General features: G+C 49.7%; 6 protein-coding genes and 1 long non-coding RNA gene across 10 annotated transcripts; 4 read left to right on the top strand and 3 right to left on the bottom strand.

Annotated features, from left to right (window-relative positions):
- On the top strand, positions 6,624-21,298 carry PGD (phosphogluconate dehydrogenase). The gene is made up of 13 exons (XM_013970231.2): positions 6,624-6,762; positions 7,356-7,431; positions 8,115-8,294; positions 9,816-9,881; positions 10,724-10,842; positions 12,800-12,869; positions 14,954-15,088; positions 16,934-17,123; positions 19,435-19,565; positions 19,813-19,946; positions 20,314-20,413; positions 20,560-20,682; positions 20,777-21,298. Exons 1-13 carry the CDS (start codon positions 6,755-6,757, stop codon positions 20,894-20,896), a joined length of 1,452 nt encoding a protein of 483 aa, XP_013825685.2. The 5' UTR covers positions 6,624-6,754; the 3' UTR covers positions 20,897-21,298.
- Positions 28,235-32,191, bottom strand: LOC108637773. Its single transcript, XR_001919287.1, has 3 exons — positions 31,400-32,191; positions 28,565-28,708; positions 28,235-28,440 (listed from the first exon to the last, which is right to left on the bottom strand). It is a non-coding gene; the product is annotated as an uncharacterized LOC108637773 (long non-coding RNA).
- Positions 31,247-46,325, top strand: LOC102187615 (centromere protein S). The gene is made up of 5 exons (XM_018060360.1): positions 31,247-31,405; positions 37,732-37,855; positions 38,946-38,979; positions 44,177-44,243; positions 45,894-46,325. Exons 1-5 carry the CDS (start codon positions 31,352-31,354, stop codon positions 46,032-46,034), a joined length of 420 nt encoding a protein of 139 aa, XP_017915849.1. The 5' UTR covers positions 31,247-31,351; the 3' UTR covers positions 46,035-46,325.
- On the top strand, positions 51,456-53,462 carry LOC102187883 (cortistatin). The gene is made up of 2 exons (XM_005690693.3): positions 51,456-52,050; positions 53,176-53,462. Exons 1-2 carry the CDS (start codon positions 51,892-51,894, stop codon positions 53,392-53,394), a joined length of 378 nt encoding a protein of 125 aa, XP_005690750.1. The 5' UTR covers positions 51,456-51,891; the 3' UTR covers positions 53,395-53,462.
- DFFA (DNA fragmentation factor subunit alpha) lies at positions 60,869-70,782 on the bottom strand. Its single transcript, XM_005690694.3, has 6 exons — positions 70,553-70,782; positions 68,592-68,750; positions 66,480-66,622; positions 62,706-62,895; positions 62,347-62,495; positions 60,869-61,456 (listed from the first exon to the last, which is right to left on the bottom strand). Exons 1-6 carry the CDS (start codon positions 70,686-70,688, stop codon positions 61,244-61,246), a joined length of 990 nt encoding a protein of 329 aa, XP_005690751.1. The 5' UTR covers positions 70,689-70,782; the 3' UTR covers positions 60,869-61,243.
- PEX14 (peroxisomal biogenesis factor 14) lies at positions 72,745-214,781 on the top strand. Of its 2 annotated transcripts, none has more exons than XM_018060359.1 (9): positions 72,745-72,872; positions 86,913-86,960; positions 123,636-123,720; positions 182,422-182,550; positions 201,930-202,015; positions 205,100-205,202; positions 206,367-206,464; positions 209,772-209,863; positions 211,430-214,781. In XM_018060359.1, the coding sequence occupies exons 1-9, from the start codon at positions 72,837-72,839 to the stop codon at positions 211,875-211,877; spliced, it is 1,125 nt and encodes a 374-aa protein (XP_017915848.1). In that variant the 5' UTR covers positions 72,745-72,836; the 3' UTR covers positions 211,878-214,781. The 2 variants fall into 2 exon arrangements, with proteins under 2 accessions (XP_017915848.1, XP_017915847.1); XM_018060358.1 differs by having other exon boundaries at positions 201,882-202,015.
- CASZ1 (castor zinc finger 1) lies at positions 217,073-372,788 on the bottom strand. 3 transcript variants are annotated; one of them, XM_018060355.1, is made up of 21 exons: positions 372,666-372,788; positions 339,477-339,629; positions 286,828-286,879; positions 274,058-274,096; positions 245,520-246,008; positions 241,741-242,575; positions 240,292-240,360; positions 238,595-238,685; positions 237,675-237,839; positions 236,585-236,757; positions 235,470-236,317; positions 233,021-233,156; positions 232,720-232,783; positions 231,250-231,404; positions 230,987-231,109; positions 229,777-230,115; positions 228,037-228,235; positions 227,038-227,209; positions 224,758-224,909; positions 224,475-224,616; positions 217,073-221,791 (listed from the first exon to the last, which is right to left on the bottom strand). In XM_018060355.1, the coding sequence occupies exons 4-21, from the start codon at positions 274,071-274,073 to the stop codon at positions 220,662-220,664; spliced, it is 5,298 nt and encodes a 1,765-aa protein (XP_017915844.1). In that variant the 5' UTR covers positions 274,074-274,096; positions 286,828-286,879; positions 339,477-339,629; positions 372,666-372,788; the 3' UTR covers positions 217,073-220,661. The 3 variants fall into 3 exon arrangements, with proteins under 3 accessions (XP_017915844.1, XP_017915845.1, XP_017915843.1); XM_018060356.1 differs by lacking the exon at positions 372,666-372,788 and adding an exon at positions 339,773-339,807; XM_018060354.1 differs by lacking the exons at positions 286,828-286,879; positions 339,477-339,629; positions 372,666-372,788 and adding an exon at positions 274,572-274,719.

Raw genomic sequence — 499,843 nt, 5'->3', positions numbered from 1 at the left:
GAACTGGAACTGGAGCCAGCTAAGGTCAGAGTGCCACCAAAACCTATTGCTTTTCCTTCTCCAGCCAGCAGCCTCCAAGAAAGACATTTTGGATCATTCGAGAAGCTATCTGATCTGACTTCTAGGTCAACAGAACCCCAGCCACTGAGGCTGTCTCCTGATTCCAGGTTTACTGAGCAGGACTTGGAGAGCATCCAGTCCATCCCACCAGGTAGTTCTAGTGCCTCACTGTGTGACTCAGCAAGTCTTGGCTCTCCAAGCCCCAATTTCCTCCTTCCCTAAAATATGAGTTGGGCTAGATCAGTGGTTCTCACACTTGTTGATGTCAGGACAACTTTACACTCTTAAAAATTATTGAAGACACAACAAGCTCTTGTTTATGTAAGTTATGTCTATTAATATTTACCATTAAAAAAAAACTTTGGAATAACAATTTTCCAAAAGAAAAGGAAATGTAGTGAATTGAGCAGTGCGTGTGTGCTCAGCTGTGTCTGACTCTTGTGACCCCCATGGACTGTAGCCTGCCAGGCTCCTCTGTCCATGGGATTTCCCAGACAGAAATACTGGAGTGGGTTGCCATTCTCTTCGCCAGGAGATCTTCCCAACTCAGGGATCAAACCCCTGTCTCCTGCTGAGATGAGTGGTATTGTTTGACAGTTTATTTAAATCTAACGAACACCCTGCTTCATACAGCTTAAGGCAGATGGCTTCTCATATCGGTTTCTACATTTAATCAAGTCTGTGTTACATGTCTGGCTCTAGATTAGTGATCACATCATCATGATTATCTTGGTCGTGAAGATCTTTTTTGTACAGTTCTATGTATTCTTGCCACCTCTTCTTAATATCTTCTGCTTCTGTTAGGTCTAGACCATTTCTGTCCTTTATCGAGACCATCTTTGTATGAAATGTTCCCTTGGTATCTCTAATTTTCTTGAAGAGATCTCTAGTCTTTCCCATTCTGTTCTTTTCCTCTATTTCTTTGCATTGATCGCTGAAGAAGGCTTTCTTGTCTCTTCTTGCTATTCTTTGGAACTCTGCATTCAGATGCTTGTATCTTTGCTTTTCTCCTTTGCTTTCCGCCTCTCTTCTTTTCACAGCTATTTGTAAGGCCTCCCCAGACAGCCATTTTGCTTTTTTGCATTTCTTTTCCATGGGGATGGTCTTGATCCCTGTCTCCTGTACAATGTCATGAACCTAATTCCATAGTTCATCAGGCACTATCAGTTCTATCAGTTCTATCAGATCTAGGCCCTTAAAGCTATTTCTCACTGCCACTGTATAATCATAAGGGATTTGATTTAGGTCATACCTGAATGGTCTAGTGGTTTTCCCTATTTTCTTCAATTTGAGTCTGAATTTGGCAATAAGGAGTTCATGATCTGAGCCACAGTCAGCTCCCGGTCTTGTTTTTGTTGACTGTATAGAGCTTCTCCATCTTTGGGTGCAAAGAATATAATCAATCTGATTTCGGTGTTGACCATCTGGTGATGTCCATGTGTAGAGTCTTCTCTTGTGTTGTTGGAAGAGGGTGTTTGCATGACCAGTGCATTTTCTTGGCAAAACTCTATTAGTTTTTGCCCTGCTTCATTCCACATTCCAAGGCCAAATTTGCCTGTTATTCCAGGTGTTTCTTGACTTCCTACCTTTGCATTCCAGGCCCCTATAATGAAAAGGACATCTTTTTTGGATGTTAGTTCTAAAAGATCTTGTAGGTCTTCATAAAACCGTTCAACTTCAGTTTCTTCAGCATTACTGGTTGGGGGATAGACTTGGATAACTGTGATATTGAATGGCTTGCCTTGGAGACGAACAGAGATCATTCTGTCGTTTTTGAGATTGCATCCAAGTACTGCATTTCGGACTCTTTAGTTGACCATGATGGCTACTCCATTTCTTCTGAGGGATTCCTGCCCTCAGTAGTAGATGTAATGGTCATCTGAGGTAAATTCACCCATTCCAGTCCATTTTAGTTTGCTGATTCCTAGAATGTCGACGTTCACCCTTGCCATCTCTTGTTTGACCACTTCCAATTTGCCTTGATTCATGGACCTGACATTCCATGTTCCTATGCAATATTGCTCTTTACAGCATCGAATATTCCTTCTATCACCAGTCACTTCCACAGCTGGGTTTTGCTTTGGGTCCATTCCTTCATTCTTTCTGGAGTTATTTCTCCACTGATCTCCAGTAGCATATTGGGCACCTAATGACCTGGGGAGTTCCTCTTTTGGTATCCTATCATTTTGCCTTTTCATACTGTTCATGGGGTTCTCAAGGCAAGAATATTGAAGTGGCTTGCCATCTTGGAATGTGAAGTCAGGTGGGCCTTAGAAAGCATCACTATGAACAAAGCTAGTGGAGGTGATGGAATTCCAGTTGAGCTGTTTCAAATCCTGAAAGATGATGCTGTGAAAGTGCTGCACTCAATATGCCAACAGATTTGGAAAACTCAGCAGTGGCCACAGGACTGGAAAAGGTCAGTTTTCATTCCAATTCCAAAGAAAGGCAATGCCAAAGAATGCTCAAACTACCACACAATTGCACTCATCTCACATGCTAGTAAAGTAATGCTCAAAATTCTCCAAGCCAGGCTTCAGCAATACGTGAACCGCGAACTCCCTGATGTTCAAGCTGGTTTTAGAAAAGGCAAAGGAACCAGAGATCAAATTGCCAACATCTGCTGGATCATGGAAAAAGCAAGAGAGTTCCAGAGAAACATCTATTTCTGCTTTATTGACTATGCCAAAGCCTTTGACTGTGTGGATCACAATAAACTGTGGAAAATTCTGAAAGAGATGGGAATACCAGACCACCTGACCTGCCTCTTGAGAAATCTGTATGCAGGTCAGGAAGCAACAGTTAGAACTGGACAGGGAACAACAGACTGGTTCCAAATAGGAAAAGGAGTACGTCAAGGCTGTGTATTGTCACCCTGCTTATTTAACTTATATGCAGAGTACATCATGAGAAATGCTGGGTTGGAAGAAACACAAGCTGGAATCAAGATTGCTGGGAGAAACATCAATAACCTCAGATATGCGGATGACACCACCCTTATGGCAGAAAGTGAAGAGGAGCTAAAAAGCCTCTTGATGAAAGTGAAAGAGGAGAGCGAAAAAGTTGGCTTAAAGCTCAACATTCAGAAAACGAAGATCATGGCATCTTATCCCATCACTTCATGGGAAATAGATGGGGAAACAGTGGAAACAGTGTCAGACTTTTTTTGGGGGGTTGGCTCCAAAATCACTGCAGATGGTGACTGCAGCCATGAAATTAAAAGATGCTTACTCCTTGGAAGAAAAGTTATGACCAACCTAGATAGCATATTCAAAAGCAGAGAGATTACTTTGCCGACTAAGGTCTGTCTAGTCAAGGCTATGGTTTTTCCTGTGGTCATGTATGGATGTGAGATTTGGACTGTGAAGAAGGCTGAGTGCCGAAGAATTGATGCTTTTGAACTGTGGTGTTGGAGAAGACTCTTGAGAGTCCCTTGGACTCCAAGGAGATCCAACCAGTCCATTTTGAAGGAGATCAACCCTGGGATTTCTTTGGAAGGAATGATGCTAAAGCTGAAGCTCCAGTACTTTGGCCACCTCAGGCGAAGAGTTGACTCAGGGGAAAAGACTCTGATGCTGGGAGGGATTGGGGGCAGGGGGAGACGGGGACGACCGAGGATGAGATGGCTGGATGGCATCATGGACTCGATGGATGTGAGTCTGAGTGAACTCCGGGAGATGGTGATGGACAGGGAGGCCTGGCGTGCTGCGATTCATGGGGTCGCAAAGAGTCGGACGCGACTGAGCGACTGAACTGAACTGAACTGAACTGAACTGTGTTACATGTGATGCAGCCCCCAGGGAAACTCCACAGTACACTTGTGAGAGAAAGAGAATGAAGAAGGCAAATAATACCAGGTAATAGCTTTGTCCCCACTTCCCTGGTAAGGGTCTCAAAGACTTCCAGAGGTCCTGATCACTCTTTGAGAATTCTTTCCTCCAGCACTCAGAATCACCAAGAGGTCTTGCCAAAATGCACATTTCTTGGCCTATCCCAGACCTGTGGCCTCAGAATTCACTTTGAACAAGCTCCCTGTGGGACTTCCATGGTGATCAAGTAGTTAAGAATCTTCCTCCAATGCAGGGGATGCAGGTTCAATCCCTGGTTGGGAATTAAGAGGCCACACACACATCTAAGCCCGCAGCACGGCAACTAGAGAGAAGCCTGAATGCCGCAACAAAGATTTGATGAGCCAATAAACACCACTGGAGTTTGGGGACACTGGGCTGAAAGAGCGCCAAGATTCTGACCAGCTGGTTCATCTAAAGCTAACAAATCCCCCGTTTGGGTAGAAATGGGATTAAGGCTCAGGTCTCAGTGCAGGGCTCACTGTGGCAGTCAGCTTTCATGCTCTGGTTTGCCTGGCTTATCAGTTTATATCTCCCTAGTCACTTCCTTCCCATTCAGGGTAGTGCTGAGGGCAGCTGGGCACCTTGGTTATAGCTTTAAAATAAATACGAGGCTTGCTTACAGCTATATTCTGCACCCATAGAAGCAAGAAGGGACCCATGGGCAGGGACTGCTCTTGCCCTCAGGAGGAAGTTCTGTGCTAAGCTTGGCTCCACCTAGACATCTGTGCCGTGAGTCAACCACAGTCCATGAATGTGCCTGCCAGGCAACAGGAGAGAAAAAAGGAAAGAAAAATCGTACACTAGGAAGTGTAATAAGGCATGGCCAGTGCAAAACAGGCAAATATGGAAGCAACTCAAGGAAAAAAAAACTGATACAAAGAATGTTTCTAGTGGAGGAACCCTCATATAGAATAGGTACATACAAGATAAAGTGGGCTGTGATACCATTTTAAAATTTCAGAGTAAGATTCCACTATTGCATTAACAGAATTAACAGAAACACTGCATTAACAGAAACATTGTTTCTGTGATTTAACTAACACAGGACTTTCAATAGGCAAAAAAGCGCTACAGTGGGACCTCTGCTAAGGTGGAAGTTGTAACAGTATCTGTTAAAACCTATGTTACATATTAACCTGTGCAATTGGTGTCATGGAAATAGCCTTGAATGGGCCACAACTGGGTCACTATCTAGCCATTTACTGGCTGTGTGATTCTAGTAGTTAAGCAGCTGCTGAGCACTTACAATGTGCAAGGCACTGTTAGGTGATACCAAGCATCCACAGAAAACAAAACAAAACTCTAAAAGGTTCCCGAGGAGCTAAGCTTCGTTCACGGGCATCTGCACAGGAGGCGGCAGGGTTCAGGGCTGAGCGTGAAGACGCCTCGTGCACCAGGGACTGCGCACGTGGGAGATGGTATTTAATGCCCTGAACTGCCCGTTCACCCTTACGTGGCTTCTCGACCTCCATGCCAGGCCCCATCGCAGCCCAGCAAGTACTTCCCCTCCTGCTCTCTGAGCCTGTTTCTTCACCTGTAAAAAGAGGCAACTCGTCTCCCCCACAAGGTTGTGGTGAGGAGCAACGTTTCTTGGCACTTGTCACATGTGTCTACAGACAAGAATACACCTCTGGGGACTTCCCTGGTGCTCCAGTGGCTAAGACTGCGGGGTCTGGGTTTGATGCCTGGTGGGGCAACTAAGATCCCCCCTGCCACAACTGAGAGTTCTTATGATGTAACTAGAACTAAAGATCCCTTAAGCAGCAACTAAGCGCCAGGCGCAGCCAAATAAATAAAAATTTAAAAAGGAAAGAATGCACCTTGTTACGCCCAATTCACGAAATCTCCCAGTGACCACCAGGGAGCCGGTATCCGATTCAAAAGCAAGAGAGTTTTTATTACCAAGCTCGAGCTGGGGCTCCCACCGTTGCCAACGCAGTGGCTAAGGAGAGGAGCCCCGAGTTTTGGGTTACACTGCTTATATAGGGAATATTCAGGTGAAAGGGTAACAAAAAGGGGTGTTCAGGCTGAAGGACTACTGACTGGTTACCCTCTTCTATAGGGTCGTGTGTGGATCTCTGATTGTTTTTTTTTCACTTACAGGGTGAATCATTATTTCACAAAGGTAAATCATCACTTCCAAGGTAAATCACAAATGTAAATCATTACTTGCAAGGTAAATCACAAATCCTTGAACTTAAAGTCAGGAGGTTTAGCCTAAGGGCTGATTGGCTTGTGCATAGCGGGGCAAGTTTAGGCAATATCCAAAGTCTAAGTCTGTTTGCCCGGTACCTTTGCAAAAATGGAATTCTTTTACAAGATGGAGTAGCTCAGGGCTCTACAACCTCGGGCCCTGTCCAGGGTGGAGCAATTCCACGCATAACCCCCAGAGTGTGCGCGGCGGGAGGGAGTGATGGACACTTGGACAACAGGCGTCCAAGTGCCCGCTGCACTGGAAAAAAGGGCGGCCCGACGTGAGCCACCACTCTTCCGGACCGAGGCTCAGAGCAGAACTCAGGCGCCAAGTGTCCTTTGCCTGGGACCCGCGCCACGCCCCGCGGGCGAGCAAGCGATGTCATCGATGTGCTCGGCGCTCTCCTGAACCAGCCGTAGAAGTGGGCGGGCCTACTTTCCTCAGGTGGTCTAACAGGCGCCGGGCCGGACCAATGAAGTGCCATCAAGACTCCGCCCCATCCTTCCGATTGGCCAGCGCTGGAAAGCCGCGGCCAAAGCCTCCGGGGGCGAGCCGGATCGGGACTCATCCCGGGTCGTCCTCGCCGTGGTCTCCCTGCGCTTCGGGTCTGCTTGCTGCAACCTGCTTTGCCGCCGCCGCCGTCGCCGCCATGGCCCAGTGAGTGACCCCGCGGGTGGCCAGGGAACTTTCTGGAGGCCGGCGCGGACACCGGAGCCGCCCCTGACGTCGCCTCGCCCCGGGGGTCTCCAGAGCCCTGCCTCGTGGCGCCCGGAGCCCGGGACCTCCAGAGAAGCGCCGGACCCCATGCCAGCCCCGCGGCTTCGCCTTTCCGGGGACCCAGCCCCTCTGCGCCTCGCGGTGACGCGGGCGGATCCCGTTCCTAGGAAAGGAGAGAGAGGAGGGGACAGGCGTGGCCGAGGGCAGCTCGGGCCCCTGGACGGCCCGCCTGCGGAGACGGAAGGCCTCGGAAGCGTCATCACCAGCTCGACCGTAGCGCAGAAAAGACTCTGCCGTGAACCCCCTCCTTGTGCATGTGTCGTTGGTCCAGGAGAACTTGGGGACCCGCGAAGTGGTTGATGGGGGGTGGCCTGAAGGCTGCAACCCCGGGGTCTAAAGTGCAAAAGGAAGGAGTGGGCTAGAGGAAATTTAAGACGAGTTGTTAATTGTATCAAAAGGTAGAAAACTCTTTTGAGTTGTGATGAATTAAGTGCAACTGACAAGTTTTCTTTGTTCCTCTTCCCCTCTTTCAGAGCTGACATTGCCCTGATTGGACTGGCTGTCATGGGCCAGAACTTAATTTTAAACATGAATGACCATGGCTTTGTGGTAAGTGGGGAGGGGCACACTCTTCCCTTAGGGGTCCTCGGTGCCTTAGCCTGAGTGCTGGGGACTGTTCTGATTTGAAAGATCCCTTGTAGCTTGGAATGTGGTTCTCTTTCTATGTCCTCTGTTGCTGCTTAACATTTTTGCAAGAGAGAGAAGCCCCACTTTACATGTGAGGGTGGGAGGGCCCACCCTATAGTCCTCTCAGGAAGGAGTCCTGCTGAATGGATCTGCCCATTCTGTAAGGTGGCCTTGAGTAAACCTGCCCATCTCCTGAGGAGGAGAAATTCCTCCGAAAGTGTAGATCTCTAACTTTATTGCCTAATAGGATCTGGAGAAAAGTTCGGGTGTGAGTACTAAACTGGCTTAGACACAGGGATTATCAGTGACAAAAGGTAACAGTCTGGAGCTAGCCAGTTCCCAGATTTAAGTCCTAACCAAATAGTGACAGGCTCTGGCCCAATATGTTACAGGCAGTTGACCTTTGCTTATATCCAGTCCTTTGCTTTTTTATCCTATTATAATTAACTTTACGGTGATCCATCAGCACTTGGTTGGAGAAAAGTTAGAATCAGGGTCCTCCCTTCCCAAAACCTTGGGCTGTATAGAAACCCACTGTCCCTTGATCCTCAGTCTGAAGGTCTTCTGTGTCCTAGGTCTCCTAATCAGGCCCCTTGTCCTTCTAGGTCTGTGCTTTTAATAGGACAGTCTCCAAAGTTGATGACTTCTTGGCTAATGAGGCGAAGGGCACCAAGGTGCTTGGCGCTCACTCCTTGGAGGAAATGGTGTCCAAGCTGAAGAAGCCACGGCGGATCATCCTGCTTGTGAAGGCCGGTCAGGCCGTTGATAATTTCATTGAGAAACTGGTGAGGCCGGCCGTCTCCTAGCTGCCGCTCATCTGGCAGGACTTCCTTTAGCTGTTTCGTTGCTTTTTGGTTAAGAACTTTTGTCCCTTTTCAGTTTCTAGGTGCAGTCTGCTCACTTCTGACAAAACTGCTGCTTTAATGACTCAGTGGTGGTTAACTTGATTGGCACTAATTAAGTAACAGTATATCCTTGGGTGACAATAAATCTTTGTATATAAAATTCTGAGGCAAGAGACATGTCAGTAAGAATTTATTATCAACCAGAATAGAAATATCAGTAATCTCAGTGAACTCTATCTTTGATGTTCAAAAAAAACTTCCAGTTCTGGGACTTCCCTAGAGGTCCAGTGGTTGAGACTCCACTATGCCTCTGTTAAAAAAGAAAAATGACCTAGAGAAGAAGAACGTTGTGATAAATGACACACCAGATTTTTTGTGTAGTAAGATGTCAGGCTACCCAGGATTAGTTCAGACAGAATGAACTGGAAAATTGCAGAATACTCTTCAGTGTGTGCATGTGAGAGAGTCTGACTCGTAGGAAACCCCTGGACTGTAACCCACCAGGCTCCTCTGTCCATGGAATTCTCCAGGCAAGAATTTGAAGTGGGTAGCTATTCCCTTCTCCAGGGGATCTTCCTGACCTAGGGATCGAACCTGGGTCTTCTGCATTGGAGGCAGATTCTTTACCATCTGAGCCACCATGGAAGTCCACTCTTCAGCACAGGACAATATTAAGTAATGTAAACTGGAGCCTTGTCGGGGGAGGTTGAATAATGAATCTCCCTTGTGGGAGGAGACTGAACGATAAAGCCAGCTTAGTTGGTGAGCCATGGGAAGATATTCTCATTCAACGCCTGGTCTTTTCCTGCCATCTTCAAATGGTGGTGATCAAATCATTTATTCATATACCAAACCATTAGATATTTACTGGACCCATTTTCTGTTCCAGGCAGAGATTTTATAGATCTTTTAAAACTAATCCAATCTAGGAATATAAATCAGACACGTGGTACCCATTGGAAATAAAAAATTTTCCAAGTAGGATTTGTTTGTTGTAAAAATCTTAGTTAAAAAAATTATTTCAGTTGTGGAGAGTTCTGACTGGGTTTGCTTGCTACCCTAAGCTTTTAAATAGGATTTCCCTGGCTTGGTGGCCAGACGGCAAAGAATCTGCCAGCAGTGTGCAAGACCTGGGTTCTATCTCTAGGTTGGGAAGATCCTGTAGAAAAGGAAATGGCAAACTTCTCCAGTATTCTTGCCTGGAGAATTCCATGTACAGAGGAGCCTGGTGGGCTACAGTCCAAGGGTTTGCAAAAGACTCAGACGTGACTGAGTGATTGACACTTTGACTTTCAACTCTAGCCTCAAAGAGGATTGTTGAAGATTAAACTTTATACACACACAGACACACACTTTCAGGCTGGATTTATTTGGGATAAATTCTTGTTTGTTTTAACTGGTCAAGGTATATTTATTTTTGTCTTTCATTTCTTTGCCTTAATGCTGGTGTCTGGTTAACAGGTACCTTTGCTAGACATTGGTGATATCATCATTGATGGAGGAAATTCTGAATACAGGGATACCATGGTGAGTGTTCCTCAGTCCATATTCTTCTAGGTTCTGGGAACATTTTAGAAAAAAGTAGCAGCACTGCACATGTAACGGAAGAGATGACCTGCTTCTGTGGTTCTGATTCTTTGGGGACTGGCCGTCAAGACATACCTGATGGATGAGGTTCTCACTGGTCACGCATGTAACTCAGAAGGATGACTGCTGCTTAGATCTCAGCAGGCTGGGCGTTTATGCCCATGTCCCTTTCTCTTCACCAATCCGTGATACATCATTGGGCAGTGTGGGTGAGGACTGCTGCTCTAATGGTTTCATGTGCTGGGAAAGTCCCGGTACAACCTAAGTGTCTGTAAGTCATGCTTGTATTAAACCACCTCTTCATTGAGTCTTATTGTACAAGGTCTGTAAGGTGAGAATGTATGTTTGGCTGTATTATTTCCCTTTGGGTTGGTTTGGTTTAGTTGCTAAGTTGTGTCCTACTCTTGCAACTCCATGGACTGTAGCCTATCAGGCTCCTCTGTTCATGGGGATTCTCTAGGCAAGAATACTGGAGTTGGTTGCCAGTTCCTTCTCCAGAGGATCTTCCCGACCCAGGGATCGAACCTGGGTCTCCTGCATTGCCGGCAGATTCTTTACCAACTGAGCTACGAGGGAAGCCCTCCCTTTGGCTAGCTATCTTAAACGTCCATGGATTGTTTTTTTTTAAGTTCCCAAACTGAGGGAATTAAATATCTTGAATGGCCAGGTTATTCTTGGATTCTTGGGTCACTGAACTCAAATGTGGGATGTCCATACCTGTTTCATATGGTGGGAGAAACTGATTTTAGGAAACATGATGAACTTCTTTTTCTTTCCTGTAGAGACGGTGCCGAGACCTCAAGGATAAGGGCATCTTGTTCGTGGGGAGCGGAGTTAGTGGTGGAGAGGACGGGGCCCGCTATGGCCCGTCGCTTATGCCGGGAGGGAACAAGGAGGCCTGGTGAGTACCATGGGCACCACCTGCGTGGACACAGGGAGCTGGACCTGGAGATGTGTGGGTGGAGGCCAGCCCTGCCACCCACTCTCCTCTGTGCAGTCTGAGTGATGGGAATGGGAGATGCTGGACATAGTCTTTTATGATTTGTTGCTTTGATGTAATGTGTGTGCCTGTTTCTCTTTTCCTTTTTTTCTCTGTTATTTCCTCCAGTACCGATAATGGAAGTTCTAAGTAGGCTTCAAGGGTTCAGAGGCTTTAAGAAGGCAGCTTAGATAATGCACTGTCTGGGCTTAGGAGTAAGATTTGCCTCTTCAGCTCAGATATGGTGTAGTTAATCACTGGGAGTAATGGCAGTCAGATGGGGCCTCTTTCGTTCCCTGGAAATCAGGTGGAGTGTTTTCTAAACCTAGGAAGAAACGAGTTTTACGTTGCCCACTGTGCTGTGTGTAAGAGGACGGGTAGTTGGCTGGAAGGGAGGTGCTCTCATGATGATGAAACAGGTGGGCTGTGTGAGACAGGGGTTGGGGTGATAAGCCGGGTGGAGGATTAAAATGAAAAGATGCAAGTAATTAGTTATGTGTAACTTAGACTGAGGGAAACACCACTGCTGAGGCTGCAGAAAAGAGAAAGCCAGACAGAGGACAATAGTGGAGCAGAAGAGAAAGAAATAGAAAAGGAAGGATCCCTGTGAGGGAGACATGGACAGGTAATGTGCTTTTTTGAATGAATTTGGTTTCCATATATTGTAGACTTATATTAGGCAATAAAGTAAGGTGTGATCGGGGGACTTCCCAGGGAGTCTTACGGTTAAGACTCTGAGCTTCTATTGTAGGGTGCATGGGTTTAGTCCCTGATTGAGGAGCTAAGATCCCATATGCTTTGAGGCTTGGACAAAAAAAGTTTTAAAAAAAAGAAGAATTTATTTAAAAAGGAGTGATCAAATCCAGTCCCCAGAGATGAGGGGTTTATTGGGGAAGATGATTCTTTTAATTACTCCCCTAATGATTAGTTAGTTAGTTCATTCGCTCAGTCATGTCCCACTCTTTGCAACCCCATGGACTGCAGCACACCAGGCTTCCTGTCCATCACCAGCTCCCGGAGCTTATTCACTCATGTCCATCGAGTCGGTGATGCCATTCAACCATCTCATCCTCTGTTCCCCCTTCTCCTCCTGCCTTCAGTCTTTCCCTAATGATTCTCTTCACTGTGTCAAAATCTAGAGGCAGAGGCCTTCCTACTTCTCAAAAGCTTAAAAAGATTTACCTTGGGTACTGCCCAGTGAGGGCTGTTAGAACTGCAGACAGTACCCACGAAAGTGCTATACAGACATTCGTGAGTGCTCCAGTTCCCATGAATACGTTTTCCTGACTGGCCCATCAGGAGCAGAAATGGTCCTTTTACCTGAAAAAGTGAGTCAAGCTCAGGGAAGCTCCAAAGGGTTAAAGTGGAGCTGCCTCGGCCCCTCGTCCTGTGCAGCGCTGTCAGATTTCGTATCTTCACCAAATCCCTTTTGTGAAGTAGCCTGTATTGGTTAGCAGTGAGAACAGAAGGAGTAGGTGTCGGGAGGTACAGGAGGCGTGCAAGGAACACAGAGCAGCTGCTTTTTCTCCGAATGATAAGGAGTACAGCTCTTGGAAGCGCTTCCGGGTTCTGTCTGTCCGTGATAACATCATTCCAGACAATAGAAGGTTCTGTGGGAACGGTGGGGATCGCACAGAAGTTTCTCCTCGGGCCTTGCTGACCCTTCCGCCCAGGCTTTTTGTCTCCTATCTCAAATCAGATAGTCCGCAGCCTCTGACTGGCTTACCTTGAGGACTTAGTTTTTTCATGACTTTTTCGAGGGCACTCCCACCTTCCATTAGAAAGGAAAAATTGGGTGGGAGGGGCTGTCCTTGAGAACTTAAGGGAGCCCTCAGCCCTTCTGTTCTTGGCAGCTGAACCACACGCTTCCCTCCCACAGGCCCCACATCAAGGCCATCTTTCAAGGCATCGCCGCCAAAGTGGGGACAGGAGAACCCTGCTGTGACTGGGTAGGTTCTGGGCCCCACTCGAGCGGTTGGCACCACGGGCAGAGGGTGCAGAGGATTACTGCAGGCCCGGTGGTTTGCTTTGTCACATGAGTGCCTCAGTCTTTTAAGTCACTAGCATAGCTGGTGTCTAAAATGTGGCTATTGTACATTCCTTGTATCTTAATATTCATAACTGGAGGTTGATATTAAAAGCAGCCCTTCTCAATTCATCTAAAATATGGATTCCTTAAAAAAGGATCAGGAAAGACAAGGTGAACTAAGATTTTTTAGTCATACTACTTCATGGCTAAAGAAAGAATGCCAAGGGAATTTCCTGGTGGTCCAGTGGTTAGGACTTCACAATCTCACTGCCATGGCTGGGTTCAGTCCCTGGTTAGGGAGCTAAGATCCCACAAGCTGCACAGCCAAAAAAAAAGAATGTCAGAATCAAATGTGGAGTTTGCTCCTGGGATGGGTACTCTGTGCTAGCTTAGCACAGAAAAGCTGCAGCTTTTTGCCCTCACTGAATGGGACAGAGGCCAAGGCTAATACTTCCCCTTCCTATATTTAGTGTTATGAATAAAATACATTCTGTCTGTTGTTACAGCCTCAGTCCATCCCATCAATGAACAAAGCGCTGGGCTGGGGGCACCTGAGTTGTCATACTGGCTCCCCACTAACCAGAACTGTGACATTAGGTGGTCCTTGTGGCCCCTGGGCTTCAGTCCCTGGGGCCCCTGGGCTTCAGTCCCTGGGGCTCCTGGGCTTCAGTCCCTGTCATCCATGGGCTTCAGTGTTCTCATTTGTCAAATATGGGGGTTGGGCTGGGTGACCTCCAAGATCGCTTTAGCTCCTAATCCCCTGGAATTTTATTTCACTTGCCATTTTTATGATGTTTTGTTTTACATGAGATAAAAGTAGGGATGAAACAAGAACTCAAGGACACAGGGAATGAGGGGCCCTCCCCATACCTGGGCCTGACAGGGCCTGGTGACTAAGCTGCCCTCATACTTTAACCTGTGGTCACTGAGGTCAGTCAGAACCCCTTGTGTCAAGAGGGGCTGGTGCTGTGATTCAGAGGACTGGGTAAGTTCCTCACAAGTGTGGAGGATTAGGAAGGGAGTGTGCTCCTTGAATAAATTGCTACAGTAAAAATGAAGGTGCAGTGGCAGTCATTTTTTCTTAGATGCATTTAGGACATAACCATGGAGAAAATAGCAGTACTTGCCTGTGTATCTTGGTCAACTCTAGTTGATTTTCCATAGCGCTAAGCCTTACCCTTAGGTTATTGAAACAACTGGTCTAGACACTAAAAGCAGGCCCCCCTTAGTTCAGTACTGAAGTTACAGGAAGGAAGGGGTGAAGCAAGGTGTTACTAGCCATGTGATTTCACGGCCAAAGAAAGTGTCAAAACCAGGAGGGGGTAGGTCAGCAGTGGAAAGGTGGGCGGAGGAAGCCTCCGTGTAAGGGTGACCTGGGATAGCATTCCTACCGGCTCTGCAGTTGCGGGGACACCGCTTGGGCCACCAGCACCGTCCAGGGGCAGGCACGTCCCGGCACGTCCCCGTCCTGGAGATGGCAGCACCTGACGTGTAGTCTGAGGCCCCGTCACGCTCCCTGTCCAGACTCCTTGTCCTCCAGCCAGTTTTCAGGTACTCTGGCTTCCCCTATGGCTTGTCCACAGGGACAGAGGAGGGTGTCACTTGGACTAATGCTGGTCACCACACTAAGTTAAATTTCTCATCATAAATTCACAGACTGGTATTGTGGTTTTACAACCTTGCTGGCTTTATTATATATCTGTACCTTGTCCACTCTGGCACCCTGGCGAGAACACATTTCTGGGCTTACATGGTTGAGGGCCAGACCTTGCATCTGAGGTCTCCTTACCCCTCAGTGGCCATTACAACTCCACAACGTTTCTATATTGTTTAAAGTACAAGTGGTTTAATTGGCCAGCTTCTTTTCCCCTTGCAGTTGAAAATACTATCGACACTTCTTCATTCTTTTTGTCTGGGGAGGGAGCCTGGCCAAAGAATCAGACACGGGCTCCTCTGGTGTGTTCTGTGGGTCCCTGAAGGCCTCCTGGCTTGTGGCTCTAACAGGTGGGGGACGAGGGTGCAGGACACTTTGTGAAGATGGTGCACAACGGCATAGAGTACGGGGACATGCAGCTCATCTGTGAGGCCTACCACCTGATGAAGGACGTCCTGGGCCTGGGGCACGAGGAGATGGCCAAGGTGAGATGGCACAAGGAGGTGGCCAGGGGCGGGGCGGGAGTGCTGTGCGCTCAGTCGTGTCTGACTCTGCGACCCCATGGACTGTAGCCCGCCAGGCGCCTCTGTCCATGGGGATTCTCCAGGCGAGAATCCTGGAGTGGGGTGCCACTTCCTTCTCCAGGGGATCTTCCCGACCCAGGGATCTAATCCATGTCTCCCGCATTGGCAGGTGGTTTTTTTTTTTTTTTTTTAATCACTAGCACCACCTGGGAAGCCCCAAGGTGGGTAGCAGTAAATTCTTGCTCACTCTTTTTTCCCTTGATCATTCTGGTGGCCCGGCTGGACTCAACCTAACCCAAGGGCTGCTCTCAGTAATAGGATCACAAAATTTGACAGGCGGTCCCTCAGCCAGGGGCTCTTGATGGTAATCACCACCCTCACGAGGGCCCTGACGGGGTTTTAGGGCAGTGTCATTCAGCTGCAGGGTCCCTCATGGGAGGAGCAACAGAAGCCCGTTTTTCTGATCAAGGTGTGACTGGCTGACAGTTAATCAAAAAGCTAGAGATGGAAACAACTATTTCCCCCAACATTTTATTATGAAAGTGTTCAAATATACAACACAACTGAAAGAATTTGAGTGATCACTTACATACACACAACCTAGACTAGACCACTAACGCTTTACTATATTAAGCACTTGCTTTATTGAGTATCTGTCCATCCCTCTATTAGTTTTATTTTATATAAATAAATATATTTTATATATATTTGAAATATATACTTCAAAGTAAACTGCAGATGTTCGTACTCTTCAGATACTTCAGCATCATTAAATAGGCAAACATTTATTTTTTGGCCGCATAACAGGTGGGATCTTAGTTCCCTGACCAGTGGAAGTCTTAACTACTGTACTGCCAATGAAGTCCCCTGTCCTGAGCTTCCACTGCACAGGACATGGGTTCCATCCCTGGTTGGAGAACTAAGACCCTGCATGCCTTACAGCGCAGTCCCCAAAAAAGAAAATATAGGCAGGTATGTTCAAAAGTTCATTCACCCATCATTTTATGAGTGGGCCCTTTTAAGTATGGCCATGCTGATCAGCATTCTAGTCAACTTTCTCATCTAGAGTTCGTCCTTTGAGTTATTTCCAGTGGAACATGATTAAAAGACGCTTACTTGCAAGGTACACAGTGCAGAATCCTTCAGATTCTCCACTTTTCCTCCTAGTTTTTAAATGTGTCATCCCCATTTACCTTGTTTTACTGACTTTTCTTTATTCTTTCAAAAACAATGACTTAGTTTTCATAGAAACATTACTGTTTTGTGTGTGTTCATACTTAATTGGTTTACATGAGTACTGTATTACATGCCAGGCACTCTTCTATGTTGGGGATGTATTAGTAAACAAAGTCCTTGCCCTCATGGATCTTGAGAAGACAGACAGTAATGACTGATTATAAAAAGCTAGTTCATGATCATTATTGTAAAGAAAAGTAAAGGGATGTAAGAGGCCGCTCTCCAGACTGATTGATGGAAAAAGGTGACTGTACAGAGACCCATGCGAAGTGAGGGTACACCCGGCTCAGGGAAGCATTCTGGTGATCAGAAGACCAGTATCAACAGGCTGCAATCGGACGCAGCTGACTCTTAGCATAAAACTTAGATGGTGGGAGAAGTGTTGGGGTGAACTTAGCTGGTGGGAGAAGTGTTGGGGTGTCCTGGAGAGGAGCCGGGTAGCTTCCGGTATTGAGCAGGTTGTGAGCATCCGTCAGTATTGACAGGGGAGAAGGATGAGTCCATTAAGGGAGTGTCTCCTGTATAACCCTGGTTTCTCTCACATTGTTTTCTTTCATGTCTTGCACACAGGCCTTTGAGGAATGGAATAAGACAGAGCTGGACTCATTCCTGATTGAAATCACAGCCAGTATTCTCAAGTTCCAAGATGCTGATGGCAAACACCTGCTGCCAAAGATCCGGGACAGCGCAGGGCAGAAGGGCACCGGGAAGTGGACCGCCATCTCCGCCCTGGAGTACGGCGTGCCCGTCACCCTCATCGGTAATGCTCAGCTTTCGGCTGAACCTCTGTCTTGGTTTTGATCAAGTGCAGCCTGCTCTTTATGCATTTGCATAAGGTTACAGTGTGAGAGAGGCTGAAGCTGCCTTTGAATCTCTTCTTTGTAATCCTTCTGCCAGTCATGTGAGCTTTGAGATGAATTCCAGAATCACCGTCTTTTGCAGTTTGACTTCGAGGATTTTTTTTTTTTTTTGGCTACACTGCTTAGCTTGTGGATCTTAGTTCCTTGACCAGGGACAGAAGCCGGGGCCCTGCAGTGAAAGCGCTGAGTCGTAATCACTGGGCTGCTGGAGAAGTTCCTGGATCATTTTAACATTAGTGATTTAATTATAGTCAGTGACCTAAGGTCTTTTTAATAGGAAAGGTAACTGTAATGGAATTTTTCATACGACAGTTCACACAATAATAAAAGCTTAGGTACTCAACATTTATTACTATTTGGCTAAGGTTTTTTCTCAATTATCTAGTAAAATATTACTTATGTGTTTCCAGTCCTTTAATATTTCTTTCCTAAGTTCTTAGAAGAGTACTACTGTCCTGAAGTTGTCTTATATTTTTCCCACCCTTGTTTTTTTATCTTAATGAGCGAAACATCAAACTCAAAGATGTAGAGAGAAGGAAAAAATCAGCAGAGATAAAAATACCAAGAGGATAAACAGAACTGCATGATGGTTCTTTAAGAGTAAAATGGGACTTCACTGCAGGGGGTGCAGGTTCAATCCCTGGTTGGGGAACTAAGATCCTACATGCCTTTCTATGTGGCAAAAAAACCAAAAAGGAATAAAATAGATACATCAGGCAAGATTGAAAAGAAGAATGAAGGCAGACTCTGGCCTGTTTACTGACAGGCTGTTCATTACTCCTGGCAGAGTGGTTCCCCAGGACTGTTGGCTCTTCCAGACATGGGTTGCCTTTCCCTCCTAATCTCCTCCCACTTTGGTTTCATGGTTAATTACACTTCACTGTTCACATTGAACAGGGTGGTTGCAGGCCTGGTGAGGAGGGAAGCAGTTAGTCCAGCTTTACAGAGAAGGAAGTGGACTGCTGGTTAGCTAATCTGAATACCATCCAGGGGCGGGCCACAGGACCAATAACTGGGAGCGGTTCATTCATCATTGACTCAAATATATGAGTATTAGAGCCCTCGAGAGAGTCCTGCTCGGATGTTTCAGAGACTTTGTCCCTTCCTAGTGGACCGCAGGCAGGCTTCCTCCCTGGCCAGGTGCCATTCTTGCTTGCTGAACTAATGGGGAAGCTAGTCTTCTGTCTAATCTTTAAGCAACCCTGCGGTTAAACCACGCTTGCCTTCTTGTGCCTTTTGTCTTTCGAAGCCTCTACCCAGGACTGCTAAGTCATCATGTGTGTGCAGGAGTCCAGAGAGGCGGACAGGGCCAAGGAGACACCCGCTCTCAAGTCTATGGCCAGAATCCTTTCCTCAAAACCGAGTCCCCTGTTAGTTCCTAAAGGTTTTACTTCATGTTGTCTGTTGGGAAAAATGGTCAATTATCCTAATTTTGCAAATTGTCAGTTGGGTGAATATTTATAAGTGATGATTTTTAAGATACCAAATGGTCTTGATATTAAAATACTATACTGAGGGACTTCCCTGGAGGTCCAGTGGTTAATACTCTGCACTTCCACTGTAGGCACGTGGGTTCAATCCCCAGTCAGGGAACTAAGATCCTCTATGCCACCTGCCTCATCAAAAAGATAAAATACTATATTGAAATTTTTTTTTACTCAAATGAAATAAAACTGTTAAACTGCAACGATGATCATGGATATACTGAAAATTAAACTAAGAATTAGAAAATGTAATTTTATGAAGGTTGAAGTCTGTGTTACTTCTGAATGTACTGGTTGTTTCAAAGTTGTGGGTATTAGTGCTTAAAATAAATTGAGTTATTGATGAGCATTTAAAAATTAAAGTCCTCCCAGCTGAAACAGAAATCTTACTGTTGGACCAACACTGAGTCCATTCTTAATAATAGTGATTTTGCTGCTTCATTTTTCCCCTTAAAGCACCCCCTTTGAATTTCATGGTGGTCTTTGTGGTTGAATACCCATGTTTATATGGAAGACTGATTTGGACTTTTCATTTTCAGATTAACTGATTCGAGCTTCTTTTGAAAGTTTGTTTTAACTCTGGTGGCCTAAGGTTGAAGCTGTCAGCTCTTTGTAAAACTGAGGTCGTGCTCCACTTCTCCCCTCACCCACTCCGGCTCCAGTGCTCCTCCTCGGGTTCTGTGTGTGCGCGTTGGTGACACATTATTTACCCCCTGTCCCCACGCAGGAGAAGCCGTCTTTGCGAGATGCTTATCATCTCTGAAGGACGAGAGGATCCAAGCCAGCAAAAAGCTGAAGGGGCCTCACAATATCCCATTTGAAGGAGATAAGAAATCATTCCTGGAGGACATTCGAAAGGTGGGGTGCAGGCCCCGTGGGGGGTGGGATGCTGCCGGAGAGCATCCTGAGGCCACATGAAGGGGGGCAGTCCAGCCTTGCCCTTTGATCGGATCTGCAGCCTGTGTTAAACTGTAGGCCTTACACTGCTGGGGGTGGGGATGAGGCAGTAGGATCTGTGCTGCTGGGGGGAATGGGGAGGGGGCAAGGAGGATAGGGCATCCATGTGCTGGCTGCAGTTCTGATGAGTCTTGGTGTCCATCTTCAGGCCCTCTATGCTTCCAAGATCATCTCTTACGCTCAGGGCTTCATGCTGTTAAGACAGGCAGCCACTGAATTTGGCTGGACCCTCAACTATGGCGGCATCGCCCTGATGTGGAGGGGCGGCTGCATCATCAGGAGGTGAGTGCTGGTGGGGGAACCAGGGGCTCAGGTGCTCTCAGAAGGGCTTTCCTGGAGCTGTACACGGAGTCCTCTCGCTGGCAACCAGGCAGCTTTAGGTGTCACCCCACCTTCCTGTGTGTCAGTTACTCGAGGGTCCACATTGCCCCATCTAAAGTGCTTCTGTGTACACTGTTGTGCCCTCTACCCAGACCTCTCGCGACCTGGGCTTCAGTGTTCCTGGTCCGTACAGCAAGTTTTGGGGGTGGGGTCAGGAGGACAGGTGCCTTCGTAGCTCGCTGGGGTTTCTGTTACTTCCCCTCCTTTCTGCCAGACCGTCAGCCTGCTACTTGAGATTCATCGACTTTCTCTCTCTCGGTTATTTCAGTGTATTCCTGGGAAAGATAAAAGACGCATTTGATCGAAACCCAGGACTTCAGAATCTATTGCTGGATGACTTCTTTAAGTCAGCTGTGGAAAACTGCCAGGTGTGTAGCCCAGAGTTGGGCGGTACGGGAGTGCCGTCTCAGTGGGTTTTGCTCTGAAGGGCATCTGCTTTTTCACGCATGCCTGAAAGTCTGTAGTCTTTTCCGAGAGCTAGTCACTAGTTTCTGGCTTTGCTTTTCTGGCTCAGGACTCCTGGCGGCGGGCCATCAGTACTGGTGTCCAGGCAGGCATTCCCATGCCCTGCTTCACCACTGCTCTCTCTTTCTACGATGGGTACAGACACGAGATGCTGCCGGCCAACCTCATCCAGGTAAGCTTTAGGGTGGGTGGTGAACATCCACCTGGGTGGTGCCCGGAGTCCCGTGCCTGCCTCTGTCCTAACCAGCCTGTTCCTTGTTCTCCAGGCTCAGCGCGACTACTTTGGGGCGCACACCTACGAACTCTTGGCCAAGCCGGGCCAGTTCATCCATACCAACTGGACGGGCCACGGGGGCAGCGTGTCCTCGTCATCGTACAACGCCTGATGGGCTTCTGTTCCAAGCCACAACTCCACAGACCAGGACATTCCATCTGCCACACAGCACTGCTTGCATGGCCCTCTGCCCTACTTTCTGCTCAGATCTTTTAAAATACCGTGTGTCGTAAGAGACTCCTTTGAAGAGTTGGCCCGAGTCTCTGAGTGTCAAGTAGTTCTGAGAGAACCAGCACGCCCTCTGCCCTCGCCTCTTGGGACGGAGCAGGAGTGGAGTGTGTGCGAGGCAGCTCCCTGAGGCAGCGTTCCCTGCAGGTCCCCTGTGGGTGAGGGAGGCGGTGGCTCTCATCAAGGTGAGGAAGGGTTTTGTAGAATTTGATCAAACTGGAACCTTTGTATCACACACCTGAACTCCCTTTCCTTTTACTTAATAAAAGAAAAAAAACACAAAAAAAATCGTATTTATGCTTTTTATCCAGACTCTTTAAGTAGTCTTACCTCTTCCACACTGAGCCACAGCCTCACTGGCAGAAAGATGTGCACCCGATTTCATTACGTTTGAATTAGTTTATTTCCTTTATTTAGTCTTGTTAAATATTTTCTCCTTTATTTTCTTTAAAAAATAAAAATAAAAACAAAAAACCAATACCAGAAACACCAAATTTAGGTAATGATTAACTCTGGAGGGAAGGGTGAGGAAATAGTCAAGAAGTGAGTGAACTAGCTTATGACCTACTAGCTGTATGACTTAAATTATTTAAGATCTCTGGCCTCAGTTTTCTCATTTGTAAAATGGGGATAATAATCATACCTGCCTCCCTAAGATGCTTCCCCTGTGGCCCAGCTGGTAAAGAATCCATCTGCAGCTTGGGAGACTTGGGTTCGATCCCTGGGTTGGGAAGATCCCCTGGAGAAGGGAACGGCTACCCACTCCAGTATTCTGGCCTGGAGAATTCTGGCCTCCTTAAGGCTATTTTGAAGATACACCTGGTAAAAACTGAACAATACTTGACACATAATAAGCACCTACATAAATGGTAATTATTATTGGTAATGATAATAATTACCACTTGAGGGTGTGCCTGTCCTGGACGCAGTGGTATTTCTGGAGAAACCAAACGTTACTTCTAGCACTTACTGGTAAATTCACTTTACAAACCAGCCCCGAGACAGTTCTTGGCAGGGCTCCTCTGTGTGCTCAGGTGTGTAAGTTAAGCAGATCTTCACTGAATACACCACTAACAACCACCACCCTGCCAGGGCGTGGAGCTTGGCAGTGGTTGAGGGTGGGAGGAAGTAGGCTCTGAGTCAGCAGGTCTGGGGCGGGGAACCCATATTCTGCATTTCTTTTTAAAAATTATTTTTTAGAGAATAATTACTTCACAGTATTGTGACGGTTTTCGCCATACATCAACATGAGTCAGCCACAGGTATACCTGTGTACATATCCTGCATTTCTAACAAGCTCCCAGGTTCCCATTGTGGCACAAGAAGGGCGAGGTATTTTAATTGTTAAAATAATATGAGTCCTTTGCCTGGGTGTTTTTTGTTTTTTACTATATATGATCTCATGCCTTAGGAATTTTACATACCATGACTTATTAGAAAAATACTTCGATAAAAAACTCCCTATGTTAGCTCTAGTAAAGACAGCCCAGCCCAATGGTTAGAGCCTGGACCCATACCTTAGGTTCACCACTAATTCATGGTCACTCTGATCCTTAATCTCGGTGCCTATGTGCTGCCTCGTCTGTAAAAAGATGATAACAGCACCTGTGTCACAGAGTGCTTTTGAGGATTAGTGTTTGCCACATAGTGATTCCTAGTTATGATTTACTCTCTATTACCTACCTCCTGGTGAAGGTGAGGTAGTTGAACAATTCTAAAAATGGATGGAGGTGGACACAGATGGGTTCTGCTCCCAGCCAGGTGGGTCCTGTCCAGCACAACTGCTGCAGGGACAATCCGGTGGCCGTTCTGGCAAAGGGCCTCCCTTGGCAAAAAAAAAAAACCAGAAACAAACCAACTGTAGGTCTATTATGATGTCAGCCACAACTTTCTGCTTTATTTGGGACCGAAAGGAGTTAATTAGAAAGACATGGCGGGGAGGGAGGCTCATGCAGGTCGGGATATATATACACGTAGGCCTGATTGATGTTGTACAGCAGAAACGTAACACAATATTGTAAAACAATTACACTTCAATTGAAGGAAAAAAAGACATGGATCCGACAAGGGAGCAGACGTGATCTCTCAGCAGCGGCTTTAGTCCGGGGATTTGCAGCTGTCACCTTCGAGGCAGATGGAAGCCCTCTTTTCAGGAGGGCTAGAGAGACCGTCAAGATGTATATGCCACGCTTAGTATGTATCTTAGCACAGACACATTGTCTAGTAATGGATACCCTGTGCCAGTTTCTGCCCAGTGTGTAACAAACCACCCCAAACTACGTGGTGTAACATAACTACCATTTTTTTATCCTAATTCTGAGGGTCAGAAATTTGGAAGGCTACCGGGGTGACGGCTTATCTCTGTTCCACAATATCTGGGAGCCTCAGCTAGGAAGACTTGAAAGCTGGGGGTGGTTCCATGGCTGGGACCATGTGGAGGTGTCTGTCTTCTTCATTCATCAGGTGGCCAATGTTGGCTGGGACCCCAGCCCAGGCTATCAGCTGGAAAGGTACATGGCGGCCTCACCATGTGGCCTCAGCTGGCCTTGCTGAGGCAAACATCTTACTTGGTGCCTCAGTGTTGCAGCTAACAAAACAAACACCACCTTGCCTTTAATGCCTAGCAGGGACACAGAAATAGAAAAGAAATATAAAAAGAGATATAAAGAGGAACAAAAGAGAACAGACCAGAGATTTGCAATGCTAGCTACTGCTCTGGGAAAGTCTAGCTCGGGCCCTCCGGAAAAACCTCTTCCTGCCCCAGGGACAGTAAAGCGTCTGCCTGCAATGCGGGAGACCCGGGTTCAATCCCCGGGTTGGGAAGATCCCCTGGAGAAGGAAATGACAACCCACTCCAGTACTCTTGCCTAGAAAATTCCATGGATGGAGGAGTCTGGTGGGCTACAGTCCATGGGGTCGCAAAGAGTCGGGCACGACTGAGCGACTTCGTCTTTGCCATATTGGCAGATAGATGGGGAAACAATGGAAACAGTGACAGACTTTATTTTCTTGGGCTCGAAAATCACTGCAGATGCTGACTGCAGCCGTGAAATTAAAAGACGTTTGCTCCTTGGAAGAAAAGCTATGACAAACCTAGAAAGCATATTAAAAAGCAGAGACGTTGCTTTGCTGACAAAAGTCCATCTAGTCAAAGCTATAGTTTTCCCAGTAGTCACGTATGGATGCGAGAGTTGGACTATAAAGAAAGCTGAGCACCGAAGAACTGTGGTGTTGGAGAAGACTCTTGAGAGTCCCTTGGACTGCAAGGAGATCAAACTAGTCAATCCTACAGGAAATCAGTCCTGAATATTCATTGGAGGAACTGATGCTGAAGCTGAAGCTCCAATACTTTGGCTACCTGATGAGAAGAACCGACTCACTGGAAAAGACCCTGATGCTGGGGAAGATTGAAGGCAAGAGGAGAAGGGGACGACGGAGGATAAGATGAACATGAGTTTGAGCAAGCTCTGGGAGAATGGTGAAGGACAGGAAAGCCTGGCGTGCTGCAGTCCATGGGGTTGAAAAGAGTCAGACATGACAGCGACTACACAGCAACAATGGACGTGGCAGAGCATTATTTCAGCCCTATTATATCAGTTACAAGCGAGTCGTAAGTTCAAGGGAAGAAGTATTAGGCTTTACCTCTTGATGGTGGAGTGGAAAGTTCTAGAGGACCATGTGGGTCAGGAGATTTCCCCTTTTTTTCAAATATAATCTGCCACATATGCTTCCTTTGAAAAGGACAATTTGTGACATGGGAAGGCTGGGAACTCTGGCCTTATTTTGGGATTTTCCTGAAGGTCTCATACAGTAATCAATGGCACACATAAGAATATAGTAATAGCTAACAGAGGGTGTGCCAGGCACTGTTTTAAGTTTACTTGTTTAATACAACAGCCTCTGAAAGAGGTACTATCATTATTCCCAGTTTACAGACAAAGCTTGAGGATGGGAAGTAACTGGTCCAAGGTCACAGAGCTCCTGCAGAACCAAAGTCTGAGCCAGAATCTACACACATAATCACCAGATTATCCTACCGCTCAGAGTGCTCAATGGGTCTAGTTACACACTGCTGTAACCATTTGTTTGGTGGTGAGAGAATCTGAAACTCCTGACCCCATGAGTCCTTGTGCTCAGTCACTCAGTTGTGTCTGACTCTGACCTCACGGACTATAGCCCGAGAGGCTCCTCTGTCCATGGAATATTTTGTCCAGGCAAAACACTGGAGTGGGTTGCCACTTCCTCCTCCAGGGGATCTTCCCGACCCAGGATCGAAACTGTGTATCTGTGGTGCACTGGCGGGTGGTATCTTTAGTACTGTGCCCCCTGGGAAGCCCTACACTACACGTGATCTTAGCCAAAAGGCCAGGAGCACCTAGAATATATCTAACAGCTGATGCAGATGGAGTTTTGAATTTACATTTTACAGTGCAAGTTTAGGAAAAAATAAACGATTCAACATTTATGGTCCTCTATTTAATGCACCTGGAAAGGGCTCAGGAAGCCTGCACTGTGCTTGCCTGTTTATGGTGAGGGCAGTGGGACCAGAGCAGAGGATAAGTCCGTGGACTCAGAAGCCAGGCTGCTTCAAATCTGGGCTCTCCCACTTCCTGCCAGTTTTAGCCTTAGGCAAAGTTCTTTCACCTGTGGGACCCTCTTCAAATATAAAATGGGGGTAATAGTACCTACCTCAGAGGGCAGGGCACCTGGAGCACATTCACGAGCAAGTCAGTGCTCTGCTGCTGCTAAGTCGCTTCAGTCGTGTCTGACTCTATGCGACCCCACAGACGGCAGCCCACCAGGCTCCTCCGTCCCTGGGATTCTCCAGGCAAGAACACTGGAGTGGGTTGCCATTTCCTCCTCCAGTGCATGAAAGTGGAAAGTGAAAGTGAAGGCACTCAGTCGTGTCGGACTCTTAGCGACCCCATCGACTGCAGCCCACCAGGCTCCTCCATCCATGGGAGTTTCCAGGCAAGAGTACTGGAGTGGGGTGCCATTGCCTTCTGCGAAAGTCAGTGCTCATTGAGTGTTAATCCCTGGTGATCAACAGTAGGGCCTTGTTTCCTGGTGTAACGCAATGCTGCCACATAGTGGCCAGTTTGGAGAAGGAAATGGCAACCCACTCCAGTACTCTTGCCTGAAAGGTCCCATAGACAGAGGAGCCTGGAGGGCTACAGTTCATGGAGTCGCAGAGTTGGACACAACTGAGCGACTGAGCACACAATGGCCAGTTTACATGGTAGCTTTTCATCCAGTAAAGACAGTTCCTACCAACAGCTGACCCTTAAACAGGAGCTGGGTGGGGTTCTCACCACCCCAACCCCGCCCTTGAAAATCTGTGTATAACATACTCATGCACCTGCAGATTCAGCCCTCCCCAGATTCAGTGTGTGCTTCAGTTGTGTCGGACTCTTTGCAATCCTATGGACTGTTGCCCACCAGGCTCTTTGTCCATGGGATTTCCCAGGCAAGAATACTGCAGTGGGTTGCCATTTCCTTCTCCATGGGCTCTTCCTGCCCCAAGGATTGAACCCATGTCTCCTGTATTGGCAGGCAAGTTCTTTACACTAAAGCCTCCTGGGAAGCCCTAATCAACCCCTAATGACTTTGTATGTTGAACTTCTGCCTCCTCAGCACCCCTCCCCTGCTTAGGATTCAGCTGAGATGAGGGATAGCTGTGGGCTGAGGAGTCAAAAGGAAACCCTGTATGATTCTTCATCTACAGTCTCTCTCTCTCTTCTATCCCTGACTCCTCCATAGAGGTAGTAAGAGAGAGGCTGCTTGTATATTCTTCCAATTAAGCACAAATAAACAAACTCTGCAGCCTTCTTCTTGGTAGTTTTATATTTGTCAAGAAAGCCAGTTGATTTCAACCTGTAGTGGGAAAGTGCTGGAAAAGAGGAAAGGACTGGGATGTGATGAGGCCTCTAGGGGTTCTGAGCAAGAGTTATAAGTAAACACAGCACTCCACTGCAAAGGAAGTGTGGGAGGGTCTCAAAATACTACTTCCCCCTGATGGCTGCAGTTAAGGCTTTAGGCACCACCCCCCGTCCTGAAATTTCAAGTTCTGCCACTTGGTGGCACAGTCGTAAGGAATCTGCCTGCCAAGAGACAAAGGTTTGATCCCCGGGTTGGGAAGATCCAGTGGAGGAAGAAATGGCAACCCACTACAGTATTCTTGCCTGGAAAACTTCACGGACAGAGGAGCCTACAGTCCATAGGGTCACAGAGTCGGACGCGACTGAGCAACTGAACACATACCTTAGCACCTGTTTTTGCAAACTGAAAGAGAATTTTTACTTTTACCAGAAAAAAAGCCATAACCACAGTAATGGAGAACTTTGTAAACAACAACAACAACAAAGTGGCTGAGGATCGCTTCTCGGCCTTTTGGCTAAGATCAAGTGTAGTATCAAAGTGGCTGAGGGACTTCCTTGGTGGTCTGGTCACAAAGACTCGATGCTCTCAATGCAGGGGGCTGGGATTTGATCCCTGATCAGGAATCAGATCCCCCACGCTGCAACTGAGAGTGTGCCTGCTGCAACTAAAGGTCTTGCATGCTGCAGTTAAGCTCCAGTGCAGTTAAATATTAATAGATACATAAATAAATAAATATTTTTAAAAACGAAGAGGCTTACTGCAAACTTTCAAAGGCAGGGGATACCTGTATGTCTGAGTCAAATTTCTTTTCAAAAAAGATTGGGGGCCCCTGCATTGTTGATGACCTGGGGAGCTGGCCTATTATTAAGGAGCCTCTGCTTTTTCAGGACTCACTGAGATGCTGCTGTGAGTCAGTTCCTCAACAAACATTCAGTGACCCTCCACCATGAGCTGGGCCCTGGGCTCTCACTGGACCTCAGTTAAGCAGGCTGGGCACTCAGGTCTTTACAAACTGATTTCAACATAGTACATTCTTTCCACTTGGGATTAATTAATAAGTGCATACTAAGTGCTAGGCCAGAAGTGTGCTAGAGCCAGTTGCTACAGCAAGAGCTGAATGCCTAATTTTCAAGAGAAGAGAAAACTAGAGACATACACAGTCATTACTAAGAATTAAGTTACAATGTGACTTTCCTAAAGGTCTAGTGGTTAAGCCTCTGAGGTGTGTGCAGGGGGTAGGGGGTTGATCCCTGGTTGGGGAACTAAGATCCTACAGGCCATGTGGTTAGGTCAAAAGATAAAACAAATAAGCAGATTTTTTAAAAAATCTATTTTTGGCTGAGCTGGGTCTCTGTTGCTGCACAAGGGCTTTCTTATGGTTGCAGCTGGCTTCTCTTGCTGTGGACGGGCTCCAGGGCACGCAGGCTTCAGTAGCTGTGGCTCATGGGCTCAGTAGTTGTGCACGGGCTTAGGTGCCCCATGGTGTGTGGACTCTTCCCAGATCAGGTCTTGAAGCCATGTCTGCATTGGCAGGCAGATTCTTTACCACTGGATCACCAGGGAAGTCCAACAAACAGATTTTTATAAAGACATTAAAAAAAATTAAGTTACATAAATTCACACTTAAAAATGGTATTAAAAACAAAGGCAGTAAAAACTCAAAAGTCATCACTTCTTAATTATGCTACTGTGTTGCACATCTTTCTATCATCTGTTCTTGGTTATCTCCAGCTACTGTGTCTGAATGGTGGGTGTGCAGCATCTCTTCCCTGTGTGAAATCACGTCCAAAGGGTTAACAGAAGCTCGGCGTGTGTCCTACAGAACAGCAGATAAGAGAACAGCGTGTCAGAAACCTTCCTGCTTGCAGCTTCTTTACTGATTAAGCCTGCTGACTTGCTTTTTTTCACCCATTCTCTAGCTGCATACCCTCTGAGCTTCACTTAGGCAAGGTAATGTATCACTAGACTTTGAAACCAGCCTTACAGATAATGCTTCTGATGTATGGGTCACTATAGTAACGGAGGTTTTACATTGTTTTCCAAAACTTTGGAGTTGGGTCCTTCCCAGTTCAGACCCACTGAGCCTAAAGCTGGGCTGGTGCAGGACACAGATTGCCTCACCTTTCCTCTGTCTCCAATCGTCTTTCCTCGTGCCTAAGACGACTTGGCTGCTTTTGTTTTAATTTGACCTTGCCCTGTGGCACGTGGGCCTTTAGTTCCCCTGCCAGGGATGGAACCTGCACCCCCCCTGCATTGCAAGACGGAGTCTTAACTGTTTTAACCACTGGATGACTGAGGACACCCCCCCTCCCCCACGCTTTTTTTTACCATTACTATCTCAAGCCTGTGGCCCTCAGAGTTGGATCTGTGATTTGTTCTCCTTTCGTGATGACCTCATCAGCAAACTCTTTCTCTGCTGCAAACTTCAGTGTCAGGCCTGCTGCCTGTGGGGCAAACAAGCCTGTTGTTGTTTAGTCACTCAGTCATGTCTGACTCTTCGTGATCTCATGGACTGCACTGCAGCACGCCAGGCTTTCCTGTCCTTCACCATCTCCCAGAGCCTGCTCAAACTCATGTTCATTGAGTTGGTGATGCCATCTAGCCATTTCATCCTTCGTTGTCCCCTTCTTCTACTGCCTTCGATCTTCCCCAGCATCAGGGTCTTTTCCAATGAGTCAGTTCTTCTCATCAGGTGGCCAAAGTATTGGAGCTTCAGCTTCAGCATCCGTCCTTCAATGAATATTGAGGATTGATTTCCTTTAGGATTGACTAGTTTGATCTTGCAATCCAAGGGACTCTCAAGAGTATTCTCCAGCACCACAGTTCAAAAGCATCAATTCTTCGGTGCTCAGCCTTCTTTATGGCCCAACTCTCAAACAGGTCTCAGTTCAGTTCAGTCGCTCAGTTGTGTCTGACTCTGTGACACCGTGGACTGCAGCACACCAGGCTTCCCTGACCATCACCAACTGCCGGAGCTTGCTCAAACTCATGTCCATCGAGTCGGTGACACCATCCTGCCAACTCATCCTCTGTTGTCCCCTTCTCCTGCCTTCAATCTTTCCCAGCATCAGGGTCTTTTCCAATGAGTCAAACAGTCTGCTGCTGCTGCTAAGTCGCTTCAGTCGTGTCTGACTCTGTCTTTAGTTCCCCATAGATGGCAGCCCACCAGGCTCCCCTATCCCTGGGATTCTCCAGGCAAGAACACTGGAGTGGGTTGCCATTTCCTTCTCCAATGCATCATAGTCTAGTTTGTAACAAATGCTGAGTTCAGCTTCTTCATACTGGTTGCTTGAAATCTGGCAATAGTGGGAGTATTTACACCAAGGAAACCTGCAAATCAGGGTTTAATTCCTTGTTGACTGCTTACGGAAGTGGGGGGGGGAGGTGGATGTTAATAATGCAGATTGAACTTGAATGTGCATGGTGTCTGTACCCTTTGTAGCATGAATAGCATAAGTTGAGGAAATATTCTTCCAGTACTTGACACTATTATTCAGTTCAGTAGAGAAGTTTCTTCCTCACATCATCCAAAAATGAGTGAAACTTAAAGAGTGAAGCTGGGAAGGAGGAAAACTTTCTTCAGTTGAAGAAAGTTTGGAAGCAGTGCAGATCTGTTAGGTTTCGCTATTTTTCACTTCTTTTTTTTTTTAAGTCTTCACTGAATTTATTATAGGGCTTCCCTGATAGCTCAGTTGGTAAAAATAGTGCTTCTGTTTTCTCTTTTTGCCACAAGGCATGTGGGATCTTAGCTCCTGTCCCCGGGATTGAACTCCACTGGATGGACCACCAGGGAAGTCCCTTACTTCCGTGTTTTTTTTTTTTTTTTTTAAATTCATGGCCGCCTGGCATGCGGGTTCTTAGCTCCCACACCAGGGATTAAATCCGCACCCCCTGCAGTGGAAGTAAGGAATCTTAGCCATTGGACCGCCAGGGAGTCCTGGTAAGTCCCTTAATTCTTAACATAAAGGAAAATCAGCTAACACTTGGGTCAAAACTATATTCCTTTGGCAACGGCAATGGGGTGAGAAACTTTTCGCTGAAGGGGATAGAAATCAAACACTTACCAGTGATCTGACTTTGTGACACTATAGAATTATAAAAAACTCACACTAGATTTGGCAAGGCATGTCGAGGTTGCAGTCGCATGGAATTTACAATCGACTTGCGAACCCTTGTCCCTACACACACTGTTTCTGAGAACTGGTGTTGACAACTGTGCGGGGCGCAGAGTTGGGCCTGAGGTCCCCGGGGAGCTTGGCTGGGGCCAGGCGGGCGCAGGCGCGCTGTGAGGCCCCCTTCCCAGAGTCGCCGCCAGGGGGCGGGCGAGGCAGCCGGCAGCTTCGCGCTTTGGCCCCCAGCGCGGCCCGTCGCCCGGCCCGGCGGCGGGAAAATCCCACCAGATCTCCCAGGCGGCCGCGTCTTTCTGTCCTGGCGCGCCTGCCAGGATCCGCCCGTGGTGATGACGGAGGAGGAGGAGTGGTCCGAGGAGCAGCAAAGCTTCTCTTACCGACAGGTACAGGAGAATGGGGTCCTGGCGGGGCTGGGGAAGGACGGCGTCGAGATTCTGCGGGGAAAAAGGCGCCGCCTCAGCCCAGCCTCGTCTTCCTACCGAGGCCCCAGGTCGGAAGTCGAGCTCGGCCGCCTCCGGCCTCTGGCGCCTGCGCATGAGCCGACCCGGCTGCCGCGGGGGGTGCTGGGAGACGGTTTCCTAGGTTTAGCGGGTCGGAGCTTGGGGTGGCTGAGTGAGAGGGAAGATTCGGGGAAGATACCTGCCGTGCACCGGGAGTCCGGCGGCGGAGGCCCCTCTGGCTTTGTGACAGGCTCAGTCTCCTCGGACAGGGTTGTTCTGAGGCACGCAGCACGAGCTCTAAAAATGTTGGCTCCTCGAATCGGTGGGTCCATCCTGCGGGGGAGGAGACGGCCCCGGAACCCATCGGATGTGGGTTCGAATCTCGACTCCGCACAGAGTGTTGTGTTGACTCTCCCCGAACTCATTTTCCTAGATGGAAAAATCAGGGTGATAATAACCAGCTCTCGGCGTAGTTGCTGGTATTCAGTCCTTCACTTAGCACCGCGAATAAATACCGTGTGGGAGAGTCGTGAGAAAAACCAAGAATCTCAGAGGCTTAACCGAAGAGAATTGAGAATGAGGTCAGGAAAGGGGCGCTTCCTAAATTTCAGAGGCTGTTTACCCACTGTCTCCCTTTATTTTGAAGTTCGAGCCTTCAGAAAAGGTTGCAAATTAGCCCATTCATCACCCATGTGCCCCTCACCTAGATTAACCAGTTAACATTTTGCTGTATTTGCTCCCTTCTTTTCTCTAAATTATTTGAGAATTAAATACACTTGATGCTTCACCTTTAAATTTTAATGCTTTAACATGGTTCTTCCAAGGTCATAATTCTGATCACATTCAAGAGGCTTGATAATTAATAAAATCCTATTATCTAATATGAATCCATATTCAGTTTTCCCCAGTTGTCCCAAAGATATTCTTTCATGGTCTTTTTTTCCTTCACCCAGGATCCAGTTGGGGATCATGCATTGTGTCTAGTCCTGGCTTTGGTCTCTCCTGGAACGGTTCTCCACCTCCTTTGGGTTTCATGACATTGGTAGTTTCGAAGAGTCCATTCATGGCAAAGATGTGGGAGATAAACTCTTTGAGAGCAGGGACTGTTCTTTTGAGTTTTGTGTTCTCATCCCCTAGTACAGAGCCTAGCTCTCAACAGACAATAAATGCTTACTGAATAAGTGAGTCAGGCTGCAAAGATGGACTGAGAAATTTGAACCTCATCCTCTGTGCAGTGGTGACCTGATGGAGGATCCCACTGTTCACTCAGCCAGGTGTTCTTGGCACTGGGTGGACAGCCATGAACAGTACTGAAGGATCCTGCCCTTGAGGAATTTAGAGTCTATGGACTTAACCTCTGACCCTAGCCAGTGGCTCATTGGTAAAAAATCCACCTGCAAGGCAAGAGACCTACAGGAGTCCTGGGTTCCATCCCTGGGTGGGGAAGATCCCCTGGAGGAGGAAATGGCGTCCCACTCCAGTATTCTTACCTGGAGAATCTTGTGGATAGAAGAGCCTGGTGGGCTATATATAGTCCATGGATCGCAGAGTCGGACATGACTTGGCAACTGAGCGCACACAGGCATGACTTCAGGCAGTTCAGTTCAGTTCAGTTGCTCAGCCGTGTCCGACTCTTTGCGACCCCATAAATCGCAGCACACCAGGTCTCCCTGTCCATCACCAACTCCTGAGTTCACTCAGACTCACGTCCTTCAAGTGGTGATGCCAACCAGCCATCTCATCCTCGGTTGTCCCCTTTTCCTCCTGCCCCCAATCCCTCCCAGCATCAAGGTCTTTCCAATGAGTCAGCTCTTCCCATGAGGTGGCCAAAGTATTGGAGTTTCAGCTTCAGCATCAGTCCTTCCAATGAACACCCAGGACTGATCTCCTTAAGGATGGACTGGTTGGATCTCCTTGCAGTCCAAGGGACTCTCAAGAGTCTTCTCCAACACCACAGTTCTTCGGTGCTCAGCTTTCTTCATAGTCCAACTCTCACATCCATACATGGCCACAGGAAAAACAATAGCCTTGATTAGATGGACCTTTGTTAGCAAAGTAATGTCTCTTCTTTTTAATAGGCTATCTAGGTTGGTCATAACTTTCCTTCCAAGGAGTAAGCGTCTTTGAATTTCATGGCTGCAGTCACCATCTGCAGTGATTTTGGAGCCCCCGAAAATAAAGTCTGACACTGTTTCCACTGTTTCCCCATCTATTTCTCATGAAGTGATGGGACCAGATGCCATGATCTTCGTTTTCTGAATGTTGAGCTTTCAGCCAACTTTTTCACTCTTCTCTTTCACTTTCATCAAGAGGTTTTTTTTAGTTCCTCTTCACTTTCTACCATAAGGGTGGTGTCATCTGCATATCTAAGGTTATTGATATTTCTCCTGGCAATCTTGATTCCAGCTTGTGCTTCTTCCAGCCCAGCGTTTCTCATGATGTACTCTGCATAGAAGTTAAATAAGCAGGGTGACAGTATACAGCCTTGACGTACTCCTTTTCCTATTTGGAACCAGTCTGTTGTTCCATGTCCAGTTCTAACTGTTGCTTCCTGACCTGCATATGGGTTTCTCAAGAGGCAGGTCAGGTGGTCATGTATTCCCATCTCTTTCAGAATTTTCCACAGTTTATTGTGATCCACACAGTCAAAGGCTTTGGCATAGTCAATAAAGCAGAAATAGATGTTTCTCTGGAACTCTCTTGCTTTTTCCATGATCCAGCGGATGTTGGCAATTTGATCTCTGGTTCCTCTGCCTTTTCTAAAACCAGCTTGAACATCTGGAAGTTCATGTTTCAACGTATTGCTGAAGCCTGGCTTGGAGAATTTTGAGCATCACTTTACTAGTGTGTGAGATGAGTGCAATTGTGTGGTAGTTTGAGCATTCTTTGGCATTGCCTTTCTTTGGAATTGGAATGAAAACTGACCTTTTCCAGTCCTGTGGCCACTGCTGAGTTTTCCAAATCTGCTGGCATATTGAGTGCAGCACTTTCACAGCATCATCTTTCAGGATTTGAAATAGCTCAACTGGAATTCCATCACCCCCACTAGGTTTGTTCATAGTGATGCTTTCTAAGGCCTACTTGACTTCACATTCCAGGAGTCTGCCTCTAGGTGAGTGATCACACCATCATGATTATCTGGGTCGTGAAGATCTTTTTTGTACTTTCTTCTGTGTATTCTTGCCACCTCTTCTTAATATCTTCTGCTTCTGTCAGGTCCATACCATTTCTGTCCTTTATTGAGCCTATCTTTGCATGAAATATTCCATTGGTATCTGTAATTTTCTTGAAGAGATCTCTAGTCTTTCCCATTCTGTTGTTTTCCTCTATTTCTTTGCATTGATCGCTGAGGAAGGCTAACCCACATCCAAGTTAAGAGAAACCCAAGTAAGTCAGTAGGTGTTGCAAGAGGGCATCAGAGGGCAGACACACTGAAAACATAATCACAGAAAACTAGCCAATCTGATCACATGGACCGCAGCCTTGTCTAACTCAATGAAGCTAAGCCATACCGTGTGGGGCCACCCAAGACAGACGGGTCATGGTGGAGAAGTCTGACAGAATGTGGTCCACTGGAGAAGTGGCAAACCACTTCAGTGGTCTTGCCTGAGAACTCCATGAACAGTATGAAAAGGCAAACTGATAGGATATTGAAAGAGGAACTCCCTAGGTCGGTAAGGGCCCAATATGCTACTGGAGATCAGTGGAGAAATAACTCCAGAAAGAATGAAGGGATGGAGCCAAAGCAAAAACAATACCCAGTTGTGGATGTGACTGGTGATGGAAGCAAGGTCCGATGCTGTAAAGAGCAGTATTGCATAGGAACCTGGAATGTTAGGTCCATGAATCAAGGCAAATTGGAAGTGGTCAAACAGGAGATGGCAAGAGTGAATGCCAACATTCTAGGAATCAGCGAATTAAAATGGACTGGAATGGGTGAATTTAACTTAGATGACCATTATATCTAGTATTGTGGGCAGGAATCCCTTAGAAGAAATGGAGTAGCCATCATGGTCAACAAGAGAGTCCAAAATGCAGTACTTGGATGCAATCTCAAAAACGACAGAATGATCTCTGTTTGTTTCCAAGGCAAACCATTCAATATCATGGTAATCCAAGTCTACGCCCTAACCAGTAATGCTGAAGAGGCTGGTGTTGAACGGTCCTATGAAGACCTACAAGACCTTTTAGAACTAACACCCCAAAAAGATGTCCTTTTTATTATAGGGGACTGGAATGCAAAAGTAGGAAGTCAGGATACACCTGGAGTAACAGGCAAATTTGGCCTTGGAGTACAGAATGAAGCAGGGCAAAGGCTAATAGAGTGTTGCCAAGAGAACGCACTGGTCATAGCAAACACCCTCTTCCAACAACACAAGGGAAGACTCTACACATGGACATCACCAGATGGTCGACACCAAAATCAGATTGATTATATTCTTTGCACCCAAAGATGGAGAAGCTCTATACAGTCATCAAAAACAAGACTGGGAGCTAACTGTGGCTCAGATCATGAACTCCTTATTGCCAAATTCAGACTGAAATTGAAGAAAGTAGGGAAAACTGCTAGACCATTCAGGTATGACCTAAATCAAATCCCTTATGATTATACAGTGGAAGTGAGAAGTAGATTTAAGGGAATAGATCTGATAGAGTGCCTGATGAACTATGGACAGAGGTTTGTGACATTGTACAGAAGACAGGGATCAAGACCATCCCCATGGAAAAGAAATGCAAAAAAGCAAAATGGCTGTCTGGGGAGGCCTTACAAATAGCTGTGAAAAGAAGAGGAGCGAAAAACTAAAGAGAAAAGGAAAGATATAAGCATCTGAATGCAGGCTTCCAAAGAATAGCAAGGAGAGATAAGAAAGCCTTCCTCAACCGCACCTCTACACATACCTAAAAAAAAGATGACTTTGCACTGAAACATGTATACTATCATGTAAGAAACGAATCGCCAGTCTGTGTTCGATACAGGATACAGGATGCTTGGGGCTGGTGCACGGGGATGATCCAGAGAGATGATATGGGGTGGGAGGTGGGAGGGGGTTCAGGATTGGGAACTCATGTACACCTGTGGCGGATTCATGTCAATGTATGGCAAAGCCAATACAGTATTATAAAGTAAAAGTAAAAATTAAAATTAAAAAAAAAGAAAAAAGATGACTTTGGAGGGTCTTTATCCCTCCCAGGGTGGTGGTCTCTGTCTCCTTCCACTGACACTTTGCACTTACCTGCTCTTGTGACATCTGAAACTAAGGAAGGTAGGTCCCTTTCCTGTCTGTCTGGCCTCCCCTCGGAGCCCATGGACTGGGTATTGTTTTTGCAGTCCCTCCTTGTCTTGCCTCTGCCACGAGCACCTGCTGGTAGAGGTGACGCTGACTCGGGTTCAGCTGTCAGCTCATGCAGTTCAGCTCCGTCCCCCAGCAGGCGCGCACCCAGGGCTCAGCAAGCTCGTTGACAGGAGACCGAGACCTTGGCGTGGCTTGTTTCGTTTCTTTACTCTTCTGCGTGGGGAAGAAGTGTTTTCCAGCCCTGGAAGGTGTTGCTAAGGAGCAGTGAGGGTCCTGTTGAGGTGGGCTAGCAAACCAGTAAATCAGAGGAGGATCCAGTGATCCTCCTTCGGGAGCCTTCCCCAGTGTTGTCCTGACATTCATCCTTTGTTTTGTGCAGGACTGGGACTGGCAAGGACTTGAAGCACAGGGACCAGTCCTTCTGTATTTGCTTGGTTAAATTCCATCTAGGGGCAAAAATCTCTTTCTTTTTCCACTGCGTTCCCCAGATACCTGGCATATTATTGACCAGGGGATTTTTTCGCAGAAACTGATGCTTGTGGCCAGCGATTTGTTATGTAAGTGAATATTGAAATATCTCGGGTCAGTAACATTCAGGTAGCACATATTAGTACTAACGTGTTAGCACACACCTTCACCCAGTAGGCGCTTGGCACGTAAGTGTGGAATAACTGAGGAAAGTTATACGGGCACCTCCCAGATACCAGTCTGCCTTCTCTCCCCGCTAACCTGCCATCATTTTTCCTTATCTTTACTTCACCTAAATCATCACCATTAACTAGGAAATGATGTTTCTACAAGTCACATTCCAGAGGCCCCATTGATTTATTAGTACACTGGAAAAGTCACTCAGCCGTTATGGAAAGTGCTGAAGGAATTCAGGCTGAGCAGACCCACTTCTTGGTCTTCATTTTTTAAGATGTGAAGAGCTCTTATTTGCAGTCTTACCCATGAAGTGTTTTGATTTTACTTCAGAGGCTAAAGGCAGCAGTTCACTACACGGTTGGTTGTCTTTGTGAGGAAGTTTCGTCAGACAAAGACATGCAGTTCAGCAAGCAAACCATTGCAGCGATCTCAGAGGTGACCTTTGGACAGTGTGGTACGCAGCTCTGGTTTTCCTTTGGGTGTGTGGAAAGCCTGGAGGTTGATTTTGCCTGGGAGAAATGCGGGTGGGTGCCGTGGCATATCTCACCAACAGACAGAGAACATTATCACTGGACATCATCCATGAAATGTTTCTTCTATTGGTTGTAAGATTCAGTTTATGGGAAGAGCTATATTTTTTTCTATTACAAGATGTATATATTTTTTCTTTCTGTTACACTAACGGGGGCATCAGCACCTTTATTTTATTGTTTTAAACCACCCAGAATATTACTTTTTTTAAAAAACAAGGGCTAGGACCGGCTGCCCTATTTATTTATTTAATTTTGGCTGTTCCGGGTCTTCGTTGTGGCATTCTGGCTTAGTTGCCTGGTGGCATGTGGAATCTTGGGGGCTTTCCTGGTGGCTCAGATGGTAAAGAATCTGCCTGCAATGCGGGAGACACAGGTTCAATCCCTGGGTTGAGAAGATCCCCCGGAGAAGGAGATGGCAACTCACTCCAGCATTCTTGCCTGGAGAATCCCATGGACAGAGGAGCCTGGTGGGCTACAGTCCATGGGGTCACAGAGAGCAGGACATGACTGAGCAGCTAACACTTTCACTTTCTTTCATGTGGGATCTCAGTTCCCTGACCAGGCATAGAAGCTGTGTCCCCTGCACTGGAAGGCCGATTCCTAACCGCTGGGCCGCCAGGGGAAGTCCTTGGACATTAGTTTTTTGTTTCATTGCTTTATAACTTTTTTTATATCACCCACAGTTTGACAGCTGGTATTTGCTTGACTTCAGGGGAGATGAATGTCTTCACAAGCCCTAACTCCTAGCACAATTTAAAATTAAGGGATAGTTTCTAGGGAGGAGAGGTGTAGCCACAATTACCAGAGGTTTGTAACGAAGGGTGGAGGTGGCAGGCAGGACACAGAGGTCATAATGAATCCAGCATTGGAGCCTCCCGAAGGGCCTCCTCTCACTTTCAAAAGGATTTGTAGTAGTCACTATACTTACTGTAGACATTGAGATTTCACTTTTCTGCTTCTGAATTAAGGTTGAGATAGGCTAATTAAAGCACGTCTCTTTTTCTCTTTCAGAAAATTTTGCCAAAGACCTTGAAATGTTTGCAAGGTGGGTAGAGAGCTTGATTGTCTGGGCTTGTTTCCGTGTTTTGATGCTCCCCATCTGGTGGTGAATTTCAGGGAAGCTTGAACCCCTACCCGCCCCATGTTTTGTGGAGACTCAGTCTCTAATCATGATTCTCTAAGAATGGAACATCTGCTTTAATCATGTCCATTCAGACTTGATTGGGCATTTTTTGAAGTTTTCCTCGTATTTGTCGTTAAGGGAAGTAAAGTTATTCAGTTCCAGGTTAAAAAGGTGTGAGTCATGTCTCCAGGATTCTGTGCATGGTGCGCTTGCTTTTAAGACTTTCTGCAGGTGGTGTGGTGCTGGGGGGTGAGGCTGGGCGCGGGCTGGGCTGCTTTGTGCTTTGTGGGGCAGTGCGTGGGTGTCGGGATAATACAGCCCATGGCCCCATCAGCCCTGCATTTGCCTGCTGGTGACAAGTGAGACACACGCTCCTTGAAAAGTGTGTGTGACTGGCTTTCAGCTGGTAAAGTGTTAGCTTTTACAGGTGATTTATGCTCCTCTCTTCAATTAGTTCCACAGGTAATTGAAAACAATTGCAGCGAATTGCTTTTATGAAGCAATTTGAATGACGAAGGCCTGAAAGGGCTAAAGCTTTCTAATTTGCTCCCACTTCTGATTTGGTGCCAGCCTCTCCCACACCCCATACTTTTCACCTTTCTCCTATAGCTCTTTGTTTCTTCGATGAATATTCTGAATGAATTAAAGCAGTAGGTTCTCAGAGGGCAGGCTCTAAATCTTGCCTATTCCTGTGTATATGAGTCCCTAAAAACCGCTTAGCATCTTCAACTTGGCCGAAAGGGATCAGGATAATATATGGGATACTGACGGCTCCTGCGTCTTATCATCGTTGATTCAGGTGGTTGCCCCTTACTTGTGCCCTGCGCCCACCCCCACCCCAAGTCTCCTGTGAAATACATTTACTGCCTTTACTTGCCATCTTTTTTTTTTTTTAAGATTTATTATTTTATTTTATTTTTGGCTGCTCTGGGTCTTCATTGCTGCGCCTGGGCTTTCTCAAGTTTCCATACAAGGTCTTCTCATTGAGATGGCTTCTCTTGTTGCAAAGCACAGGCCCTAGGCGCACAGGCTCTGTAGTTGTGATGAACGGGCTTAGTTGCTCCAGGGCATGTGGGATCTTCCTGGACCAGGGATCGAACCCATGTTCCCTCAATTAGCAGGCAGATTCTTAATCAGTAGACCACCAAGGAAACCCCTTGCCATTTCTCTTCTTCTTCTTTTTTTTTTTTAAACCATGCCGTGGGGCTTGTGGGATCTTAGTTCCCTGACCAAGGATTAAACCCACACCCCCTGCATCGGAAGCATGGCGTCTTAAGCACTGGACCAAGGAAGTCCCTCTTCTTCTTTGTTTTAAATGTGAGTCTTTTATATTACAAAGGGAGACACCAAAATGTAAATTAGTAGACAAACAGTTATTTGATTTGAACATAGAGTTTATCAACATAGATCAGAGTTTTTCCACCTCAGCACTGTTGACATTTTGGGCTGGATGATTTCCTCACTCTGGTGGGGGCTGCCCAGTGCACTGTAGGGTGTTTAGTGGCATCCCTCGCCTCTACCCACCAGATGCCAGTAGCAAGTCTCCAGCTGTGAGCTTCCTCCTCATTTCTGTGTTAGCTGTAGGAAAAGACAATGACAAATTTTAAATACTAGAAATAAAAATGAAATTAGAGCTATTTAGCATTGTAACACATTAAGTTTTCAGGTACTGTGTGTTTTTTATAGTTGAGAAGCCTACTTCCTTTTGCTGGGCCCTGGGGCAGAGAAGTAGGCATCCCAGGTGGCACAGTGTTAAAGAACCCGCCTGCCAATGCAGGAGACGTAAGAGACCCAGGTTCGACACCTAAGTAGGGAAAATCCCTTCAAGAAGGGCGTGGCAACCCACACCAGTATTCTTGCCTAGAGAATCCCATGGACGGAGGAACCTGGCAGGCTACAGTCCATGGGGTCACAAAGGGTAGGACATGACTGAAGTGACTTAGCACGTACACACGGGGCAGAGATGTGGGCACCACTTAGACTGTCAGCTGCACAAGGAAGGACTCATCTTTTGGGTAAAGGAGTCTGTAGAGGCTGTCAGCTGATGCTCTCTGAGCAAGACTGTCAGAGGCTTTACTTAGAGATGTTTCCTCTTCTACAGTGCTCAGGGGTGTTTACCAGCACTCCTTAGATTTCCTCCAAAGAACTCTGAGCTAATTCAAGTGCAGATTTTCTTTGAAGACTTGTCTGTTTTCTTAATTTTACATTGTCAAAATGTTCCATTAAAAAAAAAATCCTGTTTTAAAGTTTATCACTAAGCAGGACTCCCTGGTGGTCCAGTGGTTAAGAACTCTAAACTTCCAATGCAGGGTCCCCAGGTTCAATCCCTGGTTGGGGATCTGCATGCCACGGTGTGGGGAAAAAATGTTTATCACTGAATTAAAATTAAAAAAGCTTCCCTGGTGGCTCAGTCAGTAAAGAATCTGCCTGCAGTGCAGGAGACCTGGGTTTGATCCCTGGATCTCAAAGATCCCCTGGAGAAGGAAATGGCAACCCACTCCAGTATTCTTGCCTGGAGAATTCCATGGACAGAGGAGCCTGGCGGGCTGTAGTCTGTGGGGTTGCAAGAGTTGGACACTACTTAGCGACTAAACCACCACTACTGAATAAAATGGATAGTCCCAGAGGGTCACCTTTATCCTGTGGTTTTGAGTTTTCCCTGCTACATAATCCCTGCTCCTATATTACCCCAGTTTGAGAAATCTGAAATATATACTGCTATTTCAGGTTGGCTACCTATTAGATAGTCTTTGGAGGCTGGGAACCTAACTAGTATTTGTAACAATGTTTCTATGAAAAAAAATGCACTTAAATTGTAAATACTATTAACTCAGTTCACCTATAAACTTTGGAAAATAATCTCTCCACTTAAGTTGTGAATTTCCTTCATTTAATGTCTGGTCACCTAATGTTAACATGGTAAAGATGAAACATTTTGAGGAAGATAGGTATTCTATGGTAACTGAATTCTAGGGGTATTTTTGTTGTTGTTCAGTCGCTAAGTCATGTCAGCCTCTGCCGCCCCATAGACTGCAGCATGCCAGGCTTCCCTATCCTTCACCATCTCCCGGAGTTTGCAAACTCTTGTCCATTGAGTTGGTGATGCCATCCAACCATCTCATCCTCTGCTGCCCCCTTCTCCTCTTGCCCTCAGTTCCCAGCATCAGGGTCTTTTCCAATGAGTCGGCTCTTCACATCAGGTGGCCAGAATATTGGAGCTTCAGCATCAGTCCTTCCAATGAATATTTAGGGGCATTTTGGGAATAGTCTTTAAAATCTGTGTTGCTAAAAGTGTGGAATGAAAAATTGCTTTGTTATGTTCTCTAGAGTAATTTTCTGGAGCCAGAGGTTTAATTTAGGAGAGGCTGTGGTGTGATGCATTTGAACTGTGGTGTTGGAGAAGATTCTTGAGAGTCCCTTGGACTGCAAGGAGATCCAACCAGTCCATTCTGAAGGAGATCAACCCTGGGATTTCTTTGGAAGGAATGATGCTAAAGCTGAAGCTCCAGTACTTCGGACACCTCATGCGAAGAGTTGACTCATTGGAAAAGACTCTGATGCTGGGAGGGATTGGGGGCAGGAGGAGAAGGGGACGACAGAGGATGAGATGGCTGGATGGCATCACGGACTCGATGGACGTGAGTCTGAGTGAACTCCGGGAGATGGTGATGGACAGGGAGGCCTGGCGTGCTGCGATTCATGGGGTCGCAAAGAGTCGGACACGACTGAGCGACTGAACTGAACTGAACTGTGGTGTGTAGTGGCTGGCATAGGATGTACCTGCCCCTCCATCTGGGACAGTGGTATCATTAAAACATGGTGCAGAGAAACCAGATGACCAGTTAAGGGGTGGAGAGGGTTGGCTCTGCTGTTTCCTGAATGTTTCTTGTGATCATATATGCTGATCTTACACTAAGTAGTTCAGTGCTGCTTCCTCCATACTCTTTGGCTCTTTAAGAAGGGCCAGAGCAGCTTGTCGTGTGATACAGACGAGGGCCGCAGTGTGTCTGTGGCTCCTGACATCCTCCCCGCAGGGCACCTCTGGACCGGCTTTGTGGTCTCTATTCTGTCCCTTTCTGTCTGACTCTACCCCCTGCCCCACCCCCTTTGCTCTGTGCTGGTCCTTGCAGGCGGCTAATGAGAAGCTATCTTCTGACATGGATATTATCCCAGGATAGTCAGATACTGTCCGTCATGATGAGATGGCATGTGATCTTTTCACATTTGGCAGGATGTGAAGGACTAATCTGGCCAAATTACAGAATATAATTTCTGTGAGTTTTATCTTTAAATCAACAGATATTTAGTGAGGACTTGCCATGTGCTGGTCACGCTGATAGTTATTAAGAACACAAAGATTCCCCCTTATTCCGACTTACAAATTTCCGACTTATTTTTGGAGGAAGCTAGAAATGGCAAGAAAGGGTGTAATTAGGGTAATAAATTATTGAATAGAGCTCATTGTCTCAGATTACCTTTTAAAGCAGAGATAAGAGAACTGGAACAAGCACTTGCGTCCGTGTTGTGAGCAAGAAACAGAGTCTAGTTGAAAGGGTGTTCTTTGTCCTAGCTGGGCTGTTGTCGGGGACACATTGTCTCCTAGTTGGGGAGGGACACATACACAAGCTTTTCCCTGTAATGTAGCCTTTGGGGAAGAGCATTAGGACCTTGGTATTAGCGAAGCCGTGCTTTGTGGAAATTCTGTTTTTTCTATTTAGTGTTCATTTAAGCAGCAGTGATCTTTGTATTGTGAGCTCTGTGCTGTTTTCTCTTTCCACTGAAGGTGCCTCACAGACCCGCTTCTTTTTGCGTGGTGGTCGCTGTGCCCACTGTGAGCATTTGGGAAGGCTTGGATGCCTCTCACTCCTCTCCATATCACATGCTCCAGATACCCTCGGCCCTGCAGTGGCTTCTGCTTGCTCTGTCTCTTCATTTAATTGGTATCTTGGCTCATCACTTCACTCATTTCTGTGTCACTGTCACTTAACGGACGCGCACCTGAAAAGATGGGCTACTTAGAGATCCTGCTGGTGTGAAGTCTGGCCATGAACCTTTGTGTTTCATCAAAACTTTAAATAATATGAAACATTTTGGCGAATTGTTTCTGTACTTTCTACAGACATGCGAAAAGAAGCACAGTTAACACTGAAGACGTGAAGCTCTTAGCCAGGAGGAGTCATTCACTGGTGAGAGATGGGTTTCTTTCCTCACTCTCCTTTCCCATCAGAATACATTATTCCCAATTAATCACTGGCATCCATGAAGTGATTCCCCCAGGGCACCTTGCGTTAAAAATGAGACACGCTTCAACCACTCAGACCTGCCTGTAATTTACAGTCTTTCTTTCACGATGATGGATCTTGCTAAGCCAATTTGAAAATTTCTAATCAGTGCTCTCTGGATTTCATAATTTGCCTTTTCTGTAATATCTCAAAACTTTGGTCCCATGTTTCAGCTACAGCATGGTGTCAGAGACAGGTCACAGGCTAGAGTATCTAGGGGGTGCTTTCGTTATGGAGCCCACGGTTTTGGTGGGCCAGGTGTGGAAAGAGTATCAGTACATCTGGGGTGTGCAGGCAGTTGAGCGCATTTTCTATCTTTTCGGGGTCGTCTAGATGTCATCCCAGCCATGCCCTCACTTTACAGGTGATGCTGTGATCGTCCCAGGCTAGTGGCTGCGGCTGATGGCAGATCCAGGATGCCTGTGAGGTTTCCTGACTTAGTCTGATCTTGGCAGTCAAAACACTTTAACGTTCCTCCCCAGGATGTGAGCTTCACAAGGGCAGGGATTTTTATGTGTTTCTTCTCAACTCCATCTGCCATGCCTAAAAAAGGGCCTGACCCACAGTAGGGGCTCATGAGTAGTAGTTGAATGAATGAACTTGTGTAGCACTTGACATTTCACACAGGACTTCTGTAGGTCATATTTTACACACATTATTTAAAGCTCACAGCCACTCTATGAGGGTTTTTTGTAACATGACTAATTAGCCCCATTTTATAGGCCAGACTACTAGAGTTAAGTAATTTCCCAAAGTTAAATATGAAGTTTTCTGGTTGACAGCTGACCCTTAACCTTCAAACCCTGAATCCAATGCTATTTCCACTGGACTTTTTTGTTCTGTCTCTGCTCTTCTAATATTGTTTCTCTAAAGTTTAAGTCAAGGTTAAGGATGATACAATTCCTAATAGCTCCGGTAGCTGGTGGTGCTGCATATCAGTGGAAAAGACATTTTTCTCTCCTCCGAAATTCTCTCTCAGAACTGTAACTTGGTTGGCTTCAGTAAGCAGTTTCTGTCTTTTGCAAGGAATTGTCGATGCAAGTCATCTTAGACTATTAATTGGGAAGTTTCCTGCTTATTGCGTATTGGACTGTTAAATTTTAGTCATCTGACAGAAGTCTGTTACTGAAGAGTTGCAGCTAAATTTTTGCATTTGACTAAATTTTCCCTGAGGGCAAGGACTTTGTCTTATTACCCTTGTGTCTCTAGGGTCTGGTACACAGGAATTGCTCAGTAATTTTAGTTGGGCAAAATTTAGGGCTTTTGACTTTATTTGTGCTTTGTAGAGTATATTTGTGATTGGCATGCCTTTCGTAAACTATAAGTTTTAATTCTCCTGATTATTCAGGGAACTCCTATGTGAGTAAATAGTGAGCTGACTTTGGTCGTTGATTCCTTCCAGGAAAAAAAAATTTGAAGCTATGTTTAACTCCGAGGAATGTAACCCTGGGTGGGAGTGTTTGGGAAATGGCATAGATTTTTTTTCTCCCCGACTAGACTTATCAGTGGCTTTACAATCAGGTAAAAATGTAATTAAAAAAATATTTTTTGTAGCTAAAATACATCACAGAGAAAAATGAAGACATCGCTCAGCTTAACCTGGAAAGAAAAGCAAAGAAGAAGAAGAAGTTGGAGGATGAAAACAGAAATTCAGTGGAGTTAGCAGAGGCTGGTGTAGAAGAAAGTGAGAATTAAACCCTGTTGCTGTTTGGAGAAAGCAGCCTTCAGCAGGCAGAGTGGCTAAAAGCACATATTGCCAATAGAGGGTTCTGAGAGGATAAGTGGAGATTAAAAGACAAAAGTCTTGGGTGCTTTTTGTATTGTACTCTCCAAGTCATTGACTACAAAAGCTGGTTTAAAAGAGAAGTGGAAACTTAAGCAAAATAGTTCCATGTCTTAATAAAACGCATGAAAAGGGCATGTGTTTGAATGGCATATGTTGGAAATTGTATCTATTGTATTAATAAAATTATGTTAGCAAATACATATGGTTGATTTTTTCAAGCAAAAAAATCATATGTTCATTCTTTTATATAATTTTTCAGGCTGACAATCACTGAAAGATGACTAAAGCTATATGCATTTAGTCCCTTTTTGGCTGCACCATCCAGCTTCTGGGATCTCAGTTCCCCAACCAGGGATTGAACCTGGGTTCTCAGCAGGGAAAGCACTGGATCCTAACCCCTGAGCCAACAGGGAAGTCCACCAATGTTGTTTTTTAGTCACAGTTCATGTGACTTTTCTGTGGCTATTTTGTAATTGTGGTTAGCCACACTGGATGGAACTTTTGCTTGAGAAGGTCTGACTACTTCTCCAAAACAGTTCAGTGTGTGTCTTCTGTTTCAGGTTGTGAGAGATGATGCTTCCAGGAATCCCAGGTCTTCTGTCTTCTCCTTGGGGTTTCTTAGAGGGCCAGAGCGAGTGTGTCTTTTAACCCATTGGGACAATAGTGGCAAAGAAAAGGGACTGGCATTTACAGAGCCCGTTCTGTGTGCCAGGTCCTATTCTAGGTGCTCCATATAGTATTTATTCACACATTTTCACAGTATTTTTATTTACTTTAAAATACTGATTTATTTGGCTGCACCAATCTTAGTTGTGGCACAAAGAAAGTTTAATTGTCGGCATGCGAACTCTTAGTTGATTGGGATCTAGTTAGTTCCCTGACCAGGGATCGAACCCAAACCCCCTGCGTTAGGAATGTGGACTCTTAAGCCACTGGACCACAGGGAAGTCTCTGACTTGTTTATATTTTAGACAAGTAGTCCTACCACACATTCTTCAGGGATTGTAACACAGGGGTGGTCAGACTTTGTAAGGAGCAGTTGAGTGTAACCCTGAGTTCTCAGGGACTGCCTCTTGCCCACTGCATGTTCTGCTCAGGGTTTAGTTTACTCTGGCGTGTCCATGTGATGTCAGTCATTCTTTCCCATTCTATCTTTGCTGACCGTTGGCAGAAAGGAGTTGTAGGGCTCTTTCTCACAGGCTTGCTTCCTTAGAGTCCTGGAAGCTTGTCTGAACTTTAATTAACTGTATAACCAGCTGACTGGCCATATAAAGCAGCACATGTCTTTGAAATGCATGTGGCCTGGTAACATGGTTGGGGCAATTTACATTTATAATGTTCGTCTTCCTTGTTACACCAACGCCTCAAAAAAAGGTGAAATAAAAGATCCTGCATTAATTTTTTTTTACTAAATTAACAAACCAGGGAAGTTCCAAAGCATCCCCTTCTATACACAGCAATAGCTGGAATATGCTGGTCAACACTTGTCATATACAGCTGGTACCTCGACACCTAGACGTCTGGGAAAGTGTGATCATGGCCCGCTTACTGCCTTTATTGAATTGTGTAATCTGTAAAGAACCCTTAGAGGTCATGGAGTCCAGTCTTCTCACCAAGTAGGAAGCCCTCCTACAGCATTAATGACTGAGGTCCCCTAGGCTCTCCTGAACTCCTCAGGGGCAGAGTGCCCTTTCTGCTGCTGCTGCTAAGTCGCTTCAGTCGTGTCTGACTCTGTGCGACCCCATAGACGGCAGCCCACCAGGCTCCCCCCCGTCCCCGGGATTCTCCAGGCAAGAACACTGGAGTGGGTTGCCATTTCCTTCTCCAGCCCTTTCTGTTAGTGGATACTAATTGTTGCAAGTTTCTTCTGTGTGCAGAGAACAGTCTTTCACCTTCTATCTAGGTCCGAGTTCTGCCTTTTAGAAGAAACAATCTCCCTTTTTCAAAATAATCCAGTACTGAGTCCCTTTTAATCCAAGTTCCCATAGTACATCTTTTCAGAAACGCTTGCTTGCATAAAACATTAGATTGTCAGCTCCTTATGGGCGGACTTTGAAATGGTGATCACTTGGTGCCTTGTGTAGGGCCACACACACACACACACACACACACACACACACACACGACAGGTGCTCCGTGAGTACTGGGTCCCTGGAGCCTGAGATGAGTGGCGGGGGCACACGGGAGGAGGAGCCCTTGCTTGGGTTTCATGGCTCTCACCAGGGATTTCCATTGTTTTGTGGTGGGGAACTTTTCTTTATACTGTGGGGAATAAGGACTAAGGACTTGGAGTATCTTCTTTTTTAAAAAAAATTTGTTTTTGGCTGTGCTGCTTCTTTGTTGCTGTGCGCAAGCTTTCTCTTGTGGTGTGTGGGCTTCTCATTGCAGTGGCCTCTTGTTGCAGAGCACGGGCTCTGGGTGCCTGGGCTTCATTGCTCTGCGGCATCTGGGATCTTCCTGGACCAGCCAACGGACCACCAGTGAAGTCCCAGGATATCGTCTTAGTGACAGTTCCTAATGTGAGTCCTGTTATGTTTTCCACTTGTGTTAGGTGCTTATCATGATCTTATTTGATTCTCACAGTTTTATGATGTAGGCAGTTGCTGCTGCTAAGTCACTTCTGTCGAGTCCGACTCTGTGCGACCCCACAGACGGCAGCCCACCAGGCTCCCCCGTCCCTGGGATTCTCCAGGCAAGAACACTGGAGTGGGTTACCATTTCCTTCTCCAATGCATGAAAGTGAAAAGTGAAAGTGAAGTCACACAGTCGTGTCCGACTCTTCATGACCCCATGGACTGCAGCCTACTAGGCTCCTCCGTCCATGGGGTTTTCCAGGCAAGAGTACTGGAGTGGGGTGCCATTGCCTTCTCTGTGAGACCCTAGAGAGGTTAATTAAATGGCAAAACCAGGATTTTAGTCTAGAGCCCTCATCTTGAAGTACTAAGATATATTGCCACCTCCTTGAAAGCAGCCAGTAGTAACAAGATCACACAAAGCCTTCCCCGGCCTACAGCTCATAACCTTCCTTGGCACGTGTCACACTGAAATTTTACTTTTCTCTCATTTGCAGAGCATGTATCCTGTCCCTTAGTGAGGCTGGAACAGCCCTGTCGAGGTGGATGGTCTTTGTCCTTCTATGTAGTACACACTAGGTGTTCAGTGGTCAGTGAGTTCATGGAACAAAATCTTCAAAATATTCTAAAGCTATAAGAAGCTGGGTGAGCTACCATGATTCTCTCATCTGTAAGAATATCTGAAGTGAAAGTCGCTCAGTCATGTCTGACTTTTTGCGACCCCATGGGATATACAGTTATATATACAAAATATATAAAAATACACTCAGAGGAAAAAAGTGGGAAAGGACTATATGCACCTCATTCACGTTTCGTGTCTCAGTCAAGATGGTAGATGACAAACTGGTTCTGCCTCCATTATTTCCCATTTAATTTTTAAAATGTTGAACATTTTAAAATGTTGACATTTTTAAAATGTCTCAAATTTAAAAGACATGAAAGTGAAGTGGAAGTGAAAGTCGCTCAGTCCTGTCCAACTCTTTGTGACCTCATGGACCCCATACAGTCCTTGGAATTCTCCAGGCAAGAATACTGAGGTGGGTAGCCCTTCCCTTCTCCAGGGCACCTTCCCACCCAGGAATCGAACTGGGGTCTCCTGCATTGCAGGTGGATTCTTTACCAACTGAGCTATGAGAGAAGCCCTAAGATTATCTGAACGTTTTAAAATATCATTTGTGGGAATTAGGCAAAAAAATTTTTTTTTGGTACCAAAAAAGGACTAAAGCAAGATGCACTTTATGGCCCATCGTGGGTCATTTGGCTGTGCCAAGCTTACCTAGCATCTTAACAAATGTGCAATGCAATGAAATTTAAAGTTGAGATTTCCCTTGTGGAGGGGTGTGAACCAGCACTTTGGAAAACTGAAAGCGTCAACGTTCACTTCTGGAACGTGCCGTCAGTTCTTTGGTTGCTTTACTTCCCTTTGGAACCTGGCCTCTGACGTCATCTTAGGTTTGTGGTATATGTTTCTGATCTTCCTAGCTGTCTCTGGTGGAGAGGGTCTGTATATTTGGCTGTGTGATTCTGAACCTGGGACCCACAAGGAGGAACCAGGGGTGGCAGAGACAGCTTGATGTTGTGGATTCTCAGCAGTGGAGCTCTCGTCAGAAGGAGAGGAGACCCTGGGAGCTGGTCAAGTGTAGGGCATTCACTGGGCTCCCCTGGGGGTCTAGCGGCTAAGATTCCACACTTCCACTGCAGGCAGGGCAGGGCAAGGAGGGGGGAGCGGGCATGGGTCAGAGAAGTTCCACATGCCTCGAGGTGTGGCCAAGAAAAGAAGAATCTATCTGCATTTCCACCTTAATAAGGTGATTGATGCAAAGAGCTGACTCATTGGAAAAGACCCCAATGCTGGGAAGGATTGAGGGCAGGAGGAGAAGAGGTTAACAGAGGATGAGATGGTTGGATGGCATCACTGACTCACTGGAGGTGAATTTGAGCAAACTCCAGGAGATAGTGAAGGACAGGGAAGCCTGGAGTGCTCAGTCCATGGGGTGGCAAGGACTTGGACGCGACTTAGCAATTGAATGACAACGAAAGGTGATTTGGGTCCACATCACAGTTTGGGAAAGCCTGGGCCAGAGGACCGTGGCCTGCTGGCGGGGAGGTGGTGCTGGGGAGCCAGCACTTGGTGGCCCGAGGTGGTCTGGTGAGACCAGTGGATGCTTTGAGTGGCTCCCAGAGTCCTCACCATCTCCTTGTTGAGCTGATTCAGTCATTCTTTCATGTGGGCAAAATTGCAGATTTTAAGATCCTTTGTTGTTGAAAGTGTTAGTCGCTCAGTCGCGTTTGACTCTTGCGACCTTGTGGACTGTAACCCACCAAGCTCCTCTGTCAATGGAATTCTCCAGGTAAGAAGACTGGAGTGGGTTGCCATTCCCTTCTCTAGGGGGTCTTTCTGACCCAGGGATCGAACCCGAGTTTCTTGCTTTAGCAGGCTGATTCTTTACCATTAGCACCACTTGTGAAGCAGGTGGTGTTCCTTGTTCAGTTGCTCAGTCATGTCTGACTCTGTGTGACCCCATGGACTGCAGCACACCAGGCTTCCCTGTCTTCCACTATCTCCCAGAGCTTACTCAAATTCATGTCCATTGAGTCAGTGATGCCATCCAACTGTCTCATCCCCTATTGCCCCCTTCTCCTGCCCTCAAACTTCCCCAGCATCAGGGTCTTTTCCAGTGAGTCGGCTCTTCTCATCAGGTGGCCAAAGTATTGGAGCTTCAGCTTCAGCTTCAGTCCTTCCAATGAATATTCAGGTTGATTTCCTTTAGGATTGACTGTTTTCATCACCATAAGCTCCTTATTCAAGGCTAATTTTGTATTATGTTAAATCACTTGGTTTTGTTCTCACGACTTCCTGATTGCTTTGGCATAATTGCGAGGAGGTGGAACTTCTAGGCAAGCGCACATGCATCCCCAAGTGGAGCAAATCCACTCTTGACACAGGAAGAGCACCGAGGTTTTAATGACGGGGTTAAATCCAGTCCTGAAGCACTTTTGCGGGCACTGATTGCTCAGGCTCGTGCGTCACCACTTGAATATGAGGGGAGAGGGGGTACAGGCTTTAGATAGGCATATATTCCAAAAAAGAAACCAAACACACAGCTGCAGGTTGAGCTGAAAATAGCCCCCTCAGTCTGCAGAGAAGAGACTCAAGTCCACAAAGCACTGGTTTCAGGGGCTGCCAAGCAGGATGAGCAGCTCCAGAGCTGGAGAGAGGTACCAGCCAGCCTGCAAGATGCTGCCCCTCTGCTTGCTGCTGCCGCTGCTGCTGCTGCCGCTGCTCCTGCTGCCCTCTGGGGCCACCACTGCCCTCTCCCCAGAGGGCGGCCTCGCCGGCCACGAGAGCGGGGTGAGTAGTCTGACTCGGCTCGGTGCTCACCCTCTTGTGAGCTGCCCCTTCCCTTGGCACATCTGGCCACCCCGTGGATCCCCCCTCTTCTCTGTGGCTGAGTGTGTGTACAGGACAGACTGCAGGGCTGGACTTTGCCGTGTGCCCCTCAGCTGCCCTGTGCTGTGATGTCCACATGGACCATTGACTCACCATCATCTTCAGTCATTAGGAAACTTGATAGGAAACGCTGACACTAAGGGGCGCTTCTTCAAGCTAGCGATCTCCAACTGCCAGTCTTTGAAACACAAAGCCATCACACTGGTCTATTGCCGTGCAATTGGTCTACCGCTGCTGCCACTGCGGTGTTAGTCACACTTGTAGAATCTTAATTTATACACACAGTGCAGGTTCTCACTGGCTTAGATTAATTGACATCATTACATTTTCCATTGTGAGAAGTTGTAACTTTATGAGGTGATTTACTTCTCTTTTTTTTTTCATTTTGAAAAACTTCCAAGAAAGAGTACATAAAGTTGACCATTAAAAATGGATTTTTCTCTGAAATTAGCATCTGAGTTCCAGAAAAGCCATTCATCATCAGATTACTCCTTAAAGCTTTCTAAGGAGTCTGAAAGGCCAGAATATAATGTCTCAATCTGATCTGTCTTAAAAAGCAATTTGTGGACAGCCAGGAGTGAAGTGACTTAGCAGTAGCAGTAGCAGTAGCAGTAGCAGTAGGAGTAAGACCAGAGATGGAGAGATGGGAAATCAAGCGAAAGGAGCCTCATCTAACTTGAGGGGCTTCTTATCTGCCAATCACTTGTCAGGGGAAAGGAGACATCTCCCAACCTCTTATAATTGGAAAGATTAGGGGCAAAACAACCAGATTTTTTTCCTTGATTGAATATATTCAAGTTTTTCTTTTCTCTAATTAGAGCAGTTCTCTTGAGGTGTTCTCTTAACTTTGCGTGCATGCTAAGTCGTTTCAGTCATGTCCCTTAACTTTCTCATCCTTTAAATGGAAATATGGTTTGTTGTTCTGGAGCATCATTTTTTTTTTAAAGGAAATAATTACATATCTTAATGCTGGCTGAATCAGATGATTGATTTGTCTTTTCTTTGTCCTCTGCTTCTTTTTAAAAGCACACGCAGGAAGTGGCAGAAATAAAGACAAACAGCCTGTTGACTTTGCTTGTGTGGTGGTACGAGTGGGCCTCCCAGGCCAGGGCAGTGCCCTTCGTAGAAGGGGAAGCCAGGGAGGAGTCCAAACGGCAGGAAGGCGCACCACTTCATCAGTCCACGCACCAAGATAAAACACCCTGCAAGAATTTCTTCTGGAAGACCTTCTCCTCCTGCAAGTAAAACTCCACCCATAACTACTTGTGCAAAGAAGTGTAACAGTGGATCTGAATAAAATGTATTAATAAGCAGCTGTGATATTTCTTCTTTGTGCGGTTGTCTTCTCTTTCTCATGTAATTTGAAACGTAGTTTTTAATGTAAACTTTAAAAATGCCGACTACTAGATGTCTTCAGTAATTTGGAACCCAAAGAGAGTATCTTATTTTTATTTATTTTTTTTTCCTGAAGTAGAGTTGACTTACAATGTTGTGCCAATCTCCGTTGTATAGCAAAGTGACTCATGTATATATACATACATATATATACACACACACATTTTACAACTGTTCCTTTCCATTATGACTTATCCCACGAAACTGGATAGTTCCCTGTACTATGGAGGAGAACCTTGTTTATTCATTGTAAATGTAATGGTTTGCATCTACCAACCCCGAACTCCCAGTCCATCTCCCTCCCTCCCCCATCCCCTTGGCAGCCTCAGGTCTGATCAAAGAAGAGAATTTTTGATAAAGATTTTTGTGGTTTTTGCCATTATTGTCAATGCAGCCATGGGGCTTTCCTTCCACATTTATTGTGCTTAGAAGTTGTTCTGTCCTCATCTTCCTTACTTTGATTTATAATAGGTAAAAGCTACATATTTAAGTGTTCAGAATAACATTTCAGTTTACTTTGATATAAACTGTCTAATGTAAAAAATATTTCCTTCATATTAAAAGCAATTTTTAAACACTGTTCTCAAAGAGCAAAATGATTATTCCTCATATTTTCGCTAAAATTAATTTAAAAACAAATATCATGCTATAATTAAACAGACAACATCATGATGACATGCTTATAAAAGTTCCATTTGCACCTGCTGTTGTAAAATACGTGTACTAATTATAATCAGTAAGTTAATATTGCTGTTACAATTCTTATGGAAGAGAGCTTCAGGTTTATTTCAAACCAAATAGAGTGAGCAGTGCTACTTCCCAGCCTGTAGCTTGACTGCCTTAACTTCTAATAGAACGACCTCCAGGAAATTCCCTGGTGGTCCAATGGTTAGGACTCTGCCCTTTCACTGCTGAGGGTCTGGGTTCAATCCTTGGTCGGGGAAGCAAGATCCTATAAGCCAGGCCTCAAGGTCAAAGAAAACAGAAAAACAAACTCTGGGACCTACAGAGTTGCAGGATCTGGACTTGGTAAGACAGAGGCATATGTATTGAAAACTATTATGTATATAAATGTTTTATTTTCCCATTCCTCAATAATTTCCCACAGAAGTAAGTGGATGATGGTGAAAGGAGGGGGAGATTCCTTTCTCGTTTCTTTCTGTGATATAACACAAAGCAACTGTCGAGCCTCACATGGACCAGGATCTGGGTCTGCTCAGATGGAGGTAGGAGTAAACACGTGCTCAGGTTCAAACCCTAATCAAATTTTAATCCTCCCCACTAGCCCTGGAATCCTTCCTTGATTACACACCTTATTTACGGCTCTTGAATCCTAGATGCTAAAGAAAACTTCCAGCATGTGGTTTTTTTAGATGTTAAACTTTAAAGCTTAGAGATTCCTACCAGGAGTTAAGGAAAGTTTCTGATGGTCAGGATTAGTATCAGGAAAACTGGCAAAGGCTAGCTGGAAGGCATTGCAAGGATGTTTTCTTCTTTGGACACCAGGGGAACAGACTCACAAAGTATGACTGATGACCGTTCCTTTCCGTCTTCCACAGAGCTGAGCTCATATTCATAATTACTAGCTGCGTGAAGTATAATGTGATGGAAGAGTCTTAATAGCATCCTCATTTTCAAACACAGCAGCTTTCAGGGACCCGTAAGTGGGTCAGCACACTGGTGGAAGATGCCTGCCTCAAAGGCCAGCTGACCTTCAGGATTTAAGATTCTAGAAGAAAAGCATCCTCACTGTCTTTCAATTTGCTTAGAACCATACGTATACATTCCTTAGGATTATGGATTTTAACTTTTTAAAAAAATAAATGTTATCTTTGGCTACACTGGATCCTTGTTGCTGTGTGTGAGCTTTCTTTAGTTGTGGTGAGTAGAGCTACTGTTCACTGTGGTGTCGGGCTTCTCACTGCAGTGGTGTCACCAAGAGAGCACTCATGCCCGTGCTTAGGGTGGGTGGGCACAGGAGTTGTGATGCATGGGCTTAGTTGCCCCATGGCATGTGGAGTCTTCCCAGACCAGGGGTCGATCCTGTGTCCCCTGTACTGGCAGGAGGATTCTTAACCACTGGAGCACTGGGAAAGTCCAGAGATTTTAACTTTTAACTAAGTAACATCTGAAGGAATTGAGGCACCTCCAGGATATCCATCAAGTTTAAGTCCACCTTAGTTCAGAGGCCTTAGAAAAATGTAAACTGGCATCAACTGCATGTTAGGCTAGATTAACAAGCTCATCATTAGTAAACTAGTGTAATTTCCTACCATCAGGTTTTTGGTAGACTTTAGTCCTGCCTGGTTTAATTCCTGGGTTGGAAAGATCCGCTGGAGAAGGGATAGCCTACCCACTCCAGTATTCTCGGGCTTCCCTTGTGGCCCAGCTGGTGAAGAATCTGCCTGCAATACGGGAGCCCTGGGTTCGATCCCTGGGTTGGGAAGATCCCCTGGAGAAGGGAAAGGCTACCCACTCCAGTATTCTGGCCTGGAGAATTTTATGGACTGTATAGACCATGGCATCGCAGAGAGTCGGACACAACTGAGTGACTTTGATTCATCTGCATTTGCGTAGTTCAGTATAGCCGAATGTGCAGATCTAGGACAGCGAGGCCTGGACGGCTGCTAACTCGTTCTCTCACATTTGTTTCCAGTATTTGTCACCAGAGTAGATCCTTAACTCCTAAGGAAGAACTGATGTGCCATAAGCATTCAACAGAAGTCCTTTCATAGTATTCGAATGTCAGGGCTGACAGCAAACCATTTCAGTGGAAACTCAGGCCTGTAAGCTCATGGGGGATACATACTCCTTGACCTGACAGTGCCTGCTGAAGGGGTTACCCACATCTTAATAACAGCAGCTTCTTCAGTAGAGACAGGGATTTGATCTTGAAGAAATCGAGGATATGTCATTCAGCTGTTAAAAAGAAGGAATTTTCTATTTCTAGACTAGAATGAATGAGGCAAAGACACTGGGCAACCCCTTTTCTAGCTTCTCATATCTTTAATAAAAATTAACACTAATTTATCCTTTTTGTCTATAATTAAATAGTTAAGTGATAAAAGATACACATTCTATTCTTATTAAAATAACTGTAAGTTGGGGCTTCCCTGGTGGTCAACTAAGACTCCACGCTCCCAAAGCAGGGGGCCTGGGTTTGATCCCTGGTCAGGGAACTAGATCCCACATGCTGCAGCTAAGAGTTCGCATGCCACGGCTAAAAGATCCTGTGTGCCCCAACTAAGCCCTGGCACAGTCAGATAAATAAATGAATAAACTATTTTAAAAATAACTGTAAGCTGGAGAAAAGCTAGAATTTTCATGGTGATAGTTCCTGTAACATGGTGTTACACAATACTGAAGAAAATCTCATAGCTCTGCAGTAACCTGTTGGTTGTTTCCTTGTATTGATAATTGTGGAAGTGCTGTCTGACTTAGTTTGAGCCAATGTTAAGGATGTGCAATCTGAAAATTCAGTGCATTTCCTGGGGAGGAGGGGATCTGTTCCTTTTACTGGGGGCTTCCTGACAGGGCAGAGGACCTCACCCTGTCAGCTGTGTAGCAGATTCAGGCAGTTAATATTTGGAGTAGATAATTTCCAAGGTCCTTAAAAACCTCAAGTAATATAAGACACAGCCAAAATAACTTAAGGCAAAATACAACAAAACAGGAGAAGAAATGCTGAAGGCAAAAAAAAAAAAAAAGATAATAAAAGTTAATTAGGAAATTAAAAAATCTGGTGAGTAAAGGCACATTAATAATTCTTGTAATTAATGTATTTTTTAACAGACTACTATTATTTTATTCCTTTCTTTCTGGAAAATGAAAAATCCATTAGTTTTTTTTCTTTTGCTTTTACCCAGAAATTAAAGGTTGGTAAGTGGTAATTAGCACGGCTCCTGTCAAAGCCAATTGCCTAATGGGGACCGACATTTGACTTGAGTCGAAAGAATGGAATATGGCTAATGTAGAGTTCATTAGTCCCAGCTGCTTTCTTTGACAGTCTTTCCTCCTAACATCGGCTGTGCCCTGCTCCCTCTCTCTCTCCGATTTTTAGACTTTTGCTCTGCTGCTATGTTCTATTCTAGAAGGCCTGGAAGCACAGTGGTGTAGGGGAGGTAAGCGGTACTTGGGGCAAAATAACTTTTGACTCTACATCTGGTCTAGGGTTTGCCAAGGTCTCTGTTCCCACCCACCTCTCTCTGGCCCTGGGGAGATGAAAGGAACCATTCCCTCTATATCGCTGTGCTGGTACTGTGCTCTTCCTCACACTTGTTCAGTAGCTGTCTTGTCTGACTCCTTGCGACCCCATGGACTGCAGCACGCCAGGCTTCCCTGTCCTTCACCATCTCCCAGAGCTTGGTCAAACTCATGTCCATTGAGTCGGTGATATCCTCCAACTTCCTTCATTTAATTTAACCCCTTCCACCTTGGGGCCTTAGGCTAACCTTTCATTTTTGGAAACTACTGTCCCATAAGGTTAGACTCCATATGGGTCTGTCTCGTTCCAAAGGCCAAAGTACTTTTTCTATTCTATGCAGCTGAGATGCTCAGTAGGTTTGTTTCTAATACAGAAGACCAATACCAACACCCCGCCCATCAACTAAAGCTCTACTGTGTATTTGGTGAAAATAATTGAAGAAAACATTTTTCAATCAGTAGGGCAGAGATGGAGATGCTGATATAATTGGTGAATAGAGATAACTGCTGATACAATAGTTAAATAGAGATGCTGTTCTATTATTTCTGGAACCCAGGCTTCCTTTGCTACTGTGCTAACTATAGTGTTCACAAGGCGAATTTATTTCTTTTACACTACCAACTCAAGGACTACATTTAGAAATCTTTTAGCAATCATGTTGCAAACATATTAGGTCTTTTTCATTTGGAGCTGAATTCAACTTATTATTTTGGTATTAACAAAATAATAGGGAAGGACAGGGACGTCTGGTGTGCTGCAGTCCATGGGGTCACAAAGAGTCAGACACGACTGAGTGACTGAACTACAAATTAACAAAACCAGTGATCTGGATGTAGAGTAGAAGAGTATGTAGACTTAAGAGAAAATACAAGTAAGTGGAAAGAACACCAGGATTGCAACCGGAAGACCTAGGAATTCCTGGTGGTTCAGTAGTTAGGACTCTGTGCTTTCACTGCCAAGGGCCCAGGTTCAATCCCTGGCTGGGAAACTAAGATCCCACAAGCTGGGTGGTATGGTAAAAAAAAATAAAACCCCAAACCAAAATAAAGCCAAAAGACCTGCCTTTGAACCCTGGCCCTCCAATTAGCCTTGTGACATGAGGCAAGTCACTGATCCTTCTTGAGCATGACTTTGCTCATGTACAAAATGAGAGTTGGAAAAGAAAAACAAAAACAAAATGAGAGTTGGCACACCACACCCTCTTTAGCTCACTCAGTTTTGAGGCTCCAGTGTAGTAGGTGCTGGCACAGAGCTGACTGCAAACTGTCATAAAAATCCTCAACTGACATTACTGCCCCTCCAGGGGCATTTTGAGAACTTGGGGGCTCTTGTCAACTGTCTCAGTACCTGGAGGCTGCTACTGACACCGAATGGGTGGGGTGGGAGGTAGGCTGCTAGTCTTCCTGCAAAGCACAGGACAGTTCAACATAGTGAATCATCCCACATCCCACGTGTCTTCCCTCCCACCCTCACCACATGACTTTTACGTCATGCTGGCTGTTCACAGGAATGAAAACCCATTCCAAATCAGCCCCAAAACTAATTCTGTTTTATATACAAAGTATTTTTTCCAGTTTTAACATTCCCTGGCTTTGTCAAGAATGCAGCCACCTTGTAAATCAAAGACAGATGTGTTATACTGCCCAGAATGTCCCTGTTCTGGGAACTCCCATTATGAAGGGCGATGCTGCTTGTGGAATTTGAGTCACCAATCACTATGTACCACACGTGGTTGCTTCTAACAAACTCAAGGTAATTCAATTATAAGGATACGCACCTGAGAGCTTCCTTTGCCTTTTGATGGTCATCTACAAAAAAGGGCATACTGAGATGGATACAGACCATCTTATTGAAAATTATTTTTCTTTGTTTCCATTTGGGGGTATTGTGTTGATGAAGGTATACATGTAGGTAGGTTATCGGCTCTGGCTTTCATTTAAGGATAATTAAGAAGGCATTATAAAATATGCCATTAAAAAAGAAAAGATTGGGGCAAGTGAGAACCAATGGCATAAGGCATTAGTAGGAGTATGCTGAGTAGACCTGAGCCGTCCTTGAGGAAGGTCATAGGAGAAGCAAATAGCTCTTTTTGTTCTGTTTGTTTTTTGCATCTCTGCCTCACCTTAGGACTTATTGTTACATTTCTTTATTTAATAATTAGCCAATGTAATCTTAATACCATTCCGTTTTCCTCTAAGTATGCTTAAAAAGTAAGTCAAATAAGTCAATAACTAATTATCTTTTTCCCCTGCAAGAGAAATTGCATTGTAGATTACAAACCTCAAAAAACAAGTTAGTTCAGAAACAAGAGGAATATAAACCAGAAATCTCTGTTCTGCACCCAGAGAGACCTGGAGTCGTATCTCACAGAGATCGATTTAATGACCTTTTTATACCCCCTGCTGATAAAACATATTAGAAAACTGAAAAGTTTCACAGTGGTAATGGATATAATTCCACAATACTGAATTAGATATTAGAAATGGTGAATTAGACTCTCTGTATGTCCCTATGGTCTACAAATTTAATATGTGCCTTTAAACAAACAAACAAAAATCATTAACTTGAGAAACAAGTTTGTGGCCATAATCAACACTGATGCGCCACCTTCTCTACCATTACTTGTGTTTAAAATGCTGCAGTTCCATCTTTAGAATGAGAATTGTGCATCTGGGCTTCGTGATGGTCCAGTGGTTAAGAATCTGCCTTCCAATGCCAGGGGTTCAGGTTTGATCACTGGTCGGGGAGCTAAGATCCAACATGCTTCGGGGCCAAAACACCAAAACATAAAACACAGGCAGTGTTGGAACAAATTCAATAAAGACTTTCAAAATGGTCCACATCAAAAAAAAAAAAGGAAAAGAATAGTAGGTCCATCATGTAAGAATCGAATCACCAGTCTATGTCCGATGCAGGATACAGCATGCTTGGGGCTGGTGCACGGGGATGACCCAGAGGGATGTTGTGGGAAGGGAGGTGGGAGGGGGGGTTCATGTTTGGGATCGCATGTACACCAGTGGTGGATTCATGTCAATGTATGGCAAAAGCAATACAAGTATTATAAAGTAAAATAAAGTAAAAATAAAAAGTTAAAAAAAAAAAGAATAGTAGGTCCATTGCTATGATGGTTGCATAGATTATATCATGAAAGAGATATACCATTTGTCTGATGTAGAAGGAAAAGAAAAAAAAAAAGAATAGTTGGTCTGACACATGACAGCTTCTTTTCCATGCCCTTCACAACTACTATTACACAGAGAACATACGAACTTGCAATTAGAGGAGCTGGTGCAGCCTTACGGGTCAATATGTAAAGAAAGCTGGAATGGCTTTTCTGAAGAAGACCCGAAGCCTGTCTTCCAGTCTGTTCCAGGAGAACATTCTGAAAGGCAGGGGGCGGAGGAGTATGTAAGTAGCTGTAAGGATCAGGCTAAAGGTATTAACTGACACTGACACAAAACCCAAGGTTTTCTTTGGCATGTTGCTGGCCACCAGCTACATGGGGTCTCGTCTGGTTCGTTTGGGGTTCTCCACGTCTCCAGGCAGTGAACTCATCCTTGCTGAAATGCTCCTCAGAGAACGCAAGCTCTGCACCTGCTGGAGGCGTAGGCTAAGTTCCTGATTACAGGCCTGTTGAACGGCTTCAGTCTTCTTTATGTCCCAGTTCAAAGCAACAGCCAGTGCTTTAGGGTCCTCCTTGGCAACCAACTGCGGTGAGAAGAAGAACCATTGAGAACTAGCCCCTCTGCTGCTCTTGCGATTTCCTTTAGGGGAGGTGAGAATTGGCAGTATCAGTCTCTAGCTTTATGCTGAGATGCCAGGTTTCCTTCCTATTAAGCTGTCACAGGCCTCTGCTCACCGTACAACAGGAAAGGACCTCTAGAGAGTCGTTTACTTGAAGCATAAAGTCCTCCGCTCACAGGAAATTTAGCCAAGTGCAATTCAATACAGCCTCTTCCCCTTCTAGCTACACTGAGGTAGTGCTGGGGACAGGGACAAGGAGGAGCACCCACTCATGGGTTCCCTTCCAGTTCCCTGGTCTGAGAGTCAGTACAAGACGACTCTGTTGCACAGGTCCTTCCGAGGAATATTTCATGTACCTCTGGCCTGTGGATCTTTTTCAACCACTGGCAGATGCATCTCAGAAGCCTGAGTCCTGTAACTCCTCCCTGTCGAACTCAGACATTTCATTACCTACTCCGGACCAGAGAACAAGACTGGATGATCTGAGAGAGTGCACCTATTTTGTTTAAGATTTAGATTATGTGAGACATTTGCAAACGCTTTGCATGTAGTGGTTTAGTTGCTAAGTCGTGTCCAACTCTTGGGACCCCATGGACAGGGAAGCCTGACAGGCTACAGTCCATGTAGTTCTACAGGCAAGAATACTGGAGTGGGTTGCCATTCCTTCTTCCCAACCCAGGAATCAAACCCGAGTCTCCTGCATTGTAGGTGGATTCTTTACTAACTGAGCTACAAGGGAAGCTTTGCATGTAATATTAGGCAAATTGGCAGCTATGATGCAGGGTCTGCAGAGGTGAAAAAACCCTGATACAAGTGTCTCCCTGCAAAGGTCAGGGTCCCTGGTGCTCGCCCACCTCCAGATCCTGACTAGACAAACTCAGCTCTGGGGCAGGTTTCTCCTTTAGCGCCAAGAGGATCTGGCTCGCAGGCGTAACTTTGGAGGAGCTCTCTCTAATGCCTGCGTCAACAGCATCCCTCTCGTCCCCAAGGTCAGCTCTGGACTCTGCAAAGCAGATGTGAGATAGAGAACACATCAGCATGCCATGCGCACACACAGTCACCCCAACAACCAGCCAGAGCAATCAGGCGGGCAGATAGCAGCCTGCCATCTTAGAATACCCACAGCTGTGGCATCACTCTTCTTGAGCATACGGGAAGCATCCGGCTGTCTCTCAAGGAGAGGCTCCCCCCAAGATCTCAGCACAATGCCTACCTTGCTGCTTTGACAAGATGCCACCTTCCTTCTCCAAAGCCCGAAGGTAAAGTTCCAGGAGCTGCCTGGACTGACGGGCTTCCTCTCTCTGGTCAAGCACCTGCTGGAGGGTGTTCTGGAGCCCCTGGACTGCCACATGACTTTGGCCGAGTTCCTCAGCCAGCTCCGAACACGGGACATCAATGAGCATCTGACAAACAAATACTGGCTTTAAGACATCTGAAAGTACATTCTGAACATGATGTTACGTCTCTCAAATGCATCAATTTCAAAGACACATTTCATCTGGTTCCCAAAGTTGCGCAATATGGCTGCCTGAGAGTGAGAAGTGATGTGTTGTGTTGCACTAAGTCTCTTCAGTTGTGTTGGGCTCTTTGCGACCTCATGGACTGTAGTCTGCCAGGCTCCTCTGTCCATGGGACTCTCCAGGCAAGAATCCTCTTGCAGGGGGTCCTCCTGGCTGAGGGACTGAACTGCACCTCTTAAGTCTCCTGCACTGGCAGGCAAGTTCTTTACTACTAGTGCCACCTCGGGAAGCCCGAGAGTCAGGAGAGAGGCATGCAACTTTTTCAGTTTCCCTCTGGTGAAAGAATTAGGAAAATGTTGCCTTTAGTACCTTATTAAAAACAAAACAGGATATCCCTGGTGGATGTCCCTGGTGGTCTAGAGGTTAAAACTCTGCACTCCTACTACAGGAGGCTCGGATTCGATCCCTGGTTGGGGCACTAAGATCCCACCTGCTGCACTCACTATGCACCACAAGAAAACAGATGTAAGACGCTTAGGACAGAAAGTGACAAGGAGGTCTGCTGGAGTTTGTGAAAGGCTTCTTTGAGGAGCCACTTTATACGTTACCTGTAACTTTGATATTACATCCATTTTTGAACAAGTAATATTAATACACATTCATAAGGTCCAACATTCAAGAGGCACAAACTTTATGAGGGAAGAACTAGTATTACCACCATTTCACAGATGAGGAAAATGAGGCAAGAGCAGTTAATAACTTTGCAAGGATCAGTGTCAGTGCTAATCCTTAGGATCCTGTGCTCTTTCCTTCTCTCCCTTCCATTCTCACTCCCCGTGGTTCCTTTACTTGCCATTTTCCTCCTACCTGCCATGTGGCCAGCCTCTGCAAGCTCCTGTCCTAAGCTTCCCTGTGCAGAGTCTAGCTGTCAGGGCTGGGTTCACTTGTATTCCAGCATCCCTGTTCTGGTGAGGACTGTTATGCCCTTTATCCTAAGGGTATCATAATTTGCTAGTCTTTTGGGATGGGAAGGGATCTCATGACCCCTTTCTGTTTCTTAAAGAAGAAAAAACCAAAGAATAAAAAAACTCCTGCCTTTCCTTTGCCTGGCCCCAACCTTTCTATGGCAGGTACCTCTTATCCTTCTGTTTCTTTCTGTGTCCCCTCTTGGGACCTGCCAATGTTTCTCAACTAAACTTCTATGAATTTATTCTATGGACAAGCACGTGTGCAAAATGACACTGGTCTAAGTTTTTTTGCAGCACAGACTGAATAGCGAGACTGATAACAACCTGCATGTCCCCCACTGGGGGAGACTCATTAAATAAGTTATGGTGGGACTTCCCAGATGGTCCAGTGGCTAAGAGTCTGCTTTCCCAACGCAGGGGGCTTGGGTTCAATCCCTGGTCAGGGAACTAGGTCCCAAATGTTGTAATCAAGAGTTCACATGCCTCGACTAAAGATCCTGCATGTCACAACTAAGACCTGGCAAAGCAAAATAAATAAACAGAAAAATATAGGCATGAAATAGAATACTATGCAGCGATGAAAAAAAAAACCCAAGATATCCTTTGTAAAGTGATCTGGAAAACTTTCCAAAATTTTCTTTGAAACAGAAAGTGGAAAGTGTGATAAAAGTGGAAGAGGAGGACATGTATATGTAATTGTATATAAAATGGGCTTCCCAGGTGGCTCAGTGGAAAAGAATCCACCTGCCAATGTAGGAAACTTGGGTTCAGTCTCTGGGTTGGGAAGATCCCCTGGGGTAGGAAATGGCAAACCACTCTAGTATTCTTGCCTGATAAATTCCATGGACAGAGGAGCCTGGGGTTACAAACAGTTGGTCACGACTGAGCGACAGCATTTATGAACTATCTCTGGGATGGGAAACTGACAGGCCGGTTGTCTCCAGGAAGGAAAGCTGGGTGGCTGGGGACAGAAGTCAGACTTTTTCTGTATATCTGTTTTTTCCAAACAGCTTTATTGAGATATAGTTCACACACCACACAATTCACTGATTGAAGCATATAAATAAGAGGAGTTTAGTAAAATGAGTGGGCTTTTCTGTGATTGTGCAGTCACAACCACAGTCTTAGAACACAGTCACCAGCCCAGAAAAAACTGTACCCATCACCAGTTACTCTCCACTCCTACTCACAGTCGCCAGAAACCCAACCCCCAGGCAACCACTCATCTACCGTCTCTCTACAGACTTGCATATTTTGGCCATTTCATAAAAATGCTATCATGAAATCTGTGGCCTTTCATGGCTGGCTTCTTTCATTTAGCTCAGTGTTTTCAAAGTTTCTCCACGTTGTCGTCATTGTTAGGTGCTAAGTCCTGTCCAACTCTTTGCAACCCCATGGACGGTAGCTCGCCAGGCTCCTCTGTCCATGGGATTCTCCAGGTAAGAATACTGGAGTGGGTTGCCATTCCCTCCTCCAGGGGATCTTCCTGACCTAGGGATCAAATATGAGTCTCCTGCATTGCAGGCAGATTCTTTACTGTCTGAGGCACCAGGGAGGCCTAATGTATTAATACTTCATTCCTTCCTATGGCTGAATAAAATATTTCATTATTTGGATAGACAACATTTTATTTATTCATCAGCTGATGGACATTTGGATTGTTTTAATTTTTGGCTATGTCTCTTGGATTTTGAACCATGCGAATGTATTAGTATTATTTATTCAAAATAAATATACAAGATTAAAAATTAACCAAAATGTTACCTCCTTCAAGGAGACTTCCTTGATCTCCCAATCTAGAATAGCCCCCACCATCTGGGCACACTGCTGGATTTGTCCGCCTCCCTCCACCAGAATTTGAGTTTCATCAGAGCAGGGACTGTGTCTGCCTTGTTCACCACTGTGGGTGGTTAGTCGCTTCAGTCGTGTCTGACTCTCTGAGATCCCATGGACTGCAGCCCACCATGCTCCCCTGTCCATGTGGATTCTCTAGGCAAGAATACTGGAGGGGCTTGCCATGCCCTCTTCCAGGGGGTCTTCTCGACCCAGGGAATGAATCCAGGTCTCCTGCATTGGTAGGTGGGTTCTTTTCCACTGCCACCACCTGGGAAGCCCTGTAACCCTGTGCAAAGAACTATGCCACACACAGGGAAGGGGCTCAATAAATATTTTTCTGAACTATCACACACTATTTTTACCCCAATTTTACTGGAGAGGAACCATAAGCAGAGAGGGTAAGTGACTGGCTACAGTCTTTGTGATGGAGCTGAGATTTAACTCATATTCTTTAGCAGTACCTCCTTGTCCCAACCCTTGGGCCTAAATAGTCTACGTGGGGCTGTGGCATCTGTATTTTTTAAAAAAGCTCCACTCTGATGCAGAGTGAGGAGAAAAAATTTCTATTCCAAGTAAGAGAATTAGAAAAATGAAGAACCTTGGCTGTCATCTGAGAACTACTTAAAAATGAAGGAATAATGAAATTATGGTGGCAAGATGCATGGAAACTAGGACACGGAGGGCAGCAGAGGCCAGGTGAGTGTGGCTGCGGAGGAGGCTCACCTGGAGCTCCTCCTCGGACAGCAGGATGATGCTGGATAGGTCTTCCTTCAGCTGCCTGGCCACATTTTTCCACTTCAACCCTGCCCCGCTGTCTGTTTCATCTCTGTCGAAGGACTCTTGGGTAATCCAAGCGGTACCTCCATCTGATACAGGGAGAAAATGCCAGTTAAGAGTCAGATTAACCTGCAGTGCTCTTTTCACTTCCTCCCCCAACTCAGACCTCCGGGATGTCAGCACGTCCTTCCGACCGACCATTTAGAATAATTCCGATGCTGAAGGAAGCACTTTTCTCAGGGATTCATGGGAAAACCAATCCCCATCTAGGGCCTTAACTTTCCCACTTATTCTATCTTCCATTTGTTTCTGTGTGAAACTGCTCTGTATTCTTTTATAGAAAGCCACTTAAATCCAGTATACGGTCATGCATACCCAGGGTGCCACCATGCTTCCCTTTAGGTTAGTTTTTTTGTCTATTTCCGTATCCAAAAACATTCCTCCTCATCAGCATATCTCTGTGCTTGGGGATGGGTCTCTCTCTCTCTTTTTAAACTTTTTATTTTGTATTGGAGCATAGCCGATTAACAATGTTGTGACAGTTTCAGGTGGACAGCAAAAGGACTCAGCTGTACATGTATTTGTCCTCCCCCAGCTCCCAATCCAGGCCGCCACATAACACTGAGCAGAGTCCCCTGTGCTGTACAGTAGGTCCTTGTTGGCTATCCATTTTAAATACAGCAGTGTGGACATGTCCATCCCAAACTCCCTAACTGTCGGGATGAGTCTCATTCTTTTTTTTTTTTAAATTAAATTATTTGGCTGCACAGGGTTTTAGTTGCAGCATTGGGGATCTAGTTTTCTGACCAGGGATCTAACCCAGGCCCCCTGCATTAGAAGCTTGGAGTCTTAGTCACTGGATCACCAGGAAAGTTCAGGTCTCATTCTTGACTGGAGGAGCTGCAGCCACTATTTGCTGTCCCTAGGGCCTGAGTCAGAGAAGGCACTGGCACCCCACTCCAGTACTCTTGCCTGGAAAATCCCACGGACGGAGGAGCCTGGTGGGCTGCAGTCCATGGTGTCACTGAAGGTCGGACACGACTGAGTGACTTCACTTTCACTTTTCACTTCCATGCATTGGACAGGGAAATGGCAACCCACTCTAGTGTTTTTGCCTGGAGAATCCCAGGGACAGGGGAGCCTGGCGGGCTGCCATCTATGGGGTCGCACAGAGTCGGACACGACTGAAGTGGCTTAGCTTAGCCTAGCTTAGCTTAGGGCCCGAGTAAAAAGGTGGTTGGGAAAGTCATTGCTGAAGGGTGATTTCCATACTTTGGTGGCCTGGGGACTCTCCTCAAAACACTTCTTTAGCTCTTTGATCCTTGCTCATCAACATTAGTTCCCTCTGTATGGCTGGTGAGGATGATGGTAATGATAGTGACAGGGAGTATTGATTTATCTGACTGTATGCCAGATAAGATCTAAATGCTTTCTATCAGTGGCTCTTTCCTGGGAGTGATTCTGCTCACCACACACCTGTAGACATGTGACAATATCTAGAGGCATTTTGGGTTGTCACAGTTAAGGTGAGATGCTACTGGTACCTAGTGGGTAAAGGCCAGCAATGCTGCTAAGTATCCTACAATGCACAGGACAGCAACCTCCCAACAAAGAATTTCCTGGCCCAACATGTCACCAGCATTGTTGAGAAGCCCTGGCTTAATATGTACTATGTTCTCACATCCTTACAACCCAAGGAGACAGGTACAATAACTACTATCTCAATAAGGGGCTGAGAAGTTAGATAATTTGCTCAGGGTCACATGACTAGTAAATGGCAGAGCTGGGATTCGGACCAGGTAGTCTGACCCTACCTGTGGCCCAGATCTCTCTGCCCTGCTGTGTTTTAGTTGCTGTGGGTCCATGAGTCACTTGAGACCTGACCCCATCTCATTCATCTTCATCCCCTGACTCAGCGTCAATCTGGCATACAGAAGGTGCTCAGTAATGCTTGCTGCATATATGCTGAAACAGCCAGCCAAACAGCAACCAGGTGCCACGTGTAGTAAAGTAAATCACGATGGAGGGTATACTATATATACGCCCAGCATTTCTTACCTGAATTGTGTGTCCACTTCTCATTCCCAGCCAATACCACAAACTTAGTATTGGCAGGAAGACACAGGAAGTAATCATCATCATCCACTATGGTGCCATCCTCTGCTAGGACCAGGGTTATTGGTGCCAGGGACTTATCAATGGCCAGAATGTCACAAGCTGAGAGGAATAAAATATTTGGCAATTGACAAATATCCATAGGGAAACTATATCTGTCTTTGTACTCAGTATGTATGCCCCCAGAGCCTAGAAAAATCTCTGGTAGCTAATAATAACTATAATGATGACCACTAATACTAAGATAACATTTACCACGTGCCTGGTACTATACTAAGTGCTTTTCATATACACTACTTAATCTCATAAGAATCCTGTGGTAGATACTATTGTTATTCCTATTTTTACAGATGTCAAACCCAACGCTTAGAGAGGTTAAGTAACTTGCTCAAGGTCACACAGTAAGTAACTGGCATTTAAACCCACACAGTCTGGCTCTTGAAAATGTTTTTTCTCCAGCTACTCAATACCCTCATTAGGAGGAACTCAACTCTTTCCTTGGATGAACAATGAACAAAAGTCTGATTTGATTCTTTGAGAATAAACGTCTTTCGTTCATTTTCTCAGTGGTCTAAATGACTCAAATTCTATGTGTCCAGAGAAAAAGAAAAGTTTAAAAAAGAAAGAAAAATGTTTATGTTCTTGCAGTATCTTCACAGTCTTACTAACCTATAGGAAAGTGTAAAGGAAGCAGAAGACAGAAGATTGTAACAGGAACTTTTCATCTGTGTGATCAATGGGCAAGAGGTTTTGTCCAGGGCAGGTCTGTACTTGCCTAATGATGGCAATGCCTAAAATGCTAATGGGACTAGAGCATGCAGAAAAGTAGCCCAGAGACTACAAACGTCATCGAGCAATATCATCTTGCACCCAGCAAACCCTGCATAGGCCGAGCTCCAGAAACACAAGCACTTACATGGGCCTCTGTGCCAAGTGCATCCAGCCACTGCACTAAAGGGGCACTAAAACTTAAGAACCCTCACGCCAAGAAAAATTATGTAAACACTTATATGGCAAAAGCCATCTCACTGAAGCATTTAGAGTGCTTTGGCTGTTTCTGTGTCTCTGAAAGACTTCTATCAGATACCAGCTGGGCTGAGTGGCTCTGGGAGGAAGCTCTGAACCGGCAGACATACACCTTCACTACCTGCCTAGGGATGACTCACAGGTTTAACCTAAAGAACTTCTTTCGGTAAACAGTTTATTGCTACAGGCTAATAATTTGTAAGTCATTTGAATATATCATCTCCTTGGAGAGTCCCAACAATTCAGTGAAGCAGGGCTGGAAATATAGCCACTTTGCCGATGAGAAAATTGGGGATCAACAGATGGTTACCTGCAAGGTCAGGCAACTAGTAACAACGGTAGGAGGCTCAGAACTTTTGAAAGCTAGGTCACTCACAGCAGCTGTTCCTTGTCTGGACCTCTGGGACGGTGAGTAGCGGCTCCCTCTTTACCGCACAGGTACCTGCTAGAGCTGACGGTGGAAACCCGTCCCCACCTCGCCGTAGGCTCACCTGGGGGCCCCAGTACCACCTCAGGGAGCCCGAGTGGCAGGACTACACCAGGCTGGGTTCGATCCACAATCTGAGTCACCGGAGGCAAGACACCGAAGTAGAGTCTGTTTTAATTCATTTGCATATTGCTTCCCGTCTGCCTTTCCACATATGAATCTCACATAAAGTAAATTAAGTTAAAACGCTTGGCACAAACGCGGTGAAACTGATAAGTCGCTATACCCACGTGAGTCATATCTGTCCCAAGGGTCCTCCACTTCAGTTACAAGAAGCCCCAAGTCGCCTTTCTTGATCTCGGTTAGCCCCGCCGGACATCCTCACCCTGCCCTTGGCTCCCTTCAGCCCGGGCTCCAGCTCCCCAAGCCCTCGCCCCGGTCCCGTGCCTACCCTTGTTCCTCAGCTCCTTGAGGCAAGAGGCCGCCACGCCGTGCTGCTCCCGGCTTTTGTTGCGGCGCAGCAAACACTGCTTTAGAGCCCGGATCTCGCCGGGTTCCGGAGCTGCAGGGCCGCTGGCCACCTCCATCCTCTTCAGGATGGGACCAGACCGACTAGAAGTCAGGGAAACTGAGGCGCGGGAGTCCTCCCAAATTCCATCCCCCACGACATGCCGGGAAATGTAGTTCTCTCCGCAGCAAATCACGCGTGAGACCAAGGCACGCCGGGAGATGGAGTTCTAGGTGCTCCTAATCATCTGAGGCTTGCGGGGGCATGCCGGGAGCTGTAGTCTGTGGGTTCAAAGCCGACTTCGGTCGCGCAATTCAGTCCGGGAGGTGTTTTTGTTTTCCTACCTTATATTAAGGAGTTGCATTTGCCCGTTCAAAATGAGGTCAGTAGGGGTTAATTTTGCAGTATGATGGACACGCGTGTATATTTCCTTGAACTCTTTCCTCCAGTATGTTGTTTAGTTGCTAAGTCGTGTGCCACTCTTTTGGGAACCCCTGGACTGTGGCCCTCCAGGCTCCTCTGTCCATGGGATTTCCCAGGCAAGAATACTGGAGTGAGTTGCCATTTCCTTTCCCAGGGGATCTTCCCCCACCCAGAGATCGAACTAGGGTCTCCTGCATTGCAGACGGATTCTTTACCGCTGAGCCACCGGGGTCTCAAAGAGACACGACTGAGCGAATGAACTGAACTAAGCCGACTGGGAAGCCTCTTTTGCATATATAGATGCATGATATTAATACTTAAAACAGCGTCATTTTACTTTGTACTGTTTGTTTTTCCTTTCCAACCTGAAAAGATCTATAAAATGTCCCAAACTTCACGCTGATCTGAAGGAAATCAGTTTTAAAAATTGACGAGTGTAGTTTTCAATCTTGCTGAAGAGCTAACAGAGAAGCATAAAATACTCCCACATTTCCAGGCATTCAATTCTCTGCTTCAGATCTGTAAACTGGGTTGGGACCTCGGAATAAAATGCTTAAATATTAGGTTAAACATTATAATCTCAAATCAGAGAGAAAAGGGGAAATCTCATCACTGTTGAGATTGTCCAGATGCTGCTTGACAACATATTTGTCTCAATACTGCTACTTAGGGAAAAGTCTGTGTTTTTCACCCCTGAAAAACCAACACTTAAGATTAAAATAATACAAAAAGTTTCCTGGCTTAAAAGGGGGGCATTTTATATAAACGCAGAATAATTTGTTATTCCTGTTATTCCTGGCCTGCTGCAGTCCATGGGGTCGCAAAGAATCGGACACAACTGAGCGACTGAACTGAACTGAAGGAATAATTATCAGACTGTATTAATTCAGGGTCAATCCCTTTCATATTTTATTAAAGGAAATCAGATTTATCTCATAAGAAAAATACATTTAAAACAGTGTTTGGTAGGAAGAATTGTTAACTGAGGCAATGCTTTTGAATATGCCATCACTGATCAAACACAACTGTGATATGAACTGACATATTTCTAATGTATACAGCTCTTTCGTGTGTGTAATGTCACAACTGGCTTAAAGTCGAACAACTCAACCACTATAAAGTAATAAAGGTTCGTAGAAGCCTTCAGTTCAGTTCAGTCGCTCAGTCGTTTCCGACTCTTTGCGACCCCATGAATCCTTACCTCTCCCAAAAGCGCTCGCCTTCTGAGTTCTTCTAATAGACCTGCAGACAGTTATCAGACTCCTATCTCTCTCCAAGATGTTTTAATTATGTGAGTGTGTGTGTGTGGGTGTATTTGGCTTGGACTTGACAGGAGTTGTATCTTATTTCTCGCACCTACCAAGCAGCCAATAGTAAGCACTCAACAAATGGTACTGAACCAAATCATCAATTGATTAATTAATTTCCAAGTCTCTTCACATTGATTAATTAACTACTTAGCGTGTCCCTACATGGGCTGCCGTCTATGGAGTCGCAGAGTCGGACACGACTGAAGCGACTTAGCAGCAGCACATGTTCCCATGGGCAGAGATTTAATTCAGTAAGTATAATACACATATAAGAATGCAAAAAGGATAGACTTCGGTTTTGCGGTAAAGGAGAGACCAAATGAAAACAGCGCATGTTGACCTGTGGTGGGAGTTCCCCTCTTTTCCCACAGTGACCTGCCCCAACACCCATCGACAGCTCAGTTCCGGCTTCTTTAGTCTGGGCAGAGAGCGAGAGCGAGGGCGCTTGGGAGAAGCCTCGCCCAACGGCGATAGATTAGTCAGGCCTTAGAAAGATGGCGTCCTCGGAGCAGGCTGAACAGCCGAGCCAGGTAAGGGGAGTGGGGTTGCCCAGTAGTGGTGGCGGGGACCCCCGCTGGAGTGGGGGGGGTGGCTTGGCGGGTGGCTGGGAGCCCGGTGGGGACCCTGAGCCTCGGAAGCAGGCGCCCGCGACCTCTAGCCACCTCCGGGGTCCCGCCCCTCGCCAGGTCCTTGCCGCCCGGCCCCTCCCCCGATGACCCCTCTTTGACCACATTCCCGAGCCGGGGCTTAGAGGCGCCCGCGGCCCCGCCTTCCCGCCTGCCGGTCCCTGGGGTCCCACTTGTGCTTGGCTGGAGCGGTGGCGGGACCCTTAAGAAATCCCCCAGCCTTGAGCTGCGAGGGCTCCTGCTTGAGAGGGGTGAGAGGCTGTATCGTTCCCGGCCCTTCCGTCCCGGGAGGGGCCTGACTCCCTCAAGGTTCCCACTTCCCCGCAGCCTCAGCCTCCCGGGCCACCCTGCTGCCAGCCTCTTCGTTTTCAGTCACCTTTGCGCTTCCCCTGCTAAGTTGGAGGGTGGGAAATATACTTGGACTCTCAGTGCGTTGGTAGGAAGGGGACTCATTGTAAACAACAGACATCGCCGAGCTAATGGCTGGTAATCTGTCCTTGCTGCCCAATTTGGTTTTCTCAGCCAAAGACTCTAGCCTTTCAATCACAGATGCAGCCAAATCCCACTCCAGTTCGGGGACCTTGAAGACCAGTGCTCACTCCTGTTAGGAAGCAGTGGATGATAAGGCTTCTGAAGGCGTTTGTAGTCCAAAGGTGGGGTGGACTAGGGGTAAGCGGTACTTTACAATTACTGAGTGTGTGCTATCATGCCGAGGACAAATTACGCTTATTATCTCGTTTAATGCTCATTACAATCTTTATGAAGTACAGGCTGTTAAGCGCCATTTTGCAGGGTCTGTAACGAGCCTGATAAGCCTGGATTTGTGTGTGACTCCACTAGTTAGTCCTCCATGTGTAAGTTTAGTTAGGATTGGACGGAGGAGGAAGAAAATGGTGTCAACCTGGACTCATCGTTCATTTCTCACCTCCTTGAAACACCTGTGGACTTTTCAGCCGCCTATTGGTATTTCACTTCCTTCCTTGGCAGAAGAATACCACTTAGTGTTTCTTATTACTCTTTCATTCTTTATGATAAGTCTGTTACAGGAATTGCACTTAGAGGAGTAGCGTGTTCCCCAGACCAGCTTCCGCTAGCGAAGCGAATGATTCAGAGAGATGTCTGCATTGTAAAACATGAGAAATAAAGAGGGCTGCTTTGGTCTTCTCACTGTCGAAAATTCTGGAGTGTGGGGAGTGTCCTGAGTTGGAGGGGGCGAGACTCTTCATTCTTACCTTAACCCACTTAGCTTGCTGAAATACCGAGGCTCCTCAGAATCTGGGCTTCTCTGAACTGTTATATATTAGGAATGCCTGTAGGCTGGGATTAAAGGATGCCAGAACGTGTACTTTTCCTGTAACTGAAGGTTACTAGAATTTTTGCCACTGGGAGGCTTTTTAGCCCCCAAAGTGTCCTTTGGTTCTAGAAATTGTCTTCTCTGTGCACATGGATGGGATTGAAAGTCCTGAAGGGGGCTTGGCTGGCCTCTGTTTGGTTTTCAACTCTGCTTCTCCTTTGCCCTCTTTTCCAAAGCTGATAGAGATGGGATTGCATCAGAAAATGCTGGCAGACTGGGGCAAAACTTGAATGTTTCACACCAGATTCTGTCACTGTCTGACAATAAGCTGCAAACGCATGCATTTTAAGTGAACCAGCTCTCTTCAGCAGTTGCTTTGCATTTCGTTTTCTAGTCCTGCTCTGTGGTTTCCCCATTTCTCCAGTAAAACACAGTGGAACTGAGAGAACTGTTTGTATATTCCCCCAAGCCTGGTTTGGGTGTGAGAAGAACGCATCACACCTGTGGGACTGAGCCAGCATTCTGTCTCTTGTAGAAACTTTGTTCGGTTTGTGGCATCAGTCTTTTGTTTTGAAAGATTGAGGGTAGATAACCAATACTTCCTTTGAAAGGCGGTATAAAGCAGTGGTTAAAAGTATGGACTCTGAAGCCATCCCCACTGCTCTAGAATCCTAGCCCCACTATTTACCAACTGTGTTGGTCTTGGACAAGTCAATTCTTTGGCCTTAGTTTCCCCATCTGTAAAATAGAAATAATACTAGTGCCTATCTCATAGCACTGGTCTGAGGATTAAATGAATTAACTTGTTTTAGAACAGTGCCTGACATAGTGTGTTATCTATTAGTATTCTATGTAGTAAACTCTGGAGTTGACACACAAGCCATCTAAGCCTTTCGTCAGTTCCTGTTGTGATGTTTTTGGGAGTATGAGTTTTCATATGTTGACCAGAAATTCACTAACGTTTTATTTGCTCTTAAGTAATCGCCTTAAAATTTAAAGGAATATCCTAACTAATGATTATCCTTGCTGTCCTTTGTAACTTAGATTTCACTGATATACTTGCTTTTTCATAAGGGTATAATCGTTTTAGTTTGTCTTCAAAACAGTCTGTTGGAATTGCATTTATTGCTTCATACTCTTGTTGTGTTTACTCCACATTACTCTGTTTTGCAAGGCTAATCTCTTATCAAAGTCCCTTTTAGTCTGTACATGTTCTGGCCCATAGGAACAGGAAATGTTATCCTTATTTCTGTACTTTCCCACCAGCTTTTCTGTCTTTAGTGAAGAGCAGAGGCATGGTTCAATCCAATGGTTTAATGATTGTTGAGTATTGAGAATTATTACGGAATGTAGGTTTCAAGTTTGTTCATGTTCACTGGATATAGTCAATTATGGACTGAAAAAACACAGAAGCAGGGAAGGGAGAAGAGTACAGCAAAGATATTATGGAGAGAAAGGCTTGTTTTCCTGATTGGCTTTGGTTTGAGCTCCAGCACTCACTCACTCTTGGACTTATCACTCCACCTCTCTGAGCCTCAGTTTTCTTCTCTGTAAAATGGGAGTGATAATAATTAACTTAGAAGGTTGCTTTGAGGGTTGACTGAAGTTACAGATGTTAAAAGTATGTGGTGCATTTTGAGTGCTTATGTTGTGAATGTTAATTTCCTTCTTCAGGTCTCTGCATACAGTTTTGGAAGATTACTGAACTCTTGAATAACAAGTTCAAACAAGATATTTTGTCCCTCACTCTTTATTTTGAAAAGTTTTCAACCTATTAGAAAAGTTGAAAGAATAATACAGAGAATTCCTCTAAAACTCTCATAAAAGCGAACAAGATGCATTGTTTACTTTTTGCTGAATTTGCTCTATTTAAATCTCTTTATATTTTTCTTTTCTTTGGGAAGGATTAGATAGTTACAGACATGGTATTTCATTCTAGTATACTTCACCTTGTCTCTCATAAGAGTAAGGTTATTCTCTACATAACCATAATACCACTATCACAAAGGAAGTTTGGTATTGATAAAATATTATTTATTAATACAGACCACATTCAGTGTTTCCAATAAAAAAACAAATTCAGGATCCAGTGAAGAAATAGGGAGTGCATTGATTTGCCTCTTTAGTATAATTTAGCATGATTCCCTAGCCTTTAAAATGAAAAAAACCTTTTTATTGTTGTTTAACAGACACTTATGTGTACAGCTTGGTGAATGTTCACAGAATGAACACAATCTTGCGTAACTAGTACTTGGATCAAGCAATCAAACATAACTGGGACCTCAGAAACCTCTTTGGCGTCCCTCTTGTTACTGTCCAGTCCCCAAAACGTTGCCTCTATCCTGACTTAATATCCGTATGTTAATAGCTTTTTGAGTGACTGAGTCTTTGTGGCCAAAAGCTTTACCCTGGAATTCGAATAGGTGTGTTGTGGTCAGTTTTGACAAATGTATATATACCTGTTTAACCACCACCACAGTCAAGATCAAAACAATTCCAGTATTCCCAAACATTCCCTTACTCTGCTTCCCCAGAAAATCCTAGCCTTTGGCCTCAGGAAATCTGAGCTGCTAATAGATTATATTTGTCTCTCCTAGAATTACACATGGATGTATTCATAATGTATATAATCTTTTGTGTCTCACTTCTTTTGCTCAGAATAGCATCCGTGAAATTTTATATTGTTGTACATATGGCTTAGCAGTAAAGAGTCTGCCAGCAGCGCAGGAGATGTGGGTTTGATCCCTGGGTCAGGAAGATCCCTTGAAGAAGGAAGTGGCAACCCACTCCAGTATTCTTGCCTGGGAAACCCCATGGACAGAGGATCCTCGTGGGCTTTATAGTCCATGGGGTTGTTAGAGTTGTACATGACTGAGCAACTGAACCACCACCACCACCATGTATCAGTAATTCATTACTTTTTACTGGTGTGTAGTATTCCATTGTATAGGTAAATCAACAGCACAGTTGATCTGTTCGCCACTTGGACATTTGGTGTATATTAATGGCCTGTTGTCTAACAATGTTATCACACATTTAGCAGCTTCACGTTTGTTGTCTTACAGTGTCTGTGGGTCAGAAGTCAGGACACGATTTAGCTGTGTCTCCCAAGGCAGCCGTCAAGCTGTCTGTCAGGGCTGTGGTCACATCTGAGTCTTGACCAGGGAAGGGTTTGCTTCTGAGCTCACGTGGTTGTTGGCAGCATTTGGCTCCTTGTGGACTGCAGCGTGAGGACCCCATTTTGTCAGCAGCTGTCAGCCAGAGGCCACCTGCAGTTTCTGCCACATGGGTCTCCCCCGAGTGGCCGCTTGTTTCCTTGAAGGTGAATGGACATTACAGTCTAATGTAGTGTAACCTCATATGTGTAATTACATGAGCTCTGTCACCATTAGCATACTGTATCGGCCAGAAACCTGCCACCGTTCCTGTCCACATTCAAAGGGACAGCAGAAGGGCATGAATGCCAGGAGATGGGGCGCATAGGGGGCACCTCGGAGACTCTTCCCCACATGGTTGGTTCTAGTTTGGGGCTACTGTAAATATTCATGTGTGTTTGTGGAAACATGTAATCATTTTTCTTGGTAAATACCTCCCAAGTGTAACTGCTGGGTCACATGGTAAGTGTACGTTGAGCTCTGTAATAGCTTGCGTTCTTGTTCTGTAAAGCTGTGGTCCTTGTTGTTGTTTAGTCACTAAGTCATGTGTGACTCTTTGCGACCCCGTAGACTGCCTCACCCCATCTTCTCTGACTTCCATGATTGCCCAGTTGGCTGAGATTCATGTCCATTGAGTTGGTGATAGTATCCAACCATCTCATTCTCTGCTGCTCCCCTTCTCCTTCTGCCTTCAGTCTTTCCCAGCATCAGGGTCTTTTCCAGTGAGTTGGCTCTTCACATCAGATGGCCAAAGTATTGGAGCTTCGGCAAAGTTGTACTGTTCTTCATTCCACCACAATGTATGAACATTCTGATTGCCCCACACCCATACCAACACTTGGTGTTGCCTGTCTGTTTTAATTTTAGCCATTTGGGTGTGTAGCTTGAGTGAGTGTGTAGTGGTATTTCACTGTGGTTTTCCTTTGCATTTCTGTGATGACAAATAACATTAAGCATCTCTTTTCATGTGCATACTGGTAAAGGCTGAGCCTCATGTTTTTCCCCATGTGAATATCAATTGTTCCAGCATCATTTGTTGATCTTACCATCTTTGTGGAAAAAAAAAAAATTGAAAAATAGTATATAATAGATCAATTTCTAAACTGTCTTCTGTTCCATTTATCTGTTACCTATATGTTTCTCCTAATGCAAATGAAATATAGTTGACTCATGAGTTTAAACTGCATTGGTCCACTTATACTTGGATTTCTTTTGCAATAATAACACAGTGCAGTATATAATATACTACACAGTTTGTGGCTGGTTGAATCCATAGATATGGAGGGCTAACTGATACTGATTTATAGTTTGTGTGTGTGTGAGTAAGAGAGAGAGAGAAATCTATCTAACTGTAAGGTAATACTGGCCTATCAGAACGAGATGGGAACTTCTGTTTATTTATTTATTCTTTGGCTGTGCTGTGCAGCTTGCGGGACCTCAGTTTCTAGGGATTGAACCTGGGCCACAGCATTTGAAGCCCAGGGTCCTAACCACTAGGCCACCAGGGAACTCCCTCGCCTTTCTTTTCTACTTTCTGAGATAGTTTGTGTAAGACTGCTATTACTGGGCACTTCCATGGCAAGTGGTTAAGGCTTGTGCTTTCTGTTTTTTTTTCTAGGGTCAGCTTTGGCATAATGTTTCTCAAGGAATTTGCTATCATTTCAGTTGTCAAATATGTTTTTAAGGTGTTTCATAATATTCCTTTTTTTTTTTTTCTAAAGGTTTGTTCTTTTTCCCCATTGTGGACCATTTCTATAGTCTTTATTGAATTTGTTATAGTATTATTTCCATGTTATGTTTGGTTTTTTGGCCACGGGATCTTAGCTCCCTGACCAGGAATCCAACCTGTATTCCTTGCATTGGAAGGTGAAATCTTAACCACTGGACTGCCAGGGAGGTCCCTCTGTCATCTTTTATTTAAAGAGAAGTTAATTCTTTATTTTATTTTCTTCTGCTCTGGGTCTTTGTTGCCTTGTGCGGGCTTTCTCTAGTGGCGGCGAGTGGGGGCTCCTCTCCGTTGTGGTTTTGGGGCTTCTGTGGTGGTGGCTTCTCTTGTGGAGCATGGGCTGTAGTCACACAGGATCGGTAGTTGTGGCCCTCCCGTATCTTTTAGATGTCTATAAAATATGCAGAGATGTCCCCCTTTTCATTCCTACTATTGGAAAATAATGTCTTTTTAAAAAAATTGATCAATCTGGCTACAGATTTTCAGTCTTAGTATTCCTCAGAAAATTGGTTTTTATTTTATTGATTTTCCTCTGTTGTTTTTAAGTTTTAAATTTTCTTTCTTTCTGTTTACTTTGGGTTTCACTTGTTCTTTCTCTAGCTTCTTTTCTAAAGTTACTAACTAAAACTGTAAACTTCCTTCTAAGCACAGCTTTAGTTGCATTCCACAAATTTAGATGCGTTGTGTTTTCATTTTCATTCAGTTCAGTTCAGTCACTCAGTCGTGTCCAACTCTTTGTGACCCCATCGACTGCAGCACGCCAGGCTTCCCTCTCTATCACCGACTCCCGGAGCTTGCTCAAACTCATGCACATCATGTTGGTGATGCCATCCAACCATCTCATCCTCTGTCGTCCCCTTCTCCTCCTGCCTTCGATCTTTCCCATTATCAGGGTCTTTTCCAGTGGGTCAGTTCTTCACATCAGGTGGTCACAGTATTGGAGCTTCAGCTTCAGTCCTTCCAACGAATATTCAGAACTGATTTCCTTTAGGATTGACTGGTTTGATCTCCTTGCAGTCCAAGGGGCTCTCAAGAGTCATCTCCAGCACCACAGTTCAAAAGCATCAATTCTTCAGTGCTCAGCTTTCTTTATGGTCCAACTCTCACATCTATACACAATTACTGGAAAAACCATAGCTTTGACTATACAGACCCTTGTCGGCAAAGTTATGTCTCTGCTTTTTAATATGCTGTGAGTTCAGCATATTTTTTCTGTAATTATTTTGTCTTCTTGATTAGCGCTCTTATTTTGAAAGTGTCCTTGTTTATCATTGGAAATATCTGTTAGTTTGAAGTTGTCTGAGATTAATATTGCCAGTACAGCTTTTGTATGATTAGTGTTTGCATGGTCTATCATTTTCCATCCTTTGGCTTTTGAGCTGTGTGTGTCATTTTGTTTAAAATGGGTTTCTTATGGGCACTCTATAGCTCAGTCTTGGGTTTTCTCACCACTTAGTCTGATAGTCTCCGCCTCTTAATAGGAGTGTTTCATTTGTACTCAAGGTGAATATGAATGTGGTTGGGTTTAAGTCTGAAGTGAAGTCGCTCAGTCGTGTCCAACTCTTTGCGACCCCATGGGGTGTAGCCTACTGGGCTCCTCTGTCCATGGGATTTTCCAGGCAAGAATACTGAAGTGGGTTGCCATTTCCTTCTCCAGGGAAACTTCCTGACCCAGGGTTCGAACCTGGGTCTCCCGCTTTGTAGGCAGACGCTTTACCGTCTGAGCCACAAGGGAAGCCCTCGGGTTTAAGTCTACCATCTTGCTTTTTTTTTTTCATCTGTTTTTTGTTTTCTCTCTCTTTTTTTTTTTGTCTTCTCTTGGATTGAATTATTTTTTGGATTTTATTTTTATCTCTACTGTTGATTTAGGTGTACCCTACCAATTATTATTATTATTATTTTTACTAATTAGTGATTGCTCTAAGGTTTACAATATGTTACTTTAAGTTACCACAGCCTATTTTCAAATGACATACTATTAAATAATTCACATATAAGAACCTAACAGAAATATGCTTCAATTTTCCCTTTTATCCATTGTACTATGTGTCATAGATTTTACTACTACATATGGCATAAACCTCACAGTACATTTAAAGTATCTTTTAAAAATAAAAATGTCTTTGCTAACATGTTGACCATTTCTAACGTTCTTCTTTCATGTAGATAAAGTTTCCATCCTGTATTGTTTTTCTTCTGCTTAAAGAATTTCTTTTAACGTGTTTTGTGGTACAAGTATACTGTTGACGACCACTGCCTCTTTTTCCTTTTGAAAAAGTCTTTAATTTGTATTCATTTTTGAAAGAATTTAATTGGATATAGAATTCCAGGTTGTGTCCTGCCCTCTGTGGGTATTTTAAAGATATTATTTTTTTTGAAATGCCAGATGGCCAAGTTTTTGTGGTTTTATTAACACAAACGCAGTGTGCAGACGAGCTGTCTGTTTGTTCATTTCTCTGCTGAGCGGCCTGGCGTAGGATTGGTGACTCTGAGGGCCGGCAGGATTGCTCTTTCCACACTGGCTTTGAGTCCTTGGAGGAGACGTGTGAGTAACCTAAGCACAGGAAGGTTGTTGCACGTCAGCAGCACTTCAGGCTCCCTGAAGTTGTGGACCAGGAACTTCCGGAAGCCACTGGGCAGTATGACCTTCGTGTTCTTGTTGCTCCCGTGACCAGCGTTGGGCACTTGTATCTGGCCCTTGAGTTTCTTGAGCACCCTGTTGTCAGTGCCTCTGGGTTTCCATCGGTTCCACTTAATTTTGACATATCAGTCTGACTGGTGTGGGTTCAACTTCTTGGTCCTCTTTTTGACGAGCTTCACGAGGGGTCTGAAGGTGGCCCTGATGGCTGTCACCTCTGTAAAGTGGGCAGTGCTGAGGAAGAGCCAAAGATACTATCCTATTGTTTCTTTGTTTTTCTTTTGTCCTGCACAGTTATGGATCAGAAGTCTGAAGTCATTTTTAATCTTGATTAATATGTGTAGGTAATGTTTCTCTTTTTTTTCTGGCTGCTTAGAATATTTTTCCCTTTTCATATTTTTAGAATTTGGTTATGGTGTACTTTAGTATACTTGTGTGTTTGTTCTGCTTGGGGTTTGTTGAGCTTCTGGATCTGTGAGTTTCTAGTTTTCATCAAACTTAGAAAATTTTCAGTCATTATTCAAATATTTTTCTCTTTGGGGTCCTCCACCATCCTTCATTTTAATCAGTTTCTGCTGCGGTGTTTTCAAGTGCACTTACTTTTTTCCTGTAGTAGCTAATCTACTGTCATTACCATTCAATGAAATTTCTATTTCAAATATTTTTTTCATCTCTAGAAGTCCTACTTTCTTCTTATACCTCCCATTTCTGTCCTTACTGTGATCATGGTTTCCTTTAAATTATTTTTTAAAAGGAAATCTTTAAATTATTTGGCTGTGTAGGGTCTTGGTTGTTGCACATGGGATCTTTAGTTGTGGCGTGCAAACTCTCAGTTGTGGCATGTGGGGTCTGGTTCCCTGACCAGGGATTGAACCTAAGCCCCCTGAACTGGGAGCATGGTGTCTTAGCTACTGAACCCCCAGGAAAGTTCTCTTTTTAAAATTTATTGAGATTTTTTACTTGACATACAGCATTATATTAATTTCAGGTGTACAACATGATTTGATATTTGTATTTTTTAATTGAGCTAAATTCTTGAATAAAGCTGGACTGGTGAGACTCATGGATCTTGTGGACTTGGTTCAGCTTCTGACAAGCAGTTTGGCTGCTCAGACCTTACCCCTCTTTCAAAACCGTGTCTGAGCTGCGTGTTCCAGATGGGAGTGAGTCCTGCTCGTCATAAGGAAGTGGACTTGTTAGGATTCTTCCAGGGCTCTGATTGGTGTTTTGAATGGAGCAGTCCTTCATTGTGTCCACTGTGGGACATTTAGTCCCCCAGACCCCTGCCTTCTAAATGCCTGTGGGGCTCTCTGGTCACTGTGACGGCCAGAAACACCTCCACACACTTTTAAATGCCTGTCTGGGGGTGATTCCACCCCAGAGTTGAGATCCACTGGGTCGTGACATTGCTTTGAGACTGGCCAGGTTTGTGTTTTGTTGGTGGTGAAATGCTGCAGGGAAAGACACTGGCATTGTCCTTTGCCTGCTTTGTGTTGGCTTATGTATAAGAAGTGGTTCCTTTGTTTTACTCTTTTAACTAAAAAATTAAGTACATATTAATTGAGTATCGATACCAGTTACATTCGAAGTGCTGAAGATCAGCCTTCACCAAGGTGGTAAAGTGCCTGCCTTCAAGGAACTGAAACTAGCAGGGACAGACATTAATAAACAAGTTATATAATGAAGAATTTCAGATGGTATCATAAGGACATCCACATGCAGAGGAGCAAGGATGAATGATGCCTGTCCTGGTTATCAAGAAATAGTTTTCTAAAGAACACAGGTATTTTAGCATGAGCTAGAGAATCACCTGGAAAATAATCGTATTAGGCAGTTCTCAGATTGGTAAGAAGTCATTTGTGAGGTCACTGTGAGGTCTGACTGACCTCACAGAGCAGTGAGTTGGAATACAGCGTGGGGAAATGCTTGCTCCTTTCTTGGCAGCCCCCGAGAACGGTCTTGAAGTCAGGCTTTGGTGTGCTGAGACCCTAGAAGGCTCTGTGAAGCCAAAGTTTGAGGAATTCAGAGAGTGTTGCTATTTAAGCTCCTTGGTGGGGCTGTGCTTCTTACACACTTTGAATATCCCAGAAAGACTCTGTAAGGAGCCAGCATCAGTGGTGGGTCCCCAGGGAAGAGGAGGCTGTTGGGATGAGAAGGGAGCTTCCTTTTTTAATTTTTTAAAGCAGAGTATATTTACATGGCTCACATAAAAAGGTACAAAAGCATATATGATGAAACAGACTTCTTTGGTGCTGTGTATGGTTTAAAGTTTTTCCTCTGGCAAATATTAGCTGTTCAGGAGATGAACTAATTTAAAGGGAAGTTCCTTGGAGGTTATGATTCACAGTGATTAGTTGTATCTCAGGAAGAAAGTTTTAGTTTAAATCAGAATGAGACTTCCTGAATAATAGAGCTGTTTGTGTTAGTTCCATCTAGTTAAATAACTTACATTATTATTTATGGGATAGCATTAAGGTTGTTGCTTAATAAAATGTGGTCTAAATAAAACTCTATTATTTTGATTAAGTAGAAGAGCTCCAGTCCTTTTGGTACCCGTCCTTTTAGCTGAGTCATCATAGGCAGGTTCTTTAACCTCCCTTGCCTCAGTTTCCTCATCAGCAATACTTCCATACATTTATTGTGAGAATGAAATAAAGGAGCTAAGTAAATGTTTGCACTTAATATTTACCAGATGGACTGAAGGAAGCCCTCAAGAAGGCAATGAACTTCATATAATATGTTCAAACCCAATCCATTCTGCTCTTTGTTGCCTGCTCATTCATTCAGCAAATATCTGTGGAAGGTCTGTGGCTCAGCAGGTGAAGAATTTACCTGCAGTGTAGGAGACACAGGAGAAGTGAGTTTGATCCCTGGATTGGGAGGATCCCCTGGAGGAGGAAATGGCAACCCACTCCAGTATTCTTGCCTGGAGAATTCAATGGGCAGAGGAGCCTGGTGGGCTATAGTCCAAAGGGTCACAAAAGAGAGTTGGACACGACTAAGCAAACAAGCACATAACCTGTGCCTGATACTGACCCAGGGATACAGTGATGAGCAGACACAGAGTCTGCCCACTTGGAGTATATAATCCGGTGAGGACACAGACATCAGTCGGATATCACACACTTAAAATTGCAGTTCGGCTTAGTCCGAGAGGAGAGGAGAGGTGTGGAGTACCGTGGAGAGGTGCACGATGTGAGTGTATATTCAGGAGATTTGAACATACAGATATTCTCCTGTCAGAGAAGGAATGCTTTCCCAAGAGTGACTTAGCTGGCATCTGAAGGAGAAGTTAAGCCGTCAGAGAGAAGGGAAGGAACAGCTGGTGCAAAGGCCCCTTGACAGAGGAAGAAAAGGCAAGTGTGTGCGTTGTGGGCAAAGCTGGGGAATGTGGTGCCAGACCTGGTATGTCAGAGGAGACGCATGGCCAAACTGAGAAGGTTTATCTGTGTTAGAGTCATCGTTGTTTCCTGGGGCGGTTGGGTGGATGAGATCAGAGTATTGTTTTGAAGAGAGAGTCTGCTTGCAGGGTGGAAACTGAATTAGAAGAGAGCCAGCATGGATGTGAGTGAGCTGATGAGAAGGCTATGGCAGTGGTCCAGGCAGGGGTTTTTGGAAGCTTAAACTTTGGACTTAAGTGACGTTGGAAGAAATGGAGCAAAGTGGATGGCCTGATTCCACAGATGTTTAGGAGGGCATATGGGAAGACTTGATATGGTGTTTGCTCTGGCAGGTGAGGGGAGGCGCTGCCCAGGGTGGTCTTTTAGATTCTAGTTTGTGTATTTTGGTGGAAGGTTGACTTTCACCCAGACAGGGAAAACAGAAGAGGTCATATGTGGTGGAGGGAGAGGATTATGAATCTGCTATGGGATTTGTTAAGTCCAGGAGAAGGCAGGAAGTTGTAGAACTCAAGAGCGGTGTGGGCTGGATCCCTAAATGCATCAGCTTGTGGATGCCTGGAGCTTTAGGAGGGAGGGGAGCATGTTCAGGTTTCCAGTTACTTTCCATACTTTCTAATCTTATGCTGGCTGACCTTCTTGTCCTAGGGAAGAAGGGGCTCTTGAGAAGGACTTCGGATGAAGTGGTAGGGTCTTTCCAGCAGAGTCCTTGCCTCCCTGTGTGGGAGCAGCTGGGCATGAGGAATCTTTGGGGACCCTCTGTGGACTGGACTCTTCCTCTCTCCACTTCCATTCTTTTCCCCAGAAGGCTTAGCACTTGCCGTCTGAATCAGCTGGGTGGAGTTTGGAGGCTGGCTCCACAGATTAGTTCATTTGTCTGGATATTATCTGTGGATAATTGGGAATTGGTTTGAACATCAGTAACAGTAAACTAATCATGACTCTCTCAAGCTGCTTGTTTTCTTCCTTTGGAGATTTGTAGATTTCCTCCTAGGTTGTCTGTCTCTGTCTCTTGTCTCTCCCTTTCTCTGAGCTGTGGCCATGTCAGCTAAGGGTTGAAGGTAAATTTGAGAGTGAGGGGAGGGATCCAGAGAAAGAAACAGACTAGGACCAGGCGAGTGGGCCACATGCTGCCTGCGGGTTGGTCTGTTTATCTGTCAGCTTGTCACTAGCTTATTTTCAAAAACCTGACTTTCTTTTCTGCTGGGGATTGGTATCCTGAGCGACAGGTAGTAATAGGAACCAGTGTTCATGGTTTACGGCTTCCTTGGCTCCAGATAGATGCTGAGTGTAGGCAACTGGGGCCCCCTTGTGGCTGGATCTGGTTCTTCACTTTTGGTCTGCTTACTGGTCAACGTGGAGGGTGGCGGTGGGCAGAGATGGCAAAAGGAAAGTTTGGCTCACTTAACACCTTTTGTGGACTTTGCTATTGCTGTGGGTTTGGTGATGGTCCCCTGCCGCTGCTACTCAGCTGCTTGGGCCCTCTGAAGCCAAATTCAGCCTTCTTGAGGTGTTTTGACTGTGAACCTGAACCTGGAAGCCCTCTCTCCATGTTCTCTAGCAAATTTGGGCTTCCTGGGCTACTTCTTACAAGGAACCCACCACAGACCTCTCTGCAGTATGGAAACGGGTGAGAAGTGCCAGAAGTAGTTGTTTGTGTGGGTCGCCTTTGGTTTTTTGATGTCCATTGGGTGGCACTGCAATCTTACTTTTGTTTTTATTTTTCTTTGCAGCCAAGCTCTGCTCCAGGAAGTGAAAATGTGGTGCCTCGAGAGCCGCTGGTAAGAAGCCACGATATATAGTATGAGTCTCTATTAATTAAAATACGTAGTATGATTCTCTGTTAATTAAAACACTGAGTTTAAAGAAGCCTGATGACCCTATAGTCATGCGTCAGTAGTGCCGTTGAATATAGGAGTGGAGGTGTTCTGTGGAGACCCAGCCCGTCAGCGACCTCTCACTTCTGACTGCTTTTCAGGCATGCAGAGCTTAGCGAGATTCCCTCTTAGTAAAGGCTGGTCTTTTCTGGAATGAGGAGTACCCACCCCTGGTCTGGTGATGCACCGTTTTATTTCTTGTTAATCAGTGGGACGCCCAAAACCTATGGTGGCTGAGCTGAAGCGAGGTTGCTGGACCTGACCAAGGAGCTGAGCTGCTTGATTGTCTGAAATAGCCATTCTGTTCCTCAGAGTGAGGGCACTTCAAGTGGCCTTTGAAGAACAGAAAAGAGAAAGAGAGTTCTGTTTCTGCCTGGCCTGTAATTAGATTTGTGATGCTCACTACCAACATTCTCTGCTAACACAGTTGATAGGGAAGAGGCCTACTAAGTGCTGAAGCTAATTCTCTTTACACAGTGCGTTTGCCTTGGTGGGCTTGGCCTGAGTGCCTGCCCCATTTTCTGTTTTGCATTTCAAGGCCTACTGCAAATCCTCTTGGCTGAATATTAAGCCCTTTTCTGTACTGGAAATTCCCTGGCAGTCCAGTGGTTAAGACTCTGCACTCTCATTGCTGGAGCCTGGGTTCAATCCCTGATTGGGGAACTAAGATTCCACAGACTGTGCGTCACAGCCAAAAAAAAAAAAGACTTGATCTCCAGAGAAGTTTTACAGAGGGGCCAGCTTTATGTTTAACTTCGCAGAGCTTTTTCTTTCGCTGAATAGTGATAGCAAACTTAGGGATATACCACCAAGCTTTTGTTTCAGCAGGGCCTGTAGTTTCACCTGTTTTCCTTCCCTCTCCTTCTGGAGGTATGGGAGGAGGTGACGTGAGGCCCTTACTGGCATGAACAAGTCTGAATCCCGGCCTGTGCTAAGACTTTCCAAGGCAGGAGGTAAGTTGGATCTGGCTGAGCTGGAGGAAGGCCCGGGTGGCACCAGCCCTGTGGGACTGGTGGAGAGAGCCGCTCTTGTCCTGCATGTCACCTGCTCTTCCCAAGGACGGCTCACTTCCTGCCACTCCCCTCGTGGCTTCATTTCCCTCTTTTGGTATTGCGTGGGCTCTTCCTTGTGGTCTTGGTGGTGTGAAAGCCAGAGGAGGCTTTGCTCGGCCAGTCCCGTAGGTTGGGAGCTTGTTTCCCGTGGGGCCTGCCTCAGTGCCCCTCAGACTGAAGTTGTAGTTGGCTTTGGACTAAAGTTCAAATTGAACGCTCTAGTCCTCTTCAGTCCTTTATTCCTCAGTCTCTTTTCACATTTTTATCTACTCATTTAACTACTGATCACCAGAAGAGCGGCTGGACCATCTTTAGGGCGTTCTTTCTAGCATGGAGCCCTGAGCAGTCGGTGGCGTCGCTGACTATCGGGTGCTTGGAGCCCCATGGCCCTTCTGCTCTGCTAATGTTTCTGTGCACTGCTCGTTTCCTGCTGCATTCGGCATCTGCACGTTGGTTGCTTGTATTTTTATTTCTTTCTTTTCTGGGAGGCCCTGAGCAGTCTTCAAACCCTAGTAGCCAGCGATCGTCCAGAGTTCAGACTCATTCTCTCCAGGCCAACTCCACAATTACCTTATATTTAATTAATATTTTTTCCCCTCTTTACATACTTGCTGCATAATTGCTCAGAGGAAAGAAAACACATAGCAGCAATTTATATATATATAAAAAAACAATAATTAAAAAAAAAACCCGAAATAAACTCCCATCTCATTTGGGTTGATCCTATGAGTTGGGTAATTAGGGCCCTATTAAAAGGTAGACCCTTCCTCCTTCCCTTCTTTTTTTATTAATTTTTTTATATTAAACTCCCACAGTCTCTCAGTCATGCCCTTATTGCTTTTGGCCAACTATTTGCAGCAGCCTGATTAAATGAGGGCACCAGCCGAGTTGTATGCTCTTGTGTGAGCTACTTCTGCCTCTTGGGAGAGGCAGCAGGAGGGTACCAGGCAGAGAGGCTGCTGAGGGCCAGCGGTGGCTTGTGTGGCTGGTCAGGGGGACAGGACGAGCCGCTGCGAACTGGCAGCAGGCTAGAGAGAGTCACAAGGTGCCAGAGAGGTGATGGGGCACCCACCCACAGAAAGCCCCCTAGCACTCAGCCCAAGGGCCTATCTATACCCTCACCCCCACCCCCCAGGGAGGTTCCTCAGGCTGTATGTGTTAGCTGTCTCCTGGGTGCTCAGGAGGAGCAGACAATTGAAGAATAAAGCTAAGCCTTCTCCCTAAGTAATTTATATATCTTATTTGGGGAAGAAAATGCATTTGTTACATGCAAGACAATTAGCAAATGGCACAAGGTTGTATATAATTTTAGCAAACAGTACAAAATTGTATATAATTTGGTGCAGAATTGCCTGGCTGGGAGTATAAGAGAGCCTTCATTATTCAGAGAAGGAAGAGTTCTCTGGTGGGTGAGGGGTTCCTTAGGGATGGTTTTTGTGAAACTCGAGGCCAGGGCTGGAGGAATAGGATAGTCCAGTGTTGGAGGGAACACCGTGCTCAGTTATTTCTGGTTTTGTTTTTAACCAAGTGGAGTGCATATTTTCCACAAAATTCCTAAATGGAAGATGCCTGTTCTCTATACTAATAAGGCTAAGCTTGGGATGCTGCAGGCAAATAATCATGTTCTTTGTCTTCAGAACTAGATGAGCACTTTGGGGTAATTTTCCCCTTTATTAAAAGAGAGGCTGTACTGAGGAGTCAGCATAGTGCAGGTGACATTGTTAGGTGGATGCATGGAGGTGTCTGCACTACTGCTTTGCTCTGTTTCTAGGAAAGGAGGACCTGGTTTTCATTTCTGTCCTCTCTGGACCCTAAAAGCTGGTTTGTGATTTTGAGTTGATAAGTAGGCTCATTCGCGTCTGACTCTTTTGAGATCCTACAGACTGTAGCCCGCCAGGCTCCTCTGTGCATGGGATTTCCTAGGCAAGAATACTGGAGTGGGTTGACATTTCCTCCTTCATGGGATCTTCCTGACCCATGGGGTCTTCCTGACCCATGGGGTCTTCCTGACCCAGGGATTGAACCCGAGTCTCCTGCGTTTCCTGCATCAGCAAGCGGATTCTTTATCACTGCACCACCTTGTGGTCTCTAATTGGCACACTTGTGTGTGTAGCCATCCCCTCGTCTTGATTCTGGCCGCGTAGTGACACTGCACGTTACCTTCTCTTGCCCCTGCAGACCTCCTTCCCTCACTAAAGAACCAACCCAGCAACTCTGGCCGTATTAGTGGGGTAATTGCTCTGTAATGTCATGATGTCCTTGGGGTGGTGATTGGTGAACAGACTCCCCTTGATAAATTCTGTGAACTCCCCACTGAAATTCTCTGATTGTTAATGACAGAACTCTTTGCCAGAGTTAAAATGGCTGATTACTTTTTCTTTACACTTTGTTCACTGAGCTTTGCCTCCCAGGACAAGCTCCAGAGTACTGACCTCTAGCTTCCCTCAGACCTGCTCAAAACCTGTAAATTTCCAATAGACCTGGCTTTTCTCATCACCTATGTGGGCACATGCTCAAGCCGTCTCAGAGGCTCTGGGCTGGTCCCCGCACTGCTCTGCCAGGATCAAGTGCTCCTGCCTAGTTGATAAACCTTTAAGAATGGCTGGACGATTGTCTGCATCGAGTTCCTCCCTTGCTTTGATACAGAAGTAATCTTCTTAGAGTCCTTCCAGTCATACAGGTTGAGGGTATTTGAAGCAGCTGTAAATACGGTTTCGCTTACGGTCTGCTCACTTTTTTCAGGACGAGTTCCTCAGTGTTCAGCAGTACAGTTGCTTATGTACTTTATATAATGCTTATGGATCTGGGCTAAACTAGGATTTCAGCATTTTGCTCTTTGAAACCAGCTTATTTCTAATGAGTGAGTCTTCTGCCATCTTCTATTCCTCTGACCTGTAGGTATAGGTTTTGTTTTTGTTTCTGTCCTTTTTCTGCATCCCTCTACCAAAATAACCTCAAACAACAGCTAATGTTCCTTTATAAATGATGACGGCAATTCTACTTTATTACCTTCCCTGTTGCTGCTGCTAAGTCGCTTCAGTTGTATTCGACTCTGTGTGACCCTGTAGACGGCAGCCTACCAGGCTCCTCCGTCCATGGGATTTTCCAGGCAAGAGTACTGGAATGGGGTTCCATTGCCTTCTCCTATCACCTTCCCTAGGATTAATGTTTTTTGGTATGCTGAATTCTCTCCCCCTTTTTTTTCTTTTACCTTACATCCCCATGACTTAATTATTCTATAACTGGAATTTTGCTCCTTTTGATCATTTTCTCCCATTCCCCCCACCCTCCTCTGAGTTCTGTTTTTTAATTTTAATTTTTTAGGCTCCACATATCTGAAGTACAGAAGTATCGTGTCTCCTCAGGTTTCTCCCGGAGGCTAAGACAGAGCCTTGCCTGGGGTGAAGGGGTTGGGTGGGTGGTTCGTGTGTTTGATCTCTACCCTTCTTGGGGAGCTCTTCTACCTCATACCTGGACACCTAAGATTTTCTCTTTGGTTTTTAAGTCAGTTAACCAGAGGCTGGCAATCAAAAGGCTTTTAAGGGACTTCTCTGGTGGTACAGTAGTTAAGACTCTGTGCTTCTAATACAGAGGGTGGGGGTGAGGGGGGAAAGGATTTGATCCCTTGTTGGGGAACTAAGATCCCACATGCCATGTGATGTGGCCAAAAAGTAAAATCTAAAAAATCTTGGTGAATTCAGGGAGCTCCTCTTTAGGAGAAGAGCTGTGGCCGGTCGCCTGTCTCCTGGAAACCTCTCACAGGCACCTCTGGCACAGTCTCCTCCGCATTTGTGTCTTTTGTGGTTCCAACACTTAGCTAAACTTGTTGGCGGGCTCACGGTCGGTAGGTGATTCTCATGTTTTTCCCCACCAAAACATTTCTGAAAGATGACATTCACATGCCCAGTGCATTTCTTTGTGTATACTCATGTGAAATAATGTGTGTATGTGTGTATGTATGTATAGAACATACAATACACATATATTTATTTTATAAAGTTCAAAGCACTTGGCAGAATAAAATTGATTTTAACATTGTATTCATGAAAGAATTTTATAAGCATGGATCAGTGACACTAGCCACTTAGATTTTAGAAAATTGCCATTTTTCCAGGAAAAATAAATAAATACGGCAAATCTAAAGTATTAAGCATTATTATCTAAAGAGTCTGTAATGGTTCATTCTGTGAGTGTAACAGAGTTAGGTTTGCTCAACTGAGCTGTGATTTCCATCTGTTTCCCACTCAGGGTCTACTTGGAGGCAGGTGACTGGGGATGATGTTGTAGCTGCTGCTGCTGCTAAGTTGCTTCAGTCGTGTCCGACTCTGTGCAACCCCATAGATGGCAGCCCACCAGGCTCCCCCGTCCCTGGGATTCGCCAGGCAAGAGTACTGGAGTGGGTTGCCATTGCCTTCTCCGATGATGTTGTAGGGATAACCCTAAACCTGCTCTATTTATTTATTTGTAAAAAGTGAGCCATCTGCCTGTTTTGGTGCTTACTGTACGAAAGGCACAAGGCACCCCTCACAGCTGCTGTAAGAAACTTGGAACCTAAACTAAATGTAAACACCCAGAGGGTGGTGCTTGTGGTACACCCCCGGCGTGTCGAGTGTCCTGACTCTAGATGTGGGGCCAGAGGTCCAGGCACTGCAGATTGGAGGAAATATTGGCTTTCCTCCTCCCCCAATCCCCCAAAACATTGCTCTTTAACACTGACACCCCTTGTCAGGAGGGAGCCTGAGATTCCTGCCTGTCCTGTGGATTGGGGGAGGAAACTGGTGAGAATTAAATGCTGAAATGGTTGAACCTGAGAAAAGCCTCATTCTGTCTCTGGTGGCTTCTCTCTAATCTCTAGGCTACTTACTGATTTTGAAATTACTGCCTCTTCCTGCTTCGTCCTTCCTATTACAGACCTAGGAGGTTTATTGAATAGACCAGGCGGTGCCCTTTAAGTTGTTTCCTCCTCCAGGTAAATGAAGAGGTGTTTTTTTTTTTTTTTTTTTCTGTTTTAAGGTATCCTTTTGCAAATAATTATTAGATGAATCAAAACTCTTAGGAGTAATAATTAGAGAAATGGAATTTGAAATTGGTGTTCAGCTTTGTTTACATTTTGGGTTCCTGCTTTCGTGGTAATACTTTATATTTGCTGTAGTTCCGGTAATCAGAGGCCCAACTTTTGGATAACTGAGCAGTGTCCTCCTTCTGGAGATGTGGGAACTGGCAAGCTGAGTGTACAAGTGCCTTCTTTCAGAGGCACAGTGATTGGGGAATTGGGGTTTTAATCTTGTCACCAGCTTCATTCTTTGAAAAAGTGAAAGCCGCTCAGTTGTGTCTGACTCTTTGTGACCCCCTCTTTGTGACCCCGTGTACTGTAGCCCGCCAGGCTCTTCTGTCCATGGAATTCTCCAGGCCAGAATACTGGAGTGGGTAGCTATTCCCTTCTCCAGGGGATCTTCCCAACCCAGGTATTGAACCCAGGTCTCCCGCATGGCAGCCGGATTCTTCACCATCTGAGCCACCAGGGAAACCTCCCTTTCCTCTTGGAAACATGGTCTCAGAAGTTCCTACCTAGGCGTTGCTGGGCATGGGGTATCTAGAGCTCTTATTTGGGCAGAGTGACCGTCTGAAAATGTTTTTTTGTTTAAAATAAGTCAGTATCTTATTTAATTAGTTTTGGCTGCACCTGGTCTTCGTTGCTGCCCACAGGCTTTCTCTAGTTGCAGCGAGCTGTGGCTACTCTGCTGTGATGCATGGGCTTCTCATTGCGGTGGCTTCTCTCGTTGTGGCTTAAGGGCTGTAGGGCTTGGACTCAGTAACTCTGGCTCATGGGCTTAGTTGCCCTGTGGCCGGCATGTAAGATCTTATTTCCCAAACCAGGTATCAAACCTGTGTCCACTGTATTGGCAGGCAGATTCTTAACCACTGGACCACCAGGGAAGTCCTTTAAAATCAGTCATTATCTTATGTGAAAGAATCTTCATGCAAAAGCTGCTTTTACAGGGTGACCTAAAGGGGGTTATTCTGTATGACAAATTCAGCAAATCCCCCACAAACCTCCAGTTTGTGAAGCACTGGATGTCATGCTTTGGGCAGCCATGTGCCCTGCGCTCTCCAGGATAATTTCAATTTAAAATACTCTAGCCCCTTGTCAAACCATGCAGACCAATTTGGGTTTGAAGAATCCACTGTCGTAGTTAACCCCACTCTGCGCTGAGAAGCCGCGGGAAGATAAAGTGGTGCTCGGTCTGAGAAGGACGCGCTCATGGCCCTCCCTCCTTCCCTCCCAGCTCTCCTTTCTTTTATGGTTTGTAGTTATAACCAAGATTTATGCCTGTTGCTCCACAAATCTTCTCCCTGCCATTATGAGTTTGTCTGCGCAGTCTAGAGATGGGCTGACACTGAGTGATGCTCAAGGTAAATCTGCGAGGGGCGCTCCTTGACTCCGAGTCAGCCAGGAGCCGACTCCTGGCCCCTGTGGACGGGAAGAAGACGTGCTGCCACCTTTGTGACCTCTTGCCTTGGTGACCTTGGTGGCACCGCTTTCCTGCTTATGTTCAGAGAGTCTGTGGGGTGGCACCAAGAGGCCTTTCTCTGTGTCTGCTCTGGTCCAGTCGGGCCACAGCAGCACATCTCCAGGGGCAGGGCTGCCGTTTCCAGCTTGGAGGGGAGGAGCTGCTGATGGAATCCAGCACAGAGGTTAACGATTGTACATGTGTGAGTACCCAGTCACTAAGTCATGTCCGACTCTTTGTGACCCCGTGGACTGTAGCCCTCTAGACTTCCCTGTCCATGGGATTTTCTAGACAAGAATACTGTAGTGGGTTGCCATTTCCACCTCCATAGGATCTTCCCGACCCAGGGGTTGAACCTGCCTTTCCCATACTTGTAGATGGATTCTTTACCACTGGGCCACCTGGAAGCCCTGGTCATACATAGACACGGTTTAGCTTTTCCACAGTTTGCTGAAAATGGGTTTACTAGACGTCTTCTCCCCCCTTTCCTCATACTTTGTATTTGCTGTATCCTTTTGTGTGTACCTTTGACTCATTTCAAATCTCTTGTGAAATGAAGTGGCGGCACCAGGAAATACATGCTTTAAGAAAAGTGTCAAGCTTGCATTAAACACTGACTAGCTGTCATGGCGCTGGGAAGCTACGCACCAGGCCTGGGCCCTCTGGCCCGTCCCTGCCTGGTCACACCCACACCCACACGCCTTCTGCAGACCAGGAGGGAGTCAGCTTGTCTTCAACCTAAAGGCCAGTTGATTTGTTAGCGAATTAGGCCATTTTATTAAATATCCTGTAAACAGGTGAAGTATAATGTGAACAGAGGGATCAACAAATATGGTGTGTTTTGTAAATACAGATGTAAAAAGAGGATTCTGTGAAAACTAAGCCGAATGTTTTGTTAAATGCAAATTCCTAAAAAGGTTGCTGTCCTTTTAGATGTGAGTGGAGAAGATACTAAAAATCTTGAAGCATTCTGTACTTAAGTTTGCTTTGCTAATGTCTTTTAAAGGCTTACTTTGCTTTAGAAATTGTGAAGGGTGTATTACAGGTGAAGTTTATGCAAGAAAGACGTCTGGGAACTTCAGTCTGTGGGCCCACACTCAAAGAAAAGCTCTTGGCTTCACATCAAAAGATTAGCAAATGACTGCGTTTGTTTATAGGTTTTAAGTTCATGTGAAATGTTGAAGGTATGTAGATAGACTCCATTTTTAATGATTCTCTGCTTTAACCGATTTTTCGATTAACTAACCTATTACTAGCTCTGATCACCGAGGCCGGAAGGACTTCTGCTCTGTGATGTGCTGGCCTCTGTGCTGGTTTCTTTGTTTTCATTATCTTGTTTCATCCTAACAATTGGTGAAGATCCCTCTTCCTCGGGGTACAGTGAGGAAAACAAGCCCAGGTTCCCATAGCTAGTCAGCAACAGGATTGTGGTGTAAACCCCAAGATCTTGAGCAGGCTGGGGTAGCAGGCGGGCAGCGTGCCCACCTCGCGGGGCACAGAGGTGTGGGAGACTTTGGCTTTAGGCTTTTTTAGACTTTATTTTTATTTTAGGCTTTGGCTTGTTCAGGTGCTGCCTGGTGAGTCTGTGCTTCTCTGAAGCCGCTGCCTTCATGCACTGTCGCTGGTTGGAGTCTTTTGTGCGCATCTTAGCTGTTGAAAAGGCACCTATTAATTTATCACAGGTGATGTGGGCCTCCTTGTGCTTGGAGGAGGCGTCTGCACCCATGTACCTCACTAATGACGGGTTACGGGATGGAGGCGAGATAATAGGATCTTTTCATCTCGTCTGTCGAGCACGGTGCTGTGTCCCTGGTAGCTCCTAGGGGGCAGCAGCTGCTTGTTGTTCCCTCTCCTGCTGGCAGAGGGGAGGGTCCACAACTGAGTGCTTTGCGTTCCACGCCACAGAAGTCAAGAAACTGCAGACTTTGGGATCTTCCTCTCTGGCTTTCCCTGCCCCTCAGGTAAATCCTTTATCTGTGTCTCCATCAACAGTCACAAGTCCTTCACTGTCCGTTAAGGCAGCAAAGGCCACTTGCTTTGAAGATAAGAGACTAGAGATGTCTTCAAGAGAGTGAAACCTCTTTGTCACATCTTACTTGTTGCCATTGATAACCCGCTCCAGTACTGTTGGTGTTCTGAAAGTTTCCCCCGTGAACACGGGTCTGTATTCTATTGGGAACACTGCTCTCATGTGGTTGATTATCTGTTCTGCCTGTCAGCACATCCCTTCACTTCCCCCAACCCCCCATCCCCACCCCAAGCCGGGCTGACAGAGGTTTCTCTTCGTTCTCAATGACTCATAAGCACATTAAAGAGGAATCTTCAGATTTGTCAGTCCTTTTAGACTTTGGGGCCCACGAGCCATATGGCCAACTTGTGCCTTGTTGAAGTGAGAGACTGACTCCCCCATGCAGAAGCCCCAACTCTCAGATCTTCTTCCAGTTGTGTGGCTGAAGCAAGTGACGGAAGGGGAAGGTTAGGTTGCAGGCAGAACCGGATGGTTACAGTACACACGGAGAAGCAAATTGGCTGCGCCGGTTCAGCCCTGTGAGGTTTATTTAGGATTAGCTAAGAATCTCAGTCCTGACTCCACTGTGGGAGGAGCCGGTGACCACCGCTCCTGGGCTCTGCCTTCTTGCGGACTTTCATCCGAGGAATCCCAGGACCCTGGTGCGCTGGGGACCGATGGGAGCTTCCTTGCCGGCTATGAGTGGCTTTCCTCAGAGACACAGGAGGCCTCCTCACCTCACCTCTCCAGCTCACTCTCTGTTGTTTCTCTGAAAAATGGCAGTTAATAGAATCTGCTAATGAGCAGGAGAAGTAACTAGAAGTAGTGGCAGACCATCCAACAGTGGAGTGGTTTATAATTTCTGTTTATCAAATGATTGTTATTGTCATCATTGTTGCTTCTGTTGGATTTTTGAGGAATTCAGCCTGGTCTCCAGAGCCTCATCTATAAGACACTTTATTTCTTCCTTTCTCATGTCTAGAAATAACTTTATTCCAGTGAAATCCAGGTCTGTGGTTCCCCCCACCCAGCCCCTCCCAGCTGTATTTCTCCTTGGCCTTTCCGCTCAGCTTCCATTACTCAGCGGGCTCAGGCAGGTGGGGTATCCCCCGCTGGCCAGACTGGCAGAGCTAATACCGGCTGGAGGCACGCTGTAGTGTTTGTTTTCGCAGTTCCTGGATTTGGTTTAATGTACAATTGATTTTTTTAATGTATTTAATCATTTTTTTCTTACCTCATAAGGATTAACCTGCACAAACCTCATTTTATCCTAAGTGTGGCTTTGGGAGGAAGGGAGAAGAAAATTGAGTTTCTCCAGCTTATTTTATTCTTTCACTTTTTATTTTCTGAATGGCTTTTCCTGCCGAAGCAGCTCAGTAAAATACAATGTATTTTAGTGGCCATTACTTACTTGTTACTAACTGGTCTCTCCTGCTTCCCTTTGTCTGTGAACTAAATACAGGGGCCTAACGATAATTGGTAGCTCCATCACAGGCTCACCAATTATAGATCAACAGGGAGAGCAGCCCAGGGATGGCTTGTGGTTGGCACTGGCTGCCCACCTAGCACTCTTGAGCTCTCGTTCTGCGTCTGTCCCGAGTCAGGCTCGACTTGGATGGGTCCTCTCCTGATTTCTTACCTTGGCTTCCCTAATTTCATCACACAGTCTCCCCAGTTTACACATTTCAACCTCATCTCATCCCTGCGTGTGGTTTTCACGTCCATGTTGTTCTTTCTTAGCTCCTGCCCCTTTGTCTCATCTGTAAAGTGTCGCTGTGGAGAGACTCCGTTTCTGTTTTCTGCGTGTGTCCCTGATGTCTGGGATGGTTAGGTGGTAAGCTGCAGATAAAAGATTATCTCAAAACCAGTGGTTTTCTGTACAGTTTCATCTGCTGAGTCCAAGTGAAGGCACGTCTTCACTTGGGGGCCCAGTTTGGCCCTCTTTGAGCATTTATCTGGTTTGTATTCCAGCTTATCCACTTGGCTCTGGCACAGGACGGGGAAAAGTTGAGTCTCACTGTTAGGCTGCCAAGCTCTTGTGTCAGGCTGCTTGGTGCTGAAGTAGCAGAGGAGCCCCTGTGATGCATGGCCATATTTCCAAGCAGAAGACAGTTTTTGTTTGTTTGTTTCCTGGAGGCTTGGCACCTAGCCCCCTTGCTGAACCCTGCCTGTCTGGGGTGGCCGTATATCCTTACCCCTCAGCTCCTGGCAGAAGTAGGCACTGCACACACGTTTGTGGAGCGTGTGTGGGTGTGTCCTCACTTACGTAGGTGGTGGTGATGAGCCATGGGGCTGGGGTGCACTGCTGCTGCCTGCCGGGACTCGGGGGTGCAGCGTAGCCACCCGCGCGCACACACAGATGTTTAGTGTACCCCCACCACGCAGGCAACATAAAGCGGGCATTTTATGAAAGGGATCGTCAGAGGAAGCATTATAGCTGAGACCTTTATAGCCTTTCCATTATTATGGTTTAAATCTTGACAGTCTTTATTCGCAGTGACACGGGGACCAGCAGAGACAGTGCTCACTGCCCCCTCCCCGGTGCTCTCCCCACATCCTGCTCTGAAGCAGTGATAGGCATCATTGAGTGTGCAGGCAGCAGGGCTGCTTTGTAGTTTGTCTAGAAACAGCTCCTTTTGACTCAGAAGTTGGAAACCAGATGACTCACCATTCTGTTTGTTTTATTGCAACTGTCGTTTCATAAAATGCCCTGAAACCTTTAAATGCCAAAGTCAGGTTTTTGTCTTCCTTCTCTGTTTTGTTACCTCTCCTGTTATCTCTGATCTTTTCTTTCATGTCTCTCTCTTCTGCTTCCCTTTCATGATTATTTTCCCTTTCATTTCTCTCTCCCTCTTTCTCTCTGGAACCATCGCCCCGCCCCCAGCTCCGCCGCCTTTGTAGTTGAAGTGGTCTCTGTTAGCATCATGACTTCTCTTCAGGTTTACTGCTGTGGATTTAGTCTCCACCCCCACCCCCCCACCAGTTTATGTGTGTGGTTTAGAAATGGAAACATACATTGAAGTTTATAAAGCACTCACTGGCTTCAGCTCTAGAAGCTAAGTGCCACGTCAAATCATAACAGTAGCTCACTTTTTGTGATACTGCCTTTTGCAAACTTGTGGGTCTCCCCGACAGAGCCATTTCCTCCCTTGAGTGGGTACCAGGCTCACAGTGTGACTGAGATCTTCAGGCTTTCCTAGGACATCCGGTAGGGTTCCTACATCAGGATGTTGATTGCAGGGAGAGGGGCCTTGATCTTATTAACCGTTTTCTCTCCAGAGATGGTATTTATCTGGAATTCCTGAAGTAGAGAGCGCCTGCTCATTCTCATGGCTGAGGTGGGGTGTCAGGATCTAAATTTTTAAGGACTTGAGCTCTCCAACCAGGACTTGTTGGATCTTTCTCCCAGCAGTTTCTGACATTGTGGCACTCGATTGAGTCACCTGATGGATGACAGGAGTATCACTGGGTGTTCAACACCTGGCCAAGGAAACAGGGACCCTCCATGGATCTACCCAAAGGAGGGCAGACAGATTGTGGAATTTTAATGAAGGGGGGTGGGTCCCTGATGTTCATCTGCTTTGGAGCATAACTGAACCCCAGCATTTACTTCAGGAATGTTTGTGGGAATCCTGCACTGGTGTCGGTAGTTATATTCCACATTTATCAAACTCATAAATCCTACCGAACTAATTTTAAAAGTTTAATCCACATTGTGAGTGGATTCTTTACCAACTGAGCTATCAGGGAAGCCCAATTTTAAAAGTAGCTAATTATAATGAAAAAGAACAACAACTTCAAATGCACAGGAACCTCTCTTAAATGTTCCTTGTTTTTCTTTCTTCTTCTTCTTTTTTTAATGCCTTTGGTCTGTTATGGCCTTCAAAGTGAGCCGTCCTCTGAATTGTGTTGTGAGAAAACCCCTTTCCTACATATCTCCAAGGAAGGAGACTATTGTCCATGCTGTGAATGGGGGAAGATATGGTATTGTTACAGTATTTAACAGATTGACGGCTGTGAGCTTCAAGCATGAGTTCTGTCTGTCTGCTGGGCAGTACTCAACATAGAATGCTGTGTTTTAACCCACTTGGCTCAATGTCTGTTTCTGACACAACCGCTTTTCATGCTGCTGGAAAACAGAAAACCACAGGCTGTTAACTCAATACTCTTCCCTTGTGGGGCTAGGGTGGGAGCAGGGCGGGGGCACAAGGGGGTTCAAATCAAGTTACTCCCCACTGGAGAGACACATTCCCTCCTTCCAGCTGACAGTTTGGACAAGGATTCTAGAGTTCCTGGCCACTTGAATTAAACCTCAGTGAGGGGTGCCCTGTGGCCCGCTTATGACCTGGGCATTTACTCCTTGGACCGGGAGCAGCCTGCCAAGTGTCTCTTGCAGGCTCCCTCTGGATTCCCTACCTATGGATGTCTTCTCCCTTCCCTGGCAGAGCCCTTTGAGAGGAGCAGAAGGAGCATTTAGTGCTTGTGGCCTGCTCATTCCTTGGCTTCTCTGCTGAGCTATCCAGCAGGGGTGCCAATTCTTCCATTTAGCTGACTATTACATAGCCCTTAAAAGGGAAGGGTTTATTTTAGCTGGCTGCTATATTGATTGCTATAGGGACGTTTCTATTTTCACTGGCTGCTATATTGACTGGGAAAAGGAAAGGGGCCGTATTGCCGGGAGCTGTCATATTGACTGTTACAGAAAAGATCTGTATTTAAGCAGTACCAGTGCACTGGGATCTCCCAGGCAGGATATTAATGCTAATTCATCCGCTCACCCCCTGCTGTGAGTGTTATTTGTTTAAATCTGTAGATTCCCACAGCGCGTTTATATCCTCACTAGAGTGAGCTTCGCTCCCTGTAATTATTTAACATTATATGCTGATATAAATTGTAACAGTTAAAGAATGGTAATGAGTAGCCAAAAAAGAGAAGAAGAAGAAGAAAGAAAAGAAACAGAAAAAAAAAAGAAAAAAGAAAATATAGTAAAAACCTATATAATGTGTACATGTAATTTATGTTGTATGTATGTGTGTTCGTATGACATTCGAATGGCAGAGTCAGATTCTAAGGCATCAGTGAGGTGCGTCTGCCACCCTTTCTCCCATTCCAGGTTGATTTGTTCAATGTTGCTGCATCCCCGTGTTGTGCCTCTGTGTGTCCATACACATGTGTACACGTGCTCACGGCACCCACCAGGAAGAGACTGTACTGACGTGTGCTCATACCATCTACGTGTGTTCCGTGCAGCAGCAAGAAATTTCTGCATTAACGCCTCAGCTTTCTGATGAGTAGCTGATGTTTCCTTGAGCTTCTGTGTCGGCTCAGGAGCTCCAGGATCGAGACCCGTACCCTGGGGAGCGCTCAGTTGGGATTGAACTCATAGGCCATTGGGTGTCACTGTCGCTCTATTGTCTGTTGTCGAAAGAGGGCTGTTACGCTGGGGAAACTGGATTTCAAAAGAAAGTTGTTTTTCTGCCCAAGTGGAGGGTTGTTGGTTTGTTTGAGATGTTTTGCATTTTGAGACCCACGCCTCCCCTCTCTTGCCTCTTTAAAAGCAGCTGTTTTGTTGGCTGTTTCCACCATGGTAAGCTGGGCATTTTGATTTTGTTTTTGAAAATTGTGCGCTGTGTTTGAATATCACCTGGAGCACCCCAGAGGAGGACTTCCATGAGCAGAAAAGTTCCACGTTTAAAAGAAACCAAGAGGCAGCTCCACAGCGTTCTAGAAACCCACTTAATGAGGATCGAGGCCCTGGGCAAGGAGGACGGCAAGTCTCCTTGCCCATCCTAAATGTGCCCTGCACCTTCAGCTTCCCGGCGGCCCGTGCTGGCTGCGTGGAGGTGGGAAGATGATGGTGAGTGAGGCGGTGGTGAGGCGCAGGCGCATCTTCCAGCCGGCTGCTCCCGCAGCGTGGAGCTGTGCCAGGCTTCACCACAATTCATACTGTGTCAGTTTAATAAATGCACTACTTAAATTATGAAATTACAAAAGAAAAAAGAGAATGCACTTATTCAGACTCTTAATACATTAAAAATAAGGCATTAAAACTCTGACTTTTTTTTTTTCTTCCAGAATCAATAATGAACAGGAAGGGTTGTAGACATTAACAGTCATGGACATTCAAACTCTTATACATAAATTATCTTAGAAAAATGCACATAAGACTTGAATAATGTAAATACATTAATGCATTTAATAATTTAAACATTAAAGCGCAAGCAGGAATTTGAGGCAGAGGCTGTTCTGAGGTAAGGGATTGGTCCTGGAGCGAGTGTGTCCTAGGATCGATGGGTGATTTCCCCTTGAGACACCCTGGAAAGAGAGTGCCTGGCTGGCTGGTGTGAGCTCCCCTGCCAAGAATCCCTGGACATTCCTGAACTCTGCTACCTGCCAGCCCCTTATTTTTGCATATTCTGACCTTCGTCCTCGATTTGGTGTTCTCTCTAATCCTGTACTTCTAATTGTTTATTAGAAAATTAAATGCTTCCACTTCAAAGAACAGTGAACTCTGAGAAGGTCTTGGTTGGAAAACCAAACTAAATTAAAAAAATCCTTCACCAGCAGGCTCTGGCTGCCTGTGATTCCGAAACACTGAAGTGGTTGGCTCCTCACAGCCAGTCGTACTCTCAGCCTGGAGCTCCTCTCCAACACCGAGGGCCCTGGATCCAGGCTGCGAAGTGATCGGAGACAGACCTAGTGGGAAAGCAGAGATGATGGAGTGTGTTAGCCTGTGGGTGCCAGGCATCACTGTGGCAGGTTGCCATGCCAGGAAGCAAGACAGGTGCCATGGAGTCAGACTCCGAGGGCAGGGGTCAGCCTCGCTTTAATCTGAGGGTTTAACCATGGGATGGACTGATGTTACTGTTTTTTCCCCCCTTGCTTACAAAATCATGTTTGCAATGGCAGAAAGTGACTGGAACATTAGAGCCCCCTTTTCTGGCAGAATGCAGAAATGGTTGAATTTCATTTTTGATACCTACACTGTAACGTGCTCTGGCAAGAACGAAGCGGCTAGGACAGCATGACTAGGTTTCATTGATCAGCCCCAGTGCTGTTCTTCAGTAGTTGCTTAGCTTCATTTTATAGCCCAGATCGTGTGTGAGAAACTGGGAAAACCTCAGACACTATGTTCAGTTCAGTTGAGTCACTTAGTCGTGTCCGACCCCATGAATCGCAGCACACCAGGCCTCCTTGTCCATCACCAACTCCTGGAGTTCACTCAAACTCACATCCATCGAGTCGGTGATGCCATCCAGCCATCTCATCTGTCGTCCCCTTCTCCTCCTGCCCCCAATCCCTCCCAGCATCAGAGTCTTTTCCAATGAGTCAACTCTTCTCATGAGGTGGCCAAAGTATTGGAGTTTCAGCTTCAGCATCAGTCCTTCCAAAGAACACCCAGGACTGATCTCCTTTAGAATGGACTGGCTGGAACTCCTTGCAGTCCAAGGGACTCTCAAGAGTCTTCTCCAACACCACAGTTCAAAAGCATCAATTCTTCGGCATTCAGCTTTCTTCACAGTCCAACTCTCACATCCATACATGACTACTGGAAAAACCATAGCCTTGACTAGACGGACCTTTGTTGGCAAAGTAATGTCTCTTCTTTTGAATATGCCATTTAGGTTGGTCATAACTTTCCTTCCAAGGAGTAAGCGTCTTTTAATTTCATGGCTGCAGTCACCATCTGCAGTGATTTTGGAGCCCCCGAAAATAAAGTCTGACACTGTTTCCACTGTTTCCCCATCTATTTCCCATGAAGTGATGGGACCAGATGCCATGATCTTCGTTTTCTGAATGTTGAGCTTTAAGCCAACTTTTTCACTCTCCTCTTTCACTTTCATCAAGAGGCTTTTTAGTTCCTCTTCACTGTCTGCCATAAGGGTGGTGTCATCTGCATATCTGAGGTGATTGATCTTTCTCCCGGCAATCTCGATTCCAGCTTGTGCTTCTTCCAGCCCAGCGTTTCTCATGATGTACTCTGCATAGAAGTTAAATAAGCAGGGTGACAGTATACAGCCTTAACGTACTCCTTTTCCTATTTGGAACCAGTCTGTTGTTCCATGTCCAGTTCTAACTGTTGCTTCTTGACTTGCATATAGGTTTCTCAAGAGGAAGGTCAGGTGGTCATGTATTCCTATCTCTTTCAGAATTTTCCACAGTTTATTGTGATCCACACAGTCAAAGGCTTTGGCATAGTCAATAAAGTAGAAATAGATGTTTTTCTGGAATTCTCTTGCTTTTTCCATGATCCAGCAGGTACATGGTCCAAGAAGTTTTAGTCTACCAGTAGGAGTTGCGTTAAGTGTGTGCACACTCAGTCGTGTCCAACTTTTTGCGACCCTATGGACTGTAGCCTGCCAGGCTCCTCTGTCCATTAAATTTTCCAGGCAAGAATACTGGAGTAGGTTGCCATTTCCTCCTTCAGGGGATTTTCCTGACCCAGGGATTGAACCCAAGTCTTTTGCTTCTCCTGCCTTGACAAGCCGATTCTTTAGCACTGCACCACCGCCGCCACTTTTAGGAGAGAGAGGTTTGTTTGGTCAGTAAAGCTAATGTTGCCCCTCTGGGTTTGTTGGGGGCCCAAGGGACCCTTGAGGAAAGGTTGTCAGATGGTGGAGACTGAACCAAGCCTGTTTTTATTACTGCCAAATGCATTGGCATCTTCTCAGATCTGGATCTCGAATCTCCTAGCTGCAGCTTTACGTGGGGTTGCCTTGATTTGGCTGAGGCCTGGTCTTTTCTGGTATCTGTGGCTTTGTTTGCTACCATTTCCCATCTTTGTTGCAGCCAAGGGCCGCCTGCTTTCCAGCGGACATGATTATGAGCCAGCTTTTAGCCACTTTCAGGAGAGCAGCTCTAGACTGTCCTGGCACATGCAGCAGGTACAAACAGTGTGGGGCTGTGCAACCCAGAGCAGCCAGAAGGAGAGCCAGTTCTTTAAACACCACTTGTCGGGTATTGACTTAGAGAGGAGTAGTGTCCAGGATCTGTGAGGACCGCCTGGGAACTTGAGGTCGGTACATTGTCCTTGGAATGTGTTCAAATTCTTCTCCAGACCTTGTGCACAGTATCCTCAACGTTACGCCCCTTCTCCACCTGTTTAGCTTTAAAGAGGCGTGGCTTTTCTTACCAGTCTTATTTCAGCTTTGGGATGCATGTCAGTTCCAGGCCTGTTGTGTTGTGTTCTTTCCTGGAGTTTTCCAAGCCCAGTCTGTTCCCTCTGTTGCTTGTCCAGCCTTGAACAATGGCAGCTGGCTGCACCCCATGCTCTTCATCCCAGCAGAGGGAAGAGGGTGAAACCAGGGGTGCACTCTAGCTAGGAAAATCTCATTCTCTTTGGATTTTGTTGGTCACACCCAGGAAAGCTTCCTTCTCTTCCCTTACATTCCATGAGATGTTTTATGGCCTTAACTGCAGAATAGTCTGGTGCCAGACTGGGATCGTCCATGGAGGCAGGACGCAGGGGTTGGTGGGGGCAACTTCATGCTCCCATTGGGGTGCAGGGTGCTGGTGGCCATCACGCAGAGAGAGCAGAGAGCGCCGATCAGGGGTCAGGTCACCCCTGTGATATATCCCTTATGCAGATTTCCTTTTGAAGAGAGAGGAGTCAGGTTCATTAATTAAAGGAGCCTGGCTTGAGCGCCCTGTAATTATAGGTGCTAGAAATCTGAATTTTAAGAGGTCTGTGCAGCTGCATTTTGAAAAATGTAGGGAGGCACTGAGAAGTACAGGCTGTGGGCAAGAATGTGGCTGAACCAGATTTGGGAGGTTCGGGTTTTGGCAGAATTCCCCTTCAAATTCGTATTTATTCTTCCTATCTTTCTTTTTTTTTTAATGGGAAGCTGAAGCTCTGATTTTTTTTTTTTTTAAATGAAGGTTATACCCTGTGACAGAGAGGCCGGTATTATCAGAGCATGGAAGGCAGAAAGGAGTTGCTGTAAACTAGAAGGTGCTTTGTTTTGAAGGAAGCAGGGAATATCTTTGTGCTCTAGGGATGCCGTCTTTGAAAAAGTTATTCTTGAAGTGAGTGAGGGGAACAAGGAGCAGGTTAATTTGGATGCAGCCTAAGGAGATAAGTCTTGGGCGTGTATGGGACTCCAGAATCTTTGCACCCATTTCTCTTCCCCAGAACGGTATCTCCTGTCATAAATCAGCTTTGGTAATGAACCCAGAGGTACAAACAGAAAATGGTAGACCTTTATGGGAAGTCCTGGCCAGTCCCTTCTGTTTCTCATTTCCTCAGTTGTCAGTATCTTGATCATTTGCTTTGGGTGCTTTCTGTCTCTGCCTTTTCTTTTTTCTTTTCCTATTTGATTTATAAGTTCTCTTTTTACTTCTTGTCGAAAGCCTTTATTTCGGTCTGTGACTATTTGCATCTTTGTTAATTAACCATGGCTCATTTGGGATGTGAACGGAAGCTTTCCAGGTGACTCAGTGGTAAAGAATCCGCGTGCAGTACAGGACGCAGGTTCACTCCCTGGGTCGGGAAGATCCCTTGGAGGAAGAATGGCAACCCACTGCAGTATTCTTGCCTGGAGAATCCCACGGACAGAGGAGCCTGGTGGGCTACAGTCCATGGTGGTTGCAAAGAGTCGGTCGTGATGGAAGTGACTGAGGACACAGACAAACGTGTACTTGGGATGCGGCTGGGAGTGGAGAGAGTTAAGCTGAGTGGGGGTCCCCTCTTTGCCTCCCCCGGGAAGGAAGGAAGGGACACGTGGTGAGTAGGGGCTCGCTAGAGACGTGTGTGCCCAAACACTTGATCGGAAGCAAACCTGCAGCTGCCACCAGCCTCCTTTCGCCCTATTGGCTTTGTCTCCTTGGAGGGTATTGCAAGCGTCCTCCCCATTTCACAGCTTGAGCCCTCTGCCCCTCCTCAGGGGTTTGCGAGGGGCTGAAAAAAACTGCTTTGTACGATATATATATTTAAAAGATACTCCTCTGTAGTCTTTTCTTCCATTCTTGCATGTGTGTATGTTGGGAAATCTACTGCTTGTGAACCCATAAACTGTGGAGTAGAACAGAAGTCTCAAAGACTGTCACTTGGTGCATTTACAATATGCAAATTGCAGTTCCAATTAGATTGAAACCTCTATTTAGCAGAGTGGTTTTGTGAAATAAATAACTTTTGAAGAAGGCCTACTATGTATAATAAATACATATTTTTTCCTTCAGTTGCCGGCACGGAGCTTCCTGCCTGCCTTCCACACATCGGCCTGAAACGCTGATTCAGAGGCAGGCGGCATCCGTGGGCCCTCCCAGAAGAAGAGTCTCTCCTTCGCTTTCCTGGCACTGGGATTTCATCCTTGATTTACAGTGTGCAGCTTGTTAGCGCCAGCGGACGGGAGCTAGTGTGAAGGTCACTGTGTCCGTTCTGTCCTCTCAGAGAGAGTGAGGGGGTGTGTTTCTCCCTGTGCGCTTGAGGTGGTGGTGGTGGGCTTCACGGCCCCCTCTTCTGTCCGAATTGAGTGATTCAAAACCCTGGCCTCTTGTCTTTTTCACCCTCTGTTCCGCCCATCATTCAACAGGGGATTTTGAACACCTGATTCAGAATTTCAGGACGAGTATTGCACCACCCAGCAGAGCGCCTCCTCCGCCGCCCCCCGCCCCCCCCCACCCCCACCGCCAGCAACACCCCCTCTCACGGTCCTCCGGTTCTCAGTCCAGCCGTGACAAACTGACAGATAATTAACAGATTGGGTCCTCCTATCAGGCGAGTCTGAAGCTGGAAGCAGCTCTTGCTTTATACGCAGGTCCTTCAGCAGCTCTGTGTCTGTGGGTGGTGGTGCTCTGAGCCGTCCTGGCAGAGAGGGCAGTGAGTGCTATGGGAAAAGCAGACAGAATGCTCTTTGGGAGAGAGAGTGCTTGAAAGGGAGCGAGGGGCAGGCAGGTGCCCAGCTTGAAAGCACCTGGTGAAAATACCTGGGCTTGCAGGGTTGCGGTTCTGCACACCACCGCCGGTCTCAGGGAGCAGCAAGCTGGGTTATAATAGGATGCCTGATTACAAAGAACATTTTGAAGGCCACTTAGTCCCAGGTCAGCCTGTGCATTAAGTGCGCTAATCTTTTGCCGTAGCTCTGGACTGGAATTGCAAATTTTGAGCTACGAAGTCTGTTGTGTTTCAGCTCTAGCTTTAAATATTTCTATACTGATGCTGCCCTGTGTGGATTTTTCTCAGCTATCCAACTTTTCTTTCTCCAGTGGAAAGAGAAAATTCATCATGAGAATATTCTTGTCTACCTACCAGTGACTTTGAAAACTGCTTTTCTGTTTGTCGTATGTGGTCTTCATGATTTGAAATATTAATGTGTAGATAAATATAGCAACATGGAGGGGCTACACATAGGCTTGGGTCCTAGGGCCTGGCACATTGGAACAGAAAGAAATACCTAATTGCATCAGAACCACTCTTAAGTTCATGTATGTGGAGCCCATCAAGCTGAAAGCATGCAGACAGCATCTGCTGTTATCAAATCACTCGTGAGTCCAGCTAATTAAAATAGAGCTTCATTTTTCTGAACCATTGTTTGGCAGGAATTCGAAACGGGTCTAACCCAATTTCTGTGTGTTTATGAGCCTTTATTATATCAGAGGTACTTTTCTGTAAATGTACAGGGCAGCGTTAAATGAATTGATCCACGCAGTATCACTGTAGACGCACTGTGGACTTGCTAATGATTTCCCTTCCAGCTTTCTGGTTTCCAGACATACTCCTTAAAGCTTTATGTTCTGTTTTTCTATCCTCTGCTCTTTGTCCTCTGATTTTTTTTTTTAAGTAAAAAAAATTTAACGTTTTTTTCTTTGAAAACAGAAAACACTTTTTATTTGTTCCCTAATGAAGTTTTCTTTTCTGTTTCTCTGTTTCTTCCTCTCGCTGTTCTTGCTCCTTTTTTAGGATTTGCCTTTCTTTATTTCTTGCTGCTTTCTGTTCCCTTCTTGCCCCTTATTTTTCTCTCTTCTTATCTCTCCTTCCTTTTACATTTTCCTAACTGCCTCTCCTCTGACCTTCTTTTTTCTCCTTTCGCTCTTCGTTCTACCTTCTCCAGTTTTGCCAGTAAAGGGTTCTTATACCTTTGTCTCTACATGCAAATACAGATTAGGGCAGAAAGCAGCTGCCTATGGAGGTGAAGACATCTGGCCTTTGGGAGATGATGTTAGCCTGTTTTGCCTCTCTGAATTTGCTTGCATACTTTATTTTATGTTTTTAAAAGATTTTTTTCAAACCACATCTACTCCACTTTATAGTCTAATAATCTTACTTTGAAGATCAAAAGTCTTATATAAACGCTAACTAATTATTCCTTGTAACACTTTGGTGAGTCCCTAAGCAGTTACAGTTCCATTTTACAGATGAGGAAGGAGAAACAGGAAAGGTAAGTAACTCTGAAAGTTACTGAAGAAGTTAGTGACCGAGTTAGAAGTAAGGCCAGGTCGCCTTTGGCTTTAATTCTTGATTACCATCTCCTCGGAGTTTCCGTTTCCCCCATGAGGATCGTGTATCTTTAAGACGAGGGTGCGAGAACATGGTGCCCTTGCTCCCTTTGCTTCACGTGCGTTTAGCCTTCTGAAGTTTCATTTGAAGTCTGTAGATGTTAAATGAATTCCTAGGTAATTCCTGGGAAAGAAAGATGGCAAACCACTTACGGGCTAGTAAAAAACCCCGTCCATTACAGTCTCGAAGCAGAGTGCTCACTTTCTGTTTCCAGCAGCTTCCAGTAAGTGGGCCCACGTCATACGCACTGGCCCTGGCGAGCATAGCATTGTAGGAAGCACTGCCATATTTGATTGAATTTAGCCATCCTGGAATGACGTCTGTATGAAGTCGTCTCTTGCATTACTGTGGCCTTTATTATTGTTAATGCATTCTGACATTACAGGTGTAGCCTTGGCTCTCCCAGAAAGGGCAAGGCTGCTCTTACCGGGCTTAAGAGCAGAATTCGTGAACCTGTTATATAGTGAAACGGGTGTTCACATTTAGTTAATAAGCAGAGTAAGGGAAATGCTTTTATAGAAAAGATAGCCAAGAGACAGAGGCCTCTTCTCCTTCCTCATCCAGCATTGTCTCAAGAAGTAGATCAGTTAGTATTATTCTCCATCAGAAAACTAGGGTCAGTGGATAGAAGGTTCAGGAAAGTAGATTTCAGCTCAGTTTCAAGAAGGACTCCTGAAAAGGAATTGACAGTCTTTTAAGAGAGTGAGTTCTTTGTTCATTATAAGCATTCTAGTAGAGGCTTGCTAGTCATTTGTGAAGGTTGTTGAAGAGGGAAGTCCTAGGTCATGTATGGGACCAGATGGCTGTCCTTGTCCAAGATTGTAACTGCAAAAACATCTTTGCTTGCTGTTCTTGGTTTTTTAATTGCCTAGTATTCTGTGTAGACTCAGTGAAGGTTAGTAACTTGTTCAGTCTCTGAGTTGTGTCCGAGTCTTTGCGACCTCACGGACTGCAGCACGCCAGGCTGCCCTGACCTTCACCATCTCCTAGAGCTTGCTCGAGCTCATGTCCATGAGTCGATGATGCCATCCAGCCATCTCATCGTCTGTCGTCCCCTTCTCCTCCTGCCTCTGTCTTTCCCAGCATCGGGGTCTTTACCAATGAGTCGGATCTTTGCATCGGGTTGCCAGAGTGTTGGAGCTTCAGCTTGTTTAATCTTTGGCTTCCTGTTTCTTACTCTGAACTTGGATAAAAACTGTTTTTTGTTCAGTTCAGGAAACTACCCTCTCTGCCACCCTCCTGGAATAAGTCATTCTGGGTAGCCACACTGTTTAGATGCTCATTGAGAGCCATATGAAAACAAAACATGTAAAACTTTTAACTGGGAATTAAATAAAACGGGTTATACGCTTTCTCTCGCTTTATAAGATAGAGTATCTAAGACTATAATTTAATCCTGATGACTCAGTATCATCGTTTTAGATGTAAATGTTTATATTGTATTTTAAGTGTAGCTGTTTTCCAAACCTGTTGAAGTACAGATCTGTTGTGTATTCGCTCCTCCTCTGAATGACTCCACCTATGCCAAATGACCCCGGAATGATAACTTTTTGAGTTTTCTGTTTGCTTTTTATAGACGAGTTTTTCCTGATATTTGTTGCTGGGCTTTTTTCACTATCTTGTCTTTGTTCTGTGAGTATTTCTTGGCTGTCTGGCTTGATTCTCCTTTCTCATTTGCAGTTTTTAATTTTCTGTGATTTGGACACCAGATAACTAAGCTTCTGTATGAAATAGATAGTAAGTAGTGTGAATAGAGCTTTGCTATGTGTAATGTATATGGAATTTATTTCTTTTTTTAGCAGCAACAATGTCTTCTCCCTTCCCTTCTCTCCTTCCCCATCTTTGTTGGCTTTCTCCTATTTCTGGCTGGATGAGATTGGAGAGCTGAGCTCCGGAATAGCTCCAGAATAGCTCTGGGTCTGGTTCTTGACCCTCACCCGTGTCCCTGGTCTTGGTAGGCTGCCTGATGGAATCAACTTGGAAATTATAAAATGATGTGGCTTAGAGGGTCCCGAAGGCCATCTGTTCAAGCCCTCCTTTATAGAAATGAAGGAGTTGGAGGCACAGAGCAGGGGTGTGAGGGGCCGGGTCCGAGGACACATGCGCATCAGGGCTGGGCTCCGCGCGCAGGTTTCCGGCCCACGTTCTGGCCTGCCTCTCTACCACCGCTGTTCCCAGCCGTCTTTGAGCAGAATGGGTGTGAATGGGGACATAGAGGGTTTGCATAAGGTAAAATCATGAAGGAAAATACTTTGCTGGCTGTGGGCAGGTTGAGAATTAAAGTACATAAATCAAAAAAGGCTTCTGTTTGTTGCAGTGTTTGGCTGTGTTTGCACTCACTGCTGATATTGATACTGTAGGAGAAGCTTTAATCCTTTCATTCAGATTTACAAGAAATGCTGTTTCCTTTCAGTTTAAAAAAAAAAAAAGTCCAAGAGAGCATTTGATTTAAGGAACCAAAACTCTAGAAAATGTATCCGGGAGTCCTCGTCAATTTGGGGCATAATGAAATATAAAAAATACTCAATAAAAGCTCCTTTATTACTTTAACTGTTTAAATGTGGAGTTTTTAGCCATCAGGTTAATGTTTTGGTATCATTTTTTTATTTGATTGTGAGCACTTTTCCAGGTAGCGCTGCCACTCGAGCGCTAATCAGATTCCCACAAATGAATGGTGCTAGCTGCAGCCTGACATCACCGCGTTTTTGCTTCGACATTATTTTATTTGGTTTTCCTGTAAAAGTTAATAACTCTGTGTCCATGTGTTTAAACAGGCAAGAAGAGAGAGAGAAAGGACAGTGAACAGAAAATGATGAGCGATGTCTCAGGACTCTTTGGCCAAATTGAGGAGATGTAGGGATTTTTGTGATTTTAGTCTTTTACCCTAGGACGAGTTAGGTGTGGAGAATCAAGAAGATTGCACAGCAAGATGGTGATTCTTAATCCTTCCTCTCTGTTCCCCAGACAGAGTGGTAAGGACTTAGAAATGAGTTGCCGTTGATCTAGAGGAGGAGAAGGAGGGTGCTCAATAGAACTGATCTTATGATGATGAGAACTGGTTAAATCTTGCATTAATTGTAAGTAAAATACATGCTCATTTTAGATGACTGAGATTGCTAAGAGCATCAGAGGTAGGACAGGAAGACTTTCCTTTTTATCTTCCCATTAGAGGTAGGAGACCTTCATGGCCAAGATGGCTCTGGTGTCTGTCTATTAATAATGGGCCTCTGCTGAATCATTTATTTTTTTGAAGGTGTGTTTGTTTGTTGCAAGCTGTGGTTGTTTATGGTGTTTAGTGAAAGGTTACTGAACAGTTCAGAGCCACAGTGATTACCATTTAATTCCTTCTGTGTGCTATGGATTCCTTTGCTGAGCTAAAAATTTCTAAATTGGTTTTGTCAGAGGAGGCAACTAGACTGATACCTCTCTGTCTCTCTCTTTCTTTTTAAAAAGTATTTATTTACTTTTCATTTTTGACCACACCATTCAGTACATGGGATCTTAGTTCCCTAACCAGGGATGGAATCCCTGCCCCCTGCATTGGAAGGTGGAGTCTTAATCACTGGGCAACCAGGGAAGTCTCTTGGACTGCTGTCTCCTGATTCAGATTCTCTTCCAGATTTGCATCTTGGTGCTAAAGACAGTCTGAGGGTACAAATCCGACCATGGGTACAAGAATCAGTCCTGTGGTCTTTATCTCAGTGCCTCTGAAAGCTGTGTGAAATACGGTGACTCACTCATCATCCATGTCAGGGGCGTGGCTTGTCTTGCTCTCTGCACTACCCTCATTGTGTGGACAAGTTACTCCTAAAGTCATCTGGAGCCATGTGGCCCACGTTAGATACCCCTTCTTAGACAGTTGAACTGGCCGTCAACTTATTTCACATGGCTGTGAGGCACGTCTGCTGTCTGTCACCCCCTCCTTGCTGCTGGAGCTGGTTACCAGACTGTACTGTCTTGGCGGGTGGCTGTCCCTGGGCCCTCCCAGGGGCTGCTGTGCTTGTGAAGAGGGCAGCTTTCCCCTGAGAGGAGCTGATTCCACTTGACTGTTTTTGTCATCTTACTGTAAATTTGAAGGTTTTTGAGTGCCAGCTTTCTCTCTTATGCATCATACTTTTGGAACTCTTCTAGTTTTCCCCTTAGGTCACAGAAGAATCTAAAATAATAGCAGGAAGAGCCAGGATTTGGTGGTCTTAGTGTACGTGTGTGTGCTCAGTCATGTCTGACCCCATGGACTGTAGCCCTCCAGTCTTCTCTATCCGTGGGATTTCCCAGGCGGAGTACTGGAGTGGGTTGCCATTTCCTTCTTCAGAGGATCTTCTTGACCTAGGCTTCGAACCCACGTCTCCTGCACTGGCAGGCGGATTCTTAACCAATGCACCACCTGAGAAACCCCTGAATGAGCATGGCTGTGTTCCAGTAACATTTTGTTCATCGACACTGAAATTCAAAGTTCATATGATTTTCACATGACCTCTTTTGATTTTTGTTTTTCTTAGCCATTTAGAAGTGTAAAACTGTTCTTACAGACTTGTGATTGCCAAGATGTGGCGAAGGATAGACTGGGAGTTTGGGATTGTTGTTGTTCAGTCACTTAGTCATATCCAGCTCTTTGCAATCTCATGGACTGTAGCCCATCAGGCTCCTCTGTTCTTGGAATTCTCCAGGCAAGAATACTGGAGTGGGTGGCCATTTCCTTCTTCAGAGGTTCTTCCCGACCTAGGGATTAAACCCCTGTCTCTTGCATTGGTCAGCCGATTCTTTACCACCGAGCCTTAATTGTTCACTTTTTTCTGCTTATCAGGGTATCTAAAGACAATTTTAAGGCTTCCCACGTGTCATTTCCAATTCTTTTCTTGCTGTCTTTTTGGATTCGAACTGTTTTAAGCTGTGACTGCTGCTTTTTTTGTATTCAGATCTATCTTTATTTTTGGCTGAGCTGAGTCTTCGTTGAGGTGTGTGGGCTTCTCTTGTTGTGGAGCACAGGCTCCAGAGCCTGCAGGCTGCAGGAGTTGTGGCATTTGGAGTCAGTACTTGTGGCTCATGGGCTTAGTTGTCCTTTGGCATGTGGGATCTTCCTGGACCAGAGATCAAACCCATATTCTCTGCATCAGCAGGCAGAAGTCTTAACCACTGGACCACCAGGGAAGTCCTCAAATCTATTTTTTAACATTTAGAAATGTTAAAAAGTGAAAAATTGTCTTTCTTCAGTTTCCTTGTAGGATGTCTGGTAGGACTGCCATTTAGTGACTCCTCAAAGTTTCAGCTTTGTGCTGTGTGGAGGGTGATGCTCGACAGCATTTCCTGATCCAGAGCTCATCTTCCTTAGAATCCAGGGGCCCATCTTGTTGCTCTCAGAGCAGAAGGTGCTCAGCAATCATGCAGGGACCTCGCCCTGCACCACCTGGTGGTCACCTAGTCAGCGTCTCACCCCCGGTGATGGCTTGATGCCCAAAGGTGTCACTTTCCATGATGCACCCTCTCTTTGCCCCCTTCCTGATCATCCCACTTCTCAGTAGTGCGTGACTAGAGAGAGCTTCACACCAGGGTCCATCTGGCCCAACTTCAAAAGAAGTGGGAACTGAACCTCTATCTGCTGAGCACACGAAGGTGCTGGTATTTAGAAGTAACCTTTGGAAAGCATCAGATCCAACTTGTGGGGAGAAAGGTACTAGAAAGTAGAGGCAGCGGTGTTGTTAGGAAGGTCCCAGGCACTGGGAGCCACATATTTTTAATGTTGGAGTCACCAGCCACTGCCACAGAGTGAGCTCACAGTCCTCTTCAGGAGCATCTTGGACACTGAGTCATTACATTCCTTTGGAGTGATTCAACTCAACAGCTTGACACCTTCATTAATTTTACAACATGAAGCCTGGGTGCTCTCTGCTTCCTCTTTAACAGTACAGGGGAATTAGAAGAATATGGAAAAAACAGCAAGGGAAACCGAAAGAAGGAGCAGTCAAGAAGCTGCTGAAAGACACCATGTGAGGAAATTGAACTCTTTGCCTTTTCTTGGTATCTCCTGGGACTGAGCACCCAAAGCTTGCCACCCGTTGCTGGCACACACAAGCCTTTTTCACTCTGTTCCTGGCATGCCGGCCAACGCTCCGACTCGGAGCCAGCTCGTTTTGCCTTCTCTGCTGAGGTCACTGCTACCGTGATCCGTGTATAATGGCATTTTCCTCCTCTTTTCAGTATGGAGGCTATTACGGTTTCCTCTCTAAACAAGACTTCAAACAGTTTGCTGCCAGTTGGATTTCAAAGCCAAGGAAAAGGCAAATGTCATCCTTTTTTTCTCTCCTCTTTAGGTAACTGCTTTGTTGGTTGCATCAAAAATTAGAGGGGTTGCTCTCTAAATTCAGGTGGGGATGTGTGGGGACAGGCATTTAAATTTGCTTTTCTTTCTCCCCAAGGAGAGAACCCTTTTCCTTCTCAACCTTTCCTAAGAAGGAACTTTGATCTCGTCATCCCGGAAAACAAGGGTTTTTATTTCCCGCACAGTGAGCGTGTGCACCACCGCGCTTTCTGTGGCGTGGTTCCGGTCGCCCTCCGCGCTGGTAGCTCTGTGTGTCAGCTCTGCTGCTGAAGCCCCAGCTCCCTTTGCGCTGCAAGTTGGCACTCAGAGTACTTTCCTAGTCACCCTTGCCTAAAATCACTCTCAGTTCAGTTCAGTTGCTCAGTCGTGTCCGACTCTTTGCGACCCCATGAATTGCAGCATGCCAGGCCTCCCTGTCCATCACTAACTCCACTTGATACTAAATACTGCCTGTTGCCTTCCACATACATTTCTGGAAGAACTAGTTTAATAAAATAACAAAACCACCAACATTCTGACAAGCAGTTCATGCAATATTTTTAACTAGGGCCAAGAAGAAAAATTTAAACACAGATATTTCACTTGAAGGGTAGTTATTGTGCATATGACATTGCCACCTTTCATAAAGGCTCTTACTGCATATATCGGTGTTTTTAAAGTGAGACTAAGGTCAGTAATGCGTGCTGTGGAATTCCCTAAATGCAGATTTACACAATAGCCTCCACATATTGTGTTCTATCATGTCAACTCACAGGCACTTCTACCAGGGATCTTTTATTTCTTTAACGCGAAAAACAAAAGAACAGAGTAAAGTAAAACAAAGGAAATTAGGGCCCACGACTTAATTAGTATAGTGTTGGAACCCAAGTCAACAATGGGAAGGACACAATGACGGAAAGCAGGAAATTCCAAGTTGAAAGAGAGGCTCTTTCCTTTAACTCCTTGAGAGCCAGGGCGCTTGTAAGCGCACTGCTCACCCAGGTGCAGGAGGCTGGCTCAAGTACAACTCGGTGTCTTTATTTTTGAACTTCCTGGCTTTTTGTTGACTTTCCCCTCTCCTCTTCCCCCCACCCTCCATGTAAACGAAAGGTACCTTTGCATGTGCGTGTTAATTGTAGATAAATGGGGGAAAAGTACCTCTCGATTTTGTAACCCTCAGAGAAGGAGAAAGGGGGGGAATTTCCCTGTCACTGTCATCTGTTCATTTTTTAATGAGCAATTTTAAAAAATTGAAAATAAAAGAGGAAAATGAATAGGTGTTGAACCAGCCCGTGATATGTAAATGCCAACTAGTAATTACCTAAAACCTCAATTTTCATTCTGTTTCATCTTGCAAAACATTTCATTTTCCCGGAGTGAAAACACTTGGTCGGGGCTCGCAAAAGGCAGCGGGGCGGCCGCCTCCTTTGGCCTGCGCGCCCGCCGGCCCCGGCTAGGGGGCACTTTGGCTCCGCGCTGCGGTGGCCTCGGCCACGACCAGCTCAAGGTTATTCCCCTCTTGCCATTCTGGCGGCTCCGCTCCGCGCGGTCGTGGCGCCCCTCCCCCCACTCGCACTCGTCTGGTTTCGGGGAGCCTCGTGCTTCCTTGTCCTTGCGGAGGATCATAGGATCGTATTGAATTTTGGCTGACCGAGCCTTCCTCTGCATATTAACTTTCCCCTCTTACCTGCCCTCTAGACCCTCGGCCTCCCCGAGTTGCATTTCACACCCTAAGAGCAGCTCTTCGCCAGACTCCCTCTCTCCCTTGGCGATTTCAAACGCAGCAGTTTCTATATTCCGTTTTATTGCTGCTGCTGCTGCCTTTTCCTCCTTTCGTTTTGGCGGCTGGGGGCGGCTCTTTTTGACTGCTGCTCTCACACACGTGCTCTCCTGCCACATTAGAAGGGTAATTCCGACGTGTCTTTTTTGCATGCTCCTAGATTTTCTCTTACTCTGGTTTAGGAGCTGTATTTGTGCTGTATTTGTGCAGCATCTTGGAATGTGGTTGGGGGATACCCCTGTTTCCGGGCTGGTTGCCTCCCCCACTCCCCAGCCTGTTCCCTGCTGAAAAAGAGTGTGGAGAAGTGAGAGCAGTGAGCCTGGTCAGGACCCTTATCTGTAGGTCAGGGAGGCTTCTGGATGCAGAAAACCAGAATTATGTTGTCCTAGGACCCTGGATCTGAGAGCGCTCTGCCTGGAATCTCAAGGAACACGGCCTCTTTAGTGAGATATATGGCTTCATAATTAGCCCGTTGCATTTTTTCACGAGTGCTAGCATCAGCGTTCTACGATGTGTTCCTCTGATTAACAGCTGCTTTGCAACTATTTCCTTGTGCCACTGATGACCATATTTGTCAAGGAACTCCTGACAGAGTACTGATTTCTTACTAAAATGCAGTGTTTCCATTTGAAGAGGGTTCTCTCATTCTAGGCACTGCCCGGCTTTCCCAGTCACTTCTTGTAAAACCTTGAGTTGGCTTTGGTCTAACGCTTGTTAACAGGATTCAGGGTATCTATCTACTTTAGAGTACGAGCATAGGAACCTTTCGAGGCAATTTAATCTTCTGAGCCCTGCATGTGTAGCGCAGCAGTGTTGGAATGGAGTTTTAAGTCCGCCTGTCGATCGTTTTCTCTTGCCCTCTAGTTGTGATCTCTCTGGGTGAAAAAGGACTTGGCTTTGGTTGTTAGTGTCATTAATTTTTGACTATTTTTAATATTTTTAAATGGCTAATGAATGCTCACATTTTTAGGAGATAGATGTGCGTGTTGCACACAGGAGTGCAGAAGTTGGTGACATTCCAAGTAAGTGTCACTGGAGACAGCGCATCAGGTTTACATGTCAGGTGCAGAGTGCTCAGGCTCCCCCCAACCCCAGGTTCATTGTTAGGCAAGCTCTGTTCTCCCTTCCCCCTTGTGCAGAAAATACTGCGTGTGTTCTGAAGATGATAGTGTGCAGATCTTTTGTAGGAGAGTGGAAAGCATCTAGGAAGCATCGCTTCAGTGAGGACTGTCAGGAACCTGGCTGCTTCTCACCTGGGATTACTTACCCTGCACAACGCATTTAACAGCACATAGTTCATTGTAGATAGCCCCTGAGTATACTGTATTCCATTGATTTATACAGTTGCAAATCCTGGTCTCTCACACACAAATCTCTCTCAATTGGCCAGTCATCTTGGATCCAAAGGTGTTTTTCAATCTGAAGTCCCCTCTTTTTCCCTGGGCTGCTGGCAGTCACTCCAGTGGACCCACTGCCAAGGCAAGAATTTGCTCCTCCTCTTTGTACCCGGGTTTTATCTCTAGTTTTAAGTGATGAACAGAGTAAAATCATCAAACTTTCCTAAAATTGCAGAGTCGATGATGACAGGATGGTTTTGTTTCACTTTTTGAGGGAGGGAGGGAGGGTGGGACACAGAGCATCGGGTCACAGGAACGGGGTGATGAGAAACTTTGCTTCTCTTTCCTTCTGAGTTTGTCATCTTTATTTTTATGAGACCAGCTACTGGTAATTTGCCTTGCGCTCATTAAGAATGCTCGGGGTGCGAGAGAAGGGGAAAGGAGGGCCAGTTCTGTGTCTCTGAGGGACTCAGCAGCAAGTGGTCTCCACATCACCATCGGAGCTTTTCACCAGGATTCTCCTTGGCTTGCTGCACTCCTACACCGGGTGCAGTAATGTTCCCGCCTCCGTTTTACATCTGTGACATTGAGGCGGAAGGTTTGGCCTGAATTTATGTAATTTAGTTGGGCACAAATATAACCCATGAATAGTCACATTCATCTCCTAATTAGAAAATCAGACGATAATACAGGACAGGCTGCAGGCACCCCGTCATTTCATCCGACAAAAGGGTGTTGTGTCTGTCTGACCTCCGCCAAGGGAAGAGCCCTTGAACTGCTCTGTGAAGTTAATGAAAAGTGTCCAACAATAGTCGAATGAAAGATGCAAACTGGGGACAGCGTCCGTTATATAGGCGTGTTCAAACCTTTGCATTATGGGGAAGGGTTTGGAGAAATCTTCTACCATCTATGTGTGAATCAAAGGGCTGTAAAATTCTATGTTGGACGGGCTCTTCCCCACCTTGTTGAAGTGCCAGGTCCTTATGAGGAGAGAGGAGAAGAGTAAAGAGTAGCTGAAGAAATAGCTAGTGAAAGGAGAGGCATTCTTGTATGTCCAGCTTACATGGATGGAGCTGCTTATCTGGGTATCTTTCTTCTAAAGCCCATTATGTTGAAGCTGTTAGTTTGGATGCTTTATATTTTTGCATCTGGCGTAGTGATACCGGTGCTGTTAAATATGCGATTTGCCTGTCGCCTGCATTTTCCTACAAAGATCAAGAGGGACATAAACAAGCCCCAGATATACTTTATGTAGGTGTTTGGCAGTATTATTTTATATGGCTCGAAATTAGTGAATGGAAACTTTAAAAGAAATTGTTCATATTTTTTGCAAGTTTGAAGTGTGCCGGGACTTTGTCAAATTCCCGTTAAAATAAATATGTCAATTTCACCTCCCTTCCAAATTCATTTATCTTGCTTTTTTAAAAGGTGTTTTCTGCTTTACCTGATGTTTAAATTGGATTCTCCCGTTTATGCTGTTCTTTGCTATATCCCCCACGTTTTTCTTAAATGAATTACTAATGACAGAGCACTCCATCATTCCCTCTCTGCAGCCACTTTAAGGAAAGCATGGTGATCTAAACCTTTTAACCTATTAAAGATGATTTTCCCCAATTGAATCAGACCCACCACAGGTGTAATAACTAATCATTTAAACTACACCTGCTATTATGTATTTTTAAGCCATTATGCGTGTTGGATAGATGATAATTCATGTTTATTGCATTGTCCGATGGATCCGTTTTGCCTACACCAGGCTGATTAATGTATTTAAAGAAATAAGAGATGCAATTTTTAAAAAAAAAATTGATGGAATGCGCCAAGCACTGCATTGAGTGCACCATTAAACCCATCAGAACTTTGCTCTCTGACCAGAAATGCATATACCAAGGACTGTATTAAAAAAGCAAGGTGAAACCTGTGCGTTTTAGTGGTGGGATTCTGTTATCTTTCTCTGTCATGGAAAATTTTGGAAGGATGAAGGAAAGGTTTATGCTTCTACCGGTGAATGTCAGGAGCTGTGCCATTGGCATCACTGGCTTAAGACCTGCCTGCCCACAGTTCCTCTGACACCTGGGACCCATCCCAGGGTGTGTGGAGCTTACCACATATACAAATGCTATCCTTGTCTTGTATGTTGAAGGTGTATTTTTTCTCCAGGTGAAGAGCTATTAACCCTAAGGCACCTGATCTGGGCAGATGGGCCTTGAGCCCATGGGGCCTGGGATGGTGCAACTGTCCACCTAGTCCAAGGCCAGCCTCTCCTCCTCCTGTTTTTCTCCTTCGCCACCTCCTCCTGGCTCCTAGCTGCTTTCCTTTTCCGTTTGCCTTCTTTTCTGTTCCATCTCCTCTGCTCATCCATCACCCCCTCCTCCTCCTCGTCTCCCTCCTTAACCCCATTCTGTTTCCCTTTTCTCTCTTCTTTCTTCCCCTGTCCCATCTCTTCATAAGAATGCAACCATTTTGTCGATGTTTGTCAGGTTTTTCTCTATTTGGATGCATCCTGAGGGGCTCGGGAGTGAGCATGTAGTTTTGAGGTTCTAGAATCCTGAGCATCAATTTCTCTTTCGTCCAGGACCAATTGGTTATCACTGCAGTTCATGATGGTAGTTAAAGTGTTCACAGTGTTGGACAGATTCTAATCATTCTCAAGGAATGCTTCTGTGTCTTACCTCTGACAGGCCCCAATTTGGGAGTTGGGGCTACCTGACTTCGTCCTTCGGGGAGAGTGTCTGATCCAAGCCTCCCGTGAAGGGATCACAGGGGAAATACATCAGGGGTTTGCCCTGAAGTTTTTTTTCCTTTCTGATTTATCTTTTGTTACCAAAGAGGTGTGTCTGGTCTCATGATGAAGTTCATATAAAATATGAAGAAGATACTTGTAGCTAGTATTCCATTTGTAGTCACAGTACTTTCTGTGTGAATCTCTGTTCAATTGCTGCCTTAGTTTGAAAAATCTTAGAAAACTTCCTTACATTTGGCCCCTTAGAAATTTTTTCTTTCAACAACTTATGAGGAAACTTCAGGGTCTGTTGACTTTACCTGTACCTGGAAACTAAGTGGTTCTTTTTCTGATGAGATCAATAATGATAGTCATTTACAGTGGCCCCTTTCCTATGGGGGCAGGTTGGCATTTCCCACCCATCAGTCTAGTGTCAGTGGTGGAGAGCAGACAGGCGGTGTGCAGGCACATGCTTCGTGTGCACTGAGTAATGTGAAGGTTAATACAATCCATAGTTTTCCTTCCACCCCCTGCTTGGCTCATTTGTAGATCCGTAGATTTCTTTAAATAATATTGTTTCCAGAGGTAGGTAGATAATCTTTTAGTCTGTCAGCTTTTAGCCATGAAACCCTAAAATTTGTCCTTTGAAGGCTCTTTAGAATTTGGCTCCATTGCATAAGAGAGACAAGTGTGAGTGGCTGTGACTTATGTGAGTCTTCCCAGCTAGTGGATGCTCACTGCTTCGCCCGGTTCTGTAGAGGCAGCCTGATCTCTTCCCTTCAGATGCTAGCAGTGTGGCTGGGGAGGCAGCCTGAACATTAGAAGACAGTAGACTTGTGTCTTCAGCTATATGGCACTCACCAGCTGCACCAAAGAACTGAAGAGAATGGGGAAATCAGAGATGGCTTGCTTATTCAGGGAAGACTTAGCGGAGTTAGAACAGCCTATAGCAGGCCTGGGCTGCTGCTGCATGTGCAGTGTTTACACTGGTAGAGGCTGGAAGGGAAGGCCTTCTAGAAAAAAGGGCGTAGCATGGACACAAATGGAGCGACATGGGTAAGTGTGGCCAGGGAGGGCTCCCTGCTGAGGGGTGTGAGGAGTCAGCTCAAACAGGGAGAACAGGAAATGATTATTGTGGGTCTTAAAAGCTGGGCTGAGGGGATTAGATTTGATAGAACCAGATATAGGAGGCCAGTGATGGTAGGGGACCAACAGAGTCTTTAATTTAAGCAGATTTTACATGTGAGAAATAACTGGTTAGTTTGACCTCAGTATTGCGCTTATTTCTATGGACCTGGGGTAAACGTGTAGGATTCTTAATCTTGAAATGTAGACTGTTGACGTTTCCTCCTCTTCTTTGTTTTATTTCCCCTACCAGATTGCCACAGCAGTGAAGTTTCTACAGAATTCTCGGGTCCGCCAGAGCCCACTTGCAACCAGGAGAGCGTTCCTTAAGAAGAAAGGTACAGGTTCCCTGTGGCCATGCTCAGTGGCCTACAGAGAGGGGCTGGGGCAGGGCGGACAGCAGCTGCCGTATGATGACTGATCTCCTGTGACTGCCCCACTGGTGTGGGAGTGGGGGTGAAGGAGGCCCCAGTGGGAACACATGCTTCTTTTCTTACAGTAGAGCAGAGATGCTAGGATTCAGGTAATTGAGCGCTAGATGTAAGGCCGACGACTTGGTCCAGGGCAGCCTGGTATCAGCTGTGTTCAGCAGCAGAAGAGGCCCGGGGAGAAGACCAGGGAGGACTCCCGCCCTGTGGTCTGTTCTGATCATGGCCGTGGCTGCAGAAAGATTGGCCTTAGATTATGAAGTTAGCTGCCTCAGTAAAGAATGAGGAAGAAAGAGATGAATGAAGGACGAGGGAAATGAGATGACTAAACAAGGTCAGGTTAAGGTCAAGTCTGGGGTCAGTCTGATTTACAGATTAAAGTGGTAAATTACTAGTTTTATGGTATTTCTGTAAGCAGGGATTAAATGGATCTTGACAAATTCAATATTGTCTGAAGCAGACAGAGTCTCTTGGTTTTATTGAAATTTAGGATATGTTTCTTTTTTTGTGAAATATATATTTTAAAAAAAGCTTATCAAACAAAGAAATTAGATACTTTGCATTCTTTTCATTCTTTGCATGTCTAATTTTCTGGAAAGCTAGGAAGTTGTTTAAAGGCCCTTAAACACTATTTGTGAGGGGAAGTGAGCTATCTCTGCTCTCCCTGCACACCGCCCCCTCCCCCACCTGCCCCCCCACCCCCTACTCCAAACAAGACTCTTTAAGGAACTGGAATGTTGGTCTCAAAATTCTGGGCTTTGAGCTTAAATCATTAGTGGCTGAAATGGAAGAGGGCGTGGCTTGGTGGTGTTTCCTAGGTCTGCTCCATGGTATCCCACTGAAGTGACGCTTCGGACCATGTAAAGCTGGGTCCCAGGGCTGCGCTCACAGGGTTAGGGCGGGATCAGCCCAAGCATTTCATTCACAGGCAGCTGTTTAGAGGCAGCCTCAGGGCCAATCGCTGACTGTGATTGAGTTGATAAGGGGCACTTCCTGGCGGCATCCCGGTTCCCCCCACCCCCAACAGTAGGAGATTATTAAAATTTGGAGTGCAGTGGCTGGCCCTTCCACTCCACAGCCATCATGCTGTAAAAGAGTTTTTCCTTGAAATATGTGTACCTATGGGGAGTAATTAATCATAAAAGCTCAGGGGTTTCAGCTCTCTCATCAAAGCATTGAAGCTGGGGAAAGCTGAGCCTAAAAGCTGTGCTGATTACCCGGGGTAACCTGAGACAAAATCCATAGTTGCCAAGAGATCCTTTGCCCAGTATATTGTGCAATATTATAACTGCCTGATCTTCTCCTCCACTGACAATGACCAGTTATTCCTCATTTTCTCTCAAACGTAGCTGGGTTAGAATTTCATTTGCAGAAGGTATTTAGAGCAATTTAGAGACAAATGTCTCTGGTGTTTGCTCGGCACTTCCCCACTGCAGACTTTGCTGAGCAGTTTGAGTATCAGGAGCTCCATCTAATCTGTTTAATTTTAATAAATCCCTGACTGGGAGAGGGAGAGAAAAAAAGAGAGAGAGAGAAAGTCTGGGCCAAATAATACTTCTTTTGACTTGGTCGGCTAATAACTACTGTAGAAAACTGTCCTGTACAACTGTCATTTGTTGCTCCTTTAAAAACCAACAACCATCATTTAATTAATTCAGCTCAGAGTGTTTGCCCTGAGCTGAGAACAGAACAGACAAAACCCCTGCCCTCTCAGAGCTTGAGTTCTACCAGGGAAAGGCAGACAGCAAAAGAAGAAACAAAACGTTGTTTATCAGATGGCAAGTTCCATGGAGAGGAGTGCCTGGGTAGTGGGCTGAAAGGAGCCGGTGCCGTGTGGGAATGGATTGTGCTTCTCAGTGGGGTGATTAGCAGGTGTCCCTCCGGGAGGGTGACATGTGAGCGAAGACCTGGAGGAGATGAGTATTTGTTGTGGGCGGAATTCCTTCTCGACCCTGAATGTGGTTTAGAGTTTTTAGAATGTTAGGCAGCAGGAAACCATAGAGGCATCCTACCTTTCTTCCAAAGAGAGTTTACCCTGCACTTAAACCTGGAGTCCGTGGACTTAATCACTTACCTCCATTATCGTCTAAAACGCTGCTTCAGTCAGTAATTATCTATTTCCGAGTTGAATCCCAATAGAGTAGGTTCTGGCAGGACCTTTTCTGGGCAGAGAATTCCAAGGTTTGATGGGCATCTGGGGAAGAAGAGCCCTCTGTGGATTTAAACTTCACTTTTCACATTTCCCGTTCTCAGGGTCAGGTGCACATAGATCACGTTCACGGAGCTTGGTACCATCTCCAATGGGGTGAGGGAGGAGGGGATCTTATAAAGGAGTGAGCCTGTGCCCTGTCCCTAACAGTAGTTGAGAAGGAAAGGGAGTTGGCTCTCTGGTCTTTGGGAGCGGGGAGTGTGTCTGGAGGGGAGGGACCAAGGTCCTGGCTTCCTCCAGTCCTATCTCCCACAGGACTCGCTGCAGTGCAGGGTTGGAGCACTGGGTTTGGGGAGCTCACAGCTACTGTAGTCTTGGCTTTCCTAGCAAATGTCACTTCAGGGAATTGCAGTGGAGCCCTGTCTTGAATTATAATCTTGACTTTCTCTTTTTTTAATAAACATCTCTTTCCCGAAAAGGCAAATCCAATTTTGTTTTTCTTTTAATATTATTTAATATTTAATATAGAAATCGAGGTCCCTGTAGTGCATGTCACTTCAGTGGAAAATGAGGGTTACTTTAAAAACATCAGCTGAGTTTGTTTTATTGTGAAGCTGCAGCCCTGAGTAAGGGCCTGGTCCCTCCTCTGTAACTGACAGGTTAACCTGTGCCCTCTGATTTCAGGGCTGGGGAAGCTGGGGGAGCTGATGGCATAGGGTTTGCAAGGGTCTTTTGTGGTTTTGTTTGTTTGTTTGTTTTTTGTTTCTTTGAGATCTCTTTTGGATGCTTCAGAGTCTGAACATGGAGTCATTAATGAGAAACATGAAGTTATTAGAATCATTTATCATTTTCTTTGAAGCTTGTGCTGCCAGTTTGTGTAATTTACAACATTTCTTTCTTTTATCGGGAATTTTTTTGGATGCAAGAGAAAAGCAGCTGTTCACCTTCAGAGTACTAGAATAAATGTTTTTGTTTTCCGTCCAACCACTTGATTCTGCAGATGACATCAATTGCGGAGTCAGCCACACATGAAGATAATTGGACGGTGTGTGGGGTTTAAGCCCTCATAGAAGGAATGGGTCTATATATAGAAGCAGTTCTTGCCAGGCAGGCATCGTATCTGGGGCTTTAAGCAGGCTACAGTCCAGGAGGTTAGAGTAACTTAAAAACAGCAGTTGGATCAGTCCAGAAAGTTAGGGGCTTGGATGCTGCCGTCAGTAACCTTATGTTGATCTGACACCCTGTCCAACCACAAAATGTAGGAGGCAGTCTGCTTCCAAACACGTTTGGCAGGCGGAGTATAAGGTGGGTAAGAGAGAGGAGCCTGTTCGTGGCGGGTAAAGGCGTAGATGAGATGGCGGGAGGTAGACTTCTCTGTTAGCTTTTTCTCATATATCTGTTGCAAGACAGAGTTCCAGAAAAGAGATCAGCATCGCCTGCTTTCCTGTGTGATTTTGCATGGTGGGACCTGGGTGGTGCTGACTGACCCTTTGGCTTTCCGTTGTCCTTCTCAAGTGTATAAATCAAGGACTATATTCTCCTTCATCTAATAAATAGAAGAGGGCTGGGGGGAGGGTGAAGGAGAACGAATCAAATAAAACACACTACTACCATGCTTCCTCATTCTAAAAGGTGAAACAAGATCTTATCTCTTTTCTGTTCCTGGAAGCGGAACCCCCAGTAGCAAAACTGCCTCCTTGCTGGAAATGAACTTGAGGAAGAAACCTGCTGGTCTCAACCTTGGTAGTGGGGTAGAGGTGAAGGGCTTCTCTCACTGGAATATTTTAAGGGGGAGTGGATTCTCACACAGATTTCAATTTAACTCTCTTTTATGACTTTTCTTTTTTATCATTTACATCCATTTCATGAGGTAGTTTGCATGTCCTTGAATGGAATCTCGTTACCATGAAAGCTTTTTTAGCATTGATTTCATAACAGTCTTAATTTAATAGCTCCGTCATTACTGAGTAGCTCTGGGAGTGGGGCCCTGGCTTTCCAGGTCACTGACCTTTTAATTACAAACCTTGTTCTGATGGCCAGGTTATCGACTGGACAGCTCCCAGCTTGTGCCCCCAGGATGAAAACGAAAATAACTGTTTCCTCCCCCATCTCCAGGAAGAAAAAAAATTGTAACCTCATGTGTTTCTAAAATTAATTTTCTCCTTCGGCTTTACTTTATAATTAATTCTTTAATGTGTCTTAGTAAAGCCAGAGTATTTTTATAACACAGTTTTTTTTTTTTTTTGTAGAGCTTGGGTTCAGTGGATAGCGTGGAGGGGGCAGGGATGAAGAGCTTGCCAGCTTCCACCCCATGCTTGATCAGGGCCTATCTCCTCATCCTCAGAAACTCCTGCGGCTGAGCTGGAAAGAACAGTATCAGCTCTGTGAGGGGCCATCCAGCCCTTCTCATTCTTTGCTAAACAGACAGGGATTGCAGGATCCAGATGTAGACGAATTTCTGCATTTGCTGGAATAATTGAACCTTGCCTATCACAGACGTTCCCGTTCTGAGAGAAGACTAGGGTTGGATGAGTTTTCTTACTGAGTCCTCGCTCTCTCTGCTAGTCATGGGTGACTGGAGGACGACACAGGGACCTTTGCATGGGGTTCTGCTCAGTTGGGAGCTTAGAGCTTGGGTCCATCTAGATTGTCACTGACAGTGAAGAGGGAGAGAAGAAAGGGAGGACAGTGGCCCATAAGTAGGATGATCACGGGTTCTGATTTGGCCAGGACTGTCCCAGCTTTAACACTGGAATCCCACATCCTAGCCTGCCCCTCAAGGCCTGGGCAAACAGGTCACCCTCGCTGAGCAAGCCTTACTCTGGAGTGAGGGCTACTGAGAGAAACAAAAAGGGGTGTTTGGGGGAAGCCAAGGGCAGAAGTCCATTAGCAGTCAGTCCCCGCGAGTTGGTTCAGCTTGCCCTCGAGCGGCGTCTTACTCAAGCGCTGCCTGCTCTCATTGCCCCGGCCTGGCCCTGCCCTGACCCGATGGGGGTCCAGTGCAGAGAACCTCTGGGGGAGGCCGTGCTGCCCTGCGGACGAGCGAGGTACTGCCAGAGCTGGAGTAGGCCGGGCTGCGTGTGGCGGCCGCCTGCGTCCTGAGGATGATTGAGCATCACCATCCATCTGTTGTGAGCGGAAGTCTTCCTTCCCTGCCAGTCCTGCGTCTGCATGCCCATCACCCGCTGTTCGGGACCAGCTTATCCATCATCCTGACTGGTGTTCCCCCCATCCATTTTCCTGCTCCCCTTGTTATCCACACTTGTCTTGAACTCCGCAGATTTTTTTCAGCATTCAGGATGAGAGCTGCAGCAGCTCGGCTGGCTGATCACTGTGGCCTCCCCGTTCAGAGGGGGAGCCGGTAGCACTTGCTCTCCCTGGACAGCTGAGTCAAGTGTGTTTCTACTCCTCTCCCTGCAGTCAGGGGACAGCTGCACAGAGGAGCTTGAAGGGGAGGGGAGACAGCCCTTCTAGACTTAGTGAGTGGTTTTGAGCTTTTTCTCTGAAAGTGAAGAATGACTCCTTCTTTCTTGACTCGTGTGCCTGCAACAACACTGTGAGGAAAACAGTGTGGCACCGCCATGTACATAGAGCACTGTTTTTATTTTTAAAGATAAAAGGAAAAATTTTAAAGCAAGATATGTACATGGTTTTAAGAATTCAAACAGTAAAGGATAGCTAGTGAAGAATAGGTTGTCCTGTCATCTCTTACTCCTGTCCCTGAACCCATCCTCTTTCCTAGAGAATCCTGCTAGTCACAGTTTCTGTGTACAGTCAGTCCCCTACATATGAATGAGTTCCATTCCGAGGCCCCTTTCCTAAGTCCAGTTTATTCTTAAATCCAACAAAGTTAGCCTAGGTGCCCAACTACACAATCAGCTGTATTATATCATACTTTAATAGGTTTGTAATACTTTTCACACAAATAATATGTACATAAAAAACAAGCACAAGAAAAATAAAGCAAACATTTTTAATTCACTGAAAAGTACAGTACAGAGCAACAGCGGCATCCAGGAGTGGCACACAGGCTCGTGTCTTTGAAAGTTCACAAAGGTTTGTATGTAGGGAACTTACTGTATCATTCCAAAGATCTATCCATACAAAAGCACATGAATGTTTAATAACATAAGCACCTTTTAAATACAGTGGTAGAATGTTTCACACTTTACCTTATGCTTGCCATTGTATCTTGGCTTGCATTCCACTTTAACACACACAGGTTTGCCTCATTCTTGTCAGTGGCTGCATAGTACTCCATTGTATTCCTCTATCATCATTTTTTTGAGTCAGTCCCAAATTAGGGGACATTTAGACTGAATCCTGTCTTCTTGTTTCAAACAATGCATCAGGGAATATTTCTGCCTGTATATTGTTGGACACTGTGCTAAACGTTTTCTGTATGGTACCTAGGCTATAGTATATTTTTATTAAGATTTCAGGAGATCATGTCACCCCACCCCCAAAGAAAAGAGAACTGTTTTAAAATATAAACATGACCATAGATGGAAAGAAATTAATAAGAGAAAAAACACAAATTATGAACACTGGGCACAGATTTGTATTCTGAGGGGACGTTCTAGTCACTGGTTACGTGAAAAATACTTTTCTTTCTAAAATAATCTTTTTTTTTTAATCTCATTTTTTAAAGGGATGTGGGCTCATAAATTGAATTTTTATTCAAAATAAACATTCAAATAAATGGAAAGCTTCAGAAACTTGAAAGTGAGTATCTGTTTTCAAATCAAGTACAGTCCTTCAGTATTTCCCGGGGATTGATTGCAAAACCTCCCCCAAAGGATATCATATTTGCCTATACCCTACGTATCCTCCCATTTAAATCATCTCTCAATTTACTTATAATACCCAGTACATTGTAAATGGTGTGTAAATAGTTGCCTGTGTTCGGCAAATTCAAGTTTGGCACTTTGGAGTTTTCAGGAGTTTTTTCCTCGAAAACGTTTGATCCATGTTTGGTTGAACCTGTGGATATAGGGGGGCTGCCTGTCATCCCTCAGTATCCACACTGGGATTGGTTCCAGGGCCTAGTCAGCAGCAGGGACTAACAACGTCCATGGAGGCTCAAATCCCATAGTCTGCCCTCTATCAGGGTTCAGCATCCATGGATCCAGCCCACCTCGGGTCATGCAGTACTGTGGTATTTACTGAGAAAAATTGATGTGTATGTAGACTTGCACACTTCAGACCTGTGTTGTTCAAGAGTCCACTGTATGGCTTAGCTTTTTTTTGTTGTTATTGTGGGATGTGGTGTGGGTCCTGGGCTGTAGCTTAGGTAATCAGCCTGTATTCAGGGCCTGGTGTGTACAGAGTATTATTACATTAGGGCTTCATGAAAGAAAAATGAAATACTTGCTTTATGGATGAGAGGCTCATTAGGAGGTGGGAATGGCTGCCGAGTGCTTATCAACTGTACCAATGTCTATCCGTGAAACATAGTACTGCAGAAGTGAGCAGACTCTGACGAGGCAGCCATGGAGTAGCAGGCTCGGTAGGGCTGTCAGCACCTCAGGGAGGGTGAGTGCGTCTTCTCCTCCTGACATTCTCAGCAGCTGCATAGCAGCCTTGGTCACAGGCCAGTGAACAATAGGTTAAGTGATTGGGTGATAGTTAGAAGACATTAACCTGGGAAAGTTTCGAAAGGAGGTCTTTTCTTCGTAAGTCCTCAGTTTGTTTATTTGTTCAGCCCTGCATACATGGAAATTGGAGAAGGAAATGGCAACCCACTCCAGTGTTCTTGCCTGGAGAATCCCAGGGACAGGGGAGCCTGGTGGACTGCCGTCTGTGGGATCGCACAGAGTCGGACATGACTGAAGTGACTTAGCAGCAGCAGCATACATGGAAAATGGCTTCAGAATCGCTACCTAAATGTCTTACCAGTATTCTAGTGTTTATATAAAGAGTATTTATATGCAGTTCTTTTTGTCTTTAAGTCTTATAGAATCCAGAGAAAGCATTCTTTTCAAAGTTACTTAGGTCAGCAGAACTAAGTTTTGACCCAGGCACTGAGGGAGGGAGTGGGTGTGGATGGGCAGAGCAGGACATTGTTGGTGAGGGAGGCTCACACGGCTCACACGGAGACCCATGTGCGGTTAGCTGGATTGGCCCATTGGGTCCTCAGAAAGAAGAGAAACGAGGTTGGTGAGGTGGACAGTGAGTGAGGAGCCAGTGTTAGGGCTCAATGTGATAAATTTAACAGTTGAGAGCACTTCTGAGCCAGTTGAAATACTCCATGAGACTGTACTTGAGGACATTACTCTAGGCTCGGTGTGTAAACTGAATTGGCCTGTCGGTAAGACTAGCTATGAAGAAGGTCCTGCCAAGTCCTTTGTTAGGTGCAGAGAGTCTGGACTTGGAAGGAATAGCCGCAGAAATGGAAGTAGAAATGACATATCTATGTGCAGAACTTTGTGGTTTACAAAGCACAGAGATGGGTTCTTTTCTTCCTCACTATAATCTTATACATGTGGTTATAAGCAGGTTAATAGATATTTGTTGAATGAATGAATGCATTTAATCTCCCATTTCAAAGGTGAGGAAACTGAGGCTCAGAAAGGTTAAATAGTGCAGATTAATGGCAGAAATAGAACTAGAACCAAGTTTTATGCCTAGAGTTCTCTGAACCATACCATCTATTTTCTGGAAAGGAAGGACAGAACTACAGACAATGTAGAAAAAGGGAGTAAGCCAGGCTCAGTAGTAGATGAGATGTGTGAGGTGAAGGAGACAGGACCAAAGTTGACCCTCAGAGTTGCTGTATTATGTTAAGCAGCTTCACTGAGATATAACTGACATAAAGTAAACTATATACATACTTAACTTGTACAACTCTAAAATTTGACCTATGTTTGTGTACCAGTGAAACCATTGTTGCAGTTAAATAATGAACACATTGGGACTGCCCTGGCAGTCCAGTGGCTAAGACTCTGTGCTCCCAACACAGGGGGCCCAGGTTGAATCCCTGGTTAGGGAACTAGATCCCACATGCTGCAACTACAAGCAACTCACGTGTTGCAGCAAAGATCAAAGATCCTGTGTGCCACAACTAAGACCCCATGCGGCCAAAAAAAGATAACACACCGATTACCCCCCCATATAGCTCCTCGTCCTCCTTTGTAATTCCTTCCTCCCTGCCCCAGCACGTGCTGATTCCCCAGTAAGCACTGATCTGCTTTCATTCTCTACAGATTAGTGCATTTTCTGGAATTTTTAAAAAATTAATTAATTTTTGGCTGCACTGCACTGGGTCTTCGTTGTTTTGCAAGGGCTTTCTCTAGTTGTGACAGGCGGGGGCTACCCTTCATTGCAATGTGAGGGCTTCTCATTGCAGTGGCTTCTCTTGTTGCAGAGCACGGGCTCTAGGCACCCTGGCTTAGCAGCTGTGGCTCACGGGTGTAGTTGGCTCTGCAGCATGTGGAATCTTCCTGGACCAGGGGTTGAACTCGTGTCCCCTGCACTGACAGAATTCTTATCCACTGTACGACCAGGGACATCTGCATTTTTTAGAATTTTATATAAGTGGAGTCATGTAGTATGTATCCCGTTTTGGGGCTGGCTGTTTTTACTCAGCATGATAGAGATTCACCCATGTTGTTAGATGTATGAGTGATTCATCCCTTTTTTTGCTGAATAGTATTCCCTTGCTTTGGTTATACCACAATTTGTTTATCCATTCACCTGTTGATGGACATTGGAATTGTTTCCAGTTTTTAGCTATTAAAAATTAAAGCTGCTCTTAACATTTCTGTATAAGTCTTTGTAGAGACCTGTAATTCCTTTTCTCTCAGGCAGAACTGAGGGATAGACTGTAGGTATCATATGATGGTTACATGTTTAACTCTCTAGGAAACTTCCAAACTGTTTTCAAAAGTGGTTCTACCATCTTCTGTTGTCACCAGTGGTGGGTGAGTGTATTAGGGTTTTGAGCCTGGAGAGAAGGAACCTGCAGGTGTTTTATTTGTAGCTTGTCTCCAGTAGCAATACCACGTGACTTTGGAAGCATTCTTTTGGAGTAACTAAATAACCTGTCAGGTTTGAGATACTTCAGCTGGGGAGGCAATAGGGCCTAGACTGCTTGGGTTCCAATCCCAGCTTCACCATTTTCTGACTGTGTAGCCCTGGGTAAAATTCTTAACCTCACTCTGCTGTGGTTTCCTTATCTGTAAAATGGGGTTAATGATAGCATTTACTGCCAAAGCTTCTCGTAGAAGTCAGATGAAAATAGTGTGAGAAGTGCTTAGCAGAGTGCCTGGCACTAAAATCATGGCTTAATTAACGATGACAGCGATCAGCAGTACACGTCCTTTTAGAAGGTATATTCTTAATAGGCTAGAACCATTTTGCTGTAATGTTATATTAAAAACATACCATTTTATGAATAAATAAAGTGCTACACTGGCATGCAGGAGACTGCAATGTGGGAGACCTGGGTTTGATCCCCGGGTTGGGAAGATCCCCTGGAGAAGGGAAAGTCTACCCACTCCAGTATTCTGGCCTAGAGAATTCCACAGACTGTATAGTCCATGGGGTCGCCAAGAGTTGAACACAACTGAGCGACTTTCACTTTCTGTGTTAAAAAGATAAACTTGTTGGTATCAGAAAAATTCAGGCAACAGGAACCTCTCGAAATTCTGGTCAGAGAGTGATTTAATGTAAGAAGTTGGGCATTTCCTCATTTGTTGAAAAGGCCAAAGGAATGGACACAAAGCCAGGCCTCCAGCGGTGACTTCCAGGACATTGAAGGGCTCTCTGGGAAGGCTGCTCCCTCTGCTCAGCCAGGAAAGTAAGGGCCCAGGAGGCTACCACTGGGACTTTTGAGTCATACCCTTTTAGGGACTTCCCTGCTGTTCCAGTGGTTAAGAATCCACCTTCCAGTGCAGGGGAGTTTGATCCCTGGTTAGGGAATTAAGATCCCATATGCCGCCGGGACTGCAAGCCGAAACTGAAGAAGCCTGAGCACTGCAACGAAAGATCCCCCCGTGCCGAAACTAGACTCGATGCAGCCAAATAGATACTTTTTTTTTTTTTATTTTAAAGGAGCACACCCTTTTAGCTATGTCCAGAGATCAGGATGTCGTTGCTGCTGCCACCGCAGGACATCCCTACATCCATAAAGACAGTGAGTGACAGGACACTGGAATAGGAACTTGGCTTCCAACTCTGACAAAATTGCCTCTTGACCCCCACAAGTGAAGCTGGAGGCTAGAGATTGGACTGTAGTAGGAAACCATGGTGTTTCCAGTGTTCCGTTGATGATCTGCTGATGTTTGCAGCACTCAGAAGTAGCAGATACAGGTCTTTGGCCTCATTTCTGCTTTCTGAATCACCTGTGAGTGCACCTAATCCCCAGCCAGAGCTCTAGCTGCCGAGGTAAGTGTTGCTGTGAGTGTGCCAGCCTCTCTGACACCAGAAGCCCCACTAGAAAGAAGGGCTGGATGCTGAGTGCTATTGGAGGAATCCATAGAAGAAAGGAGATTCACAAATGCAACAACATAGTTAGCCCCAAACAGGGTACAAACACACTGATGTCACAAGCCTCTCTCTTTGTTGTTATTCAGTCACTCAGTCGTGTCCGACTCTTTGTGACCATATCTTTTTGCTTTTTCATACAGTTCATGGGGTTCTCAAGGCAAGAATGCTGAAGTGGTTTGCCATTCCCTTCTTGGGTAAGAAAGTGGTTTGACCCTTTCTTACTGAAGGTTTAAGAACTTGGTATTTTTCAAGCTCTTTCCATAACAGCCTACAAAATGAGGGAAACATTTAGTTTGTTTCAAACCATGCTAATAAAAAAGAGTCAGGCAAAAGAGAGTTTGCCTTTCCAGTCTGGAAGCAGGTGGCAGTGGTTTATTTATAAATCTAAAGTATTTCATTCAACACAGAGCAGACTGTGTGTATGTTTGAGGGCAGGATACGTTTTTAGTTAACTGTTTTTGGGCCTTTAGTTGTTAAGAAAAGCAGTAGTGATACATCTCCAGTTTGTCCCAGAGATAAATGCTGATGTGTTCTGTATCACATCGCTAGCTTTTCTGAGATGATTTTAAAGGAGGTTTGTCTACTAAGGGTAGATGAGGAAATTTTCACCAGAGGAACTGCGGAATCTGTGGGTCTGTTGGAAAATGTTGGAAGTGGAGACTTCTGAAATTTAACATAAGGTAGAACTTAAGACTGTCTCCTGAAAAATATTTTATGTTGATTGGACTATAATTAGAAGGATTCTTAATTAACTTTGGATAGTATTCATTCATTAATCCATTGTTAAATTAACATTTTTGAGTCTCTGCCTTCTAAAAATAAATTATCTTCTGCTGCTCTGTGTGTGTATGTGTATTACATATTGTGTGTGTGTGTGTGTGTATTACAGTGTCTGGTTTGTGGAACATAAGTTAGTATGGTTTTACATGTACTTTTCATTGTAGGTTTGCTGAGTTGGTCAGTTAGCAGCTTTATGTTTTCTCCATCTTTGGAGTAGAGTAACTCACAAAAGGTCCTCTGGATAGAATGATGGGGTGTACTCTCTCTTTACACATATGTGCAGGTGCACACTCTCACACACATACACACATGCCAGCTTATATTTAACTTGTGCTAAGAACTGAATGACTGTACTGATTTTTCCCTTCCACTTTAAACAGACCTATGTTTGGTTTCTAAAACATTCTGATAGGAGCTGTTCTTCTCAGATCTCACCCTTTTCATCAGACAGAAGATGACTTGGGAAGGCACTAGTCTCTTACTGTTAATTATTCTTTTTAGTTTTACAGCCCTTTAAAGTAATCTTTCTGTAATTAGATTGTTGAGTAGATTGTCTTTAGTGATAGGGTGGTCTTTAAGTTTTGTGTAGATTTTCAGTTTGTTACATGATTGCAAAAGCTTTCATTCATAAAGTTGAAGTTTACCTTATCATGGCATTTCAGGGGAAAAAAATCATGCCCCTCTGTGATAAATTAAATATCACAACCACAGAAATGTCATCTTTTCAATGAAACCTACAGTGCATAGGAATGGGGCTCTTTTCCACTCCGTTTTTGGCTTCAAGCTGGATCTATACTCTTAGCCAACAAGAAAAATATTTTACCACTGACAGTGGTGAACCTGTGAAGCTGAAGAACAAAGCCATACCCTCTTCTGCTTTCTGAGTCACAAACAGAATTGTCAATTAAATTATTCTAATTGCAAAATTTGGGGTCTTGGCCGAAAGAACACAGGTTGAGTTTGAAGAAGAGGCAGTTTAAAAAATCAGTTTAACTTTACAAACGGAGCTAATTTGTACAGAATGTAATTGGAAGAGAGTAAATACGGAGCTTCATGATGACCTCTCTTTTGAGTCCATTTCTGGTATTTACTTACTTTTTTTTTTTTTTTTTCAATCAAAAGGCTCTCCTTTATGCAGTCCTACAAAGAGGAGACTACGTACCGAAATAGAAATAACAGAAAATTATTCTCTGGAAGCCTTTAATGCCTGACTTTGAAAGATTTTTATCGTTCATTTGTTCATCCATCCAAGTATTTATTGAGTGCATATTTCTCTTACTGTGCTGGTCCTGGGGACTGAATATATACTGGTAAATAAAACAGCAGTCTGGGATAGAGACAGACTTCTCCAGAAATCTGAAATGTGCAAAAACTGTTACAAGTAAGCAAGGTGCTGTGATTAAAAGAGTTTTGATAGGGCAGGGGAAGGCTTGCTTTGGGAGGATCACTGAAACTAGAATGTGAAGAACGAGAGCAGAAGGACAGCCAGCTCAGAGACTCCGAGGTAGGAAAGGAGATTGACTTGACCTGGAAACCTGTGGTCAGGCTGTAGCTGTGAGTGAGAAGAGGGAGCTCTTTCCAGCTTCCGTCTGGAGATGGGGTTGGGGGGAAGGTTCTTTTGGAGTTCCATATCCCCTAATCTGGAGTCTTTCGTATCACCAGTCACCAAGCTCAGCTCTGCTCACCGTGCATTCCTAGTCTCACGTCTGCTGAGCGCCGTGCGAAGTGCAGTTGGGGCACAGGTGGCCCATGCCCTCAGAGAACCTGGTGATGAGACTGTGGTAACTGCTTAGAAACGCAGGGACTGTGATTTATGAGCAAGCCTGAGACGACAGATACAGACCATGCGATCACCCCCAGCCTGTGTGTTCTACTTTATAATTTAAGAGCGTTCTCATATGCATTTGCTCATTTCATCTTCACGGTAACCTGGGTTATTTCCTCCAAAAAATGTGCATGTGAGCGTGGAGACTAACAGGAGTCCACCACATTTGAGAAACGTGCTTCTGTCCTCACTGAATCATTGAGTTTCAGTGCATCGTCCGCTCACATGGACCAGGGAGCTCTCCCCGAAGAATCGTATTATTAGAAATGAGATTATTTATTTTATCCATGCCATTTCGTATACATTTCTATTATCAGGAATAGAAGATGAATTTAATTTTCATCCTCTTTAGTTCTGGAGATTGTCTTGCTGTCTTCCACGAGGGTTCAACCCAGAGAGTCTGTGGTGTAGTGTTCGAGAAGAGGAAGGCTCAGACCTGGGGAGGACGGCTCTGCTAGTGAGTGTTGTTGACTTTGTTGTTCTGTACCGAGGCTTTTATCAGGACAAGAAAGGGTAAACAGGCCTGTCTCTGCACCGGCGGAGAGGTCGAATGGTTACATTGCACAATCTTCCAGAGCATCTTGCCGCAAATACATGGGTTATATTAAAAATTGCAATCATATCATTTTTTATAGTAAATTGCTGACCTTATGCAGTAGAATCAGCTTTATTGAATTTCGCCAAAAATGCGTTTATAATTCTGCCATACACACATGATATTCATGTCCTTGCTGCCCATGTGGAAATGTCCCTTTTTACGATGTTAAACAAATTAAATCGACTTTCTCCTGAGCCGCCTGCCTCACCTTTAAGATCCACTCTGAGGAGTCGAACCTTTGCGGAGCAGCATGTGCCTCCCTCAGCTCGAATGTCAGCGCGCAGAACGCTGCAGTCTGGCACCACAGGAAACCTTGCCCCGGTGGTACAGGTTTGGCCTTGAGATTATTACCAGGTGGTACCGGGACAGTTAATGTATATCTTGTAGGCTGAGCACTCACACAGGCTCATCGTAATTATTCTGTTTTGAGGGAATGGTAGATATTTGTTTAAAAGGATCTCATGGTGAACCAAGAGTACACAGGTACAGTTAGTTCTCAGCTGTTTACTTGTAAATATTTATCATGAAAGTTTAAACCAGTTTTCCTTTAATTCCCTGTAGCTGTACTCCCTCTCCAACGAGTGTGGGACGGGGGATGTGAAACAATTTCACTGTTAGTCTAACAGAAGCACAATCAGGAAGTTGTAATGCATCTTTTAAATGAAACATAAAGAGTTTTTAATCTGCTTTTTAGAATCATTTGCTTCAAGTTTTATCTCTCCTTTTCATATATCTATTATTTATATTATTATTATATATATATTATATTATGTATATATCTACATAGGTAAACAAAAAATTGTTGGTTCCCAGACAGTGTTGCATACAAAGGCAATATGATACACTGGAAAAATCATCCATCCACTGACCATTTATTAAATGTACATTTTCTTTGTGTCCCAACATTTGTGCTAAGTACTGAAATTACAAAAATAAGGTTTAACATTAGTCTAGTGTGATTCCACAGTATGCGAACAAGTGCAGGATGGATGATAAAATGTTACAGGTGCTGTAATAGGTATACGTATAGAGGCCCAGAAGAGGGAGTGATTGGTTCCATGGTGGGTGAGGAGGACTAGTGGGGATGGGTTAAAAAATGAGGAGGTTACCCTTACAAGAGTCCTTCTAGAGGATTAGTTGTCTTTAGGGTTTGGGGAGTGGTGGTGACTTTAATCCATGCCAGGATGGGATGGGAACACAGTCTCCAAAGGAAGAAGTGATTCAGAGAATCAGGAAGCAGGCTGGTAAGTCGGGCAGGCAGCCAGGGTCAGAACTTCTGTGCATGAGCACAAGGGCTTGGACTTTAGTGTGTGGACGGTGGGGAAGCCATTGAAGACTTCTGTGTGGCATAGTAATGGGTCCCATTTATGTTTCCGAAGCTCACTCTTCAGGTTGGGTGGGCACTTAGGAGCTCACTGCCAGAATTCAGGGGAGAAGGGCAGTCACAAGAGTAGAGAAGGTGCTGGATTAGGGAGGGTGAGGAAGTAGAGTGGACAGGATTCAAGGAGTGAAGGAGAGGGAGGCATCTGTGCTCACTGTCCAGAGTTTTTCGCCTGGGAACTGGCCTGGCGAAGAGTGGATGAAGGAGTGAGAAGAATTCCAGACCCAGAGTTGGAGATAGTGGGAGGGAAAGAGGAAGGAAGCCGACAGACCCCTGTGATGTGGCCAGGCGTTTTGCGCTTGGAGACCCCAGTCAGGCTATGCCACTGCCCTTGTCAGGCTGTGCAGTGTCAGTCCCTTGGCTTTCGAAGTTGCTCCCACTGGGTGACTGATAGCCTCACTTTCTCCACATAGACGTTGTGAAGTGGTGTCGCTGAAATCTGAGGCTCTCTAAAGAAAAAGAAGTTGGCATTTGTGAAGCAAGTGTTGTTTTATCTGGAAATGCTTCTCAGTGAGAGGCCTGTCCATGTTCCTGGAAAAACCTGCCTCTCCTGCCAAGAAGCGTGTCCCACTGAATCGGACCATGGTCGTTGCGGGCTGCTGCCCCCACCTGTCACTGAAAACTCATTCTCCAGAAAGCTGTCTCCCCCGGCACTTGCTCCTTAACTGTTCCTCTCTGAGTTTGTCTGTTTCGGTCATGTTTGTGTGTATTTCCACTGATGTTTTTGTTTGTGACAGGTGGCTTTGCGTAATGTGGCCTCAGGGGCTCCCCGCACTCTATAAGACACGGGGGTTACCGTGACCTGACCCTGCAGGTACCTGGGTTCCCTGGTAGCAGATGACCTCGGTACCTTAACTCCTGCAAATCGATGAGTCAGAGGGGTAAAAGGTGTGGGGCTAAGGCAGAGAGCCTAGCGGTCAGAGGTTCCAACAGGAGTGAGGGTGGAAGAGCCCCGGGTAGCGCGTGATAGCCGGTTAGCCCGGCTGTCTTCCTGGGAGACATGCTAGTTTCTGGTCACTTGTAAGAGGGCTAGACAAGAGTGGTTCCCTTCCTCTGGCCCTTCCCCTGGTGCTGGCCCCTCTCCCTTGAAGGACTCTCGGCCACTGTGGCTGGAGGTATCTGCCTTCCCAAGCACTGCAGCCTCAGGTGCCACGCAGCTCCACCCAGTCCCATGTGTGGCGCTGTGAAGTCGACTCGTGTTGCCCTGAATTCTGATCTGCAGTTTTGAAGAGTGTATAGTTGTAAACTTTTCAGTATATCTGAAAGCAGATTTCTTTTCTGTAGGCATCTTGTTCATTTGTCTAGTCTTTCTATGGAAAACAGCCTCCTTGCTTGATCTGCGTGTGTGCTCAGTCTCTTCTGACTCTTGCAACCCCATGGACTGTAGCCCGCCAGGCTCCTCTGTCCACAGGATTCTCCAGGCAAGAGGACTGGACTGGGTAGCCATTCCCTTCTCCAGGGGATCTTCCCAGCGCAGGGCTTGATTTGAGGCTGCCTTAAGCATATCCAGCTATCTCTGGGTCTCAACCCTCCTGCCTCCCGCTAAAACCACCTGCAGGACTGACCCTCCGTCCCCCAATAACTTACACCAGCCACACCTCATCTCTCACTGACCATTTCTATCTGAGACCCTCACTGTATTAGTTCACTTTGCTGGCTTTCACCTCTTCCTTCTGCCTTTTCTTTTTGTCATTAAAAACTTTAAATAAATGTTAAATTTAAAAAAATTTGAACCTTTGGTATTGTTATCCATTCACCTCTGAGAAACTCTTTTTAAGACATGGACCTAAAGAGTCTTTCTCCTTCTTTCTTCCCTGTGTACATAGTGGGGAGAAGGATGTGGAAAATTATGGATGAAAACATGTTAAAAATGATTTTCAGGGTAAAACAAGAGAGGGAAAAAAGTCAACCTTTAAGGAAACCCAAAAAAAGCACCTCTCATTATGGTAATTAAATGGCAGCATATAACCTATCAGAATGCTGCATGTGTGAGACAAGCCAGGGAGCTGTGTGTTTGAAATTAGAGCTCTAATCCTCAGGGAAGAGAATAGTTAAATAATTTGTTTTTGATGTGTGAGAGCAGAGCTGAGAAGGTGTGAGTGTGTGTGTGTGTGTGTGTGTGTGTGCGCATGTGCGTGCATGTGCACACTGGTGCCCATGCTGGTGGGACGCTGGGGCCGTGTTTACCAGGAATGCCCTGGAGGTCGATATTTATCAGCACCTGTGTGCTGTCAAGAAGCACACAAGCTGCTGTTGCCCGTTCATTACGTTTTCAGAAGAGCTGGGGCCTCACCTGTGGCCGGGTGTTGCATCAGAACTGTAGAACTTGCTTCACTCTGGCCCTCTGGGACTCACCGGAATAGATCTGAGAGACAGGATGAGACAGATGGAGAAAGAGAGAGACAGGAATTAGGGGGAAGGAAGAAAGCGGACTTTTGAAGAATGCACACAGCACAGACTCTGCAGGTCCAGCTCCTCTGTCTGGTGCTCACAAAGGGTGGACGTTCCACAGAACGCTGGGCATAAGCAATGGCCAGGGGCAGCCCTCTCCAGACAGGGCTCCCCTGCCAATGTTCACTGCCGTTGGCGGTGTCCTTTCTGTGCCTCTGGCAGAGTTTGGGGCTTTATGCATGCCCTGCCCCTCTGCAGGCTGCTCTGTCTCTCCGTAGATATTCCCATAGCTTGGCAGCTGCGATCAGAATTCCACAGGACAGGCTGATGCGCGGCAAAGGTGGGGCCTGCCCATCTGTCCCCACATCCCTCATTAGGCCATGTGCTCTTTGGTGACTGGGGTGGGGGGTGGTGTGCTGAGACTCATGTGGTCTTTTTAGGCTCCCAGTCTCTGTGGTCTCTATGAGAGCAGGCAGGGTTTCTATTATACTAATAAGGAGCCCCGGGGACGCTGGTTACAGTGTGATAATCGTCCCCTTGGAGGCCCAGAGGCATCGGTGTACGCTGACCTCATCCCAGGGGAGCGCTGATGAAACCCTGACTCTGCCTCACTGCCCAATGGGCGGGGGAGGTTGCCAGTGTTTCTCCTGCCTTATTATTACCAGGCTTACTTGTCTTTGGGGCATTTCATCAAATCTTCTTTAGTTTCGCTTAAGAACTTTGGTGAGCCTGATGGAAAATTTTCTGTAATAACCCAAGTGTAGCAACACACGTCACAAATACCAGCTAATTACTCCCCAGAGTACCTTGGGGACAGTAGAGGGGATGATAGTAGCCCTGGTGTTTTTTTATCCCCATTTTATAGACTGAGAGACTGAGGCACCTCAAGGGAGACTGTGACCTGAGCCAGAGGGAAGGCTCTGGAAGCTGAGGTTTTGAGCTCCCTGCCTTTTGGCTTCTCTTGGAACTGTTAAGTCATTTAGGAAAACACCCTGGGTTTTGTTTTTTCTTCTTGCTGCTGTGTCTTAGACATTATTTCACATCCATAAATACGGATATCTGTTGTCGGTTTTGATCACTGTCCGGTGTTCTGCTTAGATCATATACCATGATTTATTTTACCCCATCCCCTTGATGGATAGTGCTTCCCAGGTGGCGCTAGTGGTAAAGAACCTGTCTGCCAATGCAGGAGACATAAGAGATGCAGGTTTGATCCCTGGGTTGGGAAGATCCCTTGGAAGAGGGCGTGGCAACCCAGTATTCTTGCCCAGAGAATCCCATGGACAGAGGAGCCTGGCGGGCTACAGTCCGTGGGGTCACAAAGAGTCAGACACAACTGAGCACAATCATATATGTCCCCTTGATGGATGCCTGAGTTATTTTCATTTTCACCATTATAGCAGCTCTTTAACATTCTTGAGAGGTGGGTATTTTCCTGCTTAGGGATTACTTCTTTAGGGTAAAACCCTTTGAGTTGGAACCGTGGGTTCAGAAAATGGGCTTGTCTTCATTTTCCCTTGCTTTGCTGACTGCCCTCTGAAGAGACTACCTCAGCTTCCAGCCTCAGCATCTGCAGTCAGTGCTCTGAGCACAAGTTTCAGCTCCATGGTGTCCAGCCAGCTGGCTTTTAGGATTTCTTCTTTCAGTTAAGCAGTGAAACTCCCTGACTTCAAGAGCATAGAAATACCACTAATTTTTTCCTTTTATAGTTTTAGGTTTTTTTTGGTGGTATTTTGTTGTTGTTGTTGAAAGTAGAGCTATAAGGGATAGAACTTAATTTTTTCCCTAGTGACCAATCTGATTGTTCCAGCATTTGTTGAGTGGTTGATTTCTTCCCACACCCATCACACCAGTCACCTTTGTTTTGTACTAAATTCTTAAATACACTGATGTGTGATCAAGAACATCCTGTTCTCATTCTTTGATACACTTTCTGTTTGTTTTGCTAATACTGCAGTGTCTTTGTTACTAGAGATTTGCAACACATTTTATGTGTTGGTATAAGTTGTACTGTTTCTTCGTTGTTCTTTTTTAGAATATTCTTGGCTCTTCTGGCCCTTGTATACTTTTAAACTCATTTTAGAATCACTTTATTACATCTCCTCCTCTTCTTGATCCCACCCTACCTGTACCAATGGCCAATTAAAAATAAAATCCTTTTGTGGTTTTGATTATAATTCAGCAGTGACTTTGGAAGGAAATTGGCATCTTTGCAATGTGTTAGTCTTTCCCTCCACGTTCATGTGATGTATCTTTAAAGTAAAGCATGTTTTTCACTAATGACATTTTACGAAGTCATTGCACGGTTCCTGTGCATTTCCTTTAATTCTAAGTATTTTTATTATTGTTGATATAGGACCTTTATCATTATATTTTCTAATAGATCTTTGCTAATATTTGGGAGAGCTATTGGTATCTGTGTTTTTAAAAATCATTTTACTGTGTTCTTTTTAATAGCCTTACTTTTTCTTATCAGATCTCTTAAGTCTTCTCAGTAGTGGATCATGTGAAAATAGTAATATTTCTCATTTCCAGTGTTACATGACTTTATTTTGGCTGGGGCTTCCAGAACAGTTTTAATTGATTATGAGTGTTCAAGGAGTAAAATGGATATGATCTCATTACCTCCTTTTCTTCAGAGCATTAATTTAGAAATGAAGGGCATAGGAGTATAAGAGAAATAATCATAATGGTCACTAGATTTTTCAAAGCTCATATTCTCCAAGGGGACTTCATTTTTTTTCACCTGTTTTGGCCATTGTTTTAATCTTTGCTCAAAATTGTTTGACATGCTCATAGAGGCTTGGTATCAGAAGAGAAACTCAATATTATTTCTATTTTTTCAGGGAGAGAATCTGAAAGACAGTGGGCTTGGCTTCCAAAGTCACCTGGCCAGTTTAGCCTAACGAGTAGGTCTTGGGAGTCATTGCTCCTCTAGTGAAACCAAGCCCCATGGTCGGGGGTGGGGTGGGGGGTAGGCGCTGCTTTATCACTGGAGCTGCTGTAATCGCTTGCACTGTTGCAGCCCTTCCTACAAACAGTGTGAAGTGTGGGTAGAAAAGGGCTCAGTTTTGCCTGAAAGTGCACATAAAACCTGAACACTCTAGGACATCAAAGAAGCTATTCTACAGAAGTGGAGACCTCTGCATCTCAAGGATGAGTGTACTGACGCCCGGCTCTGTGACCTCAGCACGCAGGTTCTGTGATAACAGAGCAGTGGTGTGCTGCGGGCAGGGCTTGGGTGTTCCCAGTCTCATCCGGCTGGTCCCCTCTGTGCGTTGCCACCAGGTCAGAAGACCCAAGCTCCCTGGTTAGCCCATCTCTCCCCTGCATGGGAACTTTGGGTAGTCCTTCCTTTCTTTCTTAGAGGATAAAGTCTGTTCTATTTATAGTCTGCCGTCCTGTTTTTTTCCCCTCCATCTTTTTGTCTTGAATAGTTTAAAATTTACCAAAAAACTGAATGGTGCAACAAGTAGCCAGATACCTCTTACCCAGTTTCTCAGTTGTTAACATTTTGCCACGTTGGCTTTCTCTGTCTGTCTCTTCCTGTTTTACACACACACACACACACACACAGACAAACACACTTTTTTAGACTGTTGCAGATATCATGCCACTTCAACTGTAGTTACTTCAGCATGTCTGTTAGATAGGATGTTCTCCCATATAACCACACCACACTATCCCACCTGAGAAAATTAACACTAGCTCCATGAGTTGTCTGATAAATATATTCTATATTTAAATTTCCCCAGTCCCCAAATTTTTGTAGTACTCTGTCATCAGGGGACAGTCTGGGCTCCTGCAGAGCATCGCATTGCTATGTCTGTTTATCTAGAACTGTCCTCTTAATTCTTGTCTTACTATCACTGACTTTTGCAGAGGTCAGATCAGTTGTTTTTTGTAGAATACGATACATATTGGAATTGTTTCATTGTTTCCCCTTGATAAGATTAAAATTTTTTGATGAGAAAACTTGATAAGTAATGTTGTCTGTACTATTGCATCACATCAGAAGGTGAGAAAAGTCAGCTTCTTAATTGTTGCTGAGGTGACTACCAGATCTCTCCACTGTAAGGCTAATGTACCCTCTGCACCTTTGAAATGAGTAAGTAATCTGAAAAGTGCTTCTTTGAGATCCTGTTTTGTTACTCAGCACCCTTTCATTCAGTGGTTTTAACATCTGCTGGTGAGCCTTGCTTGAATTAGCTACTTCTCTAGTATTTTTTTTTAATTGTGATTTTTCTATTTTTATGATTGCTTAGGCATTTATTATCTAGTATCTTTAAAGGAGAGCTTTCTCGCCTTCTCTCTTCTGCCTTGCTCTTCCTTACTTTTGAGTGTCACTATATACTCTTTATTTCAGGGGATTATAATCTGTTATTATCATACTTCTCTTTTTTAAAGGTTACAGTCCATTTACAGCTATTACAAACTATTGGCTGTATTCCCCTGTGGTACAGTATATCCTTGTAGCCTGTCTTAACACCCAGTGGTTTGTACCTCCCACTCCCCCACCCCTTTACCATTCCTCGCCCCTCCCCACACCCCAGTAACCACTGGTTCCTTCTCCAGGTTTGTTATCTGTAAGTCTGCTTCAGTGTTATATTCACTGGTTTGTGGTATTTTTTTTTTCTAGATTCTACATATAAGTGATATTACACAACATTTGTCTTTCTCTGTCTGACTTATTTCACTTAGCATAATGCCCTCCAAGTTCATGCACATCATTACAAAATGGCAAAATATCCTCCTTTTTTATGACTGTGTAGTATTACATGTATATACACACCACATCATCTTTATCCATTCGTTGGACACACCGGTTGCTTCCATGTGTTGGCAATTGCTGCTCGGAACTTTGGAGCCCATGTACCTTTTCAAATGTGTATTTTTGTTTTTTTCAGATATACACCCAAAAGTGGAATTGCTGGATCATTTGGTAGTTCTATTTTTAATTTTTGAGAAACTTCCATGCTCTTTTCCATAATGACTGCACCAGTGAACATTCCCACCAACAGTGTATGAGAGTTTTCCGCCCATCCCCGCCAATGTTTGTTGTTCTTTCTGATGATGGTCATTCTGAGAGGTGTGAGGTGGTATCTCATTGCGATTCTGATTTATATCTCCCTGAGGAAATGCAGATGGCCGGTAGGCACATGAAAAGATCCTCAGTTTCATACTTAGGAAAAAATTGTGTTTATTTTGGCGGTGCTGGGTCTTCATTGCTGTGCAGGCTTTTCTCTAGTTGCGGGGAGCGGGGACGACGCTCTAGTTGCAGTGTGTGGGCTTCTCATTGTGGTGGCTTCTCTTGTTGGGAGCGCGGGCTCTCGGGTGCACAGGCTTCAGTCGTTGTGGCACACGGGCTCAGTAGTTGCGGCACACAGGCTTAGTTGCTCCGCGGCATGTGGAGTCTTCCTGGATCAGGAATCAAACCCGTGTCTCCTGCCTTGGCAGGCGGATTCTTATTCACTGAGCTGCCAGGGAAGCCCCATACTTTTTTTTAATGCTCACATTGTTACAAGTTTGGTCAGTGGGCGCCAGTATGCAATGGCTCTTGGGTCTCTTGCTTTTTGACACAAATGTATCAGGTGTACCTTATTTTGTCTGTGCCGCAAGCCCAGAATCAGACATTTTCCAAAGGTTTCTTTTAGTGGGAATGATACTTAGAAGCCTAGATCTGGACCCTAGTTACCTGTGTTCCTGGCCAGTTGCTGCTTCTTTGTCTTCTTCAGAGCATGCACAGAACTCTACGCACATGTGCACGCACACACATGTGGTTTTTTTTATTCACAATATATGTGTGTGTGTGCTTAGACGTGTGCGACTCTTTGTGACCCCATGGATTGTAGCGTGCCAGGCTCTTCCTCCTCCGTGGAATTTTCCAGGCAAGAATACTGGAGTGGGTTGCCATTTCCTCTTCCAGGGGATCTTCAAACTTAATATTACAGGATTTTACTTACATTCCTTATTTTATGTTTCCATTTTTTTTTTCTTATAGTGAGACACTGGGTTCTTAATAAGTTTGATGTGCCTATCGTTTGTGTCACATAATATGAATAAAATGGTTTTAAAATGACAAACGAATATGACTAACAACATTGTTCTCTAACTAAGTGAAGTTTAAGATTTCTTTGCAGTGATTTGTGTCCTTCAGTTGGATTAGCAGTTCTCAGAGTGTGGTCTGTGGTGCCCTCGTGGCTCCTCGACTCCATCTCAGGGGACTGTGAGGTCAGACAGTGTTCATAGCAGGCGACTGCCTTTTTCAATGTGTTGACATTTGCAGTGATAGTGCAAAAGCAGTGGTAGGGAGAACGACTGGCCTCTCACTGTGTTCTCTGTTGCTGTGCAGCTGCGGTTTTAGAAAAGCCCATTTTAGTTGATTGCCTTTGATGTAAGAGTTAATTGTGTTAAGCTTTGCCACTTGAGTACACATCTTGTAATATTTTGTGTGACAGAATAAAGTACTTCTGGTGCGTCCATAAGTACAGTGGTTTAAAATGTTTATTTTGTATTGGGGTATAACCGATTAACAATGTTGTGATATTTTCAGGTGAACAGTGAAGGGGTTCAGCCATACATGTCCATGTATCCATTCTCTCCCAAACTCCCCTCCCATCCAGGCTGCCACGTAACACTGAGCACAGTTCCATGTACAGTGCAGTAGGACCTTGTTGGTTATCCAGTTTAAGTATAGCAGTGTGTACATGTCAGTCCCAAACTCCCTAAGTGTCCCTTCCCCCATCTTTCTCCCTGGCAACCATAAGTTGGTTCTCTAAGTCTTTGAGTCTGTTTCTGTTTTGTAAATAAGTCCATTTGTATTTCTCTTTAGATTCCACTTACAAGGAATGTTATACAATATGTCTCCTCTCTGTGACTTATTTCACTCAGTATGAGAATCCCTAGTCCATCGATGCTGCTGCAAATGGCATTATTTCATTCTTTTTAACAGCAGAGTAATGGTCCATTGTGTATATATACCACGTCTTCTTTATCCATTCATCCGTCAGTGGACACTTAGGTTGCTTCCATGTCTTGGCTACTGTAAATAGTGCTACTGTGGACATTTGGGTGCATGTATCTTTTTGAATTATGGCTTTCTCCAGATGTATGCCCAGGAGTGGGATTGCTGGATCATATGGCAACTCTGTTTTCAGTTTTTTGAGGAACCTCCATGCTGTTTTCCATAGTGGGTGCACCAATTTACACTCCCACCAGTAGTGTTAGGAGGGCTCCCTTTTCTCTGTACCCTCTCCAGCGTTTATCTGTAGACTTTTTAATGATGACCATTCTGACTAGTGTGAGGTGGTACTTGATTTGCATTTCTCTTACAGTTAGCGCTGCTGAACATACAAGATGCACTTTTGGACTTAACTAAGTCTTATGTAAGTGAAGATCTTTACCCCTGTCCAACAATGCTAACATCTTCCCATCCTTCAGTTCCCTATACCTTCTTCCTGCCTTTTGTGTTAACTGTGGGATTTTACACAGTTTAGTACCAAATAGATTTCAAATGCTATAGACGTTATTATTGTTTTATATTCTCTATAGTTGTTCTTTCCTTTGCTCCTTGTACCTAACTTCGTTTTCTACACTTCCGGCAAGGAGCATTTTCCTTCTGTCTGAAGAACTCCTTTAGCGTTTCCTTTGCCCCAGGTCTGCTATCGATGAATTCTCTGATTTTGTTTGTTTGAAAATGACTTCATTTCACTTTTAGAGCTTTTATATTTTGAAATGATCCCTTTAATATTTAATAATATTTTAAAATAATTTGTAAGAGTAGTACAAAGAATTCCCGTATACCTTTCCCCCATATTCCTGAAATGTTACCATTTGCTTCATCATTTACTCTCTCTCCCCACGTTTCCCTCCCTCCCATCTCTCACCCCCTTTCCCCTTCCTCCCTCCATATATCCTCTTCACATGTGTGCTTGCATCAAAGTCAGGAAAATAAGTTGATCAAAGTCTGTTATATAATCTATAGACCTTATTCAGATTTAGTCAGTTGTCCTCATAATGTCCTTTATAGCAAAAAAAAAAAAAAAAAAAATTTTTTTTCCTAGTCCACAGTCTAGCCCATCATTGTGAATTTCATTTCTTTTTTAGACTCTTTTAACTTGGAGCAGTGCTCCACCAGCTTTCTTTGTCTTTTATGACCTTGACTTTTTTTTAGGCTATAGGCTAGTTTTGTACACTTACCTCAATTTAGATTTGTCTGCTGTTTCCTCTTGACTAGGTTTAGTTCATGCATTTTTTGTAGGAATACTGTAGAAATGATGTTATCTTTCTCAGTGAATAGTATCAGGAGGCACATGGCATTGGTTTGTTCCTCTGTTGGTGACTTCACTTTGATCTGTGGGTTGAGGTGGTATCATGGTTTCTGCACTGTAAAGTTATATTCTTCTGTTTGTAATTAATTAATGTCTTTTGAAGAGATACTTTGAAACTATGTAAATATCCTGCTTTTCATCAACTTTCACTCACTATTTTTAGGATCCATTAATGATTCTTAATTATTATGAAGGTTGCTGAATCCTCATATCACTTGCCTTGTATCAATTATGATGAAGCTTGCTGAATGGTGATTTTCTAATTCTTTCACTTTTGAAATATATTCTTGCTGGCATAGAATTCTAGATTGGTAGTTATTTTCTTCCAGCACTTTAAAGATATTATTTCATTATTTTCAGACTCATGTTGTCATTTATCCATCTTACTATTGCTCCTTTGAAGTTAATATGCCTTTTTTCTTCTTTGGCTGCTTTAAAATGTTTTTCCTCTCTAATTTTTTTAAGCGGTTTAACTATGATTTTCCCCCAGTTGGTTTTCTTTGCAGTTATCTTGCTTGAGTTTCATAGAGCCTTTGAATATGTGGCTTGATTTCCTTTTGTTTTGTAAAGTTATTGACCATTATGTCTTTAAATATTGTTTCTGTCTGGTTCTTTTTCCCTTCTCTTTCTTGGACTCCAGTTTTAATTGCATTAGAGTATTAATCCGTGTTCCATATGTCTGTATTGTTCATCTTTCTTCTTTCTCTTTACTAAACTGTATTCTAGTTATTAATCCTCTTTTTCTGCTCTGTCCAGGTTGATGTTTGGTTTGTCTCTTTGAGTACCAGTGTCGAGCTATCTTATGTTTTATTATCTGTTAATCTTTCCTCGTCTTTTCAATTATTCAGAATTTTCCTGGCTATTCTTGTTCATTACTTTCTATATAATTTTCAAAATTAGCTTACCCAGTTAAAAAAGAAAAATAAAGAATGTTGGTGTTTTAAAAATTAGAATCACATTAAGTTTATAGATTAATTCAGGATAGATGACATCTTTATATTACTGATACTTCATACATAAGAATAAGATAATCTTTTCCAATTATTCAGGTTTTCTTTAGTATCCCTCAGTATCGTCATACAGATCTTGCCCATTTATTTTGAAATCTATGTCTTGATATTTTGTCTTCTGTTGCTCCTTTGATATTATCTCTTCTTTCATTATGTCTTTCATAAAGTTTTTAAATTTGAAGGTGATTTTTATATATTAATTTGAAGGTAGACACTTAACAGAATACTTATATTGCTGTAATAGGTTTTTTATGTTCTTTTTTCAGTTAATTCATAATAGTTTTCCAGGTCCTATTTGGAAACAATATTGTTACTTCTTCTTTGCCAATATTTCTATCTCTTCTTTTCTTGTCCAATGGCATCAGCTAATATACCTCCAGAAAAGTGATAAATAAATGTGACGCTTTTGTGAGCATCCTTGTCCTGTTCCTGGCTCTAAGTGAAATGCTTTTATGTCTCCCTGTTAATTTAAACATGATGTCAGCTTTGGAAGGTGATGTTAACCCACACATATACAGGTATTCCTTTCCTCTCTGTCTCGCTTTCTTTCTCTCCCACCCCTTCTCTTCCCTCCTTTCCTTTCCCTCCTTACCACTCCCCTCTTCCCAGTCTTCTTAAAGAAATATTAAGAGGTTTGTTTTTTTTTTAACTGTTTGAGGGGTGGGGCAGTTGCTTGGTGTTCTATGTCCTTATCACTTACTAATTAATCTTCAAACTTTCTGCCAGAGCTGTGAGATTCCCCTCAGTACAATCAACGATGTCAAGTAGCTTTTTTTTTTTTTTCTAGCTGTACCTTGTAGCTGTGATCCTTTCACCATGTCCTGGTAGTCCCTTTTTCTTCCCTGGGTGAATGATTTCTTGTTTCCTGGCTTCTTTTTGTTGTTCTTTCTTGGATTGCTTCTTTGGTTTGGTAGAACGAATCCTTCAGAAGCTTCCTAAGAAGGTGTGATTGTGGGGTAAATTTTTTTAGATCTAGCATCTCTGAAAATGTCATTAATTTGCCTATATATTTTATTTTTAGGGTGGCTGGATTTAGAATTCTAGATTGGAAATAATGTTTCTTCAGAATTTTGAGGGTAAAGCCTATTGTCTTCTAATCTTTCAGTGTTGCTGCTCAGAAATCAGATGCCATTCAGATTTCTGAGCCTTTCTATGTGAACTTTTATTTCCCTCTGAAAATTTTACTTCTCATCTTTATTCTACATATTGTGAAATTTTACAGTGATGTGCGTCAGGGAATTTTTTCTTTTTTTTCTGTTTAGTGTTGGGTACTTGGTGGGCCTTTTCAATAGAAAATTCATATCCTTCAGCTTTGTATTACTTTTTAAAAATAATTTCCTCTCTTTTGTGTTATGTTCTGTTTTCGTAAAACTCTTGGTAGTTGGATGTTGGTGTCCTGGGTTGACCCTCAAACGTTTTTAAAAAACCTTTGTCTTTGCTGATTTTCATCGTTTTGTCTCTTTTTGCTCTACTTCATGGACGGTCCTTTCCAATAGTGTGTCCTCTAAAAATTTTTATCTTCCAGTAGTTTTCTTGAAAGTTGTTTTCTGCTCAGGTCATTAGTTTACAGTAAATAGGGATTTTTTTGTTTGTTTTTTTTCTCACATTGGTCTTTTTTTCCCCCTAGTATTCTGTTCTTGTTTTTTGGATGTGACATTTTTTTCCCCTCTGAGAATTTCTTTTTTCCATTTCCTAAGGAATTTCTTTTTCCTCTAAGTTCTTTTTTATTATGTTCTTGAAGCTCTTTGTCACTTCAAGGTTTGCCTCAAATGCCAGGTGTTCCTTTGTTGGTCTGTTACTTAAGAGAGAGGCTAAGAACTGATGGGAAGGTGTCTGGGCATGAATCCTTTTTAGCATGTTAATATAGGATGAGTGAAAATCAGGAGCAGAACTGTGTTCAAATTGCTGTGTCCAACTGGAAGTCTCCTTAAAAGGAAATTTCCAGAGCAATTTTGACTATAAGAAATCACACTGTATGTATAAATTTGAAGTCTCCAGCTAAGGTGTGATTCCATTTTATGTTCAAGATAATTGCTTCTGGATGCTGAGAATGTATGTAATTTTTCTCATCTGATTTCAGCTTTTCTCTGTTAAAACAGTTGCTTTCAATTTCTGAATATTTCTTTCATGATCAGAAAAATATCAAAGGGAGTGAGTTTTATCTGTGCTCCTCTAAACCACCATTAATCTTTGGAGAAGTTGAAACAGAACATGGTGTTTTCAGTTAATTTAGTATAGTCAGGTGGCTCGATACTGGACATAAGATAAAGAGATTTTACTCAGCTATTTCCTTAGATCAGAAATTTTCTGAAATTGAGTTGACAGACTGAACTTATTAAATTGCTCAATAAATTCCATGAGGACAAGAATGATACTTTCTTGTTCACTAATACTCCAACTCCAACACAAGTCTGACTTAGTCGGCTCTCTATAAGTATATGTTGATGAATAAATAAATAAATAGAATGTGACATAGTCTGAAAAATGTTATTGGAATAATCAGATACTTATGGGGGGGGAAAATCACCTTTGACCCTTACCTCACAACATATATGAACAAGAAAGGTAAATCTATAAATCTTCCATGTAAAAACACAGCAGAGTAGCTTCATGACCGTGAAGTAAGTGAAGATCTCTTAACCAGATGATAAATCTCCCTACCATAAAAGGAAGAAAAACAGGTTACATCAAAATTAAAATCTTCTATTCATGAAAAGGTAACAGAATGTGAAAGAACAAACCTTATACTGGAAGAAGCTATTCATAATATATGTATCTGAAAGTCTTGTATCTAAAATATATAAAGAATCAAGTCAAGAAGAAAAAGCTAAATGATGTAATTTTTTTAAGTGTACAGAAGACTTGAAGTGGTATTTTAATAACATTTCTGAGTGGTTAATGAGTATATAAAAAGATGCCTAACCTCATTACTCATTAGAGTAATGTAATTTAAAACCACTGCAAGTCACCATTATGTACCCACCAACATGGCTGAAATTAGAGAGACTGAGAATACCAAGTGTTGGCATGTTACATATGGAGCAAGAGTGACCCTCATACTTTGCTGGTGGGAGTGCAGCCACTTTGAAAAACCAGTTTGGACCCTTCCACTAAAGTTGAATATATGCTTGTTCTATGCCCTAGCAATTCCATTACTAGATATAGACCCAAAGGCAATGGCTACATATATCCATGAAAAAACACATGTAAGACTATATATTGCAGTTTCATTGAAAATAGCCAAAACCAGGGCAGAAATATCCATCAGCAGAAGAATAGGTATTTCATGGTATAGACACTCAGTGGACTATTACACAGAAAGAAAAAAATGAATGACCATTCTGTACAGTTACCTGGATGAATCTTAAAGAATTCTGTTAAGGAAGCCAGGTATAAAAGAATCCATATATTTATATGATGTTCAAGAACAGGTCAAATTAATATTGATAAAGTCGTAATGGTTGAGGGCATAGATGGAAAGGGCTGCTCTGCAGGGTGCTGGGAAATGTTCTGGATCTCAGTCTGAGTGGTAATTACACAGTGTATCCATATGTACAAATTCTTCAACCTGTCTACTTAAAGTTAACTATTGTTCAGTCACTCATTTGTGTCTAGCTCTTTGCATCCCCACTGACTACAGCACGCCAGATTTGCGTGTCCTTCACCATCTCCTGGAACTTGCTCAAACTCATGTCTGTCGAGTCAGAGATGCCATCCAACCATCTCATCCTCTGTTAACCCTTTCTCCTCCTGCCTTCAATCTTTCCCAGCATCAGGGTCTTTTCTAATGAGTCACTCTTCGCATCAGGTGGACAATGTATTGGAGCTTCAGCATCAGTATCAGTCCTTCCAATGAATATTTAGGATTGATTTCCTTTAGAATTGACTGGTTTGTTCTCTGTGTCATCCAAGGGGCTCTCAAGAGTCTTCTCCAGTACCACAGTTCAAAAACATCACTTCTTCAACGCTCATCCTTCTTTACGGTCCAACTCTCACATCCATACATGACTACTGAAGAAACCATAGCTTTGGCTAGACAGACCTTTGTTGGCAAAGTAATGTCTCTGCTTTTTAAAGTTAACTATATTATCTCTCAGTTTAGGGCTCATCAGTATTTGACTAGAGAAAAATAGGATTTAGAACTTCTAAGCCGCATTCAGAGGGAAGTAAAAATGATCAGATCAGCAAAGATCAGGAAGCGGGCCAGGGTGGGGGGGGTGTGGAATACTGTAAAACTAGAGATGGTGAGCACAATAAATACTTACAGGATTTTTTTAAAATCCCTTATTAAAAGACAGATCCCAGACTTAGTAAAACTGGAGGGACAAACAAAGGCCAGTTTTACACTGTTTACAAGAGATTTACCTAAACCAAAACAACATAGGAAAGTTGAAAACAAGAGATGGGCAGGTGTAAACACCTCCCATTGAAGTTGAATATATGCTTATTCTGGGCCCTAGCAATTCCGTTACTAGATAGAGACCCAAAGGCATCCCCAAAGGAATCAGAATTGGCAGTATTCATATTAGAAAGAGTAGAAATTCCAGGCTAGAAAATATTAAGGATGAAGGTTAATTTAGACCATTACAAAGTTCATTCCACCTAGAAGACATAATCTTGAAACTTTATGTGCTTAAAACATTCTAAGTAAAAGCAAAAGCTATTAGAAAGATAAGAGTTAAAACCATGTAGTTGAAAATAGTAGCACACTTCAGAATTGAACAAGAGGCAAAAAAATAAGAATATGAAATAATTAGATGACACCATTAATAAACATTTGATGTATAAATACATAAAATCATAAATAAAATTGAATATTCAGTTTTTCAGTACTCATGATCCATTTATAAAAAGTTATGTAAATTGGCCACAAAGAAGAATTTCAGTGAGGTCCAAAAGGCAGAAATCATGTAACTCCCTTTCTGTGATCATAGGGCAATAAAACAAAAATTTACAGTGAGAAGCCCTACAAGAAAAATTTGTCCACTTGAAAAATTTAGAACATTCTACTACAGAATTCCTTTCCTCTACTTTGTTTCAATTTACCTGATGACCTTCTAGCTTCTTGAGATGAGTACTTAATTTATTTTCTTTCTTCCTTTTTATTTATATAGGAATTAGGGGGAAATGGCAAATAGTACTGTCTGATATTCCCTCAAATTAGATTCCTAAAATGAAGTATTAAATCAGAGGGTACGATCTTTTTTTAAGACTGTGAGTACATAGCAAAGTTTTCCAAATAGTTGTACTAATTCCTTTACCAGGGTCTGAGAGTACACGTCTCAATATACAAAATATGTCTAGTCTCTAAAAAGCAACAAAATAGCAACAAGACCACTTTCTCAGATTGTTTTAATTTGCATTTATTTGATTAATAACACAATTGAGCCTTTAAAATAAGTTTATTTCTCCTTAGAAATGTTTATCCAATCTTTTATTTTCTACTGGGCTATTAGTGCTCTACTTATTGATTTTTAAATGCCCTTTATATATTAAGAATATTAATTCCTTGTCATGTTTGTAAACATTTCCCCCATTGTTCCTTGCCTTTTATGTTTTTTAATATATAAAAGTGATTATTTTCATATAATCAAATCTATCAATCTTCTGATATTTCCTCTATTATTTTTATGAAAGAAATTCCTTCCCTATAATTATGAAATAATAATAATTACAGTAACAACAACAGCAACAGCTAACATTTGTTGGGGGCTGATTATGTGTCAAGCAATGAGCTAAGTGGCCTTATTTAATCACAGAACCTTATGAGGTAGGTATTTTTTATTATCTTCATGCATTTGAGAAAGAAACTAGGTTCTCTTTCCAGAGAGATTGAATACTTTACTCACAGATACAAAACCAGCAATAAGTTAAATGTTCACCCACATTTTATTTTAGTTTTTATGGTTTATGTTTTTATATTTAATTCTTTAATCTTGAAATTAAAGAAGTGATATGTAGTGAAACTTGTTTCAAATATCACTTACCCTGAAACTATGCCTAAAATAAATAAATCCTTTCCCCCTTTTTTTGTTATGCTTCTTTTATTTAACAGTGTATAACAAGGTCCCTTTTGGAGATATCTGTGTTTCTTTCTTTCTTTTTTTTTTTTTTTTTTGACCTATATGTTCTTACATTATATGCCATGATATTTTTAAATTTTTATTCATTTATTTTATTTTTGGCTGTACTGGGTCTTCATTGCTGTGTGGGCTGTTTCTGCAGTGCAGGGGCTACTCTGTAGTTGCTGTGTGCAGGCTTCTCTTGTTGCGGAGCACAGGCTCTAGGGCACACGGCTTTTGGGCTCTAGAATGCAGGCTCTATAGTTGTGGTGCACAGGCTTAGTTGCTTTGCAGCATGTGGGATCTTGTTGGATCAGAGATCGAACCTGTGTCTCTTGCTCTGGCAGGTGGATCCTTTACCACCGAGCCGCCAGGGAAGCCCTGCCATATTGTTTTAATTGCTGTATCTTTATCATCAGTTTTAATATGTACAAGAACAAAGCTCATTTTACCATTCTCTGTCAAAATTAGTCTGATTCAGATTTTCAGTATTGACTGAATAGCTTGTATCAGACTAATATTCTCACCAATAACAAATGTCAATTCTGGGCAAAATATTTTAAACCATGGTTTGAAGGCACAGGAAAACCACCAGCAGCTTAGAGCTTGAGTCTCAGCAAGTTAGTGGGGAATTGGTAAACACCTTGGGCTTTCCTTTGAAATCCCAGAAGCACCACCTCTTAGAAGCATGCACTGACTGTAGGACTATGGCATTTCCGCTAAGGCTAAGCACAAAAAAAAAAGTAAAAAAAGAAGGCACAAAACTGAAGTTGCCCGAGATCAAGGTGATCTGCTAGTAATTTAACTACCAACTATAAAAACCTCAGTGCTTTCGGAGAAAACAGAATTCAGAGCCTCTCCAGCCTGTCATCCACAACATCCAAGGTAGAATAAAAACTTACTAGACATGTAACAATGAAGAAACAGGAACTGTGACTGTTTCAGAGCAAAAAGTCAATAGAAGTAGACTCACAGACCAAAATTAAAAAAAAAAAAAACTTTTTAACAATGAAAATATATGTTAAAAGAATATACATGAAAAAAATGGATGAACAAATGAAAAGGTGGGGAGTTTCTGTAGAAAAATGGAAGTTGTAAATAGAATGAAGCAGAAATCTTAGACCTGAGGAACATCAAGCTGGTCACTGAACTGTCACTGGGTGAGGTTAACAGCAGATTGGGCGCAGGAGAAGAAAGGATCAGTGATCTTGAGGACAGGCTGGTGAAAATCATCCGAACTAAAGTACATAGAGGACAATAGGAAAATAGGGTGTTTCTCAGTAACCTGTGACAGAGCAGCCACTTGCTTAACATATGGATAATTGCAGCCCCATAAGTTGCGAAGAATGAGGTAGAAAAAAAAAATTGAATGTTGACTGAAAATTTTCCAATTTTGATTAAAACATATTCACACTCAGAGCAACCTGGAAAGTATGGCCAACCCCAAGGAGAATAAATACAAAGAAAATTACATTTAAGGTATATCGTAGTGAATCTGCTAGATACTAAAGAAGAAGGGAGTAGTGATTAGAATGATGACTGACTTACAGTCCAAAGCCATGTACCCAGTAAACAATGGAATGCCATCTTCAAAATGCTGAAAGAAAAAAACTGTCAACCTAGGATTCTGTACACAGTGAAAGTGTCAATCAAGCATGAAGAAATATGTTTTTAGATTAAAGTTGAGAGCAGTTGTTGCCAACAGACATGCATTGTGATAAATATCAGTAGAAGACCTTCACACTGAAGAGAAAATAATGTGAGATCCTGAAGGAATTTAGATCCTGAAGGAATAAACAGCTTGAGGAATATGAAGCACTGTGGTAGATACAAAATGCTATTTTAATTTTTATTCTTGAATTATGTGAAACTAAGATATTGCTGGACTTATACATACACATCTATATGTATTTGTTATGAACATTAAAACCATGGCACTAAGACAGAGAAGGATGTGAATGAAATTGTTGTTTCTTAATAAAATGTATTAATGCATACAATTGGCACATAATGTTAAGGTTTTTAATCCTGGAGGAGGAAATGGCAACCCAATCCAGTATTCTTGCCTGGAAAATCCCATAGGCAGAGGAGCCTGGTGGGCTACATTCCATGGGTTCGCAGAGTTGGACACAACTGAGTGATTGTGTATTCATGCAAGGGTCTTAATATGTAAACAGGTGTGGTATTAATTCAGAGTACTCTGATGAGTTAAAGATGCATCTTATAATCCCCAGAGGAACCAGTTTAAAAAAATACAAAGAATTGTGTCTGAATATCTATTAGAGGAGACAGAATGAACTTACCAAACATTGCTTATTATTTTTATTTGTACATTATTTTGTGCTTAAACAAAATAAGCTTTTAAAGCTTTTGAGAAAATTTAAAATAATTGGGATTTTTGTTGGAACTGTGTCAAGCTTTTCAGATTAATTTATTTTGATGCCCTTTTATTTCCCTTTGCAAGGTTTTTATATATATCTAACTTGCCTTAAGATTATTTAGTCATAGTAATTTTATGTTTCTTGTTGCTACTGTGAAGGAATTTCTTCTCATTTTACTTTTTAATTATATATTACTACTGCTTAGAAGTGCTACTGAATTAAAAAATATATATATAGCCATCCCATTAAACTTTCTTATGGTTAAATTGATTTTTCTAGATATATAATCATATTGTCTACAATTGATTATTTTGTGACCTTCTTTCTAGTTCTTAGACATTTTTATGTCCTGCCTTATTGCATGGGATAGAACTTCAAAAATAATGTTAAATGTTAATGGTAAAAGTGGTAATGAGTTTTATGATAAATAACTCTTTTTTAAAAGAGAGGAAAAGATGGATTGTCACCAGTTGTTACTAGTACCTCTTTAAACTTATTAAAAATCTGCAGTCAGTTAAACACTAATAAGCTTTATTCACATTTACTCACACATAGAACGGATATTCAGTGATGCCCATTTCAAGTGAATCAGTGTTTTAGGTTTCTGGGGAAATGTCAACAAATAAGACAGAGACAGTAAAGTTCAACAACATTAGAAAACTATACAAGACAAAGCTATCTATGTTTTGACAACCAGAGAAATATATAGATGGTAATCACTATTATTTTATAGATAAAATAGATATTATATGGCTAAAAATTACTATCTATATAATATTTAGTAATCTAAATATTACTAATAAATCTAAGTATTCTTGCCTTGAGAACCCCGTGAACAATATGAAAAGGCAAAAAGATAGAACCCTGAAAGAGGAACTCCCCAGGTTGGCAGGTGCCCAGTATGCTACTGGAGAAGAGTGGAGAAGTAACTCCAGAAAGAATTAAGAGATGGAGCTAAACCAAAAACAATGCCCAGTTGTGGATGTGACTGGTAAAGGAAGTAAAGTCCAGTGCTGTAAAGAACAATATTGCATAGGAACCTGGAATGTTAGGTCCATGATTCAAGGTAAATTAGAAGTAGTCAGACAGGAGATGGCAAGAGTGAACATTGACGTTTTAGGAATCAGTGAACTAAAATGGATAGGAATGGGTGAATTTAACTCATTATTTAACCATTATTTCTACTACTGTGGGCAAGAATCCCTTAGAAGAAATGGAGTAACCCTTAGAGTCAACAAAATGGTCTGAAATGCAGTACTTGGATGCAATCTCAAAAATGACAGAATGATCTCTGTTCATTTCCAAGGCAAACCATTCAGTATCACAGTAATCCAAGTCTATGCTCCAATCAGTAACGCTGAAGAAGCTGAAGCTGAACAGTTCTATGAAGACCTTCTAGAACTAACACCCCAAAAAGGTGTCCTTTTCATCATAGGAGATTGGAATGCAAAAGTAGGAAGTCAGGAGATACCTGGAGTAACAGGCAAATTTGGCCTTGGAGTACAGAATGAAGCAGGGCAAAGACTAACAAAGTTTTGCCAAGAAAATGCACTGGTCATAGCAAACACTTTCTTCCAGCAGTACAAGAGAAGACTCTACACATGGACATCACCAGATGGTCAACACTGAAATCAGATTGATTATATTCTTTGCAGTCAAAATGGAGAAGCTCTATACAGTCAGGAAAAATAAGACCAGGAGCTGACTGTGGCTCAGATCATGAACTCCCTATTGCAAAATTCAGACTTAAGTTGAAGAAAGTAGGGAAAACCACTAGATCATTCAGGTATAGCCTAAATCAAATCCCTTATGATTATACAGTGGAAATGACAAATAGATTCAAGGGATTAGATCTGATAGAATGCCTAAAGAACTATGGTTGAAGGTTCGTAATATTGTACAGGAGGCAGTGGTCAAGACCATCCCCCACCCAAAAAAGAAGTGCAAAAAGGCAAAATGGCTGTCTGAGGAGGCCTTGCAAATAGCTGAGAAAAGAAGAGAAGTGAAAAGCAAAGGAGAAAAGGAAAGATATAAACATCTGAATGCAGAGTTCCAAAGAATAGCAAGGAGAGATAAGAAAGCCTTCCTCAGTGATCAGTGCAAAGAAAGGAAAACAATAGAATGGGAAAGACTAGAGATCTCTTCAAGAAAATTAGAGATGCCAGGGGAACATTTCATGCAAAGATGAGCTCAGTAAAGAACAGAAATGGTATGGATCTAACAGAAGCAGAAGATATTAAGAAGAGGTGGCAAGAATACACAGAAGAACTATACAAAAAAGATCTTTATGATCCAGATAACCATGATGATATGATCACTCACCTAAAGCCTGATATCCTGGAATGCGAAGTCAAATGGCCTTTAGGAACCATCACTATAAACAAAGCTAGTGGAGGTGATGGATTTCAAGTTGAGCTATTTCATATCCTAAAAGATGATGCTGTGAAAGTGCTGCACTCAGTATGCCAGCAAATTTGGAAAACTCAGCGGTAGCCACAGGACTGGAAAAGGTCAGTTTGCATTCCAGTCCCCAAAAAGAGCAATGCCAAAGAATGTTCAAACTGCTGCACAATTGCACTCATCTCACACACTAGCAAAGTAATGCTCAAAATTCTCCAAGCCAGGCTTCAACCATATGTGAACCATGAACTTCCAGATGTTCAAGCTGGATTTAGAAAAGGCAGAGGAACCAGAGATCAAGTTGCCAGCATCCACTGGATCATCGAAAAAGCAAGAGTGTTCTGGAAAAACATCTGCTTCTGCTTTATTGACTATGCCAAAGCCTTTGACTGTGTGGATCACAAAAAAATTGTGCAAAATTCTGAAAGAGATGGGAATACCAGACCATCTTACCTGCCTCCTGATAAATCTGTATGCAGGTTAAGAAGCAACAATTAGAACTGGACATGGAACAGCAGACTGGTTCCAAATAGGGAAAGGAGTACGTCAAGGCTGTATATTGTCACCCTGCTTATTTAACTTGTATGCAGAGTACATCATGAAAAATGCTGGGCTGGAAGAAGCACAAGCTGGAATCAAGATTGCCGGGAGAAAGATCAATCACCTCAGATATGCAGATGACACCACCCTTATGGCAGAAAGTGAAGAGGAACTAAAAAGCCTCTTGATGAAAGTGAAAGAGGAGAGTGAAAAAGTTGTCTTAAAGCTCAACATTCAGAAAGCTGAGATCATGGCATCCGGTCCCATCACTTCATGGCAAATAGATGAGGAAACAATGGAAACAGTGAGAGACTTTATTTTGGGGGGCTCCAAAATCACTGCAGATGATGACTGCAGCCATGAAATTAAAAGACACTTGCTCCTTGGAAGAAAAACTATGACAGACCTAGACAGCATATTAAAAAAGCAGAGACATTACTTTGCCAACAAAGATCCATCTGGTCAAAGCTATGGTTTTTCCAGTAGTCATATATGGATGTTAGAGTTGGACTATAAAGAAAGTGAGTGCTGAAGAATCGATGCTTTTGAACTGTGGTGTTGGAGAAGACTCTTGAGAGTCCCTTGGACTGCAAGGAGGTCAAACCAGTCAATCCTAAAGGAAATCAGCTCTGAATATTCATTGGAAGGACTGATGCTGAAGCTGAAACTCCCAATACTTTGGCCAACTGATGCAAAGAACTAACTCATTGGAAAAGACCCTGAGGCTGGGCAAGGTTGAAGCCAGGAGGAGAAGGGGATGACAGAGGATGAGATGATTGGATGGCATCACTGACTTGGTGGACATGAGTTTGAGCAACCTCTGGGAGTTGGGTGATGGACAGGGAAGCCTGGAGTGCCACAGTCCATAGGGTCACAATGAGTCAGACACAACTCTTTGCGACCCCATGAATCGCAGCACGCCAGGCCACCCTGTGAATCAGTATAGAAAAGTGCTTCTGGCCAGGGTGATCAGAGAAAGCTCTGGTGGTAGAAGACAGAATCCAAAACAGCTGACCAGATCTGAGAAGCCCTGGGAGAAAGCTACTGCGATGGGTGGAGCCGCAGGGGCGGAAGACTGGGGAGTGCAGGAACTGGCAGGCTGAAAAACAAAAATAGTGTGCCTTAATGCAGGGTGTATTCATGTCAAGGGGTCCTTGAAGGTTCTAAAGAGATTCTTCAGGGGCAAAGAGGAGATCAAGAAGGTGGGACTCTGTTTTCTTTCCATGTCTGAACTGGCCCTTCCCAAACCTGAGCAGCATTACTTTCACATGTGTTGCATATATTCTGTTTATCCTTTCTGCATCTGCCAGGTACCAGTAGACCCTGAGCACTGTTCTAGGTACTGGGAATATAGCAGTTCATAAAATCACACCATGTCTCTATTTGTATTGAGCTTATGTTCTATGTTGGGGAAGAAGGGAGACAGCAGTGAGTAGAATAAAAGGTAAATCAAATGTGAGTAGAGTAAGAGCAATAGTGGAAGGTTGCAGTTTTAAATGGAATGCCTTGGGAATGCCCTACCAAAATGACATGTGAGTAACCTTGAAGAAAATGAGGAAGCAAGCCATACAGATTTCTGGGGAGAAAGAGTTCTGGGAAAAGGGAACCTCTTGTGTAGAAGCCTGAAGAAGGAGCATGTCTGGGAAATTCTAGGAATGGAAAGGAGGCCAGTGGGTAGGCAAGGTGAGTGGGTCATGGTGAAAGGTAAGCTCACAGTGCTGACAGGAAGCGAGGTTGTACAGTGAAGTCTTGACCTATGTGAGAACTTCAGTTCTACTTTTAGTAAAATGGAAAATCATCAGAAGATTTTAAGCAGAAGAGTGATATAACCTGACTTAAGCTGTAACAGGATCGCCCTGGCTGCCCATGTTAAGAATGGAGGGTTGGAGAGCCTGGGTTGGAACCAGGAGAATTTCTTAGATCCCTAATGTTATTTGGAAGTAAATCAACAGAATATCCTGATTTGTTAGATCTGGAATCTGAAAGAGCAATAGAAATTAATGTTAACTCCAAGGCTTTTATGGTTGTGAAAGTTGGACCGTAAAGAAGACTGATCACTGAGGAGCTGATGCTTTTGAATTGTAGTTCTAGAGAAGACTTCAGAGTCCATTGGACAGCAAGATCAAACCAGTCAATCCTGAAGGAAATCAACCCTGAATATTCCTTAGAAGGACTGATGCTGAAGCTCCAATGCTTTGACCACCTAAAGCGAAGAGCTGAATCTTTGGAAAAGACCCTGAAGCTGGGAAAGATTGAGGGCAGGAGAACGGGGTGGCAGAGGATGAGATGATCGGATGGCATTATCCACTCAATGGACGTGAGTTTGAGTAAACTCCAGGAGATTATGAAGGACAGGGAAGCTTAGCGTCTGCAGTCAGTCCATGGGTTGCAGAGTTGGACCTGAGTTAGTGACTGAGCAACAATAACCAAGGTTTTTGGCCTTGTGACTAGACGGATGGAGTTACCATTAACTGGGAATGGAGCAGTTTGGTGAAGCAAGATTTGGAGCTCAGGGTTAGACATCCATACCTTGAGATTGCTCTTAGACATTCATGTGGACATGTGGATTAGTATGAGGAGAGGTCTGAGCTACAGGTATCAATTTGACAGTGCTAACTTCTTGATTTTGATAATTATACTACAATTATGTATGAGCATGAGCTCGTCCCTACCCAAACCAGGAAATGAATACTGAAATATTTATGGGAAAGAGGGTATCATGTCTGTAATTTAGTCTCCCAAACAGTTCAGGGAAAATAATTATATAGACAAGTTGATAGATAGAGAATAAGAGCACAGACTTATAAATTTAACATTTGGAGAATCTGGATGAAAGATGTGAGGGTTCTTTCTACTACTATTCTTGTACCTTTTCTCTCAGTCTGAAATTATTTCACAGTAGAACACTTTTTAAAAGCAAAGGATACATTCCTAGATAAACAAAACTGAGAAAATTCATTGCCAGCACAACTGCACTGAAAGACACTCCTGGAGTTTCAGGCAGAAAGAAAATGATCCTGCATGAAGACACCAACATAGGAAGAAAGGAAGAGCAAAGAACAGAGCAAACAGAGATCAGTATCAGCTGTGTAAAATAATGTTTAAAATGCATGTATAGGGACTTCCCTGGTGGTGCAGTGGCTAAGACTCTGCACTCCCAATGCAGGGGGCCTGGGATCAATCCCCTAGTTGGGGAACTAGATCCCACATGCTGCAACTAAAGATCCTGCATACCACTTTTCCTCTGGAGCAGCCAAATAAAATAAATTGTTAAAAATAAAATACATGTATAATTGAAGTGTATGGCAGTAACACAGAAAATTAAAGGATGGAGTAAGAATGTTCTGAGTGTTAGGATTGTTGGTGAAGTGGTAAATTTCTCATTTACATGATATTTTAGCAAGTCAGGGTTGTATTGTGATATCTAGGGCACTAGTTCTCAAACATCTTAAAAACTGAGGGTCCTCCATCAAACACCATAGTAATTATCATTGTAGACAACATCATCCACCGATATGTGCTAAAAGTAGAGAGTGAATGTTTGAAGCAAAATAGCCAAGTATCTCCTGCCCCACACCCCCCACCACCACTTCCAAGCTATTTAATAACTACAAAAGGAAGAGTGTAACTTTAGAGAAATCCATCAAAACCCACTTCAACTAAAGTTAATAGAGGGAAAAACAGAATTTTTAAAAGTTCGCTTGAAGAGAGAAAAGAGGTTGTTAAATGGGTCAAAAGGGAAGTAAATTGTAAGATGAAAGATATAACCTTAAAGTTTCAGTACTTATATTAAATGTAATTAGACTAATACTGCCTTAAAGCAAAGTTGATCAAGATTGGATTTTAAAAAAACTAAGCCCCCTTCAGTGCTTCTTTCAACAAACACCCCTTTAATGAAAAGACAAAGAATTAAAAGTAAAATGATGGAGAAAGATACCATTCAAATGTTAACCACAGGAAACTTCATATTAAAATATCAGACAGTTCAGTTCAGTTCAGTCACTCAGTCATGTCCAACTCTTTGCGACCCCATGAACCACAGCACGCCAGGCCTCCCTGTCCATCACCAACTGCCGGAGTCTACCCAAACCCATGTCCATCCAACTGTCTCATCCTCTGTCATTCCCTTCTCCTGCCTCAATCTTTCCCAGCATCAGGGTCTTTTCAAATGAGTCAGCTCTTCACACCAGCTGGCCAAAGGATTGGAGTTTCAGCTTCAACATCAGTCCTTCCAGTGAACACTCAGGACTGATTGGCTTTAGGATGAACTGGTTGGATCTCCTTGCAGTGCAAGGGATTCTGAAGAGTCTTCTCCAACACCACAGTTCAAAAGCATCGCTTCTTCGGCACTCACTTTCTTTATAGTCCAACTCTCACATCCATACATGACCCCTGGAAAAACCATAGCCTTGACTAGACTTACCTTTGTGGACAAAGTAATGTCTCTGCTTTTTAATATGCTGTTTAGGTTGGTCGTAACTTTCCTTCCAAGGAGTAAGCGCCTTTTAATTTCATGGCTGCAGTCACCATCTGCAGTGATTTTGGAACCCCCAAAAATAAAGTCAGCTACTGTTTCCCCATCTATTTGCCACAAAGTGATGGGACTAGATGCCATGATCTTAGTATTTTGAACGTTGAGCCTGGAATGCAAACGTAGGAAGTCAAGAAACACGTGGTGTAACAGGCAAATTTGGACTTGGAGTACAGAATGAAGCAGGGCAAAGGCTAATAGAGTTTTGCCAAGAGAACACACACGTGGTCATAGGAAACACTCTCTTCCAACAACACAAGAGAAGACTCTACACATGGACATCACCAGATGGTCAACACCGAAATCAGATTGATTATATTCTTTGCAGCCAAAGATGGAGAAGCCCTATACAGTCAGCAAAAACAAGACCAGGAGCTGACTGTGGCTGTACTCCTTATTGCCAAATTCAGACTTAAATTGAAGAAAGTAGGGAAAACCACTAGACTATTCAGGTATGACCTAAATCAAATCCCTTATGACTGTACAGTGGAAGTGAAAAATAGATTTAAGGGACTAGATCTGATAAGAGTGCCTGATGAACTATGGACGGAGGTTCGTGACATTGTACAGGAGGCAGGAATGAAGACCATCCCCAAGAAAAAGAAATGCAAAAAAGTAAAATGGCTGTCTGAGGAGGCCTTACAAATAGCTGTGAAAAGAAGAGAAGTGAAAAGCAAAGGAGACAAAGAAAGATATACCCCTTTGAGTACAGAGTTCCAAAAGATAGCAAGGAGAGATAAGAAAGCCTTCCTCAGAGATCAGTGCAAAGAAATAGAGAAAAACAATAGAATGGGAAAGACTAGAGATCTCTTCGAGACAGTTACAGATACCAAGGGAACATTTCATGCAAAGATGGGCTCGATAAAGGGCAGAAATGGTATGGACCTAACAGAAGCAGAAGATATTAAGAAGAGGTGGCAAGAATACACAGAAGAACTGTACAAAAAAGAACTTCACAACCCAGATAATCATGATGGTGTGATCACTCGCACTCACCTAGAGCCAGATATCCTGGAATGTGAAGTCAAGTGGGCCTTAGGAAACATCACTATGAACAAAGCTAGTGGATGTGATGGAATCCAGTTGAGCTGTTTCAAATCCTGAAAGATGATGCTGTGAAAGTGCTGCACTCAATATGCCAGCAAATTTGGAAAACTTAGCAGTGGCCACAGCACTGGAAAAGGTCAGTTTTCATTCCAATTCCAAAGAAAGGCAATGCCAAAGAATGCTCAAACTACCGCACAATTGCACTCATCTCACACGCTAGTAAAGTAATGTTCAAAATTCTCCAAGCCAGGCTTCAGCAATACGTGAACTATGAACTTCCAGATGTTCAAGCTAGTTTTAGAAAAGGCAGAGGAACCAGAGATCACATTGCCAACATCGGCTGGATCATTGAAAAAGCAAGAGTTTCAGAAAAACAGCTATATCTGCTTTATTGACTATGCCAAAGCCTTTGTGTGGATCACAATAAACTGTGGAAAATTCTGAAAGAGATGGGAATACCAGACCACCTGACCTGCCTCTTGAGAAACCTGTATGCAGGTCAGGAAGCAACAGTTAGAACTGGGCATGGAACAGCAGACAGGTTCCGAATAGGAAAAGGAGTACGTCAAGGCTGTATGTCACCGTGCTTATTTAACTTATATGCAGAGTACATCATGAGAAACGCTGATCTGGAAGAAGCACAAGCTGGAATCATGATTGCCAGGAGAAATATCAATAACCTCAGATATGCAGATGACACCACCCTTATGGCAGAAAGTGAAGAGGAACTAAAAAGCCTCTTGATGAAAGTGAAAGAGGAGAGTGAAAAAGTTGGCTTAAGGCTCAACATTCAGAACATATCAGACACAATATACCTAAAAGTCATGTGAGAAAGAAATTTCAGAATGGCCCACCACCAGGAAGATCTAACAATTCTAAGTATATCTGTCCCTAATAACATAGTTTCAATATGCACAAAGCAAAAACAGACAGATTGAAAGGAGAACTAGACAAATCTTACCATAATAGAGAGTTTTAAAAGATTACCCTCAATAATTGATGGTGTAAACAAACAAAACAGTAGGATTGTAGCAACACAATGAACAAAATTTTCACGTTACATATATGTAAATATGCCATATTTATGGACTTCCCTGTGATACAGTGGATAGGAATCTGCCTGCCGGTTCAGGGGACTCAGGTCCAGTCCCTGGTCCAGGAAGATCCCACATGCTGCGGAACAACTAAACCCGTGTACCACAACTAAATGGTTCTGTGCTCTAGAGCTGCTACTGCACAAGAGATGCCGCTACAATGAGATGCCCGCACACCACAATGAATGATAGCAGCTAGAGAAAGGCCATGCGTAGCAATGAAGACCTAGCGCAGCCAAAACTAATTAATGAATGAATTAAAAAATAAATATACCATATTTATGTAGTTTTATATAAATATTATACATACACAGATATAAAGACTGTTCCCAATAAAGACAGTAAATATACAAAAAGATGTTCAACCTCATTGATAGAGAAATGGAAGTTAAAATCAGAATGAGATAAAAACTAAGAACTTCTGTATGGGATGTACTTTTGGCCTAAGTGTCAGTTGCTAAGAGTCAGTTGCAAGTCACTTAGGAAACTGCTGGCAGCATCTGTTAAAGCTGATAATACAAACACCCCATATGGTCCAGCCGTTTCCCTCTGAAATATATGTATAAGGATCTTGATAGCAGTACTAATTAGATTGTTGTTGTTCAAAACTGGAAACAGATAAATTGTGGTTCATTCTTATCCTATATAAGAATAGTTAGTAGGTAGCAGTTAGAATGAACCAGGGCTGAGGGCAATGGGGAGGATGAATCTCTCAAGCATAATATTGAGTGGAAGAAATCCTTTGTAAAAGGATGCTTTCTGTGTTATTCCATTTATATAAAGTTTAAAAATAAGTGACCTTGACCAGTGGTATTAGAAGTTAAGCGGCAGCTGTGGGGGAGCAGGGGGAACACACCTGAAGCTGTTCTGGCTCTGATCTGAGTGGTAGTTACCTGGACATCTCACTGGGTGAAAATTCATTAAGCTGTACACGTAACATTTGCATGCTTTTCTGTACGTTTATAGAACCCAAAGAAATGTTTACTTAAAACTGCAGTGAGACCATCTTTTTTCCTTTCAGAATGACAAAGATAAAAGGCCTTGATAAGATCATATAGGCAAAGTTGTAGGAAACAGACACGTGCACACTGCTGGGAATGTAAGTGGAAATAACCTCTGCGAAGGGCAGTTTGTCAGTGTTTATCAAAATTAAAACTGCATGTATCTGAAGATCCCCTGGAGAATGGAGTGGCTACTTCCAGGGACATACTTGCAAATGTACAAGGCCTTATATTGGGACTTTGTTTATAACAGTAAAAGTTCACTAAGGGACAAGTTAAGTTATGGTACATCCATGTGACAGAATACCTCATAGCCGTTAAAATAGAGTGGGAGGGCTCTACCAATACTGACAGTATGGAATGTGCTCTGAAACATAGCAAGGTATAAAGCAGTATTTGTAACATTCTAAGATTTGTATTAGGAATAATTATGTGTCAATATAAATATTAATATATACATATGCATGTAGTCATGTATGGATGTGAGAGTTGGACCATAAAGAAGGTTGAGCCCTTTAGATTGATACTTTTGAACTGTGGTGTTGGAGAAGACTCTTGAGAGTCCCCTGGACTACAAGAAGATCAAACCTGTCAATCCTAAAGGAAATCAGTCCCGAATATTCATTGGAGGGACTGATGCTGAAGCTGAAACTCCAATACTTTGGCCACCTGATGTGAAAAACTGGGTCATTAGAAAAGACCCTGATACTGGGAAAGATTGAGGGCAGAAGGAGAAGGGGACAACAGAGGATGAAATGGTTGGATGGCATCACTGACTCAATGGACATGAGTTTGAAAAAGCTCCAGGAGATGGTGAAGGACAAGGAAGCCTGATGTGCTGTAGTCCATGGGGTTGCAAAGAGTCGGACACAACTGAGTGACTGAACAACAAGAACATATACATGTGTAACATGAAATATAAGAAAAAGTGAAAGTGATAGTCGCTCAGTCATGTCCACAACTCTTTTCAGCCCCATGGACTGCAGTCCTCCAGGCTCCTCTGTTCATGGAATTCTCTGGGCAAGAGTACTAGAGTGAGTTGCTGTTCCCTTCTCCAGGAGATCTTCCCAATTCAGGGATTGAACCCATGTCTCCTGCATCATAGGGGGATTCTTTACCATCTAGCCACCAGGGAATTTCCCTATATATAAAATATATGAATATATGAAAGCAATTTCATATTCATGGACTGCCTATAGAAGGTGTATAAGAAACTAGTAGTAGTGGTGGCCTCTGGAAGAGGTAACTAGTTGGTCTGGTGGCAGGAGTGGGAAGGAGACTTAACTTCTCATATGCCCTTTTGCATCTTTAGAATGCAGAATTGGACTATGGGGATATAGCTGGGGCTTCCCAGGGGGTGCAGTGGTAAAGAATCCGCCTGCCAGTGTTAGGAGACACAGGGGACATGGGTTTGATCCCTGGATCAGGACGATCCGCCGGAGAAGGAAATAGCAACCCACTCCAGTATTGTTTATGGACAGAGGAGCCCTGGTAGGCTATAGGGCATAGGGTTGCAGAGTCTGATAGGACTGAGCAACTGAACACATACATACAGACACATGAGAATATATCTATTAAATATTAATTTTCAAAATCCCTTAGAAAGATGTGATGCAGGAGACTGGTGTCTTACCTTTCAGTAGATCTGGTACAGCCTCGTTTTTCTTCGCAGTGAAACAGATCTTTGGTTTAACAGCAGATGATATGATTGGTTTCGCATAGGGGTCCCAGGTTTTATGGGGGAGAACACCTCGCAGCACGGTGCTCAGGCCTCCGGGTGTGGGAATGAACTGATGAATGGATAGTAAATTCAGACCTCCTGTCTCTTGTCCACTTGAAGACTCAACACTCGTTAAATGAAGGGGTGGGCCTCTCTATACTGTTGATGATAATGTAATTTTTCCTTCCCTCCTTCCTTCAGAACAAAGATAAGTTGAATTCAGATTAAGTTAAAAGTGATGCAACACTGCTTCCTTTCGTACTTTTAAAAAATGTAATCGTCTCATGCTATGAATATAACATCTGTTTTTTTATGTCTTAATGTATCAAAAGCATTTTCTCATGCCATCACAAATTGTTCATATGGCTGTGAATGTTTGAATAGTATTACATTACTCAAATGTGTGATAATTTGCCTAATCATTCCTCTTTGGGCATTTATGTTGTTTAAATTTTTGGTTATTATTCAAAAATGGCAACAAGCCACCTTTGTATATTAGTCTAATACTACATTATTTTATTATTTCTTAGGAGTAAAATAGTTGTCAAAGGTTGTGAATATTTTTAAATACTCTTGGGATAGAGTGCTGAGTAGTCTTCCAAGAACTGCTCGGTTTGCTCTTCCGTAGCACCCTTGCCAGCTTTGGGTATTCTCATGCAACAAAGGTCATTTTTAATTTGAAAAAACTCAGTCTTAATAATTTTAGCAGTATATTGATTGATATACTTTTATTTTCCATGTTTTCTGTAGTTGAAGTACTATCTTTATCAATAGGTAGATGTAACTGTATATTGAATGTCATCTGTCTATATATTATAATATTATAGATAGTATATTATAGATAGGAGACAGCCAAAATACTCATCCAATGTAAGAATTGGGGGGGAGAGGAAAGCTGCCATTTCACAGGTAGGAAAGGTGAGGTCACCACTCTCACACATTGCCTAGCAAAGTAAACACTCAAATATTCATGGATATGGTTGAGTGTGTGTGTGTGTGCGCTAAGTCACTTATGGTTGAGTACTTAATATTTTTCACTAATAATGAACTACACTAATAATGTAGTGTAGAACTGCACTAATAACGTTGACAGTAGCAACCAATACCAGATTCATTTGAGCTACACAAGTAGGTGGTGACAAAGTAATGTATTGACCCATTAGAACATAACATGTTTTAATGTGTTCATATCAGATTAGTATGAGGACTTAAAAAAATCTGGTAGCTGCATGGTAATTTAAAACTCTAGGAAGCAAGTTGAATGGTAAATAACAAACCTTTCTGATCATATGTTTAAGATGTAAAAGAAAACCCCACGTGAACATTGAACTTTTGTAGCATTCAGCTGAGTGACAGAGTGTACCCTTGGTACATGGAACTCTTGTGACAGGGTTTCCTTTAAGGAACAAAAATCTCCACCTTGGTTTGCGCCCCACAGTACAATTGTTTCCCAAATCAGACTGTTTCGAGTAACATATGAAACAGCGTATGGCTATCCCTCCCATCCCAAAGCAAATGTTTGTTTTGTTGCAGAGATGGAAACATTTCCATTGGTGAAGCAAATATTTAGAGCTGAAAAAAACATTTGGGCAGCCAGGATGTGTCAAAATAGAACAGATGCCTGCCTTTCAAAAAATACAATTAAAAAAAAAAAGAAAGCCACCTTGTACTTGACTGTTGGCGTTACAGCCTCAATGGGTTATGCAAGAAATTGGATGCTGTGACTGTCATTCTAATCTGAGCTTCTGGGCACATCTCTGCACCTTCTTCTTCCTTGGCTTTTCTCTTCCAGAAAATGGGAATAATCATTCCAAGTGATTTTGTTCACAGTTAAGTTTCCTTTTTCCCTCCAAATATTTTCTTTGTTCTTAAAAATTAATTTATTCTTTTGAGTCAGAAATTTGTTCTCATGGAACACAGTTCATAAGAATATACAGTGAAAAGGCCTTCAGTCTATGTCCCCAGCTAGTCTCTTCTCTACCTGGGACCAACATTACCTGTTTCTCATCCATCTTTATTTTATGCTTATATACATGACTAAACAGATGTGTTTGTGTGTGTGCATACTTCTGTTCTTTTTTTTTTTAAACATAGAGGTTCCATGTACCCTTCATCTAGTTTTCCCCATGTTCCATTTATCCTTTTTCTTTTTCCTCATCTTTGAGACGGTTGGTTCTAAGAGTTTGCTTGTTTAAAATGCGCTGTGTCAGGTAGCAGAGTGGGGAGCAGGCAGGTCAGGCTGCACTTGCTCCATCCCTCCAGGGCGGTAAGAAGAGCGCTGTGTTGGGCATCTGGTTCTGCCCTGGGTCTCACCATGGCTGTCAGTCAGTGCCCCCTCTCCCTGCTCTGTTCTCTCCACTTGTAAAACAGAAGGAAAGGGAAAGAAAAAGAACAGAAAAAGAACTGCAACTTTTCTTCCAGATCTAAATTACTTTGGTCATCAAAGGTGAAGTTTTCTTTTTCTTTAAACAAACTTCACTTCCTCTTTTAAAAGGAGTGAAAGAGTCGGACGGTTAAAGGTGTTTATTAACTTGGCTTTCCTATCTATGCACAAACATACATCTGGCTTCCTTGGCCTTTGGCGTTCAAGTAACAGTGATCCCTGATATTCATACTCCTCAGTCCTTAAGATGTAGTTCCTCCCCAGGACTTGTTCGCTGCACAGTGGGAAGGGCTGGCTTCCCAGCCTGTTGCCAGGAACCTGCAGGGTTAGACACTGCTGTCCGACACAGCCAGCAGCAATGTTTGTCGGGCTTTGGAATTGATGATCATATATGAGAAGCAACCCCTGTTTTTGTTTTTAATTTAGCAGAGAGGGATTAAGAGGGAAAAAAGGCAAAGCCTTTAGAGGCTGGATCTAAAAATAGACATTGTAGATGCTGATTGGAAACCCTCCCAGTCTTTCATACGAGAGATCTCAATTTGTGTTACACAGAGGGGCAGCTCACGTCTGTCTTGTTCACCAGTTATACTACTCCCCAGAGAAGCTCAATAAATTTTATAGGGAAGTTTCCTCCTTATGCGGAAGGAGCTTAAGCTCAGTGACTGGTGTGGCTGAAATAATTTAGGGCTCCAAGGGAATCTGTCCACCTTGTAGAGTAATGTAACAAAAGTAAATGTGCAGAAACTTTTGATCTTGGTTGATTTGGCCATCTCATCAATGGTGCTGGGCTCTGGCTCTTATGACCCCAACCTGTCTGATCTGGAATAAAACTGCTCCCCAGAACTTGCGTTTAGTTCCACCGCTGACATGACCCTTCTGCCTGATTCACTGGCAGTGGTTGTGGAGCTTGCCTTCTGGGGTTCTGCCGTTTCCACCACTAGTCCTTTGAAGCCTCTGAACTTGGCTGAGTTTTTATGTTTCCGTTTTGCCTCTCTAAGCGGCACAAAGAGCCTCTCTCGGGGACATTAAGAAAGCAGAGCTGCCTTCTCTGCTTAGACTGATGATGGACCAAGCCTGGCGGGCTCCTCAGTCTCTGATCTAGCAGCGCAGTACCTTTTGCACTGGCTTTTTACTTAGTGATTTATACTTGGAGACGTGGCTGGGTGATATCCAGTGTCCTTTTGTCTTTGTGTTTATTTTTCTTGCACATTTAATGTATTTAAAGGATATATTGTCTTTATGGTTCACTGGGATAAAGGAGGGGATTGGCGCAAGTTTTAATGAGAGGTCCCTGGCTGTCTGTGTTGAGATGAGAATTATATTCTTGGTTAGATATCTTTCTTTCTTTCCATAGGGGGCAGGAGGCACTGTTTTGCTGCTTTTTGAAATAGCATTTCTGCCTAACGATTTTTAGAAGGATACTGAGGACATTCAATTTCAGGGCATCCTCAGCAACTTTTCCCCCTGTTGTTTAAACTTTGCTTATTTAAGGAGAGGTGACACTGTTGTGTCTTGTTCTTGAATTTACATATCAATATGAAAAGAGTGGAGACTCGCCCCACCATCAGATCAATTTTTATAAAAACTCTTTCTATTCAGAGTAATGCTGTTTGAAACTAGTTTTCTTAAAAACTGTTTTTTTGCTGCTTGGGAAGAGTTAATCAGCGGAGGAGAAAGCATTTGGCTTATTTGCTTAATATTTTAACCAAGTGAATTAGACAGGTTGGGGGGCTGGGGGGAGGGGATAAGAAAGTGGGTGGGGGAGGCCCCATAAACAAGGTGATATATAATATTTTTTTTGTTCTCCTTTTAAATAAATACCGATCAGCTTTATGTTCAGAGACAATAGGAGCCGTTGGCTTAAATTTGCAGTTTACTGTATTTATGGCTGTAATATCAAGGTGCTGCCGTCGTAATTTCATGCCCCAATGAGAAGAGCAAGGTCGAAGCAAATGCTTCCATCGGCATCTGCTAACACACTAACTCATAAACAAGGCCCGGCTGGATCAGGTGGCACGGAATAATACAGGCTAATGAAATACAGCACAGCTTTCCATTACTGTTAGTTTTTACAGTGTCGTCATTACGTGTAATTTATGTTTAAAAAATTCAATTTTATACAAGGCACTGGGAAATAGGGGTCTACAGGTCATCCAACGACTTTTAGAGGCTCTGAGAGTCCTTATTGTACTCCACCATTCCAACAAAATGTTAATAAAATTACAAAAAAAAAAATACTTTTTCCCCCTGTCTCCTCCCCTAACCTTTTCTGAGAGAGTTGATTTTTCTTTTAATTTGGGGAGTATTTTTAGCCAGCTGTCTTCTCTGCCTCATCTCCTCCCAGAGTGTGCCTGGGTAGATAACTAGTTGTGTTCTGAGAGAGGTGACCCTGTTCAGTTTCCCCGCATCCCAGATGAATCTCCCAAGTCCTGTAAATAGACGACTGAGATGAGGGAGGAAGACAGCCAAGTGGCCAGCCCATAACTGCTGCCCATGGCCACTGGACCCCTGGCCCTGTTCCCTGATTCCCGTCAGACTCCACATTTTTATTATAAAACTCGAGCTGGGCCAAACGGTGCTGTCGGGCGTTCATCACCTTGCTTATTTCCCAACTATTCCCTACCCCTGCTGTCCCGGTGGTTGTTTGACCTGAGGATACAGAGAACAGTGCTGTCTGCTGTCCTCTTGTCTCTCTGCTTCCCCTGCACGGAGCCAGGCAGTGCCCAGCAGATCCTTATTCTGACAAAGTCTGGTTTGGTTTTGTTTGCATTTTAATAGAAACCTTTAAACAATTTTGTTTATCTTCTAAGGGATAAAAATAAGCAGGTGTGGCAGCCCTGAGGCCATTGACTTCAGTTGCTGCAGCTTTATTAATCAGCAGAATGTAGCTTGCTTGTTCTGTCCTTTTAAAAGAATTCCACCCTGCAGAATGTGTTGGAAGAGAAGTCCCTGCACAGCGTCTACACGGGGAAAGGGAACCGTTTAGGGAGGTAGATTCCAGAGAACCGAACCCGAGAGGACTAGAAGTCCTCTCTCCCTCCTCCTCTTCATCCGAGAGAGGCTCCCTCTGAATTCAGTGCAGTTTTGCAGATCAGGCAGCTGAGGTCTTAAAGGTGAAATGACAAGAGGCGGGCATCCCGCTCTGCCTGCTCACCTTGGACAAGTCCCCTCGTGTCCCTTTCTCCTCCTCTTAAGTAAAGCTAGCGAGGGGATGGGATAACTGAGCAGGACTTTCTTAGTTTTGCTCTCCGTCAATAACAAAGTTTAATTGTCATGTCACAGACTGAGGGAGGAGCTGGTAGCTCCTCAAATCGCTAGGTAGCAGAGGTGAAGACCCTGAGAGAGCATCAAAATGCAAAGTGCTAACGATATTAGGTCATGTCATTGACACCCCAGCTGAAAGGAAACGTTAGACTTTCCTAAAATTGGTGTATTCTTCCAAAGGCAGCAGCTAAAGGATGACTTGAGGTGGGGTGGCGGTGGAGGAGGTCTGCCTGCCACAGGACGACGACCCCCTTTTCTCCTGTCTGCTCTGCTCAGCCCTTGCTCAGTCCCTCTGCAGTTAGATTACTCCTTGCAGATAGCAATCAACTGGAAGGAAGTGTGTGTGTCTAATTTGCATGAGATTATTTAAAACAAAAAAAAAAGGTCTGCATTAGTCAGGGTGATGGTAAACAACGCAAAGAGATGCCTTTTATAATATAGCCTGTGCCTCAGCTTTCAGAGCCAAATATAATTCATTTACAATTGGCAGTTTCCTTTATTATTCCTTTTAACCTTTTGGATTCTGCAAGGTCTGTATCTAGTCTCTCCACTGTTTGTCTCAGTGAGGGTGGGTGGAAACCCGGATGTCTTCTGTGTGGCCCCTGGGCAATGCCCCATCCGTTCCTAAGGGCAGGGTCCTTTCAGCACCAGGAGCTGGTGACAGGGTAGGTAAGTGCTCTGTTCGGAGAGGAGTAACATTCCACCTCACCTCCAGCTCTGTGAGTCCCTGATGAATCACTTGAGTTCTGTAGAGTCAGTCTTCCCTAAGCTGGCAGACACTCCAGAGGAAAGGCACTAAGGGAAGCGTAGGCACCAGCCTGTGAGAGGCCTTGGATTTATTTGATTAGAACATGAGGAGATGAGGTCGCTCTACCCTTGTCACTTGGTGGTGTTCAAAAAATTGTCCAGGTGACATTTGCAAGTAAGATCCAGGCATTAAGTTCCCGTGTCATTTTGGTATAGCTGCATTCATTGGCTATTATCTGACCCTGATGCTGGGAAAGATTGAGAGCAGGTGGAGAAGCGGGCGGCAGAGGATGAGATGGTTGAATGGCATGACCGACTCAATGGACGTGAATTTGAGAGAACTCTGGGAGATAGTGGAGGACAGAGGAACCTGGCATGCTGCAGTCCCTGGGGTCTCAAAAGAGTTGGGCACAACTTAGTGACTACTGGTGAGGGGAGTGGGGGAAGATAGGTCAGTCCTCATAGTTTAACAAGATTGAAGGCTTTGGGCATCATTTTGGAGTCTGCCTTTTGATGTGCTATAACTCTGTGCCATCATGGGAAGTCACCAGGCTGGGGACGGAGAGCCTGGGGTTTCATCTGCCATAACCAGGCTTTTACCACTAGGATTCGAGGCATAGTTTTCACCCTCCTTCAGCCTCAGTTCTTTTGTTTTTGTTTTTTAAATCTGTCAAATAAGGTCGATGGTTCGTATGATGGCCCAGCTCTGAAATTATATTGTTCATTGAGATTGTCAAAATGCTTATCTTTAAAAAAAAAAAAAAAAAAAAAACGAAGAAGAAGAAAAATAATTCATTTTCTGTAACTTAACTCAAAATCCTGTTTCTCTGGAGAACTGGGGATATCAGAACTCCAGCCAATGTAAATGTGACGCATCACATGATAAGGTCTCTCTGAAACAAGAGCTTGGAAGGAAGTGCTGATGCCCTTTAAGCCGTGGCCACTCTTGTGGGCTTGGCTGCAATAATGCAGGGAACACGTTTTATTAGGAAAATAGGCTTCATCAGAGCTCCAGGCCAGAGGGCAGGACCACTGGCAGGGAGTCCTGTCCCTTTAACCGGCCCCAGCGCCCAGCACCACAGCACAGCCGTATATTTCCCCAGTGCTAAACATTATCGTACTTGTTTATATTTGAAAGAGCCGAAAGGGAAAATGAGAATGCAACCGAATGCTCCTTTTGGGAGAATTACCCTCATTTGCAGCCAGCGACTGACAGGGCTCGCGAACCACCAGGTTTATAAAGTCCCGTTGTGAGCCAGTGACCAGCCACTCGTGCTGATGCCGCAGGCGCCCTGTCTCCTCTCATGGCTGATAATGGGGGTGAAACCATTGATGATGGGAGTGAAGCCATGCCCTTCCTACTAGAACTCGGAATGGGGCACCCCTACTAGCTGGAAGGACAGACGGGCAGTCAGCACCTGGGCTGGAGCCCAGGAGGTGCTCGCTTGGGGAAGCATGTTCTCTGTTTGCCCAGCTCATCTATCTGCCCTGCCCCTGTCCTTGGGAGACCGCCACACAGAAAAACAGACTTTTTGCAACAAACTGGGGCCTTAGGGAGGAGGAACGTCCCCCGCCTGGCCCCACATACTCAAATTTAACTCTTGTATTTGAGGGCGCCATGGCCTTCCCTGGTGGCTCAGACAGTAAAGAATCTGTCCTTAATGCAGAAGACCCAGGTTTGATCCCTGGGTCTGAAAGAGCCCCTGGAGAAGGGAATGGCAACCCACTCCAGCATTCTTGCCTGGAAAATTCCATGGGCAGAGGAGCCTGTGGAGCCTGGCAGGCTACATACAGTCCATGGGGTTGCAAAGAGTCAGACACAACTGAGTGACTGAACAACAGTAAGCGCCAGTGAATGGTTCCTTTGCCCCCTGCCAGCCTCTCTTCTGCCCCTGATGTGAGCCTATTGAGAGGACGCTGCACTTACTTGGGGGACCCAGCAGAACTGAGACACCGTGGAGGAGTGGCCTTGCCCATACTGGCTGGTGTGCCAGGGTAAAGAGGACAGGAGACGCAGTGTTAAATGGGGAGGAACCTCAAGTGCTCAGTGCAGAGAGGAGAGAAGGCCCAGGGCGATTTAGAGTCGTCCAGGTATTCTCCTTTGACCACTTGTGGTGGGGCGTGAGGAGTTTGAGGGGCAGCTGCAGCCAGCTCACTTGCCAGCATGGTGCAGGGCAGCGCTGAGCTTGGGCAGCGCTTGAGCATTAATATGCTCCAGCTATTAGCCCCTTGGCACAGAGCGCGAGGCCTCACACTTTGGAAGATGCTGATCCTTAGAACCTCCTTGTACTTCATCTACCCCCAGGGGCAGATAGACCATGCTGAGGGCCTCTAATGGGGAGCTGCTGAGCAGATGTGGACGCACTATCAGCTCAAGTTTAAAAGCTCTGTGTGGCGGCTGGGCTGGATGCCGGCATTCCCAAAACAGCCAGAGTGCTTTGCAGACTAGCAGTGGCCTCCCACCTGCTTCTCCCACTGTTAGCGCCTGGAGTACCTCTGTGTGCAGGATCGCTTCCCTGGCTGCCCTGTGGAACAATCTCACACCTGTGTGCCGCTCTTGACCATCCTGAAGCTTTCGATCAATCGGTTGGGGCCCTCGTCTCTTCCCCGAGAGCCAGCATCCCCTGTCTGCCTCCGACTTGTTGAAATATCCCAGCTGTGCGCCCACTGGACATGTGGGCTTCATGGGTTTTTCAGTTGCCTCTTATTCTTCCATGGGCAAATCCTCCCACGTGTCATAGCCACTGCAGATGGCGCCCTGCTATTTCCTCATGTCCCAAGTGCACTGTGGTGTAGAGTGTTGGGAGGATTTTTTTTTTTAAAGGAAAAAGAAAAACTAGCCAAAGGCGATATAGGCAGCCTGTGATAGGCTAGAGTAATAATCATCTGAAAGTTTGGGCCTGGCCTTGTTTTGATCTGTTTTCTTGTTTTATTTTCTTCTTTACATTCTATATCCCATTCATACTAATCACAGTCAGTCCTGATTTTTCTTTTTATTTCTGCATTTGTCATAAAATAAAGCAAATTATTCCCGTCTTCAGAAACGATCTAGACTAATTAGTCGTCTCACCCAATAATTAGTTTTTTGTTTCCCTGTCTGTTTTCATGCATTATTGTTAGTTTTTTCCCCTCTTTTTTTAACACCATTACAGATTAAAATGAGCCACATTTGCAGTTGATGGTATCTGTTTTCGGGGGAAGAATGGAGAATTGCAGTACGGAGCGACTTCAAAAGCAGCAATAAACTCAAGGATAAATTAAGGAAATTGAATGAGCCACATTTGGAAGCAGTGTTGAGGCTAATATTCTGTCGCTTAAGGTTAAATTGCAGCCGAGAGAGGTTTCGGAGAATCCGAAATCGGGGAAGCAACTTAACAGGATGCTAGACGTCCTGTGACTCCAAGGTCTTTTCTCAAATGAAGATTTTGTTGCAGCCATGGACAGTGGCAAAAGGCACTCACCTGCAATTATGTCCTCTTCTCCCCCAGGGCTGACAGATGAAGAGATCGATTTGGCTTTCCAGCAGTCAGGCACGGCTGCCGATGAGCCTGCGTCCTTGGGCCCAGCCACACAGGTGGTTCCTGTCCAGCCCCCTCACCTCATTTCGCAGCCATACAGTAAGTCACCTACTCAAGCTCCTGCTTTAACCTTGACTGGGATTCAAAACTCTGGCCAAAGGGTAGTGCTTTACGTCTATCAGACTCAGCAAGCCAGGGGAGACTGGGCGTAGGAGATGGCTCTTGGGTTTTTCTAGAGTGTGACACACCCAGTCCTCTTTTAGATAAACTTTGAAGTATGTGACAAAGGTTTAAGACACAAGAGACAAGAATAAATGAGTTTCTTGTTTTGTTTCAGGTATTTTGGTTTTGAGCAAGAATCTGTAAAAGTATTTATTGGTTCTGTTTTCATTTTCTTATATTAGTTCATTTTGCATGTTGAAGTGTTAGTTGCTCAATAGTGTCTGACTCTTTTTTGACCCCATGGGCTATAGCTCACCAGGCTCCTCTATCTATGGGATTTTCCAGGCAAAAATACTGGAATTGGTTGCCATTGCCTTCTCCAGGGAGTCTTCTGGACACAGGGATTGAACCCGGGTCTCCTGCATTGCAGGCAGATTCTTTACCATCTCAGCCACTAGGGAAGCCCATGTTACTGTTTTGCTAATAAGAACATAAACATCTAATTCATGGATACATTCTTGTTTGGTCACTGAAATAATTTGTCTCCTAGTTTTATCTTTTAAAGTTAATATTAGTAGGTTTAAGCTAGCCCTCCCCACCCCACCCGTCTTCTTCCTTCCTTCCTTCCTTGTCCTGGCTATACCACATGTATTTATATAGTGGCAGTCTGTGAGAGAATTTCAGATTAAATGTGAAGGTCCTTTTTGAATGCAACTTTTAACTGTTACATGAGAACATGACCCATGAGAGGTCTTAGTTGTTGTTAAATGAAAAATGTTTTTAAGAATAAAGATTCTTTAAGCCAGTAATAAATGTACGCTTCCAAAATAGAGGCAGAATCCCATCTTTAAGTCACTTATGAAAAATCTAAAAAGGTTAAAATTGACTCCAGATCAATGGAAAATTGCTCAGTTTTGTGTGAAGACCTCAGCCTTGGATTTGCTGTCTTTCAAAATGCCTCTTCAATAATTTTCTATCTCAGAAGTTTTAATTTTTTCAAAACATGCTTTGAAAGTGTTAGATATCCAATTTTAAAATGCACAATTTCAAATGCCAGACTCGTTTTGATCCCCACCACATGACCTGGAACCACCTTCTGGGCCCCACTTTGCCGTCTTTCCCATAGAGAGGAAGGTGCAGTCATCCGTATAGACAGGACAGGGGCCAGGCAGCGGGTTAGAATCCGCTTTGTGTGTTACAGGTCTCATTTAGACGTTGCCTTTCCTTTGATCCCTGGATAAGGCTGGGCAGTGAGGCCAGGTGCCAGGAACTCCAGTTGGTCTCATCTTTGGTCGCCTGGTCCCGCTCAGACCAGAGAGCCAGTGCAGGTGCCGAGCCTTGTCCCGGGGCCGCCGAGCCTTGTCCCGGGGCCGCCGAGCCTTGTCCCGGGGCCTCCGAGCCAGTGGGGTGCACTCACCAGCTTGGGACTCCATTCTTCCTGGCTAACGTTCTTGTTGATCCATTGTGTTGCCTTGGGTCACTACACACACACTCTGTGTTTCTTTTAAATCAAAGGCTGAATCTCTGCACATTTTCTCCAGTTGTGTCCCTGGGCCCAGGGTTTGGTGGGATTCGTTGAGGATGGGTAGTGGCAGCTGGGGTGCAGAATTCTCTAAGATGCACATCTGTTCTGTTCCAGCTGTTCCCTTCGTGACTTAATACCGAGCCGGTCTCCTGGCTACTTGGTAACTTCTTGCTCAGAACAGATTATTCTGTGAGTCACAGCATTGGCCTAAAACATCATACGTTTGCCTACTTTCAGTGGGCACAAAGGGTTAAAACGATCGCCTCTCTGAGAGGGCCAGAAGAATGGGGGTGGGGGGTGCCATTCAGTCATTTCAGTCACTCTCCTGCCCAGATCTCTCTGAGAAAAAGCATTGCTCCATTTAGGTATTTAGGTAGGAGTATTTTTAAGAGTCTCCCAGCCCTAAAAATAAAATACATCTTCTTAGAGACAGACTCCTTCCTACTTTGACACTAGTATAAAAACAATGGCAATGGTAATTTTGAATACCTGGGGTTTTTAGTTGTCAGTGTTGCGCTTCACTCTTCTTGTACCGTTACCCTGCTCCTCTCAGCTCGGGGGTGACTCTCCCTCTCCACTTCTGTACTTTTGCCAAGAGGTGTCAAAACTGCTCCAAAAAGAAAAAAAAAAAGCTTGATTTTGATTAATATAGAGAAACAAGACTTTGCCTGACTGATAATAAAACTGATAAATGACATTTGAATTACTTGTAGCGGTAATTTATTACATAAAATATCTTTTATTTGACATGCGATTAGTTGCTGGAAGCATCACTCAATCTGACTAGTTTAAACATGCTCTAAAATGAACCCCAGTAAAAACCCAGGCTGTCTGCTGTTGGCGTTATGAAATATACTAATCCTGGAGTCAGGAAAAAAATCTGACTTTAAATATTTAAATGATTAATTGGGTTTATATATTTTTTTTACCTTTCTAACCCCCTTAATTACAAGCAAACTCAGGGGAGTTGCTGAACTAGGTGTGCAGTCTGCATGCTTATCACCGAGGCATTGTCTGAGTCCTGGGAGGGATTTATGCTCTCCATTCATGTGTGTTCCTGCCGATTTTACATCTGGAGCTTGAGCAGCCTTTCCTTCCCATTTCTTGGCTTTTTAAGGACATTCCATCTTTGAGCCCAAGCCTAGAAAATAGGATTTTCTGGGCTCAGCCCCAAAACGCTCACGTCTGGGGGAGGGTGGTTTTTCCAAGACCACCCCTGGGAGCCCAGTGCTCACAGATCGTTACCTCTAGCCCACCCTCCTGCTTGGTGGCAAGTGTCCCACTCAGTTCCTCTTTTGATATCTGTGGTTGACTTTGAGGTGTTAGCAAATGCCAGTATCAGCAAAGAGAACATGGAGACCAGATTGGGACCAGTTCAGGTCGCCAGTGTTTATGAAGCACCTATGGTGAGACTCTTGAGTGTATTTAAAAGACATTGGGAGACTATTTGAGAGTGGGGTAGTTTGACTATACAAGGAAAATGAAATAATAGTATATGTTCCCTGGGAAAGTTGGAAAAGAATATGGAGTTGGTTCTGAGCACAAGTAGAAAGATTTACATCACTTCATGGGAAATTGATGGGGAAACAGTGGTAACAGTGTCAAACTTTATTTTGGGGGGCTCCAAAATCACTGCAGATGGTGACTGCAGCCATGAAATTAAAAGATGCTTACTCCTGGGAAAGAAAGTTATGACCAACCTAGATAGCATATTGAAAAGCAGAGACATTACTTTGCTGACTAAGGTCCATCTAGTCAAGGCTATGGTTTTTCCAGTGGTCGTGTATGAATGTGAGAGTTGGACTGTGAAGAAAGCTGAGCACCGAAGAATTGATGCTTTTGAACTGTGGTGTTGGAGAAGACTCTTGAGAGTCCCTTGGACTGCAAGGAGATCCAGCCAGTCCATCCTAAAGGAGATTAGTTCTGGGTGTTCATTGGAAGGAATGATGCTAAAGCTGAAACTCCAGTACTTTGGCCACCTCATGTGAAGAGTTGACTCATTGGAAAAGACTCTGATGCTGGGAGGGATTGGGGGCAGGAGGAGAAGGGGATGACCGAGGATGAGATGGCTGGATGGCATTACCGACTCTATGGACGTGAGTTTGAGTGAACTCTGGGAGTTGGTGATGGACAGGGAGGCCTGGCGTGCTGCAATTCATGGGGTTGCAAAGAGTCGGACACGACTGAGCGACTGAACTGAACTGAACGGAGAAAGATTTACAGTAGATCACAGACGAGAAGCGCTTCCCCAGTGGCTCAGCAGTAAAGTCTCTGCCTGCAGTGCAGGAGACACAGGTTTGACCCCAGCTGGGGAAGATCCCCTGGAGAAGGTAATGGCAACCCACTCCAGTATTCTTGCCTGGGAAACCCCATGGACAGAGGCATCTGGTGTCGCAGAGAGTCGGACATGACTGAGGGACTAAACAGCAGCAACAACTGTAAGCTCAGTACAGTGTCATGAGAGATTAAAAACGTGATCTTTAAGATTCTTACAGGCTCTCTGAGAGAGATAAGATAAACTGTTAAGAAAAAGATAATAATATAAGACATTGTGATTTAATGCCAAAATTAATTATACAGACAAGAAACTCCACAGGAATACAGAAAAGAGAAAAATTAATATGGGCTCGAGAAGTTGGAGAAGGCTTTGTGGAAGTGATGGGAGGCTGACACCGAGGGGAAGCTTGGTGTCACCTGGTGTGAGAATAAGCCAGTGTTGTCAGGGCTTGAAAGGAAGTCGGGATGTGCTCCGGAGAAGTCAGATCAGGATGCGAGGGGAACACTAACATTCTCTCTTCTCAGTTTGGTTTCTTTTTGTTCAGCTTCAAAGCAGGAGTCAGTGTATGTGTCTGTGCAGAGCCTAACAGCATCCCAAAGGTTAAGTCCTGATAAACGCCTGATTGATTCATTCATTCTAAGCAGACTTTTCTTCTTTCCTCCCAAAGAGACAAGAATCAAGGTAGCTTTGAGATACAGGCACAATCAGTGTAAATTTTATACGATAATAATTTCTCTTAGGCTTAAGTATCCTCCACCCCCCACCTGCTGTCTTTGATAAACAGTTTAGGCTTTTTAAAGACTGCCCTACAGCTTCAGTTGTATCTTCTTAAAATAGGATGTAAATGTCTGAGGTTGGTGAAGGCTTTGACATTTCATTAGGACTCCTGAGAGAGAAAGTGTGTTCTTCCTCAGTCTGTTTTCCCGCTGGCCTGTTTAGTAACAGAAACTTAGCCTTGATTGTCCTGGGTCCCTGAGCGAGCATTTACTGTCAAATGCCTGCTGTGTGCCAGGTGTTGTGTGGGACCCTGGGGATGGGACGATTGAGGCCTGGCTGGTCACTCCCTCTAGCCCTTGTGTCCAGTAGGAAAGGCAGTTAGGGGAACACAGCAGAGCTGTGAGGCCAGCCCAGGGAGGGCTGGTGGGATGGACAAGGTGAAGGGCTCTTCAGAGAGTGGGAGGGGCCTAACTGGACCTGGGGCATGGATGGCTGCCCTGACTAGACGGGATGGACCTGAGCGTCCAACCTAAAGCGAAGCCACGTGGACGTGAACCCAAGTGATGGTCAGAGTGGCTGCACCATGGGATGGGAGTATCAGAAGAGACGACTCAAGAAGAAGGTGACAGCCGGGTCATCACCCTGACGGAGGACAGTCAAAATCACACGGACTTCGTACTTGGAAATCCACCATCTAATTATTCATGAGGCCGTGTTACCCTTTTGACCATGTAATTCTTAGACTGATATTAAAATCATGTATACCATCTGAACAGGTGCTGCATGGGGAATTAGAGAAGACACCCTTGGGTTGTGCTGAATGGGGCAGGTGTAACTCCCTTTCAAATGCCTCCATCCTGACTAGGCATGGGGCGCCCCTTGCCTCTGTCAGTCCCCTGCTTGCCACCACATGGCCCTGAAAACGTTTCCTCACTCCTGATTAAGCTGTGAGTTCCTTGTGTTCAGAGGGTTTTCTTTTTGTTTTTAATCTATGGCCTGAGGCTCTGACTTAGCAGGTGTTCTAGAAACACTTGTTAAATGAATAAATGGTGGTGGACATGTGCTTGAGAATTGAAAAGTGCCAGGTGATGCCCTCAACTTAAGGTGGGGGGCCGGGTGTGCTGCCCAGGTAGCCAGTCATTGAGGCTTCCTGCGTCCTCCGGGCCAATAGCTGCAGAAGTAGGGGACAGGCATTGCTAACCCATGCCATCTTATATGGTATGAATGGTAAGAGCTTTCGGGATTTAAGAACAAAGGAAACCCCCAGGTGCTGGTCTCAGGCCGGGCCTTAGGGAGGAGACAGATCCCGGGAGGCACTCAGAAGTGGGGATGGGGGCGGTGGGAGTGGATCTAGCAGAGACTGTAAATGGAGGCACTATGGACAGCCTCCCTGTTCCCACCCAGAAATAAAAGGGCAGGACTCTGTTTCTCCCTCGTCCATGTCTCTGTCAGTTTAGCACACAGATTTCACCTTCTATACTACAGAAAAGTTACTGGTTTGCTGATAGAGGAAGCATTTCTCTGATTGTGAGGAAACTGTTTTTCTTCTTTTGTCCCTGTGACTGGTTGAGAATAGCAGCTCCTCAAGGGCCAGCACCTGTCTGTTTTCCTTGCTTTGTGTTGTGCTTGGTGTGGTGCCTTGTGGGTGCTGAGGAAACACCACGTGTGGTTATTGAAAACCTTAAACTATCGAGTGGAGAAATCCTCTCCTTAGATTTCTTAGACCACTGGCAGAGTGATTGGTGCTGGAGGTAGCGAGGATCATGGCTGTGCTAACAGTGCAGCCTGTGTTAGTTGTATAAGATTCTGCAACGAATAAGAGTGGTTTGAACAAAACAAAAGCCTCTTTCTCTAAGTAAACATAGGCAGTCAAGGCTGCTGCTCGGGCTCAGTGGTCCTCAGGGACCCTGGCATTGCTCACACCTGGCGGTCATGCAGCTTGTACTCCAGTGTGACTGCTGCAGCACCAGCTGTCCCCTCTGCTCTCCAACAACAAGAATGGGGAGAAGGAAGGAAAAGGGCAAGTCACCTTCTAAGGACACTTCCTGGAAGTCACCAACATACCTTCCGTCTGGTCCCCAGTGGCTGGAAGTCCGCCTTGCAGCCATGCCTTTCTGCATGAAGTCTGAGAAATGCAGTCCTTATCCTGCTGGGCGTGTTCTCAGTGTTCATATCCCATAGAAAGGTTGCTGCTATTGCTGCTAAGTCACTTCAGTCGTGTCCGACTCTGTGCGACCCCATAGATGGGGACCCACCAGGCTCCCCCGTCCCTGGGATTCTCCAGGCAAGAACACTGGAGTGGGTTGCCATTTCCTTCTCCAGTGCATGAGTGAAAAGTGAAAGTGAAGTCGCTCAGTCGTGTCTGACTCTTAGCGACCCCATGGACTGCAGTCCACCAGGCTCCTCCATCCATGGGATTTTCCAGGCAAGAGTACTGGAGTGGGGTGCCATTGCCTTCTCCTTAGAAAGGTTGAGTTGGAATCAATACTAAGTTCAGGATAATGGTTACTTCTGAGTGGAGAAGATGTGGCTAATTTCTGTGGTGTTTGGAAAGTTTTAACTGGTCAAGTAGGTGGGTTTAGGATTGCTAATCTTACTATCAGGTTTCATAACTTATCTAAATATTGTAGTCTTTTATATGTGTCAAATATACAGGGTGCATTAAAAAAGTTGATTTAGAACTCTCACCTCTTGCTTCTTCCTTTGATGTCAGCTGTTCACTGAGCAGAGAGAGAACTTAGAGTCCACCCTGCTGGGTATTGTTTCAGTCACTGCTGACTTCCTTTAGTTTTCTGTTTTAAAAAGCAAACACCCTCTTCCAACAATATGAGACAACTCTACTCATGGATGTCACCAGATGGTCAATATGAAATCAGGTTGATTATATTCTTTGCAGCTGAAGATGGAGAAGCTCTATACAATCAGCAAAAAAGAGACCAGGAGTTGACTGTGGCTCAATGAAATCCTTATTGCAGAATTCAGACTTAAATTGAAGAAAGTAGGGGAAACCATTCGGAGAAGGCAATGGCACCCCACTTCAGTACTCTTGCCTGGAAAATCCCATGGACATGGGATTTTTAAAACCATGGAGGAGCCTGGTAGGCTGCAGTCCATGGGGTCACAAAGAGTCGGACACGACTGAGCTACTTCACTTTCACTGTTCACTTTCATGCATTGGAGAGGGGAATGGCAACCTACTCCAGTGTTCTTGCCTGGAGAATCCCAGGGACAGCGGAGCATGGTGGGCCATCTATGGGGTCGCACAGAGTAGGACACGACTGAAGGGACTTAGCAGCAGCAGCAGGGAAAAGCATTAGGCCATTCAGGTGACCTAAATCAAATTCCTTGTGTTATACAGTGGAAGTGACAGACAGATTCAAGGGATTAGATCTGATAGAACGCCTGAAGAACTATGGACAGAGGTTTGTAACATTGTACAGAAGGCAGTAATCAAAACCATCCCCAAGAAAAAGAAAGGCAAAATGGTTCTCTGAGGAGGCCTTACAAATAGCAGAGAAAAGAAAAGAAGCTAAAGATAGGGAGAAAAGGAAAGATATATCCATCTGAATGCAGAGTTCCAAAGAATAGCAAAGAGAGATAAAAAGCCTTCCTAAGTGATCAGTGCAAAGAAGTAGAGGAAAACAATAGAATGAGAAAGACTAGAGATCTCTTCAAGAAAATTAGAGATACCAAGGGACCATTTCATGCAAAGATGGGCACAATAAAGGACTGAAGCAGTGTGGACCTAACAGAGCAGAAGGTATTAAGAAGAGTTGACAAGAATACACAGAAGAACTATACAAAAAAAATCTTATTGACTTGTATAACCACGATGGTTTGGCTACCCACCTAGAGTCAGACATCCTGGAGTGCGAAAACATGTGAGCCTTAGGAAGCTTTACTACGAACAAAGCTAGTGGAGGTGATGAAATTCCAGCTGAGCTATTTCAAATCCTAAAAGATGATGCTGTTAAAGTGCTGCACTCAATATGCCAACAAATTTGGAAAACTCAGCAGTGGCCACAGGCCTGGAAAAGGTCAGTTTTCATTCCAGTCCCAAAGACGGGCAATGCCAAAGAATGTTCAAACTACTGCACAATTGCACTCATCTCACATGCTACCAGAGTAATGCTCAAAATCCTCCAAACCTGGCTTCAACAGTACATGAACTGAGAACTTCCAGATGTACAAGCTGGATTTGGAAAAGACAGAGGAACCAGAGATCAAATTGCCAACATCCACTGGATCATAGAAAAAGCAAGAGAATTCCAGAAAAACATCTACTTCTGCTTTATTGACTACATTAAAGCCTTTGGCTTGTGTGGATCACAACAAACTGTGGAAGATTCTTAAATAATTGGGAATACCAGATCACCTTACCTGCCTCTTGAGAAACCTGTATGCAGGTCAAGAAGCAACAGTTAGAACCAAACATGGAACAATGGACTGGTTCCAAATTGGGAAAGGAGTATGTCAAGGCTGTATATTGTCACCCTGCTTATTTAACTTATATGCAGAGTACATAATACAAAATGCTGGGCTGGATGAAGCACAAACTGGAATCAAGATTGCTGGAAGAAATATCAGTAATCTCAGATAGGCAAATAACAACGTCCTCATGGTGGAAGGCGAAGAGGAACTAAAGAGCCTCTTGATAAAGCTGAAAGAGGAGAGTGAAAAAAACTGGCTTAAAACTCAGCATTCAAAGAATTAAGGTCATGTCATCCAGTCCCATCACTCCATGGCAAATAGATGAGGAAACAATGGAAGCAGTGAGAGTCTTTATTTTGGGGGGCTCCAAAATCACTGCAGGTGATGACTGCAGCCATGCAATTAGATGGTTGCTCCTTGGGAGAAAAGCAAAGACAAACTTAGTATATTAAAAAGCAGAGACATTACTTTGCCAACAAAGGTCTGTATAGTCAAAGCTGTGGTTTTTCCAGTAGTCTTTTATTGGTGTGAGAGTTGGACCATAAAGAAGGCTGATCGCCGAAGAATTGTGGCTTTTGAGCTGTGGTGTTGGAGGAGACTCTTGAGAGTCCCTTGGTCTACAAGAAGATCAATGCTTAAGGAAATCAACCCTGAATATTCATTGGAAGGACTGATGCTGAAGCTCCAATACTTTGTCCACCTGATGCGAAGGACTGACTCATTGGAAAAGACCATGATGCTGGGAATGATTGAAGGCAGGAGAAGGGGACAACAGAGGACTAGATGGTTGGTTGGCATCACTGACTCAATGGACATGAGTTTGAGCAAGCTCTGGGAGATGGTGAAGGACAGGGAAGTCTGGCATGCTGCCTTCCATGGGGTTGCAAAGAGTTGGACACAACTGAGTGACTGAGTAACAGTTCTTTAAAAAAAAAAAATTTCTGAACAGACTTTAAAAGACAACTTTATTGAGATGTGGGGCTTCCCAGGTGGTGCTAGTGGTAAAGAATCCACCTGCCAATGCAGAGGACGTAAGAGATGGGTTTGACCCCTGGGTCAGGAAGATCCCCTAGAGGAGGGCATGGCAACCCACTCCAGTACTTTTACGTGGAGAATCCCATGGACAGAGGAGCCTGACACACGATGGTCCATGCAGTAACAACTGAAGCAACTTAGCACACATAGTGAGGTATGTTTTACATAAAATAATGCACCCATTTTCATTGTACAGTTTGAGTTTTGACGAGTGTACACTTCCCTGTGGCTGTCATGATCACTTTGTGGAGCATTTCTGGTACCCCAGATGATTCCCCATGGCCTGTTCCCATGCAGCACATCCTGTCCTAACTCTGGGGGAACCCCTGGTCTGCTTTCTGTTGCCGCCCATTAGACTCCTTTTTCTAGTTTTGTATGAAGAAAATCATATCTTATGTCCTCTCTCATGTCTGATTTCTTTCACTCAGCATCATGTATTTGAGATCCATCTAGATTGTTGAACAGATCAGAAATTCCCTCCTTTCTCACAGAGGCGTGTCCCATGGTAAGGACGCTCTGTGGTTTGTGTGTCCATTTACCCATCGATGGACTTCAGGCTTTGGACTGTTTTCAGAGTTGAGCTGTTAGGAGTAAAGCTCTTTTAAACATTCGTGTACAGGTCTTCATATGTTTTTGTTTCTCTTGTGTAAATGTCTGGGAGTGGAATTACTAGGTCATAGGTTAAGTGTAAGTTTCACTTTATAAGAAATTGCCAAACTGTTTTTCAGAGTGGTTGTACTGTTTTTTATTCCCATCTGCAGTGTACAGGCCCTAGTTATTACATATCCTCACTAACAGTTGATATTTTCCGTCTTTTTAATTTTAGCAACTTTTCATGTGTATGTAGTGGAAACTCATAGTGGTTTGAGTTTACATTTCTGTGAGGACTAACAACGTGAGCATCTTTTTATGTGCTTGTCCATTTACATATCTTTTTTTGTCAAGTGACTGTTCCAATCTTTATCCATTTTAAATTATCTTATTATTGGGTTGGAAGAGTTCCTGTATATTCTGCATTCAAGTTCCTTGTCAGATATATGCATGGTTAGTATTTCCTCCCCGTCTGTGGCTAGATTTTTCTTTTGCTTTTGCTTTACGTTGCCTTTTGAAAAACAAGCAATTTAAAATGTGATGACATTCATCTTTTTTCTTCCCCCAACAATTCATGATTTTTGTGTCCTAGCTATGAAGCCTTTGATTACCCCAAGGTTAGAAAGATTTTCTCCTGTGTATTCTTCTTGAAGTTTCATTGTTTTTGCTTTTCTGTTGAGATTGTGATTCACTCTCAGTTAATTTTTGTGTGTGTGTAATGTGAAGGTCAAGGTTCATGTTTTCCTGATGGCTATCCTGTTGTGTCACCACCAGAGGTTGAAAACATTGTCCTGTCCCTGTTGAGTTATGTGTCCCTTTATCAAAACGCAGTTGTTTATATATTCATTGGTCGATTTATAGCCTTACTTAAAATTTTCTAAGTGGTTGAGGTATATTTTACATATTATTAAACTCCCATTTCAAGTGTCCAATTCAGTGATTTAGGAACTTCACGAAGCAATATATATCAGCCATATATATCAGAACACTTTGATCCCCCAGATAAGCTCCTTTGTGCCCATTTACTGTTACTCTCGCCTTCAGCCCCAGGTGACCACTCACCTACTTTCCACCACTTTCAGTTTACCTTTGCTGAACATGTCAGGTAAACAAAATCAAACAGAAGGCGATCCCTTGTATGTGCCTTCCTTCTTTCAGCTGGCATATTTTTGAGATTCTTCATGTGATAGTATGTAGCACTGTTTCATCCTTCCTGTTTCTAAACAGTATTCCATTGTACAGCTGGACCACATTTTGTCCATCAGTTCACCAGTTGGTGGGCCTTTAGGCTGTTTCCAGTTTCGGCTATAGGACTCTTGATGCTGAGGATGTGTGTGGACGTCCATTCTCATCCCCCCTGGGTGACCATCTAGGAGTATGATTGCTTGGTCATACGGCAGTCTAATGTTTCTGGATTCTTAATTTTTTTTCCCAATCAGCTTCTTGAAGTATAATTTATACACAATATAATTAATCCATTTCAAGTGTACATTTGATGAGTTGTACATACCGTAACTCAATTAACTCATGTAACCGACACTAAGTTTCATGTGAAACTATAACTAAACACTAAAATTTCATGTAAATGGGCTTGTACAGCACAGTCTTTTGTGTCGTAACATAACGCTTTTGAGATTGATCTAGGTAATTAATACTTTAGGCTTTGTGAGCTACACCTTTCTGTCACATATACCATTCCCCCCTCATCCTTTAAAAATATGAAAACTGTTCTGAACTCACAGCTGAACAAAAGCACAATGACATGGGACTTGGCGAGCTTGCCAGGGTTTGCTGACTCCTATGACTCCGCTGTATGGTTGTTTCACAGCTTGTTTATCCACTAACTGTTGCTGCCTGTTTGGATTGTTGCCCGTTTAGGGCTATATGAATAACGCTTCCATGACATTCACGTGCAAGAAGTCTGTGTGTGCACAGATATTTCCTTTCTTTTAAGTAAATACCTAGGGGTGGAACGCCTTAGTCACATGCTGGATGTATGCTTAACTTTGTACAGTATTGTTAAAACTATTTTCCAAAGTGGTTGTGCCATTCTCCATTCCCATCAGCAAGGTGTGAGAATTTCAGTAGTTCCACATCCTTGTCAACACTTGGTATTCTCAGTTTTTTAAGTTTAACCTTTCTAACATTTAGGTAATAGAATCTCATTATAATTTTGTGTTTCTCTAATGACTGATGATGTCAGGCATATTGTCATGTGCTTAATGGCCATTCATGTCTTTTTTGTCAAGTGTCTATTCCAATCTACTGCCCAGTCTTTTTTTAAAAAAAATCACCTTGTTTGTCTTTTTTATTGAGTTGCAAAAGCTCTTTGTATATTTTAGTTACAGGTCCTTGATCATATATATGTTTTGCAGATGTTTTCTTCCAGCCTACAGAGATATATTCTTGACAGGGCCTTTTGAAAAGCAAAAGTTAATTTTTCTTTCTTTTTTTTTTTTTTTAATTTTTGGCCACACCATGTGGCATACTGGATCTTAGTTCTCAGACCAGGGATCAAACCCCTGCAGCAGAAATGCAGAGTATGAACCACTTGATGCCAAGGAAGTCCCCAAAAGTTTAACATTTTTATGATGTCCATTTTATCTTTTTCTTTTTCTTTATGGTTCATGCTTTTTGTATTTAAGATATCTTTGTCTACCCCAAGGTTGCGAAGCTCTTCTCCTATTTTTTTTGTTTTCTTACTGAAGCACTATAGTTTTTGCTTTTGGGTTTAGGTACATGATCTGTTTTGAGTTAACTTTTATGTATGGTGTAAGGAAAGGGTCAAGGTTCATTTTTACCCCTCCTATGGATATCCAGTTGTCCCAGCACAATTGTTGTGAAGATTATTCTTTTCCATAGAACTACCTTGGCGTCTTTGTCAAAAATCAGTTTACTGTTCAAGTATGAGTCTGTTTCTGGACTCTTCTAAATTCTTCCCGTTTAATTAGCGCTCGTATTTTTAAATCTGTGGGTGAGGTTGCGGATGTGCCTCTCAGTGTCCTTCCTGCCTAAAGATGACACTGCTGATAGCGTTGCAGCCCATGAGAAGTGGGAAGGATCGTCTTTCACAGGACACTCATGCGGAGACAGGCCTTGGATGTCCAGGTGTGACTGCTCTTGAGCTGCTGTAGTGCCCTCAGCCTTCCAGGCTGCCCAGGTGCTTCTGCTCAGAGCCGAGCTGCTCTGTTTCAGTCGCTGTGCTCTGGGTCAGTTTGTCTTTCGGGCCGCTGCCAGCCGTCCTCAGCTCAGCCTGTGGTGCCGTTCAGCTGGTCATCTGTCTCCCTGTGCCTTTAGCCTGCCAATCCTTGGCTGTAACAAGCACTGATTTGGCAGACTGGCTTTATTCCAGGACCTCGCTGTGGATGAGCCTGTCTTATCATTTAATTTTCAGGGTGCCTTGCGAGCAGAACTGATGAGATGATTTAAGAAGCTAGATCCACCACTGTATAGTCATGGCTCCAGCCTTGGTGAGCCACGAGTTAGGGTTGGGGACCACAGCTAGACTTGCCCAGTGCCTGCCACTGCCCAGCCCTGTGCTCAGGTCACCAGTCTCCCCAGGGACTTGATAGATAGCGCCTCCATGTTGTCAGCCAGCGCAGCCCTGGATACAGATTGTCTCGGCAAGATAGCTTCATGACAGCTTTTGGCTCTCTTTTGTTGATACCTCTTTACTGGATCATGGGATTTCTGTGGTGTCCGTGGGTCTCTGGCTCAGTGGTTTCAAGCTCAACGTTGCTGTGTTGTGCGCGTGATTCCTGCCCTGCGCATGTTCTTATGTGATGATGTCTGTTCTCGCCTGCAGGTGACAATCTCTTGGTAGATTGAGATACAGCTAAAGGAGCTGAGTAACGTTGGCTTAGGTGGTATTCAGTGAAGGGTTAGGGAGCCTTGGGGTGCAGCCCTCCTGCCCCTGACCCAGCTGCCATACGCTATGGATTCACCCACAACCTGAGCCTCTGGGCAGGCGGCCCCCAGGGACACTGTCTGAGTTCAGGCCAGTTGATGGAATCTTCGGGAGGGTAGGAAGGCTTTGAGTTTCAAAGAGCTCAACCTCTGACCTTGTTGCAGCCTCAGACATGAAGGTGGTCCTGGAAATGCTCAGTTGTGCAGGATGAAAAATGCTGCCACCATCAACTATCTTCATCCCTGGCAGAGGCCAGCCTGCGAGGTGTTGGTAAAGCCCTGGGCCTCTTGGGCAAGCTGGCAGGTCTCGCCTGTTGGGCGAATGCTGGAGACAGAATCTGAATGATAGTAAAAATACCATTGTCCCTGGGTTCTTTAAATACGGCAAAGCTCTCCACCTTCAGTCAAATGGCCTGCACTTGGAATGAAGAGAAAGCTGTCCTTTGGGAGACCCATCTGGTGGGTGGTGTGGAAGCTCCCTGCCTGCTTGGCCAGGGTCTGCCTTGTTTGTAGGTGGGCATCGTGTCAGCCTGGAGGCACTGAAGCTGTTGGAAGAGCTTGTTCATTCCACTTCCCTTACTTCTGAGCTGGAGCAGATAAGCAACTGGCCTTGTGTTCTGCCCTTAACTATATTTTCTGGACATTTGGGAACATAGTGACAAGAAGCTGTATGTAGCTCCCAGGTGCCCTGGGCTCCCTCACTGGGGTTCACACTGGGCTTGGAAACGATTGGCCCCAGGGTGGGCAGCACGAGGGCTCCAGGTGGTTATGGCTGTGGGTGTGGGCCAGTGTGGCATCAGGCTACGTGCCTTCTCCCTACCCTGGTCTGTACCTTTGAAAGATGTGCAGTGGAAGAAGAGTTATCTCCTTTTTAGTTTTCCTCTTTTTTCATTTTGCCACAAGACAGGATTGTATCACACATCTCCAAAACGAGTAAAATGGCATTTCAGCTTCTTGTCTTTATAGACTCTCTGAACTTTAGGAAAGATCATTCTGGTCCCTTTTCATTAATAATGAAAACCAGGGGGCAATAAAATGTTCTTAACGCGAGCACGGCAGAAACAAGGAGCAGTGCGGGGGTGAAGGTGCGGCCGGCAGGGAGCCACAGGTGTCTCCTGTGCTCCAGGAGGTCGCACTCTGCAGAAGGGGGAGCAGCTATAAGAGGGGTCCTCATTCTCAGACCCCTGACCCACCAGCGTCTGCTCAGCCTGGGTTCCAGTACCCATAATGAGAGGCATGACCTGAGTGTTTGCAGGAAAGAAGGATGCTGCAAACTTGGGGTTCTTGTCCAGTGCTCAGCCCAGGTGCAGCTGTGTTCTTATAAGATGTTTAGTGGGCATTTGAGAAATCACTGGGGATAGAATGTTCTAGACATGTGCCCACTTGGAATACATTCTCTGGGGTTTGGGGAGCACTGATGGATGTTCTAGGGGTGGATTGAAGCCCCACGGAACAGTGACTCTTTTGAGAAGTGGCACGGTTACTCTGTCTTCACTGTTTCCTCCTAAAAACGAGCTTGCACTGGATTTTGGAACCAAGACACTCAGAACAGAGCAGGCTGGGAAGAGATAGATGCCTGCATGGAACTCGGAGCTTCTCAAGGTCACGGTGAAAGGTCTGCCTCGATGATCTCAAGAGTTTTCCGTTTCACGACAGCTGTGGCTTATCTGAGTTGCTCCACATCAGAGGAGGGTGTTCTGTGCAGGTCAGAGCAGGAGGGCGCCCTTCTGGAGACAGTGTGTAGACGTGATCCTGAATGTCACTACTCAACCCTGGAGGGGAGGAGGGAGTCCTGGCTCGCCATGACCCAAACTGCTGAGTCTATAGAAGAGGAGATGGGTAAGTTTATGTAAACAGGAAAACACTGCATGCCACAAAAGCAGACCAGAAGCAGAGTCAAAAGAAAAATATACTAGGGAAAATTTTGACAACTTCTGTCACAGACAAAGGGCTCATTTCCTTGTTGTATAAGAAGGTTCCATGAATTGATGAAGGAAATTAATAAAGAAATGGAGTAGAAAAGTAGGGAGCATTCAGTTACCAAAATGGAGATGCAGATGAAAAGATGCTCACTCCTCATTTGTAATAAGATAGATGCAAATTAAAGCTAGAGTGAAGTAGTGGTTTTTTCTTTCCTTTTTTTTTTTTTTTTTGCCTTAGTATTAGCAGAAATCTATGTGTGTGATTAACCCATTATGTTGGGGTGGCTGTGAATGAACTGGTTCAAACCCCAGGGAGCACAGTTTGGCAGGCTGTCTCACAACTGCTGGTACCTCTGACCCATCCTGCCAGGAGTTCACATTTACAGATGGCCTTTTACATGGATGTGAGAGGCTGTGTGTACACGCTTATTGATGGCAGCTTTGTGTGAAACAGGAAGAGACTAGAAATCATCTAAATGCCCATCTGTAGGGAGTTTGTTTAATGGAATATTATGCAGCTTTAGCCAAAAAGAAGAGTGAGAGATGGGGAAAGGGGAAGGAAAATATTGCCTGTATGTGTTGCCTCATATTTGCATAAGAATTCTTGGCTGGATAAAGACGACACTATGAGCACAGGGGTTTGTGGTGGTGGAGGAAGCCTGTCTGCTATAGACTGACGTCTACTGTAGACTGACGTGTGCTGCGTGATGTTTAGACCACGTGCATGCGTATGTGCATGAGTGTTTAGTTGTATCCGACTCTGTGCGACCCCATGGACTATAGCTCGCCAGACTTCTCTGTCCATGGAATTCTCCAGCAAGAATACTGAAATGGGTTACCCTTTCCTCCAAAAGAGGTTCTTCCCAAGCCAGGGATTGAACCCGAGTCTCTTGCTTCTCCGGCATTGGCAGGCGGATTGTTTACCACTGAGCCACCTGGGAAGCCCAGACCATGTGCATGTGTTTCCTATTCAGAAACTGTAAACCAGAGAAGGGAGTTGATTACAGTCTGTGCAGGAGACTTTGGGGTTGGGCCACATTGAGAAACTCAATGGTGGGGGTGGGGCAAGAAGAGCTTCTTCCAGCCTCCTCCATCACTGTCGTCTCTGTCTCCCATCTCCTGGGAGCCCCTCTCAGCAGCTCAGGGAGCAGGGAGCTTCTCCCTCATCCCCATGGAGGTCTTTGCCCCTGGGTTCCCCAGTCAGACTGGGTGCCAGCAGCCCCTCCTCCCCACGTGCCCACATCCAGCAGGGGCTTTCAGAACCACTGTCTCCTGCTCTTCTTCAGTTGTGAAGTGCCAGAACGTGGCCAGTACCTGCAGGTCCAGGGGAGGGAGGGGATGGCTGGAGCCACAGGGCTGTGGGGAGACAAAGCCTTCAGTCGGGCCTGGCCACATGTGGATTCCTGGAAGTGCGGTGGCTCTTCCTCCCCCTTCTCCCCCAGGCCCCCCTCCCAGTCCCAGGTCCTTGTCACGCACGTGTGCCTTGGGTGCATACCTTCAGTCACGCTCCCTGGTGCCGAGGTTGAGTCCACAGACTGGGGGTGTCCTGCACCACCGACGGTTCTGGAGACAGGGGCCCTTGCCACCCGCCTCCCCCCGACCCTGTGACTGGTCCCTTGAGAGACGGCCGCTGGGCAGCCTGGATGTGGCTGCTCCAATGGACACTCCAGATGGAGCTCATGCTTTCCTGTGTGCCTCCCAGAGTCCCCAGGTGTCATCAGATTATGGACCTGAAACATATTGTGAGCAGTTCATGGGGAGGTTGTGGTGTAGAAAACTCTCCTCCCCACTTTGGAGCTAGGATTTCACTCAGGGGTTGCAGGGGCTTTGTGCTAAAGGGACCACTCCTGTGTGTAGACCAGCTGCCCATGTCCGGATCCCCAAGACCTTCCATCCTGGGCCTGTCCCGCTTGCCTTTGGTGGCCCTGGTGGTGGTCTCTTCCTGCTTTCTCGCCTCCACAGCCCCCACCCCCCATAGCTGTCCATGGTGCTCCCCACGTCATTCTCCCAAAGCACAGAGCCAGCCACGTTACTCCCTGATTCAGAGCTGTCAGCGACCCCGCTGCTTGTGAAGCAACAGCCGGATTCCTTGGGTGCATTCTCTGCTGGGCCCGGCCTTTCCCACCTTTCCTCTCACCACTCCTCCCATCTCCTCTCTGGCCTCTCTTGGCTGGCAATGCCCCCTACTTGGGAAGGCCCAGGGGCTCCCCCATCTGCTTGAGCACAGGTCAACCCCAGCCTTTGCACTTCCTTGTTCCCTGCCTGGAGCACTGTGCCCCAAGACCCCACAGGTCTCAGCATCGTCCTCCACTGAGGCCCCGCCATCCGCCTTACCTTGTCCTGTCTGTTTTCTCAATCCCTCTCTGGCATCAGCTGATTCAGACATGTGTGGGCTGCTCCTCTCCCCAGCCTCCTTGAGTGAGAGCAGAACAGAACAGGACAGCGGTCTCGCCACCACTGCCCACCGTGCCCTCAGCACACATCGTGTGCACTGTCGGAACTTCATAAAGCTGCATAGGCAGCGACGCAGCCTCTGGCCCCAACTCTCAGGTGGCTCCCAGCTCATGTAGGAGGCATGTGAACGTGTGCGCATGCACAACCCGGGTGCTACGGCACCCTCACTGGCTCCTTTATTCCTCGAGCGTGGAGCCTGTGCCCCAGTCTTTAGATTGCCTCTGCCATTCTCCCCCTACCCGCACCTCAGTCCCTGAGACAGCACCCCACGGCAGGCACAGTACAGTCTGGAGGCCCAGGAGGAGGAGGGAGACAGCCAAGCCCCGTTCTGATGCTCACCCCCCATGTCAGCACGAGACACACCCCGACTGAGAAGAGGAGCCTGAGTCCACGTGCTCTCTGCCCCCAGGGGACCCAAGGCCTTTCCTCCTGACCCCAGCTTTTCTCCTGACCCCAGGCCCTGCGGGCTCCCGGTGGAGAGACTACAGCGCCTTGGCCATCATCATGGCAGGGATCGCGTTTGGCTTTCACCAGCTCTACAAGGTAAGCCGCCCTCCCCGCACCCCTGTGGTGCTGCCCTGAGCATGGGGACAGCAGTGGGCCTGCACGTGGAGGCTGAGTGCCCAGATGAACATGCTTTCTGGAGGGGCGTCCGGGTCAAGTCCTGGTCCTGTCCCCACCCAGGTGGGTGCGCTCAGGGCCTTCAGACCCGCCTCACCTGCAGAATCTCTCCTCCAAGTCCCTGTCTGCTGCACAGGGTGACGGGGCCCATGACACGGAGCCATGTCAAGTACTGAGGACGTTGCCCGGCATGCTCTGAGCAGGCTAGACCCTTTTAAAAGACAGAACAATATGCAGTTAAGATCACAGAGGCTGGAGCCGGCTGCCAGTGTCACATCTGGCCCTGCCATCGGCAGCTGTGTGACCGCAGGCTCGGCGGGCTCACCTGTGAAACGGCACAGGAGGACCTGCCTCAAGAGGCTGTGGTGATGCTCACAGCAGCTGGGCTCCTCTGGAAAGGACTGTGTTCCCAGCACGTCGCAGGCACTCTGTACCCTCTTGTTCCACCTGAATATTTAACACCAGCTTTGAGAAACTCAGTGTGATCATATTTTCTACTTTTTCCTCCTGTATATTTTGTTGGCTTCCATGTAAATCTAGGGTTTTTCACGGTCTTCATAGTCAGCCCTCAGGTCCCCAGAGTTCACTGCTTCCAGCAGAGCTGCAGGCGTGAAGTAACATTTACTTCCTTGACGCCAGATCCTGATCAGACACTAGTGACCACGTAGTGACTTTGATTTGAAGCAAGCGAATGTTTTTTAGAAGATGCAGAGCCAGGGTAGGTAAAATAGAGACAAGGTAAACTGGTGGCTGGAGGACTTAACCTCTGCCAGTCCTGCAGAGAGAGATTCCTTTCTTTCTGAGGCCACCTGCAACTCCATCCCTTGTTTGGAGATTTTAAAAGAAAAGAATCTGAACTATTGGCTATACTCCCAATATAAAATAAAAAGTCTGGGAAAAAAAAAAGAAAAAGACTCTGAATGAATATCCAGACTCGTGCCATAACTTTGTTTGTTTCGCTGCTCCGCGCATCTTGTGAGGTCTTAGTCTCCCAACCAGGGATCAAACCTGTGCCCCCTGTATGGAAGCTTGGAGTCCTAATCAGTGGACCCCCCGGGGATTCCCTCAGGTTGTAACTTTTAGCACATGGAACATGTTTTCGCATTGCTTCCTGGGACTCTTTTTAATTTTGGACTGAAGTGAAGTTGATCTTTTCAGTGTAACATTTATTCTTGAAGTTGGAAGTTTCCACCTTAGACATCAGGAAGCAGGATGTTGGTGGGTCCCAGGACTGCTTGCTCTGACACCGTGCATCTACTCTCCCTGTGTGCTCAAAGCCTGTCGACTCCAGTCCCTAAGTGTATACAGTCACTAGGAAGGAGGAAAGGCTGAGACAGAACTATCCATTCCTGTCCTGGCTCTGCTGAGCAGGACCCACTTAGTCATGTGGCTGCCCTCGGGCAGCCTGTGATCTGGTGGAAAGAGAAGGCGTGGCTCCCCTTGGAGCTGAACAGAGATAGCATCAGTTGTTTCCACCAAGCTCTGATCTTCAGTCTCTGCTTTAAGAAAGGAGAGACAGAAAAGATCAGTCACGATGATGACAAGAGAATTTTAAAAATACCTGCTAAATTAAAAAGCGAGAAAGAGAGGTAAGCTCTCATTTTATAAATACCTAAAGATTCAGGGTGGGAATGTGTTCCTTTCCTTGGAATTTTTGATCTTCGAAATGGAGTTTTTAGTCCTTTACATGTATAGAATTTCTTGAATTTCATACTTAGGAAATTTCCAACCTGGAACATAAGGCTACATTTGATGAGTTTCAGCTAAGTTGTGGGTAATAAACTAACACAGTGGTTGGAAAACACTTTGCAAAATAGGAAGTGCTTCCCTACGTGTCCTAAATAGTGGTTTTCGCTCAGGAGTTGCTCTTGAAATGAGCTCTCCCACAAGCCCCTGTGAGAGGCCCCCTCTCCCTCCCCCAGTACAGAAGCCTTAATGGAGCAGTTGCTGTCTTTTCCTGTCTGCGGCTTAGATGGGATGAGAACCAAAGTCTGCTTTGGTCATACTTGCCAGTTACCACCTCTGCCAGGCCCACACCGGGCACCCCTGGTACCACCCCAGAAAGCCTGGCGAGTGGTCTCAGGCCCCTGAGATGGGCGGATGCCAAGTCATGAGATTGTGGAGTTTGGAGCCCGGATTCTTTCATCCAGCAGTCCCAGTGGGCAGCTTGCCGTCCACCTCCACCCTGCACACCTCCGAGCTGGCCACCAGTCAGCGGCTACACCCCACCTGCCTTCTTCCTGAATGTTCCAGGACTCTCATCTTCACCTCGTCTGGGCCCCTTGTTTGGTTTGCTCCGCAGCACCCACTTCCTTTTCCCCTCATGGTCAGTTTCTCCCACTTCTGCCCCTTCCTCCCCCTCTGCCCAGTGTCTCCATTTTGGGAGAATCCAGCTACATTTAACTCTTACCTGAAGGAAGCCTGTTCACAGGATACAAGACTTTTAGAAAAGACTGGGTGTGACTGCCCTGCAGATCTACTGTGGGTTTTGATCTTGTTTCTTCAATAATTTCTAAGTTTTACTCACTTCTTTCTGAATGGATAATTCGTTCCCTTGGTGCAGGATGTGAAAGGTTCAGAAAAATGTACCGCAAACTTCCCTCCCGTTCCTCCGTGGAAGCCACCAGTGGTACCACTTTCCTGTATAACCTTCTACAGTCTTATCATACAACTTCTAAAGTAGAATTCTGAGTATTCTTGGCCACAGAAACTCTATATATAGCACCATTTAAAAAACTGAAAGAACACGAAAGTGCTCCATCGCAGTCGGTCAGATTGATTTTTTTGTGTCCCCGTTCCCTCCTCTTGGTCCCGGCTCAGGAGTTTTCACATGGTTCTACTCGCAGCCTTTCTAACTTTCGGATGTCTTGTTCACTTACGGCGTCGGCCTAGGGTTTCCAAGGCCCAGGGGTGATGGAGAGGAAGTTGGCGGGTGGAATTGGAACACTGGTTGGGGAGTCACCCCGGGTACGTATCCATCCCTCACGCACCCCCTACTCCCTGCAGAAGTACCTGCTCCCCCTCATCATGGGCGGCCGGGAGGACCGGAAGCAGCTGGAGCGGATGGAGGCAAGTCTGTCGGAGCTGAGTGGCAGTGTGGCCCAGACAGGTAAAGATTAATGACTCCATCAAGTCACCCCTCAAAGCCTTCTCCGAGCAGCCCCTTCTCTGCCCCCTCCCCTCTTCCCTCCGTCTCCACTTTATGTGGTGACTTCATTTATCTGCTCTGAGAATCTGTTCACATTTGCAAATGAAGCCGCCGTCATTTCGGTTTAATTTGAAATTGCTTGTTTACTGTCGGCGCGGCCTCAATTAATTATGTTTTTACGGAAAGGCTCCCAACCTCAGAATATTAATAAGGGGAATAAAATGACAGCCTTTCTAAGGGCTGTAAAGTTCATTTTTAATTTCTGCTTCCATGAGGTTTTCAGGGGGGTTTTCAGCAATTTCCCCCCTTCTCTCTAAGAATCCCACGCAGGGTCAAGAGAGGCTGTAATTACTGCGGCTCCGGGGACCCCGGCCACCTCCTCTGTCATCGACTCCACGGGGCCCGCGTTCATTACCCAGTGCCCCACTGGTGGCCCAGATTAGCTGGGACCTGTCGCTCCAGAGGTGGTTTTTCCTCCTATATAAGCTTGTTTACTAGATGGAGGCTCAGAATCTAAAAACTTGGGTACAGAGAGAGCTGCCTGTCCCAGACTGGAGTCTGCCCCTCAGGGGCGTGTCTGTGTAGCCCCCAGAAACCCTCCGGGGCCCAGACCCTGCTGGCAAGTCTCCTCGAGACTGACAGTGGATAGGGAGCACCAGCAGCCTTGGGGTTTGGGTGGGGAGGGCAGGAGGGAGCTGTATGGAAACGAGATTGGCAGTTTTTAACCACTTCTGGATGCTGTGGATCTGAGCTGTATGCCTCCCAGATTTGGAGACTCTGCTTTGAGTTCTACAAGGACACAGTGAGGCACAGGAGATGAGGGAGGCAGGCAGTCCCGAGGTTGTAAGAGCCAAGCAAATCATAAGCAGATATAATTAGAGGGGAGAGGTTTTGGACGGATATACTGTTGACCATGGACAACTGCACAATAGAAAGATAAAGTAGAAATACTAGAGGTTAGATACAGTGCAGGTAGATTACCCAGAGTGCAGATGAATTATATGGATTGCTGGAGGGCGGGGGGATGTCTGCAGATAAATTAGAGGCAGCGGCTCATAGGTGTGTGGACAGAAGGGGGAATCTTCATGTATCATTAACAGAGATGCGCCTGCTCTCTCCTCCCAGTGACTCAGTTACAGATGACCCTTGCCTCAGTCCAGGAGCTGCTGATTCAGCAGCAGCAGAAAGTCCAGGAGCTGGCCCATGAACTGGCCACAGCCAAGGTACTTGTCCCTGACCCTCCGGCCCCTTCAAGCTCTTCTTGCTCATCCTTGTGCCCAGTTCATTGTGCATCTGATGCCCTCTTCTGATGCCGGTTACACTGCTCTTGAGAAAGGAGGTGGTCACCAGGCAGGCGATACAGCATTCAGTGACAAGGGCTTTCCTTTCTGTCTCCGAGGCCCACCCCCATGACCCACACAATACAGTTCTGGTGGTAGCTGGTATAGACACGGGATGGTCTCCACCTCTAAGTTAGGTCACAGGCCCCAACGTTGCCAAGAACAGTTCCAGGGAACAGGGTGGGAGAAGGGTGCCCAGGCCCTGGGCTAAAATGTGGCTGTTGCCAAGTTCTCTAAACCCTGGTCTTGGGGTCTGGTAACCCCTGAAAGATGCAGACCCACCTAGGATGACCGAGGCGGGTTCATTGCCTCAACTTCCCATATCTGGAACCCCCATGGCAATATCAGATCCTGGGATCAGACTGCCCAGGTTAAAGCTCTGTGCCACGTGCTGGCTATGTAACCACAGACAAGTCGCTTGCCATCTCTGATTCTCAGTTTCCTTGCCTGTAAAATGGATCTGTAACCCTGCCTCCCTCATTGTGTGCACCTGCTAGGAACAGTGCCTGGCTCCTGTCAGCTTCCAGAATCGCAGCTTCTTGGTCTGGGCTCTGTGCATGTGTGTCACAGTCTTCCGGACACAGCCTGGCCCAGGAGACAGTGGTCCACGGCGTCTGCTGCCCTCCCTACTCCATCCCCACCTCCCATGTAGCTTTCTGGCTGCTTCCATGCAACTCTCACCCCAAGGAGAGAGAGGTGGCTTCCTCCAGGAGAGCCCCACTTGAGCATGCCGCTCGAGGTCCCTGTGCTCTTGAGAAGAGGGTGCCTGGGAATCCCCTCGTGGGGTGCCTCACCCTCGGAGGTGCTGCCTCTGCACATGGGCATGATTACCAGTGGCCACTGCCAGCCACCACGCACCCTCCCCATGGGCGGCAGTCCATAAAGCAGCCAGGGAGGGGCTGACAGCCCGTGCCCTGCTCCCCTCCATTATCTGTGGGAGCGGCGGCCTGCCAGTGGCCAGAAGCCATTCCGGAAATTGGAAAATTGTTTTCAGACCCTAAGCATTGAGATCAAGACCACATGTTGCTTTTTAGAGGGGAGGGGACCCCAGGATGGCGTTGGTGGTTGAGAGCTGCCCCTGGGAGTTTCTTGGGCTTGTTTCCTTGATGTGCCCCCCACCCCAGCCCCTCATTTTCTCCGCTGAAGCCAGGCTCACTGGTCTAAATCCATATGTGTGTGACTTCGGTTACCCCATAAACCAGAGACTCAGAGCTGTGTTTTCTCAGCTGTAATGTAAGTTTTTATATCTGGCTTCCAAACTCCTACTGCAGCACTGTAAAAAATTAAAAAGAAGAGCGTTAAGTAATTAAAAAACCTACATAAAACTGAAGGCTGGGAGTTTTCTACAACTGTTTTTTTTTTTTAAGAGACTGGCTAAAAAGCCCCAGATGTCAGATTTTATTTCTAAATCCTGGCATCTGGCACCAGATGCGTTGGGAAATTTGAGTCCTTTGTCGGCCGGTGAGTGGAAATTGTTCCCTTGTTAATGGGCTGCGATAGCTTTCAGGGCCTCTGAGAAGCCAGCACAGTGGCTGCTGGATCTGTGCTGTCTGGTGGTCTGGAGCATGGACCCCGAGGGGATGTGTGTGGGCGGTAGGCGTCTGTGTGTGCTCGCTCCAGGCTGCCCCCTCTCAGGCAGGGGCTTCTCCCTGCCAGTGTGCCCAGCCAGACTGCTTGCTGGGGCTTCCCTGTTGGCTCAGTTGGTAAAGAATCCACCTGCAATGCATGAGACCCGGGTTCGATCCCTGGGTTGGGAAGATCCCCTGGAAAAGGAAATGGCAACCCACTCCAGTATTCTTGCCTGGAGAATCCCGTGGACAGAGGAGCCTGGTGGGCTACAGTCCACGGGGTCGCAAGAGTTGAACATGACTTGCCGACTAAACCACCATTAGGCTGCTTGCCTGGGTGGTACCCACAGCAGCCCCCACTCTACCTCATAGCCCCCGCAGGCTGGCGGGAATGTGTGGAACCCCTCTGTTCTGCTAGCCTGGGGTTCCCCACTTTCTCCTGAACTTACGGCCCAGGGATTTTTGTGTCAGGTGTGAACAGTGGTATCAAGGGGCAGGAGCCTTGCATCTGGAGGCGGCCTCTGGCCTGGAGGCCTGAGTCCCACATACCTGGAATTGGCCTCCAAGTACCTCACAGGCAGCTGGGCCACAGGCAGCTCCCATCTGGGGGATCACTGTTTTGGCTTTCCTCTCCTCCATTTATCCCAACAAGATTTGCTGAAGAAAGGTGTGGTTCTCTGAAGTTTACATGGAAAGTGATGTCAGAATTCAAAGGAGAAGTTGTGGGGAGGAGGCTGGCATTTGTCCAGGGTTGTTGTGGCTATTTCCCCTGTGGGCCCTCCTCCAGATCAGTGTCTTTCTCTCTGCGGAGCCTCAGGGTCATCCCAAAGAACGCATGTCAGTGGGCCGCCCGACTCGGGGCTCCTGGCTTTGCAGGCGGTAGGGCCTGATGTCACAGCAGTGTGGGGCAGGGCACCCAGGTGAAGCCTGCCTTCAGGGTTGATTAAGAGTGGGGGCCGGGGGATGGGCCAGGCAGGTGCTCAGGTGTCCCCTTGACCCTCCACGGCAGCTCCAGTTTCCAGGCCCTGTGGTTGGAGGTGGTTGCCTGTCTCAACCCCAGGGCTCCCATGGGTGTGTGTGTGTGGGGGTGTGATCTCTGCGGGGAGAAGGACTTAGGTGGAAGGAGTAGTTGGTGTAGAGATGGAATTTATCTTCTTAGTTTGGTTTTAATGGAACGTTTCAGACACGCATGGAGTAGCGGGCCACTCAGTGAACCTACAAGCTCTGGCCACGCGGTGCAGCCGCTGCCTCGGGCCTGTCCTGCCTGAGGTTATTCTGAAGCACATTCCAGACAGCGTATCATTTCACACTGCAGACACTTCAGTTTGTATCTGTAAAAGATGAGGGCTCTCTTGTTGTATTTTTTCATAACCAGGATACCAGTTACACCTGAATACATGTCATGTTTCCCTAAGATCGTCAGCTATCCAAATAGAGTTGCAAGGATGTTTGTTTTAAGGGAGTTGTCATTTCAGCAGAGATCCAGGCAAGCAGACCCCAGAACAGGACGCAGGAAACCTTCCCGAGGGGGTTGGGTCCTCCTGCCGTCTCAGCGTCTGAGTTTGGAGGGGTGGGAGGGAGGTGCCACACTGATCCTCAGTCCCCTTTGTTGTGACTTTCAGGCCACCACGTCCACCAACTGGATCCTGGAGTCCCAGAACATCAATGAACTCAAGTCGGAAATTAACTCCTTGAAGGGGCTTCTTTTGAATCGGTAGGAGCTGCAAAGGTGTGGGCTTCTGTTCTGCTCTCCACCTGGGACTGGAGGAGGGAGCTCTTGGGCCCATCCAGCTGTTGCCGTCGTGGGTGGTGGTGGGGCATCTCCTGGGGCAGGGGCGCCCCGTGTTTCCCACCCCGGATGAGCTGCATCATTCAGCTGCGTCATGGAGTTTGGGAATCTCTGGCGATTTTACCTACCCTCCCCGGCAAGTTCCTCCCTCCCTACTTTAGGAGTGACCGTCTGAAGGGCCCACAAGAGTTTTGAGATACAAACAGTTCTCAGCCCTGTCCATACCTGGTCAGGGACAGCTGGAGCCAGAGCAGGACCTTGAGCAGAGGAGAGCATCCCCACCTTCCCAGCAGGGCCACTCTCTCTGTCCTCAGTCCTGGCTGGAGCTCTCAGTGACAGCTGGGTCCCAGAGAAGGATTCCTCCGAGGGCCAGAAGCGATTGATTTCAAGGCAGAGGGCTGCACAGCACCCGTTCCCCACCCCTGGCTCCTGTGGTCTCCCTGTGCCCCTCTGCAGGGACAGCACCAGTGCAGCCCCAATAGGAGGGCGACCAACTTGTCCAGGCTTGCCCAGGCCCGCCTGGTTTTAAAGCTGAGAGTCCTGTGTCCTGGGCTCCCGGGACAGTTGGCCACCCCACCTGCAGAGTGCCCCAGGGCTTAGTGGGTGGCTGAATGAGGCTGCGCTTCACTCCAGGTCCAGGATGGGGGCCTGGTAGGGTCTTGTGATCACAACCGAAAGACCCAGTTCTCCAAGGCACCCACATTCAGGCTTTCTGTGGGGACAAAATTGTGGCCTTAGGAGAGGTGTGGCTGAGCTTGGGGTGCCAGTGGGCTGCCCCTCGGGGATGTGGTGAACACCGAGGCCCTGGCGGTGGGCTTCACATGGCAGGGTCTGAGGGGAAGGACTGTCTGGGACCAGAGCTGGCAGGCAGCCCAGAAAGCAGCAGGCCTTTGTCCTCTGGGCTCAGGCCGGGGTGGTCTGGTCCCACCTGTCCTCGAGCTTGATTTCGCCATTGCCAAGCGGACCTGACTTCCCAGGTCTGGGCTGGGTTGGCTGCCAGCCCATGGCTCAGGGCGGGGATACGGGAGTGGGAAGGGAGGGCTGGCTCTTCTGTCAAGTGTTGAGCTTAGAAGTTTTCTAGAAAAGTTGAGGTTTGATGTCTCTGACCCTGTGGCCCAGGCCAGGCTCTGCTCCACCCGTCTTTGCTCAGACCAAATTAGAGTGGAGGCCCAGGGGTCTGGGGCTCCAGGCTTTTGCCCTCAGCCCTTGCTCGCTGCCCTTCCCAGGGCTAGAGACTGGACACTGCTGTGAGGACCGGAGGGAACGGGCTCTGGGGTGTGGCAGGCTCCCCAGGGCCGACTCTCCTGCAGCTGCCAGGGAGGGTGGGCCTAGGCCCCAGGCAGAGGGTCCGCAGATGGCACTGAGTGGGAACGGTACTCTCCTGTCCCCTATGGGCTGGCCCTGGCCCTGCTCACCGTCCACTAGCGTTGGCATTCCGGAGGGGCAGCTCTGCTGAGGGCAAACCCGGCCGTCTTCTCCCTCCTCTACCAGGAGGCAGTTCCCGCCCTCCCCGTCGGCCCCGAAGATCCCCTCCTGGCAGATCCCTGTCAAGTCGCCCTCGCCCTCCAGCCCCGCAGCGGTGAACCACCATAGCAGCAGCGACATCTCGCCCGTCAGCAACGAGTCCACGTCGTCCTCGCCCGTGAAGGAGGGCCACAGCCCCGAGGGCTCCACGGCCACGTACCACCTGCTGGGCCCCCAGGAGGAGGGCGAGGGGGTGGTGGACGTCAAGGGCCAGGTGAGGATGGAGGTGCAGGGCGAGGAGGAGAAGAGGGAGGACGAGGAAGATGAGGAGGACGAGGACGTGAGCCGCGTGGACGAGGAGGACTGCCTGGGGGTGCAGAGGGAGGACCGCCGGGGTGGGGACGGGCAGATCAACGAGCAGGTGGAGAAGCTGCGGCGGCCGGAGGGTGCCAGCAACGAGAGCGAGCGGGACTAGGCGGCCTGGGGGGCGGGGCCCGGAGCCGGGCAGGGCCCAGGGGGCAGGGCGGGGCCTTGAGCCGGGCGGGGCCCGGGCAACTGAGGGCGGAGCCTGGCCACCCAGCCCGCCCCGGACAGACAGGCCTCTGACCTTGATCTCATTCAGATCGAGGGCTCCGAACTCTGGGCTCAAGCCCCCTCAGCCCCCTCCCAGACAGACGTCCGGTCCAGGGGCGTCAGCTGAGCGTCTTAGCCAACCTAACACCGTGCATGACGAGAGGTAGTTTTATCACCTGACTCCTGACCCTCACAGAGTGGGAGCCTGGGGACCCGGCGTCTGCCGGCCCCTCCCTCTGCCCCGGCCCCCTCTCTGCTTCTCTCCAGTGGCCACGGGGGCCACACTGTCGTGATTCCAAAAGTGACGGCCCTGCGTTCCCCTCCGGGCGAGGGTCCCGCTGGTCCCCCAACCAGGCCCTGCCCGGACAATGCCGCCCGTGTGTGCTTGTCGCAGCCCCAGCCCGGTCGCCCGCCACACGTGACAGTGCACTGCTCGTGACCGCTGGCTTGCCGCATGGTGGCTCCGCTACCGCTCTGGGGAGATGTCCCACCCCACCAGGAGCCAGGCCCAGGGCCCTCCTGTCTATCCCCCGCCCCGCCCCCAAACGTGTTCTTTTGTGTGATCAGGTATAGGTATCAGAATATAAGATCCGACTGTATATAATTGTAATAAATACGAGCTGCCACTATTTAATTCCTGCCTGTGGCTCCCTATCTGCTCACGGCACCCCAGGCCTGGGGGTAGGTCTCGGCCAAGGCCGCACCAGGTGGGTCCCAGGGAGGGGACGTGGGGGTAGGCTCAGGTAGCCCTGTGTTGGGCCTGCCTCCCTCGTCCAGTCTCCCCAACCAGGCAGGTGTCGCCACTGCTCACCCACAGTTGGAGGATGTCGTCCTGGGTCCGGAGCGGCTGCTGCAGGGCGACATTCCGCCCCAGAAGGAGAAGGGACCTCACGTTACTGTATATAGACCTGGTGTGGAGTGTGATGAGCTCGCCTTCCTTAAATGGATGCGTGTGCTCCCAGGAGAGAGTGTCTCGTTCCCTCTTCCTCCCCCGTCTCCACTCCCTCTCACCCTCCCTGTCTCCCTTTAACCTTCACACAGCCTTTAGCTAAACCCAGGAAAATAGCACAAGATGCTCCTTCCGGGGAGTGCCCGGGGCTGTGGCCGTTGGTGCAGGGGTCAGAAGGCCTGGTCCCACCCTGGGCCTCGTGTAGACACAGGCTTTGGAGACAAAGTGCAGGGACCGTGGAGGTGGAGCTGCAGCGGGTATGTACCCTCTGGGGAGTGGGGGGAGGGGTGCCGAGGCCTCCTGACCCACTGCCGGCCTCCCACCCACCCAGCTCTGGGGAGGGAGGAAGCCACAGGCCGAGGGTGAGACACTTGGCAGGCGGGTGTTTTGTCTCAGAAAACATTTCCACTCTCACCCAGGCCCCTTTTTCGGCTCCTGCAGCGAGCTCCTTCCTAACTCTCCATCGGGGGCCCTCACCCTGCCCCTCTTGAGTGTCCAGCCCACTCCCTGGTTTCCCAGGTTCGGTCTTTAAATGCTCATCACCTCACATGGTGTTCCAGCTTGTGCCGCCCAGGGACCCCCTTCTGAGTCACCTCTGCCTCTTGCCACCCCCACAGAAGCCAGGGTTCTCCATCCGCAGGGCCCCCCACCTCATCTGGATACATGACCCAGTTTTGGGAGTCACACAGGCAGACCTGAGGTGACAAGCAGAGAGGGGCTGCCTGCTGGATTGGAAGCACCCCTCGGCCTTGGGAGCTAGAGACAGGGTTCCCCTGTGACCTCCCCGGGGAATGGAAGCCTGTGTCCTGCGTGAGCCATCTCGAGGGCTCCCCCTCTGCTTCGTGACATTTCTCATGGCCTCTCACTTTGCAGAGGTCTCTCCTGCAGTGGGACCAGGCAGGGGGTCAGAGGGCAGACAGCCTGGGACAGAGACGCAGCCAGAGCTGCTGGCATGGGGGCCGCAGGGCATCGCAGGGCACATCTTCCCCAACCTGGGGAGTCAGGGGTCTCTCGGGTCCCCAAACTCACTGTGGGAGAAAGGGATGGAAACCTGGGCCTGGGGGACCTTTGCCCTGTGGGTCTCGAGCGACGATTTCAGCTTTTGAGGACAGAGAATCTGGCGTGATTTCAGGGAGAAAAAAAACCCCTCCCCAAAACTGCGTGAGTGCTGCCTAATAAAGGCAGCTGCTGGACGGAGGGAAAACAGCCCTTTGAAAAAAAAAGTCTTTCATTAGAAAAATAATGCATTTCATCCAAATAAGGTAAAAATATTTGGAATGGGGCAGAAGTGAGCAGCAGGCAGCGCCTGTCAGGCCCTTTCTGGAAGGGAGAAGATTATTAAACTCAATTACAAAGTATTTTTGTAAAGTGTCTTTTAAGAGAGAACTCACCCCGGTGCTCAGAGGCTGCAGGACGGCCCTCTGGCCCCTGAGGTCTCACCAGCGGCCCCGGGTATTTGTGGGCTCTGCCTTGGGCAGGGTCCTCCCTTGGGCAGCCCCCTCTCCCTTGCTCCTTGCGATGCCCCCAGAACAGGCGAGGCAGCCGCTTCTGCCCTGTCTGCCCTGGCCAGTCGGCTTCCTTCCGCGAGGGCTGAGCCGTCGTCGGTGTCCTGGGACACCCTGGCGGGGAAGAGAAGCGTTCTCAGCGAGGGGAGAGGGAGAAGGATGCTGAGCTTGTAAAATGTTCTCTTTTTCGTGCTCTGGAGGTTCATGTCAGGTGTTCAAACAGTCCAGCCTGTATCGAAGGACTGGAGGGGACAGAACCCCTCTTGGGTCTCTCCACTTGGTTTCACAGGTGTGTGGTTGTAGTCTGTCTCTCTTTTTGTCTTTTTTAATAAAAACGGGAAGTTGCTCTTCAGTGTTGTGTGGCTTGCTTGTCTCCCGGAAAGTAAAGCGTGTGTCTCCATGAGGCGCACCTCAGTTGGGAGGAGAGGGCTTCTCTGGAAGGCGTCTCTCCTGGGACCCAGCCAGGACTTAGGTGCTGCTTCTTGGGCTTCGGCCTAGAACCTGCCTCTCCTCTGGTGAGCCCTGCCTCAGACCCAGCCCTGCCCCAGACCAAGACTCAAGCTCTGCCCACAGAGGACGAAGGGCAGCAGACAGGGGACTGGCCTGACACCTGATCCTCAGGAGTGTACTTAACCCTTAGTGTTTCTTCACCTGTTTGTTGACAGTTGTTTCTGCCAAGGCACCCAAAGAAGAGGGTCGCCGTCTCCAGATAGCAGGCAGGAAGGCGCCAGGAAGGTGGCAGTGGCTCCAGCCTCAGGTGAACCGCTCACCTGGGTGTAGACCCAGTCCTGACCGACCCCTCCCTGCCCCGGACACCTCTCTGGCCCCTGCTTCTTCATCCTGCACAGGTGTGTCCCATCCTGGGATCGATCACCCCCTGCTAAGTTCAGACATCTCCAGGGTGCCTGAGGTGATGGTGTGTGACCACCACCTTCTCCCCCAAGAGCTGGCCCAGCCCCTCCCCACACCACGCCCTCCCTCTGGTTCCATTCTAATCCAGAAGTGGAGTTTAAATCTCCAGCCGGGTTGTGCTTTTCCCTGAGTGGTGAACAAACCTGACCAGTTTACTTTCATCAAGCACTTTAAAGCTTTTGCTGTCCTAGCAGAGGCGGTGAGATTTTATCATTTCATAAGGAGGCTGCCTGAAGCCTTCCCTGGCCTGACCCGTCTGGGAGGACCTTCTTCATAATGAGGAGGCCATGTTTAAAACTCATCTTGGAAACTCAGGTGTCCATCCCTCCCATCCTAGCCCAGTAGGTCCGGGAGGCTGTTTCCAGGTCATTAGTTCCAGGGTGCCCTGTAGACTCAGTGTGCATCAGGGAGGCTCTCTAGGCAGGGCTGAGGGGCTGGGGGTCCTCTGTGGGGGAAAAAGCCTTGGACTTTCTGAGGCCCTGGTGTTTCCCCCAAGTGGTGTGGGTGAGGGGCTCACAGGAGAAGCCGCTGGGTCCGGGCCTGTGCTGACTGTGTGCCCCTGGAAGGTGCGCCCCTGGGAGGCACATCCTGTCCACCCCTCCTGCGAGGGTGGCACAGGCCCGGTCCCTGTTCATTCCCCAGGACGCCAGCTGGTCCGAGGGGACCTGCTTCCTAGAGGCCTTCCTGGGGGCGACAGCACTTCACTACCCCTGTGCCCGGGCCGGGACCAAGGCTCCCCAAGGGGCCAAAGCCACCTCTCATGAAGGCTAACGGGACAACAGGCTGTCTTGGCCCGGGGTCCAGGTGGGCTGAGGCCCAGTTGCCCATGAATGCTGAGGCCTGACTCCATGGGTGACTCAGCCACTGGTAGCACCCAAGCAGGGCCAGGTTTGTGGGAGGTGGCAGGCCACTGAGCTCAGCATGAGCCTGTGCAGCTGGTTCTGGCTCTTTCCAAGAGGTTACAAAACTCTTGAATTTGCCCCAGTTTTGGTGTAGGAGCATCACACCACCACAGCTAGTTAAACCCCAGAATGAAAACATGTTTTACTGCAATTCCTACTGAGTCCAACAAGCCATAGGGAGTACTGCGGGACCCAGGCCACCCTGCACCCTGAGGCAGGGCGCCGGCTTCCCACCCCCGCCCCCGCCCCGCCCCGCCCTCCTGGGGGCGGGTCACTCTGTCTCAGGGGGCGGTGCCTGGGGCTCAGGGCTGTGGGCTGACCTGGGTGCAGCTTGCTCCTGTGTCCCAGGTCCCTGTCTCCCTGAGATCTTCTGAGGGGTGCCCTGAGGCCCAGCCCACCCTTCCCTGGGTCCTGTCTTGTCCTGAGTGGAGCTTAAAAGCTAGTCCTGCCTTCAGCTAGGCTGAGCCTCCTCTTTACCCATGTTTGGGTCTCCCAAGGTCCATCCGGCCCCAGGAGACCTGGGGGCAGCTGCAGAGGGGGCAATTTTTGGGGTCTTCCCCCCACCCTCAACCTGGAGTTGGAGCCTCTGTGGGCCCTGCCCCCGCGGCAGTGCCCAAATGGAGCCCTGTGGTTGCAGCACCCACCCACCCGGCTGAGGGCTGAGGTCGGAGCCTGGCTCCCTGCCTTCCCTCAGGCCCCGCGGGAGGGCTGCTCGGCCCACCAGGGCCTGTGAAGCTCCAGTAATGGTTTTAATTTGTTGAACTTGTGTTTTAGCCCATAAATTAGTCACTGTTTTATTTAACAGAATCAAGATATCCACAAACAATAGGCGAGTTCCAACTTGAACATTTTAATAAGACAGAAAAAAGTATATATTTTCGCGTCTGTTACAAACATATTTATGTAAATAGCCTGTGGGCTGCGTTCCAGGAGGAAAGAAGGGAAGGGCCCTCTGTGCTGGGGCTGGGTTAGAGAAGAGGCTTTCACAGTGGAAAAGTGACCATGTTGACTGGGGCCCTGGGAGCCGTGCAGCCCCCTCAGCCGTGCCCCCTGCGGTCCTGGGTGGGGAGGTGACACCTGGCTGAGGTGTCACCTTCCAGCCCCTCTGTCTCTCCCCAGGAAAGGGGCGACCTCCTTGCAAGGATGTGACATCGAGTGAGAGGCTCCACCTTTGAAGGTGGAGGAGCCTGGAGGCCCAGCACATGTCACATCTCCTCCCCCAGGCCCTGAATGCCTGGCCACCTGGATGGAGGTGAACTCAGGGCAAGGCTGGCAAGATGGTGCAGAGAAGGAGGTTTATTGAGACGCAAGCCACCACCGGGCTAAGGAAGAGGCCTGCTCTGGGCAGGGCCTGACTGGAGTGCTCACGCCACCCATGCTTCTGAGGGAGCCCCAGCCATGGTGCCACCAGAGCTGGCAACTCGGGCCTGGGGCTGGTGGCTACAGACTCAGGCATCAGCCCCCTCCGGCTCTGCCCCTGTGTGCTCCTGGCAGGAGCCGAGCCAGCATCCGGATCGGATCCGGGTACGCGCTGTTCCCAGCCCGGGCAGGTCCCTGCAGGAAGGAGGAAGGAGCCGAGGGAGGAGGCAGAGGGAGGACCCTGCCAAACGCCTGCCCAGTAGCTGGCTGCTTGGAGAGAGGGCTGGCCAGGGTGGGGGCCTGGGAGCCCCTGGTGCCATGCTGGAGGCCTGAGGCGTCTAGGCCAGGTAGCTTCTCAGTCTCCATGGGGCCTTCAGGCAGGGCTGGGCCCAAGCCCCCCACACCTCTGTTCCCAGCCACCCAGGATCACTTGGCCCCATCCCAGAGGTGAAACTGGGCTGCCCCCTTCCCTGCCAGCGTTGAAGGGTGACAGACACCCTCCTCCCCTCCCTGCCTTGGCACAGGGAGCCCGGGCCTCCATGGAGGCTGTGCCGCCCTGCACAGCTGGGTCACTGCCAGCCGCTTGGGGCCGATTTCAAAAATAAAAGATAACTTGATAGATTTTTTTTTTCCAGTTTTTATTGAGTGAAAATGTCAAACCTTGCATCAGTCATGCAAAAAAAAAAAAATCAAATAAATAAAACACATATATTAAATTTCTAATAGCACTAAATTCAAGTGGAAAAATATTCAGTTCTTAATAACCAGGTGCCGAGGAGACCAGATTCAAGTAATCAGAGCACACGCTGTTCAGTTCGGTTTTCACGTTCTGCATTTTCGTCTCAAAACCTCTCTATATATCTCTATATATCTATATATGTATATACATATAGATATATACACACACATATGTGCATACATATTATTTTATATTTATATATATACACATACATAGTTATAAAACATTAAAAAGAGCATTGGTGGATCAAGCATTGTTTTCCCCACAGAAAGAAAATAAAACAAAAATTACACATTAAAATTCAAAATGAGCTAGCAATGGCTTATAGTCCTAGTGTGCAATATGAAGGTTACAAAAGGCTAGACTTCGCACTGTCGGCATCTTCTTTTTTTTTTTCTTTTTTTTTTTTTGATTTTGCTACATTGAAAAAAAATTTTTTTTTCCTTTACAAAACTCCTTCCACAGACTCCACGGTTCTGTGGCCGGGCACAAAGTCTGGGCGAATGCTCAGCAGCAGCACATGGTGCCCACAGAATTCAGGAGGCTCTGGTAGGGGCTGTTCTAGAAAACCACTTGTTTCCTGTTGAATCAGGTACATCCGGCTCACCACTCGCTCCTGCGCTCTCTCCAGTTCAGATGGTCCTGGCTTTCTGGCTGTGGGCAGCCAGGAGGACAAAAAAAGAAAAAAAATGGGAAGAGAAGAAAAGAAAAAGCAAACGACTGCCCTGTCAACCTCCAACAGCTGGGTCAAGCTTCCCCTGGAGACCCAGGGGTAGGAGGCGATGGTGATAGCCCCTCCCCCAGGCTGGACCTAGAGCTCTCCCTGTGGCCATGTCACAGGGTCCAACTAAGATGGGGCACGTGGACTGACCTGGAGAGAAGGTGAACAGGAGAGGTGCCCTCGGTCCCTGTCACCATCAGAGCCATTGGCTGGGTGTTTGCCTGGCAGGTGGGGGCTGGCCCTGGGGTAGGTGACCTCATCGTTGAAGGGGGCGGTAATGGGGGACAGGGGTGTATTTTGCAAAGGGAACCAAATCTGGGTGGGTTGAACCAGCAAAGAAGTATCCCAAACAAAATAATAAAACAAACTGGAAAAAAAAAAAAGCCCTATAAAGCCACACGCATAACCAATAGAGAAAAACTCAAATGTTAAATTAACTACAAACTTGTATCAACAATAATCGTCCTTTTTTCTTGTCTCTACAAAATTCAAGTTAAAAGTTGGAATCACGCAGCTCCCATCAGTGCTAGTGTAAAGACAGACAGCCTCAACCTGGTTAAGGCCTCTAACTAAACGCTAAACAAAACCCCACGTGAGCAATTGCACTCGGGTCTCCAACCTCAGGGCTGGTCCGGAGGCGGTCTGTGCTCTGGGCACCCGCCTGCTTTTTTTATTTTGTTCTGTGTAGAATAATAAACCTTTACAGGAAAAATACTGTACAACTTCCTCGAATTTTTTTCCATGTTGACTATTAAAGCCCCAAACAGTCGCATCCTTCCTGTTTTTACCACCTGGGTGGCGAAGACCCCCTGAGGGCTCAGCACCCCAGCACCGGCTGGCAGGCAGCGGGTAGGCCGAGGCGCGCCCTTCCCAGGCCCCGCGCTGGGGGCCGAGTGCCCCGGAGCCCTCAGCTCGGCCAGTTCCAGGAGGTTCCCTCCGCGGTCCCTGTAGTGTCTCCCGCCGGCCGCCTCCTGCCCCGCCCTCCCCCGGGGCCAGGAGGGAGGGTCTTAGCTGCACGAATGGGAGGCCCTGCAGATGCTACAGGTGCCCACCCGCCTCCGGGGGTACGGGGCAGGGGTCACGGTGACCCCCGGCGCCCGTCCCAGCCCTGAGCAATGAGGAATCCCAGCGGCGCGGCGTGGGGTGGGGGGTGGGGGGCGGCAGGGTCAGCGCCCGCCTCCCCCTCCGGGGCCCCTGTCCCACCCCGGACAAGAGCACCTTCTGTTTCCCTGAAGAAGATCCCCGGACCGCGGCGGAGGAGGGTCCCGCCCGGGCAGCTTCAGTCCTGCCGGCCGCCGAGCTGCCGCGCGGGCGGGCGGGCGCGGGGGCGGCCCCGAAGCACCAGAGGGAGGCCCCCCGCCTCTGTCCTGAGACGGACTTGGGGTCCGGAAGCACCGGCGGGGCGCACGGGCCCACCCGGGCCGGAGCGCCTCCCGACGCCGGGACGCGGCCGACACCTAGCTCTGGACAAGGGAAGCTTTACAGATAAATACCGTTTCTTACAAAATTAATAATAATAACAATAACAATAGAATAAAGCGGCAAGATCCCGAGGGCGCCGCGCGCGCCCGGCCCCCCGACGCGCCCCCCGCCCGGCGGCTACGGAGAGGCGGCGGCGGGCGCGGGCCCGGGGGGCGCGGGGGCGCCGAGGGCCGCCAGCTCCGGGCTCCGCGCCCCCGGCCCCGCCGCCACGGCCGGCGCCTCGAGCAGCGACTCCTCCGAGTCGGTGCGCAGGTCCTCGTCGTCCTCGTCGTCGTCCTCGTCGTCGTCCTCGTCGTCGTCCTCCTCGTCGTCGTCGTCGTCGTCGTCCGCCTCCTCGTTCAGCTCCAGCTCCTCCTCGTCGTCCTCCTGCGACGACTCGCCGGCCGCGGGGCCGGACGCGGCGGGGCCGACGCGGGGCCCCGGGGCGTTGGGCGGGCCGGGGTCGTCGCTCGGCCCCAGCGCCGGCCCGGGCAGGAAGAGCAGGGCGGCGGCGGCGGGCTCGGCGCCGGGCGGGGGCGCGCCGTCCAGGCCGGCGGCGGCGGCGGCGGCGGCGGCGGCAGGGCCGGGCGCGGGGCCCTCGGGGCTGGGGGAGGCGGCGGGCGGCTCGCCGCGCTCCTGCTTCTCGTGCTTGCGCTTGTGCGAGTCCATCTGCGACATGCCCACGACCGTGTGGCGGCAGCCGGGGTAGGTGCAGTGGAAGTGCGAGCACTTGAGCTTGTACTTGCAGTCGGGCACGGCGCAGTCGGCGCTCGAGCTGAACTGGCAGAAGCCCGCCGCGCTGATCACGTCCTGCTTGCCGTGGTGCTTGCGGTGCGCCGTGACCTTGGTGCTGTCGGTGCAGCGGAAGCGGCAGCGCAGGCAGTGGAAGTGCGTGCTGCTCCCCGAGAAGGGGCAGTCGGCGAAGTGGCAGCTGAGCGAGGCCTTGAAGCGCTTGAAGTCGTCCAGCACCAGGTTGTCCACGCGGTCGTGGTGCTGCGCGTGCTTGTACATGTGCGTGCGCCCGCAGAACTTGTAGCCGCAGTTCTCGCGCGTGCAATGGTAGTGGGTGACCTTGAGCGAGAACTGGCAGGCCGCGTCCTTGCAGTCCTCGTAGAGGTCGAAGCGCCTGAAGCCCTCGAGCATCATGCCCTCATCCAGCATCTTGCGTGAGGAAGCAGTCTTGCGCCTCTTGCCAAACGGAGACATGTCCTCAATGATCCAGAAGCGCTTTTTGGCCCCCGAGGCTGTCGGCATGGAGATGGTGTTCCCTGGGGAGGGGGGCTTGGTCAGCGCGGGCACCATTCCCAGGATCACACTCACTCGTGGCCCCTGATCCTGGCTCGCTGGCCAGGGGGCTGCACTGGAGGACAACCCCTTGGTTCCCCGTGGCTCCCGGGCCTCTCTGGTGACCCGCCCCTCAGGATAGCCGGGGGAGCCCCAGGCTTCCCCCTTAGTCATCCCTGTCTGCAGGCTGACCGCACAGGCGTCCACCCTCGTGGGTGGCAGAGCATGCAGCTCTGGGGGATGTGGTGGCTGCTTCCTGGTCCGTTTGGGTGGGAAGTGAGGACACGTCCTGGCGCTAATTGAAGCTGAAGGGGGAATCTAGGTCGGCAGTGTAATTACCCAAGTTGGACCAGGGCCAGACGCCATCATGCGCCTGCCTCTAATGAGGGACAGGCCGGCTCCTTCTCCCTCCTGCTAACCAGTTTCCCGGGCTGCCCGCCTGTCTGCGCCTGGGACCAGCCTGTTTGCCACAGGAATGCCGAGCGCCTTGGAACTGTTGGCAGCAGTAACTCCCTGCCTCACGTGCAACCTTCTCCTTGGTACCAGAAGGTTCTTTAATGTCTTGGGCTGAGAGAGGGCAGCTCTGCTGAGCAGCCAGGACTGGAGCACAGGCTTGGCCAGCAGATGGGCCACACTTGTGGTCTCCCACCTGGTCCCAACTGCCTCACTGGGCTCAGGATGCCCTGTTGCCACCCACGAATACGCTGTTTGGTCATGCATCCGTGACCACTTTCTGCACAGGCAGCTGGGGAAAGGGCGGCTGTCCCGGTCACTCCCTGCTCCACGCCCCAGGCCTGCCCCCCCTCCCCCACAGTGGACAGGGTGGGCACCCTCCAGGCTCCCCCAACACGTTGACCCACCCAGCCCTCCCTGAACCTGTCTAGAACGCCCACCCCAGGCACCAGGCTTCAGTACCACCCATCGTGGGAACAGACCCAATCCTCCCCCATCCCAGCCCCTCAGCAGGTGGAGAGAAACAAGGACTGTGATGGACTGGGGTACCCAGCACAAGGCAAGGGAGGGTCTGGGGCCTGGGGATCCAGGTGGGTGAGGAGTAGCTGCTTTGGATCTGAAGTCACTGGTTATGCCAGCGACAGAACAGGGGCTGAACTCCATGAGGGGGAACCCTCTGCAGTGCTCTTTGCCAGCCCCCTGGGGAAGAACAAATGGAAGCTGGGGTGGTGCAGCAAAGGACAGGGGCAGGCAGGTCCTGTGCCTGCTGGGCAGTAGGTACAGGGTGAGGCCGGGAGCCACCTCTGCTATGAAGCACTGCCCAGAGCTCAGGCCTCATCCTGTGTGGCTCCAGGGATGGGGGTTCAGCTTGGTGTCAGGATCCTCCAAACCTGGGCAGGTCCCAGACATCAGGAACTTTCCAAGAACATCTCTGTCCCTCCCTCGTCCTGGGTCCTGGGTGAATGCCCCAGAGCACAGGGGACAGGCTCTGCTTTGCTGCAGGATTGGGGGGAATGGGGTGGGCATGGCCATCCCGGGGTTCTGGCCAGTAGCTGAGATGGGGTGAGCCCCAGGGAGCCCTGGTGGTGATCTTCTGGCCTGCTCGTTGCTGAGCAGGAGCCGAGAGAAGGTGTCCTTGGGACAGGGGCCAGGCTCTCTGGTCTCGGGTGGGGTGGGGGAGAGGTGGGGCTGGGCTGTGAGGAGAGCAGGGTGGCCCTGTCCTTGGCCTGGCAGGCCAAAGACAAGGGCCAGATCCTGGACCATGGCCTTGGGGCTTGGCCAGGGTGATAAGACAGCGGTGGAGAAGGTGTGTGTGAGTTACCTGCGGCGTCCTGAACTAGGGGGGCATCACTTTTTACTGGAGATGGAGTGGCAGTGACGGGCGGGAAGCTGGGCGGGCTGCTGATGGGGTGGGCCAGGCCCCGGGAGGCTCCGAGAGTGGCACTGAGCAGAGAGTATGAGAGACAGGGTGGAGAAAAGAGGCATGGGAGGGAGGGGAGGGGCGCCCGGAGCACGGCCGGAGAGAAGGATGGGGTCAGTGGGGGCTGCGGAGCCCCGCGGGCAGCCTCGTCACCGGCAGCAGCAGGAAGAGGAGGAGGAGGAGGAGGAGGAGCCGGGCAGCCTGGAGAGGGTGGAGAAAAGCAGAAAAAAAAAAAAAAAAAGAAAACCAAAACAAAGAACAAACAAACAAAAGAACCAAAATGAGAAACCCAATGGCAGAAGCAAGTATGATATGAAAATACGTGGACAGATGAGCAGACAGATGCCACGAAGAAGAGAGGGAAGGGGGTGACAGAGGAGAGAGACTGGGAGGGCATGGCAGTGCAGGGGGGTGTCATGGCGGGCTGGGGAGGGCCCATGGGGAGGACCCCACTCTGGGGCCCAGGGACTGTGCTGGGGACCACGGCAGAGGCCAGAGGAGGGGCCAGGGCTGGGTGGGGCCCACCTGCCCCTCTGGCTATAGCTCTCAGCTCAAACCCAGATCCTCTCCTGGAAATGGAAGCCGAGGGCAGAGTGCAGGGGAGATGGCAGGGCAGCAGCAGGTGGGGACCCATGTCCCACAGACCAGCCAGCCTGGCCACACACTGGCCTGTCCTCCTTTGAGGCCACTTGGCCACGATGCTCCAGTCCTGAGCCAGACCTGGCCGGAGGAGGACCCGTCCCAGGCTGGGCGCCTCCCAGACCCCCACGGCCCCATCCCGGCCGCCTGCTCACCTGCCGCGGTGCTCTCGTTGCCCACAGGGGTGCTGGAGCAGCTTCGGTCCATGGTGGAGGACTCAGAGGACATGGCGCCCGGGCTGCAGCCAGTGTAATCCATGTACTCGTCCGTCTCGGTGTCCATCAGGCTTGGGGGGCCCTGAAAGGAAGCAGGGGGGCCCTGAACAAGCTGGGCTGGAGGCGGTGCTGCCCACAAGGGGCATACGGTCACTTCTGGCGGCTGCCAGAGTGGGACACGGGTGATGCCCTCTGGCCCCCAGGTGGGGGAGGGGCGGCTCACCTGGGAGGAGGGTGCTCGGTCGAAGTTCTTCCCCAGCATCCTCCGCATGTGCTTCCGGGCATGGGAGGTCATCTGGTGCTTGAGGAGGAAGGAGAACTGGCAGCCCTCCCGGATGCAGTGGAAGTGGCTGTTCACCTGGTTGTACTTGCAGCCTGTGGACACAGCCCCACTTGGCTGTGAGTTTCCCCTGCGGGCCAGCCGGCGCTCATGGTACCCGCTGCATGGTGGGCACTGTTCTGGGCATGGGCACATGTCCCAGGAAGATGGCATATGGGGAAAGGGCACTTGCCCATGATGGCGTTCCCATGAGGAACCTCCCACCCCCCCCCACCCCCAGAAAGTCCTCAGCCACCTGGATGTCCAGAGCCTGGGTCTCCCCTCCAGTCTAGCATGGACTTGCGGGATGATGGCAGGCTGGCCCCCTCCCCTGTTCCATACACTGAGAGGTCCACAGGCTCCAGGGCAGGGGACCCTAGTGACCTGTCCACTTGATCAGCTGCCTCCCAGCATGCCATCTGTCCCCAGCTCCCCTCTGGGGACCCCAGGTGCTGCCCCCCACCCCCCGACCTTGTAGAGACAGCTGCAGGCCAGCTGGCCCTCTGCCCTGCCCCCACCCACCTGGGTTTTGCTCTGGGTTGAGGACAAACACAGCGGCCAGACTGAAATGGTATCAGCAGAGGGCAGGTGAAGGCCTGCCCGTTACCATGGCACCTGAGCTGGCCAGGTGTCTTATATCATCCCCCAGCTTTGTTTTGGCTCCAGCTACCACCCAAAACACCCCAACTGAGTCAATAATGGCAACTACAGAATCCCCGACACCTGTAAGCCGAACCCAGGACCAGCATGGGTCACCGAGTGTTGATATCTGTTGCTGTGATAGCCAGCCCTCTCTCAGGCTCTGAATTATTTTTGAATTAATACCTGAAGGAAAGTTTTGTTCCCTTTCATTTCTGGCAGTTGACTGTGAATCTCTCAGCCTTCCCCTAGGTAATGGCCAGCTGGCTGCCAGCAGTGGCCCCCATCTGTATCCCCTGGGCCCTGCGGCCATGGCCCCCTGAGTCACCTGAGCCTAGGGGTCTGCACCCAGCCTGCCTGGCTCCCACCTGCCTTCCAGTGTTCAGTCTCCTCATGGGCAGATTACTGCCCCATGTCTGCACGTGACACGTGGCTCCACCCTGAGGCAAGAGCGTGGACTCTGCATGGAGCCCACTCCCCACAGCATCCTGGGGCTGGGGCCAGCGAGCTCCTCAGGAAGGCCTTGTTCTGGGGCTGGGAGCAGCTTCCTGGCCAAGAGCTCAGCTCTCAGCAGTGAAGTTCACTCTGAAGCACCTGTCCCTGAGCTCAAGGTCACTTCCTTGCCCAGTGGTCACCTCCTTCCAGGTCACCCCAGGTTACAAATGCCCTGGGCTGAACCGGCCAAGTACCTGCTTGTCCCACCAGATCCCCAGCACCAAGCCTGGTGCCAGCCACAGCAGACAAAAAAGACCTCAGCTGCCACTTCTACCCCCCACCTCCTGTACCTCCTGCAACAGCAAAGAGCCTGGCCCATGGCTTCTCTTCAATAAACCTCTGTTGAGGGACTTCCCTGATGGACCAGTGGTTATGAATCCGCCTGCCAACGCAGGGAATGGGTTTCGACCTCTGGTCAGGGAAGTAAGATCCCACGTGCCAGAGAGCAAATAAGCCTGAGAGCCGCAACTACTGAGCCTGAACACCTAGAGCCTGTGTTCTGCAGCAAAACAGCCACATTGCAAGCCCGTGTGCCGTAATGAGAGTAGTCCCTTGCTCGCTGCAACTAGAGAAAGACTTCACACAGCAAGAAAACCCAGCACAGTCAAATTAAAAAAAAAAAAAATCAAAAAAATTAAATGTCTGCTGAGTGAGTGAATGAACAAATGAACATCACACAGCCCATTATGGATAAAAACCTAATAGTTAAAACCATGGAAAGACATCCCAGGGCAGAGAATGTCAGGAATTTTTAAAACTTACCTGCAAGGCCCTCTTGAAAAGAAAAAGAAAAGAAACCAAGTCTGGAGACCAGAGATGAGGCTCCAGGCCATTGCCCTGGGGGGTGACTGGAGTGTTCTAGGTCACCCTCACCCCTCTTGACAGGCTTTTGGGGTTTTGACTGTTTTCCCAGTTTGACAATGCCTGGTCTGTGACATTAAAAAAAAACAAACCCATGGAGCCTGATGTGTGGCACCCGGGCCTCTGGGGCCAGAGCCACAGCCCTGCCCACTGCGGCAGTTCCCTGCCCCCAGCCCTGGCCTGTGGTACCTAGCCTGCCGCACTCCTCACGCTTGGTGAAGTACTTGAACCCATTGGCTGCCCGCCGCTCGGCTTTCTCGTGCTTCTTTATATGCCATGGCAGCTTGGTGGTGATGTTGGTCACAAAGTAGCAGCCAGTCCGGAGACAGTGGTAGTGCCCACGCATCCGGAACTCGCAGTGCTGCAGGGAGGGACAGGAAAGTCAGGACCAGGCAGGCAATGGCAGTAAGCCCCACCTGCCCCAGGCCTCTGGGCTATGGCTGGCCCTTTGCATTTGTGTGTCCTTCCACGCTTAGAATCAGCAAACACAACTCTGTAAAGATCATTCATGTTTTAAAAAGCAGTAAATCCCTTCTGTCATTTGACTAAGGCATCCTATCTGGTGTCACACCAATCTCTCTAAACCCACACCCAGAGCAGACATCACTAATCTATCCCAGCACTCTTCTCTGTGTGCCCAGACCTGGGCAGACATCACTAAACTATCCCAGCACTCTTCTCTGTGTGCCCAGACCTAGGCAGACAACACGCATCTACCCTGGTACACTCCTTTGTCGGATCTAGGCTCAGACTCCTCCTCAAGGCACTGTCAGGCGGCCCCTACAAATCTTGGGGGTAGGCCTTTATAATGAATCTGATCTGCCCTTCCTGTCTGGAGCACAGACAGTTCAATATCTGTCCAATGTTTTAAAATTCCAGGCCTCTAGAGAAAAGGAGCGTAGCCATTCCAGGATGGGCAGAACGATGCGAAGTGCCCAGAGACTGCTCATCATAGAGTCATCACCAAGGGTTAGGATAAAATGACAGACCTCACCAAACGAGCACCAAGCTGAACTGCTGCCCAGGGGTCTCCAGGGACCTGGGGCAGACAATGTCCTTTCCAGAGTCTGGAGGAAGCCAGTTAAAAAGGGTGTGAGAAACAGAGTCTCTGCCAGGAAGAGCTGATCCAGGGCCCTGTGCCTCCCTGCTCCCGCCCCAGGCCCCACCCTGCCCGTCCGCCTTGCTGACCTGGTTGGGACAGAGGCACTGCAGGGAGTAGTAAGCAAACTGGTCTCGCACGTTCACCAGGTTGTTGTTGGGGTTGATGTGGTCCAGGCAGTGGGACTCGGCCTTGCCAGAGGTTTTGCAGACGTACTTGCAGTTCCCAAAGAGACAGTGGAAGTGGAACTTGTTGGCATACTTGCAGTCCGTTGCAAGGCAAGGATCGCTGGAATGAAACCACGGCCCAGGTCATTGGCATTCCCAGTGCCCTCCCCGCCGATGTCCTGACATTGGCTCACGCTGGGGTTCTGCTCCCCAGTCTCCCGTGGTGCCCTCAAGAGGAATGGCCCCAGGACTGCCCTCTTGCTCAACAGGGCTATTTGGCCAGAGGAGACTACAAATCCCAGCATGCAACCTTGCCCTCTTTTTAGAGCTCTGCTGGCGCATGAGGGATTGCGGTATGCAGGCTGCCCAGAGCACTGCATGCTGGGACACGTAGTTTCCACGGCCACACCTCAGGCTTATAGATAAGGATGGCTGCAATCATTTCTTGGATATGAAAATGAGAGATGGTGCTGCCAGCCTGGCGGGACGCCAGCGCAAGCCTGGCTGGCGTGGCACGGGCGCTGCCCTGGCTGTGGCTGACTGACAGCATGCAGATGGGTGGGCAGCCCTATCAGGACGCTTTGCTACTGCGGGGCCTCAGCCAGTGGGAACCTGTGCCTGGTGTCAGGTCCTGAGGCTCAGCTGCTGGGGCTTCCAGGGTCAGCTTGGAGCTCGGGGCTGCCCACCCACGCAGAGAACACAAGCCAGCTCAGTGGTGGGGCGGGGTGCCAGGTGAGCCCTGCCCTGCCTGTCCTGAGTGGCAGCCCCCTGCCCCAGACCCCTGCTTCCCAGGCTTGGGGCAGTAGTGGAGGGTGCTGTGCTCCGGCTTCTACCCTTTATGGCCTGGCTGACAACACGGCTGCCCTCTACATCCACATTGGACCTGGATGGAAACTCTGACCAAGGCCAGGATGCTAAGAGGGCTGGGGAGGTGAACAGAGGAAGGGAAGGTGGGGAAGGGTCAGAGCGGAGCGCAGGTGCCCTTCCATGCTGTGGGCCCAGCCCCAGGTGCTCAGACAGGGAGGACAGCTGCCACTCAGGCGGTATGTGTTCACATCCAATTTATTACTTTTATTGAGAACAGGAAGCCACACGCATCATGATACAGAGTCACCGTTCTCGCCGCAAGGAGCCACCACCATCCATTGAGGAAGGTCCCTTCCACCCACTGAGAACTCAGGCCATTGTGTAGGCGGGCGGAGGCCCGGAGGAGAGCCTAGCCCCTTCGCCCCCACCCCCCTGTGACTTGGCTTGCCCTGCAGAGATTCAGTTGTGGGCAGGAGCCACAGAGACCAACAGGGAGGCCCAGAGGGAGACGTAGCCCTCCTTGCCAGGCAAGGCCCACCCCTCTCGGCCCACCCCTCTCAGCCCACCCCGGCTGGTCCTCACAGCATCGCCACTGGTCTTTCCAGAACCGTGGCCACTAACTCCACCATCACCCCCCACCCTGGCCACTTGCTCCAGGAACAGGCAGTGAGGTCTGAGCAGCAGCAGCAGCAGCTTTGGCTAGAAGGACATGACCCAGTGACTGGGTCCCAGAGAGGCTGGGGACGGCCGGGGCTCCTGCTAGGCAAGGAGCAGCGCCTCCTCAGCGACCCTGGCTAGCACCTACTCCCGAGACACCCAGGGGACACAGGACTCCCGGCTCATTGAGGGACTCACTTCTCCTGGAACTGGAGGAATCCGGGTTTGACCTGGGGCTTGGCGTTCTCTAGAGAAGTCGTTGCCAAGGGCGAAGTGGGCAGGTGAGGCACTGATGCTGGAATCTGAGGCATCTGGGGTATGGTGGAAGCCAGCTGCTTCCAGGCGAGCAGGGTGGGGGTGGAGGGCACGGCGGCCAGGCTGGGAGTGGGCCCCTCGAGAGAGGAAACCGTGGCCGTGGTGACGGGTGGCGCTGGAGGGGACGCAGGGGCCAAGGAGGGTTTGGTCTCAGCAGCCGAGGCCGGGAAGGCAGCCTCTGGGTTTCCTTTCACTGCTCCTCCCTCCGTCCGGAAGTGGAAGCTGTGAGAGGCAGAAGAGGGGGGTCTCAGGTAGGGGGTGGAGGGTGCCCTTCCCCGTGCACCTGCCTGCCTGCTGCAGGCAATCCCATCTCAAGCCTAGGGGGCCGGTGTCCCCACCTCGTCTTCAGTGCCAGGTGCCGCCAGGAGGGAAGGCTGAGAGCAAACGGCTCTGTCCTTTGATCTGCAACTTGGGCTCCTGGCTCTGTCCTAATGACACCTCCTTGTGACCTTCTAGATGCGCTGTCCCTAGCTCCTCCATACTAGGGACACAGCAAGTCCTGGCTCAGGAAGCCCACCCTTTAAGAACCTGCTCTGAGATTTAAAGATGGATCTCAGGCCAGGAGCTGGAGCTGCCTAAGCACTGAGAAGAGCCTGACCTGCGGCTTGGCTTAAAGAGCAGTGAAGATCTGTTTTAAATGTTTACAAGTTCTGGGTTCAATTACAGCAGGCAGTTGGGCTTGCTGCTTTTCAGCTCAATGAACTTTACAAATTAATTTCTTTTATTTTTAGGTCAAAGAGAATCTACAAATGCAGTATTGTGGCTTGGAAAGGCCTTCACCTGGCGTCCCTGCTGGGGTCAGAGCTGGGTCTGCAGGAGGGCTGAGGGCTACATGGGGGTGGGTCTGGGGCAGAAGGGGCTCCTGCTTCAAGTGGGGCCTGGGTGGGCTGAGGGGGCCTAGCTGGGGGCTGAGCTAGTGGGAGGATGGGAAAGTCTGCCTTTGGCCAGGCAGCACCGCCTGAGAAGCCAGCTAAGCTTCTGAGGTCTCAGGGGTCCTGCTTGGAAGGCAGTTAGAGGCTTGTGCAGCCCCCAGCCCTGAGCCAGGCTGCGATGAACGGGGCTTGGTTTACACGGGTCCCCGACCCCCACTCACTTGGCGTGCTTGATGGCCCCGTCCAGGGTGCTGAAAAGCGCGCCGCACTCCTCCACCACGCAGTGGAAGTGGGCCTTGTGGAGGAAGTCACACTGGGCGTTGCAGAAGTCCTTGGTGCCAAACCTGGCAGAGGAGCCGGCCGCTTAGAGACCCTGGGGCTCTGGGCAGGCCAGGGTGGGTGGTGGGGCTGGCCCCTGGCCCCTGGCTCCCGGGACCCATGGGCTTGGCCCTCCCCTCCCCCTTGCTCACCCAGAGCCCCTCACCTGCGAAGGTACACCTTCCAGGGCTCTGAAAGCTTCTCCTGAACCATCGCCTTCACAGCCTTGCCCAGGAATGGGGGGGACTCCCCGGTGGGGCCTCCCTCTGTGTCCGTCTTGACGTTCAACAGGCTGCCGAGGTTGGGGCTGCCCTGAGACATCTGTCAGGAGGACAGGCCCGAGCTTCAGGCTGGGGACCTCAGGACACTTGGCCCAACTGCCTTGGGACCAGCGGCAGCTCTGGGCCACTTGGATCTCTCCAAACTGACCAGAGCATCACAGTGCTAGCAGCTGGGAGGAGAGGAGGCCCGACCCCACGCAGCTTTGGCTGCACAGGAACCCACAATGAATGGATGCCACCGCGGGCAGCCTGCTGCGCCTCCTCGGCCCCGCAGAGCTGCCAGGGCTCCGCCACACAAACCCCGTGCTGCTAGGAGCCATCACTCAATCTGTGGCCGAGACTCAGGGCACACACTCCAGCCCAGCTTTCCCCAGACTTCGCGGCTCCCTGGTTATTTTCCTGCCAGGTTTTCAAAAGAAGTGCAAGAGGAGGAGGGATGGGGGGAACCCCCACGAATTCCTTGAGAACAAGAGAAGGCACACAAAGGAGGAGCTGAGAGGGAGGGAGGGCTGCTCAGGGGGTGAGAGCAAGACAGGCAGACTGCCTCTGGGAGCGGAGGGGGGCAGGGAGCCCATGGAAAAGCTTGACCCACACGGGCGGGGTGTAGGGCTCCGACAGGAAGGAACAAGGGGGTGCAGGGAGCAGTGACCCCAGGATGTAAAAGGGGGGCAAGAGAGCAACAAGGGGAGGGAAAAGGTGGAAGGCCTGGGCACCCTGGAGCCGAGGCCAACAGGAGCCCAAGGGCCCGGCGGGACCCCCACCCAGTGAGGTCCGGCCCAGACCTAGCTCCCTCCTCGGCAGTCACTTGTGTACAGTAACCAAATTAATCTTGCCGTAGTCAAATTTATCATGTGAAGGGGGGAAAATATATTTGAGATGATGTATAATTTACAAAGACCCTGCATTATTTAAAATAAATATTCTGGAGCGACCTCTGCAGAAGGCGTCCAAGACCATTACTCAACCCGAAAAGTGGAAATTGATGCTTTGCTCCCACTTTAATCTCCCCCCCCACCTTTTTAAACAAACAAAAAATATATAAAATAAATAAAATTAATAACTAAGAGCAAAAGAAGTTAGAGGGCTCTGGAAAAGCTTTAGGAACCCTCCATCTGAAGGGAAAAAAAAAGGGTGTCAGAGGCTGGAATATATTTCTTCAGCCAGTTCATTAAATTAATTTGTAAGCAGTGGCTCTGAAATTATATCCGATGAAAAATGGCCTCAAAATTTAAATGGTACAAACTCATCTTATTAGAGGCAAAACATTAAAAAACAAACACATCCCCCCCACCCCCCAGCATAGCTTTAATTTCTCTGGGTGGGGGAATGGGAGGCGTGTGATGGATGGTTCTTACCTTATTCATAAGCGAGGATAAAAGAGATGAATTTGCCGGGACTGCGTGGCCATTTGATTCATTACTGGAACACACAAACCAAGGGGCTTTAGCTCAGACGTTCGTGGGACCGAGCCCGGAGATTCACCCCTCCCAGCCGGCCCATGGGGCACTGGCCCCGCCCAGCTACATTTCCCAGGGCAAGTGGATGACCCCTGGTCAGGAGAGGTGGGCCCCTGGCCCTGCGGGGTCTGGCTCTGAGGGTGCTGTCCCCAGAGCCTCCTGCAGGGGGCAGAGCTGGGAGGCCTGGGGCTCCCCTCACCTGGGCTCCTTCAGAGTCAGGTCTAAACTGCGGTCCTGGGAGGCCTCGTGGGGACCTGGGGCGCCAGCACTCTCACCGGGCTCCTGCTTCACCGGGGCTGGGGGGAACCTGGCAGGGGTGGCCTGCTGCCCGTTTCCTACAGGGGAGGGGAGGGAAGACGGTGTTAGAGGGACCGAGGGCTTCATAGGGGCACCAACCGGAACCCCCCGAGGGGAAGACGGCGGGCCGGGTGGGCTGAGGCCCCCCGGAGCCTTGACTGCTGGTCAGTGGTTCTCCCCACTGACATGATCGCTTGTGACGCTTCCCCCTGTGTGGCAATTCTTCAAGTGATAATTATTGCAAAATTATGTCAAAGTTGTCCTGGCTCAGGGCCTCCTGGAGGAGAAGGGTGGGAGGCTGGGGAGGGGCCGGGACGGGGGTGGGGGCCCTTCATTTTCTCCACCGACTGTCACAGTCAATTTGTGGGGCTGCCGCTTAGGCTTTTATTAAAGACTCTGTTAATGCTGAGGGAAAGTGGCAGATCTAGACTGGGAGCTGCGCCCCCTCCGCAGATCCCGTCCCCACTGTTGCCGGGGCGACGGCCCTGCCTTCCACTGAGCATGCCCAGGAGGGGCATCTGCTGTGTCAGGGCTATGGAAGCTGACAGCCAATCAGAGCGGTTCAAACTATGTGACCTCGCCCGTCAAGCTGTCCAGGGCAGGGATATGAGGCCCACCCTTGCCAGGCAGGGCTGGATGGGGTGGGTGGGGGGAGCGGGCGGGGTGTGGGCATGGGTGCAAAGGCTGGAGCTGGGTGGGCAGAAGACTCAGGAGGCCAAGCAGAACAGGGCTGAAGAAGTTGCTGACAGGAACATGTCCACGGAGCCTTTCCCCACAATCCCCAGTGACTGAAATATTAATCTGCCCCAAGGCGCTGCAGCTGACAGAGAGCTGCTTCACAGACAGCAAGTGTCATTTTATTAAAAAATAAAGGAAAATGGCCCCCTCCCCTTCGCTTGACCTTTCTTTTCGGGGAAGGAGCTTTTTCTTAAGAAAAGAAAGTACTTGACAGCCTGGCCACCAAGCCCCGTGTGGCCCCAGCACCAACCAGAGGGGCATGGCCCTGGGCAGCCTGGCCTGGCCCTCTGGCACCTGGAGTAGAAGGTAGGTGTAGGCCGACAGGAGTGTCCCAGTGGGGAGGCGCTAGTTTTCAGGACTCAGAGTCCACATTCCAGGAGCTTCCCAAAGCCACTAGCGCAGGGTTCCCAGGGAAACAGGGCCCTGACCTCCAGCCAGCTCAAGCTCAGGCGGGACCACAGGGACCCTCAGTCTTGGTGAGTCTCCAGACATTCTCAGGAGCCAGACTACTGAGGGCCAGCTTGGCCACCTCCCAGGGGGTGTATTTGGGAACAGTATATCCCCCACTGTTCCATCAGCTCCACAAGGCAAGGACTTTGTCTGTTGTCTTCCTCGCCATGTCCCCAGCCCCCGGCCTGGCGCCTGGCTCTGCAACAAGCTGCCCTCAGTGAGCATCAGTGGTTGATGAATCAATGAACAAAGTGAGCCCCATCCCAGACAAAAGCAGAACTCTTCTTAAAGATCTTACTAATGCTAATTACCTGGATGGGGGGAAACAGATAAAGAGGAGCAATGGAAACAAAAAAGCCAAAAAAAAAAAAAAAAATCAGAGGAAAAAAAGTAGAACATTCTTTTAAGGAGCAGAAAACTTGAGAGAAAAGGGAGTCACTCTTCATGATAAGCCAGAGGAAAGACAGAGATATGATCCTGGCAACTCCAACACAGCAGCCACTGACCCGATGTGGCTCAACTGAAAGAAACCCCAATCCAGGTCTCGGTCCCACTAGCCAATTTCAAGCACTCAACAGCCCTGTGACGAGGGGCTACCATATTGGACAGTGCAGAATGGAACGCCTCCACTATCACAGAATGTGCGACTGTACAGTGCTGATGGAGAGTGAGAGCCTGGGCAAGGCATCCTTGGTCTCAAGGGGCTGTCCAGGCCTGAATCCCCCGAGCATCCCTGCAGTGAGGTCACCCTGGCCCTGGGCTGAAGTCGTGTCCCCTCCTGTCACCTGGAGGAGGTCCCAGGGAAGCCTGGGGCTCAGGGACGGCCCCCACTGGGGCTGGACTTGTGACATGGCAGGGTAGGGGGAGCTTGCAGAGGCCCTGGGGATGCACGGGTACTCTGTGAGGCCGGGATCACTGCCCTTCCTTCACAGATGAAAAGACAGAAACAGGAGTTGCCTGGGATGGGCAGGTCAGAGAAAGGGGCCCCAAACAGGAAATAAAGAGGATGGAGGCAGAGATCAGGAAAGAGGGGCACGGGGGCCTTGGGGCCAGGGATAGAAAGGCCCCCTTGCCAAACACCCCCACTCTGCTCTGCACAGGGGCCAGCGAGCTCCTGGGGTTGGAGAGGAGCGGGCTTCCCAGGCAGGGCCCAGCCTGCTCACCTGGGTCAAAGGGGGCAGAGGGCTTGAGGGCGGCCGCGGCCAGCCTGGCCATCATGGGCGAGATGAGGCCTTTGCTGGCTGAGATCCTCTCCATGATGGAGGCAGGGGCCACGGGGACCGAGGCAGCCCCTGCTGCCGCCGAGTCACCGGCTCCCGAGGCTGCCAGGGCGGGCGTGTCAGGGGTTGCTGAGCCTGCTGTCCCGGACGACATGGCACCCATGAGGCCGGGGGCACCCACCGGCAGGGAGGCGCTGCCCCGGCCAGGAAGGATGGGGAAGTAGGGTGCGGCGCTGGCCAGGCCGGAGTTGGAGAGGGCCAGCGCCAGGGGGATGGAGCTGGGCAGGCCCTGGGCCAGCAGCCCTGAGATCTTGCTGTTGGGAGGCTTGGTGGCGCTGGGCACGGCCTCGGAGGCGGCAGTGGCCGTGGCCAGGGAGGCAGAGGACTGCTGGCTGGTGGGGGAGGCGCTCAGGCTGGAGTTCTTGCTGCTCAGGGCCGAGAAGTCGACCAGGTCGTCGTTGCTGGACTCCTCGTGCTCCGTGTCCTTGGCGCCCAGCAGCGAGGGTGGCAGCCCCAGCACACCGGAGCCTGAGGCGCGTATGTGCCTGCGCTCATGCTTGCGCTTGTGCGAGGTCATCTGGCTGGTGGAGGTGAAGGTGAAGCCGCAGCCGGCGCGGATGCAGTGGAAGTGGTTGGTGGCCTTGCTGTACACGCAGCCCTCGTACTTGCACTCCTCATACTTGTAGAACTTCTTGAAGCCGTCCTTGGCGTAGGCGTCGTCCTTGATGTGGTAGCTTTTGTGCTTCTCGATGTCACACTTGTTCTTGAAGGTGAACGTGCAGCCGGGGCGCCTGGGGGTCGGGGGGGGGTCACACAGGGAGGCTGTCATGGGGCCTCGCGAAGTCAGGAGGACTCCCTGCCCTGCTCCCATGGTGGCCCCAGGAGGGATGGGCCTCGAGGTGGAAGACCAGGCTGGACGCTCAGGCGCGGCCTCTGAGCACCCCTTGGCTCCTGCTCCTACGGCCCTGAGGAGGCAGGGCTCCGAGCCACCCAGGGACCTGGGGCCCTGCCTTCCGGCCCTCCCCAGGCCAGGAGCCTCCCCAGCCGCCTCCGCTCACCTGCAGTGGAAGTGCGTGGTCTTCTGCCCGTAGAACTGGCAGTCGGCCGTGCCGCAGTCCTCGGTGGCACGGAAGCGCTGGAAGCCGTCGTTGATGAGCTGGGTGTTCTTCTTATGGAAGTTCTCGTGGGTCATCACATCTGACGTGCTTGTGTACACCTTGTTACAGCCCACCTGCAGGGGCCAGAATGGCAGTCAGGGGAGCTGAAACCAGGCACCCCAGTGAGCTCAGAGAGGCTGTTCCTCCAGGTGCAGTTGACCCCAGTGGGGGAGCTTCAGCATCCATCAACATCCAACTGGTGGGACTGCAGTTAATGAAGGATGACCCCTCAGGCCCCCCAGGGCCTTGTCTGTGCTGGGTGCAGGCTGTCTTCAGAGAGCCTGGGACACCTCCCCACACAGGCGTGGGAGTCCTGTGCTGCAGGAGGTAGCTTTTGGGTCCCCAATCTGTGGCTCTATCTCTGAAGCCCCCTAAGTGAGCAGGGCTGGACCCAGGGGCCTGGCGGTCACCTTTAGCCCAGGGACTTGCTTGGCGGACAGTTCCTGGCACGGGGCCCTCCCTACCCCACCCGAGCTGGGCCAAGGCAGGCAGCGTTGCCATATTGAGTAAAAACCAGTGGAATCTGAACACTCTTGAGGGCTGGGCCGTGCCAGTGTCTGCACCATCTCAGAGCCCGGAGAGCAAGCCCCCCTCTCCTCCTGGCCCAGGTTGTTTCACAGAGGCCATAACAACCCCCTGACAAATATCGGGGGAGGCGCGGCGGCTGCTATTTGCAACCCAAAGTCGCTCCCCCTGGACCTGACACCTTGAAAAAGCCCAGACTCTGCGTGGCATTAAAACAAAGAATTAAACAAAAACCTCCTCAGGAACCATTTGCAATGCTGCTCTTGGTGTTAAAGCCTGAAAAATGTCGGTCTGTATAAACAGCTAGCTGAATTGCACCCACACCAAGTATGGCCATGGGGAAGGCCCCACCCCGGCCCACCGGGCACTGCCCGAGCCTGAGCCCTGGAGACCCTCAGGCGCCCCTCCCTGGGCAGGCCAGCCTCCGGGGGAGGGTGGGGGCGGGGGCGGGGCGGGGGCGGGGCACCTGCATGCAGTGGTAGTGGGTGCTCTTCCCGTTGAGGTGGCAGCCGTGGTAGTAGACGCTGCAGTCGTCCAGCGGGCTGAAGCGCATGAAGCCGTGCTGCAGGGAGTTGTCCCGCTTCTTGTGCATGTTGTAGTGCCGGATCACATCCTGCTTGCTCGTGAACCTCTGCAGGGAGAGGGCCTAGTGGGTAGGAGGCCGGGTCTGGCCCCAGGGCCCTTCGGTCCTCCTTACAAAGAACTCTATTTGGGTCAAGGCAGCCCAGATTGCCTCAAGGCCAGCACCCTGGACTTGGGAGGGAATAATTTAGAAGGTTCCAGAACCACAGACCCTTCCCTGACCTTTTCCACGTCTCTTCATCATTAGGCCCAGAAGCAGAGAAGACGAATCAGGCCAAGCCTTTCAGCCAAGGCCTCTGACAGGTGACAACTCATTTTGTCTAGTGTCACCGATGGGCCCTGCCAGGCTGGGCTCCCTGGTGAGACAGGCCACCTGCATTCCCCTCTCACTTGCTTGCTCTGTACTCACCAGAGGATGAGCTTTGAACATAAGGGAAAGTCTACCTGAACCTCAACATAATCATCTGTAAGACGGGGCAGCAGTACCAGCCTCACGAGGACGCTGGAAAGAACTGACTAGACAAGGTATGCAGGCCGTCTGAGCAGTCCTTGGTGCGTGGTGGACTCAGTGCACTGGAGCAAGAATAATTATTACTGGGGAGGCAGAGGGCTCCAGACCCCATCAGTCGCCTGTGGGCAGCAATCTGGGGATGTGGACAGACTGGGAGTTTTTCTGGCCTCTCTTCCTGCCCAAGTGACGTTCGGGTGGCCCAAGTAGAACCCAGCAACCCTGTCCTGCTTCCAGGAGGCTTCTCCGCTGCTGTGCCAGCCTGCAGGAGCAGGGCCAGTGCCCACGGGACATACCTGGTAGTTGCACTCGGGGTCGAGGCAGTGGTAGTGCTCGCGGTACTGGTAGGCGCAGTGGATGTGGCCACAGTGCTGACTGCCTGAGAACCTGCAGGGAAGAGGGGGTGGGCTCAGGCCTCTCTGGATGCCAGCTCCAGGGTCCTCAGCCTCTGTGGCTGAGAAGAGTCTGTGTCTGTGCTCCAGAGGACTGCTGCTGGGGTGTGGGGGTCCTGGGGGGAGATCTGGAGGGGGAGAGGTAGCCCCTGTGTCCATGAGGCAGAGACTGAGAAGGCCAAGGAGAGTGATGGGGCCGCTGGGAATTCCAGACCCACTGAGCTGCAGACTGACCCTTATCTGCCCCAAGAAGTAATGCCGGAACCAGGGAGGGGGGCACAGAGGCCTGGCGCCAACGCTGGGGGGAGGAAGCGGGGCCAAGGCAGAGGCCAGAGTAGGGTCAGGGGAAGAAGCCTAGGATGGGATGGGATGAGGTGGGGAAGGCATGAGCCCCAAGGCGGCCCAGCCACTGTTTCTGCAGGTGCTGCCCTCCCACTCTCCACCAGCACCGGGTCAGGTGCTGGGGACCCCAGTCGGGCCAGCCCACGGCTCTGTGACTGAGAAGTGTTAAAGGGCTCTCTCTGTCCTGGGTTTTCCCGACACTTGAAACAGTCCAGAGTGATGAATTTTTAAAGCCCAGCATCTGTTTGGCTTCCCATGGTAGGGAGCATGTTCTCCGGCCAACTCCCCAGCTCGGAGCCCCTACTAGCTGCCTGGCCACCACCGCCTGTGGTCCAGAGCACCCTGGGCCTTCTCCGGGGTCCAACACTGCCAGAGTGGGGGATCTCGCAGCCTGAACGGTGACCACCCGGGAGAACACCCCGTGACAACTGTGGGCAAGGTGGTGGGCTCAGCCTGCCTGCCCCACCATGGAGCGAGTGAGGGGAAGCCCTGTGTAACGGGGAGAACCACTTGCGAATAAAGGTTTAAGCTGAAGCTGCCAAAAGAGCCATCTGCTGAGGCACTAATAATAATGATAATAATAATAATAAAGAGAGCACAGCAAAGCTGAAAAGACAAGGAGGGACAGGAGGGAGACACAGAGAGGGACGGAGATTAGCAGAAAGACGGCTGCCAGGGCCTGGCCCGGCCAGGTGCTGCCCCGCCAGGTACTGCCCGCCGGGGGCCTGAGCTGGGGAATCTGATGAGGTGAAGTTTTTTCACCTGCCAAGCCCGCTGCCTTAAGGAGGTAAAGGGGCAGGCCTGGAGTCAGGTGGTGAGGGTCAAGGTCTAGCCCGGGGTAGCAGGGGGGCATTGCACACTGAGGCCACCTGCCCACACCCCTTCTCATCCCCTTACTGTTTCACAGTGGCTTGCATTGCCCTCCCTGTACTCCCCGCCCCCAAGGCTCTGGATTAGCTGTGGAGGGGGGCCTGGTGCTCACCTGTGGCCGAGCCCTGCCAGCGGGCCCTTTCAGGTACCTGAGTCCTGCCTGGGGTACAAGCTGCTTAAGGGCCTGTGGTCTGGACCTCATGAAGGGGGCGGGGGCTCTGAGATGGGGCAGAGGGAAGTCCCTGGAGGGAGTCTGGAAGCAGGAGTGTGTGGGGGTGGGGAGGCAGCAGGCAGCTGATACTAGTGGTCAGATGGGCATGCAGTCCCACGGTCCCCAGCATTCCTGCCCCGCCCACCTCTCCAGGGCAATCTCCTCCCCAGGGGCCTACCTGGCAATATATTTCTGGTAAATGTTTACATCTTCAGTGACAGCTGGTTTATCTGTGGGCAATCCGTTCCTGGTGAGAGACACACAGGGCACAGCTGATGAGTGGACGAGGCAGCCTCCTGCCCCAGGCGTGTCTGGGGGCAGCTCCCTGCCCTGGGGTCCTGACCCTTGTCTCTCTTGCTCTGTAGCATCCTGGGCACTTGAGGTGGGATGGGAAAAGTCCTTTGGCAGAAAACTAGCACAGCTGGGTTTACTTGGCCCACCTTCAGCAAGGGCTAGGCTGTCTCAGGCTGGCAGGGCTGGAGGGCTCCACCCTGAACACGGGTCTGACCTAGAGTCCAACCCTCAGGAAGCCTGGGAAGCTGGGGCCCGGCCCCTCTTGCACACAGTGGTGTCAGGACACTGCTGGCTGAAGAGGGGTACCAGGGACCACTGGGGAAGACCCCAGGGGAAAGGGCAAGAGCAGCACCAAGCAAGTGTGGCTGAGGGGTCGGAAAAGCCCCCTGACACCCTCCATGCCAAGGGTGGCTCTCTAGATCTGCTCTCAGGTTTCGGGGCCCTCCCCCAAGAGGGATGGCTGTACGGAAAGGTATTCTCAGCCCCACACATGGATCCATCAGTCATTTTACCACTGACAAGGACTTTGCGCTGGGTCCGCCCACCCCAGCCTCCTACTGCCTCCTGCTGCCATTCATACAGCCCAGGCTCTGAATCCAGGAGCCAAGGCCACCAGCTTGGAGCCCAGAACCCCCAACCCAGCGCAGGGTTTTCCCAGTCAACCATAAGCCCACATGACCCTCATGGTGGCAGGCAGAGAAAGCCTGCTGTGAGCAGATGGGGTTACAATACTCTGCAGGTGTGTCAGCAGGTGAGCAAGTGCACAGCAGCACAGGCAGGCCTTGGAGATAATGCAGGCTCGCTGCCAGACCACCATGATCAAGTGACGGTCACAGTGAAGCGAGTCACGTGAATTGTTTTGGTTTCCCAGAGTACAGAAAAGGTATGCTTGTGCCATACTGTAGTCCATTAAGTGTGCAATAGTATCACGTCTGAAAAAACCATGCATATGTCTTAACTAAAAAATGCTTCACTGCTAAAAAATGCTAACCATCAGCTGACAATGCAAGGTTGCCACAAACCTTCATTGTACAAAAACACGCAACTTCTTCAAAGCGCAAACAAGGTTCGCCTGTATGTGGTGTGTGAGGGTGTGTGCACACAGCAAGATGTGTAGTATGTGGGTCCATGAACTGGGTGTGAGTGATTATGTAGGCTGTGCGAGTGTATGTGTGTGTGTGTAAGTACATGTGTGAGACTCTGGGTGCATCTGGATGTGCATAATGTGTGGGTGCATGTGTCCACAAGTGTGAGCTTCAGAGGCAGAAAGTGGGTCTCTGGGTCACCCCAGTGCTGGACTCAGGGCTGGCAGTGAGGGTGGTGCACGGCTTACTTGACAGTGGAGACGGTCCCCGTGGTGATGGAGTCTGTTTTGGAGAAGGCTGACTTCAGGTACTCGGGAGTGTTGAAAGGCAGGGAGGCAGATGGCTCAGGTCCTGGCCCAGGGGCGCTGGGAGCGGTGGGCACGCTGGCGAGGGGTGCGGGAGCCAGGCTGGGGGTGGGTGGAACCTTGGCAGGGCCAGGCTTCTGGATGGCCCGGACATCATACTTGGAGGGGCGCCCCACCTTGCCTGTCTTAAAGGCGATGGCCCCACCCATGTCAGGGCTGCCCTCCCCGGGTTTGAAGAGGTGCAGGTACTTGACGTTCTCCAGGTCGTACTTGGACGGCTTCTTGTAGGCGCTCCCGTTCTGGGGCCGCAGGTTCTCGCCCGTCTTCAGTTTCTGGATGAAGAAGTCGTACTTGGAGGCCCGGGCCACCAGGCCCTGCATGGGGACGCTGCTGTGCGAGGGCAGGGGCAGGATGGTGGCCTTGGTTTCCAGGTGCGTGGTGCTACTGGAAAGCCGCAGGCCAGGCAGGGGGCCCAGCACCTCCTTGCCCGCCCGCCCCTCTGCCGTGGTGCCGTGGGCCGGCCAGGACAGCTGCTCGCCGGCCTTGAGCTTGCGGATGTACTCCTCATACTTGGAGAACCGTGCCCGCTTGCTGAGGGCATCCTCGGAGGTAGGCAGCGCAGAGGAGGTGGCCGCCTCAGGGGTTGAGCCCGCGTGCAGTTTCTCGAAGCTGATCTTCCTGGCCAGCTCATCCCTTGTGTTCTGGTCGTCGTAGCCAAACATGCCAAGGAACTCGGTCATGGTAGAGGCCGCGTAGTCCCGCAGCGAAGAGGCCTCTCCTATGGGAGAGGAGAGGGGCTGTCACCTCTGGGAGGGAGCAGGGTAGCCAAGGGACAGGCCACCCCCAGAGAGGGAGGGGGCTGCCGAGGGGCGGAGCAGGACATGATCTATGGACATTTGGCTCACTTGTTAGGTTTTACGACTCTTAAATTAATTTGTTTAAAAAAAAAGTAATTAATACTGGGGTAAAATAAAACGAGTTCATCAATGCCAGGAAAATCAATTTCCTAAATGTTCTGGCCGATGGCTTTTCAGTACATTAAACAAAGTTTCATAAATGTCTCCGCTCTCTCGCCTTGGCCTAATATGAAAGAGAAGTCATTTTACTGGAAGTAAGGCCAGATCTCAACCTGCCTCCGGGGTAGGGGTGGGAATGGGGGCTGGGGACAGGTAGGGCTGTGAGCCAGCGGCTGGGCAGTCAGGAGGACCCCTGGGGACTGGTCAGGGGTGGGCCTGGCAGAGCTGGCCTGGCAGACCCTCCCTCCCCCCAGAAATGGACACACAGACCCCTGATCCCCAGGAGGAGGACGAGGGGCTTGCCCGAAGCCTCCTCAGAAGCTGTCCTCTTGGCCCCTCCCAGCCCCCCCGGGTTGCTAACAGCCCCAGACAACAGGGTCAAGGCGGCAGAGAGCTGCTGATGTGAAGCTCAGACTCCCTCAAGGCCCCACCCCAGCCAAGACTTATGACATGGGGAGGCCTGCAAACCTCCCTGCCACCCTCTGGTCACTCGTGTTCACGCACAAGGGTGGGCCACCCCGAGCAGAGTCAGGGCCGGAGACATAGCGGCTGACGGTCCGCATCTTTCACCCCAGTGTCCACGGCAGGGCACATGGGGAGTCCCCCGCAGCCACCTCCCCGTGGGGCCGTGCATGCACACACACTCTCACAAGCTCACGTCCTAGTGATCGTCCGAGACACACATACACGTGTACCCAGACTACCTCAAACTCCACATCCAGCTTCCCAAGACGGTCCCATTTGGCCTGGGGCTGTTCCCTGGAGACGAACCCCCTTCCACACACAATGTGCCACCATTGCAAGCCTGTGGGATGCCCCCGCCCCCAGGACGTGTCTTCCTGTGCACTCACTAACACCGACCATCTGCTATACCCCGAGTCAGGGGTGGGGACACTCAGGTGGGTGAGACTCGTCGGGCTCCAGAGGACATGTGTGTTCTCCCTACTCCTGTCTGAGCCTGCACACCCGGGCACACAGAGCAGGAGGACCCTCGGCTGGGGCGCCCTAAGAGCACGGCCAGGGAAAGGTGTGGCCAGAACCCAGCAGCAGGCTCTTCTCCCATCCCCAGCCCCACCTGGAGGTGGTCTAAGAGCCGAGCTGGGTTCCGGCAAAAGAGAAGACCTAGCAGCATGTAGACAGAGCCTCCGCGCTCCTGGGAGGAGGGGAGGAGGGCAGTCCTGTGGGGTCTGGGGCCCTCCGGGTGAGGACAGAATAGTCATGGACAGCACCCAGCCCCCAAGGTGGGAAGAGTGACTCTAGGAACCAACAGATGGCTTTCCCCCTGAGCTGGCTGGCTGGTGGGCTGCTGTCCTGACCTCAAGCCACTTGGGGTGGGGGACCCAGCCTGGGAGGGGTGGGCTCTGGATGCTAGATTCAGTGGCTCAGGGACCAGGGAAAGGGGCTAAAAATAGCTGGAGGCAGCTGAGCCCTCACTATATATGGCAGAGAATCAGAAGGCTTTGAAGGGCAGACAGCTTAGAGCAGGGAGGGGGCCAGGCAGGGGTCCCGGGGGCAGCCGAGAGGCCTGCATTCCCAAGGCCACGGTGGGCAGCTTGGGCTCTGGCTGCCCAGCTCCAGGGCCCAGGCTGAGGAGGCTGCCTGGAGTCATGCTGCCATCCTGCTGCTATCCCAAACCCGAGGGGGTGAGGCCTGGAGCCATGAGGCCACGAGCAGTTTCCAGCCCTGCCTCCTGCTGTGCCAGCTTGCCAGTCCCCCAGGAGGAACTGGGGTGCTGAAGGGACAGTGGCCCCGTCCCTGTCCCTCCCCACTCCTCAGGCCCAGCACAGTCACCTTGTGTCTGGGAACGGCAAGGGCTTTTCCTATCAGAGGAAACTGAAGGTCACACTTTTCCTCATTGATCTTGCAATGTTTGTTAATTACTCTGTCACTGATGTGGCGAAGGATAATTAAACAGCTCTGTTTATATCTTATATGCATAATTATGTGGCTGCGCAGGGCTCCCCGTGCAGGGAGGAGATGCGCCCCTTGCTGCAGGGGAAGAGGAGGCTTGGGATGCTAGGCGCCCGCTGCAAGGAGGCTGGGGAGCTGAGGAAAGCCCCGGGCCCAAGTTCCAGCCCTGGCCATGCCCCCTCCCGCCCAGAACTGAGGTCCTTCCTCCTCAGAGCAGAAGGAGCTCAGGGCTGCTCTGCATCTAAGGACACGTGGACCCCAGAAGAGCCAGGCCTTAGCCATCTCATGGGAGAGAGGTCAGCCAGGGGACCACGTCCGGGGCAGGTGGGTGCAATGGGATCTGCTGGCTGGCTGTCCCTCTCCACATATCCAGGTACTAAGCCCCCTAACAGGCTCCTTCCCAAGCAGGTACTTGTGGCGAGCCATCTACCCACACACTATCCATCCATCCATCCATCCATCCATCTGCCTGTCCACCCATTCATTTGTCTTCCTGAAGACCCACTGTGTGTTCAGCAGCTCATCACAACCCTGCTCACACGTCTGGAAAGATGCTTTCTCAGGCCCTTCCCTTCTCACCCCTGCCACACCACCGCCCGCCCCAACCCCTGCCCGATTCCTCTCCCCCATGCCAGCCGTGACCTCGGCCCCAGCCCCCACCCCCTCAGAAGTCCTCCCTGGGCCCAAAAAAGGGGTCACTACTTGGAGCAAGAGTGAGGGAAGAGGGCATGCTCTGTAGACACACCACTCCTCCTCCTCATGGGGTTCTGTCCCGTCCAGGGCTTAGACACCCACCTGAAGCCTGCTTGGTACTGGGGCCACCGTCATCCTTGGAGGCTGCCCCGTCCGAGTCCTTCTCCTCCAGGACGCTGCCGTCCTTGGGGGGCTCTTCGCCGTGGTCCTCCTCGTCGCTGCAGCCCTGGGGCTGGACCATGTAGACACCCTCGGGTGGCAGCTCCAGGCCCTCCCGGGCGATCCGCCCCAGCACGGGCACGGGTGCCGGCTCCTCGCTGTACTCCCCGTTGACCCACTTCTCAATCACCGCCCGCCTCTTGTCTTCTTCACTGCGGGGGGCCCGGGCCACGCCAGACTCAGGGCCGCTGCGCTCTTTGTCCCGGGGCCGCAGCGGGCTGCCCTCAGCGTGGGCGCCAGCCTCCCCACCCTTCTCCACCTCCACCTGGCGGCTCAGCTTGGCGCAGATGGCGTTGAGCTTCAGGCCGCCTTTGCGCTTGGCCGCCATCGCGGGCTTTCCTGCGGGCGGGTCGGTGCACCGGGTGCCTTCAGCTGTGGGGATGAAAGAGAGGGGTCAGAGGCACCGACACCCACCTCAACAGTCCCACTTCCCCCAAGCCAGAGGTCTCCCCAGTCACGTTCCACCCCACTGCCCTGAGACCAGGGCACATCTGTCCCCTCGCTAGACTGTGGGTTCTACTCTCAGAGCCTGGCGTGGACTATGTGGTTCAGAAATATCTTGTAAATGGACGAATGAGTGAATGAATGACTCCACGCACAGGAAGAGTCTTCTTCTCAGCCCTGGCTCCTGGAAGCACTTCCTCCCTGTGTCTGGCCCTGGGAGCCAGGACAGGTGTGCCTCAGGATGCCACTCTGCCTCGGCCAACTCCTGCAGCCCTGGGAGCCTGGCTGGCCCCAGGAAGCCCACTTTCCAGATCTGAGAAGCGGGAATAGATTGGGATTCCTCAGATCCCCAGCGGAATGCCCAGAGGCTGCCGTTCTAGTGCCTCATCCCTGAGCACGACAGCGCTATGCAAACGGCCTGGAACTGTAAGTAGGCTGCCTGGGCACTGGTCACCTCCCTCTCGGCCACTGAGCAGGGCGCCCAGGGTCTTGGGGGTGGGGAATGGCAAGACCACCCCCATACAGCTGGAACCTGCCACAAATGCCAGCCAAAGCTGACACACCTACACCGGTTTATTGTATGTTGGTCCATCTGTCTGTCCACCCATTCATTCAGCAAGCTCCCACATGGCAGTGCCAGGGGTGGGGCGGTGGCCACGGCAGACACAGTCATGGCTCACACTCCCTTTGTGCACAGGGGGCCCCACCGAAGCCTCTAGATGGCAGGACTCCCAGGGGGTGGGCATGGCCGCGTCTCCACAGAGCTCAAAAGGCTAAGCCAGGAGAAGGATTCTGCTCCCAGGCCCCCAGTCAGATGGGACTTCACTATAATGGATCGAGAGCCTAAACACACACGCCTGGAGCCCACTGAGAGGCTGACTCGGACAGAAATGGGTGCGCTTGGGCCAGGACCTCACCTGTAGGCAGACTTGGCTTGTGCACACAGATGGTGGCCCCCTGATACAGACAATGCCCGGCAGCCCCAGGTCCTTGTCTTGAAGCCAGACGCCCAGTTCTCCCAGTCCTGCGGCCCTGGCTCTTCCAGGCCCCACCCTCGCCCTAGCCGGATGCCCACTCTACCCATGTTTGCCCACATCTCCAAGTCTGCACTGCTCACACCCAAGTCTCCCAGCACCACTGTGGGCTCTTTCCCAAGGCTCATTGATGGGGTCCCTCATCACGCCATCCCACCCAACCTCCAGGCCAGCCACCAGGCTCTGTGACACCAGGCTTCCTCAAGCAGGCCTATGGGGGGCAGGCCGCACCTGGGCCCCTCTGCCCCCGGCCCTGGTAGAGAAAGAGGGTGGGAGTGGGGGAGCCTGCTCTATTTTTACCAGGAGGTAAGCAGCCAAGTGTGTATGGCAGACGGCAAATGAATCTATAAATATTTATCCCAAGGAAGAGGGAAGCAGAAGCTCCCAGGGCTGCACTTGCTGCTGGTGACACCCCGTCCCTGGGCCCCCACCCATCCTGGAGCCTCCTGGCACTTGGGCCCACCCAGCCCTGCCCACCCTTTCCTGATGCCGGCCGTGTGCCTGGCTCAGTCCCTTGCGGGCCCCCCACCAGCTGTGCTGCAGCTGTGTGCCGGGGGGCCCACCCCCCGCCCGCAGGCCCCGTGGCTCCGCCCACGCCCCCGACACCTGCCCTCCAGCTGCTGCTCTGCCCCAGCCCACCTGCCTTCCAGATGCTGCCCTCCCTCTGACTCCCGCTGCTCCCAGGGGTGGAGGTGGGGAAGGCATGTCGGCCTGGGGTGCAGGGCAGGAGGCAAAAGCAGACCTTCCTCGAAAGTGCACACACATAAGAGTCTGGGGCTGTGAGTAGAGGGGTGTTTGTGTGTGTGTGTGTATGTGTGTGCGTGTGTGTGTGTGTGTGTGTGTGTGTGTGTGTGTGTGTGTGTGTGAGTCGAGGTTCAAGTTGCCTGCCCACCCGCCTTCTGGCCCACCCCATGGGGCCTTCTCCTCTACCCCTCCTTCAGGACCCTGGGACCTGCAGACTACCCCCCTCGTGGTCTGACCCCAGGCTCCTGTCCATGTAAACATTCCCCTGACTTTCTTCCCTAAAATATAAACGCCGTGGCCGGGCCTCAATGGGAGGAAGCCATCCGTCCCCGGCCCTGTCACTGCCCCTTTCATCTCCTTCCCGCCACCAGCCTGCCCGCTGCTCTATTTACACTGGAAACTTCCTCTGGGAACAATACTGCCCAGAAGGCCGGCTTGGGCTGGAGGGTGGGAAGGCTCGGGGACTCCCGTACCACTAACCCAAGACCCGGCTCCAGAGAGGAGGTGAGGGGCAGGGCGGCTGCAATGTGCCCAGCTGGGCCCAGGGGAAAGGAGCAGGCCGGTCTCTGCCTGTGGGCCGCCAGCCCAGGGCCTCTCCCAGCCTGCAACCTCTGGCCCCAGGGACGCTGGATGGGCCAGAGTGAGCCCTGGGAGGCAGCACTGCACCATGGTGTGGCCTGGCCTCTGGGGCAGACAGTCGTGAGTTCAGGGCCTGGCTCTGCCCCTTGCGAAGTTCTGGGTTCTGAGCGAGGTTTCCCCCCATGAAAGGGTTGCAAGACTAAGGTGACAGGGTGCCTGTCTGTGCCAAGCACAGGTCCTGACAGTCAGGCATCTGGGAAAAGGCAGCTGAGCTCTGGGAGGGGACAAACAGGCAAGTGTGGTGCCACCTCTGGGCACAAGATCCCTAGACCAGGAAACCACACCTGGGCCAGAAGAGGCTGCTGGTGGGGGGACAGGAGAGGCTGGAGGGCCAGGCTGTGGGCAACAAATGGTCCCTCCCCGGCTCCCAGAGTCTGAGCCTCCCCTCCAGGGGCTCCAAACTCAACAAGCCCCCTGCAGGCAGCTCTGTCTCCAAGCTGGGGGTCTTGCCCCGGGTGGAGAAAGGGAGGGGCAGAAACTGGCCTGTCCTTGCACCTGTTGGGCACTAGTTCACGGTGTCTCACCATGACCCCGTGAGGCAGGTACTGCCGTCATCCCATCTGACAGAGGAGGCTGACCCTGGAGCTGTGAAGACCTCCAGAGCCCGAGCGCACGAAGGCCGGGGTGCAGCAAGGTGCGGGGCTGCCGCCATACCCCCGTGGCGGCTCCGGAGGCTCCAGGAAGTCCCAGGCCACCCTGAGAGGGCTCCTCTCCACTCCTGCGCATCTCCTCCTCACCCCCACTCCCGGTTCCCATAACACGGAGCCCCCTAAAGTGTTAACTGTGATGGGTAAAATGGTGCAGCAGATTGCTACAATAAATAATTTACTGATATTTATAAATATGCAAATCAGCCAGCTTCAGAAATCGAATGAAGGGAGGGCCTCAGGAGAAGGGCCCGTTATGGCAGGAACTGCATCACTCCCTCCACAGGCTGGGGAAGGCCAGGGCTCCTGCCAGCTCTTGGAGAGGGAGGGGGCTCCTCTAGCTGCACCTGGGCCCCTCATCCCTGATCCCTGGGGACTAAGAGGGGGCTGGATTGGTTCCACCTCCTCGCCTGGTTAGGGCCAGGTCCTTCCTAGCCCTGGGTAGCCTGGGCTCAAGGGGACCGGAGACTCCAGGGCCTGATGCCCACGACTGGGTCTCAGAGTCACCCGTCCTGCCTGGGGGTAGGGGGCTGGGGTGGGGGCTAGTCCCCAGGGGCTAGCAGGGCTGGCAGCCCCTCCCCACCAGTGAGTAATGTGTTTTGGGGCCGGGCGGACTGTCAGCTACCAGGCTCCGGGTGCTTTATGGGCTCTGCCTGGTGGCTCTGAACTCCCTGGTAGGAAATAAAGTTCTCCCTGCGCGTCCCTTCTAAACATTTCACTCAGTGGAAACGGTGTTTAAGAAAAATGAGGACATATTTCTTTCTAAGGATGCAGTGTCCCCTCTGGGCGGCCTAATGCCCGCTGTACATCAAGAAGTGGTGAGGCAGGGGCCAGGCACCCGTCCCCTTGGGTGGGGGTGGTCCAGGGGGCCGGCCTGTCTGCTGCCAGGTGGCTCTGGCCACTCTGGTGGCCGCCCTGGCCCGCACAGCGTAGAGCAATATGGTAGCTGGCACCCTGAGCACCTCCCCTGTGCTGGGGATGGCACTGGGTAACAACTCAGAGCCTCACTGACACACCCACCCCCATCCCAGCACGGCCATCATCCTGTCCGTTTCCAGATGAAAAAGCAGAGCCCAGTGAGGCTGTCAACTACCACGGTCATCCAGCATGCGTGCGAGAGCTGAACTCAGACGTCTCACCATCAGAGACCCTAAGTGTACCACCCACAGCCTCCCAACCAGGGTGGCAGCAATTTCGGAGCTTCCCTGCCACTCATAAGGACTTGCACTTGATGGGCCACCAGCCCCAGGGCTGGGGTGCCAAGTGCTGAATTCTGAGGACAAGACAAGAGCAAGTGGACTGCCCTGGTTCCTGCTAGGATGGACAGTTCAATTTAGACTAGGAGGCAGACGCTTGCTCAAGTTGTTACAAGTGTGATCACTGTGGTGAAAAGTCTCAGTGGCACAGGAGAGGCGAGTCTAGGAAGCAAGGAAGGGTTCCCAGAGACACCTGTCCCGGCTCTGCTCCCTCACGAGCTCCCTTGGGGCCCCATCATCCCCCTGCCTCCCTCCTCCCCCCACCACGCAGCCCAACTCCATCTTAACAGTTCCAGCCCTGTCTCCCCAGGCACGACCTGTGCCCTAGGAGAACAGAGGTGTCCTTCCTTCCCTCTTGGGCTCAATCCTGCACCTCACTTGGCGAAGAGGAGCAGCTACTGCTCCTTGAGGCCCTCAGCCGGGCCGCCTGGTCCCCAACAGCTCCAGGTGGGGAACTGGGAGGGGGGCAGCCACTGGGCCCTACGTGTGCCCCTTTGTTTATTTATTTATTATGATTTTTTAGTCCAGTTAAAAGGTTTACTATCCAGACGCGTCTAAGTGGCCTCACTTAGCGTAAGTAACTCTATAAATCAGGGAAACTGTTAGCATCCACCGCACAGGCTGGCCATCAATCTCCACCAGGTCACAGCCAAACAGGAAGGGGAGAAAAAAAAAAAAAGAGTTACCACCCAGGGGAGATTTAAAACACACACACACAGCGCACACGCAGACTGTGTGAGCGCACACACACTCGGACGTCTCGGTATTTGTACAATCATATTATAGTCACATGTGTACACACACAGCGGCCCGGAGACTGGCTGTGCTGCGCGCGGCATGACATGGATGCATGCACGTGGCTCCTGCAGCCCGAGGGGGACACACCTGAGGGAGGGGTGAGCCCCCAGGGCCAGGCTCTCAGTGCCTGCGGCTCAGGAGGGCGGTGGGACCAGGAGGGGCTTCAGCTGGGTGCCTTCCCCTTCTGTGGCCCCTGCCTCTGCCAAACCCCAAGGGGCCAAGCTTTTCCCTTTTGCGTGCAAGAGGCAGGGAGGTGGTGCCCAAGGATGGGGCAGGGAGGTTGTCAGCCCCAGGCCACTGACAGGCCCTTGTCCCCTGTACCCAAGGCTGGGCACACCCCAGATGCAGCACGTGACTCAAGGAGGGCAGCACCATCCGGACGAGCGGCCAGCTTCAATGCAGAGCCCAGGAGGATGCCCGGCGAGGCGAGCTTTCTGCAGCAGCCTCAGGAATGCCTCACCTTCTCACTTGAGAAGATGCGGCTGGATGCGCACAGAGCTTGGACATAGGCCCCCACCCCATCCCCAGAGGAGAGGCCCCAGACCTAGAAGGTCCCCACCAGGAACGGGGGTGGGGAGGCCGCTCCTGGCATTCTCTGAGAGTCCCCAAGGCCAGGCCGGGCAGTCGGAGGGCGGAAGACCCGCCCAGGCCCACCGCCTCTCCCACCTCGCCCAGAGGCCTCCCCGGCTCACCCGCCCGCCTGCCCGCTGCATCTCCCCATGAACTCTATTTCTCTTTCCTCTCTGAAAACAACTGAGCTGTAAATACTGTTTAACCTTCTCCCCCCCTCCCCCCCACCCCCTCCCCTCCACACTATAAAAACACAAATATGCCATAACTCAGCCGGCCCGGCCGCCCAGCCTCCAACATGCCCTGCGCCCGGGCCTCTCAGGAAGGTCATTACAAACGACTTTCCGATTCACTGCTCCTGAAATAATTTTGTGTATTAAAACCTGAATCTGCACTTTCTGGGGCCGAAAGCCTCGCTTAATTATGGCGGGTGTCCTTGGGACGGACAGTGATCCTTCACTCGCCAGCCCGCGCTCCAGCCCTCCGCCCGCCAGCCCGCCCCCCTCCCGGGGCCCAATCTGTTTTCAAAGTGTGTCTGTCCTTTATTAAATTGTTTTCTTTTCCACATTATCAGTTGCCATGGAGACCTCATCTCTCGGATTATTTGAATTTCATTATATCTATTGATTTGGGAGCATTTCATCTTTTTTATTGTTTTTCTGTCAATTTTCAAAACGAATAACCATCTAATTTGCGTCAGTGCTGATTATGTTTGTCCCTCAATAGAGGTCGGCAGCTGCGCTGGGGAAACAAATCAATGAAAAACCATCATAAAACTCCCCACTCCAGTCTCCAGGATGTGTGGGTGACATTCCACGCCTGCGAGACACACACTCATCAGCTCCAAGTTCGGCTACGGTGGCGGCTGCTCCTCTCCACGTCCGCCTCCTCTGGCCTTAATATTTAATTCTGCGATTTGGGGCATTACTAGTGGTGTTTTTATTAGTGCGTGTGCATGTGAGTGTGCTGTTGGGTTAATTTGTGGGTGAGGCAGGGAAACCCCAGAGGAGGGCAGGGTGGACGGTGCTGGGGGTGCGGTGGGAAGTGGAAAAAAGGGGGGACGCCCAGAGGAGGGGACGGAGCCCGGGACCACCGGGAGGACCACGATGAGGGCTTGGGAAAGGGGGGACGCAGAAGTGGGACTGAGCCAAGGGGAGGAGAAGAGGGAATTCAAATTGCTTACTTTGTTGGTTTTTTTTAAATAATTTATGCAATTTTAAGCATTTATGTATAAATTTTTTAATAAGCCACCCTGGAGCAGGATGGCCATTAACATCCCAACGTCCTTCTGTCCAATGGGCTGGCGGAGAGGATCAATTTCTGAGAGTACTTTCCCTTTTTTATGACATGATAAAATGCTTTTAAAGCAACTTACACAAATATGGAAATTTTTTTTTTCTTTTTTTCCCCGTCCCCTCTCCCTTCCCCTAACAGCCTTCTTATCCACTGGGGATGGGGGGGTGTTCTCACACGCACACTCACGCTCACGCTCTCGCTCCTGCGGGGGGAGGGGGCAGGGGGCTGGCTGGGAGAGAGCCCCAGTTCTAACTGGAACTGGCCGCCTGTCCTTCTAACAAGGGCATAAACTTTCATTACCCATGCACGCAGTCAAAGACAATTTAGGGAAACGCGCTGCTCGGAAAAGGAAAACCTCAGCGATTCGTGGCCCACGCTGCCGCTGCCATCTGGGGGGCTGCTGCCACCTCCAGCCCCCAGTGAGAGGGAGCCAGAGCCCTGAACCTTGGGCCTTGCCTGGCAGAAGCGGGGTGGGGGGAGCCCCTGAGGGTCACAGCCACACAGGGAGAGGAGGGACCAGACAGAGCCCCGGTGACACCCAGATTGGGCAGGGGCTGGGCCCCCTTGGTCACGCTCCTCCCACACCCCTTCACTAACCCCAGTCAGGCATGAGCCCTTGAGGGCAAGCACAGGACTCCAGGGCTGTCCCAGAGTGGACACTCAGCTCTGTGGATGAACAGACAGAGGGACCGAATGAAAATGAAGCAGGAAATTGTCCAGATTGCAGGGGTCCACGCTGGAGACTCATGGTGCTGGGGAAAGGCTCCCTCTCCAGGTGTTACCTCCTGCAGAAGTAGGTCTGGGGCAGGAATGCTTCTGCGTATAAAGGATCAGGGCTACCAGAGCGAGAAGGGGTGTCCTGGCCACTACCACCCTGACCCTGCACTTGAACCCCTAACTCCCTGAGATGGAGCCAAACCTTGTGAGGAAGAGGGTAAGTGGCTTAAGACTTAAGGGCGACCCTTATTTCCATGTCCCCATTACCTTCCAGACCCTAGTCCTGAGGGCTGGGGCAGGTGGAGGGCCTGAAGGGTGAGCCCAGTCCCAAGACTGAGGGGGATGACTCTGGTTCCCAGGGCGGATTGGGACGGTGTTCACCCTGCTGCGCTACACCTGGGCAGCTGGCCTTTAGAAGCTTCCAAATAAGATAAACTGACATTAGAAACTTGGTGTGTATGCTACCTCACTACACACCACACTACACTACAGAGTCGTGTCTGACTCTCTGCGACCGCATGGACTGTACCCTGCCAGTTTCTCTGTCCATGGGATTCTCCAGGCAAGAATACTGGAGCGGGTTGCCGTGCCCTCCTCCAAGAGATCTTCTACACCCAGGATCAAACCGCGTCTCTTACGTCTCCTGCATTGGCAGGCGGGTTCTTTCCCATTAGCACCACCTGGGAAGTCCTAGAAACTTGTCCCCCTCTTAAAAACTTGTCACTTGAAGCAAGTTACATCTCTGCCCTGGACATCCGTGTCCTCACCTGAGATGCCGGGTTGTTGAAAAAGAGGATGTAGGGAGACATGTCTGGCGCAGTGTTGCGCAGCAGGGTGCCTGCCACCATACTGGATGGTGACTGTGGACAGGGTCCCTGCCTCGGGAGCAGGAAGGGCTGTTGCAGTCAGCGCAGAGTCCAGCCCTGCACAGCCCAGCCTTTGCCCAGAGATCTGGGAGGCCTCTTCCTGCCTCCGCCTGCACCCCAAGCTCAACTTTCTCCTGGGGCACTCCCACCCTGGAGCCCCCGAGCATCTCTCCGGATGCATCCCATTCCCTGGTGAGCCTGACCATGGGCAGCCCAGGAAGGGCCCCACGACCTTCGGCGGCAGTCACATGGGAGCACCCCTAGGGTAGCCTGTGGTCAGGCTACCCCAGCCCTCTCGGGACGTGAGTGGAGCAGGGCTGTGCCCACCCTCTTCCTCACTGGTGCTCAGCCCACCCCCTACCCCCCAACTGTCATTAAAATAACAAGTTTCTGTTACAATCTAAACATTCCCACATCGCATAAAGGGTTATATTACACCCTAGTCACTCCCGGGCCCGTGTTTGCACAGAAAAGCTCACGGCAGGTCCCCCCTCCTGACGAAGTGACTTATTAAAGTTTAAACAGTAATTAACAGAACAATAAAAATAAAGGGATGTTTGGGGAGTCATAGTGCACACAGGGTTTTTGGCAGTGCCAGCAGTTTTTCAGTGCCCTGCGCTGGCAGCAAAATGCGACTGTGAAGCCAGGGGGGACGGAGGGCCGGGCCAGGGTTGGGCTGGGGAGACTCTGGGCCTGGAAGGTGAGAAACTGAGGCTGCACGGGAGGGAGGGGATGAGAGGGCTGCTGGGAAGCCCTTCTGGAATCCGTGGGGCCACCAGCCCCGCCAGGATCCTGGGTGGCAGGCTGGGCATGGGGGGAGCAGGAGAGGCAGTCTGATAGCCACAGTAAGTCCACTGAGCTAGGCTGCAGAGGCTCTGTGATGCCAGGGCCCAGTTTGGCCCTGGGCTGTTGCTGGAAGTCCAGTGCCCTGGTCCCATCCAGCCAACGCCGGCATGGACCTGACAGGGGGAGGGGGTGTTGTTGGGTACCCTGGTCCTGTGGGCATCACCAGACCCTGCAGCTATTCATTCCTGGGGCTGGACCCTGGCCACTCTGGCTTCTCTCCCAGCCAGGCAGGGATCTCTCCCCATTCCTGTGCTTGGGGCACTGCAGTGCTGAGAATTGTCCCAAAGTCCCTGGCCTCTACTAAACATGAGTAAAGACTCAGGGGGAGCCTTCTTCTCCACCCTCTGGGAGGTGGAGACCGGCTGGCCCACTATCTCTGGGTCCCGCCTGAAGGGAGGAAGCACCTGGCTAGCTAGGGCAAAGTGGGCCCCACTGGTGGGCCCTTAATTTGCAAAGGTCCTCAGGAAGCTGGCCTATGGCTAGGCCACTCATTTTTCGCCTCTCCTGTCCTCCCTCCACAAATTCTACCTAGATGCTTAGACACCTGGGCTGGGGGTTGGGGGGGAGCGGGTGGCGGGCAGAGGTCCTGAGGGATGGGGGAAGGGGACAGCAGAGAACCAGGGAGGAGCCTCAGAGAGAGGAGGGCCTCCACCTGGATGAGGCCAGTGAGCTTGGTACTGTTTGCTCAACGACTTGGGAGCTGGGGAAGGAGGGACCGCAGGAACGGCGAGTGGCCACAGTGCACATGTGTTATCCCACGCTGACCAGGCGATGGGTACCAAGGTACTACTGGGCAGGCCCTGGACACACCGACTCCCCAGGCCCTGGCCGTCACAGGCTATGTTGCCGGGTGCTCTCGCAGGCTATCCTCTTTTAACCCAGAGCTCATGGCCAGTCTTGCTGCCCTTGCCTGCCCTTCCTCTACAAGGAGAGCCTCTCTGCAGTCACTGTTCTCACCACAGAACGTTAGTTCCCCAAAGTGTTCTTCAGTATGGCATCCCCAACTCAGGTTCTCCCCACGAGAGCAGAGTAAACGGTCCAGTGTGGGGCCACCATGAGGATCATGACAGCGGTCTCCACCCTTCTCTTGGCCTTCTCCATCTCCCTCGGGTCTCCGTGAGCCAACCTGCCCTCCTGCCTGCCTGTGGATCCCAGTTCTGCCGTAGCCTCCCTCCACCCTGGTGCCCACCAATGACAGCCTGGACCAACGTCAAGCCCAGAATGCAGCCTCTGGCCCCAGGCAAGCAGCCCCACCAGGTCCTGGCACCAGCTCCCCTGCTGGTTCCTCCACATCATAGCTGCAGGGGTTGACGGGAGCGGCTGCAAGTTGAGCATGGAGGCGAGACGCTGGGCTGAGCTGAGAGGCTCTCTCCAGCCTCATGTCTCCTGGGATCAGGTTCCCGGGCTGCTGGCACGCATAGAGGGCAGGAACTTGCCTAGGCTGGGCCTTCATGGTGCCTGGCCACACTGCTGCCTCCCTGCAAGGCCCCTGCAGACCCAGCTGGCCAGGGGAGGACAGGGCCCCAAGGCCCTCCGTGCTGCCCGGGATCTGGGCACAAACTCTGCCCCAAAGACATGGAGAAGAGCCAGCAGCGTTCCCTCTCCCTCTTTCCCAGGCACAGTTCTTTGGGGCTCCACCCCTTGCCCCAAGATGAAGGACTCTTGGTGAGGGGAGAGTGACACTTCCCAAGTGTGCAGCTGCTCTGCTCAGGAGCCAGGCTGCAAAGAATGACTGGGGCTTCAATGTCCTGGCCAGAGGAGGCCGACTGAGTTACCCAGCGTCAGGGACAGGAAGGGTGTGCTGGGGATTAGGAAGAGGACTGGCGGAATGCAGGGCCCCAAGGACGGCAGGTGGGGACAGAGAACTTGTAACCGCTGTGCTCTAAGGTGGGCAAACTGGGGGCAGGTTGCTCATCCTAATCCACTGTTTCTAGACTCCCCAGCTTCTCCCCTGCCGCCATGGCCCAGCAAAGTCCCCTGGCTGGAAAAGGTGCTCCCAAGGGTGGCAGCTCTCGGGGCAGAGGCTATCCTACAGGTGTACAGAACTTTAGAACCAGAAGGGCTTTGAGGCCCAAGATGGCTGAGAGACTTGTCGAAAGCCCAGGTCACTCACTTGTCAGGACCAAACAAATCCAGAAACCCAATTCCTCAACTAGGCCCTCTCATGACCAGCAGATCACACTGCTCATTTGTGTTTAAAAGTTGAATTTCCTGCAGCCTTGGAGACAAGCCCCCCACCCCAGGGCCCATCAGCCCCAAACTACACAAGGGTTCCCTGCTGGAGAGGCTTCAAGTCCCTCACTCACTCCCCTGGGCAAGGACGGTTCTAAAGTAGCCCTCCTAGGGTGCAAGGCTCCAAGTCAGGCTCCTCAACTCACTTAGGGAAGCACAGGTGGTTTCTGGCTCTGTGACCTGGCTTACCACAGGAAATGGGCAGGATACCTGGATGGGTGACCACGTGTTGCAGGAAGGGACTTCCGCTTTCAGGGACTGAGACGACCCCCCCACACACACACACCCGCCCGCCAGAACGTGTGAGCTGTGCTATGAAAGGGAAACAGGGCAAACACCATTCTGGGAGGAGAGGAGAGACCTGGCAGAGAGAGGTGCGGGGCAGGTAAGCATAGCCTCCGGGAGCCCCCAGGAAGAAGGTGGGGGTGGTAGCAGGTGGCAGAGGGGTGCTGCGGATGACACTGCTGCCCCCACCCTCCCTATAGCCCATCTCCACAATCCCCCGGCTGAGGCCGATGACGACGACATGAGGGGACTAATTTAGGAGTATTTTTAAAACTGTGGCCCTGGTGGAGGGGTTTAGCAGTTGTCAGCCATCTGGAGTAAGGAATTACTGTCACCTTCCTGATCCTATAGTCCCTAAACCCAAAGCTGGTTACAGCTCAAGGGGGAGGCAGCAGGTGGGCGGGGGCTGGGGCCTGTCCCAGGGAGATGCCCACAGGCCAGGAAGCACCTTCTCTGCCCTCGGAGGGGGCCTGGAGCCGGGGGAGGAGGCTGGAGAGCCCAGTGTCCTCTGCGCCCACTCGAGCTCCCCCGCCCGCTCACGCACGCTCACTCCCTGGGCCATGCCGGCTCGAGCAGGGGCCGTCAGGTAAATTAGATCTGAAAGCTGACAATTTCTGACCATATTTCCTTGATTATTTCAAACAAATGCACAGCAGCCGCTGTAAGGAGATTAAAGTGACATAAACGTCCCGAGTGGGAGGGGGGAGGGCAGAGGATTCAGGTCACCCCCATCCGTCCCCCGCCTGACAGACGCTATATCGCTATCCAATCCAATAAAAAATCCCCCCCTTTTGCTTTAATTAATTTTACAGCTAGCTTGCTTAATTACTTTCAATCAAAATCCTCCTGCCATCGCAAAATTAGAGATGGTTGAGCTCCATTAGCCTAAATTCTTCATTTCCATATAGAAAAGAGGCTGTCTGCATAGCCAGCCTGGGCACCCGGCAGGACAGACGCCTGTCTGCCCGCCCGCTGCCAGCCAGCCCACTCCTGGCTTCCGCTCCATGGCTATCTCTAGTCCGTATATTTCCCCTCGTTCTCTTTCGTCCTTGCTCCTTGGGCTGAAAGGAGGTGAGGTCCCGGGTAGGGTACCTTCCCCACCAGCCCCCACTCTTCCCGACTCGTGTGGGGACCGGTAGAGCTGGGCTGGACTGCCAGCGTCAGCTACCCCTGACAAAAGGAGGGCCAGTCCTGGGGTCCCTGATAAGGAGTGCCTGCTGCTCCCAAACCCATGGGAAGATCCAGGGCCCTCTGCCTCATCCATCTTCACGAAGCAGACCTCCCAGCCAGGCACGACCACTTCCAGCCTTGGACTTGGCCCCTAGTTAGTAAAAACCACCGGAACCCAGGTTACCCAGGGTCACCTCTCTGCTGACTCCTGGCTGGAGTCCTTGCTCACTACCAGAGCAACCCCAGGGCTAGCTGTCTCCATGGTGCTAATAGGCACTGCAGCGGCTCCCATGTTCTCCAGGGGCCCCATGAAGGCCCCTGCTCACCCTCCCATATCCCCGGTTTCCAGCCTGTGACAGCTGCTTGGGCTCCTCCACCCCCAGCCTGGGGCAGGTGGGTGGCGAGTCTGGGCTCCATCCACATCCTGTGCTTGCACCGGCTCCCTTCTCCTCCCCTCCTCCTGCCTCCTCCTCACAGCCCCCAACCTAAACTCCGGAAGCTCCACTTCAGGTTTTCCAGGCTACAGCCCTGAGTGTCACCACAGGGTCCAGCCCAACCTGGGCTCCAGCTGATTAAGGATCTGCAACAGGATGTAAGGATTACAATAAAACCTGGCTCCGGATCTACAGGGGCCGAGGGCCAAGTCCTGGCCCCAGGACTTCCCTCATCTCCCCTTTCAACACACCCCCTCCCTCTTAGCTGCCAAGGGCCAAGAAAGCCTGGGCCTCTGGGTCCTCCATGGGGTCCTGGTTGGACTGTGGATGACTGTCATGGGTAGCATGTGGGACTCAGGCCAAGCCTGGTGGGAAGGCAGGACTGGGAGGGGCTGGGGAGGGGACTGATGGCTGAAACCTGCCCTGGACCCTCCACAGGGACAGGAAGCCAATCCGGTTCTCCCCCTCAGAGAACCCACAGGAAGGTGGGGTGTCCTGGGTCTGACTTCTGGAAGCTCTTAGTGAGGCTTTTCTGGGAGCAGGCTTCAGGGCTGCCCTATTGCTCTGGCTCAAGGACTCGGGTTGGGCAAGGTAGTGGAACCTGGATCTTGGCAGCCAGCCTGCCCAGACACCAGGGACCCAAGGTCAGTCTGCAGGCTTCTCTTGGATCTTGCACTAAGGGTTAACCCAAGTCTTCCCCTTCTTGGGTCAGCTGAACTTCTCAAATACATTCCTAAGTACCTATGGGCACGGTCCCTGGTCCCACATTGGCCCTAGGGATCTAGGGAGAATGGTTTCAGGTATCAGGGAGCTCAGATTCTCATGGGGAAGACCCATTAGCACCAAAGCATTCCCCACACCATGGAAAGCACAGAGGGGAGGCCAGCTGCGAGTTCCAGGAAGGTGTCTAGGCCCAGATTGTGCCTGGGAGGGCAGCAGGTGCAGAAGGTGGGGGACCGGGGTGTCGCCTGCCGGGCTCCTGCCCCTCCAGCCGCTCTGCCCTCCACACAGGTTGGCATCCTGTCTCCTGGCCCCCTCCTTGGGGAGTTGTCAGCAGGGTGGGCGAGGGAGCCACGAAGGGCACGAGCAGCCCCGGCCTTGGGGGCATCTCTGGACTTCCTGATCACTCTCCCTCCCCTTGGGGGCAGAGCTGAAGTGCAGCTAACAGAGCAGCATTCTGGCTCTGCCCCTGAGGCACCAGGCCTGGCGCAGCTGGTGGAAGGGTGGTTGGAAGAGCAAGTTCTGGGCCAGATGCCCAGAGTTTGAAGGGGCTCAGCCGCAGTGGGGCGGTGAGGTCCCCGCCCATCCCACCAGCCAGCACCCTTCTCCTCCCCTCTGCCTGCCTCCTCACAGCCCCCAGTCTCAACTCTAGAGCAGGAGCACCTGGCTCTCACCCCGCTCCCTCCTCCAACTCGGGAAACCCTCCTGCATCTCAGGCCCGCCACCCCTCCTCCTGGGCTTCCCTGGTGGCTTAGCTGGTAAAGAATCTGCCTGCAATGCAGGAGACCAGGGTTTAATCCCTGGATTGGGAAGATGGGTCAGGAAGATGCCCTGGAGAAGGGGATGGCAACCCATTCCAGTATTCTTGCCTGGAGAACTCCATGGACAGAGGAGACTGGCGGGCTACAGTCCATGGGGTCGCAAAAAAGTCCGGCTCGACTGAGCGACCAACACTTTCACCCCTCCTCCTACACACTCCTTAGGGGGTCGTGGCTGAAATTTTACTTCTTCCGGGAAGCCCTCCAAACTGCAGGGCTCCCCCCTCCTCTGCCCTCTCTTTGCATGCTGCTGTTAGCTAGCACTTCTGTAATAACTCGGTTAATGATCCCTCTGTCTTGCTAGACTGCAAGATCTGCAGGACGGGACCACTGTTTTAGCACAGCTCCTGACCCAATAAATATTTACTGAACGGATACAGAAAACTAAGTGCTTCTTAAGTTCATCAGGGGAAGAGCTGGGATTGGGGTGTGTGTGGCCTGACTTCTGTCCCAAGCCCCCGTTGGAGCTCCAGGGTCTTTCCTATCTGTGAGGCTGGGACTAGGTGGGACTGAGGCTGAAACCCCTTCTCCTTGGTCTCTGGCCCTCTGGAGCCTCAGGTTCACCTCCAAGTGCCCTTCGCAGGGCTCTGCCTGGAGAACAAAGGAGGCCCCAGTTGTTCCCACATTGCTCTGGGAGAGGAGCAACTGCTGCTGGCCAGGCCCTGGCTGAATAAATCCAGCAACTGTTTGCAGGATAGTGCGATTCGTGATTCTCTCCCGCTACTCCTGTCTCTGTCCCAAAAAGGAGAAAGGGAAATTGAAAAAATAAATAAATAAATGGGGAAAGATCCCATCCCAAGCCCCACGACCTCCATAGCCCCGGCTATCCAGTCTGTCTGAAAATGTTATTAACACGCAGAGGGCACGGGGACAGCCACCTGCCGTCGCAGACAACTGGGACAGCCGCAGCAAAGGGTGAGGCTGTGAGATCAGGACCCAAAAAAAGGAGGTGAGGGAGGGAAGGATTGGGGGTGGGGGAGGGGGACACAGGGCAACAGGAAAGATCAAAGAAAACTGACTCTGGAGAACACTGAATGCCCAGCTCAGCAGTCGCAGGAAAGGGCCCTGAGGATGATCGGAGGGAAAGGGCAGAGACCCGCAGAGGCACCTGGAATCAGAGCTCCCAGGAAGGCCCTGGGACACCAGGCTGAATGGGGAGGCAGGAGGTTTATGTGGGGGCAGAGGGTACAATGGCGGGGGTTGGGAGGGAGGTGGCGAAGGAGGAAACGAGAAGTTGACTGGGGAAGAGGGAGAGAGGTCTATTAAAAACCTCTCAGTGCATAACACAAAATGTCAGGGTTTATAGCTTCATTCTTGGCATTGCCGGGACTGAGAACCCTGCACAGAAATGTCACCGCTTGTCATGTTTAATCACCTGCTGTTTGTTAACACCTTCCCTGCAAGAGCCTGTCTCAATCTGCCCCTGGGCCCCCAAGGGACCCGGAAACAGAAAACATCCCCATCTCCTTCTTGGCCCTGCCCCCGGGGCCTCGAGGGAGGAGCTCCATTAGCCATCCAGCTGAAGGCCTCCCTAGGAGCCCCAAAGTGACCCTTCCAAACAGGCGGGCCAGGGAAAGGGACCCACGTGGTCTGAGCAAGGGGCCAGGACCTCTGGCCACGGACTATGTGTTCTGAGTGGCTGGAGCCAGGGTGCTCCCAGGCTGACTCCTTTCTCCTGCTCTCGAGGGCTGCCTGTCCATTCTGTCTGACCCACTCCTGTCCCCACCTCCTGACCCCGGGTGGAAGAGAAGAGAAATAAAAGAGGGCCCGCTCAGATCCCTGCAGCCTGGAATTCACCAATCTGTCTGCTTGAACAGCAACTGCCACATAACATCTAACATTCAAAGCCACCATCCTTCCAGTTACAGTCCTGGATCACACCATCTGTGGCTCTGGCTTGGCTCTCTCTGAGCATGCTTTGCTGGGTTGTTTAGACTAGGAATTCTCAGTCCTACTGCCCCGTAATTCCTTCCCCTGGGGTGGGAGCGTGGAGTCGGCCACTCGAGCAACACAAGTCTTCCTAAGAACACCTGGCTGCTCTCTACCCCTGAAGGCATGGTGTGGTTAACACCAGGCGAGGGGCCGGGTCCTCTCAGACAACACCTACACAAACAACGCAGTCCCCAGACGAGAGCCCCCACGCAGGGGCAACTGTCTGCAGAGCAGCAAGTCAATCCTGTACAGTTCCCAAGGTGGCCCTGTTACTTCCAGAAGTGATGACGGCCAGTGATGAGCTGAGCAGCAAGGGTTTCCCATTCTTCCAGCAAAATCCACGCTTACACAGAAACACACCTGACAAACATGCAGCCACACAACCGCCCCCAGGAGAATGCCTGTTCATTTAGACTTTCTTTCTGAAGAGCCCTTCGACCCATCCGTTCATTCCCAACAGAAACAAGCCAGAATATTTTCAACTCCCCTTCGATCCTTTCCAGCAAATGGACAGCAGCCCCCCTTTCTCAGGAGATTGGCAGTAATGAAGGCTTTTAGAGGAGGCTTCCTCCAAAAAGTTCAAAATGCATTTACATCAACAATTGCATTTTATCTTGCAGGGCAGGCCCAGGGATGTGTCCATGGGTTACAGTGAGGATGTAGGTGGGGCCCGGAGGTGTTGGGGATGTAGGCCAGGCAGCAGAGTTACCATTCTGGCCCACATCCGCAGTGGAGGGCTGAAAGAGGACTGTACTCCATGCTGCCATTGGAACTGTCCCTACAGAAGCCCCCTTCCTCAAGGGCAGCCCTACTCTGGGTCTGTCTCCCTTTGAAAGCGTTAGTCGCTCAGCTGTGTCCAACTCTTTGTGACCCCATGGATGGAGGCTGCCAGGCTCCTCTGTCCATGGAATACTCCAGGTAAGAATACTGGAGTGGGTAGCCATTCCCTTCTCTATGGGATCTTCCCAACCCAGGGATTGAATCTGGGTCTCCTGCACTGTAGGCAGATTCTTTACCATCTGAGCCACCAGGGAAGACCCCATCTCTGTGCACTTGGAAACAAATCCCTAAGTGTCTCTGGGCCTCCTGTTGCCCCACTGGTGAAATGGGACAACTCCCTGTGTCTTTCTCCAAGAGAGCCGAGAAGAAATGGATAGTCGGTGTGGTATGCCTGGAGTTCGTCGGAAGGAGGGTGCTGAGCAGGCTGACCGCTGCCATGATTCTGCACGTTGCACCCCGTCCTCTCCAGGGAGGAGGGGGCTCACTGTTAAAAGGGGAGGGCAGGTTAGGGGCTCAGCTGTAAGACCCTTCCCATGCCCAGCAGAGATTTTCAGATGGTGCCCTGTTGTGCCAGGGGAGGTGTGTGTGCACACCCACTCGAGTCCACAGGCACGTGGCTGAACACAGCCCATGGAGCCGGAGCAGGGCAGGTTTAGGTGGAGCCAGTTGTAAATAGGAGACACAGGAGACACGGTTCAGTCCCTGGGTCTGAAAGGTCTCCTGGAGGAGGAAATGGCAATCTACTCCAGTATTCTCGTCTGGGAAATCCCAGGGACGGAGGAGCCTGATGGGCTCTAGTCCACGGGGTCAAAAAGAGTCAGACATGACTGAGTACACTGACACACGCGGTTTAAGTAACCCAGCCTAGACGGAGACTATTCCACAGGTGCTAGGGCTCTCCAGGACCCTGAGGGAGGGGCCATGTCACTCAGCCCATCTTCCTGCTTCCAGGCCCCAGGGGCTTCACAGGACATGGGTTTTTCCAGTCCTGGGCAAACCAGGGCGGGCAGTCACCACGTCGCTGACTATGTGGAGTCAAAGCCCCACCTTCTCAGGTGTCAAGGCAAGCACCCCACCTCCTGGCTATGCTGCTTGTAGGAGGTAGGACCTGAGCTCCTTCCACTTCAGGGATTTGAAAAGCTGGTCCTCATCGTTGAGGTAGACTCTGAACACACATGGAATGTGTCCCCCACCAACTCAATAGGTCAGAGTGGAGCCCCAGATGAGCCAGGAGCAGGGTCTGGCCTGAGGTTCGGGGGAGCCCCAGGGTCCAGAGATGTTTTGTCCAAGCCACTTGGATTTATCAGATGAGCACAGCCTCCCAGCCAGACCCCCTGGTATAATCCTTTCATTAATTTACTAGTCAATGGAAAATTACTCCTTACCCAGGAATATAAGTTTTCATCTTATTTTAAGTTCAATTCTTAAAGCAATTACCCAGGCATCTGGCAATGACTTCACCGCTGTGGCCGGGCCCTGGAGGGGAGAAGTGCGGCCCTGAAGCTGCACAGACTCCTGGCTCCCAGCCCCGGAGGGGAGTTCAAGGAGGACTGAGAGCCCCCAAACAACTGGCCTGGGTCCTGGGAGGGAAGTGGGGGGGCACACCACCGTGTCTGATATTTGCTGTGTGTGGAAACGCTCCTCTCCAGCACCACCTGCCCCAGGAACCCACTGGTGACAGTTGTTGAAAAGCCTCAGCAGCTGATGCCGCGGGAGCATTTTCTATTTTTAATTGTTTGATCGGAATATTAACTCATCTCCGCCCGTTCCCAAGACACACTTCCCAGCCAGAGGGTTTCCCCCATTCCCCAGACCTTTTTCTCTCTCCCTCTCCAGTCGGAAATCTACTTTGAAAGTAATAACTGGAAACACAGACCTCTGTGAGTTTGCAAAGGATCAGCGCACGGGAGAGAGAAAGAAATAAGGTCCTCACCAGCCAGCATGCCCTGAGCAGACCTCAGAGCCACAGGCAGGGCAGGTGGCTCGGCACCCACAGGCACCGCTGCTCCCCCCTCCCCCTTCCTGGCCAGCCTCTCCCTCTCCCCTCCGGTCAGCCCCACTGACCCAGTCTGCTCACTCATCAACCTCAAGTGGGGCGGGGACGCTCAGGAGCCTCCCAGGGCGGAGGCCCCAGGAGGGAGGCACGTGGCCCTGGGCTCAGTGGCTGACTTTCCTTTCAGCTGCCATTTCCGAGAGGTAGGGAGGGGGAGAGGGCAGCCTCTCCATGGAGCCACTGGAGAACCTGCCAGCCAGGCCTCCAGGGAGAAACACAAGGGCTCCAGGGCCAACCCCAACGGGAGGGTCACCTGGCTCAGCCACTGCCCAAGCTGCTGGGGACAAACTGGACCCCGGGTGGCCCCCTCGCCCATCCTCAGAAGGCACCCCCCAACCCAGCAGCGGGGCCACTTGGCCTCCTTGCCCTACCTGCCCTTGGCCCCCCTGCCGGGCTCTTCCCTCTCAAGGTCGCAGGGCTGTCCACACCAGGAATATTTACTCACCAGACTGGCCCTGTTAGCAGCACTCACCACAAATATGCTTTCTGATAAAGTTGGCAGAAAAAAAGTTCTAGAGCTGGAAACAATGTCAGAAATCATCCCCTACCCCCACCCAGGGAGGGTGAGGTGGGGCCTGCGAGCAGGTCACACAACCAGCTCCTGGGGAAGGCTTCTGTCGCGCTCTCTCACTTTTCTCCTTCCTGTTTTACTTCCCAACATAGAGCCTGTTGCCAGGGGACCAAGGGCTGGGGATGACTCTACACGAGCACTGGGTCTCGGCCCCCGAAGGGCACGGCCCAGAGGCAGGGGTGTGGGCAGCGGCCCTCTGTCTCCCCCGCCAGGAGCTCTCCTGGGGGCCTCTGGGGGACGAGGCCAGGCGGCCTCTCACCTCTGCTTCTCCCTGGGCCGTCTCACCTCGCTGGGCTCCTGCCCACCCGCCCGCCCTCCCTCAGTGCACATGGGCTTTAATGTTTTTATTACCTGTTTGACTCGCTGCCTTATTGCTTCTCCCCTTAATGGGGCCGTAACCGTGGAAACGAGGAATAAACGGCCACCAGAAAATGAGATGATTAAACAGGTCACCCTGGCAAAACAAACTCAGCCAAGGAACCTCTGGGGGGTGGGGAGGGTAGGCTCCTCCTCCCCCATCCATGGCTGGAAGGCTTGGACCAGACTGGGGACCAACGTCCCTGTCCCTGAACTGGGGCAGATACAGGGGGCGCCCCCTGCTGGACGGTGTGGCACCTGTCCCGTCGGTTCCTCGGGCTCCCCTATCTCCCAGGCAGCTCTCCTGGCTGGCCTTGGGCCCTGCGCTCTTGGGCTGAAGGGGTGGTAAGGAGGAAGGCATGGGCCTAGAGGTGATGAAGATCATCGCCCAGGAGGAGATGCACTGCCTGGTGACACAAAGCTCTAGAATTCTGTCCCCACTGACCTCCTGGATGCCTCTGACTTTCTCACTGGGCTGGAGTTTCCTATCTAGTGCATCTCTGGCTCTCACGCCGCATTGTTCCCCATCCCAACCTGGGGTCCCTGAGTTCTTGGAGAAAGCTCTAGAAGAAAAAGCCAACTTAGGCCAAAGTTCAACTTGGGAAGGTCTCCTCCGAGAACCCCTGGTCTTTGGAGCCAAGCCGTGTGTCTGTGCCTCCCCTGGGCCAACCTGCTCCCACAAAACCTCTGGGTGGAAGGCAACATGAGAGGGCCTTCTTGACAGTAAGGAGGACTCCTTAACCCCTCAGCACTGGCCAGAAGAGGCCCCAGGAGGGACCCCGTGGGAAGCTAAGAACAGACCCCAGAGCCAGTGCAGGAGCAGCTGAAACCACCACGCCAGGGGCAGAGGGGCTGGGGTGGGCCTTGGTACATGCCACCCCTGCTTTATGGCCTCACTCCAGGCACTGCATCTACCCAGCTGGAGGGGTCCTGGGCCTGGGGGGCAGGACCTAGAGAAGATGGACATGCCACGGTGAGGTTTCTGCTGGGGGAGACAGAGACAGGCAAGGGAGGAGGCAGAGGAGAGTCCCGGGCCCTCCATTGGCTACTGCCCCCGGTCCCCTCCAGGGCAGCAGACTGTGAGTGTGTGACCTCCCCACCCCAAACCACAGTCATGGCTAGGAGTTAATGGGACCCCTGTCAACCACTTGCTGCCTGTCTTCATCCTCATGCCCACTTTCCCCCTCAGGTCATCCCTCATCCCAGCCCCACTCCTTCCTGTAAACCAGGCCTAGAAAGCTCTGGAGGAGCCAAAGCTCAGGTCCCAAGGCAATCAGCCAAGTGTTTCCTGCCCGCCTCCCGCTGCCCCCACTCAGAACCTGGAGAGGCACATCAATCAACCCATTCCACCAGCACTAACGGTGGGAAGGCACGGGGCCGACCCTGGACCGCACGCTGGAGGAGACATGGTTGCCGAGCTAACTTTAATGGTTACCATTATGAGCAGCAGCAGCAGCAGAAGGCAGGGCTCCTGGCCTTGGCCTCCTGGGGGAGGGCACAGTAGTCTGAGTGCTGCTCTGACACACCAATGTCATGGGTATAACCAGGTCCTCAGAGCAGCAGGCCCCTGGCCAAGCTCTGATCTCTTATCTCCTTCCAGGGCCAACTGGGTGTGAGGCTGCAAAGGGGGAGGGGCAAGAAGGTAGGCAGGAGGGCCTGGCTTTAGGGAGCTGGGCGGCCTGGGCCAAAAAGGGCAGAAAATTATGGTTGCACAATGGGAAGCAAGAGTTCTGCTCCTCAGGTTGGGGGAGGGGCGAGGTAGAGGAGAGTGAAGAGTACGAGGCAAGAGAGGCAAGGGACTGGCGGAAGGCTGGAAGGCGTGGGTGACGCAGGAAACGTCGTCGCCCATCTCCATCTGCCCCAATACCTCCCATCCTTTATCAAGTTCAAAGGCCACTCCTTCACAAAACTCCCTGCGCTCTCTGATCAGGCGCTTCTCTGCCTGGTGGGACAGGTAAACACACCTGTCTCCCTCTACCAGGCAGATCCCAGAAAGCTGGGAAGGACCAGGTGGCCTTCACTGTTTCAGCTCCTGTAGCGGATGCTCCCCAGTGCCTACTAAGAACTGCAGGCCCCACTACCTGTCTGGGGTTTCCTCCACTTCTGGGGGTCACCAGTATGTCCTCGTGGGTCGAGGTTATGAGGATGCTATGTCGTGGTCAGACAGCCAGAGGGGTGAGCACTGGACCACCAAGCTGCCCCCTGTCCCAACCCATCCCCAAGAAGCGGCCCCTTCCCCCTCTACTCCGTGGGACCACCAGCCCTCCTCCACTGCCATCTCCTCCCCCTGAACCCTGGCCCAGCTACCCCGGAACAGCTGCTGCCTGCCGTGGGGACCCACAGGCTGTAATTACTACAGAGCAACTTCCTTCCCCCTGAAGATGAGGAGGAGAAGGACAAGGAGGAGCAGGAGGGGGTGTGGCAGCACCAGGTGGTCAAGGTCTGAAAACCAGTGCGGGGAGGGCAGTGTAAAGGACAGGCCTTGGGGGCTGGTGTTAGCGGTGGGGAGCGGGTGTGTGTGTGTGTGTGTGTGTGTGTGTGAAAAAGTGGCCTGACTATATTCTAAGAATGCTGGGCCAGGCAGAGGAGGGTGCCCGAGTCGGGGTGGGTGCATCACTAACCTGCCAGGTCTAGGAAGAGGAGTCCAGGCCCAGAGCCTCCGGGGCCCCACCCCATCCCCTGCCCAGGGACTCGAGCCAGGGGCAGCAGCTTTAATGAGGAGATGCTGCTGCGTGACTCAGCCCTCCAAAGGTGCCTCCATTTATTTTATTTTTCCATCATAAAAAAACCCAAGCTGCAACTTGGCCAGATTCCCCGGCCGTGGGGGATGGGGGAAGACCGGCCCAGAGAGGACTGACTAGCTGGCCCCAGTGCCCTTCTTAGAGGGGAGACTTAATGGGTTCGTCTGGTTGATCCCAAAGAGAAAAAGGGCCTGTGACGGGGTCCCCCGAGGGCTCTTTCAGACCTGCCCTCACTGCCTCTGTCTCCTGTTGAAGGAAAATAGCTACGCCAGGCTTTTGATCCAGAGTAATGCTCTGATATCACATAACTAGTGCCGGGGTTGGTTCAAGGGGCCACTTCGCAACCCACAGCTGCCTCTCTCAAATGCTTTCTTACGAAGAGCAGGTCTACTCAACCCCTCCCCAGGGTGTCCCACTGAACCCTCTCGGCAAAATTAGGTTGGGAGTCAGAGAACCAGAGACCTTAAAGGTCACCTGATGCTTGTGTCCCTCCAAATGTCACAGCCAGCCTCTGCTTGAATGGTACCAGGAAACCCTCAACTTCCGAGGCGGCCCAGTCTGTGCTTGGCTCTGAATGCTCCTTCCTGCCAAGATGGCACCAAAGCACCTACCCCTTGCAGCAGACTGGCAAAACCGGTGCTCAACCTGACAGTTGGTAGGGACCGGCCCCAACTTAGACTGGTCGAGTGGGTGTATCTGGCCAAGTAAAGGCTCGACAAAGGAAAACCGAGGACAACTTGCTCTGCCCCAAGCCCGGCATGGAATCTCTTCCTTCAGAAACACCACAAAAACCTTCCCAGTCCCCAGTGTACATCCGGGTGAAAGTGTAACCACAGCCAGCAAGGTTCCTAGATGCCTCCACTCCACTGGCCTTCAACCAGTGGCTCACAACAGTCCTGAGAGTCTAGCGGTGGTCTGACACTCAGACCCAGCAGGGGCTGGGCTGGGGAAGCCGAAGTCTTTCCTCCCTGGGGTCAGATACTGCCTGGAAGAAGTCTGCAGCCTTTCCTCTCCTTCCTTGAGACTGGGAATCCTCGAAGCACATGGCCACGACACTATTCCACTCCAAGAACTAGGCTACTAAGCCAATCTGTCTCAGCCTCCCTTGACCCCATCACTCCTGGCCTCATCCACAACTGAGCCCATGGCCAGGATACAACACGGGGGTTTGTATGCCATGAAAGGGGATCTGGATCTAGAGTCCCAGCTGAGCTGATCCCAGGGGAAAGAAGCAGGCCTGGTTCAGTGAGCAGCACTGATACCTCCCCTGACTCACCCTGACGACACAGCGGCAGCCGCACAGCTCCGTGTGCAGTGCTGGCCCTCGTGGTTCCCGCTGGGGTCCCTGGTCATCCCTTTGAACTTGCTCTCTTGCCCATTTTGCCCTTTACCTGGAAGAGTCCACCTTGGGTCCTCTGATGGACAGCCCCAGCCCTGGAGAGCCCCTCCCCATCTTCTCAGGATCTCCCTAGGGAGCTGGGGGGCACTTACAACGAGATCCTCAAGAATCAAGGGCACGAGTTCCTTCTTAAAGCTTAACCGCTGTTTCAAAATCATTTTCACCCTGGCCTCCAGGTTTTCTTAGGGCCTGGGAATCAGCCTAGTGGGGCCTAATCCTGGGGAGCCTCCCAAGTGCAGCCTGGATTCACCTGTGTCTGAAAGCTTCCTTCTTCCTCCCCTCCCCCTCCTGGCTCCCTCCCCCAGGGAAATCACTCTAAAAGGGCCTAATGGAACTATGTCCTCCTCTCTTCCTCTCTCTCCTCCCTCCCTCCCTTTCTTTCTCTTTCCTCTTTTTTTTTTATTAGCATTTGTGGAATTTATTCCCAAACTCTCCTAATCTTCCGTACACAACCATTTGATTTGCATAACCCAACCCCCTCTCATAAAAACTGGCTGCTAGTTTAATTAAAAAATGTAAATTTGCTGTCATCTCGGGGCCTGGTGAATTAGGACGACATCGGCATTTTTTATTGCTAAAGACGTCCAGATTGATCCAGCCCTTGGCTGAACTATGGTGGAAGTAAAGGGGTCCACATGGTCCCCGAGGGCCTTGAAGTCCTGCTTGAGGTACCCCCCGGGTGAAGCCATGGTTCTCCCACCACTGAGTTACTTATGGCTGGAGTGCTTCCTTAGACCTGTCCGAAGCTGGAGGTGATTTAAACCCACGATCCAATGTTTACTGGGCCCCTGGTGCCAGCAACCCTTTGGGGCCTGTGTCTCCAGCCTTGTACAGTGCTAGCTGCCCGAGATGGCCTCAAAGAAGAGAGCCCCTCACCACACCAGAAATGAGCCCAGGCCAGAAATGAGGTCCCTGGCCTTGGCTGTGAGCCGAAGTACATTCAAGAAGTCGACGAAAGATGAGATGGAGTGAGTCCAGAGACAGGCTCAGAGGGGATCTCAGAGTTCCCACCTGCTTCCCTTTTTTTGTGAAGAGGGGAAAAAGTGCTTTTCTTCTGAAGTCCTGAGATTAAGTGAAACTTCCAAGTTCAAAGAAAAAGCTGAGATGGTATCACCAGATGACTCCTCCAGGAAACAGTCAGAACTTTGACACCCTGGACCTCCCCTCACTGAGTGGCCAGAGCCCAGGCCTGGGTCCTGCTGAGAGTGCCCTGCTCCAGCTACAGGAGGAACCAGCTGACCTCAGGGGCCCTTCTAACTTCCAGGAAAAGTTCCCAGAGTCTGTCTCTAGAGTGCAGGGACAAGTAAGTGCGACAAGAGATTCTGCCACCCACAGGCCCAGCAGGCCCTCTCTCCAGTTGGGGATACCCTATGGAAGGGCTTTGGAGTGTGCCCCAAGAGCAGGCTGATGTAAGGGGGCAGGATGGAGGCCAGTTCCAGCTGCCATCGGGGTTGGATGGAGGAAGATGAAGATGACCCAACTTCCAGCTAGGTAATGCCTGGGTCCCCTGTGCACCCACAAGCACAGGATCATTTGCCCCGAGTAGGGGGCAGTGCATTACCACCACTGGTCCATGTATAAGGTCTGCTTCTCAGCTGGGATGGGTGGGGGCCCCTGTTTCTAAAGAAAAGGGGTGGGGCCTGAGAGGGAGTTGATGAGACACTTGATTAGAGGTGGGGGCGGGCTGCTTCTCCGTGGGAGGGAAGGGCAGGGAGGGGCAGGGTGGCAGCCCTGGCCTCAGACACCTTAACCACTTTGCCCAGCAGGGGGTGTCGCACCCTTCCTGGGCACAGAGGTCGTGTGGACCTCCACATGGGATTCACCAAGATCACACCTGGCGGAACACAGTCTTAATACTCCCTCCCCCACAAACACATCTCCCTCCTTCCCAACGCCGGCCGCCATGTCCTGTCACTGGGCCCCCCAGTGCTGCCTCCTGCCCTCTCTGCCCACTCCCTTTTGACTTCAAAAGGTCAAATGTCCCAAGGGGCAATGCCATGGACTTGGGCCATTATAAACAACAACTCTGACCCATACCACCTTCCATAAATGAAACAGAAGGGTTCAGAGATCAATCTCCAGGAATTATCAACCTGTTTAGCACAGATTTAAAAACATTTAGGAAGAAGACAGTGCCTAGGGTGAGGGTCCTGGTCAAAAGTCTATTTCAATACAGAGGGCTAATGGGAAGTCTTGAGGAATTTAAAGTAAACCATCATTCTAGACTCAGATGGGAAAAGAAGTGTTGATACGATTAGATTAAAACCAATAAAACACCCAAATCTCAGGATAAACTCTGCTCCATGCCAGCACTATGCTATCTGGAACCCTAAACTAGGTGCCATGCTAGGCACCCCAAAACCCAGACGTCCAAATTGAGTAGTTGGTCTGGTCTACCCTCTCCCAGGGTGGGGGCTACAGGGGATGGGAGCAAGTCCTGGGCCCCTCACTTTGAACTGATAACAGCCGCCTCATCCCACGGGTTCTCAGGTGAAAAACACTCATTAGCCATAATAAGCAGCTTGTTCATCCGACAAGGCCTTGTCCCAAATAAATTAAATTCCTTTACCTTGAGACAGTCGCCCCGAAACCAGACTAACCACCTTTCCCAACAGGACGCTGCTTTCAAAAACTAAACCAACCCCCCCACTAAAAAAATAAAAACACACACCCCACAGCCAGACACATAGAGATCTTTCCTGGGGAAAAAAAGGTACAGAAAAAACACGCAGCCATTCAAAAAACACGGAGAACGAAAAAAAAAAACCCCACAAAAAACCCCTAAATCCTCTCTCTGGGTGCCCCCCAGCTCCCGCTCCTCTCTGTTCTTTCATAATGACAAGCATCAAATTAGTCACAGTCACTAAGCAAGTAACAAATAATAACAATAATATCATCAAAAGCCTCGCAATCCAGAAACCAGGGCGAGAAGCGCAGCCGGCACCAGACCCTCTCCAGGCCAGCCCCCACCCCCTGCTCAGCTGCTACCTCATTGGGCTAAAAATAATAACTTCCGTAAAAGAACCGAAAGAAAAGTGAAAGAGCCACCCCCTGGTTCCCACCGGCCGGTACCTGTACCAAGATCCATTCTCCTCTCTTTGGTCCCAAACTCTTCGAGGATCGCCAAAAAAAGAAGAGGAAAGAAAAGAAATCTGTTTAGTCTCTCGCAGTGCCCCCCACTTCCCACCCCAGCCTCCCCCCTCGGCTCTCCGCACCCTCCCCCCATCGAGGGGCGGTCAAGTCCCCGGGACGAGGGGAGCGACGAGAAAGGGGACCCGGAGGCAGAGCGAAAGTTTCTCCCTCCCGCCCCGCTGGCTCTCGCGCTCCGGCATTGCACACTCAAAGCAGCTCCTCGCCGCTCTCGACTTTATTAAACTAAAAGAGAAACTATTTATAGACCCTGCCCGGGTCCGGGGTCCCGGCCGGCCCGCGAAGCCGAGGGGCGCCCCCGCCCGCGCCCGGCCCGGCTAGGCACCCGCCACCCCCGCCCCGCCCAGCCGCGCCGCGCCGCGCCCCCCGCCCAGCGCCCGGGTCGGAGCCCCGCGGCGGCGCCCCCTGCCCTCCCCCGCCCCACTCCGGTACTCACCATAGTCGGAGAGTCGAAAGCCGAATTCACTTAAATAATCAACTTTCATAATACTTAATTAATGCCTAATTGCAACTGATTACTCCCCGAATAACAAGTTGTTTTAAAGCCCTGATGTCATTGCTCCTGACTGTAACACTCAGGGTAACAGTTTGGCAGGAGGGAGCGGGCGGGCGGGAGCGGCTGGGGGCGCTGCCAGGCGCCGAGGTGATTGGCAGGGCGGCCACGGCGCCGCCTCCTCCAGGCCGGGCCCGCGCCGCCCCGGCAGGTGAAAGAGCAGAGCTCGGCCCGCCCGCGCCCGCGCGCCAGCGCGCGCCCGCCCGCCGGGATGCTGGAGTGAATGGGCTCGCGCTCGCCCGCCCCGCGCCCGCTCCCTCACGCGCGCCTCCGTCTGGTCCCCTCTCCCGCTCGCCGCGCGCGCGCTGCTCACACGCGCGCCCCCGCCCGGCGCCCGCTTGCAAGCGCGAGCGCGCGCGACTTCAGCGCACCGGCCCGGGCGGCCAGCCTTATTGGCTCAGCGATTGCCCAAACCTTAGACTTCGGAGGGAGGAGGGAGGCGGGGACTCGGCGGCCGGGGCCGGGCAGGAGCGGGGAGGCGGGCGGGGGCTCGGCGGTCCGAGAGGAGCCGGCGGCCCTCTCTCGCGCCCCCGCGCCAACTCTGGCCGGACTCTGGCGGGCGCGCGTTCGCAAGCTCCCCTCTGCGCTCCGGCCCTGCGAGCGCGACTCGATGGCGGCCGCGCGCGGACTCACTCTCCGGCGCCGGCCGGCCAAGGGCTCGTGGCGCGCGCGGCCGAGCAAACTTTTGGGCGCGGGTGGGCTCAGGTGTGAGCGCCGCGGGGTCGCGCCTACTGAGCCTTACTCCACGGCTCCCCCCTCGCGCGCCCCTCGGGTTTCGGGTGCGGGGGTACCAGGGGCTTTCTTTCCTCCCTCATCCCTGTTGTTGGTGGTGTTTTTTAGTTTTGAGGAGAAAAGACTCGGGGGCAGTCGGCATCGGTGTCCCGCGGAACACGCGCGGCGGCTCGCGGTGTTTCGCACACCGTGGCCCCCCGCAGGCTTCACGAGTGCAGGGACCCCCGGGGTTCCGCCACTTCGGTTTGGCTTTGCCTTTAAATGCACCCTGGCACCCCACCCCACCCCGATCCCTGGTCTACCCTGGTCCCCTCTACGTCTCTGCTTTCGGGACCTTCCTACTCCTTTTGTTGCCCGGAAGTTCAGCCCCCAGCTCCGCAGCCCGGGCAGCATCTTTTCTCTCACCCCGCCTTGGCTATGAGTCCTAGGAGCGCCCCCACCACGGATCTGCGCTGTCACTTGGGTTTCCAACCCGCCCTCTTGCCTCTGCCACACCCCATGCAGGGCCCGGGCAGACAGTGCCCAGACAACCCTCCGCCGAGGAGCCAGTGTCCTGCCGCCTGCCCCCTCGGACATCGCCACATTTCCTGCCTGCCAGTTCATCGCTGGACCAGGCAACTTGTTCTCTCCTTTCCCTCTTTTCACCCTCAGAGAAAGTACTTTGATGGGTCCTTCTGTCCCCAGAAGTCCCCGCTGTAGCCAGATATGTTGAGATTCCTTCAATTTTAGTCACCTAGATTACCCACGGGGGTGGGGTTGGGGAGGTGGGCGGGTCGGGGGGCGCGGTGCCGAGGAAGGAAGCAGGCAGGTGAGCAGGAAGCTGGCTGTTTTGCAGGTGAAACACCTGGACTTCACTGTCCCCAGCTGTCCCTCGGGCCCTCCTGCACCCAGCCTGTTGCCTTCTTTCCCTATCCTGTTTCAGGGGAGGCCACACTTCAATGAGGGGCTCAGAACCCAGGCTTTCTGCTCTCTGTTCTTTGGGCAAAGTTCAGCAAAATGGCACTGGATTGTTTTTGCAATATTTCTATTTTGCAAAGGGAAAGGCCCAGGGAGGCCTTGGGGCAAAGAAGTCAGGGAGTTTAACAGTCTACTGTTTCTCCCACTTTTCCCTTATTTTTGTTCTTTCTTTTTTTCTTTTTTTTAAAATTGCGCTTTAGTTCCAAGTGGCCTCACAGGGAGGTTAGCGTTGCTTCCCCATCTGACCGCCTTCCTTGATGCCTTCTTGGCAACCCCCATTCCGGTGGTCACACAACCTTTACCCTTCAGGCCTGCCCCATCATTACGGAGGATGAATAGCTGGAGAGGCCCAAGAGCTCTGAGTGTACCCCAGCCCTAAAATCTTGAATAAGTGACCAGAGCTCCTTAAACAAACCAAGCCCAGTGTTTCCTAGATGTTGCTGGCAAAGGGCAATCAAGCAGTGAGGCCACGAGCTTCTGCTCCCCACACAGGATCTCAGAGAGGGCACTGCGGCTTCCAGGACTGCTCTGGGGTACACACATGCCTCTGGGTACTCCCACCCCTGACTCCCCAAAGCAAGGCTTACAGCTTTGGGTTGTAACAGCAGGCAGTCCAACCCAAATCCCAATCTGAGTGTCTGCTTCCTGATGTGGGCAACTGGGATGTAGACAGAAGCCTGAAGACATAGGGGTGAAAGGGGAATTTCTGGGTGCATTTGAAATATGCACCTATGGGCAGCTCCCTGCATATATACCCACATGGCCTATGGGCTGCCTATGAATGTCCTTCTGGGCTTCTGAGGATGGTGGTCAGGGTCTGGAAGGGCCTGCCTGCCAGTTACCCACCACAGGGCCCACAGGATTGGCTGCATAATAACTTTGCACCTCTGGTGGATCAAGGCTGGAGAGGAATGGCTGAAGGGTAGAACTGAGAGAGCTGGAAGGAAGGGGGGGGGGCAGGCAAGGTGGACTAGAGGGGGCCCCCCAAGCACAGCCAGTAGTAGAGGGAGGCAGGAACGGCCCAGAGACCCTCAGCTCTGCCAAGATGATGGCTGCCATCAGCCACTGCCGGCATAAGAAGTGTTGCCCAAGAGCGAGGGGCCTTCCTTCCTGAGACACACAGAAAATGAGGCCATCCTGGCGTGTTATGATCTGAGACCTGAGAAGGTTGAGGCTTTGAGGTCATAGACGTGAGTCACAGGCCGTGTCACGGCGGGGGTCCCCCGATCTCTTTCCCTTTGTGTGAAGGGGAGAGGCCCAGGACTCGGGCACCTCAGCCTGTGGCCCATTTTGCCTTGAGAACCCTGATGTGGTAACACCCCTGTAACCCTGAGCCCAGGCCACAGTTTCTGTGCCCAGGGCCCCAGGGATGGAAAGCCCAAAGCCACAGCTCCTCCTGGTCTCAAGGCCCTCCTCCTCACGCTCCCCATCCCCGAGGGAAAACAAGGAGCCCTACACAGCCATGCCAACCATCAGGCCCCTCGAAGGGGTCTCAGGAAGCCTGTCAGCTCTTCCCAGGCAGGTTCCCTCGATGGCTCCCAGCATCTTCGCATCCCTGGTTTGCCCACTCTTTTTCTCTCCCTCCCGAGCCCGGGGCCTTCTCACTCAGCAGCCTGTTTACACACTGGGTATCTCATGCTTTATCTGCTCTCACTTTGAATTCGTAACTTTCACATAAACTTGAACAAAGCTCCTTTTGTTCCTGCACCCCACCCCAGGATCCCAATAAACTGGTTCCCTCTGAGGCGACTGGGCCAGGGCACTGGAGCCTTGGCCAGACGACTGTGTGTGCCTGTAAGCCAGCATGTTCGCACCTGCGAGGGAGCCCGTGTGCCCGCGTGTGAGTGCCCTCCCCGGGCAGACAGCGGAAGAGTGTCAGAAACAGCCCTAAGTCAGCAAAGGGTGGATGGGAAGGATGGTGGGGACGGAGCGAAGAGCCGCGTCGCCTGGCACAGGGGACGGGGCTAGCCTGAGGCTGGGTGAGAGAGGTCCTGGGCCCTGGATGGTTTCGGTGTCCGGGCTGAGGGAAGACGGGATGAAGAGGAAACAAAGGGCAGGGAGGCCTAGCAGAGCCAGGGGCTGAGGCCCGGCTCAAGCTAAATGTAAGGCAGATACAAGGAATGCATTATGGCGGTTTAGGGGCTGGCAGAGCCGCCGCACGCTCGGCCCCGTAATCCTGTTAGCCAGCAATCTCCATTCCGAAAGAGCTTCATTTCTTTGTGAATATTTGTAAACTAGATATCTAATGGAAAATTATAGGAAAATTATAGTGAAATTCATGACGGAGAAATCCGATTATCCCTAATTCAATTATGCCATCTTAGCCCACACAGCACATTTCCCATTTTTTTCCCATAAATACCGATGCCAGGGGTCCCGGTAATCAAATAAAATTGAAAATCATCTTCCCATTAAATTCAATTAGCCGCAATTTCTAAAGCCTATCAGAGATTTTAATTACTAAATTATAAAATTCTCCAATGCTAAATTGAAACCAAAAAAATTGCTCATCCTTATATTTCAGAGAAAAAAAAGGGGGCCAGCAAAATCCCTGGAAGATGCCCTCCTCTCTGTGCCCAGCTCCAGAGCAGGTTCCCTACCTGGAGGGACCACATGCACTGATGCCTGCTTGCCCAGTTGGGGACAAAGCTAGGGGGGCAGGGGAGACGTCCCTGTCAGGGAAGGGGCTGAGGCACATTAATTTAGCAGAGGGGCAAAGCACACCTCCACCCCCAAGCATCAGGGCTGGGCCAGGCCCTGGAGAGGACCCTCCTCCTCACTCGCTGTCCTGGCTCCTCAGATGCCCTCAACTTTGTCCCCCACCGAGAACGAGGACTATAAGTGCCACCTTCTTGGCCCACGGACATGGCTTGGGCCCAGGTCACAGCTTGGCCTCAGGGCTCTGCACGGTTCTGGGGCAGCAGACCAGAGGCAGCCAGCTTCTGACCCAGGTGCCGGCTCTCCAGGCACCCGGCCGGGTCCCCAAATGGCCTGGGCTGGGTCAGAGGTGAGAGGAGGACGGGGCCTGATGCCCAGGGTAGCCAGACATCATGGGATGGTCCTGTGGCCCCCAGCCTTCTCCAGAGCATTCCCAGGAGCCATGGGCCCTGGCAGTGTACCAGCCTTCTGGGAGAAGAGCCGGGGATGGACGTGGCCCAAATCTGGCCTCTCCCTGCACTACCAGCTCATTCCCTGTTCTTCCCCTCTTCTGGGAAGCCAACCGGCTTAACTGGCCAGAAGGACTACCCTTTCCTCATGGGAGAGCTCACTCTTTCACCCCCATTTCCTTTTAGGGAACTGTTGGCCATAACCCCAATAGTAGGCCCTCCTCTCTCAGCCCCCCCCATCCCAGGCCACTTACCCCACTCTCTAAGGCTGCTCCTGGAGTCAGAAGAGCCTGGGGAGGTGGCACCGGTGGTAGCATAAAGTGACCCTAGATGTCCAACCCAAGGTGGGTGGCCGGGTGGGCAGCCGCTGGGCCCGGCAGTTTCAGGGCGGGCAGTAGCCGAGTTGCTGGCAGCCCAGCTCCCAGGAGCAGGGAGCAGGTTTAATTTGCCAGGCAGTCAGGAGTGCCAGCAGGGGAGGCACCCGCAAACAAAACAAAAACAAAAAAGTTAATTATCTTTGGCTTTTTCTTAATAAATATCCAAACTGGCCCGGCCGGATCTTCCGCTTTGGAGGGAGAGGGAAGAAGGAGGAAAAAAAACCCCAAACCAAATCCAACAGACTCATTCTCTCCCTTCCCCTTTGTCTCTCATCCTTGTATGTATCTCTTATCAGAACAGTAACAGTTTCACATTAATTCCCTAATTTCTCAAGTGCAAAAGTGTGGTCACAAAAGGTTGTTTTGTTTTGTTTTAGGGTGGGAAAGTGGGTGTGTGGAGAAGAAAGAGGCAGGTGGGAGGGGAAAAAGGGAAAGAGAAACTGGGTAGAAGTAAAAGAGAGTGAGAAAGAGACAGAAGGAAAGAGAGAAGAAAAGACAGAGAAAGCACGATGCAGAGAGCTGAGTTCGCTACCTCACCCCCGGGGCCACGGCCCAGCCTGTGGCCCCAACCTGGGCAGGGACCTGTTCTGGAATGTTGTGTTGGCATTTTATTGCAGTTACAATTATCAGCTACAGGAGATAATGGGTATTCTTCATTTTAAAGCTCCAAACCACCCAGGTCTCACTGGCCACTTTGGCTCCCTTGTTGCTGTCAGTCCCTGTGCCAACCCCTCCCCTCCAGGAGCTTGGCTGAGGGAGAAGGGGGTGGGGGTTGGCTGAGGGAGAAGGGGGTGGGGGTTGGCTGAGGGAGAAGGGGGTGGGGGTTGGCTGTCCTTCTGGGGGGTGTGAATTTTTCTATGTGGAATTGCAAGTGTACCTGGGGAGAGACATGCGTGTTGCCACCTGGGCTTACGTGTTTGGATAGTGCTCATACACGCCTGAGCCCATGCTGTTAGAAACATCTGGTAGGACACCTGCATGTGTCCAGGCAGCCAGGACATCAGGCAGTCCCTCATGGAATACAGGCGCCAGAGTTCCGCTACCTGGGTTCAAATCCCAGTTCCATCTCTCACCAGCTGTGTAACCTCACTCAAATCACTGACCCTCTCTGAGCCTCCAGTTTCTCAGCATCAAAGTGAATAATAATTAGTGATTGCCTAGGGCTGAGGGTCGGGGAGAATGGAGAGTGACTGCTAATGAGCACCGGCTTTTTTTTTTCTGGGGTGATGGAAATAGTCTAAAATTAGATCCTGGTGATGGTGGCACAACCTTGTGGATATACTAAAAACCACTGAACTGTACACTTGGCATGTGAATTACACCTCAATAAAGTGGTTATAAAAAGTGGGGACAAAAAGGGGGAAAGCTAATAGCACTTATGGCATTGAGTTGTCATAAGGGCATATGCAGCACACAGCCTGGCACAGAGGACATGCTCAATAAGGACCGGTGATTAGTCAGTTCGTGTGGACTGGGGGAGGATGAGTTGGCATCCTGGGCCTGGGCTGGTGTCCATAAGCGTGTACTGCTGGGGCTTGCAAATGTCTACCTGGGGCCCAGGGGCCTGGCCGGCAGGTTGTCAACCCTCTGAGCTGCCCCCCACCTACCGCTGCTCAATACTTGGTTGGGATTCCTGGGCGTCTGCTCCCTGGCAGGCATGGGAGAGTGCGCAGCCCTCCTTCTGCCTCCCCACCCGGGTCCCTGGAGAGGAGGCTACCCACTGCGGCGGGCAGACTGCGCTCACTCTCCGTCTCACAGAGCACTCATATTTTCCATGTGCAGCAGACCGTGAATTCACCTTCATACTAGTTACAGGGTTATTTAGCCTCTCCTGACACTGACAATCACCAAACTTTAATTCGCTGCTTGGCTTCTCCCTGCCGTGCCCTCTGCCCACCCCCCAAATCCCTGGGAGAGGATGGGAAGAACCTAGTCCAGCCTCCTCTAGCAAAGCCTACCCTTTGGAGTGATGGAGCGATGGGAGGTTGGGGAGGGGGGATGGTGAGAAGGGGAAGATGATGGACAGGGCGGAGGGAGAGAGCAGTACCACCAGGGCTAAGGGGAGCTTGCATCCTACTCCTCGGGCCTGACACTAATGTATTCAACCCCACGTCCATCCTGTTATGAATGAAGACTCAGCTGACCAGGCTTCAGGTCTGAGGGCTGGCAGCCCTGGCCAGGACCAACGGGGCCAGAACTCACTGAGATCCCAGAACCAGGTGGCTGGCACGGGCTGTCCTCTGCCTGATGCTGGACAAGCAGGTGCCCATCTGAGAACCCTCCAGAGGGAGCCCATTCTTACCAACCTGAGAAGCCAGCTCTCATTTCTCCAGCCTCTCCCAGTGCCAGTCTCCTGCCCAGCCAAGCCCCCCTGCCCTGCAAAGGCTTCTCCCTGGTTTGGAGCCCTGTTGCCTGTATCACGTCTGTGTTCCTTTGATGAAGGCAGGTGCACGGGTGTGTGCTGAGTTGCTCAGTCGTGTCTGACTCTTTGTGACCCCATGGACCGTACCCCACCAGGCTTCTCTGTCCATGGGATTTTCCAGGCAAGAATACTGGAGCAGGTTGCCATGCCCTTCTCCAGGGGATCTTCTAGACCCAGGGATCAAACCTGCATCTCTTACATCTCCTGCATTGGCAGGCGGGTTCTTTACCACTAGTGCCATCTGGCAAGTGGTCCTGCTCAAAGCTGCTGACAAACATCAGATGGGGAACAGAGACTGAGACATCACCCACCAAGGATCCAGATCATACAATCCTGGGACCATGGAGAAGACAGGGCCCCAGTGTGTCCACAAGTCCACTTCTTCACCCACTGGGAGAGGCCACTGCTACCTGGAGCACCCAGGCCAGCCCCAGCACTGTCTGTCTCTCTTCCCTTGCCTTTAGCAGATCCCCTTCTTTGTGTCTCCCCTGTGCTCCCATACCTTTCCATGAGTGGACCTGGCTTCCAGAAGTTCCAAAGAGACCTCTGGTTAGCTCAGGGGCCAGGCAAGCCCAGAGACCTCAGACTCTTCCTCTTAGCTTCCTTTGATCTCCTGGAGTGGTCACCGTCACCTTCCCCAAAACCTCCCTGGCAATTGAGGTTTCCTCTGAGGACCATTTGGTGGAATCATCACATGCACGCACACTCAGTCATGTGGTCATGTCTGGCTCTTTGCAACCCCATTAACTATAGCCCTCCAGGCTCCTCTGTCCATGGATTGTCCAGGCAAGAAAACTGGAGTGGGGTGCCATTTCCTCCTCGAGGGGATCTTCGCGACCCAGGAATCAAACTCATGTCTCTTGTACTGGCAGGCAGATTCTTTACCACCAAGCCACCAGGGAAGCCCAGGAACTCTCTTATTTGCCAAATCCAAGCTGGCTCCATCAGTCATTCGTTAGGCAGAGAGTCTAGAAGCAGCGAGGACTCTGCAGACAAAGACCTGGACTGGGGGGCTTGGGAGAGCAGAGGTGGGGCAAGGGCAGAGCCACAAGAGGAGAGACAGGGAAATCTATCAAAGGGTCCCAGCTCTACCTACTGCTCCCTAGCCCAGTTCTGCTGCCCCAGCCTTGCTGGCAGGGGAAGTGGCCATGGTGGCCTGGGCAAGAGAGACGTCAACGGGAGCGATGGCAGAGATGGGAGAAGGGGCCTGTTGACTACAAACTGTCCATTATGGCTCAGATTATAAGCATATTGCGCAGGGCTCTCTGCACGCTGCCGAGGAAATCCAATACGCTGAAAGGTTAATGCAATCAATTAGGGTGACAAGGAAGTAAAGTAAAGCCTTCGGAGTAGATGAAAAGGAGAGAGAGGGAGAGAGAGCGCCATGGAGTTGGGGGTGGCAGCACGGGTGGTGGGGAGGTGAGGAGGAAGAGAAACTAATGGGATGTTGAGAGAAGGCTTGGAGGGGAACACAAGCCTACAAAAGGCTGGGATCCCTCAACGAGAGGATGGAAAGAGAGATAGCAGCAAGAGCAGCAGGAAAGGGCAGTTAGTGATCTGTGCAGGGACCTGGTTCCAGCTCAGACCTCTGACAGATGCACAGCTTCAGTTTCCTCCCCTCTCCCTCTCCCTGCCAACCTTTCCTCTAGAGCTTGGAGCCCGGATCCCAGATTAGCTCAGTAGTGATGTGCAGCCTTGGTCCCTGCCCCTGGACAGAGCAAGTACCCACATAACATTCAGGGCCTGCTCCCTAGAACTGCGGCCTGGTTCCCACCTTCCCCAGAATGAAGCCCAACTCGGCCTCCTTTGCCCTCAGCAGCCCCCAGGATCACAGCTTTCAGGCTTGCAACAAGCCTGAAGAGCAGAGAGCATGGCAGTCCCTTTCACAGATGAAAAAACTGGTGCTTGAGAGGTGATGCAACTTCCCAGGGCCCTGCAGCAGATGTGCAGGACGTGGAACTGACCTGAGAACTCAGGGATGCCCAGTCCACCCCCTGGAGAGGGGCATCTTCCACAGCACTTGCTCAAGCGAGGAGCCTCAGCTTCTCCAAGATGAGGGACTCAGAGGTCCCAGGGCAGGAGAGGGGCTCTGCATGGAACCTGCTGAGGGCTGACTGCTGCCTCCTAAATGCCCAGGGGAAGACCCCCACTCTGGCAGGTATAAAGGAACAAAGGAGGGAGGGAACAAAGGAGGTAGGTGTTGCCTACCTGTCAGACACCTTCAGTCCCATCCGCTCACATGCTTGAGATGGTTAGATAGCATACTGACTCAATGGACATGAATCTGAGCAAACTCTGGGAGATAGTGAAGGACAGGGGAGCCTGGTGGCTTATAGTCCTTGGGGTCGCAAAGAGCTGGACACGACCGAGCAATTGAACCACAACAACTACTTGTCCAAATAACACTGCAAACAAGATATTCTGCTTACCTTGCAGAAGAGGAAACTGGACCTGAGAATTTCTAAGGCTACAGGATGGAGATACAAGGCTCCTGGGATGCTGGGAGCAAGAGCTCTGAGGAAACTGTCAAGGAGAGGACAAGTAGGTCTTCTTGGGAGGTGGGACTCAAGAGGATATGAGGTCCTACAGAGACGAGAGAGAAAAAGGGGGGCCCCAAAGGGACCAAGACTGCAAGCGGTCCCATAAGCTCAGGGATGGGGCTCCCTGACAACTGCCCAGGTGCCTCAGAGCAAGATATGAGCACAGAGCAGGATAGCAGTCGCACAACCCTGTGAATGTACTTCATGCTAGGGAACAGCACACTTAAAAATAGTTATAATGGTAAACTTCATGGTATGTCTATTTGACTAATTAAAAAAAGAGAGAGAGAGAGCAGCAGATAGGAGTCAGAAACTCGAGTGAGAGATAGTAAACCTTCCCTGTAAAGGGCCAGAGAGTAAATGCTGTAAACTTTTCAAGCCAAACATGCTTTGCTGTAGCTACCCAGCTCTGCCATCTTAGAGTGAAAGCAGCCATAACTAATATGCAAATGAGTGGGTGTGGCTATGTTCCAATAAAACTTTATTTACAAAAACAGGCAGGGGGCCAAAGTTAACCCTCTGGCCATATTTTGCCAAGCCTTGCTCCAAAGAATGGAAGCACCTGGGGGTGACTTTCAGGACAGAAGTAGCCAATATGAACCTTGCCAAGAAGTAGAAAGAAGGGCTGGGCAGAGGGCAAGTCAGGGTCTCCTTACCCGAAGAGGGTGGAGGAAAAGAAGAAAACTAGGGCTGGCATGGGAAACAGATGTTCAGGAACCAGTCCTTCCCAGCTCCCAGCATCCCCAAAAGCCCTCCACTGTGCTTCAGATGGCATGAAGGGGCAGAGAGTTGCAGCTCTCAACATTCCAGGAGTCCTGATGCCAAGAGAGAGGTGTTGGGCTATGGCTAAGAAAGGATGGGAGTGGGCAGCCGCAAGGTCGGCCTGGCCAGAAGGGATGCCAGGGGATAGAAAGACGAGGAGAGAGGCCCGGGGAGCAGAGCTGTAACCAGGGTGGTGCTGGCGGCAAAGGGAGGAATCCACGGGCCCCAGCGAGAGCGCAGGGCGCGGGCCGGGCCTGCCCTACACCGGCCGCCTCTGATCACGTTTTCAGGGCCACTGCCCGCCGGCACAGACAATGCTGGGAGAGCCTTTGAAGTCCGAAAGGGATGCCGCGGTGGGAGCCGCGCGAATCTCTTCCCTCCCCCCATCCTCTTGGGGGAGGGGGCCAGCAGGACAAAACCCGGAGCCGGTCACAGCCGGGGCCCCCAAAACGCGTGAGACAAAGGGAAAACAAACAGGTTTGGAGCCAGGCGCACGGTGCCGTGTCTGTCCCCCACCCCGCCGCGCACGGATGATGGATGGCTGCAGCCAGCTAGCTCGCCCGCCGGGCAGGCCCCGCTATTTACATAACACTGGCGTTCCACCGGTCACCTCTGACACGGCACTGCCTGGGGCCGAGGCCCAGTGGCCCCCGAGGTTCCTCCAGCCACTGGAGGACTGGGACAGTCTGTGAAGGTGCAGCCAGGCCAGGGGAAGGAAGGACAGCAGCCTGCTCTGGGCTCAGAGTCCAGGGCCTCCTCCCTGCCAGCGTCCCATGGAGGGAGGAGGAGGCCAGGGAGTAGGGCAGCCGCCTCCCAGGAGAGGCAGGACTGGACTTCTAGGGCTTTCAAGTCCATGTGGTTCCCAAGCACAAGCTGCAAGCAGAGCCTCCAGGGAGAGAGGCAGCAGTCAGAGAGGCTGACAGCTCTATGGAGAGCTGTGCATGGTCCTGCCAGGCAGCTGACACCTTAGCCTGATGCTGCCTTGAACAGATTCCACGCCCAGAGTCAGTGATCCACAGGTCCCCAGCCCATTTCCAGCCTAACTATCAATCTGAGATACTTCTACCAGGGTTATCTTTTCCTGCCAGGTTCAAATGGGGAGTGTGCCTCTGATTCCTTATCTCCATCTTCCAGACCCACCCTGGGTGCTTGGCAGGACTGGGCCCAGCTCAGACCATATACCAGGTGCCTGGTCTCCAGTAGGGGGAAGGACGCAAGGATCCAGAAGGGCTCAGGCCTTACCTTGTCGTGGGTCCTAGAGGCTCCTCTCTTGCGGTGGGGGTGTCACTTCATCCTGAGGAAGGACAGAGAAGAGCCTCTTAGCCTTTCAAGGCAGGACCCGTACAGTTCCCCAGAGTGTGCCACCACCACCCCCAGGGCCAAGGGACTGATGCTCCAGGTTGGTCAAGGGTGTCAAAAACTCAGATACTTGGAGTGGGCACTGATTTTGGACCACTGAAGTACATGCCAAACCAAAATTTGAAAAAATTTAGAAAGAAGTAGAGGCTGATCACAGTGGAAAATATGGTCCTCAGGGCTCCCCTAACCAAAGATAGAGAAGTCAAGCTGCACTGCACACACGTCTGTGGAAGCAGAGATGCGCGTGTAAGGGCAGGGTGCTCCCCTGGAGCTCCAGTGGCTGAGCAAGCTGGGGACTGGGGACAGTAATCGGACACAGCAACACTCATCCCTTCACTCTCTTCCCCTGGCCCCTGAAAGTAAACCGACAGATGCTGAGCTGTTCCCTACAGCGGGTGGGTGACAGAGGAGCCAGGAGGGACCAGGGGCCGGGGACCAAGAAGCCTCAGGCCCCAGAGATAGGCTGCAGACAGCACCTTCCACCCTGCGGCCCCACTGATAAGTCACAACCCATGCTAGGGGCCCACGCAGGGAAAGGGAAGATGGTCCAACTAGATAGGGGGTCTTTAGCCAACACGCAACTCGCCCAGTTTGCCAGGCCCAGTCCCTCCTGCCCAGCGCGTGAATTTGGGGAGCCAGGTTCAAATGGGACAGACTCCTCCTGTGGACAGAAAACCCAAGGAGCTCTCTGCCCACTGACCTGGGCCCACCTGCCCTTGCCTGAGGCAGGCCCTGCATGCCCACCCCAACTCCCACCCCCTACTCCCACCCCCAGGGCCTTCAGGACTCCACCCACACTGTTTTTCTGTTTACTAGTTGTTGTTGTTTTTTTCTCCTCATTCCCTTATTTGTGGCTTATCAATGATGCAAGAGGAATAACACCAATTTCCTTAGGCTATGTAATCCCCAAATCAGATTGGGGGGATTGTGAGAGGTGAGGTGACCTTGTACCGGGCTTTCGGAATGCCACCCAGTCCTGCCGCCCGCCCTCGAGTTCCCAGGACATATTTAGATAGATAATGCTAATTGTACTTGACACGTCCTCCTAAGGAGGGCTGGGTCCTCAACCAGCTTTCGCTGCCTTTGCTGGGCTGCCTGGGCGGAGGATGTCCACTGTGGCAGAGCCCACCCTGCTGGACACAGGGCTTTCTGGTGGGCTCTGAGCGGTTGGGGCGGCGGTGGGGGGTGTTGTTCATGGACTGCGGAAGCCCTTCTGACTGAGATGGTGAGAAGCTAGGATTCTGCATAGAGCTGGGCTGACGGAGATAGGGGGCAGCAGAGAGGAAAGGGGAGCCCTGCTGAGATGGAAGACAGGGCAGAGGTCGGCAGAGTGGAAAAAAGAAGCAGTCGGAGAGGAGAGCTGGATGAAGTGGAGGCCAAGAGGGGCTGGGCTGCAGGGCAAAGGATGGAGACCTTGAGCCTCTGCGGAGAAGCAACGGGCGGTCTTGGCTGTCAGAGCTCACATCCCAGCCAGCCAGGGACCTGGCGGGGCGTCGTCGTTGTCCGGTCCATCCCACACCCGACTGCCTGAGATCTCTCAAGGCACCCCGGCCAGCCTCCCTTGAACCCCCAAAGCCCCCCAACTCCACAACTCCAGTATCTCCCTTCTACCACCTTTTTCTCCCCTCCCATCCTCCCCGGCAACTGTGCATTTATTAATTCATGAGGCACTAATTAGTTCTTTGTTTAATTTTGTGTTAAACAGACTGACCGGAATGATAACGACTTGCAGCGCAGTGTTGCCGTCCCCAACCACCCCTGTTTTCTGACAACAAGGGAGCGCGGGAGACCGGAGCGCTGAACCCAAATCCCTCAGCAGTTGCACTTCATTAAGTCAAAATGTGACAAGAAGCTTAGAGAGCAACTCACAGATCTGATCACACAGAACAATCAGGGAGGAAACTTTCCAGGAGTTGGTTGGGGGTGGTGGAGAGACGGGGAGGGGCCGAGATGCTTACCATGCGGGGACTAGGACGAGAACTGGGGTCCTGTCCCTCCCCTGCCCCTGGGGCAAAGGCCTGGCTGACTGGAGCATGGAGGCTGTCTCTGGGTGGGATCTGGGACACTCGGTGGATCCTGGAACCATGGAGGAGGGGACCCGAGAAGTTCAACTTTATCTCTCTGTCCTGCCTGGGCATCTTCTCCTGTCTCTCTCTGCCTCTCACTACTCCTGAAGTTTGGTTCTGGCTTGTGTGAGTGAGTGACTGGGCACACCCTGGGCTTGGTGGAGAATCAGAAAGCTGCTATAGTTATGGAAGGATTCTACAAGGCCGGGGGGAGGTACAGAGTAGGAAAACACAGAGTGGAAGAGGAGCCCCCACACTTAGGAAGGCTGAATAAGTGCAACCCTTCTAAGCTAAGCAAGAGAAGTAACGTGCTCAGGGATGCTGGCCACTTTCTCTGCCCGCTATTCATTCACCCATCCACCTATCCATCCACCCATCCATGCATTCATCTAATGTACTTTAAGTATTCTGACCAGAAAACTGAGGATCAAGAGGTTGAGCTCTGAGCAGAGGTACAGGGCAAATCAGAAACAGAACCGGATCTGTTTGGCTTCTGGGCTGCGGTAGTTGACTGTAGACCAGCAGCTGAGCTAACAATGACAAAAAGCCTTGTTACCTGCTCCCTCCTGTCCATGTGAAAGAGCAAGATCTTGGCCCAGACCCATCAAGCTTCTAACCCTGTAGAGCTACAGGGAAGGATCAGAATGAAGCCCTGTCCCTGTCTAAAGACAGGGCCCCTGCCCTCCTTTTACCTGACCTTAATCTCAGAAGATGTGGACAATGCCTAACATGAATGAGAATATGGAAGGGGACATGACGAGGAGAAAGAGAACAAAAGCACACAGAGAAAGATGACAAAAGTGAGCCTGGATTGTATGCGAAGATCCTCTTGCCTTCTTCCCATTGGCCACCGCGCCAGACCAGGTGTGGCCTCACTCATCCGCTGAGAGCCCGGCTGGCCAGCCCGCAGGCCCAGGCAGAATCTGGAGGTCAGCCTCGCCCTTGCCCTCCCCTGACCAGTTGGGAGGTGCAGTGGTCTCTCGCCCGAGCCTGACAGACCTGAGCTGGCTTTTGTTAATTTGCTGTCAGGCTACCTAAGCAAACCAATTAAAGCTAATCATTAATTATAAAAGAGAGCAAGAAGAGTAGAAGAGAGGGGAGAGGGTAAGAGTGAGGTGGGAAGGAGGCGAGGGCAAGCGGGGCGGACAGACAAGGAGCAGAGGGCCTGCAGGAGCTCGCTGTGGGACTGTGGGCCTGGGAGCCAGAAGAGACCAGAGGCCCAGGCGGCACTGGAGTGGAGGGAGGGCGGGCAGGGAGTCAGAGATGGTGAGTAGGGGGCTGCCACAGGCCAGGGGTGGAAGGGAAGGCCGGAGAGCAGGGGGGAGGGGAGGGAAGGGTGAAGAAGCTGCAGTGACCAGCGTACCAGGACCCGAAGAGGCCTCATCCGCCTGCAGTCAGTCCCCTCTGGCTGGAGCTGCCGACCCTCCGGGACTTGGCTTCGGAGCATCTCACCCCCAGTTTCCCGGCTCCATATTTATGAGGCTCAGCTGATTACGCAGCACAGGGCCAGGCTCCCGGCCCTGCCGCCCCTACCTGCTCCCCAGCCCTCTCAGGCCACGAGGGGCGGCCCAGGGCAGCTGTCGGCCCATCTACCCACCCCCCTCAAATCCCCATGCTGCCTCCTGCCCCCTCCCCAACCCGCACACAGCCCCCTCCCCAGCCAGGCCCTTTCACAGGGCTGAGGCCGTGTCAGCGGCAGCTTGAGGAGGGGGGCAGCGCAGACAACAAGGGGCAGTGTCATGGAAACGGGCACTTTCCCCGAGAAATATTCTGTTTGGCCTCCTTCCTGCATTGAGGAGCTGTCAGGAGCCTGAGTGAGAGCCACACCACCCCGGGACCAGGCGTGACAAAACCTATTTTCTGCCTCAAATTTGATTGATTAAAAAACTTTTTAGGAAAACCATGTTAAAAGAGTGAAAAAGAGAGAGAGGAAGAAGGAGAAAGAACGAGAGGGAGAGCGAGGAACCAGGGGGAAGGAGAGAAAGTGGATGGCAGACCTGCTGGGCGCAGGCCGCAGGCAGGGCCTGAGCAAGTTGCCCGGCCATGACGCCTGGGCAGGCGTGTCAGCGGGATGGCCACCACATAACCAGGCAAAGCGGAAAGGTCAAAGGAAGCCCCAGGCTTTTACACAGTGGTTAGCAGGACCCTGGGGGCGCCGAGGGCCCGCACAGTCCAGCAGGTGCCGGACCCAGAGGAGGTGGTGGCTGGGGTAGGCTGTCCATCCTGTTTAGAGAAAAGAGCCCCACACTGCAAGGCTGGCCCAAGGCAGGTGGGGGTCAGCGCCAGGCCTCTGGATTGGCTCTGGAGGCGAGTGGGGTTTTGCAAATAGCCTGGGCTAGGATTTGGCCAGAATCCTGAAAACTCTGCACTGGGTCAAGAGGAAGGGTCTAGGAGTTTGGAGCCGGGAAGGGATTTTCCCACCTTGTTCTTGAGAAAATCCTGGCTCGGTAGGTACCCAGCTGACCCATCCGTCCTGCAGGGGCTGAAGCCTCTGAAGGTTCAGCACCCCTCACCTGCCCTCTGGGTTGCATGCCTTCCCTGCCCAGGCCCTTGGCTCCTTTGCTTGATGGTGCCCTCTGTGGTCCTCACACCAGGCTCACCTTCCCTTTTCCTGTCTCAGAAGCCAAGACAGGCCCCACCACAGGCTTGGACTGTGAGGGGAGGCCGTGACTTTCTCCCTAGGGCTGCAGGAAAAGGGCCAGCCTCCCCGCTCTTCCCGAGCCCTCAGAGGCCCCGCCTGATCACTCCAGGCAGAGGTGACTCAGATCTTCCTAGCATCCATGCTCTCCCCAAGAAGAGCGGCCCAGGTGAGTGGCTGGGTTTTTGCCCTGTCTGAGGGCCTCGAAGGTCAAGGTGAAGAATGGATCTGGCAGAGCTGTCAGCAAGAAGGCTTCTCCCAGGTGCTGGGAGGGGTGCTCAGCAGTGTCCAATGTGGTCTATGCAGCTCAGGGCTCGGTGTGGGCGAGGCGGTGCCTCCTTGGACAGACGGTGCATTCTACCAGACAGATGCACAGACAGACAACACCTGCTCTGGGCCCTGCCCAACCCTCCTCCAGGGCACTGACTTAGATCTCATCCTGTCCCTACTCCACAATGATCATCAGAGAGTCACTGAGTATGTCCTGTGCTCATGACATTGTGCTAGGCCTAAGGAAGGTAAAATACATTGCTTACATGGGCAACAGCGAGTAGGTAAGACCTGATTCTGAGTCCTGATTCTGTCACCCTCCATGGTGTCTACTGGGGCAGGCAGACTGCTTAAGCTCTCATGGCCTCAGCTCCTTCAACCGAAGAGGCAGACGGTATGAGCCCCCACCTTAAAGACAGTTCATTCAGTAATATTTCTTGAGCACCGACTATATGTTGAGTACTCCCCTAGACCTGGAGAACACTGGTAACCAAAGACAGTCCTCACGGAGCTCCCATTCTGCGGCTCTTGTGAAGACTCTGTGAAATAACACACTGCACCATGGTCTGGCACATCCTACATGCTCAACAAATATTGCCTGTTATTAGCTTCCAGAAGCCCTGCCTTTAAGAAGCAGGGGAAAGGTCCAGGAATTTCACTCCTAGGAATGTACTTGAAAGAATGGAAAACAGGGACTCAAACAAAAACTTGTACACCAATGGTCATAGAGGATCCATTCACAATAGCCAAAAGGTGAACACAACACAGACGTCCATCAGCAGATGAGTGGATAAGCAACATGGGGTCACCCACACAATGGAATATTATTCAGCCATGAAAAGGAATGGAGTTCTCATACCGGCCATTACAAAGAATGAACCTTGAAAACATTATGCTAAGTGAAAGGAGGCAGACACAAAATACCACACACTATATGGTTCCTTTCACATGAAATATTCAGACTAGGCAAATCCATAGAGACAGAAAACAGATTAGTGGTTGTCAGGGGCAGGTGGAAGAGGGAAACAGGGAGGGACTTCTAACGGGTGTAGAGTTTCTGTTTGGGGCGATGAAAACCTTCTGGAACCAGATATTGGTCGTGGATCCACCACACTGTAGATGACGGAATGCCACTGGATTGTACAGTTTAAAAGGGTTACAACAGTAAATTTTACACTATGTGCATTTTACCACAATACAGAGAAGTGCTGTAGCTGAAGGAGGAGGAGGAGGAAGAGACGAAGGAGGGGCTTCCCTGGCAGTCCAGTGGTTAGGACTCTGCACTTCTACCGCGGGCGCGGGTTCTATCCTCGGTTAGGGAACTAAGGTTCCCTGTGCCGTGTGGTGTGGCCAAAGGAAAAACTAAATACATTTTTAAGAAAAAGAAAAGAGGGAGCTCCATCTAGGAGAGGAGAAGGCTATTCCCGCATGGTGGCTCCGCACGGATATTAGACAAGCCAAGCAAGGGGGTGGAAGGCGAATTATCCTCCTTTCAGATAGATCCCCTCTCCCTCTTGTCCTCAAGGACGTCATGCACTCCTGCCCCAGGTGTTCCCAGACCTCACGTGTGCGCTGATGGAATAAACAACATGAGAAGGCTAGGATGGCTCCAGAGATCGGAGGACACGTCCCTCAGGAGCCTACGGTCCAGTCTCTCTAGCACTGCCGACTGTCTGCGCACACGTGGTCTGGCTCCTTTCACATGTGGATCTCAACGCACACAGCCCACTCCATCCATCTCTCTGCCAGGCTCCCCAGATAACACTTGCTGCTGCCCAGCATCTTAGTGCAACACGCTGCCCTCCACATGGGGAAAGAGGGTCTGAGTCAACGGCTTCCCCACCCCTCAGGACTCCAAGGCTCCCCGAGGACCAGGAGTTCCACCTTGCAGGAAAAGCCAAGGATAACCAGGGAGCCGGGCCCTCGGGACAGTCTCCCTCACCCCCACCAGCCCTCAGCCCAACCCTCCTGGCTGCTCCCGCATGCATGTGCACATAGAAACCCCTGTCTTGGCCCGGGAACTGTCAGGAGATCAACAAACAAAAGCTGCTTCTTGACAGGGAGTCATTTATATTTTAGCTTCGTTCCATTATCCTAACGAATCCTTCATCAGCAGATGCAATATTAACAGCAGAAAATCAGCTCATTACATCCGAGGGGATTTCATCAAGACAGCAATCATGTATGCAGCTCCCCAAGCCTTCAAGAGGCCAGTGTGGCTGTTATTTATTTATTTTGTTACTTATTTATTTAATTTTTGGGGTTCTTTCCACATAATTGCACCGCATCTCAGATCTTTAATAAATAATTTGTAGGTCCTGAACTGCACACAGCTTTGCTCTCTGCCACGAGAGCCTACATTAGCCAAAATATTTACCAATATTTGAAAGTCATTAGGATCAGGAGGGAAGTGGGGAGGGACCGCTCTGTTCTTCTAGAAACGGCCTGCTCTGCGGCTGCAGGGCTGGGTCTTCACTCTGGTCCTCCACGCCCATCTCCTGGAGTGGGGGTCTGGCTTGCCCGGCTCACTGAGTTTGAGCAGGGGATTCCCCGGAGCTCTTAGAGAGTGAGGCAGCCATCTCCAGGGGTTCCTGTCGGCTGCTTGTGGCTGAGGAGCCTGGCTGCTGGAAAGGACCCCCTTGGTGCCGAGGCAGGAGGCTGGAGTACGTGGTCGGGGTGACATTGCCAGGGTTCGCCTGACCAGTGAACAAATGCTGAACGTCAGGGTGCTCAGTGAGGGAAACCCTCCTTGTGCACCAGCAGGCCCTGGCTCTGCTGCAGCTGCGAGTGCAGAAAAGTCTGACCTGGGAATCCCCTGTGGGCCAATGGTTGGGACTCAGTGTTTTCATTGCTGTAGGCCCACATTCGATCCCCAGTCAGGGAACTAGGATTCCACAAGCTGTGCAGGACAGTTAAAAAGAGGGAAAAAATGAAAAAAAAAAAAAAGTCTGATCCATTCCTCTCAGCTTCCCAAGGTTATGCCTCCCACTTCAAAGGAAGGAAAAGTTAGTGGGCCCAGAAGGCAGACTTAGTGGGCCCATTCTACAGACAAGAAAACTGAGGTTCAACAACCAAAGCTCTCTTCCCAAGGCAACACAGCTAGGCCCAGAACCAGGATTTGGACTCAGAAGTGACCCTGCTGGGCCTCCATTCTTTCCCCTAGTCCATAGCTGTCCAATGACATGGCCTGGCCTTCCAAAACATCCTGGCTCCAACTCACAAGCCTGGAGTGGCTACTCGGGCCCCTGGGCACCCCCTGCCACCACCACTGGGCTGGCCATGCTTTCATAGGTTTTTCCCAGCAGGGGCTGGATTTCTGCCCAGCCAGGAATGTGCTCCCAGGATGTCAATTCTAATCTCCCCAGTGCTCTGACAGAATTAAGCTCCAGTTTGTCCGACAACATCCCAAAGTTTCAGAAATCCAGGGCAGACTCTCTAATCAGGCTTCAGGACAAAGGTCTGGCCTGACCCTGTCACTTCCATTTACTCCTCCTGTCTGTCTCCCAGCCATGGCCTTTCTGCAGCTTCCTCCACCCTCTGCCCTTCCCTGGCCAGATCAGCCCCCGCCCTCTCCTCCAAGCTCCCCTGTTTCTCCGCCCTGCACTTCCCCTCTCTGAGCAGCTGGGCTAATCCTGTTGCTCCACTATCAGAGGAATTCCTCTGAGACTGACCTGTCGCTCAGGGCTCGCTGGGCCTGCTGGCCTCACATTGCCTGGGGTCCCTCTGGTTCACCGCCTCTAGGGAGCGCACAGGCTCAGCCCTCCTTGGCTCGGGAGAGGGTGCTCAGTGCAAAGTTATTCTCAAACTCCGCTGAACCTTGCCTGCAGTCAGTCTGACTTTACTGCCCCTGAGGCATCCTTCGGCCTTGCCCAGCCTCTATCCACCGATTCAATGGACATGAATTCGAGCAAACTCTGGCAGACAGTGAAGGACAGGGGAGCTTGGTATGCTGTAGTCCATGGAGTCACAAAGAGTCGGACACAACGGCTGAACAACAAAGCCTCCATCCTGTCTGAGGGGGCAGCCTGTGGGTTCTGGAAAGCCTTGGCCCTTTAGCCATGCTTGGGGGGCCCTTTTAGGCAGAGACCTCTCCCCAACGAAGTCTGTAAGCCACCAAGAGGAACGCTGGGTGGCGGACAGTGAAACTGGATGGGCAGGGCCTGCAGTGAGAGCCCCCAGCGCCATCAGAAAGGGGTGAGGAGTGGAGGAGCTGGGCCCGGAGAAGCCCCCCTGTGCAGCCAGACAGAGGACAGCCCCCCAAGATGCCGGGGACGCAGAGGTGCCTCCTTCCCTGTCCCCACCACACCCAGTACCCAATTTCCCTTTTTCACAGCTCTGGTGTGGACACAGAGCTCTGATACCTGCCTCAATTTCCAGGGAAAATCACACACACAGGCTGATCCGAGGAGACAAAGCCTTATGGAGGGGCATCGGTAGGGACCACGAGCTTGAATCTAGTCTGCTCACGTCAGAAGATTCCTGGGGAAGAGAGGGCACCGGGAGCAGTGTGGACAGTCAAGGGGAAGAGCAAAGGTGGCTGCACTCGAGCCTGTGTGTTAACCAGAGGATCAGGGCACAGGGCTCTCCTGGACAAAGCAGGGGCAGGAAGATACACACAGGGCGCAAGCAGAAGGCTCACGGTGGAAAACAGCATGGAAATGTTGCTCTACTGGTCGAGGTAGGGGTGTTCCCCCAGAGCCACCCAACCCACAGGGAGCGCAGAAAGTGCTGGGATGTGGCGGGCAGGCAGGGTCACTCCAGGCTCCTCGGCTTCCCCTGTGACCTGGGTGGAGACCTCACCCCTGCGTGGAGTCCTGTCCCACACAGGCTGTCTCACGTCCTCCCCTGCCCGGCTTCCTTGGCCACAGCCACACTCTACGGAGTGGGGATCGCTAGACGAGGGGTGGCTCCTTACTCTCTGACGGTCTGTCCTGCATCCCATCCAACATCCCCATCCGGAGGCTGGTCCTGCCCTCACCAGCACAATCAGTGCATGGCCTGGCGGATTCCGCGAGAGCCTGGGGTGAGCTAGGCTGATGGAGGGACAGAAGCAAGAACTAGGCAATAGATCTCTATAACCAGCCCTTTCTCTGAAGAGCAAAAATAATTACTGTACTTTTTACTTAATAACAGAAAAATCTATCCAAACAAAGGCCACCGGGGAGAGTGGAAGAAGGCCCATCCATCAGCTCTTTCAAGGAAGTCTCTGCAGTCCCACGGCCCCCACCCCTGACAACGTCACAGCCCCCCAAAACTCCCAACTCTGCTTTTCAGCCTTTCCTTCTGCCGCGTCCTTCTTTTCCTGCTGTGCTGGGTGTTGGTGAGACGGTGGGTTTTTTTTTTTTTCTTTTTTGCAATTTATCAGCAGATTGTGTGGAGCTGAGTGGTGTGAGCCTCACCCTGCTAAATAAAGCTTTGGTATTTCTGATAAAGCCATCAAATTCCTTATCACACTGACACAAAGTGCATTTAAAGAGACAGACACCCTGTCCCTCCCTTCCCACCAGCCCCTGCCCCCTCCACTCAGTTCAGATTTCCAGCTGCTCAGGCTCTTGTGGATCAGACACCAAATACGGCTCCTCCAGGAGGATGTGGGGGGTGGGGGAAACCAAGGGGCGGGAGGGCTGCCCGTTCCAACTCCCACCCACCTGTGTCAGAGCGGCCAGCACCCTGACCAGGGACTCAGGTCCACAGGGAGTGGCTTGTGCTTCCTTTCCCAGCTCTGGAACCAGAGGGAGCAATCAATAGACACGCCCTGCAACGGGCTGGGGGGGGGGGGTGGTGAGAGGGGATGGCTTCACGACAGTGTAGTCCTGTGCTAGGACAATACCCAGCAGCTGCTAGAGGAGCCCCCAGTAAACTGCCGGGCCCACCAGGCTGCTCAGCCACTGTGCACACATCAGGTGGCCTGAGCCACTGTGGTACCCAAGCGGAGTACAAGGACAGGGCCAAGAGGGGCCAGCAATACCCATGAAACACAGGCTGACCATGTTCCTGTCAGGCTTGACCATGGGTTCACCAAAGCCCTGATTCCTCACACAGCCCTGCAAGGCAGTGGAACTATCACCCCATTTGGGTATTACTCGCTCAGTTGTGCCCGACTCTGCGATACCATGCACTGTAGCCCACCATGCTCCTCTGTCCATGGAGTTCTCCTTGGCAAGAATACTGGAGTGGCTTGCCATTCCCTTCTTCAGGGAATCTTCCTGACCCAGGGATCGAACCCGGGTCTCCTGCATTACAGGAAGATTCTTTACATCTGAGCCACCAGGGAAGCTGGCAGAACTATCACCCCATTTGATAGATGAGGAAATCGAGGCTGGCCTGAGGCCTCAGAGCCAGCAGCAAGCCCAGCTGCAGCTCCAGCCGAGGCCGGCCAACAGCTCTGCCAAACGAAAGACTCTTTACTTAATCGATTTGCAGAGTTCACACCCACCTCCCCATTTACGATCCCACCAAGACAGGCCTTCCCATGTCCCAGTGCCCCCCTTCCACCTCCCTGGCCCTAGCTCGTCAGCCCAGGCCCTGCGCCCACACACAGCCTGTTGGTTGAGGAATCAAATTTATTATTTTTAATTATTTTGATTTATCAAAGCAGCAGCTACAATCATATTAAACCAACTTGGCTTCTTGGCACTGAACAGTTACAGCTGCCGCCGGACTCCCCCACATTCTATAAAATGCCCGGGCTGTCCGTGTACTCCCCGAGGAGGGCACCCAGGGGCCCTTCTCCAAGAACCCTGAATTTGAAGACCACCAGGGCTCCCCCGTGCTCAGCTAGAAGCACATGCAAAGATGCCGAGGGCCAGAGAATAGGAAAGGAACATGCTGGAGCTGAGATGCCAGGTGCTTTGGGAAACAGTCACCTCCATCCCCCAGCCCCAAGACCCTTCCAGAGTCTTGACCCACTGGAGAGTCACAAACCCCTCAGCTGGCATTTGTGGGGGCTGTTATCACTAGTGGTAAGAATCCTGCCAATGCAGGAGATACAAGAGATGTGGGTTCGATCCCTGGATCAGAAAGATCTGGAGAAGGAAATGGCAACCCACTCCAGTATTCTTGGCTGGGAAATCTCATGGACGGAGGAGCCTGGCGACAGTCTATGGGGTTGCAAAGAGTTGGACATGACTGAGCACTGCTATTTGAATTTTTGATTATAATTATGTCTCAGGCCTGCACTGGGGCACTCAACAGAGAGGAACCAGCCCCTGCCCACAGGAGGAATGATGGCCCACTTTTTTCAAGGGAAGAAACTGATGTTCACAGAAGAGGGGTGATCTGCCCCGGGGTATAGCTCATGAATACAGCCAGGCCAGAATCCAAACTGATTCCTTTTGAATGAAACACCGTAACTTGACAAGAACTCTGCCTTCTCCTTAATCTGGGAGCAGCGCTCCTGCCCAAGTGCCATGGCCAGTGGAAGAAGGTGGCAGAAGAGAAAGAACCTGAAGTTCAAGGTGATGGCCCTGTGGGGCAGCAGAAGCATGAAACCAATTGGTTCCCACGAGATGCCCAAGCCCACACCAGGGCATGAAGAGGGGCTGGCCTACCTGAAGGGCACAGGTAGAGGGTGGTGCACAGGTGAGCAGATGCACCACTCAGCCAGGGAGCCAGGCTATACACTGGGGCACAGGCCAACCCCTCTGCATCCAGAAGCCTGTGCACTGCAAGGCAAGACCCACCATTACAGCCAAACTTCTTAGCCCAACTTGGCACACAAAAAGCATGAGTGATTCTGGCAGGCCTGGAACAGGCACCTCCAGGGTCCCAAGGCCCACAGAACACACAGGAGTCAGCTCTCTGCCTCTCACTGTTGTTTAGTCGCTAAGCTGTGTCTGACTCTTTTGCGACCCCATGGACTGTACCCCACCAGGCTCCTTTGTCCATGGGATTTTCCAGGCAAGAATACTGGAGTGGGTTGCCATTTCCTCCTCCAGGAGATCTTCCTGATCCAGGGATCAAACCTGCATCTCCTGCGTTGCAGGCAGATTCTTTACCAAGGGCCACCAGGGAAGCCCTCTCTACCCCTCGAAGGAAGGCGAATCCTGGGAACATGGGCAGGGCTTCCTGGTGGGGTGACAGGAGGCAGCAGTGCAGAGACAGAGTCTTCACACCAGTCCTCTGACTTCATGCCCAGGAATTACAGCTGGCTGCCACCAATCCAGGAAACAGACTCCCGCTGGTCCCCACGGCCCAGAGGACACCCCCCTCCAAGTCCAGTGTGAAGAGGTTGCCTCTGGCTGCAAGTTCTGAACGCCAGTGGGTATTGAAGGGCATGTTATCTGGCTTCTCTGAGTTTGAATTTCCTGATTCATGAAGTGTGTGCCCCTCTCAGAGAGAATCTACCTGCCAATGCATGAGATGCAAGAGACTCGGGTTCAATTGCTGGGTCGGGAAGATCCTCTGGAGTAAGAAATGGCAACCTACTCCAATATTCTGGCCTGGGAAATTCCATGGAGAGAGGAGACTGGTGGGGTACAGTCCATGGGGTTGCAAAGAGTCAGACATGACTGAGCACCACTCACTCACTCACAGTGCTGCTTTCAGAGGGCTGTGGTGGGGATTCCAGGATACGATGAGCACAAAGCTCTTACAAAGCGTCCACACATTTTCTATGTGCAAAAAGTGATGGCAATTGTCATCATCATCGTCATCACCTAAACACCTCTCTATCCAGAGTACAGCACTTGGGTTTGTGTCTTTGGAGCTGGGATGGCAGAGAGCCCGGGGTGGGGTGGGGGGTCAGACATGTCTAGAGGAGGTCTTGCCCATCACCCTTGGCTACTGCAGCCAACAAGGACCTAGGGTTTAAGGCAGGAGGAGAAACAGGATGACCCGTGGTGGTCACACTTGCCTATCAAAACCCTACATTCACACAGCTTTCCATGGGGAATCATGCCCTAATATGGGCCCAGCAGCTTTCTGGGTTATTTCGAGTGTGTGTGATAATGACTCCAGGCTTTGCGTCTGCTGCCCCCAGACAACTTTCCATCTGGGGAGAGGGATGACGGCTGGCAGAGAATGAGAAAGGCACAGGGAAGCCGAAGGTCAGAGAGGATGCAGAAAGTGGGCACAGACGGATAAGCCAAGGGGAGAGGAAGAGCAGGAGGCTGGAGGAGTGGAGGGGTCAAGGTGAGAGGGGAAGCATAGAGAGCTGGGCAAAGCCAGCCAGAACTCCAAGACACAGGTGGGCACCGGACCCCTCCCAGCAGGATGGCAGTGTGGCCTGCAGCTTGTCTCCTTGCCAAAACGCCAGTGGAGACCCCTTCTATTCAGGGGTCAAGCTGGGCTCCTGGACAACCACCCAATGCCTGGGAGGGCCCCTGACTCTTGAGTTTATTCACATATAAATGATCTGTCCAAGCTGGGCCCATCAACTTCCAGGCTGCACAGGGTTAACTCTAGAGGAGGGGCTGGCTGGCTTTGCCTTCACTCTACCTCAATTTCTACTGCTCCCATCACCTACCTCCCCCACCCCCTGATCTTAGGAAAAAAACCCATCAAAATAACTATTTTATGTCTCCAAATATGCAGATCATTTTCTTTAATGAAAGATGCTTGACGTCTCCGATCCAATTAATATGCAAATGCAGGAGAGGATTTATTTGTGACATTCTGTCTGGGTGAGAGAAAACAAAAAAGGCCTGTTAACCAAAACACTAATTGCTGTGACTGATTGTCACATATCATCATTTTCATAGGATCTCCTCCATTCCCAGCTCTCAGGGAGCTTGAAACCAGGACTCATCCACGAGGCATCAAGGAGAAACAGGGCAACTGGCTACCTGTGGGCGAGGCCCCTCCCACCAGAATTGTGTCTGGGGCCAGAGGGCGGAGGCTCCGATTAGTTCTGGCCCCACGGGGGCGGTCCCAACCTTCTACAGAACTTGCTGGTTCATCTTCCTTCCTGCAGCGCACTTCGCCACTTAGATGCTGATGTCCAGACTGGAAGAGAAGAGGCCTGATCTCCACTGGATCTGATAGGCGGGGGGAGGCCTCAGCCCATATACCTTCCTGCCCTGCTCCAGGTCAACTGCTTTCTTGCCATCTGCTCCTGCCCACTTGAAGGTGAGGTGGAGGCCGGCCAGTGCTCCAAGGAGAGAAAGTCTCCTAGGGTCCTGTTGGTTACCGCCCTTCACCGCCTCTTCTCTTGTTCCTCCTGCTGTTTCACCTTGAGGTCCTCGCAGCATTTGTGGAGAGAAGTCACCTGGGGAAACTGACTCATGGCGTGGCATCTTCTTAAGAGGCCACATGGACACGTTTGAGCAAACTCCGGGAGATAGTGATGGAAGACAGGGAAGTCTGGCGTGCTGCAGCCCATGGGGTCGCAAAGAGTCAGACACGACTGAGCAACTGAATAACAAGGGACCCACTGCAACTGGGTATCATGTCACCCCTTCTCCCCTGACTGCACTGAAGGGGGCGGGTCAGCTGTCACAGCCTCATCTCCCCTGAGCAGCTCTGACCCCTCAGTAGGACTATGAGGCCTCCTGTAGGGAGACCAGGGAGGGGAATGACTGTTGATGGATATCCTTGTCTCCAAAGGCCACAGAGGGGGAGTGGAAAAGACAGGTTTTGCTTAAGTTATCGGGTAAAGGACAACACGGTTCTGGGTGCCACACAGTCCACACTCAAGGCCAAGGGGCAGAAGAAGATTCGCTTAGGCAGCTTCTTTCCCATATAGGGGCCAGCAGACAAGTAAAGACTAGAAGGCAAGACTCTGAGCTCCAATAGCTTAGAAGGCTGATCGCTGAGCACTTGAGCATAAACATTCTGGGGACTCAAAGAAGGCCTCTCTACCTTCCCGTCTCCCCTGTGGGACTCCCCAGAGATTCTGAGGACACTGGAACCTGGGGACTAGGGAGCCAGTGTGACAAGGCCAAGGAGCCATGGGGGTTCCAGAGACCCTCTGTGGGTGCTGGGCCCAGCTGAGGGTACAGTGAGGGCTCTGCATCTTTGGAGAAAAGTCACTGGAGGTCAGCGAAGCAACAGTGATCTAGTGAACACCAATGCACACCAGCCCAGGGGTCAGAGGTCGCTCCCAGCAGGGCCACAGTGGTGGCAGGAAGGCGGCCGCCTCCCACTGACCCCAGTCTCAGCTGTCCCCATCTCCTGCCCTGGCCCAGCCGCTTCCCTCTGGCAACTCCGCCAGGGCCTCCAGGGAGAGCTGGCGCCAGGGTAGCACAGGGCAGACGCTCTCCCCCCAAAAGGCCTGCCCCCGCACCCCAAGAACAGGCTCAACAGGATGCCATGCGGGGGAGCCTGGAAGCCTTCCGGGAAGAGCACAGCCCTGGCACCAGTCCCGCGGGGAAGGAGGTGAGCTGGTCTGCCACTTGGTCTGCCGCTCACCTGACTCGCGCCCACGACAGCTGAGCACCAATGAGATGTGCGTGGGTGCAGACAGGAGGCAAGCATCATGGCGCCAGGGGCCCAGGGGGGAAGGGCGGGCGGCTGGGGAGTGGCAGCAGGTTGGCTGGTCAGCTGAACAGAGCTCAGCTGTAAGCGCCAGGTGTGAAGGCCCCACCCCCAGGGAGGGACCCAAAGAAGGGTCCTCAGGGAACACTGATCCTGTCTTGGGTGGCCCGGAAGCACCCATGTTCCCCAGCCTTCCCCACCACCACTAGCCAATGAGAGCAGACAAGCCTCACTCCTGCTTAGCTTGGGTCTACTTGCGGATACTCACAAGCACATCCTGGGGCACTAGGGTTCAGGGACCATTGATATGGCCTCACTGTGCTGAGTCTGAACCCCTTTAAAACCAACCCATCTGTACAGAACCCTCTCATAAAACAAAGGGGACTGTGAGCAGTCTATTTATTAAAGATGCCCGTTCCCTACCCCATGGCCTCTCACCCTGGGAGCAGCACATGGCGACCCAGGCTATGGAAGGCGGGATGAGCAAGGTCTGGTTGGGTGAGACCAGCTTCCGAGCACTGGGCAGGGAGCCCCTGCACTTGTCGGGGCCCCTTCCTGGCTAAGAGGAGGGGTCCCCAACCTCCTGGCCACAGACCAGTGCCTCCTGGCAGATCACCGGGGGCATTAGACTAAAGTGCACAGGGCTTTCCTGATGGCTCAGTAGTAAAGAATCCACCTGCCAATGCAGCAGGCAGGGGTTGGATCCCTGATCCAGGAAGATCACACATTCCGAGGAGCAACTAAGCTCAGGGACCACAACTACTGAACCTGTGCTCTAGAGCCCGGCAGCTGCAACTACTGAAGCCCTCATGCCCTAAAGCCCGTGCTCCACAACAAGAGTAGCCACCACAATGAGAGGCCAGCACACCACAACTAGAGGGTAGTTCCCCAGTCGCTGCAACTAGAGAAAAAGTCTGAGCAGCAAGAAGACCTAGCACAGCCAAAAATAAAGAGATTAAATTGTTTAAAAAAAGAAAAAAGAAAGTGCACAATACATGTAATCCACCCGAATCATCCCGAAACCACTCTTCGGTCCGTGGAAAAATTGTCTTCCACAAAACCGGTCCCTGGTGCCCAAAAGGCTGGGGACCCCTGGCTTAGAGAGAACGCCTGGACCCCAGGTTATCATATTCTAGGCTCCCTACCCTGCTTTGTCTACCTTGGCTCTCCTTCCCTGTGGTACGGCTCCTCCAAGAGCCAGATGCCAAGACAACACATCCCACTGATGCATTTCCACCTACTTCCCTCCTGCAACCCGGCTGGTCTCATGGTCAGCTCGACTCTGGCCATCTCAGGTGGCGCTGCTTCAGTGTTACACACCCCAACCCCAAAGACCTCCTTTCCCCGGATCCTGGGCTTCTCCCTAAGTCCAAACCACATCAGCAGGGGTCAGTCCCTAACTCACATCCAACATAGGATCTGCCCGAGTCTCTCAGTTCATTCTAGTTCTAGGTGGGGGACTCTGTTTCCCAAATCCAGGGCCTTGGAGCTCTTTCTTCATGGGGTACTTTCAGAGAGATAGAAGAATGCCCCCCACATCTTTGCAGAAAGGGGTGTAAGTCAGGCCACCAGCTTTAAAAATACCCCAGCATACAATCCGCAGGGTTAGAGCAAAGGCCATGTGGCCAGAGCCGGACTATAAATAACCAGCAAATCGCTTCCCAGAGCTGGCCCCCTCCCCAGCACCAAGAACCTTTCTGAGGAAATCAAAGTGAACACAACTGTTACCAAGTCACTACTAAAATATTTACCAGCCTGGCGAGGTGCCGAAGGTGCTTGGCACCGAGTGTTTGCTTATTTACAAGGCTGCTTTAAAGGGTAGAAAGCAAAATAAGGTAACCTGAGCTATTAAACCGAGGGGGCCAGGTGGTACCTACCAGCTGTCAGCTGTCCCAGGCGCATGGGGAGCTAGAACAGCCATTGGTGGAGATTCCCCTCAAAATGAGTTGGAAAAATGAAACAGACAGGCCTTGGAGCTCCAGAATACCCTAACCAGCGGGGGCGGGGCGAGGGCTTGGGCAGCGGAAGTGGGGAGAGTGTTACAAGTTAGATGGGTTTTACCCGCAGCCCAGACCACGGGGCCCGCACGAGACCCCAGGCTGCCCCTGGGCTTCTGCATCCTCACTCAGAGGGGACACCCGGGGCACTGTCCTGTCCAGAGGTGGGGGCCTGCAGGAGGGAGAGGGGAGGCACAGAGGAAGGCAGGCAGAGTGGGCCCCCCGCCACCGAAGATGACATCAGGGGATGCACGCGACTGAAGAGGAGAACACACTCGAGGGTTCTTCTCGTCCTCTTCCTCCTCTTTCTTTGAAGTTCCCTTGTGGTTTGAATTTAATTTTGATTTTCTCAACTTTAGCAGATTGAAGTTGAAATAACCTACAAATTACTTAATGTGTTGTAAATCTGGGGGAATTCAGGAGTAATGGGGACCACATGTTGGTGGGAGGAAGCCCAAAGAGGGCTGAGGGGAGGAGGTGGCCTTCACAAGACACGCAGGTGGCTGTCCCAGGCTGGGACACTCATGCCTGTGCTCCCCTGGAAGGAGGCGGGGTGGGGGGGGGGCCTGGGCTCCCCCAGGGGAGCGGGGAGGATTCCCAAACTGGCCGGGGAGCACTGGATGGACACAGCGAGAATGTGTTAAGACGGTGGACGGACCAAGTTGCCGCCTGGGGCCTCCCGGTGACCGCGGACAGGGGGCAGCCAAGTAGGCCGTGTGCCAGGCGCCTGCCAGGCCCCTCGGCCGCGCCAAGGCTGCCGCGCTGGCCCTGCTCCCCTCTGGCCTCGCGCTGCATGTGTGTGGCTGTCAGCTGAGCTCCTACCTCCCTTCTCCCCCCAGCCGCCCTCCCTCTTCAGCAGATTTCTCTCAAGTACTAAGCCATATGGTTCCAGTTAAGCTCCATATTTTTCCTTGTCGATTGAAGAGACACACTTTCCTCTTTGCCAGACAGTTTGCAGATTGCTCTGTTGGCTCAATTTCTTATTGGATTTCTCAAAAAACCTGACATTTTAAATTAATTTACAGCCACAACAAAAAGAGTTCAGAATTTTAATGGTGTTGTAAGTAATTTTTAGGTAATCCACTCCAGATTTTGATATTAACCTTTGAAACTGGAGTTCATTCAGCTACTATGTTACAATACCCAGTCAGATTCCAGGCCTGGGGGAGGCCAGGCTGGGGTAAGAGGCAGAAACAGGGTTCTGGGGACCCCATTCTGCCAGGAAACCCCCAAAGGGGTGGCGCCTGGGGAATCCTGGATGGGCGAGTGACAGTGACATTGGGACAGGGAGAGGACAGTAAGGGGCCTGTAAGACAGCAGGGTGGGTGCTCGAGAGTAAATGGGAGGGGGTAGATGGGGCTGTGGAGCATTCTAAAAGGACCTGCTGGACTCATCAGTGCGCAGCAAGCCCAGGCCCCTCAGGAGCAAGAGCAGGGCTCAGGGCATGCATGGGGCTCCACCTCAGCGCTCCAGAAAATAGTAACAATAACAACAATAATGATGACAGCTAACGTTTGCTGAGCACTCACTGCATAGCAATGCTTTATACTGACATGCTTTACACACATCATCTTACTGACACCTCCAAACTATGGGGGAGCCACTATCATCATGACCACTACCGCTAATCACATTCACTGTTAACATTTATGGAGGGCTTTCCCCAACCCAGGCATTAAGTGGTAATGGAATACTAATTCATAGCTTCACTTTACTGAGGAGGAACTGAGGCGTAGAGAGGTGAAGTCAGGTCTCACAATTTGGCTGCTACTATGATCCCATCTGCCCTGGCTCACCCCACACCTTGCTTCTCCTTTCACAAAAATGCTACAAAACACTTTCCAGTAGTCATGTACCAACGTGAGAGTTGGACTGTAAAGAAGGCTGAGTGCCAAAGAATTGATGCTTTCAAACTGTGGTGCTGGAGAAGACTCTTGTGTCCCTCGGACTGCAGTGGTTTCGAACTGTGGTGCTGAAGACTCTTGAGAGTCCCTTGGACTGCAAGGAGATCAAACCATTCAATCCTAAAGGAAATCAATCCTGAATATTCATTGGAAGGACTGATGCTTAAGTTGAAGCTCCAAAACTTTGGCCCCACCTGAGGAGAAGAGCCTACTCATTGGAAAAGACCCTGATGCTGGGAAAAATGGAGAGCAAGAGGGGAAGGGGATGACAGAGGATGAAATGGTTGGATGACATCACCGACTCAATGGACATGAGTCTGAGCAAACTCTCGGAGATTGTAAAGGACAGGGAAGGCTGGCGTGCTGCAGTCCATGGGGTTGCAAATTGTCAGATGTGACTTAGAGACTGAGCAACAACAAAATATTTATTGCCATAATTGTCCCTGGTCCTTCTGGCTGGAGGTGAAGGGGATGGGGGAGGAGTTGTGGTCTTCTGGGCTGGCTGGGCCAGGGCCTGCAGAGCAGGCCACCCTCTCCCCGTGCTGCCTGGGGCTTGGCGGAAGGCTGCACGCCAATCCGGACAGAGGAAACTCTGGGCGTGGGGAGTGGAGGCCTCGCCAACGTCTTTACTAGGCTCTGGCACTCAGCGGCCCCTGCCTGGGTACAGTGCCAGCTTACTACACCAGTAGAGTGTTAGCATTCCTTTCCTGCAGGAGCTTCCCAGGGCACCCAGGAAAGGAGAAGCAGAGATGGGGCCCTGGCGAAGGCTGTCCCAGTCCCTAGAGGGTCCTCTCTCCATCAGGGATCCAGAGGCCAGAGAGCCACTGGACAGGGCTGCCCTGAAAGCAGGGGCTGTTCTTGACCTTCTTGTCTTGGGGGGAAAGTGTTCCCAGGCTGAGTCAGTCCCTGCCAGACCCACTGAGATGTCACGTAAACAGCGCTGTATGGGGCCTGGGGCCAGCTTCCCCGCCGTGAAGCTGGGACAAAGGAGGGCCAACTGCTGGGAGAAGACTGCAGCGCCACCAGAAAGGTTTTCACTGACTTTGCTCTGGAAGTGAACAGAGCCCCTAAGCATGTGCGCAAGGACTGAGGACTCAGTGAGGGCAGAGGGGGCAGCTGGGGAGCCAATGTCAGGCCTGCAGCTGGTGAAGGAGGGCAGAGCCAGAGCGGCAGGAGCATGGGCAGAGAGAGGGTCAGGGAGGAAGGGCTGGAGCAGTGTCGAGCAGCAGTGTCAAGCCTGGCAAACCTGAGTGACCTGGGTGTAAGGCAGAGTAGCGGGAGCAAGCTGGTGACCCCAGGTCTCTCCAGCCCGGCCGGCAGCCCTCAGGACAGGAAGTGGCCCAAGGAAGGCCTGCTCTGCCTCAGTCACCTGTCTATCTATCTATCCATTTACAACAATCTGCCTATTCTGGGTTTGCTATTCTGGGTGCCAGGTTCATACGAGGCCTCGGAAGTCCAGGAAAAAAAAAAAAAAAATCCAGCCTCCCAGAAACCCATAGATTCAAGAATTTCCTTTTCTTTATCCCCAGGACCTGGGGACACCGCACGGCCTCACAGCGCCTGGGATGGCAGGAACCCCGTGCCTACTCTCTGAAAGGTTCTGCCCCAGGGCTCCCTTCCTTACTTCCCTCAGGCCTCCAGTCAAATTCCTAGACTCCACGAATGAGCAAAACCTCCCCAAGGTGCAGAGAACCCGAGAGGAACTCTTGGCCTCTCAACACTTCCACGGAGAAAAAGAGCCTGAGCTCTCAATTTCAGGTGTCTGGGGCTGAGAAATGAGGGTGGGGCCAAGACGCTGGCCTTCTCTTCCTTCCTGATCCAAGCTCTCAGGAGGGCCTGGCAGTGACTGCCAGGCTGCCCGCTGCCATGCCCAGACTGTGCCCGTGCCCAGACCGTGCAGACCTCGGAACCTGTGGAGCCCCTGGCTAGCAGCCAGACAGCATGTATGAGTGCTGGGGTGGGGTGGGGTGGGGGGGCTCAGGCTTACCATGCCCCCGGCACCACGCCAACACGTGGAAGGTTGAACTCACCCCTGGCGGGATGCCACGTGCCCAGAGAGTGGGCATCTGCTGGCACGGTGGCGTAGGAGGAACGAGGGGTCCCAGCACCGCCTGTCACTCTTGGCTCCCCCTGACACGTCACGGGGGTAGGTCCACTCTTGCCCCGTGTGGCATGGTGTGTGGGGGCCCTCCAATGTCCCCTTGGCGCCATGCCCACCACATACCGTGGGCCATCCCCACTGGCACCAGGCCGCGCATGGAAGGACTCAGACACTCTGCTGGACTCCAGCCAGGCTCCGAATGGCTCTCCCTGCTGGCTTGAGGCCATACACTGGGCATCTCTGGGTTTGGGCCCATGGTACCATATCTTCACTCTAACAGTCCATAGCACTGCCCTGCCTCCCAGTCTGCCCACAGACAACCATGTTCCATCGTTTTATGGACCACAGGAAAATGCCGGAAGCCTTCGCAAAATGAGTTGCAACCTGCAAACTATATGTAAAAATTACAATGAACATCCTTCCCCTTGGGTCAGTGGGACACTCCCATCCAACAGATTGAAGTTTCATTTGTGTTCCAGCTGACGGAGCAAACCCCAGAAACTTTCTGAATTGTTTCCCTCCCCAGTTGTCTACTGGCCTCTCGCTCTCTTTCCAAGTCTTTCTTTCTTGGCTTTTTAAATTTATTATTATTATTATTTTATTTTTTATTTCCCCCTCTCGGTCAGGTTAAAGCGCTCCTGAGGGGTGATTGACGGGGGTTGCCATGGAGACCCTGACTTGAAAAAAAGCCTCGTTAGTTGCCAACTCTGTGTGTTGTTGTTTTACAACTGTGACCGACCGTCACATGAGAGGGGGGACAGCTGGGGGCCGGGCAGCACAAAGGGGAATGGCTTTTTAATGGAGTGCCTGGCCGGCGCTTGAAGACTCAATAAAGAGTTGCTGGTGAGTCCCCTCGCTGGGCCCGGCCCAGCACACGGGGGCCAGAGGCCCTTTGTTCCTCAGGAGCTGGGATGGGAAAGTTGGAAAACCAGCCGCTGAGAGGTGAAAACAAGAGGCCTTCCCCCACTGCTCACCGGACAGCTATTTTCTCTCACTCTCAGGGTGCCGGGATCGAGGGGACAAAACCCAGTGTCTCGGACAGGCTGCCGTGCTGGGGGAGGCGGCTGGGGGACAGCTGGGGGAAGCGGAGAGGGGAAGCAGAGGGAGGCGGAGGCCCGCCTCTGGCTCTGGCCTCCCCCCACGGCCCTCAGCGTGAAGGCAGGTGGCTGATGGGAAACTGGGCCGTGTGCGGCGGGGGCAGCTGGAGCCCCAGCTCAGGACAGGCCTGAGCCCGGAGTCAGAGGCTGCGGGAGGGTCTGCTGGGGGAGGACAAGGCTCTGCAGGGGAGACTCGGGCCGCGGGCCCAGAGGATGTTGGCATCCACAGATACCGGCTGCAAGGCAGTTCCTGCCCTTCTCCCAGGCTGCCTGCAAGGACCCCACAGTCGCCTCGCCCCATGGCAGCTCTAGACAGAAGCCAGAGAGCCAGGAAGTGGTGCTGGACCAGCCCAAGAACTTAGCCCTTTCTGAGGACAGAAAGCAAGTGCCAGAGTGAAATGCTTTTTGGGGGCTCTGATCAGAGAGAGAGAGAGAGACAGGGGTGGCGGTTCTCAAAGTGTGGTCTGCAGGCCTCTGGGGTTCCTGAGACCCTTTCGTGATACTACTAAAATGCAATTTGCCTTTTTCTTTTTCCCTGCTGTGGTGACATTGGCATTGATGGTACAAAAGCAACGGTAGGTAAAAGGGCTGATGCCTTGGCACAGACCACAGTGTGGGACTGGCAGCTACTGCGTTCTTCAGTGCCACGCACTTCAGTTACAAGAAAGAGCCATACTCACTTAAGAATGTGCTTGATAAAGCTATAAGACATGTTAATTTTTACAGAATCTTGCGCCCTGAGTGCGTGTGTTTTTAATATTCTGAAGGATGGAGGGGGAGGTACACATGAGCACGGTGCTGCGCCCCACGGTCTGAAGTTCACCCCGGGAAAGTGCCCAGGTGACTGGGCTGACGCCAGGCCAGCTGCTCTTTTCACGGAGCCCTCTCTGAACTTGAAGGAGCGACTGACTGACAGATCAACTCTGGTTTTTCAGATCTGAAGATTTGGCAGACATTTTCTCAAAAGTGAACAAAGTCAGACTGTCACTTTGCGGGGGAAGAAAAACTGGCAATATTTGTTGCCAATGGTAAAATCTGAGCTTTGAAGAGTTTCCTAGTCTAGGAACCAGACTTTGGGGAAGATATCTGCCACCATGACTCTGACAGTGTCCTAAAACTTAACAGCTTTTCTGATGAGACAGGTGATGATACTAATGAGCGTCATTTTCTTTCAAACGTCGTGTAGTGAAATGTGTCAACACACAGCAGATCTCTGTTCCTCAGTGCACCCGTATTCCCCAAATGATCCATATGTGACCAAAGTCATACTCAGGGGGATGATTCATTCACACTGCAAGACAGACCAAAGGGTTTTCGTGTAAGAAGAGTTCATAAGGTTCACTGATGTTGTTTCAGAGTCCGCACTGTGGCTAACCTTTGAGAAACCACCACCTGGCAAGTTTTAGTGTAGTATCAAAGGAGAATAGCCACCATTATCTGCAAAGGTTATTAAAACTGTCCTCTCTTCTCCAACTACATATCTGTGGGAAACTGGTTTTCTTCATAGATTAATGTAGTAGAATCCGCCTGCAATGCGGGAGACCTAGGTTCGATCCCTGGGTTGCGAAGATCCCTGGAGAACGGAATGGCAGTCCACTCCAGTATTCTTGCCCGGATAATCCCATGGACAGAGAAGCCTGGTAGGCTACAAGTCCATGGGGTCCCAAAGAGTCGGACACGACAGAGCAACTAACAGTTTCACTTCACTAAACAACACATCAGCCAGGACTGAATGCAGAAGCACATCTGAGAATCTGGCGAGTCTCACTAAGTCGGATATTAAAGAAACGTGCAAAAATAAGAAGCAATGCCACTCTTCTCACTAAAATTTTGTTTTGGAAAATACAGATATTCTCATAAAAATATGCTCTTAATGTTAGCATATAATGGATTTATCATTCTCTTTCCCCCATTAAAAAAATTCAAGTATAGTTAATTTACAATGCTGTGTTGGCTTCAGGTGTACAGCAAAGTGATTCAGCTTGTTCAGATTCTTTCCCATTATAGGTTATTACAAGACACTGAATATAATTCCCCATGCTATACAGTAGGTCCTTGGTGTTTCATGGTTATCTTGAATGAATTCATAAATATGTTTTTAAAAATTTCTGTGTTTTAATTTATAATATGGAGACTATTGATCGCTGTAACTCACATCAGTCAAAGCTCTTTGGGATCCTCAATACTTTTTACGAGTGTTAATAGGTGCTGGAGCAGCAGTTTGACAACCACTGGCTTGGGACAGTGGGACAGAGAGAAAAAGGAGCAAAGGATATGATGCTGTTGGGCTCTGTGGAACAGGGCTCGGCTGGGATCAGTCTCTGCCCCCGCAGCTGGCCTTGGACTGGATGAGGGCTGCGTGCTCAGCACTGCCAGGGCATTTGAGAATTCCACATCCCATCCTAGGGCAAAAGATACAGCACTGGGCAGCATGGTGACTGAAGAAGAAGGTACTAGCAGGTATTGAAAAAACAACTCAGAGGTCCTGGAGGGGAAAAGGGAAAGTGAAAGGAGGCGGCCACTTTCGCCTTGGGCTTGAGCAGGGTCTAGCCCGGTGGGGCGACAGTCCAGGGATGTGGGCAAGGTGGCCTCTAATAATGTAGGGCCTGAGCCCCACTGCCCCATCGGAATATAAAGAGGAACTGTTGGAGGGGGTGCCCAAGAATTTAGAGCGGAGCAGGGATTCTTGCCACCTGTGTGCAATTCACAGGATGCTTTGGGCCCCTTCCCAGGGAAGTGTTAATTATCTTCCCCCACTGGTCCCATGGGCATCCAGGCTGGAAATGAGCAAAAGTCAGCTCCAGCTCACTTCACTCTGCTCTGCCTGGGAAAACCAGTGATCCTCAGCCCTGAGCTTGGCTCTGGTGCAGAGATGTGGAATTTTCCAGGAAAACTTCAAAATCATCACTGAGAGGAGAAAGCATTTGAAAACTACCTTGAAGAGGAGAAAGAAATGAAAGGGTAGACCAGGCTTATGCCTAGGTCCCTGGGGCTAGGGAAGCGAAAGCTGAAGCTGTGTGTTTTCATCTCACGCAGAGTCCTCAGAACAGTACTCAAAGTTGACCTGGGGCCCCAGGTCATCCCCTCCTCGAGACTTGAAGCTCAGGGATACCCAGGCCCTATGGCTTCTGCTGAGTGTGGCACCTAAGAGGGCATCTCTGGACAGTCAACCTGCTGAATGTCTACCTTGAGTCCTTACCATCTGACACCCTGAGCGGAGGCTCAGGGGGAAGTACCCTTACAGGCACATCTGCAGGCCAACCCACCCTACAGATGGCACCAAGAGCTGGCTTTGTACAGGCACTGCACTACATGCTAGGGATCCTCAGCGACAATGGCAGAAAGCCCTCCACCCTCACAGGTCTCTGTTCTTAGAGAAGTAACAGGACAACTACAACTCAGTGGGACAGGCACACGGACTATGAAGAGGAGGGAAAACAGAAAGAAACCCCTGCTGAGTCTTGAGTAATCTGGGAAGGCTTTTGGGAGGAGGTGGCATCTGGAGGACCCAGAAGAAGAGACAGTACAGTGTGGTAGTAGGAGCCTGGGCTCCAGAGGACACACTTGGGTTTGAATCCTACTTCTTACCTCTGTGATCTCAAGTGATGGCTCCCTCCTCTATAAATCAGAGATGTTATTAGTACCTGGCTCATAGGGTTGCTGAGGGATTAAGTAAAACAATGCAGCTAAAGCGTATGACACAGGGCTTAGCACGTACTAGGAACTCAATACAAGTTGTTGTGCAGTTGCTAAGTCATGTCCAGCTCTTTACAACCCTATGAACTCTCAGCACACCAGGCTTCCCTGTCCTTCACAACCTCCCAGAGTTTGGTCAAATTCATATCCATTGAGTCGGTGATGCCATCCAACCATCTCATACTCTGTCACCCCCTTCTCCTCCTGCCCTCCATCTTTCCCACCATCAGAGTCTTTTCCAAAGAGTCAGCTCTCCTCCTCAGGTGGCCAAAGTATTGGAGCTTCAGCTTCAGCATCAGTCCTTTCAGTGAATATTCAGGGTTAACTGTTGTATTTATAACCATGCAAAGCTCTGTTCACACTCCTGATGGGCCCACCCTGGTCGGAGCCCCAGACCAGCCCATACCAGGGGGAGCTGCCATCCCAGAGCAGAACTGATAGACCCCTGACCCTCTCAGCCTCAGCCTCTGACCCTTTCCACATATGCAGGGAAGCGGAGGAAGGACACCCCCAGAGCCTGGTCCAGCGGGTGATAGGCAGAGGTGGCACTGCCCACCTCTCCTGAGCCTGAGTGGTACTGAGCACAACTCAATGCTGATCTTCAGGACTATCTTCCAGCCCAGAAACTCCAAGTCACCTGCCTGGGAAGAAGCAGGGAAAAAAAAAAAAAAAAAATCCCACGGCCATGCCCTCCCCTGGAAAAAAAAAAAATTCTAGGAAACAAAATACAACGACATCTTTTTATTTTGTTTTTTTCGGTAATTATACTAAAGATGAAAAACTCATAATAAACATCTCCCAGTCCCCACCTGCTAACAGTAATTATAATAGACTCAACAATAAATGGTAAAGCAGGGCAGAGCTGCATCTCGGGAATTCTCTAGGGCATGTGGATTAGCTCGGAAAGCCTGAATGATTAAAATACACTAATTAAAATTTTGTGTTCCTTGGTAACTCGTCTGCCTGGGCCCCTGGTGTTGGCAAAATGGGAATTAACGTGACAAAAGCAACACAGAGGGTTTTTGTTTTAAATAAAGAAAAAAGGAGAGAGAGAGAGAGGGAGAGGGGAAGATCTATATAAACAAGTTAGACACCAGGAGACAAGAAAGGCGAGGTGGTTCTCGCTCCTTTTCTAACTGGAGCACCAGCATGCTTGGGACAGGAAAGTGTAAGAGAGAGGGTCGGGGGCTTGGAGGGGAGTCCCTTTGCCTGCCCTGGGGTCCCGTGGGGGGCACGGGGAGCATGTGTCCAGGGGTCAGTCTTGAAAAATAATTACTGGAGAGAAGAGGGTGGGAGAGGGAGAAGACGGGGCAGCAGGCGCCCACCCAGTCCGGCTTTCCAACGGCATTCCTCCAGGGCGGGCCACATACCCCCAACTCCCCGCCCCGTGGCCAACGGGACCCTGGGAGGATGCAAGGGAGCTTCTACCCCATTGCAGTTGCACAAAAGAAATTGAACACTTTTGAGTTGCCCTTAGCAACCTAATTGCATCAGTACATTGCACACAGGAGCCAAAGTAACTGAATTTTGATGAAAAGACGGCGGTAATTTACGGCATCACAAAATTAGTTGTCATGGCGACGGGTTAATTACATCTCAAATTAACAATGCAAGTGTGGTGAAATTAAATATAAATCATATTTTCTGCATAAATTATAGGGGTTGATTAGACCGGGGCTCTGGGAGAGGGAAAGGTTGAGCCGCCACGGGTCCCAAGCTGCATTCTGAGCTGACGAGTGAGGCGCCTGCAAGCGCGGGCGCGTATGGGGAGCTCTTGGAGGGGACGGGGGACCGGTGGAGTCAGGCGCCAGGGCTGCAGGGGGCTGCCTCCCTCTGCTCTCCCTGCCACTCGCAGGCTCAGCTGGCTCCTCGCGGTGCCAGGGCTGTCCCCAAAGTTTGCTTCTGTTTGGATCAAACTTCGGATGGGGGCGGGGGCAGCCAGGCAGGAAGCAGGGCTGGCTGGTGCCTCTCAGCTGACTGCCAGGGACAGAGGTTGTACCTTCACCCGACCCTACTGACTCCCAGTTTCTGTGCTCCGAGCCCTCAGAGAATTCACCACAGATGGCCGGCTTAACCCCCGCTCTCTTCAGTTAAACGGGGTCAAATGGTTTCTGAGTCACCAGCATCTGCCTACCAGGGGACAGGCCTCGTGCCACCCGACACGCAAATGCTCATGGTCAGGGCTGCACCAGGTGGGCAGTTTGCTTTGCAGGTGCCCGGGGCAGCCAGGGGCAGCAGCGGCAGGCACATCTGGCTGCAGAAAGTGCTTTACCGGCTGGTCAGCTCTAATTAGGCAACTATGCTCCCAACCCCATGCCACTCATTCGTACCCCAGGGTGAGGCAGTGCGACCCTGCCTTCCTTGAACGGGGAAGAATGGCTGAGAGTCAAAGGCAGAGGAGACCCCACAGAGCACCATGTCTGGGTCCCCTGATACCCTGACTGGCACTATCCTGCCCAAGTCGTGGGAACACTGAAGAGGCTGGGGCTGGAAAGTGGTGTGTGCATGCTAAGTCGCTTCAGTCGTGTCTGACTCTGTGTGAGCAACCCTATAGACTGTAGCCTGCCAGGCTCCTCTGTCCATGGGATTCTCCAGGCTAGAATACTAGAGTGGGTTACCATCCAAGGATCTTCCTGCCTCAGGGATCGAACCTGTATCTCTTACACCTCTAGCACTGGCAGCTGGGCTCTTTACCTGGGAAGCCCTATGGAAAGTGGAAGGGGCCCAAATGCCCACGCCTGGGTCCCACCCACCTGTCGCTGATGGGCAGCACTTCTAGGCCCTGACATCAGGCACTGCTGGACCAAATTCTGCTTGGTCAGACCAGGCAGCTTTCCCACAATACTGGGTCCACAGACGCTCAAGAAGCATGCTTCTCTCCTCCTGCGCCTGGCCTTGTTTCTTGGGTTCTGGAGAACACAGAGGAGAACTCCATTTGCTACCTGGACACAGGTATCATGAGGCAATACACCAGGAGTTACAAACTTTCACGAGCAGCGAATCACCGGAGAAGCTCATTAAACCCGTTAGGTCCTCAGGCCCCTGCTTCAGAGGTTCTGATTCTGGATTTGGAAGGACCCAGAATCCACATTCTTAACCTGCTCCACCACCATTCATTGGAAAGACTGATGCTGAAGCTCCAATGTTTTAGCCACCTGATGCCAAGAGCAAAAGACCCTGATGCTGGGAAAGACTGAAACCAAAAGGAGGAGGGGGTGACAGAGGATGACATGGTTGGATGGCATCACCAACTCAAAGGACATGAATTTGAGCAAGCTCTGGGAGATGGGGAAGGACACGGAAGCCTGGCGTGCTGCAGTCCATGGGGTCGCAGAGTCAGACACAATTGAGTGGCTGAACGACAACCTGCTCCACAAGGGAATCTGAGACAGGTAGTCCCCTTAAGTCCCCCAATTAGGAAGCACCAGCAACACCATTATTAGCCCCATTTTGCAGATGAAGAAATTGAGTCCCAGTGAGGTTAAGTCACTTTTGAAAACAGACCAGAGCTGAGATTCAAAGCTACCTCTGAGGTGTTGCCCATCCCATGCAACGCCCCCCTCAAGGCTGTGTCAGGCACCCTGCCAGGCCACGTGGGAAATAGGGACCAGTGAACCATAAACTTGTTCCCGAGAAGTACATAGCCTAGTAGGGACACAGAGGGGCAAGCAAAAAGCAAGGCCAAACATGTCCAATCCATCACTAAGGGACAGGGGTGTGGGCATTGGAGCCAAGGTGGGGACAAAGGGAAGGCAGGGACGAATGTGCCCCCGTCAACCAGCCCAGGGGAGGAGGCACTCCCTCAGGGTCCCCGAGCCGGCTGCATGCCCAGCGGGGCTGAGCCACACTTCACCTGGCCCAGGTGGGAGGAATTTCCTGAAAGGCTTCTGCAGAGAGATGGGGCAAAGGAAGGAAGAGAAGGCCCTTGGCGGTCCCCCTGACCACGGATGTGCATGTGCAACTCATGAATATTTTAGTGGCCATTTATTTATCCCTGCACCACCCAGCTGCTGGGGCCACGGACCCAAGGTGGATAAATATAGCCACGGGGCGATCAATGAGGCATCCGCTCCCCTCCTCCCCCTCCACCCCCCAGCCACATCCATTAGGCCCCTTGTTCCCACAACCTGCTGGCTGGGCACCTTGTCCTGCTCAATTGGTTTCCGATTTTCATTAGTGGTGGAGGCACAGCCCCGCTCCAAGCCTGGGTGTCCCCCTCACCCTCCTCTGCCCTCCCTCCTTGGGCTGGGCGTGGAGCCCGAGGCAGCCGTCAGTCTGGAGGGGTCTTTCAGAGAGCCCAACCCACCGGAGCGGGAGAGCAGGGAGGTGCAGGGCCCCGCGGCCAGATTTCACTTCATGGGTTGGCCCCTCTGTGCAGCGTAGAGGGTGGTGGGGTTTCCTGAGGACTCCAGCAAAGGTGACGTGGTAATAGAAAGCTGAGGCTCTCTTTTGCTCATCCTGAAACTTCTGGGGTGCCTCCAGTGCCTTACATCTGGGGGAAGGGTGTCTGAGAAGGAGTTCCACTGGCTGTAGAGTTGGGTTCCTGAGGCTACCACAAGGGGACCCTTGTTCCTCTGGGCTGGAAGTTACACACAGGCCACCCTGGCCTCCTGTCCTCCCGAGCCATCCTGAGCCTGGCTCCAACTTACCATCCAAAAGAATAAGAGTGGGCTGCTGTGCTCTCTTTTAGGGCCTCAGATCAGACTGGAAGGTGCCGGCCAATTCCTGGCCCCTGCTCCTCGTGCTTTGACATTTCAAGCAGGCTGGGGCTCAGCACCTGGGGGCACTGTGTCCAGCCAGCCACTGACTCCAGGGGCAGTCTCAGCCCTGACAGGGGTCCTGCTGCCAACTCTCCCCACTACTCACTCATTCCACAAACAGTTCCTAAACTCCACAGTGTGCCAGATATTGTCCCAGGGTTACAGCTGTAAATGAGACAGACCCAAATCCCTGCCTTCATGAGGTTTAGCCTTGGCGGGGGTGGGGGTGAGATGTGGGTGGGAGGTGGGGACAGACAAGTAATTCAATAAACAACTAATGAATTTAGAGGAGCATAAAACAAGGGACTTAATAGAGAGTGACAGAGGAGACAGGTAGGGTGAATCCAGCTACCTCTGAGGAGGTGACATTTGAACCAGAGATACAGTGAATGATAAAAGGGAACATGGCAACTGGGCCTTCTGGTTAAGGAAGGTGGGAAAGCGGGTGGGAAAGGTCTCAGGCCCAGGAGTTGGTTGACACAGGGGAAGATGCCAGAAGGAGCACCCACAGACCCCTTCCTTTGGTGCCAGGTGGCCAAAGGCTTAGGCCAGTGGCTGGCAGGCTGGTGGAGCATCAGCATGGGCTGGGGAGGGGTAGGAGGGGAGGAAGGACAATGGCTGGCAGAGGACCAAGGGCTCGAGGCCACCTGCCTGCTGGCTGTGAATACAGGCCCTCATCCAGAGCCACCACCAGGACAGAAGGGAGGCCGGCCAGGCCTGGATGGGTCCTGCCTGCATGGGAGCTGCAGAGTTGTGGGGTGACCAAGGGTCAGGCTGTCTTCAGCCCCTTGACTCCACCCTGAGCCAGCTCCAGAGACAAGAGCCTTGACTCTGGTCCCTGTCCATTCCCAGTGAGGACACAAAAGGTGGGGTGTGAGGTGAGGGGAAAAGATCAGGCATAAATCCCAGAGGGAGATGAAGAGGGAGGCAGGCCTGTGCCTTTAAAAGAATTTTCATTTAAAGGCTCTTCTCTCTTCCACCATTTCAGTGATCTATATGCAAATATGCTAATGCATGCAAATTAAGACACCACTTTTAGTCCCAATTTAATAGAAAGCATTAAAATACCATTTTTTTTTCCAAAAAACTCCATATGCATGAAGGAAGGATTTTTTTTTTTTTTTTTTTTTTTTTACTTTTCGCTAAAGTCACATTCCGGCAGCAATTTTATGCTGTCAAAATGTTCTCAACAAGGGGAGATTTGACTGGCTTCTCTGAGAGACAGTCATAGGAAGCCCGGGCTCTGCTTCTCCTGAGTTTTTCTTTTCTGTTTTAATTTGGAAGGGGTGAAAGAAAGAAGGACAGAAAAAGAAAAAAAACAAGACACCCAAGAGTCTTTTGAAGGGTGCGTCTGTTTTCAGGCCGGGCACCAATCCCCCTCTGTGTAAAGTGTGTTAAACCCATAGCTGCGGGAGCTGTGCGGGCCTGCAATCTGGTTGGGTGTGTTTGTGGTCACTCCTGCTCTCTGGAGCTGGTCAGATAAAGCTTGCAGTGCCATTCTGTGTGTGCCACTGGTGGGAACATCCTCCCAGGGGCCTGGACCACTTGGGAGAGCAGTGCCTTTGGTGAGGATGCAGGAGGGCAGGAGGGCATGGGGGGAGGGGGGAGAGGGAAGGGAGAGGGGAGGGAAGGGGAGGGAAGGGGAGGGGCAGGGGCAGGGGCAGGGGCAGGGAGGCGTGGCTGATGTGGCCCAGCTCAGTAGCCCCAGCTGCACATGGAGGGCTGTCTATTTTCACTCCATTCGCTGCTCTGTAATTAAACTCACTGCTTCCACTTGGGCTACCAGACATTTCCCAGAGCACCCTTCATTCCCACTGGACCCATTCCCCCTTCTTCCAGCCTTCTGGGCCACCCTGTCCATCCAAACATCCTTCAGGAGATTTCAGATCTGGGATCTGAAGGGCCTCTGTCAGAACAAGGGTATCAGCCCCAGAACCTCGTCGCAGTCTACCCTTCCCTTCCCCAGGCCCTGTTTCTGGGGTTCCAGTTCCTGATGAAAAATCAGTACTCCAGCACGTGAGTTTTGCCAACAGTTTCGCTGTTCCTTTCCTGCCTGGCTCAGGGCCTGACCTCCGAGAAACTGCAAGGTTCTCTGAGCCCAGCCAGGTTCCTCGCGAAAGGTGACAGCCTCTCACTGAGAGAAAGGAGCAAAGGTCAAGTGGGCGCCACCTTCGTGGGCCAGGCTTGACCCCGGGTCCCAGTGAGTAGCCCTTTTACAGTCAAGGGGAACAACGCCTACTGCCAAATCCCAGGGAAGGGCCAAAGCTGGTCATGTGTTGGCTCAGTCACTCTTTTCAGTGACCGCATAGACAAGAATGACCCATTCCAGGTTACAAATGCGGAGAAGCAAGGCTCAGATAGGTGAGGCCACCTGCTCCAGGTCTCACAGAAACTGTTGGTGAGAGGCAGAGTGAAGCTGGTGTGTCATTCTTGCTCCCAGAACCAGCTGGAAGTTCGGAGGCTGTGCCTCCCGCCCCAGTTCACACACCCCCAGCACGTGAGGAACCCCCGATGCCCCACTCGGGGCTTCAGCTCCCCATCTGTAGAATGGGAGAGGGCGGGCACAGCCGTCTATGGTTCCTTTTGGCTCCATCTGTTCCCGACTGTGTAGCAGATGGAAGAGAAACAAGGGCGGGGTGGGGTGGGGTGGGGGTGTCCCCCAGCAGGGCAGGGAGGCAGACTGGCTCCCCAGGGCTGCCCCACACTGTGTTAGAGGCCCTGCGGGCAGTGGCCAGGAGGTCAAGCAGAGCTCAGGAAGGTGGGAAATTGAAAACTGGGGATAGGCGGTGCTTAATGAAATCAGAAAAGTACTTAGATTGGGTCTTGAGGACTGAGAGCAGAAGCCCCATTCCAGGGGAGTGCTCAAAGGAAAAAGCAAAGACAAGAAGAGAGAAGACTGGCTGGTGGGGGTCCCGAGGCTGGGAGTGGGTGGAGGGAGAACAAGGCAGACGGGAGGGCTTGGGGTGATGGAGGGGGCTTTGTATACATGTTTCTCCAGCGAAAATGCAAAGGCAGGAGAGGGGAGCAGTGCTGGGCTGGCATGATGGGGCCCGTTGAGCAGAGCCCACGGTGGAAAAAAGAGATTTAGATATTTACGGCAAATAACATTTGTTGGTGCTAAACTCCTGGTTTTATTGTCGGGGGAGAAAACAAACCCAACCACCGAAACTCGTCTTCAACCGAGAATCCACACAGAGGCAAGCGATTTCCCCATCAAACCAGTTTTATTGGATATAAATATCTAATTATTCGTAGCAGGCCCTGGAATGCCAGACATTTTGCAGCTTTTATAACATGTGTAGGAGTCTTTATAAATGACATATACACACATATATACACACACACATATATATAGTTATATATTAACAAACCTGATTTGAATTTCATCCGAATTATTTTTTGCTTAGTGGGTAGTTTTTTTTTTACAAATCCAGAAAAGCTACAGTGTTTTCAGTGCTGCTCACACTTTCTTTGTGCAGGGGGCATTTTATGAGCCCTAACGTGCCTGACCCAGAAAGCTCTGGGGAAAGAGACCCCCGTACCACTTTGCCGTGACCTACACGTCCTTCCCTCTGCCCCCCACGGCCACTGGGCACTTCAGCAGTGCACACTCACTTGCTCACAGCACTTTACAACCACAGGACCCATGGCTGCAAGTCAATACCTCACACATGACACAAACATGAGGTCCCAAGCAGACAAACAGAAGTATTGACTTTTCTAACGTAAAGCACACATCCCATGTGTCAGCCTTCCATCCACAAGCTGTGGATGACGACAGAGTGCTGGGCAGAGGGGGCAGGAAGGGGGGAGGGGGAGGAGGAGGGAGGGGAAGTTGTCTTGTGGGGAATAATGTGGATCAGCCTGTCATCTGGAGACCCATCTTCATCTAGAATTAATGCACTAAAGTTCTTTTGTTTTTCCTCTAAGTGGTTTTAAAGAGACAGTGGATTCTCGTCCCGGACATGGGGGGCTCAGTGTACAGCTGGTCCAGCCTCCGAGAAGGGAATGGGTGGCCGATTCTAGCCAAGCAGAGTGCATTATCATCCTATCCCTGCCCCGGCCCTAACCTGCTGCCGCTGTGTTTTCTCCCAATTACTCTCCATGAAAAGAAGTTTAAAAGTCTCTGGCTTTCAGGGCCTCTGACCCAAAGGTTGTTATACAGAGTGAAGAACTCCAAAGCCCTTGGCTAGGCAGAATGAAGGGCAGGAGAAGAGGAGCAGGTGTGCGAGGACTCGAAGATCTCTGAACAAGATGTTTTGTGCGGGCTGTGGGTTGGGGCTGGCAGCAGCCCCCTAGAGGAGTGCTAACAGGGGCATGCAGTGAGCACCACAAAGGTCAGTGTTCCCCAAACAGGAGCCCCAAGGCCGCTGAAGCCGAGGACACAGGGCTAGGGGCTGGGGGCTGGGGGAGAGGAGTTTGGAACCAGAGAATCCAGGGGGAACCCTGGCGAGGGGTGGGAATCTGGATCCAGGGAAGCTGTCCAGTGAGGTCTGAGGGTTGAAGGACTCCAGTTAGACTGATACCTGGGGAGACTCTAGCCAGGGGGTGGCTGTCCGCAGGAGAAGGAAAACCCACCACATCTCCAAACGCCCCCGACTCAGACCTACAGATTCACAGGGAGCAAGGGCTGGCGATGAAGGAGGGCTCTGGGCCTCTGCCGAGAAGCTCCTAAGAATGCCCACACATCCTCTGCTCAGAGACCCGCACTCAGGGGGATGGGCTGGGGGCCGGGGGAGCTGAGAACAAACAGCGGCAACAGGAACAGAGTTGAGCCATTTCAATTATTCATATGCCAGATGGATTCTTTTCCTGCCTTTTTTTTTTTTTCCTATAAAAATAAGGAGGGAGGGAGTAGGTCTTACGACAATCTCCAAAATGAGGGGAAGCAGGGGCAGAGGGGAAAAAAATAGAAATCAGAAGCCCTCCCCCCAATTCATACCCCTCCCCCCCCACCCCTGCCCTGGAGATCCTTGATCTCTGGACAAGAGGGCAGGAGGGAGAGAATGCCTTCTTTCGGGCAGGGACCAGAGGTGTCATTCAGTTTCTCTATGAGCAGAGAGCAAGAGGCAAGGAAAATTGTTGAAGAAAGGGAGGGTGAAAGAGAGAGAGAATCATGGAGCCTGGTGGGGCGGGTCGGGGGGGGGGCGCAGGCAGAAGAGGGTTCCGACCTTCTGTGAAGGATATAAAAAATCCAGCCGCCTCAGGGGACACCCAACTATCTAGCATATTGCTGTTAAAATGTCTGCAAAATTTAATACACTTGGCATGCCATCTAATCAGTCCTTGGAAACTCAGGCCCTCACTCCCTCCTGTGATCAGACGGCAGCACAACTTCCGCCTCTGGGATTCCCACCCCAGCCTGTCCCCCCATCTTACAGAAAGCCGATCCCCCCTCATCAACACAGCTGCTGCGGCTTTTAGGACACATCTCATCCTGAAGTTCACCCAAGGTCCAGAATCCAGAAGGTTCCCTAAGAAGCAGGTTTCCATTCTCAGCAGGGAGAGCCAAGGGTGGGGTGTGAGCTCCAGGACTTGGGTACCCAGGCTTCTCCTTCTCAGCGGGAGAGACAAAGGGCGCCGGGCAGGCATGTACTGACAAGGTCCGTGGTCCCAAGACAGGCAGGCAAAGGCTGCTCCTTGCAGGGGAGCCAGTGAGAGCCTGACAGCTCTTTTTAAATAGCCGCCCGGCACACAGAGCTGAAACCTCACCAGGACGCAGACACACACCTGTGTACACGTGGACGCATGCCCAGCCATGTGCTCTATCAACCCACCCGTTCCTAGGAAACTTCTGTGAACCCCGCAAGATTCCGAGGCTTACTCCAAGTCCCCAGCAGCCGGCTAGAAGTTCCCAGATTAGACCACGGATGGTTGCCTGACCTGCCGCCCCAAGTACAGCCATCAGAGTCTACAAAACCTGCACACTACGGCAGTCACCACTCAGTTCACCTGGACCTTGTAGAGCTCATGAATGACACTGTCTGGGACTGATCTCCCCAAAGCTGCACACTCTGCCCAAAGAAAGAGAGTGCTTGTCAAGTCCTCTTTGTCCATCAAAAAAAAAGAAAAAAATTCTTCACCTTTGATTGACCTAAACCTCAGGTAGTCTTCAATAGGCCTGGACCCTAAGAGGTTTGTTACTGTTGTCTTTTAGTTGCTACGTCATATCTGACTCTTTGCAACTTCATGGACTCTAGCCAGACAGGCTCCTGTCCATGGGATTTCCCAGGCAAGAATACTGGAGTGGGTTGCCATTTCCTCCTCCAGGGGACCTGTCTGACCCAGGGATCAAACCCACATCTTCTGCACGGGCAGGTGGATTCTTTACTGCTGAGCCACCAGGGAAGCCCCCTAAGAGGCTTAGGGAACCCTAAAAAGCTCAAGGCATGCTAAGGTACTGTGAGTGCTTTCTCATAAGATGGGGGGGTTGGTGGGACAGGCCAAGACTGGGGAGGACCCGAGCCTCTGTTCACAGGGAAAAACTGCAGTGGCCAGGGACACAGCACAGGTGCCTCCTACCTAACTTCCCTGCCCCTCACCACACAGGTGGGAAAAGAGGCAAACAGGTGAAGGAGATTCAAGGGGGTGCGGTCACACAGGGCCCCATGCTCAGAAGCGCACGGGGGTTCAATGTCCTCCCTGCAGTTGCCATTATACAAACCTTAATAATTTTATTATTATTATTATTTTGGCTGTGCTGGGTCTTTGTTGCCGTGCGTGGGCTTTCTCTAGTTGCATTGAGTTGGGACTCCTCCTTGCGGTGCTTGGGCTTCTCATTGTGGTGGCTTCCCTTGTTGTGGAGCACAAGCTCTAGGTGCATGGGCTTCGGTAGTTGCACCATGCGGGCTCGGTAATTGCGGCTTGTGGGCTCTAGAGCACAGGCTCAGCAGTTTTGGTGCACAGGCTTAGCTGCTCCGCGGCATGTGGGATTTTCCCAGACTAGGGATCAAACCTGTGTCCCCCACATTGGCAGGTGGATTCCTACCCACTGCACCATCAGGGAAGTCCTCTTAATAAATTTAGAACGAGGGGTCCTGCATTTTCATTTTGATCAAGGTTCCCCCCTCCCCAATTATGAAGCTGGTCCTGGGTGTGGGCTTTAGAAGATCAGAGGACCTGGGATTCAAGCCCAAGGCTCTATTCCCCATAAGTTGAGTGACATCAGAAAAGCCACTAATTATCTCTGGCTGCAGGGAGCCTCATCTATAAAGTGGGGTGATCATACCACTCTCAGGGTGGCCAGGAGGACCAGGAGGAGTAAAGTGGGGAGAGAGCTTTGGAAACACAATTATAGGTTCCTATTCAAATGCATGGTGTGCTGACCAGCGGGGGAAGTGAGGCCTGTTTGCGTTGGTGGTGGCTTCCCCCACCCAGGAATGACCTACTCCATGTGGTAAGAGGTCTCCTTCCAGAGCAGTGTGGCAGGAAGGCCTCTGGCAGGCCTGACCTGGCTGGCCCCATTTACAGGTGAAGAAACTGGGACAGCTGATCTGCCTGTTGTTACAAAGCTGCCTCAGGCAGAGAGACGCAGAGGACATACTGTTCCCACTGTCCAGGCTTGGCCTTGGCCTTGGTCACGGGACACTTGAGATGGGGACAGTAAGAAGGAAGAGTAGACAGCAGGATTTGGGAAAGAGGAAGGAAAGACCTTTTTACACTACATCACACACACACACGCGTGCGCGTGCGCGTACATATACACATACAGACGGCAAAATTAAAGCTGAGAACTTGGCTAAAAGGAAAAATCCTACCCTTGTTCCATCGAAACTTATTTTAGGGCAGGAGGTAATTGCCAAGGACCCAAATAAAAAGCCAACCGCAGGCTGTAAATGGCTCCAAGTCTTTAATTAGACCCCAGGAAAAAATAGTGGTGAAAAGAAAATGAAAGCAGGCGAAGGCTCCCGAGGAAGGAACAGGCATGTGGCCCCCCATCCCAAGTCCAGTGGCTTCGCATGAAGGCTGCCGTTGCCTATGGCGGGCATCAGAGTGCCTCCTGCACAGGCAGGTGCTGCCCGCTGCGGAGACAGGCACAGAGCCAAGGCAGCAGTGCACACCCTGGGCTAGGGCAGCCTGGTCCTGGGGCCTTCTCCCAGGACTTCCCTACACCACAGCCCACAGGGGCTGGCCTGGGGTCGGAGTGCCATGGGTCGAGCGGAAGGCGAGCTGTTTCTACGAGCCCAGAAATCGAGGGAGCATGGAAAGGAGAAAGCTTTGGGTCTGGGGTGGCCTCTGACTCACTCAAAGATCTGTCCATCTGGCCACAAGGCCCATCTCTTTGGCCACTGACCAATATTCCTGCTGAGCATGTCCCCATCCCTGGAGCTGTCTCCAACCCCTCTCCCGGGCCCATGTGGAATTGGGAGCTCTGAGATCCTGCAAAGTAGGTTTTTCCCTTCAGGGACCTCCCCCGTCACTGGGGCGCACTCAGAAATCCTCTGGGTGACAAGTGTCACGTGACAGAAAACCCCCAGCCACTGTTCCATCTCACCAAGACAAGGAAAGCTCACACAGGCCCTTCAGGGATCTGAAGGCTGCTCCACGATCCTCTCCCCAGTCCCTGTCCAGCCTCTGGCCTTGGGAAAACACAGGCGACCTGGGACTAAGGGTGGCACTGGGAAGAAAAGGATAAGCTATGCTTGGTAAGGTGGGGGCCTACAGACGGTGAATGTCCATACTCTCATACCAACAGGACAACCCAGTGGGCCAATCAAATGCCACAGGTGGGGGGAACTTGCCAGGTGCCGAGAAGCACATGCCAGACATGATAGAGGCAGTGGCCTCCGGTGATGTTAAAACAATGATCAGGTCCTAACGACATAAGGTGGGCATTGCCCCCACAGCAGGGGGAAGGGCTCAGGGGTGGAACACGGCCCAGCCCGTCCAAAAGACAGAGTGGAAGCTGCCGTATCGGTCCCTTCTCACACTATGCCTTCTCACGGTGGAAGGATGGTGAGGTGGGCTCACAAACAAAGCCCAGCGTACTACAAGTGGGCATGTCCCAGCAGGGGAGAGGGAAATCATGCCTGACTACAGTGGCATCAGTGGCAGCAGGGGCAACCATGCTGAAGACCCCCATTCTGCTCCCCATAGCTGCCCAGAACCAGAGCTGTCCCACTCGGCTCCCCTTCCAGAACAGACTCTCCTCTGCTCTGCTCTTGCTAAGCCTAGCACAGGAGGACATGCTCCAGCACCCTCCGGCCCCCTTGCTCGAGTGGACTGGCCTCCCAGCCAGAGTGGCAGGCCATGCCCTGCTGTCTACACAATATTCTTCACTTGTTTCCTTTCCTGTTTCTGAGACAGCACTTTAGCAAGCACAGATGAAGAGCAGGTCTACTAGCCATAAGGGGGCAGATACCCCTCACACAGTGGGCTTCCCTGGTGGTTCAGTAGTAAAAGAATCTGCCTGTGATACAGGAGACACAGGTTCCATACCTAGGTTGGGAAGATCCCCTGGAGAAGGAAATGGCAACCCACTTCAGTATTCTTGGGTGAGAAATCCCATGGACAGAGGAGCCTGGCAGGCTACAGTTAATGGGGTCTCAAAAGAGTGGGACACGACTTAGAGACTAAACAACAACCCTTCATTCAGCATCTAAAGGTCCCAGGCCCTGTCACAGGCACTTGAGACATAGCATTCTTGCAAAGAAGGTAGTACTGTGCCCATTTTACAGAAGAGGAGGCTGAGGCTAAGTGTGGCGAAGTGATGGCTGCAAATGTACAGGATGGTGAGCAGGACTGCAGCTCAGGTCGGCCAGGTTCCAAAGTCTGATTTTGTCCATCATACCTTTCTCCCAGTTAGTTCTCCCATCTGATCACAACATCTAAGCAGGACAGGCCTAGCTGACCTCTTCCTGCCTCTTACCTCCTGTACAGGTTGCTGGTTTAATGCCTGCAAAGTGTGATGAAGGTAACAAACATGACCCCATTCCCAGCCACCCACCATGCCCTGCTGTGATGGCCAAGGCCTGGATGGCCAGAGCAAGCTGGAAGGTCTTCCCGGGAGGAGAAGCAGGTGTGAATCTGAGGCAGTCCCCAGATCACCATGTCAATTAGAAGAGGCCTCCCTGCTGGCTCCCCTCCCACTTGCTTTCCTCCATGGGGGTGGGGTGGGTGGGGTGGGGGTGGTCAGGCTTCTATCCATAAGGATGAGAAGTGGAATTCCTCTTGGATGAGGAGGCCTATGGTTACTGCTCCCCAACTTCCTCCCCTAGCTTGGGAATGGGTTGAGAGCAGCAGCCCAGGCCCCTGGCAGAGGCAGCAGGAGTCCTGCTAATTAATTAGCCTTCCATCTTCCTCAAGTGCTCACCAGACACAACCAGATGGTCCCCACAATGCGCCCTCTACTGCCACCCTCCCTTGGAAGCACATCTTCCTCTCACGCCCCTCTCCCCACCCCCCCCCCCCACCCCCGCATCTTTCCCTTGTAAACCCCGAGAGAATCCCTCCCTCTCCATCTCTGCCAGGCCTGGGCCCAAACAGCCCCCAAAGGGCAGGGAGGACAATGACAACCCTGGTTTAGGTTTGCAGGTCTGAGAGTTCTAGGCGGGGCCAAAGTTCAGGCAGGTTGCAGTTTCTCCTCCTGCCTCCAGACAGTTCAGTCAGGGAGCTGGGGTGGGCAGGGTGGGTGTGGGGGGACCCAGGGCTGAGTCTGCCATTATTCCTTGGAAGATTTAAGAGATGGCCCTACATCCAAGAAACTCCGACTTATAACCCCAAACAGGAGAATGGATACAAGTATATATATGGCTAAGTCCCTTCGCTGATCACCTGAAACTATCACAACACTGTTAATTGGCTATACTCCAATATCTCTGTCCTGGAGAATCCCATGGACAGAGGAGCCTAGAGGACTAGAGTCTATGGGGTCACAAAGAGTCAGACACAACTGAAGCAACTTAGCACGCAATGTAAAATAAAAGTTAAAAAAAAAAATACTAAAATCCCAAACAAACAAGGCCTGGCTGGTACCCTCTCCTCCCGCAGGAGGGCACCACATAGAAGCTACAGACAGAGGATAAGATGGCTGGATAGCATCATGGACTCAGTGGACATGAATTTGAGCAAACTCTGGGAGATAGTGAAGGACAGAAAAGCCTGGCATGTTGCAGTCCTTGAGGTTGCAAAGGGGTGGACATGACTGAGCAACTGAACAACTACAACAAGCAGAAGCAGAAGCCTATTAGGACCTCTTCAGTACCATGGACACCCCATTGGCTCTCTGTTGGCACCTCCAGATCCTTGGAGGGGTACGGCTTGCAAAGTGCACAGCTGTGCCTTCTAGGCAGCCAGCCTGTACAGGGTTACTGGCCCATGCAGTTGTGCTGAATAACAGAGCTGTGTGGTCCCAAAGGCAAGGAGCTGGAGTCAAGCAATCATGGAGCCACAGCTGAGAAGCTCTGGAAGATCCAAGGCCTAGGACCTGGGATGGACGGCCCCCTGAAACAGGTCCTGCTTTGGGGGAGACTGCACAATGACCAGAGCCCAGCATCACTTGGAAGCTGAAGCCCTGGTGCCAACAGCTGTGTGACATGGCCTCTAGCTGGTGACCCTGCTTCACTTTTCTGGACATCAGTTTTCCCACTTAAAAAATGAGCCTGAGCTGGATGATCCCTCGGGTGGCCAGGAGCTGGTGCATGTGGCGTGACAGGGCAGAAGGCCTGCTCACAGTTGTGTTCAGGACACGTTCACTGGGATCATGACTGTTCTCATTTTCATAAGCATCACTCTTTTTGATTCCAAATATTCTAGGAACCTCCTTTCAGACAGAGTTACAAAGTCATGGGGAAGATCTGAGCTTACAGCCCAGGAAAGCCACATTTCCTGAATTTTTTATGCCCAGAATTAAAACTAAGTGTAATACTGATTTGATTGGAAGCTAGGAGGGGTTTGGTTTGGTTTCCTTGAGCCTGAGTAACCCAGGGCTGGCCCGCCTGGGATCTAAGAGGCACTGACCCCACAGCTACTGGGAGAACATAGACACATGACAGGCTCCTCCAGGCCCATCTTAGCAGGGGATGGTCTTTGGGGTGAAAAATCTTTATCTGGGGCTGCAAGGGTTAACGCGGGGCTGGGAGAGGCCAGGCAACACGGAGCACTCCCTGTTTATTAATAAGCTATTTATCACCAGCTTTGCTTTTAATGCCATTTGGGCTTAATGTCGTTAATGAAATATAAATACCCACGCTAACGATGTCGGTCAGAGGCAGCACGGGCAGCAGACGGCTCGCGAAACAGGGCCAAACCGCTGGGCACGCTGGGGAAGAGGCTGAATGCTCAGGAAGCGGAAGAGGTTCCCCCCAGCTCGGCACCCCCAGCCCCTTTCTGCTCCCACCGCAAGACTCCCCAGCTAGTTGTGCCGGGAAAGGCTGGGAGGAGGGCTGTCCAGGGCCGGGGGAGGCTCATGATGCTGTTAACTCCTGGAGGACAAGGCAGAGTGAGGGCTCCCACCTCGGGGGCAGTGCCCTGGCATCAGGCCCCGTAGCTGCGGGAGGCTGGACTACCACCAGCTGGCAACAGGCCCCTCTCGCCACCCTGAGTCCTCTGACCCCAGGGAAGGGAGCCCCGGTGAGAGGGGTCATGAGGGGGAGCATTAGGACTCCATCACGCTTGCCAATAAAGACCACCCCTCCCCACTCCTGAAGTGACATTCCAGATAGCCCAGCCCCCGTGGATGGCACCCCCTCCCTAAGACACTGGCCAGGGGCTACTTGGCCACCTCCAGGTAAGCTCAGAGAGATGGGTAGATGGATGGGTATTTCTGGTCAGTGCCCAGAGGCCGTGCAACTCGGAGATGACCCTGCAGGGCAGGCTGTTGTTCCTGACCTCGGGCCTGACCTGGGCTGGCCTCCTTCCCACACAGGGGCCATCCCTCTGGCCTCTGAGCAGATGCCCTTAGCAGATGACCACCTCACCCAGCAAACCCCAGAACACCAGGTCTCGATCTCAGGTGAGGCCACAGACTGCTCCCAGAGGCAGCCTCATCTGGAAGAAGCGGCCCTGGGATTTGCTCCCCAGCCCAGGGACCCTGGTGCCTTTGGAAGAAACGTGGACTCCACTTGTCAAGGGCCACCTGGGCCCAAAGAGTGGCTGGAGACTCCGGCCAGTGGCTGCCCTTAGCTCCGTCCTCCTCTCCTGGTACCAAGGCACTGGAGGTCCTTGTGCCACAGCTCCACTCTGCTTGCCAAGCTCCCAAGCAGCCCCCAAGAGTGCTGCCTCTTCTCGAGAGAGCTCCAGGCTGTTTCAGGGAGGGAGCTCTGAAGGCTCTGGCCCCCCACGCTCAGGGTTGCCTGGGGAAATGCAGGACAATCAGCAAGATTTGAATTTCAGATAAACAGCAAATACTGTTTCAGTGTATGTCCCCAATATTGCATAGAACATACGCACACTGAAGATTATTTGCTGTTTATCTGAAATTTCAATTTCACTGGGCATCCTGTATTTTTGTTTGCTAAACTGGGCAAGCCTATCATATGGTTACAAACAGTCAGACTGAGCATGCATACGTGCTTGCACCTCACCCCTCAGCAGGTAACACCCGGCCAGTGGGGAGGGTCTCTGGTGGGTGAGCAGGACTGGAGGAGGGGGGCATCGAGGGACAGGAGATGCCTTCCCTCTCAGGACAGCCGTCTCCTTTCAAGGAGCTCTGGTCATAACTGTCCCCCGCCTACCCTTTCCCCTCACTGGTTACTACTGCACTGCCCAACGCCATGGCTCACTAGTAGGGGGTCCCTTCTCCCTGCACCCCCCAAAGTCACCTCCATGTCCCCAAGGAGTACAGGGCTCATTTGCTGGGGCCTGGTGGAGCTCAGCTCAGCAGCTAATCCCCTGGGTGGCTCCTGTCAGATTATTAATTAGCTAAAGCGGATTGGTCCTGGAACGACATGCGCTTGGACTTCAGATAAAGCAGGCCAGGGAAGCCAGGCGGGGGGCGGCTTAAAGTGACAAGACCCTGTTTCTGAACTGCTCCCCGAGGTGGGGCTGGTCTGGCAGGCAGGGCCAGGGCAGGGTGATTGCTGACAGCCCCTCTGCCCCCCCTCACTCCTCTGTCCACTCAGGAGAGCATCTCGGAGTAGGTGTCTGTGGACACACCTGTATCTGGGAGCAGACAGCCCGTGAGAGGAGGAGCCAGCCAGAGTGGGTCTTGCTTTTAAAGAGCTTGTGCCTAAGTAGATCATGTCACTCAGAACTCTTCAAGGACTGCAGGAGCTGGGGGACCCCCGCTCAACTCCCTTGACCACACAGGGCATCTCCCCAACTCCAGCCACACCATGCCTCCCTGCTGTCCTCCAACATGCCAGGGGAGCTCTTGCCTCTGGGAGGCTCACTCACTCATCTCCTTCTATCCTTGTTGTTGTTGTTTAGACACTAAGTCATGCCTCTTTTGAGAGCCCATGGACTGTAGCTTGCCAGGCTCCTCTGTCCATGGGATTTCCCAGGCAAAAATACTGGAGGGGGTTGCCATTTCCTCCTTCAGGGGATCTTCCCAACCCAGAAATTGAACCCAGGTCTCCCACACTGCAGGCAGATTCTTTGCCACTGAGCCACCAGGGAAGCTCCTTTCTGTTCTCACCCAAAAGTCAACTATCCCACTGATGCCTTCCCCAGACGCCACACCTAAAATGACAAAACATCTGCCCACCTCCTCCTGCCACACACACTCCCTATTCTATCCTGCAAACCTGCTTCACTTTTCTCCCAGACACACGTCGCCATCCAATATCTACTCTATTTCTTTATCGCATTTATCATTTGCCTCCCTCCACAAAGATGCAAATGCCACAAGCACAGGAATTCTTGCCTTGTTGGTTCACTGATGCACTTCCAGTCCAGTCTGTAGAGTCATCAAGCATCAGTAATGCTTGAGGAATGGATGAAAAAGAAACAGGAATGGCCAGAGGTTAAAGGTCAGGATCTGGACCGTCACCTCTTCTAGCTCTGAGTTCTATGTGGCTGAGTCCTGGCCAAACCTGGGGGGCTCCCCAGTCCACCATCCCCCCTCCCCCACTCTTTTGGAGCTCGCCCTTCCCAGTTCTGCATCACACTAGTTGCTACTTGTACCTCAGTCCTAGCATTTCCCCGTAGATGCATTTCTAGGTTCAGGGTCTCCCAGGGATGTCCTGGGGGACCCATTTCCTTGCCACCCGACCCTCCGCTACCAGAAGGGATTGTTACTCTCTCTGCCCTAGAAACAGAACAGGGTGATGACAGCAAGGAGTGGGGGACACCAGGACTCCCAGCTGCTGCCTGGGCCCAGCTCTGATGCCAGCAAACTCTTGGGCCTGGATTGTTTTGACTTGAGTCGGTGAAGCTGAAATATTGAGTCACAGCGGCCCTAAACTTCATTACCAGCTCTCAACACAGATTACTAAGGGAAAAAAGTTGCTTTTAATTGCTTTTTCCGATTAGCATTTCTGGAGAAGAAACTAGTGATTAATTACACCTTCCCTCCCTTCAACTACCCGTGCCGCAGAGGTCCCGACACCAGGCTACCATCTGAAGACTCAGGGTCAGAAAAGCCTCATGCTTCTGAAGGGCCAAGAAGCCAAACCAGACTGGGTCATGAGCTGAAAGTGGAGACCATCCTGGGGGCTGATTTAACAGAACAAGCAGCTGATGGTGTGGGGAGGCCCGGGTGGGCCCATCCAAGGGTCCTCCTACGGCTGCCCTATGCCTCAGCATGGTGTCCACTGGGCTGAAGGACTTCCACAAGGACTAGGACCATACCTGGGTGCATTCTAGAATCAGAGAGTCCCAGGAAGCTGGGAGAAGACGAAACTGGGGAGCCTGAAGATCTGCAAGAGAAGACGATGTGACTGGAGCCACTGGGACTCCCCTTGGGTGCAAAACCCACTGTTGCTTCTCCAGTGCCAGTGTGTTCTCCCGTGGAGGCTCCAAGGTGACAGGACAGAGGCAGGGTGGAAGTGTCCTCCTCTCATCCACAAGACAGCAACCCCCCAAACCATGGGCCACTCACTGTCCCTTTTGGAGTGAGCAGATCACTCTGGGTAGGTCCCGGCAGTCAGGCCCTACCGGTCCTGCCTGATCCCTCACCCTTTGGGTCAGTGCCTGGTGGAACCCAGGGGCTTCCAACCCTGCTAGGAGGGAGAACTGGAGAAGGAGGCGCAAGGTGGGGTGTTGGCAACACCAAGCAGAATCCTAGAACAGATTAGAAGCCAGAACACTCAGTAACTCTTCCTAAACCATCTCCCCATCACATCTCTGCCCAGCTCCACAGTGTTGTGACCTCGGAGTCCACTCAGCCAGGCTGCCACCTGGGGATGGGGGGGCAGGTGGAGGACATAGGCCCCCACTCCCCTCAGCCAGCACCTCCCTCTCCTGATCCCGCCCCTCCACACTCCCACCCCAGCTGCAGGCTCTGGAGCGGCCGGCCCCACATCAGATCAAAGCCCTGGAGGACGGAGTTAGAACTGTCCAGTCCAGTTATGAGTGAAGGCCGTGGATCTAGTGCAGGCCACGGAGGCAGAAAGCAGAAGAGCCTCCCACGCATGCACAGACACACACGGCTGCCCACCCAGACGCACCCGCCCCCAGGGCTCAGCCCGGTGTTTTGATGTCAGCAGACACACCGGGGGAAGACTGGCTGACACCCCCTTGCAGCCCGGAGGCACCAGCTGCACGCCTGGGACATCCCCATCACCCGCTGCAAGGCTGCGTCGCCAGCCCGCCCTTCTGCTCTCTCCTGTCACTCCCCCTGGAGGTCAGGCCTCCAGAGTGTTCCTGGAGGGCTGAGCCAGCCCATATGGCTGGGAATATGTTGCCAGCACGGGCGGGTGAGTCCTCACTGGGGCCCCCGCAGTTGGCTGTGACAGTGTCACACTTGCTCCAGCCAGGCCTCTGGCTGCTGTCTGGGCTACACAGCGACCACTTAGGGGGCTTGTAGATGGTTTGGCTATTACAGCATCACTGCTGCGACTGCCTGTCCTGTCCTGGCCCAACCAGATGATTCCAGGCCCAGGAGAGCGGGGCCTCACATCAAAGACCCTGGAAAAGCACAATGGTCTAGGTCAAGCCTAAGGAAGGATCTACGGCAATTCACACTGTGAACTGTGGAAAGACTTTCCATGTGGAAAGACAGCTAGGATCTCTATCCATGAGCTGGGGCTGGAGATTAAACTGGCCATTTCTGGAAATGAGGGAGTCTTAGACAAACCCATTTCTCAGCTCTCAAAGCTGATCAACTGAGGTTCTTTGTATCCAGGTGCAGAAATAACATTTAAAGCCACAGTGAGAGGACTTATACAAGCTTCTAGGCCCAACCTCAGACCCAGCAAAGAATCCATGGAGCAAAGGCACAAAACAAGCTTCCATGCAAAATCTTAAGGCTCCAAGAACAGTGAGCTGGGAAATCTCTGCTGAAATTGGCACCGGATATAAGCAGGCCTCAGACCTTCTCTCCACACGGTGATGACCCAGGGGTACTAACACACTCCACCAAGCTTTCTTAGCAACCAGCCCAGTGCCCAGAGTGGTGCTTCTCCCCTTGGCACTGTCAGGTGGGGACATGAGAGAGAGGAGATGTAGGGCTACACATCAGGGGCCTGGAATGCCAGAGTCAGCCTGGGATCTTGTCTCTTCTGTGCCTGATCAATCCACCAGCAAGGCCAGTTCACTCTCCTTATAAACACACAGGGCCTCTGCCCTCTTTTCTCCATTTTCCCCTTCTGTCTCAGTCACTTGCAACTGATGTCAAATGGAGGAAAGAAATAAGAACAACAATGAAATCTGTCTGTGGGATGTTCCCAGGGAAAAGAGAAAGGTTCCACTTGGTTCCTAAAATCACCAAAAGCCCCCTCCCAGAATGTAACCTGGTTGGCTGAATCAGCTTCTCACTCCAGTGGCTGCAGCAGCCTCACCTCCTGGTTTCTGCCCTTGCCCCCTCAATCCATGCTTACCAAGGCAGCCCCAGGTTTCTCTTTTAAAACAAAATCAGATCACTTCACCTCCCTGCTTTAAACCCTCTAGCAACTCCCCCATCACCCACACAATAAAGCCCCAACTTCCCCTGGCCCAACACAACCCTATAAACCCTGGCCCAGCCCTGTCCACTCCCAGTACTGGGGCCTCTTTCTGTCCACCAAGCACCTTGAGCTTTCAGCCTCAGTTCCTCTAGACTATTTCTCTCCTGCTGAAAATATTCCACCCCTTTTAGGATGGGTTTCCACTTTCAACTCCTCCATCTCGGCTAACTGTCATCTCCTCAAAGGAAGCCCCTGGACTGCCCAGTCACTTCCTACCATCTCATCCTATTTGCATTCCGCACTGAAGACTTTCTTGTCATCCTTTTGGTGTGGGTTTATCTGTTGTCCGCTTACCCAACCAGAACTCCACGAGAGCTGGACTGTCTTGTCACTTTATCCCTAATGATCAGAAGACACCAGGCCCTCCATAAGTGTTGAATAAACATAACCAGATCTTCTGTGGCACAGCCAGAAGTGGGGAGAATCTGAGTCAGACAGGATCAGGTCTGCAGACCAGACCTGAGCACAGACTTGCCAAGCCCACACTCTTGTGTGGTGAGGCAGGACATCTCTGAGACCTCAGGTCACTCAGACTACAGAGGACCCCAGGCTGTGGCCAAAGGGCCGGGTGAGTGAGCAGAGGCTCGGCCACAACATTCCTACTAGGAGCCCTCTGAGTTCCCAAGTTTCATTACCAGGGCCAAGAAGGCCGATGCCAGGATGTAGGAGTCCCCGAGGACTCACAGAGCCCAAACCCTATGCCGGGTACAAATCCCAGCTGGCGTGGCCCCTGGGAGTCAACAGTGAGTGGAAACTTCAGAAAGGGAAAAACTAATGGGCATGTTTTACCGAAGGAAAGATGAAAACAAAAAGCCTGCCACTGAGGACAGAACCATCAAACACTGCCCCCTGGAAAAGGGGCTCCAAAGACACTCTGGCAACTTGCTCACATGTAGGGCACAGGCAGCTGGGGAGACCATCCAGAGGCTTGAGGGTGCCTGGGCTTGTTATCCCAAGATCCATGATCATCAAGGAAGCAGAGTTGGACAAGAAAAGCCCAGGAAAGGAGCAGAGACGTATGGGAGTTGGTGCTGACCCAGCTGGACAACTGCACAGCCACCAGTCTATGCAGACCCATTGCCATCAGGGAAAAACAGCTGCACATCCTCAATGTGGATGGACCAGTTCCTAGACACTGGGAAGACGAGTCTCAGCCACACAGTTACTCCACCACAGCAACCAAAGGCCATGCTTACAGCTGATCTGCAAATCTCTAGCCCTTATCCATGGCTTCTGCTGGTTCCCAAGGTGGCATGACCCAAAATGACCAGGCCTGCAGCTCTGGGGACCACTCAAACCTCAAGGAGCACCAAGGCACCCATCTCTGCAAGTACCTCCTCCTTGCAAGTTCAAAGTCTAGAGTTCCAGCACTTGACCACTGCAGGGAGGGGCGGGACACACCTGCCCTTGGCACCCGTGGTGCCTGCCATGCCTGACCCTACAACCAGAGCACAGGTGGGTAAGTCCGGGCTGCCGCCTCCAGTCTGGCACACACAGGAGGAGCGGCCCCCAGGCCTGCCTTCCCAGCCACGCTCCAGGGCCTCAGCCTCAGCCCCCACCCTAAGATGCTGTCCATCAACTTTATCAACCTAAGCCCTCTGGGCTGGTCCCTTCAGATCGTAAGAGAATACTGGCTAATGATCAGTAGGTAGTAAGTTACCTGCTTTGTATCAACCCTCCCCTCTATGGTATTCCAGGTGGTGTAGTGGTAAAGAATCTGCCCGCCAATGCAGAAGACGCAAGAGACACAGGTTCGATTCCTGGGTCAGGAAGAGCCCCTGGAGTAGGAAATGGCAGCCCATTCCAGTATTATTGCCTGGAAAATTCCATGGACAGAGGAGCCTGGCGGTCCATGGGGACGCACATGCATCCACCTTATGATCTACCACATTTGACACCTGCAGGCAAATATCTGACAGTACCAGCCCCATAGGCTACCCATCCCAGGTGGAGGCACCTGTCTTAAGCATGGGGCTAACTTCCAAGCTGGGTTCAAAAGATACCTGCGTCCTCTTCTCTAAGGTGGGTCCTGCCTGGGCTGGAGGGCCACCAGGAAAGCCCCAACAAGTCACACCTGAGCTCAGAGCCGAGCCAGAGCTGCTGGATACACAGATGGGTTGGACCTACCGTTCCCAGAGATGATGTTCAGAAATGACCCATCAGGTGGCTCCAGGAGCCATGTTTGCCACAGGCCTCACCTTGAGTACCTGCACGCTGCCAGCACCACCCGATGTCATACAGTGGTAATGCTGGGAGGATTCTTCAAGGTCAGTGAGGCCCACCTCTTTATTTTACTCATGGGGAAACTGAGGTCCAGAGGGGAAAAAGCAGTGAGATGAAGTAGAGCCAGGGGCAAAATGCAGATTCCTAGGTCCTGGCTCTTTTCTCAGACCTGCATATTCTCAGTTTTGCTTAGGGGAGCTAAGCTACCACCGCTGAGAAAGGCTGATACAGTCTCTCCCCTAAGAAGGAAACCATGGCCTGGCCAATGACAGTCCCACCCACATTTCTCAGTGACATCTTGGGAATCTTAGGAGTGGTTACCTTTGCATCTCAAGAACCTGGGGTCTGAAGTCCATTCCCACACACACCACGGGAGCAGCAGGACCCCCTTCTATAGGAAGGGCCAACGCCGAGGCAGCAGGAAAGGCAGGTAAGATGGATGGTCTTCACCTTCACTCAGCGAGGTCTGTTTGCCTACCAAAAGGAGAAAGGAAAACAGATTTATTTGGCTATTGTTGATACCTACAGAGCTACTCAGAGAGAAGGACAATAGAGGGTAAGGTTCAGACACCTTGCCTGGCAACTGGCCAACAAGGTAAGAGATTCTCAGGCCTTACCTAGCAATCGGCAGCTGGCATCACCGTGGTGCACGCCATGCCTGACCCTATAACCAATGTACCCTTTGCACGATTATTAGCCAGCTGCTACAAGGTTGTCCCACCTAATGAAAGAATCAAATGGGTAGAAACGAAAATAGGCCAATCAGGTGCCACCCCAGGTAACAACAGAGTGACCACACCCTAGACTTGGCACTGGGGGTGAAAGGTCAGCCTGACAATGAATCAAGCTGACACTGGAAACCAGATCAGACCCACACAACCAAACCAACCCTTGGCCTCTCCAGCCTCCTGCACCCTCCAGACTTCCCCTTGACCAGCTCCCAGCTGCTCCCCTGACCCCCACAGTGGCCTTATGGGAGTCTCTAAAAATGGAAAAAGCAGGTGTCTCGACAGCTACTACGATGGTGAGTTTGGCTTCTTCTCTTTCTTTCCCCCTCCCCACGCTAGCTCTGTGCTCTTACATCTCACACAAAAAAAGAAAAGAGCGCACACACACATGCCCCCCCAAAGCAGGGCCTATCATTTGTGATATAGGTGTTGGGCCAGAAAAAAGTGGCCAAAGAAACTTGGGAGGTTTGCCCTGCTACCGGCAACCTTTGTGTCAATTTAAGCAAATATTGTGGTGTTTCCATGGAGATTCCTGTTTTGAATATCCACTACACTCACTTTTTAAAGGGCTTTTCCTGTTTGCGTTTCAACTCCAAACCTGTAAATATTTTCAGCCTTTTTAGAAAAATTAGCCTATGTGCGTGCAAACACAGACACACCACCACTGACACCGACGCACAACTTCCCGGGCCTGGAGTTCCAGGCTCAGAGATGTGAAAGCGGGGTGCAGGAACCCTCAGGGGGCTGTCTCTCTGCTCTCACACCCACCCGACACACAAAGGGCTGGCATCAGGGAGGGTGGAGCCTAAAAGGCTGGTCCTTCCCTTCCCACTCTGGCAGGTCACTGCAGCACCCGCGGCGCCTGGCCTGTGTATTCCCAAAGCCTGTGAGTGGGCTCAGCCCTGACTCCACAGTGTGGCATGGTGTGGGCAGCTGCCTGGCAGGTTCTCCCACTTGGCCCAGCCCCTGGATCCCCTGGGGCCTCCCTGGAGTGCACAAACCCCTCCTCTCTTGCCTCCCAAGGTTGGGCCATGAGTGGAAGGGGGTAGTCGGTGTTCTGAAGGCCAGAGCTTCCAGCACCAGCTCCACCCCACCTCTGCTCTGGGCAATGCCACTGACCCCAGCTCCCCGGAGAAGCTTCGGGATGGCCCTGCAACAGTGGTCCCAGGCTTGGAGCAGCCCAGCTCCCACCCCACCCTTCAGCAGGGTTAACAGAGGGTTTCCTGGTTTCCATGGATTCCCGCCAGGCCCCTAATGTGAGTTTCGTGTGATTTGGGGGAAGTGAATTTCCTTTGTTTTCCAGTTTGGGAATATTTTTTTCTTTAAAAAAGAGGAAAAAACACTTTAATGGGAACTTCAGGGCCACTGAGAGACTCACTCCTCCAGGCTCTGACACGCCCCTCACTGTTGGTTCAGAACCCCCCAAAGCCTGGGGCAGCTCACCCACTGACTAAGCATCTCTGAGCTGGAAGATGGGGTGCCAGCCATCACCTACCACTCCCCACCCCCAGATCATGCATCTTCTGGGGGGGGGTCTACTCAGATATCCCATCAGAAGGACTGCTGTCCCACCTGAAAGCCAGCTGCTTACACAGCTGGAGGACACTCCCCTGCTTCCAGGCACACACGCTTCCCCAGAGAAAAGGTCAAGAGACACGAAGGGTAGGATTCCTCCCTGGCTCCTGGCAAAGAGCTAGAAAAACCTGAGTCTGACCACACACAAAAGGTGAACATGAATAAAACCAGGGTCTTACGTCCTAGTTCAGAAGGGGTTTTCCAGTTACAGGGGAAGGGGGTCTTCCAGTCCCTGGTGGGGACTTTGGCCTCTGCCAGCTGAGGGAGGGGCCGGTACTGGGCAGAGGGACCTTCTCAGCTTTGGCAGTAAGAACAACTGAATAAAGGGTGTGGCCAGGCCTTCTTCTCCTCCTCCCCATTCCTGCATCCTCCAGCCCTGCCAGGGTGCGGCCATGCCCCAGGACCATCCCCAACCAAGTGGCCTGACCCATTTACCAAACCAGGGCACAGGCCCCAGGGCCTGCCATGGTCGGGCCCTCCCACAGCACAGGCCCTAGGGTTATGGCAGCAGCAGGAATCTTAGTCGGTAGGTTCAGAGCCCAAAGGACCAAGCTCTCTGGCCAACTAGTGAAGGGGTGAGAGGTCAAGTGCAGGCACAGAAATAACACTGGGCTGAGACTCAGAAGACAGGGGTCTGAGTTCCAGTTCTGCCGCTTAACTCACTGTGGGCCCTTGGACAAGCGATGTACTCTCCCCAGGGCCAGAAACCTTACTGGTCCAACAATGGTAACGCCTTCTTCCCACCTACCTAGCAGACGCGGAGGATCAACAAGAGATGTGAAAGGCGTTCAAAGTGTTCTAGAAATGCTCTTGACTCCCAGCACCCTCTTCTTGAAAGTCTCTTCAAGGTAACTTTTCAGAATCTACCTCAAGCAGGCCCATATGCCCCTCTACTCCCTTCCTCATGAAACCTTCCTTGTAGCATTTAAATCCGGACTAAATTCATTTGTGCACAACTCTGTCTCCACCGTTGATTTTTAACTCCTCAAGGGCAGAGACCAGGTCTTAATTATTGTTGTGTCCCCAGCATTTAGCACAACAGCTGGCCCGCTGTGGGCAGCACAAGTGTTTGTGAGATTGAACTAGTCCCTGATTTCATGTCAGAATCAGATGGGCCTGGCACAGCTTCATCCCCCTCCTCCGACAGGAAATTTTATCACCTACTTTCATGCTTGCTTCTGTTTCGTTCCTCTAAGCCCCAACCCTTGTTCTGGTCTCTCCCAACTCCTCCATCAACACCATGAATTCATAACTTTCAGGTTCAACAAGATGGCTTGGTTACATGACCCTCCTCCAGCTGATTCTGGTAAGAGGTGATTGAGCACCTACTATGTGCCAGGGAACATGGTGGGAATGGAGGGCACACCCTCTGCCAAGAGGCCTATGTGAGAAGAAATGATATTAATTTTCCAGACATCTTCTATTCACCAAGCAGCATGCTGAGTGCTTGTATATGTATGACCTCATTGAATCTTTACAACATGAAGTAGGAAGGATTATGATCCCCGTGGCTAGACTGGGGAAGGCAGGCACAGAGATACATACCAAGCGACTTTCCAAAGATCATATAGCTCACAAATGCTGGAGCAAGGCCTGGACTCAGGCTGACAGGCTCCAAGGCCCAACTCACTTGAAAGTTTCCCTTCATCCCTACCCATGACTTCAGTCCCCACCCATACCTAATGTATTTTCCCCTCCTGAATCTCAGTTCTCCTGCCCTCCAAACAGGTCTCCATCAAATCCTGAGTCACCTGAAAACATTCAGAGATCACAGCCCAGGGGGAAGGCAAAGTCCAGGCTTAGGTTGGAGGGAGGTGAGGCCTATGGTGATGCACCTGGAGAGCAGGAGGAACCCCCGGATCCACCTGGTCAACAGGGTCCCAGCTGTGGGTATGACCTCCTGGAGAAGAAAGGGGTTAAGCCACCCGACGCTGTCACTTGATGGGATAAGGACGAGGCAGCCACCCAGCAAAGGGCCACTTGAGTCAGGAGGCCCTCTGGGCATGGGACAATCTCTATGTCTTCTCTCCAGACCCAGAGTAAGCCAAAAGGCTTTATCCTGGGGTGGGTGGGTGGGTACACAGAGATTTTGGCTGCCTCCCCCACATCAATACCTCCTGATGCAATGAACACCTGCTTCAGAGATGCAGGGCTGAAAAGCAGGGCCACAAGATTCCCTGACCTTCACCAGGTGAATGTGCAGTTGAGGCGGGGGTCACCTAGCATCTCCCCAGTGGTGAGAAGTCACTGGGAGGTGTGGCAGGGAAAGATCTAAATCCAAGAGGATAAAGAGGTGGAAGATCAGGCCAGGTGGGGAGAGGACAGAGCCCTAATGAGCAGATTTCATAAACCACCTGGAGTGAAAACAAAAACACAGACGTGCACATTGCCCAACTTCAGGGCTGTATGGAAAAGGGGAAAAAAAAAAACAATAAAAAAATCCACATCTTAATACAAAAATCCTACACGATGTGTCGTGGCACGAAAATGTTTTTCACTGCATTTTTCATCTGTGATCTCACACAGCCTACGACGGGTACGCCCAACGCAGGAGGTATTTGATGGTACACAAACAGGGCAAACACATACATAATGAACCAAAACAAAGGCAGCAAAGATTCAGATTGGTCCGGGCTGGCATCTCATGGCTTCAGGTGGCCTCTGGAGATGGCTACACTGGCTCCAAGGATGGGCCCCCTTTAGATTCCTGAGGGAAGAATAAACGGGGCAAGAACAAGCTCAAATGGAAAGAAACATGTGAAGTTCTGAGCACTCAGAACCAGCGGAACTCCGGGCCAGCTGGTTGTGTGGCTTTCTCCACCGACGGTGCTGTCTCGCCATCGGCAGAGGCCAGAGAGGGAACACACACCCCGAAGGCCCCCCCTGTGTGTCACTTACCCCACAGTTACTATCTGTCTCCTGTTTGCTCCACCCCTCCCCCCTTTTAATTGTTGGATGAGTTTACAGAGCTGTGTGCCAAAAACAATCAACTCTAGGGAACAGAGTTATACAAAAAAGGGCGTGTCGCCAGAGGGAGACGGATATCCATGGAAACCGCCACCTTTTCTCAGTAGCCTAGGTAAAGCCGGGGCGGGGGGTGTTGAGGGGGGACGGGGGGGTGGGGCTCCACCCAGAACAGGGCCCCAGAAAATGCTGGGGTCGCTGATGACCTGAGGGAGCCACGTCTCCTGGGGAGGGTCAGGAAGTGGGGTCAGCCAGAGACCACCACCAGGGCAGGGCTGTTGTAACTCGAGTGCACACACACGTTTGTGTGCACACACACACCACCTCACCAGATCACTGGGACAGGAGGCCACAGTAGTTTCGTGTACAAGCTTTGGAGCCAGACCGCCAGGTTTGAGCTGCCATTTACAAGCTGTGTGACCCTGGGCAAACAAACTCCTTTGACTTCTCTGTGCCTCAGTCTTTCCATCAATCAAATGAAGATAAGAATGCCCTTCCTGCATATGGTTATGAGGATTAAACACTGTATCATGTGTAACATGCTGAGAAAAGTAGCTGGCACATAGTAGGTGCTAAAAGTGCTTCAGAAATTAATCAAAAGGGCTAAATGAATAGAACGGAGGAATGGTTTCTATAGCCTCTGCCCTAGTTGAGGAGGAAAAGAATGATAGTTCACATTTATTAAGGACCTTAATACATTAATACAAATAACCATCATCAGAAGCCAATGAGGCAGGTTATTATCCTAACTGGATAGCTGAGGAACGAAGACTCAGAGAAGGATGTGACCCACCCAAGGTCACATACCAGGAAGAGATTTGAACACAGGCCTGTCTGACACCTACACAACATGCTGCTTGGCAAGAAGAAGGAGAGGGAAGCGGGTGGGGAGGAAGCAAGAGAGGGATGGATGAGCTTCCAGGAGGTTCTCTTTCCAGACGGGACTTAGATGCACAGCAGTGCGATCCAGATGTGTTTTTTTCCAAGCTTACAAAGGAAAACGGAAATCCACTGAACCAGTGACCACTGATGGAAGGAATAAGTAGAGGAAAGCTGAGATGGCCAACAGGTTCAGGTATCCACACTCCTCAGGAGGGCCTGGTCTAATCCCGATCCCAGGAGACAAAAGATGCTCTCCAGGATCCAGAGGTCCCTGGAGGGGAGGCAGCAGAGTTAGTGGGGTCCACCTCCCATCCATGAGGCCCCAACGCCTGGGAAAGATCCTGGGAAGAACCCAAGCGTCTGCCTTCTAAGAACCCAGGCAGATTCCTGGAGGGGAAAGGGAACAGACAAGGGAAACATAGGCCTCCCGTGTTGCCAGGTCAGGCCCAGGGACGCGCAAGAGGCCTGGGAGGCTGAGAGCTGGAGTCGGAGGCTGCCCACCCTGAACGATCTGGTTCTTACCCTGCTCGGAGACAGAGGCCACACAGGCTTGGTGGCTCAGCCCTTTCTGCCATCGACCACCCAAACTCATTCAGATATTTCCTTTCTCACTTGCTTTTTAAAAAAACTTTAATGTTCTCTATAATTCATCCGTCCCAGAAGATAATCGATAGAGCCCGTAATGAAAATCTGAGCCATATTTTATGATCCGCTGCGAGCAGAAAGGGCCACATCAGCAGGTCCAGTTTCGGTGCTCCCTATCTGTCTTACCCACTGCCCCAGGGATTACTTACCCAGCCAGCCCTGCCCACGGCCCCCCATCCAGAGCTCTGCCCTGGCCACCCAGGAAGGCGTGGACTGCCCAGCTGGTAAAGAGACTCAGGCCACCACCCTGGCATCGCCCTGACGCTCACTCCACCAACCCGTCACAGGATGGTCACCCACCATAGTGTCTTTCTGAGTCTTTCTGAAGCTGTTCCCTCCCCGGCCCTGGCAGGACCCTGGCACCACCACCCCCACCCTGGAATCTTACAACCCTCTTCAGTCAGGGCCCTTCCAGAAGCCAGAAGACCCTCACTAAGGCCTGGAGGCCTGGGCAGGCCTCAAGGAGCCAGACCAGCCCCCACCATGGCTTTTGCTCCCCACCAAGAAAGGCCATCCGCTCTCTGGGGGCTCCCGGGGTGGGGGCGGTTCCTGAGGAACACCTAGGACCCTCTGGTCAGTAGAGGGAAATAATTATTGCTCACTATTACCACCTCGAGCACATTCCTCCTCTTCTTGGTCTCTGCCCTGTGAGGTGAAGGGTGTGGATGAGCCAGTCTGAGGGGACTCACGGTGGGCTGAGGGGGGCACCCCCTTCTGCTCCAATAAGACTCGCTGAAGGAAAAGCAGAGTCCCACCCCTTGCCCTGGTGCCGCTAGTGGGAGCCAAACAACAGGGGAGGCCAGGCTCCTCCCAGAACTCTTTGCTGCTTGGCACCAATCAGAGAGTGCCACTTCACCAGGGCTGGGATGGGTGACCCAGGGGGCCCAATCAGAGCCCAGAGAATGCTCCAACATTGCAGGAGCAAGGACTGAAACCAATAAGAAGTGTGATCCAGCCATAGTGTGGACCACTACAGTCATCAACAGACATTTACAGAAAGCAGGAAATTGTTAAAGGACAAAATTCATACAATTCTACCATTTAGAAGGCTGTCCAGTAGAACTCTCAGTACTGTTCAGTATGGCCGCCACTGGCCAGGCGCGGCTACTGAGCACTGGAAACGTGGCAAGTGTGACTGTGGAGCTGAATTTTTAATTTTATTTAATTTTAGTTTAAATGACCACACATGCCTAGAGGCTACTGTATTGGACAGCACAGGTTAAAAGAAAGAATTTCTTAAATATAAAAAAATTCTTAATAAAAGATTTAAAAGCCTGTTATCTCAAGGCAGTAGAATAATCATTATTAACCATAACAACAGAAAATGTTAATGTTTACGTCATGTGTCAGGCTCAGTGGTCAATAGTTCAAACAGATCATCACACTGAATTGTCACCGTCCTCCAAGATACATACAAGCGTTATCCCCACTTTATAGATGAGGAAACTGAGGTTCAGCAATAAGAAGTAACTTACCCAAAGTAACAGTGCTGGGTGGCAAAGATGGGTCTCAAACCCAGGTCTCTCTGTTCACCTGATCTGTACTTTTAACTACACTATGTATTTTTAAACTATTCTCTTCACAGGTTTTTTTTTTTTTTTTTTAATTTTCCAGTGAGCCATGAACATGACTTGTAATCAGGAGGAACATGTCTTTTTTAAAAAGACCAAAAAGAGGCAAATTATTTATCCCCAGGAGGGAAGTTTGTGGAGAGATTACTGGGGCCCCTGGCCAACTGGGCCTCCAGTTTTTGAATGGAGAAAGAGAAGGCAGTATGGTTGTAGGTCCCCTCTGTCCCTGCTGCTCCTGCTGCCCAGATGCCTGGCGCTCGGGAGGCCTCAGGACGGACGATGCTGGGCTGAGGATCCTCCAGCAGCCAGGCTGCCAGTAGGATCCAGTTTCCTCCCAGCCCCACCCTGAAGTCAGTTCCTAACAGGTTTCTCAGCAGTTTTGCAATCATCACCCAGGTCTGCATCTTAAGCAGGCCATGGGGCTGTCTGCAAAAGGCAACACACACCATTCTTATCATGGACCACCCTGTCCCACTACCTTCTAGTTGTTATTGCTGTTGTTTAGTCGCTCAGTCGTGTCTGACTCTTTTGCAACCCCATGGACTATAGCCTGGCAGGCTCCTCTGTCCATGGGATTTCCTAGGCAAGAATACTGAAGGGGGTTGCCATTTTCTTCTCCAGGGGATCTTCCTGACCCAGGGATCAAACTGGTGTCTCCTGCATTGGCAGGCAGATTCTTTACCACTGAGCCACCAGGGAAGCTCCATGTTACTACCTTCTAGAAGAGCCAGGAGCTCTGGGCCAGCAGCCCAAGCCTGGGATATGCTATCTGCCTTCTGTGGGCATGGAGAGGGTTGTTCTCCCAGCGGAGGACTGTCATTGGCCCCGTTCACCCACTCTTGGGACTGCAATTAGCTTCAGAACAGGGGGATGAAGAAATTCCCTTTGAAAAATCTGTGATGAAGGAAAAAGGCCCAGCAAGTACTGAACCCGGCTAGAAATGGAATCAGGAAGGATTGGATTTTGAGTTGTTTTTGCTTTTTTTCCATAGCACCAACCTGAAGGGTGGGAGACAGGGAGCAATTACCCCCACTTGATCTGGTTTCCATTTCAACGTTTTTTTTTTTACCCCCTGAGATGCACAGATTGTTCAGGTTTCAGGGTAGGCAGGATAAATGTCCTTACTTAGAAGGTTTTTATTATTATTATTATTATGGATTTTTGGTTCCGTGCTGTCTGCAGTTCTCTGTCATTTCCAATCTACCTTATGTTCCCCTTGGATGTATATATTTATTTTCGGGGGTTGGTTTCAGGTGCTTCTAGTTTATCAAACAATCAGCCCTGTGAGGTACGCTGGGTGTTTCCAGAAATTACATCACAAAAAATCATGCAATTAAAGTGTAAGAGGAAAAAAAAACATAGCTGTTGCTTAATTTTGTATTTTAATTAGCGACTTATTGTAAATGTAGACTTTTAAAATGGAGGCGCCTAAGCAAAGCCAGTCAACAAGTTTTTCTAATGAATTAATTTCACCTCTTCCCTCTTCCTCCTCATGGCAAATATCATCTGCCAGATTTTCTTTGCCCTCTTTTTTTTTTCCTTTTCACTTTTTACTTCTTGCCCAACACATATTAGAAAAAGGATGTGTGTTAGTTGCTCAGTCGTGTCTGACTCTTTGTGACCCCATGGACTGCCCGCCAGGCCACTCTATCCATGGAATTCTCCAGGCAAGAATACTGGAGTGGATTGCCATTCCCTTCTCCAGGGGATCTTCCTGACTCAGGGATTGACTCTGGGTCTCTTGCACTATAGACAGATTCTCTACCATCTGATCCACCAGGGAAGCCCCTGAAATAAAAAAATCAGGAACCCTGGCACCGAGGACTCTTACGGGAGCCCTTCCTTATATATATGACCACGGAAGAAACCTTGATGGTGAGGGTTCTGGCTGAAGACCCAGTGCGAAGTTTGTTGCTGTGCCCATTGCTCTGTCCCCAGCCCTGTTTCACTGAGGCCAAACCCCTCTGTGCTCAGTCCCAGAAATATCCCTCTGCTTCTGGAGAGAAAAGAAAGCCCAGTGCAGTGCAGAGTGCCAAGGCAACAGGAAGAGGGTGGAGTCTCAGGCCACCTGGAGCCTAAACAGATACAAGGTGAAGAGACGGGAAGCTCCGAATATTGTGAAACCCAAGAGACCTCTGGTTGCCTGGAGGAAGGAAGAGAGAGGGCGCAAGAGGGAAGAGGGAGAGGGAACACAAGAGCCAGAGAAAAGAAGCCGAAATCAGCCAGGTCTGTCCAGGTCGTGTGGCCGCACAGAGAAAGCACACATCCGTGAGTCCCAGGCACCTCCAGAGGGTAGATCCAGACTGCCATCATGGGTGTAGAGGCCTGCTCTTCCGCTTGTAGAAAGCTCACAACTCTGAACTTCCCTGGTGGTCCAGTGGTTAAGATACCACACTTCCAAGGCAGAGGGTGTGGATTTAATCCCAGGTCTGGGAACTAAGAGAGTTCACAGCTCCGGAGGTAGGGGACAGGAAAGTCAACTAATCTGCCCCTTTTAGCCTAGTTTCTGGGACAGAAGGCTGAGGATGGGGAAAGAGTCCCCTAGTTCTCTGTTCAATCCTGCCATCCCAGGAAGGTTAGACAAGACTCAGATGTCCCAGCCAAGGGAAGACCCCTGGAAGCTGCTTATGGCCTCCATGTCCCTGTTCACAGGGACCCATCTGAGCCCTCCTGTCACCCCAGAGGCTAGGCCAGATTAATAAGCGTAGGTGTCCACCTGAACACCAGACAGATGCATGCCTTCTACTCAGTGCTCCAAAAGCAGTGCAGAGACACCGTGGAGAAACATTCTTCTGGGGCAAGCCAGGGTATTCAATACCATGAGCAAAACTCCACCATGGCCATTTTTATTCTGAACAGGAAGAACTGCAATGCTGGGCTCAGGAAAGGTTATCATTTACCTGCCCCTGCCTCACGACCACACTGGTGGGGGAGGTGGGCACTCAAGAAGGCTCTGGAACACCTGGAGGCAGAATCCTGGCCCCTGCTCCCTGAAATTCCCACAGAAAGGAAGGAAGAGAGGAAGGAAGAACCTCCTTCCTCCAGGGAGGAAGGGGCTGGACCTCCATGTCATCACGCACCGGTGGGAACCCAGACCCAACCTCACGACAGATCCTGCTCGGTTCAGCTTCAATCGGAAAGGAAGGCACTCATCAAACAGGGGCCGGGCAGGGATGTGGGCACCGAGATTAGGAATTTGGAAAACCATCTGAGGAACCTGGCCCTGGGAAGACAGCAACAGGATTTAATACCTTATCCCGGCTGTCTGGTAAACACCCTGAACCAGCCCCACACTCCGTTAGGCAGCCTTGGAGCCTCAGGTGTGCTGGCGACGGGCAGGTAGAGACAGACGTGGGCAGAGACAGGAAGGGGGGGGGGAAGTATAGGCCTGGGGGGAGGGGGGAGGGAGGAGCTGGCCTGGAAGGATAGGATGGGTGGCAGCCAAGCCAGACAGTCAATGAAACAGCTGACAGGTGCAAGGAAGGGGGGCAGGGAGAAGAGAAAGGTGAGCTGGGGGTTCAGAATACTTGGGGATGTCACCGTCACACCCCAGAGGAGCTGAGTGGGATGAGAGGAAGAGTCAGAGGCTTGCGGGCCGAAGACCTGAGAGTCCTGGCTGCCCTTTCTCCCAATTAAAGGAGAAATCCAGGCCTTGCACTCCTCCAAACCAACCAGGACCAAGAAGCTGGTGGGGGCTGGCTTCCAGAGCTTACTGGCCACCTGTGAGCACAATCTGCTGGTATACTTTAGGGTCACCCTCTCAGAAACACACATACACAGATCGGCTTGGATTGTTGAGTTGCTCAGTTGTGTCTGACTCTTTTTCAACACCATGGCCTTGTAGCTCACCAGGCTCCTCTATCCGTGGAATATTCCAGGCAAGAATACTGGAGTGGGTTGTTATTTCCTTCTCCAAGGGATCGTTCCGACCCAAAGATTGAACGCACATCTCCTGCATTAGCAGAAGGATTCTTTACTACTGAGCCACCGGGGAAGCCCACATACGCATATACCCCAAGCCAAAAAGATTGTCAAATCAATCACAATGGAGCTTTCTTCTACTTTAGGCTAGAGCTGACAGAAGAAGCCGGGAGGGTAGGGGGCAGCCCTGAGTGATTCAGAGGGGACTCGGCCCTCCAGAGATGGCTTGGGGTGAGTGAAGAGTAGACGAGAAGAAAAGAGGGGCCCAGGCTGGTCCTTGGGGTGTTCCTGGACAAACCACCTTTGCTACGATTCAAGCACAGAGGTCAGGCCTGCCACCTCCACCACCAGGCCCAAGCAGGCCACATGACTAATTCTCTTTTCCCATTTCCGTCTGCTCCTAGATGTAATTACAGTTTTGGATTGCAATCCACCCAAAGTGTAACCCTGATGCACTCTCCCTGCTCTCAGAGAATCGGAAACCATTTCCAAAGCTAAAAGGCGCACCCCTTTTAAATGTTTTCATCAGCTGGCTTCTTCCAGCCACACTCTCAAAGCTGCCCTGGCTACCTCCGTCAGCACTGGTCCTCTCTCTCTGCCCCCTCTGAACCACAGGATCTCCTGTGTTCCCAGCAAGGGGAAGAAAGAGGTTTCCTGGACTGCTGTGGGTCTGGGATTGGGGTCCCCTGCCTTCTGCACATTCTCTAAGCCTCAGGATCCCAAGAAATTCCATTCACAGCCACTTGATCCAAGAGCCCCAGATGGAAAACCTTCCTCCTCCAACCATAACCACATGGAACGCAGATCCCTCCGCTCCAAACATGATTCTGTGGGCCCAAGAGGAGCCACCAGAGGAGGCTGGGAGCCTGTGCCCACCCTTCCCTGCCCCAGTCCCAAGTTCTCTGCGGCCCCAGAGCAGAATGCTAAGACCTAGAGCTCACAGGTCTGCAATCAAGGGCAGTCTCAAGTGTCTTCCACCACCGTTTCTGCTCCAGGTTTTCAACTCTGGCCTTGCCCATATCAACAGTTTGAATCGTTGCATTAAACACACACACACACACACAGACAGATGCACCCCTCCCCAACAGGGAGTGAAAACACATACAGAAAAACCCCACAAGACCTAGGGCTGGGGCTGGAAGCCAGTGTCAGCGGCTCACCGTTTCCCCCACAGCAGGCAGGCAGCCAGAGAACCCAGGGCAATACAAGCTGTGGACCTCGCCAGACATTGGAACACTTGTTCGGGTCCCTACACTTTGGAAGCTGGTCCCCCAGTGCAGCGCTTCGGGCCACTGCTGCTGATAATTTTTCAGAGATAAACAAACCGGTTTGGATAAAACAAGAACCAACCTGAATTCTTCACCCAAAACTCAAAATGAAACTCTCCCATCACTCCTTTCCTTCCCTTCTCTACCTTCCTGTGCCATTATCCAGTTCCCTAAAATTCAAACAACTCAATTTTTAAAAAAAATTCAGTCTGCTAGCCTTTTTTGTTCATGGACACCACCATTTGGTCCAACTCAAAGAAATATTGGCTTATTGAAAACATTTTTTGTCCAGTTTCTCAAATATGCCCGAGTCAGAAGGAAAAATGGAGAAGGGGACTGTGTCAGGGAGCCTCTTGCCAGGCTGGCCTGCGTCTTTCCCCCCTGCTCTTTTTTTAGGCTCAGGGTCTTTCTTCCATGCTCCTATGATCCCCCTAAATCTGCAGCCCCTTTATAAGGGGTGGTGTGTGGACTGGACATCTGGTCTACCCCCCTTTTTTGAGTAACAGAAGAAAGTTGCTCAGTTCCCCTTGGGGGTTCAGCAGGTTAATTGAGGCTCAATGTCAAGACAGGAAGGAGGCCAAAGGGTAGAGAAGAAAGACACAGCCCTGAGGATTGAGGCCACGTGTGTCTCCCTGCAGGCTTGGTGTATGACGTGCCTGCCTATAACCAGAGTCATTCGTGATTGACACACCCTCACCCACTACCCTGTCCTACCCAATCAGGCCCCCGTGTCCCCCCACCTTCTCTGCTTTATGCACTAAGCTAGTTTGGAACCTCTGCCAGGGTTCCTGCCTCCCAAGTCCCCGTTGGTGGGGTCTGCTCCGTCCCTGTAGCCAATTTACACCCGTCAGGGTTTAAAATAGCAGAGGCATAAATGAAAAGTCCAATTTCTTCAAATTTGCATTGTAAAACCATCCTTCAACTTCCTTGAAATAAATTTTACTATTTTATTAGTGCAAACAAAATGGTAATAAAACACTAATACAGCGCCTTGTATCCAGGGGAAGAGCTAAAATTAACATAGAGCGAGCAGTGTTTGCTATTACATTCAATTACCTTTTTACTTGAGATTTACATTCTCATCCCCTTAATCTCCATAGTAGTGGCTTCAAAATCATTCCTCCCAGGCTCTGCCCTTCCGGAGCCCCCACAGCTGGAAGCCAGGCCTCCTGCCCAGATGGCGCTCACCCCGGGCACGGCGCCTGCCCCTTTCACCACAGCTGCCTCTCGTCACAGGGTACCACTTCTCACCCCTGCTCTTAATTTTCTCACATCTCAGCCTCTGAGTACTCAAAGCAAAGGGCTCTGACATGAGGCACATTCAGACATGCAGTTATCAATAAGCGGGTGCACGGGGCATAGGGTTGGGGGCATCGCTTCATGAGCCTCTGAAGGCTGCCCCTGGCACAAGAAAGGGGCAGGCAGCGAGCTCCTGGGAGCCCTGGGAAAACTGGCATCTCTGGTTTGACAGGTTGCGGGGGACGGTTTGCTGCATGGCACAGCTGGGGCCTCTGGATTGTGGCAGGAAGCTCAGCCGTCCAGAAGTAGAAAGGGACAAGGAAACCACAGGGTCCAGGTTCTTATTCGATCCACAGACAGTAGAGCTGAGGGCTTAGGAAGTGGCTGCTTGTGGGTGACAGAGGTGAGCCTAGAACACCCTCATCCTGTCTTACCATTCAGCACTTTCCCTAACAGATAGTCACCCCAAACACAGCCACAAAGTGTCTGAACCACCGGGAGGGCCCCTTTGTTTCCTGTAAGCGGAAAAAAGCAGGACTCCTTGTCCTTGGGGACTGGTCAGCCCTGCTCTGAGCCATTGACAGAGATGACCATGTTTCCAAGTGGCACAAAGTCCTGGTTCCAAATCTGCCACTGACTAGCTGTGTGACCTTAGACAAGGTACCTCCCCTCTCCGGGCCTCATTTTTTTCATCTGAAAAACAAGCGCAACCATCCCTATGCTGCCTTCTTGTGAATGGTCTCCGTGACTGAAAGATCAGGAAGTCACATTCAAGCCCACGGAGCCTCAGAAGTTCGACAGCAAATCTGTTTCTGAGATGGTCTCTGCGAGGGCTGGTGGGAATCCCAAAATAAGGCCAACAGGGCTGGGATGCTCGTCAGGGTCTCAGACCTTGTTATCTTGAGCTCCAGGCCAGGCCACCTCAGACCTCCATGACTTCTTTTTTTGGCGGGGGGGCAGTGCTTCAAGGCATGTGGGATTTTAGTTCCCTGACCAGGGATTGAACACACTCCCTCTAAAGTGGAAGTGCAGAATCTTAACCACTGGACCACCAGGGAAGCCCTGTAACTTTGTTTTTAACCCACAAGCCTCCTTCTCTTACTGCTACCAAAGGCCCCAGATTATTCCTACAAAATCCTCTGAACTAATTTTGAAGACGAATTGCCAATCAGCCCAGGGTCCAGGCCATCTAACAGGTTCATTAGGAGAGATGGTTTGGGGTAGAGGGAAAAGGTAATAAGGGAAAAAAATTGTTGTAAGCCCCCACAAATTTTACTTGGCCTAGCTATTAGAACCAGGGGGAAAAGTGATTAAGACTAAAGGGGACGCTTGTATACACAGTCACAATTATGCACAATCATATCACAACCACACATATAATCAGTTATACAACCATTCAATATCTCTCACACGCAATCAATCTCTCATATACAGCCACACACAATCATTCATACAACCACATACAATCACACATAGAATCATTCACACATATACAATCACTCACACACTCTCACACACACAACTACACACCTCCCTACTGTTCCCAGCTCTCCCATCCCAAGGTCTTTCTCTCCTAAATCTTATTCCTAAAATGTCTTCCAATAAACACTGGGAGGAACATTCTAGTCCAAACTGGTACAAGGCAAATTTGTCTTCACCTCTGATTCACATGAAATTCTGAGTCCCACTACCACACAGTCGCTTCTGGGACATCAGGAGGTGGGAACCTTCTTTAAACCCAACCGGAAGTGAGGACAAAGGCTGCTGGCAGTACTGGCCAGAACAGTCAATGAAATGTTCACCAGAGGCCAAGCTGGCTGTCCTTGCTCCAGCCCTTTCTGCCTGGATCCCACCACTCCCACTCCAGAGGTGAGCGTCATGAAGTAGCTTTCATGTTCCACAAACAAAAGGCAAACCCCCCTGCAAGAGGCAACCCCACGCCCCAAAACGTGAGTTCAAACTGGTCCTCCGAATATTTTCCTCCTTATTTTTTTTCTCCCCACTGGGAAAACAAAAGAAAGTTTGTTGTTGAGGCTCAAACGTTTCTTGGGCCTTGTCCGAGTTCTACCTTGTTTTTCTTTTCCTTTCTGTCTGCCCCTCACCCCCACCCCGCCTTCCTTGCCTCCCCACCTTGGATAAATAAAGCACCCGAAGCTGGCACAGGCTGGTAAGGAAAGTACAAACTATCTCATAATTTTATAATTTTTTTAAACACACTGGCCTAGGGTTTTGGGCAAAGGACAAAAGCTATTGTTGAACAGCACAACACGAAGGTCTGAGTCACCGATACGCCTCGGCTTCTGGAGATCTCATAGGTTTCTGTGGCTGGCACAGCCATGAGCTCAGCACCCTGCGGGGGCCGTGGGTGCAGGCGCCCTCTCGCCTGGCGCTGCCCCGCCCCCACCCCCTCCCCAGGGCTCCCTACTGGGCTGACACGTTGGCTTCGTCGGTTTTTAATCATAGGGGGGCATTTAAAGAAAATGTTGTGAAATAAAAAACAAATCGCCATCATCCCATCACCCTCACGCTCTCGTCTTCATTTTAGAGGATCACCTTTGTCCATACGCATCTGTGATTTTTATATGGTTTCTACCCTGGCGTTTGCCACCCTCGGCCCTCGGCATGCTGTTTTGTTTTTTCGCTCACATAATAAACATTTTTTCCATGTTTCGAAATCATCTGGAGGATTATTATGTGCCTAGGTGACAGTATTTCTTCCGCATGTTATTCTCGGGCCGATGCTACCAGGCGAGAAGGGGAGAAGGGCGCTGGGGGAGACCTCTCCTTGAATTGAATCATTTATCCACCTGATTCTAACCAAGGTGGGGGCTTTGCCTGAGTGATCCGGATCACCTTGAGCATGGAGGTTTGGACTTGGAGTGTGTACCTAGTTGAGGAGGAGGGCTCTACTGAAACCTGGCCCATCCTGTGTGAGGCCACGGGCACTTCTGCCCTGGTGCCGGGAGAGACGCTGCTTCCAGCAATGGCCTTCATCCCCACCCTGACCTTCACCCCCACAAACTGCACTTCCTCTTTATAAAGCGCCCTGGCAGCAAAAAGGCCCATGACAACACTCAGCTCTCCATTTTTATATCTGAATATCTCAAAGCACTTAGCAAGGACTTTCATTTTCTCATTACCCCAAGGAGAGGAGGTCATTCGGGAAAATGGTACAAATATTCCCATTTGTCAAAAGCAAGAAGGAAGTGAGTTAAAAGGAAAATTCTACCACTTAACTGAGTAAAAACCAACCCAGGAGGGAAGGCAAGGGTCTTTTCTGCCGCCCCGTTCACCCATTCTGCTCTCACCAACACAACTTCAGGAACCTCATTACCGAAAAGATGGCTCTGGGCCAAAACCAGGTTTCCATTTTGCCGAGAATCAATCACTACCCAGTGGTCCCAGCTCAGGAGACCCTACCACCTCACCCTGGGTCTCAACCCAAACCATGTTCTCCTATGATTATAATTATGTAAAATGTATATTACACATATATATATAGTCAGCAAAGAGAAAAAAACACACAAAGGAAATACACTAAATACTAAACAAGGTGGTGTTAATGATAGTTCAGTTACGGGTGGATTTTTCTCCTTTTATGTATTTTCAAAAACCATTTAAAATATGGTTATATTTTCCCAGTGTATGGAGAAGAATCTCTGTGTCAGAGTCCCATCAACCTGCATTCAAACTCTGACTCTCCTTTTACCAGCTGGGTGAACTCAAGTAAATTACCGAACCTCTCTGGGCCTTATTTCCTGATTGGTGCCATGGGAATCAGACCACTACCTGTCTGTGTCCTTCAGTCCCACAAAAGTCACAGCATCTGACATGTAGTTGGCACTCGGTAAATGCCTATTTCCTTCCTCTTTTAATGAAATGAAAATGTAAGACCAACTTGGCAAAAAAAATAAAAAGAAAATAAAATTAAAAAAATAAAAAGACGAACCCAGCTTGCTTGGTGCCCCTGGGAGATAAAAGCAGGATGCTTTTCCTGCCCTTTCCTCAATTTTCTCCAGGTTCATCATCCTCTAAGCCATCTCCCCTCAGCCTCCACAAGCAAGGCTCCAGCACACAAACCTCAGGATGCTAGTCCTGGCTCTCCCATGACTCACCTGGTGGGTGAGAGTGGGGTGGGTGGGGCTCTGGGAGGAGAGGACGAGCCCCTCTCTGAGGCCCTCCTCCAGGATGGGCCCAGGCGAGCCCCTCCGGGAGCAAATAGGCCTCGTGCAAGGACCCAGAAGACACACAGGGCGATCCCCAGGTTTGCACCTTGCTGGCAGCCACCCTCTGGGGACAGGTGCCAGGCTGCAAAGGCCACCTGCTCCTGGGGGAGGGCAAGGGCCACGCTCCCAACCCAGAGGAGAGGCCAAGAGAGAAGCAAGATGGCGCCGGGATCCAGGAGGCGGCTCCTCCCCGGGCCAGGCAGGCCAGGCCAGGCCAGCCCAGGGGCTGCCACCCTGGGGGGCTGAGAGTCCAGCCCTGGCCATGGCAAGCCTCCTCCCTGCTCCCTCCAGGGCTCCATACTGGGCCAGCGTGTTTGCTCTGCTGGTCTGGTGCATATGCTTCAGCAAAACTCCAGCGGCCACGGCCTCTGAGCCAGGGCTCCAGCCCGACCCTGGGTGTCCTGGAGCCCGGACACAGGGACAGGCCTGAGCCCTCTACCTTCCTGCCTTCCTAATGATACAGGGGAAGGATGGGTAGTAAGAGTAATAGGAGCAATAATAGCTCCCTCTGTCACCACATGCCAGGCCTCAGGGCAAGCCCCTTACCAGCCTTTCATTTAGTCCTTACAGCAGCCCCATACTATAGGCGGTGGCATTATTCCCATCTTACAAATGGGGAAACTGAGGCTCACAGGGTTAGGGAGGAGCCTAAAGTCACAGTACTGATACACGAGGGAGCAGAGATCTGAACCTGTATCTCTGCATGCGGCCCACTCTCCCAACTCAGCTGCTAAAGCAGCCACACTCCAGCAGGCCTCTTCCAGAAAGGGGCCCCTGGGAGGCTTCCCCAGCCACCGGGAGACACATACCTCCAAAGAGCTGGCTGGAATTCTGCCAGAATGAGTGCCTTCTCGCCCCCTCAGGAAGAGAAGAGACACCACAGCTCCACCGAGAGAGGACAGTCAGGAAGCCATTTTACAAACATGGGGTGACTGGAGGAGCGTCTGCAAGGTGGTGGTATTTCCTTCCCTGCCTCTCCAGGGACCTGGGACCATGGGCAAGAGCCAGGTTCAAGTAAATATCCGCTGGCTGATTTACTGGTGTGGACATGGTGGAGAGGGAAAACATGGGACAGGGGGCCTGCGGCACACACAGACCCTCAAAATTGCACACCTCCCTTGTAAAACCAGGGATGGCACCAGCTTCAAATGGTGGCAGCACCCTTTCTCTCAAATGAAAACACGTCCTGATGGGAGGCTGGCCTTGGGGAAGGCACCAGACCAGGTCCCTGAAGCACAGGCCACCAGCACTCCACCCGCCAGTACGCAGGTCCCATGGAAGGCGGTGGAGCCCTGCAGGGTGGGGGCCGGGTGGGCCATCCGGGGCAGACAGTCTCCAATCGTGCTGAGCACAGCACATCGCTTCATTCAGGAACCCAGAGTCAAATGTACATCTGGGTCTAGAGTTGATTCAGCCCTTAACTCGTTCGGGATCACTGGCAGAGCCACGGAGGCTACGGGGAGTGGGGTGAGGGGTGGGGTTACAACACCCTGGAGGAGGTTGTTAGTCCGTTCCGGGGGATGGGGCAGGAGGCTGGGGCAGAACCCCTACTGATATTGTTGGTACACACGGAAAGGAACCACGATTCTTTTCAAACCCCCTCTCAAAACCAGACAAGCACTGGGAGTTGAGGGAGGGCTGAGAGTGAGTGTGTGTTAGGTGGGGGGTAGGGGTCAGGGAGCTTGTTTTCTACCCACTGCCAAATTCTCATTTACTGTCAGCTCCAATCCATTCGGAACTCACTGACTCAATTGCCTTTTCACGGGGAAAGGAGCCTGCACAATGCAGGGGACTTTTCAGCTCCACATTAGCACACAGGGCACTGGGCAATGTCCAGGAATAAACACACACGTCCCTCCCAGAGGCCACCGACCCCACCTCCAGCCCCAAACAACACAGCAGCCCTGCCAGGGCCACATCTGCTCCTCCAACTTTGCCCCCAAAACTTTTTTTAAAATGTAGTTTGACCCATGGAGAAGAGTGAGTGAGTGAGTGTGTGTGTGTGTGTGTGTGTGTGTGTGTGTACATATATAAGCATACTTATATGTGTGTTGGATGTGGTGGGGGCATCTAACTCAAAATATAAAGGCCTGCAAAGAATTAATTCTGGGGCAGTTCCAATTCTTCCTTTTGCCTGAAAAAAGGAGGGACGAGGAAAGAGGGGAAAAAGGAATTCATATTAGGGTCCCAGAAGAAAGAAGTCTGGGAGGATTCTGTTAAAGTGTTGATTAAAAAGAAATCAGCATTTAGTCGGGGAGTGTCCCTAAGAATTTAGCAGCACAAAAGCTCTTCAATAATCATTATGAAAATAATATCAACATTTATAATTATAGTGATTATAATAACAGTGGTCCCCATTTCTCAAGTGCTTGCTCGCTATGTGCCCAGCACTAGACTATAAGTATGGGTACTCATCAGCTCAGTTAACTGTCACAAAGACCTAGGCAGGCAGGCACTGTCCACTGTCAGCCCAATTCCACAGACTCAGAGAGTTAAGACCCCTGCCCAGGTCACACAGACAGTACGTGGGAGAAGGAGTTTAACCCTGCTCTGCTGAATGCTAGCCCCACCTGCCCGGGTAGAGAGAGAGAGGAAACATGCGTGGGATCTATAGAGAAGGCAACCCCAGCAACATGGAGGCCTTGGCTCCAGACAGGGAGGCCCCTTTGATTTGTGGGAACATCTGTGCCATCCATCCCCTACCTCCATCACTGTCCCTTGAAGGTTGAAGGTTCATCCCTTTAGCCCAGGCTCTGAGGGGAGTATCCCTCTTCCTCAGATGTAAGCACTTGCATGTAAGGCTATGTAAGAGTACTTTAAGTACCTTCCTAAAGTCCAACAGAATTTTATGTGATCAAAGTGTTCCTTCTCTGCGCTGCCTAACAAAGTAGCCGCTGCTTGCTACAGAGTACTTGAAAATGTGGCAAGTTCATTGATGAACTTAATCTAAGTTGCCACATGGGCTGGTGGCTACTGTGTGGAACAGAATCCCTCCAGCTACCCCTTTCTCTCCCAACCCAAGAGCTATGTTAGAAATACACAAAAAGAAACATGGCCCACTAGGAAGGCACCCTCCGCACCCCCTCCTCCTGACCCCCCTCCCCCCTACCCGGGCCCCAACCACCAGCATCTCCTCCACTCTGTCACGGCCTTTCAGAAATCACTGGTCTGCTTCCAGCTTATCTGCCTCCCTTCCTCTTTTTCTTCCTTCTTTTTTTTAAATCTTTCTTTTCTTCCTTCTTGCCCTTCTCCCCTCCCTCTCATTTCTTCTTTCAGTTCCTCTACTTCTTTTTCCTCCCTCCTTCCTTCTCTCCCTCTGTCCCTATCTTTTTCTCCCTCCCTCCCTCCCCTCCTTTCTTTCTTTCTTAGAAAAAAGCATCAATTTAATTAGATAAATCCTCAGAGCACGTGGCCTGGAGTTCGTCATGGAAATTAACCTGCTCCCAGATCTCAGATAGTGAAACAAGAACCGGGGTGTTTTGGCATAGCACAGTGAAATGGGAGAGGCCGATGGAGTTTCATACACTTCATCTTCCATAAGTGCCCCTCGACCCTCCAGTGCTCCCCACGTCACAGCCCCCATGCCCTTGCCTCCTTAGGTCACTGCTGCGGGGCCTCCTCTGTTTCTGGTCTGGGGCATGGGGAGTGCTCCCCCCAACCCCGGCTCCAGGCAGGATCATTGAGGGGTGGGGGAGGGAACCTTGGCTCCACTCACATCATGCCCCTGCCCTAGCTCCCCTGGCTAGGCCCTCTTGTACCCCAGCCAGCTTCAGGTCATCCAGGGGCCCACCTTAGGCTTGGCCAGGGGCTGGCCTGTCAATCACCTGATTCTGAGCCCACGGTCCCTACTGTACGCTGCTATCTGGGCGTACATGAAAGGGTACTGGACGTCAATCCTTAGCGCGCAGTAGCTACGATCTCCTCTCACCTAATTCTCACAAGGTAGGAATTCCAACTCCCATTTTACAGACGTGGAAACAAAGAATTAGAGGAATTCATCCGCCCAGCTGACAAAAACACAGTTCACACGGGGCTCAGCCCAACTCCAACAGCAGCTTTTGACCCTCTGCCAGCCACACGTCTACACCACAGCAGAGGCTCTGCGCACGCGCAGACCCCCGGGGCCCCTCCGGCACTCAGCATTTGGCTCCTGGGCCGCGAGAACACAGACAGAGGCCACTGGCACCCGGAGTGAGTTCCCAGGGTCTGCCGCCCACCCAACCGCCTTGCCTCCCATGTCCAACGGCTACTGTGACGGACCTCCCCCCATCCCACCCCCTCAGCTCCAGGAACTGTCAGCCTGACAACAACAGAAAAGAGAGACCAATGACCCCTCCCCGACTAGGGGCATCTAACTCTGAAAGTGGGCACAGTCTTACTTCTCATGCCCTTCTGATTCATCACCAAAAAATATAAGGAGGACTCCAAGGCAGTCCATAGATAAAACACAAAATTCAGAATTTCCAACTGATCCCATAGTAACCCACTCCTAGCAGGGCCCCTGCCCCCAGATACATAGACAGCTACCTCCCCTTACCCTCACATCTACTCCCTGGTGCGCAGCAAATACGTGCATACTCACCCTGATGTGGGTCTAGAATACGCAGGCCTGTTCTAAACACTTCATGCATTTTAGCTTATCTAACCCTCACATCAACCCCACAAAGTAGGGATTGTTACCCCCATTTTACAAATGAGAAACCTGAGGCACAGGCTAATTAAGTAAGCAATATAAGGGCACGATTTGGGGCCCCGGCTAGCGTGCTCCAGAATGCATCCTTTACAGTACACACAGCTCCTCAATGAATCCATGTATCCACACAGTTAAGCACACCACACATCCAGAATGGGCTCCCCTATACTGCCTGAAAAGCAACACCACCCCCCAATTCAGCCCCAAGCTCACAGTGATTTCGATTACTTGTTATGGGGGGCTTAATATTGTTTTTGAGATTCATCCAGATTGATACATTTAACTGTTCAGTTTCTTTCTTTTTTTATTAGTTGTTTATTTTATAAAAACTGAATTATACAACTTATCTACCCTCCCCCTCAAAAAAAGAACCATATCACAACCTGATACAGAAATGAAAGCCCAGCACCACACAATATCCAGGCTCGAGGCTTTCTGGAATGGCATTCACATGGGTCCCCTTTGAGACTAATACCATGTTATATAAAACTGGCTCCCCTGACATTATGGGCACCCTGCACTTGACAACACAACCATGATAAATTCTTCATTACGCTTAATTATTTCAAAGGACTTTCACAGCTACAAGTCCAGCTGACAATCAGGGGAACCCTGTAAGGGCAAGAGTGTCAGAGGCCGTTTGATAAGAGAGGAAACTGAGGCTCAGAGAGGTCAAATGACTTGCCCAAGGCCACACAGTGATTTACTACAGAATCAAAACTGGAATGGGGTCTCCTGATGCCTGCAACTAGACCTCAGCAGAGCTCTGGACCACCCAAGACTTACCTTGTCCCCTCATCCCAGATCAGCGGTGCTGGGGCTTGGCCCATGGTCCAGCCCCACCTCCCACCCCCCCACCCCCCAACCAAGGATCAGATTTCCCTGAAATTCCCAAAGGAGCCTCTGGGACTAGTGGGCCCGGAAATGGCCCTCACATAGCGAGCTGCACAGCTGAGCTCCCCGGGGGTGAGTGGGGCGGGTGGAGCTGGAGACGCTGGCACAGCCCCCGTGGGTACTCTGCCAGCAATTAGTGCTGGGGAAGGGTGCCAGCCTGGCAGAGCTAATTCCCCCACCCCGTCTTCTCATTTACACACACACACACACACACACACACACACACACGCTTACCCACCCCGAGACCAGCAGCAGAGAGGCAGTGCAGCTTCCTTTCGGTAAATCTCGTCAGCAAGGCACACACAGGGCATGCAATTTGGTCATTACTGCTTTTAAACCACAGAAAAGCAGAATCCACCCGCCATTAACCTGTCCTGCTCCCCCTCCGGGCTTCACACCAGCTCAGTCATCAGCCTTCATCTCTAACTCCCACGCACCCCCTTTTGCATGCTCCCCAGAAGTTGCTTTCCAAAAGAAACAGTTTTAAACACACACACACACACACACACAAAACCTGACTATAGTAAGTCAAACCTGAATTGTGTCTTCCTGCCCACCTCTGTCCCCAGAGAAAACAATCCATGGTTCTGATGTCACCTTGGCTAAGACCCTTCCTCAAACACCCTAGGAATCCTGGACAATGCCAGTTGGATGAGGGGTAGGCAGCCTTTGGCCTGGAGGAGGAAAACTACCTAAGCAGGTGTGGCTCTTCAGATGGGAGCCTGAGTATTGGCCCCCATCCACCTGCGGGGGCCTGGTGTCACAGCTTGACATGGCTCTGCTCTCCAGGTACTGAGGCCAGCAGGGGTGGGAGTGGCCATGAGAACTGCCCTCTTCACTGCCCACTTCCGCCCTACAGTCCCGGTGCATTAGAAAGAAGCCCACCAGAGCTAGGGACCCTAGAGGGTCCTTAGTTGGCTTTACAAGATCTGTGAAATCCTTCAAAGTATAAGCAGAATTTGTGCTGATGAAATTTTTTTATTAAGAATATTCTCAAACGGGTGCACATGAACTCAAAAGAGGAAGAAGCCAAGACACGGCCCACCACCAGCCTCACCCCCAGCATGGACTCGGCAGTGCCTCAGGCCCAAGTGGCAGAGAACACAGGGCTGGGCTCCAACTGGCCCTCCTGTAAGTGACCTGACCGGCGGCCTTCCTCCCATGGGAGCTGCCCCTGGCCTCCTCCTCGCCTCGCCTGGAAGTTGCTCACTGGGATCGCCGGCCCTGGGAGCTGTGCCATGCCCCCTGGGCCTGTGCCCACTGGCCCTCCCGCCTGTCAGCCAGGGCTGCCCGCAGACCCAGCAGAGGACAGGCACAGCGGAGCCCACCATCCGGGAGAAGAGAGGAAGCCCGCGGCGGCTCGTCTTGGAAAACCTCGCAGATGCTCTAAGCCACCTAGTGTCCGGAGCTGAGCTCTGGCAGTGGCTCTCTCTCCCGCCTCCCAGAGCGGACAATGCACGGGAGCCGGAGCAGGAGCCCCCGGGCCTTCTCCAGGAACCTGAGGCCCGGGAGTGGCAGGGGCCTCGCTGCCTGGGGAGATAGTGCCCAGGAAGCTGAAAAGGCCCTAAGCCCACAGCAGGGCTGACCCCGGGAAGATGTTCCCAACACCCCTGCTCCTTGTCCCAGCCAGTCACCATTTCCTGGAGATCCCCAGGGTCGTCTTGGACAACTCTCTCCTCTGGGTTCCTCCAGGCCCCTGCAGAGTCCCCCAGACTCTGGGCCTGCCACTCCCCCAGGGCTGCTCGGGCCCCTCCCACCCCCTCCTCTGCTCTCTCTTTTCTCTGTGTCCTCAAGACTCCTCTCACCTTGAGAAGTGTTAGGATTACCCAGCATTTACACTCAATGCTCTCCTTTATTCCTTAAGACTTATTAAGAATGATAATGAGTTTCGAAGGAGCCACACGTCTCCCTCTCTCTCTCTCTTCTCCATCCTTCCCTCTCTCTCTCTCTCTCTGCGCCCCCCCCCAATCCCCCTCTGCTCTCTTTCTCTACGTGTCTTTTCCACCAAAGACACACAGGACAAATCCAGACCAAAAGGGAAAAAAAATTCCAACAATATGGAACAAGGGCACTTGAGGATTTATATTCAACAAATCCCTCTCTCTTCTTCCCTCTCTCTAGTTGTTCTCAATTATTCAGATTTAAAACACACACACACACAATTCCCCCTTCCCTTCCTACCGTCCAGGCCACCCCTCACTGTGCTGGGCTTTGAACAGGGGGAGCAGGAGAAGGGCCTAGCTTGCCTGCACACCCTTCTTAATGTGCAGCTTTTAAACGGTTGATTAATTTTTGCAGAATTTATGACGGGCTTTAGCATCCCCCCCCACCCCAACACCATGGCCTCCGAACCACAGCAACTTAACTTGGTGAACTTGAGGGGAGCAGAGACAAGGGTGCCCCCCTTTCCAGTAGTCTCCCATGGCTGGAACCATGGGCTGCCTGGCGACAGAAGGAAGATGCATCGTTGATGCCAAAGGCCAAGCAGGAGACAGACCCGATCACAGAGCGGCGTGGCACCCACAGGGGAGATCACCAGACAGCCAGAAGCCAGCCACAGCTAACTTTTGGCCATGCGGGACTTTTAAATTCCAAAATAAGGAGGCCAGCAGAAAGTGGGCAGAGGGGAAACAAAGCTCCCTCAAAACTGACAAGGATGCCCACGTTCCTGCCCACCCGGCCACATCACGCATCCCGGCAGAGGGACCGGCCTTATCGGTCTGCCGGGCTGCCCTTCAGAGAAGGGGAAGAACAGATCCTAATGAAATTACGGTTTTTAAAATGTCTATAAATTAAATCTCTCTCTCTCTCTCTGTGAATCTCCCCCTGCACTCCCTCCTCTACAAGGCTTGTTTGCCTCTCCTCCGTTTCCTCTGCTCGTGTCTGTTTTTCTGATATAGACATCAAGAGGTTACGGGCTCAATTACAACTCCGCTGGAGTCTCAGCATCAGACTTGCCTGGCCTTCTCTTCTCCTCTTCAGAAACCAGATCCCAAATAAATCTCTCTTCAGCTTTTTATTTTTATTGTGAATGCCAAAAGCCTCAAGATTCATTCAGTTGACTCACAGCCTTTTTTAACTTACTTCAGATGGAGGAACTATCCTTTTTAATTGTGTCCAAGTAGAAGTATAACATAAATGCTTTTCTCTTTATCTCATTCCCTTTTCTTAAGGACACACACAAACCCTTGGCTATATGTGAAATTTCAAAAAGAGGGGCAACAGCATATAAATGTGCCTAATTAGTGTCTGTCTATTTCGGGGGCTCCTGGAGAATATCAGCTGGACACTTAGTATATTTCTAAAGTTATGGGGTGACACCACAAAGCTTCTTGTTAGCAAAAGGTCCATTTGAAAAAGGTGGAACATAAATGGTGATTTCCTTTTTTTTTTTTTTTTTAAAGAAAACGTTGCTTCTACCCTCCCCGATACTGTTACTAGCTATGGAAAGGAGATGTGCTGTTTCTATCATTTTACAACCTCAAAAGCTGCCCCCTCAAAAAAGGAAAAAAAAGTTTTAAAATCCAAGTCATAGTCAATCACCATAGCTGCCGATTCCTGAGATGCAGAAACCAGCTTCAAGTTGTAAGTAGGTCTAAGGGATAAAAAACAAAAATAACCCCTGCTATTATTCTGGAAATACTAACCAGAGGGGATTCCAAAAGGTACTTTTCCAGGAAAAAGCAGTGGAGACAAAGACAGGAGAAAGCTGAAGTTCAAGGTGAATCAAAAAGAAAAACTTTGTCTTTCCAATTAACCAGACTAGGAAAAGGGGGCGGGGGTGAGGGGGGCCTACACATTACTACCAACTCATTAATTCTTTCCTGTAAACAATGTAATTAAATTCTGCTAAATACAGGAGAAATACTCATTTTGAAGTGCCTCCCCCCAGCTCAAAAGCAAATTCCTTTAGGTTACTCCCCCCATGCCAAGACTTCCCCTGCTGTACAACCTTCAGATGAATTTCCAACCCAGGCGTGGACTGCACTGCTCTCGGCTGCAAGAATGACAGCCTCATATGTCTGAAAGCTGACACTTTAGCTTTTAAAAGAAATGGAGGAAAATAAGCTGTTGACTTCTTGGTTAAAGTATCTTCTTGTTCTAACTCATGTTCTTATGTCACTGGGCTAAAAAAGAGAGCAAGAGAAAGAGAGAGAGAGAAGAGAGATATGACTTTCCTTGAATGATCTGTTTAACCTAAGCCAGAGGAAAAAAAAGAAAGTCATTAATTACTTATGTGAGCTATTGCTTCAGAAAGACAATAAACCTGCCCGGTCGCCATGGATATGACATATTTGCTCTGAAAACAACACAATAATTAGCAAAGGGGAAAGATACAAGGAGAATATGCAAACTCGTGAGTTTAAAGCCACAGTGCTCTTTTCTACCCGTAAGCCTGTTCTGTTTGCAATCCAAATCAAACAAATTTTTAAAATATAGCAAAGAGGGAAATAACAGGAATGACTCCTCTCTCCTCTGAGCTAAGAAGTAACAACCACTCCACCCTCTTCCAAAATAAAATAATATAAAAGAGAACCAGGATGGTAGGAGGAGGAAAAAAAAAAAAAGTATTGCCTCTGTTTTATTTCCTATAGCAGGGGTGGAGTCTGAGGTTTGTTTTTTCTTCTTTTTTTTAAAAGTGTGCTCTTATTTAGCATTGGACCTTCTGGCCAGATATAAATTTATTTATAAAGCCAAATGCCCTGTGTGCGGCTCAACTCTCCCCAAAGTAAGTGGAGATATCAAGGAGTGGAGGTGGGGGGCTCGAGTTGAAAAAGCAAAACAGTATACTCTGAAAGCATCAGCTCCAGAGAGGGACATTCACTCCCCTCACCTTCAAGAAGATGGAACCCAGGCCTTACTTTAATATTAAAAATGCATTAAATGGTTTTACCTACAACTTAGTCCCAGAGGATCATTAGGAAATGCAATCGCTTTGTATCATATCTGTCAGCATGATAAATATCTGAGTTCAGAGTGGTTTGCAATTCTTCAGAGTGTCACAAACCAAGATAATTTTTTTCTGCCTTACTTTCTTAATTCACTGCACCCACTCCCTTCAAAGTCACAAGTCCACAGAAAAATACCTGAGGAGAGGAGAAGAGAAAAAGGGGGGGAAAGTTGATATGCTTTCACACACCAGACGGAGGTTACTGCTATTCTCCTAAAAAGTAGAAAAATGAAGACTTTAAAATATTTGGGTATTTTTTTTAAAGTACTCCATTAAGTTTGACTAAAAACTCCTTCCCCCCTCTTCCCAGAGGCTAGTTTTCCAAAAACAGATGGTCAGGATCTAAATGAGAAGCAAATATACCTCAATCCCCACAGGCAGAGAAATCTAACTTTGAACTTCTTTTTAAATTAAAAAAAAGTGTGTGTGGGGGGGCAAGATAAACTACTAATAAGTATTAAAAAATTAGCTGAGCTACAAGTTTTGTTTTTCTTATTAAAAAATTCTTTAAACACAAGGAGAGCAGATATATAGGAGAGGTTCACATTTGACTGACTTCCTTTTTTTTTAACAATAGTGTTGTGTTTTTTTTTTTTTTAAGATTGGATTCTTTGATCTTGAAAGAATTTTGCTCTTATATTATGGGGGAGAAGAGGGTGGTGGTGAAATGATCTGTTTTAAATGATGATGCAACTTAGGGATCAAAGCCTTGGCTTTCTTCTAGCCATAATAAGCAGTACTTGCCACAAAGCGTGAGTCTCCGGGCTCCTCTCCTTCGTAAGAAGGAAATAAAATGCACTGAGACTCAGAGAAAGACGCGAAGTGTCTGCAAGGTGCAAAGTCTAAAAAACAAAACAAAAAAGGCAGGGGGGCGGAAAAGGAGGGAGGCACTGCCCCTTTAAACGTTTTAGTGCATATGGAGTTTGATTTCTGAAAGAGATCAGTTTAACATCTCCATAGAAACCAGCAACAGATTATCATCAACAGAATAAATAACTAGTCTAATAAATTAAACAGGAGGCATAAGATCGCTGGAAACCTGATTACTGAAGTTCAACAATATTCCCCATAAACTCTCGTTAACCGCCTCTAAGGTGGCTAACAAGATGGGGGTGGTGGTGTCAATCTCTCCAATTCGCCGGATTCCGGGGAGAGAGATGGTGGCCGCTGCTGGGAAGGGAAAAGTTTCCCACCTTGCCCTGGAGAGAGTCTCAGAGCTCCAGTGAGGTGAAAGCCAGAATGCCGAAGTTTGGGAAGTGGGAAAGCGGCTGGGCGTCAGCGGAGGCAGTGCGAATCGCCGGAGATGGCGCGGGACGCGACGCCGGCCCGGGACGCACAGCCTCGCCGCCACCAGGACGCAAACCCGGAGCTTTGCGCTCGGACGCCGAATGGCCCAGCGCCCCCTCTGGGCACGTGGAGCGCAGCCCGGGCGCAGCCCCCGGGGACCAACTACCCCCCTCACCACGCCCGGCGCAGCTGCTCCTGCTCAGCCCGGACAGCTCCCTTTAGGACGGCGACGTGTGTGTGCGTGTGTGTGTGCGCGTGTGGTGTGTGTGTGTGTGTGTGTGTGTGCGCTCGCGCCGTGGGGTGGGCGGGGGGGTGGCGCACCAATTTGCCCGGCGATCCGTTTTCCAGTCCCTTCGCGCGCTTTCATCGCGAGTCTGTACCAGCTTAGGGGCGCCCTAAATTTAGCAAACTTTACCCTACCACTATCCTGGCCTTTTCCCCCTCGCCGTCCCCATCTCTAAGTGTACGGGATGTTGGCGGGACAACCACACACTATAAGGGTCGTGGCCTCAGACTCCGCCGGGGCAGCGACGCATAACCCAGAGTCACCCCTTGGTCCAGCCGGGTTTGGGGGAGCTCCAGGCTCGTTGGAGGGGTGTTGTTGCTGCTTCGCTGGTGGACAAGTCATACACACCGTACATACGCTGGCACCCTCCCCAGCGTGACTGGAAGGAGGTCCTCGACGCACCCAGGGCCCACTTCCCAAGCTGAGGCTGGTCAGGAGGAACTTGTGTGGAAGGGTGAAGCGGCCCCCTGACTCCCTCGGCACTCCTTTCCTCCCCCAACTCCGGACCCGGGTCGAGGATGGCTTGGATGAAGAATCTGCGCCCACCCCCTGGAGAAAAATCTATTATTATTATCTTAATCTACGCCCCCAAAGTGTCCCTCCCGCCGTGATTGACGGCCCATACACCTGTTCCCCTCGCAGAGGAGCTTCCAACGCTGGGGACAGACATTCACCCCAAAGCTCTGCAGCGGCCCAGAACCTGCCCGCCGCCCTCGCCCAGCCAGCCCCCGCCCGCAGCCCCAGTGCACCCCTGCCTCGTACCTTGCCACCCCATCGGCCGCCCCCTCCCCTCCCAGGCCCGGCTCCCCAGCCCGCCCGCTCCCGGCCGCGCTGGCTTCGGAAAGAGAGAAAGAACAGAAAGCAAAACTTCCTGGCGGCCGACGGCCATCAGCTGCACATTCTGCAAATGCCACCGAGTAAAAATAAACCGGCCGCCGCTCCGCCCGGCCGGCTCACCCTGAGCGCACGAATCAGCCCCCTGCGCCGGGACTGTTGGTCCGGCCGGATCCCCCATTCCGGTGCGCCCCCTGGAGCCCCGCTCCCCGACACTCCTCCGCCAGCCATCGCGCGCTCCTTTGCCCTGAAACTCGACCCCAAGTGGCCAGGCGGCCCGGCCCTCTCCCCTTGGGTGCCCCCCTGTATTCCCACAAGCTACCATTCTCGGTCTTCCTCCTGGTGCCTATTTCAGCCGTGCGCCCCTGGATTCAGGGCTCCCCTTCCCCAACTGTTGAGCCCCGAGGTCACTCTCAGCCCACTTTTGGGGGTACAGACCCCACCAGACCCTCGCCCACCTCGGCCAAGCTCCCTACGAGTGCACTGCTCCACTCGCCCACCGGCCCGCCAGCCCAGCGTCCCAAGTCCCCGGACGCAACTTCTCTCCCAGCGCACACGACAACCGCGGCAACTCCCCCGAACTTTTCCCGGGACCCAGGCGGGCTCCGGCCGACAGTCACACGGCCCTAAGCCGGGGCCCCGGCTCCCTGTGCCCAGCCATGCCAGACCTGCACCCGGGGAGGCTGGGGTGGGGGTGGGGTGAGTGAGGAGCGCCACTTGCCTCGCCCGGAGCAGCGCACTTGAGACAAACTTCCCAGGCACAAATGAAAACGGGGGCGCCGTTCCCCCCAGCCAAGCAACCTCTCGGCTTCGTTTTCCAACCAGGAGGCACCCCTTGGCACCCCACAGTGAACACTGCCTACCTCTGCCGGTAGCATTTACACCCCAGTATTGGGGCACAAGAGTCGGCTGGAGGGGCTCCCCACCCACCCCTTCCCTTGAACAAAGTCTTGCAAAGTCACCCCAGGCGCCCCTCACCCCTGCCTTCCTCTCTGCCCCGGAGAGCGCACGAACCCCTGCAACTCGGGGGGCTGGGGGGAGCGTAGGGGGAAGGAGTGATTACCGGGTATTCGCGAGCACCTGCCCCCTCCCCCGAGCCCGCACCGCGGGGGGCGCCCCCACCCTATTTGCAAAGTCCTGCACTCGCGCCTGGCGCCTCCCCCTCTTCTCCGCTACCCCGCCGCCCCCTCAGTTGGAGTAAGTGACCCCATGAGCAGCAGCCCTCTCCTTCCCCGGAATCGCGCGCTGGGCATTCCCTGGCCGCGGCGGGCGACGCGCCGCCCTGCGCCCGGGTGCCAGCCCTCCGTGTCCCCTGCCTCCCGCACGGCCGGAGTTGGGTGGCAGCCGCCGCGCGCAGGCTGGCTGGCTGGCTGGCTGGCTGGCTCTCTCGATCGCTCGCTCGCTCGCCCGCTCCCGGCTGCAAGCGGCAGCCCCGGGGGTGGGGGACTGCACCCTGACAGGGGGCGAGGCGGAGAAGCACCCCGGGAAGGCCGCGGAGCTGAGGGGGTCGAGGGGGGCGCGGCGGAGGGAGCGCCGAGTCTCTTACCTGCACTTGGGGCGGCTTTGGGTGACTTTCCAAGTCCGGGGGAAAAATGTGTGTGTGTTTGGGATGGAGCGCCGCGGGCGCGCATGCGCTGCCCAAAGTTGCCGGATCCCGGATTTTTCGCTCCCAGTCTCCGCTCTCGCCCGCTGTGATTATGGAATTCTCCGCGGCCGAGCGGGCGAGTGGGTAGCATGCAAAACCCGGGCCGGATCGCGGGGCCGGGCTCCGCTCCACCCTCACACCCCCAGACCTTCCCCTCCCGGTTTCTTCCCACCCACCGCCCCGGCTGAGCTCTGCTGGCGCGCGCGGTTAGACCCGGCCTGCAGAGCAGCATGTGAGCGCAAGTCTCCCTTTTGCGGCTGGAGAAGCCTTTCCCATCCCAGACTGAGTGGAGTAGAGGCCGGGGGACAAGAGAGGAGGGACGGGAGGAGGTTACTTTCCACCTGTTCTGAACCTTGCGAGCCACTGTGCTTCCCACTTTTCCACTGAAGAACTAGCTCTTTTCTGCAAGTCAGGATGTTAGAATTGCTGAACCCAAAAGGATGTGATGTTCTCACTGCTTGATACCTGCTTTGCACTTATTCTTTGCCAGGGAGTTTTTCATTCAGTCCATTGTCCAAGAAATAAATCCCTAAGTGAACAAGATAGGTCGTGAAAAATGAACCTGGGGCCCCGGGGCGAAGGGCGGGAGAGAGTTGCAGATAATGTACATTAAAACAAATGAATAATATTATTTCAGAGAGTGAAAGGATCTTGAGGAAAATAAAGCAGTAAGATAAAGAGTATCTTGGGAGGCTAATTTCCCCTGCCCAGGCAATAAAGAAGGCCTCTTTGAGGGGAAACCTTCATACTCCATTGGAGATCAACCCCCCCCCTTTTGTCCCTTTTGTCCCTTTGCCCAGCTTGCCCACCTCCCAGGTGGTTTGAGGTGGCCACACCAGGCTGAGTCTCGAAAGAGGAAGTGCTACCTGCTGGTCAACACCTTTGTGGCTGCTTTGACTTCAAGGCATCATCTGCAAGGGGAGGCAGGTATTCCAACTTTTGATTTGGGCTCATTCTACTCCTAGGACAGTGTAAATACGTGGTAGGCAGCTCGGACTTTGGGGTCAGACCTCAGTCACTCACCAGCCGGGCGACCTTGAGTAAGATATTTGACCCCTCTGTGCCTCAGTTTCCTCAACAGTAAAATGGGGATAATAATAGTACTATTGCCAGGACAGGTTGAGAGGCTAAAATGAGTTAATGCAGGAAAAGTGACTCGGCCAAGGCAGGGATCGATCAATGCCAGTAATTGTCATTGCTCCCTGGACATCCAGTGTTCCCTCTCCTTCTTATTTCTTCCTGTCCTCTCTCCCTCCCTTCTCCTCGTCTGTCCTTTCTTCTCCCACAACAGTCCTGCGCTCAGTCATTTATTCAGCAGGCATTTGCCGAGCCCCAGTGAAGAGTGCATCCTTCCCAAGGCCAGGAAGATAAAAATGAACTAAGAGGCTTTGCCTCTGAGGAACTGACTGAGGAGTTTGCTTGTCTCTCCTCTCCCTCTTTTCCCACTATAAGGCTCAACTGCTCCCCTCCACATACTCCCCAACAGCTACAGTCACCACCAAACTTTTATTAAAACATTTATTCTTCCCTCCATTTTTTTCCTCGGATGCTTCACAACTCTCCCATCCCCCAAGATGTCTTTCTATCTCCTCTGAAGGAACCTCATCTGGGGTGGTGGAAGCTGGAAACAGAGGCAAGCCTGGGAGGAGGGAGGGGGACATTGGGGTGAGGTGAAAAGGGAGGGCTCCCTTTTCCTCTCCCACCAACCCAACTGAAAAAAAAAAACAAAAACAAACTGAGGGACCAGGAAAAAGCACTCCACCCAAAAAGTAGCCCGCATTTTGAAAGCCTCTAGTACCTTCTTCTCCCCACCTCCCGCCCCGTTCCTTTCACAGGGGCTGAAATCAGATGCTCTTTTCCTCATTTGTTTCATCTTAGCATTTCCTGAGCTTTCCCTAAAATAAAATACAAACTCTTTCCCATGGTTGGCAAGATCTGGCCACTGCCTGCCCTTGGACCTCACCTCCTTCCACCCTCCCCTTGGTCACATTGTCCCAACACACTAGCCTCTTGCTGCCCTGGAAATCACCAAGCTTGTTGCTACCTCAGGGCCTTTGCACTTGTCCCCTCTGCCCAAAATGCCCTTCTTTCGGCTGCTTCCTTGCATCATTCTGCTGACATGTCACCTCCTCAGGGAGGCTTTCTCCCTAAAGCAGCTCCCAGCCTTTCTCTCTCGTTTTACTCTGTTTGAGTGTCTTCAGAGCTTTTGCTTATTCATTAAGCTCCTTGGAGGCAGGGACTTTGTTTTGTGTCTCCTCATGTCTTCAACACCTCAGCCTGGCACCTAGTAGGTCCTTACTCTTTGGAGTGAATGGAGATAAGCCGCTATGGTCCCCTGCCCTTGAGGGACATATCTGCAAGAGAATGACTAGAAAGCACCCAGGAGAAAGTCTGGGGGAGGGAGGAAGAACTGGTACAACCTGAGGGTCGCCAGTAGTTGCCAAGTTGAATCTGTGGCTTTGCCAAGTTTTACACTCTCTGGCTTTTGGCCAGGGGTCAATAGTGGGGAAGCAGATGACACTGGTGACCCGAGCCTCAACAGAAGAGGCTGCACAGGCAGGAGGGGAAGTGGGGTCAACTAAGGACCCTATGGAAGCCATCCTTCTAGCCCCCTGCTTCTGGGCAGGGTGCCCATGATCAAGAGCCTCTCCTGTTTCTAAATCTCCCCACTAGACTGCGAGTTTCCCCGTGGTAGGGTCTGTGCTTTTGTCACAGAAGCTGAGGGGCCAAGCATGGTGCCGTCCAGGAGGCTCTCAATGATTGATTGTTGAACAAATAACTTTAAGTCTGTCTCTGTTTGTGTAATTGGCACAGCCTTGAAAGTAATCACAGCTCAGCTTCCTGGTCACAGTTTTTTGGTTTCTGGTCCTCTGCGGTGATGGAAAGCGAGACCTAATTGTGCGTCAATAGCTGTTATTTACCGAGCGGTTGTAGTGTGCCAGCAGCACATTGAGCACTTGTGTGTGTTGTCCTCACAGCAGCTGTACCAGGTGGTTACTGTTATGAATATACCCATTATACGGATGAGGAAACCAAGGCACAGGGAATGCCTTTCCCAAGGCTGAGGCTGTGCTACCTGACTCCAGAGCTGACACCTCTTACCCCCAAAACCAGCTGCAGGGATGGGGAGGTGACCAAAGGCTCACTCCATGACTTACCCCAGTGCAACAAGCGTTTACATCTTTACTCTTCATAGAAAGATGAAATGTGAGTGCATTAAGAGAAGAGGAGGAGGAGATGTTGAGCAAAGCTGTTCTTTAACCGTAAAATCTTATTTCAATCCAGTAAAAGACAAAAAGAATCAAAGAAATCAGAGGACCAAACACCAGATTTTATACGCGTGAAGTACTCAGTAAGTATTGGCAAAGAATCACTATTTTTAAATGTAAAAATTATGGACTATGTGCTTGTTTCCCTTTTTCCCAAGCTGCCTTAAGTTTGAGGTTCCTCTTGGGTGAGGTCTGTGTCTTTTGGGTTCACTGGGTCTCGTATGGTTCTGGCATCACAGTGGGCGCTCAATAGACACTTAGTGACTGAATAATTAAACAAACGCCCGAGATAAGTGACTATGGTGATTACTGGGCAAGTTGTAATTAAAAATAAAAAAAGCTGAGTGCATTTTTTTTTTTAATTTACAAATGTCTCTCTTGGGAGTCCAGGAGCGGGAGGAGGGGAGAGAGGGGCTTCTTCCCAAATGCTAAGCTTGGTTCTCAGATCTCATCCAAGTTGACCAACTTGCCAAGTCTTTCCACCCCCAAATTCCCTCATTCCTTTTCGTAAAGTACGTGTTATTTGTTTCTGACTATATACATATATATATATATATATAATGTATTTATTGTAGAATATTCAGAAAGTACAGATAAACAGCAAGAAAAAGTTAATCGTCCGTAATCCCACCACCCATGAATAATTCACTGCTGATGTTTCAATGTATTTCCTGCCAGTCTAGGGTTTTTGTGTGTTTTTTGTTTTTGCTTTGTTTTGTTTTATACAATCAGCACACTGAACAGTCCAGGTTTTGTTTAAGCCTGCTATGTGTATATAGGGTTTCCCAGGTGGCTCAGTGGTAAAGAACTCGCCTGCCAACGCAGGAGATGCAAGAAACTCTGGTTCGATTCCCGGGTCACGAAGATCCCCTGGAGAAGGAAATGGCAACCTGCTCCAGTACTCTTGCTAGGGTAACCTCATGGACAGAGGAGCCTGGAGAGCTCCAGTACGTGGGGTCACAAAGAGTCAGACATGACTGAGCACATACCAACGCATGTGTATGTGGCATGAACATTTTCTACCGTCATTAAATGCTCTTCCACAACACGACATTATGTAGACCCACAGCAGAGCTTGATCATGATTCACTTAACCAGTCCCCCACTATTGGAAAGTTTGAACATCAAATTCGTTCCCAATTCATTTCATTATTATAAATAATGCTAATGAATATCCTTGTCCATAAATGATAGTGCACATTCCTTCAAGTGGAATTGTTGAGTCAAAGAGTGTGCACTCATTTCAGAGCTTTGATTCCCAGTTGCCAGTGCCCCCTCCCCGTTAGGCTGTATGAACTTGCCCTCCAACCAGCAGCCTGTGAGCAAGTCCCGTCTCTCCAAATGCTCTCCAGCTTTTGGTATTCTCGCTCTTTTTTTTTTTTTTTAACCCCTGTTAATTTAATGGGTGAAAGAGTCTGTGATTCTAGTAATGAATCCTTATTAGAACCATGCTGGCCACAAGCAGGGGCTGTTTCAAGGTTTGCGCGGCCTTGTTCAGACCCACTTCGGGCAGAGATGAGAAAAACAAATGCTTAGGAGTGGGTAGTTGGAGGGGAGAGCAGAGATCTCTTACAGGTTCTGGGGTAGCTTCTAGACTGTCTACCTGAGCCCAGGCTTCTTGGGCATGTGCTCAACTCTTGGGGGCAGAGGGGTGGGGTCTGTCAGTCTCAACAGAAATGAGCTCCTGCTTCCTCCTACCTCTCCGCCCACACCTTGCAGACACCTCTCTCGACAGAGAAGCCTTAGGGATTTCTATGCCATAAATACTACCTGTTTTTCAAGCTCAGCATCCACACTTTGTACCTGCTTTCATTTCCCCGCCTGAGCTATCACTCAGCCCCAGTCAAGGGACAGACTGTTTTGCTCTCTGATTCAACTTTTTCCTTTTTCTAGTTGGTTCTAACTAATTTACTTTTTTGGTATTTATGTTTGCCCCTACCTGGTAACAAGAAGAATTGAAGGTGACTAATTTTTTCCTTTTAGGAAATGTACCCTAATCCCAGTCTGATCTCTCTGATCCTTTTCAGCTTTAATATCCTCCTTTTTTTTTTTTTTCTAATAGCTTTAAATTTCTGGGGTAAAAAGATTAACTCACATTCAATAATAACAGTTCAGAAAAATACAAATGTAAACAGAATGCAGAAAATATCAAAACACCCACAGTCTGAGAGCCCTGTATTTGGGTATGAACTGGACTTTAAAAATTGAAAGAATGAATTTAAGTGAAATCCACCAGTTATATCTTTCTGAGGCCACCCCAGCAGACTTTTGGGATGTGTGTGTGGATAGGAGTGTCTTTCATGCCAAGTGATGAGGTATGTGTCTGATTTTATCTGTATGGGCGTGTGGGTGTGTGTGCGCGCGTGCGCACATGCACATACATTTGTGGGACACGTATCCCTTTAAAGGAGGGCTTGGGTCTACGCAGGTAGACCTTGCTCTATTTGCACACGGAAAGACTGTGTTCATGCTGTCAGCAGACACCTGAATACAGAAAAGTACAGCCAGGTGAGGGGCAGGGCTGACTTGTGACATCATCTCTTAAAAAAAAATCCATGGGTGACACCTACTCCCCTCCCATGCCTGCCAGGGAGGGGCACGCCTGTCACCAGAACCCTACTGACCAAGGGAAAGCAAGTGATGGAGAAGTTGAAGGGGCCGCCTGTCCTTAGAGCACCAGCCACACTCCCGGGGCCTGGGGGTTCCTGCCATGGACCACGTGGACCCATCTCTCAGCCCCAGCCCCTTGCTTCTTTCTCCCACCTCTCTCAGATCTGAAATCAGCACAGATCTCCGAGGGCAGGAGCCAAATGGACTAGTCATGGCTGTGCTGCTCAGTCCCAGGAGGCAACCCGCCTGACGTTGATGTGGCCAGACCACAGGCAAGAGGAAGCTGCCGTGAGTTTCCGGAAGTGGCCATGCTGGCTCCCGACTGGCACCTGTACAGGTGCTGGCTGCCGCCCATGGCACTGAGTCTCACGGAAGGCGGGGCTGGCTGGGGAGGCAGGAAAGAGCTGTTTTGCTGATGAGGTGCCCTCGTGTCACATGGACAGGAGTGCCAGGTAGCTGACTGTGGGTGGAGGAGGGCTCCCCACTGTGCCAGCCTGGCCCGGATGTGAGCCCTGCCTGCCTCTCCAGCCTTACCTCTCAACACTCTGCCCCACCTTTGCACACCCTCTGCCCCAGCCACACAGAGCTGCTCAGGGCTCCAAACATACCTGCTTGGGTCTCCCCTCCAGGCCTTCGTCCAGGCTGTTCCCAGAAGGCCTCACCTCCCCTTCTTTATTTCTATGTTGTTGTTTAGCCACTCAGTCGTGTCCGATTCTTTTGCAACCCCATGGACTATAGCCTACCAGGCTCCTCTGTCCATGGGATTCTCTAGGCAAGAATAGTGGAGTGGGTTGCCATTTCCTTCTCCGGGGGAATCTTCCCGACCCAGGGATCAAACTTGTGTCTCCTGCATTGGCAGGCAGATTCTTTACCACTGAGCCACCTGGGAAGCCTAAGCAAGTATCATCTCCTCTGGGGAGCCTTCCCTGAAGTCCTTCTGCTCCAAACCGGGTTAGATGCCTCCATGTGGGCTCCCAGAGCCCTCTTGAGCCCTCTGTTGCAGCACTAATCACACTGGATTATAATTATCTCGGTAGACTGTGTGTGTGTGGGGGGGGTGCATGTTAAATCTATGTTTAATCAACTGGTCTGTTGGAGTCTGGGTTTCTAATTGGGTCACATGGGTTCAAGTCCCAGTTCTGGTACTCACTAGCAGTACGACCTTGGGCAAGTTCCTGACCTTCCTCAGCCTCAGTGTCTCCCTCTCTAAAATGGCAACAAAATACATATCTACCTCACAGGGAAAAATTAACTGAGATCATTTACACAAAGCTCTTAGCCTGGACTCACACATAATGGTCATTGCTATTATTATTCCCAGCATCTGGCAGAACGCTTAGAAAATGTCAGGTGAAGGAGCTGCATCTCTGTGTGTGATGGGCACGTGTGTGTGGATGTGTGGTATATACCAGGGTGGTGGTATGAGGGGAGAACCAGCCTGTACAGGGAGGCGGGTCCTGTAGATGTGTGTGTCCACTCCGAAGGGTAATGGGCTGGTTATTTATGGTCATGCCTTAAGAAAAAAAAAAGAAAGACAAATCAGTGTTCAGTAATGACAAAGTAATTACCTTTTTATTATTTTTTCAATAGGATTCAGAGGAAGTGTAGGCCTTGGCCATGGCTGGAATATTCAGCCAGGCTTTGAGAATACCCCGATGCTTTGAGCTATCCCATTCCAGCTGCCCCACTGGGGAAAAGGCTGGAGAGGGCTGAGCAGTGATCCTAAACATGGAAGGGCTTAGAGACTGAGGAAGAGGGCTGCCCAGCCTATAAAACAGGTGCTCCAGAGGTCGTTTTTCCATGTTCTGGCTGAGTTGTCCACATAGAAGGGGCTGGATTCAGAGCCCAGAACATTTAACAGAGGCCATTTCAGAGTGGAAAACTGAGGCCCAGAGAGAAGAAGTCACTTACTCACCCATGATCACACAGCAAGTTAGTGGTCGAGTGGGAGCAGAGCCTAGGTCCCTTGACCCCAGGAGAATGCTCTTTACCACCGCATGTCTCACTTGAAAATGCAGGTCTGCCTGGCCCTAGAGCTTTGCTTCAAATTTCTACCTGAAAGGGCTCTGACTTGCTAGAAGGTAATTTTTTCCCCCAGGGTCTTTCAGAGGATGCTTGGAGACAGAATTTCAAGGCATAAGGAACCTGGATATTAAATAGACTATATTATGATACCTGGCTTCAATCCCTGGGTCAGGAAAATCCCCTGGAGAAGGGCATGGCAACCTACTCCAAGTATTCTTGATTGGAGAATTCCATGGACAGAGGAGCCTGACAGGTTACAGTCCATGGGGTCGCAAAAGGATCAGACTCAACTTAGTGACTAACACAGTATGATGAGCATTATCTATCTACTGAGAGCTAATGGCCAGTGAAGGGACCAAATCAGCTCTAGCCTCTTATTTATTCATCTATCAATCCACTCATCCGTCCAGTCATTCATCCCTCCAAACTTCTGTCAATCTATCCAACCTTCCATCCACCCATCCAACTTTCCATCCATCCATCCATCCATCTATCCATCCATCAACTCATCCATCCATCTATCCATCCATTGATCCATCCATCCATCTATCCATCCATCAACTCATCCATCCATCTATCCATCCATTGATCCATCCATCCATCTGTTGATCCATCCATTCATTCACTCATCCATCCTTCTATCCATCCATATGGCCACTCATCCATCCACCTACCCAACCATCCACTCATTCATCCATACATCTAACAAACCTCTGAATGAGTGCCCGCATGTACCAGGCACCTTTCTATAACCTGAGTGTCTGGAGATGCTGAGATGAATAAAACAAAATATTGAGAACAGCCTATGAAGAAAATTTTCATGGCAAAGGAGACTTCTCAAAGACACCTAAAGATAAGTGCACATAGATGAGGTGACCAAACAGGGAGTCAAACCCCTAGAGTTCCAGGTCTAGCCCTGTCACTAGCTTGCTGCAAGGTCTTGGATATGTCTCTTCTCTCTTTGCTATGGTTTCTTTGTTTAACAATTGAGAGTCAGACTAGCTCGGAGGGCTGGTGGACACCGTGTAGGTAAGATTTCCTAAATGCATAGCTTTTGAGTAGGAGGTTGTAAAGCTCCAAGGGGCCAGGGGACAGGAGCTCCCTTGGTTTACAGTGACAGGATGAGAACAGAAGATGCTGGAAGAATAAGAATGAGGAGATGAAGGTTGGGGAGTCTGCCCCAGCTCCTCTCTATTGTGTAGATCTTCAAAGCATTGATCTGCTTTTCCTAACCTGCTGTGGGTCACCTAGACCTGGATCTCTGATTCTAGGTAACTGACAAGGCCCCATCCCTTTGTCCTCCCTTCCCCACCTCTGAGCTCCTGTCTCCCGCAGCTGTGATAACCCACACGTAGCACTCTGCCCTCTGGAATTTATTTTAAGGTCTTAGCTTGTTTATTTATTTTATTTAGAGATTTCTCGGTGCTTTGTGGGGAGGAAAATTCGAATGGGGTGATTATGAAATACTATTTCACCTCGCTGTTCATTCACAACAAACAAAGAGAAATGATTGGTGATTAAAAATGCATTCTCTCTGCTTGTTTTCTTTTGTTTTACCATTATGGAAATATTATAAATACTGAATACTAATCTGGACCTGCAGGGACCTCACAGACCTTCCAGAAACCAAGGCGCCTGCTCTTCCCTGGGGCAACCTCACACTCTCTCATCAGGCCCAAAACTATGGCTCAAACCCTCCTGAGAGGGTCCTAGGCCAGAAGACCCCATCACCGAGTCCTCACTGGACAGAGATAGAAGTTTCCCCACTTCCTTGACCTGTTCCTACTTCAGCAGATCAAGTCAAGGAGAACAAAGCTGAGTACGGAGTGCGTGTGTGTTCAGTTGCTCAGGAGTGTCTGACTCTTTGCAGCCCCATGGACTGTAGCCCATCAGGCTCCTCTGTCCATGGGATTCTTCAGGCAAGAATACTGGAATGGGTTGCCATGCCCTCCTCCAGGAAATATTCCCCACCCAGCGATCAAACCCATGTCTCCTGCATTGGCAGGCGGATTCTTTACCACTGAGCCACGTGGGAGGCCTGTGAATATGGAGCACACCTGATTAATCCAAAAGTCATGATCACAGAGCTTAACTCCCAGGATGGGGCTGCCTGTGCCTCCCTGCTCTGCTGTTTCTTGGCTCTGTGACCTTGAGCACATAGCTTTCCTTCTCTGAGCTTTTGTTTTTTCCTCTGTAAGATGGGGATGAAAATGGCACCCACCTCATAGGGTCTGTTTGAGGATTAAATGGAATCATAATGGCTCAGGTGGTAAAGAGTCTACCTGCAATTCAGGAAACCCGAGTTCGATCCCTGAGTCAGTAATATCCCCTGGAGGAGGAAATGGCAACCCACTCCAGTATTCTTTCCTGGGAAATTCCATAGGCAGAGGAGCCTGGTGGGCTACAATCCATGGAGTTGTAAGAGTTGGACATGACTTAGCCACTAAACCACCAGCCACTACCACCATAATATCTTATCACCGGGCCTGGCAAACAGAAGTGCTCCATAAATGTTCACTCCTATACCGATTAATATACCAAACTCTGGGAGATGGTGAAGGACAGGGAAGCCTGGCGTGCTGCAGTCCATAGGGTCGCCAAGAGTCAGACATGACTTAGCGACTGAACAACAACACCGATTAATACTCTCTCTTCTTTCATGTCTCCGAGATGAGAGAGGTATGCTAGCCATCCTCTAAGCTCCCTCCAGCTTTGATGGGCGAGGCTTCTGTGTGCAGGACAGGGCACCATGGGGACAATCCTCACCCACCTTGACTCTCTCAAAGACCTTGGCTCTTTCCCAGAATGCTATAGCTGCCTGGGGCCTTCTATCAGAGTCTGCTTTCCATGGGCTCTTTTTGAACCATAAGCCTAGCTCTTCCCCATTTATTTCAATCACAAACAAATAAATAGGAGTCAGAGGGCCCACTCCAATTCCAAAGTGTTACTCCAAGTCCAGATAAACAGCGAGGTCCGTGGCGTCTGCGTTCCTTTTATCTTTCACTTTATTTAACCAAATTAACTGCTCTCCATGTCCCCTGCGTGTGAGTGTCTCTCTCTGTCATATAAAATACAATCACGCTTGCTTGCTACATGTTTCAGATACTTTATCATTAACATCAATTCCAGCCAAATTAGGAGTTTCTCCCAACATAATTGCCCTTCCCATTATCCAGCACTTTATTTTTTCAAAGCACTTTCCGACCATTAATTAGTTAACCCTTAGGACGCCCCAGAGCCAGCGCTCAATGTCACCCTCCCTGTCTCCCAGCTGGGAAGGGGGAGTTGGGGAGGGGTCAGGTGGTTTTTTAGAAGTCACCCTGGATATGGGGGCTGAAGGCTACAGTAGGACCTTGGTAATCTTCCTTCCAGCCTCAGACCCTCTGTCTGGGCCGGATCCAGGCCCAGGCTGATGGGGCTGGGGGCAGGGGTGGTCCCCAACACTTTTAAATCCACTCATTCCCAATCTTCTCTTTAGCTCTCCAAAGGAAAGAGGAAGCGGAATAAAAGATTGACTGGGTGATGGCACCTTCTTTCCTGTGGGGAAACAGGGCAGAGGGAAGGGAACAAAACACCCACGGGACAAGGGACAAGCAGGTGCTGTGGCTATGACCCAAACCATTGACTTGTTCCCGGCACCATCTAGCAGCACTGAATGTCTGAAAGTGAAAGTTGTGTCCAACTCTTTGCAACGCCATGGACCGTAGCCTGCCAGGCTCCTCTGACTGTGGAATTCTCCAGGCCAGAATACTGGAGTGGGTAGCCATTCCCTTCTCCAGGGCATCTTCCCAATCCAGGAATCGAAACCAGGTCTCCTGCATTGCAGGTGGATTCTTTACCAACTGAGCCAGCAGTACTAGCAGGTGCCAAAGTAACAGCCTTACCACCAGAATGTCTGTAAGTAAATGAAGTGCTTTTGGTATATAGTTATAGCTACTGACAGCCGAAGTAAGGGCCAACGTGCGGGTTGATCGCTTGGGCTCTCTCTCATTCCGCCTACCGAGTGGGGCAGTTCCTTCCGTAACCCTGCCAATACTCCATCCTTTTCTGGTGAGGTGCGGTCATAGTCTTGGTCAGCCCCAAACTAGGTGAACAGACATCCTAGATGGATTGAGGTGGAAGCCATCTGGGGGAAAACAGAGTGATTTATTTCTTGGACACGGTTCTGGCTTGTCAAGATGAACTCTGCTTGAAGCTGCTAAGGATATACTGTCGAACCACCAATATTTTACATTTACAGCCTCTTCATAGTCCTAAGTTCCTTAATGATTTTTTTTTCCTTAAAATACATGAGCTGGCTCCCACAGGGACATTGCCAGGAACCTTCAGAGAGGTTTTCCAAGCTGTCGTTAACTCAGAGCACAGTGAATTTCACAAGCTCTTCTATTTCAGCCCCTCTTCTTCCCTCCAGTTGCCTTGAGGTTGGGGCCACATGTGCTAAAGCAGCTTTGCTTGTTGGAGACCAGCTACCAGTCTGGGAATTTCCCCTGCCCTCTCCCTACTCATCCCACCCCACCATGCTCTATAAAGTCAGACTGCAGGGAGCTTTTGCCACCCGAAGAATAGGCTCATCCAGGGAGCAAAGCTCACACTGACAATTCACTGTCTGCAGTCATACATCCTGGAGTCTGAATCCCAACTCTGCCACTCGCTAGCAAGTGTGACCTTGGGCAAGGTGACCTCTCTAAGCCTCAGCATTTCAATTATGGCGTGTTATTGCGAGGATCGAGTGAGATAACATAGGTGAAGGTCTTAGCACAGTTCCCAGCTCACAGTGGGTGCTCATTGGACATGAGCTCTCATTTTGGCCAAGGAGCAGATTGTAGGCTTTAGTATGACTTTCATTCTTCCAACCTCCTGCCCATTATTGTCTCCATCTAATTTCTTTCAGGCTCCGGGTCTGAATATGTAAGTGAGGCGATGTGATTAGACAACACCCTAGTTCTCAAGCTCTTCCTTTTGTGGAAGAGAATAGGCATAGAAAGAGACTGAGAGCTGGTTGGTCCCAAGCCTCCCATCTGCCACCCCCAAATTGTTACCTTCCACACGGCCCTTGTGTTTCAAGTCTGGCTCCATTGCCAGTTGTTGTAAACACCACAAGGGCAGGGCGATGTCTAGTCCATCCAGGGCTGCATCGTGGATTCTATCCAAGCATCTGGCATGTGGCTGCCATACCACAGAGACCAGTGAATACCTGAATTGTCCATTCTTCCTTCTGGACTAGGATTTCGTTTTCCGTCTCTTTTAAACTTCTGGGGCTCTATGCAATAGTAGGTAGCTCAAGACAGACAAAAGCCTTGGAGCCCTCTTTCCTTGCTGCCCCTGCTTTTCTAGCTTCCCTAAAAAAGAAGATCCTACTCACTGTCCCCTAAGCAACTATTTTCCTGTAATCACACATGCATTTGTTCACATATTCACTCAGCAAGTGTTTGCTGACGGTCAAATGCAGCTAACCTGGGTTGGAATCTTGACTAGCTGGGAGAACTTAGAAAAATGACTTAACCCAGTTGATCCTCAGATACCTCATCTGTAAGAGGTGCTAAGAGTGCTCAGTTCGTGGGCCTGTTGTGAAGAGTTGATAAGACTTAAGGAATGTCCTGCACTTAGCATGGTTTCTGGCACTTAGTAGGCCCTGCAGAAATGGTGTCTATTTTTATTGCAGGCAGAACTCAGCATTAGAACCCTAGAATATGCAGCTGAATTTGAATCTCTGTCTGTAAAACTTTCTGTAGTAGAAAAAGTCTTCAGTAGAATCATTAGTCCATTTTGGTGCCTAAATAACGCAATCCCCAAAGTTTTATGACACATTGTCAATTCACAGAGTGCTCAGCTGGAGATGCTGTCTCTTGCAGGATTGATACCCTCATTTCATGTGAGAAAATTAAAACTCGGAGAGCTTGTGTGGCTTTCTTCAGGTCACAGAGCAGAGGCATGTGGCTAATCCAAGAACCTCAGACTCAATTTCCAGCATTTTCCTCTACCATTCCCCTCTCTGTCTCACCCCCCTCCATTCCTTCCTCCCCACCTCTTGATGATAACTTTTACTTACAACTGATGCGGCCTTCTCCAGCACCCTTGACTGGTCACCTGGCACTCTACGGGGCTGAGATGCCCCATGCTGTTTCACTGTTAGAGAGAGGCTTACACTAGAGACCCCACAGTGCCACTTCTGTGACAGCAACAGTGGAAACCACCCATTTCTGTGACCAAGTTTTTCCAGGTGATGCTGACAGAGTGTGAACTGGTCAAACATGTTAGAAAAAGAAGGATCAGATTTGGTCTTTAAGAACCCGCCTGCCAAAGCAGGTGATATAAGAGAAGTGGGTTCGATCTCTGGGTTGGGATGATCCCCTGGAGGAGGGCACGGCAGCCCACTCCAGCATTCTCACCTGGAGAATCCCCTGGACAGAGGAGCCTGGCAGGCTACAGTCCATGGGGTCGCAATGAGTCAGACATGATTGAAGCAACTTAGCAGGTACCCACCCTGTGGCTCTCCTTTCAAGGACCCATTCAGACCTTCACCCATTGTCCCTGAGTCCGGGCACTGAATAGGCAGCCCCTCATTCAGGTACAACCCGGGCAGCCAAAGGATGGAACCATCTTTCTAGGTGGGTCCTCTGAGGGATACTGGGCCATGAGCCAGGGAGAGAGGGCCATCCTCTCTGCCCTGCAGCCCCTAGTTCAGTTCTGCTGAAACTGCTGCTCTTCCTCCCCCTACTAATAGCCAGACGTCAGTGGGGCTCAGCCTTTAACTTTCAGCATCTCACTGAACCTCATAGACAGAGGCTGTCATCATTCCCATGTCATGGATGGTCAGACTAAGACTTAAAGTGGTGGAAATTCTTAGCTCTGTGCTCCCAGCACCTGGGCTTGTGCCCAGCAGGTACATAGTAGATGCTTGATAAACGCTTGTGAGATAAATAGAAACATGACCTAGAGAGTGAATAAAGGAAAGAAAGCAGCTCCTATTAATCGGTGGAAGGAGGAGGGGGAGGTACCGAGTGCCAGCCGTGTTCTCTAAAATTTCAGTAGCTGTTTACTCTCTGCAGCAATCCTATGGGTAGATACCATCTTCATCACCTTTATACAGGCAAACCAAGAATCAAGGAGATTAAGTCACTCCCTCATGGGCACACACATAGCAGGCGGGGGCAGCTAGGAAATGAACGCAGGTAGTGGGGCTGCAGGACCTGTGTGTATTACCCCTCTATGCCACGGAGGATAAGCAAATGGTGATGGGGGTGGGGAGGAGGGGATGAGGGGCATCCAGGAGCTCTGCCCCCGTGGGCATCCTTCTGCCTCTGCACCAGCAGTGTTTCCAGTAGCATCCAAGCGGGGGGAAGCATTTTCTCTAAGCCCTGACTGCCCTCCCCGGCACATTCCCACCGTTACCTACACAGGGAATTAAGACTCAAATCCTCGTTTGACACGATGCAGGAGGATGCTAAGTACTTAAGCGCTAATTAATTAGTGAGCTGTACCCGCCGCCACCAGCCGCCGGAGGAAACCTCAAACAGACCCCCAGAGCGTCAGTGCCCTCCCTGTCACAGAGGCTGGAGGCCGAAGCACCAGCAGCCAAGCAAAGGGGGCGGAGCAGAGAGGAGGGGGCTGCCCGGGAAGCTCCAGGCCCAGCCTCTGGTAAGAACAGAGTCCAGACCAGCTCTGACCCTGCCTTCCAGGACTCAGAAACCAGTGGGGGCTGGAGTTCTGGGACTCTGCCTTGCCCGGGGCTCTAGAAGAGACTGTTCAGCCTGTTTGTCCAATGAGGCCACAGACTGTCAAGACAAGGCTGGATTCCAGAGGCTGCACTAACCTCCTATAGTTTCTGGACAGTTTCTGGAGCCCTTTGTTGGGGGCAACACACTGACTGAAACCTCCCTCCCTGGCCGGGCACCATAGTAACTATTTGCATGAGTTATTTTATGACAGGAGGTCTTAGTAAGGAACACAGAACCAATAAGCCACCACCAACTGGGAGAGTTTGTGAAAGATCAGAAGGAGATGCCACATGTCCAACCACCTCCCAAAATCCTCGTCTCTGGCATCCATCTGGCTGAGCAATGCATGTGCCACCAAAAAGGATCCTGAGTCAGAATGATAGGCCAGAAACCCCCAGAAAATTATCCATCATCATAAAACCCAAGACTTTGAGCCACACGGCAGAGCAGTCCTCCTGATTTCCCGGTTGGGAGCTTCCCAATACAGTCTCTTGCTTTGTCACCTGCACGTCTCTTTGGACAATTCATTTCCAAGTGTTAGACAAGAGCCCCCTTTCAGGCCCTGGAAGGGTCCCCCTTCCTGCAGCACCTTAAGACCAGACAGAAGCATCTTATTACCCCCAGTCAACTGGGATGTGTTTCTCAGAGGCTAGACCAAGGGGCAATGGGACCTCCCAATACTGATGGGCAGGGGTGTCCTAAAGCCATCTTCACTGAGGGAGCACCAGCTTGGAGTTGAGCTCTTCCCACTGTCTTGACCTTGGTCTTACCATTGACCTTACTGGCCAAGTCAATCTCCCTCACAGGGCAAAGGGTAACTGGAATCTAGGTCTTTGGAATCAGGCTGAGTTTGACTCTCTTTTCTCCTATTTCCCAGGGACGTGCATGACCTCAGTGCAAGTCAGTTTCTGAGCCTCCGTTTTTTTAGCCATATAATGGGACTCACAGGTCTGTTCGCAGGGATATGTGAGGTGATACATGTCAGGTCCCTTATGTGGGGTGCCAGGCACATAGGAATCACTCAGTAAATGGTGGGAGTCATAACAGTAGAAGTGACTTAGCAGCAGCAGCAGCAAGGAATCACTGCACTGACTCTCAATTCTTTGACCCTATAGGGTGACAACTATCCTGGTTCATTCAAGTGTGCCACGCATTGTGTGTGTGCTAAGTTGTTCAGCCGTGTCCGACTCTTTGCAACACCATGGACTGTAGGCTGCCAGGCTCCTCTGTCCATGGGCATTCTCCAGGCAAGAATACTGGAGTGGGTTGCCATGCCCTCTTCCAAGGGATCTTCCCAACCCAGGGATCAAACCCGGGTCTCCATCACTGCAGCTAGGTTCTTTACCATCTGAGTCACCAGGGAAGCCAGTTCATGGAGACTATCCCAATTTTAGCACTGAAAGTTCCCTGTCACAAGAAACCCTACAGTCCAGAGCAAACAGGGATAGTCAGCCAAACCCCCTGTGGCCTAAAGAGGATGGAGGGGGAGGGGAGACCCAGGCGTCCTGGACAGAAGTGTTCTCTACAATGCCTTCTCTCTAGTCAGGACTCCCTGGGACCCCAGAACCTGAAGCTCCCTCCTCCAAGGTGGCTAGACTCAGGAAGGGCCACAAGTGGCCCCTAGAGTCTGGGACAGAATCTGCGGGTGGCAGGGCCCTGGGGCTGTAGCTCTGATGATATTCCAGCCTTTGTCAGCTCTGGGGCCCACATCCTACAATATTTGCTTAACAATCAGCCCAGAAACGGCATTGTTCAGGACAAAAATGAAAAACATTGGGCTGGGATTTGTTTTTTCTCTGGCGTCCAAATTCCTCTGGGCCCTTGGGAGGGGAGATGGTATCTCGGCACCGCCACCTCGAGGCCAGGCAGAACCCAGAGTTGGGACATTGGACACCGGGCTTCTGTTCCCACTTCTACCCCCTGGGACTTGGGGTGTAATTCCTCAGTTTCTCCAGGTGCCCAAGAGGGGCAACTTTGCACTGGGAGTTGAAGGAGGCAGGAGAATATTTGGTTAGGCTAAAATAGCTATCACCTTAAGTGTTTTATTGAAGCCCCCTCCAGCTCTCCAGAAAAGTCTCATCCCCATTTTACAGATAAGGAAGTTGAGGCTCAGAGCACTCACCTGAACCAACATCAAAACCAAAGTCAATCAGAGGAGGTGAGAGAGGACATTTTGACTTGGCATCTCAGGGGAGCCAGATTCTTCCCAGAAATGGGCCTTTTCTTCAAACGTGTGTTTGCTCATTAAACACCTTTATCAAGGTTGGAGGAAGTGAGCTGGAGAAATGAGGGCAGGGGGGCTTTGGCCCTTTCTCCAGAACTCTTGAGCCCTCAGAGAGCCTGGCCGCCCTTGTACAAGTACCAGCTTTCCCCCAATCCCACCCAGGACGACCCCAGCCTGGAGAGGACCCTCTGCCCAGCCCCAGCCAGGGTAGCCCCACCAGAGCGGGGGCCCGATCATGCACAGGAGGGGGACGGCAGGACGCAGGCCTGGCTCACCTGCCAAGGCTGGCAGCTTGGCATGCAGCTGGGCGTGGGGTGGAGACTGAATGTGCTCCGGGAGAGGTGTCGGCAGCCATCAGAGGTCTGGCAGGGCCAGAGCCAGTGCTCCTCGAGCCTCTTCTGTGTTCCAGGCACTTTAAAAGCACCATCTCCTGTGTTCTCACAGCAGCTCCTTGAAGTCTACTCGTCCACATTCTCAGATTCCAGGAAGAGAAGGAAGGAAACTGAGGCTCAGAAATTCACTGGCTCATGGTCGCCTAAACGCAGATTTAACCCTGCCCTGACTCTCAACTTGGCATAAGCAGGGTTGCCCTCCGACGCTAAGAGATGGTTCTGGGGCCAGGTCTCTAGATTCAAATCTTTACTCTCTCACTCACAGCTGCCATATAAATGACATCACTGGTCTGTGCCTCTGTTTCTTCATCTGTGCGATGGGGCAATAACACAACCTCCTCCTGGGTTATCACGAGGGCCCAGTGAAATAATGCCGGGCACCTAGGAGGTGCTTGACACAGGGTGGCCATTGCTGTCTCCGCCTGTAGTTAGAGTAATAATCGTATTACTTTGTGACTCAGGCAGCCTCTTTGAAAGTAGCAAGGCTGGCAGGGGTCCCCCCAGGACTAGGGGCTCTGTGGGTTCAGGATCCTGTATCAAACTTAAGCCTGGTCCTCCAGCTGCTCCCCAACCCCTGCTGCTCAGAAGGACTCTTTTTAGCCTCAACCCCCAGTAGTGGACCATTCTAAATGCCCTGGTCTTGCCAGGGCCACTCAAGACTGTCTGCCAGTGACCTGAACGAGTGGCTCCCCGTGGACCCCTGCCCACCAAGGTGCTCCACCTTTGCCTGCTCCATGGTGGGGAGGGGCCTCCTTGGCCTGAGACCTCCTTGGCCCTGGATTCTCACCCCAACTTGCTCTCAAACTCAGGTTAGATTCTTCCCAGCTCTGGGCCTCAGTGCTCCCATCTTGCATCTGGAAGCAAGACTGAATGAGCCCCAAAGGTCCCCAGAGGCTAAAATCTGGGATCCCCAGACTCTCCAAGCTGAGGAAGGAGGAACAGTAAATCTAGACACCTTCAGGCTCTCCTGAAATTCTGCAACTGCCTCATGAAAGGACAGGGGCCCCAGGCTGGCCCTGCCCACCTGCTGTCACGCAGCAGTGGATTTGAGGCCATCAAAGGTCCCGATTCTTTCCTGTGACTCCCAAGGTCCCGCTTGGTGTGACCCTGCCACCCTCTCCTCCCTCCTCTTTGGCTCCCCCTGCCTGGACACATGGCTTTCTGCTTTCCCGCCAAAGCACCCTGTGGTCTGGGCTCTGGCCTTTGCCCGTGGCACGGCATTTTCACGGGACCAGGCTTTTCTTGACCGGCCCCTGCCCCTACTGCTTTCTTGTCAGGTCTCCTGGCCACCTGCCCTAGTCTTGGTCACGTGACCCTCCTCCAAGCTCACAGAAACCCTTGTTTTTCCTGAGTGTAAGACCACCTGGTCCCTGCCCTCACGCAGCACAGCCTCCAGGGGAGGAAATGAGGGAAACCCACAATTCATTCATTCATTCAATTCATTCTTCATCCAACCAGTATTTATTGGGCATCTCTATGGGCCGCTACCCAGAGAGGGCTAGCCTCAGGGCTGAGCCTGAGGTGCCTGCACCCCTGGGGACTAGAGACCTGGGGTCCTGGGGGGCACAGGTGGTGGGGGGGGGCCATATTATTTAGAAAAGTGCTACAGGAATGTGTGATGTGATCTATACCCCCACAGGCCTGAGTGCACTCCCAGGGCCAGGACCGTGTGTTAATAATTTTTTCTCTTCCTCCACGCCGTCAAGTTCAGCACAGGGCTTGGCACACCGTAGAGGCTCCATCAGCGCAGGCTGAAGAGAACTGCTGGGTGCTGTATGTTCTACATTAGGGTTTTGTGAGTTCCAGGTGGGAAAGGGAGATTACTGTGAGCTGCAGCAGTCAGAGAGGACTTCTTGGAGGGGGTGTCAGGAGGTGTCTTGAGGACTGTAGAGTCTCAAAAGTTGGCAGGGAGGAGGACAGATATTTTCCAGGCATGGTAGGAGCTAGGATAGAGATGGGAGGAACAGGGCTGTGGAGTTGAAAGCAAGGTGGGGGCAGATGGGGCATCTGCATAAACACAGACGGTCCTGTCTGTGAATTTCATTTGGGAAAGATCCAGACTGCCCATCTGACCACCACCATGCTTGAGATGCCCTAAGTCTTGCTCTGGCTGGGGGTGACTGGGAGCCCCAGCTCTTGTGCACAGGGCAACCGATGCTTGTTTGTCAAAGACATGGGTGCCCTGCCCCCAGCCCCAGAACATGGGGAGTGCCCTGGGCAGGGCTTGCCCAGGCCTGGCATTCAGACTGCACCCTCTGCCCTGGGACATCCTGTACCAAGGAAGGCCCATTAAAGGGACAAAGGTCTTCATGGGGTGCAAGCACCCCAGCTCAGCCCTGGCAGCTGGCCCAGGCTTGGGCTGCTACAGGAACCCCAACTCTCAGCCCTGCCAGCTCAGACCTCAGGGAAGAGATGGAAGAAGCAAGGTCCTGGGTCTCCCTTCCTTGGGACAGGACCCCCCGTTATGTGAGGACAGGACACAAAAACAGCAGGTGCTTCCCACTTGGCAGGGCACAGGCAGGATTTGGGAGACAAGGCACTCGATAGCATGGAGCCTGGAGTCCAGCAGTCTTAAATTCAAAACATTTTTAATATCATTTCATTATATAGGTATTCCTTAAAATCATGTTGGGCTTCCCTGGTGGCTCAGTGGTAAAGAATCAGCCTGCCAGTGCAAGAGACGTAAGTGATGCTGATTTGATCTCTGTGTGGAAAAGATCCCCTCGAGAAGGAAATAGCAGCCCACTCTAGTATTCTTGCCTGGGAAATCCCATGGACAGAGGAGCCTGGCGGGCTACAGCGCATGGGGTCTCAAAAGAGTGGGACGTGACTTAGTGACTAAACAATAACAACAAAAGCATATTATTTTTCTTTTAATTTAATTTTTTTGGCCATACCGAGTAACATGTGAGAACTTAGTTCCCCAACCAGGGATTAAACTCAAACCGCTACAGTGGAAGTGCAGGATCTTAACCACTGGACCACCAGCTGCTGCTGCTGCTGCTAAGTCGCTTCAGTTGTGTCCGACTCTGTGCAACCCCATAGATGGCAGCCCACCAGGCTCCCCCGTCCCTGGGATTCTCCAGGCAAGAATACTGGAGTGGGTTGCCATTTCCTTGACTCTTAACTCAGCCCCTACCCAATATGTGAGCTTGGGCAAGCGATTTGACCTCTCTGAGCTTCAGTTTGCTCATAGCTGAGTAAAACGGAGTTAAGGGCACCATATATTATTCATGATTCCTTAAGAAAATGCCTGAAAACACTACCAAAGAACCTATTAATGGCACAAAGTTGGTGCCCAAAGAGGTAACTGTTGCGTGTTGTGCTGTGGAGAGAAGGATGGACAGTTGGATAGCGCAGGTTGGTCATGGGCCCTTCCTGCAGTTCCTGGCAAAAAGGAAGCAGCTTTGAGATTCTTGGAGAGACGAGAGGTTGTAACCTCTCTCCAGAGGTTCCCCAGGGAGTCCGCCAGGGGTGGGAGTGATCCAGGGGCCCTGGGGACGCCCCATGGGGTGGGGGGTGCACGGAGCGTTCCTCAGGTCAGCACGAGACCCAGGCTCCCTATCGCTGCATCAGGGCGTGGGGGCAATCAGCTGTTAGAAAGTGGACCTGGGTTTTATTATTGCTGAATGTTATCATCCTTGATAAGAACTAGATTAAAAGGAGGGAGGGGGAGGCACAGGTGGGGGTAAAGGGGTGGGGGAGAAGCAAAGGGCAGCGCCAGTCATGTTGAGCAAGCCCTCAGCTGCTCTTGGGGCCCTGGCTAGAGTCTGGCCAGGACCGCACAAGCCAGGCCTCTTCCTGGGGGTGGGGGTAAGGGGCCTGGGAGAGACGGAGATGCAGAGATGGGAGAGGAGCTGCAGGCACCTGCCTGGTGGAGCAAGGGGTGGGAACTCTGTGAGTGAGGGCTCCCACAAGGGTACATGGTCCCCCAGCTGGTCTTCTTGGTGGTCAGCTGTCACCAGGGGCTTCCTGCTGAAGTGACAAAAGTGAGGGGCACATCTGAGTGCGAGTCCAGCTCCGCCGCTTACAAGGCAGGTGACCCTGGGCCAATGACCAGCTCTCCAGCCTTGCTTTTCCGGTCTGTGATGCTGATCACTCTGCCTCCTCCAAGGTTCAGGATTCCAGGAGGTGAAGGAGGCGGAGGGCCTGCCACACTGAATCACTCTTCCCTCCCTCTGCCAGGTTCTTTGAAACCTCACTGTTGTGCCTGCCTTATCCCTGGTCCCTCTCCCTCCTGCTGTCACAGGGACCTGGCCCTGGGACCTGCTGACCCTCTGCCTAGTTCTCCCCAAAGCTTCCAGGCCCTTCACCTCCATGGGAGGCACCCAAGGCATGTAGTCCCATTTTACAGATGGGAAAGTAAAGTCTAGAGTGGGATAGTGGCCTGCGCAAGACTGGATTTGGAATCAGGGAGTCCTGGCTTTCTGTTCAGGGCACTTCCACCTTCTTGGCCAGCATCCTTGGTCCTGTGATACCTAGCAGGGGTGGCAGCTTGGCCTAGAAGGGTTGCAGAGTGCTGGGGTGTCAGGTTAGTGTGGCTGGAGGGCCCCCAGTCCCCTAGGTATCTCTGCCCAGAGCCAGGACTCCCCACAAGGGGCCCCACAGGCATTCCTTGCCATCAGGGAAGGCTATAAAAAGCAACACTTTTCAGCCCCAGAGTGTGACCTATGCGACTTCACAGAATCCAGAGAAAAACAAGAGATAACCTTGGGAAGGCCTGACCTTCAGGCGGGGCACAAGAGGGAAGGGGGCACCTCCAGGCTATAGATTGGCTTGAGTTTGAGATGGGGCATGCAGCACGGTGCAAAATTAAAAACAGAGCTTCTAGATAGTATTTGGAATTATTATTTAGTAATGATTATTAATCATTAATTTATTTGTAAGTCATTTTTATTTTCCTAGTTTTTCTAGTTTTTATTTTTCTAGTTTTTATTCATCTTGTTTCTTTTATTCTTTATCATCAAAGAAAAATTTTTTTTGGCTGTCTTGAGTGGCATGTGGGATCTTAGTTGCCTGACCAGGGATTGAAGCTGGGTCCCCTACAGTGGAAGCACAAAGCTGGACAACCAGGGAAGTCCCTTAACTATTAATTTAATTGTGCACGCGTGTGTGCATGCGGTTGTGTCCGACTTTTTGGGACCCCATGGACTGTAGCCCTCCACGCTCCTCTGGTCATGGGATTTCCCAGGCAAGAATACAGGAGTGGGTTGCCATTTCCTTCTCCAGGGAATCTTCCCAACCCAGGGATTGAATCTGAGTCTCCTGTGTCTCCTGCATTGGCAGGCGGATTCTTTACCACTGAGCCACCTAGGAAGCCCAATTTAATTTTAAGCTAATATTATTAGAGCCACTGAATATTCAGCCATGGCCATAGGCTGGCTCTGTGCATTGACCCCCTCGTCCTCCTAAGTCCCGATGAGGTAGCTCTTTTTTTTTAATCCTATTTGACAGACCAGGGAACTGAGACTCAGAGAGGACCAATAGCTTGTGCAAGGTCACAGCCAGAAAGGAGAGGAACTGGGCTGAACAGCCGCCACCTCATGCCGTCCCACGCAGCACACTCCAGCTCCAGGTGCATCATTTCTGCTCTTCAAACACTCTGGGCTCTCTGCTGCAGACCTTCACACCTGCTGTGCCCTCTGACCCAGGGGCTTGTCTCTTCTCTTTCCACCTCCTCACCCCTCAGATTTCAGCTGGAATGTCACTTCCTCCGGCAGGCCTCCCCAGACAACCTTGCTTATTCGTTCAGTCGACACATATTTATTGAGCAGCTACTATGTGCCAAACACTGTTCTGGGTGCTGGCGACAAAGCAGTGAAAAGAAGTGACAAAATCATCTGTCCTCGAGGGGCTGGTAGATCAGTGAACCCTGAGCTCCTCTAGCTGGGGGAGACATTGCCCTGTGTTGGAGGTGGGGGGAGATGAAGCCACAAGATAAACCTAGCAAGTCATCTCAGTATGTCAATTTCTTACTTAAATTTGGGGGGAGGGGCTGGGAGGAACATTATCTAAGCAACACAGATCCATGATAGCAATAGTCTCTAGCCTTTTTGGCACCAGGGACTGATTTCATGAAAGACAGTTTTTCCCTGGACCAGTGAGGGAGGGGGGTAGTGGTTTGGGGATGATTCAGGTGCATTTACATTTAGTGTGCACTTTATTCTATCATTGTTGCATCAGCTCCACCTCAGATCGTCAGGCATTAGACCCCAGAGGCTGGGGACACCTGCATTATAGGATAGCACCAGGCCACGCTGGTAAGGAGCTGCCCTTAGTGGCACTTTGCGGGAGAAGGTTTGAAACTTTGTGCCCTGACAATGGGGCTGACCCAACCTGAGAAAGCCAGGTGTCCAAAGGACTGGGGCTAATCTCCTCTGGCCAAGTTCAGAGCCAGGGAGGCCAGAAGGGGATAGAAGCCAAGAGCCCAAGTTCGAGGCAGGCTTTCATCCTGTTGGCTCTGCCCACCTCCTCACCAATCTGGGTCGTCGTTTCCTTGTTGGTAAAATGATGGGCTTGTTCTAGAGCCTCTCTAGGGTCCCAGCAGGCCCGACAAACCTGTGGGACTCTAAGGCCAGATGTTGTCAGCCTGCTGCCTCTGGTCCCATCCCATCTTCCCATGGGCTTGCCTCTCCCCGCTACCCACCCCTACTCTCAGCATGCGTCCAAGTGGTACTCCTGCCTGAGACCCAGCTGAAGGCGAAGACCCTGCCCCACCCCTCACCCAGGCTCAGAGGGAAGAAAAAGGAGAGGCAGGAGGAAGGTCACATTTCTTACTTGGCCCACTGCCTGGTTTTCATTAGGCCTGCTGCCTAATTTTCCTGGGCGGCACTTGCTGTCTTGGCAAGTCTTTCCTCTTTCTTAACCATTTTGGAGGAAAGCGCCGCCACGCCCCGTCCCCCTCACTGCTGGTATCGTGGCCTGCAGTTCTTCCTGCTGTGTCACCTCGATGCCTCTTGCTGCCGTGTCAGCCCACGTCCCCTTTTCCTGGAGTCCCCAGGCACAGAGAGTGGCAGCTCAGACTTGATTAATAATCACGAATTATGACCATTAGCATTTACTGAGAACTTACTAAGTGCCAGGCCCTGTGAACTCAGTAACTTCCCCCCGCAGCCTTCTTGAGGTGTGGACTATTATCTCTCCCATTTTGGAGGAATCATGGCTCAGAGATAGCAGGTGGTGAAACTGGGACCCCAAAATCAATGGTTCTAAACACTTTTCCATATGAACTCAAAGAGCCTATGAATGCCTTTTGTTATTTGTTGTTCAGTTGCTAAGTCATGTCCGACTTTTTGCGACCCCGCTGCAGCACGCCAGGCTTCCCTCTCCTTTTCTGTCTCTCAGAGTTTGCTCAAATTCATGTCCGTTGAGTCAGTGATGCAATATAACCATCTCATCCCCTGCCGCCTCCTTCTCCTTTTGCCTTCAGTCTCGCCCAGCATCAGGGTCTTTTCCAATGAGTCGACTCTTTGCATCAGGTGGCCAAAATATTAAAGCTTCTTCTGGCTAAATGCACATCTACCACCCCCCGCCCCCCGCCACACCGCCAACACACCTTTGTCTTCTAGAACTTTCCCTGTCAGTTCCAGAATAGCACTTTTTTCCTCAAGGTTAAGGAGCCAAAGCCCCAAACACAATGCCCTTGGGGTAGTGAACTGGGAAAGATTGAACTCATTTTAAAGATGAGGGAAGTGGGGCTGCCCAGGCAGGACTTCTGGGCCCCAAAGCTGATATCTGGAGACCTCAAGGGCTGGGCCTCTTCAGGGATCAAGAATAGTGAGACCAAGGGGAAATTGAGCCATCTGGAAAAGGGTGAGGACAGTCAGGGTCCAGCTGGGGGAAACCCCCAGCCCCCGAATCCCAGACAAGCAGAGTCATAGAGCTGATGCTGAAAGTGATTTAGTGATTAGTGATTAGTGGACTGAATCTTCCCTTGGGCAGAAACACATGGTAAAAAGCAGAGGAAAGACTACTTGGAAGTCTAGTTGATGCCCTAGCTAGTTGGGGGAGGCATGGGTCCTTTCTAATCTGAAGGGGGAGGAGGCATGCTGCTACCACCAGCCATGCCACTCTACCTACTTCAGGAAGAAATAACCAACTTTCCCCTGGACCCAGAGCTCAGCTGATCCCAGTGGGCTGCCCAGCATCTCGGGGGGCCAGGCCTGCAATAAAAATCCCGCAGTGGTGACTGCAATGGTCAGAGTCAAAGAGAAAGAAGGAGAGAGAGAGAAAGAGAGAGAGGAGGGGGGAAAGAAAGCCCTCTAGTGCCTGACATTCTTTTTAGGATGCCCATAAAAGATAATGTGACCTGTAAAATCTGCAAGCTGCTTCCCAACCAGTGGCGCCCGGGCCCCACGCCCCACTCCCACCTCCACTCTCCTGCCCTCGGGCCTAGTCTGCTACCCTGGTGGTCCCACGGGGCTCAGGCCATCAGACCACTGGGGACCCTAGGGCTGAAGGAGGTGTCTGGCCCCAAGACCCCACGGTGTGCTGAAGTGGGTGGTGATGGTGAGGGCCCCTTTCTCCCCCTCCTCCTCTGCACCCCCTTTTCCCTGGCCCTCGGGTCAGCAGGGTTGCTGCTGCCAGGCCAGGGGGCGGAAATGTGCTGGGGCAGATCCTGGCTCTCCTCTCCCAGGTGAGTCACCCCCGTGGGAGTGTGTTGATGAGTCTGAATCCCGGCTCTTTGTTTTCAGCTCCTGGGAATTCACTCAATGGGGCAGACACCCTGTGCCCTAGAAGCCTGGGTTCTAGTTCCAGGGTCACCACTGACCGGCTGCTTGAAACCGTGTAAGTTCTGAGCTGCTTTGGGCCTCAGTTTCTCTACCTTTAAAATGGAAGTGAAAAATCTTGCCGTTTGTCATTTTGCAAGAAGGTAATAGTAATAAAGGGCTGCCCTGATGGCTCAGCAGCCAAGAATCTGCTTGCCAATGCAGGAGACCCAGGTTCGATCCCTGGATTGGGAAGATCCCCTGGAGAAGGAAATGGCAACCCACTCTAGTATTCTTGCCTGGGAAATCCCACGGACAGAGGAGCCTGGCGGACTACATTTCCTGGGTTTCAAAGAGACAGATAACGACTTAGGAATTAAACAACAACAAACAACAAAGCGAAAGAGTGTGTCATAGCATGGGATGATGACAGCAGTCATCAGACTGAGCACCTACTATGTGCCAGAGGCCAGACTAAGAGGCTTATAACCTTCCAGCCATCTTATGAAGGCTTAGACCCACCCAGACCCTGCCTTTATTTAAGGAGGAAACTGAGACTCAGAGAGGTTAAGTAACTTGCCAGAGGCCCCAAGACTTACATGACCAACCACCAGGCTCCCTGGCCTCCCACAGTGGGAGCTAAGGACATCCTGTGAATGCCAGGCACAGCGATCACTGTGCTGGCTGAACCCTCCCTTTTCTTCCAGGTGGGGGCCAGTCCTGAGCATTAAACTAGGTGTTTCCCTCCGCAGCTTGGTCTCCAAGGGGCCCGCCCCTGCCGTGGGTTGGACAGGATTGAACTCTGTCTCCCAAAGCTCACAGGTACACACGTCACAGCCGGGAAGCCTTTCAGATCTGTAGTTCTGCCTGGGGAAGGCCCCGCCAGCCAGGTTTCCCAATTTCCTAGACTCCACGTCTTCACCCCGAGTTCCAGGGACTTTCCTGGCAGTCCAGTGGCTAAGATTGAAGGGGGCACAAGTTCGACCCCTGGTTGGGGAATCTAAGAGCCTCCATGCCCATGGGGTGACCAAAAAAAAAACAAAACATCTTGAAAACATTTTTTTTTGAGTTCCAAGTAACCTCCTCTCTGCCCTTTTCCTGGGGTTCATCTGATATTTTCTAAATGTGTCAGCTGGCCAGTGAGGCCAGGCTGGAAAAATACTCCCTCCCAGGCTGAAGCCTTTGGCCCTGTGCTTCTGTTCCCCTCTTCTCGTTTCTCCAAATCCTCTTATTCACATTTCCCGACCCCTTATGCACCTTAGGAAAGCCACTGCCCCCCTCTGTGTCCTTATAATTACAAAACAACCATGGTAGTGGATGCTGTGTGTCAAGCATGTGCTGTGTGTTAGGTTCTCTCCGTACAGTCACTCATCTCCACCCTCCCACCTTTTTATAGATGAAGGAATTGAGACTAAGACAGGTCCAGTGACCTGCCCAAGGTCACAGAGCTCATCAGCGGTAGAGCCAGGATTCAAAACCCACATCTCCTGGACACAAAGGCCCTGGCTTTTAACCAAAAACGTTCCTTCCAGCTGCGCCAGCTTGCGAGGCTCTTGCTGATTCAGTCTGAGCTTAGAGCAGGTGTCCCATGAGTGCTTCCAAAGTAGATGAACGTTCCCAGGGATGTTCGAATGTGTGAAAGCAAGTGAGTGAATGAATGATCTCCACCCTCCCTATAACTGTAAAAGATGGACAGCATTTTCCTTGTGTGTCATATGAAGAAAGTGAGGCTCAGAGAGGGAACACAACAGGCTTGAGGTCACCTAGTGAGCTGAGGGCAGAGATAAAAACACAAGCCCCTTGACCCCCATCCCAGGACTCTTCCCCCCGAGATCCCAGCCAGCCACAGGCCCTTCCTACTTCCCTCCTCCTCTCATTGTCCCAGCAACACCCTGGGACCAGCTCTGCCTCGCATCACTGTGGGAGGCTGCGGGCACAGCATCGTCTTTAAGCTGCCCTTTGAGGGACGAACTGAGGAGGGGGCGGGGGGGGTGTCTCCACCCAACATGCAGGGCGAGAAGCCCAAGCCCGTCCATCTGAGATGGGGTCAGTGCAGGGGGTCTTTCTCTGCAAGCACTTACGGCACAATTGATGGGAGAAGCGCTCATCAAACGAGGGACAAATCATAAAGTTCGGGAGATGGAAATTAGGCACGGACAAACGATCCAGGTGCAGGGGAGATTTATGGGGGAGGCTGTATTCTAGCTAATGATTTCTGCTAATGATTCTCCGAAGTGTACAGTGGCACGGAGCCCGCGCTCCATGGGGTGACATGAACCCTGCGGGCCGGATGAAGGACGTTCCTGGGGAGACAGCGATGGCAAGGGGATGGTGAAGGATGACCGAAGGGACCCCAGATCCCCAGCCCTCTGGGGATGGCTGGAGGAGACGGGGTTCGCGGTGTGTGAGTAGGTTCTGCCGAGATTTATCGCTCGACCCGGCTATTTGGCCCTTTCTCCACTCGCCCTGAAAGTGCCTCCCTGCCTGGCAGCTCTAAGTGTTGGCGGGGTCTGCCCACTGCTGACACACACATTTTCAGAGCCCACCACCATCTTTCATTCCACCAGCCCCCCTCACAGACACAGGTTTCTGGCTGCAAACGGTCCCTCCCTGCCCCCTTCTTTTTCTCCTCCCCCATCCTCCCCTCTGTAAGAGTCTGTCCTCCAAAATGCTCCTGGTCCTTCTTCCTCTCTCAAGTTTCAGTACCCCCAAGGATGCCACTTCCAAGGATCCAAGGCAGGGGCCCCCGCAGCATCTGGCCCCGCAGCACACAGTCCTTGTCTCTTCTCCGTCACCGGGCTCAGGGATGCTGACCCTCTCAGCTGGGACAGTGCCTCCCGAATCGGCCCTAAATTCCACCTGCTGTGAACCAAGTCCAGCTTCCTGGTTCTGTAGTGGAAGACCCATGGGGGACAGAAGGGTGCTGCCTTTCAAATCCATAACCAGAAAATGTTCTCAGGAGTTAATTCACAGGGCTCAAACAGCAAGGGAGTTACATTTGCTTCTTAGAATCTCTATGTGTTGTCTGATTTCTCCACAATGAGCAGTGTGTGTGATTTTTTAAAAGTGAAGGCTAAAAATGAGGCAACTGGTAGGTAAGAGGGTGAAGGAGTGAGGGCCTCAGGGTCCCTCCACACCCTGGCTCAGGCCACCTCTGCATCACCTGCACAAACCCCCTCTTCTCTGCTGAGCCCCCAGCACTTGCCTCAGCCCAGGACTGAGCACGCCACACTCATAAGCTCAGGCATTCCTCGCATCACCTCTGCCATGTGAGTTTATTACTTTCTCCATTTTTCGGATTGGAAGATTGAGGTTCATAGAAATAAAGAGCTTATTCCTGTCCTCATGGTTCAGATAAAGCAGAGTGATGTTTGAACTCAGGTCCCTTGAATTCACACTCATGTTCCTTTCACTACATCAAACCCTGCCCATTGCCTAGGTCAGCCCAGGGAGGGCCTAACATCAGAAACAATTTCAACATCCAGCGTGAAGGGATTGGTTAAATAGAGCACAGATTAGAAACCTTATGGAATCAGTGATCGTAGCTTTCTATATATCCTGACATGGAGAAATGTTCAAAGGACGTCGGAAGTGGAAAAGGCAGTTTCCAAAACAGTTTGATGCACAGCATCCTGCTTTCCCTAGTGGAGAAAGATCTTTGTGTGGACGCATGCACTGAAAGCTGAATTTTTCCCTCAATGTCTGTGTTGAGGAGGGACCATTCGGGGTCTTCTCTTCCATATAGTCTGAGCCTCCTAAAGCAAACATAAGTGACTTCAATTATCAGAGGGGAGAAAACTACAAAGCTATTATCATTTGGAAAACAAAAAATGAGCAGCTCCCAAGAGTGGGCCAGAGGCGATGCCCCGGTTGGGACCTCACTGTTGGAGCACTTCAGGTCGTCCTTGTTATTTATTCTCAGAGTATCACTTCTGATGGCAGATACTGGTACATGCCCAGGGAGGGGGTGTTTCCCTGGACTCCGCTCTCCCCCTCACCCTTCAAGGCCCCTACCCCCACCCCTCCCTGGCCCACTTGCCACCCACTCTGGGTATGATCAAAGGCCAAAGTGAAAATGAGATCTGAAACTTCAGCCTGGAAAAGCAGCAATGCACTGATGCCTGGATAAGAAGGATCACCGCTCACCACCTGGGTGCCCCCCCTCCCCCAATGCTGGCACCGCCCCTTCCCTCTCATCACCTCCAACCTGCATCCCAGGCCTGCATCCCTGTCTGGGGACAAGGCCCCAGGTGTCCTCCACCCCAGCCACTGCTGGAGCAGATTGAGGAGCCTGCTGGAGATGCCCCTGCACTGGCCTCATGACTTCGGGCTCAGGCAGCATCTCTAGAGGTCTCCTCTGATAGAGTTAGCAAGTTCCTGGGGGAGATGGCCCATGAAACTGGCTGGATGGAGTGACTGGATCAGCTGCTGGGAAGACAGAGCCCTAATGGGCTCGGATTGGGATGAGCTGGTTTCAAGGGAATCAGTTGAGGGCTCCTAGGACTCTGAGAGGAGGGAGGCCCACTAGAGAGTTAGAAGAGATGCAATAAAGACAAATTGCATGAAGCATCATAGAAGGATCATGAACTCTGACATCAGAGCCACCCACTTAAAGCCCCAGCCTGGCCATTTCTAGCTCTGTGGCCGTAGGCCAGCCATTCAACTTCTCTGAGCCTCCTTTTCATCATCTGTAAAATGGGGATAATAGTAATAAGTTCACCAAATAGAGGGATTAGATTTAATGTATCCAAAATGCTATATAATTGCTACATACTCATCTATTACTATTGTCCCTGAACTTAGATATGAGACAGTAGGCCTAGGAGGAGCACAGATCTTGTCCAGTGTCAGAAAGATTTGGGGCTAAGTCACAGACTCAGTCTGACCACCCAATGACTAGACAAGGGGGTGGGAACAGGAAGAGAAAGGGGAAGGGGAGATAGCAGAGATAAAGATATGTCATGATCTTGCTCCATCTGGGTCACCAGCTGCTCCCCAGGAGTGATGATTCAACTGGTGAGACGTCCCCACCCAGAGACTGGTCCCACAGGCTGCAGCCCAGGCCCACGGGCACAGCAAACGCACGCTGGGAAGTCCCGCGGAGCAAAGCTCAGTCACTCATCAGCTCAATGGCTCAGGCACCCCCTGGCCTCTTTACAACTCAGCCCAGGCTGAGGACTCAGTACCAGCTAACTGACTCCTCCGAGGCAGGGCAGACCCAACAAGATCAAGGAATTTGCTCGAGCCACACAGCAAGTCTGGTTCATTTCAAGTCTTGTGCGGTTCATCTCATCCAAACCCAGAGAGGTCAGGTCACTTGCCCAAGGTTGCACAGCTCAGACATGATAGAGATGGAAGTCTAAAGCTGGCCCATGACAGCTGAGTCTGGCTGGAGATGGCCCCGCTGTGAGGCTCAAGGCTTTTCCTAAAGCTCCAAAACTCTGGAATACTCACAAGGAGGAGTTCTGAGGGCCTGGGTGCTCAGGGGGGCTTCCCCAAGGCTCCCAAGGACCAGATTTGTGGGAGATTTTCACAGTAGGCCTCACCCCCAGGCATGAGAGATAGACAATCCCACTTGTTCACTTGCCTGCAGGGACTCATTCCTGAGCCTCCCCAAACACCTCTCCTTCCACTGGGAATACTTTGTCTGCACCGCTACTTAAAGCTCTCCAGCCTCCTCCAGCACACTCCAGCCCCCTATGCCATCTGGCCCTCCACCCCAGTGCCCTGGCATCAGCATGCCTGACTCTGGGCAGCTGGGTAACTTCTCCAGTGTGCTCTGTCTTTCTCTTCAGAGTGTGTGTATTTGTGTGTATCCCTTCGTTTGTTACTTCATGACGTTTATTACATGTGCGCATGTCCCTCAGCAAGGCGCCAAGCTCCCCAAGGTGGTAACTACATCACCACTGCCCTCTAGCCCCCCCTCCCCCCGCCCCTTTCCACAGTGGAGGGTCAGAGGCTTCCAGTCCAGGTCAAGTCTCGCTGTAAACAAAAGTAACTTTTGTTAATATTTATTTTTGCTCATTTATTTGTTTAGCTGCACTGGATCCTAGTTGAGGCAGTCTTTGGTTGTTTGGTTGCAACTTGTGAACTCTTAGCTGCGGCATGTGAGATCTAGTTCCCTGACTGAGGATCGAACCCCGGCCCCCTACATTGGGTACGTGGGGTCTTAGTCACTGGACTCTAACTAATCTGATGCCCAAGGGATCATTTACTTTACAGAAAGACTTTTCTTAGGAAAAGATGTTCAGCAGGATCCCTCAAACATCCAGCTTTCCTGGTCCTAAAAAATAAATTTGCCCATAAAGATCCACCCCTGGAGGAGGGTATGGCAACCCACTCCAGTATTCTTGCCTGGAGAATCCGCATGGACAGAGGAGCTTGGCAGACTTCAGTCCATGGGCTGCAAAGAGTCGACACGACTGAGCAACTAAGCACATAGAGATCCAACTTGCCTGCACTGCTGTGAGCGTTGTAGGGTGGGTCCACTGGCAGTGTGAAAAGCCCACATACCTATCCGCGCTGTCCACCTCTTTGGCATGGCATTCAAGGCCTTTCCCAATCTAGCTCTGACCTGCCTTTCATAATAGAAATAAAAGCTATGGTTAAAAAACAGACACAAAGAAACAAAGCCAGTGGTGACGATGGTGATTGCCATTTTCCTGCACCTACTGCCTGAGGACACCTGAGGTAATTGTCACTTCATTCATTCCTCAGATGACTCTGAGATGGCATGTCAAAGGTCATCCTCAGGGTAAAGAGGACAATGGGGAAAATCTGAAATGTCCCAGAAAGAAGGAGGGACTTGAGTCCAGGTTAACTGGTACCCCAGGGCACAGCCCTAACCAGTGAGCCGCACTGGCCCATTAATGGTGATCTCTCCTGCGAGGAAAGCTAGCCAGCCCCGCCATTGCAGACCACCAGCCTCTACATACAAAGTTCTCCTGCCCCAAATTTCTCCCTCTCTTTGTCCTTGGGTCCGAGTTCCATGTACCTTTTCAGACCCAGCTTTGATGTCACCCCCTCAATGACCCACAGGAAATTAGTTCTGGTGGCCCTGCATTCGAATCTCTGTATGACACCAATGTCATGGCCAGTGAAACTGTCAATACCTGTCACGCTTGCTGAATCGGAAGCTCAGCCACTCAGTTGGGATGTATTAGAATCACTGACCAAGTCAACTGATACTTGATGAATACCTACTATGTGCACTCAAATGGTGAAGAATTTGCCGGCAATGTGGGAGACCTGGGTTCGATTCTGAATCTTCCTTCAGGAATATTCCCCTGGAGAAGGGAATGGCTTCCCACTCCAGTATTCTTGCCTAGAGAATTCCATGGACAGAGGAGCCAGGTGGGCTATGGTCCATGGGGTCGCAAAGAGTTGGACGTGACTGAGTGACTAACACTCACTTTACTATGTGCCAGGACTCACGGTATATGAGACAGATGAGGTCCTGAGCTTACGGATGACACATCTGAGACAGAGGGAGAAACAATAGACGTGTTGACAGACATGTGAACAAGATAATTTCAGATGGTGACAATCGTAGGAAGAAGCCAGCAAGGTAATATTCTAGAGAGAGCATGAGAAGCCGTGTCGCTGGGCTTCACCAACGTGAGTCCTTCTCTCTGCTTAATCTGGCTGTATCTAATGATATCTATCCATGGCTCACTTGTTCATTCATTCATTTAATCCCTCATTCACTGAGCACAGACTATGCTGGCTTCTGTCCTCCAAAGCCCTGGGGTCCCTGGGGAAGGTGAAACCAGGGAGACTGAGGCTAGGGCAGGGAGGGAGCAAGGTGGGGGCTACACGGTATAGAACATTTCCACTCCCTCTGATCAGTCATGCTTCCTAATTCAATAAGGTGAGAAGGAGCATAATTTGATCATATTTGTTTTGCATCACTGCAAAAACAGAAAATGAAGGGCTGCAGAACCACACCAATTTACTTCATCCGACCTTGATTAAAAGAAAATTAATTGTCGCATCTCTCAGGATATCACAGGCAACAGCCAATGCCTCACCAGGATACCACAAAGAGAGGGAAAGAGAGCGAGAGACGCGGCCTGCCCTTTCGTCTAACCACTTCCAGCCTGGCTGGCAGCAGACACAGTGAGCTGGGGAAGCCTCTCGCTGCACAGGAGGCTGTTGGCAGATGTGGGGTGGGGGGGCGTGCCCTGAGCCCTTCCTCTTCTCTCCCACCCATCTTAATGTCATCTTTCCTCAACCTCCACTGCCCAGAGACAGTTCTGTGGACTGGAGCCCCCATCCCAGAGCCCTCCATGGGCTCCCAAAGACCCTCAGGGGCTCCCCTCCCATCCCCGGAGCTGGCAGATGCCTTGTGGAGAAGCTCCGGGGAAGATGTCCCCCCCACCAAAGAGCCAGGCCCCACCCCCACCTCAGGCTGCCCAGCTCAGAGGGAAGGACAGAAGGAGGGGACTTGGCGCTGCCCGGGTGAGCCAGGGCAGGGGGGTGGGGTGTCAGTGGGGATAGCATCTCATGAAAAGTTAATGCCCCCTTGCAGGTTGTTGATTTTTGTTTGTTTTTCTCTTTTTGCCAGAAGAGAAGGCTCTTTCATTAGCCCAGACTGTCATTACCCAGCATTAAATTTTCATAGAGCGGGCGGGAGGCCGGGCAAGGGGAGGCAGGCAGGGGGGCGGGGCGGGCTGGGGGCTCCCTGGGCTGGGCCTGCTGGGGGCTGAGACCAGCTCCTCTGGGTCCCCATCTGCACACTGCTAGATCTTAGTAACAGTAATTGCCTTTCTCTGTCACCCTCAATGAGTTCAGCACGGCCCATGGACTACAGTCTATGATCTTCCTAATGCTCCTATGTGATGGGTTCCGATTATCCCCATTCTACAGATGAGAGAAACTGATGCTCAGAGAACTTGTGTCTCTTGCCCATTACAGACAGTAAGTGGTGTCATCGCTGACCCCCAGGACGTGCTTCCACGTGGCTAAGAGGCGAAGAGGGCAGTAGAGAGGTGGAGGAGTTTGGAGACAGACGCGAGCAGGGTAAGGACTCAGCGTGTCGTGGGTTCTCTACACTTGGGGGAGCAGTAGGAGCCTGGCCCCCAGCTCCATCCTGGGAGGCGGGTGGGTGGCTCCTCAGCTGGGTGAGGGTCCATGGGGCAGGGCCTGCGCCCCGCCAGGCAGTTGTCAGGGCCTTCACAATGGCACACCTGGCGTGGGCACCAGGCCTGCCCATTCAGCCCCAAACAATCACTGCTCCACAGCCGCCGGCCCAGCAGCCTCCAGGGGCGGGAGGACAGCAGGGCAGCAGATGGGCCTCGGGTGTCAGATTTCCAGCCTGGGGTGGCGGGTGCAGACAGCCCTGGATGGGGAAGGGGAGGGATCAGGCGCCTTCTCAACCCCTCATGACCCCTCCCAGCCTCTGGTCCCTGAAGGAAGGTGGGAGGGACAGGGTGGAGGATGGAGGAGACTGCCCACCACCACTGCCACCTAGAGCAGCATGGAGAGGAAACAGTTACCAGGCCAGGACTGGGGTGGTGGGTGTCTCATGGGGCTGGGGAACCCCGAGAAGATTGCACTTGAATCTTACCACCTATTGGAGCAGCTCACAGAACCTCTCTAGGCCTCAGTTTCCTCATCTGTAAAATGGGTGTCTACTTGCTAAATATTTACTGAGCCATTGCTATGTGCTGAGCACTGCTCTGGGTGCCAGAAAAGCAGGAGTGAACAAAAGAGATGCAAACCCCTGCACCATGAAGTTCACATCTTAGCGTAAGAGACAGACAACAATCAAGAGAATTAAGGCTTTCCTGGTGGTCCAATGGTTAAGAATCCGCCATGCAATGTAAGGGACACCTGTTTGATCCCTGGTCCAGAGAAGATCCCACACGCCAAGGAGCAGCTAAGCCCATGTGCCATAACTACTGAGTACACAAGCTGTAACTACTGAAGCTCTAGAGCCTAGAACCCGTGCTCTGTAAGAAGAGAATCCACTGCAATGAGAAGCCCTTACAGTGCAATGAAGAATAGACCCCACTTGCCGTAACTAGAGAAAGCCTGTGGGCAGCAATGAAGACCCACCACAGCAAAATAATTAAAAATAATAATAATAAATTATGGCTGTTGTCCAGTTGCTAAGTCATGTCTGACTGTTTGCGACCCCATGGACTGCAGAATGCCAGGCTTCCCTGTCCTTCACTATCTCCCAGAATTTGTTCAAACTCACATCCACTGAGTCGGTGATCCCATCCAACTCTCATCCTCTACCATCCCCTTCTCCTCCTGCCCTCAATCTTTCCCAGCGTCAGGGTCTTTTCCAGTGAGTCAACTCTTGGCATTAGATGGCCGAAGTATTGGAGCTTCAGCTTCAGCATCAGTCTTACCAATGCATATTCAGAGCTGATTTCTTTTAGGACGGGCTTCCTTTGTGGTGCAGCTGGTCAAGAATTCGGCTGCAATGCAGGAGACCTGGGTTTGATCCCTGGGTTGGGAAGATTTCCTGGAAAAGGGAAAGGCTACTCACTCCAGTATTCTGGCCTGGAGAATTTCATGAACTGTATAGTCCATGGGGTTGCAAAGAGTCAGACATGACTGAGTGACTTTTACTTTCACTTCCTTTAGGATTGACTGGTTTGATCTCCTTGCTATTTAAGGGACTCTCAACTCTCTTTTTAAAAAGATAAGAGAATTAAATACTTAGACGGATAAGGAGGGAAGTAGAGGAAGTGGGCAAGGGGGTTACAACACGAGATGAGAGGTCAATCACCAGAAGAGGGGAGTTTCCCTTGTGGTCCAGTGGTTATGAATCTGCCTTGCAATTCAGGGGACTCTGGTTTGATCCTTGGTTAAGGAACTAACATCCCACATGTGGTGGGGCAACTTAGCCCACGTGCCATGCCACCACTACTGAAGCTGCATGCTAACACTTGATGCAGCCAAATAAATAAATAAATAAATATTTTTAAAATCTCCAAAAGAGGTTATCGGCTAGACAGGGGTCAGGGAAAAGCATTCCAGGCAGAGGGAACGGCAGGTGGATGCTCAGAGTACCTGCCCTGAAGAATTTTTATGGGGCTGAAGGAGGGGCAGGTGGAAGGCTCAGAACAGGAACAGGCCCATGGTCTGGACTCACAAAGGATGCACCGAGAGCAGTGCTGACAGTGGCCCTCAGCAAGCTTCTGTGCTGGTTTGTCCACCCTGTAGCCTGTGAGCTCCTGAAAGGGAGCATCATTATCCCCATTTTACCCACAAGACCACTGAGGCTTAAGAAGAGGCAGGAAATAAGTCACGTCTCGTGTGCTGGATGCTAAGCTCTCCTGTCCCCAGTCAGAGGTGACACATGGTACAGTCAGGACACCATCAGGCTGGGACTTCTACCCCAGTGCTCTGCCTTTTTGACACCAGACAGGTGGAGGATAGGATGGTGAAGTCAGAGAAGGAGCAAATGCCCCACAGTCAGTACGTGCTCAGCCCATCTTCACAGGGTGTGGGTGGGGGTGGGTTTAACATCCCTGTGCTTTGGGAAACCTTCCTTGTCACTCTGAATTTGGCTTTGAGTCACCTGATGCCCATGTGGGTGAAGACAGGAGGCTCTGAGAAGTCCAAACCCCTCATGTTACAGAAGCAGAAAGCAAGGCCCAGAGACTGCCTTTGGAAAAGCTTTATGCACCCCCAACCTCAGTGATTGCATCTGTACAATGGGACTGGGGCTATGATGGATATAAAAGGCCAATTGCCCCAGGGGTGGGAGGTGTTCCATCCAAGGCCAGGAAGGGGCAGCCTGAGAGATCAAGCGGGAAGACTCTCCCAAAGGGACCCGCTACGGACGCTGGCACACACAGAAGGGCCCTTAGAGCAAGGAGACACTGGCAAGTGTGTGTGCAGCAGGCATAGAGGCAAACGGCAATGCACCTGGCAGGGATAATGCACCTGGCAGGGATGCAGATGGGGATGGAGGAGAGGCTGGAAAAGGTGGCCCGCCCACTCTTAAATTCCACTGTGATTGCCTCGTTTCCTTGGATGATGCTTTGCAAGCAAAGTCTCCCTGGCCTGGTGTCAAGAAGCCTGTGGGGCCCTTCCCGGGACCAAGAAGGGAGCTGCAGGCAAACCAGGGGTGACAGCCTGGGACTTCCCTGACAGTCCCGCGCTTAAAACTTTTCACTTCTACTGTATGGGGCGTGGCTTCGATCCTTGGTCAGGGAATTAAGATCCCATGTGCCATGTAGTGTGACCAACAAATAAATAAATAAAATTTTTAAAAGGAGGAGGTGACAGCCTGCTGAAGGAGGAACTCATGGGCCCTGGAGTCACAGATGCCTGGGCTCAAGCCTAGGCTCTGCCACTCAACTAGTGTGCAACCCCAGACATTCGCAGGGCCTCCCCATGCCTGTTTCCTCATCTGAAGAATGGCTGCTAGCTTCGTGGGGTTTAGAGGATTCAGTGAGACTGCATGCAAGGCCCTCCTCACAGTCTGAGCACAGGGTCAGTGCTGGGTGTGGGCTTCCTAGTGAGCTGGAAGGGAGCACCATACCTGCAGCGCTGGCCCTTAGAGCAAGGAAGTGGGAAGCAGCCAAGGCCTGAAGAGTATAGGAACTCACCCAGGTCACACAGCTCAGGGACTTCCAGTGGTCCAGTGGTTAAGAATCTGCCTTCCAACGCAGGGGGCGCAGGTTTGATACCTGATTGGGGGCCTAGGATTCCAAATGTCATGGGGCAGCTAAGCCTGAGTGCCGCAACTAAGTCCCAATGCAGCCAAATTAAATGTTTTAAAAAATAAAAGCTGTTTAAAAGATCACACAGCTAATAAGTTATAGTCAGGATTTGAACTCAGGTCCACCTCATTTCTGAGCTGTCCCTGGTGCACAGTGGTGGAGCGGAAGGCCCAGGGGAGTCAGGAATGGGGGACTTAGCTTAGGTGCAGTGAGTTGGTTCCCGGGCCCCTTCAAGGCCCAGCCGGTTCTCTTAAGACACCCCCACTGTGTTCGGGGCTTACCAGTGCTGCCTTACTCCTTGTAGAGGTGCCTACCAGGCAGCCGATGAGGGATAAGGGAGCCCTGCTCCCCCTTCCAGCCACCCCCGACCTTGGCTGGGTTCCTTCCCTCCCATCCCCCACTCACTCACTCTAGGAACAAAGGCAGAGCGGGCGCAGCCCCACTTCCTGGTGGTGCTGATTATCTAATTCTCTACCCCGCAATTACCGCTTCCCGCGGGAGGCATTATCCCGGGAAAGCTTGCCCTCCTCCCTGTCCCAGGGACTCTGGGATGTTTATGGTAGGGGTCCCCATCCATTCAGCAGAGCCTCCAAGGGGCCAGGCTGGGCCTGACCTTGCCTTCAGGAAGTGGGCCTCCAGTGGGGACACTCTGCCCACCCCACGGCCCCACCCACTGCCTCTCCCCAGATTCTGGACTCTTGACTTGGATGGGACCCAGGTCCATGGGCTCTCATGAAGGTCAAGGACGGGTGTGTGCAGGCATATGCAAGGGTGTATGTTAACACATGTAAGTGGTGTGCACATGTGTGAGCAGTGTGCTGAGGTCTAAGTGCATAAGAACGTACAAATACAAAGATACGAATGCGTATGTCCTATATGACAGTGTGAGTGAGAATGTGCAAAGGTGTGTATGATGAGTCTGTGAGCACATATGTGAGTCAGTAACACAAGTGGTCACATACATGAGTGTCTAGGTGTGTACAGATATACACAAATGAGTATTTGTGCACGGCTAAGTTTGTCTTGGACTAAAAACAAGTATAGTGTGAGAGGATATGACTGAGTGTGGACAGGATCACCAGAAGCTGGGGCAGAAGAAGGGGGGACCCCCACTCCCAAGCTGGGGAGCCAGCTGGGCCTGGCAGTGGTGAGGAGGTTGGGAGAGAAGGATGGCCCCCTGGCCAGCAGGCCAGGACATCAGACCTCCAGCCGGAGGCCTGCCTCCTGCTGCGACTAGACGCCCATCCTTCCTGTCAAAGGGAAGGAAGTGCTCACCTAGGGCAGGTGGAGCTGGTTGCAGATGCAAAAAGACTCTGAGCTGATTTGCATCTTTCATTTGCATACATGTCCATAGGACCCACTGATTGGTTATTCGAAAGCTCCCCCAACCCCTGTCAGCTTGCAGTAGTCTCACCAGGAGAAAAATTGAGGATGGGCTCGGCTTCACCCAGGACGGAAGCTAAGTACCCCACAGGCCTGGCCTGGGTGGGACTGGGTGCCCACTGAGATCCTGGCCCTTAAGCATTGCTCACTAGCACAAAGCAAATAACATTCCTCAAGTCTCACTTCTCACTTTGTGAAGGTACTTATGGGCTGTTGCATCAGTGAATAAGCAAAGCTGTAGATGGGGTAAAGCAGGTGCTAGCTACCTGGGTTTCCCAAATCTTCAAGTGAGTTCTTAGCCGTGGGGTCCCCAGAACTCCTGAGGTGGGGCCTGGTCCCCTGGGCCAGGGAGGCCAGCCCTGAGGGTGGATGTCAGGTTATCTGAAAGCTGCTAGTCAGAGTCCTGTCTCCAGCTTTGCCTCACCCCCACACCACCCCTCTGCCCCCACAACTAAGATGGGATCCGGAGGCATGACCCATTTTGTCCGCAACAGGTCCAGATGTCTGGCCAAGTGTTTTTGGCAGTGCTCCTGTTTCCCCAGGTCTCTGAGTCTCCCAGCAGCTCAAGGGCAGGGAGCAAGAGGCGGGTGAGTTCTCAGACACAAGAGAAGACATGAGATACCCAGCCAAGGAGAGTGTCTGTGTGTGCGTGCGTGTGTGTGCCATTCACCACTGTGAGTGTGCATAGTATAGTCTCCAGAATGGACGTGGGCCTGCAAGTCCGTGTACACAGGTGTGTGTCTGTGTGTTGTGTGCTCAGTGATGTGTCAAGAAAATAGAAGTTTTCAGTGCAAAAGGTCCATATGCCTCCTTCCCTTTGTCTTTCCATTGAACGTACCTCACTTCCCTTCACTGAGCAGGATGGCTTGACAGTGATACGGCCTTTGAACTCTCCTTTCAGCAGAAACCCTTCACACACATGTATGTGTGGACACATGTGTACGTGCATTCTAAATAGCTTCAGGGGACTCTTTGCAACCCTGGGGACCATGGCCTGCCAAGTTCATCTGTCCATGAGATTCTCCAGGCAAGAGTATTGGAGTGGGTTGCCATGCCCTCCTCCAGGGGATCTTCCTGACCCAGGGATCGAACCCATGTCTCTTCTGTCTCCTGAATTGGCAGGTGGGTTCTTTGCCACTAGTGCCACGTGGGATGCCTGTAGATACTTATATGTGTGTGACTATATTATTAGATAGGTGTGAACACATGTTATACGTGCATGTGTACATGAACATCCATGCACATCGACTGTAAACCCGCTGCTGTTAACACCCACGGCTCCTGCATCCGTGTCTGACCCATGCTCGTCCATATGTCCTGTTTGCCCGTGTGCTTATATGTGGCTCCTACATGTGCAGGCATAATGTGTGAACTCAGCACCACACTGGCAGACCCCTTGACATGGGTGTGCTGAGGGCCCCAAGGGGACATGTGTGCCCAGGGCTGTGCCCACACACATGTGAAAGCACATGGGGTCTGCGTGACCGTGTGCAGGAGGCGGGTGCACAGGACAGTATGTGTTTGCACACGGGGAGTTGGGGATGTTTAGTAATTAAATCCCTTTTCATCCTTCTGCACCTGTCTCCTTCTGAAAGCTGAGAGAACAGACGTCAAACGGGACGAGGGCTGGATTGAATACAGCCAATTCTGAAATATTTATTAGCTTGCGACTCTGCTCAATGGAGGAGAAGGAATGCCAGCTAATCCACCCAGCAGTGCTCACAGCAGGGACATTTTTCAACAGGGACTTCTCATATTTCAACGACGGCCCACTCTGTCCAAAAATGGTAGAGTTTTCATCTGGGCCCACACAGAGTTCTCCAGAACTCTGGTTAAGGAGACCAAGCCTGAGTCTTGGTCTCACCCTTTCCTGGGGCCCCTGCTCAGGCAAAGTACAAATGAATGAGCAGAAAATCATACTGGTCTATGCCAGCCACCTCTTAGGGGGCCCTTAATCTGTTCCAGGCACTGTGTATAGGGATTTTTTAATACATTCTCTCAGTGAACCATCACAAAAATTGAATGAGATCAGTGCCAAATATTACCCACTTAATTATACTCACATTAGGAAATTCAGAAATATCTAACAAATAAGGAAACCCAAGGCTCAGAGTAGTGAAGCAACTTGCCCAAAGTCATCAGCTATTCAGTGGTGGATCCAGGCTTTGAATCAGGCTTAAACTCTTAATGACTACACCTGATACCTCCTAAGTGAACTCCTAAGGGCCTACTTCATGCACTGTGCTGAGAAGATCTGTGAAAAAGAGTCAGGTGATCCATCAGTGATGTTTGCCACTGTGGAGAGGGCTGTCTGTATGCTGTCCCTGATCCTCATCCTACCCTAAACCTGCTCATCACCAAGTCTTTCCTTCTTATAAATGGCAACGCATTCCTCTAAGACACCCAGGTCAAACACTTTACGGTCTTCCTTTACTTCCCTTTCTCTCTATCCCACATCCAACCCTTGGCAAATCCTGATGTCTCTACTTGCAAAAGGGATCCAGACTCTGACCACTTCTCACCATGTGCAGAGATGCTTCCCAGTCTGAATCACCATCATTTTCCTTTGGGTTTTTGCTGGGAAAGATTGAGAGCAAGAGGAGAACTGGGAAGCAGAGGATGAGATGGTTGGATGCCATCACCAGCTCAATGGACATGAGTTTGAGCAAAGTCTGGGAAATGGTGAAGGACAGAGAAGCCTGGTGTGCTGCAGTTCATGGGTCACAAAGAGTCGGACACAACTGAGCGACTGAACAGCAGCAACAATTATGCTTCATAGCCTTTATTTGACATTCTTTGTATTTGTTATTTTCATTCATTTCAATAATGACAAGTATCTATGGAATATCTGTGTATTCCACTCTGTTCTCTTCTATTCTACTCTGTTCTACTATCACTGGTTCTCGCGAAGTGGAGTGTGATGTTCCTAGGAGTGGTTTTCTTCAAGTTTCTTCTAGGTTCATGAAGTTTCTGGATTTGTGGGTTTATAGTTTTCATCAAATTTGGGGGAAATGTAGACACTGTTTCTTTAAATACCTTTTCCATCCTCACATTTCCTGGAGCTCAGCTTTACATAGACCTCTTGATGTTGTCCCACAGGTCACTGGGGTTTTGTTAGGTTTCCTCCACCTGCTCTTTCTTTCCCTCCATATTTCACTTTGCATTATTTCTACTGCTGTGACTTTAAGGTCACTGATATTTTCTTCAGCCACGTCTACACTGCTGTTAAGCCATCCAGTATATTTTTTACTTCAGATGTTGCAGTTTTCATCAATAGAAATTTGATCACTTTTTATATATTTTTAATTTCTCTCATTGGGTATATGTTTTCCTCTACCTTCTTAAACATGAAAAGTATATTAGTATTCATTGGTCTGAAGCCCTTTTCAGCCAGTTGTATCATCCAGGTCTATCTCTATTGACTGATTTTTCTCCTGGTTATGAATCATAATTTTCTCCTTCTTTGTTGCCTCTTAATTTTTATGAGATGGACATTTTAAAAATAAACTTTAAATTCTGGAATAATTTTAGATTTATCAAAAATGTTTCAAAGGTGGTACAAAGAGTTCCCATACACCCCATACTCAGTTTCCACCATTGTCAGCATCTTTCATTACCATGGTATATTTATAAAACCTAAGAAACTGATATTGGCATATTACTATTAACTAAATTTCAGACTGCATTTCAGGTTCACCAGTTTTTTTCATTAATGTCCTCTTTCTCTTCCAGGATCTGATCTGGAGTATCACATTGAATTTAATTATCATCTTCCTTACCATGGGCTTCCCTGTTAGCTCAGTTGGTAAAGAATCCGCTTGCAATGCAACAGATCCTGGTTTGATTCCTGGGTTGGGAAGATCCCCTGGAGAAGGGAAAGGCTACCCTCTCCAGTATTCTGGCCTGGAGAATTCCATGGACAATATAGTCCATGGGGTCACAAAGAGTTGGACACGAGTGAGCAACTTTCACTTTCCTTACCATATTGATAATGGTATTAAAAACCAAGATCTGGCTGGGTATGGTTGTTGCTATTAACATACCATTATTTTCAGGTCCTCACAGCAGACATAGCCATGCATACACACATGTCTGTAATTGGTTCTGCATCTATCCATCTGTATCTACATTACTTGATAGGGATGTCTCTAACTCTAATCCACAGAGTTCATTCTAACTTCCCATTCTTGCTTACCTATAACCTCCTTCTCCAATCACAAGAAAAGTGGCTCCCACCATCTACCATCCATGCATTTATTTGTTCAACCAATATTTAAAACTGTACACTGTTGTGGACTGGATTTGGTTGTATTCCTTTAAATATTACTAGCTTAATTCCAACAGCCAGATAGGTTACATGCGATTGGCTTGATATTATCAATGAATGCTTGGTTTTTAACTTTGTTAGCCTTAGTTAATGGCTTTCCTGATAGCTCAGTTGGTAAAGAATCCACCTGCAATGCAGGAGACCTTGGTTCAATTCCTGGGCCAGGAAGATCCACTGGAGAAGGGATAGGCTACCCACTCCAGTATTCTTGGGCTTCCCTTGTGGTTCAGCTGGTAAAGAATCTGCCTGCAATGAGGGAGACCTGGGTTCGACCCCTAGGTTGGGAAGATCCCCTGGAGAAGGGAAAGGCTACCCACTCCAGTATTCTGGCCTGGAGACTCCATGAACAATATAGTCCATGGGGTCACAAAGAGTGGTACAAAACTGAGTGACTTTTACTTTCAGCCTTAGTTAAGAGCAGCCTTAGTCTGGGGCTCACTTGGTCCCTCTGCTAAGGCAATGCCTTTTTAAGGACTCTGCCTAATGGGAAGTCTTTCCAGCTCTGTCTGGTGTGAGAGGGGCCCCCTTCTCACGTCTCTGCATGTACTCTCTGTGCAATAACTTCCTATTCAGTATTTTGCTCCACAGATTCTGGCCCCTTGGCCTCCCTGAACTTCAACTGTTTCTCCTCAATTCAGTGAGACCATCAGGCTCCATTTGGCTTCCTCTTTGCCTTCCCTATGCTCTGGCCTGGTACTTCTCTCTCTAAATGACAAGCTGGGACAATAGCAGGACTCCCCTTATGCTTTTTCTCTCTTAGAGATCACTGTCCTGTTGCCCAACATAGAAAACCATCATTTCACAGCTTTTTTTCAGTTTTCTAGTCCTTTACAGTGAGGACTGGTCTTGTTGCTCCATCATGTCTAGGAACAGAAGTCCAAGCACTGTTGTAGCTGCAAGGGGCGGGACTTCCCTGGTGGTCCAGTGGCTCAAACTCCACGCTCCCATTATAGCAAACCTGGGTTCCATCCCAGATCAGGAAACTGGATCCCACAAGCTTCAACTAAGGCTTCACATGTCACAACTGAAGATTCATGTGTTACAACTAAGACCAGTGCAGCCAAATAAATAAACAAATATTTTAAAAAATCTATGCCAGGGACACTATAGGGAGTAAGTAGACCAAAAGCCCCTATCCTTGAAGCTTGCATTTTAATGCACAGGTCAGTAAATGTCTGTCAAAGGCTAGGTAGTAAATATTTAGGTTTTGTGGACCAAGAGGCAAAGTCAAGTTGTAACCACATCACCACCACTGCAGTAAAGTGGGCAGGAAGAGTGGGCTGCAATAACAGCATACAGTCTCTGTGTCCATGGCTCAACTCTGCCCTTACAGCGTGAAAGCAGCATGGACACATGTAAATGAATGAGCATGGCTGTGTTCCAATAAAACTTTATTTTGATATAGAAATTTGGATTTCATATCATTCTCACGTCATGGGTCTGGTGTGCGTGTGTTAGTCACTCAGTTATGTGCAACTCTTTGTGACCCCATGAACTGCGGCCTGCCAGGCTCCTCTGTCCATGGAATTCTCCAGGTAAGAACACTGGAGTGGGTTGCCATTCCCTTCTCCAGGATATCTTCTCAACTCAGGAGCTGAACCTTGGTCTCCCACATTGCAGGCAGATTCTTTACCATCTGAGCCACTACGGAAGCCCTCAGTTCAGTTCAGTTCAGTTCAGTCACTCAGTCGTGTCCGACTCTTTGCGACTCTATGAATTGCAGCACGCCAGGCCTCCCTGTCCATCACCAACTCCTGGAGTTCACCCAAACTCATGTCCATCGAGTCGGTGATGCCATCCAGCCATCTCATCCTCTGTCGTCCCCTTCTCCTCCTGCCCCCAATCCCTCCCAGCATCAGGGTCTTTTCCAACGAGTCAACTCTTTGCATGAGGTGGCCAAGGTATTGGAGTTTCAGCCTCAGCATCAGTCCTTCCAATGAACACCCAGGACTGATCTCCTTTAGGATGGACTGGTTGGATCTCCTTGCAGTCCAAGGGACTCTCAAGAGTCTTCTCCAGCACCACAGTTCAAAAGCATCAATTCTTCACAGCTTTCTTCACAGTCCAACTCTCACATCCATACATGACCACTGGAAAAACCATACCCTTGACTAGATGGACCTCTGTTGACAAAGTTATATCTCTGCTTTTCCATATGCTGTCTAGGTTGGTCATAACTTTCCTTCCAAGGAGTAAGCATCTTTTAATTTCATGGCTACAATCACTATCTGCAGTGGTTTTGGAGCCCCCAGAATAAAGTCTGACACTGTTTCCACTGTTTCCCCATCTATTTCCCATGAAGTGATGGGATAAGATGCCATGATCTTCGTTTTCTGAATGTTGAGCTTTAAGCCAACTTTTTCACTCTCCTCTTTCACTTTCATCAAGAGGCTTTTTAGTTCCTCTTCACTTTCTGCCATAAGGGTGGTGTCATCTGCATATCTGAGGTGATTGTTATTTCTCCTGGCAATCATGATTCCAGCTTGTGCTTCTTCCAGCCCAGCGTTTCTCATGATATATTCTGCATACAAGTTAAATCAGCAGGGTGACAATATACAGCCTTGACATACTCCTTTTCCTATTTGGAACCAGTCTGTTGTTCCATGTCGAGTTCTAACTGTTGCTTCCTGACCTGCATATAGGTTTCTCAAGAGGCAGGTCAGGTGGTCTGGTATTCCCATCTCTTTCAGAATTTTCCACAGTTTATTGTGATCCACACAGTCAAAGGCTTTGGCATAGTCAATAAAGCAGAAATAGATGTATTTCTGGCACTCTCTTGCTTTTTCCATGATCCAGCAGATGTTGGCCATTTGATCTCTGGTTCCTCTTCCTTTTCTAAAACCAGCTTGAACATCTGGAAGCTCACGGTTCACGTATTGCTGAAGCCTGGCTTGGAGAATTTTGAGCATTACTTTACTAGCATGTGAGATGAGTGCAATTGTGCAGTGGTTTGAGCATTCTTTGGCATTGCCTTTCTTTGGGATTGGAATGAAAACTGACCTTTTCCAGTCCTGTGGCCACTGCTGAGGTTTCCAAATTTGCTGGCATATTGAGTGCAGCACTTTCACAGCATCATCTTTCAGGATTTGAAACAGCTCAACTGGAATTCCATCACCTCCACTAACTTTGTTCATAGTGATACTTTCTAAGGCCCATTTGACTTCACATTCCAGGATGTCTGGCTCTAGGTGAGTGATCACACCATTGTGATTATCTGGGTCATGAAGATCTTTTTTGCACAGTTCTTCTGTGTATTCTTACCACCTCTTCTTAATATCTTCTGCTTCTGTTAGGTCCATACCATTTCTGTCCTTTATCGAGCCCATCTTTGCATGAAATGTTCCCTTGGTATCTCTAATTTTCTTGAAGAGATCTCTAGTCTTTCCCATTCTGTTGTTTTCCTCTATTTCTTTGCATTGAAGGCTGAGGAAGGCTTTCTTATCTCTCCTTGCTATTCTTTGGAACTCTGCATTCAGATGCTTATATCTTTCCTTTTCTGCTTTGCTTTTCACTTCTCTTCTTTTCACAGCTATTTGGAAGGCCTCCTCAGACAGCCATTTTGCTTTTTTGCATTTCTTTTCCATGGGGATGGTCTTGATCTCTGTCTCCTGTACAATGTCACGAACCTCATTCCATAGTTCATCAGGCACTCTATCTATCAGATCTAGTCCCTTAAATCTATTTCTCACTTCCACTGTATAATCATAAGGGATTTGATTTAGGTCATACCTGAATGGTCTAGCAGTTTTCCCTACTTTCTTCAATTTAAGTCTGAATTTGGCAATAAGGAGTTCATGATCTGAGCCACAGTCAGCCCGGTCTTGTTTTTGCTGACTGTATAGAGCTTCTCCATCTTTGGTTGCAAAGAATATAATCAATCTGATTTCGGTGTTGACCATCTGGTGATGTCCATGTGTAGTCTTCTCTTGTGATGTTTGCTATGACCAGTGTGTTCTCTTAGCAAAACTCTTATTAGCCTTTGCCCTGCTTCATTCTGTACTCCAAGGCCAAATCTGCCTGTTACTCCAGGTGTTTCTTGACTTCCTACTTTTGCATTCCAGTCCCCTATAATGAAAAGGACATCTTTTTTGGGTGTTAGTTCTAAAAGGTCTTGTAGGTCTTCATAGAACCGTTCAACTTCAGCTTCTTCAGTGTTACTGATTGGGGCATGGGCTTGGATTACTGTGATATTGAATGGTTTGCCTTGGAAACAAACAGAGATCATTCTGTCATTTTTGAGATTGCATCCAAGTACTGCATTTTGGACTCTTTTGTTGACCATGATGGCTACTTCATTTCTTCTAAGGGATTCCTACCCACAGTAGTAGATATAATGGTCATCTGAGTTAAATTCACCCATTCCAGTCCATTGTAGTTCGCTGATTCCTAGAATGTTGACATTCACTCTTACCATCTCCTGTTTGACCACTTCCAATTTGCCTTGATTCATGGACCTGACATTCCAGGTTCCTATGCAATATTGCTCTTTACAGCATTGGACTTTGCTTCTATCACTAGTCACATCCACAACTGGGTATTGTTTTTGCTTTGGCTCCATCCCTTCATTCTTTCTGGAGTTATTTCTCCACTGATCTCCAGTAGCATATTGGGCACCTACTGACCTGGGGAGTTCCTCTTTCAGTATCCTATCATTTTACCTTTTCCTACTGTTCATGGGGTTCTCAAGGCAAGAATACTGAAGTGGTTTGCCATTCCCTTCTCCAGCGGACCACAATCTGTCAGACCTCTCCACCATGATCCGTCCGTCTTGGGTGGCCCCACACAGCATGGCTTAGTTTCATTGAGTTAGACAAGGCTGTGGTCCATGTGATCAGATTGGCTAGTTTTCTGTGATTATGGTTTCAGTGTGTCTGCCCTCTGATGCCCTCTAGCAACACCTACTGTCTCACTTGGGTTTCTCTTACCTTGGATGTGGGGTATCTCTTCACAGCTGCTCCAGCAAAGCACAGCCACTGCTCCTTACCTTGGAGGAGGTTGCCCCTCCTGACCTTGAACGTGGAGTAGCTCCTCTCAGCCCTCCTGCACCTGTGCAGCCGCCAACCCCCTTGGACGGGAAGCCCTCACATGTCATGAAATACATAAAAAATTTTTAAAATCATTTAAGCATGTAAAAACCATTCTTAGTTCACCAGCCAGTCATAAACAGGTGGTGGACCAGATTTGATGGGCCATAGTTTGCCAACCTCTGATCCAGTGCAAGAGATGGAAAGCAATCAAGATAAATTAAGAATATGGTATTTTAGACAAGTGCCAAGGAGAAAAACAACAACAAAGAAGAAAGGAGGAGGCAGATGAAGCCTTAGATAAGATGTCTGTCCAGGTGAGTCTCATTGAGAAGGTGACTTTTGTGTCAAAATCTAAAGAAAGTGTGAGAATGAGCTGCCTGGTGTTTACAGTAAGTGAGAGAGATTTATTTGCTATTAGTCTAGCATCTGCCACCTGACCAGACTGAACTCCTTGAGAGCCAAGACTGTGTCCCTGCCTGGTGCTGAGCCGTGCTTAGTCAAATACGTTTGTGTGTATGTGTGTGTGAGAGAGATAGAGAGATGAGCAGAACTGGGTTTGAATTCCAGCTCAGAATTCCAGCTCAGCCACCTTCTCACAGTGGAAGCTGGGGAAAGTTCCTTCACCTCTGAGTCTTAGGCTCCTCACCTGTGAAGTGGGAGGCATTTCATCAGAAGGTGTAGGATTGATGAGATGGCATATGGAGTGTGCCTGACTTGTCCTGATGCTGAGTTACAGGCTGTCATTTTATTGGAAAGAGACAGAAGCTCTGCCATGGAGTAGCCCCTGGGTTGGCTCTGTGAAGTCAGGGACCTGGCCTCCCCATCCCATGTCTATCACCTCTGCCCCAAGAGGCCTTGGACTCTCTACAGCTGAGCCCAGAGCAAAGGGACCCCACCACTCCTATTTGCCATAGGGACATGGACAGAGGAAGGAGCACCATGCCAGCAATCTAGAGCCCCGAGTTCCAGTTCGGCCTGTATCACTGCCTCCCTGGAAACCCTGTATAGGTCACACCCTTTGACTGGACAGTGATCCCAAAGAGAAGACAAATAAGCTGGGCCCTACAACTGCCCCAGCTGACTGCCTGGAGAGTTTCCAGGCTGCAGCACAAGGAAGGAAAAAACTCATAAGCAGGGTAGCCAGGATTCAAAACCAAACCTCAGTCTTAACCAGCATGCTGATCCACTTTCCCCAGGGCCCAGCCGGCTTTGGCCCAGTGGCTCTGGAAAGCAATGGGAGTCCCAAGACACAGGTTCAAGTCTCACCATTGTCACTTCCTGGCCACGTGATCTCAGATGGTCAGAGTGGGAGGCTGAAGCTGCCTGTAGGCAGGACTCTTTTGTTCTTGTCATTCAGGCTAATGTCACCTCTCAGAAAGCCCTGGCCACACCCCCACGGAAGCCCCACTTACTGTCACTGTCCCTTGTCCTGTTGGCCTTTCAGGGCCATGACTACCAGGGCTGATGACTACCTGGTTTGCTTTTCCTCATTGCCTCCTGTCTTCCCTCCAGACTGTAACTTCAATGAAGGCAGCACTCATGTGGGTCTCATCCACCACTGGGTCTCCAGCACCTAGGACAGTGCCCGGCAGACTCTGGGTGCTCAGAAGACACTGTAAACTGGATGAAGCCAAAGAACCCTCAATGATCATTCAGTTAAGTGCCCCACCTTCCCCTCATTAAACAGATGCGGGGCGGGGGCAGGTGGCTGAGGACCACAGAGGGGAGGAACTTGCCAAAGAGTTTAAGGCAGAGCAGGATGTGAACCCCAGACTTGTTTCCCAGACTCAGTTTCCACATCAGGCCAGTGGGTTTTGTTCTGCTGGCCTGAATGCAGGAGAGAGCAACCAGCTCCAGTTAGCTGAGGCTGGGAGATAGTGGGGATGACCTCTTCAGAGCCCCTGAGCAGGAGACCTGCAAGAGGAAAGTGTCTGAGCCTCAGAAGACTCCAAGTGTCAGGATAAGGCCTTCTGCCAGGGCTGCAGCCAGGGGAGGGGTTACTATTACTATTATTGTTTCCCCATCTACTCTCAGGGTCTTGCTAAGGTGCAAATGTGGCAACATGTGGGAAAGTGTTTTGATCTTTGTGAATCTACAGTACAGTGCCAAAGGTGAGGGATGCTATTTTACTATTACCAACAATAATGATATTATGAGCTTGTATTTTCATGGACTTCCTTCCAAAGGATATAAATACGTTCAGACGCTCATTCGTGTCCGACTCTGTGTCCAACTCTTTGAGACCCCATGGGCTGTAGCCCACCAGGCTCCTCTGTCCATGGGAGTCTTCCAGCAAGAATACTGAAGCAGGTTGCCATTTCTCTTTTCAGGGGATCTTCCCAACCCAGGGATTGAACACGTGTCTCTTGTGTCTCCTGCATTGGCAGGCAGATTCTTTACCACTAGTGCCACCTGAGAAGCCCACAGACAGGATGACTTAAATGTACCCATTATGGGAATTACTCTGGTGGTTAAGACTCTGGGCTCCCAATGCAAGGGGCCAGGGTTCAATCCTTGGTTGAGGAACTAAGATCCTACATGCTGCAATGAAGATTCGGCGCAGTCAATAAATCAATAAAAGTAAACCCATATTTTAAAAATCCATCCACCGTGACAAGCAACCCCAAGAGAGAGGAAAGCAGGGAGGAGCCTCTTTGATCTTCCAGGACCTGGAGAGGTGAGGCCATTCGTCTGTCCTAAGGTTCACAGCCAGGGCCCCGCTAGACCCACCCAGCCACCCACAGGGCCCAAGGAGCCCTTTCTCCTCTGGTCTACTGGCCAGAATCCAGCCCAAGCACCTTGGAGCTTGACTCATTCTTGTAAGGCAGGCCCTGGTGGGGCCCCCAGTCTCTTGGGGAAGGGACAAGTCAAGTGCAGTCATGGCTGGTTTGAGTCTGACACAGTTGAATTCATGGTGCCTGGTCAGCCATTAGCCAGCCCCTCAGGGCAGACAGAGCATTAAAAGAGACTCAGCCCACAGGAGACACCCGGCTGTCGCATTCCCAGCCCCAAATCCTCTGTCCCCAGGCCCTAAACTGGCAGCTGGACCAGGCCCACCCACGTTCTCTACTCCCCGCTGAGGCCCAGCAGGTGCCTGTGTGAGAGTTGAGTGAGAGTTGAGTGGGGGTGCCAACTCTGGGGACCCCCAGGGGCAGCAGAGGGGCCTTGAGTCAGCTGGTGACCAAGGTCGATCAAGCCTGCCTTCCCCAAGCACACTCTGAGACAGGCCCTATGCTGGGTGCCGAGGTTGGAGGTAAAAGGCAAGTCGCTGCCCTCAGTGAGCCAATAATCAGTCTAATTGTGAAGGGAGACAGAAGACCAGACCACTCCAACATGGTGTGGTCATCGCAGAGGAGATGGCCCCAGTTGAGGCTGGTCAGGGAAGCTCCCGGAGGATGTGCCCACTGTGCTGGCCAGAAGGACAAGTGGAGTAACTCAGGGTAAGAGGAAGAGAAAGACGCTCCCAGGGAGAGGAGACCCTGGTCTATAAAATGGTAACAACATGCATCTCAAAGCGGATTTGTTTCAAGAAGGAAGGGGAAACTTCTTTTAAACTGGGACTCACAGGACACATTCAAGGAATTATTCCTTAGTCACCTATATAGACAGGGGTCTGAGGTCCCCAGGTTTCTGTCCCTGGGTACGCCCAGGACCCACATCGCCATGGTTCTTGATATTATTCACCCCTAGAGTCCAGGCCCTGCAGGAGTTCCTAGGTCACCAGGCCCACCCTAGACCATGCCAGGTGCTAGGCAAAAGACAATGCCCACCGAGCCGCTCGTTGACATACTTGTATCTGGGCCCTAGTGGCCTCTAGTTCCAGCCTAGTCCAGCAGTCAGTCCTCCTGGTTCCAGGCATCTTGCTTCTTGCTATGTTTCCATCCCTACCTTGATCATCACTCTTGACACATAGAACTAATTGTGACCTTGATGGCCCCTCACGGGTATGGTTTGGATCTTCCACCTTCCTGACTTGGTCCACACTGAGGGAAACACTCCCTGTGGTTTGATTCCAACATCACCATGACAACCATCCACAGGACCACCACCTTTGACCACCATGATTACCACCATTGCCATCCTCACTCCAGGCTTGTTCACCTCTGTGCCCCTGCTCTGCCAGTTTCCTTTGCATGGAATGCTTTTCCCCTTGATGCCTCCATGGTAATGACTTAAGAATCAACCCCCTCCCCAGGAAGCATTTCACCCTCAAGTTTGGGTTGGGATCCCCTTCTCTGCTCCCCAAGATCAGGAGCCTTGGCATGCCCTGATCCCCTGGTCTCACTGTTCTTCTCTCTACCCCTTGATGGTGCGCTCCTTGGGGGCAGGGCCGTGTCTTCTGCAGCTTTATATTCCTGGCGCTGAGCCTGGCTCCGAGTGGGTGCTCAGGAAATATTTGTTGAATAGATGAATGCTTGTTAAATAAACGTATGAAATGTTGCAAATCATGAATCAGAGAGCTTTTGGCAGGAAAGAAGAGGGGGAGATGTGCTATGCTCCTCCAAGGAAGGGAGTAAAAGGGGGATCAGACTGGGGAGGAGATCTGAGGGGGTTTGGTAAAACTTGCCAGGTAGGGGGAGACCTGACTCAGATATACTCTGTCAGCTGAGAAGCCCTCTCAGACCATAGCCTCCAGCTGGGTGTTTGGGGAAGTGGGGTCAGGGCTTCAACTGCCCACCAGCCTGTCCCTCTCCTTGAGGACCCTAAGCCTGGAGGAGGCGGAGAAGGAGGAGGCAGGGCAGCCCCCCCTTGCAGCCACGCGCACCGTGGCCTCCACTCGACCCCTTTAAGACAGCCTGGGCGGCCTCCCTTTGCTTGTTGAAACTGTTCAGTTTTCGGACAGGACGGAGGAGGGGGGCGGGGGGAGGTCACACCTGTTGTGGAACTTGAGAGAAGGCTTATTTATAAATGTTCAGGGCCCGGGATTCTTGCGGAGCTGATGTCCGGAGGGGAAGGTCACCAAAATGCTTGTTTATAAAAGCAACAGCAACTGGGAACACCATAAACGGGCTAAACGATGAAATTAACAAGCTACCGAGGCGGGGCACGGCGGGGCACGATGGGGCCTCCGCTGGCCGGGCACCGCCGCTGGCCAGAGCCCCAGGCCTGCCTACAAGCCAGGTCCCTCCCCTGCTCCAGAAGCCCTGTCCACCAACTCCCCCCAGGCCTGGCCTCCCTCCATGCCACCCCTACCCCATACCCGCCCTTGCCCCATCCCCACCCAGGGATACACAACCCATGTGGCAGCAACTCTGGGGTGCAGCCCTTTGCTAAGCCACCCCAGCAAAGGCCGTATCCTCATGGGCCCACCGTGAGCACTTCTGGGCCCCCACCTTCCCTGTGCCCCTCAAATGTGTCCTGTGGTGCCAAATTGAGAATGGTGGGGTGTTTTTTTATTTTTGGCTCTCTGAGGCTGGCTGCAGCCTTCCAGCCTGCCCCCGCCCTACCTCGGGGTGAGGCTGGGAGCCCCCTGGAAGTGGCAGGGGGCGGATATTTCTCCCATGCTCACCCCTCCCAGGACTGTCTTGTCCAATTCCCAGTTTCAGGAAAGCTGTGTTTTCTTTGCGTGACTGATGGCTGAACAGGTGGCTTCTGGGTTAGAGAGTGTCAAGTGAACAGCGGCTGGGAGAAGTGGCCCTTTTATGGCTCACTTTCGCTGCCCGCCCGGTTCTTGGCTGCTGACAGCTCCCTGGCCTCCCCCACCCCCACCCCACCCCCTGTGAGGGTGTGTGTCAGGCTGCCCACCCATCCTGACCCTGCAGCCCACCAGACGGGGCGGTCAACACACGGATTCCTCAACAAGGGGGCATAGGGGTAGCTGAGGGGGGGACACCCTGCCCTCCTGCGTACCACCACCCACTTACATGCGTGCACACGTCACATGTGTGATCACAGACATTCAGGAACAGTCACAAGAGGAGGACACGTGTTCTCTTGGATGCAAAAACACCTGCCTCCCTTACCTCTCTATTTTCCATCAAATTCAGCAAGGGTCAGACAAATGACTCTGGCTGGCAGGGTGCTCACACAGTCCTAGACCCAACATGCCCAGCCCCAGACACGCTAGGCCCCACACTTGCTCCACCTCTCAGCCTGCCTTGCACACACAGGGCTCCCCTCCAGCCTCTCCCTCCAGCCTCTCCCTCCAGCTCTTTGCCTCAGTTTCCCCAGGTGTGTGTCTCTCTGTCTCTGAGTGACCCCTCATCTCTCTTCTTCCTCTCTACCGTCTCTGAGTCTGTCTCTGTTCTGGTTCTCTCTTTGCTCTCTCCCTCCCTCTCCTGTTCTAGATAAATCTGCCTCTGTGTCTCTCTCTTGCCCTCTCTCCCCTCCTGTCTGTCCCCACTCTCTCCGGCTCTCTCTCTGGCACAGGATCCCCACCCTTACAGCACACCCTCCAAAGTTATCGTCACATCTATTTTCTCCCTCAGCCTCACTACTCAAAATTTCTGTGTGTGTGTGTGTTTTTTTTCCTGGCCACACCATGCAGCATGCGAGATCTTAGTTCCCCAACCAGGGATCGAACTCACGCCCCCTGCAGCAGAACCACAGAGCCTTAACCACTGGACTGCCAGGCAAGTCCCACTACTCAGAATTTCTGAGGGGAGCTGCACTTCAGCCGGGCCTTGGCGTGGGCCCCTCTGGGGTCACTGGTGTCCTTGTGGCCCAGGGACGACCCACAGGCCTCTCACCCCAGGGCGGAGGGCAGGGGCAAAGACTGGCCTGGCTCAGACATCTCTTGGCTCAGGCTAGGAGTGGGCTGCTGGCCTCGCACCTCTCTTTGGTATAGGAGTTGGGGAGGCCTCGGATGTGAGATCTGGGTATCTTGTCAACCAGCGGGCCATGGCAGTGGGGCTGGGCCTGTGGGAGAGGGCACTGCCAAAGCTTCTTCACCACCATCCTTAGCTACTATAAAGAGTCCCCTAGGCATGCCCAGAACCCTGAGAAAACTGTTCAAGATCCTGGATCCTGGCTCTCCATTCAAGGGCTGCAGCCTCCCCAGGAAAGGGATGGATGTCAGACCTCTGTTGAGCCCTTGTGTGTGTTTCGCTCAGTCGTGCCCGACTCTTTGTGACCCCATGGGCTATAGCCCACCAGGCTCCTCTGTCCATGGGATTCTCCAGGCCAGAATACTGGAATGGTTTGCCATTCCTTTCTACAGAGGATCTTCCAGACTCAGGAATTGAACCTGGGTCTCCCGCAGTGCAGGAAGATTCTTTACCATCGGAACCACCAGGGAAGCCCCCTGAGGAGGGAAGACTGAGCTGCCCTGAGCATGCCTCAGCCTCAGGAATCAGGGAGGTGAGGGGCCCCAGAAAACTTGCTGGTCTAAGGGAGGCAGAAGAGCCTGGGGAGGAACACTAGGGGCGTCCAGCCTTGGAAAGGCCCTCCACCCACCTTCATGCCTAGAGAGTATCCCAGCTTCCCACCAGCCCTTCTCACCAGCTCCTGAATCCTCAGGGAAGCAGACATGGTCTATTTCAGTAACAGAACAGGAAGGGACCCTGGCAGGGCAGGGCTTGCTCCTGCGGCCAAAGATAGAGGTAAGGTGGACCCAGGAGACCATCCCCACCATGCCTGAACCCTCCCACACCCACACACCCTTTGCCTCCCACTTTTCTGCCTGGGCTTCATTTGATTACATGTTCATTTGGCAAATATTCATTGAGCACCTACTGTGTGTCAAGCACTGTTCCAGGTACCCTGATAAGCCCACAGTCTAGAGAGAGGGACAGATAACAAACAGAAAAGCAAGTATGTAGTTACATCTGGAATAAGCTCAGCAAAGGAGGCAAGATCATGCCACTGTGGACATGAAAAGGAAAGCTCCTCAGAGGGAGGGGGCAGAGGCCTCTCTGAGGAGGTGGGCTTTGAATCTCAAGATACCTCCTCTCCAGGTAGGAAGCCAGGATTTCACACTCTACCTCATTACTGACAGTGGGCAGACCCATGGTGGATTAATAGTTGTAAAAGCTTCAGCTGTAAGTTAACCTGTTGAGGGCCTACAAGTGCCAAGTACTCTGCAATTTACCTCTCTGTATGATCTCTTTTGGGCTTCCCTGGTGGCTCAGATGGTAAAGAATCTGCCTGTAATGTGGGAGACTCGGGTTTGATTCCTGGGTAGGGAAGATCCCCTGGAGAAGGCAATGGCTAATTTACTCCAGTACTCTTGCCTGGAGTATTCCATGGACATAGGAGCCTGGTGGGGTACAGTCTATAGGGTCGTAAACAGTTGGACACAACTGATTGATTAACACTTTCATTTCCATGATCTCTTTTAATGCACAGAACAAGCTCTAGGAAGATACTCATAAAAGAGTAGAGATAGGTGTATACATATAGCTGATTCACATTGTTGTACAGCAGAAACTAACATGACACTGCAAAGCAATTATACTACAATTAAAAAATAAAATAAATAGAAAAACTCAGAGTGGTGGAGACTCTTAAAGATGAGAAAACTGAGGCTTGGAGAGGTTATGTGGCTTCTTTGATGTCACACAGCTTGTGGGAAAACAGGAGCAAGATTTGTGTGACCTCTACCTCCCCCATGTCCACGCTCCTAGATTCTCCTCCTGCGTGGGAGCCATTTTGGCCCCAGAAAAGAGGGAGCAGGTGGGGCAGGAGAAACTGGGGGAAGAAGAGGGCTCTGCCTCCCTTCCCAGCCTGTCTGTTCCCCATCAGGCCCTCTAGACTGGGACTCTAGTCCCTTTCTTCTCCTCTACCATGGACTGTGGGCCCCACAGTCCCCCAAATGCTCCCAGCAGGCTCCTGACTCCAGCCCCTCAAATCATCAGGGCCCCCCCACTCCGCAGGCACTCTGGGTGGAGCATGGACCCACCCCAGTCAGTTCCCAGTTGCCATTGTCTTCTTCAGACAACCATTAGCATACGTGCAATGCAATTACCCTTCAGCTCTCCTGGTCCTGGGCTGACGTGGAGGTCCCATCCCCAGTGATTTGGGGGAAAGGGGGGTTATTACAACTCACAAAACCTTAAATTAAGAATTGAATAAGAGAAGCGTCGCATGCCACTTCTGAAAGGCTGCCAGCCGGGCTGGGGTGGGTGATGGGTGTGTTATACGCCGAGAGGATGGAGGAGCTGACAGATGTGGGAATGGTAGCGAGGCAGGAGCTTGGCTGGTACCCTCCGTGACAAGGCCCGGGGCCTGCCCAGAGTCTCACCTGCTGGGTGTGAACAGTCAGACCCCAGAAATCCCCTATGACTGTAGGATTTGCAAAAGGCACAAGTAGGGCTTGATCCAGATTGTGATGGGGAGTCAGGGGTGTATGATCAGTCTTCCTAGGGAACTTGAAGTAGAGCCTGAGCATTAAAGTGAAGTTAGTGTGGGACTCTTCTGGCCGTCCAGTGGTTAAGACTTCAAGCTTCCACTTGAGTGGGTTCGATCCCTGGTTGGGGAACTAAGATCCCATATGCCAAGAGGTGTAGTCCAAAAAAGAGAGAGAGAGAAGTTATCCCAGTGAAGTAGGGAGGGCATGATCTAGGCATTGGGACTGGTTTGTGCCAAGGTCCTGTGGGGAAGAAACCACGGCACAAGGCAGGTAAAGAGCTAGAAAGATGGAGACCGGAAATGGAGCTGTAGACAAGCGGGTGACCCTGGGGAAGTCGTCAGGGTCCACTCCCTGACATGCCATCTTGGCCAGCATAGGACTTGGGATTTGATGGTAGGGCTGTGGGAAGTGTATATAATATAACCGTGCTGCGTTAAACAAGGTCTCTGTGGCCGCAGTGCAGAGAACGACTGGAGCTGGCGGGGGCTCTGGGGACCCTCCAGGAGGCCCAGGCAGTACTCCTGGAGCAACACAGTGGCCACTTGGACTAGAGGGACAGGGGCGAGGGAGCGAAGGGGACCACCCTGAGTGGTACTTGTGGCGGGATGGATCACAGTGTTGATGGCGGGGTTGAGCATGTTGTATGTGGAGTGTGTGCAGCTTGGGGAGCCTAGGTGGGAGCGAGGTGGAGGGGCAGGTTGGAGGGTGGAGGGAGAGAAAAGATTTAGGTTTGGGTATGGATATCACAACCCCCCTGAGCCTCAGTTTCCTCCAACTGTAAAGCTTAGTGCGATGCCTGGCTCCCACGTGAGAAGGTCGGAGCTTGCAGGGGTGGGAGCCTGGGGTGGGGGTGAGGGCATGAGGAATGCAGAAATGACCTAGAAGGTGTGAGTTGTGACTCCACTTGTCCAGGTGGAGCTAACGGAGGGGACTCGGGGATGGGTGGAAGGCCGGCACCCAGCGCTGCAGGGCAGGAGGCTGTCACCCCATTCTGTCGCTCCCCTGCTGTGTGTCCCTGGGCTTGTCCCCGGACTACCTCGAGCTCTCATCCTCAAGGAGGAGCCCCTGGCTCTGGTGCTCTTGGAAAAGGGCAAAGCCCAGGACCCTCTCCCAAGAAAACGGGGTCTCAGCCCAGGCTCAGGGGAGCTTTGCGGAAGGTCAGCTCGGACCTGCCCTCACACCAGCTGTGCAGCCAGGAGCCAGGCTTTCTCTGTCTCCGTCGGAGACTGGGGTTGAAGGTGAGAGTCCCGACGCCCCTCCCTTCTACTCTCACTCCTCTCCTTTACCCTGAGCTGGGCCCTGCACACCCCACAGCTCTGGCATCCCCCCCTCCTTCCACACACCTCCCAGGCTTGCAACTCAGCTGGGAGCCAGGGAGAAGCAGCAGCTTCAAGGTCAGCGGGGATGAGCTCATGGGCAGGGGGAAGATGGGGCTGAGATACCCCCACCCCCCACCGCGGGGACAGCGGGCAGAGAGGACTCCCTCTGAAGCCCTGTGACCCTGGGCTTCAGGGGAGTGGTGGAGAAGCAGGCAAGAGCAGCCCCTTCCCCCAGCCAGGAGCCCTGGGCCTCTGCTCGTATATCTGTCCCTGGATAATGTATATCCAGCTTATGGAAAATATTCATAATGCTCCTTACACCAAACTGGCCCCCTTCCATAGTGCGTGATCTAAAATTAAATCCATTTCAAATATACAGTAGATCGAGTCAAGCTAATATAAATGAAACATGATTAATAGGCAAAACGCTGTCTTCCTTCTCAGGGATGGGGGAGGCAGGGCTGGGGCGACTCTCCCTCTCCCTCCCCACAGCCCCCCAGAGTCCCCAAGGCCTCCACACCCCTGTCTGTCCTCATTTCAAACTCCCCTCTCCCTGAACCTCAAATGTGGACCAACCTTAGAATTTGCCCAAACGATGCCAGGCCATGAGAGCAGAGCAGTTGAGAGGATGGACTTTGGCATCAGGACAGAGACAAGCCCTTGAGATGGCTTAGCCTCTCTGAGCCTCAGTTTCCTCATCTATACAATGGGATAGTAACAACCCCTTGTCTTGTAGGGTTGTTGTGAGTGATCAGTGAGATGATACCGCAGGTAACGCACAGAAGTAGCCAGCACCCCCATAAAGACTGAGTGCAGGTAGGTGGTCTCCAGAGGTCTGCTCCTTGGGCCCCATGGGAGTCGGTATCTGTAGCCCCCTCTGGCCACCCGATCAGCCAGCAGAACAAGGGCCAGCCAGAATTCCTGCCATTGCAGGATACGCTGGGTGGGCTATTTTTAGTTTGTTGGCAAGTGACTGTTACTGACCAAATGTTCCCACCACTGGGGACAAACTCTGCTAAGAGGGCACTTGTGTGCTGAGCGCAGGGTGGGGAGGGGTGTTTGCGGCCTGTCCCCGGGGGCTCCACGTGTGTCCCCGTTGCAAACACATTTGGACACAGTTTCCGCAGCCGTTGGCAGAAAGCAGAAGGCCTGGGTGGAGCCAGGCAGCATGCACGCCTGGACTTTCTCTCCTTCCCAGCTGGGCACGTGGGTGCCTCTCACTAAGGACGCTCCTCGGCGTGGAACAAGAAGCAATGTCACCCTTGGAGAGGAGTGGAGCTCTCGGCTCACTGGCCAGCATGCCGCGTTCCTCCCTTCAGGAAAGACTGGGGCTTCCACGGGCTGTGTGTGTGCGCATGCGTGTCATGTGCATGTCTGGTCATCAGACATGGGTGATGTCTGAGTGGTGTCCCACTCCAGGCATGGGTGCCCTCTCCTATTCTCCTGGGCCTCCCCACCCACCGTGTTCCTATGTCTCTCAGACCCACACCATAACCACTAACTGCGGGTGATCATCTGAACTTCCAAAGGGGAACCCCATCTCTTGCACAAACCCCTAAGTCTTGGGGTGCCTTCATTCTTTCATCCGGAAAGCATCTCCAGTCCCAGTCCTTCCTTTTTCTCCCCAAGGAACGGGAAGGAGACGAGCCCTAGGGGGTGGGAGGGGGCGCCGTTGACTCTTTTCTTGTCATTGGCCATTTGCTGCCTGCTTCACCAGGCGTGTTTGGAGCATGTTTGCATAAAGTGGATGCAGGCTGCAATTCCGTGATGAATTCTATGAATACTAATCCGCTACTACCCTTGACCTTGGGGTCACCGAAAGATCAAAACCAAACCATTTAATATTTTCCTTTTGCAGATCAATAGAAGCATAAATTCCCCCTCAATGACAAGTATAATTTCAAACAGATCTATAGAAAGCATGCGTGCATTTCCAGCCGCAGACACTCGCTGCCTGCCTGGCCTTTTGGGGAGCAGACAGGAATTTCTTGCCTTTTCTACCATTGAATTTCTTTTTGCCTTTTTTTATGGCTCTGAAATGCTATTTTCAGCAGCTGCTGTCATATAAATATCTCTTGTTTTTCTTCTCCTCTTTCCCTCCTGGTGAAAAGGGCAGGGGACCTATTGAAAATTCCGCTTTATCTCTTTCAGTCGGGTTCAAGTACAGGTCGAATAATCGATCCCTCCTCCTTTTCTTTTTTAAGTTTCCTGTCGTTCTTTTTGGCCAGATCAGCAGCGGAGAGAAACCAGGAGGGTAGTTCTCTTATGCAGATCCTCTCAGAGGTCTCCTTTGCTGGGTCTGTGTGTGTGTGTGCTCGCTCGTCCACACGAGCGATTTGCGATTGAGTGGGGGGTGGTGTGAGTGTATAAGTGTGTGTGTGTACCTTTGTGTTCAAACTCTCACCCAGGACTTGAGGAGGGTGGAAACAGAAAATCATCAAAGAGAAAAATTTGAGGGCAGAAGTGGGCATCGTTAACCCGTGCAGCTCCTAGGCAGAATCTGGGCTGGGAAGACTGGGAAGGTCTCCCAGTCGGCTTTTCACGCTTGCACCTCACCAAAGCATCTAAGTCTTTTTAAGAATACAATTCCTCCAAGGGGGGAAAGATGCAAGTAGAAAAAGGGAGAAACAAAACTAAACAAAACAAAACTGGAGGCGGAGGGGGAAAAAAGCCAAAGAGAAAGGGAATTAAACCATTAATCTGCCCAGATTTTTCCACTTCACAGAGTAATCAGTTCGGAAGTGACTGAAATAAAGTGGAAGCCACGACTGCCACCACCTCCTCCCTTTAGTCTGTATTTCTTATTTTCAAAAAATCAGGGAGCCAGGAAGGAGGCCTCCCTGTCCCCCACAAAGGTCCCTAGTGTCTGCTTCAGAGGGGGACGAAGACCCCAGCTCTTAGCCGCAGCTTCCCAGTGCTGTGATGCCGGGGCGACGGCCACCCTGAGCTGGAGGTGCAAAGCCAAGATGATTTAATTTATAGAAAGGACAAGGATGTCGTGTAGCAGATTTAATCATCGGAGAGTTTAAAAAAAAATAAGGACCGGGCTAATGTCGTAATTTACATTTCAGGATAATAAAGAGAGAAAGACAGCAAAGGAAGGGCCCGTAGCCTGCGAGAGGCAGTGAGGAGGGGAGGCCGACCAGGGGGCCGAGAGAGCCCAATAGATTTGCCTGAAACACCAATAAATTTAAAAACAAACCCAGAAAGCTAAAGACAGCCCCTGGAAAGTGCTGGGAAAATGGACCATCGATTTTAGACTTGATCTGCATTTTGTATTTTAATAATGCTCTCTCTCTGTCTTTCCTTTTCTCTCTCTCCCTCTCTCCCTCTCTCTCTCTCTCTTTTGCAAAATATAAAAGCTGATCTGATAAATATTAATTTGAACCATCATAATGTATTTGAAAATTCCAGCTAAAATGTCACCACATGGAACATTAATGTAATATTTCAAGGCCCTGAGAGCAATACTCATATTGATTGCATTTATTTCACTCTAGGGAGGAGAGATAATTCTTCAATGTGGGACACATCTGGGAGCCAAGGAGGCAGGGGCTGAGGGGAGAAATGCGAAATTATATATGGTCATAAAAAATACAAAATAGAAAATCCTCCCCAAAACTCGCCCATCTCCCGTGGCGTCCCACACCCAAACTTGACTTTGTAATTTCTCAGCATGGCATGGGCCATGGAAGCCCGTGTGCCTCTGGGCACACAGCAAAAGCTTGAGCATGTGCCTCTGGGGCAGTTGTTGCAGTACTGAGCCGCCTCTCCCTGGGCCCCACTGTGTGGGCCCTGCCTCCAGGCTCCGGAAGGCTTCGGGGCCCAGCTGGGGATGGACAGACAGACAGAGGGGCTGGCCCAGCTGGGCCCCCCCCCCGGAGCTGTGGGGTGAAAGTTAAGAGCTGTGGGGTCCTGGGAGGGGAGAGAGAAAGGAGAGGAGAGAAGGAGAAAGGAGGGGAGGGTGAGAAGTGGGGGCAAGAGGGGAGACAGAGAGACAGGCATGAGTGAAAAAGGAAGGAGGGGAGGGGAGTCAAGGGAGGGCAGAAAGGAGGGGGGAGAGTGAGTGGGGAGGGGAGAGGCAAGAGGGGAAGGGGGGGCGCAGGCCGTCTGGAGTCCCAGTTCCTCTCACTGTCATTAAGGATATTGATGTGCTCAGGCGTCAACGAGTCTTTGCACAAGTGAAAGGAAATCCGACGCTGGTGATGACCCGGAGCACACGCCCTCCAAGCCCCCTGCCCGCCTGGACCGGAGACCTGGGAGGCATGGGGGAAGGGGTGTTTGGTGGTGAGACCCCGTAGAAGGCTGAGATGCTGAGGCCCTGTGATTCCCACCTGGAGGCTGCTCCTTTCAGCACCGATGCCTACGGCTCCAGAGCTGGCTGCCTGGCCTCCTGCCTCCGCATGGGCTGGAACTTGCAGCCCAGATGCAGACTGAGAAGGAAGGCTCCCCTGGCTTAGTCTTAAGCCCGAACAGGAGCCTAACTTCCTCCTTGCTTCTTGGGAGTGCGTGGGGTGGGGCCTTACAGAACCCCTAGAAGGCCAGGGGCAGGACAAGGGGAGGGCCCAGAGGCCCAGGGACTGGCCAAGGTCAGGTGCATCTTTGCCATTCTTCAGATCTCTGCACAAATGTCACCTTTTCACAGAAGCCCTCCCTGGCCACCTAGACAGACACTGACACATACTCCCCATCACGCCTGCGTGTTTTGTTTTAAGTAGAGCACTTGTCAGTAACTGGGATTATCTTAATTTGCGCGTACATGCTTTTTATCTCTCTTCCCCTCACTTGGAGATTAAGTTTTTAAGGTCAGGGACCTTGTCTAACGCATTCACCTTTATATCCCCTACACCAGGCACACAGCAGACGCTTCTAGGCGTTAGTTGACTTGATGGAAGGATGAATAAATGGATGGATGGATGCTAAAGGTTCTGCCCTTCCGTGCACCATCCTCTCCTAGTCTTTGAGCCGCGTGACCCAGCATCGCCCCCACCCCCCGACCCCTCCCAGCCCCAGCTCCCGCTGCCGCCCGCCGCCTGCCGCCAAGGCTGCGCACCCCCGCCTCCCCTGAGCCGTCACTCGCGGAGCTGCCACAATATTGTGAAGGCTCCGCGCTCCCGCTCCTCCGCGCAGCCCGCAGCCCGCGCGGGGAAAGCGAGGGAGGCGGCGGGCGGGCTGCTCGGCGATGAATAATGCATGACCAAGGCGCCCCCTACCGGCGGCCGGGGGCTCCGCGGGGACACGGCCCCGCCGCGCCCCGGACCTCGCCGAGACCAGGTGGACAGGCCCGCTCTCACTGCCCCGCCCAGGTCCAGGGAGGAAACTTCCCGTCCCTGTCATCCCTCCTAGATCCAGCGGTCAAACCCTTGCCCTTTCCCGGCTACCCTCCCTCCTTCTGTGTGGGGAGCACTGCTTTAGGGGCGTTTGGGGCGGTGGGGGCGGCTGCACAAAGCTGGGACAAGCCTCTAGGGATTCTGATCCCGGGAGTGGGAAGTGGAATGAGGAAGCCCACCTCCCTCTCACCCCACGGCTTCTGTACCAGGATTTGAGCTGAGCGGGCAGTGTGTGGCCTCCAAAAAGGACCAGCTGGAAGGCGGGGGAGAGCAGAGAACACGGCTTAATCCACTTAAATTTTAAATTTTTATATAATTAGTACAAATTATTTGGTGACATTTTGGTCTCTATAGCTCATGGTAAATATCTAAATATATAATTATCTGATTAAGTTAATGTTATCAAAAAATTAGTGCCAACAGTATCACAAGTGTTTCCAAGTTTCTGTAGAACATTTAGAACATTGAGATGCTTGTATTTTTTTTTTAATTTAAAATATGGGAAAGCCCACTATATATGTGTGATCATCTGTCATTTTAGAATAAAATGTCTTCCCGGGAGCCTCCTTTCTGGGAGGAATGTACCTTCTTGGCTGCCTTCAACCAGGAAATGCCAGGTGGCAGAGGGCATGGGTCAAGGTTGATAATCAGATCCCCCCAAGGCCTGGAGTGATCCCCAGTGGCTGTGATCTCGAGTTCCACTGCCAAGATTGCTTGCTCCTAGGCCCACCGCATCCTAACAGGCAGGTGATGAAAAGGGAGCCAGAGATCTCCCCTTGAGCAAGCAGCTGCTTTCCTCCCGGTCATGCAGGCCCTGGGGAGCAGGGGCTCTCCTCATTGAGAATAGACTCTACTGACTCTCCCCAGGCTCCCAGTCATTCCTCCTGTAGCCTGATCCACTGCCCAGCCTTAAGGAGGGGCCACCCTTCCAGAGGCTGGAACCTCCAACCTCTGGGAAGGGGCTCCAGCCCATCTCTCGGGCATCTGCTGAAAGACTGACACGTGTTAGGGTCTCTAGTCCCAGCAATGCCGTGGGAAGGCAGACTGTGAGCCCCATGCTACCAATGAGGAAACTGAGGCTTAGAGAGGTACAGTCATGGGCCCAAGACCACCCAGTTCAGATTTGAACTCAGACTAACACTCTTCAGAGCCTGAGGCGAAAGGCCTGGGGCAGGGAGGAGGAACTCTAGCCCTCTGCCCAGACTGTCCTCTTGTGGCCTGGACCCCACGCCCCGCTAAGAGGTCAGACTTGAATCCCGAGCTGGATCACAGTGCTCCTGCTGGAATCTTGGGGCAACACTTGGTCTGGATGACTACAAATGGGCTGCAAACTTAAGTGTCCCAGGGACTGGTAGGCATCACCACTCATGGGAAATCTATGGTCCCCCATTAGTTTCCTGAATAGCTTTGGCTCTTCCGAAAACAACAGTTCAGGGCAATGATTGACAACCGATTAGCAACCTGCACCCTGGAATCTTGCTCCTTCAAGTGAGGCCCAGGTTCCAGCCCCTGTCTGACTTTGCTTTGCTCTGTTGCCTCACCCAACAAGTCTGACCTCTCTGAGCTTCTCTTTCTTCATCTGTAAACTGGGGCTAAAAACAGTACCCATATCACAGGGGGTTGCATGGACCAGGCGAGTGGAGGGATGTGCAGGATTTTGTAGGGCAACCCAGGGTCCTGCCAAGATAATTCTTGGTAGTAAGTTGGGGTCCTCATTGGTGGCTCTTTCAGTTTGGGTTTCCCCAAAAGCAGCCCAGGGATCTGGGTGTGTGCCATTTGAGAGGGATCCCACAGGAGAACAGTGAGGGGGTGGGGAGGTAGGAGGGGGAAGATGTGTCACTGAGCAGTTGCCACAGGGCTCATGAGTCCTGCAGAGACTAGAGCACAGTTCAGGACTGTCCCAAGGTGTGTGTGTTGGTGGGGGTGGGGGTGGGGCGGGGTGCAATTTATCCACCAACTCCCATCTGTCATTGGTTGATTGGTTGAATGAGAGTCACAGGAGGCAGAGCCTGCACCTAAAGACCAGAGAGATATCCTTGGGGTGCTGAAGTCAGAGTGATGGTAGCCCTCAGTAGAAGCTGCAGGTGCCTTCAGGGGCAGGTGGAAGGACAAAGCATGGGCCAGTGCCCGCCTCTCTTCCCTCTTCTTCAACAGCTGCTCCTGCCAATATCGGTGCCCACTCTGGGCCACACCAGGCTCTGGAGTCAGAGATAAGCCAGATTCAGCTGCAAGCTTGTCAAGGGGGTGGGAGAAAGCCCAGTTTTCCAGAGAATGAATGTTGAGAGAGTCTTCTGGCCTTTCTCGGAGCCCAGAGGCAGAGTATTCAGCTTCTGGGGCTGAGAAGGCTTCTTGGAGGAGGGGACACTTTTCTAGCAGAACTTTGAGCCAGAGACTTTCTTCTCTGTCCTAGAGCCTAGAGGGACCTCACCCTCACTGTCCAAAGTTCCTTCCGGCTGTGGTAGCTAATATTGAATTGCTGGGCGGGGCTGGTAGCTCTGCCCCTTCATCATCCTGGATGCCAGGACAGCTGTCCTCCAATCCAGACTTCGTACCACCCTTGGCGCTGCTAGGTGGGGGTGGAGGGTCTAGGCAGCAGTCAGCGATGAGAAAGAGCAGTTCTGGGCCAGGACCTGAGGGACTCTCTGAGGTTAGCCACCAGGAAGTTCCCAAAGCTTCCTGAATGACTGGAGAGCTTGCTTCAAATTTGGATGCGGGTTTCATTCAGACCTCCAGACTCAGAGTATTCAGGCAAGAATACTTCTGCGTTTTCAAGCAAGTACCCCGGGGCCTCCCGATGCTACTAGTGGACTTGGGTTGGGGACCCATCTCCTGCTCTGCACTGAGCTCATGGTTACCTCCCCTGGCCCACCACAGACTTCCTGTGGCCACCATGAGCTCCTGGGAACATCCTTCTCCCATAGCTCCCTGCGTCATCTCTCCTTAATCCTCCCCCACCCCCTCACCTTGGATCTGCATTGCCAAGGAAAGGGGGCGAGGCAGAGGAGACAGTCTTCCCAGGGACGTCCTCTCTACCTCTGCAAGCTCCGCCCCACAGAGACCCGCCACCTCTGTTCCCTGGAGAGCGTGGGGAAGCATAGGGGTTCCTCTGTGACTGAATCTGTGACCTCCCATTCATTCATATGCATGGATCAAATTTTGGAAATACAATTAATTACCTGTTGTTGTGTCTGCTTTAATTATTGTCGTGTTTTCTATGCACTTAACACAATTTAATAAACAGTTAGGGAAACAAAATCTTCCTGGGGGCCAGGGCTCGGGAGGAGCTGGGCTCTGTCCCCGGCCCTGGGAAGCACTTTCCACCTGTCATTCATGGTCACATCCATTCACCCTCTCACCCGTTTGCTCATTCACTCTCCAGTCAGTTCGTCATTGATTCATTCACTCGATCCCGCATTCATTCGGGTATTCATTTATTCATTCATTCATTCACTTATCTGGTAAATATGCATTAGCTAAGCCACATGACAGGCTCCAGGAGAGGTGCCAGGAAGGTCATGATAAATAAAACGAGAAGGTCTCTGCCTTTTAAGAGCTGAGAATCTGGAGGGGTAGACAGACAATACGTACATGCAGAGAATACAAACTGAGCCAGGACGGCCAGGGAGGACTTCTTGGAGGAGGCAACATTTAAACACATTCCCTTTATTCACTTGTTTATTCATCCATTCAAGCAGAGCAGGCTGTATTCCTGGAGAGAGCAAGAGATAGAAGGCCCCATTCTGAGCCAAGACTCAGGGGGAGAGACAACTGGTGGCCAAAGTATTACAACATAACAGGAAACACGGTGGTGAAGGTAGGAACAGTGGGAGCACTGAAGCTGGAGAGACAGTCAGGGAAGGGTTTTCCTTGGGAGAAGACCTGGAACAAGTCTAGGACCCACAGAAGGTGAGTAATCTGAGCCTCCAGGGGATAGGCTCGGGGACCATGCACAGCTCTTCTGACGGGATGGACTGGCAAGTAGCTGTTACAAGTGCTGGGCACAGTAGTGACCTGGAGAGAGAGGAGGAGAAGGGGTCTGGTGACTAAGATCTCCTGGTTCCCAGCCCCCCTGCCCCAGGATTGGAATCAAAGGGTTGTGGTCTTGGTGAAGAAACAGAAGTTTATCAGCCAGAGAAGAACACTCCAGGTGAACCCCGCATATGCACAGACCTACGGGTGGGAGGGAGCTGGCATGCTTAGGGGGAAGCCTGGCTTCATGGCAGAAGATGGAACCTTGGACTTTCCTGGTGGCCCAGTGGTTAAGAATTTGCCTGCCAGTGCAGGGAACATGGGTTCGATTCCTGGCCTGGGAAGTTGCCACATGCCACGGAGCAACAAAGCCTCTGTGCGGCAACTACTGAGCCCACGTGCTCTAGAGCCAGTCCGCAAAAAGAGAAGCCCACGCATCACAACTAGAGAGTCGCCCCTGCTGGCTGCAACCAGAGAAAGCCTGTGCACAGCAGCAAAGATCCAGTGCAGCCGAAAACAAACAAAAGAAAAGAAGGTGGAGCTGTAGTCCTCTCCAGTGGGAGACAGGTGGCTGGATCACAGGGGCCTGCAGGGATGGCACCAAGGAGCCCGGGAAAGATCCTGGATGTGATGAGGAGCCCTGGGTGGTCTGAGGCTGGGCGGGCCCTGGTCAGAGCTGAGTATCCATGCTTATTTACAGATGTGTCCAAATGCCTGCTCAAGGCCAGGGATGTGGTGATAAGCAAGCTATGTCCTCCACCCAGGCAGACCACTGATTCTGGTGGTAAAATTCTCACCAGGATAACCATGTAGATACCCAGGAGCCCAGAAGAGGGGGTTAAGCTTAGGAAAGAAAAATTAAAAGCTAGTAACACCTAGTATTTATCAAGTCCTTCCTCCATGCCAGGTGCTTCCATTTGTTATCCCATTAATAATAATAATCGTAGGAGCAGCAGCAGCAGTAATAAGTAATAATTTTGTGCCAGCTCCTTTCTGTTCAATGTGCTTTTACCCGTATTAATTCCTTTAATCTTCACAGCAACCCACGGAGGTGGATAGTGGTAGCATTATCCCCATTTGATAGATAAGGACATGGAGGCTCAGAAGCTGACTGACTTCTCCCAGGAATAAGTGGCTGAGCCAGGATATGAACTCAGAGCCTTCCGCTTCCCTGGTCCATGTGGGCTTCCTCCTGCCCTACCCTCCTCACCAAGGGACGTGTTGGGGGCTGAGGGGGTGCCAGCATGGCTGGCACTGGATACCCCCCCACAAGTCAAGGGCCACCTCCTCTCCCCTCAGGCAGCCCCCGGCTGCTGCCTTCTCCTGCTGACTGAGGCTGGTGTTTTATGAACCCAGAACCACAGCAAGATTCTCCTATTAATTTATTGGTATTGCTAATTAAACATCATATTCGCAAATGTAAATTTCCTAATGGCCTCCCTTCCATTTCCGAAGTTTCCTAAAAGAGCTTTCTTGTTATGGTTGTCAATTGAAGCCAATTAAATCTCACCAGATGGGTGGGCTGTGGCTGGCTCAGGGGTCATCAAGGGGATCTAGGGCCTCTGGACAGGGTCTAGCTGGGGCCCTTGTTGACTGCAGAGGGGGACTGGGATCCAGGAATGCTGGAGAAGGAGGCAGAGGAGGCCCAGCCCCAGGCTCTTGGGTGTCAGCTGCCATCTCCCTGACCTCCCCAAGGTGGGGAGGGGCTCTCCTCTGGCCCCTGACCCGGTGGCTGGCCTGGGCCTCTAGCTCTTGGCAAGGCTGCGTCAGGGAGGCCAGGACTAGGGTGAGGAAGGAGGTGGGTGGGGGAGGGAAGACAGAATCTACTGGGAGGCTCCAGGAATAAGCAAATGCCTGTGATTGAAGGAGCCTTAGGGATTTTCCCAGTCAAACCTCTCATTTGAAAAATGGAAAAACTGAGGCACCGAGAAGAAAGTGGCATGCCCAAGGCCACAGAGTCAACAAGTGGAGGAGTTGAGACCTAAACAGAAATCTGTCTGTAATCCCTTTGAGAATGGGATGAGCTATGTGCCCTCCCTGCAGAAAAATGTACCCAGGGATTACAAGATTGCAGGCACCTTGTGATGTTCTACACCATGGCAACCCCCATTCAGTCACAGTATAGTGTTTAAAAGCAATGGTGGGCTTCCCTGGTGGCTCACAGGTAAAGAATCTGCCTGCTAATGCAGGAGCCATGGGTTCGATCCCTGGTCGGGGAAGATCCCACATGCCTCAGAGCAGCTAAGCCTGTGTACCACAACTATGGAGCCTGTGCTCTAGAGCCTGGAAACCACAACTACTGAAGCTCACTCTCCTAGAGCCTGAGCTCTACAACAAAGGAAGCCACGTCAATGAAAACCCCATGCACACTGCAGCTAGTGAGTAGCCCCCACTCACTGCAACTAGAGAAAAGGTCCGTGCAGCAACAAAGACCCAGCACAGCCAAAAATAAACAAGTAAAAGCAATGACTCTTGGATCAGAAGTTACCACTTTTAAATCCCATATCCAGCAAGCTCTCTGCCTCTCGGAACCTCAGTTTCTTCATCTGTAAAATGGAACAGCAGTCTCTCCCTTCCAGGGCCGCTGGAAAGATTATTTGAAAGCATGTGAATACCCAGTTCTAGGATGGGTCTCATCACATCAGCGCTTAGTGGGGAGAGGGCTCTGGCTGTTGCTGGCCTGGGTGCAGGTGGACCCAGGGAGGCTGGCAGAGAAGAAGAGGCCACACCGGTCTGATGTTTGGCCTTGTGTTTGGAATGATGGTCACCATTTACTCAGCAGTGCTGAGACATCACATGTGTCATCTCAGTAATTCTCCCAGGTCATAAAGAGGTGCTGTCTTTGCCTCCTTCACAGATGAGGAAACCGAGGCTGGGGAAGTCCAGGACTTGCCTGGCCTGTTGGTCTCTGGGGGAAGGTCTCTCTTTCTCCAGAGTCTGAGTCAGTAACTGCTCTGCCTTCGCTGAGAATGAAGTGGAAGAATTAAGGGTGGATCAGCTGCCAGGACTTAAAGCCCCTGCTCTGCAGTTCCTTTCCTGGGGGGCCATTGAGCCTGTTCCCTGTGCAGTCAGGGCCTCAGGACCCCTCAAAATACGTCAGAAAAGACTGATAGTCTCTGCAGCCTGATCTAAGACCCCGAACTGCAGTTACTACTGCCTAATGTCCCTCCCAACACCCCTAAGCACAGCCTCTGAGGAGACGGGCAGAAACAGGAGCCTGTGGGGGAAACTGAGTCAAAGGGCCAAGGTCTTGGCAGGGACGCGGAGGATGCGGGAGACCCTTGTCTAGCCTTTGTCTCTGGCACCTGGGCAAAGCCAGGGAGCAGAGCTGGTGGTGAAGAGGATGAGTGAGGGGCGTCTCCCAGATGCCAGGAACCATCCTCCGTGCCCCACTCTCCGCAGCCTGCATGGCTTCTGTGCGTCAGTATCTTTAGGGAACCAGTGGGTAATCTGAGTGTTCTGGTTGCTGCTTGGGAATCTCCATTAGGGAAAGTTTTAAAAATACACTCTATTGTTGTTTATTATTAATGGTAATGACACAGGGAGCAAGGCTGCTCATCAGTTCCCTGTAGTCCCAGGCTTCTAATGTGCTGGGTGGGACAGCCGCTACCTGCTGCCCTGCGTGGAGTATGAGTGGGTCTCAGTCCATGGGACTGCACCCAGGGTGCACAGACAGTTAAAAAAAATTTATTGTTATAAAATACGCAGAACAGAAGATTTAACATCGTAACCCTTTTGAAGTGTGCAATTCAGTGGCATCAACTACATTCACAATGTTATGCAGCTGTCTAGTTCCAGAAATTTCTCATCACCCCAAAAGAAACTGCCTACCCGTGAAGCAGTCACTCTCCATTTTCCCATCCCCTGGCAACCACTAATCTGCCTCCTGTCTCTATTTGCTGTTGCTGTTTAGTTGCCAAGTCATGTCCAACTCTCTTGCGACCCCATGGACTGTAGCCCACCAGGCTCCCCTGCCCGTGGGATTTCCCAGGCAAGAATACTGGAGTGGGTTACCATTGCCTTCTCCAGGGAATCTTCTTGGCCCAGGGATTGAATCTTTGTCTCCTGCTTGGCAGGCGGATTCTTTACCACCGAGCCACCTGGGAAGCCCTTCTGTCTCTATGGACTTGCTTTTTCTGTATCCATTAGACACCAACTCCTGTTTCCCCTCCTCCCAGCCCCTGGTAACCACTGATCTACTTTTGTGTCTATGAATTTGTCTCTTCCAGGTTCTGCATATAAATGGAACCACACACCATCTAGCTTTCTGTGTCTGCCTTCTTTTATTTAGCATCATGTTTTCAAGGTTCATTCAGAGTTGTGGCATGTAGTGCGTAGTCGGTATGTATTCAGTCATGCCCAACTCTTTGCAACCCCATGGTCCTCTGTCCATAGAATTTTCCAGGCAACAATACTGGAGTGGGTTGCCATTTCTACCAGTGCTTCATCCCATGTTACAGCAGTATAATATTCCATTTTGTGGATAGAGTACATTTTGTTTATCCATCACTCATTGATGGATATTTGGGTTGTTGCCACCTTTTAGCTACCATGAATAGTATCCATATTTGAAGCATAGTTTTCTGCATTCTGAGTAGGGAGATGTCTCTATTCTGATGCACAGATGTCCTAAAAGCAGATAAAAGGTCAGGTTTTTATACTATACATGAGGATGTCCAGGCTTCAAATGCCCAGCTCAGGGGTCTGGTGCTCTCATTAGGTATATGGGCTCCCATAGGGTCCAGCCTGAGCCCCAGGGAGACTATCAGCAGTTTGAACGGGTACAGGTTCCAGCCACAAAAAGGAATGAAATTGGGTCATTTGCAGAGATGCAGATAGGCCTAGAGCCTGTCATACAGAGTGAAGTAAGTCAGAAAGAGAAAAACCAATATCATATATTAATGCATATATATGGAATCTAGCTCTGAAGCTGAAGCTCCAGTACTTTGGCCACCTGATGCAAAGAGCCAGCTCATTGGAAAAGACCCTGTTGCTGGGAAAGGTTGAAGCCAGGAGAAGTGGATGACAGAGGATGAGATGGTTGGGCGGCATCACCGACTCCATGGACGTGAGTTTGAACAAACTCTGGGAAATAGTGAAGGACAAGGAAGTCTGGCATGCTGCAGTCCATGGCGTTGCAGAGTCAGAGATAACCTAGCGACTGAACAACGACATGGACTCTATAAAACTGGTACAGATGAACTTATATGCAAGGCAGGAATAGAGATGCAGATGTGGAGAATGGGCATCTGGACACAAGGCAGGGAAGGGAAGGGTGGGATGAGCTGGGAGATTAGAACTGACATGTATACACTACCACATGTAAATAGCTAGCTAGTGGGAAGCTGCTGTATATAGTGCAGGGAGCTCAGCTCAGGTGCTCTGTGATGACCTAGAGGGATGGGATGGTGGGTGAGGGGAGTAGGAGAGAGGTCCAAGAGGGAGGGGATATATGTGTACTTACAGCTGATTTACTTCTTTGTAGAAAGTGAATGCAACATTGTAAAGCAGTAGAAACTAATGCAACATTGTAAAGCAATTATACTCCAATAAAAGAGGGGTGCAGTTTCCTTGAGGTGGGGAGAAGGAGGCAGGGGAGTAGCCCTCAGACACATGACTATGGGATGGTGAAGGCTGGATGAGATGACCTTCTGGGGACCCTTGTAGGCTAGCACACAGACAGAAGTCTCTGCCTACTTGGCAGCACCTCGGGGCGTAGAGCAGAGAATACAGATGATCAAAGAGGGACAAGGCCTTGCTGTGGTCCAGTTCAAGTAGCCCTCCCTGGGCATTTTAGCGATGGGGAAACTGAAGACAGAGAAGAGGGGAGACCTCTTGTGTTACCCACAACTTCAGAGCTACCACTGATTGGCACTTCCTAGCATGAATGCCCTTAAATCACACACTTTAAGGGGCCTTCTAATGTCATTTCCATTTTACAGATGGGAACATGAAGGTTCAAGGGAGTGAATCCCTGTCTGAAATGTAGAGAAGGGACAGAAGTTCTCAGGTGTCCCAAAGGGAACCCAGAAGTTTTCCAGCTAAACCCATGTCACTGTGACCAGTGGCAACTGCCCTGGAGGTTGGCACTAGGTCAATCTCTCCCCAGGCGCTGAGAACCCCTGCACATTCTGCCCCAGCCCTTAGCCAGGAAATGGACGTCTTAGGAGGTGGCATAAATAACGGCAGGAGCACAGACCTGAGGGCAAATCCCAACTCCACTCCTTGGTAACTCACTTTATCCCACTGAATCTCAGTGTGCCCATCTGTAAAATGGGGAGTCTTGCTGACCCCCCACTGCAGAGAGTTACTCTAAGAGTTAAATGAGTTGATATAGCCAGGAGGCTTGCACAGAGTTTGGCACACAGTGAGTGCTCCAAAAACGTAGCCCGAGCAAACAAACCTGTGCTCCCCCCAAGCCCTATGTGAGAAGAGCTGGATGGAAGATCATCGGCCAGGAGATCAGGGAGCCTGGTGCTGCCCCCTGGGATTCGTAACTGGGAAGGAGCGGTGCTCATGGTCTCCATGGGATAATCAGAGAGGACACCACCTTAATTCCACCTCCATCAGACCTCTGCCAGAAGACACGGCCCTTTCACCTCATCAATATTCAAGAGCTTAACAAAAAAAGCTATAACTAGGGAAGTCAGAAATAATGGAAAGCAGTATTGATTATTTTATGGTGCGATTAGGGGTAATTACATCTCTCAAATTTTATTTTAATGTTACTTTCTACTAGTTTTAGCCTTTTAAAATTATCCCAAACATCCTCATTTAATGGAACACACATGCCTTCAATTTCAATGTGAAATACTTTTTTTCTGCTAAAGTGTGACCTCAATATATTTGAAAACATAAATTACACGATGTATAAACCATAAAAAATGAATGATGAATTTAATTCTGGTGAAGCGTGAGGGATTGAGGAGGCAGGCGGGCAGAGGTGTTGTTTATCCAGTGCTGAGGGGACAGTCAGAGGCAGGAGGGGGCAGTGGGGGGCAGAGGGGATGCCTGACCTTCAGGGGGCACAGGAACAGGGCTCAGCACTCTCTGGGACACAGGCCAGGGAGGGACCACTTGCCCCAGTGCCCCTCCTCATTCAGGTGAGCTTGTGGCCACTTCTCCTGCCCACTTTCCCTGGGAAATGTGTTTCCAAGACCTTGCAGTTGCATGGTCTGACTTGAGCCTCCTGGTCCAGCTCTGCCCATCATAGACGGTGTGGTGTGGTCACTAATGTGCTGTCGCTCCATTTTATTGGTTCCATTATACAGATAAGCAAACTAAGGCTGAAGGAATTCAACTAAAGTAACTTGGGGAGCAAGTGCTGGGGTTTTGACAATGGCCACAAAGCCAGAATTGGGGGACTCAGCAGCCTGAGAGCTTCCAGCTGTCAGAGAAGAGCCTGTAGGAACTACATCCCTATGGTCCTAAGGGCAGTGAGCAGAGTGGTTGAGGACTGATACTTTGGAGTCGGAAAGCCCTGGGTTCAAATCCTGGTCCCCTTGTACTGCTATGAAGACTCTGTCACTGTAATACCCCTAACAAGTTATTTCTGACCCTCCTATGCCCAGGGTTTGAGGCTGGGGCTTGACGGCAGGAGGGTTTGGTCCCAGGGATGGGGGTTTTCAAAATGTGGGCAGGGATTTCTATGTCCTCAGGACTCACCTCTAAACCTTAGCTCTGGGGTTTCCGACTTCTGAATGTTCCTTATCCCCAGGTGAGTGGCAACTCATTATTTGGGGGGAATGACTGCCACCAACCCCCACCCCCCCACCCCGCCCCATATTGTGAGGCCTCAGAAGCAGGGACCAGCTCTCTTTGTAGTTGTATCTTCAGCAACATCACATTGTGGGAACTTGAGAAATCTGCCTGAATGAAGTGCTCTGGTCAACTGAGGACTGTGTTGTTAATTTCAATGGTCAGTTTTCAGCCCATTGGCAGCACAGTTCATAGGACACCTCCCTCCTCTCTGGAACACTCTCCTGCCTAGGCTTTCCACCTCCTAGGTGGCTCCTTACCTCCTGCGCATTTCCTCCTCCCCCTCTTCACCTTGGGTCTATCCTCGGGCTTTCTTTCCCAAAGTCACCCCCAGGGCAACCCCATTCTACTTGCACATGAATGTCCGTCTAGATCAATGCTGTCCAATAGAAATAGCATGCAAACTTTTGGGCAATTTAATATTTGGGGGTACCGACATTTTATAAAAGAAAACAGTAAGGTAAATACTGTATTTTATCTAAGCAAATATATCCAAAGTTATTTCATTATCATTCCAACTTTTTAAAAAAGCAATAATGAGCTATTGCAGTTTTTTCCCATCCTAAGCCTGTGAAACCCAGTGTGCATTTTACATGTATGTGCTGTGCTTAGTGGCTCAATCATGTCCAACTCTTTGCGACCACAAGGACTGTAGCCTGCCAGGCTCCTCTGTCGATGGGGATTCTCCAGGCAAGAATACTGGGGTGGGCTTCCATCCCCTTCTCCAGGGGATCTTCCCAACCCAGGGATTGAACCCCAGTTTCCCGCATTGCAGGCAGATTCTTAACCATCTGAGCCACCAGGGAAGCCCTTTTACGTGTATAGTCCATCTCAGTCAGACCAGCTGTATTTCAAGTGCTCAGTAGCCACATGTGATGCCTGGCCACTGTGTGGGACAGCTAAGGTTTCTACACTGATTGTTTCCAACCCATACCTCCAGCCCAGACCTCACGTTTCAGTGGACACTTACTCATACTCAACACCTTTATTTGGAGGCGGGAGGGCCATCTCAAACTCCAGACTTCCAAAGCTGAGCTCCTGTTCTTCCCCACACCAGCTCCATCCACAGCCTTCTTGCCTCTATTAATAGCAGCTCCAGCCTTCCAAGGCTCAAATCAAAATCTTCAAAGTGACCCTTGACTCTTCTTCCCCTGCCAACTCTCCCTACTCATCCGATCTATCAGCAAATCCCATCTGTTCTGTCATCACAATACATCCAGAATCTGAGCACTTCCCACTTCCTCTCCTGCTACCACTGGTCCAAGCCACCAACACCTCTCCCTTAGATAACTCCGGTCACCTCCTCCCTTGTCTTCCTGAGTCCACATTTGCCTTATGCCTACCAAAGACATGCAACCCAAATCCCAGAGTGATCCAGTAAAAGCATAAGTAAGTACCTGTCACACCTCATAACCCTTCAATACCACCCATAGTGAAAGCTCAAGTCCATAAATCTCAACACACATAAACACATCCCTGCCGCAGGACCTTTGCACTGCCTGTTCCCTTGGCCCAGATGGACTTTCTCATAGATAACTACAAGGTCAATGCTCTCATCTCCTTTGAGTTTTTGCTGAAATATCACCTTTTAATTGAAGTCTTTCTTAATCTTTCTATTTCATTTGGTTGCACTGGGTCTTTGATGCTGTGAGCGGCCTTTCCATAGTTATGGCGAGTGAAGCTACGCTCGAGTTGTGATGCACATGCTTCTCATTGCAGTGGCTTCTCTTTTGCAAAGCATGAGCTCTAGGGCACAGGCTCAGTAGTTGTGGCTTGAGGGCTTAGTTGCTCCGTGACACGCAGAATCTTCCCAGACCAGGAATCGAACCGATGTCCCCTGCATTGGCAAGCAGATTCTTATCCACTGTACCACCATAAAAGTGAAAGTGTTAGTCATACAGTTATGTCTGACTGTCCAAGCCCATCGACTATAGTCCGCCAGGCTCCTCTTTCCATGGAATTCTCCAGGCAAGAATACTGGAGTGGGTAGCCAATCCTTTCTCCAGGGACTCTTCCCAACCCTGGGACTGAATCTGTGTCTCCTGTCTTTACCATCTGAGCCACCGGGGAAGCCCCTTAATCTTCCTATTTTAGATTGCCACTTTCTCCTCATCCCCTACCTCTCCTTTGTTCTCTTTTATTTCTAACACATAAATAATTTACCTATTTATTTTACTGACTGACTGCCTCTACCACCAGAATGTCAGCTCTGCGAGGCCAGGAATTTTTGTCCTTTTGTGTGTTTTGTTCACTATTCCTCCCCAGCAGTGTCTACATGTATGGTGCCTAGCCTGTGTTAGGCATCCGTAAATATTTGATGGAGAAATGAATAAACATTCAGTGCCAAGTGGATAGCCATTTGAACCAAGACTACTTATTGAATTCTTTTTTTTTTTGAAATGTCACCTTTTTTATAAACTAAACTTTCATGTAAACATGGAACCGTTCCTTTCCATTGATTGATTTATCTAATCTCATTCCAATACTACACTTTTAATTACTATGGCTTTATATTCTGCCAACTGTTAGGGCTATTCACCTTTGTAATTTCTTTTTTAATATGACTACACATTTTCTTTTTTATATGAACTCTACAAGTGGACTGTCACATTTGACAACAATTTATGCCAGGAACTTCATTGAGACTGCATTAGATTTATTAATTCATTTAAGAATTATTTCAATATTTTCATCATATCCAAAATAAGTCTCTCCATTTTTTAATATAAAACTACTAGAGGAAAATATTTTCATGTTCTCTGAATAGGAACAGCAAGACATGAAACCCAGAAGCCAAAATTTAACATTTCTATGTCAAAAAGATTATCAGTAGGCTGGGAGAAAGATGATTCATATCCACAATATATAAAAATAGTCCATTAGAAAAATGGACAAGAAATATAAACAGACATTTCACAGTAGATGAAATTTAAATGGCCAATAATCATATATTTTTTTAAGTTCACATTCAGCAATCAGGTAAATGAAAATTAAAACAGCAATGAATTTTCTGTTTTGTCTTTTGCCTGACAAATTGGCAAAAATTAAGGAGATTAATAATATTGAGAGATGGTAAAGATGTAACTACAGAGTACTCTCACACAATGCTGGTAAAGGCATACATGACTCAAAATTTGAGAGAACAATTTGTTAATACTACTAAAATTAAAAAAAATGTTCACCCAGCAACTCTACTTCTAGGGCTTTCTTTACCAAAAAGACTCACTTGGGTGCACAGAGACATGTGTGAGGATGTCTATTACCTTGTTTACAATAGAAAACATTTTTGAAAAAGCATAAATTTCCATCAGTCAGAGACTGGATAAATACTTGTAGCACACTCAAACTATGAAAGCTTGAATAGGTACTTAGAAACAGTGAAAGTGAAGTCGTTCAGTTGTGTCCGACTTTTTGCGACCTCAAGTCCCATGGACAGAGAAGCTTGGTGGGCTTCTCTGTATTCCAGGCAAGAATACTGCAGTGGGTTGCCATTTCCTTCTCCAGGAGATCTTCCTTACCCAGGGACTGAACCCGGGTTTCCCACATTGTAGGCAGACGCTTTACCATCTGAGTCACCAGGGAAGTGAGGCAAACCTATAAAAATCTATACAGATCACAGAAAGACCTCTGTAGCAGACTATCAAGTACAAAGAAGCAAGTCAGAACAATCAACGTGGTGTGATGCCATTTGCATAAAAGATAATTAAGACATCTGAAAAACTGGCAAAAGGCTTGAACAGACACTTCTCCAAAGATATACTAATGTCCGAAAAGCACGGGAAAAAATGCTCAACATCATCAGCCAAGAGGGAAATGCAAATCAAAATCGCAATGAGATAACCACTTCACACCCACTGGGAAAGCTATAATCGAAAAGGCAGATGACAGCAAGTGTTGGTGAAGATGTGGAGAAATGAGAGCCTCCATATATTGCTGGTGGGGATGTAACTGGGTGCAACCACTTTGGAAAACAATTTGGCAGTTCTTTAAAGTGTTAAACATGGAGCTACCATATGACCCAGAAATTCTACCCTAGGTATATACCCCAGAGAAATAAAAAAAACACAAAAACTTGTATATGAATGTATGTAACAGCATTATTCACTATGGCCAAGAAAGTAGAAACCCATATGTCCATCAACTGATGAATGGATAAGTAAAACGGTATAGCCATAAAGCAGAATATGATTGGGCAATACAAAGGAAAGAAGTATTGATGCATGCTACAGCAAGAACGAACCTTGAAAACATTATACCTAAGTGAAAACGCTTATTCACAAGAAACCATCTATTGTATAGTTTGACTTATATCAAATATCCAGAACAGGCAAATAGCGTAGGACTAGAAAGATCCGTGGTTGCCTCCTGCTGCTGTTTATCGCCAAGCTGTGTCTGACTCTTGCCTAGGGCTGAGAAAACTGAGGGACTGGAGACTGGCTGCTAGTGGGCATGGCAATTCTTTGAGGGGTGATGAAAATGTTCCAAAATCGGTGTGGTTGCACAACCTGAATAAAACCACTGAACTGGCCACTCTAATGGGTGAACTGTATGATATGCAAATTATATCCCAATAAAGCTGTTTTTTAAAAATTAAAAGATAATTAAGATTTTTGCATTTGATACTTTCTAACTGACTAATCACAGTCATGGGCGTAGACTCCTGCCCACGATCCAGTCTCCTTTAAAATCATGGTGAATAATCCATGATGGACAAAATACCAACAGTCTAAATAAAACAGTATACTATTCCCAATTTTTCTTTTGCCATAGGCTCCAACATGGCTCAGTTGAGCAGTTACTGATCTCATCTTTAAAATGTTGGTATTTTCTTAACCACTGAATTTTTGGCATTAATTTTGCTTTTTAAAAACTATTGCATTAGAGTATTTTTTAATCTTGGTTTCTGAGAGGTGTTTCCCGCCCCACCCCCCCATGCTCCATAAGTTCTGCACCCAAGTGCCTCATTCGCCCCACCTGTGTCTCGGTCCTGGATCCCAGAACTCGTGCCCCTGGCCTTGGCCTTGTCCCCAAAAGACCCACCGGGGACGCCCAGGCTCCCAGCCGCTAGAAAGTGGGGGCGGGAAGCTGCAGTGTCATGCCCCAGGCTGCGGACAAAGGCCTGGGATGGCTGAGCCGTCCCCCCAAGACCTGGACAGGGAGAGACAGAGAAATAGGAGATGTAGGAGGAAACCGAACCAGAAGGGGAGAGAGACAGAGGCAGAGAGACAGAGACAGAGGAGACTGGAGAGTCAGGGCGAGCCGAGAGAGGCGGAGAGGAGCCGGGCAGGCGCGGGGCCGAAGGTCCCACCGCGGGTCGCCCCTCCCCGCGTCCAGCCCGCCCTCGCCCCCACCCCCAGCGCGGGAGGCCCCGGAACGACCGTCAGAGGCGCCCGGGGGAGGGGGCGCTCCCGGCCGCCCGCCGCCTGATGCGTATCGATCGGCGCCCGGGGTCGGCGCGGGGGCACCAGCTGCCGGCGGGCGGGGCGACCGCACATTAGCGCGGCCGGGGACCACTCCCCGGAACGCGGGCCGGGCAGCCCATTAGACGCCCCCAGCCGGCCGGCCGCGCGACCACCGAGCAGGCGGGGCGAGGCTGGCTCCGCCGAGGCGGCCCCTGCGGCGGGAGGGCAGCTGTGGGGACGAGAGGGGATGCAGGGGCCTCCGAAGCCCCACCTCAGCTCAGAGCCGCTGTTTCCTCTGTTTCCTGAACTCCCCTCCCTCCTCTAGTCCTTTGCACGTGCTGTGCCCTCTGCGGGGACGCACCCCCCATCGCTCCTCACCCAGCTGAACACCACTCTTCCTTGGCCTCTTGCTTGGAAGTAGATCCCTTGGGAAGCCTTGGGGTGATCCCCACCCCCCCCCCCAGCCCCGACAAAGGGCGCCCACCTTTGTACCGACCTCCTGAACAGCCCCCATGAAACCTGGGGGCTAGTCATTGGGATCAAGGATTGACCACCCCAGAGGGTCTGTGCACCTGATCCCAAGAGTCAACTCGTTGAAAAAGACCCTGCTGATGGGAAAGACTGGGGGCAAGAGGAGAAGGGGGCAACAGAGGATGAGATGGCTGGAGGACATCACTGACTCACTGGACTAGAGTTTGAGCAAACTCCAGGAGATAGTGCTGCTGCTGCTGCTGCTGAGTCACTTCAGTCGTGTCCGACTCTGTGCAACCCCATAGACGGCAGCCCACCAGGCTCCGCCGTCCCTGGGATTCTCCAGGCAAGAACACTGGAGTGGGTTGCCATTTCCTTCTCCAATGCATGAAAGTGAAAAGTGAAAGTGAAGTCGCTCAGTTGTGTCCAACTCGTAGTGACCCCGTGGACTGCAGCCCACCAGGCTCCTCTGCCCATGGGATTTTCCAGGCAAGAGTACTGGAGTGGGGTGCCATTGCCTTCTCCCAGGAGACAGTGAAGGACAGGGAATCCTGGCGTGCTGCAGTCCAAAGAGTGCAGGGACTTAGTGACTGAACAACAAAGAGGGTCGCGAGTCTGGGGTGGAGGGGCGGCCGCTGGGCTTCTCCCTGCGTAGTGTACTGGGGATCCTGACACCAGCAGTGCCTCCCAACTGGCACACCTGTAATGAAGGAATAAACACCAGAGCTAATCAGGAGGCCAAAGCTGGAAAGCCCACGAGGATCTTTGGCTATGACCTCTCCTCCCCTTATTTATCCTTGGAGGACGCTGTTGGGCAAATTAGAGTCGAATTCTAGTTCTTCTGCGTAATGGCTGCATCACCATGGGCAAGTTGTTTAACCTCTCTGGACCTCCATTTCCCCATCGACAGCTTTATCAAGGTCTGTATTCCAATTCCTGCTCCTGCAGGAGACCCCCAGAGATCTGTACCCAAGCTGGAGAGGGGATTGGAAACCCAATAACGTATGGTTGAAATGCTCCAGTGGGGAGTGGGGCATGCAGGAGAAACAGGTCACCCTCACATGCTGCTGGAGGGCGGTGTTGGGGACGGGGGACTTTCTGGCCCCAGTGACTTCTGTGCTGTCTTAGGACTCTTTCTCATCAACCTCCTTTTTCTCCTGTGTGTCGCTTCTCCCTTGACCTCGCTTCCCCCACCAACTACCACCCTAGTCTCTGCCCCTTACCCAGTAAGATTCCCTGAAAGACGTTCCTGAGCCCACTCTTCTCTAGTCCCTCTCTTCCCATCCTCTTCTGAACCCACGTCATGCAACTGCTCTGGTCCACGGCACCGGTGACTCCACGTCGCTAAGCCCAACAGCAGTCAACTCTCAACTCTCAATTTACTGGCCCCATCAGTGCTCTGGATCCAGGTGGTCACTCTCTCCTCCTTGGAACCCCTTCCTCCCTCCGCTGGTTCCCTCCCATCTCCCCCAGTGCTCCTTCCCCCAGTCTGCTCTGCAGTATCAGAAGCTCAGTCTTCTGACTCTTTTCCTTGTATCCCTCCTCCCAGTGCCATGGCTCTTTGAATACTGATAGTTTGTATTTGCTGACACTTCCCGAATGTGTCTCTCTGGCTCATACTTCTCCCTAGTGCTCTGGTCTTGTCCATACATATATCACTCAACATCTTCACTTGGGCAACAGGCAGACCTGCCTCTAACTCATACAGCCCTTTGCAAGTTAGAAGAAAGTACTTTTCTTAAGTCATTTAACAAAGCAGCTTCATACTATGTATTATTCTGTCTGACTGTAGGCAAGCTGGCCAGGAGAAAGCAGAACACACCTGCCTGTTCCAGGTTCTGCTGGGCAACCCCAGACTCACTCTTGTATAAAGGAGGGAGATGGGAGGGAGAGATAGGGAGGGAGCACTGGCTCTGGGGTTTAATCAGCAGCATCCACCTTAAGTTCGTCTGAATGGCAGGTCCATGAATCAGACTTCTTGTTAAATCTGTGGCCAGAGCATATGAGTCCTGTTAGGAAGCGGTGAAGCTTCCAGAGCATGGCTGTGCCCCCTTGCACCTCCCTTCTGCTTGGCCTGGATCTGCTCAGAAGGACTTTCCTGGAAGCAGCAGCCCTGACTGGGGCTCATATCCACACTCTTGCTCACTTGTACCCAAGCACTCAGGCAAGTCACACAGCGAACCCTCCTCCCATCACCCCTGCCCTGTGAGGCAGCTGTAGCAGGTTTAGGGTTGGGTGGGGGTAGGGGGTGGAAATCAGGTCCCTAAGAGAGTTTGGTAAACAAGAAGAGTGGCCTCAGGGGATGCCCTGAGCGTAACTGCAACAGGACACAGTGCTTTATGCATGTTCAGGATCAAGAAGTTAGACAAGTCTATGAACGGGAAGAAACCTTCTTGGAGATGCTGCCTTTGTTCAGTGTACAACTTGTGCAACCTTACATGGCAGTCTTACTAACAGGTCCCTGTATTATTCAGGATAGGTTAAATTATGTTGTGATGGCAAATAACATCTGAATCTCAGCGTGTCTTAGAACAACAAACACTTATTTCTTTGTGATGACACATGTCCAGGGCAGGTGGGCAGAGGGCTCTCCTCCACTTAGGGTCCCAGGCTGATGGAAGTTCCACCAAATTCCAGAGATAGCCTTGGCAGGAGACCAAAAGAGCTGGAAGTGATTATAGCCTCAGCCCAGAAGTTAAACATTTCACTCCTGCCCACAACTCTCTGGCCGAAGTTTGTCCCATGGCCATGTCTAACTTCAACGGAGCAGGAAGTACCATCCTCCTATGTGCCAAGTGGAGAACAGGATACCATGCTGGCAGTGATGGTTCCCAGATTTTCTCAGCTGTGCTAAATACTTCTCCTGCTCTCCAGGGTTCAAGATCCAGACTTTGGAGGCATCCTTGATTCCTCCAAAAAAAAAATTCCAGAGCCAAGTGATTTGCAAATCCTGTCAACTCCATTTTCAAAATATATCCAGAAGGAAACTACTTCTTCCCTGACCCCCCGCACCACCAACCTGGTCTGAGCCTCTTTTATCTCCAGCCCCACTGTCACAGGGGGCCCCTCACTACCACCTTTGCCTCCTACAGAGATTCTCTACCCAGTAGCCAGCGGGATCTCGTTAGAGGTAAACTGGACCACATCACTGCTCAGCTCAAAGCCCTCCATCGCTCCCACCTCCCTCGGAGAAAAGTCACAGTCCTTACAGTGGCCCTCGGGGCCCCAAGATCCGTACCCCCTCCGTTGCCTCTCTGGCCTCGCTGCGCCCACCCTCCATCTCTCACTCTAGTCCAGCCCTGCTGGCCTCCCTGTGCTCCCTGGACAGCTCACTCCAGCCTCGGGACCTTTGCACTTGCAGGCCTCCATCTAGCACACTTTCCCCTCGGATCCCAGTCTAGCTCCCTCGCTCCCCTCCTTCAAGGCTTTGCTCTAATGTCTCCTCTGTGAGGCCTTCCCCAGCCTCCTTATTCTACACTGCACATCCACTTCTGTGTTCCCATTCTGCTGTTTTCATTTGCTTGTTTTTGGCCAGGACACTTTCTAACTTCCCAAAACACAAGGATTTCACTTACTCTGTTTACCATCTGTCTCCCCAGCTAGAAGATAGGGCAGAGATTTTTATCTGTCTGGTTCTCTGCTGTGTACTTACCATCTGTAATAGTTCCTGGCATGTATAGTAGGTGCTCAGTTAACACTGTTGAATGAATGAACAAACCAGAGCATGGCATAGTGACTGAGAGGTCTGGCCTTGGAACCAGACTACTGGTAGTGTTCAAAGATCAGCTTTGCCATTTACTATCATGTGATTTGAGATAATTCATTTAGCTTCCCTGACCTTCAGTTTGTTCATCTGTACAATGGAAATAACAATAGGTCCTACCACATGGAATTATACATTTCAGTGAGCTAATGCATTTGAAGCTGTCCGATACCTGGCAAAGATATGCTTGGCATATGTTGGCTATTACTATTTTAAAATATTGATCTTTTAATTTTATAAAGAAATAATCAGAGGTTCTGATTATGGGGCAAAGATTTATATAAAATAGTGTTCATCACAGAGTTCTTTTAATAGTAAAAACTTGGAAACAATCTAAATTTCTAAGAAGGTAAGAGTTGTTAAGTAAAATACGACACACCCCTTGAAGGAATACCAGGCAGCCAAATACTCAAGTTCTCAAAGAATATTTAATGGCATGGGAAAATGTTCAGAGCCTACTGCTAAGTGAAAAAACAGTATATAATTCTTAAACTGAGTGGCGGATACCCGGCTGTTTTATTATGGTTCTTTAAACTGTATGTGTGCTTTTATATGTATTAAGTAATTCATAAAAATGCAGGGAAGAAAGCAAGATACAAAGATACCTTATTCAAATTTAGATTTACATGCTTTTATGCACCTTCCTGGGCTTCCCTGGTGGCTCGGATGGTAAAGAATCTACCTACGATGCAGGAGACCTGGGTTTGATCCTTGGGTTGGAAAGGTCCCTGGAGAAGGGAATGGCAACCCCACTCCAGTGTTCTTGCCTGGCAGATCCCCGTGGACAGAGGAGCCTGGTGGGCTACAGCCCATGCGGTTGCAGAGTCAGACATGACTGAACAGCTAAGCGCAGCACAGCAGAGCACATGCACCTTCCCACACTTTCACACATTCAGAGAAAATAAAAAGACTGAGAAAGAATGGACCAAAATGTTAGCAGTGGTTCCTGCTGCGTGATCAGCTATTGAAAGACCTCAACAGTCTTTCCTGTTCTTTATTATATTTTCTAGATTTCTTGCAATGAACTCGAAAAAACTGAAATGCCTTAGTAATCAGGAAAAGGTGGGGATGGGGAAGGTTAAAGATTTAGGTTAGAGTTTTCCAAACTGCGCCTTGGTAGATAATCCCTGAAACATAAGTTCCATAAGGTCAGAGAAAGGAGACCACAGTAGGGTAAAGGGAATACAAGAATTCCTCACCCGTGCAGGCATCTCAGAGCCTTTACTGTAGCTCAGGTGATGGCTGTCAGTAAGACAGGGTCCTTGCTGCACAAATCCCTGGGTATGAACTGGCACTAGGGGTGCTTGGTGCCACCCTCAGCCCCTGTGGGGCCTCTGCTGGCCTCCCCAGGCTTCCCAGACAGGATTTAGAGCCTGGACCTGGGTCTGCCTCTTCTGGTCTCTTTGCCAAGCCTCTGTCCATCCGGGATGTCCTTTCTCTACTAACCCACCCCTACCCGTGCTCAGGGCCTCTCTCTCCCTATGGAAGCCTTGAGCGACCCAGCTCCCTTGAGCTCCAGTGGCAAGGACTGAGTCACCGGATTGGGTTGGCAGTGGGGGGCTGGGGGGGCGGGGACGGCAGTTATTGATGCCTGCACAATGATTTTGTGATTGTACTTGGATGAGGGAAGCAATTCATCCTCTCAGCTGACCTGCAAAGACCCTGGAGGCCAGGCTGCCTCTGGGGGCTTCCCCAGGCCTCACAGGGCACCCAACACAGCCTTGACACATGCAGGAAGCCCATCGCCTCCTTGCTGCACTCCACTCCCAGAAGCTGCCTCTGTTTACTCTCCCAAGCCAAGACACTTAGCTGACACCAAGCCTCACAGGGCCCCATCCCCCCAATTCCTGCTCCCCTCCTTTCCAAAGATACCCCCATCCCCTCCCCAGAAAGCCCCCTGTGGTGCTCAGTGCAGGCAGGAAGGACCCCCTTTGCACTGCTAGAAAGAGCTGTTTCTCCGAAAGCACACCTGTGCCAGGCCCAGGGGCACCAAGACAAGTGTGACACACGGAGGCACACTGGCCTGTTTTTCTGGAGCTGACTCACGCAGAGTCTGAATCACTTCCCTTTCCTAGGTTTCGGTTTGCTCATCTCTCCAGTAGAAACGGGGGAAAGGTCCTGTTTCTAGTCACTGAAGACCCTGTTGTCAGTGTGTACATCCCTGGACTGGTCTGGAAGGAGGTGGTTATTCCTGCCCTGTGTCTTCTTGGGGGACACGGGTCTGTGTGAGTGCAGTCCTGTGACAGAGCACACCCGTGTAAAGTGTTCATTTCTGCGGGTGTGGCATCTCAATGACCTGACTCTGGCCCTGTGACTTCCTGGTGTATGTGTGCGTCTTTGGGCTGCAGACACATAGCTGTCAAGTGGCTCAGAGTTCCCTCCTTTTTCACTAGGGCCCTACTGAACTCTACACGCGTCTGGGCCTACAACACAAGGCCAGAGTCCCAGTCAGGCTGGGGTCTGCTGGGGAATGTGGGGCAGAACTTCATCTCCCCATTCCTCCAGTCCCCCTCCAGAAAGTCTGCACAAAATCCCCACCAAGCAAGGCAGGGCTGAGGGGGCCACTCCTCCCAACACACCCGTTCCCTGGAGAAATGTGAGCCCAGCCGCCGTGTCCTCTAAGGTGCTGACCATGAGCCCAAGGTGTCAGAGGCCTCCCCCAATACTGTTGGGTCCCCCCCCCCCACGGCCCAAGACTCACTGTGGAGTCCCCATAGGGCCCTCCCTGTCCCCCCGCAACAGGGCTGAGCAGCTGGGGAACACCACCTGCCCTGCCTACAGGGACCTAGCTTTGACTCGCAGCCACAAGCAAATGGAGTGAGGACCCCTGGCGCCCTGGCTCCCCCCCTGGTGGCCTCTCTTCCCGCAAAATCAATCATTCTGCCACTGTGTTTGCGGGAAGTGGGGTGGTGGGGGGCGCAGGCAGGAGACTCGCAGGGCACGCACTCTCTGGGAGGGGCACCAGTGGGGGGCACTCCCAACAGACCCCCATCTCCAGCTCCAGGCCCCTTCCCTGTTGGCCAAACCAAGCCCTGAGCTCAGAGGCAGTGTGGGTGGGAGCTACCCCAGGGGTGCGGCCAAGGGTGGGATGGATCAGCTGGGTAGAACATGCCCCTGGGAGGCGGGGTGGAGGGCCATGAGGAGAAGGGTGAGTGTCATTGCGAAAGCCGGGGTAAGTGTCTCCCGAGTGGGAAGTTGGACCTGATTTGCTCATTCATGGGTTCAGGCACCTTCCCCACATCCCAGCAGATGGGGGAGGTGACCATCGAGGAGCTCTCTCAGCCCTCCAGGAGCTGGCGGGTTATGACCCGGGAGTCTCAACTGTGGGTGTTGGGTGGGCCGGAGTGAAGAGAGAGAGCCCCAGGCACCTCCTCCATGGCTGGCCTCGGCTGCCTGGATCTCACCAGTAGAGAGCCAACTCCCCACCCAGGGGAGGGTGACCTTACCTGCTCCTCTTGGGTTACAGGGAATGCCTCATGGCTGGGGAACAGATGAACTATCAACCCTACACTCTCCACTCCTACCATCACTGCTAATAAAGACACGATCAATTGCCCAACATTTATAAAGAGCTTTAGCAGATGAAAAGTGCCTAGTGAGGGTGGGCAGGGCAGCAGGCACTGTTTCCACACCCATTTTGCAAATGAGGAAACTGAGGCTCAGAGCAGTCCACCTGTTAGCACAAATGAGCAAATGGCAACAGTTTAGGCTCAGTGGTAAAGAACCCACTTGCCAGTGCAAGAGACATGAGTTTGATCCCTGGCTCAGGAAGATCCCCTGGAGTAGGAGATGGCAACCCACTCCAGTATTCTTGCCTGGGAAATCCCATGAACAGAGAAGCCTGGTGGGCCACAGTCCATAGGGTCTCAAAGAGTCGACTTGACTGAGCACACAGCACAGGGTAGCTAGAGGCACACGGAGGAGCCCTGAGTGAGCAGGGCCTGTGATGGTAGGTGGAGCACTGAAGGGGCCAGAGGACTGTCTCTCGGGAAATGTGTTCTCCTGGGACGAGCACTGGTTGAAGACTCCCACAGCCTGGGTCCAGCCCTGGCTCCTGCACTGGCTCCCTGAGCAAGCTTCATCTCCTCCCTGGGCCTCTACTTCCCCCTCTGTAAAATGGAGTTAATAATCCCTGCCCCTCCCTGCCTGTGGGATGTTGCAGGGACGAAACCAGTGTGACTGGCTGGGAATGGGCTTTAGAAACTTCAGGGAGCTGCCCGCACCCAGGAGTCATCAGCCCATGTCTGCCTTCCAGCAGCTCTGTGCCCAGAAGGAGGCAAGCCATCTGGACCCTGGGTCACAGAACCTGGAATTTGCCCAGCTCGGAGTCCCAGAGCCCATTGGGCTCACCCATCGCTGTCTTCTCAGGCCTCAAGAACTGAGGTGGGAAGAGAGTATGACAGCCCCAAATCCAGCAGGAGCTCCCACCACCTGCCTTAGAACCTGGGTTGCAGAGGGGGAGTGTGGGGAGGCCAGACTGCCAATACGAATATTAGCTGCTGTGAACTAATTTGATGGTGCTGATAAAGGCTGGCCTGCCTGGGGCCCTGGAGCCTCACCCAGCCCCCCACTCCACCCCCGCTGATAACATCGAGGCTGAGTTGTCCCGGCTCCATTCTCGGTGATGAAATCCTAGCTCAGTCGGGCTGGCTAGCACTGCAGTTACCAAATCGCTATAATTGAGATTAATTTGGGTGCCTGATTGGGTCAGCCCTCACAGGCACCCATTAATTAGTAGGGGAGGCTCAAAACCCCAGCAGCTGGGCCCTGCACCCAGCAGGAGCCAGGGCCTTGGGATGCGGGGGTGGGGTGGGGTGCTGAAAGATTCCCAGGTGGGTAAGATGAGGGCAGTGTGGCAAACTGGACAGAGCCTCCCCACCCATACTGCTCCCTCAGACCACCCCATCCTGAGCTCTTCCTCCCCTACTGAGGAAGGAGGGGGGTCAGCAGACCTTTCACTCAGACCCAAAGGCAGTTCTGGGTCTCCAAGGGTTAAAGGACCTATTACAGGGGTGGGGAGGAGGGGAGGGGGGCGCTCAGAAGCTTCTTGGACATCAAACAGCTCTTGCAAAACTTCCAGATGAGTTAAGTGCAAATGAATTTGAAACAGACAATGAAGTTCCCTTTATTGACACCTGGGCAGAAAAATGAAGGGAAAATTGCCCAAGGGGGAACTCATTTAGGGATATATATTTTTTTCCTGAACCCAAAACACACAGGGAAAAAACAAACCCACCCATCTACAGCAGCTACAAAATGTGCCAAAGGCAGGCTGGCACGTCCTGACTCAGAGCTGGGCTGGCAGTGAGCTGGGCATACACGTGAGGCCTGGGCACATGCATGTGAGCAGAGAGCGGCAACACAGACTTATGGAGAGCTGAGAGCGCTAGGCATACATGTGCGTGGTGGGGTGGGGCCCCGGGAATGCAGTGCAGCCCAGGCTCGCTGGTGTGGGCAGCTGGAAGGAGGCCAGACGGGGGTGGGGTTCAGGGTCCCCTGGGGTGAGGGGCAGAGCCCCAGGGCTCCCCAAGGTGGCAGCAGCAGGGCTCCCCCATCACATGAGTGCTCCCGGCCAGGGTGGAGGGGGCACCCCTCCATTGCCTGGCAAGTGCCCCACCCTCCCCGCCCTACTCACCTGACTTGCTCCAGTTAATTGCCTGGATGTTTTATTTTTTCCCGGTGAATCTCACCGAGGGACCAAAGCAGGTTCTGAGTCACCAGGAACCGGCCCCCGCTTCCACCCACTCTGAAGTCTTACCCTTGCCCCCACCCCAAGTACCTGAGGACCCTGAGGCAGCTGGGGCCTGGCCCAGGGTCTGAGAGGTGTTCCCACCACTGACCAGAGCCCCCTCACCCTGGGGCTCGGGGCCTGTGACCTCCCCAGGGGGCCTAATGGAGCAACCTCCCCACTGCAGCACATTTGCAATTCATGGCTCCGGCTGAGATTGCATTAGGGCCCGGCTGTCACTCGTGATGAATGTTGCTTGTTTTCCAGAAAAAAACGGGCTCTGGATGCAGAGTGACAGTGCTGAGGGAGGTACCCAGTCCTTCCCGGGGCTGAGGACCAGGGCGTGGCCTGCATTCTCAGATGCTGGTCAGTGGCCTCGGACCTTGACCAATCCGTGGGGCTCTCGGGGTGTCCCTCACATCCTTTCCTGTTCTCCAGGCCCTTCTTGTCACCTGCCCCAAGGAGTTCCCCCAGCAGCCCTGCTGGAGGGGACTCTGAGTGGCTCCACTTGACAGATGTGCAAACTGAGGTTTGCAGGAAGAGGGAAGTTGAGGAAAGTGTGTTGACCAGAGGTGAACTGGAGAGTGGTTCAGGGGTCCTTGGGCACAAGGGGGTTTCCTGAGGATGAAGGTCTGGGGGACTTAGGAGGGAGGTCGATTGAAGGGGTAAGAGGAAGAACCCCTATAGGCTCCGCTCTCCCTACTCTATCCTACCTGCAGAGGTGAGGACCGCCCCAGGGATGGGAGCTGCTGTCTACGTCTGCTCACACTCTGCCAAGCTCTGCCCTCTCTCTCCCCCGCAACTTCCTTCCTGTCCAGGAGAGGGGAGTCCCAGACCTGAGGCTCTGGGCACTGCCTCTCCTAAGCCACTAGCTTAGAGAGAGGCATACTGCCCCAACCCCAGGCCCACAACCAGGTCATCAGGAGCCGGCAACTGGGGCTCAGGAATTAGTTGAAGGTCTCAGCTAGAGCTCCTCCAGCACGTTCTCACCCCCCAGCCTCTTAAAGAGCCAGCATTTCCCGGGGCCTTTTGGAACAGAGAAGCCTAGAGAGGCCTCCTTAATGACCTGCTGTGGCTCAAGAGTCCAAAATAACTTCCACTTTCCCCAAATTTCCCACATTTTATCCTGTTTCACCTTGGCTCCTGCCCTTACCATCTGGGAGCCCCAGCCTGGTAGGGCAGCAGACAGAAAAATGATTCCATCCATGAGGGTCTATCAGACCCAGTTCGTTGGGAAAAGAACAATAGCTCCTCTGGGGGCAGCTTGTATCGCTTTCACCTCTGTGATCTCCAGACTTTATTTTTTTGGGCTCCAAAATCACTGCAGATGGTGACTGCAGCCATGAAATTAAAAGACGCTTGCTTCTTGGAAGAAAAGTTATGACCAACCTAGATAGTATATTCAAAAGCAGAGACATTACTTTGCCGACTAAGGTCCGTCTAGTCAAGGCTATGGTTTTTCCAGTGGTCATGTATGGATGTGAGAGTTGGACTGTGAAGAAGGCTGAGCGCTGAAGAATTGATGTGTTTGAACGCTGGTGTTGGAGAAGACTCTTGAGAGTCCCTTGGACTGCAAGGAGATCCAACCAGTCCATTCTGAAGGAGATCAACCGTGGGATTTCTTTGGAAGGAATGATGCTAAAGCTGAAACTCCAGTACTTTGGACACCTCATGTGAAGAGTTGACTCATTGGAAAAGACTGATGCTGGGAGGGATTGGGGGCAGGAGGAGAAGGGGACGACCGAGGATGAGATGGCTGGATGGCATCATGGACTCGATGGACGTGAATCTGGGTGAGCTCCGGGAGATGGTGATGGACAGGGAGGCCTGGCGTGCTGTGATTCATGGGGTCGCAAAGAGTTGGACACGACTGAGCGACTGAACTGACTGACTGACTGATCTCACACAGTTTAGCCCAAAGCAGGCGGAACAGGTGGAGCCCCCCTCACAGGTGAAGAGAGTGAGACGAAGTGCTAGTGGCAAAAGGCATGCACCTTAGCTTGTGTAAAGCAGATAGCCAGTGGGAAGTTGTTGTATAACACAGAGAGCTCAACCAGGTGCTGTGACAACCTAGAGGGTGGGAGGGAGGTTCCAGAGAGAGGGGACATATGCTTACCTATGGCTGATTCATGCTGCTGTATGGCAGAAACCAACACAACACGGCAAAGCAATTATCCTCCAATTTAAATTTTTTTTAAAGGCAGAGGCTCAGTCTTGGGTTGTGAGTCCTGGTTTGTTTGCTGTATCTTCCTGTTCCTCGAACAGTGCTGGGTCATGATAGGTATTTGCTGAAAGAGTGAATGAATGAATGTATGGCCTCAGTGAGAGACTGTGGACGCTGTGGGCTGCAGGAAAGGCTGAGCCGCAGGGCCAGGTGCTCAGGCCCTTGATGCCCTCTCTCCTAATCTCCCTGCTGACCTGTGCCCTTGGCCTGGGAAAGGCCTCCTGGGTTTCCTCATGGCAAAGCCAGCTGATGAAGGTGGGAAGCCAGCTCTCACCCAATCAGAGACGTGGCTTCTTAGCATCCAGCCCCATAGCCCCAAACCTACCCAAAGGGACCCAGGAAATGCAGACCAGAAGAGGAAAAAAAAACCCATATTCTCTGGAGGGGTCTAGAGCCCAAGTTGGACCCCAGATATGCCGTCATAATAGCAGTTACTGTGGCCTATACCAAGCTTGTATTTCCTCTCCAGAACAGCCCACCTGCAAGGGAGGTGCTGTCTTTCTCCCCATTTCTCAGATGTAGAATAAGACTCAGGCTTTCCAGGTGGCATGGTGGTAAAGAATCTGCCTGCCAATGCAGGAGATGCAAGAGACCCAGGTTCAATCCCTGGGTGGGGAAGATCCCCTAGAGGAGGAAATGGCAACCCACTCCTGCCTGGAAAATCCCATGGACAAAGGAGCCTGGAGGGCTACAGCCCATTGGGTTGCAAGAGTTGGACACAACTGAACAACCGAGCATACACAGAATAAGACTCAGACTGAGAGACAGGTTGGGACTGCAGTCCGTGTACCCAGAAACATCTCTGGTGATGACTCTGATCCTCCTGCCAAATCGTTTCTCCGCTCTTGAAGCAGCAGGATGCTTCTCCTCTTGTGGTCCTCCTCTCCCCAGTTCAAGCTTCTGTCCTGGCGTTTTTGTCCAGTGTGGAAAGCCTCACCTAGAATGCTAGAGTCCATTCCTATTGACTGCCTGTCCATCGGTTCCAGAGCAGTCCAGGGACAACATTGCCATAGAGCATCCCTCACTGTCCAACATGTGGATTTGATTAGCAGCAAGGCTAGAGGTCCAGCTCCGGGTTCCCTTGAGCGACCCTCCCTGGCTCCCCAGGGATGAGGCAGTTTTCCAGGATCAAGATGTGCCAAATCCCTGCCCCTTCGCCATATGGGCGGATGTTGGCCCTGTCTCCCCCGGCTATAAACAGCTGCCCATCAGTTCTGGAGCACATCAGAGGCCATGGCTCAGGGCCAACACCCTACCCACCCTCCAACTGCACCTTCCAAGAGAAGCATGTGTGTGTGCTAAGTCACTTCGGTCGTGTCCAACTCTGTAACCCTTTGGACTATAGCCCACCAGGCTACTCAGTCCATGGGATTCTCCAGGCAAGAATTCTGGAGTGGGTTGCCATTTCCTACTCCAGGGGATCTTCCAACCCAGGGATCAAACCCACATTTCTTATGTCTCCTGTGTTGGCAGAAGGGTTCTTTACCACTAGTTTTGCCTGGGAAGCCCCCTCAAGAGAAGCATGGAACCAGGCAACAAGAGCATTGACTCTAGAGGGAGCAGGCTCTGGGTTTCAATCCTCCTCTTGTCCCAGCTGTGTGTCCTTGGACTGATTATTTCACAGCTCTGAACTCCAGCTCTCTCATCTGTAAAATGGGCATGACCATGCCTCATAGTCACAGTGAATATGGGGCTCACATGAGCCACATGTAAAGTACCAGGCACACAGTAGGGGCTTGCTAAGTGGGGACGGTCTATGACCGTTCTGTTGACTGGAGGTGCATTTCAGTGCTCTGAGCCAGTGGGCACCGTCCCTGGGTCCCTGGGTCCCATCAACTCTTGTCATCAATCAGCACTGCTGTGCCACTTCTGCAGCCATCTGTCAGCACCAGCTGCTGCCTGCCGCCACCAGGGCACCACTCAAGGCCCGGGGGCCCTGCCATACCCTATGTCCCCCACCCCCCACCGCCTCAGCCTGCCTTTGGGCGCTGAGATGCGGGGATTCTAGCAGCCTCCCCAAATCCTGACAGCACCCCTTTTATCCTCATCCCAGGGCTTTTCTGCATCCCGAGGGGCTCCTCACCAAGGCCTGGGGCCCAGGGACTGGGCTGGAAGCCCCTCCGTTCCCACAGCAGGGCCCCCGCCCCTTCTGCCCCTCCGCTGCTCATACCACATCCTGCTGCAGCCCTGCCTCTATTTCATCAGGCCAAGGATTGCTTTTTAAATAAATCTAAAAAACTCCACTTCCTCCTTGGCAAGTTCATTTTAAGTCATTTTATCTCTTTCCCCCCTATATTTTTCCCAAATAATGTGATTAAGTGACTCAGCGCCGGCTGCCTCTGGCAGGCCTGGCCTCTAATTCAGTTTGAGGACGGCCACCTCTGACCCCACTCCACTCTGGCTAAGAGAACACTTAAGCGATGTCCTACCGCTTCCTACAGAGAAAGGCTGGTGGGGGGGGGCGACAAGGGGTGGGGGCGGCAGCGGGCGGGGGCAAGGGGGGGAAGCGAAACAAACTTTCACATAAAATTATGGTATATGGATAATTGAGAAGTTTAAAAACATGAATCTAATTGTACAGTCCCCGGAGAAACCCATATCGAGCCACCCTATAAGAGGCCTGGAATCTCCCGATGATGATTTATTGCTAAATCCTAGTATTTTTCAATACATTATAGTTTTTAAATTGTGTTTAAATTGAGTGTAGAGGAGCAGAGGCCATTAGGAGATGCAGAAATGATGATTATATTTAAATATTCATGCACGCAGTACCTTATTATTGAATCTGAACACTAACAAAATCAATATTAAGTGCGGTTTGACATGAATTTATTTATGAATTTCGACTTTCTAAGTACTGTATTTTTTCACTCAAAAATTGTGAGTATAATGTAGTAATGATATCAAAACACAGTGTCAGAGAGCATTAGCTGGGGAGGTTATAAACCTCTGGATTAGGGAGCCCCACATTGCCCTCAAAAGTGCTTAGTACACAAAACCCAATTCCTTTTTTTTTTTTTTTTTCCCTTCCCTGTTTCTGAATCGTGCAAATCCACATACACTCAGAGAAGGCGGCGGGGCAGAGTGGGGGAGGGCGGGTGGCTCAGCCAGAGTGGCAGGAGTGGCTGCGGGCGCTCAGCTCCTCCAGGATGGGGTGCAGGGGATCCAGGGTTCTCCGTGGGCGCCTCCCTTAACCTCCAGATCTGGGAAGCAGCCCCCTGGCCAAGGGGTCCCGAGGGTCTCAAGGGACGTGCTGCTCTCACTCGCAAGAGGGAGACACCATGGAGGTTGGGGAGGGGCGCCTGAGGGTCTCTTTATTTCCGGACTTTTGATTCTGGGTGCAGGGTGTAAGCTGGTGGGATCTGGGTCCAGGAAACCCAGACACAAGGAGCTAGAAAGAGAGCCTTTACCCCCCAGATTCTGGGTAGGGCCCCCAAGTGCATATCCTGGGTGGGTTTAGGCCACCTTCTCCTGCTCAGCCTACCAGGACCTGCTGCCTAGAGGTAGGCGCTGATGCTGGTGAAGGGAATGTGTGCCAGCCCCCGCCCTTCCTGGGCCCCCTTCCCTTCTGTTCATCCACAGTGTCTTTTTCCGGTGGGCCCTGCCTGCTGCCCCCAGGCCACCCCTGCCAGGAGGCTACCTGCAGCTGCAGGGCTGCCCCCTGGAAATCCTTCCAAAGATCTGATGTCTGCTTGTGGGCTTAGGTGACACCCAGCCCGTCACAGTCACAGTGAGCAGTGGTCCCCATACATGCAGGACCACCTTGCCATGACCCATTCGTACATGCCTGGACCTCACAGAACCCCGTGTAGACACACACACGCACACATATACACACAACTAGAGTGAAAAGACACAGTGGACAGTGGGAGTGAGACCCCATTCTTTAGATGGAGAGTGACTTCTGGATCTGTAGTCTTTTGGACAACATGCAACACGAACTTGCAAAGAACTAAATACAGAAATACAGTTACTATCTCTGATGTAAGCTGACACTTCTCAGTCCTCCCCTCATGGTCACATAATCCTGACGTGGCCACACTATCTTCCAAATAGATCCATGACCCCCCATCCATAAACCCACAAATACTCCACAGCCCGACACTCACCATATCCTGCCTCCAGGGCACCCCACCCCCCTACAAATAATGTAACACTCAAGTCCACACACCTTGACACTCACAACCCCTTACCTCTCCCTCACAGAAATAATCACATGGGTACACACGCTAGCACACACCCTTGAACACAGTCAGACCACCATCATCTTTACATGTAGCCCCACACACACTTCAACACACGGATGCCCTAACACAGATACACTCCCCACTTCTGACACCCTAAGTCCTCAGCTCACGCACGCGCCAGTCCTGAAGCTGGCAGGGGGCCAGGTGATCAGTATAGTCTGTCCCACTGCGGGTGGAGGCAACCTGGGGTCAAGGGTCAAAAAGCACTTAGAAGCTTTGATTCAGAATATTCATCAGTCTTTGAGGAGGGGAGATGAAGCCCACACAGGGAGAGGGGGAGGAAAAAAACTCAGCCTCGACCCTAAACTCTTTTCCAGTAAATCGATGTATTTTGCTATAATTTTATTAGGAATATAAAAGGAGCCTTTTCAAAAGTGCTTAGGACGCAAAAAAAAGAGGCGGGCGATGGAAACATTAGTCTGTCTGTATTAGCAATCCCATAGTCACATTTTATTGTTACTGTCAGGATGCAAAAGCTGTGCTTAAAACAAAATAATACATAATGTATTACTGAGGCATAAACATCAGCGAGCCGCGAGCGGTCGGCGTTTTTATTTTAAAAAGAAGATGCAAGGAAAAAAATATATTGAGGGACTGAGGGTGGGGGAGGGGTGCTGGCAGCCTCTGGGAATCAGAGTAGACCTGGGCTCCCAGACCAGGACTGGGGAACCCGGAGGAGGGGTGGGGGTCTGACCCCCAGTGATAACTTCAGTCACAATGTTCCCCCCACTTTACAGCTCCCCCCCAGGAAAAATCTGCCTCCCAGAGTAGCTCCGGGTTCAAGGATCTCCCATCTTCTGGATATATCCTTCGGACCTTGTGGTTTATAAAACTCTGGCCCTTTGTCCTTCCCCGACCCTAACCATCACTGTATCCTAGGGAAAGAGACTGGGCATCTATTCTTGTCCCTATTTTGCAGATAAAGACACTGGGACTCAGAGAAGGACAGTGATCTCTAAGTCACAGAGCCAGTGAGGGATGTGGTCAGGGCTAGAATCCAGGGCAGAGCACAGAGTCCCAGTTCAGTGCCTCTCCCACAGTTCCAGCTACCCAGGTGTGTGACCCTCTCCAGCCTGAGCCCCTAGCTTTCTGGGGTGATCTGCCCCACCCTTGCCTTCTGTAATCCATTCTCCAATATCAACAAGTATAATCTTCCAAAAGGCAAACCAAATCTTGCCTCTTCTGTGCCAACATCTTTCAAATACATTCTCTCCCACCTAGGAAACAGTCTGTACCTTGCCAGGGCCTCCTTCTGGCTCGACCTCCTCTGCCACCTCCTTCCCCTCCCTCCTGCCCAGTGCTCACTCTGCATCAGATCCACTGGCCTTTGGTCTATGTCTTCGCTTCAGGGTCTCTTTCTGCCTTAGGGCCTGGACTTCTGTTGTTCCCTCTGCCTGGAAAGTCTTTCCTGGCCCTTTACATCAAATACCACCTCCTCTGAGGAGTCCTCCCGGATTACCCAGTCTAAACCTGATCCTCCTTCACTTTTTGTCTTATCTCTTTGTTTCTTGTTTATTGCCTATTTTCCCAAAACCAGCGCTTACGTCCCAAGAAGGAAGGGACTTTATTCATCGCAAGGTCCCCAGTTCCTGGCACACGCGCAATCAATACGTAGACAACTGATGGGTAGACAGCACTGCCACTTGGATGTCATGGTGGGCTGAGGCTGAAACCCACTTGAGCCTTTTATCCTGCTTCAATCCCCAGAGTTCCCAGGGCAGGCCCAGCTTCCCACGTATGGGGACTCTTACAGCCCTCCAGAGCCAGAGCCCCCAGTCTGGGCTGGACCACTGCAGCCCACACAGCTGAAAACAGGGCCTCTGGATTTCAACACCACCTGGAGCCAGCACTCCCTCTAACACCAAGGGCAGCGCCTTCCCCATCCTGTACCTGCCCGTCAAGTTCCTCCCAGCTCTCCTTGGCCCTCTGGGAGAGTTGGCTCTGCTTCCCCACCCCGGGATTCCCCTCCAGGTATCTCCCGTATTCTCTCCTCCACTTCCTGGACCTTTGGTCAGGCAGCTGCTAGGGGGTCAGGAGCATGGCTCTTCCATCCTCCCATGCATCCTGCTCTCAGGCCCTAGCTTCTCCCCTCCCAAACCTACCTCAGCCCTCCAAGTCAGCCCCTCTACTCTGAAAGCTTCCTCACAGCCTCTGGCCAGCTAGCTCTGGGGCCCCACGGTTCACTCTGGGGGGGGCCACTGACCTTAATGAAAGAGATTTACGGAAGCAGTAGTTAAGAGTAGAACCAGGAAGATAGAGTTTGAATCCTGGGTCTCCTTGCTAGCTTTGTGACTTGGATACATTGCTTTAACCACCCTGTGCCTCAGTTTCCTCATCTGTAAAATGGGGACAGAAATGGTGTCTTCCTCATTGGGCCTTTGCAAGCCTTGTGGGGGAATGTAAGGCAAAGTATGAATATCCTTTAGCACAGGGCTTTGGGGCCACTGTGCCATTCAAAGGAAGGGCCGTGGGGGCAGGGAATCCAGCCAGTGTCAGAATGAGGGATGCTGGGACCAGCCAGTCCACCCACCCCTACCTGTGAGCCCTTCTGGGGCAGCTCCCCACTGTCTCAGGGCTCTTGGTGCCACCTAGTGGTGGGTGGGGGCATCAGGGGGCCTAGCGGGGGCAGGGTGGGGCTGTGGATACTAGAGGTGGATACCAGAGAGGCGAGAAGTGGTCAGGAGCAGTTATTCACCTGTCTTGCTGGGCACTATCTGGGGCCAGGGTGCACTCAAGAGGCCACCCCACCCCAGGCCTGGCAGCCTTCCTGGGAGAGCAGAGCAGGGAGGAGCCACGTCCAGGGCGCCCTGTGCCAGCTCAGGAGTCCCCGCCAGCCCTGCCAGCCATAGCTCAGATGCCTGTGCTATCACTGAGGGAGAATACAAGTGAGTCAGGGGAGGAGCTGGGAATATCCTCTGCAGCCCTCAAGTGGCCCAGCCTCCTGTCCTTCACATCCCCTCCCTCCTCAGGACCCAGGACAGCAGGAGGTCTTGGGTGCCAGGGCTGGATGACCCTGTCCATTCAGGCACCAAGTCCTTCCATGCAACACATGCCTGTTGAGTCCCTACTATGTGTCAGGACACTGGGGAGGCATAGGGAACAAGACAAAACCCTGGGACAAAATCCTGGTGGTCCAGTGGCTAAGACTCCATGTTCCCAATGCAGGTGGCCTGGGTCGGATCCCTGATCAGAGAACTGGATCCCATATGCCACAACTAAAGATCCCATATGTTGCAATTAAGATTCAGTGCAGCCAAACAAAATAGGGGCAGATGCTTGTTGTTGTTCAGCCGCTCAGTCGTTCAGCCAACTCTTTGTGACCCCATGGACTGCAGCACGCCAGGTTTCCCTGTCCTTCACTATCTCCCGGAGTTTGCTCAAACTCATGTCCATTGAGTCGGTGACGCCATCCAATCATCTCATCCTCTGTTGTCCCCTTATCCTCCTGCCTTCGATCTGTCCCAGAATCAGGGTCTTTTCCAATGAGTCAGCTCTTCAAATCAAGTGGCCAAAGTATTGGAGCTTCAGCTTTAGCATCAGTCCTTCCGATGAATATTCAGGGTTGATTTCCCATAGGATTGGCTGGTTTCATCTCCTTGCTGACCAAGGGACTCCCAAGAGTCTTCTCCAACACCACAATTTGAAAGCATCAGTTCTTCGGCACTCAGCCTTTTTTTATGGTCCAACTCTTACATCCATACATGACTACTGGAAAAACCATAGCTTTGACTATATGGACCTTGCTTATTTGAAAGTAAATGAGCTTGTATTGGGTGGGGTGGGGTGCAGGCAACAGGTGGGGAGAGGAAGCGGAAGAGACAGAAAAGCAAATAGCAGAAATTCACCATGTGTTTAACCAGCACAGATGGTTAAAGTACTGTGGGCTACAAAGCAGGGGGGAGGGCAAGCAAGGGGGAGGGCAAGCAGGGGGGAGGGCAAGCAGGGGAGGTTGTGGCGTAGCAGGGTGTGGGGCCCACAGCATCACCTGGTGGTTAGGGCCTTGGGCTCAAAGCTTTCAGGATGCCTGACTTTAACCTAGCTGTGAGGCTTTGGATGAGTTATTGAACTTCTCTGGGCCTGTTTCATTGTTGGTGAAATGAGGAATAATAAGAGCTACTATCTCACTACCCAGTGGGTGGGTTTGTCCCCAGGACTGAATGAAACTCAGAATGCAGGGAGAATCTGAGGCTTTAATTGTGGCAACAGCTCCAGGACCCTCTGCTTCTCAAGACCCTGCTCTAGCGTCACCACACACACAGCCCGGAAACACTGGAGGCCATATCCATATCTGTGTAGACATGCCCAGGTGATCTCAGGAATCAGGGCTGCACCTGGACAGGTGTACAAGGCCCTGAATGTGCAAGGCCATTCATGCCTGTGGAAGGGAAAAAAAAGACTCCAGGGAATAGACAGGAAAGAAGAGAGAAAATTTTGGAGGTCTAGTTCCCATCCAGGGACAGAGGCTGATACTCTGGACTAGGATTTGCTGAATGGTCTACCAAGGATGCTGCCTAGACTCAGCCTTCCTTGCCACCACCCAAGGCTGAGGTTCCAGGGCCCTTCAAAACTTTGGAAGGCTCTGAGGTCTGGGCAGGATATGCCCTTGTGTGCGTGCATGCTCAGTCATGTTTGATTCTTCACAACCTCATGGACTATGGCCCACCAGGCTCCTTCTGTCTGTGGGATTTCCCAGGCAAGAATACTGGACCACCAGGAAAGTCCTGCATTGTCATTTCAATTCAATAGATCCTAAATACCTGCTATGTGTTGGGCATTAGGGATCCAGAGAAGGATAAAACTCATTCATTTAACAAATGATTATTGGGTACCTATGTGTCAAGCACAGTGCTATGCGTTGGGAATACAAACACTGAAAAGATTCATTCATTCATTCGTTTACTTGCCCATTCAGCGTATGCTAACTAAAAATTGACGATGGGCCAGGTGCTGTGCTGGCTCACAGAGATGAAACAGCCTATGCCAACCCTTAGTTGCTCACAGTGAAGCTGGGAAAACAGACTCTCAGGCAGATTCATGCCCTCCTCCAGGGGATCTTCCCCACCCAGGGATTGAACCCAGGTCTCCTGCATCTCCTGTATCGGCAGGCAGAGTCTTTACCACTGCGCCACGTGGGATCCCCATGGAGCTCCTTTATTCCAGGCTGAGGGTCCCTGCACCAGGCTGCCTTGTGTCAGATGCTGGACCTTCCCAGGTACCAGGGAAAGGGAGCAGTAGCAAGCCTCAGTCTCCTGCATCCTCTCCCCTCCTGCATCCTTGCTCTCTCTCCTGCCTCTGAAGGGCCCAGGATGCCTCCCAGCAGGTGGTAAACCTCACCAAAGGGCCAGCTGTCCTTCAGTAGTCTAAGACAGGGATCAGTATGCAAGAAGCAGGAAAATAGGAGGCTTCTCATCCCGACACTGCCAGGCTGGGCTTTGCATCTCCCCACCCCTATGGACTGGGGCGGGGCTGTCTGTCAGCAGCAGAGCCCCTGCCTTGTCATCAGACTCATAGCAATGTGTCAGCAGCTGGCAGTGTCTCCCTCCTTTCACTGGGCTGCCTCCATCAGCAGGGAGACAACTGAGGCAGAGTCTGGACTTCCAGCTTGATGAACGCAGTGAATCTGCCTGGAAGTCAGTTTTCCCAGCTTCACTGTGAGCAACTGAGGGTTGGCACAACCTGTTTCATCTCTGTGACCCAGCACAGCACCTGGCACATCACTAACTTTTAGTTAGTGTATGCTGAATGGACAAACGAATAAATGAATCGTTTCAAAGTTTGTATTCCCAGTGGATAGCACCAGTAATCATTTGTTAAATGAATGAGTTTTATCCTTCTCTGGATCCCTAATGCCCAACACGTAGTAGGTATTTAGGATCTGTTGTCATTTCAACAGAACTTCCAGGTGGAAATGACAATGCAGGACTTCCCTGGTGGTTCACTAGTTGAGAATCTGCCTTCCAGTGCAGGAGGCATGGGTTCCATCTCTGACCGGGAGGATCCCATTTACCTAAGCCTGTGAACCACAGCTACTGAGCACACGCTCTGGAGCATGTACTTTGCAACAAGAGAAGCCACCGCGATGAGAAACCTGAGCACCGCAACTAGAGAAAGCCTGTGCACAGCAACCAAGACCCAGAGCAACCAAAAATAAACGGATGTATATTTTTTAATGGCAAAGTGGGCTTCCCTGGTGGCTCAATGGTAAAAGCATCTGCTTTCTGATGCAGGAGACATGGATTCAATCCTTGATCCTGGAAGATTCCCACAGAGCAACAAAAGCCAAGAGCCACAACTACTAAGCCTGCGTTCTAGACCCTGGGAGCCTCAACTACTGAGTCCATGTGCTGCACCTACTGAAGCCTGCGTGCGCTAGAGCCCTTGCTCTGCAACAAGAGAAGTAGCCCCTGCTCTCTGCACCTGGAGAAAAGCCCACGAAGCAACGAAGACCCAGCCCAGCCACATAAATAAACACATCAAATTATTTCTTAATGACAAAGCAAAACTCCTGAGGGCCTGTCTGGTCCAAAGGGGACTCCAGTGATAGGCTTCTGCTTAGACTGGCCCCAGCCTCAGCCATCCTGGGAGGGCCTGGGTTCTGGGCACACCCCATGATCTCCCCACCCCATCCTCCTCCTTGTCCAGAATGGGATGGGGTGGGGAACTTTGGCTCCCTTGGCACAGGAATTGATGGGTCAAAGGCAGCGGGGAGAGAGAGGAAAGGCAGAAAGTCAGACAGACACCACTACAGTGGGTCCTCCCCACAGAGGGGACAGCAGGGCCCCCACAGTGTCCCTGGAGGCCCTTCCCTTGACAAAACAGGTCATCCTAACGCGTCCCCTCCATGCAAAGGGCTCCCCACGGCCCCACACCTACAGAGCCCTGCTTCCCGACCCTCTGCACACTCAGTAAGTCGGGGTTGGTGAGGGGGGCCAAGTGGAGGGGAAGATAAAATTCTTCTTGGCAGTTTAAAGAGTTTTGGCATTTTCACGAGGGTGCATGTAATATTTAAATTACCTCCCCGCAGCACGCCCTCATGCCTGCCTTGGCTTCCCCAGGTGAATTTGTAGGCGCTGAAATGGTCTAATTTCCCGCACAAGCCATGTCAAATATAATTTGGGTGCAAAGTTGGTAATTATACGTAACATCAGTCTGATGTTAAAAACACTGAAAAATTTAGCAAGAAGACACTACTGGAAAGACATAAGTCTGAGGCCCAGCCAGAAAAAGGCAGGCCCGGGCCCTGCAGAAGCCAAAGTCTTTAATTAATGATAGCATGTTTTCAGAGACTCAAAGGACGCGGGTCCCCAACTGTCTGAAACTCCTTTGTCTTCCAATTACCAGCATCTGCGGAGAGGGAGGCAGAGAGGAAGTCGAAGGGGGGCACCCAGATCCTGGAGGAAAGCTGCCGAGGTCTGGGCAGGGGCTGTGGCGCCTGAAGACCAAGGTCCTGCCGTCAGGTGACCCACCGTGTTCTTCCGTCACCAGAGACCAAGCCCACATTCAGGGCCGGCGGGAGGAGGGGCTTGTCCCCCCACCACAACCACCCCCACCCCCGACTCTCTGGGTGAATCGTGGGGAGGGGTGAGGTTTGGCCACTCGCCAAGCAGATCTGCCGGTCTTAGAGGGTCTGGAAACAAGGCCTGTCCCCTTCCTGATTTACCTGGACCTTTTTCTTTTCTTTTCATGTAGACCATCTAAAAGTCTTCACTGAATTCGTTACAGTATCACTTCCGTTTCATGTTTTGTTTTCTTGGCTGCGAGGCATGTGGAATCTTAGCTCCCTGATTCGGTGGGATTGAACCTGCATACTCTGCATCAGAAGAAGTCTTGACCACTGGACTGCCAGGGAAGTCCCTCTTTCCTTTTCAAACAATTTAAGCAACTCTTTCTGTGAGGACAGGGACTACATCTTGTTTGCTCAGCTGTGTCCCTGGATCTAGCACATAGTATGTGCTCAATAGATATTTGTTATTTGAATGTATTGGGAAACAAGCTCAAATTGCTTCTCATTCTAACGCTATGTGGACCAAGAGGGACTCCAGCACAGGAGACATTCAAGAAGCTAAAAGGACAGGTGCTGAGCCTGGATTAGGTTGGTGATTCCACACTTATAAGCACTATAATCTTGAGTCAATTGTCAAAACTGTGCCTCAGTTTCCTCATCTGCATAATGGGCACAGTAATAGATCTACCTCTGAGGATGACTGTGAACTCTGGGTGAGATTCTTGGAGGCATAAAGTGCTCTCAACAGTGCCTGGCAGGTAGCTCTTATTTTGCTAAAAGAGGTGAGGGAGGTGTGGCTTTGTAGAATGGCTCTTCAGAAGGGCTTTCCAGAGGCTGTGTAAAGACAAAGAGAGAAGAGGTGGCCAGCATGGCACAGGAACCTGGAGTGTCAAAATAGAGATTTCCGTGGACAGTTAGGAAAAGTTTCTGCCATTAGGGACATGACAAGAATACGTTCTTGACTCCTTAGGAAATCTTTAAAAAAATGTCATCCATCTCTTGATACATGATATGGAGTTGTGTCTGTTTGGGCTATGTGGCCTCCAGGTGGGCAAAGACCTGAGCACCTCCTGTGAGAGGTGACCACGTTCACAGGTGGGTACTGTTATTTATTTATTCGACTGTGCTGGGTCTTAGCTGCAACATGGAGGTCTGCGGTCTTCATAGTGGCCTGCGGGATCTTTAGTTTCAGCATGCAAACTGGTACGTGGGATCTTAGTTTCCCCATCAGGAATCGAACACAGGCCCCCTGCATCGGGAGCTGAAGTCTTAGCCACTGGACCACCAACAAGTCCCCTGTTACTGTTATTAATGGTTTGTGATGCGAAAGCAGGGCTCAGAGAGATTAAGTGATGGGCCCGTATTTCACACTTTGGTATGGTGGGTTGGTCTTCCCACTATCCGCTTTTAACCCTCTGTGCTTCATTAAACATACCAGAAGATTCTGCCAAATAATAACAAAAGCCAGAGCTGACATGAAGCACCTTACTGAGAGTCAGATCTCCTGGTTTACCCCACTTCATCCTAACTGCCCTCAGAGGCAGGCACCACTGGTATCCCAGTCTTAGAGATGAAGACGCTGTGGCTCTGAGGGGTTGACTTGCTCCAGGTCACAGGACGTGGGACGTGGAAAGAAATCCAGGCTGACCCCAGAGGAACCCTGCCCTCAGAAGGGACCATCTCCTCAGACACTGCCCTTATCCTGCATATCTGCCCCAGCTACACCTTCTACAAACTGGTCCTCGGCCCTGCACATTTGAATCATCTGGGGACCTTTAAAACTACTGATGCCCAAGTTTGAAGTGGCCTGGGTCATGTCTGGGCAACAGGAATTTTATAAACTCCCAGGTTGTCCTAACACTGAGGACATTCCTCCTGTTTCAGCTAAATCTTCCTGAGCTTCTTCAACTATAACATGCACACAAATCACCTGGTTGTTGTTCGGTCACTAAGTTATGTCCTGTTCTCTGCAACCCCATGGACTGCAGCACATCAGGCTTCCCTGTCCTTCACTATCTCCTGGAGCTGGCTCAAACTCATGTGCATTGAGTTGGGGATGCCATCCAACCATCTTCATCCTCTGTTGTCCCCTTCTCCTCCTGCCATCAACCTTTCCCAGCATCAGGATCTTTTCTAATGAGTCAGCTCTTTGCATCAAGTGGCCCAAGTATTGGAACTCCAGGTTCAGCATCAGTTCTTCCAATGAATATTCAGGCTTTATTTCCTTTAGGATTGACTAGTTTGATCTCCTTGCTGTCCAAAGGTCTCTCAAGAGTCTTCTCCAGCACCACAATTCAAAAGCATCAATTCTTCGGCGCTCAGCAATCTTTATAGTTCAATTCTCACATTCGTACATGACTAATAGAATCACATGGGGATTCTGATAAAATGCAGCCTCTGTTGCAGATGTCTCTGGGTTGGGGCCTGGGATTCTGCATTTCTAACAAGCTGAGGCTACTCATCTGAGGATCACTCCTCAGAGGCTACTCCTCTGAGCTTTGAGTATAGAAGCTCCATACCAACAACTCTTAAATATGTCTGTATATTCCAATCATCTGTGGAGTTTGAAGAAGTTTGAATGCCTAGGTCCCAACCCAGAGATTCTGGTATCATTGGAAAGGAAGACTAGCAACTGGGTGGGGTTGGGAGTGTGCTTTGAAAAAATACCAATGCCTAGGCCAATTAAATCCTCAGCCAATTAAATCAGAGCCTCTGGCGTGGCACTTGGGCACCTGCATTTTTTTAAGCACCCAGGGGATTCTGACAAATAGCCAGTCTTGAGGACTAAAGCTTTGGGGTGCATCTCACATAGTGTTTGAAAAGTGAAAGTGTTAGTTGCTCAGTCATGTCTGATTCTTTGTGATCCCACGGACTATAGTCTTCCAGGCTCTTCTGTCCATGGAATGCTCTAGGCAAGAATACTGGAATGGGTAGCCATTCCCTTCTCCAAGGATCTTCTAGACCCAAGGATCAAACCCAGGTATCCTGCAATAAATTCTTTATCGTCTGAGCCACCAGTTGCCAGATCCTATCGAACTTAGGCTTCTTCAGAGTTTTGCTTTCATCAAGTCTGAGATAGGACCCAGGAGTCAGCACCCTTAATGCCCTTCCCAGGGGATCCTGGTGTAGGTGGACCTCAGACTCCTTTATATTCCTCATCCTCAGCCCCTGCCCAGCTGATCCCTCTACACACCATCCCACCTCAGCCCACAAGAAGAATTCCCTGGGCTAGTGGGACCCCACTCCTTAGGACTCTGGGACCAGCTCCCCCAACAAGGGGAGACTAGAAAGCCACAGAAGGAGACCAGAGGTGAGGCTGAAGATGGGATGGTCCAGGCTGCAGCCCTCTGTCATACTTCTGTGGCTGACCAGTGCTCAGAAGTCAGCTTCATCCTGTGACAGCAAGGAAGGAGGACTCCTGGCTTCTGAGGAAGGCAGGGGTGGGGCAGAGACTGGAAAACCAGACAGGAGGATTCCTGTCTAGCCAATTCCTCCGCCTGGCTCCCTGCACCACCCACCTGGGCAAGTCAGGACAACACCCCCACCCCTTGCCTCTATTCCTGTATTTCTCAAATAAAGAGAATAATCTTACCCCACCCCACTGTGTATGTGTGATTGTGTGTGTTTTCTTTTTAGATTAAAGTAGTAAGTGCTCAAGGCAATGCATTCAAACAGATCAGAAGCCTGTGAAGTGAGGAGTCTCTTTTGGAGGAACCACTGTTAATAGTCTCTTGTGTGTTTCCAGACAATTTCTGTACATGTACAAGCAAACCTCTGTGTGCACCTTTTAAAAAACGAGATCGTATATGTTGTCGCAATTTGTTTTTTGCACCTAGCAATATATTATAGGTACCTTTCCTTGGAAATCCACAAGATCTAGCTCATTCTATTTGAAGGTTGCATAACATTCCACAAAACTGATATACCTTTGTTTATTCAGCCATTCCTCTGTTGGTAGACATTTAGGCCATTTTTACTTTTTTGACTACAATGGACAATAATGCAACAGACATCACTATATGAGTGCCTCTCAATGCTTCTACAAGTGTCTCCCTAGTACATTCCTGGGAGTAACGTTCAGGTTCACCCAATTTTGTCTCTTATTTTAACAGAGACTGGAAAGCTCAAGTTTGCAAAACCCATGGATCTTTAATGAGAAGAGACAAATTGGTAACAAACAGTAACTCTGTCTAGAAGTGGACGGGACTGCCATGGGTTTTTACAACAGTAGAATTTCATGTAGACACTAATTGACATCTCCCTTATTTCCATCATAACCGGCAGCACTCATACTATTGTCAAGTCATGGCTCCAGCACCACCAGCCAGACCATCGACACCAATGCCAAGACCAAAAACGCCATGACCATCGTTCCACATCAGCCTGTGTTCTCAGTTGCAGACAACGGGACCTACTCTGACTTAACTGGAAAGGTATTATTAAAGGGTATTAGACAAACATCTAAATGTGAAATCCAAAACTATGAAACTCCTAGAAAAAAAATTAGAAAAATTCTTTAAGACCTTGGGTTAGGCAAAGATTCTTTAAGACAGAAGCACAGATACACCATAAAAGAAGAAAACTGATGAATCTAACTTCACCAAAATTTAAAATGTCTGCTTTTGACAACACTGTGATGAAGATGAAAAGACAAGCTACAGACTGGGAGAAAATATCTGCAAAACGCATATCTCACAAAAGACTGGTAACCAGATAGACAAGCAACACTCAAAACTCAAAAATAAGTAAAGAGACAATCCAATAAAAATATGAGCTTAAGATCTGCATAGACACTTTATCAAAGAAGGCATGTGGGTGGAAAATAAGCACTTGATAATGTGCTCAGCATCAGCAGTCATTAGGAAAATGAAAATTAATACCATAATGAGATATCACTGCATACTTACTTGAACCATTCCAATTATTAAAACTGACAGTACAAAATGCTAGCAAGGATACAGACCAGCTAGAATTCTTATACATTGCTGGTGGTAATGCAGAATGATGCACCCACTTTGAAAACCTGTTAGGCAGTTTCTTGCAAAGTTGAACATATACTTAACACATGGCTCACCAATCCCACTCTTAGGTATTTACCAAAGAGATGTTGAGATATATTTCCTCTTCAGGAAAAAAAAAACATGGTATGTGAATGTTTATAGAAGCTTTATTCATATCAAAAAATGGAAACAACCCAAATGTCCATCAGCAGATGGATGGATAAACAGATTATGGTACATCTGTTCAGTGGAATACTATGCAACAATAAACAGGAACAAATTACTGACATATGCAATGACACGGAGACTCTCAAAAGCAATATGCTAAGTCAAGGAAGCCAAACTCAACAGGCCACATGTTGTATAATTCAATTTAAATGACACTTTAGAAAAGGCAAAACTATAGCAACAGAAAGCAAAGAGGAACTAAAACAGCCTCTTGATGAAAGTGGAAGAGGAAAGTGAAAAAACTGACTTAAAACTCAACATTCAAAAAACTAAGATCATGGCATCCAGTCCCATCACTTCATGGCAAATAGATGGGGAAACAATCGAAACAGCGACAGATTTTATTTTCTTGGGCTCCAAAATCACTGCAGATGGTGACTACCGCCACAAAATTTAAAAATGCTTGCTCTTTGGGAGAAAAACTATGACAAACATAAACAGCATATTAAAAAGCAGAGACATTACTTTGCTGACAAAGTTCTGTCTAGTCAAAGCTATGGTTTTTCCAGTTGTCATATATACATCTCTCCTTGGTATATACCTAGGTGGCCGAAGGCACGACAGCCCAAACCAGTGTTCTTGCCTGGAGAATCTCCATGGACAGAGGAGCCTGGCTGGCTACATTTCATAGGGTTGCAAAGAGTGGGACATGATTGAGGCGACTTAGCACACATGCATATACCTAGGCATGGAATTGCTGGCTTTATTGACTATGCCAAAGCCTTTGACTGTGTGGATCACAATAAACTGTGGACAATTCTGAAAGAGATGGGAATACCAGACCACCTGACCTGCCTCTTGAGAAATCTGTATGCAGGTCAGGAAGCGACAGTTAGAACTGGACATGGAAAAACAGACTGGTTCCAAATAGGAAAAGGAGTACGTCAAGGCTGTATATTGTCACCCTGCTTATTTAACTTATATGCAGAGTACATCATGAGAAACGCTGGGTTGGAAGAAACGCTGGGTTGGAAGAAACGCTGGGTTGGAATAAACACAAGCTGGAATCAAGATTGCCAGGAGAAATATCAATAACCTCAGATATGCAGATGACACCACCCTTATGGCAGAAAGTGAAGAGGAGCTAAAAAGCCTCTTGATGAAAGTGAAAGAGGAGAGTGAAAAAGTTGGCTTAGAGCTCAACATTCAGAAAACGAAGATCATGGCATCTGGTCCCATCACTTCATGGGAAATAGATGGGGAAACAGTAGAAACAGTGTCAGACTTTATTTTGGGGGGCTCCAAAATCACTGCAGATGGTGACTGCAGCCATGAAATTAAAAGACGCGTGCTCCTTGGAAGAAAAGTTATGACCAATCTAGATAGTATATTCAAAAGCCAAGACATTACTTTGCCGACTAAGGTCTGTCTAGTCAAGGCTATGGTTTTTCCTGTGGTCATGTATGGATGTGAGAGTTGGACTGTGAAGAAGGCTGAGCGCTGAAGAATTAATGCTTTTGAACTGTGGTGTTGGAGAAGACTCGAGAGTCCCTTGGACTGCAAGGAGATCCAACCAGCCCATTCTGAAGGAGATCATCCCTGGGATTTCTTTGGAAGGAATGATGCTAAAGCTGAAGCTCCAGTACTTTGGCCACCTCATGCGAAGAGTTGACTCACTGGAAAAGACTCTGATGCTGGGAGGGATTGGGGGCAGGAGGAGAAGGGGACGACCGAGGATGAGATGGCTGGATGGCATCGCTGACTCGATGGACGTGAGTCTGAGTGAACTCCGGGAGTTGGTGATGGACAGGGAGGCCTGGCGTGCTGCGATTCATGGGGTCGCAAAGAGTCGGACACGACTGAGAGACTAAACTGAACTGAACTGATGGTAATTCTATGTTTAACTTCTTGAGGGACCACCAAACTGTTTTCCACAGTGGTTGTACCACTTTATAGTCCCACCTGCAATGTACAGATTCGTATTTATCCATATTCTTGTCAGCATGTGTTATTTTGCCTCCCCCCAATTTTTACTATAGCCATTTTAATGAGTATGAAGTGGTATTTCACTGGGATTTAATTTCATTTTCTTAGTGACAAATGGTATTGAATATCTTTTCATATGTTCATTGGCCATTTGTATATCTCCTTTGAAGTAGCGTCTACTCAATTCTTTAACCCCTTTAAGTTGGATTGTATGTCTTTTTGTTGTGGAGTTGTAAGAGTTCTTCAGATAGTCTGGATATTACACCCTTATCAAATACATGCTTCGCAAATATTTTCTCCCATTCCATAGGTTGTCTTTTCATATCCTTGATAATTCCCTTTAATGTACTGAAGTTTTTAATTTGGTGAAATCCAATGTATCTATTTTTTTCATTTACTGCTTGCACTTTCAGTATCAAATCAAAGATTCTGTTGCCAAATCTGAAGTCGTGAAGAAGTACTCCTATGTTTCTTATAACAGTGTTACAGTTTAGCTCGTATATTTAGGTCACTGATCCATTTTGAGTTAATTTTGGTACAAGGAGAGAGGTAAGTGTCCAAATTCATTATTTTACACGTGGTTATCCAGTTGTCCCAGAACTCCCTGGTTTTTCGGTTTTGGTTTTCTCTGGCGAGGCGGCAGGGGAAGCAGGGGTGCGGTTGCGCTGCACGGGGCGGCGTGCGGGACCGTAGTCCCTGCACCAGAACTGGCACTCGCTCTCCCTGCAGTGGACGTGCAGAGTCTCAGTGCTGGACCACCAACCAAGTCCCAGACCTGGAACTACTTGTTGAAGAGACTGGTGTTTCTCCAGTTAAATGGTCTGGGCTCCCCAGTGGAAAATCAATTGCTCATAGATATCCGGTTTATTTCTGAACTGTTAATTCTACCCCATTTGTTTGTATATGTATCCTTATGTCACTGTTTTTATTGCTTTCACTTGTAGTAACTTTTAAAATCGAGAAGCGTGATCCCTTCATATGGTCTGAACTGCCCCCCTCCCATTCACATGTTGAAGTCCTAAGCTCTAGTACCTCAGAATGCAGCTGTATTTGGAATAGTCATTAGAGGGGTAATCAAACTGATATGCGGTTACTAATGTTAGATGCTCAGTTGCGTCCTACTCTTTGTGATCCCGTGGACAGTAGCCTGCCAGGCTCCTCTCCGTGGAATTCTCTAGGCAAGAATACTGGAATGAGTTACCATTCCCTTCTCCAGGGTATCTTCCCAATCCAGGGATCAAACCCAGGTCTTCCACACTGCAGTCAGATTCTTTACCATCTGAACCGCAGGGAAGCCAGGCAGACCCTAATCTAATATGGTTGGTATCTCTACACAAAAAAGAAATTTGGACACGAACATAAACAGAGGGCCCCTTCAAGGATCACAGCCTTGTGAAGGGGCTTGTGTAACTCAATGAAGCTCTGAACCATGCTGTGCAGGGCTACCCAAGACAGATGGGTCATAGTGGAGATTTCTGACAAAATATGGACCATTGGAGGAGGGAATGACAAACCACTCTAGTATTCTTGGTGCGAGAACCCCATGAACAGCATGAAAAGGCAAAGAGAGATGACACCGGAAGATGAGCCCCCCAGGTTGGAAGGTGTCCAATATGCTACTGGGAAAAATTGGAGGACAATTACTAACAGCTCAAGACAGAAAGAAGCAGCTGGGCCAAAGACAAAATGATGCTCAGTTGTGGATGTATCTGGTGGTAAAAATAAAGTCTGATGCTATAAACAAAAATATTGCATAAGAACCTGGATGTTAGGTCCATGAATCAAGATAAATTGCCAAGCAGGAGATGGCAAGAGTGAACATTGATATCTTAGGAAGCAGTAAACTAAAGTGGATGGGAATGGGTGAATTTAATTCAGATGACCCTTATATCTACTGCTGTGGGCAAGAATCTCTTAGAAGAAATAAAGAAGCCCTCATAGCCAACAAGAGAGTCTGAAAGATAGTACTTGCATGCAATCTCAAAAATGACAGAATGACCTTGGTCGTTTCCAAGATAAACCATTCAACATCACAGTATTCCAAGTTTATGCCACAACCACTGATGCTGAAGAGGCTGAAGTTGAATGGCTCCATAAAGACCTACAAGACCTTCTAAAACTAACACCAAGAAAAGATTTTCTTTTCATCATAGGGGACTGGAATGCAAAAGTAGGAAGTCAAGAGATACCTGGAGTAACAGGCAAGTTTGGCCTTAAGAGTACAAAATGAAGCAGGGCAAACGCTAACAGAGTTTTGTCAAGAGAATACACTGGTCACAGAGGAGAAAACTCTACACATGGATTTCACCAAATGATCAATAATGAAATCAGATTAATTGCATTCTTAGGAGCCGAAGATGGAGAAGCTCCACACTTTCAGCAAAACAAGACATGGAGCTGACTGTGGCTCCGATCGTGAACCACTTGGTGCAAAATTCAGGCTTAAATTAAAGAAAGTAGGGAAAACCACTAAGCCACTTAGGTATGACCTAAATCAAATCCCTTATGATTATAAAGTAGAGGAGATGAATAGACTCAAAGGACTAGATCTGGTAGACAGAGTGTCTGAATAACTATGGGCAGAGGTTCGTAACATTGTACAGGAGGCAGTGACCAAAATCACCACTGCAAGAAAGCAGAAAGAAATGCAAGAAGGCAAAGTGGTTGTCTAAGGAGGCTTTACAAATAGCTGAGAAAAGAAGAGAAGTAAAAAGCAAGGGAGAAAGGGAAAGATGTATCCAACTGAATGCAGAGTTCCAGAGAATAGCAAGAAGAGAAAAGAAGGCCTTCTTAAAAAAGCAAAAAAAGCAGAGGAAAACAATAGAACAGGGAGGACTACAGATCTCTTCTAGAAAATTGGAGATTTCAAGGGAATATGTCATGCAAGGATGGGGAGGATAAAGAACAGAATTGGTATGGACCTGACAGAAATAGAAGAGATTAAGATGAGGTGGCAAGAATACACCGGAGAACTATACAAAAAAAAAAGGTATTAATGACGGTATAACCATAATGATATGTTCACTCACTTAGAGTCAGATATCCTTGAGTGTGAAGTCAAGTGGACCTTAGGAAGCATTACTACAAACAAAGCTAGTGGAGGTGATGGAATTCCAAGTGAGCTATTTAAAATCCTTAAAGATGATGCTGTGAAAATGCCACACTCAATATGTTAGCAAATTTGGAAAACTCAGCAGTGGCCACAGAACTGGAAAAGGTCAGTTTTCATTCCAATTCAATTCAATTCCAACTCAAACTATCGTACAATTGCACTCATTTCCCAGGCTAGCAAGGTTATGCTCAAAATCCTTCAAGGTAGGCTGAAGAAGCATGTGAACTGAGAACTTCTACATGTACCAGGTGGATTTAGAAAAGGCAGAGGAACAAGAGATTAAATTGCCAACACTCATCATATCACAGAGAAAGCAAGGGAATTTCAGAAAAACATCTACTTCTGCTTCATTGACTACACTAAAGCCTTTGACGGTGCAGATCACAACAAACTGTGGAAAATTCTTAGAGATGGGAATACCAGGCTTACCTGTCTCCTGAGAAACCTGTATGTGGGTCAAGAAGCAACAGTTAGAACCTTATATGAAAGAACTGACTGGTTCAAAATTGGGAAAGGAGTATGACAAGGCTATATACTGTCACCCTATTTATTTAACTTATATGTAGAGTACATCATGCACAATGTCAGGTTGGATGAAGCACAAGCTGGAATCAAGATTGCTGGGAGAAATACCAACAACCTCAGGTATACAGATGATACCACTCAAATGGCAGAAAGCAAAGAGGAACTGAAGAACCTCTTGATAAAGGTGAAAGAAAAGAGTGAAAAAGCTGGCTTAAAACTCAACATTCAAAAAACTAAGATTATGGCATCTGGTCCCATCACTGTATGGCAAATAGAAGGGGAAAAAGTGGAAACAGTGACAGATTTTATTTTCTTGGGCTTCAAAATCACTGTGGATGGGGACTGCAGCCATGAAATTAAAAGACACTTGCTTCTAGGAAGGAAAACTATGACAAACCTAGACAGTGTATTAAAAAGCAGAAACATCACTTTGCCGACAAAGGTCCATATAGTCAAAGCTATGGTTTTTCCTGTAGTCATGTGTGGATGTGAGAGTTGGACCTTAAAGAAGGCTGAACGCTGAAGAACTGATGCTTTCAAATTGGGGTGCCAGAGGAGACTCTTCAGAGTCCCTAGGACAGCAAGGAGATCAAACCAGTCTATCCTAAAGGAAATCAACCCTGAATATTCACTGGAAGGTCTGATGCTGAAGCTGAAGCTCCAATACTTTGGCCACCTGATATGAAGAGCCGACTCATTGGGAAAGACCTGATGCTGGGAAAGATTGAAGGCAAAGGAGAAGAGGGCAGCAGAGGATGAGCTGGTTGGATGGCATCACCGACTCAATGCACATGAGTTTGAGCAAACTCCACAAGATAGCGAAAGACAGGGAAGCCTGGTGTGCTGCAGTCCAAGGGGTCACAAAGAGTCGGACACGACTGAGCGTCTGAACAACACCAACCATGCACAGAGGGGAGACCATGTGAAGACGAAGGAGAAGGCCACACACAGGCCAATGAGAGCGACCTCAGGAGAAACCAAGCCTGCCTGACGCCCTCCTCACTTTTTCTGGCCTCCAAAATTGTGAGAAACCACGTTTCCGTTGTCTAACCCACCCATCCCGTGGTGCTCTGTCCTGGCAGCCCTAGCAAGCTATTACATTCCTCCAATTTCATTTTTCTTTTCCAATATTGTTTTGGCTATTCGGGGACCCTTGCAATTCTGTGTGAATTTAAAGGTCAGCTTTTCAATTTTACCCCTAAAAAAGGCCATCGGAGTTTTGATGAGATCACACTAAATCTGTGCATCTCTTTGGGGAAAATTGCCGGCTTAAACATATTAAGTCTCTCTATCTATGAACATGGGATGTCTTTCTATTTAAATAAGTCTTTGATTTCTAAGTTTTGTAGTTTTCAGTGTATGAGTCTTTCACCTGCTTGAGTTTTTCCCTCTAGATACTTTCATCTTTGGATGCTGTTGGAAATGGAATTGTTTTCTTTATTTCCTTTGCAATAGTTTATAGCTTTTATAGAAACACAACTGATTTTTGTATGTTGATCCTATACCCTGTAATTTTGCTGAATTTATAGCATACAATTTACAGATAATAAAATAGTAAATTTCATATAGCCTGTGGATTCTCACAGAATGTTGTAGTTAATTTCACCAAACTCATGTATCTGTAGCCAACCTGTGGTTGCAACTGACAAACATGTGTTGCTCCAACTTGAATGTCGGTTGATATTTTCCCTCACATTAAAGAGTGAGGTTGAAACCACCTACGCTCACAGAGCTTGAAAACTGAAGACTCAAACCCTCTCCACTCCCTCCAACCCAGTCTACAGTAACAAGACTTCTTCATATGCCAGGCCCTGCATTGAAATATCCTCCATAAACAAACTTCTAATTCTTAATAAATTCTGACTTTACCTCCCCACCTTGACACACAGTAAAATCTGTAGATGCGGTGGTTTTTTTTTTACCATGGTGAGAAATAAATTTAGCTCTGTCTTATCAATGGGATATTGGGGGGTGATATTCGGGGAGTAAGACAAGAAGAAAACAACTAATATATATGTCAAAACTTCTTTCAAGAAAGACAAATAGCATGTGACATCACTTATATATGGAAACTTAAAAAAAATTATATAAATGAACTTACACACAGAACAGAAATTGACTCACAGACATAGAAGACAAATTTATGGTCACCAAAGGGGAAAGAAGAGGAGGGATAAATTGGTAATTGGGGATTAACAGATAAAAACGAATTATAAAGCTAGGTAAACAGCAACAATCTGCAGTATAGCACAGGGGACAGTATGCACTATCTAGTAGCAACGTGTAATGGGAAAGAACCTGAAAAAGAATACATGCATATGTAAAACTGAATCATTTGCTGTATACACCTGAAACACTGTAAATCAGCGTCACTTTAAAAATATAACTTAAAAATTAATTGAATTTTGAAAAATAAGAACTTCCTTCACTCACCAATGACGTGAATGACTTCTTTGCTGAATCAGATAATAGTGCTTAAATGTGTGTTGTTCACTCAGTCGTGTCCGACTCTTTGCAACTCCATGGACTATAGCCTGCCAGGCTCCTCTGTCCATGGAATTTTCCAGGCAAGGCTACTGTAGTTGGTTGTCATTTCCTTCTCCAGGGGATTTTTCCCAACCAGGGATCAAACCCGGGTCTCCTACATTGCAGGCAGATGCTTTACCGTCTGAACTACTAGGGAAGTCTGTGCTTAAATAACAGAAGAATATTTCCTTAATTTTTTGTGCCATTTGCGATGTAATGGTTACAGACAAGCACACTTTTAAGTTTAATCTGCATTATTTATATTTTCTCCATCATTTTCTTATGTCTAGACAATCAACAAAACAGTAAGTCAAGTCCCAATTTGTAGCTATCAATTTCTCCGGTGCAAATTCTCCCACCAACATGAGGTCACTGAACTTGGAGCATAAAAGAGCTATCATTATATAGTATTTCTACCAGATATAATAAACATAATCTCACAAGTGTAAGTAGCAAAAGGTAGCAAAATCATTAGGAAGTAATGAGTTTATTACTGTTGTTTTTAATATAAGTTATTTGTTAGTTTATGTAATTTAACATTTAATGAGGGCTGTGTTTAACAATCGGCTTGCAAATTTCCTGAAAATTCAACAACTGACTCTCACAAAGTGACACTAGCGAGCTCTAGCACGCCACTAGGATGGACTCCAGAGTTGCACAGGGAAACTTTAGAGAGTGACAGAAATGTTTCATATCTTGATTGTGGCTGTGGCTATAACACTATGTAAGTTTGTTAAGATATATAGAATTGTGAATATAAACAGGGTAATTTTGCTGGATGTCAGCGATACTTCAGTAAACCTGAAATAAGCGGCTATTTGGGAACATACAAATTTTCCATAGAATCAGACTTGGAGCCGGGGACAGCACCCAGAGCTACGGGAGAGGCTTCTGCTGCTGTCTCTGAGCACAAGGAGTGGGGGCTTGCACCACCAGCATGGGCAGGGAAACCCCCGCCGGGACCCCACCCATGTGGCCACTGGACTCGGGCTGTCTCTCCAACAAACCCATCCACACTGAGCCTGCCAAGTACCTCTGCTGCATCAGAACCCTGTGCCTGCATCTGACTGATGGAGGTAAGAGCAACTACACTAGCTGCAAGGGAGGCTGGAAAATGAATTTCTTTTTCTTTTTTTGGCCACACCATGAGGCATGCGGGATCTTAGTTCCCTGACCAGGAATCGAACCTGAGCCTTTTGCAGTGGAAACACAGAGTCTTAACCATGGGACTGCCAAAGCACTCCCTAGACAGTGAATTTCTGATTTCTACCTTTGTGGAATAAGATTCGTAGTATGGCAGACACCTTGAACCTAGGAAGAGAGTTGCAGGATACAGAGTGGCCCCATAAACAAGAAAACTGTCCCCTACAATGACACGAGCTACTGTCAACAGCACGTGACACCAGCAACGATGTCATCTCGGTTATTGTTATAAGCCTGGTCCCAGCCCTTCCGTGTGAAGGCCACACGGACCATTAGAACCCACGTGGAGACAGGTGTCAGACAGGCCCCTTCTTAGAGAAGCTTACCTCCTGATTGGAAGTCCTGGTCACCCATCCCACAGGGCAGTGTGTATTCAGTTGCTGCAAGAGGACCTGAGACAGGAAGGGCTGTGGGAACCAGAAGGAGAGGTCCACAGGGGCTGGGAAGGGAAGGCAAGACTTCCTGGAGAAGGGGAGCATTTGAGTTGAGCTTTGAAGAGTGGGAAAGACTTAGACGTGGGTAGCCGAGGATGAGGGTACCTCATAAGAAGAGGCCTTTGGCAATGGCTTGGGTCAAGAACGTGCTCCGCCTGCTAAGGGGTTTGGCTAGTGCAGAAATGTAGGCAGTGCTTCTCAGAATTCTTGATCACAGCTTCAAAGTCAGAAATAGTACATTTTACTTGCAACATACACATATATAATATACAAATGAGTAAAAATTTCACAAGGCAGTGCCTACCCTACTACATGCAGTGCACTTTGATGTTTTTTATTCTGATTTATCCTGGTTCATTACTGTTTTTTTCAAATGCTGGTCACCACTCATTAAACTGACTCCATGACCCATCAGTGAGCTACAACCTGCAAATCACAGATACAGGGGCCATAGATCTGGAGGAAGGCAGGGTGGGGCTGTGAAGGGCCTTGCACACCAAACCACGGCATTTTTTGCTTCATTGTTTTGTTTTTGACCACACCACAAGGCTTGCAGGACGTTAGTTCCTCAACCAGGGATTGAACCAGGCCTGACAGTGCCAAGTCTTAACCTCTGGTTGTTATTGTTCAGTTGCTAAGTCGTGTCTGCCTCTTTGCAACCCATGGACTGCAGCACTCCAGGCCTCCCAGTCCCTCACTGTCTCCCAGAGTTTGCCCGAGTTCACGTCCATTTAATCAGTGATGCTATTCCTAACCACTGGACCACCAGGCAATTCCCAAACATTTGGACTTTTCCCTGTAGATTCTTGATCCCAGAGTTGTGATTTGAAACAATTAACATACTCCATCTATCGATCTTTAAAATGCACAGAGTATTTGACCCAGCAATTCTACTTCTAGGAATGTAGCCTGGAGTTCACCCAGGAGTTCACCCACCAAGGAGTTCACAATAGGATGTTTGCTGCCACATTGCTTCTCACTGGAAAAATTGGAAGCAGCTAAATACTATGCAGCCCTTCAAAAGAATGAGGTCAGTCTTCATTGTGGAGAGATTTCCAGGACATTCTACAGGGGGACGATCAAATCATCTCAGAGCCAGATCTGTGGTTTGCTTTTAGTTTTGGATAAAACACACTTGTACATGTATATGCATATTTACACATGTAGACCACTTTTTTTGTGTTAGTCACTCAGTCGTGCCCGACTCTTTGTGACCCCATGGACTGTAGCCCACCAGGCTCCTCTGTCCATGGGATTTTCCAGGCAAGGATACTGGAGTGGGTTTCCATTTCCTTCTCCAGGGGATCTTCCTGACCCAGGGATCAAACCTGGGTCTCCTGCATTGCAGGCTGATGCTTTACCATCTGAGCCACTAAGGAAGCCCCATGGATGACTTTTTAAAAGATCTGAAAGGAAATTCAGACACATGCTACCACATGGATGAAGCCTGGAGACAGTATGCTAGTGAAACACGCCAATCGCAAAAGGACAGATACGTGATTCAACATTTAGGAAGGACAAAGAGCAGTCAGCTTCATGGAGACAGAAAGTGGAATGGTGGTTGCTGGTGGCTGCTTGGCGGGAGGAGGGGGAGCTGGTGCTTTATGGGGAGAGTTTCAGTTTGGAAAGAAGAAGTTCTGGAGATGGATGGTGGTGACGTTTGCACAACAACGTGAATCTCCTTAATGCCACTGAATTGTGTTCTTAAAATTGGTTAAAATGATAAATTCTGTTATGTGTATCTTACCACATATACCAAAAAAGGTTTAGAAGGGCCTATACCAGACCTTGGGCTTCCCTGGTGGCTCAGATGGGAAAGAATCTACCTGCAATGCAGGTTCCATCTCTGGGTCAGGAAGATCCCCTGGAGAAGGGAATAGCTGTCCATTCCAGAATTCTTGCCTGGAGAATCCCATGGACAGAGAAGCATGGTGATCTACGGTCTGTGGGATTGCAAAACAGTTGGACATGGCTGAGCGACAAACACTTTCACTTCACTTTCGCACCAGATCTAACCGTGATTGCCATGGGGAGGGGAGTGCAGGTAAAGGGGATCTTTCACATTTTACTCTCTATGCTCCTGATGGTTTGTAATTTTTGAATAACTCATATGATTTTTAAAAAACCAATTAAATATATACATAAAGTTCAAGTGGGCATAGGAGGGTTAGAAGGTGGGGATGAGGGAGGGGCTAGGGTCCAGAGAGGCCTGGAGGAGCTGGAGGGTGTGGCCAAAGGGGTTACCTTATTAAGACCAGTGCTGAGGGCAGGAGGATGTCAAGTAGCTCACTGGATGAGGAGGTTATAATCCAGTGCAGTAAACATTAGGAGCTCTGGGGCCCCAGAGAAGATGCTTAATCTACCCAGAGTATCATGGAAGACTTCCTGGGAGAAGTGACTGGAGCTAGGAGCGAGGACTTTGAGTAACTCAGCTGAACAATAGCAGCAGCAAACTCGGAGGCAGTATTCTCTGCAGCCTAAAGCCTGGAATCCCAAGCACCCTGGGCTGGAGGCCGTTGGTCTCACCACCGCGAAGGCACAGTTCCAGCCCTCTCCCCAGAGACTGGCAGGATGGGAGCAGTTATGCAAATCACCTCCTGGGTGTAGCAAGAGCAGGGACTGGCAGCTGCAGAGCCTCCCTGGCCTGGGGGTGGGGGTGGGGAAACAGATGCTTTGCTCCCATCTCTTCCCCCAGCCCTCCTGCGAGAGCCCCCAACCCTAATCCCATCTGGTTCACATTGGTCCTGTTTGGTTCCAATTGTCTCACTTCCTGCTACCGTCTCTGGGCATCCCAACTCCGCCCACCCCCCACCCATCTGTGGGAACACACCCCTCTCTCTCCCCTTCCCTCAGCCTGCAATAAGGCCTTGGTTGGGGGGGAGGATCCACGGGGGTGAGGGTCCCCAACAGCCCTGTGGATCTCCCCTTGACCCCTCTAATGAGCATGATGGGTCATGTCCCTGTCCCCCAATGTGCCTTCTGCCCATTATTCTGAGATGTCCTGGCTCTGATAATGCCTACCCTCATCCTTCTAGGTCTGGCCCAGACATCTAGGAACCCCACTATTCCCTTTGCCTGGTCTGCCTCAACTCCTGGGGAGGGGCATTCCATGTCAGGCACTGTGCCGGGCTCCTCTGTCCCCACACCCAAGCCTCGCTGGGAGGTCCTTGGTAAGATTGAGCCAGAGAAGGTGTGTTTACCTGGAGGGCATTTCTCTCCAAAAGAAAATAGTCCCTAAAACCACTTCCAGGGGTTGCTGAACCTGAGACAGAGCTGGATCGGGTAGGGGTGGGGGTGTCAGGGAGCAAAGGGCTGATGACACAGAAGATGGGTCGAATGACTCCAGAAGGAGGGCGCTTCAGACACCCACCCACATGGAGCCAGCAAGGTGCTTTGGAGGGAAGGTCAGAGAGTGCCCTCTGCTTCCACCTCTGGGATCAGCTGGGAGTGCAGCTCTCTCTCCAGTAGCAGACTGTGTCCTGGTGAAACATGCTCTGTATGTAGCATTTCTTCCAAATGATCACTAATCTGTGACAAATTACGCTTACTATAAACCAAGCCCCTAAAGTATGTTAACTCCTTTAATCCTCTTGGCAACCCCATGAAGGAGCTATCATTGTTACCATTATCATCCCATCTTACAGATGAGAAAGTTGAGTCCAGAAGAGTTAAGTAACTGGCCCAAGGTCACACAACTGGTCAATTGTGAAGCCAGGATCTGGGCCCAGGAGCCTCTTAATCTTGGAGGCCAGGAGGCCCCCAGAGAGCTGGTGTCTCTGTTTCCATCACTACCTGCCCCTCGACTGGACCAGACTCTGGACTGGAAGCTCCTTGAGGGCAGGAAAAGGGGCTGAGGTTCCACAATGCCTCCCCCACAGCCAGCACTGGACATCCATCCATCCATCCATTCATTCATTCATTCCATAGAGTTTTTCCTGAGTACCACGAGGCAGTCATATGCCAAAACCCCTCTGAGCCTCCAATCCCTCATCTCCAAAATTCAAATGTTGTCTGAGCAGAGGGGGTCCAAATAAGATATTGCAGGCCATGAACGTAATTTAAAATCTTCTCGTAGCCACGTTTACAAGAGTAAAAAATGACAGGTGAAATTAATTTTAATAGCATTCTTTCAAACCCAATAGCTCCAAAATACTATCATTTTAGCATGCAATCGATGCAAAACTGATGAATGAGATATTCGACATGCTTTTGTTTGTACTGGCCCCGAGAAATCCTATGTGTATCCCCTTTCTGGCACTCCTTCCTGCGGACTTGCCATACATTCAGTGCTCAGTGGCCACGTGTGGTCGTCATACTGGGCAGCACATATTCGGGCTGGAAGGTTCAGTAGAGATCAGAGGACACTGGTGTGTTAGCCTCCAGCTCCCAGCTGGGTCGGAGGTGGGAACACATCCAGGTGTGAAGGTCCCAGCCCCTTCCTTCCCTCGGCCTGGCAGAGCCTTCCCTTTCCTGCTCCAGGAGGAGGGGAGGCCCCTCTGGGGTGCCCCTGGGGCTGAGACGCTGCTGGCTTTCCGGGAAGAAGCAGGAGGAGGAGGGGGAGAGCAGTCTGGGGCCTTGAGGAGGGAGCTGCTGCCGCCTGGCACGGGGACAGAGTTTGTTTGCACCTCTTTGAAGCCGGGAGATGAAAGCCGGGCCCACATGGCTGCCTTTGATTCCCTCCTCCCTGGGCCCTCACAGCTGCAACCAGGCCAGGCCCAGTCCTTTGCTGCACCCCAGGGAGCAGAAGAA

The sequence above is a fragment of the Capra hircus genome, chromosome 16 (assembly GCF_001704415.2).
Source record: "Capra hircus breed San Clemente chromosome 16, ASM170441v1, whole genome shotgun sequence".
NCBI lineage: Eukaryota > Metazoa > Chordata > Mammalia > Artiodactyla > Bovidae > Capra > Capra hircus.
Note: the sequence above shows the minus strand (reverse complement) of the source record. Positions and strands in the feature narration are given on the sequence as shown.

Excerpts from the sequence above, each read along its gene's own strand:
- PGD (XM_013970231.2), top strand. Across the intron at positions 7,432-8,114 it reads TGAATGACCATGGCTTTGTG|GTCTGTGCTTTTAATAGGAC; the intron begins GTAAGTGGGGAG and ends TTGTCCTTCTAG. Across the intron at positions 19,947-20,313 it reads GGCGGCTGCATCATCAGGAG|TGTATTCCTGGGAAAGATAA; the intron begins GTGAGTGCTGGT and ends CGGTTATTTCAG.
- LOC102187615 (XM_018060360.1), top strand. The coding sequence starts at position 31,352 with ATGACGGAGGAGGAGGAGTGGTCCGAGGAGCAGCAAAGCTTCTCTTAC. Across the intron at positions 38,980-44,176 it reads GACCTTGAAATGTTTGCAAG|ACATGCGAAAAGAAGCACAG; the intron begins GTGGGTAGAGAG and ends TACTTTCTACAG. Across the intron at positions 44,244-45,893 it reads CCAGGAGGAGTCATTCACTG|CTAAAATACATCACAGAGAA; the intron begins GTGAGAGATGGG and ends TATTTTTTGTAG.
- LOC102187883 (XM_005690693.3), top strand. The coding sequence starts at position 51,892 with ATGAGCAGCTCCAGAGCTGGAGAGAGGTACCAGCCAGCCTGCAAGATG. Across the intron at positions 52,051-53,175 it reads TCGCCGGCCACGAGAGCGGG|CACACGCAGGAAGTGGCAGA; the intron begins GTGAGTAGTCTG and ends TCTTTTTAAAAG.
- DFFA (XM_005690694.3), bottom strand. The coding sequence starts at position 70,688 with ATGGAGGTGGCCAGCGGCCCTGCAGCTCCGGAACCCGGCGAGATCCGG. Across the intron at positions 62,896-66,479 it reads TGTCCGAGGAGGAGCTCCAG|ATGCTCATTGATGTCCCGTG; the intron begins GTGAGCCTCCTC and ends TTTGTTTGTCAG. Across the intron at positions 62,496-62,705 it reads CATCTTGTCAAAGCAGCAAG|AGTCCAGAGCTGACCTTGGG; the intron begins GTAGGCATTGTG and ends TCTGCTTTGCAG.
- PEX14 (XM_018060358.1), top strand. The coding sequence starts at position 72,837 with ATGGCGTCCTCGGAGCAGGCTGAACAGCCGAGCCAG. Across the intron at positions 86,961-123,635 it reads TGGTGCCTCGAGAGCCGCTG|ATTGCCACAGCAGTGAAGTT; the intron begins GTAAGAAGCCAC and ends TTCCCCTACCAG. Across the intron at positions 182,551-201,881 it reads CCTCATTTCGCAGCCATACA|GGGACCCAAGGCCTTTCCTC; the intron begins GTAAGTCACCTA and ends CTCTGCCCCCAG.
- CASZ1 (XM_018060354.1), bottom strand. The coding sequence starts at position 274,620 with ATGAAAGTTGATTATTTAAGTGAATTCGGCTTTCGACTCTCCGACTAT. Across the intron at positions 224,910-227,037 it reads TGAGGAGTGCGGCAGGCTAG|GCTGCAAGTACAACCAGGTG; the intron begins GTACCACAGGCC and ends CTGTGTCCACAG. Across the intron at positions 221,792-224,474 it reads CAACGAGAGCACCGCGGCAG|GGAACACCATCTCCATGCCG; the intron begins GTGAGCAGGCGG and ends CCCCCTCCCCAG.